The 429,243-nt window shown below is 37.1% G+C and overlaps 11 protein-coding genes and 1 long non-coding RNA gene across 19 annotated transcripts; 7 read left to right on the forward strand and 5 right to left on the reverse strand.

Moving 5' to 3' along the window:
- Positions 1-18,673: 18,673 nt before the first annotated feature.
- LOC145941500 (uncharacterized) lies at positions 18,674-157,209 on the reverse strand. The gene is made up of 8 exons (XM_083047610.1): positions 157,120-157,209; positions 155,402-155,573; positions 122,272-122,347; positions 122,015-122,174; positions 121,856-121,897; positions 87,836-87,971; positions 48,456-48,533; positions 18,674-20,998 (listed from the first exon to the last, which is right to left on the reverse strand). The coding sequence occupies exons 1-8, from the start codon at positions 157,207-157,209 to the stop codon at positions 20,763-20,765; spliced, it is 990 nt and encodes a 329-aa protein (XP_082903736.1). The 3' UTR covers positions 18,674-20,762.
- Sfl (N-deacetylase and N-sulfotransferase sfl) lies at positions 57,221-250,908 on the forward strand. 2 transcript variants are annotated; one of them, XM_083048112.1, is made up of 14 exons: positions 57,221-57,504; positions 57,637-57,680; positions 180,977-182,763; positions 207,658-207,855; positions 237,905-238,157; positions 239,522-239,713; positions 243,618-243,961; positions 244,456-244,744; positions 245,272-245,400; positions 245,693-245,875; positions 245,952-246,172; positions 246,259-246,537; positions 246,741-247,038; positions 247,125-250,908. In XM_083048112.1, the coding sequence occupies exons 3-14, from the start codon at positions 182,588-182,590 to the stop codon at positions 247,233-247,235; spliced, it is 2,673 nt and encodes an 890-aa protein (XP_082904238.1). In that variant the 5' UTR covers positions 57,221-57,504; positions 57,637-57,680; positions 180,977-182,587; the 3' UTR covers positions 247,236-250,908. The 2 variants fall into 2 exon arrangements, with proteins under 2 accessions (XP_082904238.1, XP_082904237.1); XM_083048111.1 differs by lacking the exons at positions 57,221-57,504; positions 57,637-57,680 and adding an exon at positions 146,054-146,809.
- A 469-nt stretch (positions 250,909-251,377) lies between these two features.
- On the reverse strand, positions 251,378-253,974 carry Amt2l (Amt-2-like protein). The gene is made up of 3 exons (XM_083047611.1): positions 253,255-253,974; positions 252,108-252,903; positions 251,378-251,886 (listed from the first exon to the last, which is right to left on the reverse strand). Exons 1-3 carry the CDS (start codon positions 253,972-253,974, stop codon positions 251,378-251,380), a joined length of 2,025 nt encoding a protein of 674 aa, XP_082903737.1.
- Positions 253,975-256,030: 2,056 nt separating this feature from the next.
- On the forward strand, positions 256,031-313,892 carry Mcu (mitochondrial calcium uniporter). Of its 3 annotated transcripts, none has more exons than XM_083048923.1 (7): positions 256,031-256,319; positions 276,830-277,010; positions 310,533-310,709; positions 310,821-310,939; positions 311,188-311,334; positions 311,988-312,191; positions 312,330-313,892. In XM_083048923.1, the coding sequence occupies exons 1-7, from the start codon at positions 256,212-256,214 to the stop codon at positions 312,663-312,665; spliced, it is 1,272 nt and encodes a 423-aa protein (XP_082905049.1). In that variant the 5' UTR covers positions 256,031-256,211; the 3' UTR covers positions 312,666-313,892. The 3 variants fall into 3 exon arrangements, with proteins under 3 accessions (XP_082905049.1, XP_082905051.1, XP_082905050.1); XM_083048925.1 differs by having other exon boundaries at positions 256,216-256,319; positions 276,808-277,010; XM_083048924.1 differs by lacking the exon at positions 256,031-256,319 and adding an exon at positions 275,643-276,118.
- Positions 278,618-304,862, reverse strand: Jv (javelin). Of its 2 annotated transcripts, XM_083048921.1 has the most exons (7): positions 304,304-304,862; positions 300,167-300,264; positions 285,438-285,659; positions 283,779-284,085; positions 282,109-282,942; positions 280,604-281,580; positions 278,618-280,180 (listed from the first exon to the last, which is right to left on the reverse strand). In XM_083048921.1, the coding sequence occupies exons 2-7, from the start codon at positions 300,244-300,246 to the stop codon at positions 279,172-279,174; spliced, it is 3,429 nt and encodes a 1,142-aa protein (XP_082905047.1). In that variant the 5' UTR covers positions 300,247-300,264; positions 304,304-304,862; the 3' UTR covers positions 278,618-279,171. The 2 variants fall into 2 exon arrangements, with proteins under 2 accessions (XP_082905047.1, XP_082905046.1); XM_083048920.1 differs by lacking the exons at positions 300,167-300,264; positions 304,304-304,862 and adding an exon at positions 298,234-298,695.
- A 2,914-nt stretch (positions 313,893-316,806) lies between the features above and the next one.
- Positions 316,807-317,278, forward strand: LOC145942319 (chromosome transmission fidelity protein 8 homolog). The gene is made up of 2 exons (XM_083048928.1): positions 316,807-316,832; positions 316,936-317,278. The coding sequence occupies exons 1-2, from the start codon at positions 316,813-316,815 to the stop codon at positions 317,276-317,278; spliced, it is 363 nt and encodes a 120-aa protein (XP_082905054.1). The 5' UTR covers positions 316,807-316,812.
- Positions 317,160-318,231, reverse strand: Smf (small ribonucleoprotein particle protein SmF). 2 transcript variants are annotated; one of them, XM_083048926.1, is made up of 3 exons: positions 318,088-318,231; positions 317,451-317,716; positions 317,160-317,306 (listed from the first exon to the last, which is right to left on the reverse strand). In XM_083048926.1, exons 2-3 carry the CDS (start codon positions 317,701-317,703, stop codon positions 317,275-317,277), a joined length of 285 nt encoding a protein of 94 aa, XP_082905052.1. In that variant the 5' UTR covers positions 317,704-317,716; positions 318,088-318,231; the 3' UTR covers positions 317,160-317,274. The 2 variants fall into 2 exon arrangements, with proteins under 2 accessions (XP_082905052.1, XP_082905053.1); XM_083048927.1 differs by lacking the exon at positions 317,160-317,306 and having other exon boundaries at positions 317,434-317,716.
- A 302-nt stretch (positions 318,232-318,533) lies between these two features.
- LOC145942084 (leukocyte receptor cluster member 1 homolog) lies at positions 318,534-320,558 on the forward strand. Its single transcript, XM_083048577.1, has 3 exons — positions 318,534-319,261; positions 319,348-319,447; positions 319,589-320,558. The coding sequence occupies exons 1-3, from the start codon at positions 319,239-319,241 to the stop codon at positions 320,384-320,386; spliced, it is 921 nt and encodes a 306-aa protein (XP_082904703.1). The 5' UTR covers positions 318,534-319,238; the 3' UTR covers positions 320,387-320,558.
- Positions 320,559-322,094: 1,536 nt separating this feature from the next.
- Positions 322,095-325,604, forward strand: LOC145942080 (uncharacterized). The gene is made up of 8 exons (XM_083048571.1): positions 322,095-322,350; positions 322,628-323,365; positions 323,464-323,571; positions 323,651-323,853; positions 323,948-324,123; positions 324,212-324,664; positions 324,744-324,950; positions 325,036-325,604. The coding sequence occupies exons 2-8, from the start codon at positions 322,799-322,801 to the stop codon at positions 325,458-325,460; spliced, it is 2,139 nt and encodes a 712-aa protein (XP_082904697.1). The 5' UTR covers positions 322,095-322,350; positions 322,628-322,798; the 3' UTR covers positions 325,461-325,604.
- Positions 325,605-325,720: 116 nt separating this feature from the next.
- Positions 325,721-403,999, reverse strand: Tgs1 (Trimethylguanosine synthase 1). 3 transcript variants are annotated; one of them, XM_083048570.1, is made up of 13 exons: positions 403,861-403,999; positions 403,685-403,728; positions 341,440-341,528; positions 331,449-331,726; positions 330,337-330,472; positions 329,938-330,235; positions 328,376-329,834; positions 327,977-328,217; positions 326,939-327,111; positions 326,826-326,854; positions 326,604-326,735; positions 326,231-326,529; positions 325,721-326,096 (listed from the first exon to the last, which is right to left on the reverse strand). In XM_083048570.1, exons 4-13 carry the CDS (start codon positions 331,553-331,555, stop codon positions 325,989-325,991), a joined length of 2,982 nt encoding a protein of 993 aa, XP_082904696.1. In that variant the 5' UTR covers positions 331,556-331,726; positions 341,440-341,528; positions 403,685-403,728; positions 403,861-403,999; the 3' UTR covers positions 325,721-325,988. The 3 variants fall into 3 exon arrangements, with proteins under 3 accessions (XP_082904696.1, XP_082904694.1, XP_082904695.1); XM_083048568.1 differs by having other exon boundaries at positions 326,826-327,111; XM_083048569.1 differs by lacking the exons at positions 341,440-341,528; positions 403,685-403,728; positions 403,861-403,999 and having other exon boundaries at positions 326,826-327,111; positions 331,449-331,736.
- Positions 333,135-403,877, forward strand: LOC145942086 (uncharacterized). Its single transcript, XR_014426305.1, has 4 exons — positions 333,135-333,291; positions 333,409-333,576; positions 333,687-334,126; positions 402,283-403,877. It is a non-coding gene; the product is annotated as an uncharacterized LOC145942086 (long non-coding RNA).
- LOC145942081 (uncharacterized) lies at positions 336,121-347,904 on the forward strand. Its single transcript, XM_083048572.1, has 4 exons — positions 336,121-337,441; positions 341,873-342,184; positions 345,087-345,164; positions 345,704-347,904. The coding sequence occupies exons 2-4, from the start codon at positions 342,026-342,028 to the stop codon at positions 346,775-346,777; spliced, it is 1,311 nt and encodes a 436-aa protein (XP_082904698.1). The 5' UTR covers positions 336,121-337,441; positions 341,873-342,025; the 3' UTR covers positions 346,778-347,904.
- Positions 404,000-429,243: the final 25,244 nt, after the last annotated feature.

Genomic DNA, 429,243 nt, shown 5'->3' on the forward strand with positions numbered 1-429,243 from the left:
TCGCAAGGTCGCATGTATATTACACAGTGCTGTATATGTAGAGGTGTGTGAACGTGCAGACGCTTCTGCGCGAGTATAAATACAACCACATAAAAGATAGGTATACAGAAGCAGGATCGTAAAGAGCCACAATTCTCCCTATCCGAAACAAAATAATAAGTAAGAATTAATAATAAAAAAATTTGATACAAGATTTTAATATTAAAATTAATGTAAAATTTCAATAATAAAGTAGGTGTAAAGATGCTTTTCTAATTAAAAAATTTAATTTATTTACGGAAGAGGAATTTAGATATACATATTAAAAATGTGAAAATATTTTTTACATGTTACTTAATTAGTGACAGAAAATTAATTAAGTCGACAAATTTTTGCAACCTAAATGCGCATGATAAATAAGATTCGACGAGAAGAAAAGATCGGTAACTTATAAAAAGGATGTGTGTTACGTAAAAGAAGTTATATATCTTGGTGCGTAGAAGAAACTAATTGTAATTTCGCGTGATAATCTCGTGCAGGCAATTTAAAAGAATGCGGTAGAGAATATCATGTTGCATAGAAAATGAGTTACGACAATTGCATTAGAATACGATACATTTAAACGTACGCATGTCGCAAGAATACGGTATGTGTCGCAATTAAAAGCGCTCGTCATTTAAAAATATATATACCTATCATAAGAATAATTAATTTATGCGATTAATTTTATATTTTGTAAATATTAAATTTAAATATCCATTGCTCTGTCCAAATTTGCGAGAATGAGCATATTCATACGCGCGCGTTTGCATTATTTCAAACACATATTTAAATACGCGTGACTGTTCTTTGCGTATCTGATTGTATCAATCGCACGTGATGATATGCAAGGATAGCTCTGTCAGGTATTTGGCCTTCGAAGTTAAACAACGTTTGTCACCCTGTTTATATTAAAGAAATTATCTGAGAGGTGAGAGATGAATCTATAACAATATACCATCACATGTCCATAGTTTCTCTTCAGAGAAGCGTTACATAAATTATCTTATACATAATTAGCTAATTTATAATGCAAGAATATATAAACAATCCTACAGATTGATATAATCCTAAAGATTAATTATAAATATATCCAGCAATGAAAAAGGAGAATTATTTAGCATTAATAGGTAAAATTTAATAATTAAAAAATTAGACGACAGAAATTGATATTTCCTGCGGAAGTTAAACAATGGAGATAAAAAACGACAGCAGTTACTGGCACCCTACAATAGATGGCAATAATGAACAATCAACCCTTCTTTCTTCAAACAACCCCTACGGTTGATGAACAGCTGTTCAGCACCGTCATGGCACACGCGACGTCGCAACGTCAAAAACACTTTGAACGATTTCGATTTATTCGTGCCAAAAAAATCTTTCCGCGCCGCGATACGACATATCTCGTGATAAACTTTCGATCGTAGAGGGATATTTCGCGAGTGTTTCGGATTGTGCAAGTTGCATATTTGCGAGTGATATCAAAGTGACGTTTCAGAAATATTTGGTGCAAATTTTGTTTCTTATATATCAGGTATGAATTTCTCCTTTTTCATTTATTTCTTAATATCTTATATTAGATGAGAGCTCGTAGAGATTAGTATTGCATAACTTTTAGCAAGAATGAAAGGGATGAAAAATAATCATCAGTGGATCAGACAGATATACATATATATATAATACATATATATATAGTACATGATAAATAACACGAAAGATGTAGTAATACAATATAATAAATAAAAATATATAATATAGATCTTTTTAAATTAATTATCTTTGCAAATAAAAATTTAAATAATTTTTATCTCATATAAGCACGGTATATTTTTTAATTATATTTATTGTTTCTATTATTTAAATAAATAAAATACATATTAGATTTTATTTTTCAAAAAAGAAATAATTTATTTTATAATTTTTGAACATTTCTTAGTCGTTTTATTAAAATAATATTTGAAGAATTGTGAAGAAACTTATTTGCTTAAGTATATATAATTAATTTTATTTTTTATTATATGTGTTACAAAATTAAATACTTATTTAAATTATTGAGGTGACTTATCTAATTATAAGTTGAAAAATACTTATCATCTTTATCGTGAGATGGCACCACACAAATATATACTTCAATTTGAAAAATATATGATAAAATTTTTAATAGATTATCTCTTATAATTTGTATTCATATCACTTATCATTTCTACATTAATCTGCTCCATCATATGTTTAATGAAAAAATAATTTTCGTTGGAATTATTAAAAAAAATTAAGGTGAGAAATTAAGAATAAAAAAACTATTTAAAACACAAAAGAGATTTATCACGTGTAATTATATAACGTAATATTTATACAAGAAAATATTATGTAAGAGTTTGAGTATTATTCCACGGCAAAGTGCTATTATGAGACTCAGAATTATATGCTCGACTAATTATATGAATTACGAATGTTTTCGTGCATGTAATATTTCCTTTTTTATATTTAACGGCTATAAAATAATATTGAATCTTTTTCTTCAAAATACCAATGTAATCTGCAAATATGTATAAGAAAAGAAATATGTGTAATTTTTTTCTTTTCGGAGAAAAAAGGCAGCGTATGATCTGGAAAATCATACTTTTTTTTTTAGTTACATATGTGTTCTCATTCAAGTCACGTTCTGACGACAAGGGTAATAGCCCTGAACTTTGTCTTCGTCGGATCAGCTTAACTTCCGGTCGTAAAATTTCACGAAATTCTAGTGTGGTTTCAGCGAAATATGTTTTCTGTGGTTCCTGACATTTTTCAGCTTGATCGATCACTGCCACGTTTATTGTATGTAGGAAGCTGGAGACATAGCAGACGTTTTTATGAGTTTCCCTGAATATTCATGTTATCTGACATTTACACCGACCAATTTACATTATGCGATACATAAACATAAACATATATATTTTATGAAAAAAATTTTTTAATTATTTAGAGAGAGAGAAAACAACGATGTATAATTAATTTTAAGAGGATTAGAGCTCACATAAAATAATTTTTACTAATATATCTGTATGAAATACACAGATTCGCAAAATTTTATTTGCGTTTTTTAAAATGTAAACATGCAACTGTATCTTTACATTTACTACATAGAGATGCGTGATGTTCAATATATGTCGCGATGACACAATAAGAAAAAACCGATATGGCGAAATCACATTATGCGCTAGTAATCCGCGCTGCATTACGATGAATGTTGCATGTGTCTGCGGCTTTTCCACGTCACGAGATTCATGAATGCAAATATCCCAGGAATAAAGAGTCACGCACGCTCTTTACATCATTCACCTTTCTCATTTTCGTTCCGCGCCGCTTTCCAGACCACCCTTTTCTATCCCCTTTTTCCCTGTTTTTTTTTACGTTACTTCTTCCTTATCTTCCTCCGTAGCGAGTCAAACTTTAAACCTGGATCCTGGACTATGCGCTATCCATTTTCGCGTTTATGATTTAATGAACGTAACTCCACACCTTCCGCTATCGACAACAGTTCGTGCTTCTTCCCTCGCGGTAAATCTCCGGTGTACGCCTTATTATAAACTCTTTTACGCGGCGCAATTTAAAAGTGTAGCTCGCGAACTTCGTCCTGTGAAGCTTCGTATTAAGCTTCCACTTTGAAAGCGGCCACTTTGAAACCTCGGTAACCGGTGGAAGTATCGTCCAAGTTTAGCTAATCGTTTCTCATCGCGGACGCTGATAAATTATTCAATTATAACGCCTTCCACTACCGAACAGCATACTTTCAACATAAAGAAAAGAGAGAGAAAGAAAGAGAGAGAGAGAGAGAGAGAGAGGACGTAATCATCTGCCGAAAATAATTATTCGAACATTTCTCGTGATATCGATTTGGCGTCGCGTCGACCAAGATTAAAGTCAGATTTCGAAATACTACGTAATTCTCTGTGCGCATTTCTCGCACGTAGTCGTAGTTTGATACATTTAACCTTCCCTTTGACCCTGCGCACCCTTTTAAGTGCATCATTACGTATTCCCTTTTGTAACGCCGGACTTTACGCAGACCACATTCGCAGCGCTTTTCTATTCTTGATCATATCGCACGTTAGGTGTACAAAATGATAATTCTATCTTTGTTACAAATGTCATCTATTGGAGAAATATATGTAGATGTAATGAATACGCATATAAATCAGTCATCTTATTCACGTCTCAATAATTCATTATTAAAATTAATGAAATATCTTTTTTATTATAATAAGAAGATAATATGAACTATTTGTAATACACGAATTGATTGTGTGGAATTTTCATTTGTTTATTTTGCGATGTTTGTATTTTATCGATGATTTTGTTAATAGAAATATATATCCATTTCGGTAAATGCGAGTTTTATAATCGAACGAATCTGGGGATAGAGAGCGCTGGCTTTAATTGAAACAGAATCTATTTGCATTCCTCGGCATAGCTTTCAACGTGATCCTGTTAATATCGCTTTCCTTGTCGTGTTCACCTTGCTGTATACGACACTTTGTCCCAGTTCCGCGGTACGACGACAGAGAAAGAGGGCGGAAGTTTCTGAATGTCGGTAATGAATATATGAATGCATAAGCGTGTCGCCGTTTGTCACTCAGAGATTGTGGATGTATCGTTATGAGCGCACATATCATTCACATTCTCAGTATTATTTAGCAATGTATTTAGCGACAGTATACGTATTGGTATTCTTATGGAAGAGAGTCGAGTTCTCCAGATAAAAATCCTGCCTTCTGTCTCTCTTTATTCTAACTCCACTTTGCATTTGTTTTACTGTAATTTTTGATAATTACGCAAACTTATCATCTTTAATAATAAAGTAATTAGTGACAATTTTCGACAAATTTTTTCTAAATTCTAAATAAGAAATGAAGATTCTATTCGCGGTTGTATATACGTTTCGCGAATGAACAATGCATAATATAGATGAAATCGCTATTTAAATCGTAATAGACATCTGTCCATCGAATCTACAATCTTGGCATCATCAATCGTCACTATACAGAGATAGAAATTTCATTTATCGAGAGAAAATTTAAATCAAACCACCATTACTCACTCACGACACGGCAACTGCGACGGAGCATTTTGATTCACCAGAAGGCAATTGAAATTCGTTTCGTCACTGGCTTTTGCCCTTTTTGCAATTTACTGTAGGTATTTCAAGATTCTGAATCGGCACAATTTAGCGGTGCGCGAAAAAAATACAATTCGTTTCGCGTACGTGGCGGGGCTTTTTAGAGATCCTCTTTTTTAATTTTCTACCTCTCCTGCGGCAAACTCGACGAATGTAAATTTCTGTCGATTACGATTGGCGTACAAAAATGCGTTTTTCGTAAAATACGTTCGTAGTTTGTCAATCATGCGGAACAGCTTTCGAAAATTAAAAACGTAAAAAATAATTTCATTTTGCGGCCGATCGCAAATATAATTTATGGTACACTGGCAAAATCGTTTAATTTACGATCGGGAAAACAACAGGAAAAAAAAACACGTAATTTTGATTATTGTAGGCTGAAAATTGCCGCATGAATTTCGACACTTTGTCCGATCGAATGTTCAAAATTTTCAGAACAAAACGGATTAGCACCGACCATAGCCGAACGACGAAGGGGATGTAAATCGATTCCGACGTGCCCTTAAATTCTATTAACACGCCAACTCCGATTGCATTCTTGAAATGGAAATGGGGGAACGAGATTTTCGCGACGGGGAAGTGATTTCGACAAAGCAAAGTCGTGCCCGGGCGTGTGATTAGATTTTACACCCTCGCTTTACTTTTACGAATGTTCGTCGTTGTCTTCGTTGTGTCCTTAAACGAAGTCGTTTTCAGCCAGAGTGCCGCGGCGGAGTGCGGGGAGCGATATCGGAAAATAAATTTTGCGTAATCGTGTTTCGACCGTGGAGAGTACCGTGGCTATTAAACGCAGGAAATTCTTGTCCTGCTCTGGCAGAGAACTAACAGGACCATTTCCCTTTCCAGTTTAAACTGCCATTTATGAAACCGTCTGCCGCGGCGAACGAGTGTCCTGGTTCCTGTTCTATCGTTGATGATTTATTCAATCGCGGCGCTTGTCGATATTTATCGTTCGGCAGCCGTTCCGAGGGGACCAGACACACTCTCGGCGAGATAAATCATATTATCGTAGACAAGTAGCGTCCACTACGTGGCAATCTGCACTCATGCCAAAATTTGCGGTCGTACGAGCGTGGAAATCATATTAGACTGATACCATATTGCTTAATAGCGATCATCTGCTTTGGCGAGCATCGATTGAATTTTTTATGTCGCCACTATGATAGGTAGGACAAACTTGGTACTCGCTATTATCTCTTGAAATAGAATCAAAATGTTCATTATTTTTATACTTTTTCTCTTAAATAACTTTCAAAAACCTTTTATCGTGGAAAGAACCAAGTAAACAGATAAATTTTCATCTTGCTCGCTAAATATCTATTATATAAGATATACCCGCGTACGCTCTTTCAAATTTTCGGCAAGATCGAATCGACTTACAGCGAAATGTAACATGCAAATGCGATGAGATGTTGAAGCGCACAGACCTCGTATAGAACGACGCATCATCGTCGAAGGGTTAATGTGAAGTTGGCGAGTTTCCCTCAGAAACTTTAGGCCAGACAGCCTCCAGCATCATCGTGCGAACTAAAGCAAAGCCTCGCGAATTCTCCAAGGAAACGCTCTCTCCCGGAGAAAGTCTCTCCCTCACGATAGCAAGCAAGCAAATCCTATCCGGATGGAATAGCCAGGCAAGTTGCTGCAACGATTGAATGCACGCCACGCTCGATTATTTAAGCGCGCGCGCCCGAGATTTCCCGGGCGCAAGTCGAGGGGTTGGCGCGGAAGATCGACGGGAAACACTCTCGCATGCTGCGAAGACGGTGGACGTATAGCGCGCCAAGGAAAGGAGCGTGTGTCTGCTGACGCCGCTTCGTGGAGAGCGATATCGATTTCGACCTGTCGAGCGTGAGCGATTTAAACTCGGAAGACGGAGAAGATAACGTAAGTCTCCGTCTTTCCATATATATATACATATATACAATATATATATTTCTCTTTCTCTCTCTCCGGTCTTGTCTGTGCTCCGCGAAGTCGATCGGATTCGCGAGCGCCAAGGAGAATTTCTGATTTACTCTTTCGACTGACGCTGTCGCATCCTCGGCGACGACGTAGCAACGTGATATCGTTTGGATTGTCATAATAGGATTGTTTTTTTTTTGCTAGCTATTCGATTTAACGCAACAATATCAAAATGGAAAGATGATCAGGATTTCATCTCTATTGCATTACGAAGTTTAGGCTTGAAAAAATATCCAAAGTTTTTTGAAGTTATATAAACTATTACAATATTTTATTTTTTAAATTTAATATATTTTTTTAATTTAAATTTAATATTTTTTTGAATATCTAATATTTAATATTTTTTGATATACATATACACATAATATTTTTATTCAACTTTTAAAAAATTATTTATACAGCGTTAATTTATACAGCTTTTGTTAATAGCAGAAATTTTTTAGAAAAAATTAAAATTGTCATTCGATATATTTTCACACTTTCTTCGGAATATCTTTGAGATTATATTTTTTAGCGTTGCGCATCTATCCCACGTCGCGCCAAGATAATATTGCATAAAAAAGCATTTGGTTGTATCCGCTTATGTCGACAGTTCGGAATCTTAGAAAAGAGATACGCGTTAAATCTACATTTTCAAAAATATTATTCCACGAATATTCGCGCGTTAGATTGGACTCCACCCAACCATTGCGGCTACTTTGCGGAACCGAATATCGATTTCGTGTTGCACCGGTAGATATCGAAAATATTGTCGTTTGTATGTAGCCGAAGGAGCGAGCGGGCAGTGCAATTTGAAATTCCAGGTAAATAATCACGCGATTGCCTGGTTCCGGTTCCGAAACATTTTACGTGGAAATTCTACGCGTGACAAGTGTTGTGTCCCTCGGAGAACAATATCGATTTCGCGCCGTCTAGCACGAAACGATTTAAGCTTTGAAAACAGAGGGGTTTATAAAGCCACCGTATCGTTCTTCCGCAGCCGCGGAATCAGCCCGCGTGTCGGGAACGTCGATTAAAAAAAAAAACGTCACGTTCACTTATCTAAACATTTTAAAGTGCCCTGTTGACTCCGGTATCACCGAAACGGTAAATAAAGTTGGAGAACGACCGTGCATAATATCGGCGAACGACCGGTTACATCAGTTGCTCTGATCTTCAGTTCTCTTTTTACAGAGAGAAATTTTGGATAGTTTCAGAGAGTGTGCAAACGCGTTCGTATCTATACGATTATAGGGGATGTCATTATGGCGCCACAGTGTCTCTAATCAGCAGCGGCGATCTCCCGATATCTGCAGAAACCTCACATCGCGAATGCGAGCTATCGGAGTTGTGGGTCACTACAGGTAATCGTGACGTAATTATATACGCGTTCTAAATGAGACATTAGCAGTGATAGAGCTGTAAAGAGTCATACTTTTAAGCAGATTGAGTCGGTATCGCGATCATTTCAGCATTATCAGCGAGCGTCTTCAGTCTTCTTTGCAATTAAAATCGTTGGTCGGAAATTTTCTTTTCGAGCGAATATATTTCTTAGATAATTGCAGGCTATTTTCTCTCATACATTTCCTCTTAATTCCGAGTTATCCATTATGTCTTCTTGACCGAGATCGTCCGCTCCGAATCTCCGCGCTACAAGAATGAAAATATTTCCATAACCGGCGGATATAATGCCCGTGCGATTTTCTTACAAAACACGACGATGCATCAGCTTTATAGCTGTGTTAGGGGATTAACTTGGCCAAGGGAACGTTATACGCGTGCGTTAATGGACGCGATGGCTGATAACGACTTCCTGCCTAGCATCTTCACGAACCGGCATCGCGCCCGGAAGCGGTTCCGCGGACGATATCGCTTCCCGACATCCATCGAGATTCCTCTCCGACAACGTCGCCTTTAAAACAGTATATTAGGCCGAGGGTTATAAATCAGACTGGCGGGGGATGGCAGCAGTGGCGTTGGTGGTTGGTGGTGATGGTGGTCGTGGTAGTGCTTAGTCAGTAAGATAGTATGCTGTGCCTCGTGTTGTATGTGTTACGTTTTACATGCCTACAGGATGTATCAGAAGCTCGCGCATTTCTTCTCTACAAGAGATTTCTCGACGAAATTAGAGCCAGCTTTTTCTTAGCAAAAGTTTGAATCTTGTGTGATATTAAGCTTAAGATATAAAATACAAACGAATAGAAATAAAATTGCAATGTATATTATTTATCTATTCTCTCTCTCTCTCTCTCTCTCTCTCTCTCTCTCTCTCTCTCTCTCTCTCTCTCTCTCTCTCTCTCTCTCTCTCTCTCTTATTTATTATTTTTGCATTTTTGCATTCTTGCGTTATATCACTTTAGATGTTAAATAACGTCGCGAGGAAATTTATAATCGCAAAACCGAAGAAGAAGAAATTGGTCGCGAGAATTTATCATACTACGAGAGTATCTAACTACGAGATTACGCGCGACTTCTGATGCATCCTGTACATGCATTCGACGCAGGTAGAATGTTAGCAAGCTGGAGTCACGAGAGGGATAGCTTGCTGCTACAATATTGCTTTTCCCTGGCGTTAGGCCAACTCCTGTCTTCGACGAAGAGGGAAAAGGAGAGAAGGAAGAAGCGCGTGGAAAGGAGATAGACGGATTTAAGATTGGAGGGGAAGAAGTAGGTGATCTCTATCGCAGTGGATAAGCTCTACATAGGCATCCTTTTAATCTGCGTGCCACTCCTCTGTAGCATTTTTCCCCTCTCTTTCGTTCGCTCTCCTCTTTTCATCTTTTGCCCTTTTTTCACCCTTTTTCGATACTGCGGTTAAACGGTGTTTAATCCTGCCTTGGCGAGCATGGCCGCCCTTCAATCTTCGTCTGTCAATCGCCGGATTTAACCACAGCCTCGAAAGCATCAGCGAGGATGACGGTGATAAAGGGAAAGATTATGAAGCGGATACGTTTTCCCCTATCGCGGAAAGATTAGATTTGAACGGAGGTTCGCTTTTAAGAAGCCGTGAAGCGATCTTATCTCATCGCTCGTAATGGTCTTTCACATAGATGTATTTCATCAATGGAATATATAATTTGCCGTTTGTTTTGAAAATTCGTAGAAATTCTAGCATACTTTTATTTGCAATAAAAATTTTATGAATTTAATGAATTTCTAAATTATAGAAATATGATAAGCAAATGTAAATTTTATTTTGCAATGAAAAAGAGAGATTATTATATTGTTATGAAATTATGTACAAGTGCTTATAATTTGCGTATGTCACACGAAAAATTTTATTTTTATAGATAGAATTTAATCCATTCATAAATGTACAGACATGTACGAAAATATGATAAAATTATTCTGCTCAAGATGCTTTCTAAGAACCTGTGAATTTTCGAAGTCGATTTACACTGTCCGGAGTTGGAGGCTCTTCGCGATTTCCACGATGTTACGTCAAGCGAAATGAACTCTTGAAATTATTCTACGATAAGTTATTTGAATAATCGTAAGTTAGTTAGAGGAAATTTATGAAACGAGTGTGAGATTTCGTTGTGAACTTCGCGAAGCAAGTGACTGTGATTCTTGACTTGTACGCTCTCTGCCAAGGATTTATTACTTACTTTTCGTTGAAACAGGAAATTTAAATTTCGTGAAATATTTCGAACAATTTATGTTCTAGATTCTTAAATTTAAATGTCAATATACTTACCATCTACATTTTAATCGAATTAGGCTTCACGGGTTAGAAAATGTTTAGAAAAAGGAAATTATGCCAAAGGTTGTCAGTAAAATGTTTAACGAGTTTTAAAACGCGATACAGAGAGTTACACGGTACTCCAAAGCACTGTATACATATTTTCAAAAGTATCTCGTGCAGAATGGAGTAGAGATAATACTAATTGGCGCGCAACGCGTGTTTTTCTCGAGTGTAGTGACGGATGTTACAGCAACGTGTAACATACGGATCGGGTTTAACGATAAATTGCACCAGACGCTGTCTCTAACGAAAACACCACGTTTCCGTGAACATCGGCCCGCATACCGCATACATACTACAACCGACGGCTTGCCTTATCCTTCTTCATTACCCGGGCCGAACTTTTCGGCGTGCGCCCGGTTGAATTATATTTTCACTGCGGTTCCGGTTCGCTCGCAAACGCCGCCGCGAAAACAGCCTGGAGATGACCGCAGACTCGTTACTCTCCCATAGTGGCGACTCTCTAACCAATCCACTAAATTCCATCGCCGCTGTTGTTTCCTATTTATCGCGACCGCGGGGAGAAAAAAGAAATGAGAGTCGGTTTCCAAAGGGGGATAGATGGAGAACGTGCGAACAGTACGAGTACGTGGGATGGGATTGAAAATCCAGAGGGAAACGTGTCGAATGAGGGAAAATGGGTGAAGAGCAAAACGGGCTGGCCGGATCGGAAAGAGACGACGATCTCGCGGCGATGGCTGATCGGCCAGCGGCGTCATCCCTAGGGACGATCTGCTGCTGCCGGGTTAACCGATGCAGAGTACGACGCAGCGGGGTATCCTATTGCGACCAGCTTGAAAATCACTCGAGTGTATCGGCGACCCCGACTGGCCCTGGCCGGTCTGCGGTCGCTCATTGGACGTTATATCTGCAGTATTATATAGATGCACACACACACACACACACAAGGACGCGATACATGAACGCGGTTCCACGAATACGCGTGTATGTAGGAACACGAGACAACGATGCTTCCGGATCACCGCGGGAGGGTTCAGAATAGGTGGATGAGTATCGGTGTTAACGTCTCAGTGGACACGCCATGGCGCTGTCCGCTCTAACCGATAACGTTGCCAACTCGTTAGGAATGAATGAACTGCGCCAGGTTGAGGGAGGGAGGGGGGAAGGGATCAGGTGGTGCGAGGGTCAGAGACAATAGAGTCAGCGACAGCCTCCGTTCGAATGCGCTCTCCTCTCTTTCTCCCCGTCCTCGAAACTTTGTCGGCGCACTTCGTCTTCAATTACTCCGATATTTCGTAATTAATCTCGAGAGCTCGGAAGGTGTTTGCTACAGCTCGTTATACCGGGGGAGAGGAGAGACAGAATCGTCGTGGCGGAAAAGGGCGAGAGAGGAATCTCGAAACGAACACCGCCTTGAGAAGCCAAGACGTATATAAAAGACAATCGGGCGCGTAGACGACGAGAAAAGGGTTCTCAGTGAGGAATGATTTTACTTTGAGGCCGACCCTCGTCGCTGGAGTAATCAAAGAGCGTTAATCGTCCGTGACGAGATTAATTTGATTTTATTGCGCCGCCTCTCTCCTTCCTATTTACGACCGATTATCGACGTAGATGGTATTTCGGATGTATCTTCCGCTCCTGTTTCTGGATGATGCTTCGTCTGAGAGAAGGCTCTTAACGTAAGCGGATCTCGAGTAACTTCCGCGTGAACGTAAAATGGAAATAGGGGTACACGTATATATATCGATGCTTCTCGTCGATGGCCCGTCGTTTTTGAGAATTCAACTACCAGGGGCATGAAGTATCTCGAGTTACGTGCAAGCGGGTTAAGAAATAGCCTTTAATATTCATGTGTAACTCGAGATATTGGCCGACGAGGGCAGTCGCCGTCAATTGTAAATTCAAATCACTGTTAAAGTTTAAAGCGAAGCAGCAGAGAGAAAGAGAGAGGGCATGTCGTGGTTCTTTAAAAGGATGCTCAAAGAAAATTATAACTTTCTCCATCATTGATATATCTCTTAGCTGTCCGTTTTTTTTGTCAAGTCAACCGTTTAAAGTTTTTCCATGAAAAAGTGAAATTTCGTTTCGTCTTATCATTCGGCCCGTTCTTTTCAAATATGCACGATCGTTCTCCTTCAGGACGAACAACTTATCGTTATCCCGATAAGGCTACTTTTCTCGGATGCTCCGTCTACCGCGAGAGTAATCATGTCACACGATCGTAAGAACTTTTGCCTCAACCGTAGATCACTGTAAACCACTGCACGTGACACGTCCCGAAACTTTACAAAACTTTCGTTTCCCTTAAACTGGCGCGCGGTATTAAACTCCGTCGTAGTCCGGGATAACGATAGGAGCCCGAATCGATCGGCGAGCCAGGGATGGCGCCAAGACGACTGCGGATCCAATCGTCGTGTGATTCCGTGCTCATAGATCGCTATCGCGGTGCACTAACATTAGATCCTACATCCGAAAGTGCGACTCACCCCGAATCGTTCGTAGAACGCGACCGCCGCGTTTCCCTAAGCGGAATAAACTCGAAATAAACCGCAGCATAAGCTGTCCAACTTCTAGCGAATAATCAGTATAAGGACGTTTACTATGTACTTTGTGCCAAAGGTAGATTTATTCAAGTCAGTTGATATAACAGTCTTAATTGGATATCGTGAATTTGACTTGGTATTTGACTTAATGCCTAACGATTCTTTGCAATGTTAAAGTATGCAATTGCTAATTATATTATTCATAAAATGCTCCAACTTTAACATTTATAATTCGATCTAAAAACGACTATAAATATATCGAGAGATAAACTCACAAATATTTATATTCAATATTACTCGCATACGTAAAATATATCATTGATTTTCTCCATCCCGGGACACAAATTCAGGCAACAACTTTTTTCGTCAGGAAACGATTGTCGGCGAAGAAAGAGAGGCGGAGGAGTCAGACTCCTGTGAATGCTTCATAAACTTTTGGGGCGGAGACGGCAAAGTGATCCTGAGCTTTGGACGAGAGAGATCCTCGACGACGTGACGGAAGGATGTTGTAAGCATTGTCGCCGCAGGTTTATATGATGGATAGACGGACGAGAAATTCCGGGGGTCTTCGAGTTCTCTGTCGCTCAGCGCCGCTTGATTCCCGAGGTGGAATGCGCGGCCCCTTAAAAACGGGGGCTGCGGATAAACTCGAGTAATTTGTCACTTCGCCGCCGTCTCCTGTACAACGGGCTGCGACGGCACACCCTTCATCGTTCGCGTAAAAAGCGACTCGCTTTCTTCTCCTCTCCCCCGTATATACCGCGTTGCGACGAGATATGACTTTCTGCTCGCGGCAGAAACAAAGAAAAAAGCAACTACATCCACCGAGTAGAAGTCATTTCGTTCCATTTCCGTGTACGGTTGTTTTTTGCGACCAATCATTCTCTCTTCATTAGAGTAGTTACGCTTCCTTTAATTGCGTTTATAATTTATAATTTGTCATCTTAATATTATATCATGTGACATGTTGAACATTTTTATCATGCACTTTATCTAAAAAAAAAATCTAGATTGAAAAGCGTATTATCAATTTGTGTCAATTATTGCGAAATTTCTGTCATTCTCAAATTCGTATTTTTACGCTCAATATAAGAATCTAATAAAATCTCAAGCCAATATCGTTTCGCGACATACGACAGCTTTACAAAAATCGAAAATCTAAAGTTACTTTTGTTATTTGTGCTCCTTCTTTTCTGGAGCTATTTTCTTCTTTCTTCCACACGCGCGTTGTCGTGCCAAAAATAGTCGAGTCAAGATTACACGTGATACCAAACGATCATATCGATTTTAGATCGTTATTATCTGAAAGAAGCCGAAATCTAGAGATTCTATCGTTAATAACGAACACAGATGAAAAGAAGGGAATCTCGTTGCAATTTTAAGAATTTTTCTTTTATTCTGCTCATTGTCAGAAGGGCACAATTATGTCGTGCTGTATGTGTACATATGTGAGACGCAGGATAAGTAAAAATTGCATGCCACAATTTGGAAGCCCTCCTCCTTTGTGTGAATTGACATTATTTTTGTTTATTTCATCAATTTCTTCCCTCATTGTTGAATTTCTCTTCATCATTTCTCTTATAAGAGGTTTATGTAAATAAGGAATAAAGCGCGTTCGCGTTAATCTGCGGGAACAAACTAAACGTAATTATAGGCGATATACGGTGCTTGTGGTGTTACGGACCGCGGGCTATTACGAGGCTAAGCGATGTATAGTTAAAAGCTTCATTTAGTGACAGTAAAATTCCAGTGAAATTTGAAAGCTATTTCGTACAACAATATATCTATTGTATTTTATTAACGACTTAATCCGATTTTATTTTCACACAATTCTGAGCTTTCATTCGAAATTATCGATCAATTGACCCACTGCCTAAATTTCACAAATGCTTCGCGTGTCCAACTAGGCGGTTCGGATCGATATTGGCTTACGGCAACGCCTGTGGCCGAAAACACGCCGATTTATGTATATATATATGTATGTATGTACATATGAGATGAGTTACGTAAGGTAGGAGCGGCAAGCTTGCAAGTACGATCAAACGTTGCAATTAAATAGGCGCCCCGTCCGCTATCTCATCGTAAAATCTACCCATCTAACATACGCTCGCGCATCTATATTGTGTACCTATTCGCGGGCACGAAAATGCACGTCGATTGTACATTACCTGCCGAATTTCGACTTTGATCGATATTGTTTACCCTATCCGCCGGAGGAAGAATAATTGCGCCGAGATGAACAATGAAATGTAATTTAATCGCTCGATATAAATTGAAATTGCGTGGAGTGCTCCTGTCAAATCTTTTGGAAAAATTGACTAATTAATTAGTGAACTAATTAAGAAATAATTAATGTACGATATCGCGTGAAACTTATAACTATATGAACGTAATCGGATATACGTCGAATAAATACGATATAATTTTCTATAACAATGTGAAGAAGCTCGAATATATATAAAAAATTCAAATAGGAAGTGGGCTATTAATCTTGGATGAGAAGAAAGAAGAAATGCGAGACGTTCAATAACGTAATTTAAGAATATTTCTATATAATTTAATCGCGCTTACTTATTCACTTGCTCTCCGGCTTTTATTAGCTCATTTCCTACTTGAATTTTTTATATTTAATTTTCTATAAATTTCGGCTATAAATTTCCGCACCAACTGACAACTGAAAGTACTAGTTTCGTGCCTTGTTACTTAAACCATTAAAATATCTTTTCCGACTACGGCCACCTCTTTTCTTGCCGCCGTAATTCGCAGCGTTTTCCCGCAATTTGTCTTGCGAAAGACAAAAATAAGGAGTACGTTGCCCAGGTCCGTGGTGTGAGAGGTAGCTCGTGAGAGCTAGAGTTATCGTAGATAACAGGGGCATGGTGGACGAGGGTGCGAGCCCCGCTAGATGGGACACTCGTTTGTCATCGCTGAATAATCGCGGAGAACGGCGCGAGAGAGGGTAACATGGCATGCAAAGGGGTGAGAGAGTCACAGCGATGGAGGACGTTTAAATGTACAATGGAGAGCATTTACCCTCGACTCTTTCGCAGCGGTTCGCTCATCCCTGACCGCGCTTCTCGTATGGGTCAGAAGAAAGTGCCTCGTCGGAGGGTTGGAATTCGCTTCATTGATGCAGCCGTGCCTGGTATTCGCGTATGAGAGAGCTCAGCTATCGCGTAGCTATACGTTAACAGCATAAAGCCATCGTTTTCTTTTTTTTTGTTTTTGTAAGCACCTCGAGTATGCATTTTGATAATACCTGGACGAGGCGGAGTTGCGAAATATCCGGCGAAGTAACGATACAGCAGCGACGACAGGCGTGATAAAACCAGCAGCATCTTCTACCTGTATTTCCGAACATCAGCGCGTTTTTGTTACGCACTAATGCGATATATTCCACCGTCCTTCTCGCCGTAATTTATCATTGTCCGTGCGCGCGTTCCTTTAGCATGCTGCTGGCAACAGCATTTTATCGCGCGAGACAATGAATACAACCTAGCGTAAAGTAACTAAATTTATTATTCTTATCGACTAGAGCGCTATTCCCGATATATTCTCTCTCGCAGTATTTTTTTCCTTTTTTTTTTTACGTTTTTTCTCCTAATTTTTTTAGCTTCATCGAAACGTGTCAACTAATACGCCAGAACTTAATTCATTTAATATTTATCGATACTTTATGTCTTTTATATTAGCATTAACACGTTAAAAAACAGATTTCTTGCGCAGGTTCAAATAAGGTATATTAAAACTAATTTAAAAAATGTTTAGAGCTTTTTCATTGTATCTGTAATTTCTATATTTTGCACATTTCTTCTTTCTTATTTTATTTACTGATTCTCTCTACTCATTCTTGTCTCGATAAATTTTCTAACAAATATGTTTTCAAATTTATTACTTCAATTCCTGAATATATATTGCATTTTATTGTATTTATTTTGCAAGTATCACCAGATGATTGTCACAATATGAGTTATAATTATTTTTTGTAAATTTTATATGGCAATTTTTTTTTCTTTATCAAAACGTGCACTTCAAAGAGACCAACGTGGGTGAGGGTTTATCCTTCTCTATCGAGATGATTCCTCCTATCTCGAAGGTTCTCAAAGATACGCGTTTCTTCCATAAATTGAGATTGATCGTACATACGAAGTCAGTCCGCCAGCACATAGTATTACGAGATGTTCGACGACCGGATGTGTCGTACTACTTCCACGGCTTTGCAATGGCATCGCAACGGATATCGTTCGCCGAGTTTCGCAATCTGATTTATGACAGCCGGTGATCGCTTACCGTCGTATCCCCGGGCATAAGAGGGGCAATTCGTATCTGCCTTCGATTTGATGGGCGTTGGCACGACGATTCTCCGATGCTCGTGTAAATTTTAACTCAATCTCGAAAGCGCGTTAATAAAGAATTAATATTATCGCGGAGAACTTTGAAGGATTAACTTTAAAGAAAATTATTAGAGACGGTATATATTTATAATAATATCATATTTCAAGCAGCTTGTAATAACCGGGCGTGCATCGATGCTATAAATATTGAAGTTCAGCAATTTATTAGAAAGATAAATTTTCGGCTATATTCAAGTGACTAATTAATCAGGGCGCAACGTAATTACGGTAAGACGCCCACAGTGAAGAACGACCGTTGATCTCCCCCCATCTCGGCATCAATAATCATTATGTGAGTCTCGCTATGCGATGGAGCAAGAAGATTCCACGCCATCCGTTCTAATTACTCAAGATGAGCGGAATATCAACATTTGCGCATCAATGCGAGTCCGTTCGGTCGATGCGTCGCATATATTGTACATACGTACATATATATATATATATATATATATATATATATATATATCGACAAATATATATGTATTTATGTATATATGCAAGCATTGGTCAGGGAAATGGCAGCACCTCGAGTTATGCCTAATGTCTAAGTGATGCAATCTGTAATGCTAAGCGCCTCCTCAATGTGAATGCAGCATGTGACAAAGGATTTTGACCCGAGGCTGTCATATATTCTAGATAAGATTAATCGCAACTGATAAATCCTCCTCAAGGTTTGCATTTCCAAAATTGCATTTGAAAACTGATAAATTTAGATAAAAATATATGCAATACCTGAGAGTGGAAAATAAATCATTGGAATTATTCAGAGAAAGATAAAACTATTGAAAAGTATCTCATATATATTTGTAGATTAAAACAATATTTTTGGTCTTATTCTAAGTATTCTAAAAACAAGGAATAAATTCTTAATACACTGAAATATGATATATAAAAATAATTATCTCTTATGCCTTTTGAAAACTTACAATCGGGAAATATTCGCTCGTAAGATTAAATCCGCGATGAAACTCTTTTAAAGATTCAATTATTCTGTCTTTCTTCTAGCGCGCCACTGACGTGCAGTTATTAAACATTTTTTTCTTTTCCATTCAATCGATAAGCACGCGATTTCTTTGATCCATCTTTCCCGTTTGCAAAGGCTGCAGATTTTAATACGTTACCGTCCTCAGGGCTCTATAAACTCCATTTTAATCTTCTGTTTCGCTAACGGGGTCCGACTTTCTTTTCATCCATCCGCCCTCCTTAGCTGTAACAGAGACTCTTTTTGCGACGCAAATATGATTACGTCGAGAGAAAAAGGAATGTACAATGCAGGAAGGGGAAAATGAAGTGAAATAACGTCCTATTTATTATGCTTAACCGTTAATACATTAAGGTCGACCTGAGATTTAGCGAGTGTTATAAATTTATGTGTCGTGGCGTACGTCGCGCAATCATTTCTTTTTTTAACCATCAGAATCTTAATGTACTGAAGGAGGTGGAGATAGATCGCTAGATAAAGGATTTCATTTGGGAGATAACTCCGCCTAATGACTGGCATTATGAACTGCCATCTTAAAAATCGATGTTTTGCGGATTTCGAAACAGATCACTCTTCATGTACATGACCGTAACGACATCCATCTTCTTATCGAAACGTGTAATGATTATGAGCATTATATATTTGATGTATCTAAACGAAACGCGATGTGTGTGATATGGTTATTGATCATCAGAAAGGATTGCTACGTCCCATTATTAATACATTTCATTTCTGATATACACGGATATGTCACGTGTAATTATCGCGATGCGCTAATCAATCTAGAGCGGGATTCACGTTTCAATAAATTTTATGTGATGTATCACCAAAAATAGTTTACTCATTATTGTTGTAATTTCGCAAATGTCAAGAACGATAATTTTCTAAATAATGAAAATAATTATAATAAATTTTGACGATCTGTTTTGTAGAAAAAGCTTAATATCGATTGACAGTTGTTAATTTAATCTCATTTACGAAATAACGATCAAATTGAGAATATAATTTATATATATTTATGTTAAAGAATTGGAGGAAATTTCCAGCATTAATATTGCAGCTGATATCGACAAACGCATTTGTCACAATTTTATTTGATATTCGACAATATTCGTTCGTTGTATTATTAACATTCCCAATACAATATATGTAACTGTACTTCTATATCGAGAAACTTTTCTTCTGACATAATCGCGTGATTCCCCAAGGTTTCCGTGAAGGAACGGCATCGATAACCTTACACACGTACAATCATTAACTATCCGCCCTCTCTTCTCTCCTCCTTCCACATCGTCGATAGATGTGTTATTTATGGCGGCCAACGCGTCTCGAATCAATTGAAACGAGGAGCCAAATCGCGTCTCCGTCCGGCCATTTGCGAGCGACGGTCAGGACGGCTGTTTCAGATCGAAGGGGTCGTTTCTTACGGGTTGTTAGCCCCGATCCTACGTGCCATTACCGACATTACGTTATCTCGGCGCGCTCCCGAATGTTATCGTTCGACTTCCCACCCACACCCCCTCAATCCCTCGACTTCCGTTTACCCTGCGTCGCCTTCGTCGAACGCCTCTAATACCGTCGGGCTGTTGCGCGCCACCCTAGTTAATCTCCGTTGCATGACTGCAAGCTCGTCATAAAGCACGCACACTCGCACTGATGCACATGCACATGCGATCCCCCGGTATTCCAAGGTACAAAATTTAACCGCGCTTCAAGGTAATCGAATAAGGATGCGAAAGGTGATTTTAGATCAAGTACGATAGATCTTTGACTCTGTCTTGGACTCGGTACATCGTCAGTCAGTAGGTAGTTACCCTGAAATGGATAGATCTCCACTATCCTCTTCGCCTTTTTTCCTTCGCCCAGTAGACAGATGTAATCTGCCGTAGCCTTATGGCGAGTTCACACAGCCTCAGGTGAAGAGGTCGGTCTCGTGTCAATGCTCGATGAATCCATCCTCGCGCGGTTTATCTGAGTAACGATATACACGCGCCGTCACCGTCGCACACGATGATTTATATTACGACGGGACCGCGTCGCGTATTCGTCGAGCTTTTTTTTTTGTCGTCGACATTATGCGCGATATTGTAATGCACGACGTTGCTCCTCTGCCGGCGACGCCGAGATACCGGATTTGAATTATATCGGCCCGGTCGTTGACTGCTCCCTTGTCACGCGCTTCCCTTCCGCCGTTAAAGTGAGATAAATCTCTTGCTCCTGCTTGCCTAAATATCCGTTTCGCTGTCCTCCATTTTCCTGTAGACGAAAACAGTTACTTGTAATCGAAACACGAATTGGACGCAAATAATGTACGCGCAGGCAGGCCCGTAAAATTTAATAAATTCGTAGACACACGATGTATTTAATGACAAATTTATTATATATATATATTATGACGATCCATCATGTAACATTGGTGACATTAAACATTTTTTCCGTGACACATCGCGTTACATAATCCATTCAGAAAACAAGCGTCGCAATAATCTCTGTTAGAAGATATATTAGCGTTTGCATGATAGAGCTATAACATGATTACCATCACTTGTGCAATTTACGTATATACGCGCTCGCAGCATCACGCATGACGTGGTAATAAATTCGCGATAATTACGCGATGTATATAATTATACACGCGATACACCTACGCAAAAGTTATTAACTTTGAAAAAGGATTGATCAGACCGCAGGCGAAATGCTTAACGACGTATATGTAAGCGTATTTACGTCAGTTTCCGCATAGTTGTCGCGTTCGCGAATCATAAATCGATACGTTATATCGGGGGGAGGACGTAATTGGAACGCGAGTAATCTGTCACCGCGTGTTACCGGGACGAACATACATCAAGACCTTCTCGTGACCGATGGTTGCGACGGACGGTCGGTCGGCAATATTTGTCGTGCGCTAATATTGATCTTTTGGCTATTGTGTGTGTGTGGCTATTTGCTAGTAAATAGAAATTTTCCCAGTATTCGTACGGATACTTGATATCAGGAGTGTCAACGACGCGAACACGTGAAACTATCCTTACTCGATACAACCTTAGAGAAATATACGTAAACTATTCCGTGAGATGCGAGAGACGTAACGCGACAGTAGCCAGTAAGTACAATCATAGTTTTTAAATTTGATCAGATAACTTTTCGCGCGCGCGCGAGCTGAAAGATTTTCCACTGAGAGATGCGAGAGAAAAAAAGAGAAGAGCACACATAAACTAAAAGTATAGTTTGTGTTACAATGTAGAAAAATAACGGAAATAAATCATAGTTACGATCGCGGAGGGCATGTCACTTCTACGCTCTGTAACAGTTATACGGTCACGTCAAGTCGCCACGCAAACTTTTTGGTAGCTACAACAAGTAAACTGTCGTGACTTTTATTTGCTACATACATACACGCACGTACTAGAATGACACACACACAGATTATATAAATGTTTTCGCGCAGTCGTGCGACGCGAACCTTTACGCACGTCAAGACGTCACCACGACACTAGCAACGCAACGCATATATATATATATATATATATATATATATATATAACACAGTATATCGGAAAATATTAAAAGCGTTCGGGGTGTATTTTTGCGTCAAATGTTGTCGCTCGGCCGCTCGCGTGACAGTTGCCACGCGGCTCTTTGTACGTTTCTGTAAAAAAAAGAAACTTGTTATATGGGACGCTTATATGTAAGCGGAATACAGTCGGGGGAAGGGAGAAAGGGAGAAAGAAAAATACAGGGAAAAAGAGAGAGAGATAGATTGTCGGTCACGCGACGTAGAAATGAGCTATCCGTTGGATGTCTTTATCTGACGCTATTAACCGCAATGTTTCCTTTCCTTGCCGCTGTTAAAGGGTAAGCGGTTTCCCTGTTAATTGTCCGCCGTCTCTCTATGACGAAAGAAAACGCGGAAATAAGCTTTGGTCACGTAATGACCATGATTAATGAATTACGACGCGACGTAAATTATAATAAATCGTGAGGTGTCGCAGTGAACGGTGGACACTTACGATCAGACGTGGCGAGCGTGAGATTTTAAGTAGTATAGCGCGCTGATATAGTCAGACAGAAGAGATCTAGCGCGCCCAGAATGGTCTTATTAGATTTAACTCGGAGATAAAGTATCTTGATGCCTTAATCTCATATTACTACGAATTAAAGTTGGCTGGAGGCTGTTGAAAAAAATATAATATAAGAAAAAAAATATAAAACATAATTGCAGAGAAATTACTTACTCGCTTTGATTGAAACACAGAATGCAAATTAACATTGTCGATAGGATACTAAACGCGGACTGACATTACAAATTAAAATATATCTATTATATCGAAATATTAAATTGACTATATATGTATGTTGTAAATTGTTCGTTAAATTGCGACCATGATTAATGAATTACGACGCGACGTAAATTATAATAAAGCGTGAGGTGTCGCAGTGAACGGTGGACACTTACGATCAGACGTGGCAAGCGTGAGATTTTAAGTAGTATAGCGCGCTGATATGGTCAGACAGAAGAGATCTAGCGCGCCCAGAATGGTCTTATTTTAACTCGGAGATAAAGTATCTTGATGCCTTAATCTCAGTCACTACGAATTAAAGTTGACTGGAGACTATTGAAAAAAAATATAATATAAGAAAAAAAGTTATAAAACATAATTGCAGAGAAATTACTTATTCGTTTTGATTGAAACACAGAATGCAAATTAACATTGTCGATAGGATATTAAACGCGGACTGACATTATAAATTAAAATATATCTATTATATCGAAATATTAAATTGACCATATATGTATGTTGTAAATTGTTCGTTAAATTGCGCGTATAGCCATTAGCAATATATAACGGTGGAAATACATTCGAAAGCGCAAACAAATCCGAAAGATTAAGATCTTCGGTATCGAACGTGACATCGAACATACGAATGCGAGGGAATGCATGTACATCCACACAGAATAATATTCGGAGAAGCAACTACTACGCGCATATATATCAACACAGCGTATTGGACTTTCATTCGATGGAATAAATATGTTCGAGGAAAATAGCTCGTCTCTGGGGAAAACCACAGACGGTAGTCGCGATCGAGGGAACAAGGGAATACTGATAATAATGTAACAGCAACCGTGAGATGATTATTATCAAATTACAATATGAGAAACGGAGAGGACGATCCCGTGTAATCGGGTAGAGTCGTGTAATCACGTCGCTATTATAACTAGACGGAGGTCAGCCATATAATTAGAGAGGCGTGCGCGGGTTAGTCACACGGCTAGATCAGCATCGTCGCGTATAGAATTCGATCGTAAAACTGCGTTGAATCCGTGTGCGGGATAGATTAAACAAACGCGATTAGTAAATAGATCGACGAAGGACGGAGGGCGTGGACGATGCGATTCGCTGAGCATCCTCATTTCCATCGACTAGAACGTCGAGAAACTACCTTTTTCCCTCTCTCCATCTCCGTCTTTCTCTCTCTCTCTCTCTCTGCTCTTTATTGGAACGAAGGTCGCTTAAATAAGCACGGCACTGCGATAAGGATCGCAAGTGAAGTAAAATAAATTACTTCATTCGTAATGCCGAGTGGCCCTATTATCCCAAGCTGCTGCTAGTCCACCCCCGTCTCATTGTGCTCATTTTGCTATTTCTGTTCGACGGAAACAGCAAAGTGGCGTCAAAGGCGAAGAAGTGCCTTCTTCTTTTCTTCTCTCTACACTTCGAATTTTCTTTGATCTCCGAAGAAAACAAATGTATACATATCGTCGTTTAATTAATACAGCGCGGGATGACAGAGATATATATATATATATATATGTATACGCGATAACATGTTACACACGACACGTTTAACTGATGGGGAACGTTCTCACGGTCCTACATAAATTTTCTACTTTGCGCAGGCGATTGTATTTTTAATTCAAACATTCCAAACATTCTAAAGCTTTTATATTCTCGTTTCAAACATTCCAAAGTTTTTCTATTCTTTGCGTTTGCATGAATTTACACTGCATTGAGCTTTTTTAATTCGTTTAAGAAAACACGAAAATTCTTTTCTCTCATATTCGAATGGTTTCGCAATCATATTTTTGTTCTCTCTCCCAACCTCGTGTTGCATTCATTTTTGCATATATTTTGCATTTTCCATTCTCTGCGCACATATAGACAAATACTTTACATATATTATTTTTTTGTATATCTCACGCTCATTAGACTTTTCCTTCGTAATTTCACCCGTTAATGAGTTTATTTTAATACGAAATTTGCAGTTTCTTATCGCGTAATGATTATTCTGCGCGATGATACAAAGATCTTACTCTTATCGAGATTCGCCCGATGAATTTAAACGTCCGCAATAGCATAATTGTGAGACACCAAATTTAACGTCCCCCCTTTCTCTCCTTCTCGCCACCCTATATTTGCACAGTATGCCGTCCGTTTTCTCGTTACCATCGGGGTGTGTACACACAAACCGAACGATGGTTAATCGACTGGGGCAATAAAGCGGCGGGCATTACATCGATTACAAGCCCCTGGAACGGAACTTTCCGCGATCCGGCAATAACTCTAAATATCGAGGTATCGGTCCGTATCCTGGATTCTCCGGATTACTTCGATCCGGTTAGTCCGCGGCGAATAACGACCACTTTCCGACACCCGTTATATGCGAAACAGTCTCAACGACGTCTTGTTCTTTTTGCTCTCACTCCCTTTTACTGCCATCGCATGAATCTGTTATTTTTCGTATTTGCAAGAGTCTTAATCAACGATACTTGTTCAAAATGATTAATCAGATAACTTTTATTTATGAGTCATAAAATAATTCTATTTACCTAATATAATACTTTAATATAATACTTACTTTAATATAATAAAGATACGATGCGATATTTGAGCATTTTTTATTTTCAAAATTAGAATAGTTGAATTACAGCTAGAGAAAAAGATGCGCGCGAGTTTGATACTTAATACTGTTATATTTCATATTATTCGAGCTATTTCATACTTATGCGTTCTTTTCATATTTTGTAAAAATTTTCCTTATTATATTCGTAAAAGAGGATTATATAAACTGTACTTTTGTTTCTATCTTTTTATTTTTTTATCGATCTTGATAGTGAGATACATTTGTTTGTTATATATTTTCCGATACATTCTCGAGAAGGAAGTTAACGATGCGCTTAATTGTCGAAAGCTACAATCCGTACGATAAATCATGTTTTTATACGGAGAAACGAGAGACGAGCGGATATTTCCGGGTAGCTCTGTAAATTGGGAACATCAATCGATACTCACGAGAATTGGCGATTCAGCGAGGTGTAATAAAATAGACACAAATCATCCAGGCGTGCGCCGATATTCGATGAAGTCGTGCAGTTGTTGAATATATCCAGGAAAACTGTTTTGGGGAAGTGTGCAATATTAAGAAACAAAGAGACAGAGACAGAGAAAAATAAAGAGAAAGAGGGAGAATCTCGATCGGGTTGGTCCGTCTGCCCAAGCTGGAATTGAACCGACCGAATTCATGAGTCTACTTTCGTGGAAGTTTCCATGCAGCGAAGTACCTCGCCAAGTTTCGTTATTAAGCTTTCAAATTCTTAGTTTGCCGCCTTCTTACTTTTTCTTTTGCGCACTTGGCCGTTTCTTGGTAAAGTTAAATAAATATAGTTGTTCGAATATGATTCACATTTTAGTTGAGTAGAAAATTTGTAAAGAGTTTTAATTAATGAGCTTATACGAGTAAAAATCTATATCTTGGATTATCGCACTAACGACAGAAAAAAAATAAGAAGAAAGAATTGCAAGAGAAGAGCTTTCCGAAGCTAGAAGAATTAGAAGATAGAAAAAGCATTATCGAAGTTCTCCTCGACATTTCCGAAGTGGAACACATATCTTCTCTACATCGCTATCGTCGGCCGTTGCGACGACTAAGATCAATATCAAAACCTTTCGTGAAGGGCGAATGCCAGAATCGTCTGATTGCCGATAGGGAGTCTTACCCTTCGTGTCTAGAGAGAGAGAGAGTAGAAACCATCCTTCTCGACAGCATGACAAGAGGGCGGAGGACATTGGAAGGGTGGAGAGAAGGAGGTCGAGGAACGGTGATGGAAGGGCATAGATTATCTCAAGGATACGCGACCGTCATCGAGAGGAGCTTTCACTTGACGGAAATTTAGAGACCCTTTCATTCGTTACCTTCACACGTCCCCTCAATCAAACGTGCGTGATGTCGAGCGAATACAGGGGGAAAGAGGGGGAATTTATTCTCACATTCCGTGAAACAGATGCGGTCAAAGATCACGGTCGGACACCAACGGAGAAACGAGAAAGGCGAGGTGAAAAACGGGGGGGCCGGCGAATCGAGTGCTTTTCTTCTAACGAGCAGGTCGAGCGGCAAAGTTCTTTTTGTCGCTATTAACTTTGCCGCGCGCGCGGCCCGCCGGGGAAACGGATTCATGTAAAATTCATTCGGAGTTGCCACCGGCAACTCGGACGCCGACCAAGTATAAGGGCCAGGAGGAAGCAAGTTTTATGAAATTTACCCTTTCATCGTGCCATGCCGCGACGAGAGCATCGGGATATATGGCTTTTTAATGGGTCATCTTCCATCTCGCCTTCGACGAGTTTTTCTTTCGAGTTTCAGGTTGCAGGAGCGTGATTTATATTGAAATTCATATTGCTCGCGCGCGAGAGACTTCGTGTTTTAATTTATATACATGGAAATTGTTGAGCGGATAGATATATATATGGAAAGTGAAAGACGTGTGTAGAAAGTATAATTTTCGTTCTTTCTTTTCCAGGCTGAATTTCGCGAGTGTTTGACAACGGAAACAAGTGTCCGACGTTACAATGGGATGAATATGGTGAGTTACATTTTTTAAATAAAGAGGATTATTTTTTTTACGATTTGACTTTTTAATTATAAAGGTATTTGCGTGTATATATTTATTATCGCAAGATCTGCTTTCCCGCAGCGATTAGCGGATGTCTTTTTTTTTTAGATCCGCTTTATATAACTTTTCTTTTATTTTTTTTCTCGCTCTCTATGAAGCTCTCTATGAAGCTTGCAATAACTTTTTAATTCTTACCACTTCGCTGACATCAGGCAGTTCCGTTTCCGTCGAGCAGCACCGTGCTGTTTACAGAACTCTCCGGCTAGCCATATCGCGACGTTCCACTTATTCTCTGAAGTTATGGATGGTGAACGTCTGAAATGCGTTTGGGGGTGAGTGTACGCTTCCGGCGTTACTCCTGGGTAAAGGGTTGAGCGAGCAAGGAACAGTTATTGCTCGGAATTTACTGTCCACCCTCGCACATAGCGCGCGCGATTCCCTTTCTCGGATACGAAAAGGAACTGCAAGAGAACCGTGACATGAAAGATACGTTTCCGAAACGATCAAAAGTTTTTCCAGCGGACCACATTCTCATCATTTGAAGCGTGAACAAAATTTAATAATATCGAAGAATAAAAAAAAACGTATCATCCTTAGAGTATCGACGACCCCGAGATTAACAATAAAAAAAGAAAAAAATGTGTGGAACAATGTTGTAATAGAACATCGGCATATCAAAATAATTGTAATTAATTCTGGATTCTATTATGCAAAAAAAAAAGAAAGAAATTTATTTTGCTTATTATCGTTTCTTTCACGTCGCGCATTCTCGATCGCAGCAATCTCGAAGGAGTCTTTCCATAAATACGCGGAATGCGGTTCTCCATTACCCTGCGCAAACTACGGCGTCAACATCGACATAGCGTTAGTTAAGATCCACAGTAGGATGCGCAGCAGCCACCATTTGCTCGAAATGAAGGTTGGATACCCACCGGAAGTTTAGTTCACCGCCCACGTTCCTCCCGCGACGGTATCGCGCGTGAGAATATTTGCCCCAGACGGTGTTCGGCGCTTTCCGCGCTAATAAACCGTTCCTCTTGCTACCGTCGCTAATTACTCGACGAACGAGTCCCGAAGCCTTGCCCTCTTCTCTCCACGCCATATCCTATCCGTCGAAATACCGTACGTCACTCCTCCAATCTCACACTCCTCTAAGCGCGAAACTACTTACTACACTCCTTTCTGTTTCGTGCGAAAGGTATTCTCGGAATTTTCGCAAGATCGATGCCGCAACAGCAAGCGCTTAATTATCAGTCGGATATAAAAATAAAGAACTTTATTTTTACACTAAAGCTGCAACCAGGAATCTTTTTGTTATAATATGTAATAAAAAAATTTGTCGCGACAAAGATTTTATAGTATAAAATCCTAGTATAGGATTCTGATAATTTAAATATATATATATATATATATATATATATATTTATATATGTTGCAAAATTTTAATAAATAAAGATACACATCAAATTTTATTAATTTCTAAAATATGGCATTAATATTAGACAATGGGGCCGGCATTTGGTCACGAGAATTTCCCGAATTTCTAGAGATCGCAATTCTCTTCGCATTACTTTGTGTCGAGCAGACCGAAACTCGGCTAAAACTTTTGTCCGAAGTATGACCGCGGTATAGTGAATGGATAGAGTTAGGAAGAGGAATAGAATTAGAAGACACGCGAGTAGAAGAGACGTTAAGCTTGTATAATTAAAGGTGGCGAGAGAGCACTTTTAATACTCGGTACGTGGCGATCGTTAATATTAAATCCAGTTGTCGGCAAAAGAGGTGCGTCTCACAATCAGCCAATTGTCTAATTCGTGAAGTATCAGTCAAGAATGCGCGCAAATTTACGCGAAAATGGACGGCGAACTCTTCGCCGGATGCTCGTCGACATGATCTTTGCGTTTGACAGCTCGCTCTAACAAAGAATGTTAAGAGATTGTGTCGTACCGCGATTATGCCGTTTGAATTCCCGTAGGTTGTTCAAACTTTAGAGACGCACAAAGACGGGGGGAAAGCAAATCAGAAAAAAAAGCGCGGAAAGAAAAATCTCTCTTGGTCGTGGCAATCGTGGGAACGGCTAAGTTATTAACGTTTCGAACCACCTGAGGGCTTAGAACACTTCGTTCCGGGGAAAGGTTGTTCAAACTTGAAACGTCTAGCCATCTTCCGCGCTTGTCTTCGACAACGACGACGAGAACGACGACGACGACGACGACGACGGCGGTTTCGCAGGATACTCGTGGATGACCCCGTACTCACGCCCATGTAGACGCTCGTCTCGTATTCCCAGAGGGTTTAATTAAGAGGATGTGTTGTCGGTGCCTCGTCGCGTTGATCAATAGCTCAAGGGGTGCTATCACCTTCTCTGTTTCGCATCCGTCTATCCCGATTTCTCGTTCCTTTCGCGGTCCGACAAGGGAGAGAGGAATTGGGAAAGGGATGGTTACGTATCTCAATCTCTATCCAACCGACCATCTTTCCCCCACCGAACTGTGACTTCGATTTCTGTCACTAATACTCGACAGGCTCTTTGATGTCGAGGACTAGAAGACACTATCATCGCGTCGTCATGGATACCTATGGCACTTGAGAAGCGAAGGAAACCTCTTAGCCTCCTTTCTGCGAGAAATTAAGCGATCCTCTTTTACGTGATCGGGAAATCGAGCGAGTATTCTTGTCAATAATGCGTATTGCATCGTGCTTACCTCTACTTTACTTGCACTTAACGTGAAAGGAATTATACGTCTCGTCTAATTGAAGGATGAGTTCGTCTGATTGAAAAGATGACAAGATGATAGAGTGTGTATATGTCTGTGTGTCTGTGTGTTACAAGTAAAGAATAAAATGCTATATATCTCACAATTCACAGCAAGTAATTTCTCTAATTTTTAATTAAGCAAATTTATCGATAATGAAATCGCATTAAATTAAATGTATCTTAGATTTTCGATTAACAAAAAATTTTTTAAATACTTAAAAACTGAAAAACAAAACAAATACATTTTATTGATATTATAAAATTGTATAAAAAAATCAAAACATATCCTGCAACGATTTTTGCATAAGACCTACGTTTGTGTTAAAGCTAATAAATCGCAGTGATCACGACCTCTTTTCTTCACCCGTTTTAATGGCAGTTGGGATTGGCAGCCCGAAGCCAATATCGATACCGATATCCTTTCCCTAGTATCGAATACTTGAGAGTGTTGTTTTAACAGAAGCAGCTCCGAACGAATATCCTCTTACACTTCCTATATGGAACGATAGATGAGATGAAAAGTACCATCGTATATTTTCTTTTATTCAAGAACCGAATAACTGTTGCGATCATCTTTATTTATACAGCATGACGCAACAGATGTATATGAATATAGTTAAAAATCAGCAAATAATTGCGTATACATAATGTTTAGTGCCGCAAAGTAAATATGTAAAGCTTGGCCCGACATGTGTGAATTTAGAGAAGCCATGTGAGGGATATAAGGGATTCCGCGGAGAGTTATGGAATTCATTATGATAACATATACTTCGCCTTTCCTCGTATAGGATTAAACCGGTGCGACAAGCGATTTCTGCGTTACACCGCTTAACACGCAAATTCAATTTTAACAAATTTATCCTAAACCGAGTGATGCGGCACCCCGACTAAAGTAATCTATTTAGAAAGTTTGAGCCGTTCCTGTACTTGAGACTCAATTAATAATGGAATTAATGCACCGTTCGCGATAAAGCGTATTTACAGAACAATGATACTTAAAGCGATAATAGGCTAATACTAAAAAGTCACGATAAATCTATTTCAGATTAAAATAAATTTTTTAATTCACAATTTTTATAATTTTTTATAATATTAATTTTTTTTAGATATATATCAGAAATTTATTTCGAACATCTCAAAATCATGAATATCTTCTTTTAGCTTAGAAATCGACAAAAATTTAATCTTCTCGGCTGCATAAATGAGTGTCGATCAGATTATTGAAGTAAAAGCGAACGTTTGAATGAATCCAAAGATGAATAGCTTTAAATACGCGATTTGTAACATAGTTTATAAATTGTTAGAACACAGTAGATTGCAACTAAACCACTTAACTACTGCCAGCGTGCCGCGGCGGTTAAACGTGCATCAAAAACGTTCTCGCGTAGCCGAAACTCTCGAAACGCTGCTAAATCCCGGTACTTCCGGAATTCCTGGCATCAACGTTCATCCTTGAATTCGGGATTAGTACAGTGCCCGCGCGAACGGGAGTAGTGATGCTGTTTGTTGCCGGAGTTTAACCGGTAATCCACATAAAAAGGAAAGAGCCGCGAATAATTTGTGACTTATCGTGAGGACAGTAAAATCCAACGTAGACTTGGTAGGATTAATTTTCAACGAATAAAGAATATGTACAACATTTCGATACTTTAACATATTTTCTATATATTGTAACATTGCAAGAATAAATTTTATTCAATTTAATTTATACAATTAATTATTCTCAAATCTCTATATCAAATTAACTTTGACGGAATATGTAATGTAACTACGCGTGAGAATTAAAATGTTTAATATTAACTGATTTATTTTTTCAATTAATTTTATTTATTGACAGTTAAGGGATTATGTTTCAATTTCAATTCTTCACGAAATAGATAAAAAAAGAATAAATAAGGGAGATAAAATGTTCTCTTTTTTATTGATCGAATCGCTATAATGTGCGTCCGAGTTTCCGCGAGTATAAGGAAAAATATCTATCCCAACTTGAATTGCATGTAGACGGTTAAACAGTTTCGTCCTACGGTGGACGATCATCGATTTTCAGAAAACAGCTGTCTGACGTGCGACAGAGAAGGAATAGATGATAGATACGATAGACTCGAGCAGAAAATGATATGAAGGAAAGAGAAAAGTTAGCGGTTGGAGAGTAAAAAAGAAACGGAGAGAATAATATTGGCCAATAGCAGGGGAAGGTAGACAGACAGATAGAAAAAGGGACCGAGAGAGAGAGAGAGAGAGAGAACTGTCGAAATAACATACACAAAGTCATAAATCGAAGGCGTGCTGCCGACGCAGCAACAGTGTTACCGACTATAGGGAGTAGAGGATAGAGGGTGGAAACGCCAGTTTCTATTGTACAGATACATGTATATACACATACATGTGTGTCTCCCGACACGTAAAGCACCAACCGTATATGTGCGCGTTGTTCGAAGGGGGTTGAATGCAAACGAATAGAAGATACGGATATTAATCCCGCAAGTAACTCACCGCGCAGTAAACCCTCGGCAAGTACGGTATGCGTACACCGGGTGTCCCGCTGAAACGGGGAACGCCGTCCCGGACCCCGCTGATTTACGTTCCAAGTCGTCGCGAAGTTCGCGGGGCCGTGGCACGAGTTTACCGGGCTTTTTGGCACGTCCGTGCCCCCTGACTAATTGCCGAGATCCCCGACATGGCGTCGCTAATTCGGCGCTTATCAAGACTGGCACGTTTAAGGGGTGCACCCACCTGCACTTTCGGCTGCAGGCCTCGTTATTAAGTACTCGCCCGAGAGACGCAATATTGCGAAGCAAGGAGAAACCGCGAGATTGATGTTTCCCTCGGATTTATAATTAAACACATTGTAACCGGTGGTTTCTTTGCGACAAAAGAAGCAGCGGGATCTTTCTTCCCTCACAGATACATTGACTTTTATATTTATCGAAGGAAATAAGTTACGATAAAAGAGAGGAGAAAGGAGGGAGAGGGAAACAAATGCCGCGGAACGATATCATTAACCGTGACAAATGTCTCGGTTTTCGCTATCGAAGTATTGATAAAGTGGAATATTGTTTTAATGGCGAATTTCTTATAAAAGAAAAAAAAAGATGATATCTTTCGATACTGTCATCGGGGCTTGCGAGACGATAACTTATTCCGCATGGCAAAACCCGCGAATTGCAGGTCGTGTAATGGCTCACAGACGGTTAACCGTGGAATTAATTTCTTGGCAATGTCTCTTTTTACCGGACCTCGCTGCCACCGGCGAGCGTGGGTCACACTGTTTTCCATTTTTTTTCCCCCCACGTTGTGCCGCCTCGCTCTCGAAAGCACGTGATAAATGAATTGGACGTAATCCGAATGCCCATTGTTTCGCTTTAACGACGATCCCGCTGACTAGGTACGTTATGGGTCGGGAAAACACATGGAGATCTCGACGCCTTTAAACGCGACACCTATTAGAGACGCCGTACAGAATGCGTAGGGATGCGTATAAAACGACCCGTGACAAAATTCATGAAAAAAAGAAAAAAAAAACGATGCGAGTTTTTTTTTATTTCGAGGAATTTGCTCGACTTCTTACGTCCTTTCAATTTTGCAATACGATTCGTTTGGATTTATAGAGCGATGCTGCGAGGATCAAATTTAGTTCCGACGTGAAAGTATTCCTTGAGAGAAACTTGTAATACTATCAATATAATGATATTATGCAATATTTTTTTTTTTTTTTTTTTTTCGACAAAATGTAACACGCAAACAACGGCGCGTCGATAGATGATAATAAATGAACATTTGTTTCTCGCGACCTGCTCGCATGTCGGCGTGCAATTTCGATGAACATACCAATTCGCGCTGTGAAAGTTGTTTACGATCGCATGCCGAAAAATATCGGGACGCGTTTGGTAGATTTTTCGCACGAAAATAAAATATTTTTTGCAAACGCGGTCGGTCGAATTCGTCGATGTGTTGGATTTATTGGTTTCCACCCCCCCCCCCTCTTACAAATTTTTTGCTATATAGAGGATGCAATTTTACCGATATTGTCTCGTTGCGTTTCATTGGAATTCGTTAAACTATCACGCTCCGTTGAAATAATAAGCTCGGATAAATCAACAAGTCGGGCGTTCGTTTGCCTACGTATCGTGCGAACAGCAAATTAAATATAATATTTTCATAAATTCTTGTTTCAGTTATCAGATATATTATATATAAATGTCAAAATCGCTCTTAAAACTCTTAAAACATTTTGATATCGAAGACAGGAGAGATGGAAAAAGGCGAGAATTACGAAATTCGAGATGATCGAGGTTCTGTTAATCAACATTATTATTCAATTTGCATATCGTCATTCCGTGTATAAAGCTCCGCGGAAATGTGCGAGTCCCGACTGCGCTTCTAGTTCTCGGAATCGTACCTTTAAACCCATTATTCCGGAAGATTTTATGGTGATAGACGACTTCCTGCGCCGGCAGAGCTCGGTGGATACCCCTTCATTAAACGCACATTGCGAAAGCCATCGGAGGGGTCAAATCCATCGGGTAGTGATTTTCTCGGGATGATTATACATTAAGCCAATTGTACCAGGCACCAGATCTTCCGGGGGCACGTTTCCCCGTCCGTCAGCGCCGTTTGATCGATAACACATTTTTTACTACGCCGCTTAAATCCTCTTTTTTCAGATTTAACGAATCTCATAACGACGTAACTTTCGCTCATGTAAATTGTCCGTTTGCCGGAAACATTAGTCGGAATGAAAAAGTGTCCCCGCAGAGAGAACGCGCTGCCCGATATCTTCGTTAACGTTATTATAGTTCTCTGATTGACGGCAGTTTTACTAACGATTTACTAACATTATTAACGTTTCGCTGCCTACGATGTGCTCGCTCAATCGACGTGAAACATGTTCAACTCGCCTTTGATTTGCCGTTGTTGATCGATATCTGGAGAAAGGGAGAAACGGAAAGTATAAAGGTTAATACATTCGATTAATTCGATACATCTCTTATTTCTGTCTGAGCATCGGATATCACGATTTTAATTACACGATGTTTAATTGCAAGCCAGACTTTAAACAACACGATTCTCGAGCTCGGCAAAACCCGTCGAAAGTTTCTGCCGGTTGTTAATTCCACGGTAAATTTAGATCCTCACGTAAGCCTTCTCTCGCCCGACCTTTACGATATAACATCACCAAGGCAGACAAGGAGGGCGCGCCTTTAAGCGCGTCCCTTCGTCCCTTCGGAGGGCCTTCAAAACTCTACGGATGCTATTCATCCGCGACCCTCTTTCAGGCCGTGACGCGTGTGTAGAGATAAGAGTGCTAGACTTTGATAGCGAGCTGTCTCACGCACAAAGAGTCTGAAAACTCTGTGAATATGGCTGACATTGTCAGTAGTACTATGTCATCATTCCGCGCGCATCTTTGAACAAGGGAGCTTATTTGAGTTAACAAAACTTGAATCGTTAAATTATATCTTGAAAAAGTTAATAGGGCGATAGAAAAAAGCAGATTAATTTACACAGTCACCTTCATTCCTTGTCAACTTTATTTTTTCGATAAATTTGTTCGCGAAGCAATATTACAGTAGAGGCCTTTTTTCGAGGGATAATATCCCGTGGGATTGTACAGCAGTGATATTACGCTTTGTACCGACATGCATCAAGAATCAAAGCGAATAATTATATTTGAATAATTCAAACAACTTTTAGAAGCGTTAATTTGCAATATGAATGTTTAATAATGAAGAGCGTTGAAAATATTCGGAAAGCTTTTGAAATCCAACTAAAACTCTCATCAAATTTGAATAAAATTTTTCTCTCGGAGAGAGAAAGAGAGAATGTCGCCTTTCCGGATTTAAAACAAATAATTTAAAAGTAATTTAATTAAATGATATTGTAATATGAATAATTAATTAATGTACTGAAAAATAATTATATTAAATTACGCACATTCTCAAATTAATAGGTGGATAAATTCTATATGTAAAAAATTTCACGGTATTTCCACGCTTGAGGAAATGTGAAAACGCGATGCTATCTTTTTATCTCGCATTATCGATGTTATTTTTTTTCCAGTCGAACGCTTTCTTCTCTTTCACTACGCTAAAAAATAATCCGCTCTATGGATTGCTCGAAGCCGGTTAGTAAAGCCTGTGCTGTCACGCTTCGCGCGAAATCACGTTTCTCTTCGTCATGGTGAAAATATTATTGATAAAAAAGAGATGGGAATTGACGATTGATACGTACACCCCCGACGGGAAAAACTAAAACGTCCCCTCGATTGTCGATTTTTACGTACACAATTTGACTTGTTGATTTAGTCCATAAAATGAAATTGTACGATTTTCACACAGAATCATGTAGGTACATTCAAACCCGTTGGAATTCTCTTTATTGATGTAACATGTTGATTATTGTTAAACAATTTAACAATCTAGATTTTTCGATGATCTAACATAATGTAACTTTGATTTTTCTTAACGTCTCATTCCATGAATCATTATTATATCGACGATTATGATGGATAATAAAGATTAATAAAGCAGATTATTTGTACGCACGTGTATCGTATAATATTATGTCAAAGATGCCGTAATAATTTTGTAGGATTCTAAAAGCGTCATAAAAGCGGTCAGAAGAGTATTTTGATTTTTTTCGAGTCAATGATTATGACATAACAGCTTTATTATAGCTTTAATCACGATATATATCTGTACGACTCTCTTCTTCGATAATTATTTATGATACAGTATTTACAACGATAATAAACGAGATCGCAGCAGTCATTCTAGGCCATGCGCGATTACGGCTATTTTCTTCATTTTCTTTTTTCTTCCTCGTTTGGTTATAATGCATCATAAAATATCCCGTTATGTTGCACGGTCCCGTTTATGCAGCATCTTTCACCGGTGTTATCAGGCAAATCACCTTCTTGTTCGCTGTCTTTGGATGATCTATGAGCTGCATTGTATCCACGATATCGCGAAGGCTGATTTAATTTCTTTGATGCGTGGGATAAACTTTATACTGTCACGATTTCTCTATGTACTATTATGTATATTGACTTTGTCAAAGAGAAATCACTATTACGGTGCTACCAGACATTCTGCAGAAACTTCAAATAAATTTGATAACTGTATAAGGATTAAGAGAACCATAAAGATTTTATATTTATACATTTTTTGTGAGAAGTAAAATAGAAACAGTTTAAAATTCTTCGTAAGCTATAAAAATTACGCGCTATTTATTTATTCACGAAAAGTTTAACGTCGGAAGTAGTCGTTATCAAAGTTATATCGCCAAGATATATTATTAAATCGTTTATATGCCATTTAATTACATGATATAAAGTATAATGTTCGGATAAAAAGTATGCAGTGAAATTTTTCAGGAAGAATAGAGCTCAGCTCTTTAGTTTCAAGCGCTAATTAAGAAAGATAATTCGTACTGTAAACGATGTAAAGTTGTAATCAAAGTGTAGATATACATATAATGATAAGAGCGTGTACATATTTAAACAGAAGCGCGCACACATAGTGACATAGCGAGCCCGACAGGCGCTCACAGTTTGAAGGGAGGGATAAAACGCGGCGAACGAGTAATCTCGCGGCGCGACGTGCTCCTTAAAGGGAACGAGCTATTAGTAAGGCGGCTCATCCGCTGTTTAGGGCGCAGCCCGTCCGACGACGACGTCCAATTCTTGGGACGGAGCTTCTGAACTTTGACGAGCGTCCGCAAGATATTAAACCGAAGCCAAACTCTAACTTCCTTACCCATCCCATCTTCTGCCCGAACCCGGCTGGCGCAGTTCGTTGGTTAGTTAATTACTTAGGTTCCAGACATGGGAGATAGAGATTCTATAAGGGGTTTTCCCCATAATGCGTATACATAATGCTGTATGGCGCTTCTGCCTCTATTCCGCCGTCTGAGGAGGAAGCAGTTCCATGCTCGAGCAATAACACCGCGCGCGCGAAAGTTCGTTCAAGGAAATGAAATCTATTCGAGTGGACTATGCGACGGACTAACTACAACTACCTCCCTCTCCTCTCTCTCTTTCTCCTGCTCTTTGCAACCATAGCGAGGTTTCTCCTTCTTTGTGCAAGAGCCCATCCACCCTTCTTCTTTAGCCCCAACCGTTGGCGCCGCTTCTCGGCAATTTCACGCAAAAGCTTGGAAACTTCGCGGCACTTTGTGCTCCATTGTTTGACTTGTGCTCTAACTATCCGCTCCTAGAATCAACCTAATATTTTACTTCGAGAACGAACAGCCCGTCTCGTATGATGGAGGACTATTGGAAAGTACTTGTACCCGATTGACCCTCTCTTTCTTCCTTCAGGCGTTTCTTATGAAGCTCCGCGAACAGCTCTGTCTCTGCCTTCATCCCTTTCACGCTTTCCTCTCACCTGCTCTCCTCTCGTCTTCGCTCGTTTCTCTCGCTGACGAGCACGCCGCACTTAGTGTTACATTCGCAGAAACCTTATCTCTGTCCGAGCTTCTGCTCGGATCTTCGATCTAAAAAGTTTCGACCTGCCCGCCTGAGGTGATTCGACGTGGTTTTACCGTCGGTTTCTTACGTGGGTGATATCCAAAGTAATCAGAGTATAATTGCTCTTATCTCTGCGGGCGGTGGATCTTGCCTCGCGCTATAACTTGCGCTAACAATTCGCTCGTATTACGGGCAAGGAAATACGTTTCCGCGCGCGATAACGATTTCTCGGAAGATTAACGACCGACTCTCCCGCGAAGAACTTTATTTCCACGATCCGTAATAAAAAAATCACGCGGCTGTAGGTAGGTACGTCGACGAGGTACTTTTTCGTCGAATACAACCGCATTGAAAAATCGACGCGAGGTAAAAATCGCGTAACTTTTCACTCGCGCTTCGCGCCGAACTCGCGCTGTTACTTGCCGTTTAAATCCATTAGAATGTCGCGAAATCGTCGGCGGATAAAATCTTAGCGCAGTAGGATAAAACGGCATCGGGAGAGGCCGGGGAGGAAAGGAGAGAAGAGATGCTTTGAAAATGGTGCTGCCGATTATACTGTCGCTTCTAGAAAACGTCTCATCCCCCCACGACGGCTGCTGCTGCTCTTCCATTCGAACGGAATCTTGTCATTCCGAAGCGACGATTGCCGCGTCAAACTTCGAGCGGCCCTCTTCAACGTTCCTATCTGGAACACTTTCCGCGATCCGGACCAACTTCCTACAGCGCGAATTCCACATGATGGGATGAGGTAGGAAGACGGCGGGGGGGGGGGCGACGACGGTTCTAAAGAACTTGGAGAGCGCGCTGAATCGATTAAATGGCATTCCGAGCTCTACGAAACTTTTCTCTCTCTCGCGAACTCTTCTTCCAGAATTCATGGTTCACTCGGCATTCCGCCTGGATTATGTTCAGACTGCCGGAGATCACCCGAGATTTGTCCCGCCGCAATATTATCCTTCCTCTTTTCGCCCCGTGTACGCACAGCCACGAGAAATATTATTAATCCCGTCACCGAAAGTGCATTAAAAGTACCAACGGTTTTAATTAATTCAGCCGCTTCCCCGATGGTCTCGCTCAAAGAGAGGCCAAAGAGACCAATGGAAGTGCCAATCACCGACGTGTTCGTTAAAGAGTTCCCGTAATAATTAATTTACTTGCTACGAACGGAATCACTGGCGCTAATGAACTCTGTTTAGACGACAGAATCTATTAACCCACGTTTTCAGTAATTAGTGCATAATTATTGAATGTTATGTTACTGCATTAATTATCGAAAGCGTGGTTAATAGATTCTGCAGATCATAGTGATTAATTATTGACTCCTTCAACTTGTAACGTTATTCGTTACAACGCTATGTTACAAGCTTAAATTATCGTCATAAAACGCGCGTAATATATATCGACGTATTTACCTTCGACCACGTTAATCGCAGGAAAGTTAAATGTCGCGATAAGAAACAACCTTTCATAAAATATATTCCGTAAAAGATGCTAACCGATCCTTCGATGAGATTTCTTTGAGAAAACAAATACCTCTCGTGCTGAAGGGATAGTTAACCTCGTCATGAACCTCTTGATTTCGTCTCTTCGGCGATCGAGAAAGGCCGAAAATTGCCACCCCAAGGAAGTCTCCCGGCGCAATTCCACGGGGATCGAATGTACGAGACGGTCGGACAAAAAGTCAGCTGTCCCTCGTCGATGCTGATAGATTCCTGATGTGTTCCCGGGATGAAGTTTTTGCGACGTTCACTCGAAACCTCTCTCGCATCGAGGTCGTCGGCACGGAAGAGATAAGAAGTCAATGTATAGATACACAGCGCCCAAAAATTATATCCGTGATGGAAAACTCGGTAAAGGGTGCTCGTTCAACAGCAGCAACCTCTTCTTGTCGATCTTTCATATCGCGGCGCGCCACATGGCGACGATATAAAAACGACGTATATGAGATTACATACGATCTATCGTGTTATTTTATTTAATAGCTGTTCCTCGTGATATAAGTCTTATAAACTTGTATATCGATATGTGAGAATAGCGTCGCGTAGTTGTTATCAGAGTAATAAAACGCTGCTCGCATCTCCATTATGCGCTTATATTCTTTATTTTTCATACATGTATATGCATCATAATTCTAACAGATATTTAACCGGTTGTTTTCGAAAGACATAGATTAGTTCGAGGGTTATCTCAGCGAAACATTTCTCATTTCCGCCGACGTGGTCCTGATGATCTAACTCTTGATTCCTCGCATAGCACGTAGCATCACGCATTGTAGCTCGTTCGATTAATGATGCTCACGTTACCGCGATAAACCAACCTCGTAGAACCTCGGGAATAATGTTTCCATGTTCGAACAGCAGGGAATTTCGTTTAGCTGCGCAATGTAAAAGCGTCCAAGTCGTAAGTGGATCACCGTTTTCATCGATCGAACAAATGGACTTACAAATTCGTTTACTTGCCGATCATTTCGCTGGTTTATTGTTCCTAGGGTAACGAGCGTGTATGAAGGTTTATGGTTGCTCGAAGCAACGACTACAACGCCCGAGGTGATCCCATAAAAGAGACTTAAAGCCCGAGTGGATCATGTTTCTCGTTCCACGAAGCACGTACTTTTTCGAGCCAAATTGGCTTAACTCTTCCTTCTGCGTGTCATACGGTTTTATGAGAAAACCATCGTATACAATATCTACCTACGTTTCGAAAGTATCGCCAACAATCTCGGTTTATAGTCTCGGAGCAGATTGACAATCCTGCGATACCGTCTACAAGGTTATCATTATTATAAGAATGCATGTTATATATGCAAGAGCTTTAAATTTTTTAAAAAATAATTTTTTTTTAAACTAGATTTTATTCTAGATTTTATCCTAGAGAATATAATATAAAATATATTAAACAAATTTTTTTTTCAATTATTTGCTCGTTTTCTATTGTACTTTTCGAAGAGCGCGTTTGCTGCAGAAAGCCGCAATAAACGCAGCTAGACTATGAAGCTAAATTAAGAATAGACGCCTTGCTCGACGCGCAACGAAGACATCGCCCGGACTTGATTCACCAGCATCGTTGATTCTTAATACACGCCACAGTGCCCATTGTCGCCATTTTCCTGGCGATTAACCCGCGCGCCGGTCTCGCCTTCATACAAATTCCCTCGTCCCCGCAGCCTAGGCTATTTTTCTCGCCTAATGTACGCTCGCATTAGCGTCACGGAGTCGCGCTCTCTCTCTCTCTCTCCCTCTCTCTCTTTCTCTTTTTACGAGAAGGAAAATTATAATTTCCCTGAGAAAAGTCGGCTATCTGAATTTACTACCTCGTGATACATCGCACTCATCCTACGGAAAATTCCCTCCTCGCATCTCCTTCTTTTCCTGCACAACCTTTTCCTCCTCTTCCCTTTCCTCGCATTCGCTCTCACCTCGCTCCGCTTTGTATATATCCGCGTCCCTATTCTCGTTTATATCTGCAAGCATTTCCCGCCACCGTCACACTTTCTTGATTGCGCGGGTTGCGGATACTTACGATAAAGTATGAATGTGTCGAGGGGCGCGACCGCGAGATTATTTCTGTACATATCGCACCCGGTGAGACTCGCCTCTCTCCGGAAACAATGATAAATGCTCGAGTTTCTTCCCTGCCGAATATGAGTTCGTTTTTCGAAAAAAAAGACTCGTGAGTCAAAACTGAAATTTAAAAAAATCTACCAATAAAAACCCATATAATACACGCATCTACGTTAAAATAAATCATGAATCTTAAGAAATCGTTGATTCCTTCGTCGAAAGAGTGTCTCGTTGAGACGTTTCGAGGCGGAAAGCGCGAATGAAAAATCGCGGTAACAAGATTCGGCATCCACCGGATGGCCGTAATTGCTTCGCGCTTGAAATATGACGAGGCCCACGTTGATTCAATTAAACCGCGACGCGGTTTCGACGGTAATTTAGCATGGCGGACAGAGTCCGATAGGCAAAAGCGGCTCCAGGCGCCGAGGCGGCTGAATCCGCGATCGTCGTCGGCGGCGATTTGTCTGTTTTACGGGAGTAGGTCCGTAACTCCTCCGTTTTCGAGGGATATTATTGCATTATGCTCGCTCCGTTCCGCGATGCATCCTCCTCTCTGCCTGTAAATCATAGGCCTGCGTCGTCGCTTAAACCACCTACACATTTCAGTAGTAACGACGCGTCGTTGTCAGCCCCGACGCCAGCTAGTAGTAGTAGAGCCGTTAGTTTGTCGGGAACTACGAGTATCGTAATCGACCAATTAAATTAGGTTGCCGACGTGCATTTGTACGTCAACGTCCGGTGGAACGTCCGTAATTGGGGGTTAACGTGCTCCCGCATATATAACGCCGCCCGATGTAATTAGGGTGTTTTCGCTACTGCTGTGAGAGCTACTGTTGTGAAAGCGCGCTCGTGAACGCGTCGAGAAAGCTATGACAATCGCGCCTCGTCGACGCGCTTTGCCTCGTTCCACAACACCGCTAATTATGCTACTTTATTTCGTTAACCACGCGTATCGCATCACACGGTCTTAACGTAATTGCAATAACCGCACGAGATACCTTAATTGTCAAAAGCACGCTGCCTCGTGTGATCCGTAATAAGACTTTTCATCGACGACACGTCGCACGTTTGTAAAAACACATTGACAAATGAGAATGAATCTCTTATAAATATTTATAACGAATATTTTACTAAAATAGCTCAGGGATTAATAATTCCATGCATTAGCGATTATTATAATAATTTTGTCTTGTAGCATATATTTTTTGTTTTAATCTAATTTTCAATTCAGTACATTGTAACGAAAGATCACCAGCTTGAAACTTTGAATTTTCCTCGAGAGAGAGCCTCAGTTTCATACAACGAGAAATTATTACCAACCGCAACCGATGAACTACTTATGCGACTCGCAACTTTGCACGCGGGAGCGAGCATTTAACGCGTAGACAACCATGATAGAAGACACATACAGCGGAAGACGCGGTGGTGATCATGATGTAAGACTCTGAGAGCCGGAACCGGAATCAAAACTAGCGCAAAATCTCTCGCCTATGGTTCACGGCGTATCGTATCGACGTTACGGAGAATCGCGGCAACACGCACAATGTGGCGCGCACTATAAACTCTCTCCACCGTTACACTATTAATTCGGTACCTAGGCGAGGCGCAAGTTTATACCGCCGAGTAAATAACGCCTCGATATTCGACTCGTGATGCGAGCGCGTGTGTTGTACGAGGGGCTTGTCGTTTCTAAGGAACTGGGTCGCGCGAAATTAGTTCGCGAGTTGAAAAAAATAGAGCCTCGATATACATACACAGTTGCACTTTGTCGACTTTTTGTTCAGAAATCGTTATTATCAATCACGACTAAATCACATTTAATATCGTAATAGTATTATCGATGTAACTCAATATTGCGGATAATATCAGAGCGGATTGTTTTATTTTCGCTCTGACGATTTTCGTGCCTCTCTTTCTCGTTACACTTTCCGTTCTTCCTTTTTTTTCGTTTCTCACGATTCCACAGAATTTCCGAGAATAGCCGCAAAGGGTATATAGCGTTTTATTTCCCATCGGAATTGTGTTCTAATGCGATACATCTCATTTGTTATTGCGCAATTTGTATCTATTTTCGCTGACTAAATAAGCGAAAATTGTAAAATAATCATTCATATCCATCACGGAAAATTAATTAATTATATATCGCGCTGACCCCATTGTGTCTCTTATTGATTACAGATTGTTATATACATTACATACATTTGTAACATTATTAGTGTATTGCTTCCAACTACTATCTACATAGATTTATTCGCGTTCGAACATGATCAACAGAGTCATTGCAATTTCGCAGTAGTTATTGCGCAGTATGGTCAGCCAGTAGTCACGCTAGCTCATCTATATCAGTCAGCGTTAATAAATAATAGCATACGTCAACTAAAAGATAGAATAGGTCGAATATTAGGTTCGTTAATTAGTATTACAATTTTAGAGATCTGGAGTTGAAGAATTTAAATAAAAGGCTGCAATAATAGATAGTGGCATTTAAAACTAGGTCAACTATTAGTCTTGCTGAATTCTAGACGCGTAACGTGAAATATCTACACCTTTTTGCATATTAAAATCATAAATGTATAATATCAATATTGGTACGCGCGACTAATTAATTAATAAATTTAAAATCTTTTAATGAGTCGTTTCTATCTATAGTTCCACAGTTTTCATCTAATTTGATGGTGCATAAAGCGTCTAATTCATTCGGCGGATCGTTCCAAGAGAACGTAGTCTCATTGTCCCGCAGTTAATTGCACGGTAATTACGAAGCGATGCTCAAGAGAAGATTAAGACGGGTTGTTTTATTTCCGCTCTGACGATTTCTGTGTTTCCCTTGTTACATCTCTCGCTCCTCATTTTATTCGGCTTTTTTTACGGTTCATGGCGCTCTTCGAGAATCGTCGCCGACAATATAACGCTTTATTTCCCATCGGAGAATTGCGATATAATATGTCTATAATTGCCGTTAGCATTAATTTTTCATCTTGGATTACTTCAATAATGCTCGTTAAGCATAAACTTGAGAGAGAGACAATGCATTTTTTAAATTTCTTTATGTGTTTTTATATTATTTCGAGAGAGAGATAGAAAAACTACGATACACGATATGCGAAATTAAATCTAGTTACAACCAGAATTTTAATGATAGCTGGAAAACGGTTTCGTGAAAATTTTAATTGAAATTATATTGTCATCTTATATTACGTTTATTTATAATCATATTAAACTTTATTAGCGTGCTACGGATACATAGTAATTTCTGTCGTTCATTGTGCCTCGTGTTTTATGCCTTGTATATTTTTTTATGGGCACATTTTTTTCTTAGACCAGCATAAAAATTTTATGCCTCACCTACTTTTACGTCTCTATCCTAAAGTGACGCCGTAACGCTAAATTCCGGCAAATTCTGCCGATGAGTAGATATATGGATATTTTACGTCCTTGATCATATGATCTCGCAAGCCCCGATCATCCTCTTCGAGCGACTGAATTAAGCACTTTAAATGCAATCGAATCGAATGCTCGCCACGTCAAATATTCGTCAATCCCCGCGTCCGAACATCCAGAACATTACGTGTTTTGAAATAATAACCCCGTCGAATTCGTGACCGAGCAAATCGCGATGACAACTGCTGCACAATTTCTATGACAAAATTTCGGGGATTGACGCTGTTGCGAAATTTGAATATCGGTGTATCGTCGCGTTTTATTTCATTTGTATTGATATAATCGATATATCGTCGCATGCAAAATCTCGCGTAATCTCGTTATGCCAATAAAACCATAAAAATATGTTAAATTCTACTTTTATCCATGTTACGAATTCTATTCGTGACATAAGCTAATTAAAAAATCATCCAATCAGCAAACAGGTATTTGGCTATGTTTGCATTTAATTAAATTTACTGCGACGATAACATTTCGTTATACTGTTGTCGCTTATTTACTAAATATATATGCACACGAACAAAATAGGAAAAAAAAACAAAATGATATATGTACATATAAATAATGATATACGAATTAATGTGATGGTCAAAATTCTAAAAAACAATGTGATCTGACTCTAGTGTGTAATTTGACTTGAAAAAAAATATTTTACGTTGTAATAATAGGACGCCATTGCATTCTGTTAAGCTTAGCACCGACTTGGAAGCGCGCGAAACGATGATACAAATTCAATAAAAGACAACAGAAGCGATCAGGGCTTTTCTTCACAATTATCAAAATGGGATATGGACTGATAGAGCCATTCATCCTCTGCCAAAGCCTCGCTTAGTTTCTGCGCTCACACACGCGCATGTCGGCACAGCTCAAATCGGCTTGTGTACTCGTAAGCTCCAGAGCACGTAACCGGCCAATGCGCTTGGAGAGGAAAATTGCGAACGGGACGTGACAACGGCTTTTTTTTTCGCGACAAGAGATCGCGCAGTTGCAGCATCGAACTAACCGGTTGGTTCGCTGCTGAGCTACGAACAAACAAGCGCTAACGACAAAAAACAAAGGCCGTTGAGTTCTGGTGGAGGAAAACCCTGGTGGATATCACATTTGGTCGTCAGAATCTTTTCTGTCATTTTTTGTGCGAATCGGAAATTCCGAAAATTTGCTCATCCGAGGTTGTTCATTAATACTGTGTCGAAAACGCGGACATACGTATATTACATTTCATAGGTTTCGAATATCCAAGTTAAATAAAATTTTATGCGATGTAGCTTTGTAATATAAAATGCCTATATAAAAAATAAAAATAAAAAGGCCTATCGTATGTCAAAGTAAAATTGGCACAAAGATAAATCTCCGGCCGTTGTCGATGGAAATAATCCAATTATTTTCAAATATCATTTACGCGAATTACAGCCCGCATCTCCTTGCCCGGTGAGCGAAGAGGAAGATGAATTTAAAAACTCGGTCACGCAGCAGTTAGTCGCACGATTTAATGAAACTCTTGCAATATGTAGAGTGGTACCTCACAGGAAAAAGGTGGGTGTCTGTGGGTGGAGGGAAAATTACCGTCGTGACGAAGTGGCCATTAATAACGCAAAATGGTCCCGCGACGCTTCATTACTTTCACCCCTTTTTTTAAATTAGCACTCAAGGAAAAGTGTGAGACGGTTGGTACGTTCTTTGAATTAAACCTCTATACGAGTTTCATTAGAACAAACAATATAATGGATGCTTTATTTATTTGTCGCCATCATTTTGTTGAAAAGGCAAGCAAAAGTAATTAGATGAATAGTAATGACCAGATAAATTAGCTTGAAGTTGAATTAAAATTTATTCTTCACAATCAAGAAAAAAACATATTTCTTACTGTTTTTTTTCCTCCAAAAGAAATTAATATTTCTTCCATAGTAAAATTTTTGAAACTATATTTTGAAACTGACTCGATGAAAGTTTTAATGAAGAACAAAGATATTTAAATAAAAATATTTATATGGAAGAACTAACAATTTAACAAACAAGTTAATTATTAATTTTGCCAGCAAATTAGAATAGCCTACTAGAAATAAATTTGTTGAAAAAAAAGTATTATTTTTTTGTCGGATTACACAGGGAACATCCAGAATTTAGATCGCATCGAGAAATGAATATTAATTTCGCGATATTTTCGTGGTGATGAAGAGAGCGTACGGAAATTGACCCGCGGGCACAAACCGCGTGACAGCTTCGAAACTAGTTTCGTGGCCGTTCTATGTCCCGACGATAGCCGACAACTTTGCGTTATCGTCAGGTATGCGTTATGCGTGAAATTTGAGATTTCTCATTTAACTTTCGTTTAATTATTATTACGATGGGACCATTAGGGGCCGCCGTTATAACGGTACATACGGCTCAGTCGGAAGAGAATGTTTCACTTCGGGCAAAAACCGACAGAGTTATATATTAACTAGGGCTTGGTACATTGGTCCGAGTGTGTCGTTAAATTTATGCAAATAATTTTCATTAATATTAAACGGTAGCATGTTATGCAGCTTGCGAGGCGCACTGTTCACGCTCCGTTAAATAATGCCTGTGAATGTAGATATTTTCGAGATTACCTTTAGATTTAGATCCGGAGTTTCTCGACTTTCCAGCCTCACGCATTATTTTCATACTTCCGAAACGCCTTTTAATATCTGCAACAAAAATTTAAGACATAATTAAAATTAACTCTCACACAAAAATTTTACTTCTTTTACTTTTTATTATAAATACTCACCTGCTTTTCGTCAAACAGATAAATATTTTTAACAATTAGAAAATTAGACTCTCGTGTAAAATATTTTAAAACTAATTAATGTTTTTATATTTTTGTTCATCATGTGCTTGCTAGGCAAATGTATATTCTGAACATTATTGCTTTAGATATCTCGCTTTTAGGAATAATGTAGACTCTGCATTAATTCTAGATTACTACCGTTTATATCAGTATTTAATTTTATATCAGTGTTTATCTTCAATTCTGCATACTTTTATAGCTTAATTAATATTTTATTTCTTTCACAAAGGTGGAAATATTAATATATCAATTTAGTTTTTAATTGCATGATATTTACACACATTTTAAATTAACACAATTATTTTAAATTAAATGATATATAGAGAATATTATTATGTTAATTTATATAACTGTTACAGAGTACATTTTTATGTGCTTTGAGCATTATACTATTAGCGGTCAATATCATTTGCATTGCAATTATACTAAGTCAATGTGTTTCAGTTAAGTCCTTATCAAAGACAATATATTCCTTATGTAATGTCATAGCATATGCTTCTATTCGAGACACGAATTTTTTATCAAGAAAAGTCTCTTTGGCATGTTATCGTGCACATCGTGCATGGATAAATGACATCTCTGTGCATATGATGAGTCTTATAATTAATTATAAAAACTTTTATATTACTTTTAAAGAAAATAGATTTTTAGTATCATTTTTTCTATTATTAAACGCGCGATATAGGAACGGACTGACATTTAATTATAAATATTTTCTACATCTTTCTTCATAAGAAAAATAACAGATATATATAGTGTTTAAAGTTAAGATCGTGTTGCAAGAAAAAGAGCGTACATTGGAATGCTTCAGGCATTAAATTTCAAGTTCTCTCAAGCGCATTCTGCAGCAGTGACTTTTGCGTTTGTGCATAACATAATACTCAATTTAACGACGTGTTTCTTCGTGACAGAGCGTTGTCACACACGCTTTCGAACATTTCTGTACCGCTGTCGGCCGCATTGTCCGTTTGGGATCAAAGCCGGACCAGGTCCAACCGCAAAACGAGAAAGCAAAAGAGACCGAAATTGAGTATGTGTGAGAGAGAGAGCCGACGATATCGGGATCAAGGGAGGTACCGCAACCATAGCATAACACGTAATACAAATACGACCCCGCTGACGTATGCGCTGACATAGGTGAAGCGCGATGTCGCAAGCGCGCGTTTCACGGGCACGCAGCCGGATCGCGATGTCGGTGCACCGCAGAAGCCGTGACGGTCGACTGGGGGTTGGAAAATGAGAGGCGACAGGGGTTAGCGAAAGAGAGGAAATGGGAGATACGGAAAGAAAGAGAGAACGAGCCCGACTGTTGTGCAGCCGTCAGCGCTGAGAATGGCAAGTGAGTTCCACCGGGCTCTTTCGCCCGTTGCGGTACGGCTCGTGAGTGGCTTCCGGAGTGACAGAAATCTTCTCCCGTCCTGTATCCCTCCCCCCTGTCCTCCTCGTCCCGACCGCATTTGAATCACAAATCCCCGCGTCGTCATTGTTGGTCTGGCCAACTCTGCGGAACGAGCGCGAAACGCATCATCCGCGAAGTATAAAGCGCTCGCTTGTGCTTCGTACGTTTTCTCGAAGGACGGACCTTCGAGGACGGAAAAATATTTCTTCCAAGAATTTCACAGGATAGGTTTTTATTGACACTAAACATTTTATTCTATCCGATTTTAACGATCTTCAATAAGATCATATTTGCATCATACTCGATATACATATTGCATTTTGTATAAAAATAAAAAATTTATCGAAAGACGAAAAGATGTGAACTCGTATTGAATATTTTGTTATCCTATGTTAATTACATATATGCGAGAACACTAGCGGATCCTGACGATAATGGGGAGGGGGGGGGGTTGCAAAATTATTTTATTTAATATTTTTGGTTTGATGATTAGCTTTTATTCCAGGATCAACGACGTCGATAGCTTTTTAATGTTTGTTTTTCTTTATTTATATTTTTTAAACAAATTCAGCAAAATTGTTTCTTTTAATTTGCGGGAGGGGGTTAACCTCCCCCCAGGATCCGCCAGTGTGTGTGTATATATATATATGTATATATATATATATATATATTATATAGATATGAAGAATTTCTCGCCTAATTATTTTCGTGCAAAGAAATTATCTCATCATTTCGTCCTATGTCTGACTTAATCTAAACTTAACTCCTTGAATGCGTGATAAGTATAATTTCCAGTGTATCTTATACATACATATTGTATATATTATATAGATATAAAGAATTTCGCCTAATTATTTTCGTGCAAAGAAATTATCTCATCATTTCGTCCTATGTCTGACTTAATCTAAACTTAACTCCTTGAATGCGTGATGAGTATAATTTCCAGTGTATCTTATACATACATATTGTATATATTATATAGATATAAAGAATTTCGCCTAATTATTTTCGTGCAAAGAAATTATCTCATCATTTCGTCCTATGTCTGACTTAATCTAAACTTAACTCCTTGAATGCGTGATGAGTATAATTTCCAGTGTATCTTATACATACATATTGTATATATTATATAGATATAAAGAATTTCGCCTAATTATTTTCGTGCAAAGAAATTATCTCATCATTTCGTCCTATGTCTGACTTAATCTAAACTTAACTCCTTGAATGCGTGATGAGTATAATTTCCAGTGTATCTTATACATACATATTGTATATATTATATAGATATAAAGAATTTCGCCTAATTATTTTCGTGCAAAGAAATTATCTCATCATTTCGTCCTATGTCTGACTTAATCTAAACTTAACTCCTTGAATGCGTGATGAGTATAATTTCCAGTGTATCTTATACATACATATTGTATATATTATATAGATATAAAGAATTTCGCCTAATTATTTTCGTGCAAAGAAATTATCTCATCATTTCGTCCTATGTCTGACTTAATCTAAACTTAACTCCTTGAGTGCATAATGAGTATAATTTCCAGTGTATCTTATACATATATATTGTATATATTATATAGATATAAAGAATTTCGCCTAATTATTTTCGTGCAACGAAATTATCTCATCATTTCGTCCTATGTCTGACTTCATCTAAACTTAACTCCTTGAGTGCGTAATGAGTATAATTTCCAGTGTATCTTATACTTATATATATATATATATATATTATATATATTATATATATATAAAAAATATATATATATATAAAAGTATAAGATACACTGGAAATTATACTCATTACGCGTTCAAGGAGTTAAGTTTAGATTAAGTCAGACATAGAACGAATTGATGAGATAATTTCGTTGCATGAAAATAATTAGGCGAGAAATTTTTTATATATATATATATATATATACACTGGCGGATCCAGGGGGGGGGGGTTAACCCTCCCCCCCTGCAAATTAAAAGAAACAGTTTTGCTGAATTTATTTAAAAAATATAAATAAAGAAAAACAAACATTAAAGAGCTATCGATGTCGTTGATCCTGGAATAAAAGCTAATCATGAAACCAAAAATATTAAATAAAATAATTTTGCAAACTCCCCCCCATTATCGACGTCAGGATCCGCTAGTGCTTATATATATACACTAGGGGATTCTGACGTCGATAGCTCTTTAATGTTTGTTTTTCTTTATTTATATTTTTTTAACAAATTCAGTAAAACTGTTTCTTTTAATTTGCAAGGGGGGGGGGTTTAACTCCCCCTCCCCCTCCGCCAGTGTGCGAGAATATATATATATATTTTTCTCTCCCGTACATTGTTAAGATTATCTATATTGAAAATCATTAAAATCAAATATATATTAAGTAAAATATTTATTGTATATATGTACATATATGTATGTAGATATGTATATATGTATAATCAGTACTATATACGATATGCATATGCGTGATATATGCGATATTATCACACCTGTGCATACATCTATGATGATCAAGCGCGATATAGAAAGCGATCTAATCACGTCTCCAACCGGATATACACGTGTATAGCCCCGGCTTTCGTAATTGGGTATCGATCCCCCGCTAATGCACTGCGAAATTTCAATTTTGACTAGCGCCTTTTTATGCAGGTCCATCCCCCTCAACCCTCTCGCGCGCACCGAAATTACCGTCGAGCGATTAAAGCCCGGGTGAATTACGAAAAATTGATGTATCGTCCAGATGGGTGGACAGGGCGAAGTGGGTTATGCACAAGCTGTAGCTGCGATACCTAATTTTCATGATGATGCTATACACTCATTCCATATACCACGCACGGATACATAAAAGCGCGCGCGAATTTTTGCAACATATCGGCCAGTCGAAAATAATGCACGTGCGTGAGCAAGTACGGGGTAGCAGGTGCATCAGCTTTCTCTCCTCTTCTCGCATATATATCGCGTAAAGTGCATACAATTTAGTACATACGGTCGAAACGCGCCCGAATACGAATCGCATACAGCCGCATTCGTATTGCATATCCAGAGAGGGAGATAGAGAGAGGGAGAAACTCTCTCTGTGCAGCATTCAACCCCTTCTATCGCACGCGCTCCTATATACATCGGTCTCTCGTATAACGCACGCATGTACAAATCAACATTTACACAGATACGGATTCGCGCATAGGGAAACTTCCACGGGACGGTTCGTTATGACTAACGATTCGTTCCGCGTATCCAGAGAAAATGTATGATTTTTTACGACGGTACAGTCTACTCTTCTGCGCGAGCCTATCCCTCCGATCATCTCCCGTCCTTCTTTTTCTCCTCTACGAAAAGGATGCGGGGGGTGCAACGAGCCGTTCATTCATCTAGTTTTACCGGCGAATGCACAGCGTTAGCGATTGGTAACCGGCATTGTGATTTGTCGATGCTGTGTGTGGCCGAAACTTTTTTTCTGTTTCCATGGGGTTGTAGCAAATATCGATACATTTCACCGGGGTGTCGCCGCGAGAACGGAAATCCCTGGAAAGAGCGGGGTAGTAATATACAGCTTTCAGCACTTCCGAAGAATGCAATAAACTCATGTTCGGAATATATAGTGTGTTTTTGTAAGAGAAATTAATACGTTTTATATATGTATGTGCAAAATAATAAAAAAAACTTAGCAAATGAAGAGTATAATGATTGAGAAAGACACATTTCTTCTCCGAATCGCAAAGAGAATCAAGAAAAATAAAAAGTAGATTTCAAAAAGAGCGATTTTATCTTGATAATTAATAATTGTGCTGCCAGCGATTGCAGCCTGTTAATTTTATATTAATTTTAATATGCCATTGCACTTAATACGTTTGCCATTATTTTAATGTGATTAATCAAAAATTAATTATTATTACAGTTAAAATATATAATATTAATATTTGAAAATGAAAATTATACAAGCTACGGTTGGACCGTTTGTCGAGAGAGAGAGAGAGAGAGAGAGTGATAAAGTAAACATGTATATAATAGTCGGAAATTTTGGGGGGAGCGTATTAAATAAATAAATAAAATTTGCAGAGTATACGTGTATCGCGCTATCTCGCGCGGTTAATCTTAGGTTTAATCTCGGCGCGATATCGCGATGCTGTAACATTCCCAACAACAACACAACAACAACAACAACAACACAAATCATCAAAAAGTTTATCGACGGTTTTACATACCGCATACGGCTACAACGGTTTTCGCTCAAACGCGTCCATTCGGAACGGTAACGTTCGGATGTTGCATTTGTCGGAACTGCGGTGAGCCCCGGTGCTATTACTGGGCCTTTTACTCCGTATGTGACTCCTGCTGTATAGACAGCAGCAGCGAAGTAGAAAACGCGGTGGGAAATTGTCAGGGGGTGAAAATCTCCGGATAGAGAGACGTTGCGGACGAGAGGGTGGAAAAGAGGGAGAGAGAGGGGGTTGCGACGAGCGGAGAAAGAATGGAGAACGGAATTTGAATAATTCAATCGCAGGAGAGTCGGACGCGCGTTAAATAAAATAACGCGGCAAAATGTTGAAATAAAGCTGGCGATGGCTCCCGACGTCGGTCGGTGCAATCGTTTTGGGGAGAGGGGACTCTCTCTCTCTCTCTCTCTCTCTCTCTCTCTGCCGTCGACGCCGCGATGCCGCGATCCAATTTTCTCTGCTGCTGCTTCGGGGACTTCGTCCCTGGCTCCTCCTTCCTACCTTCGCCCACGGAGCGAACCCCCTCGTGCCGGGGTAAAAAATGCCCCACGGCAATTGGACGGACGTAACGCGCGCGCCCTCAACAGGACTCGTTTCTCGAAAAATATGCATAAAGTCGAGCGATATATGTGAGTCTTGCAATATCCGCGATATATGATATCCGGTTGCATTATTGATTCGGATATGAACGAGGCCCGTTTAGCGTTTCAACAAGTCAATATCCTGATAATTTGATCAATTGTCTTTTTTTTTGTTAGGAGCTATCGCATGAAATATTATCAAATATATTTTCCTGTTATATATATAACAAGAATGACAAGTGTATCTGGTATTAAATATATGTCTTTTTTATTTGTAACATCCTTCTTCAGCGAGTCTGTTATTTTAGAATAGCAACTAATATTTTGTAGAGCACATTTTCATTAAATCTCTGTGAGATGACATTTATGAGACATCAACGACGATTTAATTAAGGAGTCTCTCATTTATCATTAAGTACTGGAAAAAATGGTTCTCTATTATTCTTATCACGTTTTATCGCTAGAATTATACTCGAGGTAGAATTGCAATATATGTATATTTACTATCGGATACTTTCCCAAAATATATCTTATCGTTTGTACTTTATTGGGCCACACATTTGCGACCGCATTCTCGCGGACCGAGAAGATACGATTTCCATTCGCGATGTAATTCGCCCTATTCAAGGAACATAGAATTCGAATGACCCGCTGGTGGACGATTATGCTTCCCGAATGTGTGGTGCATTGTGCGAAAAGACAAGAGGACAAATTCTGGCAACCTTCGCGCGAAAGTAAATGCTACAAGACCCGCGCAATAAAACGGGCTGAATTAATCCCGCGGCGTATTCGCTCGGAAGAGGCGGCAGATGATTATGGTAGCCGGGAGTTAGGATGAAAGGAGCGAGAGAGAAAGAGAGAGGATGGATAAAAGTAACGCGCGACCAGATGTGGTAGAAAAAAAAAGTTTTTGCAGGGTAGTAAATTAAAAGCGTGGTCGCGCGCGTAAAATTACAGGGAAGCTATTATGTCGATGATAACGATGGTCGTGCAACTACGCAGTGACTGATGCAGTTTTGCCAGATTTGTCCTTCTTTGAAGAGGATTAGTTTATACGAATAATTTTGGAGAGAGAAAGAGAGACGCAATCGCGGTTTAGGTCTCCGCCGAGATCCGTCTAATGGTCGCTGGGCTTTCAAGCTAGTTTTGCTTTTGAATACGAGCCAGCCACGAAGTAGGCCGTGTATATAAACCACAGTGCTCTTTCTATCGCGGCGCAAATCCACCGAGATATGGATGTCACGTATCGCTTTCATATCATCTCTCGAAAGAACAAGATGCTGCAATTAAATTGTTCTGGGAAATATGTAAATGCAATTGAAGAATAATATTGATTTAATGGCAGAAAGCTTTTTTTCCTCAAAAGTTCGGTAATATTCTTTATCTGTCATTTTCGTTGCGGATGTTATATAATATAATCTATAAATATAATTAAATAGTAAAATATTCAACTCGGCATTACTAAAATGCCGTGACATTTAAATTACAACCTGAACTTTTTAACTTTTTAAATAATGGAATTGACTATATTATCCCGTCCTAAATGCATTTTACCATTTTGCGAGCCAAATTTCTAGCGTTATTAATGGGTTAACGTAAATGTACCTATGCATTGTAATGTAGTTCCATTACCGAATTTAAAATTTTAATCTTTTACTGCTCGTGCAATCTAAACGAATATAATTTTTACTTAGTGTACTGTTTAGTTATCATTCAAGCTGTAAATGTATCTACCACAACAATATTTCTTATTCGATAAAGTCTTAGAGAATTAATTAAAAAATAAAAGAGCATCCATTTTAGGGATATAAATTGAACTACTCGTTCTTTTTTTTATACTAGAACAACACAAGCGCGCGTAGCGCGCGCCATTCTTCAATTTTATATTTAAAAAAATGATATTTAAAAAAAATAATATACCTAGTTTGTTTAAACTCGATTAAAATGTTTTTTCACAGAAATCAGCTGATTAAAGCGTTAATTTGCTAATTAATTAAAATTTTTAAATAATAATATGGTAAGAAATTAAATTAGTAATATGTAGTTGAAAATAATATGTTAATTATAATACCTTATTCTTGATTAATATTTTTTTGACAGAAATCAGCTGATAACTGTCAAAAATATTATAACATATTATTTAAAACATATTATTATTTTAATTTTGATAACATATTATTTATATTACATATTAATTAGCAAATTAACGCTTTAATCAGCTGATTTCTGTCAAAAAATATTAATAAAGCGAAAATTTGTTAATTAAATTTTAAAATAATATGTTATAAAAATTAAAATAGTAATGTTTTATTTTATTTTATTTGTTACAGGTAGCATTGCTGATAAGCTGCGCGCAAATTTGACTGCGAATTCTCGAGTGTCGAACGGACGTTGATTCGTGCGATTGTAGTTTTCGCATCGCTTTTTCTCATTGCAAGTGCAATGCGCGAAATACGCGTGTGTCTCACGCGTCGCGTCGGAAGTGCCGTGTAAAGTTTCGCGTGTCGGGAGTGCCGTGTAAAGTATCGGGCGATCGTAATTATTCGTGTTTTCGCGAGTGTCGTGAGTGCTACCATGAGCTAAGAGAGGAGGAGGAGGCCCGGGGAGGCATCGGGCGACAACGGGGCAACTGTGAGGTAAAACCTATTTTTTTCTAAACTACATTGAGATATTCGATCATTTCCAGACTTTCAAAACACCTGTACACACACATACCCCCCCCCCCTCCCCACACATGTATATACATAATTTGAATATTTTGTTTTCAGATCAATGTGTGCTGTATACTACAATTCCGCTATTGCACGGACCGGTGAGTGAGAAATTATTTATTTCAATTGAAATAAGAAAATATTATAACATCCCTCTCTTAAAAATGCATGTTAAGTTCATTCTCGCAATATTGTTACATCTTTTCCGCGATGCTTATTGATTGTCTCGATTCGCATTGTGCGTTATATTCGTAGCATCGAGAGGTTGTCGCGAAAGTTAGTAGTTTGACAGTTTGTTCAAAATAAAATAAAATAAAATAAAATAATATGTTTTAAATAATATGTTATTATAATACTTTAAACTCTCTCGATTAATATTTTTGATAGTTATCAGCTGATTTCTGTCAAAAAATATTAATCGCAGATAAGGTATTATAATATATTATTTACAACATATTACAATTTTAATATTTTTTACATATTATTATTTTAAAATTTAATTAGCAAATTAACGATTTAATCAGCTGATGTCTGTAAAAAATATTAATAAAGCGTTAATTTGTTAATTAAATTTTAAAATAATATGTTAAAAATATTAAATAGTAATAAGATGTAAATAATATGTTATAATACTTTAAATTCGATTAATATTTTTTGACAGAAATCAGCTGATAACTGTCAAAAATATTAATCGGGTTTAAAGTATTATAACATATTATATAAAACATATTATTATTTTATTTAATTTTATTTTGAACAAACTGTCAAACTGCTAACCCTTGCAATGACAGCCTACTATGAATATAACACATAACGCTAATCGAAACAGCCAATCAGCATCGCGGAAGAGAGGCAACATTATTTGCGAGAATCGACTTAACATGCCTTTTTTAGAAAGGGAAATTGTTTTGTAGTGAAGACCATTCGGACTCTAATACTTATTATACTCTAATACTTATTAAGCTCGTAAATGCTCGCATGCTCTCGTGCTTTAAATGCTTTCATGACATGTCGCGTCAGTAATTTAAACTAATAAGTAGTTTGAAACGCGCTGCGTGGTAATATGTGGGATCCTTAATACCGCCGCTTTAAACTTTTCGCTTCACGAATGATACGCATTACTCGCGTGGAGGCTACAAGACACGCCCGTGTAAGTTTCACTTCACGCGCCGAGATTATGCCGCGGGGACAGGCAGTTTTACTATGTGCTCGCTGGAATTTGTACGTCAGTGTAAATGAAATTATCGCGAACGATGTCAACGAGTCTTCTCGCATACAACTATAATCTGCTATGAATTTTTATAGCCACCCTGACCGCGCTACTCGTTAACTTTCATCGTCTGGCAATTCCAGTTTGTTTAGTTCCCTTTTTCGTGCAGTTTGTGACCTCTTACTGCAGTTGAAATAAGTGCGACTTTATTTAGCAAAGAATACGAGAGGTTTACATTCTATTAAATTCTGCATAAATCTAATAATTTTAATAAATATATAATTTTGAAGAACTTATCGAGCATATTCTATTTTGTCATTACAAAAGAAAATATATTTTGTAATATATATGGTTAAGTTAGGGATTAAATTTAATTATTGAATTTATATGTAAGTTAGAGGAGTCCTTGTCACATACAGGATACTGACAGTAATAATCATGATAATAAACAGTTTCGCGATGTTACTACTGATTAATCCAGCTCAAAATTCGCTGACTCTCTCTTGACATAAAGTGATGCGCATTGTCTCGAGACGGCTGGCAGATGACGTCAAACTCGATTGTGCTAGATTGCGTTGAACGTGCATATACGACGCATTCATCGGCACATTTAGTAATTTATGCACATTGCATAATAATATCAATCTATATCACATGATTATTTTAGACAAATGTTGTTACACAACGTGTACAACGTCGACGTGAAATTATTTTACTATAATAATTAACGCGAAAATAATTAATTTCAAAATTCCCCTATTGAAAACACTATTTCATACCTTGATGAGCAATGTAATTACGCGCGATGTAATAAAACATTCATTATATAACTCAAATTAAAAAGATAAATTTTTCTGTCAAAATTATATATACTAGCAACATTAAAGAGATTACTTAGTTACGAGATTTTGTCCGTTATTATATAACGGACGCAAAATGGTTTTATATATAGCAGCGCAGATTTGCAGCTGCGCGTATTACTACGAGAAAACTATGTCGAAATAACGTATCCGTAAATTTTCATCCAAAGATTTTTCTTTGGTCTCTTTGTCTCTTCTTCCGTTCATCGGGATCCTGTCATTGCTCGAGCGACAATACACTACCTAATTCACAAAGAAACCCCGCGAGACTCTTCTTTAATCAAACGCAGCCCCTTTAGTGCACCACAAACAGGCGCAGACAGGCTGACGGAAATAAGCGCACTGACGCTTCTGTTTCTGCGGCGCTTCCGTGATAAAAAAAAGTACAGAGAGAGGTAGAGAGAGAAAGAAATAGAGAGAGGTCGAGAGAAAGAGAGAGCTCGCATGTGGATGTTATCGCGTGAACGAACGACACGCGTGTCCGGAGCCAGTCAACGTTAATTACTGCGGAATCGGTAGCTCCGGTTGCTGCTGCAAGGGAATGATTCATGGCGAAAAGGGCTTCGAGAGAGTGCAAACGCGGCTAACTACTATAGTGCCCTTTAGGCCGTTTTTTCTTTGTGACAATCGTCTACAACTCAGCGTGAGTCTCATTAACGCCACGTGCTTCTAATTGGACGGTTAAGTGGGCGAAAGTAGCGCTTTAAGTGGGCGAATGAGACTTTAAGTCCTTCCAGATTATTTACATGTTGAACTTTCTTAGACAAATAAAATTGAAAATTAGCATATAAGATAATAGGCAGGATGCAACGCTAAAAACATTGTTAGTGTTTGCACAACCACTACATCAAATCTGAAAATATACAGGATATGAACAATATTTATGGGAATACTCTTGAACTCTCTTACAAGAACTCTCTACAATATTTTTCTAATAACTTTACGCAATGCATATAAAGTTGCATAATTTTATACAGGGAGGGAATTAATGAACTTCAACCAAAGCCAGCTTGTTAGTTAGCTTTATAAATTAATTCTTGCAAACTAGTTAGGCGATTCTTAGTAATTACTGTGCAAGAGACCGCTTGTTGTAGCTATACGTATAAATTTTATTTTTTTGATAAAACACAATTCCTATATGGAGAGAGCTTTAATATTTCTGCATATACGCTCAATATAGAAAGACGAAACTTTTCCACGTCATTTTCAAAACCGTCGATCGATGGCGAACCTATTCGGTAGCGGTTTGCCGTAGTTGCATTCGCGTTTCTGGGCACTATGCATAATTTGCACGAGGAAAGAACATGGAGAGCGTGGAATGGGGGGGGCTACAACGTGACGGGGGATGGCGAGAGTGCAATGCGCCACGGCTGCAACCGCCAGCGTGCGGGGTCGCTGTGAATAAATAACGAGTCCGCGGTTTTATCTCGGCGGTTATATTCGGCCTTTAACATTTTCCAGTCGCATTAGCGCTTGCGGATGACAGTGCCGTAACAATGCGGCCGCTTTTCCGCGCGTCGCCGAGCGGAATGGCCGCCCCACACGGGCGTTGTCACTTGGCCATCGAGGGCGGTGGAGAACTAGAGAGGGATAAGGGAGGGAAGGGATACGATTCCGCAAGAGAGAACAAAACGAGAGCACCAACCGGGCCGGGGAGGCAGTCGACCAAAAAGGAGCGCGGGACATCCTTAAGCCGTGATAATAATTATGGCTGCCGGCAATTAGAATAAATCGCCAGCTGGTTAATTGCCCTATTTATTCGCGGCTGGAAAAAGGTTGCGTAACATTGCGGACGCACCTGCGACTGTACTTTACACTGGGAAATCATCCCCCGCCATTATTATTGTTCTGAACGAAAGTACTAATTGCGTGTAAGAGGAATCGAGGAGAGCGTGTGATAGCGTGGGTTTTTTAATTTTTAGAAATATAATTTCTATATTATTTCTTTTCTCCTATTTTCTTCCCCGTCCTTTTTTCCTGCTTTCTCTTCTCTCGTCGATATATTTTTATTATCTTGTAGAATTAAAACATTAATTTCAGATAGAAATAACGCTATTAGTCCCGCGGAATATATTTGAATTTTTGTGAATAATAACGAATGCGACCAATTATTGGAAAACTCATTTAATTCTCATTTATATGCGCCAAGTTTGTCGCACAGCTACGATATGAACGGCGCACTAAAGCCATGTATTTGAAGAGCCGTTGACACAAACGGAATATAAGTCTACGAATTATCGAGAATGTTATGCATTATTGAACATGTTTTACACCAGATTTGTCGCAGAGTGCACGCTTATCTGAATCGTATAACCGCGCGACCGATGTGACACGCGTAGAATACTTTTCCGATCATGCGGGCGTGCGATATATATATTTCGATGTCACTCGCATTCCCTGGCTTCTTTTGTACGTCGCTGTAAACATCAAACGTTGGAAATTCTTCTCCCAATACCTCCCTCTCCCCTATTTCTGTGTTATATGTATAGGTACGTGCTTTTACTCTTATTTAGATCATACCCCCCATCATAAATGTTATTTCTCGTCAGGCATGCCTCCGCTTTAAATCTCCAATCGAGTAATGGATTCCTTCTCTCGTCGTCGTAAATAAAACGAGAGGGAATATATATGAAAGCGCGTCCCGAACAATAACAATTTCGGAGATCAAGGAGTTACGTTTTCTCTCTCTCTCTTTCTCTCTTTCCCGTTTTTTTCGCATTGCAAAAAAATATTTGCCATAGATCAAAAGTGGGAATGTTTTTATTGCGCATCCACCTACATTTCCGCCGCAGCTTCTGACTCGACCCGCATAGCTCAGCCTGGTATTTTATTTTATTCTCCCCCCCTTCCCTCTTTTTTTTGGCAGCGTATCAAAAAATAGAGATCACGATGGAATACGGGACCGCTATTTGTTCGTTATTCTATTTGTGCAGATATTTCGCGAGTGTCAAGCGTCAAAATAATTCTCTTGTAATGCTTATCCAACGCATTTTATTCCAACACAATTTCTGGCACGGTTTCATTGTCACGCCACGCTTTGTCGCAGATTCTCTAGTTTCTACGTTAGCGGCGAAGTAAATAGGATAGCAGTGGATATGTCAGTTAATGGTCAGCCTATGGTTACTACATTCCTAGTTGGCCTTAACAGGTGGCAGTACAATTAAACCGCGTTACGATTATGTCAGGTGCGTCGTGCTTGGTTGAGAGCTGTGTTTGCGCTCGTCTGCTTGCGTTATAATTCGCCTGCCATATTCGTACATCGTGCATTTTGAGCTGTGAATTTTAAATTCGCGCGGAATCGATAAATTATAGATGTAATAAATGCACTTATTTAGGCAGAGAAACTTTGATTAAACATATATAGTGATTAAAGAGAGAAGGAGATGTAATAATAATAACCATGAAAAATTCTCCATTATCTTATAGTGGATTTATCACACTTTGCCAAGAATCGATTAAATATTCAAGAAGGATAACCACCTTTATTGAAATAATTTTGCGCTAGGAAACTTTTGCGGAACTCTCGCCAAACTGCCAATCCGCTGTCGCGATAGAGTATTACGTGCGTGTCCGGCGGTCAATCGGTGCCAACACGATACACCGACCGAAAGTCCACTCTGGGTGACCAGCCAAGTATGAAGTAGAACTTGTCAGCGATGTGAAGAGTGTGAAATCGCGTCACGCGCGGAAATCGCGGCGCACGTGATGCAGCGGAAAACTTCCGAGTGTCAGATCGCATCCTGAATTCGAACTAGTGGCGAAAAGCTAACGTTTCCCTACTTTAAGCTTGACACGGTTCTTCCCTCGCAACGATGGCAGTATTATTGATCGCGGATACAAAATCCATAAAAATGAAATAATTTTTTTTCTCAAAAATACACAATGCATTTTCGCTCTTTTATTTATACGGCATGTCGATGTCGAACGGGATTTGTCAAAACAATTCTCAATATAGAAAATATTGTCAATCTTATGTCATATTATATCTGAATATCTGTTGCAATTTCTTGCGTTGTCACGATTATTATATTTCGCTTAGTGTTCGCTAGTTATCGTGTGTTTTACTCACAAAAATAAATCTTCCAGTTCAATGACGCGCGTTTAAACTTTTAAAAAAAGTTTTTCTAAAAAAGCCAATCGAATCGACATGTATGTCGGAGGTGTAACGCGAAAGAGAGGAAATTTATTACCTGGAACGGTCATTACTCTCCAGCGGACTACTTTGATACGTTCAACCGACTCTTTAGAAATACGAGAGAGTACAAGAAAATACGGAAAACAGCAGAAAGAGGGAAAGAGGACCGATGAAGGACAGTGCTCGAACGTGTCTCTGCTCAGTCCAACGGGGACTTTCCAATTAAATTGCAAATTAAAACGCATATTTTATTCGAGTGCCAGTGGGACCGTGGGGATATCACGAGAGTTGAAGCGAAGGGTGAGGAGAAGGGAGGAATGGTGCGGGGAAGAAGAGAGCGGTAGGCAAGTAGGATCGCATCAGGACAGGAAGTAAGTTTGCCATTCCCTGCAGGGAAAAATTTTTTTTTTATTTTTTTTTAACTTGGCCAGCCGTGGTGCATCGCCTCCCGTTATACTTCCGCCCCGAGAATACCGGCCGTAATCTCGTCAGTGATTTCGCAAACTTCGAGCGAGCCCAGGCCAAATCGAATCATTTCTCGTGGCGCAGCGACAACCTCGCCAACGCGATATATACCTGCCGGACTACAAGATGATTCTCCACCCTTCTTCCGATTGCAACTTCCCTTTACATCCCCGGCATCCCTCGGCATCGGCTGGTATCGGATTTTCCCTCGTTTGGAAACTGCGGAAATTATCCCTCCCATTTTCCATCCATTTTCCTCCCTTCGTCCTCCACGCAGTGTCTTGCTCATTATTTTGCATGAACGCCGTTTAACTGAGGAATCTTATTCAGGGTTGAAATAGCCTTGCGAGACAAGGAATGCCCCGCCGAGCATTTTTATTGCTGCGCGCAATGCCGAGCAATGAATCATGAGCCCGGCCGAAAGCGTCGGCAAATAATACGCGGACGCTTATGGTAATAATAATAATAAAACTAGATAGAGATTTTTTTACGCGCTGCCCGGGAGAGAGCGATAAAAATGCTGGAAACGACGTGAAAGTTCTTCCGCCCGTTACTGTATAATTTTGATACATTACCACTTTTCTGTAATAAGAGATTATTCATATTTATGATGGTAGCATAATGTCTGCATTTGTTGGAGATAAATCATTTTTAATATGTATTGTGTATATGCTGGATAATTTAAAAGCGGGGAGATAAAACAGAGATACGTATAAATAAAATAGATATCATTAGAGATATCATCAAAATTTAGTTAACATTATTTTTAATTGTTTCCAAATAATACACTTGTGATTATTGTAATTACATATATATTTATAATTCTCTCTCTTTTTCCCTGTCTCGTATTCATTTTACAAGTTTTTAAAGATATTAAAGATTTTTTTTCGGTAGAAGTTAACGCGAAAGATGAGATTTTTCTCGCGGCGATAAGAAAAAAAGTTAAAATCAGTAAATTTGAAGAACAAGGAGGACTCAATTCAGTAAAAAGCAACTCTCACAACGATCCGCAACCATAACTCGTTAGAGCAGAGTGCAGAGTCGTTTTTCGAGAGACGCCCGAAAAGCCATTTTACGGGAAGGCATCTAGACAGAAATCTTTCTCGCCGCAGAACCAAGAAAACTTTTCTCCGACAGCTACAACGGAAAGGCAGTAGGATCCCGCAGACGATGGATATATCCTAAAGGTGTCCATCCCACCCCGAAACTTTGCCGCGATATCTAGGGGTTAAAGATGACTTTAGAGAGGTGAAAAGAAGAGGGCGGTCGTCCGGCAGATGTATCGTTCGACGTCTCGAGATTTATTTGCAGATAAGATTTTTGTTTTCGCCGGGGGTCGTGAGGCATGAGGGAAAACGGGGAAACGTACGTGGCATCAGAATGCATCTGAGGATCGAAAAAAGCGACGGACGTCGGAAATTGTTTCGAAACTTTTGCGCGCAGCACGCGAGTTGAATCCGTGGAGTACGTTGTTTCGACGCACGTATCATTCAGCGTGCAGACAAGCGAATTTAGTTTCCGTTTCCGGATTTTTGTCATCGTCGCGCACGTGACAGAATACATATAACCAATACATAACTGGAATGATTTTATTTTTTTTCGAGATCGTAAACATTACATGACACAACGCGGTTTATTTTTTTTTTCTATTTGAAATATCATAGAAAATACAATTCAATATAAAAATAATTTATTTTATAATCATTTAGTTATTTCAAATATATTATTGTATCGTATTTCTAGTTATTGTCGATATTTATTTTCATTATTTAGTAATTGTAAAAATTAATCAATATATTTGACTAGAATATTTTTTTACGAGACAGTGTTTTCATTCAATGGATATAAATATGTTTGTTCTTATTCAATTTATGGTAAATCAAACATTATATAACAGAAATTATTGTGTAAAAAGATATAAAGAATAATATTGTATTAAAAATCGCATACATAAATTAAATTGCCTTACGTAGGATAATTCTATTCTTTCTTCCCAAGTCTACAATATAGTCTATGAATTTTCTCTTCACTATATATGTAGAGCTACTCCGTCTCTCGAACAGATATCTCAAACGTTCCATCGCACGTACTGTTATTTTGTAGGCCGTCGATCGACTCGTCGTTTATGTGAATTCACAATTCATCCGTGGATCCAATTTTCTCTTTCAATAGTGTCAATTTCATACATAACCGAAAAGCTTTCTCATGTGACTACAATATATTGTATACGTGGAAAGTGGAAATATCGAAGAAATACGCTCGACTAAAAATATCAATTGTGTACATATTTTTGCTCATTACGTTGTTCCATCGAGCCGACAACTGCATTTCATCTAAAATATTGTCATTATTTTCGAAAAAGACACGAGTGAACATAAATTATATATACATTGCAATTAATTATGGACATTTAACAATATCAAAATGCGTCCTGCTAATTTGTAATTAATTATAAAATTAGAGAATATATACACAATGAATATAATGAAGGAAATAAAGGAAAATTTGCGACTTTAAATCGAGCGAGAATTTGAAAGCGTAAAATCCATTGAGCCGTGTTTCGCGAATATGAGAAACGGATGGCCTACGCGCAGCGAGGTTGAGGTCGGAAGAAAGCAGGAAGTGGAATGAGATAGTCTCTGTGTGATTTAAACTCGCAGGCAAATCCTGAATAACCGTGTGGGCCGAATAGAGAAACAATCCGCCTCTCTTTCTCTCTCTCTCTCTCTCTCTCTCTCTCTCTCTCTCTCTCTCTCTCTCTGTACCTACCTACAGTATTCACCGTACGAAAGAATATTCCCTGATAGCAGAAAGTCCGATATCCTCTCGTTGTTGCGAAAAGGTAAACAGGATAGAAAATGAGCCGACTACCGAGCGCGCGTGCAATTTCGCCAGCGACAGGTTGAATGCACGAGAAAGAATTTATCTTGGAATTCATTCCTACGGGCGATCACCCCACTGGATTGAGCTTTACTACCGCCAAATTGCTTCAGACACGAAAAGCTCTCGGAGTCGAATATTATCTCCAGGTTCTCAAACACACGCAGTTCTCGAAAAAAAATTATATGAGATTGTGACAGTCGTATTATTTCTCTCATTGTATAACAAATAATATTAATTATGTAGCTTATTTATTTAACTTTGTTATTATTTATATTATTATTATTATCATTAATTATTTCATGATTATCTTTTTAATCAAACGCAGCAGAAAGTAAAGTGGCGTTTGACAGATGTAAGTCGCAAGATTAATAAATGATGAGAGTGAAAACGCGATCCGAGAGTGTCCCAGAAATGCGCACGATCGATCTAGGGACGATAATAGAACATCGACGTAATATGTTATATAGAATGTCAAATGGAGTCATCATATAAAAATATCTAATCTTTTAAACATGTTTTTAAATTTTAAACAGCATTTTAAACAGCTTGTATGGAGAAATTAGATTGACAATCGCTATCGTCAATCTAACCACTGTAATGATTAAAAAAAAATCAATGACGAGTTTTGCAGAATTAATAAAATCGATGTAATAGAGATTGATCTCTTCGTAATTGTGGAACATTAAATTAAAATTAAATTAAACTTACATTTCGCGCGATGATATGAATAACGAATTATCATTTGACCGGAGGATGTATTAAGATTAAAATCTAATGCATGAGCGATTAAACGCGATAGAAGTGCGACAGAATCTGTGTAGCGCAATATCGCGAACGTTGCGGAATATTTATGAAAAATATTCAAGAGTGGCAAGAGCAAAATGAATAATTCCCAGGAGTGGAGAGAGGTATATCAGTGCTTCTTGCTTGCACCGGTGGCAAGTCACAGTCGAGCGTTCCAACGCAACGGCCACACCGTGATACGCCGACTACAAATATACATGTATTTCAATACATTAGCTTTCCGCAAAGCGAAACGCAATTATCCTATCTAATCCATAGTTATCTCCGCGTTTCTCACTTCATGTTTTTTTTTTTTTTTTTATAATTTTAGCATTATATATATATAGTATATATATATATATATCCTTTCAACATACCGTAGCGCAAAATCTGTCCAGCAAAGTAACGTTGCGCATAATTAACATACTGTTAACATTTAAATGTAACAATGTCGTAACAATGTCGCACGATATAAAAAAATAATATTTTAATAAAAGAAATATATTTTAATTGTATGTGTGTATGTGTGTGACATAACACGAAAGGTCGAAATGTTTTTAAATTATTTTATATGTATCGCAGATAAATGATGAATATTTCGCGTTTGACTGTGTATCATTTCCTTCATTTGCTTTTTTCGTTCTCTATTTGCGAGCTGAATATAACGGCGATTATATCACTGTTTCAAAGCTTTGATATAGCAGTTACGTTTTTTTTTCTTTTTTTTTTTGTAAACAGAGATCAAGCAACATGCGAACAGTATCACAATAATTAGAGATTTTCAGATTATGTGACCCGACGTGCGAATATTTTCCGCGATATTAATTACGCAGCGTTAATGACATAACTACATGCTAAACGACGCCGAAATTGCGGACCCTTTTCAATAGATTCGCGACAATCAGCTGATTCAGATATTGTTCAATAGCGGCGCGCAAACAATCGCAGCCTAACGTTACTGCATCGCATTGCCCCCGGGGCATTAAACGCATAATGAGCACTTGTTGCTTACGCAATTGGCGTATAGGTAATTTACTCGAGTGCCACATCCGGCATTGTTCTTCAGCGCGCGCGGCGCTGTTCGTTAATGAGCGACCGAGTCCCGAGTCGCTACCCAGGTAATGACAATTTATTACTCATTACGTCTCGTTATCGTCCGGACCGAGGAATAAAAGATAAAAAAAATAGTAAAGGATCGTAAAACAAGAGTAGAAAGGAGATCATCTCGTGGTAGGGTGATGCGACAATTAATTGCGTGGCACATGTCATCATTCTTTTATTTTATGAAATAAAAAAAATATAGAAAAAAGAGATCTAACTTGGATTGTAAGAGTAAAAAAAAAAGAAAGAGAGAGAGAGAGAGAGAGAGAGAGAGAGAGAGAGAGAGAGAGAGAGAGAGAGAAAAAGAGAGGAAGGGAAAAAAAGAAAAAGAAAGAGAGAAGTTGGTGTCATTTATCGCGCGGATAAAAGACAGATCGGTACGTGGCGTTATCGGTGCCAGCTCATGTGGTGTATACAATGTACGTATATATTCGGTGAAAAGCAAGCTCGCGCACCCTCTCTCGTTTCCACCCTCTATCCCCTATCTCTCACCGAGCATTACGTAGAACTCCATCAGCAGGGATTATTCTCCTGCCAGTAGGACGGATTAAAAATTACGCCCGGATTACGGCACACGAAAGGATTTTTGTCATATCTGCTAATGAATCGACGGCCCACATTTTAGAATTACTGTAGTAGTTCGCGTCCGCGCGTCGGAAAAGCGAGATCTGGGATGCGGTGAGTTGCTGACACGCCACTTTCATTTTAATATATTTTCCGCAACCTTGTTTTTTCAGAAAAGCATTTTTTTCTGCTTACGTTTCCGCCAGAAATGATACGGATAATTGGATTTTGTATTAGCATACTAAATTGCATGCGTGCACTAGCAGCCATTAATTAATCTTATTAACAAAAAATTGTGCGTTACTAGTAATTGTGAAACTATATATATATATATATATATATATTAAAAACTTTATCCGACCTTTTTATTACGTCTACAAACATACAACGATATACAATATGTGAATATCATTCCGTAAAATATAAAATACCGAATTTTCTGCCGATTCTCTTTCCTTCGTGCTTCCGTAATTTAGTCCATACTCCATTAATACAAAAAATTGAATGTATTTTGTATAAAAGAAAGATATTGAAACCATTCGTGCATCGCTTAATATCAGTTTAATATAGTATACGTGCACAAAAATATATACAGCATATACGAACAAAACTGTCTGTCAGACATGTGATATCTATTTTATTGAAATGACAGTGCTTTTCCATAGTATACATCGAAATAGAATTTTAATTAAATATTTCATATTTTTCATTTTATTAATTGTCGCGAGGGTCTCCATCTGTTTTACATGAAAATATCGTGACTGAGGTTACTGATAACTTTCGTAAAAGAAAAAAAATTCTACGACGGTACCAACTGTGCCGCTGCACTATCAATACGTAGTTTATCACACCGGTGGAATAGGTAATAAACCAAATGCGAATTACCACATGCGATCCGCGTCGTAGAGATAAATCGAAAGTTTCGCAACGACGACAGCTGTTAGCGATGATTTCGCGAAAGCCGACGTGAGTTTACGACGTAACCACGCACGCTGGGAGTTTTATCATACAGATTTCCTCTTTACCTCGTAAAGCCAAGTATCGAGCATTCCGCCGGAGAATATCTTAGAACGGGAGGAATGTATACCGTGATACAACGGAACGTCGCGTTTAACAGTGCGAGTTACGATATGAGTGCGCGCTTTAGGAGTATTGTGAGTAAACCCGACATATCTCGAGAATGCTTATCGATTTTTGAGAACTTGTCTGAGGGGAAAAATCGAGAAATATAGCTATATGGCGATTAAACAAGACTCTTTTTCGATAACTGTATATGACGATAGTAAAAATATTTATCCGGCTGCTATATTTGATAAAACCATGAATGTATGTTCTCTCCGATATTATCTATATGAATCTTGATATTAATTGCTTTACATTATATTATACATTACATTATTTTATGTACATTCATACATGAACATTTTTTATAATATGTAAATGTATAATCTGTCAACATGCAGGTTATCAAGTTCGTCGTGATTAAAGAGAGCAAAAAATCACATGCGATCCTTTTAACGCAGTAGAAACCGTCCGTAAAAGTCAGCCAGCGTCTGCTCGGCGGTAAAGTAATACTACTGGATGAGATGTCGGGCAACTAGCGATTAAATGTAGCTATGTGAATCTAGCACCCGAAAATTAAAAATTAATTTTTTAAAACGGAAAATGATAACATTTCGTTTGTAGTTGTTTGTAGTAACAATAATTTTGTTTGTAGTTTTATCAATTAATAAATAAAAAAAATTTTTTAAATGACTCGCACCCGACATTGAGATATCGCAAATCCGCTCGCGCAGTCTTCTTTAGAATCGTTTGTAGTTGTTTGTAGTGATTTTCCTTTCGTTTGTAGTTGAGCGGTTCAAAAGTTATAAACAATTGTTTATTCGTCCAAGAGGTAAATCACTACAAACAACTACAAACGATTCTAAAGAAGACTGCGCAAGCGGATTTAAAAAATTTTAAAAATTAACAAATTTACCTCTTGGACGAATAAACAATTGTTTATAACTTTTGAACCGCTCAACTACAAACGAAAGGAAAATCACTATAAACAACTACAAACGATTCTAAAGAAGACTGCGCAAGCGGATTTGCGATATCTCAATGTCGGATGCGAGTCATTTAAAAAATTGTTTTTATTTATTAATTGATAAAACTACAAACGAAATTATTCTTACTATAAACAACTACAAACGAAATGCTATCATTTTCCATTTAAAAAAATTAATTTTTAAAAAGTCGGGTGCAAGGTTTACATAGGTGATTAAAATGAATAACTGGTGAGACTTATAGTGAGTAGATAAAACTATAATTGATCAGACGTGTAAATGGACGTACTACTTGTTATGTCAGCCTGGCTAATATAACGAAGATTTCGATAATCAGACAGTGTATCAGACATATTTAACATCTAAAATTGTTACTTACACGTATATAGGGTGTCCAAAAAATAAAATTTAATCAAATTCAAATACATTAAATTTATAGTAAGTAGATAAAACTATAATTGATCAGACGTAAGTGGACGTACTACTTGTCATGTCAGCCCAACTAATACAACGTAGATTTCAATAATCAGACAGTGTATCGGACATATTTAACATCTAAAATTGTTACTTACACGTATATAGGGTGTCTAAAAAATAAAATTGAATCAAATTCAAATACATTAAATTTATAGTAAGTAAATAAAACAGCTATGTGAACCTAGCACCCGACTTTTTAAAAATTAATTTTTTTAAACGGAAAATGATAGCATTTCGTTTGTAGTTGTTTGTAGTAACAATAATTTTGTTTGTAGTTTTATCAATTAATAAATAAAAAAAAATTTTTAAATGACTCGCACCCGACATTGAGATATCGCAAATCCGCTTGCGCAGTCTTCTTTAGAATCGTTTGTAGTTGTTTGTAGTGATTTTCCTTTCGTTTGTAGTTGAGCGGTTCAAAAGTTATAAACAATTGTTTATTCGTCCAAGAGGTAAATTTGTTAATTTTTAAAATTTTTTAAATCCGTTTACGAAGTTATAAACAAATTGTTTATAACTTTTGAACCGCTCAACTACAAACGTAAAGAAAATCACTACAAACAACTACAAACGATTCTAAAGAAGACTGCGCAAGCGGATTCGCGATATCTCAATGTCGGGTGCGAGTCATTAAAAAAATTTGTTTGATTTATTAATTGATAAAACTACAAACGAAATTATTGTTACTACAAACAACTACAAACGAAATGCTATCATTTTCCGTTTAAAAAAATTAATTTTTAAAAAGTCGGGTGCTAGGTTCACATAGCTACATTAATCGCTAGTTGCCCGACATCTCGTCCAGTAGTATTACTTTATCGCAGAGCAGACGCTGGCTGACTTTTACGGGCGGTTTCTACTGCGTTAAAAGAATCGCATGTGATTTTTTGCTCTCTTTAATCACGACGGACCTGTTAACCTGCATGTTGACAGGTTATATATTTACATATTATAAAAAATGTTCATGTATGAATGTACATAAAATAATGTAATGTATAATATAATGTAAAGCTGTTTAATATCAAGATTCATATAGATAATATCAGAGAGAACATACATTCATGGTTTTATCAAATATAGCAGCCGGATAAATATTTTTACTATCATCATATACAGTTATCGAAAAAGAGTCTTGTTTATTTAGTTTAAATTAATATAGATATAATTTATTTTTCGATACAACCGGTTACAACGGAAATAAATTTTATGTAGCAACGCATTGACATACGTTTGCGACACATATATTTCTGATATGCAGATTGATTAATTGATATTAACATATATTGCGCGATTAAATTCGATGCTTACGAATAACTTACAGTAACGTAATGACCATATATTTGCATCAGTCATAATTAATCTCGACATGAAGATAATTTATTTTCAAGATTTAGAATAAATGTCATTCGTACGTTATTTTATTCACCGCGAATGAATCGTATAACTCCATAACGTTCGAAATCAAATAAGAAACTAAACGGACATCCGAGCGAAAATACAGACACATAGGATAACATCTAGATCGTCTGTACCCTCGAAGCTCACCGACCTGTAAGTCCGGCGCTTTCAAGCCTTCCGAGCATTCTTCCCTCGCCCCGGGCTCCTCGCAGGCAGGAGGGAAAGTATCGAGAAGATAAAAAGAAAAGAAAAGAAAGGGAGGAAAAAGAAAAGGTATCCCATCGACCCATGTCCAGCATCCAAGACGACAGGATAGGACGCGCAACAGCGGCCAGAAGCTAAAAAACCATTTCCTCACGAGCGAAAGGACGGACATTTTTGCCTTTTGGCCGTGTTCCCGACTCGCTTTCACGGTTATTGTTCCCCGCCTCCCTTACCGACTTGTTATTATCGTTCTTACCGTCGCCTCGCTCCTCTCGCTCCTTCGCATACCACGTGGCACAAAATTCTATCCTGTGCACAGAACCATCACCCCATTCATTCACCGACGGCGTGCAGGAACGGTGGAGCGCCCCGGGGGATGGTTCCGCTTTTAATCTGACCCGGGAAAAATCACCGCGGTTTTCTGCGCGTCCATCCGCGACAGATCTCTCTTTTCTTTTCTCCGCCGGATGTTCCGCACTCCAGGCGTCCTATCTCGTCTTGCAAATTCTTGCTTTTTGATATTTCTCGGACCATTCGCTATCCCCGTCCAGCTGAGTGATTTTGCGATGAATTAAAGTGATTAATTGTTGAGTAAAATAGAAAAAGTGCCGAGTTAGAATTCGGGATGTAATGCAAAGTGGCGATTGCAAAAGATTATACGAGAAAAATATTTTTAACAATGTATTGCCGAAATTGGAAAATTTCTCGTTGTTATTCAATTAATTTTTTGATTACTTTTCCGAGTTTATAAAAATAAAACTAATCGATGTACTGCAATGCTTTTTTTATATAAAAAATATAAATCTTCTAAATAGAGTCATTTTTTGTATACGTAAAATATATGAACGTTTCTTTTATTAAATAATTAAAATTATTATATCATGTACTAAATTTAAAACTTTCGAGTAAATTCGGTAGAAATAACATTTATCTTCGATATGGTAGGTTCTAGCGTATTTCCTTTATCTTATAATGTGATATGAGATGCGCAAAAGATGCACGCGCGATATTAGGATTCCAGCGATGCACGCAGAGAAATACGTCGACGTTGGAAGGAATTTATGGGGATGTTGATGCTCATCGCGGCATCCCGCCTTAATCGATAACCGTGCAAGAACCGCGCATACATGTAATTTTTGTTCACTGCATTTACATACATTTTGCGAAAAGCTTGCGCAGTTTACGGTAAAATTGCACCCATCCATTAATTTGCTCTTTCTTGCGAAAGAGAAAAGGCATTATTATCCTGAGGGGTCAGAAGGCCAATGACCGTTGAAAGCATTGCGTGGCCGTGAGATTATGGCATGTCGCTATTATTTTTGATTATGTATTCATGCATCAGACATTGCATTCGAATGTTTTATCGTAATGCAACGCGAATGCGATCAAGTCTCTCTTTGCAGTAAGCAATAAATTTATAATAATTTCATACAACGCATTTGTTATAAATTCTATCCTTGCATTTTATATGAGAGTTGCACAATTTACGGTGTATAGAATATTGTTCGAATATTATTGACAGTGCGAGTATACCTAGATGTTTCAGCATTAAAATGAATATTAGAAATAGCAATAACCTTTTTTACACTTGCAAACTTTATAGCCGTCAGAAACTAGGAATCTGGGTTAAGCAGCCGTCAAGATGAATTTACGATGATAATATCATAGAAAAATTGCATTTTATTCGCTAATGAGGCAGAAAAGGAAGGGGCGACTCTTCTTTATTATTTCTTATCAATCAACATGTCTGCTCTTTTTTCCCGAAAAAATTCAACGTTTGGTCTTAAAAACAAACCTCAGTTCGCTATCAAATGATATATATATAATACATATATGCATTTATATATAATCTGTTCATAATTTTTCTTGTACTATTTCATAGATTGAATATTTTAAATTCTCTAATGAAGCAATCGAGTCTCCTGAATATTTAAAATTCTCTAATGAAGCAATCGGGTCTCCGTAAAAATTTAAATGTACCTAAATTATATTTTTTTAAAGTGTAAAAAAATCTCATGAAATAAAATTTATCGAAAAAATACAAAATAAATATTGAAAAAAATAAAACAGCATAAAAGAAGGCTATAAATATGACCACATCGATGCGATGTTAATAATTTGCATGTATCTCGTAAAAGTTAATAACTACTTTGTGTGATCTCTACAATAAATATTTTTATATCTCACATTTTCTGAAAACGCCTATAATTGTTATAATTGGCATAAGCATATCGTAAATAATTCTTATTTTTTTAAGTTTAAGTATAGACGAAAATGAGGAAAAGTAATAGTAAAGCAAGCCGCATGCGTACAAGTTATTTAGTCTTAAAGATGCGCGATACGAGGGTGAAATTACCATAATGCGATTAGACGAAGTCGAGGGAATATGCATATAATAAAGAGTTGGATAAAAATGAATGACGGGAAAGAAAGAGCGAGAGAGAGAGAGAGAGAGAGAGAGAGAGAGAGAGAGAGAGAGAGAGAGAAAATGAGCACGGGTGTTATAGTATCGGAAGGGGAGCGAAAAGGAGAACGAATGTATAATAAAGTATCCCTAGTCTGACGTAAAGAGCGGCCGTAAAATGTACCAAGTGCCGTACTCGTAACGGCGTACGAGTTTACTCTCTATCCCCTTTCTCTCTCTCTCTTCCCATTTCCCTCTTTTCTTTCTCCACAGATAGCTTCGATCCCAAAGTAAAGTACTCCGTCGATTGTAGGATTCAGTTGAATTAAAAGTGGCCGCGGATGACGGACAAATGTATGGAGAAATCTCGTTCTGTGTATTGACTTTATGAATGAACGAGGTGATTTAGACTTCAGGCACGTTTTCACGTTTAACTGTAATATCAATAACTTTTTGAACATCGCGGATTAATTTTTAAAAAGCACTATCCGATTCCGATTAATGTTTAAAAGCGGTTTGTTTACGCGGAATGCATGGCGGTTTTAATAATGTAATTATTAAAACCACCGTTTCCCAAACGTTACAGCTATTAACGCTTTTTGCATTTATTTTTCATGCAAATTTGTCTCGCGGCGTAGGACGCCAATATCGTAAAACGTTTAAATAGATATTAATTTGGAATGTATTTGTATAGTCATATGCCGGAGACACATGCTGATATTTGCACAATGAATATTTTATGATTATTATTAATAAGCTATATTTTCATGCATCGTGATTTCGTAATTAATTTTTCTCTATGCTCATGGATTTCAATAAAGCCGATATTATACTTGCGTTTAAATTTACATTCATCATATATGATTCAAAGACTGACTATAACGAAATTATACTACTGAATTTTAACTTCAATCTATTATACTGTCACATTCTTTATTGTACGTTAACATGTGTGATATTTATTTTTATATTACAAATTTTACCAATTTTGTATATAAACTTGTATATATAATGATCTGAATATATGTCTGACCATAACAGACTTATATTACTGAATTTTGACTTCTAATTATTTCTATTCTATTATACTGTCGCACTCTTTATTGCACGTTAATATATATGATATATTTATTCTTATATTACATATTTTATTAAATTTGACATGTATATATAATAACGATATTATACTGTCTGAATTATAACGGAATTATACTACTGAATTTTGACTTTTAATCTATCATACTGTCACATTTTTTATCACACATTAATGTGTGATATTTATTCTTATATTGCAAATTTTATCAAATTTGACTTGTATATTTAATAATGATAGAATACTGCCTGAATATAAGACTGACATTCAAGTATATATGTATGTAATATAAATTGACATTTATATAGGCATATTATCCGTCTTTTGAATATTTTTCTACTCTGAAGAAAGACTAAAACGAGATAGCTAAGAGATCTCGAGGGTCGAGTATACATCCCCTTCTAATTGCCGTGGCGTAATTAGCTCCGGTACCCAACTACCGTAGAATAATTTATCAGAGTTGTTATTAAGATTCCCGACCAAACTGTTACGAAGAAAAATCATCTAGAATTATACCGCCGCAATCTTTCTTATCTGAGCATCGATTTAAAAACCGCGCTATCATAAATTTTCTTTACTGCAAGGTTTTAAATTTTGATTATATTTACTGTATAAGCGTCATTTTACCAGAATATGATCCCCTATTTTATCACGAATGAAAAGTATATATATTGATGTAGAATATATTTCATCGAGGAAAAGAAATGAAAAAAAGTAGACAATTTCAGAATTTCAGATGCATTATTTACCGCGAAAATTACGGTTAACAAAAGAACAATGAGTATTTAATTCGTTCTTTCTGTTGCGAATAATTTCGTATCAGGTCGATGAAGAGAACAGCGAGCGAAGCACGTCGGGCGGTGGATACTACGATTTAGAAATGTTAAAAGCCTCTGATGCGATGTCGGTGCAAAATAAAATTAAATAAATACCGCAGAAAGCGAGCGAGAGAGAGCAGAAAACGAAGTATCGTGAGTAAAATGTGAATAAAAGAGAAAGGCGCAATGAAAATTGTCTCCTCGCGGGAGTAATGACACGCGTAATGTGAATCATCGATTCTATTTATAATTTCCGTTTTCTCGATCTGCGAAATAAAGTTAAGCAAAATAGGAATTTGTTTCTTTTAAAATACAATCGTCGCAATGTTTGACATAAGAAATAAGTATTTTAGAAGATTTAAAAGATACTTAATGCAGTGTTATTTGTAAATAAAAAAAAAAATTTTATTTTAAATCAGTTTAGCTGAACGAATACCCTGCAAAACTCGGATATAAATATCGACGAATATACGAATGTCGAATCAACGTTTTCGTTCTATCAATGCGCTTTTTCTACATTTTTTGTTCTTCTCGAAAATCGTCTGATTCGCCTTTTATCGGGAACTTCGAATACCGCGCGAAACTCTTGTCGATAGAAGACGTAAACGTTACTCCAGTATAAGTAGGACGATGCGTTTTCAGACATGAATTTATTCACAGCTTACCTCAGAGAGAACATGACGATGACTCTTTACGCGGTAATCTTAGCGACTTATCTATTCCTATTCTCATCCGAGTTCTTACTCGCGCGCGGGTATTTGAAAAATGCGATGTATAAACGGGGAGCCGGGGCGAGAGCGGTGTACGCGAAGAAGAATAATGGCAGGCTGTCACAATACACGTAAGCCGTTACTTTAACATCAATGGAACACTCATGGATAAAGAATTTCGAACTTTATCCACTCCAATTTAAAGCTTCTTGAGCGCTCAGCGAGCGACAAATCGTTCAGTTGAAAGACATACGATTTTCCCTAAAACGAGAATCTTGAGCCCTCGAAATATTGCGCATAATATTGATGACCTGTATGAAACCTCTTATTGTAAACCAACATATGTCTATTAATCATTAAGATGGATAAAAATGCTCTATGTGTATTGAGATGACTGTGTCTAAAAAGTAAATATATATATATATATATATATATATATATATATATATATAAAATTTATGTATAGAGATATAGAAATTAATTAAAGCCATGAAATATGAGTTCCAGCTAGATTATACACGTATAAACCATGCAATTTCAACTTCCTTAAATTTAGAAACGATTTTTTTTTTTCCCCCCCCAGAATAAATCAACTGGTATAAAAAGAAATATAGGTCAAACTAGTTAATCACGCGGGTGATGAAAGAGTATACGTGTGACGGGATGAAAGAGAGAGAAATTGCTGGAAAAAATTGACAGATGTGGTCGATATTTGTTATGTGCAAAACCGAAGCAAAAGAGCACTTGCGGTTATTTCTCGATTTTGTACTTGTCAGTTTTTCCAAAAATTTTCGAATTTCTCGACTTACGTTTAAATGTCATTTTACATATATTATATAATATTAATTATAGTTACCGAAACTAATAACGTTTATTTTGTTACCGCGTGCGTGGGGTAGATTACTACTTGCGGTCTCACAATTTCCCTGACGCGGAATTTTTCCACTTGTCACGCGAAAAACGCGTTCAGTAGCGAGCGCGGTTTTTGTAAACAGCGCGCGTGGTCCAGCTAATATACGTCGAATGTGTGTGCTCGCCATTAGGAACGTCGCTGTTTAAACACCGTGCGACACAACGCTACTTGAAACGCGACATAGCGTGTCAGAAAATAAAAAAAGCCATGGACGCAGCATTGCATTTCGCGCCTGAGCGATGTGTCTTTCGTCGCACGCATTCGTTTCGCATGGAATAAATACACTCGTTACAAACTCTCGTGTATATACATATAGCCGGAAGAGCGTTAAAAGAAATGATAGCGAGCAGATTGGGAAAGATTGGATTTCGTGCAAATTTTATTTATTGTTGGGAAAAAAAATGAGCGTCAGAAACTCGTAACATTAAAATATACGGATAAAATAATGTAATCGCTATCATCATCTATGTAATTTTATATTAAATATATTCAATCTAATAAGCATGCGCTTGATTAACTGCGCCCGGGCTCTCATAGCCAACTCAATTTGAGATTTAACTATTTATTAAAACTTAGCAGAGCCGTAACGATTGTTTTTAATTTAATTCAATCTTGTCATTTTAATATATATTATATATTCATCTATATTGCGGTTCATATTATGTCGACTAATTATCGGACAATAACTTCGCAATTGGTATAGGAAAATTGAATTGTTTTACTGATATTAACAAATCATTTATCTCCCTCGTATGTATCTCGATAAGTGCGCGCGATTAAAACAAATCTAAATCATCAAAACGATACAATAAGCGTAGTGCAAATAGTATAGTTTCCAAATTATGATACTACAAATGAATGTCATTTCTAAAATACATTTGCTCGGATTTTATGTGACATTTTATTCAAATTAATTTTTTAGCGCGGATCGGGCACGTTGAAGAAGTCGTTCGACTTTTCTTCTGAGGAAGCGTAATAAAAGACCATTGAATATGAAATGCGTTTCCTCCCTTCCCTCCCCCTTCTTTCTCTCTCTCTTTCGAAGCAGTGACGGTACACCGCGGGAAATTGTCTCCCTTTTTCTTACGACATCCCCTTTCGTCTGTGCACTTTTGAGTGACAACCCTCATTACGAATCACGATATCACGATAAAGCTGCCGGATGTCCCGTATGTAAAGTCACGTTGAGTTTTGCGCTGTGCTTTTCGCTTTCGGTTCATCCTATCGGATGAAAAATGGAAGATTTAATGAAGCAAATCATCTGGAACTGACAGCTGGATATAAAGGAAGGGTAACGAGGAAGGGAAACATTGAATTAAAAAAAATCATTTTACTACCAATATCACACTCGTTATTGCGAGTATAAAGAGCGCTCGTAGTTTGATGCCTGATACGAAACGGCTGGTGACAATGTGACCAGCCGACCAGTTCATTTGTTATTTTATGGATAATCTGCGAGAAATTGTGAAAAGGGTTTGATTGACAGTGACAAATAACCATACGTTATATACAGGAGGAAAATGATCCCTGAAAAATGATTATAGTTTAATATCAACCCCCCTCCTTCCATTGGTGCGCAAATACAGATTATTTGAATATGAAATATATATTATACGTTGAAACAGAGGACGAATATATCTTATATTTCTCATTATTCTGAAAATATAATTTTGCGAGAGTTAGCGAGCGTTTATTGTATTTCGAATTTAATTCGTTATATTATTCCTTGTCCGTTCAATTAAAATTCATCCACACAAATAAACTCCTAGTAGCAATGCCGGGTATTCGCAGAAACGGAAACTACTTCGTTGCGTATAGCAATTTGCGCGTGCCAGATAATAAAGTGTACACTTGCCAAGTAATTGAGAATCAATCGGCATCGATACGTTTGATCGCCGGTTGGTTGCTTGACGAACGCGCTCGTATTCGTCGATGAGTAAATGATCGATGTCCATCGTACGATTAAACGAGTAACTAAAAACTGAGCTTTTCCGAATTTTTATTGATAATATAATTAATCGGTTCTCGCAAACTCGACGCGGCGGATAAAAATGAATTATTAACGCGCAAAAATTGTATAAAAATAAATTCCACGACAGGATAAATAGTAGGAGACAATTAGCGGAATATAAGAAGCGGAAAATGAAATAAAGAATGAAATAGCAGACGTGTTTTTTTTGCGAACGACCACTGGGGAAGCACCACATATAATTTTCTATGTTTGCTCGCCATCTCGGTCTCTAACATTTTCCTTCCTTCTATCTTACAACGTCGTCTTTTAATCGCTGGGCGTTTTTTCAACCTCGGTCCTCGTTTCGTGCAAAAATCGCAATCCACGAGTTTCCATCTTCCCTCTGCAAAGAGGATCTTATCGCGATATTTTTTGATCGCCCCATTTGTGCTTTATATACATTCTCGACATTCATATATTATGCCGAATAAAGGCAGAGCATTAAGATTGTTTGCGCAGAATTTTCAGAGAATCGCAATAATATTTTTCATCGTTTAAAATTAAAATGTGTGAGCAAGTTGTCAGTCTAATAAATTCTTAATTAATATTATGCTCAAAAGGTCAGTGAAAATAATTTGTTATCAATTTTTGCAGAACGTTGTGGCTAAAATGACGAATTAAATTAATAATCATACCGGGGATATATTTATCTCTGGATGACAAGATGTCATATCGAACGATAATGTCATAAATAACCAACAATTCGATAATGCAAAATAACCCGGTTAAATTAAACGTTATATTAAATTAAATCAAAACATACATTTTTATGACGCGCGAATATATATGTATATCGCGATACGTCGAGCAATTAATATCTACGGCAGCCGGCAGCGTCCGGTGATATTAAATTTCCGATGCTTACGTGTAATTTACAAGTGACGTTGTTACAGAAAACACGGAATATACGAATTTTCGCGCCATGAATATTAATGTCGCGACAGATTATTAGAAATAACCCGCGTCCCGATATATACGCCCGCTAGCCGTAACGCAACAATTCCGGGACAATTATTCTCCCATGGCGCCTGTATCACGTTTTCATTCGATTTAAGCTGATTTAATTTTACGCTGGTGCATAAAATTATAATTACACTGTTGCACTGATTCCGATCGCGTGCACGCGCGCCAAACGTCAAACGCGCTCGCTCGGCCGTCCTTTAAAACGTTTTATCTAACGAAAATGAACACGCGTGCATCGAAATTTCGATATTGTCTCTCGCAAACTTCGACGCAAGGTATTCAACGTTGACTGTCATTTCCAGCGTCGATATATTACGGTAAAAGGCAAGAGAGAGATAAATATAATGGAGCCGGATTTCTCAATCGCAGTGAGAAAACACAAACGAGGAAAATACAATCGATAAATCATACGGCTTGTCGCGTTAAGCTTTTCATAAGTAAGCTTTCGCGCGGAGCGTCTTTTGTTTTCGGCCTGGCAAAAGTAGGAAAGTTTCCGTCAATTTCGCCTCCTTACGCGATGCTCGCTTACGACGACGTTTGCACGCGTATTGTGTCCCATCGTCCTCCCTTCTACACGAACCTCTCTCGACCTCCCCTGGCCGCCAGCCTCCCCTCGAGGCATCTCCTCTCTTTTCCGGTACCGTTGCCAAGTTCGACGTCGTGCCCGCCACAACAATGCACCGAAAGTTCCATGAACTTCTAGTTCGTATATACCAGCGAGGGTTCTGTCCTCCCACGGTACCACGCGACAGTCGGCCATCTTTCAACCCGTTCGCCCCCGTGAAGCGTGTTCCAGCGGTTGCCAGACTAATGGCGAGGGGAGGATGGAAAGGGATGAAAGGGCGGCGCACGATAAGCAAGGGAATTCCGTCGGCGAACTGAATCGCGTGCGGCGTTATAGTCTTCGAATACGACATCGTAAATCGAGAATCTCTCCGATCGTTGCGCCTATCCTCGTCGATTCGCCTTAACGTCGTGCTTTTTTAAGAGCTTAGACTTTTTCCAGAGAAACGAGGGTCGCTGTTAAATATTTCGAATCGAGTGGGAGGAAAAGATCGATCGTATATTTAGCGTATCGCGAAATTAATCGAACGAATTAATCGACAATTAACTCTTAACAAAACCGCTGATGTTTGCGTTGGACAAACTATATTTCGTGATAGAGATTATTGCTTTAGCAATATTTCGATGATCGATCGATAAGTCACAACGAAAGGAAGAAAACGGAGCGAGACAAAATAACCCGATTTGTAAGCAGCGGTCTGATTTAGTTTTGCGATAGCAAGAGAACGGAAGGAATTTCTCCTCCCGGAAGTAGAACGCGCTCTTTTTTCAATGTCTCTTCTAGTCTAGTAATGGACAAAAAATTGTACTCCGCGACGGAGGAGGTCTCTAATGAGATTTCGAATTATAATGCGGTTAATCCGCTGAGAAAAGATAACCTTCTCGGTCGTCTCTCACGTTCGTTGCTATACTTCTCACGAACTCCCGCACTGCTATTGGTTCTCCCTCTCCCTGTGACCTTCTCCCTGACACCCTCGCGCTTATATGTGACTAGATTACCATCGGGTATCTTAAAGCTCCGGATTTTCGTCGTGGATCCGACTTCTCTCCGCGCATCCTCTACCTCGAAAACGAACCTGAACCAAGAGCATCCGACTCATCGAATTCTCCCACCTCTCCGATAGCGATCTTCTCCCCTCATCCTCTATAAGACTCCCTCTGCCGCTATTCCAGCCTCCCACACGTCAGTCTGCATTCGATCGCGAATGCGATACAATTTCGGCGTAGAGAAGGCAAGGATGGAATCGATCGATAAATAGAGTTCGAAATTCCGTCCTGACACAGCGTAAAAAAGCGAATGGAAAATCGAATGCAGTGACACGTGGGAAATCACGGCGATCGATTCTATATACATATATATATTATATGTATACTTATATATTCCTACCCCCGGCGAGTGATCACTCACGAATTCCTGGAATCGTTCTTTACGCACGCTTCTCGCACGCGAACTGCCGGTATCTTCGCCAGCTCATTGGAATTTCCGGCGAGTAATCGAATTACCTTATGCATAATTCACGTCCATGCATAACGATAACGCGCATTAACTCCGAGGATAGAGCCAAGCGAAAACGAGCTCGGAATGAGTATATTATTGTAACAATATTCGATGAATATTTAATTTTTGTTTCATACTCTGATTTTTTTGGAATGTTTATATACTTTCTAACTTCTTTTATCAATTTTTAATAAATATATCTATCATTTCTCTGTGTGTAGCTTTATCACCTTCTATGTGCAATTAAAATTAAATCATATTAGAAAACCGATTACATTCAATTCGAAAAGCTTTCAAAGTTTGCAAATATGAATCTCGTTTCATGTCATACGCGTGCTTGCATCTCACTATTGTCTTCCAGATTTCATGCGCTCCTCCTCGTATTTTATTCATGTCTTACACAGTCATAGCGCACGCGAGTCGACAGGATTGCATTTTATTTGATGAATTGTCTGAGAGAAATTTGACGGTCCACGAAAGTAGATAGGGTAATCTCCGCGACATTTAGGAAATCAGAGTAGTCACTTCGGATATATTTCTCCGGCACACGGTGATCATTCACACATTCCTGAAATCCTTTCCTCTCGCATGTGGGTCATGTGGCTCGTTGAATTTCAGCCTGTCAGAATTTCCTACGAGTAATCGAGTTGCGCTACGGCACGCGAAATGATAATAGAAATTGATATCGCGTTTATCGGCGGGTCCACTGCGGCGAGAAAAAAAAATCGATATTTCGTCAGAACAAAAGGGTCATTTGTTTCGACAAATTTCAGCGCGTGATATGTCCGCGGTATATCAAAAATATGGATCTATGATGGGTCTGTAAAAATATTGAATCTATGATTTCCTGTGTGCAGAGACGCATAAAGAAAGTTATATAATTAAATATAAAATAATAATTTTTGAAATAATCATAAGTTTTAGAAATATTTGCTTATTTCTGACAAAAAACGGATATTGGTTATATTTTTCCAGGGGGACGTATTTCAAATGGAAATTCGCGCACGGGCGAAAATTTATTTTACTTCTTCGTAGTTCGCAGAAAAATCTCCGTATATGTTTTCGGCGATTAGTCGTTCCGCCGGGGCGAACAAGTGGCTGCATTCGTATTTTGCATGCGCATCGTCGCGTCTGGCGGGATGGAAATTTCCTTACAGTTGGCACGTTAAATCTCGGTTGTATGTACACACACACAAGCGGCGGCCAAGTGGGCCGAAAATTTAAGATCGAATAAAGTTGCTAAATCCGTCGGATCCCCCGAAACTGCGTTTTTGAAGTGCCTATAGACGATCGGAATTGCAAGGGCAGCTTGTACGAGACAACACAGATTTGCCGGCGAATTTTTGCGGAACTATCGTTTCGCGCACAGGACGCAATTTTTGGTCTCGCACATGTGGACGCCCCCCTGCTTATATACGAATAATTTTACGAGAATCGTTCGTGCCGATTTTCCAATCGCTTTTACCTTCTCGCGCCCATCCTCCTTTTCGCGGGACTTGCATCTCGGCCAAATGCGCCCGATTCCGCATGCAAAACCGCGAATATCGATGTCATGAATTTTCAGTCGGCCCAAGCCGAAGATCATTACGGCCCGACCCATCCGATGGTACTCCCAACCGAGAGATCTACATGCCATTTCGCGCGAAATAACACGTTTTGAGAGCTCTTGCAAAATCAATCGGCGGTTGTTCGTGCACAATTTATTTTATCAGAAGTACATTTTGGGTTTTTTTTTTCAATTCGATTCCGCGCGCGCGTGTTAAATTCTAAAATACTCCAATCTGTTATATATATATAAAATTACCGAAATAATTAACGAGGATGTATATTCTAAAATATAATTTTCGTGATGAATATGCGCTTACGACGCAATTTTTCTCACATCAATAGAGAAGCGGTATTATATATATATAAAGCGTGTCGCACAATGCACATTTGGAACTTGGGCAAAATGCGATATGGATCGCTTGATTTATTTCATAAACGGCAATATGAAAAGCACCGCGGCGAGCGCGACGTGTGCCATTGTATCGAGTTTTCAAACGAAGAAACTTGCCGTCGTTGGATGGCTCGATATAAGCGCCGCGAGAAGAACGACGTTTGGAGAGCGCGTTAGAACGCGCAAGAAAGCCGGGACACAAAGGAAAATGAATAATAGAAGGTGGAGGCAAAGCATGTAGGACGCATATCGAGCGATAACAGCCGCCAACAGTGAGAGAAGCTTATCGTTTTGAAAGTAAAACAGCGCGCGCTGAATATTGAAGGGAATTTGAATCTCATTTGAATACATCAGCATGATTGGTAAATTATTTTCTCCTGTGTAAAGTTTATATACACAAGAGGAACAGCGTCGTCTTGTATCAGTCCCTGTTAACACCGAAGGGCGCTTAACGCCGAAATCAAGTACCGCGGCTTTACATAAGCGTACTTTATATCATCGTACTTATCAGACGGAACAAACCAACGACATGAGTTTGGCTAAAAATCACTTATAACGTAAAAAAATAGAAAATTCAACCTTCGATAAACATTTCATTTTCTAGATATTTTCCCAGACGCGACATTGTCTTAACATTTTTATTAGAATATCTGTGAAACCTGATTTCTTAAAGGTACACCCTAAGGAAAGATGCCAATGACTATGAATCTACTGTACCTTATACTGTCGATGATATAGCTAGCATTTTCTTCGAAAACACGATTTTACTATCAATTTATTTTAGAACCGAGTTAGCGAGTCCAAGTTGATATACTCTCGGAATCATTTAACGAAACAAGCCAGGGGGATATGCGTCGACACGCGTGTGTTCTCTTACACACGCACGTGTGCACAGAGAGAGAGAGAGAGAGGACGCAAGTTTAATATCTTCGTGTACCAAAGCGCACTAACGCGCCGCACGAGATGCCGGCGGAGGCAGGAAGTAAGGAGGGCCAAGATTATTGCTTCAATATTGCCCGATGTCAGGCACCGTAGTTATGTCTACGTATCCACCCTCTCCCCAAGCTACCCTACGGCACCCCTTCCTGTCCATAGTCCTCGACGGCGACGGCAGAACGCCGTCTTAATGCCACGTGTACACGTGCACGTATGTCGGAGGTAGTTGCACGTGCGCAACCCTCGGCAATGCTGCGCCGTTATTAAGCCATCTCTTACCAGTTATATCCCCGTAAGCTCCGCCAGCCTCCCAGATGCCTTCGGCTTGGCATGCGAATCGGAAGTTGCTGTTTACGTTTGGAAGATCGAACCGATGGATGTTGAAGCACTGGCGTCGTCTCCAGAATTGACTGAACTGGAACCAAAAATGATACGAGCAATTAAAAATTAGAGACATAATAAAAAAATTGCGCATTTTATCATTTATAATATAACTTATTAAATTATGTAAATTGACGATAACTCGATTCATTCACTCATAAGTTTTGGCAAAATGCAAATGTATAGGAATAAGTTATAGTTTTTCTTCCCTAATCTCTCTGTTCGAAAATTTATTACTTTAAGCGGAAGTTTACGCGCGTTCGTGCGAGGGTGTCTGTAATTATTAGAGAAACAAATAACGCGGCCTAGTTTACAAGTAAACAATAATGCATCGGCCGTATATAGGAGCTGCAGTCGTCGAGATAAAGCTTCAACTTCATGGAAGCAGCTTTGCTCTTGAAATATTGTCTACGAAGAGAAACAAGAGAGAGAGTCCCGCATACCGAAAGAATTACGTATGCATGTCTCGTGAATTTCTGGATCACAACAGAATTCCTTTATTCAAAAAACAAATATAGTGCCGTACGTCTTGTGTGGTGAAACAAACAGTGGCGCGTTTGTGAAATTGGAATGCATCTACTATGTTAACATCTGCGACGGGAAGTTCCAAAACGTTTAACCTTTTTAAAAGTTAAGAATGCACAAGTAGATTCAATAAATACACTCATGAGAATAACATATGAATGTCTAAAATTCTTAAGAAGAATAAATCAATAAATTGCTAGAGAGACATCTCCCACTATCGCTCTCTCTCTATTTTATATATTATATATACTTAATTTATTAATTCGCTATATATTATATATAATTTACTAATTCTGCATACATGAGAATGCGGTGATTATCGAACTTGTATATACGCGAAATATTAAATTATACATGATTTTTTAAGTACAGATTAATTACTTATTAGACGAATGTGTCACGGAATTTATCCTTATTTTATTTACTTGATCTGATTATTTTATTACGCATTCTCAATCTAAATTTTATTTAGATCGTCGAAAAATTAAACGATAAAGCATCGAATGAAATATATTTGACTCTAAGTATTATCGAAATATTTTACGTGCTATGCGTACAAATACGCGGAATATTAAATTATATAAGCATTTTAATAATCGATTGCACGGGCTAATAATTATAATAATTATACGGAACGATCGCAATTTGCATGATATTACACATGACAATATATGGAGCCCTTACCTATTCGCTCGAGTCTCACTATCTGAATGACGACAAAGTTGTGGAATGTATCGTGCAGACTATATATCTCCACCAGCGTATATATACAATATTTCGATAGGCAATTATCAATAACAAAATGTATTCAGCCTTGGTATCGTCTAGCGCGCTATTATTGACATATACCGTAGCTCTATTATTATTCGCGCCGAACAGAAAAATAGCGATGCGACCAGTAATTAATTTCCCACTCCGTCGATTTTTCGATGATCGATATATTTAATTCGGATCGAAAACGCGCGATAAAACAATCGAATCACAGAATAGAATAAATAAAAGTAAGGATAAGCTCCGTGATACATAAATTATCTAATAATTAATTAATCTCTTTAAAATACTTCAAAATAATATATAATTTAAATAATATTCCGCGTATAAAGGGTTTCTCGTAATAATTACCGCATACATATCCATTTCACAATATAATCTTACATTACATTCTTATAATAACATTAAGAATTTTTCCATTAAAAGATATAGGTTAATATTTTCAAATAAATCGCAGCGATTATGATTAGTTTCCTTTAGCATAGTTTTCTTTCAACACTTTCGATTTATTAGAAAAATGCAATTAGTTATAAAATAGATTATGATTCATAATTAGATTATTATGTGGCTTCCCCTTTTTCAAGAAAAAATCTCAAAATTAAATATGTTCAATTACTACTTTTTTCGCAAATATCAATTGACGCGCAGAGAAATTGTCAGTAGAGAGAATCATGTTAGATTGATCGGCATTCGGCATGGAAATGTGTTGATTTAACAATCAAAGTGGAGAGAAGGAGGACAAGAGGAGAAGAAAGAGAGACTGGGAGGTCAAGTGTGAGGAGAGAGGGAATATGCCTAACATACGCCACCAGTAATTACAACGGATACAACGGAATCATTTGTTTGCGCATTGTTGCAGCAAAGCATTGTTGCACAGTGAAACGTTCCACTACCAGTGTCCATCATGCACACAGAGTACATCCCTCTGTTCCCTTTAGCTATATACATATATATGGTTCTGCGGATTCAAATGCATTGTGCAATCTCTCGATTCGGTCTGCCGATACATCTACATGCGCACACATACATACCCATCAATACACGTGAATTGTGTGCGATATGTGCCGAAAAATGTTGCATCTTTCAATCTTACGCTGAATCGATTACTAGATTGCGTACGCAACGACAAATGAAGTGGACGAGATGCAAAGCCGATCGATTTGTAAGTATGTCTTGTTCTCCATAAATACAACGAGACAAAAATAGACGAGATGCATATGGCAAATATGTTCGTATCTAACGTGAATTAATAATGCTCATATAGACGACAGATTTCCTTTCGTTACAAAAATACCGTGCACTTAATGCTGATGTGTATTTAAATATAACATAATTACAATTTCTCTACACTTGAAAATTTATAAGTTGAACAAATTTCTCGTGTATTATTTAATTCCAAAACACACACAGACTGTATATAATTTTATTTTATTTATAATATAAAGAATCCGGAATGTATGAGGCATATATGTATTTATATGTTAATGCTTTCTTAAAATAAATTAATGAAAATATCATTAATTAATGCAGTGACAAGATTTCATTCGTGAATATTTCACTGATCTTCAATGAAAACATGTTGCCCCTTCGTTTTATGTTTCACTGATCATGACAGTGAGATTTCATTGTTTGCAATGTTATATTAAAAAATCAAAGTAATATAGAAATAAATATATTTTTCAAGCATAATTATACCGCAACAATCTCGCGCTACTTATCAACATTCGTTTCGAATTAGCATGACACTCTCTATTAAAAATATATTGTATTTATCTTTCAAAGAAAAAAAACATCGACAAAACGTTAAATGTATTTTTATTATTATAACAGTATTGATGAAGCAGACGCACATTTATTTAAGCATACCAGCTATTCGTGCTGATATTAATTCTCACTCCTACCGTAGAATCCGTATTGCGGTTCCATTGCCGCTAATAACGCCGCTTGCAGCCAGTCTCACTCGTTATTTTTCTGTCAAATGCGAATTCCAACAAGGCATATTAATTATCGAAGATGCTACCGCAGGCAAAGCAATTTTCCCCTCCGGCACGAGTTCGACGTTGGTACTGCCAGAAACGCGAGTACGTATTGGCTGCGCACTATATCGGCTGCACGTCGAATATCCGATATCATCCAATATTTCATAATGGATATCCAATATTTACGATAGTGGACAGACGCCTGCGGATTTGCGATGCAAAAAGCGATAGGAGTGATAGAGAGAAAAGCCAGATAGAAATGCAAAGCGACTCAGAAAGAGAGGCAGAGTGAGCAGTGTATGTATGTAAGTGTGTGTGTGTTTGTGTAAGAAAGAGAGAAAAGGGAGGAGATGAATGTGAAAGAAAGCGGTAGAGTCAAGAATGAAAAAAATTTAGACTGATATCTCTAGCAAAATTTTCGATCACGATGTAATGCGCTCGTTTACAAGGCTCGGCTCAACTACGGTGTGCGTAATTGAAATCTGCGGCAATTAATCGAATCCACGAATGTTCGACATGATTGGAATTATACACATTGCGCTTCCGATTTTGGAAATACATACGTTCTATCCCGACGCACATAGTTACATAATCACAAATATTTGATACATTCGATCAATTAACGATCAACCAGAGATAGAGTGGAGATGGCTAAATATTCGAATACGTCCAATGAGCATATTATACAAACGCATGTATCAGTAGACAATTATCAGTGTACTACTGATAAACTAGAATGAACACATATTAATGTTATCTAACAGTCTAAAATAGGCCTAAGGAAATCTATCATTTCATTAAAATCCTGTTAAATAATTAATCTAATAAGTGAATAATATACATATATCTAATAAGCTAGATAGGGATATAATTAGAAGAGAGGATATAGAGAATATATGGCATGATGTGAAAATTATATTACCCTTTGAGCAACGTGATATCAGCTGTAGAAGCTGCGAGATAAAGCAGATGTATCATAATCTAATACAGAACAATATTGCATATTTGCAATATGACTCATGTATTAAAGCAGAATGTATATAATAATTTAAAAAAAAAGATATATAAATATACGTGCGATCAATAGAATAAAAAAATATAAAAATATTTTCTGAAATAAAATAATTAAGTAAATTACAATATATGTTATTCTCTTTCTCTCGATCTCATTCTCAGAAAAGAGTTGTTGATGCAAGACATAAAAATTCTCGTGAGAAATATTATTTAATCGCAAAATGTATTAAATAAATTTACAAAATTACATATTATTCTTATCACAGCATCACAATACAAGTTGATGCACTTTGTCTGAAGCTTGTTTGAAAACGACGTTTCTATAATCCGACGAGAAAGCGCTCCGAGACAGATGGTATTTTACGCAAACCTCCGCATAGAATTTGAGACGAATGAAGGGCAGAGAGCACCCCTTTCTCTAGTACCTTGGCACAAGCAGGTTTGTGCAACCTCAAGTAAGGTCCAGTGCAAGCTCTTCTCTCCTTTATCATGAAATTACGAAATTCTGCTTGCACCGGAGCCACCTATTGTGTGAGAAGTATTTAATATTATATACGGGACCATTTCGCGCCCCATCTTGTTACGAAATGTACAGAATATAAATCTCTCTCGCTCTCTCTCTCCTCTCTGTCTCTTTCTTATTCCTCAACATTTTTTTATAAATATGAAGCTATTCTAAATTGCAATATTTTACACAGGATATTATAATACCCTGTAATGTCGTGTATAAAATATTACAATTTAAATAAAATTAAAATAAAAAATATAGATAATAAAAATTACTAAAAAACCAGCTTATATAATTCTATTAGCTGTACAGTTATACATATACTCTAGACCAATAATAATCAAATTGATTTAATAACATATCGAACAAATTGGATGGCAAGAGATACTAGTTAATAATAGGGATATTATATAAATCGGAGTAATCGAGAAGAGGGGAGAGAAGTAATAATATTTGCGTTGTACGTGCAAACATTCGACGTTTATATTATTTGCACCCATATTAGTATCATGCGATACTAGATATGATACTAGATACTGCAGCCTTTAAATTTAACGATAGAATAAACTTTGAGTGAGACACATTAGCAACATAGTATTGTATTATTGTGTTACGCTATTAGTCGATTTATCACAGATGAAAGCAATATGTACATTATTTCGTACTACACTAACCCGAAATACTCGATATCGCTTCCTATTATATGCGTCCGATAAATTTAATTGTTTTTAATTTTCACTAACATAAGGAGATTATTATTATTAAATTACAAATTATTTTCTTTTATGTGATTCTTCCTTTTAGCTATGACTTAAAAAGTGAAAACTTTTATTTTCTTTAAAAGATAGAAACTTATCAATTTTTAGACGAGAAAAACTCTTACATGAATCTAGCACACATATACACACATTAATCTCTCTGAGATAGCTGTGATTCGGCAGTAATCGTTCAGCGGAATTTTTCTTCCGATGCAAGATCTTCGCGACGATAACAAACTGATTAATAATGGTGGGTCCGACACAGCTTCGATTAAGGGGAAGGTTTGGAAAGGGATGTTATAGAAGACAAGATCCTTGCAAAAGCCCTTGCCTTTTAAAAGAGCCGACGATCCTCGAACATTTGTTAAGCGTCTCAGCGGTGAACGCTTTAAAAACCATGCCATTTATAACGTTACGACAAAGAAAGCGTCTTTGAGTCGGAAAGAGAACATTCTGTAAGAAAGACATTCAAGATGTTCCGCGATTAATCCAAAAGGCCCACGTGGGACGAGAAAAGAGGAGAATGAAGTAGCTTTTCTTTCGGCGTCTTTCCATTTTTTCTCACTTCTTGAATTTTTTATATCCTTTTCTCCAATGTGTTCGCCTCCGCAACACAAGTATAAATCATCGAAAGGTTAACAAAAACCGAGCATGACAAAAAAAATATATGAAAATTGATATAATCATAATTTCTTGAATTAATTCAGCGTGTAATAAAAATGACTTGTCGATTCGTTCCAAACAAATATCTTTGCTGCTGCCGTTATCAAAATGTTAGCGCGCGCAGTCGTCGTAACTCGAATTACATCCTGGCAAACGTAATAGCGCCGCGGGACGGGGATTTTCGACAATTCCGGGGCAATTATCGGAAACGGTTTCCGCAGCTTCCTGAACAGCAGCTCTAGATTCATTTCCTGTCCTCACCTGCTTTGAAATCGGCGGCCCCATCCCATCATCCGGGAGTCCCGCGCATCACGACCGGGAAAGTTTCCCGCGAGTGGTGGTGGGAACAATGTTACCGGATGCAGATGAGTCTCATTTCCCACCTACTCTCTCAGGTCGTCGTCTCCCGGCCTGCCTGGCTGATCTCTCGCCATCCTCGCCGATCGGGGGTGCCATCCGGGTGCTCAACGACGGCTGTCTCTCTCTTTCCCGCCCTCATCCTCATCTATCCCACTCTGTGCCATCTCGTCGCTTTTCCTTCTATTTGCTCCCTTCGTATCTTCTTGTACCTACCAGCACATTATGAGATTCTTTATCGTCCTGCGGTGTCGGATGTAAGGGTTGACCGTGGTTTATCGGTCAAATACTTCGATCGGTTAGATAGAATGAGGAAAGGCGTTTCCGCAGAGTCGAACGCCTATAGTAGTTTCTTTGTTGATCAGCATCTCCCGTTGCGAGTCACTTCATCGAAGAAATTTACGAGAGAAACTTTATATTCGTCACACGATCGCCAGCGCGTGACTACTTCTTTCAGCTACATTCGAACACTTGAACGAAGTTATTATCGTTCGTTCTTGTGCGAAGAACTTAGAGACTCTTGAAATATCGTATCTTTTTCCTTATTGACTCTTAAAAGACGCCCTTGAACTTTGCGAAGTGAAATAAAACCAGTTGCATGTACTCAGTAAATATCTAAGAGTGACTATATTATAAACGATAAATATTGGAAAATAAAGTTTATATTGAATATGTATAATATATACATATTATATCATATAATAGATATCAAAATCACTAATTTATCGGCATCATTAAAGCTTCCCATATTTTTTGGAAAATATGAAGAAGAGAGAAAATAGAAAAAAAAGATATAAATTTTGATCGCGCAAAGTAATATAATCTAATACTTCCAACAACGCACTCGGTATGCAATTTTGCACTTGTGCGGAATGTAAACTTTTATAATTTTTCACATATCCCCCCCAGTGATAATGGAATCTCATTTGCTAATGCATACAGAATTTAATTCACCATCTCGTATGCTCACACGTTTCATGATTAATCGTATCAAAGTAATTCGTTATAAAATGTGATTGCAATATCCATTTCGTGAAATCCTAAAACTCTCGAGGACGGTAGTGCACGTTTCTGTGTATAAAATATGGCGGTTGCACCGTTCGCTGAATTTCAGGCACACTTCTTGGAGCAATCCTTTTAACGTCGCAGCAAAAGATTAAGATTCAGCAAAAGTCAGCATTTAATAACTTAGGTAAGCAAAATGGTAAATTTATTACGTTAAATAAACAACAAATAAGTCCTTCTATGCTTTTAATGCATCATTTAATACACCAGAAATCAACTTCTTTCTTGTGTAAAAACGAATTATATAAAGTATTATAGTAAGTGAAGGCAAAAAATTCGCGTTAAATTCGCGTGTTTGTAAAACAATCAATGTCGATGATTTTTATCCGTTATGCGAAAATGGAGAGAAAACTTCAATATCGGACTATATTGCAGATATCAGCAGTCTTCTGAACTTTTTACGATGACACTTGTTAACGTCACGCACTATCATATCGGCTACGTGTCTACTCCGTCAAGATGATACTCAGACTTGCCTCTCTTCAAATCGACAAATGGAAAATTGGTTTCGTTTTCAGAATAATAACAGAAACTTTGCAATCTTTTTGAAAATGTAGTAAAACGTAAAAAAAAAATCTACTCGTAAAAATAATAGAAATAAAATCATTCTTATTGCTTTAATAAATTACTATTTACTAAATCAATATAAAAACGCATAAATGCTTGCATAATATTCTTAGTAAGACATTTGTCAAGTATTCAATAAGGCAGACATAATTTTTTTATATAAAAAAATTCTCTATATGTATATCAAATATTGCTGTAATAGTCGTCATTTACTTGTATCGTCAATAACCTACGAGAAATTGCTCTTATACAAGATGGGAAATTCTCGTAGTCCGTCACAAGGTATTAAATCGCAATCTAACGTTATTCAAGCAACATCTACCTATCACTAGGTGCTCGCTCATGCTTCTGTCGTGTTATCGTACGACCGTAATTCATGGAAATACGGCAACGTAACTTAAGTGACTCCTCGCACAATAGAGATAGGCTGTTAGATAGATGGAAGAGGGAAGAGAGAGAGAGAGAGGGAGAAATTGGCGGACACGTCGATCGTAAAATCGTTGATTCGATTTATGTAGGCCGTATTTATACTCGATATGACTGTTCGATATCGCGTTACGGCCCGGCGGCTATCGACTGACGGAGCACGATGAACCAAAATCGATCCTATCTGGGAGGAACCAGCGAGCAGGCAACGAGTTTGCCGGTAGTTCCGGTTTGTCCGTTCGTAACTACCGCGCCGACACGGCCAACGGGGTGATCCAACTTCTCTCGGATGCAGACCCGGAGGCGGTAGTCGGGCTATAAGTAATAGCTAAATTAACATCTTAGTGTATCCCCGGAGCGTCATCTGCTATCTACGGACCGTTAGTGCTCCGTAGGAGAGTCATAAGACATATCTAAGCACATCGTTGCACAAGTAAACAGCGTCCGGTTGGCTCGCGCCGATAAAAGCGTCGCGAAAATGCATCCCCCCGCGATCCAAGTATCTTTATGTTACGTTCCTATGCTATACTTCAACCTATCCGCGCGATAATGCCCGGTCGTATTAAGCATCCGCATGAGCCCTATGGTATGTAACACGCCTAAAATTTCCGTGCTTGTAAAAATTTCACGACGATACCCATTAGTGCATTTGTGCAAATTGCGAGATATAAATTGCAACGCGGCTGTTAAAATCATTTTAAAATTTAAAATACCGAGAATAGAGAATAATATATATACATATATATGGATATATGATATTGTATAATATGATATAAAATTTGTTTTGCTTGTATTTTTTTTTTTTTTTTTTTTTTTAATACGAGATAACGTCAACGTAAGCGCGCTGTCTGAGTTTTCAGAATTACGACTATGAGCCATGCACAGTGCATATACGAGCACGTAGCTGCAGTTGACAAGCATTTTCGAATGCGAGATGTACAAAGAATAGATGGTTGTTGAAAAAGTAGGTTATGATATTTCATCACGCCAACGTGTAAACATGAAATAATATATATATAATAATGCCATTATGATTGTGTCTTATTTTACAAAAATTATAGTTGATGCTTATTTTTATGCGTTATTAATTATAATTGATATTTATATATACTCTTTTATACATGTAGATATATAATAAATGTAATTTATTAAAATAAAATTATTCACTCTAGCTTTTGATTTTTATTCTTATCTATTTCTCCTCTTTGGATTACTTATTGAATAATCATATATTCAACGTTCTATTTTCAAATAAAACTAACCATCTGAGATTTTGTATAAAGTATATTTTTTAAAACATTTAAACAATATTTTTCAAGACATTCGCGAGCAATTATCGTGATTTATTAGCGCGGAATGTTCTAGATAGTGTCGACTCTATTAAGTTATTTCACTTTGTTCCTTTATTACTTTTCCTGTGACTACCTTCCTTGAAACGCCTCAATCAACTTAGTAAACTCACTGTAGCGTTCCTTGATCGAATTAGAACGTCGTTAACGCGGGATTACAGATCGATCTCAGGTTTGATGTCGCTTAGTTTATGGCAAGTTTCCAGACACTAACAGGAAATTGCTTTTACTGATTATCGACGATTGCATTAAGAGAGTGTTGCAGTCTTTGTGAATATTATGTATAACGACTAATAAAATTAACAGATTAATTAAAAGTTGCAATAAGTAATATGCGTGTGAATAAACTTGTTATTAATAAAGAACTGAGCGGAAAGAGAATTGAAGAAATGGTGTAATGTATAGAAGTAAATTATTTTTATGCGCCAGTCTTGTGCAAAATATTTTTCAATAGATTACATCGACGAATATTCACGATCCGAATTATACGAATTCCCTAGTAGTCTCTCTGGAATTTTTTAAGGGTGTGAGAAGTTATTTGCGTTGACGATTTCGCAATGATTAATTAAACGGAGACAATAGGGCACCACCTCGCTTAGGTATGAATCGGCAGACCGTTATTCATCGAGGCGCCTAAATTAATTTAATAATTCTGCGATTTAATACTACCTCGTTGCCCCCCCTCTCTCTCTCTTTCTCTTCCTCCGCCCCTTTTCCATTTTCTATCACATTCAAACGTCTCTTTGTACTATTACTACGGGAACTTATTGTGCATCACGCTATTATCAATAAAAGCGTATCCGCCTAATTCGCGTCTATCTCGTTAAATGATGAAAAGCTAATTAACTGTAAAAATAAATAATTCAAGCATCTTCATTCAGACGAATTTTACTATAAATCACCTTACACTTTAGATTAAATTTCCCGCTACCTGTTAAATTTCTCGACAGTGATTTATTATTTTGACAATTTTCTGTAATAATTATTAAATTACTTGTCATTTGCAAATCAATGTTTGTAGAAAAGGTTGTTCATTAACATATGCATTGGAAAGGTACGATAAAATTACGTAACTTATTGTATATAATTGTATTGTATTGTAACGTGTGTATGTGTATTGTAACATGAAGCATTCAATCAGAATCGCGTCGAAATGCATCGAAAAATAGCAAATAGCCTCGTAGATAATAGTCCTATGTACACATATACCTACTGCATTCACATGTACGTGTTGTATACCTCTCGGCGTATGCTCTTTCATTACACGTGCACTCATTTTCTTCTTTCGCTTTTATGGTGCAAATAACGGTGCCACGTATCGTCCTGGTAGAAAACCGAGACTAAAAGAGCCCAATCACGTAATATTTTATTTTGTCAGCGAATAATTGGCAAAGTCATGTGTGAAGTATCACATGGCGGATCTAATTCAGCGAGTTGCTTTGCTCATAACTAAAATATGTATACTATTCCTGAAATTCAGAAACCGCTGATACAAGCAGTAATAACAAAAAATTCACTTTGTTGGAAGCGAGTACCTGTCGACCTCACGACAAATTGTCGAAATTGCAATTTCTTTTGCCGTATATCTAGAGAAAGAGAGAGAAAGCGTGTCATATGTAAATATAACTTCCACATTGAATTTGTGCGAATCACGAATTTGCGCATTTACGAATGAAAGGACGGCGCTTAAATGGTCCGCAACGGAAGCTGACGAATAGTAAAATCATTTTAACGTCCGATAATAGATAATAATTCATAATACATACAATACATATTGCAATCCCGTTGCATGCGTTTGCGCACATAAAAGAAAAATGTTAATCGCGCGGCTTACCGATATGTGCTTGCACATAAATTTCTACTTGCGGTAAGAGCTTTCTGTGCTCCGCCAGATACCTTTCTCAGTTCCCAATGGAGCATAAATTATTTTCCTAATTACTGCCAAGCCGTGGATCGCGTGTTGAGGATAATCCCAGGAACTCTTCACCGCTCTTCCGCTGGTGTAATTAAGTTTGGTTTCTAGCGGAACGTCCTCATTTTAAGAAGTTTTCAAATACGCAATTTACGTCGGCAGTGATTATTGAAACTAACTTGGAACTGATAGAAATTATCTCGATGTCATATATGATAATATATTTTTTTTCCTATAATTATAATTCCTGGAATACACGGAATAGAGGAAAAGGTAAAATATTGCTCATTTTTTAAATCTCTCATTCTTGTTTAGTATGTTAAATTAACTCAAAAGCCTCCCTCAGATTCAATTTCAGGCTTTATGTCCTAAAGGTGGCACGATGGCACTAAAGATTAATCTTCCTATTCCTGTGAGAGCTGTATGCATGTGCAAATTTTCATTTCGCTTCTATAATAGTATAAGTAAAGTACAACGTTACAAAGAGGAAATAAATGACGTCTAGAATTGGTCATGAAATTGCTATTCCAATGCAATCTCTAAAAGAGATAGTACTCTAATAATCCCCTCCGCGAAAACTATTTCAAATTCATAAGCGAAATAAAGTTATCTATTACATAGCAAAGAAATCTAATATCTTCAATCCGATGCCAAGTACCTCCAATTACTTTGTGAGATATCTCGCAAGTTATAACAACGGCGCTACTATATCTGGCTCTAGAATCATTTAAATATTGAAATGTGACACGTATTAAATTTCACTCCGATAGAGACCTTACTCTTACGAGTTGCAAGTTGGAAACTTGTACGTGTAACTGCAATTTTGTAAAGCGTACAAACGGCGGATAAAATAATAATACGAGGAGAATTAAGAATTTTCTACTTGTCACCGTTCGCTATTATGCACCGACGTTAAGTCTCGCGAACCGTGGCCACACGTTATTTGCTGAAATCCATCGTGACATATCAGTGCACACAAAGGGCAATGCACCTGTGACGTGAAACGTGAACGTCCAACGACTTATCGATCCCGCCTTCCGTGTAAGACCCTCGGACGTTTAATAAAATACGAAGGGAGAGTTCGCGCGAGCGATGCACTTTCACGCTACCGGTCGGCTGCATCATCGAGTGCATCCGTGTGGGACGCGACGCGACGCGACGCGACGCGCCACATCGATCATTACGTAAAAACTCGAGGGGCATCCGAAGGGCTTCGGCCGAGGAGAGATATTCAAAATCTGCGCAATTTCAATTTCCGCTTCTGAGAGTGCGTCAAACACGGCGCGAAGCGAAATTTACACCTGCGTGAAATATAATGAAATTGTGTGAAAATATTTTACGAACTTTTCCTATTTCGCGGAATTAATCAAGTGATAACAATTTAATATATTGTGATTTATATAATTGTTGCAATAATGATTACATTATCATTAAGCACATTAATCTGCAACATTGTAATTATAATTGCGACGGATAGAATAATTACTTTCAGATTTAACCAATATAAAATAAATACAATGTTTACGTAACGATTAAGCTCGAAGCTGAATTTATTTAGTTAGGATATAATGCTATATCCAATCACAATATATATATCAATTTTTATTAATATATTGATCTGAATATACGTTATATTCACGATATAGAATCATAATATACGTTACAGCATATTGCTATTTTTATCGCAACGTAAGAAAGACTGTAAGTGCATGTGATTTTATTGCAAATGCAAACTACTTTGACAGAGTAGCTACTCTATGTACTCAAGCGTAGGAAACAACTCGCGTTCTAGTTTGTCCTCGGCTAACCGGAGACAGAATATCCCAGAAGCATGACAGGAAAGCGACTATGTAGGGCGAATCAAACAACTGGGTCAAGTCGCGGCTTCCGCTATCGTTAACGTCATATCAAAGTACGGTACGACTGACGTAAATGACATTACCATAAGGACGTTACATCTCATTGATCATAAGTTTTCGAATCCAAACGATATCAATCGCGTTTTGACAAATCATCGTCCGATCTAAGATTTTAGCTACGAGATTTTTCTCATAGATGTACGCGTGCATGAAAATTGTAACAGTAAACGACACGACGAGCATGTCATAAATAATATCCTTCTTTCCGCGAGGATTGTCCTCGGATGGGGAGGAGCCGAGTAGATTGTCGCTAGATTAAATTGTACGGGTTACGCGATGAGTCCCTATAGAGAGAGCAAAGAGCTCCGGGGGGAGAGCAGCGGGAGGAAGTGGTGGACTGAAAAAAAGGGTTAGAGGGCGGACAGTAAAGCGGTCGTAGTTACGGCCGGAAATTGGCGAAACTTTGCGGAAGGTAAATTAGCGGTAGTAATAAAAAGCGGCTTGGTTCTCGCCGAATTTTCTCGTCCTTTTTTCTCAGGACAGGCTTTATTGCGTGGACCTCCAACCTCGTTCCTCCGCAATGCACGACGATGGGAGAGAGCTCGGCGGGCGGTCGGATAAAATTATGAGAGCGAGTTTCGCGAAAATGTGCAAGAACTTCGCCTCTTTTCGGCTCTCTCCCACTCTCTCTCTCTCAATATTCGACTAGAAAAACAACGATAGGACCAAAAACAATTTAGTTAATGTTCCTTATCCGCCCGTTCTCCAAATAGCATCGATAAGACGGCCAGATATCTCTGGCGCAATCCCCCTCTACTGTCACATCGAAAAAGAGATCATCCTCTCGTAATCTCGCTGGATTTACATTTAGAGAGCGTTTAGGCATAGGTTCAGACGGATACGAAGTATCCGAAAATTCCTGCCTCTTCTTCCCGTATGCTAAAGCAGCTTCTAAAATATATCTGCAAAGGAGGACTTCATCAAGTCAGGAACAAGTTTGGTGAATCTTAGAATGTAATATGAGATACGCCGCTCGATGAGTAATTTCAGTACTTTTAGTAAAAATTACAGTTTTGTAAGACGAGAGGGAGAGAAAATGATCAAAACAAAATGCAGTGCTTTAAAAAAAATTTGCAGCTTCGAGTTCTTTTCATCTTAAAAATGTTTAAATATGTATAATTAAAATAGAGTCATCCTACTGTGTGAAACAGTTAGTATACATATTGAACACATTCAAATTTCACGAAATCATGGCAAAATTCGATATTCAGACACGATAAAATTTTAACATATACATACGTCTGTTTATATGTAGACACGTTAAACATCACAATTCGACAAACGTACCAAACGAAATTCCAATTAGAACATATTCGATGTATTTCCGATTAAAACGGGTTAAACTCATTTAATTCCAATAATCAATTTGCAATAATTATCGCTACAGGAGAGAGCTGGTGCGTATTTGAAACGCAACACCGTGTATTCTCTTTCGTTTGAAATCAGTTCAGAGGTCAACTGCGAGTTAGATTTAATCGCCATTGAATTCTTGTAATCGAATTATCGTTAAACCCCATCTCGCAAGTGAACACTTAATTAAATTGAATTCAATTTCGGCCAACCCGCCGAACCCGCCTGTCATCAGTGTCCGCATTGTTCCGTCTAGCGATGCGCGAACAGTTGTAAAGTGATGATTCGTATCTTGTAATAAATGTATTCGAAAACGTATTTACGAACGGTGGAAAAAAAAAATAAACGGCTCGTGTTAATTAAAAGCGAATTGACTCGTCGAACCCAAAATTTTCATGCAGTCTCGTTATCCCGGCGAAAATCGTCTCACATTTTTTCCCATTTCTATTCGCGAATGCGTAACGATTTATATAACGTGCGTAGCTCTAATCCGCGCTGCATCGGGGAATTGCATCGGATGCGAAATATACCGCGCAACATGCGCGTAAACGCGTGTTGGTAATACCTATTACGACAACGCACATTTCGTCATTAAATGTCCATCAGACTCGTTCGACGGTCGGAATCGAGTATATCGCGTCGATGAGCGGCTCTTCCGGCGCGGAATGCAGTCTACTAAATTTGATTAAAAGAGCTCTTGCGCGCACGGCAGCGTCGCCGAACTGCTGCAATTTATTGTCAAAGTTCCTTTAATTAGTGCCATGAAGTTATTTAATGCTTCGCAGTAACGTCGCATCATTGCCGGATGATCTATTTCATCAATGTCGTGTGTTTTTTAATTTTAGCTATATAACGTTCATTTTTAATCCCAACTAGATTCGATCGCCTAATAATTTCTTTATAAATTTTAATTTATGTACATCAATCTGATTGAAAAATAATTCGTCTACATTTAGATATCGATTTTTCTCATATATAATATCCACAAAATCCTAATTTAACTCCTATTTCATTAAAATCGCTTGTTTTTATTTCCCGATCTTCGCTTGTCCGTTTCGAACGAGTATGAAGGTACAATTTTTTTTATCCACGATGCAATATCGCGATGCAAATTGACGATTTCTGATTGTTGCGCGGCTAGAGCGGATAATTGTGTTAAATCGATCGTTTCTCGATTGTGATCAATCGCTCATGCGGAATTCACGATTCGACCTCTCTCCGTCTGTCTGCTCAACGTCGGCTGCAACGTTGGAAATAAAATGATCGTAAATGAAAACGGTAGGACGTTACATGCGGGCCGTTTGAAATCGCGCCAGATCACATCTAATTACAAACCTGTCGATGCTTATTCCCACGGGAAAGGTTTCCGGTTTATAGGCGTTTGCCTGCAGCTGCCCCCTCTCTTCCCCTCTTTCACCCCAACGTCGGAAAAGCACCAATAGAAATTTTCTCCACTCTTTCTATCCCTCTCGCCACCCCGTAAACCACCTAGTTCTACCCCTCGATCCTACTTCCGCCACTCTCTTCCTTGACGTATTTTCCGCGGAAATGCAAATTCCGGGTCACTGACATCGACTCTCGAACCGAGCGATATATCGCACCGACGACGCGGAAGAGAAGTGGATGTACGTGTGCGGAAAGATAGAAGCTACACCGGGAATATATATCTCGAACGAATTTTTCCATATCCCTTTTCGCTGTCCTCGAGTAATCTTGATAACGATGAACTTGATCTTGCCGTCGGTGGAAATAAAGGAATCGCCGTTAATTCGCTGTGAAAATCGCGGCATGAAAATCAAATTCGAAATTTCAGAGTTCAGAGCGACATGCGGAAAACGTATTTTAACATTTAACAAGATATTTGAATTTTTAACACATCCAAAAAATTCTCGCCTAGCAAATTCTATATATCTTGTTAGCCGATAATAAAGACTCTATAAAATCGTGATTAAAGTTGAACGTTGTTAAAACCATTAAAGGAATCGATCATCAAAAATCGACGTAACCGCACTTCCGCGCAGTCACGGCGTTATAAATCATGTTCGACAAATACCGTTCATATAACTGTCTCTATCCGTATCGACAGTTTTCTCCAGCGAAATCGCCATTCATGCCTCCGCAGCCACCTGTCTTAGTCGCAATCTCGATGCAATTCGCTTCAAAGCGCGCTTCCATCTCGACCGCATATTCGGTTCCTCGTCAAATGGACAGCCGCGTCGGTTCTTGCAAATGGCATTTGAAGATCGCGCACGGCTATGAAAGGGATCCGAGGGTCGTGCCAGCCCTTCATCGTGACGCAACTCCTCCTGGGCGCAAATGCGGCGCGCGGTTTGCAGAGGAGGAAGACGCGGAGAGAGGATTAGCGAGGGTAAATTCTTTCGGTTAACCGCAACGATAATCTCGAAATCGATCCGTCGCGCCGGAAGGGCACGGAAGGGGCTTCTCTCTCTCTATCTTCCGGTCTAATTCGAGGCGACGTGCATTTCGTGGTTCTCGCGTTACGACTGCCCAAAGTGGCCAATCGGGAACGCTCGCCTCTCTCTCTGTATTACTCTCCGGACTGTGCCGAATTGCGAAACGCGTCCTCGTTCGACGCTATCCGGGGGATGCCTGGCGATGACAGCCCCGGTGAACCGAGAACTGCGCTGCAATCCTAGGATGAGTACTGCACTTAGCGTTTATAATAGTGTTCATTCTGCCACAAAGAACGATAAGACGGAGAGAGAGAAGAAGAAGAAATTACGCTCCCGACTTTCTAATGGGTCTTCCCGACCAACGATTCGAAAGTTCCGACAATAGTAGCGCCTAAAATGTTAATTGCAGAGACGCAGCGAGCATTTAAAACGTATTCTTGGGGAAATAGAATATCTCTCTCTCTTCGAAGAAATCAAAGTCGACGTGTCATTACAGGGGTTTCAGCGGCGTCGGATTACCATTTAGCATACACAACTACCGCGAACAAGCGGAATCTCTATCAAAGGACTAACTTTGCCTCATTTGCGAGTCATTATTGCGAAGTTCTCTATTTGTCGTAAATCATGTTAATTGTAAAGTTGTACTAATGCGGGTTGACATCTTTGAGATCATTCTACATTTCTATATTCTACAGATTAATAAAATATATCATTGGTCTCTATTAAGTTAAATTTAAATATAATAGCGAGTAAACTTCCCACTCTAATTAATAAGTTAAACAAGACAAAAATTATGGCTTAATCTTTTTTTTTTTTTTCTTGTAACTGTCATAACATTTTCAGGAAATAGAGTAACGTTAATGCTTATTTTTGCGGATTAACCATTAAGTTCTAGCTCGTAACTGGCGTCACGACGGAAGAAGCATGGCGACGGTAAAGCATGATGAAGTCATTCTTCTTTCGCAACAACAAGAAACGGCGCAAATCTCAGAGAGTTGAAAAAGAATAAAAATTAATTACGCCATCCGTTAATTACGAAACTTCCGTGGAGTAAGAGCGAAACAACGGCCGTGTCTCGTGGCAACTTTTGTTAAAATCGAGTTTTATAAATTTGATTAGGTGCTCCGCGGATAAATTTATACGCTCGATGTTGAATTGTAACTATCGAATACTATGGAAACGAGTTGCTTCGACCCGATATCAAGTCGAAAAAGAAAAGTGCCGCGAAAAAGCCACGATTCCGATTTTCACTCCTTAGCCTTCATGTTCAGATTTTGACTTTCAAATATGCCGGTGGATACCGCGTCGTGGATACTCGAAAGCCTGTCGAAGTTATTGCGATTTTCTTCAGGATGGCAACTCATCCTCCCATTCTCCGATGGTACAGAAATAAATTAAGACCTACGTTATTCACGGTATTTTGTACAAATTTTTAAATTTATTTACGCCATTCGAAATAAAATCTCGAAATTAATGAGACATGCTTTGATATAAGTCGACCGTAATTTCAAGCATGAAAATTTAAAAAAATTAAAAAAAAGTTTCGATCAAGATTTAATGCGATAGACACACTGTGAAAATATTCTATTCTCGCATCCCAGAATGTAGAAATGTAATATCAAGGTCGTGAAAAAAATCTACCGTTCGTAAAATGTTATGATCCTATTTTCCAAGCCATGATTTTTGACTTATATTTTCCATTCACAGAGAACCCACAATTTCGCGAGATTATTTCCGAGCACGCAAAAGCTTTTATTGTACTACGACGAAAATAATGACGGTATTTCTCTCAGGAAAGACGCATCAGTTAGGTCGATTTAGATAGAGATATTTTATTTCGCAGCAGACACTTGCGTCCCGCTTCTGAATCTGATTGCGAATTGATATCGCGGGTAATTAATCGCGGAATGCGGAAATAAGAAAAATAGAAAACAAGAAACTCGCGACCGAGTGCAATGTAAATGGAAGAATTATGTACAAACTAAATGAAAGATGGAAGTCGAAGCAAGGAGTGCCATTTAAACTCCCTTCCTCTCAAACTTTGCGCCCTCTCCCTTGCGTGACTTCTTCCTGAGGAGAAGCGACTTTGAGAGGGCTTTTGTCTTGGGCCGATTCTCTAAGAGGAAAGTTTGCCGTATGAAAAATATAACAACGTATGAAAAATATAAACGATAATCAGATAGACTATATATGACTATATTGTTTTTCCAGATTATATCTCTCTATAAAAATCGGAAAAATTGAATTGAAATTGAAAATCGTTACAGTCTACTATATATAAATTCCTATAGGTATATAAACTCTACCGAGTTTACATCTTGTCCTGCTATCATGTTAACATTTTACATAAAATCTTTTGCCGCTGATTTATCATGCATTTACATAAAAATTCACCTATAATGTCACCATCATCATAAAATCAAAAGTGAGGATCGTGTATCTATCTCTGTGTGAGATCGTTCCCCTTAAATTTTAAATCATCAGAATTTCATGAAGTACGCGTACATGAAAGGAAATAGGCGATATTTAAATCAAAATGCACGAATAAATTTGCGCGAGGAAACGTTTATCTTGAATAAAGGACTTTCTTCGCGTTCGTATCATTCACACGACGCGACGAACGAAATTTTTAACATCACGTAGAACGCGCTGCAAAATCTCATTTCTCGACAAAAACTTTCCCGCATGATGCACAAAATAAAAAAACAAAAAAATTACTTCTAGATCTCATGACAAACACTTCTCAAGATTGACATTGCTAACGGAATGCGACTTAGCAAGAATTCAAGCAATTTGCGACGAAAAATGATCCACGCAAAGATGAAATGCCTTTCCTAACCAAATCGAATTCCATTCTGTAATTTCATTTCGAGTAGCGATCTCATTTATGAGATCAAAATAAAGAATAAAGTAAAATGAAAATAAATTTTTAAAAATCGTGTCAAGTATATTATCATACGATTTAATAATTCTGCAACGAAGCTGCATCAAGAATTACACATAAAATTAGATTAGGAAATCGAATAAAAGAATAAGAAAAAATTAAGAGAATTATTCCACAATTATGCGGCTAAACCGGGAATATTTGTTTGCGCATTCGTTTGTACTATAATCGAATTTGCATGTCGAAATTCCATAATATTCCACTATTGTTGAGCAGAAATATACATTTATTTGACGTTTCATCAACTTTGGTATTCACACTCGTGTGAATATCCGGCTTTTTTTGCAACACCGATTTTATTATACTCCTCACAGACCTTCATAAAAATATACAGTGGTTTCTATATCTATTTTTCACATGCGAATTCATAGCGATTCCATTGATCTTTTGTGCTTACTTTTTTTTGTTTCGATGTATGCATATGAACAACTTGCGCTTTCGTTCCCTGAAATCGATTGTATAAAGAAACGATACGCGATTATTGACCAAAAAAAGACAATTCAATTTTCACAATGATTGCACTAGAGATTCTTTTTTATTCCATTTCATTTTTGTTCGTATCGAATTCTCATATGTAATGATATGTGAGACACGTTTTTGCGTTTAAAACAATTAAAAGTAATAGTTTTGCCATCTAATTTATTCCATTTCATTTTTGTACGTATCGAGTTTCATATTTAATAATATGTAAGACACGTTTTTGCGTTTAAAACTATTAAAAGTAATAGTTCTGCAATCTAATTAAACGCACTTACATGCTTTCTTCATCAGAAGCATTTTTGATCAAAAATAAAAAGAAAAAAAAAGTTATTTAAATTTGATGTAAAAATCGATAATCTCCAGAGCATAAATTACCGATCAGAAAATTCGAGATATCGCATCGCACGTAACGCACAACAAGTACGAATCTCGCACGTTCCTTCTGATTATGCAGTTCGGGCACATTTTGTCGATGATTTCGACATATATGCCTAGAGGGGGGGACGGGGAAAATCGTATATGATGTATGGAAACGTACGTCCGTACCTATCTACCGATCGACGACGATCTATGCCGTTCTCACGGTGGATGCACCCGCTATGCACTTTTATCCCGCGCCTCGCCGGCTCTCCCGCCGCGAAGTCGGATCGATAGATATTATTTCCGGCCTGTGCACGACACACGCTGAATTCACAATGCGCTTCCGCGTGTGCACGTTCTAGCGCGCCTATCATAATAATGCCAATGCGTTTCGTGCACGGATTACGCGTGTATATATCCTTCGCGCCTCCATTTTTGCAAGTTGCATATTTTAGAATTGAGAATCGCTTAATCCTTAATCGCTTCATCGTATTATCCGCGATGTGTCGAAATAAACTATTTCTAAAGTTAGCGTTATACATAGGGATTTGCCGTTTAGCATTTCCGAAATTTCTTGAAAATACTGAGTGAACTGCGTTAAAGCGATAGAGAAGTTACTTCCGAAAGGAATACGACGTATTCGTCTTCAGCAAAATGGATCTAACTTCACTTCCGTATAAGCTTAATCTTATGGGGAGTTGACGAGATTCGCAGTTTGCGTCCTCCCATTTCGATTAGAAGATTCAAGTGCGCCTGCCATATTAGATCGTGAAATTAAGCTGCACTAAAATCGATTATATAGATTCGTTTCTTGAATAGAGCGACTTTAATAACGTTACGTAATAGTGTATTTTCGCGTTCAATACAAGATAAAAAGAAACATTTTTACGATTAATGATGCAGAAAAAAATGTTTGATAGATTTAAAAGTAAAGGGTATGTTTTACAATATACAAGATTATGTATAATATGTATTCAACACCAATCACATTCTGGATGCGCAATTCATATTGCCATTCTCTTTCTCTCTTTTTCTCTTTCTCCTCTCAATTTCCACTTCAATTTCCAAAACCGATGGCAAACGAACAGCGTGGCTGAATCTATCCGTCCATTTGAAAAGTCTCATTTGCCCATTTTTAACTAGTTTTTCTTTCCAAACAAAATTTGCACTTTTAATAGAACGAGAAAAAGAAAATTCTTGGCGCACTCTTCGTCGAGAGAGGCATCGTTAGAGGATATGAAGTAGCGTACAATTATCGTTCGATGGGGGCGTTCGGTGAAGGTAAATTTGACAGGGATGCTTAATAAAGGGCATTCTCTGGGAGCGATTTTCCAGCCATAATTCTGAAATCGCAGGTCGTTAAAAACAAGCACGCAGAGGGAGGGGGCGCAAAAGTCCCGTGCGTCATTATCGCTGACAAATCGGCGTACGAGCCGATTCGAAAACACTCATCAATTCTCGAAGGTGCCTCATATAGAGCCGGGGGCCCGCTCATCGACGGTGCCATCGGGAGCCATTAAGTTTGCCCCGGAATGGCCGAAAAGCGCGCCGCGATATGCGGAGAGAATCGAGGACGGTATGTACCGAGGCGCTTAAATTTAATCGGAGGGTGAGGAAATTCGGGTGCGCGCGAGCGCATTTCACGGCGACATGGGAATAGGGCAACGGCGGGGAGACGGTAAAATTTATTATCGTGTCAATTAGAAATTGATGGAACGTTGGACAATAATCGATTTAGGATCGAATCGCTTTTACTTCGAATAGTTCCCTCGCCTCTGGGATATCGTCCCGTTTGTTCAAACGTTGTGTGTTCGCCAAAAATATGAAAACTACACATGCACACGCATATACGTACAAATGCTCTCTTCTCGCCTCTCTTCTCTCGCACGCGATAAAGTCCAATTCGGAGGGAATAATATCTCTAACGTGTTTTCTCTAACGGGTGAGGCCCGTAATTGAACTAACTTCCGTTGTTTATTCACCGTTTTTTGCAGCAAACTGCACACGCACATGGCGGAGTGAATGCAAATAATGGCTACCGAGCTAAAGTTTATTAAAAAAAAAAAAAAAAAAGAATAATTGGCGCAGAAGTATTTTTCTCTCTTTTCTGAGAGAAGCCATTCTCTCTCTCAATCCGAAAATATTACTGTCCGCAATTATTCGTTATATTTGTGCATATGTGTTGGCGATTGTACTACGTGAGCAAGAAATTAAAAAGTAGGTAAATTTTCTCTCGTATCACATATATAAGTTCCAAATATCTTAATCGTTACGTGAATTATGTAGTTAATAATATTTTTAGTCATATATCATACTCTTAATCGTAAGCATCAAAGAGATTATAAATATCATTAACCAGTCATCGCGTGGCATGCTAATTTATTATAATTTTGACGTTTCATAAAGCTTGCGAGGCAACCCGTTAAAAAACATGTTTGTAAAACGATCTGCTTGAATCTGGATTTACTTATCTCTATAAAAAAAGAAAAAAACTTCTCTTTGAAATCATGTGTAACGAACCGTAACTCGCCGACTATTTTCCATCGTGACCATTAATCACTGACTTTTTATCGATTAATGCAAAATATGCGCATATTGTAGCACAGTCCATGAAAATCGGACCGGAGATTATTATATTCGAAAAAACAAAACAAACGGAAAATTCTAGTCGTTATATACATGTGTGTGTGCGTATATTATCCATATTTTTCTCTCTTTTTATCTCTCTCTCTCATCTGTATTCTATCAGATGCACGCATCCGTAACGATATATAAAAAAGTAGAGTATCGTATAGTAGAACGAAGGTCTCCCGCAAGCTTATTTTCGTCCCTCTTTTTCCGTCGCAGAAACGATAACACGAAATAAATTAAGTCTGCAAAATAAGCCGCAAATCAATTCTTTTCCGTTCAATTCCAGATATCTCCACGGAGTTTTTCCTCGTTTTTCGCGCATCGATAAATCAATCCGGAAATGATTTAAATTTATGAAGCAAATCTCGCGCGGAGTTACGCATTCCCTTAATCCTTTTCATCCATCGTTCTTCGAAACGGAGCTTCAAATCCACACGATCCTCGCATCCCATTACCTTTCGACACAAGGACCTGTTAACTTTAATCGCATAGACGAACATCGAGCCATCGGAATAATCCTCCTCCATCCGATCGCGATTTTTTTTTTCCCCGGACGGAACTTTGCACTTTAGAGTGTCAGCGGACCGAGATAGAGCTAGATGACGAGACGCTGAATGGCCGAACGCAAATAATTAAGGAGAGAGGCGACGTCGCGAGAGAAATTTCGGAAGAGCCGATGAAGCGGCTCTATGGCTTCTGCGCGCTAAGAGAAGAGACGCGAAAAGCCGTCGAGAAGAACATCGTCGAGGAGAAGGAAGGGGTGCCTCGTCCAAAGTTCCCTACACAGGGACTCAAAGGCCATTCCCATTTTCTCCATTTTGAACTGTCGAGAGACCGACTTCGCCTCTCTTACCCGAGGGCACCATACTAATTAGAAAACTTGGAAAGTCCCTCGGATCATAAGGATGACAAGGAGAAGGTGGAGATGAGAAAAGAGAAGCGGATGGAGGCGCGACGAAGCTCTACGTTGCCCAAGTAACGGGAGACTTCAGTGTAAATATTTGTCGCAGGACGGGTGCGCACGTTTGCGTTTTCCCGAAAGGGAACCGGACAACGTCGTTTGTAATGCATACAGTAAAGCATTACATCGTTAGTTAAATATAATGTTGTACGCTGAACACGAGCTTCGACTCGTAAGTTCGATGTACCGTAACTTATCGTTTTACTTTCTTTTTTTTTTCTATACGACAAAGTAGATCTGCAAGATAAGCTGCAAAGATCGATATACTCCGTATATACGTTCAGTAGATTACCGTAAATAATGCGCTTTTCCGCCGCCCAGTTAAAGGACGTTATACGAAATACGGAAAATGTACAAATACGGTAAAAATAAAGAAAGAATAAACGAATGGAGCTGCGGGAGTATCAGATGTGTATACGTTATCGTACGAAAGGAAATGCGTATCGACGGAAATAAAGCGCATCGCTTCTACCTCAGGGAAACGTATTCGCATTACTCACGTTCGAAGACTTGCTTTCACAAAACCAAATGACGTTCTTCTTCGTGAACGACGTGTCTGTATGTTTCGCGAAACAATATAATAAACTGTCTTGGCGAAATAAAAATGTGAGCAATTTAATTCTAACAAAAATATATGATATTAAGATATATTCTTAAAGTTTGGTTTATATATTGATTAATTTATAGATACGATTAATTTTCAGCTGCGCTCACGCATTCTTCATTTTGTTATTATTTAGTGTTCTATATTCATTTATAAAACATTGAGTTAATAATTATATAAAATTAACGTTAGATCGCTGTAAATTAGAAAAAATATAAGTTAAAAAATATTAATTATATAATGCAAATTTATGCAACATTTTGAAAATATTTGTAAATACTATTTTATGTTATTTTGAAAATAAATGCCTATCTCATCAAGCTATTCTAAATATTTGAATAAATTTTCTCAGATTTAATAATCTATTTTATTACTTGGCATAGTAGCAAAAGTCTGGCTACGGTCATATTTTTTGTTCGAATAAAATTATTTTAAACTTCCTCTTATTAGAAAATATATTTGACGCTTCAAGCGCTTTTTATAAATTTTTACTTTCCAGCAAAAAGAAGTATCTAACATGGAACAGAGCCAATTTCGGTATTATGTACATATAGAGATATTCTCGATGTGAATATGCTACGCCTACATATTTCTCTTTTCTCGCTTTTACATGTAGAACGTTAAAACGACATATTTTCAAAATTTGATCACGGTTTTAATATCAAATTACGAGGCGGTGATTAATTTAATTTTATTGAAAGCACTTTCAAAGTTTGCGGGATGTTGTAGCAAATAATATAAAAATATTTCACTCTGTCTCTCTTTCCTCGGCTATCATTATTGCGAAGGATTCTAGCAATAAATCCAACGAAAAGTCACAGCACCGAGGAAATGAACATTCCTGTTTTCAGGAAAGATATCCGATAAAACTTCACGAAATAAGCATACAGCGCAGTCGACGAAAGAAAGCCAAACGCGTTAAAAGAAAGATTTGTTTTATAATTATGTAAATCGCAATTAAGACGAGAATAAACTTTAAACTTAGATACCGACATTGCGGCATGATTTTTTTTACAAAATGAAGCCAATTTTAGATGATATACATATAATACATATATATAATTCACACATCAGAATTCGAGATAAAATATCATCTATGATTTAATGTATTAAGCTAAATATAATTATATTCGAAAACTTAAATATAATTTCAATTATATATTTATATTCAGTTCTAATTCTGTTTCATCATTTTCTCTCCCTCGTTTATATACTATAATGTATTATATATTATATAATGTATTATATATTATATAATATATATATGAAGTTACATATGAGTATAATTCTGTGTTCCGAATTTTACCGCAAATTATAGAATATCTAAAATGAGCTTTAATGTTAAAACGGCCGATGAATTTACTCATTTTCATCCGTGCAACTTGTCTAGGAACACTTTGTTGCAGAGTATTATCAAAATCAGTCGGGCTTAACGCACACTCCGCTCTCTACATGCTTATCTCGCAAATGAGCGGTAACGAGAGTCGACTGCAACAATTTATCAAAACGTTAAGGTAGCAATTAATAATCCGCTGGTGGTATACCGATGGAACTACTTGGCAGCGAGGAGAAAAACGATTCGGGACCATTGTTGCGTATCAGCGTGCTGACGCTGAATTAAGGAACTCAATTATGGCGAAGATTATTAATATTCCGCGACCGGGTAAAGCGCGAGCTTAAAACACACAATGTATCAGCGCAACAAGACAACTGAATGACAAAGCAAGCATTTCGAAAATGGAATTGGCAATTTCAAACCGCGGAGTTTGCACGAGGGGTCTCAATGTCATTGATGTCGATAGTGACCCACCAAACTTGCGTCTATTTCGCGTATCTTCGGTCGGGACAATAGCCGTTCTCTCGATTGTAGTCTGCAGTCCAAGTGCAGTCCACTGTAATCCAACGAATGTCAACGTAGTAATTGGAGATGGACACCACTCGCGTAATGGCAAGAGTATCAAACGTTTCGATGCTCTCCTCTTCGATCAACATCAGTATCCCGAGAAGCCATCAACAATATTCACCCTCTTTTCTTCCCCCCAGCTGCCGTAATATTACAAACAGGTTTCCTGGCCGCGTTTCAAGACGCGCGCTCGAATATCCAAAGAAGCGGTATCACGGCGCAAATTTATGAAACTATGCATATGTAATACGTACTCAACCCCGAGGTAAAAGAAAGAGAGAGCGAGAGTGCGCGTTAGCGAGAAGTGGAAACGACCGGGGGTTGGAGCCCGGCGCAAAAACCGTTCGCCGTTTTTGCCGGCGCGGCGCCGCGATGCGACGTACAGCCTTTTCCCGCGGCCGTAGAACTCCACGGCATAAACAGACATGCAATTTTCTCGCCCGAAAAGTGGGCAGAATATAGCACCCATGCCGGGGTTAACGCGGTTCCTCCTAGCCCGTTGGGCTCATTGTCCCCCCCTGCAACCCCTGGCATCTCACGACGCGTTGGCACGCGAATCACGTTTACAGTTGGCGTTGAAGCAACACGCGGCAAAACCTGCGTGTCTCCTCGCCTTGTCGAGTGAGAAATCGTCGGGCATTTGAGATCCCGAAGACGAGAACCGCCGAGGTGTCGCCTCTGGAACGAGGGGGTTTATCCATGCACGACTGTCTAACGACTGAAGTTTCGCGTGTCCTTCTCTCCTCTCTCCCTCCTGCCGCCCCGTTCGTCACTAATTTCCGCGCTCACGTTAAAATATCGTGATTAAACTTGTTCATTATGCGCAATTACCTCGGCCACGTGCGCCGCCCGACGTTAATTTGTCGCGGTACGTTGCCGACTCGATAAATATTCATCGCACGTGGTGCTAACTCGAGAGGTCGAAAGTCATCGTGTCCGCTGCACTTTCTTGCTGCGCGAACCAACGACTAGCCAGATTCTGGCGTCGAACCTCTCGATTATGCAAAATACATTCGAGAAATAGTAAATTGACTGTTTATATAATGTCACAATTATTTGCATGTATAATATTCGTTATTTTTCTGATCTACGCAGGATATAAAAAAAGAAGCGCGTTTGTTACTCGAGTTTCTTTTTACCGTTACTCTAGAAGTCGTAATTCAAAGATTCTTCCACTTTTTAATTAATATACATATGATTAATGATCACTAAGCATACCTAAGAGAATGTGCTTTATAATTATTGCGTAGCTTATTGTCTTTGCAAGTTCATTAAACTACGAGAATATAAATCTCGACGCTGGATACCGTTTCATTAACTACTTTCGTTAACTACTTTCGCAAAGCAATGTTAACCGAAAGCCATTTGTCTGAAATTAGCTTCACCGACTTATAATGGGTTTGAATGAAAGATCATTAACAGTATATTGCACATGTATTATAATGCTGTATTATAATAATTTTAAAACATCATTAATATTAATCTCTATATAATCTTTTATTTATATATTTAGGAAATTTTTTATTTATATACTACATTTAGATAATAATTTTTTGAATTTTTAAATATGTATGCAAAATCTTTTCTTGTTTAACGTTCAAAAAGGAAATCATTACAATGGAGATGCATTACTGTCACTTTACGTATATTTTCACGCATCGCATAATATTTCCGAATAAATTTCTCATATCATGCTGCCACGAAAATGAAAGAAACTTTTATTGTCGCGTTCCCGATTTGAGTAAACCGGACAGTCTATCCTTCTTTTCTTCATTCCCTCACCTTATCCGAATTTCCTCTCTCGTCGAGACTGCACAATCTTGCGCCGGGACGGGTTCTGAGTAAACTCCGGTAAAGGTGCGAGTAAATTTCGCAGGGACTGCTTTTGTGAGCGTACTGCGTCGGAAAGACGCTTCGTGTTCTCGACGCCAACGGATCAATTAGCAACGAGCGTAGAAGGGAAGACGATCCGCCCTTACGGCGGATTTCACGACGCACGGCGTTACTGGGAACGACGTTACTGCCGCACTAGTCATTACTTTTATCGTCCATTCAAGTTCGGGACACGAAAATTGATCAAGGATTACGACGTATCACGTTTTGTTGATCTTGTTACAAAAATTTTGAAAAAATACAGACCGATAAAATACGAGCTGAGAGTGAAAAAAAGTTCATTCCTATACCAGCTGTAAAAATTCGCGTAGATTTTGCACATTTCGCGATTCCTGTTAATCAAACATGCCGCGTATATTGTATACATATCGTCCGATTCTACGCTTTACTCTTCGAATATCTTACGATCACGGTGGGATCATTAAAAAGCTCACATTGTTTGCGTTACGTTAAGGATACACTCGTTAGTTTATAACTGCGATTGACTATTTATATGTATATCAAGTACGTCGATTTTAACACCCGTTGTTGATCTTAGAGCGTATAAAAATTTATTTATAATTTTGTTTTTATCTGTAATCAAAATCACAATGGTTGCCTTAAAATGCAATACGTTGATATATCGCGTATTTACTTTTGCATTTTATACGGGGAACTTTATTGGAAATTTACTATCGTCTTTAACTTCGCATTGGCTGCATTGCACAGACATCGCCTCTGCATAAATAATGCGAAAGCCATCCGCGTAAAAACACAACATCAACCTAAGCAAAGAAAGAGAAAAAGAGAGAGTGAGGCTATTTTTCTTCTTATCCGAGTTAAATTAATCCTTCCAAGAAGTATCGATTAATTCGAAAGTCGCGACGAGACCATCCATCTTAAAGTCACGCATCGTTCATCCCTTTACGCGAACTTCGAAGCATCTTGAAAAGATGGCAGATTGCTTTGACAAGGACCAAGGAATTCATCAAGAAAAGGGATATTACTCACGCGAAAATGACGAAAGCTTGTACCGACACGAACCTCTTTCAATCCTTTTAGCAAGTGCTATTCGTTTTATGTGAGCCATTGAAAAAAAAAAAAAAAATTGCAACGATGAAGGAGACATGTTGGGTTGATTTCAGAAAAATAAATACGATGCATGATTTTCTAATTATTTTTCATGCACACTAGGTGCAATGAACATTTGCAATTCGCGCGTATGAGCAGGTATACGAGGCGCGAGGGGTTAAAACGAGTTAGAAATTAGTTAGAGTTTAGTACGGAAATAACGCCGGGGTTCCGACATAAAAGCTCACTGGGAAAAATATAAGTAAATCTCACGGCTTGTTTCACCGTAGAAATTAACGGGGAGCTTCTTCTTTCACAGCTTGAATGCTTTCTCTCACTTAGCATGTCCCTGTATGTACATACGTACCTAAACGTTTGTACTTACTTACGCCCTAACACTTGGAGGTAAATATATATTTAATTTATATATATGAATGATTAAACACATGGATATTTATGTACGCGTCGGTACATACAACGCCTTTCACGCGAATATTTGTTCAAATGCACACGCGCATTCGCTTACGTGTGCGTTGGAGCGAATACTTCTAACTACTATAGTATCTGGTAACGTTTTCACATATGATGCACACGAGAGCACCGTGTACCGACAAGTAAACACCACCGAAGCGCGCCGAAACAACGGCTTTCTCAGGGAGAACTTTACGCGCGGCACACCACTTATAACATGAGCAGAAGATAGTAGAGAGGAGAGCAATTACGAACATCTGCTCTCGAATCTACGTACACACATAGCGCGGCGAGTTCCAGACTGGCTTTCATAAGCTCGACTTTAATCCTTAAACGCGTCCCGTCGCTCGTCAGCACCGGTAATATCCGTTAACGTATATCCGGGGATCGTTAGACGCGACGACGAGGCGGTGCCGCGAGCGTTAAGACACGATTTGCGAACTTTTTGCGTGTCAAATTGGTCGTTGACACTTTATTCTCTACCTGTGCCACCTCTCTATGAAATATCGAATGTACAGTAAAACAGGATATCGATTGTCGGCGATAAAATAAATTAAAATGTATAAAACATTTTTTTTCTTGGTAGCATTTGCATCGATTTGCATAATAATTCATTGCTTTCGAACGCGATATCTCTTTCTTGTTTTCTTTTTAACTCTTTAAAGAACAATTATTAATGAAATAAATATTAACTATGTATTATTATATTATTGTATTATAGCTGATAATTCCGATGTTTATGTTATAAAGTATCGGATATCTATTTTCAAATAAAATTAAATATTCTGGCTTAATGATACAGAAAGCTTTCGTGTCATCATAATTGATATGAAAGCGCATACTGAACGAACATTGAACTATTTAACCCAGTTATTAATATGTAAAATAGACATATTGTTATAATTAATTTACGTTGGCAATAAGAATAGTTTGAAATTTTGAAACCATACAAATGTAGATATTATGCTATTACAATTAATAATAGATAATTAATAATTTAAAGTAATCAATAACAATTTATGACGTCTATTATTATATTATGCAAATTTCTGCAAATTGGCGACAGTTTTGTAGCTATAGTATGCACTAAAACAAGAAATTGAATTGAAAGAGATATAATATTATGATCCTTTTGTGAAAGAGCTAAAGGAGCTTTGTAGACGGTTTTCAAATTCCTCCCGGGATGAACATAATTCGCATAACAATACAGCGCCATGATTAATCAACGTCACTTCGTTAGGACGATTGCACAAGCTGACTGTGACCCTCTGCATTCCGAAATCATGAGAATTACACAAGCATTTAGGTATCCTAATTTGTTATACCACAACGCGTATGTCGCACGTTAAATACACGTCTGTGTTTCCTGACAAATAGTAAACAAATAATTTGGAACAATGTTCAATAATTAATTAACAAATTCACGTAAGATATCAATGACGCTAATATTTAGCATTTTTTTGTCACTTCATTTCTATAAATTATATGTAAGATTTTATATACAGATATTTTTATTTTATTTATGCACGAATTATGCTTGCTATTCTGTCAAAGTATTTCAGACAAAAGATTTTGCTGCCCTTTAATAATACATCAAATTTTCAATTGCCTCTAAGAATATCAGTGTCGCATAAATTATTTGCGCCGCCTTCTAAAGCAGCATTTCTCATAATGCGAGCGCTATATGCGACAAACATCCAACCAGCAGTTTCTTGCGCCCTCGTCAGTTTGCACATATTAGCGTGGCTTTTGTCCCTTGCGGTTGGTTGAATACACCAACGAGATAGACATGCTGCGAATAGGCGGGCAAGCTGCTTTGATACTCTAACAAGCGCGAACAGCGTCTCTGATTTATATGTATTATACCTATTTACATAATGTTGACTCTGTATTCTAAACAAGATAAAATAGTACGGCGAAAAGAATATACTTGACACTTGTCAAATATATATAAAAATATATTATATATACCTACATATTTTTATATAATGTGTGCATTGTATAATTTCCATGTAATTAAATTTGATATTAGAGAGATATAGGTATACTATATATATCTCTGGATATAAAACTGTAACTAAAATTATAACTAGAGAATAATTTGATTTAGCCAAAATTTGATTGTAACATTCGATTATAACATTTGTCAAAACGCAAAATGTAGTAAAAATAAAATAACTTTATGTTTTATATTGATATATTGCAAATGTGCTAATACGTGTTATCTTAATTATCTATAATTCTCTTTGTGCATAATGCAATAATTATATTCGTATCGTTACTTTTCTAAATATATGTATAAATTCTAGAAGTTACGTATATACGTCAGAAATTAATCTCGGATAATTTTGATCGTTGCATTACACGGTTATATATTCCGCCTTCGTCAAGGAGATAACACAATTATATCTTAATTACACTATGCGTTCCCAAGAAAAGCCAGTTGATCGCTAAACTACTACTGCTAACCTCGTTTCCATAATACAGTAGTTATACACACCGCAAGCGTTATACACACGCTCAAGCATTAATCTTCTTGTAGCAAAATAATAGCAACTGATATCAGCTTTAGATATATGCATACATGAAGTATCCTCGCAATTAATACATGTCAATCTTTCAAGAGCGTAATTACAGTGTATATATGAAGCTCGCGTCTCATTTCGTAAAAACTCATAAATAATTAAGAGTTCTGGCTTTATCTTCAATAGTTTGTCCTACGGCATTTTCCTTATCAGTAATTATCAGGATTTAAAAAATTTATAGTTTTACATGAATTCTAAAAAGAGTTCTGCTTTCTAAAAGCAAAAACAAATATTAATTAAACTAAAATAAAGACAACTGGATACGTATATCTATGTATATATGTATCTTAAGGCATTTGGTTGGTTTAACGACCAGAACTATTTGTTTAAACTATCAAGAGCTCTTGAAGATAAAGCCAGAACTCTTAATTATTTATGAGTTTCCATGAAATGAGATGCCAGCTTCTCATACACCCCCATTACCGCTAAATGTTATAAAATAAACAATTTCTCACTCACCGATACGTGCAATAGCGCAGTTGTAGTACACAGCACATTGATCTGAAAACAAAATATTCAAATGATGTATATACATGTATATACGGAGATAAATTAAGTAATTTTACTAGTAGCGAATTAATAATTGAGTATGTCATAAATTATATTTATTTTGCATACCTCACAGTTGCCCGGCTGTCGCCCGATGCCTCCCCGGGCCTCCTCCTCCCCTTCGTAGCACTCACGACACTCGCGAAAACACGAATAATTACGATCGCCCGACACTTTACACGACACTTCTGACACGCGAAACTTTACACGGCATTCCCGACGCGCGACACTTTACACGGCACTCCCGACGCGACGCGTGAATCGCACGCGTATTTCGCGTACATTGCATAATGAGAAGAAACGATGCGAATATAACTAATAATCACACGAAGCGACGATCCATTCGGCACTCGAGAATCTCGGCAGTCAAACTCGCGTCAAATCTCAAACTCAGATACTGACCTGTAACATAAGATCCAAAATAATAGTTATAATAGTGCTCAAAATAATTATATATAAAAAAATTTATTATTGAATGCATATAATAATAAACAAATATATTTAATTTGAATAACTATATTCAAAAAAAATTCTTTTTAAGCTTTTATTTCTGTAATTTTCATTTAAATCAATAAACGACCCAAATTAACAAATAATAGACGCGTACGATTATTAAAAAATAATATAAATTACTCTCAACAGAGATTACTTAATGCCTCCTCTCAAGCTATTATTTTATTTATTCGCGAAAACACTAACCATCCACGGTACGATGAAAAGGAACGCGCAATACTTTGCACTTCCGAATTAATCAAGCCCCGACGAACTGTTTATCCTTTAATTAAAATCCGCTTCATTTTCTAATGCGCGATTTTATACGAATTCCACGATCGTGAATAAGCAAATCAATATTCCGTTTCGCGAACGATTGCACTTCAAATCAACGAATCGAAATAACAACGGTAACTTCGAATAAGAGTTAAGCCCGAAGCAAGAGAAGACCGAATCGATCAATGAAATCGATGCTGATGAATGAAGTTATTCCGACTCTCGTCTACATATTCGCACCTCAGATCGACTTGAACTCGCTTAACTATGATTCGTTGTGAAATATCAAGATGTTATTTCACGCAGGATGTCATACAGCAGATAGACATGATGAGAGAAAATACTCATTTCCGCGATTCTAACAATCTAGACAATCTAGGAAATGGGAGGCCAATTCCTCGTCGCGCGCAAAAGCGGACCAAGTCCCAGTCAACTCATCAAGGCGATTCGTATGAGATATTAGAGCATATAGGCATCACCACAAGCGACATCACACGACAGGATATACGGGACGAGAGAAGGAGATCCATTAACGACGATTCCATAATCGACCGATTCGGGTCGAGCCGCTTGTCGGAGCAGAACGTGCTCTCATTGACCGTTCCGCAGCAAAGTCTCAATGAGATATCTCACTCCATCGACATTAGAAGAGCGATCATCGGTGACAATCATATATGCATAGAGGGATATTGGTAAAATAAGCCTTAAAAAACAATTTGCGTATTTATCTTTCCCTTCCCCTAGATAAATCTTCCGGGTATTAAACTCTCTCACTAATATTATATTAAGATATATTCAATGGATTTAATCGGCAAAAAATCATCTTGCACGTGTGTATATGTATGTGAAAATGAAATCTAAAATAAGGAAAATTATTACTTTTTCATGAACTAGATCTCGCGATCTCATAAATGACTGCGCCAATTTTAATCGAACTGATCGAAATTTAAAGCTCACATTAAAATCACAGAAAATTGCTATTAAATTTTTTATTACGCGACTCTAGTTTTAAAGATATTTTGATTGAATTTTAATAACGTTTGATATAAAAATTCCGGATAAGCTACTTGATAACATGCAACGATACACCGTAAACATGGTTATACGACCAGTGGCTTTTTATGTATCGCTTGATTATGCACTCAAACAGTAATAATAAAAAAGAAGTAGGATGAGAAACAAATCCCGGAGAAAATCCGCGGAGAAGTTCTCATATAAATCTTATGCACATCAAAAATTCTGCTATGCAGAAAGAAATTTTACAGTCAATAGTTCTACCGCTGATTTCATTCAGTGCTACGAGATACGATGTTCTTTGTCACCTACTTTGTCATCGCTTATGACAAGAAATTGCATATGTACGATTTCGCGAGATGTCATTTCGCCTTATGTAGCGCGACGCGACCTCAATGTAAGCTAAGCCTGAATACCCATGGAAGCTTTGTATGCTGGAAGGTGACAATAATGTGCAGCCGATAATGCGAGAGTGGGACCGTGCATCCTGTTCGAAAACCGATAAACCGGAGGGTGAAACTATCGTCTCTTTCTCGCCGTTTCTCTGCTGGAGGCTCGGCATTGCCATACCTTTCTTAACTCCCTTTCCGTTCTTTCTTCCTGCTTCGCTTTTTTCACCTACGGTGCCGCGCAACGTCTATTTACCATAAAATAGAGTTTCCAGCTCTCTAGGCAGCTAGACCTGCATTTACCGCCCGCGCCGTTTATTTCTTCCCTTTCTTATCGCGCCACGAGCGACATACGGAAAAAGTTTCAGACGCTCAATGTGGATGAAAAATCTCGAGTACATCTGACATTAACTGCACGGCAAATGCGATTCGCCAATTGAATGGACATTTGCGAAACTAGGTAAACAAGTACGTTGAAATTTTCTCATTTCTTTACTGCCGTTATTTTTTTTTCGCGAAAACTCCAAACAAAATAAAAAGCAAATATATTTGTTCCCTTAATCATTATTTTAGCTTTTTCTAAAATTACACACTCTGACAATCTCTCTATACTTATTAAGTTATTAAATTAAACTAATACGAATTATCATGTCTCTGAAGGAAATCTTGTATTTCTGAACATCACTCTTATCTTCTATAAAAATTTTATTACATTTATGAAAAGTTTTCAAAAATTATCTCTTGTCTTTTTTTTCTCAAGTATGTAAAGAAAATATTATGTTTTTAAGAATATTATACATTTTTTAATCATTATCTCGCATGAATCGTAATAATAGACAACTGCAATGAATAAATTTTTCCAGAGAATGTTTTTCGACATATGAGTTGCCGTTACTTTTATAGATTTTTATTGGTATTTATTGAAAACCATGTATTCTGACTATACAAACAAAATCTTAGCTATACATATCCATTTGAAAATTTAGAAAAACTTGCATACAATCGCGAGAGATGCTAAGTGTCTCGCAAGACGAAATTCGGAACTATACAAGAAATATTTTTCAAACTTGAAAAGTGCAATTTAAAGGTGCAATCTTAAATCAAGCCTCATATCTTTTTCTCGAGATCCGAGCGACGATAAATGCATTTACTTTGAAGGCAAGAAAACTTTCAGAACACACTACTACGTATATAATTTTCTTCGACTTTTCACATTCGAAACAGTTACGATCATCGATGAAACTATAAATATGCGTATTATATTAAGCATTATATAGAAAGTTCAGTTTTAAACAATTGTTTCTCTTGTTTCTCCTTTTTTATTATACAATAAAAATATTGTATATATGGTTTTAATGAATATGTATTGTATATATATATGAATATGTATATATACGAATATGTATATATACGAATATGTATATATATGAATATAGTTTTAAGAATATCACACATTTTTTAATTATTATCTCGCGCAATTACCTCGTGAATAAATTAATAGACAAATGTTAGAAGTGAATAAATTTTTTAAGAGAATATTTTTCGATATATCCAAGTTAACGAAAGAAACGCACGTTTCTTTATATAAAAAATTTGCTGAATTTCAAATAGTACAATATTTTATTATCACTCAAACTTAGTACTATAACAACACTGTTCCTCCTTAAATAATTCATTAAAACAAGCATTTATTTTATTACGACATATAACAAATAAAAAATCAGTATAGATATAATCTATAAAAATGTGTCTATTGTATAATAGCCGTAAATATTCATCAATTGTATGGTTTGTAATTCATATGTTGGATTTCTTTCAATGTCACGGCGCATGATGCTGGGTGTCGCCAGTGCATAGCGCGATTACATCCGTGGGGAAAAAGGAAAGTTTCCACTTTGGAGTTTGATCTTCCCGAAGAGCATGTAATTCGTCGTGTAAGCACATCGACGAGGTAAGTCGACTAAACACGAACGAATCTACAATATATGCGGCAGTCTTGCTAAACGCGAATTGGGACACAACGCTTTTTCCGCCCTCGGAAATGGAAAAGAATATATTTAGTCACTTACTACGAGAGGGGTTGAATAGCTAGAGCTCGTGGGGTGGAGACCGCGATTCTGCTAGAAAATTCACGATCGTGCACGACAGTCGTTGTTTATTCGGTTTCGAGAGTGAAGATGAGACGTCTCGCAACGAGCTAGAGCAACGGGTTTCTTACCGTATATACGTCAACAGAGATAAAATCGCGCAAAACGACTACTAAAAAGCGTGTAAAATTTGCGTGAAGCAGAGAGACGTCAGCGTAAGTCTATGAATGTACTTCATAGATATTGAGAGTAAAATCGATACTTAATTTATTAAATTTATTATGCGTCAAAAAATTTGTTGCTAATATATAGTATACATTCATCTCTTAACAAAATAGATAAATAACCTAATGAAATGACCTAATAATGAAAATCGTATTAGAAAACTTTTTTTAATTGACTTGTATTTTAAATAAATAGATGCGACCAAAAAATTTTGACACAACGTGTCTTGGTAAAAGATACACTAAAGAAAAGGCGATAAAGAGTAAATCGCATATAAAGCGGACCATTGAATCTAGTACCACATAAATTCCATCAAGAAAACACTGTGTGTGTGTGTGTGTGTGTGTGTGTGTGTGTGTGTGTGTGTGTGTGTGTGTGTGTGTGTGTGTGTGTGTGTGTGTGTGTGTGTGTGTGTGTGTGTAAAAAGAGTTCAATTTGTCGTTACCAGGGATTACGTATCGTTATGTGTCCGCGCTCGTGCTCCATTGTTTACAATTCGCCAGTAACGCGTTGAAAATAAATTTTTGCGGCCACAATCTCCGCAGAAAATATCCACATCGATAAAAAGCGAAATAAATAGTATTACATTTTAAAGTGTTTGTCGCCACGATGAGAAATCTACTTCGCGTAATAAATCACGAGAGAGTTGCTACATTTATCGTGCGCTGTTGTATTTATTAACTTGCCCAGTTGCAAATTACGCCACAATGATAAACATTGCGGAGAAACTATTTGAAGTGGACATTTCTCGTTATTATAATCGGCCCTTTGTTCATTCGTAGGATCTACTATATCCAATTTTAGATCGTATATAATAATGAAACTGTAAGGAAAAAAAAGCGTATCGAAATACATGTTTCCGATAAATAATTGAATCGCGTGTTAAACAGAATTAGAATAATATTTATCGTGCGAAAATTTAATCTCCGCGATGCAAAAAAAAAACAATATCATATAAAATTCCACGACAACAAAAAAATGAAAGATAAATTACTTGATAACAATCGCTGAAACAAAATGCAACCTGTAAGCACCGTCCATTCGGATGATGTTTGCGATTATATCGCGTGCTCAAAAAGAAAAAAAAATTTCCGCACGTCGTAAAATTGAATTTCTGCTAGTCAGCATCGACTCAAAACGAACTAACAGCACGCGAGATTGCATTTATCGCCGTTCGAAAGCGGCTACGCCACATTGGCAGAAATTTCGGTCAGAATTTCGATTGTGCAGCGAAATAGTTTGAATTCGAACGGCGCTATTATGCACATGCTTTCAGCTGCTAAATGCGCGCGAATACCGACCGTAAAGTTTAACCCGAAACAGTAAACAGAGCTAAGCTTCTTACGAGCATAAATTCGGCTGTATTATGTATTAAACAAAGCGAAATAGTTTAGCATTGAATATTCATCATAAACCTGTAGATAAAATTTTGTAACACGACCGCGTATCTCATTCATATATTTTTTTTTTTTGTGTTTTTCACGCAACGTCGATAACCGCTAAATCCATTTTTATTAAAAAAAAAAAAGATTGCCACCGCCAGAAGAATACATACGTTCAAAATGAAAATTCTGATCCTCGTAATGTAATTTTCATCCAAGCCCGTTTAATTACTGTACGTTTACTCTACGGATAAATTTTTTCGTGATAAAATTTTCGAAGAGAATTTTACTTTACCGTAATTATTCCGAGTTTTTTATTCGAGACCGTATCAGAATGATCAAACCCTTCGTATGGCAATCCACGATAAGATATATATTCCGCATTAAAAAGAGAATCTAACGCTCCAACTATCAATACACTTGGGCACAAAGTCCGGGCTACTTTACATCGGTAGAATGTCACACTTTTGCGAGACGGGTCGGCACGCGCGCTCACGAGAGCTATGCAAGAGCGATTTAGTCTCCCGGACACGTATCAGTGTCGCGCTTGTCTATGGAAAGGGCGACGCATGTATGCACAACCGATGTGCATCGCGCATTCACCCTTATCTCCGGCTCTCTCTCCTCCTCTCCTGGCTCCTGCATCTCGCAGTACTCCGGAATACGTTCCGATAGCCTCTCTCAGCATTTCTGCTTCGTCTCTTCTTCGCACGGATTTTACTCGAAACTACGCGAACTAGCGATATAATAGCGAAACTGTCTATGTATTCCGGTCGCCGATCTATCGAACAGAATTGGGGGTGTTGATAGGTGATGAGAGTGTTGTGAGAGAATTCTAGTGGAAGCGAAATTCGTGTGACGGTAGGTGTATACGGCCCCGGTCGTGAATTAACTGGGTGCAGCTGTTCCATCAAGCCGTCCCGTTTTAGCTCCACCAGCGAGAGGAAGAGTAAAAGCGAGAGGTTACGAGAGCGATCAAGGACGTGGTGCGCTAAAAACGAGTGCGCCCTCGGCGCGATATAATTTCTTCGGGCCGCAATCGAGACTCGGTAATGAGTTGTTATTCGGAACATATAGGACTCTATACACACATTGAGAGAACGACGACTTTAACGATCGCCATAAGTCCCCTCGGAACCACGGCGGAGGATGGGGAGAAAATATTGCTATTGCTTGTAACTTATTTGGCTCGTTGCAGCAATGTAAGATTTATAATAGCCAATTATATACGTACGATAAGTTATAAATATGTTTAAGGATATAACGAAATTTGCGTTACGTTAATGAGCTACGCTCGAGAGATTTTATTCAACAAAGACAGCTCTTATTTTGTATAATCATATTTCGTGTAATTGTATAGTAATTATAACCGGTTTCACCGATGTCAGACAATTTTAATTTATAATTATTTAATTGAACTTAATTCATGCATGCTTCGTCTCTCTCTAATTATATTTCCCAAAAGAGATGCAGGAATAATTAACCAAGATTAATATTGGAGCAAACTAAAAATAAATTCTTACTAAAATACTTTTTGCTAAATGTGTGTAATTATATTCGTCAGCGACAGTCGCGCTGATATAGTTTATTTATGCAGCGCAATAAATAACGTCGCTATCTGTTACACAGTTACTGAAATCACACAGGCGACGCATGCAAAAATACGCGGCTAAATTAAAGTAAAACGTGGGGTGTAAAATCGCAAGATTATCGGCCGCAGCTGCGATCGTTGATGGTCTGTTGCGCGACACATGAACGAGCGTTTCGGCGATAATGTTTGTAATTAGGCAAGGTTATAAGGTGCGGAACGGACAGACAATTTGTGTCGGGTTGACCAGAAATTCGGCAAGTAAGTTATCGACTCGTAGATTATCGGTCTGACGTGTTCCGCATGCCGAGAAGTCCCCGACTTACCCACTCGGGTTATTGGACATTCCTTATCGCTCTCACGTCCGTTGCAAATTCTGGGACTGCGCGGTCTAAAGCTACTGATTGTCCGATTAATTTCATTATACATTTTGTCTAACAATTTTATTGCGCCGCCGTGAGAGAAATAATTATTCCGCGAAAGCTTTTTTGCAAAATTGAGCTCTGTCGTTCCCCTTTCTATATCGGGCGAAAATTGAGAAAATAATTTTTTTTTTACAAAAAAATAATCATATATATTATTATGAAATAAAATAGGTATGTCTGTATGATGTATTTGTTTTAAATACAATTTTATAATGTGATAAAGTCTATATTCCATTGGCATGTTTATTCCGCAAATAAAATACCGAAAAATATAAAAATATATATAAAATATACGTCTATTTAATAATATTACCAAACTGGGTTTATAGTATATTCGAAGCAACCGAAAAAATGCGTTGCACGAAATTCCACACTCCTTTCCCAAAAGATTGTCGAATCTATCGAGATATCGATTCTCCTGGAGGGGCACAAGAGAGTTCTTGAACTCTCGTAGCACCATGGGGAATTCTAGAGAGCCTTTCGAAGTCTCAAGACGCACGTATCGTCCGAAACGCACGGAGAAGATAGAGTTCGAGGTATACACCTTTTCTTGCCAACAGCAAGATTTTTCTGCCGGGCCAATGACACAAGACCCATGCAATTTCGCCGAACTGTTTTCTGCACAATCTTGCGATTGTGCGAAAGACGAAGTAATATCGAAACAACGATCCGTCCGAAGAAAATTCTTTGGCATGGAGAACAAACCCTTTCAAAACATGCTACGGCAAACACACACACACACACACACATCTTTTTAATACCGTTTATCCAAGTCTAATTAGTAAAAGAGGTTGGTACCGATGTTACGGATAAGCGATTATGAGTTGAGACAAAGAGATCGCGAAGTGGCTGTTAGTGGCAGCTTTTGTTCGCGCAGCCATTATTCAGGGCATTCGCGCTTTGTCTACCATTCATCTCCCCATTAGTGACCGTATCCCCATGATGCCGAACAAACGAAAGGTGCAGATGAGTCACACTACCGGTAAAGCAAAGTGCATTTGCCATTAGGAGAATCAATCTCCGCACCCACCATTCACTTCTCGATCAACTTTTACGTGATACCGTAATTAAGCATATTACGCCATCTCTACATGTATTATCTTTTTTTTAGGTAAAATGTTTATGTAAAACTATATCGATTATATTGACGACCTAGTAATAATTTTTATAAAGTATATATGTTAAAATACAATATATTGATTTTAATTAATTAAAATACACTACACACGATACTATTTCTTAAATTTGTAACTCATTGGTTATTTGTAAACGTAGCCTCAGAGAGAATGGTGCAATATTATCAATGCTTGCGTGCTTGCTATGATGCGTTGGCTATTTAGCAATTTAATTTCTTTAGAATCACAGCCAAGTATTCGCTGCACGATTTAAAATCGGCAGAACGCGTTCAAGAGAAATTACGACGACGGAGCACGTCGCGGCGAACTCGCACGTTCAACATTTATACGTCAGTCCGTGTCCGGATTAATTTAATGAACCGCGATGTTTGCACGCATGCCTACGTGCATTTAATACCGATTTCCCGATAGCTAAAAAGAGACAAAAAAACCGCGGCAACCGACAGTTCGCCGAGATATATACGCGCGTGCATAAATATACGCGCGCACACACATACGTGCACAACTCTGTCTCTCTTCCTCTTTCTTTGACACACGCACGCCCATTCCAATACACATTCGTGGCACTGTCGTATGGCGATTATCAGATTTATAGTTTGCTCGCGGGCGGAATCGTTCGGGCGGGTAACGTCACATCGAGCGGGGAAAGGGTATTTAGACGTATAGCAGCACGAAACGCGACGGTGGTAAAATGAAATATTTGCCGATATCGAATCGCGCGAACGCGCCGCCCTCCGGATTTATAAAATATAAATATCGTCTCTAAATATTCCCTCTCTCTCTCTCTCTCTCTCTCTCTCTCTCTCTCTTTCTCTGGCAGACGTATATACACTGATTGAATTAATCATTTCTTCAAATCACCCACGGAATGATGATTTATATCTAATAGATCGTGAATAGTATCCCAGAATTTTACATGTATGTATAAAGAATAGTTGTGACTTTTAAGTAATTTTTTTCTATTGTCTATATTTTTAGGAGCAGAAATAAATATTGTCGATGCGCTAAATAAAGAACAATTTAAAGAATATATCGATAAGCGTAGGGTTGTGCGCAGATCATGAGCACTTTCTCATTATTTTCACGAGATTGCCGGTCGTTTCTTTACACGACTACTGTTCTTAAAGACAAAAAAAAATAAAAATGGGACCTTCTTACGAGAGAACGCAATTTGCCTCTTACAATCAATCTCGCGAGTCGCCGGAAGGCTTGTTTTCCGGGAGATTGCATGCGACGAACAGTTGTGATGAGTTTGCTTTTCGCTATAGAGATGGCGGATATCACAGTCGGAGTCAACCATTCTACGGAATAAATACGAACACAGATATAACACCCTAGGGACGAGGTACGGTTCCATAAAGGGAAAGAGGGAAGTTATACGAGGGAGGATAAAAAAAAGAGGAACTATGGGAAATGTGTAAAAGCACGCTCATACGCGATTCGACTAGTCTGTTAACTTATCTGAATGTCCAAATATAACGTCGTTGCCCAGAACAGGTGTTAACTTTATCGGAACTCGTTTTAATAAAACTGGAACGTACCACGCAGTGCTATTAACCGCGCTTGCAAAACTGAGAATCGGATCGAGAATTAGGCTGCGTTAATTTAGAGTTAGATTACGAAGCCGTGAAGCGAGAGGCCTCCACGACGTGACGCACGTTTTCCAGCTGAGAATTATGCCGATCGTAAATACGATTACCCTCTTGCTATTGCCATTCTCTTGTTCGTTAATGCATTTAAAATCCTTTAACGCGAAAGAGAGATTAAGATAAAAGTAGAAAATTAAGTATATTTTATTCTTTCAATTTTCAGATTAAGATGCATATATTTGTTCATGTATTTGAAAAATTGTTGTGCACAGGTGTTCTTACATCTCTCTTTTTTTTCGTACAATATGTGACACGTGTTATATTTTAATTTTCTCGCAGACATGTTATATTTGTGTGCTCGACGTAAATATTTTCGTACGTTTCGTCACAGCAACAACTGTAAGCTAATTTCGCGCAAGTCGCGAGATTTCGTGGAAATTTACTAGATTAATTTAAGTATTATGTCGCAATGTCTATGTCTCTCACAAAGAGAAGAAGGGCATTGTCCTTGCTAGGAACAGCAAAGTTACTACGGAAACGAAGAAACGGGCCAAGGAAAGAAGAGCAGGAACGAAACAAGAAAACTCCATTACGTTATGAAGCTGCCTTGTTTCATAGAACGATATGTCTGGCATACTAAAGCCATATCTATGCATTGCATTATCGTACGCTAATTATCTGCATGCAATTTTAAATTTTCATCGTTTCTTTACGGAACTTCTCTCCGCGCGAAACTTTCGTTCGGCAACTTTTTGAATCGATACCGAGATCGATCTTGCGAATTATGGAATGGTTGCGGCACATCCCGGTTTATAATGAAGCTTGAAAATTGCGTACTAAAATTAACATGCTATTATGGAATGGTACTCGGCTCATGAGATTCGTGAAGCGTTACAAACTTGGTCTGCCCGAGCTCAATTACGCTGATGAATTACGCATACCCATCCTCTCGCTTGGGCTGGAGAACGAATTCATCTTCGTCATATTCGTTGGCATACGTATCTGCCGGATAAAATAGCATTTTGCTAGCTAACGACAATCTCGTCGCTCAATAAAATAGGGAGTTATTATATAATTGAGTTTAAGCATAGCGGAATAAAAATATAATTGCGCGAACATACCGCAGGGATGCAATATTAGAAATATATATTGTCTCAATTAACGGAATCAGCTCTTAAAATACTTTATTAAAATAATAAAATAAGTAAGATACGAAAGAACTGGACTATTCTTGTTTACTGTGCCAATTTTTTCACATTTCTTTATTTTTAATTCATTCTATATTCATAATCATAGCCTCTAACAATATTTCGCAAATAAATTAAATGTCTTATCTTTCTCTATTAGTGAAAAATTTCCTGCATTGCTTTTCCGCACCGGTCGTGGTATTGTGCGAATAATTTAAAAACAACAAACGCAACGGTAGAATATATTTCCGCCGAGAACTTGATATTTTCTTGCGACTCTTACTGAAACCTAATTAAAGCTGACGACCCAGACCTTTTATTGGAGCAAAAGGCGCCACCGCCTAAGTCGGAAGGTGCAGAACTCATTGCAAAAACAACAGTGGCAAAGCTTGATGAGAAATTCCGGAATGGAAACGACCGACTCTATTCCGGAAGAGTCTCCGATCTCGGGAAAATGCGCTAAATAAAAACAACGCGTGAGTAGGCGAAGAAATATACGGAAAAGAACTTTAGCAATGCTCCCCTCTCCCCCTTTCGCTGGCGATACACAATATCCGCTTTGACGCCGGGGTGCGACGATCGTGTTTCGCATCGTTGTCGCGGGATGCATCGAATTTTGCAACCGGAGGAAACTCCACAGAATTTCGTAATACGCCGCGTGAAAATTTCAACGCCACCCCCTGCTCTTGCCGTAAAGAACCAGATGCATTCAACTTTGTATTACAGCTAAATGGAGAATTTCATACTGTCGAGGGGCCAAAGCGTATGGACCCCAGGCATGTCGCGCTTGCTTCCCTCTTCTCTTTCTACGTCCGCTTTTTTTCGCGAAAAAAATAGAAACATATTGAAATTTCTTTTCGTAAAAATTTCTGTAATATGCAACGAAAACACTCAGCATTAATTACGTGAACTATTAACAAAGCGAAAAAAAATAAGCTGATATTTGAAAATACAGTATCCATCGTCAGATTATAAATCAACAATTTTCAATGAAAAAGTCCATGCCGTTACAATTCTATTTCGCACTGATATGATTTCACGCTAAATAATTTTATATGTTTAAAAAGCGTTGCCTGAAAGAAAAAAAGTAGACGAAATTGCTACAGTTGCAAGTAAATAAAATCAAAAGTCCGAAATATGCTACCACGACAGAGTATATACAAAACAAATTTCGCATCGGCGCACAATTTCTTCTGTTTTGGAATGGTATAAAATTTCTAGCAAAACGCGCAAGCGATCGATACAGTGAATGCTAAGAGTGGTAGACTGTTTAATTATTAAAATGGAACACGGAGAGAGAACAAAAGAAAATATTTTTTTACGTTCAATGCAAATAATCGTTTATATTCTTGTTTTTTTTTTGAAATTGGAAAAATTATTTTACATGCGCGATATTATACTTGCTTATCAAAAACTCAGTTCTCTAGTTACAAATTAATAACTGATAATGTATATAGAAATATACGCCACAAAATCCGTAAAAAAATAATGAGTATAAAAATATATTATAAAAAAAGTAGAATTTCGATAAATCAACTAAATAATAACTCAATTAATCCAATATCGCTGTATATTAGCGCATAACTTTATATTCTTTCATTCATTATAAATGTACTGCAGGTATTATTAATGGAAAAAGTCTATATAATATTTATACAAAAAAAAATCTGTATTATTCGTGAAATGTAAAGAATTGCGTGAATTATTTTTCTCTAATGAGAAACAGACATATTATAGGATCAAAATAAATCATAGAATTGGAATTGGATTGGTAAGTTGGAAGATCCATAAGCAACGAATGGAGCAATCGTTGAAAAACTTTTCAAATTAAGATAATATGTGTGCGCAGTCTAGAATATTATACGATCTAACTTGGACCATTAATTTCCGATGTCAGATTTGTGCCGAGCGTGCGCGTATTTCTGGTCCCAGACGCTTCTTCATCGACAAAAAAAATCCTAGTCATAACAACAATATGACGCTTAATAAAGGGAACCTATCTAAATAGAAATTAGTTATCTATATATAATTCGGAAAATCGATATGTTGTTTCTATTTGCATTTTGTGAGCGTCGAGACATTTTAAGTGAACCGATATCTATTCTTACGAATTTCTATATTCTGGATAAAACACACGGGCATCCGTGGCATATCGACGAGAGGGAAAGAGACGGAAAACACTGGTCACCACGCGGTCAATTTCATTCCGCCCCAGATCGCCGTGACTTTCGTACGGACACGCGTAGACCGACCTAATTTCGCACGCCCCGGGAAAACGATCGTCCGTGACCAATTCCATGAACGACCGGTACTGCATCACTGGTTACCAGTAATATCGCTTTCAGTGGTGGAAACGCGGTTCGATTACCTTCCTTGTCGACGAGAAACGACGCGGTACAAATCCTCCGCACCGGATAGTGTGAGGCGGAAATGGTCGTACGTGTGGCGGACTCGTGCGAACAGCATCGAGGATCGCCTTAATATCGCCGAAGAAGTACTTACTGATTCCTTATTAGCCCGATTTCTTATCCGGATCTAGCGCGTCACATCTTGGTGTCTTTTTGCGAAAACGAACGGCCCGCGAGAAAACGGAAGTTATTCGCGCAAATGATGGACAACTTCGGTTAAATTGTTGTCTCGAGCTAAAGCTTAATAATTTACTGCTCCCTTCACTAAATTGTTATAAGAAAAATGTTTTTGTCATATGTTTCTTATTTGTGTGACTTTACGCATGATTGTTTGCGAGAGACGAAATGTTGTTTAATGATTTTCAAAGAATAATTTCGCGCGATGCAAAGAACGATAGAAGAGATTTAAGTTCCCGGAGTTTGAAAGTGGTCGCCCCGAAAAGTGAGATATGTTCGTCCCATTGGGAAACTTCGCACGTACACATCGAATCCACAAAACGGACGGAAAAGAGGCAAATGCAGCGCAGATAGTTTCTTCCCGATTTGCACCATTAACTTTTCCTACCTATTTTACAACCGTTTACTTCTCCTCATATCGTCTCCGAATACGATATTTTATCCCGAGACGCCTAATGTATTCTGTCTCTACGATAAGATACGTTAAAAATGTCTCCGTTAACCGTAAAGATAATTCTTATATGAAACACGAAACAAGAATGCGCGTAAAATATTCCGTCATTATCATCGTTAAAACACGATCCTGCTCTAGCATCTCATTTTCCAATCTCTCGCTGGATTCTCTAACGAACGTCGTCCTTGCCTGTCTCGCTGATGATTCTCACGTTAAGGATAAGGTACCCAGCAGCCCTGTTCTCTCGAATCTCCATCTTCGGCGTACCCTCAACTCCTCATCTCTAGATTATTTACGTGCGCACCTCCATTCTCGTAGGTCGGGGAGCAGCGCGAGCAGTAGAAATACTACTTTCGGAACTTGGAGAACTTCTGACGGAAACCACTACGGGCGCAGTAGGGCGGAAATTTATGGATTTTGTTTGGTACCTTCGTCCCTGACAGGGCTGCGTTTTGATTTACGATCGAACCGTGGTGCGATATCGGAGACACGACGACATCGTCGAAGAGTGTCGAGGATGGAACGGAGACGCGTAAAATAGAGAGAGAGAGAGAGGAGAGAAAGGAACGTAGCAGCTAGTCGCAGAAAGGTGGTTGACGTGCAATCACTTTAGCTATTTCGTGTTTCGATCTGACCGTCTCTTTCGCGCTCTCTTTTTCTGTATGTTTCTCGAGATCACGCTGCTGCGCGTCGATTTTTCGCCACGCTATACGAACACGATCGACACACTACGGAGACGCGTCGCGCGTCGCCGGCATCTATCCACCGCGCTAGACGAAAGATCGAGAACCTCGAAGAAGCGCGCGCGGAAAGGAGCTTACGGCGCGCCCGGCGGGAGACCAATGTGACATAGTGATGCATGAGAAATCCGTTTTGTAATAGAAATCGTTACCGCGACGTATCGACGCAGCCGTGCACGGGACCATCCGGAGCTACATCTACGGATTTCCGTCCTTCAGCGAGAAATCTCGCAGCTTAACTCGGAATTTGCAATCGCGCGCCGCCATACATATAAGGTGCATCGTGTTTTTTTGCGTTGGATTTCCATAATCTTTCAATTTTCGCTACTTTCGCCAGAAAAACGTTATTAATTTTCGTTTCACGGTGGGATCTTAGATTTTATTTATCGTATCAAGTATTCTGTGCAAGAAAAAAGCATTTATCTTCTTTAATTGTATTTACCATTAATCTCATATATATATAATCGAAATAATTAATCGAAATAATAATATCCGATTATATATTCAATAATATATTAATATCCGAAATTTTTATTCACATTATCGCTCAAAATCAAATCGTCAATCAAATATTTATTAAAATATGGTTTAATGTAGCATAGCATATTTCTCTAACATATAGCAGTAGCTTTTATTTCACATTGTAAAAGGAAAAGATTCATTATATAATTGAATTTTGAGACATAGTATAAACTTTGCGCACCGTTTTTCTTTTTTTTTATCAAACTGATTTGCAGCTTAAGATTTAGTCGTCTATTTCCAAAAGTCCTGTCAACAATCAGTCATAGGTCTCGTCGACATGATCATCAGTAACAGTCCAATCTTCATAGTTAGTTCGTCTTGTCATTGATCTTCGCTAACGGCGCGTCAGAGGGACTTAATTAAATCGCATGCTAACTAACATAATCTGTCTCCGCCTCCCGATAACGGGATAGCGATGGCTGAATTGGGGAAGTTGCGGAAACGCCAGATCTGCCAGTTTAAGGTAATTAGTTAATGTTCCATTGCCAACGGACTTCCAGATCGTCTGCAAACGTACACTATATCTATGTACGTACGCCACCATTTCCACTTTCATCCCGTTGCAACCCGCCAGTTAATTTCCAGACAAGGGCGCCGCGAGTCCGTTGATAAATCAGACGCAAGCACATGTAACCTACGTGCAGGATGTATAAACATCCGTGCGACGGTGCTTAATCGATCGGCGCTTAATGACTACAATACGTTTCAACCGGATAGCATAACTTGCTAGTCGTAAATTGAAGAGCCAACGTCGTACGTTAGATCAGTGTGTACCACTCTTCCTCTTGCAGCGAAAGATCCGACAAACGATTATTAATAGCGCTGACGATGAAACCGAGCCGTTTCTGTGTGAACGATTCACCGATAAATTTAGGAGAATGTAGAATTCACCACTCTGAACAAACAAGGATTTGAAACACCTTTAGTGTTTAATAAAAAAATTAATTGAGAAGCATTGGCTTAAAAATGACGTTAATCTTATTGTTAGATTATATTACAATATATATCATGTACGATATAATTCGAGGCTCTGGAGACCAATAATAAATAAATTCATATTAACAGAATACCGATAATCGTAAATATTTTTCCTTGTAAATATTTTTCCATTTAAGAGACACAAGTGTACCAATTTATTTAAAAAATATGCTATTATGTAATAATTTATATAAAATATGTCGTATTTATAACATGTTTGTTTTATAGATTATATGACAATATATATCATGTGTGATATAATTCGAGGCTCTAGAGACTAATAATAATTAAATTCATATTAACAGAATACCGATAATCGTACGTAGATAATGATAATGTTAATGCTTTTCGTTAAGAAACACAATCTTGTCAATTTATTTAAAAAATATCGCGATTATATAATAATTTATATAAAACATGTTGCGTTTATATTTATATTTCAGCGAAAATTTCAAGTACCGATAATCGTACACACAGATAACGATATTGTAAATGTTTTTCATTAAAAAACACAAGTTTGTCAATTCATTTAAAAAATATCGCGATTATGTAATAATTGATATAAAACGTGTCGCGTTTATAACGTGTTTGATATTTCAGGAAAACGTTGTTTATACCCTTCTCTATATCCCTCCTTTAGACAATCGATCGATATTAGGAAGTGTTCATCCAGTACGAGATGCTTCGCGGACCTTGTATCACGTTAAAGGGCGCATTTAATTAGCACGTACAGTGTCCTTCGATGCGTCAAAGCGTACCGTGTCTGTTTGATCACACATTTGTGGTATCCACAACAGGTGTGGAACATATCGACTAACGAGTTACTTGTAGGAACAGATTATCATCGCTTTAATAGCGACGTTAACATCTGTATCTAATGTCAGGAAAACGTTCCAACTTGTTAAAATCATCAATTTTCAATAATCGGCCAAAAATAACTTTTCTATAGTAAAACACGAGAATTTAATTTTATAATATAATATAATCATGTGACGTTAAAGCAACGATATTTCCGATATTTTTTCTGTACCTTTTCTACTCGAAGCTACAAAAATTTTACAACAATTTGCGAGTTACAATCTCATTAAAAAACGTTGCACCATGACTCGACGCAAAGTGAGGAAAATTGAATCGCGTGCGCGAGGAACGAAAAAGATGAGAACTCATCTGCGATGAAACACGGCATTCTGGTGCTTCGTCTGCACATGTACTGTATCCACGTGCTTTTCGCTTTCCGATAGATGCTCCGAGAGTACAAGGTGCTATGGAATGTCAGCTCAAAAGAGACAAGACAAACAGAAGGACAAGGGAGTTGTCTACTGACAAAGCCGTCAGACGACGCCGGTATGGACTATGTACACGATTCGATCGCGGGCCGGTTTGACGTACCGTTTGAATCCATCGGAGACAGAATTTCATCCTAGATATGTGTGTCATTTTCAGTTTTTACCGATTGCCAGGTACAATGTTATAGCGCGCGCGCGAACAGAAAGAATGTTAGAAATGACAAACGAACTTGAGAAATTCTTTGTCGAACTTCTCTATGCTATCGCCGATAATTTTCGCGCATAAATACACGCGCGGTATTTGCACGATTTTTTATATCAGAACTTTAGGAAAACTCTTCGTTGTAATATATATATATATGTGTGTATATATGTATATACTCCAAGCATGTTTACTTCGAATTTATTTTGGTACTATAACCAATTTAATTTAATTACGAATGAACGAATTTTGTTAAACATCTTTTTTCAATACAAAGAAAAGTTTTTAGAATCTTCAACGATAAATTGTAGAAATATATGAAATGAACACAAAATCGATACGTCGCTTCGTCGCTTGATAATTTCTATCAATATAGAAAGCAAAGAGAAATGTACGAAGTAATTTCTATTTTCCGTCATTACGCTCGCAGAAACATGATTGTATATCTGAAGAAAGAATAAAAAAGAATTTCATTTCCTGTCGTAAACTTCAAAGAAAGAAAAATATAATACATACTTGCGCGTATACTCGGCAAACAATTTTCTTCCGGCAACTATTAAACGTAAACAATGATCATCATAACATTAATAACAACTCAGACATGATTTAGTAAAACGCGAAATTTTTGTAATCTCTTTCCGCTACTTCATTGAATTCAAGATTGTTAAAATATTTTTGCAATTTTTGGTAAATCCGAAAACGCTTCATTTTTAACATCAAGCACTTTCGGCATCATTAATCATATTTCGACTACTTCGTAATTTTTGTAAGTAAAAGTATGTTTGAGTTTATTAAGAGTATTTAAAAAGTAACAATTTTTTTCGCTCACAAATAAAATAATATGTGAGTTCATGGAAAATAATCTTTCCGAATAGCCCACGAAAGTTTGGTGTGTTATCAAATAATGGAAACACTTACATAAAATTACGAAAAACGCTGCCTTTTCTAGTAATTGGGATTCGAAGGATTTGGGAGAAAGAGAGAGAACAATTGGTTGCAAAAACGACGTTTGCATCGCAATTTTAATTGGCCTTGACGATAAACGTAGCACTCAGCAAAAGTAGGTAATAACGATTAAAAGTCTAATCGGCTAAAAACTTGTTAACTTTCGCAAAATTGCCGGCATGGGATTTCATCTCACGTCGAGTGTTAGTTCGCATAATAAAAGAGTTCAGAGAACTAGAAAAGAGAATAGGAATACATTCTAAGACAGCGAGAATTGAATTGAAACCAATTGACAGTAGGATGTCATAACGTGGCGGTGTTGTTTAAAAAAAATTTAAACATTTATTGTTACTGTTTGAGTGATTATTCAATCTGGTACAAATATTTGTAAGTCTTAAATTTGCATAGAAAAATCATTGTGAATGTATAAATATAATTTTTTAAAATATTTACTCAGAGACTTATTACATAAGAACAACGATTGCGTTTTTCTCTACGTTGATATTTTTCGTTCCTATGAATTCAAGTACTATGATCTCTTACCGACGATTCGCATGCTCGAACATGATACTCCGAAATTCAAGAACATAATCCGAATCCCGGGAGCACAATTTGAGACGCAACAGCTCGTGTTCGCCATAACGCGCAACGAAGAACGGGGACGCCCGAATTCTCGCGCCGGAATAAGATGCTCGGCACTCAGCATCTTACGCTCTGGCGTTTCTTCGGCCCGAGAGAGTCACGAGAGATGTATAGGATGCACGACGGGAGATGCGCGAGAGAGGTCGAGGTTTTAGCGAACATCTGCCAGGCAGGCTGATTTCAAGCCGACGATAAAACCTCGAAATGCAGGCGAGCCCGAGACGGCTAGTGTAACCGCGCCAGAATTCATTAGTTAACTCCGCGGCTCAGCATTTTCACAGACTCATTTCGTAGCGCAGTCTTGCATGCCGCATATACGTGGAACTGAGTACACCGAAGAATTCAAAAAACGAAGAAAGATTACAGTCGCACCGGTTGCATAAAAAAAAAATTAACGAATTCCTAAGGATTTTTAAGAGTACAGAAAATATGATCTAGCTATGTATGTGTCAAAAAATAATACAATTTTGACACGAAAAATTGCAATGCGACAATCCCCAACACTCGTAGTATATATAATACTAGAATAACACAAATGCGCGCTACGCGCGTGCCATTCCACGATTATATATAAAAAATAATATTTTTATATAAAATTTGTTTAAACTTGATTAATATTTTTGATAGAAATCAGCTGATTAAAGCATTAATTTGCTAATTTAATTTTAAAATAAAAATATGTTATAAAAATTAAAGTATAATAATGTTATAAATATTATGTTATAATACTTTAAACTCGAATATTTTTTGACAGAAATCAGCTGATAACTGTCAAAAAATATTAATCGAGTTGAAAGTACTATAACATTTTATTTAAAACATTATTATTTTATAATTTTTATTACATACTATTATTCTAAAATTTAATTAAATAAATTAACGTTTTAATCAGCTGATTACTGTCAAAAAATTAATAAAGCGTTAATTTGCTAATTAAATTTTAAAATAATAATAGGTTACAAAAATTAAAATAGTAATATCTTGTAAATAATATGTTATAATGCCTTACCTGCGATTAATATTTTTTGACAGAAATCAGCTGATAACTGTCAAAAATTTTAATCGAGTTTAAAGAATTATAACATACTATTTAAAACATATTATTTTAATTTGTATAACATTTTTATTTTAAAATTTAATTAACAATTAATACCTTATTAATATTTTTTTTACAGAAATCAACTGATTAAAGAGTTAATTTGCTAATTAATTTTTAAAATAATAATATGTTTTAAATAATATATCATAATTCTTTAAACTCGATTAATATTTTTGGCAGTTATCAGCTGATTTCTGTCAAAAAATATTAATCGCAGCTAAGGCATTATTATATATTATTTACAACATATTATTATTTTACATTTTATAACATATTATCATTTTAAAATTTAATTAGCAAATTAGCTCTTTATTAATATTCTTTGACAAATCAGCTGATTTAAGCGTTAATTTGCTAATTAATTTTTAACATAAGAATATATTATAAAAATTAAAATAATATGTTTTAAATAAAATGTTATAGTACTTTCAACTCGATTAATATTTTTTGACAGAAATCAGCTGATAACTGTCAAAAATTTTAATCGACTTTAAAGAATTAGAACATTTAAAACATTATTTTAATTTTTATAATATATTCTTATTTTAAAAATTAATTAGCAAATTAACGATTTAATCATCTGATTTGTCAAAAATTATTAATAAAGCGTTAATTTGCTAATTAATTTTTAAAATGAAAATATATATTATAAAAATTAAAATAATAATATGTTTTAAATAAAATGTTATAGTACTTTCAACTCGATTAATATTTTGACAGAAATCAGCTGATAACTGTCAACAATTTTAATCGAGTTTAAAGAATTATAACATATTATTTAAAACATATTATTATTTTAATTTTTATCACATATATTATTATTTTAAAATTTAATTAGCAAATTAACGCTTTGTTAATATTTTTTTACATACAGCTGATTAAATTTATTATATATTTTATTTGCTGATTACATTTAAAGATTCATATTGAGTGCATTCTCAATAAAGATGCCTAATTAAAAATCAAATAAACAACGTTCAAATTTGTTGGATTTTTTAAAAATCCAAGCCAAAACATATTTATAATTGCTGCTCATTTTTACTACTGAAAGCGTTTATTAATATATGTGTGTAGCGAATACGAAAGAAATATTGCACACGAATTAATTGTGTAGAAAAACTATACTTCGGCAGACTTTATTTCTCGAAAACGATAGAAATAAAAAGTAATCGGGCAAGCACGATTATAGCTTTCGAACTGCAAAGGGTTTATATCGACGCGTAAGGGTAATGAACATGGAATAATTATCTCGCAGTTTTTCTACCCAATTTGGTTGTCTAAAATAATGTATGAATAAAACTTGTTCAAAATATGGGATAGATATATCAGTACCAATCCATTGTTGGATTTAGGGAATAATTAGTTAGTGCTAATGGAATACTTTGTAAAATTTCATCAAACTTGAAAATGTATCGTTAAGAAAGTTAAATCAACTTTGTGAAAGAATTTTTATACATCAAACATTATTATTACATATTCAAATATTAAAAATAAAAGAGTTCTGGCAAACTCTTATCTTCAAAACACAAAAATAAATTGTAAAAACTTATTCCATAAATTTTAAATATTTTAATAAGAGAAAAATATAAAGAGAGAGAGAGAAAGGCTTAATTATTTATTATTAAAATATCTGATAAAATAATAAAATTGTAGAAGAATAATCCTTTCGAATTTTTACTGAAAGGGAAATATTTTAAAATTTATTGGCAACTGTTGATATTTTTACATTTACTTTTTTACTAAATAGTGTAAATATTGTATATCTTTTTCCAAGAACAATATCGAGTGTTAATTAATAATGAGTGAATTGTTTAAAAAAAACTCTTTCATTAAATTTTACATAAAATTTTATAAACCACTGTATATACTAACAACTACACATATATTAAAAAATTGTCCTACGAATGAGTCAATTGTCTTTTACGCTAATTAAGACTATTTAAAGAGTCGCGCGAACAGATAGCGCGTGCAAGCTCGATTAAAGCGGCAAGGTTAACCTCTACGTGAACTCATACGCGATAAACTCATGTAACTACCTACGCAGTTCTAAGTAATGTATATATGAGACTTACACGAGGGCGAGTACCGTCGTTCTACGATTCTCTCTTTCATTTGCGACGGCCGCAATCGGTTCGCTGCGAGTGCAAGAGCGTAGTACATCAATATGTGAATCGCGAGGCAATGCGTTTGGGCGCGACCGCGTGCCGAGTTTTGCATATGGCGCATGCGCGCGCATTTTGCTTACTTCACGCCGTCTCTTTACTAACCGATACATCGTTGGCAAAGTCTTTTTATCGTAAGAATGACGATACTCTGTCTGACCAGCATCTCACTTGTAGTACTCTCGCACTCGTGTTCATCTTTATCATGCCGCTGATGCATTCGTTATCTTTCTCGCGAGCATTGTTTCGTTCAAACGCGCGGCAGTTCTTTCTCTCTCTCTCTCTTACACATATACTACTCCACTTACCGTGCGCCATCTTTGTCTGGTCAACCGCGCATTCGCAGTTTTCTTCCTCTGATACCAGCCGCAATCTCTGTTCTACTAAACTTGTCACCTGCTCTCGCTCTCGCTCGTCTTCATCTCGTTCATACCACCGGCCTTCTCCTTTTCGCACCGATGCTCTTTCACTATTACGCGGCGGGGGGTAGGACTGAATCACACACAGAAACACGGACGATGTGGCGGGGGAGACGAGCCGTGGTCGAATGGTGGGGAAAGGAACAGAGGGAGCGACGGTGGTGTAGTAGTGGTGGGGGGTGCGAGAGAGGGGGAGACGGCGCGAGTGAGTGAGAGAGAGAGAGGGAGTCGACCCCTCTAACCGGGCGATGCCACTCAACTCGAATCCCCGCTACGTTCTCGCGGCAGTCTGACGCCGGTCGCGCACTCAGCATGGTTGGATTTTCGCGCAGTTTTTCACCGGTCCTTCCGTGCTGAAGCTCCGTCTTGGAGCTCCACGTCGCTTCCAGTTGTTCGCGGTCGTGCGTGGTGTCGATACGCGTCGCGTATATCCCGGCAAAGTGTCGTACGAAGCAACAGCAAAGAGCGAGAAGCCCGAGAAAGCCGCGACGCCAGCTTGAACCTAACCTCCAAGCACAAAGACCGCTCGCTCCTGCACGGCAACGATAAACTCGCGACGTCGCGGCATTTTACGATTTCGTCGATGTATTACGATGTGAGTCTCTCTCTCTTCTTCGCGCGTTTCTCCTAATTTCGCGGGACCCGTGATTTCTCGCAACGCGATCGATTTCGTGTAACAGCGTGGTAAACAACGAGATAGAGAGAGAGAGAGAGAGAGAGAGAGAGAGAGAGAGAGGGAGAGGAAGCGAGCGAAGAAGTCTGAAGTCGACTGCGTACATCTTCGCGTCGTAAAACTATTTCCGCAGGGCATCTCGTCGGTTGGTGATGTGAGTGATTGACGAAGAGTGGAGCGAGAGCAGAGAAGTGACTCGTAAATGACAGTGTAGTGAGAGAGAAGCGATTTGAAAGGACAAAGAGAAAGGTTCCGGCGAGCCGTAAATCTTGACCACGAGAGAGGAGAAGAAAGAGTTCCTTCGCCCCTAACCCCCATTTTCTCCGAACCGAAACCGCCGAATTCTATAGAATTTCTTCGTCGCGTGGTAAGTCCACGATTTTATCTCTCTTCGTGAAAATTCGACCGACGCGTTTTGTGCGCAATGCAACAGCGTATTAATCATTTAGTGTTTGTGGCGAATGTTTAAATATGCGTCAATCCAAAATGAGGCAATAAAGCGTATGTATAAATAATGATTATACGACGGTGGTAAACGAACCGTTACATTTTTCAAACACGACGAGTCACGTTCAACTCACGTAACAATTCGCGATTGTTAAGACGATTTTATCAGAGTATTAGATAATATACGATAGAGAGATAAGCCACTTAATCGATAAATATTATCATCTGCATATTCATTGCGCACATATGCGTAGCTGTCTAATTTTTACATTTTATTTTATCAATTAAACACTATTTCGTATGGAACATATAAAATTGGATATTAAACAGATCAGTATTAACATACGCACAATGATTCTGTTATTGCTTTTCTCTATATATAAGAAGAAACTGAATTATGTGTATATCAACACATGAAATCACGTAGGCAGCTTTAGATATTTTGTTTACATTGGCGGCTCACATATTTCTACCGATTTTATCTTCTCTTGATACAAAAAAGCAATATATACGAAACGAAATAAAGCAATGTTTACATTTACACTTGTTTTTCGTGATGATTTTTCTGTACGAAATTTATTACGAATTATTACAAATTATATTCATATATTATTGTTATTATTAACATTATTATTAATATTTATATACATTAATTATTATAATTATATTATTGTTTATTTTTGAACGTCGCGTTTAACCGAGACTTTAGTCGCTCATGTTAGTATTCTCGACATTATAAGAGAAAGTTGATGTGATTACTATGCAGATAATTCGCCTACGTATTTATTGCAATATCTCATAATTCTGATAAACTGTACACCGTCGCGGAAAGATGATACGTACCATATATGTATCATCAAGTCGCGAGCTGCAGATTCTAAGATAACATCGACCTCCACGTCATCGAGGTTTGAAAAAAAGATGAATGCTGTAATAGGATTGTAATTCCACGAATCGTTCGTGGTATTAAAGCGGCTGCTATCGCATCGTTATTACAACAGTCCGTCTTCATCGCAATAAATGATTTAATTAGCCATGATTTGTGCAATTAAATAATTCGGTCGTATATGCGATAAACGCGCTCTTAGCCTTAAATATTCTTGCAAATGACGACATAAGTCTTGAATGAAAATTAATCCCGCAACGCAGTATACATCACGTGCATATTTCATCTCAATCTCGCTCTATGATATTTTTAGGTGCAAGAGAAATCTCTCAAATGTCGCGAAAGACGTGCAATTTATTTCTAATTACTTATCCGCCGTAAGGTTTGCGCGGTTAAGTTGTGATTGAGATAAATGATAAAATTAGACATCTAGATTAAAAATAAAACTCGATTAAACATCAGAAAATTAATTTTAAATAATAACGAATTGCCACAAAAATCGCTCACGGAAAAAATTAGCTACCATAACTAAATTTTAGCTATACTTATATTACAACCTGAAATTTAGTTATCATGTCTAAATTTTAGCTATGATAACTAATATTTTTTAGTTGTATTTTAACGGAGAATTCTATAACTAAAAAATATTAGCTATCATAGCTAAAATTTAGGCATGATAACTAAATTTCAGATGTAATATAGGGACAGCTAAATTGTAACTAGTGGCTAATTTTTTTCCGTATGCTCTCTATAATATTATCTTTCTAATTTAAAATTAATTTTGCATAGTAACGAAAAACAAATTACAACTCAATACGATGTGTATACTATATATAAGTTATTAGATATAGACTAAAAATTATATATCTTGATATCACGGTGCAAAAATATATTTGCATAAAAGTAAGTCATATTTTGTGCGATATAATACACTCACATAACTATATAGAGAGAATTTTCTCTTAGAATTTACCCTGAAAATCATGGTAATTGTGGGACAATATTGGTATGTAAAGAATTTCATTGATTAATATTTATCACAAAAATAATAATATCTATCACAATAAAATATAAAACATGTTTGATTAATTTTACTAAACTGCATAGTAAAATTAATCAAACATGTTTTATATTTTATTGTGATAGATATTATTATTTTTAATATGATAAATATTAATCAGAGAAATTCTCATAAAATTCTTTCTATACCATATCGTCCTACGATTATCATGATTTTCAGGGTAAATTCTAAGAGAAAATTCTCTCTGTGTAGTATGGTTTTCATGCATTCTCGTGATGGAGCGGGCGATTCACTAGTGACATTTCATGTCCTTTGCTTTTCTCCAGTCGCGTCTAGAAGCACCTTTTCCGCGCTGGCGAGATCGCCTTTAAACGCCGCTCGCCTTTAATGCGACGTCGTACGAACCCTCGTCAGGATCCGCACCGCGAGGGTGTAGTAAAAATTCCACGTTTGTAGAGTACTTTCTGGTGAGAGGGAAAGAGAGAAAGAGAGAACGGGACAAGCGAAGGTTGAAAAAAGTCCAACAGGGGACGTTCGCACTAAGCATATAGCAGAATACTCCAAGGCACTGTTTTTTAGCTAGACAAAAACGCGGATTCAGCCTGCAGCTTGTTTTTCTGTTTCTTCGTCTGGTTTAAGTCAGACGTATGATTGCATTTCGTTTTAGCGATTTTACGAAATAGAATTAAAAATCAACGATCTGATCGGAATTCGATGCGTGAATTTAAGACGAACATTTGCATAATGCGATTGATTCATTAGAAGTAGAAATTTAATCATCAATTTGCTGTTATTTTCCATTAATACTCGGTTTCGAAATACGAATTGATAACTATATACCAGTAAACAGAAATTCTGTATGACAATGTATACGTGTTAGCATTGTTAGCACATATAGATAAAAAAGCGTCACGATATTGTCATGTGTAATATTTGCATTGGCATTTTCTTGAATTATGACGAACCTACACACAGCGAGGGTTTTATTTTATTCGATATAAATCGACATTCGGAGATGCAGTTTTCAATTACTATACAATTGTTATCATTCGATAAAGCGGAATCATCGACATTGTCAATATTGTTATCTCAAAATCGGACCAAATTCATTGTTGTCTATGTAACGATCGTTATCGAAAATTGTTCCCGCGCGAAAAGAGAAACTTCGACGTTGCATCTCACGTGCCATTGACTTCGAACATACCGCGGAATCGTGGAAATTTCGAAAGCGCCCATCCCGAGCCATTTTCGTGACATTTATCTTGCAACGAGTTCGTGCTAATGTCGGATCCTTCTTACGACATGCGAGAGTTTGGATGCGAACACCCAGATAATTCGCATCGAGTTAGAGGACGAGGGAAACGAGACTCGTTCTTTTTCGGGTTTTGATACGAATTACACGAGTTTGCGCGTATCGTACCCCCAAGATTACTCCTTTTCACGGTCGCCTTCGGGGGCAAAAGATGCGCTCTTCCCACGTGATGCGAAAAATTTGAATAGCTTTCGTTACCGGGATTTTCCGGACGATGCTTTGCTACATGCAAATTCGGGGCATTTTCCGCGCGTGAGTCTTCAAAGACTTTACGGTGGATGCTGCGAGATGAGTTCGAACCCATGGGAACCCCATAATTTTATCGGCGGCAACGTGACACGATGTTAGAATCGCTGTAACTTACATTATTCGCGTTAATTTATTCCTACCTGTTTCGCGGCATGCATTAGCCACTAATCGAGCGAAACGATGGCGATGCACATCTGATCTCGGTGACCTGTATGCAACGCGATTCTTAACTGCAGTATCCAAGATGTGATTATGCTTACTCAATATTTATACGTGTGCACATTTATATTTGTATCAATTTTCGATATAAATTAGATTCGATTTACAATTAGATAAAATCAATTTCTAAATGCATCGCATATGTTTCTATATAGAATACGAAATAATAGCTCGTGTTCACATCTTGCTTATTATTATAAATGATTTATCATATCTTCCAATGGAACATCGTGTTCAATTAGGATTCAACATTCAACATTGCCGATAAAAATAATGATGCAACGCTATGCAATAATTATACGTTGCACTTATAAATCAGACATACATTATTTTACTTAGGAATTCATACGCTAGATATATTTTTAGATGAAATATTTTATATTCTTCCCTTTCAGATTATTAAAATGATTTTACTATTATTATGTGATCACAATTTTCTGGCATTATACAGATAGAAAAAATAACTGTTATATTCAAATAACTATTGAATTATTAGATTAAAAATATCAAATGAGTAATATAATATGAATAAATATAATTAAAGATTTGATTTTATATTTAAAAACATCTTTTGATTTATTTCTGCGGAGTTGATAAAAAATTGATATACGAAGAAATGTTTAAATGATGATATTATCTGAAATCGATGAGTCAATCACAGTAAAAATAACATTAATCTAGTTTAGAAGTAAAATGTGCTAATTTTAATGAAGAATCGATGTTAAATATAATTTCGAATATTAATCTCTCTCTCTAACTCTCTCAAATTCAGCAACATTTTAAAAGATAGATCCATTGTTAAAATAAACTTTTAATTTTGTGGAAAAAAATTTGAAATTCTATTTAAATAATTTTAATATTAAAGAGAAAATAAGGCATGTGTATAAATAGCACAAAGTGGTTCTTCAATTAATTTTAACTTGACTTTATTCAATAAGAACTTAAACAAAAGGAAAATAAGATTTTTAATTATATATCTGAATATTTAATATCTCGAAAGTTAAAAATTACCATTAATAACTTGCAAGTAAGAAGCATTAAGAAATACGTGACTCAGAATTTGTCTTATCTGTACTTGAAAATATATTCGGTATATTTGAGATACTTTAGAGATGCGATATGATTGTAAAGTATAAAGCATCGTGAGGTATTTTTATCTCCCGCGGCGAAAATATCATTCTTTTAATTCGCAGTCAACGAGCGTCACACGAATTCAGCCCGATAGGAATGATCGAGCAAAAGAAGTAATCATCCATTACAAATCCAATCGGTGCGTATCATTATGCCTTATTGGCTCTGATTAGCGCGTCATACGCTGAGCTAATTGGCTCGCTGTTGAGCTGCGTCCGCGCTTACATACATCGCGTTACGTTCGTTCGATCGCTAGATCGTCAAATCCCTGCCGCGAGTTATCGTCGCGTCGCGCGCTTATCGGCTTCCGGATTCGCGCACAATAATTGAGCGTATTCCAGTTTGTGCCGCATTAAAACGATCGAGTTTAACCCAGCAATGGTATTGCTGGCATTCTGCCGTCAATACTCGCATAATATCGTGATACAGCGGCTTCGACGCGCCGCTATAGACGTTCATCGGCCCACGACGAGCGTAGGCGATGAACTCCTTCACCGCACCCACGGTATTATCTTAAGTTGGCACCGATATATACCGGTGAATTCAACGCGATTCAACGCCCGTTGCGTGTTTCCCGTAAATCGATTCTCATATCTCCATTCATGCCTATACCTCGCTATAAAATATTTTTTTATTCTTTCTATTTTTATTCTTTGTTCTCGTATGTATGCATTAGATATGCGTATATGAGAATGCATTGTATGTATAATATAATATAATTTTTTTAAATGATAACTTTGTATATGGTGAAACTCTGTGCTGAATATCATATGGAGAGATATCTCTTTTATAATATATATATTTAAAAAACATAAATTGAAAATTTTTAAATAGTATGAAGATGTGATTATGCTTACTCAATATTTATACGTGTGCACATTTATATTTGTATCAATTTTCGATATAAATTGATTTACAATTAGATAAAATCAATTTCTAAATGCATCGCATATGTTTCTATATAGAATACGAAATAATAGCTCGTGTTCACATCTGTCACTTATCCAAATTTCTTTTATTACGAAGAATATGTAAATTGAAATTAAGCAACGAAGAGATTGTTTGGCAGAAGTGTCAATTAAAATAAACGATCAGTCGTATATCGTTGGATATTTTTGTTTCATCATTCTAAAAAGATATAAATCTCAAGTGCTCTTTAAAACTGCTCGGAATAATAAATCAAACCGGGGATCTCTTCGCCTCTATTTCTACTTACGATGGACTCTGGCTAGTGAGAGAGAAACTGTATAGGTATACTCGGTAATATCCACACGTCATGCGGTATATAATTTTCCAATCGTCAGACATACAGTTCGTTGAATGAAAAAGGGGAGAGGAAGGTTCGCAAAAGGCCTGTTCGCGTGAGGAGCACAAGGACACGTAATTCGAAGGCGCGATGAAATATCGAGGTTCTATCACGTAAGGTCCGTACGTTTGGTCGACCCTTCGGAGGTAACCATCTCGCGCTCGCTCGGTCGATCGCCTCTCGATCGGAAAGTAAACGAGTTCCCCAGGCGAGCTCTTTCTCTTTCTCTCTCGGTTCGGTCAGGCAAAAAACGAGAGAAAAAAAAATACGTGAGGGAAAAGAACGTGAAGAGAGCGGGCGGGAAGAAGGCGGCTGCGGCGGAAGAAAAGCTGCAGGAGAAACACGATGGCAGCACGCATACCTGGCGCGTGCATCGACTACCTGCTTGTCTCGGGTTAACTCGATTGCCGTAATATGTTGTTGGTATAACACTACTTGGCCCGGTGTATATTCGTCGCATTCTTCGAGTTCGTTGACCCAATTAAGGGCAATATTTGAAAGCGAGTACAGTTTCGTGTGTAGTCTCGACTGTGTATACAATACGAGTTGTTTCGGGCTCTTGGAATTTTCCACGAAAAATTTCTATTTGATAGTCCGTAGGTCGAAAAGTGGCAGTTATGGAAACGTACTGGTAAGGCCGGTTTATGTTATTTTTAGAAGCTTGTAGTGAATATTTCACTCGGCGGTCAGATGACATTCTTGAATTAACTATAACGTGTCGAATAACTCTGACGTTTTTTCCTTCATACATGCATTAATTTGTTAATACGTTGTTTATATATTAATTCGTCGCAGAATTTTATTTCAATTCAATATCGATGAAATTGATCTCAATTAGTAAGTCGAATGAATATTACCGAGATAAACTCTGAAGAAATATTTTTTCTTATCGTACATTTTTAATTGAGAATTACGTTTGTAATACCCGAATTAACGAATGAGCCCGTATTCTTTATCCCGCGCAGGGGATCTCAGAGGTTGTCGACCTTACGAAGGTCTGACGACCAAAGTAATGTAGCTACTGTTTAAATTTGGAATGCAACGTTCATCCGCGAGACTTTGAAATACCACCAGTATATTTTCGCTTTCGTATCATTAGTTTAAATGATGAAAGCCAAAGGGATACGGTTACATATTGTATATTGTTTTTACATTTAATATACAGAATATTGAAATGATCGTGTCACTATATAATTACGAGAAACATTAGAGACAAGAGAAAATCGATTTTATCGTTAACGAGATACATATAGATCTGCAAATGGGGGGAATACAAATCCTTTGTCAGTTTTCAAACGGAAATATTTAATACTCTTTCGCGTAATAAATAACGCGCGTATTATTTGCATTGCTCATTACCCAGCTGCGCTACGCATAATAGAATTGCATACGTAACCGAAGGATGAACCGACCGATTGAATTGCAGGAAGGGTGGTCGTCTGGGCTGTAAATCATAGCCATTGTGTAATTTAATTACGTTTTCGGTAATCGGCAGCTGCAATCGATTGCGCTCGGCCGAGTGTAATTTGCAAACCTAATCGCCTGTTGCGGTCTGCGCGTAAGGTATAATGCCAGTTTGTCAACTATATTACTATGTTTGATAAAGTTCATGTTAATATGTCCATTAATGCAAAATGCTTCAAATGTACAAGGTGACAGTGGTGTTGTTGCTAAACGTCAATTAAAGTGCATTGTTAAAAATTAATCTAGATACAATTAATGATGACATGATAATTAATGATTACGCTTTATTTTTTTGCGCAATAAGAAAAATAGATATTTGCGACATTAATAGAAAATATTTATTGCTAATCTATAAAACTTATTAAATTGAATACGAATAAAAAGCACGGAGCTTTTCTCAATTATCAAACTCCGCAATCAATGGATCTATTGAAGAGCACCTAAATCTATCAAATTACCTCTACCTTGCGCGAATCAGCTGGACCAATCGAGCGTTCATAATAGGCAGACGATGTAATCGCCTTAACTTTGATTTTCCGATTGGCTCTCATGCTATAGACAATAGCGAATAAAGTTTCTAAATTAAATGATATCGCGAAGTCATCGCATGTTTTAGTTTCGCGACTAAGAACGGAATACATTTCTCATTTAACAAAATCAAGTATGAAGATAAAAATATCAAATACAAAAAAAAAGAAAAAAAATTTTATATTTATAAGTAAATAGAAAGGTAAAAATTCTGCGTATAAATATATTAATTCCGGTCGTTGGAAATAGAGAAATAAAGCAATAGCTTGCATCACAATGCAGCGTGTCTATATAACGCATTTTGCAGCGCGTTTCTGACGAGAGGGCATTCAGCCCGCCGTAATGCGCCAATAAACCTTTATGCATCCAGCATGCGGAAACATTTCTAACGTTTACCCGCTTGTTGATCAATCCTCGCTTGGTTGCACAATATTCGCGGTTCGGGCGACGTGCGCGTTGTGGCGACCGGTGCGACGACGTGATGATACTTGGGGATTGACCTGACCTGACTGCTACGTGTACGATCTGACCACGGACGTATCCTGCCGTAGTACCCGAAGTACCCATACTACGAGATACGAAATTGTCATTAGTAGAACGACAGTCGACGATGCGGGTGGACGAATATACGGAGGCTAGAGAAAGACGAGATATATCCATGTTTTGGTTTTGGTTTATGAGCGAATCAGCTGCCCGGCCGAAAATTACTCGTACGATACGTATCGGAGGCGTCTATTGTTGGCAATATGACGCTCGCGGAACAGCAATCTAGCTCGATGTATTATACACGTTGTTCAAACTTGGATATACCGCGACTCGGCTACGAGAAAGAGAGAGAAGAGAGAAGACTACATCGAGATCGATCATAGCTCTGTGAGCGAGAAAATTCTATCCGAGGGCATTGACAAGCTTAGTTAGTGCGCACTGAGCGAAATTCCAAGAGGTAAACCGCTGACCAGAAATATGTGGGGGAGGGAAGGGTAAGCTCGAATTATCGCAAGCCGCGTACGCGGACAAATCGGGAAAGGAAGAGAAATGACAAAGAGCTCGCGATCAACGAGCGGCCGCGATAAATACACCGCGAAATTTGATATCTGCGCTTGTCGGAGTAAAATATCGACTCATTTCCTCCGATAACTCGTTTTCGATCGTCCATTCACGATCGACGTGAATCTCGTTCGTGCGATGGCTATAAAGCGTCCGCGTGCAACGGAAGGACCGTTTACGAGGAAGGATCGTTCGCGATCGCGGGCCGAATTTAGCGAACGCGGTTGAGTAATCTCCGCAATCTGCGTTAGCTCGCTCGAGCGAAGCCTCGGTCAGTCATTTCACGACTGAAATAGATAGCATATGTAAACGATGTATGCATTTTGTACACTGTCATTGTCAGGAAAGCTGCTTAGAGAGAGAGGAGTCATAGATGAAAAGCCGAACCGATATTGAAACCTGACAATCGTAATATTCCTTTGTGAGGAGAAATTCGCTAATTAATCTCTGACTGATCTGTGAAAATTAAATATTCGATGCCATAATCGCGATTTATTTTAATTAATATATTTTTTGCATATTAATTATAAATTTATTTATGGAAAGAAATTGGGTAGGATACAAAAAGATACATAACTCGTTCAGAATACAAAAAGAAACGCATCCTACTTCAGATGCTTTATCAAGTGCTCTTAAAAAACGGGAGGAAGGGAAAGAAGGAGTTGCTCGTCTCGTAGTCGTTCTTGATTCTCTATTTAAAAGTATATCACGAGGCCGACAACGGTTATCCTAACCGTTCCATCGGCCATCCACGCGATTAAGTAATCAATGATGTAACAGTGCAATTCAGGCTCTTTTTCTCCGTCTCTTTTGTTTCTGTGTTGGGAGAAGGAACGAATCGACGATGGGGAAGGGAGGGACGAGGGGGATGTTCAGCAGTCTATTGCTGGACGAAACTGCCAGAGAATCGTTGCGAATGAATCGTCGTCAGGGCGCGGCAAACGCAGCTGCAACAACAACGCGACAATCTGTACTCGACGCGAGGTGAAACGCGCGAAGACATACCTCGGTTGTGTCCGACGTTCGCCGATTGGATTTGTGGCCGTTCTCGTCGACCCGCGACATACTTGTAACACTTTAACAAAGTCGTAGAAGTAGCCCCGAGGATAACTTCCTTGTTCCTCCTCGCGTCCAGTCCATTCACCATCCTTGACCATTGCCATTAGAGGATTCAGCAATTACATTTATGACCGAACTCCTCCCGGAAGTTCGAGCGCCATAACAGCACTCGCTAATCTGAATAATCTTATTTCACTTACTTACTTTGCTCGAGCTGTTTATCGCGTCGGTTTATCTCTGCCTGGAACGGGGATTAAATTCTCCGGCTAAATGCATCGCGACCGTCTTGATCGCTCCTTAATTGTATTTCGGTTTATATGCGCGTATATGTAACACGCTAGGAAGAAAATGGACCACTAGATTCTTGACAATTGAAACGGTGGTTTTTCCTTTTTTTTATTTATTTTTTTCTTTTTTTCCCTCTTGAAAATAGAAATACAATATAATCGGTTAGTTTTTACGGTGGAAAACTCGATTGTCGGTTATACGGACGTTTTAACGCTCTCGGAATTAGGACAAATGTATCCGAAATCGGATTGGTTTCAATTACCGGTCTCTACCGGTTAAACGTGGCCGTGGGAAATTTGCACGTTTGTTGAAATAACCCAACGAGCCCTTTTCCCCAAATACCGCTCTCGCATTCGATGCGGTTTATTAACTTTTCGACGATCGCGCATGGTACATGTAAAATGAACGGCGGATTCGCTTATCCGATTTCGCGGCTAGGTAGATCGCCCTCTGCTCGAATCGAATGGCGGGGTATTATTTTTAATTGTACCGGATAAAATATTTTAATTACGCTAAATTTATGATTATTATCGGCGCGCTTTGTAATCACTTCGAGGAGATTGCTCCGAAAAGTTTTCTCGTTCCTAAATTTTCTCACATGTATCGCTTATACTAATATTTAAAAACCGATATCCGTGACGTTATTTTTGCGGCGCCGTTTAGTTATTTTCGCATGAATCGTGGTTTAAAATACATTCATCGGTTGATAAAAATTCTTTATTGACGATGTGTCGGTCGATTCATATGTTATAAGAGACACCTCGCTCTCAGATAAATACATTTGATAACAATTTTATTATACACTATCGGATTCGAAATAATGGATGGACGTTTAAAAAGTTGATCCCGCGAAAAACAGAAACGTTACTCTCGGCCGATAGAAAAAACATTTTACCGCAACGAAACGGACACCGCAGAACGGAACATGGGACTATGTTGCTATGACGGCCGAAAATCGCGATGAATGTTTACAAAATCTGATCGTTTTCAATTACCAGCTGGCGCCGACATGGCGGCCGCGCGGAAATTTTGTTCAGAGTTTCCATTGAAAGAGCGTCGCTGCGCTTTTTTTCCGTCGCTGATGCCTGATGCAGTCCGCATCCTCTATCACGGAGCGTTCGCGGATATACGGTGTCGCGTTACCGCGTGCATTTTACCGTATGTTGTCGGGTTGCACACGCGCACAGCTTCGTCCATTGACTTCAATCAACGCGGAAGTGTCGCGAAAGCCGGTCCGTGCTCCAATTACCGTCTGTCCGTACGTCCGTAGGGATCTATCCAGGCGCGTACCTATATACAACCGGTCGACCGGTTAAGCAAGCCACGTTGTAAATACAGTCATTAAAGTGCGGTGTCCACGCGCGTGTACCCATGCATTCGACGCATTCGAACGAGCGCGTGTCACGACGCACGGCAGAAAGGATAAATGATCGATCTCTCTCTCTCTCTTTCTCTCTCTTGATCAGCTGGCATTGCGCAGCTTCAAGAGCTTCGCGCCTCAACATGTGCGCGTAATGCGGGACATCCATCAAAGTGTTTCGTTTGAGGGGCTTTTATGTATAATAGCATTGATAGGGAGACGCGGATACTCTATGCTTCTATCCACGATAAGCGATGATGTTACGTATTATCGAATATTTCTGAAAGAACTCTTTTAAGTCTGTGATATGATACGGCAATGATTGGAAGAGATATGCAGTTTTTTTTTTTTTTTTTTTTTTTTTTTTTTTTTTTTCAAAATTATGCAGAATTATTAAGCCATGATTCTTATAAAATTTTACAAGAGAAATTGATATTACATAGATTTTTCTTATTTTTTAATTCAATAGAATGGTTTATTATTTTGGCAATTGGTTTGCATACATAAATGACATATTGCGGGAAAGAGAAAGGGAGAAAGATAAAAGTAAAGAAAAATATCCTTTATTATCCAGATTTTAAAATGAGTTTTCCAATATTTTCCTCGATACACTTTTATTTATTGTTAATCATTTATTACACGACACGACCCAGTTTGTGAAAAGCGATCTGTTATCTGTAACACTTTAGAAGTTCCGATTCTGTTTCTGCTCTTATCCTTTGTGATATATGCGCATAATAAATACTTGGTGCAGTCAATGCGTACCAATGTATTACGAACTCTGTAGATTATATCATCAAAGGAATTACTGTCAAAGGACACGAAGGGCGTTGTTTCCGTTATAGAAGCCAGGAAACGCGGCGCGTTCGCTCACGGATTAACGGTTGTAAATCGTTGCTTTTTGTGCATTACCGCTTGACTACGCACATCTCGCGGAGGATACAGAAAAATTTGCCCTAACAGCACGGGATTTATTTATTACCGGTGACAAGCGCGGCAGATGACCATGCCGGTTATCCTGACGCCGCCGTAAATCTAGCCTAGTAACGCTTGACATAGTTTTCGCCCGGGCGTCATCGGCACAGCATACACACACATATATACACACATGTAAACACGAATATATATATCGGTCATGTAAATGTTTGAATGATGAAGTATAAGCATAATAATCTGTCGTAATATAAATCACCAGATAAGTAAACCGAGAGCCATCACATTCCTCGACGCGAGATAATATAGTCTACAAATTATCGCGTGAATCGACCATGTATAAAATAATTTTTCTCTCATCCTTACGGTCGGATTCGCAATTTTTCGCGTTTGTCTCTACTTATATTTATTAATCATCGATGCCATGAATCAGTGAGTGAGCAAGCGAAAGAATTATCTGGCCGGACAATTATGCTTTTTTGAAAAGATAATTATTACTTCAGTAATCGAGAAAAATAGCACATGAAAATGTGATGGATTGAATAGCAAAAAGGGATGAATTAATGCGTTGATTATCGAATGATGTACTACTCATGAACCGTGATGTGATTTTCGTGTAACAATTAAAATTGCTGCTTGAATCGATGCAATGGCGTGATGCGCCGAATTTAGTGCAACAAATTTTGAACAAAAAACATTTATATAGCATAGTATAATGTATTTCGAGCTTCTTGAGAAACAAAAAATGTGCATAAATTGTACACCTAAAAATACATTTAATTATATATAATATTACATTTTATATTATTGGAAATTTCCTGTTAAAGAAAAATATTTTATAAAAATATATTGTGTTTTCTATTTCTCGAGATACATGTGTATGACGTTTATTTTTCTTGTTAACAATATATTGTGAAAAAATTTTGTGATTAATACCGAAAAGAAAAGAATTATGTAATATTTAATAAATTAATTTATTGGATTCCGAAGGAAAAAAGGAAAGAGAGAGAGATGATAATTAAATCATACTGTATAATAATTTCGTTGTTCTCTGTCGTAATATAAAATATATGATAGGTCAGAGATACCCGATATTGCAAGCCTGTATTTGCATTTTGCGTCGCGAAACTATTGTCCGTGAATTCGAAGTGCAACGCGCGCTTCAAAACCCGTACCACTTTAATATGTGTTATATCGACGAAGCCTGTTTTTACAGGCTTCGTCGATATAACACATATTAAAGTGGTACGGGTTTTGAAGCGCGCGTTGCACTTCGAATTCACGGACAATAGTTTCGCGACGCAAAATGCAAATACGCGACAGATTCCGTTGGAAACGTTGTCGTCCGTGTCAGCTTCATAATGCGGCGGAACTTTGACTCGAGTTGTCTTTGACTCGAACGGGCGCGGATCTTGATGCTGCAACTCCCAGAGTTGGTGGAACAATTGTACCTCAGAAGTCTACTAATGCCTCGTCGAATTCGGGGCGGTAACACCTTTGTTGACGTGTTCGCTCCTTGGTTCGCTCCTTAACGAATTGGTAATTCCTTGGATCCCCTCGTAGTTTCGGAAGTTTCAATCGCGCATCACGTGCATCGACGCGAATTACTGATTTTATTCATTAAGTACGTATATTAGAAAATAGGTTAAATTAAAAAAAAAGAATGTCAGTAATCGGTTACGTATTTTATCTATATCTTAGACCGCATGAATTATGACACCATCAGAGAGAAAGAGGAAACGTAATAAAATTGCTCCATAAAACTATGATTTTTTTATTAGCTAATCTTATTTACATCTCATTAGACGTACATAATTTATCGCTTCGAATATAAATGAAATGGCCTTGTACGAAATATATAGATCATATTATTGTACAATATCAAATCATATTTTTGTACGTGCAGTTTTTTAATGAAAAAAAGATGCAAAAATTTCTTTTTTATTCGATAAAAGATTATTTTTGAAATATAAAATTACGAAATAAAATTTTCTCGTCACGCTGCGAGCAACAGCACTTAGTGAAGGATCAAATAGCGTTTGAAATTACGAAAAGAACTATTTCTTTGTTTTGCAGAGAAGCATAAGCTTCTCTCTTAGTGGCACAAAAGGACGAACTTTGTCTCGTGAGGAGCGTTCTCCTTTTCTGCGAGCGAGCGTCTGTTCCGTATTCTTTCGAAAGGAAAACTCTTGCGAAGTGAACAGAGAAAAGACAAAAAGTTGCGGACGTTTTGCCTGCATCGCGTTTCCCTTTGTAGGGTCCATGGATTATCGTTATCATTGCGCGTTTTCCTTAAAAAATGACAAGCGTTTCTCTCACATAGAGTACGTTTACACGGTACCCTTAATCAGGTTTAATAACACCCGTAGTTGTAAAACTGGCCAATCACAGCCATTTCCCTGAAGAATGGAACGGCTGTGATTGGCCAGTCTTACAACTACGGATGTTATTAAACCCGATTAAGGGTGCCGTGTAAACGTACTCATATACTCGGGATGAATGTACAAGTCATGAACGAACGTCGCGATAATCTTACGCGAGAGACGAAAATGTGAAATGCGATTCGCTCCGGCGATCGAATATTTACTTAATGGCCTGATCCATTAACCTCGACAATATCTGCGCGCTGTGCGCCACTAACCTGATACAGTATATCAAACATGCTAACGATGACATGAACAAATTTACTTTTGAAGTAAAGTGGCGTACTTTTCGAGGCCAGTGTTATAACATCGGCGAGTTACTTTGAGATCATTATAATATTACACCGCTCTGTGACCAATTTTCAAGCGAGACATTTAAAGCGAAGCTGGCGTATTATTTCGTGAAAACTGTATAATTAAAAATTCTGGCTTTATTTTCAGTAGTTTTATATACTTTGTGATATAATTTAAACAAATAATTATGACCATCAAACCAAAAAATGCTTCAAGGCAAAAACTGAGGCGTTAAGTTCATGCACAACGTTTTATTTAATTCTGGTTATTCTAAAACAATTCTCTTATCTTATAGTATTGAGCGTATTCTTCCATTTCCTAAAGAGTTCTATTCATTAATGATGTTAAATAATTTTTTCATTAATTAATTTTACCCGAGAAGGATATACTTGTACATATGAGAAACTTGTACAAAATGAGAATTCTTTGGAAAATGCATAAATATGTTCAGAATTATGAAGTCTGTTATATAGAATAAATAGAACTCTCAAAAACAGACCAACATTTTATTTGGATGCTCGTATATGTATTTACATTTGCTTGTAACTATTTTAATTATTGTTTTTTACTTTTACTTTTTTTTAATGGATTTTTTTTTTTTTTTTATAGAATTTACATAAAATTATAAATTTTTAAAAATCTGACAAAAAATGATGAAATTTTTCAAAACTAAGTGAGACGTATGAATTTAACATCTCAGTTTATCTTTTTTGATTTAACGATTATAATTAGTTGTTTAAACTATCAATAACTATTGAAAATACAGTCAGAACTTGTAATTATTTGAATTTTCACAAAATAATACGTCAATGTTCACTCATACAACACAACACAACACACATATATTTAAATATTTCTATTTTAGAAATTGCATTCTTATATGCGAGATTATTAAGTTAAAAAAATCTCAATTTAATCTTAAATTAACTGTAATTAATCTTATTTAAGACAAAAGAATATTAAAAATGTTATTTTAATTACATCCGATTACTTCTCGTGCTAATAAGCTATGCTTATAAATTCTGCTACACTTTGAGATTAAAGTGAAAGTTTTAATAGTGAAAAAATACCTATATATCTTTCTTTATAAAGCTTGTATCTTAAGCTTGTAAACTTTCGGTATGTTTACCGAACTGTAGCCATTAACTCTCGAAAAGTTTCCGGATTCCGTATCGAGGAAAGGTTTAGCTCTCAAATAAGAATGCTAGGCTTTGTAACAACGACGTAAGTCAGACAACCGTGGAAGGTTGATTCATGGCGTATACTGTAACTTCACCCGGCGATCGGATTAAACTTGACGCCTAGCGCACCGGCACTGCCAATACCCTGTCGTTATACAATATCGACGTGCCACCGATAATAGGTCCAAATTTACACCCTGCTACGATGAGATATGACCCGTCAAACTGACGCATTCAAGACTTATATAGGCTCCGCTAATCTGACAGTTTACTGATTTTGACCGAATAACAATCTATTCGAAAAAAAATACTCTGCATAATGAACACGTAAATCTTACGTGTCCTATATACATATATTTTAACTAAACTTTACTTTAACACAAATTTGAAGTTTGATTGAGTTAGTTCGATTTTAGACGCATGTCAAAAATAATGATAATCAAATAAAATTATAATTTAATTAAAAATAAATCCAAGTTTAAATATATATACATATATTCTTTTAAATAAATTTAGATTTACTTTAGTTAAATTAGAATTTTATTTGATTGCCATTACTTGTACTTGACATTCATGTACCATTACTTGTACTTGACATCATCTAAAATTGATCTGATGTAATCAAACTTTAAATGAAGTTTATATTAAAGTTTGGTTAAAATATTTATATGTATCGGACGTAAGATTTATTTGTTCATTATGCAGCACATTTTTTAAATATTTATAATTGTATATTATTGACTGTCATAATGTTACTATTTATTGTACGTAATAATTGAACAAAATGTTATTTTATATAGAGAGCTTTCAGATAGATAACCTTTTATCTCGGATTATAAGATCATCCCCTTATCCCTTCCGATTCTGTATTTGCGCGCACGACGCATACCTTCCTCGATCCGATGTTACGTAATTGGCGCCGTTTATGTCATGATTAACATGCACAGGTCGTAAATACCCGTTATGCTTGGCTAAATTCCATTGATCTCTCACGCATGGCAGAATTACACGATTAATTTCTAATGCCAGAGTGTTCCGTTACAGCGAACCGCCCCCGAAGTCCGGGCATCTGTTTCATTCAAAGACATTCAAGTTTTATAATTTAGGATCCGCGAAAATCGATCGCTCTCCGCCTACGTGCCTATACGTACGTATCTCTACATATAGTCGCAGGTAGATGTGTGTATGTGTACATATATACATGTACATACATGGCACTCGTTGCGCGCCGTTAATGACACCGGGCCAAAGTGGCGGTAAGTGGTGAATGTGTGGCAGTCATGTTAACGAGTCTCCGATAGCGAGCGGCTCGACAGCTGTTAACGTGCAATTAAAATGACGGGACAGAGAGAGAGAGCCGCCGCAGAGTCGAGAGACGTAAAATCGACGGCGGGTCCGCCTGCAATCGCGACTTGCTCGGCGCGTTACCTGCATCATTAACGGCGAGTGCGTAGCCGGACCGGACATGCCTAATTACAGCTGACTAAAGCGTTTGATTATCGGTACGCGCGCTGAGATAATGGCGATACCCGGCGTTTCGGCTACGTGTGATCGAAACCGGTATATCGGTAAACGTAATTTTTTATTAAAACGTATCGTGCGCAACAAATGATCGCAAAATATAAACGCAATTCAATCCAATTTTGTCTCCTTTTTTTGTATCCGCAACGTCGGTCTATAATCCTTAACCATGATCTTGTAACGTCTATGTTATCGCGATAGACGGAGAGAGATGAGGTAGTATAAAGCGCAAACCTTCGCTCTTACATCATTAAACTCGTTCCGGTCGAGGTACTTTTCTCGTAAGTGGACGAATCTTCTCGCTTCCCTCTGCTCTTTGGATATTTTTTTTATCGACCGTCCTTTGATGCTGCGCCTCGAGTTCTTTGATATCGCGAAACCTTTGACTGGACAGTAATCGGGATCATTAAAGACGGCTATCTTCTTGGAATTGAATCGTTATGCTGAAATATCGAATTAAGCAGTATTTTTATTTGCTCTATAATTCGTGAATGGGTCCATAGAAATTGTGTGGGGAGATACTCCATATTTCGCGAGCATCAGCCAATATCTGCTTCATCTTATATCACGGAGCACGGCGATTTGTATCGATAATGTATCGTCACTCTTCTTTTGCGTCAGTGCCTTAAGCGAATACTTATCGCGATCGTCGTAACGCCTCGATAGTCGTCCAACGTCTTTCGGTATTCCGAACCTATCGATACCTCTCCAGAGATCGCGATAGACCTCCCCTCTCGTAATATCCTCGCTCTCCTTGGAGATTTTCTTTCCCCTTTTCGCGTATGTTTGGCGCACACACTTTGTGCCTCTCCCCGGTGACACCATCATTTTGCTCGCCTCCTCCCCTTTTTTTCTCATCTTCCTCTTATCCTATATGCGACCCATCCCCACAGCATCTTTTCATGCGCCGCCACCCCTTCCTCGTCGTCATCGATCAGCCGGTACTTTATCACGGCGCAACGTGTGTGCACACACTTTATCGCCGGTGCCGCATTATGGCAATACGTCAGCGCGGTTTTGCTAGCATCAATTGCTATTCAAATCAGCGCTGATCGTGACAGGATGGCTGCTTATGATAAGGGGAAGAAAACGGTGACATGCGGTGTCACGATTAAGTAAAAGATGATTTGTCCTCTGTTTCTGTCGAGTTCACGATCGCGGAAGTATCGGCGTTAAAATAAACGATCTGTCATCCGATAGTTTTATATTCGTCACTTTCACCTCGACAAATCATACACGAAATGTTAGCGCGATCTACAGACTGACGATTAATATTTTTACGCGATTTTATCAAAGAATAGCGAGTTTATGCATGTATTGTTCGTATAATAATCAAATTCGACCAGCTCTCAAAATTTGTTTGCAGCACCATAACTAAATTTGCGCTCACAATGAGAGAAGATATAATGAGAATGTGTGTTGCGAATATATAACAGGCATAAAAGTGAGTTTAATATTATATATTGCGAATAACGCGTGTATAAAACATATGTTTTATCGCATCAACTTTATCAAGATTCATTCTTTGTTTAAGAGTAAATGAAATTAACAGCGATTGAAATGAAAACTAACAGCTACGTATATGAAAACGGAAGTGTACTTTCCTAACTCGTACGGGAATATGCACTCTTGATGCATATTTCTCATTGTTAAAATAGAAAGTATTACAGAGTGTAACGCAAATTTGTTTTTTTCAATTAATAGGAAAATGGGAATATCTTGCTGAAATCGTGCAAATCGGAAATATCGGTAAATATCGATGAAATGTTGATTTTAAAGCATTGTATAAAAATATAGGAAGCGAATTTGTATTTATTAGATTGAGAAATTTTATTTAATACTATATTAAAATTTATAGATATGAGTTGAAATAAAATCGTATTATTTCTTTTTTTTATCCTATTATAAAAATTACTGTCAGAACACGAACGAAAAATAATAGTCGCTTATACGATCACATTATTCAATTTTTTTAAAAATTTGTTTTTATATTATATGTATGCTTCTTCTTTCTTTATGGCTATTATAGCTTTCCTTTTATTCTTTCATTTAATACTATTACTCACTTAATAATTATTATTAAAATCGTATAAATTTATTCAAATGGAATGCACTTATTGCATACGACGTTTCGTTTAAATTTAAGTTTATCAAATAGTGGATGAATTCAAAAGTTAGCGAACAATAAACGTTGTTCATATCAAGGCCGCATCATGTCGCAGAACATTGAAAGTTACGAGAATAGAAAGAGTCCGAACAACCGGTACAACACGCTTTTACAAAACAGGAAATAATAGGAGATGCAGCTTTTGTTGTAGTTTCATGATTCAAGGCTTTCGAGCATACATACACGCGTATTTTCAATAAAACGGCATTTCATTCAAAAGTTTCGTTTGTAACAAAAATTTCTTTGCACGCCACACAACGAAAGAAAAGTAGGTATAATATTGCGATTAATTTAAAATTATAAACTGTTTTATAGAATAGAAATTATTGTAAATCAATATTTCGAGATAGTAAGTGAACAACAATATGAGAGATTCTAATATACATATAGGATTTTTTTTATAGTTCACGGAAAGCGTGAACATCGGATTAGGAAGATGAAAAAAACTTATACATATAAATCTCTTGATAATCGATAATATCTCGTATTCGCGATATTTCCTATCGATCATTCCATTCGTATATATATCTCATAGAAAGAAATCTCGTTCATTAAAGACAACGTTCATTAACAGTCGGATAGTTATTGGACATTTCTGGTTGAAAATCTGACTCGAGGATAACAGCGTTTTAAATGGAATTCACGGGATGAGCGTCTTTAATACGATTTATACTAAGAACTTAACGAGGTTAATGAATTTAGAGCTTTATTTCACATAAATACTTGGAGAGATATTCGCGATACTATGTTTCACGTTGCATCGATTGTAATTACGACCTAGTAAATGAATTTTCGTCCGATCCATCTAATTGGATTTTATTTGAATCGTTACTTCCATTTCCGCTTCCGTTTATATGTTTCGAAACTCAGTGCGGAAAACACCGAAAACAATATTTACCCGTTTGGTAGAAATTAAATGAATCTCGAATCGGGATGCCAGCTATTTAATAACGCTAATCAAAATGATCTGCACACTGACTAGTAAAGGATACTGACGAGATACAATGCCATAATTATCGCTTTTATTTTAAATCGAATCGAAAATAATCGTGTCTTTGTTATCCAAGCAGTATACGAGCTTTTATTATGTGCGTTTATGATCGTGTTCCGTGTCAGTTGAGTTTCAACCATTTTATCATTTCATAATCATTCGCAGTGCGGAAAGGCGGAATTCATTTTTGCATTAATATTCAGGTATTTAATTAAATCGTCTGATCGCCGCTATAATCATCGTTTATTTCTCAAGATACTGAATTAATTGTTAATTGACGCGTTTCTCGTATAATTTTCCTAAGGAATATAAAATTATTTTGTGCAACGGAAATATTTTTAGATAAAAAAACGTACCTTCAATATCGAAGATATTTCTAAAATATCTTCGATATTGAAAGTATGTTTTTTTATCTCTATAAAAATTGCAAAACTCTTTCAAAAAATAATCAGGAACTATAAAACTATAAAACTATAAAAGAAAAGGCACCTTTATAGTTTCCGAGATATCGATTTTTTAAAATTAATCCACTTTTACGAAACATTAAAAAAATCACGAGTTCTGGTCGAAAATGCTGGAGTGTTGAATTCTACACGATAAAACAAGAAAAAAAAGTGAAAACCGCATAGCTCTACCTGTTATAGTTTCCGAGGTATCGATTTTTTTTATTCATCGGAACATAGAAATTTTTCGACGTACCTATGTCAAGTCGACGTATATGACATACGTCGAAAAAGATCGGTTTTCATTATTATTTTCTACCATCATTAAGTAAATCAAAATTTTTCTTAAATATAATTTGCTAATTTGTGATTAATATGTTCTTACTATATAATGTTTTAGATTTTAATGGGTTAAACTTTTGAAATAACTCCTAAAATTTGCATTTTAAACATACATTCCTATATATATTTGCTGCAATAGTGAACATCATGCTCTAAAATCAGTGGTTCGAGCGATTTAACCAAAGAAACGCGATTATTTCCGGAGATAACATACATAAATCGTCACATACCTCATCGCGTTATCAACCGATAATGCTCCAGAATAAATGATCCAGTAAAGGACGGTCCACTTAATAAAATAGTTTTAATTCACGATAACAGAATAACTTTGAGAAATTATCGAAATCTTTTCTCGGGATGCGTAGAGCTATCGTTTTTAAGACACGATGAACGATAAAAAGTTCCTGAAGTCGTCGACCTATGATGCGGTACTTTTCGCGAGGATCGATCATGCTTCTATACATACATAATCGTATGCACGTCGGAAAAGAACTTAGGTTCGTATCACAGCGATATTTAAATACCTTATGTAGAGTCAGTTTAACGATTTCCTACTACAACAAAAGCTATAATAAAAAGAGTGTATGACTGAATGTGCGTCATTTTTTTTTTTTTATTAAACAATTTTTTTTAGACGATATTGTATCGAAATTGTTTAAAATTTTACGATACTTCCCGTAGAAATTGCAACATCGTGACCACTGGTTATTACAACTTGTAATTGTTGTTGTTGTATATATTTTTCAAGCGTTTTACACACAAGACGGCTATAAAATATCAATGTTGTGTGTAAATTTAAACGGAGAGCAGTATACAAAGTTATATAAGTAATTAAAACAGCTTTATAATTTTTACACAAGCTACTAAAACTGACGTCGCATATTAAAAGACGGTGTCATATTAGAACAACAACACATTGTGCATTAAAGGGCTTATATATGATATCGCAGTTACTCTGTTTAAATAAAGTTTGTTGAAATCTTTGGATTTTTCTATCGAAATTAGTCACATCGTTACATTTGTGTTACGACGTGATAATGATGATGATACATTGCTGCGGTATATACCTAATTATGATACGGCACGATTATTATGTGTTATTGTAGCTATTACGTATGATAATAATGTACGCATTATTCCATCGTAATCGTACGCAGTGCGTTGTATTACTTCATTCTAGTACAATGCAAATACGACATTATCAGTATGCAACGTGTTTGCCGACGATAGTCCTGTTGACAATAGCAGGGATTGAAATAAACCTTGGAAGTACGTGTAAAAATTGTAACGCATTATTGATTCTTAAAGTAGTATTTTTTGATAAAAAATACATCCCTTCCTCCTCGCTTTGATTTCCTTTGATGATTTAAATTTAAATTATGGGGAGAGTATATTCACGTTATATTTATGTTAAGCTGTTAATACCTTATGCATATACTTCCACTTATATGCATATACTCCAAATTTAAACTGCTTCTCTAGTTATAAATTTAAATATAGTCTTAAATTCTTTGTAGCTGCGTTATTACGCTCCAGTTGAGCCTTTAAAAAAACTCATCAAATATGCCTACACTAGTTGTTATTGTTTCGCATTTTATAAGACGAACAACAATATAATTTTTTAATTAAAACTACAATTTTTAATTTTCAATTTTAATTATATAATTTTAAATTATTAAATAATTAAATCATTTTTAAATTTACAAAATTGTAAAACCCGAGAGATTGAGTGAGAGCATTGATAAGACCGCAAGACCAGAAGAATCAGCTCTATTATAGTAGCTCGTGCAAATTTTTTGTACTCTCCTTTTTTTCTCTTGCACATACACAACGGTTTAATGCGCAAAAGTAAAATACCCTGCAGGGAAAGACGACGACGACGACAACGATGACAACGACAGCCACGATGCTTTAAGCGACGACGTCGCGGACGAGGGACCGTAAATCCGCGTCGCGGAAGTTCGAGAACGAAGCGGAGGTGTACAAGGTGAACTCCGGAATGCCTTGGGGCAAAACGAAAAAAGAGAATGTCGTGTTGTAGCGGGAACGGGAGTCGAAGATGCGGTGGGTGATGGTGGTAGACGGTAATCCTGGAGGTGGCTGTAGAGTGCACATCATAGTGGTGGATGATGCGCGGGACGAGGGGATGGGGGTGAACTTGGGATGGTAAACAGGGGAACCGTACATCATTTGAGAATTGAAGTTCGCTCTACAATCTCCGGGGAGAGGGGCGGAAAGGTCTCTAAGATCTGCGCGCGCGAAGCGAAACTCAATAAGCCATTCCCTTTTAAGAAATGCATTTTCGATGCCGTGAGGCATCGGCTTTGACGTTGGAGAGGTGTGAATTTCGCAGGCCCTTTCTACGTTACACACGTAACGAAATCGCCAGCGGGACGAAATTTGCCGCTCTCGGCCAAAATTGAATTCCCTTTTCTCGAGTCCCATTATATATCTTTACAGAGAGAGAATCTATGTTGTCAATTTCTCAAGAAAAACGATAATATTTGACGCAACTGGAAACTGAGTACCGCTATATATATATTCGGCTAAATTTTCTTTTCGGGAGTACTATTATATACAGATATTTTTAAAAAGAGAAAATCTACTTCCCCAATTTCTCAAGAAATTTAACAATAATATCCAATTACCGTGGAAACACACACAAATATACACTCACATTAAATGCTATATATATTAGTATCAGTACACTCTTTGGCTTCGAATAAACATTATTTTCGAAACCACAAATGATTACGTAGTATATATATTAATGTGCAAATTCATCGCTTTATACCAATCAACGCGGCTGTCTATTAAATTGCTATATATGTATTAAATAAGCTTGAAACGCATTTACCCCTGACAGCGCAGCGTTTATACATAGTTTCGAATATTTCAATAGACTCGACCGAATCGAGTTGATTAAAATCGAATCCCTCGTTATTGTTAGCAATCTGGTAAGCAATTCTGTCACGCGCGCATAAATTACTACCGCTTATGAATATAATACGTGTTCCTTTGTTTTTTCGTTATGCGATAAGAGTTAATGCCTTGATGCGTGATATGACGCGTAATATAACGCGATATAAAATGTTATAGCTATAGAACAGCTGCGTGGCACAACTTCATCTTGTGTCTCTGAGCACGCGTGCAAACATACGTGAATTTAATTACCATAAATCGTTAGTACATCCAGCGCAGCGCGCAATACCGTTTTACGGTGCCATCATTAGTGCAAATATCGTAGCCTAGCGTTCTAGCTCCTACAAGTCGGTACATACGACAGATGTTAACACCGAATTAACACGTACAACGTACGACTACACTGCACCATGGGAAGTTAACAGCGTTACCGGCACGTCGATATGATCGCAATTTCAGCTTACAACCATAATTAACGCGTACTGTACGAGCCATACGCTTGAGTGGGCTCTATTAAAATGTACTTTACCGACCATTAATTGCAAGAGATGCGAACAAGAGGTCGACCCGGAACTCATCGGACGACAATATGCTGTCGCAAATGTCAGAATCTTTCACGATATATATACAATATTATATACGCACGTGTGTGTGTGTGTGTGTGTGTTTAAAAGACAAAGTATTCTCATTAGTTGTTTTGAGACAGTCATTAAACTTTCACATAACATTCATGATATTCGTAATGTTTGTTATGGAAGTGCTTAGTTAAAATTTTTGAAGTTATTTCCTATTAGATCACGATTGATTTACACTTAATATATAATTTGCGTTAAATTGGATTTTATTACTTGCCGTTTAGTTTATTTACTTGCATGTATAATATGAGATTGAAATATTAAATTAAAAAATATATCAACTATTATGCATTTACGGGAATATCACACTTGTGGTATTTACAATGTTAATTAAGTACAGCTAATGAATCAAATTAAATCTAGGGATTCTTGTGAAACAGAAATTCTAGAGAATATATAGATTGATTAGGATTGATATGGAAAATGCAAATTAACATCCCCAGCAAATAGCAAATATTATAATGTACTCTAATCACAGCCGTGACATAATTACATGAGCTAATAGGATCGTACATCATCAAACGCACAGGAAAGAGTTGCTTTATTACTCTTTCTCTCTCTCTCCCTCTCTCTCTAATTCACGTATAATATTAATCAGTAATATTAATCGTTATGTAAATATTGTAGTTCTGCTAAATTTAATAACGACGTCGATAACCCATTTCTGTGTGTATACAAACGTCTCTTCCGTGTTTGCACAAGTACTTCCATAAGCGGATACAGAGTCGTAATTAGACGCGCGGTACTCGCCGAGAGAAGCACTCGAAAAGTAAACGAGGGACGAGTGAGCAATAATCCAACAAAGATGTGCGCACTACCCTACACAAAGATACACCCGCACGACGAGGAATAACACGTACATATGTTTTACATGCTCTCGTGCGAAAAATTTTTTTCATTCGCGTTTTATTATAATTGTTGGACTTTGTCGTGCGCGAAAATTGCAATATCAATTAACAATCCAATATACATAAAAATTATAATAATGTTTAGATTAATTCTCTTGCTGTGTCTTTTTCGACTTATTAGACTTTTCTTCGACCGTATAAAATTTTATCCGGGTATAATGTTTAAGCTATATTGCATCGTTTCTCGTGTTATTTTCTAGAAAATTTTAATTATAGTTTCAAACGACTCGTAAATGAGACGCATTCATTATCCGCGCTTTATGTCACGCGCTCGTTGGAGAATGTCTTGCTATACGGACGTGCAACGCCAAAGAGCTTGCAGCATCGCTAATTAATGATCAACGTTGCAGTTCAAAACACGATACATTATACTTACTCTTTTCTAAAATTTTAACGCAAAAAATAAGTCATTTACTTTTGCTGATGTAATTGGAGAATCATGAAACTGATGTTAGAACAAATAAATCATGGAATATTGAAAACTTTAAATTGATAACATTTTTTTATTTTTTTATTTTTATACTTTTAAATTTCCATACTTGATAATTTTATAAATTTATTAATAATTGTACATGTGCGTAAACATATTAAATAATAATAGTTATTACTATTATACAGGGTAAAACTCGGAAAACATTTGAGAAAGGTTATTTTTCACAAAAATAAATTCGAAATGTAGAATAAAATTTTTAAACTGTGTACACAAGATTTTTGAGAAAATTGATTTTAAAAATTGAAAAAAGTAGAAAGGTATTACAAATATTTCTTTATTAAAAAAAAAGTTTATAGATATATTTTATATACATAACTCTCCTCCCTCTCTCTCTCTCTTTTTTTTTTCAATAATTTAAATTATTTCAAATTGTTTTACTAAATAAAATGTTGCATAATACTTTTACATTTATGTATTAATAATCATTATAAAAATGAATTTCTCCAATTACAGCAAAAGTAAATGACTTATTTTTGCACAAAATTATTAGATGTTCAAATTTAAAAAGACGTAAATATGTTATTAAGTTCCTAAATTCTAAAGTTAATTTTTTCTAAATAAACTAAATAAAAATTATTTCACATTATTTTATTTTTCTATATGAGGAATTCGCTTTTCGGTTTTACTACATTATTCCATCTACTCTGCATAAATGAATAAAGGGAAGAGAATATTTGGTTTTACGTAATATTATTGCATTCTATGAAGTTGTTATTATTGTTATTATTATTATAAATATATAAAGTTGAGGCAATGAGAGCCGAGACGTTGGATGGAAAGTGTCAGAATAAATTTCTAAATTTTAATGAACTCTTTTATTTTATACGTTTCGGTCCTTGTTTAGGACCACCTTCAGTAAAATGCGCAAATTTTGAAAGTCGCTAAGCGTTCGCGTTTGACACACTTAGCGACTTTCGAAATTTGCGCATTTTACTGAAAATGGTCCTAAACAAGGACCGAAACGTATAAAATAAAAGAGTTCATTAAAATTTAGAAATTTATTCTGACACTTTCCATCCAACGTCTCGGCTCTCATTGCCTCAACTTTATAATATTTATATTGAATATTTGAAGCCTAATACATTTGTTTTGTTATTATTATTATTACTATTACTTCTGGGCTTAAAACGCTAATTGCGAAGCGAGTTTGATCTCGAAACGAGCATGCGCAAGATGAGGATTACGTGGCCAGGGCACACATCATTTTTACATTCTTTCACGCGCCATGTCCTGTAAAACTTGGACGCGCTCGCGAAATTCCGGTGAGCAAAAACGAGCGACAGGACGAATTATGACGATACGTTAAATATCGAGCGACACGGACGGCAGTCGTAAAGAGGCGTTACCGCGCCGCCGATATGCATGTGCATCTATCTATCTCCGGTCGTGCGCATCTGTCTGTCTATCGCTGCGTGTATGCAACAGCGTCGAAATGACATTGCAGCGACGCTGTCTGTGCCGACAGATCGGCGCTCTCCGGTTTGTGGTCAGGACGGATAAAAATACGCCGACGAAATTTTGCCCCGACCGCAAATGTGCCGAAATTGCTACGGTAAAACCCGCAAACTATCTTTGCGGTGCGCTGCGGGGCGATAATAATATGGGATAATCGCTCGCTTAGTTCGAAGAATTGCGTAACTTGTTGCGCAGAGTGATAAAATGTATGCATTTTAAGTAGCAATTTTGCAGTTAGATCTTGAATTTATTCTTTCATAGTTAACATTTTTTATTTTTATTCTCTCTTTATTTTATTTCAAATATGCTATATTATGTTTTTTATTAGATAATTACATTCTTATATGATTTAACTCAATTTTATAAGCAACCCATCAACATCTTGCTCCGTATAATCTAGAGTTAGAAAATTGATGAATAGAAAACAGAGAATGCAAATGAGATATTTGTGCACATATCTTTTCAACAGTAATGAATAATAAATAATATTTAAACGAGCAATTAGCATGTAATCGCATGCTAGTGGAATACTGCGCGAAAGGTAGAAGAAATATTTCCTTACCACAGTACCTTATCGCATAATTATTGCTTCCCGTCTTTCTGAAACTATCTTTTATCGTTGCTTTTTCCGCATTATTTCTGTAAATATATTCAACATTTTTCTAACTAAATCATGAAAATATACAGAAAACAACGGGTATTAAACTCATACATTATTATATTTTCGGGAAACAAAGATGTTATTTTATATGCACATGATTTTAGGGCATAATTTGTATTTTTTATAATAATAAGAAATTTTTAAAAGGAGAAAGAAAAAAAGAGAGAGAGAGGAAGGCGAAGGGAGAAAGAGTAATATAGATATGAATAGTGAAAAGCATTGGTTTACACAAAAAACGATCTTAAAAAGCATTGTAATGAGAGTACGAAAAAATTTTCCGCGCGCCTCGTCAGCTAGTTAATTGCTTTTTAAGTCGGGTAATATGCTGAGGCCATACTTCATCCGCGGCTTTTAAACCACTGCCAAGCCGCGGGGCTCCCCTCGCTGCAGTATACGCTAAAATTTCATTTTAACCATTAATGCGCCATTTCGATGCTCTTCGACATCATAATAATCTTACAAGCTTAGCCGTTAAGTTGGCATCTTTATTTCTAAATTAGTCTCTTAATTACTTTGCAGAATTTTGTACTATATTTACGCTCTGATTTGTGACACCGATGTCTTCTCGATGTCTTGAAACGATTTAACAAACATTAAAGATTAACAGTATTAAATTAAATCTATAAATAATAAATTTTATATGTATTAGCATTTTCCAATTTATGACATTTATTTTTTTTAATGAATTTTTCTGCTCTTTTAATTTGAAGACAATTTTATAAAGAAAATATTTGCTTTTTTTCTCGATTTATTACGCGTGGTTCATTTTTTGTGCAATTCCATGAATTGCAGATATTTTCTTGACACTGGAAACCTTTCCGTATAATCACGTTGCTCGCGAACGAGCAGTATGCAAATTCTCAGCTAATTTCCTCGCCCGTCTACGCGACGCGCTTATTTCTTACAGCACGTGGCTTGTAATTATCGGGCAGGATATTTGATTTCCTTTACGCGAGCAAAGACACGCTCTCTCCAGTGCCATCTCCAGTGTCTTCTCCGCCTATTTTATACGTGTTTGCGCACACCAATGCACCTTAGATTTAAAACACAATTTTAAAAAATGTGTCAATTTAATCTATTACATATCTCGCGCAAGTGTATCTAATTTAATCGCAATAACATGCGTAACATACATATGTTATAATACATGTTTCTCTCGCGCGTATTCAGATTTTATCGATGCATTGTTGATATCACCTCTCGGCATAAAATTTGCGATTTTAATTCACGTATTGAATATGATTGCCGATCGAGCGCGCATAAATAATAGATTCACGCGCGATTTGTGCGTATTATATATTTTTCAAAAGTTTCGGTCTCGCGCGAATCATCTGTTTCTAGGGAAAACCACATGTCGGTCGGCCTGCATTTTTATTATATCGCGATATCATAGTGCATACGCAACCGGAGCAACAGCGGAGATTTGTGAATGTATACGGATGGAGAACCGACTGTATACATATATATATGTATATATATGATTTTGCCGCGTTTCTCGGATTTAATTTCACGCTTCTATCCTGGCCAAAAAATGCACATATATATTTGTGTGTACGTACGCAAGAGACTACGTCGTGCGTATACGTGCAACGAATTGCGCCGGAAAGCGAAAGACCACCGCGTCGTCGTCCGACCGGTTAGCCGGAGGGCGCAATAGGCGTTATTTCCGACCGTTGTTTTTCATGTTCACCGCCGTCGGAATATGGTCGTCGAAAAAGAAAAAGAAAATAAAGTTATATTCTTTTTTTATGTGTATGCGATAGAGATTATGATCCAAGGATTGCTCATATAGCGAGCCAACGAAAATTTTCGACTGTTAGTCGTTCGGGAATGAAGCCCGAAATTCGCGTGATTTCGCGATTTGTTGCAAACGTGGATTTAACACTTGAAGCGCTCATTGAAGCAGCAAGATATTCGAGCTTAATGTACATGCGTATATATGTGTGTGATTTTCGAATACTGCTCTTTACACTCGAAATTCTTGTGGAGATTGCTCGATCGAATAATGGAAATTGTCCATACATATTAATACGTGATGCTAGAGTTTCTCATTAGATTCTTTCTCATTCAGATTAAAAAACATCCCACAAACTCAGAATAGCTTTGGAATTGATAATATCGTGGGTGCAATAAATAGTAGGTATTTAATTTCTGACAGAAAAAAATATAAAATCACTATATTTGAAAAAATTTTATATTTAAAAACTTATCTTATTTCACTTTTTTTGCGAAGAAGGTGATAAATTCTAGAGTTTCACGTGTGCCTTATCTTCCAAAAAAATATGTCTCGCTTGGGAGATTCCTATATATATAAAACACTCTCTTGGGAGGAACTCCGATTTCGTGACCCTTTGTTTCACGACGAAATAAAAAGAAACGCACCAATCATATTACGAGAAACAGATGTGACGTTTCGAGATCAATGTTCCTGAATTTCTTCGTCGACATGTGACAAAACATCTATAAACGGGATTGCTTATATCTTTTATTGTTCCCCAGCGATCTAGTTTATCCGTTTCCTATTCAATATTTATTATACTTTCATTCTGACTTAAAACTTAAAACTTGTGCATATTAAAAGTGCACACCACAGATCGATATTTCATATTACGTTAATGCTTAGAAAGCTTCCTCTTCCTTGAGAGACGTATCGTCAACTATTGATAGCAATCTCGTCAAAATTTTCTACTCTAGAAACATAGAATTAGAGAAAGAAACTGAAACTTGATTACATAGAATGCATTTTAGATTAAAAACATCGAATTGCATTCTTATAAATATGCTCATTTTAAATTAGATACATATATACATATAAAAGATATATGTATATGGCGGAATATTCTAGATAGCCGAAATGAAATTGGATTCACCTGGGCAAACCCGGAGAACGAAGAAAAGCTAAGATTCTTTGGCGAGGCGGAGGAAGAAAGATGGTTTCGTTCGAACGAATAATCAGAAGGAAGCTCCCATAATCATTTTGCGCCAATCGAGTAGTTTCCTTGTGCAATCTCGGCCCTCGTGCACCTACGTGGCTTCTCCCTTTAAATCCGCGCACGTGATGCATTCGACTAACGACTCTCTCGGGGAGCTAAAACGTGTCTCTTGAATTAAGCACCCGGCACCGGGTAGATCTAGAAGGAACCTCGAAGGAATTATTTCTATGCAATAAACGAATCGACTCCACGTGGAGCGGAATTTGCGAGAAAAGTTGTTTCAATGCGTAAAGCCGGAAAATATTACATGGTTGAATGTGTGCTAAAGGGAATTAGGGAGATCTTAGTACGAATGTTTTCACATATATCTGAATAAAAGCGGGGTTGCCATAGCGATAAATTTTATTTACTGCTTTTGTTTAGCGAAATAAATAACCTTGGGGTTGCTTCAAGAATGTAGGAGATAGCGACTATATATATGTATTTTGTAATATCACCCACGTGAAAGATTATCTTATGACTTTTTTAAACATATATATATTTTAAACATATATATAATAAAATGTTATAAGCAAGAAAAGTACAGCGTTTCTCAATTTGCAATTTTTATAATACTATTTGAATTAGCTGCTTTTAGTATATTCTATCGATATTTAATTACATATTGCGTTAAAAACATTATCAGTTGGATAAATAATGCGTGACGTTGAAGAAACAATATGTATTCTATTCTATTTTCAAACGTACAACAATTGTCGTTGTTCAATTTTCGTGCATTGTGCTCGCGTCAAGCATTTGTTTCGCACCGAGTTTCATTTCGAGCGAACTATCTCATCATTACACGTCAGCGAGTCAAAGAACGGAGGATTTCGATCGAGAGTACGGTGGAATAGAAAAGCGGGGAAGGTATTGCCAAAGTTCGACGAGTTCCCCCCCATCCATCCATTAGCGTGTCAATCATTCCGGCCGTGTAATTAAATTCTATGCGCCAACGTCGCCGCGCAACGCGGAGATCTCCGTCCTTCGCGAGAGAGCGAGTCTCTTCCAAAGTTATCCGCTCTGTCCGCTGATTCCTCGAAATCAACCCCCCCACTCGGTGTGCGCGGACGATATCAATATTTTCTTGGAAAAATGTCGGGTCAGTTCCTGGGAGAGACGGAAGAGAAAGAGACAGAGTGAGAGAAAGAGGAGGGTGATATTCTTCCGGAAGGCCTCCTTGACATCGATTCTATACATTTCCACGTTTCTCCGCGTTTCTTGCTTCCGCTCCGCAGTCTCATTTTCAATTTATCCCCGGCGTCTTTTATCACATTTTTCGTTTTCCCCCTCCCCTTCCACCTCTCCGACGATGAATAGACTCGCGCGAATACAACAGATAAAACGAAAGTTTGTATCGCCGCGGGGTTGCTCGCTTGGGGGAGGCTCGAAGGACTGATTAATGGACTTTTTGCCGAGGGCGGATGTATAACCGGTGAGAAAAAATTAGTCGGGAGAAGGTTAGCGGCAACGGAGGAAGCTTGCGCCGCGCTATGGCTGTAGTACAGTCGATTAATTGGAGTTGTTGGCGCCCGTAATCGTCTGACCGCTGTTGTTTAATCGTTCCGAGATGACTTGCGCACGCGTATCATCCCTTTTTATATATTGTTATCGAGCGATTGATTGTTGTCAATATTGATTTGTAACTTTACAATAATTACGGCTGAAAAAGTAATCTTTGAAAGAGATATTTTCCGGTCCATAAACTCTTTCATATAAAATAGGGGTATTATTTCAAGCTTTAATTGATGACTGAAAAATCTCATATGTGTGTGTGTATACATCGGGTACCACCAACAATAATATCTCATTTATTTTCCTTTATATCGTCTTATCTCTAATATTCTCTAATATTCTCTCTCCATTCTGATTGTTGCAGAGCGATACCATGGGATTCGTGGTATTCCCCGACGCGAGAGAAGGGTCGCCGACGCAAAGAGATAAACTTTGAAAATTGTTTCGCGTAGGAAGAGAGAGCATTGCGCCTGTACATCGTTTCTAATTGACAGATGGAGAAAGGAGCCGGCGGGTAACTAGAAGCGGGAATGAGAAGAGGGTGGAAGACACGAAACGTTCGAAATTTACGAGTGAGTCGGTTTGCTTGTACGTCGCAGGGTCCAAGGTGGTGTCTAGGGGCGGTCGTGTGCACCATAACAAATGGTTGAGCCGTGAACCGACTCGCCGTGAAACGACACCGGAAACAGGCGGCAGCTATCTAGCGAGCGAATAGGAAAGGTCCGCGAAAACTTGTAAGAACACGCGGATGTGAGACTTTTCAAGGCACAGCCCGTCTGCCTGTCTCTTCCGCGTAGAGCGCAGAATTGTGCACGAAGAAGAGAGAACTCCGGAGAATAACGGAGTCGCATTTGTCGCCCTGAAATTGCACGAAGACAGGGATTCCTGGATCCTGGTCGACGATGAGACGGCGCGCGTTTTCCGACGATTCCGTGAGAGAATTTCGCGTCGCGATTTTTTAATACGCGCGATCCGGTATACCAAGGATGACGAGACGTCGCGCGGCACGACATTGAGAGATTTCGAGAAGCATCCGAGCCACGATAATCCGGCCAGATGGGTTAAAGGCGGCCGCGATCGACGGCGCGATCTCGTGCTGCTTGCAAAATGGCGATCGTAGCGCGTTCTCGAAAGTGCAACAAGTGGCGTACAGATCCTCGATGCTGAGACATCATCGATGTTACCCGATAGACGGAGGCGATTTGATCCGGGACCGATCACGACCGGAGGCTGGATCGAGGCTCTCGGACGGATAGATCGTCGTTGTTTCCTAGGGACGTGCGCGATGGATCGGCGAGATTAAGCGCGTCTAATGAACTCTGAATCCGTTTCTCTCTCCCGTCTCGAGTACGATCGTCTCGAAATTTCTTCGTCAGGGCTTTCTTTGCCGGACTAAGTAGATTTACCTGCACCAACGAATCGAGAGTCAAGAAACTTCGATGCGATGCTGTTGCTTAACCTCGTCAAAGTGTACTTCATTGATCGAGAGATCGAAAGGTAGTCGAAGAGTATCTCCGACCTCGGATTTTAACTTAATTCCGCTGGTTTCTCTCGAATATACGTATATATACGTACCGATACCGTCGAATGAGATACATATAAATTAGAGAATAATTTATACGACGGTTTTCTAAAGCGCGAAAAAGATTAACAATAATACAAATTAATATACGCGTTGGAACATCGCGGAGTCGTCAATATCACGCATAATTAATGCTCGAAGGAAGATTGCAAACGCGAGTCCATGGCGACGAAGACGTTCGATGTTGAACAGACGAAAGAGACACTTGCTGGGAATTGTCAACGATTCTTGAAACTGCTACGGAGTCTCCTGGAGCCTTCGGCGGATCCACTGAACAACGTCGCAACGGCGTTTACGTGCCGCAGGCAAACCTGACTCGCTCAAGGACGGACACCTTGCGATAATCCACGTCAAGGCGTTGTCGCATTCGCAGAGACGTCGTCGAGTAAGACGATGGTGATGAGGATAACCGCGAGCGAAGCTGGCGTTCCTCTACTAGGCGCCGTTGGTCCGCGCTACGTCGTCAAGCAGGCGACGGTGAAGCGATGCGTCCTGGCGCTACTTCTCATCTCCATCGCCAGCATATTCTACTACACTCATTACATCATCAGCAGCGGCCCGCTGTCTAGGTGAGTGTGAAAAATTCTGATACTAAAAAAATTATCTTTTAACGTTGATCTTTTTTTACAAATCGTTTTAAATCCATATTTTAGGAAATTACATGTGCTAATACATGTATTTTCCATATATTTGTACTTTTAATATTTTTGTGCAACACAATTTAAGATGATTTTCGAAGTATATTGTTCTTTAATTTTATTTAAAAAATTTACTGGAAAACGTCTGCGCGAGCAACAATGTTCGCGAGCATCGTAATCGGGATAATACTTGATACAAGGTTTTTATGCGTGGCATCTGTTGCAGACGAAAGTTTCGCAAACTTTTTTCCCCACAAATTTGACATGTTCAGAAAAACACTTCTACAACTTTTTCGGATTATGAATTTTTAAAATTTGACATTTTGCATGAAAATAAAACGTAATGACGTGAGAGTAGAATTACATTATTTTACTGAATTTATGATAAATCGTTTGAAGTAACGATAATCGTTTGAATTTTCATAATAGTACTTGCGATAATAGCGCGCAAATGTTAACGATCATTTAATGCAAAATACATCCGCGTAAGCGGGTTTTAATACCGAAACGATTAATATTGAATGCGGCGCGAGAGATGAGGTGAGTCGTTTGGCGCGAAATAAAGTAGAATGGTGACACTTTTAATTACTTCGTATGTAATCAAGCAAAGCAAAGCGGGCCAATTAGAACCGCCAGTTGGCTGACCATCTTGCTCGCTAGTTTGTAACTCTGAAATTGCGTGGTCGCGTGCAACGTCGTTGCTAATGGTAGGGCATCTTCTCCAAGGAATCTCTCGTGCACTTGCGCGTCGTAGACAATTTCCCTTGACGTCTTTTTATCACGCGGCAACGATCCAGAAAAGTGGAAACGTGAAATCAATGTAAACGAATGCATTTAACAATTATCCCGCGGGAATTGCTTTATTATAACAGTCACGTTATGCAAGAAATTTAATTGATTTTTATTGATCTTCAGCGACAGAAAATTCTTCTCTCTTTTTAGAGCGAAAAAATAGATTGTTGATAAGCATCTCGTTAAAATGGAGTAATTAAGGAAATACACAGATAGTGATAACACTTTATATACTCTCGATAATAGCCGAGTCAGTCGAGATAATCGCAAGTCAATTTTTATTAAGTCTATAGTCACGACAAATTCTAGTGCAGATAATAAACGAAAAAAATACATATATACAATTTATCATTGTTCGCGTGAAGATAATAAATAGAGAACACAGCATCGGAGCAAAAATTCTGTAAAAAATAATTTTTTTATTGATATAGAAATATTGGTAGTATCAAAAGACATTAATCTAACTTAGTGCAGCAACGTATTTTCATGCCTCGGAGTAATAAAATATTTTTGTCACGCAGCTAACACACCGTCCATTATATATAAATATACATATAGTTCTCTTATCAAGAAAATCGCATATACAGGAAAATTACACTAATTTCTTCTCACGATCGAAAAATAAAAGACACATGAACTCTCTTGGCTTTCTGTTTCGATCAAAAGATGACGTTAAAATTTTCCAACACTTTTTGCAAAATCCTTCCTTCCTAAAGAAAGGCATGTTAGGTCGATTCTCGAAAGTCTCGAAGTATTTTCTCTTTTCCGCGATGCTGATTAACTGTCTCGATACGTTGTGCGTTATATTTATAGCATCGAGAGGCTATTAATCAGCATCAGTCAGAGATAGTTAATCAGCATCGCGGAAAAGAGGCAACAATACTTGGGAGAATCGACTTAACATGACTTTTTTAGAAAGAGATTAGAACAACTCTCAAGCGCGCGTCATTCTTCGGTTTTGTATTAAAAAGAATATTTTTAAAAAATAATATAAAGTTAAATTAACTTCATTAATATTTTTTGACAGACATCAGCTGATTAAAGCGTTAATTTACTAATTAAATTTTAAAATAAAAATATGTTAAAGAAATTAAAATAATAATGTAAATAATATGTGATAATACTTTAAACTCGATTAATATTTTTTGACAGAAATCAGCTGATAACTGTCAAAAATATTAATCGAGTTTAAAGTATTATAATATATTATCTAAAATATATTAATATTTTAATTTTTATAACGTATTATTATTTTTAAATTTAATTAGCAAATTAACACTTTAATCAGCTGATTTCTATCAAAAAATATTAATCGAGTTCAAACAAACTTTATATTACTTTTTTAAAAATATCACTCTTTTTAATATAAAATTAAAGAATGGTGCGCACGTAGCGCACGCTTGTGTTGTTCTAGTCGAATTTAAAAATGGAATAAAAATAGTTATTCTTTGCACGCGAGCAATACAAACGAAGAACTTTTTGTAGCAGACAAATATCTTTTGTTGTTAATATAAACTAACCGGATATCCAAGAACTCGTATGCAGAAAGTTCAAGTAACTCGCGCGAGGACGAAATAGTTTGTGGACTCAGCAAATTGGCAGATGCCTTCGGTCTTAGAGACGATCCAATTTAAATCAAACACGAGCGCAAATATATATACATGTGCATATACGAGCATATACATATGTATGAGAGGAGGAGGTACACATACATATATATTCCCGCAATATAACTGTCCCAATTCCAGTTTTCTTCGATATCCTGCAATTCTGTAGCACGCATTCGGGCAGGGAAGTAAATTTGCAGTTAATTAGAGAAGACGAATAACCCCACGAATGAACCGAGACCTTTGTTCATTCGTGGCATTTCCACGGCACATTCAATCTGTCTCCGCGATAGCGAGACGACATGCAAGTATTGCATCCGTGGTATTTGTTCGAAATTTACTGTAATAATGATTATAATGTGTGTAAGTGTGAGGGTATAGGTGAGCATGCGCGCTCGCGAAATACAGCAACTCAAATTAAGCGTCTTGCGTGAGCGACAGGCGCTGATATTTCCAAAGGTGCGGAAATTATATCGTGTGACCGATGTTTTAGTCATTACGTACACGCCAAGTTTTTTCCACGCGGGAAAGAAATCGAAGTAATTAAAGTATAATTTCTCGCGCGCGCGCTACGCGACCGATCTCCTTGTCGGGTGAGAGCTTAACAAGTTTTCTTCGGCAAGTGGCCGACAAGGTTTCTGTTTTCTGAAAACCGAACATCGCTTACGTCAGCGGAAAAAGTTCGGAAAAATATATATTTTTCACGGCGTGACAGTGTGCTGCCGAGTTGCAAACAACTTCAAGAATGTAAACCGCACGTTTACACGAAACGGGAAGCACTCCCCCGACGCCGGATCATAATTTACTTTGCTGCAATACTAACAGACGTATTTGTTCCTATAAAATATTCGAAACAATTCTACTTCATATCGGAGACCGGAAACGAAAGAGAAAGAAAGAGAGAGAATTTATTATCACAATAATATACGTTTCAGAGACCGAGACATGGTCGCATAAATCGTCGTGCATATACGCTTTCGAGTTAAATGATAACGCTAAGATCTTATGCGGATCAATCTTAGCGGATAATTCGCGGCGTGATAGAATTCTGTAACTAAATCACGAGTACATACACGAGTGGTCCGCTTCTGTCGTCAATCAGGCTAATACAAACCGACATGGACATTGACATGTAATTTCACATGCTGGCAGCTTCGTAACTATCTATATAATCTACAACTGGACAATCTTATTGGCGACGGTATCTCCGAAACTGTATTTCGAGACATTGCATCTCGGTATTTATAATTGCACTGCCAATCTAGATAAGATCAGACGGACCGCGTGCGATTTGATTGAAACCTGGTACAACTGACGGGGAACTACTCGTGATTAATCGTCTAGTTCAACTATTTTATCCGTTTGCATTAAATCATTTAAATTCTTTTATCATTTCAAATCTTCTTATTAACACACTGTAGAGCTTTGATAAAATCTTTTGAATAATTTGAAGGAAATGACAATTAACGTGTTTATGTCAAATGCGAATTATTATATTATACAAAAATATGGACCACTATTTATATAAAATTATACGGGCATTATTATAGTAACAAGTGATAATTTCTCGCTCGGTATTTTGCATAAGAATATGGTGTTGGAACGAATATTTAAGCGACATTTTCTCAAAAAATGTCATTTTTTCTCCCTCAGCAAAACGCATTATCACGATGGCAGTAACAAATTAACGGAATCCACGGCGACGCACAACGTGGCAATTTTAGATCGCTCGTAGGATTCTGCCTCGTCGCACCGCCGCGATAGTGTCAGCTGTCGCGTCGTTTGCAGCTATGCATCGCCGTTTTTGTGCGCGGGCGCGTTATCACGCGATAAATCGTTGTTTTACATTTTGGACAGTGACGCGTAAACGCTATTTAAAGTAGGATGCTGAGACACAAAAAGGACGGCGGCGGCGGGTAATTTATCGTTAACGATGTCTTTCCTTCTTTTTTTTTCGGTATTGCAATGCGCGAGTCTTTCTCTCGCGAACCATGAAATATCTCACAGACTTCCGCTGACAAAAAAAGAATAAAAGTACATTTTCATCTGCGTTGAATAATTCTTTTACCGTTAATCCAAGAACTCGCGATTACACCGTCATCGCGATGTTTTTAATATACATATGTCGACGATGGATGCAGCAAATATTGGCAGTAGCGAAATATACCGTCGCGAAAAATCTGTTTTTCGCTTAAATGCGTATTATGTATGCGCGGAGTAAAAGGCGGAAGTGCAAGATTCATGTGCAAATACGAGGTGCGACTTTAGTCTATCTTTCTCTTCCTCTCTCTTCCTCTCTCTTTCTGTTTCTCTTTCTCTTTAATAAGATGAGAATCAATCGTCCGATCTATTCCGCGGTGCAAACGTGCATCGAAGAAAGAGAGGCGCACTCCCTCACTCATGGGACATGAAATGCGGCCGGATGTTTGTCGCACGCCCAATCAGCGTCAATTCAACCTTCTCCTCTCTCGACTGGCCTTATGTCGGCGCTAAGCTTCCCTCTCCTCTCACACACGCACATATGCACACAAATGTTCGCTGATTATTTTCTATATACACAAATAGAGAATGTGCACAAAAAGTGCAAAAAATAGATGTGCAGATTTAATCTTTATCAATAATATTCAATAATATTTACGATCTTGCGCATAATATTCATTAATAATGTAATCTTGTGCGTCATCACATCTTGATTATTTTATATTAGTTTAATATTGACTTTTATCTCTGCATCTTGCGAAATATTTATGAATGCGTCAAGATTTTGCCGCTGTAACGAATTCTTCGATGACATCCGCGTAAACATTAATTTAATTTCTGAACTTGCGATGCCGCAGATTAAAAGCAGACTTATAGTCCAGCTTACAATCTGAAATTAACTAATTAAATTGCGAACGCCGCGAAAGCTCTGTCGACGTGGCGGCCGGTATCGCGAGTATCGCAAGGATAGAGTTTGTTCAACGTAGCGATGCATTATTCATCGCGTTTATTCGCTCGCGGAGTTTCGATTATTTTTAACAATTATATTCTCGAAGTAGTGCATAGTAATTGAATTATGAAAACTTTGGTCGTGCAAATTTCTTGGGGAAATTTTCTCGCGAAATTTATTCAGAGATATTAACTTAAGTTTCAACGTTAACTTGTGCTTCGGAGATTACAGATCTTCTAATAATTAATTTTTACATGTAAAAAGTATCGATCGCGAAAAAGTACAACTTTTTAGCGTCAGCAAGCGTATGGGGATGATTTCGTTTGACTTCAATTAAGGATAATAACACATTCTCCTCAATGAATCTCATAATTGAGATTATTGAGCGCTCACGTTTTTGTTTCGTAATTAAATTGTCGACGCAATTATATAAACCTCTCAATATTTACGTAGATCGAGCATACGGATTCGTGTGCATCGAGCGAAAACAATTTTCGATGGAAAATGCGAAATAGCGGTATCTGCAAGGATTACGGGATACCTTGAAAGTTTGAAGAGACAGAGACAATATACTGGCAGAACAAACATAATTTTCGACGTATCCCGATTTCGATGCTTGTTCTCCCAATAGAGCAATATATCGCGAAAGAAAGTAATATATTGTACGCGACTTTGCCCGCGAAGGATAATCGCAAAGGACGACGACAACGGAGGAGAATCTTTCGCTTTATCGACTTCCGAGGCCATCAGGGAGTGGTCGACAAAAGTCACATTCGATGTTTATTTTTACGACAGTCCACCCAGTTTATACTGCTTTTCTAAAAATTGATTTTAATTCTTTTATGTATTATATAAGGATGTTCTCTCTCTCTCTCTCTCTCTCTCTCTCTCTCTTTTATTTATATTATTTTAATATAGCACATGTTGATATATTAACATGCAATTATAATATTCATAATATCATATTAAATTTATAAACGTAATAATAGCGATATTTCTCATAGAAATGTGTTTATAAAATATCTCGAAAATGCACAAGTGCAGTAAAGCAAATCGAACTAAACTAATTCGCGACATTCGTATTTTTGTTTCGCTTTCTTCTACATATCGCTTTCTTACTACACTCGCTTGACAGATGTTCTCCATTTTCACACGCACAATTGCATCCTAACTCGGTCTACGATCTCGTTTGTCATACGAAATTCCGACACGGCGACATTTCGCAGACGGCATCGAGCGGTAATTATAACACGTATAAATATACAAATAAAGTATCTATTACAAGAATTATTCCCCCTAACAAAATTGAATTTTATCTCTCATAATGAATGAATAAAACGTTCGCGTAATTGAGGATTGCCGTCGTTATCGTAGAAATGTCAAATGTCTCTCAATCTCCGCGTTTATTCTTTTAAGTTGCAATGACGCACGTGACGCAGCGGAATTACTGCAGTAAGGCATAAGCAGTCACTTGATAAACGGAAATCTGTTATTCTACTAATAATGCAAAGTTATGCCCGAGAAATATGAAAGAATATTAATCGGCAAAAATCTCGTTGATGTAACTCTCTGCATAGAAATAAGTAATGGTTACTTTCAATAATACTTCAACGACCGCTATGCTGTATATTCAATCGCTATTTGCTATTCAAATTGTAGATGATACGTAATAAATGAAACGTACACGAGCTGTTCGCAATATCATTTTCATCGATTTTGTTTCGCTCGCGCGATGTCAATTTTGCGACATTTATTCCACAACGCCATATTTATAAATGCGCAAACGCGTACAAATACATGAAACAATTCGTTTAGCAAGCAAACCGTTTATTTACACCACGCACGCGCGGGAGATTATCGTGTAATTTCAATGACTTTTTCGCGATAATGAGACTCGAGCGGACTTTGACGAGAACAGCGGGGAAAATATCGAAAGAGACATACCGCGCTCGATAAAGTAATACGGTATCGCGTCAATTCTCTTTTGTACGGGCAAATAAAGGGGTTTTATAGTCGTCGCACGAAAGATCGTGAAAAAAAGGTACGGGGAAAATGGAAACAGTCCGGGTCGCCTCCAATAATTGGAATCCTAATCAATAGAACGCAATCAGTCAACCATGATGTATCGTTCAAGGGAGAGGCACAATTTATATATACGCGTATATAGCGCATACATCTAGGTAGGTAGATACACACATACACGCGCATTTATAGATGCACCCTGCGTCGTATGTATCTCTATCCACGGGGTGCTCCACTTGGACACAAAGAATTATTGACTCCCATTCTACTCCGGAGTTACCCACGTCATCTGTCTGTCCATCGGGCTTCCTTCCACCCACGTTTGCGTCCTTCTACATCCGACCGTGTCATATATCAACTCTGCACAATTCGAAACATATCGCCGAAACATACCGTCTTCTCCTCTCTTTGTGTCTTCGTCGATTCTTCTCGCGTAAAACTCGTTTTTATCGCTATCCGTGCGCCTCAAAATCTTTTTACATCGATACGTTACGGGGCTGGAAAGAGGTATGGAGACGTACGACGAAAAATCACCTAGGTTCGGCTTTCAGAAAGACAGGAGAACGGAAAAATCCGGCTGTGCTCCATGCTTTTACGGCGATATATTTACTGGCTCCCCCGATGCGCGACATGACTTATATCGCACCGAGTATCGCACACTGTACACCACATTGTTGTTGAAACGAATTTGCTATCTGAGGATGTACTTGTATCTATAGTATCAATATAACATTCTTTCATCGCGTCAATCCGCGCGTTATCAAATGTTATGAATCAATTGATATTGCTCGCCGATTGCCTCTTTTAATTATTATTAAAAAAAAAAAAAAAAAAAAAAAAAACGACGATGATATGAACTTTCATTGATTTATAGATATCGTGCACGCGATTTTAATTACATTAATTTTACAAGTTACTGAATATTTAAGTATATAAAATCACTTACTAATTTTCCTTTTAATTATCGAGAATGATTGATTTACATAAAGAGAGATTTATCTACATATAAGTACGAATATTAATACTATAGATAAATAAAATCTCTGTTATATATTTTCTCTTCATGGACCTAGATTGATCGCACGATACTGTTCACGCTATTCTTGCTCTAACATCGATAAGCGAAATTTCCCTCCCAAGTCGCTCTCTAATGTGTCCCGTCCTATCGCAAGTTCGCCGCAGGTAGTTTCGTAGGGCGAACTCGTGCGGTAAAGGACTCCGCATCACCGTGTCAGTTTTGCGGGGTCCTTTACTCCCTTTACGGAGGTGTCCCGACACAGTCTCGCGTTAATTTCGAGACGCGGTATGATTAAACACGTGATTAGCGTCTGCCTTTGCACGCCGGAACACACCCGCGTATCTCCGCACACAAGTCTTTTAGACCAGATAAATTAAGCTCACACTTCCATACAGTACTTGTGTGTAAGTGAGCTGTACAGTGATCTATATGCATTTGCATATGCGTGTGTGTGTGTGTGTGTGTTTGTACGTGTATATGTATATTATACCTACACACGAGTGTATCAGCTGCCGTTAAATAGTACACAGTATAACATCCCGACGAGCTGAACACAGGAGTGTATGAGAGCCCACCGACACGCAAGTATATGGAGAATAACAGCGACACTGCAGGAGATTTGTGCGGCGTCCAAGGGTTAATTCATGGAAATCTACCTGAGCCACGCCCTTCAGAATGAATTGCACGTCACGAGATAACGTGGCGAACTATGCGGCTCGCGTTACCTCTTACATCGCGCGCTTTATTAACGATTGTTGCCCCGCGAGCGCGATTCACCAATTTCTTCTCGCATTTTTTTTTACGCTTCTCTCGTGGGAGCGAGCGCAGCTTGCGTTCGCGTACGGCTGTGAACATCCTGTGGTGTTTTTCGTATTGATCGTGCCGCGTTTCGCGCGTCATGTTGCGAGTCCACCAAGTTCGGCAAAACCGCCTGTTCGGATAGGATTCGTTGATGCGCGAAGATCCCGGCTCCGTATCAGTAACTGAATCTGCTAGAGTTATATTGCCATTGCTCTAAACTGTCCGTAAATCTCGTAGTTTATAAATTGTATTGTTGTGACGCTCAATTTTGATTACCCCCGCATTCTACGCCGCTAATATGAGAAGAATTGTATCGCGATAGTGGTCCGATATTATTTAGAATATTATTATATTGTTGTAATGTTATGGAATAATTATTATTAAATAATAATTGTTGAAAAATTATATACACAAAATTTGCATAATATTTTAGAGAAAAATTACACAATCAATTTTTTGCAATTAAATTTTATAGTTGTACTTTATATTAAATATAAATGGTGATATATTAGCAAACGCACGCGCGCGAATGATTTAATCTTTGTTTGCATGTATGTATATTATATATGTAGAAGAGGAAATTCCACGTAATTCCTCGTTTCTGACGTTATAATTCTAACATGCAGTGACTAGCACAAAGCCTTAAAGGCGATCTTGTTACGTTCGATGACTAATTCGTTGTCGTTCCTCGGTGAAACCGTCTCTTTGAGCACGTAGCTTCCTGCACGTGGTATTAGATACAAGGTATTGGATATCGTATGTGCACGCTGGTTGGAGCTACAAGGGTATCGCAAACGTTTTGAATGGAGCTTTGCAAGGGGCCATACAGCCGAGATACAGCCGATACAGAGGTATCCGCAAGTGGACATTGTACAATGGCGGCGCGCGTTTGCGTCATATCCTACAGCTAATTCATCGAAATCCACCGAAACCACCCATGTCCAATAACGGGCGTTATGCGTATACCCTACGTGGTATATGCGCACACCCTCGATTGGGATCACGGATCGAGGACTAGCCGTGAGCTTGGCAGGCTATCACGCTGATTGCCGCTCGTGAGATGCGCCTGATCATATGTTACAAGTGCGGATGCGATTAACAACGCAATCGTTCACTGGTGGAAAAACTCTTCATGCAATTGACGAAACCTTGTTTTATATATATGTATATGCATTTATATGTATATAAAAGGTCGAGAAACGCGATATAATTAAAATTGAAAATCTAGGACGTTGCTTTTCACGAAACTTTAGCTGTGTCTCTTTTTGCAATATTACATTTCGAAATCAATAGACGAGTGCATCTACGTATAATCATCTTTAACGCATGCACAAGTGCATACGAGATCGCGCCTGTAGTCGACCAAGCGAAAACTTGTTCTTTTCTCCTTTTCGAGACAAGTAGTATCAAGGTTCGTATGTGCGTCAGGTTCGTGTTCGCTAATTCCGTGCTTTAGGAAAAAACGAGTCACCGACATTGCAATGCGCGCCGTGTTTCCAATATGTACTTTTCGGTCGCAAAACCAGAGAGAATCGAACGATATCGAGAGTAGTACTCGATACTCGAAGCTATTAATTCTTCGAGGGGTGGGAAGGAGGGAGAGGAGGCGAGAGGTTATCGACTCACCCCCGAACCGCATTTTGTGTTTCGATTGTCGCGTGTACGCACGTTTCATCTCCCTTTGTACGTCCGACTGTTTCTCGGCGATTTGTTTGTGTGTGTGTGTGTGTGTGTGTGTGTGTGTGTGTGTGTGTGTGTGTGTGCGCACATTGCGCCCGGTATATCTAGCGTAACGGAAATCCTGCACGGCCAGGTATACATGCCCCCGGGTATATTTACACCGGAATCGATGAGAATTACGAGTTAACATCGCCGGTACACCACGACCATCCGTACCGGAGGCCACCCTCAGGATTGACAGAATTAGGGGCGCTTCTCACGCACTCACGAAAGCAACAGGACAATGTTAATGGCCTGGATGTGCATACCACATTGTGCCGCGACGGTCCAGCCCGGAATGCGCGACGATTTGTGACACGGTCACGTGACACGTATTATTTAGTTGATGGATCAGCGACTCGTTGTTGCAATGAATTAACGCGTTTAATTAGATTTACGTACAGAAGCGGTCAAAGCGCCGCGTCGTATTGTTTCGTTACATTACATTACATAAAATCTGTGAGGGATCGTTTCCCTCTCTTGTCGCGATAAAAATCGATATTGCCAGAGGACCAATAGAGATTATTCTTTTATATAACACAGAGTGTGTATAATCAAACTCTAGAAAATATTCTAGCAAATTGAGATAGCTTTGATCTCGGGTGTAACTCTGATCAAACGTTAATATTTTGTTCGCTGGAAAGCGCGAATATAAAGACGCGATTTTATTCGATAAAAGACAACGCTTATATACTTGCCCGGCCGGTGATATTCATTCATTTTCAAACAGCGATATCTGATCAAAGAAAACGTTCTACCAAAGCGATCGGAACGTAAAAATAAGAGCGATTAAAGATAACGCGATGAAAATTATGACGTCGTGCAATCAATGCACCATTATACCGTTTCGAATCACAATTTTACGATCTATCGTAAAATTGTAATTCGTCACGCGTTTTTTCTCGAATAAGCGTCTTTAATAAGTGCAAATCTTGACATTAACGTACGCGCACTTCCTCTATGATCGTGAATTAGGCGAGACCGTGATTAGCGCGCGATATCTAGCGGAACCGATATACGGGTGGCTCGCACGGTTTCCAATTTACTCGTAATTGCGGAGCTTTTTATTCATTCGCCATCTTTCAATCCATGGCACACGCACATACGCGATCGCCGATTAAATCCTACGGATCGTTCTCCTCCGTCCTTCGAATAAACGGACCGGTGGCGGCTCTCCAGCCGAATGCTTTCCGAGTTTTTGCTCAACCGTCACTAATGAGACCGCACCACCCGCGGCCTTTCCTGCGCTTTTCCTTCTTCGCTAGAGAATGAGATGCACGTACATACCCTACCTGTATGTGCGACTTTGGCGTAAATCGTCATGGCAGGGCGCGAGGAAGAGGGATGAAAAAAGCGAGAGGTATCGCGGCGGAGAGAGCCTCAAATTACACCACGCGGACACGCGCTTCTCTCTTTTCCTTTCTTTTTTCTTCTTTTTTTTTTTTGCCGACTCGCCGGCAATTACCGCTCGATGCCGTCTGCGAAATGTCGCCGTGTCGGAATTTCGTATGACAAACGAGATCGTAGACCGAGTTAGAACGCAATTGTGCGTGTGAAAATGGAGAACATCTGTCAAGCGAGTGTAGTAAGAAAGCGATATGTAGAAGAAAGCGAAACAAAAATACGAATGTCGCGAATTAGTTTAGTTCGATTTGCTTTACTGCACTTGTGCATTTTCGAGATATTTTATAAACACATTTCTATGAGAAATATCTTTTAGAAATATCTATAGAAATAAATTTTCTATAGATTTTAAGTAGCTCTGAATCTGCCAGATCTCTCTTTCTCTCTCTATAACAATTTTTAATATGTTCTAAATATTAAATTTCTTTTTTGATATAATATTCTCAATTTATAAAAAAGATATAGCTTAAAAGATTCATAAATTTGTAATTAATCAATTAAACATGTCTGGAAATTAAATTGTCTTCTTCAGATTAAATGTTTAATTTAATTATGATATTAAAATGTTTTTACATTTTATTACACTCAAAAAATATATTACCTCTTTCTATACATTGTTTTCTATTAATGAAAAAAAAAAGAAATAAAGAGCTTTTATTGAAGGATTATTTTTTCGCCGAGTTTTATACTATAAAGATATGAAAGTGGAATATAGTTTTTTTTTTATTGATAGAAGCTTTTTGCGTAAAAATTTGTTTATGAGAAATTGTTTTAGATCAAAAAATTACTTTTTAATTTGATAACTTAAATCAATTTTTTTTACTTCTTTATATCTTTTTGGCACTATTTATACGTATGCAATAACGCTATTATCAAATTACAATAACTATTTATATGATCAAAAATAGGACGATTTCCAGACAAAATTGCAATTTTATTTGCATCCGCGTGATATTCGATATCTATGCAAATTATTATTGTGACCATAATTGAGATAATAAAATCATCAAAATTATGTTACGCCGATTATAAACATTCTTAATCTATCGGTTTAATGAGCAAGCTTTTTAAATGCGCGTTTCTTTTCCGCGATATTGAATAGATATACATATGTATGTCGAAAAGAGTTATCCAACTGACTTCTTAAAAACTTTGTTGTTTCTATGCATATCTTATAATATGACATGAACATCAATTATAATTAAAGCCGGAATTAAATACAAGCAATCTGCGAGGAAACGAGTGCAAATAAAATAGATTTTAACTAAGGCTTATTCTCAGGATGCTCAGCTCCGATTATTTTCGTGCAATCATCGTTAAGTGCACGTCTATATCTTCTACCGTAATGTCTTTCATATTCCTCAAATTTGCAACTTTGCGATTGATAATTTTGACACGATCGTTTACCGAATAATCGAATATCCATTTGATTATCCGTTCAAATTCTCATCACGAATAATGCCGTCAAAGTAGCTGTCACGTAATTACGCGTCATACATTAGACGCGGATGAAGATTAAGGAGAAACGCCGCCGTCAGGAATTTTGCCAGTCAAATTCGAGCAGCTACTGAGCCATTAGAGGCATTTCCGCCTAATTGTTTCATCGCTCGAGCACTCGAGTGTCTGCTGCCAGCTCGCGTTTTCCACCAGACCTCGGCTCAGAAATTACAGGCGTATCAAAGTGGCACTCCTTTGACGACATATTAATCATTGCCCTCTCTCTTTCCCCTTCCGGAATGATACGAGGGAGGATATAGCTTATTAAGGTTTCCCTCATTTGTAATCTCGATTACAAATGTATAACAGTTGTTGCAATTCGCGTTCGGCTCATCGTAATTATATATTACACTGTTATTTTGCGCGATATTCGATCGCTGCAAGTGATTACGCATTTACGATATGACATTAATAAGGCTTTGTATACGCGAAAATGTGTTCGCCGCTGGTCGAACGCATATCGTAAAATAACGCAATTATTGGACTAAAATTATTACAGAGTTGCTGAGTAATTGGGATCTCCCGGCTTCTTTTCAAGGAAGCATTGCATTGTTCGACACCAACCGATAGCGCTCGTGCATGTAATGCAACGCGTTTACAACGTTTCCCGCTGCGAGCGAGTAAAAACCTCGCGAGAGTTTGTGTTCGCGTCCCCTCTCGTATTCTCGTATACAGCCCTTCGAAATCCTCCTCCCTTTTCGCGCGCTCCACTTTCGTCTCCCTCAATTTATCGCCTGTATATCGGGATTGTGCGAGTGTATTTCGCGGATCGATCGATCGATAGCGAGAGAACGAGCCTTTAATTAGCGCAAATTAAAAACTTCCGTACGGCTGGATATGGAAAGTAAAAATTTCGTATAACAGAGACGAGAGATGCAGACACGAATTGATCCGTGAAACGCTCAATTATATCTACGAGAGAGAGAGATATTCAAGCTTACTTTATATCGTGTAAAAAAACGGCTTTGTTGCGAAAGATTTTTTTCTTTCTTTTTTTTTATTCGCTTTTGAAGAGACGAATCGCACATATATCGCCCAGTTACTGCAGTTAAAGATAGTTATTTCTATCGAAATTCAAACTTTTACACCTCACGGATCACAGATTGTTTTTTTTTAGCAAAAGTTATTTTTAGCTCAGAGTAGAAATAAACAGAAACGATTGAAATGGCAGAGTTTGTCATTATTTAGATACTATGTATAGATACCTCGACATTTAAAAGAAAAGCTGTGCAGGAACGAACGATTTTAAATCGGATTGTCAATTTAAATAATCACTTAATACGGAACCGTCGGTAGAAAGATTGCGAATGAAATCCTGTTTATATCAGCGTTAACGACATAATGAAGTGAAAGTATTTTGCTGCAACGTTTATTTTGTTCAATTACATTTGGCAGCCATAATAAAAGCACACACCATGAGCCAGAGAGTGGATTCTGCAAGCCTGTTTACAGCCTCCCGTATATCAGCCTTACGAGCAGTTAACAGAAAGAAATAGCCGCAATCCTTTGTGTCTAATTCAGCCACTTAACTGTTAGTTACGTTTGATGATTTACCATCTCGAACATTTTACATGTCGATTTCATCTGTGTAATTTAATTATTCATATATTCGTGTAGCTAAAGCTTAAAAAATACGATATTTTTTAATTAATTTTTTTTTAAAACACATCGTGTTTTATACGATATTTTAACGTTTTTTGCATATTCCGTTTGTAATAATGTTTACATTTTTTCAGAGATGCTCGTTCATAATCTTCCATTTATAATTATGCACATTTTTCGAGTCTTCTCTCTTTTACGCTGAAAATTCTAATCCGAAAAAATAAATGTAATCGTATTTAAAGATTAAAATGTAGAAAGCTTTAGAGGAACATTTTTTTCTGGACTTTGCTCGTATATCTGCCGCGCGAATCGAGAAACTTAATTAAGAATCGACGGCATACGGCGTGAGTCAAATATCGGTCCTCCATGCTCCCGAGAAGTATATTACGAAATTTACCACGGCTGTACCGCGCTCATTTCAAATCGATACGACCACAATTCCGATGCACTGGCCGCGGGAAACCGATATGAAGAAACCGCGCGATCGCAGTGGATGAATTCAATTGAAGACCACAAAGCTTATATTGTCCACTTTCCCAAAATTTGCGATAAGGTCGGGCAAATTTTTTTGATCACACGCTAATTTAGATAAATTGCTCAAATTTATTTTACTCTTTAAAATTGAATTAAAAATAAATGCATTGTGTATTTTGATGAATGCACTTTCGGTCGATAATAATAATGCACAATCGGACATAGGATTGCAATTCTCACTCTTATTATCGAGAGTAATTGAAGATTGTGAGTTCTTCTATACCACTCACAATTCCCAATGTCGTATCGCGACTAAACGAGATTTGCCACAGTGCTGAAAACTGGTCGGATACAGTACCCCAGAGACGAGTCACAAGTCGTCCAAAAGAGCTCAAAGCACGAAAGAAGAGACGCGAAAACGGTGAGAACAGATGGATGAATAGATGTATAGATAGATAGATAGATAGATATATAGATAGAGATGGGGAGAGAGAGAGAGAATACCGCGACTTCCTGAAGAAGTAATTTCTGTCGCCTCGAAATCAGTTTCGCCGGACGTCCGTAAATTGCCGGATGCCCCTTCGCGTCGAATCGACCGGGATTCCACCTTCTGGTCACCTTCGCCACTCAATCAGAGGATAGAAGTCCGCGCGCGAACGCGTTGCTTCGAGGGAGGAATCTTTTCTCAAAGTTTTTTTCTCATTCTGGCGCGACCAAAAGAGAGCATCCCCTGATAATTCCGTTCTCTTGGGACTTCCCTTCGATTTTCACCCCATTCCGGTCGTTCCGTTACTGGTCGATTGACGGAGCAGTTTCGAACCCTCGACTTTTGCCCCCCTTTTCCCTCAAAGCCGACCCCCTTTGCGTTGCCACGCGAAGAGTAAAACCGTAGAAGCAATTTACTATCGTGTGGCTTCGGTCACGTACCTGATGGAGAGACGCGCGTACTCGCGCGCGAAATGTGAGCGCTGCAAGAAGGCCAGCGAACGATCGAACGCGAAGGGTTGTGCGGATTTTGAGAGCTATATGAAGCAGGCCTGGCCACGATAACAAATGTGCTTCGTGACGCGCAGCGTACTTCTGAGGCTGGTAAAATCAATGTGCCGATAAAACGTATATTACTTATTCGAGACTGTATATCAATACGTGACAGAAAGACAAATGTAGATAGATATATGTTGTTCATTTAAATCTACCGTTTTATTTCGGATTGTACATGCGAGAGATGTCTGCGAATAATTTATATAAATCATAAAAACAAAAATTACAAAGTATATTCAGAAATTTTTTTTAGATTGCATTTATTAAAATATTTATTAATTCAACATTTCAGGAATGCCTTAATTTACATAAATATCATTTTACTGCTTAACACTTCCAAATTGTTTCAATTAATTTAATCCTGATTGACTTAAGTATAGTAAATTTATTATAATATAAAAAATTATTGTGCAGTAAAAATCTATATGAGAATTATTTCTCAAAGTTTGAACGTACGCGAAATATATCGTTTAACTTGTTCTATATCTTACCCACTATTAATATCGATGAAACCGTTTCATCAATGTCATCGATGTCGATGCAAATAATTCACTACTCTACTAAGACACAACTGCAGTCATTAATATAGTGCAATAACGAAATGTCTTAGATATGGATCGCATTATTGAATCGCATGCTACAGTATAATATGATTGTATACGTGATTAAATTTGTCGCGAAAAATTAAATTAATTAATACTGAAAATAGAGTTGTTATTAGAGTTGTGTTTTATTTTTAGATTTATTAATAGGTATATTATTAATAATACATAAATTATTTTGTAGCTATATTATATTACTTTTCGAAACCATAATGCGCTTTCTCTCTTTTTTTTTAACAAGTAAATCTAAATATATACCTACATTTCGCCTTAAGAACAGAATCAAAGTAGGTACATATAAAAACTTATTAACAAAATCAAGCGAGGAGGAAAGGAAGCATGGTAGGTGGTGTATAACCTTGAGATCATAATCCTAGTTCATTTATCTCGAACATGATACAACTTTATTACACGAGATGAGGAACACTTAGAAGCTGCTTCCATTTTACGCTCTACACTCTACTCTATACGTTCATGTCTCTATTCAACACTCTTTATTTTTCACGAAGAAAAAAAATTTCTAATTCATAAATGTGATAACAAAAAAGAAAAAGAGAGAGAAAAATTCGAAATATATACTTCAATTCGAAATCATATATACTATCGATGTTTGCCAATCATAAGGATTAGATCAGTTACTAGGAACCATAGATATCTGCAGAGATGAAAAAAAACAGTTAATAATATATAAATAATTAATATAAAAAATATATAAAAATATTTTTGGGAACTCGGTTCTATGAAGTTATTATCTTCAACGCAATATTCTATTATAAGAAGAGACTATATTGTGTACCGAAATTCTCTCTTCCTCGTCAAATGTTAGAAATAACATCGTGTTTGTGCATCTCGTGTGCATCTGCGCTTATAAGACATCCGTAAATTAAACGATGGCGTATGCGTGAGGTTTAAAGTTACACGCAGACCACTGCATAATCGCACGATAAAGAAAAGGAAAACTCTTGGGAGACCTTTTATTACCACCAATGCCTTAGACTTGCGTGTCACAGACACATCTCTGCACCTGATTCTAGCTGCACAGCGATTATACATATATCGATACTAATGTATTATTTCCTGATTTCGAAAAAATTTCGTATTTTATGTATAGGTATATACTCATATTGAAGATATATCTAAAAATATAATTTTAATATTTTTTTATCTTTTAAAATTTTTTCTTCAATTTTTTTAAATATATATATATGTAAAATTATAGAAGAAATAATCTGGTCATTGCAAAAGCATATGGAAATATGCTTTTGAATCGTCGCGTTGCCTCGCGGTGTTTAACGTAGTTTTGAAACGGAATCGTTTCGCAAACATGCATACGAATCCGCAGGCGATGAACTTTTATTCTTTTGTAAGCGAAGGTTACATCATACGAATATATGGAATATGTGCGTCAGAAAACTCACGATTTTATTCGATGCCAAACTATATATATATATATATATTTCAGAGATTACGTTAAACATTCGGAGAGGGAGAATTCTAATTTTCATATGTTATTATGTTTCTAATTAGCTCTGAAAATTTAGTTAACACGAGTGCATTAATAAAAATATTCTTCTCTTCTCGTTCTGTAAAAACAAAAAATTTTTTTAGGTATTACGAAAATTGTATTATTTAAATCAGATATTAATATGCATATTCTTGTTTTCAAACTGATCAAATATTATTTTCAAATATTAACGATTTATATTTCTTCCATATTTACCTCGTACCACAATAAAAATACCAATTTACATTAACAAGCGAAATACAAGCGTAAACGAGAGAGGACATCAAATGGCGAGTTTGATTTGGCGTTCATTGTTGAATAAGAATTAAAAGGGGTATTTGAGAGAGATCGTGTGCGGATCACTAATCGACGTGTGATTACGACCAACTTTATGTTAAACGAATCGTGTAACGTTGATTCCTATTATTCCTTCACAAAGGGAACCTGCGGACACTTGTCCCTAATTAACATAACAAGAAAGAGGATCACGAAATTCTAGAGCTAATTCAAATGATGAAGAGATAGGGGAAAGAGCAAAAGAAAGAGAGAGAAAATCAGATCTAAAAGAAAGAGAAAAAAGCGCATCAAGGTTAACGAACGGGAAGATGATTTCGTTTGTCATTTAACCAATTGACGCTGGCGTTCGTGGACATGGTGCACTTGCGTGCAGCAGCTGCAGCAGAACCCGCTGCATACAGGCGCGTCTACTAAGGTTAACCCGGCTAAAACGTTCCGCGCGGAAAGTACCGATTATGATTCATTAGCGTCGCCATTCTAACCGAGGGATTCTCTGCTCTAACGAGAAAGTATGCGCGCGGAAGGAGCTATGCGCTCGGCTCTGCCAGCGCATTTGAATACCGAGGCGCGTTCGCCAACGCGTTTTGCCTACGCATTGTATCTTCTATCCATAGAGAAAAGCATAGAACACAATAGCTCTTTTCACGACACGGTCGTGCACTTGATAAATCTAATAATGTATCGTGCCGTTCGCGTGCGAACAACTGCGTTAATTCGACGATTTAAGCTCAGAAAATGTGCGTTAATGGCTGTAACGTAAAATTGAAACAGAATGTTGTATAATATTCGGGAAGTGTTCTTACAATAAATTCAGGACTTAAAGAAAATAAAAAAAAATATCTGTAGTAAATAAAATATGATTTTGTTGCTTAAAAAAATGAATGGAATGGAGGTCCTGGTAATATATATTTTAATCTCAAGTTTATAAAACGATCTCGATTATTATATACGAGTAATTTCTTTGAATATTATTTTAGTGGTCTTTGAAAAGCAACTTTGATGCATTTAACTTCAGATTTCTGTGTCGCGACTTTTCCCCGAGATGGGAAAGGAAGGTATCCTATAAAAGCGCCACACAAAAGGCAGACAGATGACTCGCGCACGGTAAGCACGAAAAGTGCCAGCGACTTTGCCTGTCACTGCCAGGCAATATAAGGGGACGAAAAACGAAAAGGGATCATAAAGACGCATCGGACGTAACTTGATTATCCGCGCGAAAAGTATGAGACGACGTGCCGTTATACGACGTGGTAATTCGAGAGCTCTCTCTCTCTTTCGCTCTTTTGCCGCTCCCTTATGTCAAGAGCAATTCTCCGCTGTAATTTAATCGGCTGTCGATAGGCGACAATGGTGGCCGTAATCTAAAATTACTTTTTAAGAAGGGCGCGTCTCTTGAACGGCGTTTATTAACGTCAGACGGCGTTGAAACTGCCGTTACGAGCTCCTATATTTTTTTTCGTCCTACTGCGCGAAAATCCTACGAAGATAGGAAGAAGTTGGCGTGGCTTGATTTGTGAAAAACACTTCTCTTGCGATGGCTTTTCCTTGACGTCTCGTAATGTCACACTTAGCGCGAAGAAGTGACGGACGTTAAAAAGTTTCGGACTGACGATATACGGAATCGTAAGCTCCGATGATACGAGTACGAAAACTTTAAATTCTCACCTAATGATTCCAACGTGATTATAATTGATTTCTAATTGCTTAACTTTATTGTACGACAGTGTCATGTCCCGGAAATTTTTTTGCAACTGTGAATGCTATCCCCGGATTTAAATCAATTTTTAATTAAAGCTCGTGCACTTGATGTTAGAAAAAATATACATGTTCACCGATCAGTTATACGTCAAAATATATATTTATCAAAGATCTATGCTATTTTTTTATGATTACAGACTTTGTAGAATATTGCAACAGCTGAACGCACTCGCGGTTAATATCGATACCTTTGCATAAATATTATCGAATTTAGAGACTTGTTATGAAACTACAATATCACGATTCCAACGAGAGAAACAAAAATTTCCAATTGCACGCTGATTAATTGCACATGACAAAATAAATGGTCTTTTCGAACGTAATGTCATGTCACGTCGCTTCGTTCTGCTCCGAAATCGACTTTTGACGTTTGCTCGCAACGTGTCGGAAGCTTGCCAATCGTTCTCAAGTCAATCATACCTATGATAAGATAATGGCTGAACAATGAAAGCATTTCGATTGGATATATTTCTCAATGCGGTTATATTACAAATTCCTTAGTTCCTCTGCTCCCAGGAGTCGAGATAGTTTAGGTACTTGAGAGCTTAGAGAACGTTATCGTAAATTCGTATTAAGGGTGCCTACGCACGTCGGCACGCCTGTAACCGATAAGGACCCGATAGGAAACCCGAATTTAGGTCAGATGGTATCCTCTAATAACTCGGTGCACTAATACGCTTAGTTGCGCAGCTACGTCTGATGTGTGATAGCATGAGATGCATCATATCTCTTCCGTCCTAGATTACTGATGTACTTGAAAGCTTCTGTGCGGACACGCACGTGAATCCGCACACGTCGTACACGTCGTAAATGTCAGATATATACGACGTCCCTGTTCGTCGTTAACGTTGAGACACATTTACGCTCGTGATCACATTGAGATTGCCGGGACATCAAATGTAAAAACGATTTTCAAATCATTTAAAGTGTGAAGCCCTGCAGAATTTAGAAGCTGTATTAATCGTCCTCCGATTAATTTTCATCGCATATAATTATCATTAATCATGTAAATATATTTATTTGTTTCGTGTAATAATATGATCTTAATTTTTTTTTAATAGATCTTTATTTTTTTAATAGAAATAACAATTATAACACAATACTTTTTTATTATTTTTCAAAGATACGCGATTGAGTTATCCCAAGCGAAATACTAAGCTAAAAGACGATTATTGCAAATTCTTGACAAGAAAATAAAATGTATAGAAAGTTGCATTTAAATGCCATATCTAATGGAACGCAGAGAAGAAGGTAGTTTCGTAACCTTTTACTTTACCAGTATAGACAGCACCTTTCACACTCCTAACTGCGGATAGGATTGCAGATTCTCGATACTTACGAATGATCCCATGTGTGCGAATAAACGACTTTAGTGCACGCGAATGTCAAGAATATTGCATCGATAACCCGCACATGAAATGCAGCGAAACCGGGCAAAGTATGCATATCGCGATCGATGTCTCTGTTTCTTGCTACGACTATTTCCACACATGCTACTTTTCATCGAGGATGATAACGAGAAATTTTGATAAGGATATCGATCGTTGATCGAGTTTTACGAATTATCCGAAACACAAACAGATACCACGACACTAATTGTAAGAAAATATTACATATATTTTATATATATATATATTTTTTTTTTTAATTTCTTGTATTTTATACGCCGCGAATTTCGCGTTATGCGTGTCAGAATTCTTTACTGCTCAGCGCGGTGTATGTCTCGACCTATGATTACATTACGTAGAAAATATTTGCCCGGAGTTTAGTTACACCAAACACTCCGTAACAACGACTAAAACAGTACTATACGAACGTAAACATTACTGCGAACGAAGCTCGTGCATGCGTCTATCAACGCGACGCCTAATGTGCATAAATTGTAAACTTGAGAGGATAAGAGCTGCGAAGCGTAAGTGCATCATCGATAATCTGTTTCGCTACCATCTAACAATAAGTCAAAAATTTCCACGCCTTTCAATTTCATTTCCTTCCATTAGTTTATCCAGAAACTTTTTATACATCTGTCGAATTCTTCTGGTGTAAAAAAATATCCATTTTTATTTTAAATTACAAATACATATATCTTTTTCTGTTTATGATATTTTAAGCATTTTAAGAACTTGCGGTGCTTTTGAAATTTTTTCTGCTAATTAATGAATGAAAATTAATGATTTATTCAATACGTAATGCTGTTTATTATTAGTATGCTCATAATATTTACATTCATTTAGAAAATTCGTAATTGACGTAATACAACATACTGTGTACGATAAAGATTTTTACGCGTCAATGACGCGAGTGTAGCAATTATGAGAATGATTGATCGTGTTGGCATTGTGTAATCAATAATTCGACAGATTTGTATACTATAATAGTTGTTGTTCTATTATGAAAATATCTCTACATATTGTACGTCGATCGGGGTTCTGGTTTATCCTGCTTTACCACAAAGATCCGATTTTCGATGGTTTATGGCGAGAAACCCGGTTGCTGGACGCGTACTAATTCGATGCATGCACCGATAATGCACCGCGGAATCTGCTCGTGACAAATATCAACATAAAGGAGCTTAGCAGTGAGGAAGGTATTTGTAACTGTATCCATGAAATGAAACAGATTACGCGCTATCCAGTTTAACTCGACACTCATTCGAGAAAGAAATTATAAGCAAACTAAAACGTCAAATAGGTAATAGAGAATAAAAGAAAAAGAAATTAATTTTAAAGAATTTTTCACATATTTCTTCTTCTTGAAAATTATCATATACATCTTTTTTCAAAATATCGAATATCAAAAATTTCCTCTTCTTTTTCTTTGAAACGAGACACCAGCAATGATATTAAAATGTAAGAAGAGAGGAAAGATTATCTTTATTCCCACGTCAGAGCGTAGCTTACACGCGGTAAACGCCACGAAACTCGCAGAATACCCGATGCTAATGTCCGGAAGGGCTCGTTGCAACGACGCTAAAGGGTCCTTTGTGGAGCTACGCATACGTTTCGAAATTCCTGCGTCGCTGTTGCATCCGCGCTCTCACAGATACACACCGGGCGCGCTGTATCTGTCTATATTGAAAGAGGAACTTTGAGGACAGGTTGAAAGAGCTGCCATGCATTCTTCGAGGTCCGCTCGTTACGGGGATTTCGTTACGAAGAATTCGGCGGAAGAATTCGCTCCTGCACTACTCGAGCGGCCAATCGAAATGTTCCTTTTGCCTTCTTTGAACATTTCGTATTATCATGAAAACTGTAACGTAGGAGAGATGAGAGGCAACGTGATGAGAGAGAATCGCGTTTTATATGTATATAACAAGAAAATACCTTATAAATATGTAAAGCTTTTGAGATACGAGATAGTTCAAGAATATGCGTTTTATGTATGATCAATAAAGTGGAAATTCTTCAAACTCTTGAAGTGCATGGTATTAATAAATAATTTTACTCGACATCATTGTTGAAAAGTATTACTTGGCAAATTTATACATATTTATCTATTAAAGATTCCCATTTGCCTATTTTTAATAAATGAATATTGAATTTGATAATAGATAGAAAATCAAGCTAACTCAAATGTATAAATAGTTTGAATAAATAATAATAGTTTAAAAATATAACACTTAAATACATTGTGAATAATATATTTAATTTCTTGAAAAATTATATATATATATATATATATATATATATTATATATAATATTTTCTATTTCTCCACACACAAACTTTTAACACTAACAGACGGTTTCTATTATTGCAGTTTGATACACCGAGATACGAGGCCAGAGCCAGCGATTCGATGTTCGACTCTAAGAGGAGCGACTAGACTGCCGTCAGCGCCAGACCATCGTAGCGAAGCTCGATTAAGGATAGACCCGAAGGTGTTGGTCTTTGTAGAAACTCTCTATTCGAGGCTAGGCCGAGAAGTAGCCGAACTGCTAGTTTATAATCGAATAAAGTAAGTACAAATTATTTTTCTTTCAAACACCAGGCATTGAAAAATCGAATAAAAAGCTTTATTCGTCCGTTGATCAAATAATGTTAAATCCGAATGAATAATTGTGCAAAACGTATATTACGATAGATAATTATAAAATAATTTATTTGCTCTGACGAATAAAGCTCGTTTATGAATGCCTGGCCTACTTGCATGTATACTGCATTTCGCAACGTCTTTTATGTGCATCGACCTGATTCTGGAAAAAAAGATTTTACCCTAGCACGATCTAGAAGTAGGTTACCAACGTAAGCTTTCTTCGGAGTTCTCAGCCGCAATAGTTCATACTATTAGGCAAAAAGTACACGGCTAATGGCACACAGTTGCTGAAGTCGATCAATATCGCGACATAGTATCCTGAACGTTGTAAGCTCGCTAGTCCACGACCTTTTTTATCCATAAAACGTGGACTTTTACCTCTTTCGTGAGGAAGGAACAGTAAATGATGGTATTCTGTGAGTTTTTAAAGCGAGCACTTTATCCTCGTATTTTTAAACGAAAGACGAAAGATGATAAACTCACATGTTTGCTTTAATTCTTACAAAATTCAGCATCGAATTTCTCAACATTTCGTTGAGAATTTAGAAAAAATTCGTAAGTTGTATTTTTATGATATACGAAGCTGAATTTTTTTTTCATTTTTACAACAGTACTTTTGTTAGCGTCGCAAATGTTTACCGGAAAATGTTTCGACATTTTTCCGGAAAGGTAAAACTATGACCTAGATCTTGTTGTAATTCCGTACTGTCGATCCAAATTTTTCAAAAAATTCCTGCGTTATAATTCCCCGACAGAGATTCCGCAAATCTCGGTTTTGTTACATCGTCGGGCGATGTTATTTCGTGAATGTCGGTATAAAAATTAGAAATGCAAATTTCTTGATCGTCGTGAAGTCCATGCAGTTTTTGCCGCTATTATACGAGTACCGCGAATATTTTAGAATCATATTTCCCGTATATATGAGAAATAAGTTAAATACCGACGCGAACATTATTTCAATTCCCGTAATTGCTCTTTATTAATTTCGTTATTCAATTGTGTCCGATGTATCGAATAATTTAAGATTCTACATTAACTTTAGAATCAAAATTATCAAGAAAGCTAAATATTAATTTGTGTAGAATAATATGCGAATTCCACTAGATAAACAGGGAAAAAATAAAAGGCAAAGAAGAATAAATAATTATCTAGAGTTGGAATATCAGCTATTCATATTTTCAAACACACAATATGCAACTTTGCACTTTGCACACTTACATATTGTTAATATGACAATATGTATTAACATGTAAGCGCGCATAACTGGGTATAGTAGTATAATATTCTGATATTCGGATAACTTTCTTATATAAATATTAATAACGTTATCTGTAGAATACAGTAGTAGAGAGAGAGTTCAGTATAATCGTTCAGTACAGTATAACTTACATATAACGCGATAAAACTGTATAACAAATCTATATCAAGCGATGCAATTTTGCGCCCATTTACAGCTGCGCGCGAAATCTCGCATTTCCATTTCACGAAAATGGTACCATGATGAGCGTTTCTCTGAAAAGTTTAATGAATCTAACGCTATCGGAGACACGGTGTATCGTGAAATTTACTCTATTCATGATATGCGCATTCGTTAAACAGTAATACCCGGGTCAAGCCCGTTATAGGAGTCGGGCCGTACGAAACTTTGGGGCGGGATGAGAGAGAATTTAAGCCGGATGCGTCGTCGGGTTTCGAAGAGGGATAAGATTGTAAGAGAGAGAAAAAAAACGCGAAAGCTGCGCCGCGTATTCTCTCTTTCTCTCTGTGTATGTATGTGTTATCTCCCGATTCTTTCGCGGCTGATCAAATAATAATGCGGTTCAATGCCTGCTTCCGGAGGTTTTAGCGACTATCGGGAATTATAGTGCGGCGCAGCCGCACAATACACAAGACAGAGAGAGAGGGAGAGAGGGAGAGGGAGGGAGCATAATGTACAGAGTTTAAAGCACAGCCCTTGCTGATAGAGAGACTATGACGTGATCGACAATCCTCCTCCGCCGTAAAAGGGACGAAGAGCACATATAATATATCGCTCGATATGCGCGAATGCGCACCTCCCTTAAGTGGCGAATGGAATGAATTCCCTTCTCGCGTGCATATTCAGAAGAGAACTCCGGAATCGCGAAAAGATAACCAACTAACAGCGGTTCCGGTGATACGTGAGCGCGAAAAGCGCGTGGGAGAGATCCACCTAGCTTATCGTGGCGGTCGTTCGTTTGCTTTATCCGGTGCAATTTCATAATCGATATTGGCGCCTGAGGGTGGAAACAGAGAGAGGGAATGGAGGGTTGCCCGCACATCGTCCACCTGTGCGCGCGCGACGCCAGGCAAATTTTGTTGTCGGAGATTGCGAGACGCAGATATGAAAAGCACAGCACCCCGAATCGTGTTCGCCGCGAGCTTGCGTATATTTTATAATACACACACAACCGCGTATATAAGTATACATCGCATTGCATATCGACGCACCAACGTGTATACCTAATGAAATATTTATTCGTGTTGGGGTATATGTGTACGCGTGCTCCTTTGCGAGAGAACGTACAAGAGCACATCGCCGTGTCTACCTTACACGCCGCTTGGTATATACGTGTAATGCGATATGGAAAGTTTTGAATCTGCGAGATCCAGCTGCGCTAGATAAAACGTGATATCTTGCCCCGGGATACTCCCTCAAACCGGGGACGTAAGAAAAATAAAGGTGAGGGAAGAAGTTTCTATAAGCGAGTTGAGTTTTCAACCCATTTTATACCTTACATACGTGAGAGGGAGAGAGAGAGTGCATCGTTTGTTTTATCTTTCCCGCAGCTTTTATTGCTTATTAACTACTTTTTATGTGCACCCGTATCGCTTTATCGATTATGCTCATGTTGCGAATGATGAATAATATAGATAAAACACACACAAGATGTTTTAGATTATTGGGAGTCTATTCTATCGGAAATATTTACATGAATAAAAGGATTTATAGACTAAAACATATATAAAATAAGAAACTGTTTTTTTCTCTTATTCACCATCTTTTTCTCTCTCTTTTTTTCTTGGTATTAAAAATTAATTTTCAATATTAGAGCAAGCTTTAACGAGCCGTGTAAAATACGCGAACGAAAAACGTTTATAAAGAATACAGAAAATATCGAATTATAGAAAGAGTTTCCGAGATATGCGAAAACCGATTAAACTATCAAATGTCAATTGTGTTCAATTACCAATATTCTATTCGACACATGTCAATCAAACGGAATATTTTCTCATCTTTCTCGCGATTTATTTTTTAATCCATTTTTCCAACGATGGACTTTTCGATGCGTATCTGTCTATCTAGGAACCTTCAATAAACGTTCGCATGTTATCAGGCTGGAGAAAGAAATCTTCTATTTCTCAATCGAGAGCGGCGATATCGATCACGCTTCTCTCCAACATCGGGGTGAGAGAGGGATGGGGGATGGGGAGGGAGAAGCCACCCTCTCCCTCATCCTCTCTATTACACCTCGATAGTAACGCAGTCTGCGCGACATGGTCTTCGTTACTCGCGGCAGCATCGATAAGGGAAAAGGGTGGCGACCGAGCAAAAGGGTAAACGTTCCGTGGGGCGGAAGCGCCGATCAACCCTTCGCGTATGTTTTTCGTCGCCCCTCGCATCCCAACGAGGCTCATTTGAAATCCGTCTTTTCATTTCGCGACTCCCTTTTCTACCCTTTGTCATCCCTGTCTTCTCTCTTTCGCAGTTTTTTCTCTTGCTCTCCTTTTCCATCGTCTCGGGATAATTCGCGTATGTACACTCCTCTTTGGCTCGTAAGAGAAATAGATGAACGGTGCGTGTCGTCGTGAATCCGGGAGGAGTAATGCGTCGCGAATGTATCGGGCTATCCTGTCCTGTCGCGCGCAAATTTCGACATATTTTTAGCTTCTTCAGTATTTAAGAAAGGCGGGAACGCCGTTACGCGCACGTGCCAGCTTTCATATATACGCACGAGGCTGAATTTTTAATAGCGGGGGCTGCGCGCGCCCCGTCTTCATGATTTCTGATATACGCGTTGTAATATACGCGAGTGTTACAACGCTCGTTCACGCGGAAGTAACATCTCGCATGCACGGAGATATTTCGGAATTACGATGAAAAATATGCGGCGTTTATTCAGCCTCTCTCGCGAGGGGGGCAGTTGGTAATGTTTCTTCAGGGGGGAGAAGAATCGCGGTGCTGTCGTTTATTTTCACGCCCCCTAAGAAGAAAATCAAGGCGTCTGTCACGTAAACTCCGCTATTTATACCAAGTCAAGCTGCGTACGACGTGTACAAGTGGTGTTGCGTAATTATTTGAAATATTACTGCCTTGAATAGGATAAAGAAGTACGTTCTCTCGCGATAGTTACAACTACCTGCTCGTGCTAAGGTTTGTTTCCATTATTTAGCCGTTGCAAACGTAATAGCTTCTATCTAATGCAGATGTTGTAGAGTCGGAAACCCTTGATATATCATCAGCGTAAATTCTCGTAGCTCCAAAAAATATGTAAAATACAATTACACGCGATATAATCTACACGCTAATTAGAAAATCGTGTTGCCTTTCATTTTGCGTATGATACGTATAGTGTTTGATAACAATTCTTGATCTTTTTTTATTCACTTTTCTAAACGTCATATACCTAATTCGCGAGTATCTGCGATATAAAAATAATACTGCTATGATCTACTGTGCCTCTATAATTAAATGAACGAGATACATTTAATAATAGCACCAGGAACAGATAGTTATCAAGCGCGACATAAGAAATTTAAACCTATGATAGTATACGAGCGAGAAACCCATATAAGAAAAATAGACTGATATTGATTCAGTTATAATGTGAGATATTTTAAAACGCTGTGAAGAGTTGTCTATATTTACCGTTCCATTCACGATATATACGTTTACATAAGGATATAAGCACGATCGTAAAGTTGTTTATCTACATAATGTCGGGCTATGCTTTTTTCGAGTGAATAATAACTTTTTGTTTCATTTGTCTAAATGCTTGTATGGATTAGAGATCCATTAACGAAAGGCTTTGGAAACTAGAGAGATATATATGTACATAATTTAAAATCCTCTTTAAATAAATGTCCAAAGTTTTTAACGAAGGAAATTTAAAAGTTTTAGAAGTAGATGTATTTTGAAAGTTGAAATAGTATGATTGATAGCCATGATAATCTGTCGGAATGGTTCTCTCTTACAAGTGGACTACTCAAGGCTCTCAGACACGTAGAATAGTGCCACTGTTTATATGATATATACTTGCCTTTTTATGTGGATTTCGGTTTTTACGTAAACGTGACAGTTTTCGCTCATTTTTATCGCGGATCTTAAGAGATTTCTGCCTGACGTCTCTCACTAACCTCGTTCTCTTCTCTTCTCAAAGAATTACACGTCGCTGAACGCGTATCGAGGCATTATGCGCGCATGTTAACGACATATATACGTATACTCATGCGTGCCACAATATGACATACGACCGACAACAGTCGAACTTCGCGGATTTCCGTTCGAAATAAATATGTATCTGTCGGACAACATCATGACGTGCAACATGACGAAGGTCTTGTGCTAGAAATATATTTTACCTCGCACACAGATAAGAGGAGAATAGACAGACAGAAAAAATATTGCAACGACCTTGCACTGATTATGCAAATCGTACTAATAGATTTTTAAAAGATGTGCATCATAATATCGTGTTTTATTTATTTTACATATAATATACCTATAATATTTTAAATTGACAAACATAAACAGTTAATAAAAAAGTTTTATTTATGATGAAACGAATATATTTTGTTAAAGAAAAGAATTTTAATATTTACAAATACAATATTAATATTTCTCGACAGCAACATATACTTCAAATAAATAGATGTTTTATGTATATTTTTGAAATATAAATTTGAAGTGTGTTTCTGCCATAATATAACAAAATCAGACTAAATATTGATAGTATACCGAAGGTAGATCGAACGTTAAAGGGTTAAATAATTCACTCTAGAACGCCCGGTGATATTTTACATTTTTTCTTGTCGTGTTGTAATTGGATAAGTCTGTTACGTCTAAAGGTGATGCTTTATATTGAATAATTTTTTATTCCGAGTAACCCAAGTCCCGGAGAACAGCAAACAGGAACGTTGCAGGAAAAATAACTTCATTTTCTCGTTGGATTCTCGCCAATGAACGAATGATTTATCCGCATCTTCTGGCCATTAGCAATCGCGAATCGCATGAGATGCGAAATTTATAATCTTTATATGTAATAATGCACCACACATATGGCAAAATGATTCAGAAGCCTGGCAGTTAGCTTGGCACTATCTCCGATCGTGAATCATTATACAGATAGACTCTCTTTTTTTCTATACATCTCTTCTTTATAATATATATTTCGCGGAATAATATTAATATAATTAAAACGTATGACTGATCTGAATAAGCAATATATGCAGATTACATTCGTCATGATTCCTTCCATACGCTGAAAATATATATCGGAAATGAGCAAAATAATACGCGTACGGAGTTTGAATAATGCGGACCACCAAATGTTTGCAAATCAGCCACTGTGCATTAATGAATCTTTTAATTAACAATGAGCAATCGAGCGATCAATCACATAACACTTTCGCGCTTATATAATATATACGTGCGCGCACAAGAAGGAGATTAAATCGCATTTATTCCGCTTTCATTTTTAATAACTGTACTGAATCTTTCGCCGGGCATGATGAAAATTTTCATTCGAGGATTAAATCAGCCGGCAAACAGAATGAGCGTCGCTATAGGAGAGTAACGGATGTAAAACAAGCTACCTGAGCGGTCAAGCAGGCGTGAGGAACAGGAACGTGCGCGAGGAGTCGGTAAATTAAAACCCTCATCAAGGATTCAAACAAATTCCGGCGCTATGTCGAACAGATTAGGGCCCGGGCCGTGCCAATTCGGGACTGCCGTTTTAAGCCGGCGGAAATCAACCGGGTGAATTACCAACTTGATTAATACCCTCGGTGGTTTTCGCCTAATTATCCCGGGAGCCCTGTAATTAATAGCATAGTCCGGGGGGAAAGCGCTAGCCGAGAGCTAATCGTATTTTTATCTCCACATACGGGGCGAGAGGGGGGAAACCGCGATTTCCGAATTGATAAATTTTCGCGGGACAAGGGAGATCCGAGGGACACTACGGTAGAAAATAAGACAAGCAATTAATACGGAAGCAAGGAAGCAATGAAAGTCGAATGCCGGCCGATTGGAAAACAATTACGGCGGTGATCGATACAAAAGTGTCGCGAGAAAAAGCGGAAAATTCATCCTACCCTCAGCAGAAGATTGATCGAGGCCCAGCACTTGCTCGGTTCGTGAACTGTAATAATTATCATCACCGCTCTACGTCGTTGCGGACCTGTCCACTCGTAAAATCCTTCATTTGTTCGGCCTCGCAATCAGTGTTGCTACTGCTGATCGAGTCTTGAATCTTTCAATAATTTTTCTCCCTTTGACTCACGTATCATGTCGGACGAGATAAAAAATTCGATCTTTTCAGAGTACTAAACTTTTGAATTTAATGAAAAGTAAAATAGTAAAAAATTTTTTAAAAGAGTTTTAAATCCTAATCTATTTATTGTCACTATTATGATAATATAAAATTGATATTATTATAATTCTTATTATTTTTGAGAAAATTATCCAAAAATATGTTATAAGAAACAAAGAGAGACAATCGTTAGATATATTAATATTTTAAACACACTTACAACGAAATATATAAAAATATTTGAAGAATGTATTGCAAAGACGCAGGTATATGTTATTGCAAGAAATGGAACAAAACAGACTTTGATGCAATACGTCACAATAAAAATTCCGTAACAAATAATTAAAAATTCGGCAAAACGTCTTAATCATTATCGTAATTGGTCAATTGTGGCCTATAGCGCACTATTCCGCAGCTGTGAACCGTTCGTGAAATTCCTGTATTTTCCACGATTTTGGTTCCATTGTCGGTATCGAACACACAATACCAGCCGTACTTTTTCTCGCTTATAAAATCGCGGCGCGATTTCGTGGTTTTCGTGCACGGATGAGAATTTCGCATTTCCGCTTTGATGTAATAGAGAAGCTCTCTCTCTTCGTGGCTGACCCGCTTAATTGTCTTGACAGGTTTCGCAGAATCTGCTTGCGGTTGCGTGTTTCTCCCCGTCTCCTCTCTCTCTCTCTCTCTCTCTCTCTCTTCCCTTTTGCAACCATCACAGCTGCATAGAGTGTCGGTGTAATAAATACGTCTCTCTGAAACGCCATAGTGTCTTCAGGTGTCACTTCCGACTGGGAAAGCGCGGAAATTCAGCGAGACGCAACGTTTCGCTATATAGGTATATCCGACGCGTCCGCATGCTGTGAACATTTCTCGGTCGAATCGTTTTATGTGTTTACCTCACGTTCGCGATATATATACATATATATATACGTATATATATATATATATATATATATATATATCCGCGGATAACTTTCCATACGAATAATTTTCGACGGATTTATTAATTACACGTTTCAATCATTTTGTATATTTTCCGCGCGTTTCGTGGTTCAACGAGCGATTGGCATCGCGAATTTATTACTTTCGTGCGGCGACGACGGACGAGGGACGGAGAAAGGGGAACGCGAATGATTTATTTGGCGAATTAATGAAAAGGCAACAAGAACGATAACCGTCTATGAAAAGATACACAATTTCGATATCGCGTGCCACGGTAACGAAGCAAGCATCTGTCGGACTTGTAATTATCAGTTTGCGAAAAATTGCCTTCAATCTTGGAAGGGACAGTGGAGAAATCGATTCATTATTATGTCTCGAGTCTCTCGTTCTACGACTACGCGACAACGATAAATTATGATGAAAAGTGGCAGCGTAATAAACGAGGCGAGAGTAAACCGGTGGTCGAGGAAAACAGAAGAGTAGCATTTTGTTATTAATGCTCTTTGATCTTCGCTTTTCCGCGGAAAAATGGAGCTCCGTAGGGATACAACGCATGGCTGGCGAAGTCGTACTTCTTTGTGATCCTTTGCTTTGCTCTGCTCCTTCGATCAGGTCTCAAAACACGTTTGCAACGGCGTCGGGGGATATCGACGGGTCTAGGTACCTCGCGCGCGAAAAGGCGAACGTGTAAAAGAGATCAAGGCGCAGGGAAGCCCGAGAAATTCATAAAGCGCTTCTTAAGCTGGCATAGAAGAACATCAGTCAGTGACCTTCTCGCGCTGGCTTGCCCTCAAGAGGATTCGCCGGGAGTTCGTTTGGCCGAAGGCAGTCGCGATGGTTCTGTACGTCGGAGTTCAAAGCTCCCACGGAACGCCGACGTCGGATATCACCCTCTTTTTGCCAGATATCCCTCGGAACTTCCAAGCCCGCCGCTTCCGAGTGCCCCACTTATCGACCTCCATTCAATCGACGGATGGAACCCAACCCACGCTTTCCTTCTCGCAAATTCCTTCCCTTCTCCCTCTTTGTCTTTAGCTGACTAAAAGGGATTGAGATAATACGACTTATTCGTAAGCGCGCTCGAAGCCGATGAAAAATTTAAGAAGCTGAAAAATGGTGGTTAAATGGCGCATTTAACGCTACGCGTATGGGAGAAAAATAAGTTTCACGAAATAATTTCTGATTTGGTTAACGATCGATTACACGCTATATCAATATTAATAGATACGAGAGTTTCAAATTTAACATATTTTATAAGGTCCGACTGTTTACATATATTTCTTGTAAAATTATCTGTAATATTTATTTCCAAATTTTTGATCTGTAATTAATATATATTATCGTTTGTAAAGCCATATATAACTCATGACTCGTGTATGCAGGTTTAGATATAAATGTCATAAATGTTTAATAATCGAATAATTAGCCGGTATTAAATATATTATTAAAATTATGCAAAAATATGTATATACACATTGGTGAAAATATGTATATATCAAATATTTTCGATCTTCTCGATCGACATGATATTTGGTTAGTTGTACTTTATTAATGTTTTGAAGAGAGAGATGGATGTTATAATTTAATAACAACGCGATTTCAGCGAATTGGCACGTGGAAAATAAATGCGGCTGCCGTCATCAATTTTCTCACATTAATATCTCTTTTGATAAAAAAAAATAATATTCTCTTTCCATTATTTATATATATTTTAATATTTTTATTATAATTGGAGCAGTAATATTCATCCGAAAAACTGCATGCTACTAATTATAATGTTCTGTATAAAAAATACGGAAAAGAATTTTTTCAACAGAGATTTAATTTATAACGCATTGCATGTTAAAAAGTTTAAAACAATTAAAAATACAATATACTTTTAAACATTTAATTAAAACAGTTAAAAGATTAAATTTGATGCAAATCAGGAAAAGTTATTAAAGAGATCCGGCATTTTTCCTCGGATTTTTACAAAAGAACCGGACGTATCGCAACGTGTGAACAAGTAAGGCGGTAAAGAACGAGAAGAGCCGTCATTACTCGAATAAAGTGAGAGGTTTACGACTGTCGATCAAGATCTAAAATTGCTCGCGAAGCGCGCGCGAGCATTTTTCCTCAACTTTTCGTTGGAGGAAACCAACTTTAGTAAGAATACGTAATTTCGTTCTCCGGGAACCTAGGGACAATTGGCGAGCGTCTTTCGGCAATATGTCGGGGGGATTTTTTTGTCTCTTTCCTGTTACATTGTACATATATCTATACATTGTACTCGATGAAACGAATAGCGCTAAGTCAGCAACGTCCGCGAGAATATTGCTGTCTTCTCCCGGAAGTTGTAATGCGCGATGCAAGCTGTGAAATTAACTTCTGCCACTCGTTCACGCCTCGCGGATAAATTGCGCGAAACTGAATATCTCGCGAAGAGATGGAAAACGTAAAACACCGCGCAAACGATCAGAAAATCGCTGATTCATTCGGCGATCTTCTCTCTTTTCGCTCTTTTCACTCTGGTGGTCTGCACTCGGTTCAAAATCGAATCTCGACTACGCACGAGAACAAATCAAATATCGTTCGCCGGTATATAAATGTCTTTGAAACGGATCTGAATTATACATGAAAAGAGATGAAATATCCATCACTTATTTCTTATGTAAAATCGCAAATGTACATTATCTTTTCCTCGTGATAAATCGCGTCTCCGTCTTTCTTAATCATTGCGAATCAATGAAAATTATCCTCCCATCTAAACTGCACAATTATTGGATGATGTTAAAAAAGTTAAACAATATCGTGAAACATTTTAACTTGACATTTTCTTTTTCTTTGATACAATCGACAAAAGTTAGCTACGCTGTTAGCTACTTGGCTTGCAGCTGTTTCGAAAATCTCATAAGGCACCACCGAGTTAAGGGATTAAATTGCGCAACTGGCGAATTGTCGCCTAGAAAGAACTTTTCGAAATCCAATAAGTGGAGCGCGGACAAAAGATTGAAACATTTTTGAACGTTGTAAATAAAGCGAGGAAAGTCAATCGCACAATTGTACAAATTCATTTCTACACTTGGGAATCGCAATTACAGTCAAAAAATTGCCATTTTTCTCGCTCGATATGAATTAAGTACGTGCGATATTGCGATTTATTCATTTATTTATCCGTTTAATTTCAAGGCGAAAAAAGGTAAATTTAGAAAACGAGCAATTTTCGAATTGCTTTCTCGCGAAATTGAACAATTTATCGTTCCCACAGTTTCATCTATTATTTAGAGAAGTTCGCATCCCATTCGTTGGATCGAGAAGGATCTTTCTCTCGGCTAAATCTTCCTGGAGATCCCTCTTGAACCTCCGAGTACCCTTCTTTCTATCGTGGGCTTCTATTCAATTCCAAATGAATTCCAGCCCTCTCACACATCGCCCTCTATTTAGCGCTCTACCTCTCCCCGCAGCAAGGGTCGAACACAGACAAAACGGCATAATAAGGTCTACGTACGATCGCATTCCACGAAGGGAGCAATTTCTATTCTATTTGTTTCGTCGTACAAAGCCATCTACGTAATTATTCACATACACACACAACTATGCATGTTCTGTATTATTGCTATTCATACATGTCTTTTTCTTCCTTTAAGGCAGTTAAAATACTGCGAAGAAAATGTACAAAACGTTTTAGAAAACTGTTCGGTCAGTCAATGTGCATGTATGCTGGAACATTTTCGATGAGAACTACATGCGGTTTAAATTTGACGCACGTCGCAAAGAGTATTTCGATAAAGAGTTATTCACTTTGATAGTAAAGTCGATGTAACGATTTTCTAGTATACAGTTATTTGCTAATTCTATTCTCATACTATAGAATTGTCAAAAGGACTTAACACATCATAAAGTTGAATAATTACTTGCATAATAAAGTATCTAGCTATAATTAATTATTCTTTATATTTTTATATATTTTTTCTATGAAAACTTATGCATAAGAATTTACTGCATTATGAAAAAATTTGGATGCTCATGATATAAATATGATAACAATTAAAGCACTGAAAAAATAGGTCGAGTCACGCAATACGCGCGAATTTTAAGGAAAATGAATGAAAAATTATTATGTTACATGGCATAAAAACATACATATAATGAAACTGACATATAATTAAACAGTTTATCTATCTTGCTTCCGTAAAATTCTCGCGAGTAACGACATCGAAGTCAGAAGCAATGTTCTTCATCCCTTCTTGCGCGATTGTTTCCGGTTACCATGCCTTAGCGATTTTCTAGGGAAGGATAACCACCGCCGGGAAAGCCTCGAAAAGGCACGAATCTTTCGCTAACCAATACACGTAGCAAATGGTAGTAAGACTCTCTTCGGTCCCCTCTTTCGTAAATTCGAAGCGAGAGGGAACGAATCGTCCCGTCGAAGAATCACCACGACTTTGATACCCTTGAAATATCCCCTCGAGGGCGTCTCACTTGAGCCTGTTCGCCCCTACACTGATCCGAATATCCGTTACATCCCCGACTCCGTATGGTTTTCCGTCGCGATTGGCACTCTTGTCCGTAACTTTGTTTCCCAATTTCGTTGCCGCGTCGTCGACCGACTGCGCATACGAACTTACCGAACCGTGGAGGAAACTTGGTCCCAGGAAGCAGATCTTCCAAATCCGAACACAAACAACCTAGGAAGAAGCGCGACCGATGGTGCTTTTCTTTCTCGATGGTATGATTTATTCAGAAGGCAAAGACTACTAACGCGTACACTTGGTAGCTTTCGGAAGCGCAACCTGCAACCGAGTATAGATAGATGCTCGCCGATGTTTCCTACCACCGTATCCTAATCAAAGACGTATTCCAACATGCTTGAATTTAATCTGATCGCGACCTACCGGAACGGAAGGAGGACGATAAATCTTTCGTCGGAATTCGGCGCGACTCATGAATTAATGAATAAGCGATGTCTCGGACTAAATGGCGATTCTCTCTCTCTCTTCTCTCTTGTTACGCCGTAATTGAGTCGAGGTATTCGGAGAGACGCGTTATTCAGTGTAAATTCTGCTGTTTTAAATTTAAGTTCTAACGAATTCCACCAGAATTAATGTCACGAAAAATAAATATACGGAAAATCGGAATTTTCGGCTTTAACTTACTTCGATAAATATAAGATCAATAAATATAAGAGGGGTCACACATGACATTTATCCAGAATGTACCTACGTGAATCTTTTCTAAATTATTCCGTATATTTCCGAAAAACAGACGGCCCTTTAGCCGTACAGTAAATATCTACACAGCTGTCAGAGAGACATAGCCAAGACATCGCATACGAAATAGCGATGGCAGACGAGGTGAGCATCCCGCGGGGCTCGAAATTTTCCTTCATGAATAATTCTCAATGTTCCCCCGTGCATTCCTTTTCTTGAGCGAACTGAATGCGTTTCAGAAATCTAGAAACGGCGGTCAAGTCATGGCCGTTGACCACAAGTATACGGAAAGTCGAGTCGCGTCGATCATCCGTTTCAACTTTCTTTGCTGGTTTGTCTCTCTCTCTCTCTCTCTCTCTCTCTCTCTCTCTCTCTCTCTCTCTCTCTCTCTCTCTCTCTCTCTCTCTATATATATATATATATATATATATATATATATATATATATATACATATACATATATAAAAATTCGCTGTACGTATGCATGCTCTTGAAGGATGAGGATATAAATGATCTTTAAATACACGTTGATATCTACAGGCATCGTCCAAAAAGTGATGTATTATCTGCGAAAGGGAGAGAAAAAATCCCTTGAGACAAGGATCCCTCGGTTTCGATCTCAAACTAGCTAATAAGCCATATACGAATTAATCGGGTATATATGTTATATGTAATATAACAAGATGATTTTTTATTTCTGCGGAATAGAACTTAGCTGTGCACATTTCTACATTTATTCGATAACGTATAATCTTTAATTAATGAAGAGATTCTCTATTATATTTTTCATTCCACTAATTATTAAAAATAAATATATTTTACACTTTATATTTCCGTAAAAAATATTTTTACATCGATCAATCACAAGATATTATATAGTATATATATTTGACTATGATAATAGATCGGATTTAATATAAAACATGGAATTGTAATTCTTCCATTATGATGTTACTTCCGTTCGTAGTTTTTTTCCTTGCAGTTTTGCAAAACAAAGTACTCTGCAATATCGATATTTTGCTAATGGCACTTACACAATCATCGAATCTTGAAGGACAATCCTTCCAGAGATGAAAGAACTACTTTGTCATTAATTTTAAGAACATTCTCTCCGATAGATATCGTCTCGTTTCTCGATATCTGTTTCCGATAAGTTTTTCAAGCACAATCAAACTATACTATTTATTTTGCAATCTGCTATCGCGAGAATAAAATTGCGAGCACGAGATGCTCGTCTGCGATCGGTTGAACGAGAATAACTCTTTCAACGGAAGGGGCTTTTAAAATCTCGTACTCGTCGCAGAAACGAAAATTAAATATTCGCTAAAAAGCGGATGGGGTTTCACAGGAGTAGCGGTAGCGATCAGTTTGTCAGGAGGAAACATCGGGGTGAGGTAGGAAAAAGATGTGAAGAAGCAAAGTGGAGAAAGAGAAAGAGGGCGAGAGATATATGTCACACAGGGGATGGTATACTCGCATTCAGCCATTCGCCGGAGTCCACTTTTTTCCGCGCGCTCGCAACAGAATGCAAATCGAATAGGAGAGGGAATTTAAAATCCGCACAGTCCTGTTGACGAACCTGCAAATTAGTGCGCGAGCGTCGCCGACATCGACGCCAGCGACAGCGGCGCTAATGAGATTCTACGTAGATGAAAGGGCCCTGGACGAACGTGGAATTAATGGAATAGTCGAGTCTACAGTACGAGGCTTCATCGATCCCTTTCCCCCGACGCCGGAAACGACCAGCCAACCGATGTCCTATCGGATACGTATCGGGAGACAAACTATAGCATCGACGTCGCGCTTTCCTTCATTATATTCCGCTGGACAATCCATCGATTAACGACCATCGCTTGCAGTGTGCGCGAACCGTTTCCCGAAACGAGCGGCCGCGAACGTGATTTGCATAGTCGATGATAAGAGAGCGCCGATATCTCCGCGCGACGATAATACAGCTCGAGCCAGGAAGTTCGAGGACCTTGACCGATTAATGACATCGGCGACTTGATTAATAGATCGATTAATAGCATTCCGGCAGGGCGAATAAAAGTTGAACGATTTCTCTGATTGAATCGCGACGAGCCCATAAATTCATGCTTCTCTCGCAGAGGGATTGAGTTGATTTTCCATTAATAATATTTTCAGATGCGCATTTTTATTTTTAAAATCCTTGCTGGTCTAAAAAGACATACATTTTCAGTCTGGATTAATATTTTCTATAATTGAAAATATATCTTACAACGTATATAATAATATAATGTGTGTGAAAGTTACAGAGGAGATCTTTTGCTATTAATTATCTCAAATCTCATTAAGAACTTCAACTAACGCGCGTGTCTGCGCTTAATAACTTTAAATATTATTTATTTTAAAATACATCTAGTGCATATTCAACAGAAAGAGAAACCAATTTTGTCTTCTAAGGCTTTGAGAGAATTGGTCTTTTATCACGTACTAAGATACATCACGCTAAAAGCACAACGTCTCTTCAGCATCCTCAGTCGCTATTACTCAAGATAGAGTATCGAAGCGCTTCTGTGGAACAACTGCGTCATTTGCATCACCGATAAACGCGTGCCGTCGAGCGAAGCCTTGCAAGACGATAATGCTTCGTCGTCTCGAGAACCTTGGTCGATTTAACGTCTTGGACGAGCCCGATTGTGAACACCGAACGGCGAAACTCCGCGTTGCCGGAGAATTGCGGAAATTCTCCGCGCGGATAATTCGACCGTCAGATAATCGCCGGCGAAAATATTTGCGCAGCATCACGCTGCCCGTATGTCCCGCGCGATAAAACCGACACAATCGCCGCTATACCGCATTCTGTCACATCGTCGTAATTAGGCAAATGAAGCCGCCGCGAAGTAGATCTAACGCGAGCTTGTTTTTGCACGCCCGTAAATTTTGGAGCGAGGGGCTCCATCGATTAGCCATTCACGGCTTTTCATCTAGTTCTATCGCGCGAATCATCTAGAGCCGAACGTATACAACATCGTATCTTTCTTCGGTCATTCAACTTTATCGCCGCGATCGATTTCTGTAGCATGATTAATTGTGGAGATTATTATAGCTCTATTATAGTTACTCACTATTATTATATCACAGTCGTGCTAAGCTAAAAATAAATAATCCCTCTTGCAATCCTTGATTTAACTTAAAATTAATGAATGAGCAATTTTAAATATATCTCACAAACGAATGCCAGTCACTTCAATTATAGAAATTAAAATTACCTATTTTTAGTATATATATTTTTAAAAATCTCATTGAAGTGTCCATCACTGCAGATAGGAAAGCACGATGACGAAACGTTAAAATAAAAATAACGATAAGAATAAAACGTAATACATTATTATCTAAAGATATCTAATGTATATTATTGCTTTCGTCGCGTTTTAATTATAGCGCGATATTTTACTTTCAAATTTCCGTCCGCCCCTAGATTAGCGATTTTGCTCACTGTGTGTGTGCAGCGGCGAAACGTTCCGTTAGCACCGAAACGACGTGATTTGCATCGCACCCGATAAACGCGCGTGCCGATAGCACCGTACGGCACCGATAACGTTGATCGGCGGGGAACTTGGAGGACGCGAACCGCGTAATCGAATCGACAAATTCGAACGAGCGACTTGGCGGATCTGCCAACTTCCCGACGCGATGTTGAATCCCTGCCTGAATTCTCACTGTCTGGGAAACTCGTTACCTGTTTAGCGAGACAAAAGAAAAGGTGTGTGACCAACTTGGGGGAGATATTTTTTAGGATGTGCCGAATTTCAAATTCTACGATATTTTGTATATGTAAGCTATGGAGAATTTTTATTTTTTAATTTGCATCAATCTTTATAATCGTATTCTAATCTGTGATAGAAAACTGATATTCTTATCAAAAATTAAAAATAATAGTCTACTTAAAAAAAGAGATTCTATATTTAATATTGATATGAAAACTTTTCTTTAGATCGGAAAATTTATCAATTAGTGTAAACACATTAATTCACTTGTTTATATCTATAACAGGTTTTCCTCTAAATAATGCAATAATTATTTCTATACCTTGCGATAACATTAAATTGATTTAAAAATACAACGGTGTATGATATATTAACATGCGTTATTACAAAAGTAACTTCGAGTCTGAATTATAGAGAATGAATTATAAATTGCCTTTGATCTGAAGGATTAATAAGGGAGTAAATTGTAAGTGAGTAATGTAATTATGATTCTAATGTGATGCACACGAGTGAAAGCGGGACAAAATGCAATTATTTGTTTAACGATCATGTTACGAGATGCTTTGTAAATTGGTCAGCCAATTTGTGCCCTATAACTATTTGATTTCATTAGAAATTCTGGGAATCTCGAGGACATCACGTCCGATTTAACGTCCAATTGTAGGAAGAATAATATGCTGTTGTATCCTATCTAAATATTCGTAGATTAAGGATAGTATGTGTAATCGAGCGCGGAGATTTGTTACGATCCTAAGCCGATTATTGGATTCAACGAACTAGATAGAATTGTATGAAGCCGATTAATGGTATCGGAAAACACGACGGTGTATCGCTGAATTTCGACGCTCGTTTGTACAATCGAGAAAGATGAACCTGGCACACAATTACCTATCCATACGATTAAACTTTATGCTTCGCGAAAGATTACTTCTCGTTATTTGTTTTTATATATTAACTTGAATATCATTCGATATTAAATGATATTTTATTGTTATATTTGACAACTACACGATTTACATATTTATTTAAATTTTCATAAATGAATTGATCTATTAAAAGCTGATATGCATAATTTTATCTTTTGATTATATATATTTATCGAAACTAATTAATTCTTCTTTAAATTAATCTGTACATTTTATAATTAGTATATATATACCAATCAGAACTAAATTTCAATAAAATGTACAGATTAATTTAAAGAAGAATTAATTAGTTTCAATAAATACCAATTTAACTCACAATCAGTACAATAAATAATAAAACAAAAGAAATTGAAATATTTAGTCAGTTTCATTATTTTGATATATAGACAGAACTAAACATAATCAGAAATAACAGCAAGCTAATCGATAAAATTCGTAATCATCAAGATTTAATTCTTTTTATATAAATATAATTTGATTCGTCCGATTCGTGCAAGGTACAAAATACATTTCTCTTGAATCAGCTGCTGTCAAGATACCAGAACGTGAGGCTTACATACATTTCCGACAAGTTGGGCAGTTCTTCATTATTATCTCTCACCGCAACACACTGTACAGGTGTACAATTAGCAACTTATAGTCCTGCCGTCGACGTCACGTTTTACAATAGAGTATCGTAGTTAAACAGAAAGATTATTATCGCGCTCGTAGATAGGTCGAGTAAAATTCACTGTACGCCGACTTTTTTCGCGTTAAAAGGAGCGATCGATCAGTGAGACGTTTATTGATCATCGCTTACATAGAATAATCGGCACACGCCGCGATAAACTATTGTCACCGTCGTCTAAAACATGAAGACTCGCATCTATTTTATGACTATGCAGATTTGTCGCGAGATCGCTTTCCATATTTCATGTTCCGATATAGTTCGACAATCGATCGATTAGTTGCCAATCATTACTTGCTATCGAGCCACGTCAATATTATATGATTTGCATACCCGTAGAGTCTAAAAGAGTCCAAATTGATTTCTTATGTAATCGTTTTTTCAAAGCAACCGGAATGGCAACTTTTATGATTAGATTATTTATGAATTAATTATGAATTATGAGAATCGACATCACTATTTTAAATTTATACATGTCACTTCAAAATTTATGCAAGTTTACATATGTATAGGATGTTAAATCTAAAAACTTATACAGTCTAAGGAAAGCGTAGGTAGTACGAAAGTGAACTAGTTAGGCAAACTTTAGATGAAACGACGTTAAATTCACACCATCTTGTAGTAGAATCTACACATTTAGGCTGATAAGATACGTTTGTCCGAACTTAGTTAAGAAATACAATAAGAACTAAATTTTATTGATGAATATTATTATATAATATTAAATACTAAAAATATATATTTATATACTAAATTAAATATATATATATATATTTAATCCGATAATAAGTTAAATATGTATTATCAGATTTGAGCATTTTATATAACAATTCTCCAAAGTAAGTAAAAAAGAAGATCAATGTTAATATTCATGCATTCTAGGAAAAATCTTGTCGTTATGAATAACAAGTTTATATTGCCTATAAATACGTTCCCCCCTTCTTTATGGTTTACGTCGGCTATATAACTTAAGCCGGAAACGTGCCGGACCTTGGCCGATTAATGGTAGAGCTAACTCCGGCGGAATTAGCAAACTTGGAAGTCAATTTGAATCGCCCACGAAGACCGCAAAGTCCATGATCGAAGCGGCTACACTTCGAAACTCGCGGCGGTAAGTTATTGTTGGCGATTAAGCTAAAGCATGCCGCATTGATGCTCGCCGGAGATGTTGTTTCAAAGCGCAAAGAAAAATACAACTAGCAGGGGAGCATGGACATAGTATTGGGCAACGAAGGCGGATTAACGGGGTGTTGTGATAAGCAAAGCGAGGGACAGCTACGCCCTGCTCTAGGTTCTTCCATAAACGTGTATTAGATCTTAATGTACGAGAAAGAGAGTGAGATATAATAATAATACATTTAATTCGCGAATTAATTATTCTCCTTTTCTATGAAGATTTTACTAAGATTTCCAAAAGAGATTTCCAAACGATCTACGAATTTAATGGTGTGCTATTTATTTCTGATTTATTATAGCGATAATCGTACATGTTTGTACTAATGTTTTTTTGGGGGGCATTTATCTATCTTTTAAAAAAATTACATATATATAAAAAAAATAAAAAACGACAGACGGCAGTAATTTTTACAATACTTTTTTTTGTTATACCATCGTATGTAAAGCCTCAGTGTTCTCTACATTCATCGGCGCGAACGAATTTGGTATTGCAGAATTCAAGAGACACAAGGGCGACTTCAAACTGAAAAATGTGCGTAGGACAGACCCCCTCGGGTGATTTTATTTGCGATTCGTTCGGGATTGGTACAAAAGAATAAATGCACGCTACGCTTTTGGCTATCTCGACGTTGTAAATGCGAATGAAAATTTTCCCACCGTAATCTCTCTATATTCAGCATTTCGTCACAAATATGTGCTCCGCTAATTAAAGATTATTATCAGGCGAGCCACACGCTTTTTCAGCTCTTTTTAAGAGGTAAAAGCTAGCCATTACGAGCGCGTGGCCTGCATATAAATACGCGCAGCTTTTTTCACTGCTAATTACGCAATAAATTAGATCCATAATGCAAAAGCCGAAAAGTATTAACGGACAAAAGTTATAAACGATATTAATCCCGCGAATGTATAAATATGGCTGTTTACTATTCCCTACAAAGAAAAAATACATAAAAAATTGTAAATTCAATTATACGCAAAAGAATTGATTAAAATGACAGATTAACTCGTTAAAGATAGATTCTCGTTTGATATTTTTTTTTTTTTTTACGATTTATGATCAAGTCAGTGGTAAAAAAGTGCTCCATTCTCAATTTGAAAAAAAAGTGATAGCTTCAGCGATCGGACGAAGAGTTAATCTCGCACCATGCCATAACGGCTGTGTTAATTCCGCTCGCATCGGCGCGAGCTACGTGCCCATTATGCAGGATAATTGGATTTTTATCCAGATACGGATCATCAGCGCGGCTGTCTGAACCATGATAGAAAGATTGTCGGGAAAATGGTCTGCGATGCCGAGCGCGCGCGCGCTGGTGGTTTTATTCGCCCGGCATCGCCTTTTTACATTCTGCACCGCGGCACAAAAGAATAAATATACGTATATGTACCCAACCCTCTCTCTCTCTCTCTCTCTCTCCCTTGCAAAATTCGCGGAGATCTCGACAATACGCGAATGCGGAGGACCCGCCGCTCCTTCCGTCCTGGACGAGGCACAATAGGCCAGCTGCGGTGGATCCTTTCGCGAATTAAATCCCATCTTAATAAAATATCTTTGTATGCGTGCGTAATCTCCCACGCGATAAAAGGCGAGAAACGCTCGAGTAGATTAGACTTTATACAAGTACTACTCGACCATCTGATAAAGAAATTTTGATCATAATACACTCGGTGACAAATCGACTGAGCCAAAAGAGGACACTCGAGTAAATATACAACATGTGTCCACAGATTCATTCAAAATATATATAAATTTCGATGCAATTTTTATATTTTTTTTCTGAGAATAATAATTTATGTCTTTTTTTAATAGTATCTCTCTATATACAATGCTATAAAAGATTTTCTAAATATTCTTGCACAGAAGTCCCAGGGATACATTTATTCGCTCGAAAGTATATTTTCACCTTATTAGGAGCACCTTTATGGAATTTGCTAAAACTTTGTTACGCGCAAGTGAGAAAATTTAATCGACGAATTTCTCTAAGACAATGGAACCGTTATTTTAATGATATTGTGGCGAGCATATCGACGTCACGTTGCTATTCTGCGGTTCTGGAGAATTTACATCTGCATATACAGATATTTTCCTAAGTTGCTAGCTGCGAAATATTCGTGGAATTCGGAGTGATTAATCTATAGGGGTGAGAAGAGTATATTAGTATGTGAGAATTTAATGACTAATAATAGTTTGTGAATGAGCTTTACATATGTTAGTACTCTCGCATCAGTAATAAATTTAAATTATTTTGAATATTTTATAATATCTACAAGAAAGATTCATTATATGTTAAAAATAATTATTCTTATGTAAATTTCTTCTCTTTCTGTCGCTTTCTTAAATAATCTTTAAATTGTATAAGCCTGTCTAGATAGAAAAGTTTGAAATTAAGAAATAAAGCTTTACTATTTATTTGCATATGTATTTGAAGCTTTATTTCCGAGAAATTCTCCTTAATCGTATTAATATAAAAATTATTAAAACGATGGAACACAAACAGGCTCTAAATAGATCAAATATAATTTATATATAAAAATGATTGCCGTGTCTATATTAATGAAAAATTGACTCCAGTTTGATCAAACAATCCGCAGCAACGTGTGTTCGATAAATTTAGCAATAAGGATTCTGTGTATTCGTGAAAGCAGCTTTTGTTATATTTTGTTCGAAGATTCGGCCGTTTCCGTTTTACCAGCTCGACAAGCACCTTATTTTCTTATACTCGCTCTTGCGTCACCGTCCCTCTTCATTCCGCGGAATGCACTTTCGGCAAATCCGCCCAGGCAACGACTTTTCTCGTTTGCGCTCGTTCCCTGTTACCGGATGCGACCGCTGCCAGCCAGGAAGATAAGTCCTCCGCCGGGGGTAAATCGTGTTTGCCCACCTCGTCTACGACGACACTCCGAAGGACGAAGGGTGGCCGGTTTTCTTCTTCGTTTGAAGCTCTTCCCGATTCCTCGTCGTTTCGCCGCTTCCTGCTTTTAGTCCTCTCACAACGAGAAATGACAATAGCTGCGAAGTATCGCGGCCGACGAAAGACGTTTGCCTTTTATTACCGTTTACCCTTCGTTGCCGCCGCGCGCTATCTGCAAATGTCATTGAGAAAATGCGCGCGTTTTCGCGAGTATGACATTTAGCAGTATCGGATATTTGAAAAATGCGTGACGATATCTAACTCGACGCTCATTTTAAAAGATATTGGATATTTCTTTACTTTGTAACAAAAGCAGAGCAGTGTACACTGGTTTCTAAATTACGAAAAGTATACGAGACACTTGAGATAAGTTAATAAAGTACTGAGCAAGGCTGACTAAAAATATTCGTAGCCAATATTTTTGAGGATCCCTATATATCTGGGTCATGTTAGAGTTTGTTTTTTACAAAAATCGATCTTACGATGAAATTAAGATTACCGGGCGATCATTTTTCATGTTTCTTTAACTGCACAAAAATCGAGTAGAATATGGTGGGTGGATGTGTGCAATTGTATGTTTTACAATGACTTCTGTTTAGTGACGTTCGAGCAAATCTCGGTAAAACGGATTATCTCGGCAAACAGCAATTCATAACGCGTAACGACTGAAACAATGGTCCTTCAGACTTTTCATTTCTTCTTACATCTTTCTGTTTACTTAATGGCTTACGCGTCCGCTCGTTTATTGTAATCGCGATTTTTCTTTTACTCTCTTTTCTCAAGAGCCGAGAGGGATGGGTAAAAGCGGACCATCGGTTAAATCCGGAGGTGCGAAAACACCGGTAGCGAAGAATGAAAGATTCAGGAAGTCCGCGCGAGCGCTGGATTAATTCAATATTTTGCAATGCTAACGTGTCGCTGCCTTGTAAATCTTCAATGAAAACTACGACGACATGCCGGAGAGATGGAGGAACTTTAGACATTTATTTTTGAAAGAGACATCTCCTGCACTCGAGAGAGAAAACAGCAGGCACACCGTGGTCGTAACATCCGGCGAAAAGCACATGTGCAGAGCTAGGATTCTCCGACAATCCTGTTGCAGATCTACTGCAGATTGCGGCGCGCAACTCCTAAGATTAAGAAAGTTGAGGACATTAAGAAATAGTTTTACCCATATATATCACGACTCTACGCGCGATGATTACAACTAATTTTTTTTTTAACTTGTCAATATTAAATTAAATGACTAAAGAAATTAAAATGATCTCAACATAATACAAGATCAAATTGCTTCAAATTTTTTGATTCTTGATATTTTTATAGTTTTAATAATGCCAACGTGAATTTATCGGTTCGTCGTTTTTGCCATTCTTTAGAAAATTTGTCGAATCTATATGTTATTAGTCCATTCAAGGATCTCCCTTTGTGAAACGTTGCGCAACTGTCGCGTCACTGTCGTAAACGTCGTCGTGCCTTTAGTCCAATTTGCGTCAACTATGCGGCGTAATTTAATTCAAGGAGCAATTTAAAAAGTTTCGCCCGGTGCGGCATAAAGCTAAACGAGTCCGGAGAAGAAAAAGGCGATCCACTACCACCCGGCTTGAAAGTAATGAGTGGCCGTTGGCAGTTCCCTCCCTCGCGTCGCTGACCTTCCGCGTAGATATGCCAAATCGGAAGGATTTCTTCCGAAAATTATGAAGTTGTTTTCCCGGAAACTCCGCCGCGCGCTCTTTTGCGTGTTTTTCGCTCGCGGAAAAGCGACGGCTGGATGAGAGGAGCGGAAACCCGGGGGTTGAGGGTGGCACGCGTCGCGTCGGCCAGAAATTTACGAGCCGGCTACGACTTCTTTGGAACACGCCCCGGGGATAAATTATGTCCCCCCTGAGGGCCACCATTGCTTCTAGATGTTGAGGCCGGTATACATATATATGTATATACGTATACAAATCTCGAGAAAGGTCTCTTTCCGCGTCTCGATCTGAAGGGATAACTTACGATAACTGCCGCGATTGCACGATCCGCGATTGTGCCTTTCCGAAATCGGACTCGCCTACACTATTACGTCCAATTCTCTGTCATCTAATCCACTTAATTGAATTATTTTTCTTGATATAAATGTACCCTGTACGATTATACAATTCGGTACTTTACGTGTGTAATATTCTACTTCGTATTCGGCGAGTTTCGGTGAATTACATCTGCATTTTAACGTGAAATTTGCTCGATAAATTTCCACGCTCGCGGAATAATAAAGGTTGAAAATTAGATACTATATCGTAATAATTCTTTACATATAAAAGATACTTGTACTTTATATATTAAAAATTTATCAAGAACGTAGCTATAAATATCGAGATTAAAATCTGAAGAGGAAATTTTCTCCTAGTTATATTAATCGGAGGAAAATTGAACAACGTTTTACTTTGATTAAACGATTTACTAAAGAATCTGTTTATATGCTGATATACATTTTGCTTCCAAGCTTTACTAACTTATATTAACGATAAAATTACAGCAGATTAATTAAACTGGCTGAGCGGCAGTTTCATTTTCAGAAGACAAATTTTCTTTCGTAATAATAATGCGATTTACCGCTTTTTAAGGGTTTAAAAAGGCGTAATCTTTGATTAAGATTGTAAGTAATTAATCATTCAGCCTCAATATTAATTATACTACACTACATACTATTGCATTATCATATTATCTGTGTCAAATATTTTTATTTAAATAGTCAAACAATGAAAAAAATTAATTCGTACAATTTTGAACTCACGTGAGCGTGAATAAATTTCAATCAAGTATAGTATTATCGATTAACGTTAATTCTAACCGATATAGGACATTTGGATATAGCGTATTAACGAAGCTGGCAACGTGCGTAGAAAATGAAAGCGGGACGATAACGATAGAGAGAAACTCTCCAGCCGATTCAATCTCTCGCATCAATAATGTTATATTCACTATCCCGTAATCCGTAATACATATCTAATACGACGTGATATCGAAGCACTCCGGGGCGTCAATTTTATCATTCCACTCCGTATTAATTAAACTTAATTCAATCTTCTCTTCGTCGCCCACGGACGAGACAGGAAAGTTTTCTGTCGCGGAACTAGGGTGAACTTTTAAGGTACGAAAGTTTCGCGAGATATAATTAACGAAACTGCCGATGCCGCGTGTAGAAAATTTCGAAGTCTCGATATCATCCCCGGCACGTAGGCGGTCTTTCATCGTTTCGCGATTGGGGACTCTCTCTCTGTGTGTGCCCCATCGCGATCGATACTTCTGAATTTCGCTTTCGGATTCTTCGCGTGACGTGTGCGATACGCTCGATTGTTAGCCAAGAACAAAAGAGCCGCATCGAGAGGGGGTTGGAGGGTGAGGGGGTGGTTCGTTATGACAGTTCGTTAGCCCCGTAAATTGGCTAACTCGCCGTTAATGGGCGGTTACCAATTATCGAATCGATTACGTCGGTAAATTATCCGGTATTCATTAGTTAACTCGAATTTTCTGCTGCGCGCGCGCATATATAACCCGGGAAACCCGGCCATTGAGGCAAGTCGACACAATCCATTAATGCGAAAATAAAGTCAGTTACGGCGCGTACAATCCAATAATGTTTCATCTAATTATAAAACTATTACATTGGGCGGATTATTCTTGGCTGACCCTTAACCCTCTCTCGACTAGCCATGTCATTGCATCGGAGTCATTTGTCTTCATTGCTGCGCGAAACCAGTAAATTGTGCATTAACAGCACAAGTGCTAAACTAGTACTAACTACCAGTGGAAGGATTATCTGGTAGAACACAATAAGGTTTCGTATCTGAAAATGAGAATATTCATACTCGCACAAATATCTCTCTTTTTTTTACCATATCTCGATAGCATTGGTATTTTCATCATTTAAAAAATTTTTATTTTCTGCACTTTAGTACGATCGAAAAATATTTGTAAATAAAATGTCAAATAAATCGTAATATAATCTCTCCAATAAATACGAGAAACTTTTGTACAAAACATCTATATGTTGACAGAATTAAGACTTTCAAAACAATGGCATTTTTATCATTTTAGCATACTAATGCATTAAAATGTTTATATGTAATTAGAATCAACAATCTCGAGTAATAAACACAAGGAGATATTCAACTATCATCGATATTGATGAATCTAGCGAATTTTCCAGACATTTCTGCACAACCCAAAACTGTTTGTTGTGCGGCTCATATTGTTTACCATTTTTTTTAATAGGAGAAATAGACAGCTTCTACGATATATATATATATATATATATATATATACACACTGGCGGATCCTGGGGGTTAAACCCCCCCCCCTTGCAAATTAAAAGAAACAGTTTTGCTGAATTTGTTTAAAAAATATAAATAAAGAAAAACAAACATTAAAGAGCTATCGACGTCAGGATCCGCTAGTGTATATATATAAGTATAAGATACACTGTAAATTATACTCATTACGCATTCAAGGAGTTAAGTGTAGATTAAGTCAGACATAGGACGAAATGATGAGATAATTTCATTGCACGAAAATAATTAGATGAAATTCTTTATATATATATAATATATATATAATATATATTATATCTATATAATATATATTATATCTATATGTATAATCTATATATAGATACAAAGAATTTCGCCTAATTATTTTCGTACAACAAAATTATCTCATCATTTCGTCCTATGTCTGACTTAATCTATACTTAACTCCTTGAATGCGTAATGAGTATAATTTACAGTGTATCTTATACATACATATTGTATATATTATATAGATATAAAGAATTTCGCCTAATTATTTTCGTGCAACGAAATTATCTCATCATTTCGTCGTATGTCTGACTTAATCTATACCTAACTCCTTGAATGCGTAATGAGTATAATTTACAGTGTATCTTATACTTTTATATATATATATATATATAGATTAAGTCAGACATAGGACGAAATAATGAGATAATTTCGTTGCATGATTGAGGTTAATCCCCTCCCCCTGCAAATTAAAAGAAACAGTTTTGCTGAATTTGTTCAAAAAATATAAATAAAGAAAAACAAACATTAAAGAGCTATCGACATCGTTGATTCTGGAATAAAAGCTAATGAAACCATAAATATTAAATAAAATAATTTTGCAACCCCTCCCACCCCCATTATCGACGTCAGGATCCGCTAGTGTATATATATATATACATATACATATACATGTATGATTGAAAGTTTGTTTGGAATTATTTAGCAAATATTCATACATATTTGAATAGATAGTATATGTGTTCCGGTCTTACAGAAAAAGAGAAGCAAAAAACAATATCTGACAGTTACTATATTAATACATCAAATATTTATCGTTTACCATCAAACTCTATTATTGATAGTTTGATCGCTTCTGCCATAACGTGGCTATTAACAGTTAAAATAAACGAACGAAAATAATTTATCTGGAAATTGTATATTTCAGCGTTAGTGTCTCGCTGCGCTGTAAATAATAAATTATTTTACACTCGTGGAATATTTATCTCATCGCGACTTTATGAGCGAAACATGTTTTCCATTCCCCAAAATCTGCTTAAAAAATCGGACATGGACTTACCATTGGCAGATATCATATTTCTTTTTTTTTCTTTCTTTTTTTTAAATTGGAGTGCATCTCCAATAAATTTGATATCCGCGCTACCTCTTTACGATGTGACAGGATATGAGAGAAATCTATCGGTACGATCGACGAGAGAAGCCTCGGCGGTTTATTTTCGCAATAAAATCATTTTATCGCGTTCAGAACAGAAGTATGGCATGTCGATATCGTTTTTTTTTTTCTTTTGCAATTGGAAAGATACATTGGATATAAAAATTTAGATACGGCTAAAATTGCGGCGAGGGGGAGACAGCCTGATGTCGCCGGGATATAATTTGCAAAGAAATGCACTGAATCTTTTGAATATTTCCGTGTAAGGAAAATGTGTATCATGCATGTATACTTGCTTTATTATTCGCGGGGCATTTTTGATGCTGCATAAATGGAATTTCGATATAAAGTGTCTCAGTTTTATCGTTTAACAATACCAACAGCCTCCATACCAGACTACTTCCTTTTATCGATATTCCATTTTACTTTTATTTACTATGAATCCCACTTTAAACATCCGATACACTATTGGATTGAAATTGTCAAAATACACGTTGACGGCTATATCTTATGCGAGTGGCGTTTACGTCTAAATATTTGCTCTGGCAAGAAAAGTGAGAGAAAGGCCGCATAAAGTATCATAGCTACCAACGAAGCGGTAAAAGAAAGATAAAGTAAGAAGGAAAATTTATTCCATTTTAAAGAACGCGTTAACTCCGAAGGGGTACGGTGCTTACTTTATATATAAGCCTTCTAAGAATAATGCGTACCTAAGCAAAGTTTGCAAAAATTCCACATTTCTGTTCAATTCTTCAATAAAAAATCTAGAAAAGACGATCAGATCAAACATATATTGATGCAATAACTCGAAAGCCATAAATGTAAAATATGTGTACGACATATTCATAAAATGCTTGCACTATCACAAAAGATTATAATTATTTATATAACCTGGATCAATTGCAAGAATCTGCTATTTTTTTCCTTTATTGAGAATTCTATCTATATGCAAATATTCCAAAAATCTCTATATAGAATGCAATATAAAATTTTTAACAAATATTCACGTATATAGTGATATAAATAAATAAAATAATATGTTGTCCATCTATTTTGATTTTCATGGACAAAACAAAATGGTCAATCTCTATATGAATAATAGAGATTTTTTAAATTCTTGTATTTGAATTTTTTCGAATATTAAATACGAAAAATTATTGGTATGCTTTCAGGTACAAAGTGGAAGTGACCGGTAAATCTTTACCAGTGCTGACGAATCTTGATAAAGGTCGATATGGCGTACTGATTTTCGAGAATCTAAATAAGTATCTGCAGATGGATAAATGGAATCGCGAGCTACTGGACAAATACTGCAGGGAGTATTCAGTTGGCATCGTGGGTTTTGCTCCTCCTGGAGAAGAGAGCCTAGTCGGTGCTCAGCTTAAGGGCTTTCCACTTTTTATACATACAAATCTTAGATTGAAGGTCAGTTTTCAACATTACATATTCAAACTCTATAATATGTATATTCTCACAGACGTGTTAAAATATCGAAAAATTTATTTCTATAAATGACATATTTTTGAATTATTAGATTTTGTATAAATTATATTTTTACGTAAACATATTTTTTATATGCATTTCTTTGATATAACTTTTAATATATATGTTTATTTATTTAGTTGTGACAAAAGTAGAATCAATATTGTTTTAAATGATTATAATTTAACTGTTTTAATTTTGTTATTAAAAGCGAAATATAAGGATTGAAGTATAAGGATGTCCTCCTCTCTTTTATTGCGTAATAAAAAGTATCTTTTTCCCTTTACAATCAATATCAGAAATTACCTAAAAAAGCCATGATGATAGGAAAAGTCTGGGCGGCAATCTTCATGGCTGCAATCAAGTTTATATCGCGGAAACTAGTCTCGAAACGAAAAGGAAACCTCGTAAAAGAGAGTAATAAAAAGCGCGCGTTCCACAGTATTAGGTCTGGCTGCAGTAATAAGGCAATCGATATTGTACGTTGTTCCCGAAAAGCACTATTGCGCCGAATACTTTTGTGTTAATTTATATGTGCGTATTCTTGAATCATTTTAATAGTTAGGTATTATTAGATACTTAATTTTACGATATCAACCTTTCCCACACTTTCTTATTACTGTAATGTTCGTAACATGAAGTAAGTTACAATCTTCTTAAAACTTTGGAATATCGTGCCTTGGACGCGTGGCATATCTTCTAAGTAACAATCACGCTATTCTTAAAGAGACTTTAAGAAAAAAAAGAAGTCTGTGCTCATCGAGCACAATATTACACGTAGAATCTCTCTTTAAATAACCATAATGTGCAATTTCATCAATCTTCTCGACATGTTCCACTGAATATTTATAAGGAAAAAAGGAAGAAGCGGCTAATTTGATTTCTAACATAAACTATATTAAAACGAGATTATTCAGAGCACGCGGTAGAAAAAAAACAAAATTTAGAATACTTTAAACAATTTTCCCATTTATTTTCCTCAAACTATATTCTACTATATGAATATATATATATATATATATATATATATATGTATAATAAATTTAAATAATTTTCCAGATAGAGTTATTATATCGTGTAGTCTCCCATATATTTCATATAAAACATTATTGCGTTATTCTGAATACAAAATCGCGTTCTACTCTTGCACAGTATTAATTGGAGCAATTTTCTTTTAACAAAGCGCTAAAACGCGCCGCGTGATGCGTTCGAAAATTTGATTTCTTCTCCGAAAAAAGGGAGGGAATTCGATAGGACGAGCGGAACTTTTGTACGGGTCGCATAGAATCAGGTTTTTCCTCCCTCAGGATGCTCAGCTGAATGCAGCGTCTCCCATTCTTCGATTAACCAGAGCGGGGGAAACGGCCTGGGGACCACTTCCTGGCGGTGACTGGACTATTTTTCAGGCCAATCACAGCACCTACGAGCCGCTCGCTTGGGCGCATCGAGACAGCCTCGACTATCCGGCCAACAAAAGTCCCCTAGCCACCGTCATCCAGGTGAGTCGTGCACTTTGTCTGCCGGTCATTCCGGTCACGTATCTCTTCTCGGACAAGTCGGACGACTGCGGAATTAATGCACCGTCTCGCGCGTCCATGCGTATTACATCCTTTCGGCGATGGAGTCGGAACGTTTCAATTATTTTCTTTCTCCCATACTGGACTTAACACATTGCTACGTTGAAAAATTTGATCGGTAAGATAATACAAGGCTGCGAGGTTAAATTCAAGATATTTTTCGTGGTAAACATTTGGCAGAGAAAGGTCATAGAACTCTCGTATCATATTAAAGCAAACATTATACCACCTTTAAACAATAACTTTGAGAAGGTCCCTATTGGTTTCTACGTAGAGATTATACATTAAGCTTCCAGCGCATCCTTTGGGAGTCCCTTATTAACTCACGCAACGCTTTGTACACTTGGCTCTTATTTTCTCGGATAATTTTGAGAAATAAAAATGCACAAATTTCCGCAGAACGGAAGTTCTTCGTTCCGAAAGGATAAAACCTCGTAAAAAAATGATAAGAGAAAAAGGAATAAATTCGCGAAATATATAATTGCATTGTTTACACGTAGATACATGCAATTTGATAGTTTTTAATGATAATATCCGTCTTGCATCATATCGCTGACAAATTCAGAATAATCAGCATAAACGAAATAGTTGCGACGCGAGCCTAAGATGCATCGTTTCTTTATGCACTTATAACAGGTTTTTTTGTTTCTTACGCGAGAAAAAAAGGTCCCTCGATTCCAGGCATCTTTAAAGAGTGGTTTCTCATTCTTACGGTTCTCGACAGCGATGTCGGAAAAGAAAGCTGGCTAGAAACGAGGAATTTCTCGGATACACCACTTCACTTTGCGGTTGCATGTAACGAAGGGAAGAAAAGAAGAAAGGCGGCCGGTAGGAAACAAGAAGCTGAATGGCTGTGCAAGATCCGCCGGCTCGCAAGGGGTAAAACAAAAGAAGGGTTTGGAACAATACGCACAGGGTGATTTCATCCCGCGCTTGTACCCGGTGAGAATAATCCTGTCGAGGAGAGAGGAATCTCCTATAGACTCCCTCGAATGTCGCGCGATAAAAAGTACGAGCAAACTTTCATCCTTCTCTTCACATTAACCCTTAATTGATGTGATAAAGTCTTATATGTTTCAACAAGTGAATTGCCAAATTCTATTGCGTGTCATTATTATCTAACGTAACTTTTTTATTATTTTTTGTATTGATAAAATTTAAATCCAAGATACATATCTAGGGCTTTAAGGATTTTCCAGATATCTTCTACACATTTTCTTTCATTATCTTTTTTTCATCTCTCTAATCAATTTGATATATATTTTTTTTAATTAAAGCAAATTGAAACATTAAAAGGAATACAAAAGCTCTTTTTTTTTATTTTAAATATATTATTACTCTCTCTCTCTCTCTCTCTCTCTCTCTGATATAATATTTATATCTTTTTTAATTATGAAGGGGTTTCTACGAGCTAAAACGCGATTTTTTTCAATTGTGCTTATTACTAATTAATTTTGTATTAATGGGATCCGCGAATATGTACGTACTTCTCTCGTTCACCTTCCTGAATTTTTCCCTTCCGCCGTTTCTCTCATCCTGGCGATTCTTCCTGCTCTGCCAGTCGAGCCAGCGGCGGCGCCGGAAAACGAAAACAAATGTGGAATTTCCGCGATACGGCTCGTGGCTACGTATACGAAGGTGAGCTGAAAAGAAAGAGAAGGGAAAGCCAGGAGAAAGAAAAGAGAGAAAAAAAAGAAAGAAAGGATTCGCCGTTAACGGAGGTAAACTGAAACAATTCGTAATGCCGTCCCCGACCGGCGTTTACATTCATGCAGGAATTCGCAACTGCAAGATTCCGGACGAGAAAGAGAGAGAAAGAAAGATAGGGAGATGAAATGATGGTGGTGCATGAAAAACGCGAGAACATAGATGCTGGAAGAGGAAGGTCCCGAATGACCAAATTGTAGATGATATGAAGAAAACGGTTCTCATCCGACAGACATGCGCGAGATATCGTCCAATATAACAAAGAGCGCGAATATACGCTCGTATCGTTGTCGATGTTTTGCTGTCCCGGTGCAATGTTTTTCCACCAAGCATATCTCGCACTCGACCATTTTATCTCTGTACTAGCACGACTGTGAGATATGCGTAAAGTTTTTTTTAACTTTTCCGTTTCCGTGAGAGACCAATTGACAGCGCATCTATTTAATTTTACATCGGCTGCTTTTTAGGAATAAAAAAGCGTTACCAATTTTTCTTTTATAATTAAAAATGCAAAAAATTACAAAATTAAATCCATCTTATAGTTCAGAAAATATTGTATTAAATTTTTGGTAATTGAAAACCGATTCATTAAGCAATGCTTACAAATTTCGAAAATAGTCAAATCCTATGATGAAAATGCCTCGCAGCACATGGTAAATTGAATTTTTCCATTACAGCAAAACTATTGTATGTGTGCGCAAAAATGCAACGATCTCACCGTCGATTGAATTCTTTAATTGAAAGTTAAATTTCGCCCGTCTTAAATATTTAAAGCAAACTTGAAAAGAAAGACCTCGCGTCGCGATGATACTCGCAATTCGGTATAATTTATTTCGCATTCGCGATTATCCGAAAAAATTCCCGATTGTGTTCCCTATGCGTCATTCATTGTCGCATCCTTAACGTATGATCCGTCCAATCCCCGAAAAGAAAATAAATTGACAGTTCCAATGGTAGCAAATGACGCGCACCGTACAGTCGCTCATTAATCGAATACGCCTACGGCTAATTGGTTTCTGATTTAATCACCTGGCTACCTACGCGATCTGTGCATCTATCCCAACATCCACCTGCATATCTCGCATGATAGAATTATCCGCGTGAGATTATTATTGTTGTTTACTGCTAACAAGCTTGCGATTCACAGCCGATTCTGCGGAAAGTTGCCGGAGAGTTTCTGTCAAACAATATAATTAACTCATTGGACGCTCGCGATTATTGCTTGTCGTACTCATTCAGTGTGAGAAAAACAAAAATGACGATGTTCGTTAACGTGCGATGATTAAGTTATGTTTACGTGTACAGGGTGAGGAATTTTCGCATATTTTCGGGTACTAAAACAACACAACATACACTACGTGCACGCCATTCTTTGATTTTATATTAAAAAGAATATTTTTTAAAAAATAAAGTTTGTTTAAACTCGATTAATATTTTTTGACAGAAATCAGCTGATTAAAGCGTTAATTTGCTAATTAAATTTTAAAATAAAAATATGTTATAAATTAACGATTTAATCAGCTGATTTCTGTTAAAAAATATTAATAAAGCGTTAATTTACTAATTAAATTTTGAAATAATAATATGTTATAAAATGTAAAATGGTTGTAAATACTATGTTATAATGCCTTATCTGCGATTAATATTTTTTGACAGAAATCAGCTGATAACTGTCAAAAATATTAATCGAGTTTAAGGAATTATAACATATTATTTACAACATTATTATTTTAATTCTTATAACATATTATTAATTTAAAATTTAATTAGCAAATTAACACTTTAATCAGCTGATTTCTGTTAAAAAATATTAATAAATCGTTAATTTGCTAATTATATTTTAAAATAATAATATGTTAAAAAAATTAATAAGAACAACAGCTGTTTCGTTGCGGCAATATGAGGGAGAAATTTGATCATAATTAGATCGTTGCATTATCGTTGCATCATTTTTATTCATATAGTCACAGCAAGGCAGACATTTGTATGAATCAAAAATTAGCATGTATACTATATACTGCCTATAACGATAAAGATAGATTAGTTAATAAAATTTTTAATATTTGAGAAAGAGAGAAGAAAGAGAAATCTTAGTTTATAAAATGTATTTATTTAACAGGATCATGGCAGATACGACGGAATTCAAAGAGTTCTTTTCGGCGGTGGTCTGAGATTTTGGCTGCACAAGCTATTACTGCTGGACTCGTTGTCTTATTTGTCGCATGGGCAATTAAGTCTGAGTTTGAATCGCATGATCTTGGTGGACATTGACGATATATTCGTCGGCGAGAAAGGCACTAGATTAAAAAAAGACGATGTAATGGCATTGTTGGCCACTCAACAGAGAATTCAAACTCTGGTGCCGGGGTTCAAGTTCAATTTGGGGTTTTCCGGGAAGTATTTTCATCACGGGACAACGGAGGAGAATTTGGGGGACGACATGCTTTTGGAGAACGTAGACAGGTACGATAAATCCGAATAAAAATAATAAATGTAATAAATATTACGTTATAGAGATATTAATTAATTGAGAGTATTATGTTATATCATGAATTGATTATATTTGTACAGTTTCAAGAATAATTTGATTAATCAGGTTTATTGTAGTATTAACAATCACAATTATTGATTCAATTTATTGTTATAAAATATATATGTGTATAAACTAAATTTACGGTCTCATCGACATCATGGTACAGCTTTTATCGTATAATGTCACGCGACAGTTTATTATAATCACCGCGTTACAAAGCCTCGCCGAAACATTGCAAAATCTTGATGTAGATTACCTCAAGGTAATTAATCGCGGTCGTCAGACATTGAATAATAAAAAAATACAAAGAATTTTTTCAAGTGCTTTGAAAAAAGTCATTTTTTATACAACATCAATATATCCAATAAAAAAATAGCTATTAAAAATTTTGAAAAAAAAAAAAAAAAACCACGTGGGCTTTTAGATTTATGTGGTTTTCCCACATGTGGAACCACCAACAACCGCATCTGTACGAGAATGTAACTCATCTACAATTGGACATGGCGTTGAACAAACAATTCGCAAAGGACCACGGTATACCAACCGGAAGCGGGTACAGCGTAAGTCCGCATCACTCCGGCGTTTACCCGGTCCATGAAGGCCTCTACGAAGCGTGGAAACGAGTATGGAACATCAAGGTCACGAGCACGGAAGAGTATCCGCATCTGAGGCCGGCGCGTTTGAGACGCGGCTTTATTCATCGTAACATTAAGGTACAAAATCACGTTAATCGGCAATAGTCATTAAATCATCTCTAAATCAAACATTATTGATAAATATGATATTTATATGAGATATAATTTGCACACACGAATATATTGAAAATATTATTTGTATTAACTGAATGCGCGAGTTGCGATTAAATATTGCTTTATCCCGCAATTTCCCGAAATATGAAAATCTCGATTTTACTGCGCGTCATAATTTGCATACGTAAATATTAAATACGTAATCGATCATAAAATTCCGTCAATAATTAATTAGATATTTGTTTACTTATGGATATATGAGAAACATGATTGTATTATTTTATCAAAGGCAATATGTAAATCGAATTTATATATTGATTTTTGCGTCCAAATTTAAATTTTTATTTCCCGAATAAATTAACTTTTATTTTATATTTTATTGGATCTTCTAACATATATATATATATATATATATATATATATATATATATATAGATAATAAATTCGATACTTATTGTCGGATATAAAAACATTTATTATATATATTCAAGGTCCTACCGAGGCAAACTTGTGGCCTTTTTACTCACACGATTTTTATCGAGAGGTATCCAGGCGGAAGGGAAAAGCTGGACGAGTCGATACAGGGCGGTGAACTTTTCCAAACGATTGTATATAATCCGGTGAGTAAATCAACCGTTATGGAATCAATTTTTGTCAGCTTTGTTTGATCTTTCGTATTATAGATACTCATCTTTTTAATCTCTATTCATAGAGTATATCGAAAAAAATTTCTTATTAATTTTCCTCGACAAGAAATATCTCATCTTTTCTTTTGTAGCTTTTTCTTTTAATTTAATCGCATTTTCCATATATTTTATATATATTTTTTTTACTTAACATTATATTTATATTTATAATATTTATTATGTACACAAAAATGATTAAAAAATTACTCTTGATTGCTTTTTTTAGATAAATATTTTTATGACGCATATGTCGAATTATGGAAACGATCGATTGGCCTCGTACACTTTCGAGTCTGTTATAAAATTTATTCAGTGTTGGACGAATTTAAGACTATCCAGTGCACCACCGCTCCAACTTGGGGAACGTTACTTTCAGTTATATGCCGAAGAGGCCGATCCAGTGTGGGGAGTAAGTAGATATTTGGATGTTTAAAAAACCTTATCTGTGCTCTTCTACAACATCAAGTTTTTATTATTTGTTACAGAATCCCTGCGACGATCAGAGACATCAAAAGATTTGGTCTCGTAATAAAACTTGCGATCAATTGCCGCGATTTCTAGTGATCGGACCTCAAAAAACCGGCACCACGGCATTATACACGTTTCTGTCTATTCATCCAGCAATAAGCAGCAATCTACCGAGTCCCGACACTTTTGAAGAGATACAGTTTTTCAATGGAAAGAATTATTACAAAGGTCTCGATTGGTAAGCGAACAATCGGGGAAATATTGATTCTATCTATTATTGGATATAAAGAACAGGAATATATGATTCTCACATTATTTTTTCAGGTACATGAGCTTTTTTCCGGCGTCGAAAAATGAGAGTTCTCGATATCTGTTTGAGAAATCTGCTACTTATTTCGATGGAGAGTTAGTACCTCGGAGGACCCATGCGCTTCTTCCGAAAGCTAAACTAATCACTATATTGTTGTCTCCAGCCAGACGTGCTTATTCATGGTACCAGCATACCAGAGTGCACGGAGATCCGATAGCGAACAATTACTCCTTCCATGAAGTCATTACGGCAAGCGATTCCGCGCCGAAACCCTTGCGGGACCTTAGAAATAGGTAATAATTGAACAATAGCCTAAGAGATATATTCGCCTAATAATATATGTATATATAAATGAATGCTATTTACTAGAGCGTTCGAAGGTTAACGAGCAGATTAGCATTGAGATTATAGGATTTTCGTACTGTCAATATATGAAATAAAATATTACATATATTTTTTGTTAAATTTTTCAACACGATATTGCACTTAATTGCAGGTGTCTGAATCCTGGAAAATACGCCCAGCATTTAGAGAGGTGGTTATCGTTTTATTTACCGCAGCAATTACACATCATCGATGGCGAACAATTACGGCAAAATCCCGTGGAAACTCTGCACGAATTGCAACGATTTTTGAAAATAACACCAGCGTTCAATTATTCTTCGCATCTGAGATACGATCCGAAAAAGGGTTTCTTTTGCCAAGTAACCAATGAAGACCGTACTAAATGTCTAGGCAAAAGTAAAGGTCGCCAGTATCCACCGATGGAAGATAGATCGTACAAATTATTACAGGTAAAGTTCCTGTAAAGTATTTTTTATTCGGTATGCGTATATGATAGATGTGACATGTGTTATTTTAAACGCTGTATCTTTTGCAGAGATATTATTTATCTCACAACACGGCTCTGGTGAAATTATTAAAGCGACTTGGGTCCAGAACTATCCCGCAGTGGCTGAAGGAAGATCTCACCGACACTGTGATGACCTAGCAAACGCCAATTACGTGAAACTCTAGAGTTTCCCGGCTACTCGCTTCCGCTGTCAGCGAAATACATCGTTTGCTAATGGAAGACCTGTAAATTAATTGTACATTCGAAACTCCACTGGATTTTACATTTAATAGAAGAAAGACCATGACTGGCCTATCTCAGTGGACTGGCCTAATTTAATTGGAGGGAGTTTGTAAAAGCTAGTCACTAAGAGGCTTTATGAAGCCACAGTTGTAATTGTCGATCATTGTTAAGCTAAAACAATATTATTAATAGATTATTATTTTTTTAATTTTATTACTATTATATTATTACACAGTACAACAGACAAAATAATTATTTTCATTAGTAAATTATAGATAGATGAGTATCTTTATTGCATACTAATAGCAATTGTGCGTTTCCATTACATCGAAATTTTTTTCCCCAAATTTAAAGGTTTGCCACTTTAAACCATTTTTAAGGATAAATCTGGCTTTATTTCGAAACATAATTTTAAAGTAATGACATAAATAAATCAATATAATAGCTGGATTGGCCCTATATTATATAATATAATACAGCTTTATTATATAATATTCATATATAACATATATAATATATATTGTATATATATAATATTTTATATATATATTATATATTATATATGTATATTTTATATATAATATATGCAGTATATATTATGATATATAATATAATGACTCTAACAATGGCTCAAAGTGATCAATCTTCAAATTTGAAAAGAAGAATTAAAATTTTGATGCAATAGAAACAAACAATTGGTACTATGGTGTGCTATAGAAGCAGCTACCTCTATCATAATATACTAACGGAACTTAATAATTATCAAAAAAGTTTGATTTTGTTGTACTGTGTTATTATTATTATCATCATTATCATCGTTACCGTATCGTATAAATGAGAGATTTTAAGAGTGTATAGCTCACTGGTGCCATTGCTCATTTCAGCAATTGTGATTAGGCGCCTTTCGACCTATTTATCAATGCATAAGTTGGGCCAAGAAAAAGCCGACTAATGCAATTATTTTGCATTCGGCTTGAAATTCATTTAAAAAAGAAAGATATCTTACAAAAAAATGTTATGGACTTGTTTTAGCAAATTTGTGATATAAAGACAAAGAAAAATTTATATAACAGAAGACAAAATATATCCAAAAACTAGAAATTTATAAAAAAAAATCTGAGTAAATAAATTTTTACTACAATATCAAACGTGATATATGCGTGTTGTGTACAAATTATATCGAAGAAGACTCTTCAACTATAAACGCAATATTTTAGAAAATTAAAATTCCATTTCCTCAATGTTAGACTTATCCAAATCATTTTTGAGAATCGTTTTGAGAAATATATACTTTTCATGTGTAAAGATCATTGAATTGTACTGGTTGGTTTATTTTTTATCAGGCGATTCATCGATTGTTTTTTTCGCATTAATCGCCGGATCATTCATGCGAGCATAGAATTTCAGGGCAGAGCTTTTTTTTCTTGAACCCATTAACTTTCAGGGATACAGTGTATGTTAAGTCACGTTGCATATTTAATATCGATGATGATGGCGATAATGACGAGAAGTCTGTATATTTTGACAATACTATTCTTGGTACCGACGATATGGAAAAGCCAACAAAAGGTGTGTGATCGCGTCCGTTTGTATATTGATGTAACAACGCATTATTTTGACGTTAAATGTATTATAAAAAAGAAGAATTCGAAATGGGCAGATCAGACGTATCCGAGATGAATTTCAAAGTTTGCCGATTTCGGATGCGATGGCGAACGCTTGCAATAATCAACGCTATCAGAGTCGAAACTCATGCGAATATTAGATTGATAAACATGAAAAACTACGCAGACTACCTGCTGACAAGTTATATATGGAATTATGCATGTGTCGAGATTTTAAAATTTGTCACGTGTTGTACTTGAATAAATCATGGATTTGAAAAGTGTTGTAAAGAATAGTACTAGGTCTGATCTTTCAGCTTAAGTCCAAATAATGTATAACAATTTTTCAAGATTACTTATCGGTATATTTTTTTCACTTTCGATATATATGAATAGCAGAATACTTGTGTATATGTGTGTGTGTGTGTGTGTGTGCGCGTGTGTGTGTGCGTGTGTGTGTATCCAGTTGCTCGTTTTGGAGTGATGTTCATGCAAAATATCTATTTTATTGTACCTCAAAAGAACAGATTGAAAATCAGTCCAACGAGATTTTGCTGATTGAGAAGAATGCTATGAGATCTAATTTATATTGCATATATTTTTTTTGTTATTTATTGGTCATATATTCGTATGTATATTATCTCCAATGCGAACTATATGTACAAATATTTTTAATAATACTGACTGTGTATTTATGACTATCTAATTGTACATTGTAAAGAGTTTATGTGTGGAATTTTGAGAATTTGATGAGATAGTTACTTGTATTATAATACATGCTTGCCGCACTTTTTATATTGAAAAGTGTATTAATATTGTATGGCCCATTAGGAAAAAAGTCTTGGTCCAAGACGAGCAATCTAAGATCAAGTGAAGAAAACATATTTCATTGCAGTTTTAGTATCGTAACAGTTATTTAACATTACGTATGTTTCTGGTGATTTTGTTTGATGATCTCTGATCGGATGAGTTACACACATGGATCATGTTAGATAATTTTTCTATATATAAATCTTTTGTTACGTTTGTATGATTTATTTTCATTTTTATACTGCCGTTGAAACTATGCCATAACGTTTAACAAATCATGTGTACAAAGTTTATTATTAATATTATAATAGTAGTTGCTAATAAAAAGGAGATAATATCAATTGATTGATCTGTTTTTATCGAATCGTGCCATTTTACCAGTGTTGTATATATGATTATGATTATATCATCGTATCATGTTGGATTTTTAGAGTCAATATCCTTAATTTTTTTTGGCGGTAGCAACGACTGTCCGGCTTGCTACTACCTGACAATAACCTGACGGCAAACAGAGGTAGATGATAATCCCGCGAAATTTATCAGAATCGCACAGAAATGTAAGCAGGACCAACATCTAGCATTATCTCATCATTGATTTCACGTTTCCTATAATTATCTTTTCTATTTCTTTTTTACATATAAATTTTATGACCTTTTTCTATCTTTCTATTTTATATATTCTGTATAGCTTTTTTTATTTTTCTATTTTCTGAAATTTTCGCGTATTGACATATGATTAAATATAATAAAATTATATACATCGTCTTAGTATCGAATTATATATACATGTTGAAAATTTATATAATATATAAGAACTGGAATATATATTCATTTTGTTATTGTTTTACAGTTTTATATAAAATATTGATGATTATAATCAATGATAGTATACTGCTAACTGCTTCCAAATTTCGTGGGTGCAATCGTTTGCGTATAAATAAACGCACAGAAATAACGAGCATTCTGTAAATATTTTGTTCCAATAGAGACTGTCATGCAGAAAGAAAAATGCCATCGTACGAATGAAGAAAACTGCGCGTAGAATGTATGTACGATACTTTAAGATACATGAACTTTAATTATTTAACTTATAATTATTCTATTGTAAAATATTGTAATAATTGTATGAATAGCTCATAAGTTCTAATAAAAGAAGCACTGAAAATTCTAGACTAGACAGTTTTGTAACAATGACAGGTATTGAAAAATGCTATACAATATATAATACATTTTTTCTAGTACACACTCGCATACTTAGAATATCATATTTTCCTTAATTTTAATATAATTTTATTTATAATTTTTTTTATATGATTATACACACTCGATTTCTTTTATTCTCTTTTCAGGTACATCTAACATATATCTCTCTTGCTATTCTGTATATTAATGTCATCCTAAACATAGAGTTAGAATAATTTAGGTATAACACACATGTGCAGAAGCAGTTATATTCCTTGTGTGCGAAACTATTTTCTTATTAAAGCTACATACAATATTCTCTGAATGTCAGTTCCAAGGAAGCTAAGTCCTTTGATAACTTTACCATGTCGACATTGCATGAAGCTATCTACCGCGCGCGTGAAACAAATTTTATTAGCAAGGAACATGATTACTTTATGCTATAAATTAATGAATCATTGTTTATTGCAATATCCTTTGTGGATATTCGCGCGCGTTCAAATCTGGTGTCTTTTCAAAGATAGTGTCTTCATCGCACGAATCACTGGATGAAGAATCTACACGTTTCGGTTCCAAAACAATTTTCACGTCTTCTTTGACAAATTCGTGATATAAATTCATCAGTTTTACGGTTCTCCGAAGCTGATAATTCGATTCGTTCAAATCTTTCGGCTCTGCAGCTCTTGTATTAAAATTTTTCGTCAAAATTAAACTTTTATCACCAACATTCTGACTTTCAATTTTATGTTGAGCGTTACTTTCTTTGATTTCAAATTCTTTCGAGATCTCTTCGTCTATTTCTTCGATAGGATCTAAAATACATTTTATTTCTTTGCCAAGAAATTGTCTTCTTCCAGTTTCCAAAAGATCGTTATTGTTAATCGATTCACCAGTACCACCTTGGTCCTCTATCAACACAGGTGTAAACCCAGACAAAGTATGCACTTGTCTTGCTTTCTTTACTCTTGTTTCTATAAATATATAATTTCTCTTATCGAGGAGACTGTAAACTAATTATTGTTTACCTATCTTAAAGCTACAAGTCTGTAGATTGTGTTTTTAATTCCAATTTTATATCAGTTTTAAAATAATTATTAAAACATATTGTTTAAAAATACACAATAAATGGAAAGAAAGAGAGAGAATTAAATAAATCTGAGTAGTAACTTTATACTTTCCAAATTTTACAAACCTAGTACTTGAGCTTTTATAACATTATCATCAATTTTAACATTCACATTCGGTTTACTCTCGGTAGATCTCCCTTCTTCAAGTTTGTCTATCTCCGTTTGATACTTCCAAGATCTGGAACCAACATTTGGACCATGTTTCGTATCGGAAACCGAACTCGGTTGCAGATAGAAACATCCGCTATCAGGGAAGAAGAGTCTCTGCAGAAACGATCTCGGTGGACCTTTGCCGATGGCAACATTAGCTCGTACGTGATTCAAACATTCCGATCTGTTGCGAAGTATTCCGCAGCATTCCAGCATGCCAAAGACCAGCAACATCGCCGTACCAATCAGAGCCAATAATGCAACCAGGCAAATTAATTGCCAGGAGAAGCTCAATAATATCGTCACGGTATCCTCATCAGTGCTCGCAGCGCAGAGAGGAGCCAATAAACTGCCGAGAATCGCGCAAACAAGGTGTATAGCTATGATATTGCAGTAATCCTCCAAAGCGCTGCGGAAGACCTGTCTGGAGATCAAATAGAACGCGATACCACCCAGACAACCCAAGACAATAGCTATTTGCGGCGAATAATCGTTCGCTGCAGCTGATACTGTCACCACACCGGCAATTGTGCCTTGGACGCATCTCATCACCGTCCAATGATTGAAGGTTTCTTGGCTGAATATGAAATGCAGAGCGACGACTAACAGCGTGCACGAGGACGCGGCTAGTAAATTATTGACATACGCGTGCGATGGATCTTGCATATAGATTCGAAGTTTATCACGGTCGTACGTATTCATGCATAAGCCCTGTAAACGTGCAGAACATTGTACATCACTAAATAGTACAATTAGTTTTCATATAAATAGCGGTTTCTATTTATAGAATTCAAAGACCGATATTTACAAATCATTACGAAGAGCTCTCAAGTTTAAGAGTCGTGACAGTACTATGAAATTCAAAGTCTTCGTCTTCAAAGATTTAAGTTAATTAGTTTTCGTAATATAATCAGTGTGTTTAAAAAAAGGGCGATTTTGTATAATCTCCGAGTTTCATTATTATAGTATAGTTTATATTAATTGTCAAAAAATATCAAAAATAGTTTTTGTTAAATCTTGATGACAACTAAGAAATTCTATCCAGTCCGAAGAGATATTTACTTGAAGTCCGGCAAATATTAATAGCAGACCCCCGAAAACTGTCCCAGGAGAACCGACGGTGATACTCGCATCATCCAGATCTCTCAATATGAGCATTCTTCTGCCAAGGACGACACATCCAATCAGACCAGAAAATCCTCCGACGACGTGGATCACTCCAGCACCAGCGTAATCCTTGAAAGCGACCGCTCTTCCAGCCAATTCGTTCTCCGCCATCCATCCTTGGGTGGTCCAGGCCCAGTGAATCAACAACGGTTGTATCAGACCAGATAAGAGAATATTTATCAGCAGATATCCCACTGTGTGCATTCTGCCTACGATAACGCTGGTGCAAATCGCCGACGCGATCACCACCGCTTGCCAGCCGATGATCGCTTCATTCTTGTCGATCGTTGGATCACCGATCCAGTGACCTTCGCCGATCAAACCAGCCACATCGCCGTTGTAAGCGACGAGGAAACCCGTGAGGAAGTACATAACGGTGACACAAGACAGATCGACCACATTTTGAAGAAGTATCAGATTAACGTTGTTGATCGGCACGCTGCCAATTTGCACGAGGACGAAGCCAACGCGCAACAGGATCGTCAGGACAAGACGAGTTAATGAGTTCCAGTGGAGATGCGTCGTTGGAACGGTGGTATAATTGTTGAACGAACGTGGATGAACGGCATAATCGTAATAGTTTTCGTAATAGTCATCTCTGGTGACGAATGACATTTTTTCCTCTAGAAATCAAATCTTTCATCTAGTTGTCACGTTATCACATCGTTCACCGTGGTCGAGATAAGTTTTAAAGTTCTATACATATTTCGCATACAAGGAGAGAGATATTTCTTGATAAAAAAAGGTTAATAAACTTAATAAAAACTTGAGCGAAGTGTATACATTTCGATTATCCGATGTTTTATTAAATCGATTAATAGATGTATATCGACGTGAAATTCCGGAGCTATTTGGTAACGATATGGACCCTGTATATAAGCAAAACTGTTGTACCAGAAAGACTCTTTTTGTTTCCTTTTTTATCTTAAATATATTTAGTATATTTTAACTGTACTTATATTTTAAGAATAATTATTTAAGAATAAAATATAATATATTTAAGAATATCATTAACTTTTATAATGTAAGAGAATATTTAAAAATATATCTAATTTAAGAGAATATCATATATTTTAAAATAATATATAATTATGTTTTAAAAAATCCAAATTTGCAATTTTTTGCAAAATTAATACTTTGTAGCCGCGGACTCTATACTGCGCATACATAAATTATGTATATTATATAAACGAATTTGTAGGCTCGTATCTGTTTGGTATAAAAATTATCTTTTTACAATATACTATCGAAATATACAAACGATAAATTTTTGTCTTCTCTAAATATAGTAACTCACATAATTTAAAAATGCGTTCTATAGGGTCCGCGAAGATATAGTGTCGATTTTTAATATTTTAAGACGAGCCAAAAATTCATCTTGTGTATATTTTAATAGTACATTGTTTGCAGAATATTTCGGTACCAAAGCAGACACCAGCGTACACACTCTTTTATTTAATATACATAATATAAGAATGCGCCGTATAGAGTCCGCGGCGATAATTTTACATGATACTTAATATTTTAAATAAAAGAATTTGTACGCTGGTGTCTGCTTGGTACGACAATATTCTACAAACAATGTACTGTCGAAATATACAAGTGATGAATTTTTGGCTCTTCTTAGAATTAATTATAATTGTAATATGTTTTAAATAATTTGGTATAGTTCTTTTAACTCAATTAATATTTTTGACAGTTATCAGCTGATTTCTGTCAAGAAGAGTATTATTCGCGCAAATTATATTATAACATATAATTTACAACATATTACTATTTTAATTTTTACAACATATTATTTTAAATATAATTATCAAATTAACGCTTTAATAACGCCTTATCTGCAATTAATATTTTTTGACAGAAATCAGCTGATTAAAGCGTTAATTTGCTAAATAAATTTTAAAATAATAATATGTTATAAAAGTTAAAATAATAATATGTTTTAAATAATATATGTTATAATTCCTTAAACTCGATTAATATTTTTGACAGAAATCAGCTAATTAAATCATTAATTTATAACATATTTCTATTTTAAAATTAAATAAGCAAATTAACGCTTTAATCAGCTGATTTCTGTCAAATAATATTAATCGAGTTTAAATAAACTTTATATTATTTTTTGTTAAATATCTTTTTAAAAATATTTCTTAAAAGTATTTGGTTTTATATAAAAATTCTTTTTCATATGAAATCGAGGAATGCCACACGTATAGTGTTGTTCTAGTATTTCTTAAAATATACAGTTAAAATGTACAAAATATTAAGATAAAAAGGTAAGGAAAGAGTAATTATACCCTATTAAATTAACATTTGATCAATTATCGTCTTTAAAATAGCGTTACATAAGAGTCTTTAATTTTCATACTTTTTATTATTATACATACAATATTATATGAAATGCTGTTATTATGTGAATCGAAATGTCGATCGAAAACTCGTAATATACGCATGATAGGAAGTATTAATATCAACAATATATATATCAATGATAAAACATCCGCGGATTTCGCTCCGGGAGAAGATGTTCTCCAGTCGCGCGTCAAATATTCCAAACGTGGCGCGAATTGTGACATTATGTCCTACTGGACCAATGCGCATCAAGTGTGGCGCGATGCGCATGTCTCGTCGCCGGCCACTGCAAGGTCGGGGTCTTGCTCGGGCTCGAGCGCGCGATGCCGCCCGTCAGCCGCGGGTAGCAGTTGCTCGAAGCCGGTCGTTAGTTCGCGTTGGTCTGCCCGAATACGGCGGCAGGCAGGTGTTGTTTCCGTGACTCGTGAGAGAGAGAGAGAGGCGAACGGTGGAGTGATCGAGCGATATAAAGTGCACCCAAATCTTTCAACGACGGAATGGCAGCGGTATCGTGCCGGGCGATATTCGTCGTGAGATGGTGCGAGATGAGCCGCGTGCTGACCGCCACATCCTGCCTGGCCGCGAGTACAAGAAGGTACCGAAAGGTGAGTCTGTTGACATACATGTAGGGGTACGAAAGGTCGCATCTGCGACGCCTTCTTTCGTGTGGCTCGCAGTGATAGGCGCATCAGTGATTTCGTAGAAACATTTTTCTCGGTCGGAACAGTAGAAGCGAGAAATATTACGCTTATCTCTATTTATTTTGTTTGAATATACAATTTCGTATTTGCCGAATTAGAGAGAGAGAGAGAGAGAGAGAGAGAGGCCGGGAGTGATATTATGCGCGTTGGGGATCAGGTATCACCCCATCCTACTCGTTAACAGCGACAGCTTTGTTATAATGTATGCAACGTTACTAGGTATATCCTGCTTCTCCCACTTTCATTCAAACGAACGTATCACTCTTCGATACGAGTCCCTCCTTCGCGTACAACTATTCACGGAATCTTTATCACACACGCGTCTTCCGAAACACGTCTTTAACACGACAATGTATTTCTCTCGCGGCTAAATCAACACAAACTCCTACAATACTGATAAAACCGGTATTCGTAAGATGAGATCATCAGATTCTAACGGGATAAAAAAAGAGTGATCCAAATACTTAAAAAAAATCTTATTTCTTTCCCTATACTCTTTCAAAAATTATTTGTTTGTAAAAGAAATTAGATGATTATTTTAAATCCAATTAGATAATTAAATTGTGTATATTAAAATATTTGATATGACAGAAGTGATTTTGCGAATTGTTAATTATTTCATTAAATCCATATAATCATGTAATTATCGGTTTTAATATTTATTGCAATTGTGTACATGATGATTTCAAATAGTTTTCTAATCGGGGTACTTTAAAGATACGTATAAAGCGAGATAACATGATACATAAGTAAACATATGTATGTACGTTCTTTTTATAGAATAATTAACGCGAAACATTCGTAATATGTATGTACTTGGAAAAATTTACTCTATTTTTTATCTAGATGTAATATTACAGTAAAGAAAATATTTGAGAAACTTTTCTAAAGATAAAGATATTTTTCTAAAGCTTTTTCACAGAAAATTGTTATATAACATCCAATTCAAAGAAGACTCCTACATTGGCTTTGTTGCAAATACATGCACTATAATTACAGACGGAGAAATATGAAAAAAAATTGGAATAAAAATATAAAAAGCCGTTTTTTTATAAAAAAAAAATACTAAAAAAATATTATGCTCATATAAATATTGAACAATCAAATTATTTTTATGCATTTTAAAGAAATGTAAATAATTCCATACTGCCTATTATTTTTCGAGCTTTCAAATTAAAATCGTGTGTAAAATTTCATACTGTTTTAGTATAATGTTATCATTCTTTTGGCTGCATGTGAAATATATGTGGTTATGAGATAAAAAGCAAATCCGCACGCATTTCGCGCATGTGTCCATGCGCGCTCTCCTTGCGCAGATTATATCCGCAGTACATCGGCATTAATCAGTGTGTAGTAATTGTGAAATAAAATAGAAAATAAAATTTTTAACTTTTCCATTTTACTTCATATTTTTTCAATATGAATATATTTCGCTGTTGTTAGTAATATATCCTGCAATATTTTTCTTGCAATCATAAAAATCATGCCATCATAAAACGTGAATATGATTTATTAAAATATAATAGTGCTATCTTTTATATATATAGCATATATGAAAAATATAATTTTTAATATATAAATTACCAAACGAGTTAATATTATCAAATATAATATAGTACACATGTATTAAATGTTTATTTTTTTTCATATAATTTAATGATTTTTGTCCGACATCTACTTTTAAAACTGGGGAGAGAATTTTTAATTTTTTATTTTGTTTATCTTTAATTTTTAACATTTTTAACGGTCTGCAAACATTGCGTTTTGATTTAAGGCCATCCAATTAATAGAATGTTTGTGACAATATTATACTTTAGTCCCGATATGGACATTGTAATTCCGATAATTTTGCCTGTTTTACAGGTTTTCGATATTTCCCAAACATGTTGCACATTGCACATTGCATTTCTTATACGAAAGCGAATTGCTATTTTCCGAGCTGCACTAAATGATCTCAGATCCATTTTCCACATTGTTACTAGAGAAATATTTTTCGTTGAAAAAAAATATCTATACATACATGAATCAAATAGCGTCGTACTTTAACACTATCCATCGCACTGATATTTCATCTGGCTAATAGCTACTGCTTTGGCGCACATGCGCGTATATTAAAGTGCATAACGAGAAATTTGCCGTGTCATGGCTAAAATGGGTAAGAAAATGGAGCAGTGGGCAAAATATAGGTCAAGTATATTGTATTGCTAAGGATATTGCGATTTAATCATGATAGAACATGCTGCTTTACATGCTGCTGTGCGAGAATTCTAAACACTCTCTATTCTGTAATTTACAAATGACTGTGCACAATTACTATTTGCAATCAGCAATATCTATTTTTTGAAATAGAATTTTTATTTAAGCGCGATTAATTAAATATACAGGAATAAAATTACTAGAATAATATAAATTAATTATATAAAATTTATATAGAATTTAGAAATAAATGAAATGAAATAAGGAATAAATTGAATTGAAAGTTACATTTATGCAGAAAATTATGACTGGAAATTGAACGTACATATATAATATTAACATATGAGAGGCATGAATTGCATGCAGATTGTTTCCTATTTTTTTTAATAGTCCCCAAAATTAATTAAAAATTAATCAAAAGTTTAAATTTATTAACCATTAAAAAATGGCCTAAAATATATAGAGATTTTAAAAGAAATATTTTAATGTAAACCAAAAATTTTGCTTTTGCATATGTTAGCTCGAATTTCTGTCAGTAATTTGGCCAGGATCCAGAATCCTGCAAGTGAAGTGTGCTATAACTCGAGAATTCCAAGATCTCAAAGCGCTTGTATGCATTGATGCGGCCTCGTTCGTGTCACATCTGCGGTTAAATGTCAAGAGAGATAAATCCGTCGCGGTATCTTGATATCTGCGCGGCATTTATAAATATTCAGAGTTACGAAAATATGTCACATTCCTCAACGTTATTACGTTTGATCGTGAAAATCGAGGTAGAAATGATTCAATTCGTTCATTTCGTCTTTGTAAAAAACCTTGTAAAAAACGATATCTTAGAATAATTATAAGATTTTCAAGAAGTTAACTTTTAACATTTACTAAAATTTTACACATGATTTTTATTCCGAGTTCCTCAAGTCATCGTGTCAAAAATGTAACTGATTTTTGCATCATTAAATTGATACGTGATCGAATTGAAAAACGATTCTTCAATCGACGAATTCAGTTTTGTAAAGCTCGAACGTGATAATTTTTTTTAATTAATAAAGAATTATTATGCAAGATTTAAAAATTTTGATAATAATATTCATTATTTTATTTTTTCTCTTTGTGTGAAATAATTCAGGAAAGAATCATAATAAAATATTGAGTCGATAGATATATGATTCGAAATAAAAGCATTGCTAAATGTATAAACCCTTTTCTGTTATCCTCTTCTTTCGTTTTATGATTTATTAGAAAAATTGTACGATAATTAAAATAATATATCAAAGGATTATTAAAAAATTGTTTAATAAAAAATTAGCGTTTTTTTTTCTTATGCTTGTTTTTCACTAGAGATGTTAAACGATGTCATAAATCCTATTAGAAATTCAGAGAGAACAGTTTAATTTCATGCAACGTTATGTAAGCACGTCATTGTCAATCTTTTAAAACGTGCAAATTCCGCTGTGAAAGTCTGTGAGAAATGAATACGGAATGATGTATCGTATATATATATATATATATATAATTGATGACTCATCTCTCTAGTCGCGATACGCGAGAACATCGTCATCTAATGGAAGTTTACAATGAAAGATTATATTTTCACTTATTATATATATATACATATATATATATATATATATAGATCGGTATATTATTGAGACAACCGCGGATTTTTTTTCCTGTAACCTCATTACATACTACCTGACATTTCGCAATTGCGCGTGACTGTTCTTCTTTGGAGAGAATGCATTCTCTCCCGGATTGATTCGCGCAAAGAGAAACAAATGAAACAACAGATAAAACTCTCCTGTTAATTGATAGCGCACGACCTGATTACCTTACAATCAATTTAGATTTCGAAATTGAAAACAAAAGTTTTGATCGTCCTGAACTTGTATTCCGATACGCTTTGATTAAATTGCTATCAGACCGGATCAATCTCGTAGCACTTTGCACAGTATCGTGCAATATTTGATCTGACAGTCGCAAAAAAAGGCAATTTTCGCCAATCGATTTCTGTCAATCTATTCTCGATTGATGTGTCCGGTATAACAGCTGATCTGCATGAAATTGTTGACTCATCCACTCATCCAAGTGACAGACGTGTTCGAAGACGTTCGTGACGCGCATCATATGCAGTGTCATTGACGCCATATGCGTAGACGAAGGTCGATAGCACTTATTTCCGTTCCGTATATCTAAATAGCTTGATTTTTCACGAATAATAGCTGCATTTTAAATGTAGATAGATTTTTAGATTTTTAGAGTAACTATATATGTGACACATACGAAATATATAAAAATATTTTAAAAACATTCACATTTATTAGTCATGTGACAACTACCATTTACATAATATTTTCATATATTTTAATTTTTCGAATAAAATATGAAGAGGTTTGCAACGCGTGAAATTGCATATCAAGCTAAATATATTGAATAATTGAATTAATTAATGAAATGTAATTAGCCAATTTAATTAGCTTATTAAATAATGAATCGAATAATAATAATATCGGCTTTAACATATTGGAATATGCATTAGTATTATTAAATAGAGAGTTTTATTCTGTAAATTTTCTACAAAAATTAGTTTGTAAATTAGTTTGTAAATAAAAAACATATTTCAGTAATACTACACATATGTTATTGAAATATATCTAGATAATTATATATCTATTAATAATATACTTTTATTGACTAAACCTGCAGTATTATAAAAAATAATATAAAAAAATATTGACCATATATAGTGCAGCTTTCCTATTCGGCTTTAAAATACAAACAAACATCGCGCAAAATTTTTACAGTACGTAGAAAACAATTCACGAGTCATTCAATTTTAGCCGATGACACGAGTTATCAATTTCAATCTATAGTGAACTTGAATTTATTTTCAGTAACGTTTTAAACTTGAAAAATTGTCCTCGTACTTCAACAATGTCGAAACTACGCGCGCCAGTTACTGCGAAAATGTTACATTCTATTTTTTTCTCGGATTAAATTGTGATACATTAATCAAAAATTTCTAGGTTACGCGCAAAAATTAATTATTTCTTCAAAAAGCGAAATAAATACGAAACAATATACTTTTACAACAAGAATTGACTTATTAGCTATATCTTTTTGCATTAAAATTAAAAGTTACGGCGAAGTCTCATCTAAATGATTTGGCGAAAACTCAACAAATACAATTAGCTGGAAATCAAGAGTGCCGGTTTTTATCGTATTAACAAGTCTTTGAAATATCTAATCGAGTTTATTGCATATTTAAAAGTTAGATTGGGAGTGCAAGTAGAGAGAAATTTTCAAGAAAAAATTTTAGATTTTCTAAAATCTTTAAAATTTTTTAAAATTATTATACTTTTTGGATCAGAGACAATTAAATGAATATTAAATATACCTACATAGTATAATATATTAAAATATAAAATATTAAAACAAAAATATTAATAATAATAAATTAGATTTTTCGCGTTTCCGTAATAAAATAATATCTTTTATCTTTGGAAACAGTTTTTAGACGGACATTTTATTGTTGAAATATAACAATAAAATGTCGAATATGTCAATCTTCATTTCAATAAAGATAAATCTCACAAACATTACCGTGTTCTAGTGAAAAGTTTATTTCCGATATTGCATGTCACTTTTTCAGTTTTTGTTAAAGTTTCACGTTGGAGCGCACACATAATAGCCTGTACTTTGTTGTTCCGCAGAGTTTACGTGTCCACGATTTATACAAGTATGTTTTGCACGTTCCATGTCTCTCGACATATTTTATACTTTTCGCAAACTCTATTTAAGTCGAATTTTATTCGGAACGTTCTTTTACAAACATGCGATTACTCTAAATAAATGCTCTATTACCAAACTAACTGCATTGAATAAATATACTTTTGAAGAAAATATATCAAAAAAGACCGCACAATGTAGAAATTTTACTTTCATTGTATTTTATGTCGGCAAGCAATTTCAATAAAGGAATCACGTTATGATATATATTTTGTAGCATTGCAGTCCTTACAAGTATGAAAGTACACATTTCTTGGCAAACTTTGTCCAGATGCTTTGCCAAGTAGGTTTATGTGCCTTGCTATTTAAATTTGGTTGTTTATGTTGTACCAAAAAACGAAAAAAATTCTGCTAAATTATATCGGTTTTTGTATTATGTAATAACGTAAAAATTAATAATTTAGTTACAAAAAAATACATATATGTCTTTAGTTTTCTGAATTTCTTTTTATCTAAACATTTTATAATTTATTTTTAAGGCTGATTTTAACTGAATACAAAAATATTGTTAGAAGAAGAAGATTATGAATCTAATCTAATTTAAGCTAAATATATTGACTATTTTAATTTAGTTGAAAAATATCTAGACGAAGGAAATGAAAATTATATAAATCACGTACAAAATTGTTCTTATTCTCTTATTTCTTAAATAATATTATTAGACTTAAGAATGATTCGAAATAAAGCAGAATATTCGTTCGTCATTATTCCGCACACGTGGCTTGCTAAACCAATTTAAATTGCAACGTCTTATTTATTCGGTTTTATATTCTGGCATTAGCGTACGTCTTGCTTAGCTCGTAAAATTTATTATTAGTGAATAGCATTGTGACACATTAATTATTCTTCTCGATACAGACGATTTAAATTAATTTCGATACGCGCATTCATTGAAAATCAAAACTATAATAATACTTAATCTGATATTTACGATAAGTATATACGAATGCATTGTATTAAATTAAATAGCATACACAGATTTAACATGTCATTCTTCTAACTTTTTCATTTCGAATATATACGAAATAATTATTCTTAATCAAGACATCTCAATCAAGATATCCATTCGGATTCGTTTTCCATATCTAATAATTTTAATAAACAATGATGATTGCTAAATCTATATAGGCATGTCGAAGCGGAATTAGCTAAGCATTGTTATTCCCAGACGAGGCCAGGAAAGCCTCACTCCACCGTCAATAAATATTAAATTACTTCGCGAGAGAGAGAGAGAGAGATGCGCTCTGACATCTGCATCACGAAAATAAAGCTTCGAGAAAGCCATTTTTCCAATATTTGAACGAGTGTTCTATAAAACAACCGGCTAAAAAAAATATTGCGGCGTATATTTGCAATACATAAATAAATCTTGTCGTTTATTGCGCAATTTTTTATTTGCTTAATTATGATTAGACCCATTAATTCGATTAAACTATAATTAAAGTTATTCGAATAATGTTTGCAAAAAGCTACGTTGTATTGTGAGATCATTAATCTTCTTTAATTATTCTCGCACTTAATTAAATTAATTGCTCAATAACAAACGTGATATCATCGTAAATCTCACAATAAAGCTTCGTCGATTTCCGCTAATTGAGTGCATTGTGGTGTTCAAAGCAATAGTATTTCATAGCAATGTGGTATCCAACGCAATAACATTAGTATAGCAATCTATTGATTATGAAAAGCAGTCATAAACTATTGTGCAATTAATCAAACTTAATAAGCTATCCTCTGTATTGCAATAAAATTGCTAGGTGTGCCATTGCGAGAAGGTTCTTATATCTCTGGTGAATTCGATACTGCTCATCGACATGCAAACTTAGTAGCTTGGATAATTAATGAGAAATGTTAGACACGCGCACTAGTGGATAAAAAGCACCAAGCGCCACCGGAGTGCGAAAATTGGTGTGACCTCCACCAATTTACAGGTTGACGCGGTTGCTATCCAAGGGGTTCGAGACTGCGGAGGCTGCGGCAGGCGCCATGTGCATCGATCTGTTCTACTGCGCTCTCCCTTCGCCTCGACCGATTCTATCGGCGAAGATAATTCTTGTTCTCGCGCTTCTAAGCGAATCCTCGACATTTCCCTTGCACATTCGAAAATGTAACGAGCAATGGTGAAGTGTGTAATAATCTTTCGCGTCTATTAACGTACGCTCGAGGACACAAATGTTTGTTTTACTGAGAGATTTGGGAGATTTTTCCTCGGATTTTTCATTTATCTCTAACATCGACATTATATCATTGATCTTAACGCGAATGAAACTCGTTTGCGATGAATACTACGTAGAATACCTCGCTGCAAATTCTGAGATACTACAGACAAACGAACAAAGCAGCCGCAGTAATTTCCGAGATTGAAGCTCGGCGCTATGAGATTTATTCCCTGCTGGATAATTGAAATTTTAAATCGGTTGTAATCGGAGACCGTATATCACATGTAATACAAAACCTAAGATCTGTCTGTGACATCGGTTTTATTTACAATTAAATGTGTGGTATGTCATAATAAACAGACAGCAATTATATTAATATTCGACTATAGGAAAACAAAATTATATCCAAAAAATAAATTTTTGTTTGGCAATTTTAGTAAAACAATTTCAAGACTTTTGTACAAAATTAGTTTGATTTTGATACTATAAAATAATATTTTTATTTCAAAGCAGTTATGTAAATTAAATCTTTATATTCTGTATCGTTTATCTATTTATATTGTCTGTAACAAGTTTATTCTGTGTAGAGTTTCATAAAACACTCTTTAAAATGTCTTATACCAAGCATGTATATATAATTGATCGAGATAATAAAAATAAGAAGAAAATTAAACAAATATGCAAGTTTCGTGTTTTAAAACTGGCTCTTTTTACGAAAATATTCTTCAAAGAATATGATCGAATAAAGGAGATTATTTCGCTATTATTTACTACAATATACTTATAATCGTTATAATTGTTATAATGTGCATAATACAATTTTGTAATAAACAAAGCGAATTTCACGAGTGTTAACTTGTTTGCCGTTGACCGACATGTAACCACAGAAACAGTTCCAAATTATTGCGTGTATGCAATTAATTTTGTCCAAGTGGAGATTATTCTCTAATGAATAACATATTTACGAAAATAATATCGAGTTATTTCGTGCATTATTTCGTGTTGCAGGAAATCGTCTTAGCATTGTGTTCGTACGTGTATTTGTATTAATCGAAGATCATAAAAATTAGTATCCATTAAATGCAAGTAGTTAAGTAATATCTTTCCTTTCATAAATTTGATTTAATGGTGACCATGAACTTAGCAATAGTAACAGTATAAAATAACCAATTTGACATTTAACTAAATCATTTGATAGAGGCATTTAACATAACTGCATAATTATATATAAATTGAATTTCTCCTATTATTAATTAAAAATGTATTATAATTTAGAATATAATAAATATTTTAATTAATGTGAAATTATAATTCAAATTAACGATGTTTTAAATAAATTATAGTTCGAATTAATAATGAGAATTGTCTTCAGAACTTAAATGATAATATATAATAAATAGTAATAAATATTATATATATAATGCGATTTGAAATCTAATGTCTAAAATGTGATTAAAATATATGTATATATTTTTATAAATACCTATACATTCCCGCGATCAAGTTATCAGTTGAGTTTACGATTTTTGTTTTAACGATAATCGTCATTCATTTTCACAGTTTCACAGATACAGAATTTTATTGATGTAATAAAATTCACTCAAGTTTATATCTTCGCGCAATAAAATCGAGAAATAATTTAGAAGTCCAAATTAAAAGTTGCATTTGCACATTTTTTTAATAAATAATCTAGTTTAACAAGTACAAACCACACGTGCGTCATTGAAAAATGTCTTCTCTTTATGTATATAGATTACATTTAGATTATTAAATAGTTACATCGAATGCTCAAAAGACATCTCGCTCGATGCATTAAAAAAATAAACAGCTTGATTTACTTGCAACTAATAATGAATGAAAGACAAACGAGAGCTGTAATAGGATGAAGCTGGTAGATTTGCAATATTGAAAGCTATTATTCGTTGAGATCCGACAGTACCGGTAACATTCTGTGACCCAATTTGCAGCTAGCCGCGAGTACAATTACTGACAAATACTACAAATTCGCGATTCTATTGACGTATTCTCATTGACGTATTGAACGTACATTGACAAGAGTTTCTCCACTCGTAGAGTGTTATTTCGAACGATATTCTAGCACAGAAAAGTATAAACAAGAGTGATATTCGAGTTGTGCGCAACTCGAGATATCTTGTGGCCCGCTCTCTTAATGGAGATTCCAATTTCCCTTGGGATTTGTATTTGAATCTTCAGATAAATGAATTATATACTGCGTCATATCGCGAATGCCTCAATAAACTTTAAATTTATTGAAGAGATCGTAACTATTATTTTTTATTCGTAATAAAATCAAATGAGCAAATAAAAGCAGTTGAGCAATAATATATAAATACTAAGCATTTTTATTTTAACACATATTTGTGAATATGTGGTCTTATATCACATTAATAAAATATTCGAGTAAGCATTGATTCTGCTACGAGCATAAACATAAATATAAATATCTTTTTTATTTGATGCATATGATATCAATTCATATAGCCAAATTAGTGTAAATTATATGTATATAAATTCATATATTATTATGCATATATATGCATTTGTAATTTTTGCCATATTGTTTCTATTTAATTTTGTTGACTGATGTAAAATGTCTTTAATTATACGTTTGCGAGCATCCATGTCAAACGGCATTGACAATTATGTTACAAAATATTTATGAAAGAGAAGATGTAAAGAGAAATATACAAAAGAGAAATAAATTAATATGGAAATGAACTGTCACTGTTAAAGGACGCATCTGCGTTAACTACTGCACATTATTCATGGTGCATGCTCGCTGTAACTGTTGGGGGGATCATAAATTCAAATCTCATGTATCGCGGATTATGTTCTCTCACGATGAAAGCAAATCCTCTTTCGATTACGGATACTTTATTATATTATTCTTCGCGCATTTATACTTGTTTCATTATATATTTTCATCTGATTAAAAAATTTCGCAATTAAGCGCAACTTATATCTTGGCAGTATCGCAAATGATAATTATTTGTAAACTTAAAACACTTTGGTATACCAATAAACAAATAAAATATATCAATTTTTCTAATTTCTGTGTTCTAATTTTTTTATTTTATTGTGCTATTTTACGTGAACATTTAAAGTTACAGTTTATAAACCGAGGCCGCGCGTTCTCTCGTGCATTTTTTATCACGCAACTTTACTTTTTACTGTGAATTAGATTGCATTCGTCGTAACTTTCAAGTTCTTAAAAGATTGCCAGTGGCGTGTAACGTGTGTATTTCGTTGCCCTGACTCGATGCACTATGATTCATTTAATGATCGTGATATTAGGCAAGTCAGATAAAAAAAAATGAGAAAATATTTTTATGCATATACATATATCGAATGTTATTTAATCATTCTGAATTTCTGGCGAGTATTTTTATCTATTTATTTTAAATTCGATGGCATTATATCGAAATATCATATATCCGATTAATCATACATATATGCAACAACGTTTATTTTGGATGTTTATATTTTTGTTTATTAATATTTATATTTGGATAACATTATCAGTTTTATATCGTTAATTGGAAAAAAGTTACGCAATCTTATATATTTTTTCACAAACTGTATATAATACAGCTTTTCTCTCAAAACTATATATATTCTACAATATTATTACAATATAATTTTTATTAACAAAAGTAAAACAAACTTTTTTTCTTATATGTTGAATAAAATATTTAAAAAAGTATGAAAAAAAACATTGTAATTAAACTGAAAATACGATGGTCATACATTGATTATAAAACTATTTAAAAATCTCACTATTAAAAGAATATTTAATTCTACCAGTAATATGATAATATGTTGATATAAGAATTTGAATTTTTCAAAATTATGCATTCGCGATAATATAACGTTGTTATATGATATAAATAAATGTGTGATTTTATCTAAGCATTTAATATCAATCGATAAAACTTTTAACAAGTAGAGTTTAATGATGTCAATTTCAAGCCAGAACGAGAGCTTTGTCGATATCCCTTTAAGGTCCCAAGGCAATACGACCAAAGCCACCTTATTTCACCAAATACCCTTCACGCCCCCTGTTATTGGAGAACGTTTCCTAAATTTATACGAGCGCTAAAAGTTCACTTAACTATTCAGGATAAATTACGTATAAACGCGCGGAAAACTGAACGTATAAATTTTACAATATTGATATGTGCATTTGATGCTGCGCGGTATTCAATTTGTTTGCGAAATTCAAAAAACAATATTCCCTGCGAGTGTAATATAATCAGTGTACATTTTCACTCTACTCGGCGCGAAAATGCTTTGTAGTACAAATCGAAGGGTGGAAGCTGATCGACGCGATAAATAGAGATGCGTGTGTGCGTATGATGATGTACATACTTTCACAAGCATCGACAAACGGAAAGGCCGGACAAGTCGGACGGATTAATACGAAGAGTTCTCCTGGTTTGAAACGGGTGCACTTTACCATACTACTCCATCGATCCTGTCCAGCGTCCGGCTCGACATAGGGTGCGGAAAATGTTTTTAGCCCGTGTAATGGTGGTTGGAACGATGTTGACCGAAAGGGCTTATCAGCTCTATGAAGGGGTACACGACAAAATAATGAAATGCTTCTCTTCGCTTCTACCCCGACAAAGAATATCCTCACATTAATTACTAAAGCGTGTTACTAAAGTTATATAATTATATAAATATATATTTATATTTATATATAAATATACTATTTGACATTTTATTTAATATTGCATTGTGACTGTTCAATAAATCAAAGCTAATACTAAAAAGAATCTATCCTCTTTATTATCGTAAAAAAGCACGGTACCTCGAAAAAAAGAGAATACGATAACTTCTTTCACAATAACTTCTTTCATAATTGATTTTTCCACGGGTTATTGTACCAGTTATTATACTCGCCGTATCACAAAAAAAGCTTTGCCCTAGATTTTAATATCACATTTCTCTTTTCTTCTGTAGTCCACTTTTCGCGTCATATATGGATTTAAAAAATGTATGATGTATCTTTAAAGATACATCACATTTTTTACAACAAATCGCAAATTATCTGATTATTAACTGAAGACACTGTTAATTGAAATATATATGTTACAATATCTTTCAACACTTGATGAAAAATGATGATGGTTTAAAGTTATGATAAAGTGATATTTAGATATAGCATGATGGAAAGATGAGGTAGAGGATAAAATTACGTAGTCTCAATGTTAATTAAAAACTGCAAAATGTAATACACGTTCCGTTGCAGCTTTGCGATCTCAATATAACTTTATTACTCGATATGGATACTGAAACCATGCTTTCAATGAAAGTTCCTACAAATTCAAATTAATATCCTTATATGATCCAGCAATTAATAATGCATGAGACAAGAGAAAAGTTGCAATGCATGAATATATATGAATTGTAGTGATATTAAATGTGTTTGGACTGACATGATTTTCAGCCATATATTTGAAAATTGAATGTAACAGAAGGAAAGTACATAATGTGAGATTTAGCCTTTGCAGGTAGCCAATTAAGAAATTATTACCAGGCTGACCAAATATTGAGTTGAAGTTTGTTGAGCCGTGATACACGCGTATCTCATTAAATATGGTACGAAGATATTATGTTCCATCCAGGAAATATAAAATAATCCATAAATGATAAAATATTTATAACAATTTGTTTGATTATAACAATTTGTTTGATTTATGACAATTTGTTTGAAAATTTATGCAAAAAATATTTCTTAATTTAATATTTATTTTATTCTTATAATATATTTTTGCTGACATAAGCACGTATTTAAAAAAATTACATTGTACAAATCTTTCTTTCTTTTATTTGTCACACACATATATGTATATCTATGACATAAAAATATGATATTTATGTTATAATTCAAATATATTTTTTTATAATATATTTTTGAATAAAAAGGCTATATATATTGCAAATTTTCTCTTAAATCATTTGATTCTCTTAAATCATATTGATTAATCTTGATAATAAATTATGTTTTCATAGAAATCTTCCAAATATTTTAATTTTGGCTGACAACCAATCACAGACAATTACTTTCGGATATACTGTATGCGCGTGTTGAATGCTCATATAAACTGCTCATACATTATAATTAGAAATATCACTTAAATTAAGAGGATATGATTCATCAGTGTCACGGGAGTTATCATATCTTACGAAGATTATAGACACACCTAACTAATTAAATTTTTAGAAATCAAATATCATTGTACAGACTTTCGGAATTAATGAAAAGTGAACGCACAGCGTTATTTCTTAAGAAATTCTATTCTCCTTCGACAGATAAAAGCGAATCAAACATCTCTAAATCAAGAAATATAATATCTTCAGAAATTGCAAATTCCAAAATAAATAGTTTCGGATCTTTTTTGTTTTTAGTTTTAACGAAAGCTTTTCATTCTCATCGTCAGTTATGATACTTTTTTGTAAATCCATTATTACAATATTTTACTGAAAATCGAAAAAGATACTTTAGCAGCAAACAATCGATAACAGCGTGTCTTCTGTGGTGTGATTTTCTTTAATAGTGTTACACAACAGAGCGTATCGATTAAATTTTCAATTCACATTACAGACATTGCATGGGTATTCTATTTAAAAGAAATCTATTAAAAAATTTATTCGATAATGCATAAATAATGACTAATGTGGTTGAGATGTACGATAGACGCGGCATATGATAAATATCGTCAATATAGACCCACGTGTCAGATGCATTTGTGTTTCATAGCTCTTACTGTACGATGCAAATATTATTCCTGATGCGAATGCCGCAGTGGAATCGATGGCGACAGTTCGCAGGAACCGTCAGAGTAAACGCATCAGAAGTAAGAGGAGACATAGAAATAAAGTAGGGCAACGGAGCAAACACCTGACGAAACAGATATAAGAATCTTGAAATTGAATGCTTTCGAAATTGAAGAGATGTGGATTATATAGATAGATATAGTTTTCAGAACTCTCTCGCGTTCACTTTTCAAAGTCTTCTTGGTCATTTTTTTTTAAATTTGCAATCTGCACCAACGCCTTGAAATTCCACGCACGTAGGGAATTACAGTCCGCTCACGATTCGCGCGAAAAAGTTACTTAACTTGGAAAAGTTGTCTAACGAAGTCAGCAAAATAACGCGTTGGGAAAAATTATATTTATATATATTAAGGTATCTATAAAGAATCAATGTCATTGAAAAAATTAGCAGGAATCAAGAGTAAACAAAAAAATTAATGTTTTTTTAATTATTTGATACTCCTGTTATATTTATGTATATTTTATGAAATATGAATATATTATTTGAAAAATCTTTGATTTTTTCTCGTTATTTTAAGAATTAACGATAAATTCCGAAGGCAATTTCCTACTTCGCGATAAAATTTAAAAGAAAAATACGCTTTTATTTGCGCTCTGGAATGAATTCTTATGTTTTTTACTATATTATTTATCTCTTTCTCGCTTTTTCTTGAAATCAGTTTTTTTCACACATATCTGCGTTCACCTAAAAATAACCGAATCTCTCTTGGAGAACTGATGCAGCGCTTTCGAAATGGGATATACTCCCCTGAGAATTTGAATCCACTTCGTTTTATCCTATTTCGTTAAATCAGGTAACGGAAACATTTGTGCGTCACGCAACACATGCGTTATTTATACAATCAAATTTAAAATTTAATTTTTATGGTAAAAAAAGTATTTATAGTAAAGTTGCTTATAAAATGTCAAGAGTTTGCAATATTTTTCGCGATATCATGATTACATTTTTATATTCAACTTTCTTTCCATCATCCAATATTGCATTTCCGTGTTCTGAAGTGAATATGTGTGCTTTCCGATCAGAGATATCTCGGCTAATATGTTTTCGAATATTTATATGTAAAAAATAAAACGATGCATCATAAGTCAAAAAATATTTTTTTCAACAAATTTTTCCAAAAAATACATCAGTGAAAAATTGTAATTATAAAATAAAAATTGTTTATATCGTATATGTATATATACATATATAAAATATGATTCAAATATATATCATATTATACATATTTAGTGACGATTTATCTCGTATTATATTGTTGCGATATATTAAAAAAGTAAAATATCTCTTTAATATATCTTAAATACATTTTTTATAGAATAGTTAAGCTTTCCGGCGAGTCAATAAACATTCGTTGAATATTTTAATCAGATTACAGCAAACCATCGACCTTGTTAATGTATATTTTTATATTTATATTTATCTATAAATTATTATTGTTTTATCGTTATCGGATAATCGATGCACTATAGCTATAGAGTTGAGCCATTGAGAGACCATAAAATGAACTGAGACGGTGAACTTGCCTGATTTATAGGCTTCGTTAAACGGAATAATTGAAAGCCACACTCGATCCGCACATGTTTATAATGATTTTATTGAACTTTAAGGGGCTGCGCACAATAAAAGAAATAAGGAATAGGGAATAAAGAATAGAAAATAGGAACAGGGAATAGGGAACAGTTCAATATAAAACATATGAAATATAATTTAGTAATGCAGAATACACAGAGAGAATTTTCTCTTAAAATTTACCCTGAAAATCATAATCGTGGGACAATATGGTATGGAAAGAATTTTATGAGAATTTCTCTGATTAATATTTATCACAATAAAAATAATAATATCTATCACAATAAAATATAAAATATGTTTGATTAATTTTACTATCAGTTTAGTAAAATTAATCAAACATTTTGTATTTTATTGTGATAGATATTATTTTTATTGTAATAAATATTAATTAGAAAAATTCTCATAAAATTCTTTTCATACCATATTGTCCCACGATTACCATTTTCGGGATAAATTTTAAGAGAAAATTCTCTCAGTGTAGAGAGGAACAGAGGAATAGTGCTAAACTGATGAAATTTCTCTATTTTGTGTTATTAAATTACATTTCATATGTTTTATATTGAACTGTTCCCTATTTCCTGTTCCTGTTTTCTGTTCTCTATTTCCTGTTTCTTATTCTTAAATTTCTGTTTGTTATTCTTAAATTTTTGTATATAAAGTTAACATGTAATTTCATAACTCTTTTTTCTGAATTGCGCTCTAGTAGATATTTTTGATGATTAATACATATACAGATAATATGTTATATATGCATACATGCAATACACTCACCGATACGGATGCGCAACAGCGGAATTCTATACAAAGCGTTGATCTGTAACATATAAAAAATACAAATTATATGTATACAAAATAGTTTTCAAAATAATTAATATTTGAAAAAGTCAATAATGCGCAATTAAACTTTTATTTGTATCGTAAAGTATATTTAATAAAATTACGTCATAAAAATTATTAAACTTTTTAATTATTTTTTTAGATCTAAATTTATATAAAATATAATACAATTTTTTATTATTAATAATCTAATTATAATAAAGTTCAATGTAATATTTTTTTGTAAATTACCGTAAAATATCCATATTTATTTATTTATTTTTTTTTTTAACTTTATTCCAAATTTATTCTTAATAACTTATTTTCAACTTTATTTTAATAAAAATTTAAATAATAAATTTATATAAATTATATATAAATCATATATATATATATAATTTATTTATATATTTATATAAATTTATTTAAATTATAACCTGCTTACCGCATGGTTGCTCTGCCGATGCCCGATGCCTCCCCGGGCCTCCTCCTCCTCTTTCGCTCTTTAGCGTCTTTTTGGCACTTACATAGCACACACTCACGAAAATATGCAATTACACGCGCGCATTAATTAGCAAAATAAAATAATCGCACGACAATTTGAACGACACTCCCGACATTAATCGTACGCGACTCCATACGGCACTTCTGATTTTAATCGCGCGATACTTTGTGCGGAACTCCCGAGATTAATTTATTTTCATACTTGGGCACTCTCGATTTTAATCGTACGCATATTTTATACGCTTTCGTTAATTAGACGCGACGGATATTTTGAGAGAACAGCACGCGACAATTATAATTATACGAAGCTACTAACCGCGCGGCGCGACACACGAATAATTTACGCGGGATGTCGCCGCAGTGATGCCACCTGTAAAAAAAATTATAAAGATTACAGTCGTTTGCGAATTAATCGAATAAATTATGTAAATTATATTTATTCGTAAATTATATATTTTCGTCGAATGAACTAGATCTAAATACATATAAAATATAATAAAATATAATTTTTATATCAAAAGCTGTGTGTATTGTTATGAGAAAAAAATTTTATTATAATTTATTTATTAAAAATTATTAAAAGTTATTAAAAATGTTTTTAAGTAAAATATCCAAAATCCATTCTATGCATACATTTATGTAAAATGAATCGCGGAGATAAACGAGTGATTATTATAATTTTACAAGTAATAAATAATAAAATTAACGAAATAAATTATAATTTATACATACTTACGACAAGGTTGCTCCGCCGTTGCCCGATGCCTCCCCGGGCCTCCTCTTTTAGAGAACACGATTAATTACGACAACACACACGCATTTATCAAGAAAATAAAATAATCGCCCAATTTGAACGACACTCCCGACCGTTAATCGTACGTGACTCTATACGGTATTTTTCCCATCTTAATCGCGCGATACTTTGTGAGGAACTTGCGACCGTCGTACGTGACTTTGCACGCGGCACTTCCGCTTTTAATCGTACGCATATTTTATGCCTTTTGTTAATTATACGCGAGGTATATTTGAGAGAACAGCACGCGATAATTATGATACGATATGCTCGGTGCGTCGCACGAAATTTACGCGGTATGTCGCAGCAGTGATGCCAACTGTTTAATTAGAAATTATCAATCGCGATTAATCGATCGTTGAAAAGATCGATTAACATAGAGCGCTTTACTCGACTCTGATTGGTGGATCAAAATTTTGATCCACCAATCAGAGTCGAGTAAAGCGCTCTATGTTAATCGATCTTTTCAACGATCGATTAATCGCGAAAGATTGATAATTAAGCAGTTGGCATCATTGTGACGACATCCCGCGTTGTGAGACACGTCGCCCGGATCGTATTATAATTGTCGCGTGTTGTTCTCTCAAATATGCGTCGCATATAATTAACAAAAGCGCATAAATATGCGTACGATTAAAAGCGGGAGTGCCGTAAGAAAACTCACGTACGAATGTCGGGAGTTTCGCACAAAGTAGGTATCGCGCGATGAGAGAGAGAGAGAGAGAGAGAGAGAGAGAGAGAGAGAGAGAGAGAGAGAGAGAGAGAGAGAGAGAGAGAGAGAGAGAGAGAGAGAGATCGGAAGTACCGTACAAAGAGTACGATTAACGGTCGGGAGTGTCGTTCAAATTGCCGGGCGATTATTTTATTTTGTTGATAAATGCGTGTGTGTTGTAATTAATCGTGTTTTCGCGAGCGTGTGTGATTGTGTAAGTACATAAAGACTCCATATAGAGTACGAGTAAAAGAGAAGGAAGCCCGGGGAGGCATCGGGCAACGGCGGAGCAGCTATGAGGTGAGCAGGTTATAATTAAAACAAAATATAAATTAATATTATATAAATATATATATATATGTACAACATTATCTGTATATGTATTAATCACCAAAAATTAACTAGAGCGCAATTCAGAAAAAAGAGTTACAAAATTACATGTTAACTTTATATAAAAAAAATTTAAGAAATTATATGTGAACTTTTTCATTAAAACAATGAATTACATAATTTTCTTTAAAAAATTAAAAAATATATGCCAAGCAAATAAAAGTATTAAAAATTCTCGTTTTTTTCAGGTACATTTACATATTATGAACATGTGATTAAAACTTTCTGGCGATTATTTCTGTGTAATATATTAAAATATACAAATATAAGGGCTGCGAACAATAAATGGAATAAGAAAAGGAGTAGAGGACAAAAAACAGGAACAAGAAATAAGGAACAATTTAATATAAAACATATGAAGTGTAATTTAGTAACGCAGAATAGAGAAATTTCATCACTTCGCCTTAGTACTTTTCCTCTGTTCTTCTATTTTGCGTTACTAAATTATATTTCATATGTTTTATATTGGACTGTTCCCTATTCCCCGTTTTCTGGTCTTTATTTCCTGTTTTTATTTCTTTTATTGTGAGTAGCCCCTAATAATGTGTTTTCCACACTCATCATATTTATGTTCGGAAATATCAATTAACCAACAACAGAACCTGCTATTGCGTCTTTCAGGAAACGTGGTGCAGACGATGGTGGCATATTTCTCAAAGGAGTTTCTCTCTATCGGCCAATTCCTATTCGCCGAGGTTAAATCCGCTTCTGATGAAGCAACTGAAAGAGCCTAAAGCCACGGAAAAACAAGAAACCACGAAGAAAACTGCAAGAGCTACGTCAGCGGATATTGAAAGTCCCGGTGAGTTATATCTTGTCTTAAAAAAGAAACAAGCGGAGTATTATTTTATAATAAGATATAATTTAATATAGAAAATTATTTTTCTATATTGCCATGTCTGCAGCATTTTTACAAAGCTGCAAAATTTTAACACATTTAACATAAAAATGAGAATTTTTTAATTTCTCGTCATATCAAATGCGACTTGAAGAATGTATTCCTCGAGAATTTTCGAGAGAAAATTGAAACTACTCTCTTACTAAAGTTTAATTAATCGATACAATTTACTGAAATTTTTAACTTTTGATGCGTGCGAAATTGCTCCGAAATTTGCACAACATGCACTTTTACGTTTGCAAATATATATGTGCAGATTTAAAAATTTTTAATATCACTAGAACGTTTAAAACATCAATTTTTGCAGTACGATACGTAAATAATGTTTTTATTATATTACGTAGATATATAATTAAAATTAAATCATATTCCAAGTAATCAAACGTAAAGGCTCTAAGGAATATATGTATATTATATTATATAAGATAGTTACGTGTTAATAGCATTTCTACGAAATATCCGCGAGACTCTCAGCTCCGCGAAATAAGGGGATACAAAATAGAAATTGAGTTCTTTGAGACACAGACATGAAACAGTTTCGGGTAATGATCTTCTCTAAGTCCAATGAAAGAGCGTCTATCTACGAGAAGATCGCTTTTCCGTACACGTCACACTGTACAAAGCTCACAGTGTACATTTTACAACATTACCTGGTCTGCGGTGGCTGTAAGGCCTAATTCACACTGAACCCTTTGTGACAATTCTTGCACACACGACTATATTACATCTATTCTAAAATAGATCAATATTGCGCCAGTTCTAGTGAACAAACTAGGGCGCTTAAATATTGCTTTAACATTATTACAAGATGCTTTTGTCCCTGTTAAAATATTAAATTTTGTTTTACTTTTTGGCAACTTTTCATTATTATTCTTATTTTGCATTAATATTAATAATAAAATATTAATCTAAATATACATATATACATATGGTAATCTGCATTGAATAGAATTATCTCGCGATTACAAATAAAAATTAATAACATATACAGATATATATATATATATATATATATATATATATATGTTATTATTTTTTATTTGTAATCACGAGATAATTCTATTCTATGCAAGTTACTGTGAATCCACCTTAAACATTTCTCTCAGACTGCGTGATGGGTTTTGCTTGCCAAGACTTCCTTTGAAATTTACGACAGTTGAAGCTTCAAAATAATCGATAAAATCAACTACTTTGAGATATATAAAGCCGAAAATAATGTCGCGTCATGTGCGCTTTTAACGTATCATTAAATTCGACTTGCATTTTAAAATATGTACTATGTATTCGAGCCAGTTTTCGTGACTCTGTCATTCTATTTCAAGCTATGCGTGATAATTTAAATACAGATTGAAGATAAAAAACATAATTATATTTTTTTATATAACATCTTACCTTTACTGTATAACAACCGAAAAATTTAATTCAAATAATATTGGAGAAAAAATTGAAAATTTACTAATTATATATATAATCTTGGAATTTGCAAAGAGATAGACGATAATAATACATAATAAAAGTACACACATACATTATTTATTACACATTTAATACACTCGAACATTGATCGTTTGTCTTTACTTTGGATAGTACATACGATATTACATTAAAACTTCTGTACGCGTATTATAACTTTATCTTTAACTCTTTCTACATATACTCCTATAAAATATGACTCGTGTGGACTTATCCACCTGCAATATATAATAGATTAATTGATTAACTTGGGTGATAAATTAGCTTAACTATAAATGTTCTTTTGCAGCATTTATATTATTTGCTACCAGAAACATTTCTTTTAAATAATATATTCTATAAAATTAGGTCTTTCGTCAACAATTTTAACTGTATTTCAATTTTTTTTAACAACATTTATTTCTGTACGATTGGAAATTATTTTTTCATAAATTACATATTATTCTTACAAAAGATTATATTCATTAACGCTATGAAATTTTACTTAATTTCGTTAAGAATAATAATCACGTTATTTCCTTTGGCAATCCTCGTTTATTCTCGCAATCGCTCATTAAAAAAAAGTAAATATACCGTACAAGAAACCTCTCGTTCAGGACGTTTGCGCGCATTGATTCTGTCCGTCGATCCCATTGAGACTATCCTCGAGCACCTCGAATTCCTCAAACTCCATTTTGCCGAAGTCATTGTCGACTCTCCAGCTCGTGTTCACCTCCCATCTCGTTAACGCGCTCGGCATAAATTTACTCGGATAATTGGATCTCAAGTCATCTAGATCGCCCAGTTTAAACTCAGCTGTGAAGGTCCCCCTCGTCTCCTTGGAATCTTCTCTCTTCGGCTCCAGGCCGATCACCACCGGCGGTTCTCTCTTCATTTGTTCGACTTGCTCGATACCCTCATCTCTCTGCTCCTCGTTCTCTTCCCTGCTGTCGATCGTCGTGATCTCGATGCTAGGTGTCTCCGCGATGGTGCATTGTCTAAGATTAGCGCTTTTATCGCAATTGCGGCGTCCTTCGATGAGTCTGCCGGTTAGCTCCAGTCTACTGTCGCACGAGTTGCTCTTCACCAACTTAAACTTCACGTAATCGTTCGACTTGTCGATCCGCTTGAAGCCGTTGCCGATCAATGGCGATATCAACGGTCCGTTGTGCATGTTCACCACTTTCCCGCCGTAGTAAGTTACCGAAGTGCCATATTCGCGGATCTTCTTCAGTACGTCTTGCGACACGTAGTGTCCCGGATCGTTCGCGGCCGCGTCATCATCGTTACAATTCACATCGTCATCGTCAGATGATGTGCAATGAGCGCCACTTCCGGGATCGGTGTCGAGATAATCGCTGGATACGCCGGAACTCACGCTGCCGGTATCCCAGTTTTGGTGATGATGATGATGATGATAGCGGCCGACTTTATTTTTAGAACAGTTTGAACCGCTTGGCGATGTATTTCCGCTTCGAGCTTCGAAGCTTTGCGCGAGAATCCGCGTTTTTGACTCGCTTTGTGGACTTCCGGGTTCTTCCTTGACAACAGAGGCAGTCGACGACGCGGACTTGGTCTCGAAGAGTCTCGTGAGATCTTTCGCTCTACTGGAACATCTGGATCTGAACATAGTACATTGAAATTATGCTATACAGCTATTTACAAGTGATCGAAGGGTGTGTAAAAAGATTTTGAAAATTCTAGTTACATTAAAGTTTCAGAATAAACTTACTTTTAATTAATGTCTATTTAATCAAACTTTAATGGAATTCCGAAAACACTATTATCTTAGTCGTGAATAAATTTAATCGAATAGACGTGAATGATCCAATATAAACTTCGTCACAATTTGTAATTCCATGAAACGAAACGTTATCTCGAGCTACCTTGAACTATATATAGACTACTGATGTCTCTCGAGTACTTAATTCACAATTCGTTTCGATAAAAATAAAATCTGCCTTAAAATATGCTTGTCAAAACACTCGTGTCTGCATCATAAATAATAAAAGTTTCTTTGCCGATGCCGTTCAATATTACACTACCTGGACTCTTCGCGTGCCTTGTCGGACATTTCGTCATATCGACTGTCATCGATGCTAGTTAAATCTTTCATGCTAATGCTCCTCCTATTCTTGCAGTCCCTGGAGAATTCGGCGTCGGATTTATTCTTCTTTTTCTCGAGAGTATTCTCGAACATACGTCTTACATTTTTTACTGTATCCGGATCTGGCAGCTCCTCGTCAATTAATTCGCGATTCACTCGTATAGGATGGTAGAAGAAGTGTTTTCTAATGGACGATTGTCTCGAGCTTTTACCGGTGCCACTGCTTCCGGACTGCTCATCGTTCCTCTCGCGATTCTCCTTCTTCTGAATCGCGCCGGCAATCTTGCACGTGGGTTCTGTTCTGGTCAACGTTGACGATTTTCGTTCCACTGTCTCGGCGCGAACCGGCTCGATAATGACGACGTTGTTGTCCATCAGCAATTCCTGGAACGAGTATTCGCGCAGGTACTGCATTAGTCCTTCGTACGTGACGTCGCCTCGGGTGGTGTTGAACATGTTCTTGCTGAACATATGCGACTTGACGATCTTATAGCGCACGTGATCGAACTCTGGACCGTCGTCTTGGCATTCTATCGAGTCCACGCAGCTTCTGGACCTGATAAGATTAGTATGAGACTTTTTACCGTCACCGATTTTCGCCGCGGCGGAATTATCGACGTTTCTGGATAGCCGATCGTCTTCAGCATCATCGTCCATCGATCGTCTGCGGGAGTCACTACCGGACTCGGAACCGAGACCGAGATCGGAGCTCTCCGATCTCGCCTCGAAGCCCAAACTACCCTTTACAACGCTGCACGCCTTGCCGAGAATATTTGACGTTTCCTTCACAATCCTCTCGAATCTTCCCCGGTTCTGCTTATTTCGCGTCGCTTCCTTTTCCGTGCTTTTCCGCTCGAAGAAATTTCTCGCGTCCTCCATCGTCGCCGCATTTTCCGGTATCCGGGCTGGGGCGTCCTACAAAATTAATTTGTCAATTTAACGCGCCCTTCGCTCCATTTCCGACATCGAAATGTCAACTTTTATTGATAATTAATTTTTAACGGAAAATGTAAGAAGATAAAGTCGCGGAATTAAAGTGCAAAGAGTAAAGCGCATTAGAAATTGCGCTTGACGGAAATATCAAATATTTAATATCGGATAAAATTCTTACGAAAATATACATGTTAAAGTCGTAGCACGAAGTCGGAGAAACTACTCAAAATTCCAATGGGCACGTGCAGTATGCGTGCAGGGAATTCAGAATCTCTTTCGCGCACTCTTTTTGAACAGCTTTTGCTTTTGAAATGCTTTAAGAAAAGTGTATTCATACTTTCTCGCAGTATATTTCTTTCTTCATAACATTTTATTCTTATAGTTCGAGATCAAAGTTTTTAAAAATTTTTTAACATCGTAGACAGTTACAGAACTTATTAAGATAAAAAAGAATTTCTTTCTCTCTTTCTCATCAATACAAATATACTTCAATTTATATCGCATACTAACCTTCGCGTTTTTTCCATCAACTTCGTTCTCCTTGTCCACATTATTACTCGAGTTAATCACGGAGACATCGATACGCTCGTTCGCTTCCTTCGTAATGCTCTGCGACATTTTATCCTTTGGTACGTCCTCGACGATGGCATCAATCTCCACGACGGAACGTCGATGGCGTCTCTTAGTGACATCATTATCGACGACTTTGAGTATCTGCGGTCTTCTTGACATCTCGTGATGATCCTCGTTGTCCGAGATCCAGATCGACTTGTAATCCTCTACCTCCTCGATCTTGCGATCCTCTTCGCAGGAAGTCACGAGATCTTCGACATCGGCTTTCCTATGATCCTGGGCAGTCGTGGACGAGGGTAAAAGAATATGCTGATCCACGCACTTGTTTGTCGAGCTAATCTGCGAATTTTTTTCGAGACTTTCAGATTTTCGATGTTCTCGTTTCACCAAATCTCGTCGGCTCGATTTCGTTCCCTTAGACAAATTGAGATCGCGGCCCTTCTTCTCAGAACTATTGGCTAAAGCGGGATTATCCTCCTTCACCGTGTGCTCTTTACATTTCTCCTCGTCCGTGGCGTTGCTGCTTCTCGTCGGTGAAGTCTCGCTCGCGCTGCTCGATTCGTTGTACTCGAGTATTCTTAAATCCCCCGAATCGTGCAGCTGTTCCGTCTTTCGCGTTAAATTATCGTCTTTCGACAAATTTGCCTCGTCGTATCCCAGCCGTATGTTAGAAAGAGGTAGTAAATTCAACACGTCGAAATATTCCAGCTCCGCGTCGTCCTCGAAGAGAATGCTGTCTAAACTCCTGTGCTCTTTACGTTTGCGCTTCACCTGAATAGGAAAGCACATCTAAACGCGTTCTTTTCAGACATTTTCTTTTATAGAAAATTCTAGTCAATTTGTCTTTTATAAGACGACTATTTTTTTAAATGTACTAAAAATATTTTTAGGATAAATGCAATAATGGCATATCTTGAAATAATCAATTTTTAATTTAACATCTCAATTAAAAACAATTTTTTGTAGTTTAATAAAGTACGATAAGTTTTTAAATAATAATTCGATTATTAATTCAGTTTTACGAAATTTGTGGAAAAATGCTTGCTTAATTTATACAGAACTATGTGATATGCCTGATGGCCAGTTGAAATTTAATTAAGCTATTGCGAAGGGTAACGACGAGGGGAACGATAGGAAACTCGACCAGGACATAATGATCTGTATCGTTTTAATTAAAGTTTGGCAACAAACTTCTTAATCTTGCTACTACATCGAGAAATTCCGGCACTATTCTCAAAGGCAATACATCATTGTACCAAGTAAACTCTAATCAAAATTATAATTACGTCATTCTAATCCCTAATATATTACACATACATATCCTTATATTGCAAATTAGGTTATGAACATACACTATATAGAACTCATTATAAACTAATTTAATTGCACACGATCGATTGTTAATTCTGACATAAGCAACGATAACAACGCCAATTTTGATTGATTAAATAATTTATCATTCCGCTTGATATAACGAAAGTGCGAATGAAAAAGCGTTATTATTCCATGCGAAATAAATTAATACATTTGATATTTTGATCTCGATATTTTATCGAGAAGAAAAATTTATTTATTTATCTATTTAAATATTATGAAAATATTTTCACCTGCGTATATATACAATCGATACTCCGATTGCCTTCAATGGGCCAACTATCCTCGACAATATCGATCAATCCGCTTACGGTATCCAAATTCTGCACACTGCAGTACCGTCTTGGAGGATCCGGCCAATCGAGGATATTTAGCCGATCAGGATTGGCACGATTTCCTCGGACGTAAGGTAGCGGATCTGGAAGCGATGCGAGACCGGGTGGAATTGAGTGAAGGCCGCACGTCGATCGCGAATAGTACGGTTTTACCTCGTTGAATCTCTCGTAAGAATCTGAAAGATGCTGCTGACTCTTGGAAAGTCTGAAACAAGAAAAGTGCAAAATCTCTTAAATTGGATTGTTCTTGTGAAATAAAATTTGCATTTGTAAAGCTCGAAGACTTTTGTAAAAATAAATAGCAAAAAAAAATTCATGAAAAAGAATTATACGGAAATATAATGACTTTAATAACTCATTGGATTCGTTGCATAATATCATTGGCTAATAAAAAAATTATTAAAATATTATTAACAATTATTTAAAAAAAGATATTAAACGGAATGAGAAGATATAGAAAATATATTTAAAATATGGATAAATTGTGTTATGTGTCTTCTTTTATATTTAATTTTATTTTATCATACAGACTCTATAATTATAAATAAATATTATATAAATTAATTTTTTTCTTTTAAATTTATTCATTAAAAAAATAATTGGTAAACCAGATTATATTTATTGCCAGTAAATGATAAAGCCAATTAATTTCAACAAAAGCATATTTCGTTATTGCAAAGCATCGCAAAAATGTTTTCAATATATTCCTATCTCGATTAATTATTGCCTTATAAATTTTGCTTTGACGTTGTATAAGTTATAAAAGATCGATGTGGAATAATACTGTTTTTTGCCCGTCAATGATGACTATGCAACGAATTAGATTGCTTTCAATGGATCATAAATAAATGATGAAAACAAAAAAATTTGCTCGTCAGTCGTCAGCCACTATTCCATTTCGTAACAGCTTGGAATCTTATTTCAGCAAAGTTTCTTTCTAAAGTTCTTATGTCACTTTGAAAAGAACTTCAAATCGTTCGATTGTCTTATTGAACAATATCGCTTCTCAATCGATTTAGTTTCAAGTTGCGAATTGCAATACTTTGCCAATCATCGCAAGCGTTTAATGCATATTTACGGTCAAGAGATCAAATTGAGAAACACATCGCTATAATAGTTATTGTTGATACAGAAATTTATTATTATTTCGAGATTATCGCAAAGATTTATGGCAAATTTTCTGAACTAATATGTTTTCTGCGAACATAGGATACGTGACGACAATATAAAATGAGGAAAATTTTTTATCTTTGTAATTTGCACAGAAAGATTTCCTTCTATTCAATTAAAATACAAATACACTTTATTTAATTAAGATTAAATGAAACTCTCAAGTACTGCAAAAAGGAATCGTCTTCAAATTAATTAATATACGGTTTAATTCAACAATTTACGTTAGTGTTGCGCAAATAGAATATACAGCTTGGAGAAAAAACCTTTCATTATTTTCTTATTTCCCTCGTGTAGCGATTGTTGTTAATTAATAAAAAGTAAGTGAAGCTAAAAGCACACACGCGACCTAGAATCGAGTCTTTTTCGTATCTAATAGCGGCTCACCTGTCCTTGAGAGAATTCCGATCGATCAGCTTGGCTCTCGGTATCAATTGATATTTCCTGGGCAAATCGAAATTCGATTGACCTAGCCGAAAGTGCTGCGTCGCCTCTCGATTTTGCCGCGAATCATCCTCCGATATCACTGCGAGACTTCTGGTGCGCTTCAGTAACTTGCCGCGTTCCTGCGTCGACTGTGCCGAGTGGGAATCGTAGCGACTGCCCTCTCTGCAATTAAAAAACGCGCAATTGTACGGTAACGAGTCTAAATGATAGCAAACGCAACAATCGTATTAAAATCACGCTGTGACAGCTTTTCACTGGCGCAGCTTTTCCGGGTACAATGTACGCGTGTAATCAGTATATTTTATAGATTTTATCAGTCTTGTGCTCTTTCTCTCAGTTATAGATCCTTGAGGGTGAATTTGAAATTATACTTATTCCTCAGTAAAAATATTATGAAAACATAATTAAAAAGTCATGTAATTTAATTTAAAAGTTTTGAAAATCCAGAGGACTTGTGGGCAAGTGGAGAATTAATTTTAAATCTCATTGTAAATGAATAACGGAATCTTAGGATTTCTCTTTAGTTTATTTCAATTAATTAAATGCTCCGCCTATATTTAAACTTTTTTTCGGAATTTTTCGGAGCTTAATTACCGGAGAATGTATATTAAATAGTAAAGATTTATTAAAATGCTGTACGGAGCTATATAATTTTGCGCCAAAAATAAAAATTAACCGCAAATCAATATTTTATATATTACTTAAACGTAATATGAATATACAAATTTTTATAATTCTTTTTAAATAATTAATTGTAATAAAATCATTCTTGTAAAGCGAGAATGCATGCACTATATTTAATAGTTCGTCCTACATCGAAGTAGGGCATAAAATGACGTAGCTTCAATATCTCGTTGAGTGCCTTGAATGGGTTGGATGAACAGCCAATGTTCATCAACGTGTAGATGTATATCGATGGATATTCATCTCTTCTTTCATCTATCCTATATAGGATAAGTCATGATGTTAACATCGCACCAATAAGTTGTTTAAATGCGAATCAGCGAATTAAAGGAAACCGGAAAATATCTATGTCCTTAAATGCCAGGGGAAAATGCATAATAACACAGCTTCCTAATTACTCTGTGAATGGCGAATAATCACATCTCGTAAAGAGAGGAATATAACGTGCAAACTACTTCAGCAACTTCTTAAAATGAAATTTAGTGGCTCAATTTTCATGCCGTATTAAAAAAAGAAATTATTGCTTTTTTATCGCGCAGAACGAGCTGGCTCACATCGTAACTCCCGTTATTGCTTTCTTCGCATGATATTTCCTTTGATTTACGGCCTCGTGAATGCATTCGTAATGAATGTTAATTAAACATCTTGCAGTTATAATGTGATAGCGTGTTATATTAAATTCCTATTTATGCATTTATTCAAATAAATTGTTAGGATTAGCTGTTTTTCATGTAAGTAATATTATGTTCGGGCTTTCAATCATTAATAGAATAAAATTGACAAATCAGTATCTGATTTCTTAATAATTGGGCATACGTAATTTCTTATATTTATTTCAAAATTTTTTAATTTATTTTACAAATATTTCAAAAAAGTGAAAAAAGTGAAAAAAGGGGGAGAGAGAGAGAGAGAGAGAGAGAGAGAGAGAGAGAGAGAGAGAGAAGAAATATTTATCATATATACTTTTTATCATATATACATAATATTATTTCTACGCGAATACATTTTTCTGTTAGAGGTAATTATTAGAGAAAATAAAAATTTGAAAGTTTATTTTCTTCAACCTTAATCCTTTTATTATTCCAACCGAGAAATTAAATTGCCTTACTTGTCTTGCTCCCATTTATAGTTCCTAGTTCGCGAATTTTTCTTCGATAAACGTTATTTGCATCCAAAGGTTTGCAAAGCAAAACTACGCTTGTGTTCGATTAACGTTATATTTCTCATTCTCTAACGACATCATGCGTGATTTAGATTTACGAAAAAAAAAATTAAAAATTTTGATATCGTTCATTTTCACATTTTGGTCTCTCGACTATTTATATAAAGTTTATTTGGTATAAAATGAGGGGAATTATTATTACCTAATTTATTTAATATTAATGACTTAAATATTAGTAAAAAATTGTTGCCTGTGTATCATTTGTGTCCTTTCAATCAATAGCGAATAAACACTTATGCACCATTTGTACGTGTATCTCGGCTATAGATGCCAAAATCAGGAATGCAATTGACGTGTAATTACCTCCTCACTTTGATCTGCTGTATCATGAGAAGCTATATTGATGTTCAAAGAGCTCTCATGCTAGCAAAATACAGAAACGGAAAATGGCGCGATAATTTTACATTGTAATACAAGATCAGAACAAAAATGGATATGAATATGTGTCATCGCATATATTTTATAAATTTAAAACTCTTTGATAAACATCATGATGCTAATATATACATATATACTATATATCATGTGCGGCTTTTTTCTACGTGAGCAACCGTGAATATAATGGAAAGGAACGTGTCCTTTCGACTGACTGTTTGTTTTAACGAACGCGAATCCTTGAGGTCCGAATGCAAACGGCGTATCGTCTTATTGTGTTCGCCTGAGCATGGCAGCTGGTTACGTAAGATTATCACGAGTTATCTCGGGTAACTTTGCCTGCCATTTTCAATGTATATATATGCAGAAAAATTATTCTCCAGTGCTCATTTTTCTTGTTTTTTTTCTTTTTATATGAGATACATCATTACGTTACGTCTTAAAAAAAGTACAACTTTTTTATCATTAATTTTGTAGACATTATTAAGCATTTATTAATAGAATAAAATCAAAACTTTTTAAGAATTTATTATTATATTAATTATCCAGATATTATTCAAAACTTTTTGTGGATTTTATATTTATGATTTATAATTGAAACTTCACTCGATTCAATCAATTAGTGTAAAAGCAATTTTATTTTATGTTTCTTAAACGAAAAATGACAATTTTTAGTGACAGAGTATAAAACGAGACTGTATCACATCACTTTAAATTGTAAACTCGTTGATGTTTATAAATCCGAAACTGTGCTGCATCCCACGCTCGCGAAAACCAGAGAAGATTCCGATTGCCCCGATTTTAAAATTCGTTAAGCAATTAATATTCCTGCACCGTATCGATCTGACTTTTTTACACAAGTGCGGAAATAAGAATATTTGAACTGAGCAAGCATATTATCGAGTGACGGTGATTGAGTATTCATGAATTATTAAAACATTTTGATCGTACACCAAAAAATATTATTATATTTTCAGTCTTTACAAAAAGGAATCAGCTTTAGAAAAAGAATAATTTCCTTTTATTATATAGCTATATTATCTTTTTTTCTTTAAAAAATCATAAAATGAAATGTTTGATATAGAAGAGAAATATCTCATATTTTCTTAAGAATAAACGTTTGGCATAAAATGTCAAGGGGAGAACAAATATCTTGAACAAATACCTTTATTTTAAACGATCTCCATTTTGTAAAAGTAAGCTGAATTTTTCTTTGATGTAGAATTTCAGAGACGGAAAAATTTCTCCGGTACTACGAAAGACAGCCGGTTTGTCAAGGTTTTAGAACACGCGCTATATCTCGGTATACCTTACAAGAAAGATCAAAATCGTTTTGATATGCGTGTAAGCATTACAACGTTATTGCACATCGAGCGTTTGTCCTGTGCGCAAACAGCGATAGAATTAAAATCAGTCGCGATTTCCGGTCAATAAACGCTGCACCTGCATTCAGGCTGCACGGCATAAAGAAAAGATACAGACTTTTACACGTAGCGAAACGCGATGGGAATATCCTACGTGACCGAACCGGAAGAAGTTCCGCAACGTGAACAGTCGATGGTTGACATCCGACCAACGACAAAGTCAGTTGTCTCCGCAAGACTTTATAGCTTGAAGTACAATTATTCGCGACATTTATAAAATGCATTTGTATACAATAAAAATAATCTCGCGTTTCAAGAGACTTATGTCAATGCATAATTAATTAAAATAATTTATGACACGAATTATATAAATGCAATATTTTCCTGACTTTGCGTTTTTTTTTTTAATTTTTTTTACTCTATATATAAATAAATATTACAGACGATCTAAAATAATATGACATTTTTTAAAACTAATATTTTTCTTTAAATTTAAACAGGAACATAAAATATATATGAAGTTCTTCAAAATATATATACTATATATATATACTATATATATACTATATATATATAAATTTCTTAAAAATTATCAACGTTTTTCATATAAATTTTAAGAGAAATAAAATTATCTTTTTTATCTTCGATACAATATCTTCATTTTATATTTCTTTTTATTATTATATTGACTGGAAAAATTCGCGTCGAAGTAAATATCCCCTCGTTTCCCGATTATTCAGCATCATCAGCAACGCGAAATTGTGAACTCTCCGGAAAGCAATAAGAGAAAATCATGTAACTGATTGTACCGGAGATAGAAGAAATAAATCTGTTGAGTTGCCAGTATGTTTATGGACAGGACAGCTTGAGTGAGTCACCGTATAAATCTTTTTTATCGTTCGCTAAATAAGAAATGTTACCTTGATCCTCAACGACTCGTGTCTCAACGACTTTAATGTTTGTTGGCGAAAAAAGAATGATTATGCAATTTCATATAAAAATTACCTAAATATCATAAACAAAATTCACTATGAATAATACTATATTTAATTCATTAAAATAAAGATTAAGATTAAAGCGACCAACGATAAAATATGAGATGTAGAATTTTCACTTTTAGTTAATCCATAGATTTTATTCAAACAAAAATCTTTTCAAGATACACCGTATTATATTATTAAAAATATTATTAAAAAGACATTGCCGTTATATTAAAAATTACCAGATAGCTCCATTGCAAAATAGATCACTACATCATTAATTTACATTTTTTTTTCTCCGAACACTTCGCACAATAGTCTGTACTTGACACATTTGCCATGAAAGAACTTGCTCAACTCACGCGATGTATAACATTAGATAAATTAATTCAGATAACTCACGGTTTTTCCAAATGACCCTTAAACAGCTGACACAATGAGGATGAAGTCGTAACGCTATCACTGATCTGTCGATAACGACCTTTATTGTTTCTTTCACGTAATGAGTCGACGAGAGAAGAGAATTCAGAAACTCTTGAAAGAATCGAAGTTCGATTAAGGTCAGCTTCGTTTATCGATAAAGAAAGAACTTTTTTTAACGTAAAGAATTATCTGACACACTCACGATTGCTCGGAACCGCACCGGATGTTAGGTTTCGGTCCTCGCTGGACCGGATCAAAAGATCGGATTGTTAATCTCACGCGAGATGATGCTCTATCAGTCTGGTCGCGAGTACCGGCTCTTCACTTTCTCGTTTGCGCACCGACTGGCGAGAAGTATTGTTATACCTGCAGACCGATCACCACCTTGCACCTGTTCCCGCCGGTGTGCCTGTTATGTAGTGGGAGAGGACGTACTTTAGCCGGACAATGACGTCACTATGGTCCTCAGAAATACGACTGTGTTATGAAAGTAGTCACGCGGATAAGCCATAAACTTCGGAAGTAAAAAGTAAATCTGTCTTCGAGATATGAGATATGAATATGATAAATTTTAGAAGTTTCTTATAGAGGGAGAAATTTTTGTAGAAAGAATTGAATCGTCTATTATGTGTAATATAAATTTTCCATTTAATTTATAAAAATTTATTTTTATCTCAACTCTAAATTTATTATTATTTTTAAAATAATTTAATGCAATATGACGATTTATTAAATTATTAATTGTCATATACTATAAAATTTTTAAATAATTATTATTCTCAGCATAATAGATGACGTATCGGGATGATATAATCACCATCGAAGGTTAAGATGAGTCTCGAAGGAAAATTATGTATTTAGAAATGAGGGTTGGATGCCAATGACCATGTACTAGATTTGGTAAAGATTTCATTATAAATACGCGCGCGATGCATACGAACACAAATTAAATTATTAAGCAATAAGCGCATATTAAATAGATATAAATTTTACAATATTTATTTTAATATATATATATATATATATATATATATATATATTTCGCAATTTCTTCTAAATTTTGATTTCTGCAAAATTTTTTTTTTTATGATTTGTTTTAAATTATTATACATATAATAATCTGTAAAACATAAATAATCTAATAATACATTTATTACAAAAATAAAATCAGTTATACTTTTCTATAACATTAAAATTTTTGCATTTTTGCGGAATTTGATACATCAAACTATTTCGATTGAAGTACTATCATTCAAATCTAGAAATCTAAATCCAAGATCTCTGAATACAGAAGGAAACCCGTTCAAACAACGTTCGTTCGCTGTGAAACGCAAATCTGACAGCTTTATTTCTGTCATTTTAATTCACTGAAATAAATCAATCTTCACTTCAATCTATCGAGATAAATTTTCAATTTTCAAAGTGCTAAGTATTTCTTGAAAATTCAAGTGACTAGAGATACTTTATTTCTCTCTCTCTTTCTCTTTCTCTTGAGTACATCACGTCGAAAGTTCGCCGAGTGGATTCTTTCAAGATATCTTTCTTCGCTATCCACGAGGTTTTTCACGAGGTTACTACTTTTCTTCCGCAAAGCACCTTTACTGCATATGAAGCTCGATTCGCCATTTTAGTGGACTTAAACTCGCGACATTGTGTCAAGGTCGTAATACACCAAGCAGAACGACGCTGTTTTATATATGAAATATAGAGAAGTTTTACGCAAGAGATTGAGAAAGAAGAGATTGAGAAAGATTTTTTAACAACAAACTTCTTACTTCACTCGGCGAGTTAATACAAATTAAAAGTCAATCAGTCAGCGATAGAGAAAAAGCAATAACATGTACATACACTGAATGCAGAATAATCATGCAACTTTAAATATTAAGGATTTTCAATTAACTTCGAGAGATGGATATCTTTGTCACTTATTGATAACTCTTTTATTTTTTTTTTTTTCTTTATCATATTTATTAATTTATTAATAAGTTATGTTATTTATTAGATCACAAAAATTGAAACATTTATAATATTGTACATTCTTGCTTTTTTTCATATATACTTTTATATAGAAATAATAAATAACATATCTAAAAATAACAGCTATTTATCATCGGTGTGCGATTCACTTTCTATAACGTTTTGATTCGTGAGAGATGGGTGGTGAACATGAAAGAGAAACGAGTGCATCGTGGCGAATGACGGATTCCGTTTCGTGTTTCGAGTCGACAAATGCATCGTATAAAATTACGGAGTGAAAAGTGACCATGACACTTGGCCTAGCTGCCATTTACACACGTAGTGTTTGATACTTTCCTTGGCTAGCAGGACTTCTCAGCTTCCTTCCTGATTCACTCCAACTCACGTTACACTCTGCTGCGCATTTCTCCACGGATTTTTTTTTTGACACTTAATCCTTGCCCATGAGAAGATATCACGTACGTTGAAACGACTATCGCGAAAAATATATCCCACAACACGAAAGTAAATAACATACTTAGCATTTATTTCATTAATTAATGCGAGATAATGATATTATAATTATAAAACAATTTGTGAAAGCTTTACAATCTTTAGATAACATCAATCCTAAAACTGCATAATTCCATTGATTAAAATCTAAATAATTCGGAATTCAAGAAAGTTTTCTAAAAAATTCATGTACGATTAATATTTAATACATTTCTAACGTTAAAAATGAATTTTATAATTTTACAATTTTTTTAAATAAATAACATTTCTATTTTATGATATCTAAGATCATTATTATCTCTAGTCTCAAATTTACGCACATATTGCATAATTTTTTTATATTAAACATTTTTTTAATTCATACGAACTCATCCAAATGAAGCTCATCCAAATGTATTTCTTAGTTCGGGACGTGTGATAGATTAAGAATCTTTATATTATAAGAAGTTGAAGCGGAAAATGGTACGGCGCAGTTCGTGCTGTAGAATTATACGAACTTTCAATCGAAGTCTCATCAACTTGAAGAATCGTAGCGCATTTCCGTAAAGTTTCATTAACTTCGAGAATGGATTGAAGAAGATCAATCATTATTTCTTTTCGCGAACAAAAAGAACATTAAAATATCAAACATACAAAAAATCTAATTTTACTAAAATTTTGTTACAGAACCGTATATAAAGTTTCCTGGTGTGGTCCTTAAAGTTAATGATACGGAAGAGATAATTTCTATATTCCCTTTTAATAATTTCCCCTCAAGTAATTTACATATATGAAATATTTGATAAAATATTCACCGAAATATTATTATCCACGAAGTGCGACAAATTTAAAAATATTCGAAATAGCTTAAAATTTCTCTCCGCATTTTGTCGATCTTGGTTTAGCCGCTATCAGGGCAATGTGCAATATTGATTCATTCTTTACGGAACTAGGAAAACACACATTATTTTCTTGAGAATAAATAACTGATTATTTGATTAAGTTTAGCGTAAATAAAAACAATATATACATAATTATTCGCAAAAAAATATTATTTATATTCATGAACGGAATATATAGATCTACGAGGCGCAGCACATTTGCGCAGATTTTATCATACTTTCGAGCACGGAATAGCCATAATGTTTAAGGCAAAAGAGCTCGTGGCATGTTACTTTAATGATGCACGTATTTGAGCCGTGTTTTAACGTATTGCACGCTTTCTCTGACGGCTTAATGCAACGCTCATTTTTTCGTGTTTTTTTTTAATGAATCATCCATGAAACTAAAATAATGTTTGTAGAGATTTAACAGCATTAATGCGTATCAAATCGGTCAATATATATTTGGAGACAATTGAATTGGACAAAGGGAATATAGTAGGATATAAAATAGAATAAAAAATTGAGTATAAAAAAGATAGAATAATAGAATAAAATAAAAAATAAAAAAACTTGGAATCGAAAATAACAGTTCTCCTAGGCAATTCGAAAAGAACATATATAAACGTTTACGAAGATTTTTTAATAATACAAATTCATAATAAACAATAACAACCTAAAATTTAAATGCTCGTTTAGTTGGCCTAAATATTTCACTCCTCAAATAATTTGTTAATTTATACGAGCCTATTATTATTTAACATATATAAAGTTATTCGAAAATTGTGTACATAAATCTCAAGAATTTTTAATTAAGTAAATTCTTGACAGTTCATGCTGCTCTCAACAAATATTAATATATAAAGTAAAAATACAATAATAATTTCAGTACTACGAAAGTCCGTAAGATTTCATGAATTTTAATCTCTTTAAAATAACTTTTGTTCATATATCTTTTATCTCTCTGAGATAATTTTATATCAGTATATACGGAATAGTGATGCAATGCAAGCTATATAAATTGAGATCATTTTTGCTTTTGTCGTAAATACCTGATCCAATGCACAAAATTTTCTGAATGTTCTTTCCGTGATGAAAATATATTCAGCGAAAAATTTCTCGTGTTACACACAGGACGTGTTACGCGTTCACAATAGAAATTGTGATCGAACGACACCCCGATTTGCCGTTACATGCAGCCGATATGCAACTGGGGTATCACGTCGAAAAAGAGCGTAAACACAACTGTACCGCCATTTCGTCCCCTCTGCTCGGTTTTAAATCGATGAATCAAAAGGTTGTCGAGGAAACCACATTACCCCATGTGAAACAAAACATAATAGAATGCGCCATACACGAGTGACCCCCTCAAGTTCACCTGTCTTTGACTTTCGACTCAACCTTGTTACAATGATTCATATACTGCGTTTAAAAATAGGAAGCAACGCTAACCATAATAATTTCTTTTATATTTCTAAACTCATTATTAATACTGTAGAATATTTTGAAATATCATATCGCAAGAATTATTCGATTTATTTGATGCTGAATTTATATTTAAATATTATATTATATTCGAATTACATATAAATGACAATTATTAAACGCCTATTTGTCATATTGTATATAATTACAGTCTATAATTATATTTTGATAGTTATATATTTAATAAAAAATATCAGATTAAAAATAGTTACTGATAGAGATATAAAAATACTTTTAATAATAATTACTTTTAGAGAGAGAGAGGAGGGATAATTACATATTTTTTTTATTTCTTCTCTCTCTCTCTCTCTCTCTCTCTTTATTTTTATCGATCAATCAATTTATTATTATATTATTTTAATAGTTATAATTATTTTATTTTATGAATATTTTTGTGTGTTTTGAATATTGCGATTAACAATCACTCAATGTAGATGCAGTTAAAAATGCAATGATGATTATGTCTGAAGGTAAAATTTACGCGCATGCAATAGTTTTTATTGATCTTTATTATTTTTCATTATTCTTCCGGTTCTTAACATTTCACCGGCTGATTCATGGAATTTTCACAAAACATCTCAGGAACTAATTATGAATTAGCCGATAGAGTATGCATAATGGAATCAATTAAGCTTGATTACCCGAAACATTCTTAGGAATTCCGCGTGGTCGGCGATCCACACTTTATCGCGAGAATACCCCGGAGAAATTGATGTTTATGCCAGAAACCCGGTGTGAAAGCGAGGTGATATGTATGTAACTTAAACCTGGGTCATTGACACTTACGAAATTTCGAATTATTTGATTCACTTTCTATAAGCAAGCTAACAATGTATTTCTAAAAAAAACATTAAGTTCTATTATTTTTGTTATATATATAATTATTATCTTACATTTTTTCATTTACGAATTTTTTAATCTATTCTCTTATATAAGATTTAGTTTTCTATAATTAAAATATCGAGACACTAAATAATAATTGTTAACTTTTTAATTATAAGTGATTGACAATTTAGAAATTGTTCAAATTTTTAATGATAATTAGACAATATTTTCTTTGGTATAATATTTAGAAAAATTAATCTTTCGCTTTTTCGAAAAAATATTTCCATTAGTTAAGAAAACAATTTTAGATTAGCTTAATACTCAATATCTATATTTTCAATATTTATTATGTTTGCTATGTTTTCTATATGTAAATATATTTATATATTTTCTATATAGTTTTCTATATGTAATTTATGAATATAGCAAGTCATTTTCAAAACCAGGTCTTGATGGACCAGGAAATTATATTTAATCGAGGCGCTCTTACCTAATCCGGCGATCGATTTTAATACTTCCACACTTCAAGGATGGCTGCTTCCTTTACGTAACGTTGCTCTCGTGAATAAAAAAAACATTGTCTGTGTAATAAACTTATTATTACATAAGCGAGAATCTCCACGAGACCGATTGCAAATTGTGCTTAAATCGAAAGCACAACATACAACACTCGGAACTCTTATCAGTCAAACAAAGCGTCCGTATTGACAAATGTTCGCGTCAGCATCTCATTAGAACGATTTCGATGAATAAACTACGATAAATTTAGATTTAAATTTCGAGCGACGATTTACTATCTACTATTATTATTATTTGTTAAACAAGATGGAAAGTAGGTCTGATTATTACACTAACAAGTTCTATGATTTTTCCCCACCGATTCGGAAAGGTCAGGAAATGAGGCCACGAAGCGACAGGAAGTTATACAATAGAGAGTACGTTCTTGTTCTCACAGAGGAAATCCTATATACATATATATGTTGATAACGTTTTTAACGAGGACTCGATCCCCTCATTACGATCGACAAGAGTTTCTCTCATCTCTCGTAGCATGTCAATAAAAGTCTTGGATTTTTCATGCGACTCTGAATTACGAAAGTGGATCTTTCGTTTTAAAGAAGCAGTATGCTTAAAGAGCTCCGCCGTAGGGCTCGTGACATTGTCAGATTACGAGATTACATGTTCTTCTGATGGTTGCGAAATTGCGTGTATGTTGGCACATCGCTACGTTAATCCGATCACGTCGCATCAAACAGATAGACATATGTCTTCTGAGCGGAACCTAACGAGAATGTCCTCTGTAAAAATTGAACGACACGATGGAATAACATGTTGAATAATCCAGGGGTATTTTGAGACGACGATAAACGTCACGATATAAGCTCGTTTCACCGATAGACCTAATACTCGTAAAATTAACGTCTTCTTTTCAAATATTAACTGTTTGAATTAGAAAAACTTCAAAAAGTAGAAAAAAAATGTTTGAGTATATTTGATAACTTTTCTAAATATCATGATTATTAAATAACGATAATTAAGTAAAGTTCGGAATAATTCCTTATATAATCTATTTAACGATAAATTAAATCACAAATAATTCAATGAACACAATTTATAAATCCAATACAGATTATTAAGATCCGTAATGCATTTTTTACGATATTTTAAATTTACCTTAATCCAATTTTTCATTAATTTAATAAAATTAATTATTGAGATAAAAATATAATAGTATACTATATATAGTGTATTAATAAAAAATTGAGAAATTCGCCAAAAGAAGGTCATGTCAGAACATTAATTTAAATATTTTTATTTCCTACTTTCACCTTACAACTTGATTCTTTAAGATTTATTATACTTTTGGATGCATAATTTATTATATATCTTTGTTAGCAGAAATTAATACCAAAAATAGAACAAAATTAAATAAATTAATTAAACGTATAAAGTTCTCTCTCTTAAATAATTAAACTAAAATAAAATTAAAATATGTCGCTATTATCAAACTTCTTCTCAGGATAAACATCTTAATCGATTGTAATTTACCTCGATCTCCCGATATCACGGTCGACGAACTCCATCGTCACTTGGCAATAGACAATCTTGACAACGTACATCGCGACACGCGTCGCGATCCGAGCCGCTACGGCACTTTGCACTGACGACACTTCGCGATGCGAATGATTCCAATGCGCAGGAGACACACGCGGTTTGTCAAAGCCCTTTGTTCCGTACGGTACGCACGTGTGCATATGTATTACGAGAGAAAGGGACGGAAAAGGAGGGAAATAGAGAGAAACAGAAAGAGAGAGAGTGGTATTCGGATGCGCAAAGACGGATATCCGGTGTTCCGCTACTACGATCACGCTGTAACGCAACAGCACTGTGCGGTTTTCGCGCTAATTAGCGATACTACAGTATCGTGCGGATTAATTAATTCGAATCGATTTCGTCAAATAATTGTTCGATATCGTTGACCACCAATCCTTTGAGGCTGTAATCTAATCGCTAAAGTGAAAGAGTCGAGAAACTCGGTTTCAAAATTAATTATCGCAAATTATATTGCATACGTTCGATATTCTATAATAGTATAGAAGTATTTAGATATTATTAGCGCCCACGCTAATAATATCTAAATATTATATTTTTTATATTTATCCAGAAATAATATTCTATGAATACTTCTAAATCTGATACGTGAATGGTTACTATACAATATTGCGACTTCGATACACTATATATGCTGTATATTATATATACTTTAGCCCTTAATTGGGAATTTAATTCGATGGAACGCGAATTAATCTAGGAGTACAACTGATGTGTTTGGATCCAATATTTGAGATATAATCCGCAAGTTTGGCTTTGAAATAGATTTGTCCCTAAAGCTTTGTTTGATAATGTGTATTCAAATTTATACAAAGCATTCTGGCTAAATTGTTAAAATGAAATATTTGCGAGATTATTATTAATATTTTTCGACGACGAAGATATTGATTCTATCTCTTTGAGTTGACAAAATTACAAATCAACAATAATATAATTTTTTAGATTGCGCTGAGAGAAAAGAAAATTTTACAATGCAGTTAGAACAACCTTAGCACAGCATAATTGGTATATATCGTTTAAAATTAAAAGTTAAATCTCGTGTGTATAAAACTTTATTTCGTTGATTCTCGAATGGGGATTTGCGGGTAACATTTTCTGTGGAATCTCTCTCCTTGTATAGAAATGGAGACGCCTCGTTTAGACGAAGTCGAGTAATTAGACCACAACCGTGTTAATAAGCGTTGCCTGACCGTGGCAAATATACACGGCAGTAATTAACTATTAACTATTACTAATCGCAATGCATCGCCTCGGGAAGCCACGAAACAGATACAATTATGTATTCTCAAACCAAGAAGCTCGGGACAGCGCGTACGAAAAATTTTCTCTCAACTTTTAAATTATTCGTGTCAGCCTTGTCCCGGTTACAGCTGTTTTATTTCGGTCGTGGCGATCACTTTGCGAAGAATAATCCAGAGGAAAGCTTCATCTATCGCTATTTTAAAAACAGTCGCACGAATGCAAGGACAACCATAATTATCTCCCGATTGTGAAAGGAACAAATTTTCATTGAATAAGAACAAATTGAGACGAGACTTAATTTTGCACTTTCGCGATGGGGATTATCTCATAATTAGTGGAACTTTCAGACGCTTGAATAATTGCTGAATTGTCGGCCCGAATAGAGAGAAATATTCTCCAACATTAAGGCTTCTTCATCAGTCTTTATTAAGATTACTCGAGTACCGCGAGTAATTAATTGGACTATATAAGACGGAGTTTGATCGAGAGTCTTGGATTAGCGTTATCAGAGAAAAAGGAATCAATTAAAAAAATGGAATTAATACTCATCTAGCGTGTATCCCGAGTATCTATGTCGATCGTGTTTCATGTCGCGCATACTTTGCATTATTAAAAACTTGCTACTCACCGATGGCACTTCTGCCGCTGTCGCTCCTGCACCCATAACGCCTCGCCAAGATTATGAGTTCCACTCTGCACACCTCCCATGGCCGATCATGAAGAGACCTGATATAAATTCACACTTAATGGCTGAGTTACATCGAGTATCTTTTTACATTGTTAAATATTTTGCAGATATTCTCAAAAGTCGCAATGATAGCACGAGTTTGATAGTATATTTCTTGCAAACAATCTAATATATATATAATAATGATAAAACAACCTGATACAACGATAGAAAAATATGCTAAATATAGAAGAATAATAAATAAATATAATAATATAAATATTAATAATAAAATAAATAATAATAAACTCTACATATAAAAATATATAATGTAATAACATACATATGTCTTTCATTATTAATGATAATATTAATTATTATTTATAATCGCTTATTAATTTTTAGTCGAAATGCATGCAACTGTTATTAAAATTAATGATTAAATAAATTATTTCAAATAAATGATAATGTATCAATATTATGAAAATGTATAATGAAATACATGAGTTTGGTATATACTCTATAGATCGTTACACTCGCTTGAAGTCATTACAAACTTCGATAAAAGTTTCGTAGTTTGTGAAGTGTGATATTATTTATAATATACTCAAGAATTGCGCTACAAGGGTGCTGCTAATAGCAACAACTTTCGCTATAAAAGATTGAAAGGCACAATCACTATTAAATAAATGTATATTACATGTATTGCAATTTCTTCACATGATTAATGGCGTTTTAACTCACTTTCCAATTTGCGCTAAAATAACAACCCGTTAAAAGTTTATGATATAGTATTGATTGTCTTCAATTTTTCTTTGTACAAATAAATAGAGAGAGGAAAAGACAAAAAGATATATATACAAACATATCTTTTTAGCACAAGCTAATCCGTGCTAATTTACACATTCGTAATGCATAAACAATCGATGTAACATTTCGTATATATTTAAATAAAATTGACACCATCGGAACGATGTGAATCCGAAGCTTTTGCTGAGCTGTTTGACTATATAATAGCAGCCTATGTCCTATATACAATAACGTGAAAGACATGGTTTAAGGGTATATTGTCAACTTTTCAATATATTTAGAACTCGGCGTTGAAGCACGTAGATTATCCAATTTTATCGATAAACTCTGAACACGCGGCGCTATGAAATTTAATGGAGGAAATACATTCTCGAAATATTCCCATGGTATTTAATAACCTTGGAAAAATGGAAGCATTTTAAAAAACTCCAAGCAGAAATAAAGCGAAAAACCCGCCTCGTGTATGTGTTACAGCTCGAGCGGAAAGGCATTTACGATGAAGGTCCTCTTCTCGTAATACTCTCGTGTAAATTTTCAATCAGCCAGTTTCTCATACCAAGACCTGCTACTAGATGACACTAGCGTGCAGCTTTCTCGTGAATAAAATCGATCCAGAAAGGTATATAACGAGACCATGCGAGCCACGTTCATGTTTATTGCGAACCGAGAATGTTCCAACGTTAAGTTTTTCCGGAAAGGGTCTTGACCGTCAGGTTTAGACCCAATAAAATTTGCTAAAGATAATATTCTATTTTCCTTCTTATAGATTTCACAATTAAATATTTTACTTTCTCTTTTGGAATTTACACCGCACTCTATTTCAAGAGATGTAGTGTTGATGATTTGCAACGAATGAATATTTCGATAATAGAAATTAATTAAATGTTTCTAGAATTGTGATTTATAAAAATATGGATTTTTTTTTAAATTAGAATAAATGCAACATATATATTTCTATATAATATTTACTTTACATTATATTTAATTTTGTACATGCTACTGAAAAACAATAATTAAAAGAGTATTGCAAATAGCTGAAACTACTAGATGTAATTTTTAAATGCATGCTTTTTTAGCGATTTCGCGGAATTAATTATAATGTTAAAATTTTGATTAATATTAAATTCAATTTTTTCTGGAATAATAATATTTTATATTTATTTTTTCTTTTAATTCTGTTATACAAAAGTAATTATATATTACAAATTAGCAGCCTAATATATAATAAATTAAACATTTTTTTTCAAAAAAATTTTCAGAGATTTTCTTTTTCTTGAAAATATAAAATGTTTGATGCAGAGAGATTTTCTTTTGGAAGCAGTATAAGCTCAAAATATTTTATATGGATATAAATATTTCTAGAATTGTGATTTATAAAAATATGGATTTTTTTAAAGTTAGAATAAATGCAACATATATATTTCTATATAATATTTACTTTATATTATATTTAATAGTACATGCTACTAAAAAACAATAATTAAAAGAGTATTGCAAATAGCTTATAATTTTTAAATGCATGCTTTTTTAGCGATTTCGCGGAATTAATTATTAAAATTTTGATTAATATTAAATTCAATTTTTTCTGGAATAATATTTTATATTTATTTTTTCTTTTAATTCTGTTATACAAAAGTAATTATATATTATAAATCAGCAGCCTAATATATAATAAATTAAACATTTTTTTTCAAAAAAATTTTCAGAGATTTTCTTTTTCTTGAAAATATAAAATGTTTGATGCAGAGAGATTTTCTTTTGGAAGCAGTATAAGCTCAAAATATTTTATATGGATATACGATATATAGTCTAATACTTTCAACCAAGTGATCACGTACATTCTCCTGCAGCGTCAAGTATCTTGGAGTCATATATTATTTACATACCTACTAAGATGCCTTAACCCATGAGCACTCACGTTACGAAAAATCGAGTTGTATATTTATGTTGACTAACGTCACGTTCATTTTGCATATCGTTCCGAAATAAAATAGCAAATTTATGGTACAAATCTCTAAATCTACAAATATTTTGCAGAAATTAAAAAGTCAAATATAAAAAAAATATTAAAAATTGAGTTACGTAAAAAAGGAAAATTTTAATTTCATATTTTTAAAAACACGATATTTTTATCAGAGCTACTATCGAAATATTCCAAGCGTCGCAGACAAATCACCACATATCTCAGATGAGTGCGGCGTAACTTCCGGCGTAACTTAAAGAGGAAGTGAAACTGCAGCATGTCAAGTACGCGGTTATACGCAAACTGACAGTTAGACAGTTGCGATCCTTACACATACGTCTCTCCAAGCTTACTTTATCATCATCGCGAAATGCATGAATGATGGATTCATCGGTGAACGATGAAAGAATAAATATAAATAATTCCATGCTTTAAAATCCTGATAATACGAGATTTCTCAGAGCTAAATTTAACTCACGCAACGCTTATTAATTACACAAGAATATAATCTTTTTTCGTTCGACTTTATAAATTAATTTACATGTTATCACGTCAGATGCTTTCTAGGCGATCATCAGCGCGTAAATTTCTTCATAATTCGGTTGAAAGTTGGACAGAAATGTTTAAAAAAAAATACATAAAAAAGCGCATGTGTATATGAAGGATTTTTTATAATTTTTGGAACACGTTGCCTATCAATTTTTAAAATTAACTATTAGATGAAATCTCAAGATTATGTTTAATTATTTGTTTGCGCATATATTATATTACTAATATAATATTTTTACAATAAATAAATTATATAATAAGATTTTATTTAAGAGATCATGGCTAACATAAAAATATATATTCACGAGACTCTTTAATTCTACATGGCAGCTTTAACATTAAAAACATAATAACTATATTTACAGAGATTAAAGTTAAATATATGTTTTCTTTTGGTTTCAACTGCATACGCAGTTGATCCGCTATGAATAAAGTATTCGGAGCGTATAATTCTCCGAGTAGATTTCAGAAAAATAGCTGCAACTAAATTTAATAAAGCATAAAACTGTACGAAATAAACATATTTAAATCGTAAGAGTTTAGTGCAAGAGTGGAATAAATATATAATTTTTTTATAAGGTCCATTTTAAATATGAAATATCTCTCTCTCTTTCTCTCTAAAATAAATGTTATAGTTTAGGATCCTACCTTTGGCCTTAATCTTTCAATTTACAATCCCTAGGGATCCGTGGCCACGCAATTACTCAAGCGCTAACGGCAATGGTTCTTCGGGAATACCATAAGTCGAGTGGTCAATCTCATAAATATCTACTTACCCTCGGGAAATTCCCTTGATAATCGTCAGTCGTACATCTCCGGGGAATAAAACAAATCAATTCGCGGGTCTAGAAAAATTTACGGAAGCTTCGGGATGCTCTGTCGCGAGAAAAAAAAATGACTACGTCGCCTTTTCGTCCCACGATCGCGTCACTTATTAATTGACCAGGATCTTACGGTAGACTGTGATGGCACAGAAAACTTCACCACCGCATCGCATCATGAACAATGAAAGAAGGGAGGCGAGCAGTTGAGGTAGTGGTAGATTTCTTACCACTTCCACTTCTGTATACCTACCTACCTACTACCTGGTGATGCACACGGATCCGCTGATTGTCATGTGCGTGGGGGCGTACTAATTGTCGGACGTTGCCTATCCGTTTAAAAAATACGCAATTATCGCGGCATGAAATTTCTATCCGAGTTGCAGCATCGAATTTCTATATCCAAGTTGCAGTCGATCATCACCGATCGCTCCTTGAGTGATGCCCTGAATGATCGAGAAATCCTAGCTCGTCGCTGTTTCCCTTTCGGGACAAGAACTCTCCATGACAAACGATTAACGATTACTTCATAGATTTTCCTCGAAAATGAAACGCGATATTGCCTTCATTATGCAGATAATATCGAGATATTATGTAATATGTTATAAATAATATTGTAAATATAAATGTTACAATATAAAAATAATTATAGCAATCAATTAGAGAGATAGCATCTTTATATATAATTTCCAAATTATTAATCAAATTTAATGTAAAATATATTAAAATAACATATGCACTTATGTATATATCTTTTACGACACATTTATAAATTATTCGATCGAAAACATTAATTCTTCCGTCTATCCATCCATCTATCACACACTGTAAAAAAAATGTAATGTATTACATAAAAATATGTAAAATTACATAAATAATAAGTGTAAAATGTATACACATTTTTATTATTTATCGTGTAATTTTACACTTATTATTTATGTAATTTTACAAATTTTTATGTAATACATTACATTTTTTTTACGCACGTATTAATTTCTTGCATTATTTCTAGTGTTTCATAATCTCAAATGTGAGAAATTCACGTTTGAAAATTTTTAATGCTGTTTATTAAAATTTCATCATTTTTATAAAAATCTGAAATTCTGTAATTTCTCCTTTAAAAATATTTACATACAAATTTTTGAAATTATTTCAAAACCTACAACATCATATGATTTTGCATGCACGCGTCACGAAAAAATGCAGCTTTTTATTTTAGGTATTTTATGTATTCAATTTTTTATTTATTTATTTTTTTTTACAACGTATTCAATTTTTTTGCTACTTTTTCATCATCTCTCTCTCGTCCGAAACATCCTTCGCAATTTCCATATTCCATAATGGCTCTTGAAATTAATCGCTTGTTACTCTTTGTCAATTTATTAAAAATTATAATGACAAATTTGGAAAAAAAACTTACGAAGATTCTTACGCCTACAGATGCATTTTTAGAGATCGTTAGCGCACGCGGATTAATGCTCGGTTCCGTTCTGCTTACAGCGGAAAGACCCCGGTCATCTCGTTCCGTTCTCCACACTCTAATACCTTCTTCATATCAACGGCTCGTAACCAGGTTAATACACACAGTCTAGCTCTCAATTGCGTGATTATCACGCGATCAAACTCGCGGATACAATGCATTTTGCCGATTCTGCACCACACATATACACACACACATCGTTCTTCTTTTCAAATTTTGAAAATTTATAAATGTATACATTTAAATGCATTTAAATAATCACTAAAATATAATTTTTCAAATAATAATTAGATCGAGAGTTTAGCAGAGAACATGTTGCATTATTTTTTATGTAAATAATAATAGTTAGGACAATATTCGTATCGATTTTAGATTTTTTTTTACAACTTTTATTTTATTTTATTTCATTTTTTCGAATATCCTCATCACAGAGATGCGAGATCAGCGAATAAATTAATTAATTAGGAGAAACAAGTTTTTTATATATAGAAAACGATATTGCTCGACGAGTTATTCCGTTATAAGAGAGGTTTCAATATTTTCACTAAATTTGTATTGCATACATATAATTTTAAATATGTATATAATAGACGACACAGATAAAAGCAAGTATGTAGCGTGTAACTAATGTTTAACGCGTGTGCTTTTAATTGCGAATATTCGCATACATTCCGTAGCCTCAGCGTCTCAGAATTGTTATGTTCCGTTCTGACTACGTTATAATTTTAATTATTGTACATAACTGGTAATTAACATCTTTTCGACAGTATTTAATAAAATTGTCAAGAATAAATTCATTTAAATATTGATTAAACTGCAAAAATTAATATTAGCACAAAACGTAAACCGTAGAATCGGTAGAAATACCGATAAAATTAAAGTTGAGTATCGTTCGAACACTCGCAACGCTAAATTTCATATTTGAACTCGACATTTTCCATCTAAACTTTCAACAATGGAATATCTCGCGATACGATCGTACATGCACGCGTATTTTTCTCATGGGCAAACCGTATTATGTTTTTGCCAGTTGAGAGGTATTCGCATGATGCATGCAATCGAGTGCACATATATACTTGAATTTATAAAATATTCTAGAAATGATTATTAACATTGGAAATCAGATTTACAAGAAAATAAATTTTAATGTATAGTTTATATATTGTTTTACAAGATTTATATAAGTGTATAAAGAAGAAAAATAAGAATATATAAAATCTTATATAAAAATATATCACATTATCTAATAGACTTGTCTTTATAAGACTCGCTAATTTTATAGTAAAGATAATTAATTATGTTTTATTTTAATGAAATGGAAAAATATTACGAAAATAAATTTTAATGTATAGTTTACACATTGTTTTAAAAGATTCATATAAGTATAGAGAAGAGAAATAAGAATATAAAATCCCTTTCTAAAAAAAGGCATGTTATTGACATTGTTGTCGTTTTTCTGCGATACTAATAGCTGTCTCGATTCGTGTTGTGCATTATATTCATAGCATCGAGCAGCTGTCATCGCGAGAGTTAGCAGTGTGTTTGACAGTTTGTCCAAAATAAAATAAAATAAAATAAAAAGTATTATAATATATTATATTACTTAAAATATATTATTATTTTAATTATAATAATATATTGTAAATAAAATAATATATTATAATATATAGTTATAATATATGTATACTTTATCCGCGATTAATATTTTTTGACGCAGAGAAATCAGCTAATAACTGTCAAAAATATAAATCGAATTTAAAATATTAAAACATATTATTATTTTATTTTATTTTATTTTGGACAAATTGTCAAACTGCTAACCCTCGCAATGACAGCCTCGATGCTATGAATATAATTTACAATGCATATTGAGGCAGCTAATCAACATCACAAAAAAGAGGCAACTTTTAGGCAGCTTGCGAATACAGAATTATGCGCGATTCCATTTTAAAATCAATGGACTATTTTATTCTCAATTTAGCGTCAATATCTCATAAATGATTAATTTAACGCTGCTATATCTTTTCGCGTATATATTACAGATTGTTTCGAAATACACTGTGCACAGAGATGAAAATAAAGTTGAAAAAAAATCTATTTTCCGAAAAATTTGGAAATTGTTTGACGTCTCTTCTTTCAGCGACAAGAAGAATTTTGGAAAAAAAAAAAAACACTCGATCCATTAGCTTAAAATTAAAATTTCACAGTACAGATTATATATATATATAAACTTGCGAGAATTGACTTGACATGCCTTTTTTAAAAAAGGCCTAGAACAACACAAGCTCGCGCAACGCGCGCACTATTCCTCAATTTTATTTATGTTAAAAAGAATTATATAGAAATCAGCTGATAACTGTCAAAAAATATTAATCGAGTTTAAAGTACTATAACATTTTATTTAAAACATATTATTTTATAAATTTTATTACATATTCTTATTTTAAAAATTAATTAACAAATTAACGTTTTAATCAGCTGATTTCTGTCAAAAATATTAAAGTACTTTAAACTCAATTAAAATTTTTTGACATTTATCAGCTGATTTCTGTCAAAAAATATTATTCGAGTTTAAAGTATTATAACATATTATTTATAACATTATTATTTTAATTTTTATAGCATATTTTTATTTGGCCAAGAATATATGTATTTAGATTAAAAAATTAACTCCAGCTCGATTATTTAAAAATCTCATATTACCTATATGTGTCATATTTAAAAAATTATATTATTAAAGCAAATGAGCTTGGATTAATTCTTACTAAACTGCATAGTAAAATTAATCAAACATATTTAATATTTTATTGTAATAGATATTATTATTGTGATAAATATTAATCAGAGAAATTCTCATAAAATTCTTTCGATATCATATTGTCCCACGATTACCATGATTTTCAGGGTAAATTTTAAGATAAAATTCTCTGTGTTTATTACTTACAAAATATTATAATTTTAATTATAATAATATGTTGTAGATATGTAAATAATATTATACGAGTATGTTATAATATATTCTTTTAATATAAACTTATTTGTCCGCGATTAATATTTTTTGAAAAAAGCAGCTCATAACAGTCAAAAATATTAATCCAATTTAAAATATTAAAACATATATTATTATTTAATTTAATTTAATTTTGGATAAACTGTCAAACTGCTGATCCTCGCGATGATTGTCAACAATAATTGCGGGAATCGATTTAACATGTTTTTTTTTAGAAAAGGACTAGAACAACACAAGCGCGCGTTATTCTTCAATTTTATGTTAAAAAGAATGATACAGAAATCAGCTGATATAACTGTCAAAAAATATTAATCGAATTTAAAAAGTACTATAATATTTTATTTATAACATATCATTATTTTACTTTTTATGACATAATATTATTTTAAAATTTAATTAACGCTTTATTAGTATTTTTTGACAGAAATCAGCTGATTAAAGCGTTAATTTGTTTGCTAATTAAATTTTAAAATAAGAATGTGTTATAAAAATTAAAATAATATGTTTTAAATAATATGTTATAATTTTCCTTAAACTCGATTAATATTTTTGACAGTTATCAGGTACTTTCTATCAAAAAATATTAATCGCAGATAAGGCATTATAACATATTATTTACAACATATTTCCATTTAAATTTTTATAACCTATTATTTTAAAATTTAATTATCAAATTAACGATTTATTAGTATTTTTTGATAGAAATTAGCTGATTAAAACGTTAATTTGTTAATTATATTTTAAAAGAATAATTAGTAATAAAAATTATAAAATAATAATGTTTTAAATAAAATGTTATATTATGTATGTTTAAACTCGATTAATATCTTTTGACAGTTATTAACTGATTTCTGTGAAAAAATATTAATCGAGTTTAAAGTACTATAACATTTTATTTAAAACATATTATTACTTTATAATTTTTATTACATACTATTATTTTAAAATTTAATTAACAAATTAACGCTTTAATCAGCTGATTTCTGTCAAAAAATATTAATCAAGTTTAAACAAACTTTATATAAAAATATCATTCTTTTTATATAAAATCGAAGAATGGCGCGCGCGTAGCGCGCGCTTATGTTGTTCTAGTCTTATATAAAAATATCACAAAATCTAATAGACTTGTCTCTTTACAAGACTCGTTAATTATATTCATAATATTCATAAAGATAATTATGTTTTATTTTAATGAAATAGAAAAATGTGATATATAAATATAACGAAAATAAATTTTAATGTATAGTTTACACATTGTTTTAAAAGATTCATATAAGTATAGAGAAGAGAAATAAGAATATAAAATCTTATATATAGAAATATCACAAAATCTAATAGTAAGTAACAATGTAGGCTCCCTGCATTGATAAATTACAAATTCTAATAGACTTGTCTCTTTACAAGACTCGTTAATTATATTCATAATAAAGATAATTATGTTTTATTTTAATGAAATAGAAAAATGTGATATATAAATATAACGAAAATAAATTTTAATGTATAGTTTACACATTGTTTTAAAAGATTCATATAAGTATAGAGATGAGAAATAAGAATATAAAATCTTATATATAGAAATATCACAAAATCTAATAGACTTGTCTCTTTACAAGACTCGTTAATTATATTCATAATAAAGATAATTATGTTTTATTTTAATGAAATAGAAAAAGTGATGTATAAATGTAACGCAGGTTCAGATGTCACCGTGACATATTACCAAGGGCTTCCCAGAATCACGGTGCCTCTTCCATCCAGAAGAGAATATTGTTCATTCACCATGAAACCAATAACACATACGGTCGGCAATTTTTTAGATATGTTGAAGACAGAAGATCGTGGTATCGATCGAGCATGCATAACATCATTAGGTGAGATATCAATCATTTCCCTTAGCGGCTAATTAATAATTAAAGTATTATAGAGATATGGAATCGAATTTTGCATGATAATGCAAGGTAAAAGTTTTGATTGCTTTTCAGATGGTGTCAGGATATCTTCCAGTAATACGATAGAGTCGCTTTTAGAAGAGGATTTTAAATTAATAATAAACGATAACGAATACGTTGTTTCGCCACCGTTGCAAGAAAGGTGCACGACAGTGAGTTATCACATAAAGACGAATCTTCTATCCGAACTTTGTATTTTTTTTTTTTTAATATATTATGTAGAAATGCGTAGTTGTGTGGGATGCTCTGATTAATGTCGATTGATTAGAATTTTAAACGAGCGATATTTCGGTCATTCATAATTTTCACTTGTCGACGATATCTTTTGGTTCACATATTTTTCTTGTAAAACCAAGCGTGACACTTTACAAGTATCACTCTACATTTCTCACTTTCGCAGGAGGATCTGCAAAAAGTTGGAGACGTACAAGCACTCATCGCACAATTGTACGAGGCGTTCCATGTGCGAGAATATCACATCGATATGGAAAGATCGGTTGTGGCCGAGCTGGAAGATATTAGATTACAGCTAGAACCCATGGAACAGGTAAAAATATTAAAATATATTTAATAATATATTTTATATTATAGATTTTACGAGATACTTGAGTTATATACATTTATAAGGCATGGATATTTTATGCGAAATAGTACATAGATTTATTAATTGATTTAATGGCAATTCACCGAAGCGCATGCATCGATTATCTTTTTATGGCAAACACGCATAAATCATATTTAAACGCGGCCACACTTTTATTGTCAATCTTTTCTCGTACTACGTGCCGGTTTTACGACTCTTCTTAATTGCCATAGTCTTCTAATTAGTACATTCACTTGGCTCATGTGATCGAACAAACAGCGATACTTTTCTAATCCCATCTTTGTACGCTTGCTATATTCGATATTATGCAATGTCATAAGAGAATTTCTGTAAAATATTTTTTATATATTTTTTTCTTTTTTTATGAGATAAAGCAGGAAAAAAACGTATCACTTTAGAGCTTCCGGTTCTTCCTAACATATTTATCCATGATGTCTCTGATATGATCTACATTTTTTTTCTTAATTACATAGAATGTGATGAAAAATAAAATACTTTTACTAAAACAGGAACACCTAGATACATACAAATAATGAAAAAAAATGATAAAGAACTAGAAGAGAATGTGAATTTTACATTTTACATTTTCGTTTTAGAAATTGCAAGAAATACAAAATGCCGCTTATAAGAAAGCGAATTTCTTTATCTGGACGTTCCTAGTCATGATGTCAATCCAATTTGGAGCATTAGCCAGATTAACCTGGTGGGAATATTCATGGGATATAATGGAACCTGTCACTTACTTCGTCACTTATGGCACTACTATGATGTGGTTTATTTATTATCTTGTCACTAGACAGGTAGATTTTAAAAAATATATATTTATATAGAAATCTATAACATTACGAAAATTATCAAAAATGGATTATATGATTATAACCATATGTAACATTGTAATTAGGCACAAATCAACTATTTTTCTTTATATATTTATATAGGAATATATGCTGCCGGACGTGCTGAATAGGCGTCATCTCATAGTACTTCATAGAAGAGCACGAAAGATAGGTCTCGACATTAACTTGTACAATTCGTTAAAGGATCGAGCCTACGAATTAGAGACCACTCTGAAAGTTATTCGCGGTCCTTTACACGAGTATAAGACTCAAATGAAGCAAAAGAAACGTGCCAGATCCAGATCCAGCTCCAGTAGTAGTTCAAGATCGCCGAGTTCCTCGCCTAGTCCCAGTCCCAGCCCCGAAAAAGATGTTCCTAAAACCACGTCAGAACTGAACGCTCCAAAGAAACATCCCGACGAGGGATCTAAAGTTTAGTCAAAGTGAGTGAAAGTTGAATCAAGTTTTGTTAAATTTAGTTTAACATGGAGTGTGCGATGAAAAATTGTAGTAACGAAACCAACGATTACCGATCGCTTAAGTCGGCATTATCTTTTTTCAACGAAGTACTGGATATACTCAAAAGAGACTTTCTCAAGTCGCGCGATGCACTCAGGGTAATTTTTAAGTCCTCGAAATCGGTGCTGAACGCGATCGGATTGCGAGACAAAGGAGAATGTTATTTATTTTTGTGTTTGTGTGCGTTTGCGTAAAGAAATCTAGAGTGATATCTTCAGATCTCGACTCAGTCTTCCAAGTAGTATCGGCGGCAACCCTCACAGGCATTAAAATGTCGCGATTATCGAATGCTCAATGCTGTCGACGTGTTTGGAAGACGTTAGAGAGAAAAATATAGAGATAATTATACCAGGCATCATAAATGTCATAACAATGATAAAGAAATAGATGAGCAGTTTTCGAATCAGCTAGTACTTTGACAGAAGAGAGTAACATTTTATAAAAATTTTATAATAACAGATGTTTTAATTTGAGATACAACATATGATCAAAATGACACATGTCAAATATAATGCTTTTTTTTTTCGAAAATACATCAGAAATATTAAGGCATTTATGACGCCCAGTATATGTTAGCTTATTGTATTTTGATTAACTCTTTGTTGTATTTAATGTAATCGAAAGGTTATTTCCTGAAAGATGTCAACAGATCATTGTTGTAGATTATACCTTATCACTTTACCGGCCAATCTCTGAGCACCAATCCAATCGTTATCTCTCATTCTCGGCCGAATTATATTATAATAAATCTCAATGCAGTGGTGCTGTAACTTGAAACTCTATGATTATACGATAATGATGATAGTAATTTTTGCGCACTGGTGCAGACTAAATGCAATTGACTACAAAGTTATTCAAAATTATAATATAAGTACGTTGACCAATGAAAATTTGGTAGTCAATTTGTGTACACCGTGTAAAATTTGTGTACGGGATGGTTTTTAATATACATCGGTGCGCATTAGCACATCCAATCGAATTTGCTATAAAAAAATAAATAGCAATTTAGAAATTAACTGACAAGTAATTATTCTGTCACTACGATATAATACCTCGCGAAAACTGAGAAGATTATAATAAAATTAATCTTCTGAAGTGTGTTAAAGCCGTGTTAAGTGTAAATTATGTTTATAATTATGTACATACAAAAATTTAATTATGTATATATTTCATATACATAATTATTGTATGTATAAATATTGTATATATAATATTATAATTTTAATTATATAATAAATTATAATATTTTATGTACAATAATTATGTATGTAATATAAAAAATACATAATGTACACAAATATCTTGTTTGAAAACAAGAGTATATAATGAAAAAATTGTAATATATTAAGGAATTGCAAAATACAATTTTAATTACATTTTTTTATAATTATATAAACTAATTCGCAAAAGTATGTGTCTTTTATCTATATTATTTAATATTGCGTCGGAAAAAATATATTGACTATTTTCTTATATTTTAAAATAAGTAGACATACCTAAGATTTTTATTCTGCAAATATTAAAAGTAATTCAAAATTATATTAATTTATGGATATTATAATTTGACAGAGGAGACACGAAATTATTTATGAATGACTATAAAGTCGTTTTAAGCATAGTATTAAATAACGCTGTTGACTATTCACAAAGTGGTATTATGATATACATCAACGTTGATGTTATTGTATATATACAATTTTTCATAAACAGTCAACGAAATTGCTAATCATTAATAATTAACTAAATATCACACATACTGTAAATATCAATATATATATATATATATAATTATCTTTCCCCTTATCAGTTTCATACATGAACATTAAGCATAGATTATACATAATAAATCCATCCAAAAAGACATGTTAGTGATCCAGAAAAGTTTAATGAAAGGTAGGTTAATATATTCGCTTACATACCTTATCATATAATAATATAACTAACAAAAATGTTTAATGTTCTTTCAAAACTATGCTTGAAAATTTCTAGTTTCTAAATGATCAAATTCTCTTTATTATAGAAAATCGATATATGGTCAAAGAAACCGTAATGAAAAGCACTTATACTATTAACACTGTAGCATTACTAATTGCTCTTAATGAAAGCACACGCCAATAACGCTATTGCTATGCTAATATACATACTATTTTCACGCGAAAATGTTATAATATAAAAGATTCATACTTCTAAACTTGTAAAACTTCTTGCTTTCATAAATCTATCCGTCCGTTAAAATAATTTGTTGAATCTATAACTGGCTTTATTTGTCTTGCACTTATTAATAATTTAAAGAAAAAAGTTCGATAAAATAATAATTATTATAATTCATGTTAATGCAACAGAATCTTTATATAATCTATATCTCGATTTTTCAATTAAATTTCTAACTATATATTCTTCTATATAAATCATCGAAATAAATTAAAATATATTTATTTAGAATAAAATTATATATTCTGGAGACATCTCATTTTGAATTCTTTATGTCATGCAAAGTTTATTTTTTTACGTAACATTATTAGTAATTATATATGCCACATTTCGAACTTTAATAATAGGCAATCCTAAATTAGAAATTAGATATTAGAAATTAATTAAAATTTACTGCTAACGTTAGATAGTGTTAAATGCCAATGCTTAAAGCGTCTCCATCTTAATCACTCTTTAGTGAGCTTATTTTATTTTAAAAGTGTATGTAAATCTTGTAAAAGTGTATACGTTTTGAACGAAGATCTTTATATTGTTTGTAGTGAATAAGAAGCAATTAACTATAGAGTAACATATGAATGAAAGTATCACTTTCCTATTTCTGATCGTCTCACCGCACAGTTATCTTCCTAAAATATTTTGTACTCTATTCTTAGAAGATATTTCATATATATAAAGATTTTTGTACATATATATAAATATATACATATATATATATAGACATTATGTACATTACGCACACATTATTTTGCGAGTGATATTGCCTTAGCGTTTCTCATAAGCTTTAATGCCTAATTCTCGATTGATGCATCAATAGATAATCAAAGCTAATTACATTTGAGAGAGACTATTATATATATCTATTGTATATCTGATGTAAATGTTAAGAGGAAAAAAAACTTGTATAATGTTCACATTAATCGCTAATTCTTTGATGCCAAGTACTTATTTCATCAAATCGTGCAAAGAAATGAGAATCGAGAACTAAAATTTATTTGATAAAAATCATTTCGTGATTAATTTCAATCATTTTTATGTCTATTTTTTATATCTACATATTATTTTTTAAACTATATATCCAAGCCATTACAATTTATATACTTAGTTCGACGAATTTAATTAAAAATTTGATTTTATACGATAAGATTGATAAATGTATCTGTAAATGACATAAACAAACATCAAAATCTTATTTTCAAATATATGAATCTCGTAGATTTTATAGTAGTATACTTGATCAATAACAAATGCACCTATAAATATTTATTTCTACTTTCGTTTGGACATACTACTACAGTTGATACATATACATAAATGTTTATTCGAGCGAAAATGTGCTGTGATTTGCGTTCAATGTATTTACTTCCATGTGAAGAAAAATGAAAATAAAATATACATATATGCAACATTAAATCGAAATTGCACACGTTTCATGTAATTAATAAATATTCTTATGATCCTCCTTTTCATTTTTACATAATTTTTCTACAATAGTATATAATTATTCTTATTATAATAATTTTTTGTTTTTATACAATCTTAATCTAATAATTAATTCAATCACATATAAATTTTATATAAATCAAATATAAGAGAAAATTATTTGTATATATAAAAGTTAGCTGTCACACGAAAAATATTTTTATTAAAAACTTATTTTTATATAAAATTCTGAAAGTTAAATAATTTCTCACTAGTTGGTAGGAAATACTTATATGGGTCCACTTTTATATAAGTTTATGAACACGACTGATATTTTTGGCGGCATTTGATACCTAACCTAACAAAGTATTTTGTATAAATTATAAATCGTCCAACAGAAGTTCAAGACTCCAAAAAAACAAAGAATCTAATAAAAATGATCGTACCGATTAAAAGGTAAATTTTTTTTGACACATCTTTACCATAGATTATATGTTATTTATCGTAAAATATGAACAATTTTCTTTATGTCAAATAAAATTTCCACAATTTTTTTTAGAAATGGAGTTATAGAAGATTGGGCTATCGTAGATTTACAAGGCGATTTAAAATTCGAAAGAATCGAAAATTCAGATAATCAACTAATTGGCGATCTTCATTTTACAAATACTGGAGTACCCATTTTAATTATTGGAATTCATGTATTACATGGAAAAGAAATGGCACTTGAAAAACCTTTGGTTGTATTAGAGAGGCATCGTAAGAATATAAGAGATGAGACAATTGAAGAAGAACATCCGAGTGTAATGACAGAATACATTGTAAAGGCTATCGTGAAAAAAAAACTTGTGTTTAAATCAAGACCAAAATCTATAGTAACTAATGTTCCAAAGCCATGTTAATCTAAATTTGTATCAGTTGCAATTTTATCTGTAGAAGAAACATTTTGTTTACTTATTAATTTAGTAAAAGTAATGTTATTAATCCAAAATTGTAATACTTAATGATATAAGGTTAAAGTCTTGTATATGTTAAATATATATTTAATTTATTTTATTTAGTCTTTCATTTCACCTTCTTCATCAGATTCCTCCACCCCTCTTATATACATGACATTGTTACATCTGATTAAAACTTCTCCAAGATTTCCAGTGCTGTTGCCATCGATAAGTTCTTCAGTGTTTGCAAGTTGCAAATTCATATATCCATCCACAGAAACCAGGTAACCTTTGTATTCATGGCCCCATTTTAATTTCACCATCACTGGTTTACCGGTTAAACCATTTAGGAATGGTTTGGGATTTATTGGCATCGTTGCAGCCATCATTGATGATTGTAATCTACATTTAAAAAAATATATATGGTATATGATAAATCAGCATTTGCAATTAGTAATATATCTATGACAATATATATTAATATATATATGTTTATATATACTAATATATACATATATTTGACATTGTTCATTAGAAAATATACATATTTAAAAAATATATATTTAGAATATAATAATTTTTTGACAATACATTTCAGTAATTGCATTAAATTATCATTATGCATTGTATTGATATATATTTATACAGACAAATATTTCTTTTTTGAAAGCCAATTTTTAGGTTATAAAAACGCATTAATATAAATGTGTACATCGAGATAGATATTAAATATAAAGCATAAATTATTTTATAAATATACATATATTACTTACTTCTTAAATAAAGTGTCAATAAATTATTTAGCACAATTTGTGCTAACTATAACCTCGATTATCACAAACAAGGTTCTCGAGGAAAATATTTGCACGCTGCAAAGAGAATCTCTCTAGACTGCTATAAATGTTACCAACTACGCAATGCAAGAACACAATTGGCTATCGAATAGAAACTTTTTAAAGTCCCGAAAATCTTTCTATTTGACTGTGATTCGTCGATTAGCTTACGGCGAGAGGGAGAGAGCGCGTGTCGATATGCGCGCGCGTTCGACTTTAACCTTCAAGTGGCGCTGCGTCACGTGGTCGCGCGGCGGTCGGAATTCGGCGGCGCGGAGTGGGGGTGAGTGGTGGGGGGATGCGCGCGCGGCGCACGGCGCACCCCCCACCACTCACCCCCACTCCGCGCCGCCGAATTCCGACCGCCGCGCGACCATGTGACGCAGAGCCACTTGAAGGTTACAGTCGAACGCGCGCGCATATCGGTGGCTGATGTTCCATCTACGTATTTTATTACGTCTGTGGGCCGTGTTTTTATTCCTCCTTCCTACTGTTATGGCACGTGAATTTTTCAATCATTTCTATCATTTGAATCATTTGATTGATCAGAGCGAAAGAGATAAGGATTTCTCCATCCCGATATATCGATCAAATATTTGTAGCGTCAGTTTAAGCGTTAATTTAATTTAATCTCATTGTCAGTTGTATATCAAATGCGTTAGTTGCACTTTGTATATACCGGTGAGCGAAGTGAAGTTAACCAGTTACTGTTTGATTTAATTTTAATATAAGGGTGCGATTTCACTATCAATTTGTCGCTAGCGTCTAATTGATCACGTGATCTGATTTGTGACGCTAGCGTTAAGAAGAAAAAGCTTGATTTGTTCAGCTTTCAGAGAACGAAGAACGAGACGCTTGTCATAGTTGTAACTTGGACGCTAGGCTGTTTTCACGCCAGCGTCAACAGACGCTAACGTCAATTTGTTTTTAGCGTCAAGTGAAAATGCACCCTAAAGCGATATATAATTATAGGCTATGTGGAAAATTATTTACATTTGCTTTGCTAAATCAAAATAAAAACTCATCCAAGTAACTTGACTGAATTTAAGCGTATAATATCAAAAGGATTGTTTTCGTGAGCATCGACGACAATGAATATTTTACCAAAAAAAAGGTATGAATATTTTATCAAAGAATTATCTTTGTTAAATGTACTTTTGTATATTGCATATATATTCTAATTGTAATTTATTTATTCAGATGGCATGTTCGTACGAAAGAGAATATCGCTCGTGTACGTCGAGATGAAGCAAAAGCTGCTGAAGAAGAAAGAATTAAGCAAGAGCGAAGTCAGAAAGCTGTGAGTAATAAATTATTTAAAATATTAATTTTGAGATTTTTTCATTGGCAAATCTATTACTTAAAAATATTGTTTACTAATTTACTTCCTGCTCATAATTATTTTTCGATATTATAATTTTGTGATCTTGGTTTTTTTTAGGAGACTGAAGCAAAAATAAATTTATTAAGACATCAAGCGAGAGATAAATACGATGGTCGTGAACAAATTGACAGTCCCAACCAAAAATTAGAACATGTTAACTTTTTTGCTGACCTTGAAGATGGTAAGATTGATTACAACAAACCTAATGTGGAACATGAGAAGGAAAAAAAGGAAGAGAAGGAAAAATATGAAAAGCAAATCGGATATCTGACATATCTGGGGCAAGATACTAACGAAGCAACTGGAAAGAAAAATTGGTACGAGGAATTGCCAAAGAGACTAACAGATACAGAGAAGAATGTAGAAGTAGAAACAAAGAAAAAAGTTTTGAATGATCCAATGATTGATATAAAAAAATATTTAAGTGTTATGCGTTCTAAACCTGAGGAGGACCGCTTAAAAATAAAGACAGCAAGTATTAAAAGAAAACATAGCCATTCTGACAGTTCGCATTCTGATCAGGAAAGTCATAGTACACGCAAGAAACATAAGGACAAAAAACATAAAAAACATGAAAAAGAGAAGAAAAAGCATAAGCAATTAGTGAAAAAAGAAGTCAACAGTCAAAGTAGTAGTAGTATAGATATAGAGAAATTAAGAGCAGAGAGGATGCTTAGAGAGCAAAGTGAAAAGCTAAGGACTGAAGCGCTCTTAGCCAAAGTGAGAGGTGAGCCAATACCTATCGTAACACCAGAAACTCCTAAACCTGCTATAAAACAGAAATATAATTCGCAGTTCTTTCCTGAAATTGCTAGACAAAATGCAGAAAGAACACCTAAATATACATCTAAATAAATTAAAGTTCTTTTCATAATAATCAATCTCAATAAGTTATTTTCATTTTTGAGAGATCCTTAAAGTACATGTAATTATTATAAGTCTGTGTATATAAATAAATGTAAGAAATATGTAATATATAGTTAAGATTGATATATATTTGTATATATACTGTACACATCTTAATCAATAAATGAGTAGTCAAAATTTTGTAGCAATTAACTCTAAAACGTAAAATAACATTTTTTTGCAAAATAAATTTTATGTTTCAATGTGAATTAATGTACAAAACTATTATACAATCTCACAGATTTACTATATATATTACTTAATTTTTTATAATTTTTATATTACAAAAATAATAAGTATATATATTCTTTTATTTTATATTTTCTTTGCAAGTAGGGTCTGATTTAGTGAATGTTTCCAAAATTTCCATAGAAATTGCCAATCCTCGGGCGAACAATAATTTTGGTTTTGGTACCAACTGATATATGTATTAATTGCATTAAAAGCATTCTTTGCTGTAAGATCATTCTCAAAATTATCATCTAAATATTCCTTATTTTCTACTTCTATTTCTACTTCTTCATTTTCTTCATGATTGACGTCATCCTCGTACTGTTCAGGCAAGATCACTTGATTTATTATTTCCCAGTCTTCTTGTTTTTCATTGTCATTGGTCAATTCTTGACACGAGTCATCGGTTGCATCTTGAACAGCAGAATTTTTTTCTCCGTCAGTGTCTTTCTCTCCACGAACTGATAAAATAATATCATGTCTTTCTTTAAATTTATTCAAAAATCCTGTAGATGCTTTGAATGTCTCGGGACCATTAAGTGTTTTGTTTAATTCCAATGCCTTCTTTCGCAACATTGGTCCTGTCACACGAGTACTCATGTTTTTTTCCTGAAGATACCATTCGTACAACATTTGATCGAGACGACTATTTTCAACACCTGTGCATCGTTTTTTGGACATTTTTCCTTGATACATAATAAGTGAACTCTTTTGTTTCAACAAATTTTCTTTTGATTTCTTTATATTTGCTATTGCCGATGTAGATACTTTATACTCCTGTGCTAGAAATACTCCTTTTTCTCCATTATCAAGACGTTCTATAATCTTAACACGCTCCTCAATACTGAGACGTGTTTGCTTAATGTGATCCTGAAAAAAAAAAAACAGTATTTTTTAATAATTTCGGAAATATGCAAGTGTCAGTGAAATAATGATTGACTTTAATACAATCTACATTAATGTACCTTCTTTGTTGTCATTGATCTTTCTTGTTTGTATAGTTAAAATTCGGTATTTTTTTCCTCAGAGAGAAGCAAGGAAATGTTTCTTTTATATTTATATATCTCCCCCAATCTGTAACTTCAGTAAACTTGATTTCATCTCCTGCGTTGTTCTCCCTCTACTTTACATGAAAATATCAAATGTGCGCATAATCAAGCGAGCATGTAACGATAAGAATATATATTTATAGTCTCTTAAAACACACTTTATTTATTTTCTTTTAATTACTTTCTTATCCATTATCGGAGAACATTAACTCACAATCAGTCGCTGGAGAAAAAAAATGTACGAAAACTCTCGATTATAATAAGCAACCCAACCCGCGATTATCACATATATATCACATGTCACGCTAGAACATATGATCACTGTGATCACGTGATAATGTGCAAAAATTTGACATCTGTCCTTTTTTTGTATATCGCGTCTTAAAAAAGTAGTCTTTATTTAAGTAGTTTCTAGCTGAGTAAAGTAATTCATCCCGTGTTTGTATTTTTTTTTTTATACGCTGCTTTATTTACAACGACGGTACATTGTAATAGAAATGTATTTGGAAATCTCGAACCAGACGCTTGTCTTCGCGAGATACGATTTCGAATTCGAATATATTTTCAATTGTGTGTTCTCTATTCTTTTTACAAATGTGTCGTCGTAGGAAGAATTATTTAATCGACTTGCCGGTATGTCGAGCCCGACTTGAAAATTACTGCTCGCAATATTGCTAACCTTATACTACAGTTTACCGCTCTCGCAGAGATAACCTCTTTATTCTATATTGATGTTTAAATTTGTCATTTCGTGAAATATTCATTGAACATAAAAATAAATTTACTTACACAATCCGCTTTTCTTCAATATCGCGCTTTTCTTTTTATTGTTTCTGAACATGGATGTATATATACATTAATTACATGATTAAAATATAAAATTATACATTGATTTTTTTTCTTTTATTAGGGAATAGAATATTGCACATTATAGTAAATCATTTTATACACATGTATATATATTACAATTATATATATATTGAAATTTGTATTGCAAGCTGCTTTAAAAAGTTAAATGTGCAAATATCCTGCATCTTAAACAATACGTTAATGCTTGGTCACTCTACAATCTTTATCAGCAATGAGTGAAGAAACAAATGTAGATGTATCCTATTTGAGTTGTGATATAAATGGCACAAAATATATTTACAAAATTGCGCCATATCCAATGGACATGATAAAAGATACATTTAGCGAAGAGCAAAATACAGATGATATCGTGAAGGAAACTAAGCTAGAAAACGAAGAAGAATCAATTTCTTTAGTTTATTTAAATGGACAAGTGTATGCGTTTCAAAATGGAGAGCTTCAACAATTGGACCCAAATCAGATTGTGGAACAGACAAATTTTCACGAAAAAGCATTCTTAGTATCAAAGGACGTAGAAAATTGTGGGAATGAGTATATCGATAATGGAAATATAGTAGTTAAAGAAGCATATGAACAGTCAGAGGAACAATATGATGAAGTTGATACAGAAGAAGCAGGAAAAAATCTTGTTATAGAAGATGATAATGTTAATATTGATGATTTTGTAGAAATTGTAACTGCTTTCAAATGCAAGATATGTGCTTACATAACTCAAAATAAAATTCAATTATTAGGCCATATTCAAAAAATACATCTAAATTCAAATATAGATATTGAGGTAAATAATCTAAATTTAAAAACTATATAGTTTATAATTTTAAAAATAAGAACTTTATAACGTAATATATGTATATAAATTGGTTAATTTTTTTACAGCCAAAGGAAGAATCTAAAAATATGGGTGAAGTAAGAATAGTTTATATGTGTGCGGAATGTTCCAACTGTTTCCCTTCTTTCGAGGACTGCAGAGAGCACATGATTAATGTAATAATTTTAAATTTAATTTTTTTAAATGTAACTTATTTTTATCTGGACAGTATAATAAAATATATTTTTCTCATAGGATCATCAATTGACAGATGTTGGAAGTGATGAAGCAGGAAAAGAAAATTTGACCGATCTAACAAATCCTGACTTAATGACAGAACATGTAGACCAACATATCGAAAATAATGAAGTAGAACATTCAGTAAAAATCCCGAAAACTTTAAGCTTAGAATATATGCGTAACAAGAAAATGATAGAATTAACTGAAAGAAATGTTAAGTATGTTATTTTTTTTATGAGAAATATATTCTGTAGAGATATGTTTTCTTATATATATTTATTTTACTCGATTAACTTTTGTAATTTTTGCAAGGTGTTCGTATCAAAGTTGTCCATATAAATTCGTCTCGGAAGAAATTATGCAGCAGCATATTCTATGTCACACAGAATCTGAAACTGCGGCAAAATTCAAATGCAGTGTATGTCGAGATACAAAATTTACAAAGTGGCGCCAATGTAGTTTACATTTGTGGAAAAAGCATCAAATTGGTTTGTAGATAAAACACAAAAACTTATATTTCGAATATAAATAGTGTTAAAAGAATTTATATTCACAAAATTATACTTTTATTTATAGATATAGGTCTGTTTACTTGCAAAATATGTGAAGCTTATAAAAGTGCTACCATGGTGAAACTTTTAACACACATGAGAGTGCACAGTGATACTCGCGATTACGAATGTCCAGATTGTGGAAAATGTTTCAAGCAAGCTAGTCAATTGCGCAATCATCGTGTAATGCATTTAGATCGCAAAACTTTAGAAGTAACCCGATGGTATACTTCTAAGAAATGTGATATGTGTGGTAAAACCTATGCAAATTCGAAATGTTTAAAAAATCACATTCAAGCCGTGCATTCAAAGCTACGACCATATGTTTGTAATGTTTGCGGTCACTCTAGCGCTAGGAAAGCCATGTTGCAAATGCATTTACGTCAACACACAGGAGACAAACCTTTCAGATGCGAGATTTGTGAATATAAAACTGGAGACCATAACTCTTTACGACGGCATATTATGCAACATACAGGCAAGTATTATACTCAAAATGTAATTAACTGTATGATTGTTGTATATACTTTATAAAAGAACCATTTGATTTATCACAGGATTTCGACCATATAAATGTCCACATTGTTCATATACTGCAATACAAAGTAGTAGTTATAAAAATCATTTAAAATCGAGACATCCTCTACTGTCTGGCTTATTTACATGCGACTTGTGTCCTTTTAAAACAGTAAAAAATGAAAGCTACATTCAACATGTGAAAGATCATGAAAAGGGTTTAATAAAATCTAATGTGCAGAAAAAAGGTAATACTAAAAATCTATTAAACTGTATGCACGTATTCCCTTCATAATTTAGTGAATCTTTAAATTTCTTTATTATTTTTTATAGATAGCGAGAATGTGGAAGTCTTTCCTGGTAACATTGCAGCAGCGCAATTAGTTTATAGCTGCCTGGGTGCTTTTTCGAAAGACGGAGATACATTAGAAGCTAATTTGATGTCTTCCTCAACATCTGCTGATGGAACTTCCCAAACAATTACAATACAAATACCATCAAAACATCTCGAAGGTTCATTATCAACAAGAGAAAGTTTAAACAAAACTGATTCTACGATTGAGCAAGAGGATGACGAGACGATGCATTGCTTCTTAAAAATTCCTAGGGAAGAGGAAGAAAGCATAGACACTGGTGGTATAACAATACCTGCAGAACCTGAGGAAAGAAATGTGAGAAGCATTGATATTGAAGACACCAGCATGACAACTAGTGATATTGAAGAAACAAACGTGACAACTATAGATATTGATGCGTAAAATTATGCAAATAAATTAATAATTTATGTAAAATTAATAAAATGATCTCTATAACTATTATTTCTTGCTAATGTCAAAGATTTTAGTTTATTTCATTGATATTCCATTCTTCTGCTTTTTTGCAGTAAATATTAGAGAGAGAAAAAGAAACGTTGCAACTAATATAAAATTAAAAATACAAATCGAATAAATTTTAGCAATTTGTTCATAAATTTTATGAAATCTTAAATATAATTTTAAAGCATATATATATCAAAGTGTTTTTATTCTTGCAGGTATATTTATTAATAATTAAAATTATGGAACATTGTACATAAAAAATGTAAATTATTAGTCCCAAAATTATAAAATGTAAATTACATTATCTTTTCGAGTATTACATTTTAAAGTAAAATTAAAATATTTTTGAATAAACACAAGTGTGTAACAAAAATTTTGATTTTGATAAAACAAAGCAAAACAAATGCCATAACTGAAACATAAATTGAGATTTTTTTTCTTTTTTTTTTGTTTCATTCTTCTTTTAAATTATATTCTGGCCAATTCACCAAAATAAGCTGTACAAGCTGTAAACCTGCCATTGAGCATATTTTGCTGTAATTCCACCTTACCATACTTTTCAGCTAATTTGATAATCTGTAATTTTATTTATATCTATATTTAATCAATATGTAGCAAAAAAGGGATTTTTTTGTATACTTAAATACTACCTATATTATATATATAGCTGTAATTAAATTATTAATTATTATATTATCAAAATTATTTACCTGTAGAGGATCTGAATTTCTGGGTAGGTAATAGGCCACATGTTCCGTAATTTCCTTTGCTGCTTTAAATACATTTCCTCCACCAACAGGGGGCATGATATTTTCAAGGTTGAACACTTTCCTCTTTATGTAATTAGGACCACCCCACGGTGGACTTAAAAACACAACATCCGCAATCAATCGTGGTGCTAACTGCAGGAAATCGCCAGTAATAAATTCTATTCTATTGTCTACACCATAAATCCCTGCATTATGTCGAGCAATCTTAATTTTATTGGGATCGATGTCTATTGCAATCACTGTAAAATACAAATTTATAAATGTTTTTGTTCACAAGCTTTTGATGGTGGTATGTAGTAGTAGATAGACATACCTCTTTCACATGTAAATGCAAATTGAATAGAATTACTGCCCGCGCCACAAAATGCATCAATAATTGTATCACATCTACATCTGTCTGCTATGTTTTTCGCTATTTCTTCTGGTGTTACAGAAAACCAACTCTCTGCAAGAAATATATCACACAATTATTATTATTATCACTTCAGACAAAGAAAAGATGTTTATAATTTTCAAGGAATATAGAGTTGTTTACCGCGATCTAGTTTAATTCCATCTTCATATCTGCTGAAGAGACCAAATCGTTTGATATAATACTTCCATAGTTTATAATCATTAGCTATTTCCTTTGGGAGGATTCGGTTCAACCTTTTAACTTGCTTCTTCTTCTTTTTTATTTTATACATCTTTTTTACATTATCTTCGTCGTCAGAGCTTGATGTGAATGCAGCTTGTGCTTTTGTATAGGAACCTTTCTCATTAGACTCTACATCGATTTCTGCAGGTACCGACGATAAATCACAGGATAAATACTTGTTTGTCTGTAATCAGAAATAAGAAATGCGTGCTAAATAAATGAAATTTTATATCCTGCGCAATATCAGACATTTATACGACCTTCGCACTTTGCGCGCACGTGAAACACTACACTGATTACACATATCACTACAGACTACAGGAAAAAACAAGTGAAGGCATTGAAGAAATACTTTTAAAGATCGTTAATCTTATGGAAGTTGTGTAGCCCACGTGTAACGCACATGTAACGGACATTTCTTGTGCACTAGCGCCTCTAGAAAATATCGTCACCAAAGAACAATAACCTCTAAATCAACATAGGTGGGTGCATGTATGTGTGTGATATTGGCCGCGTTCAGCAGCTCAACCGCTAAGTAGCAATCGAACGTGATTGGTTTCTACTTTCAGATCCAGCCAATCAGCATCGAATGACATCGGAAAATTGCTCAACTGTTGAGTCTGCTGAATGCGGCCATTGTCAAAGTATATTTTACAGAAACATGCATCGTACATATATGTACGAAATATTGATAATATATAAAATTAATATCGCATTATAAGCTAATTTAGATATTTATCACAGCTAAAAATATCAGCCCTTTCTAATCATCTATCTTAATATTTTTTTTAGAAAAATATAATAAAATATTAAAAATATTAAAATATAATATAATAAAATGTAAAAAAATATAATAAATATATAAACTAAACTACTGTCTTTTTTATTATCATGACTATCATGAGATATAAAATATATTTATAAATATATTTATAAATTTAGATATATATAAGATTATATTAACAAATCTAGATGCATTAAAAAATAAACAATAACTACAGCCTATTTTACATATAAAAGTATAAAATATATAAAGGAATAAATTTTACCTTATTTGTATGTTTGGTAATCATTTCTGCATCATCAAAAGTGGTTTTATGTGTAGTTTTCAATCGTTTAAGTTCTGCCATTAATTGAAAACTTTGTCGCCTAATATTACGTTTCCGGTACACAACTTCGCCTTGCAATTTTCTCTGGCTTTCGTCTTCAATTAAGCCATAGCCCATTAATGAAAAAGCTTTTTTCACAGCTTCTAAACCATCTTCACTATCGTTGTAGTTACTCTCGTGACTGTAATAGAGAAAAATGGAAATAATCTAAATTAGAATAGAATAGAAATATAGAAAAATGAAGAATAAAGATTTATATTGTACTTCATAAGAAAACTATTATTACTACTATTGCTATATAATTCTTGCTTTATTATTATTATTATTATTATTAAATACCTTTGTTGAACTTCTTCGTGAAGTTCATCTCCTTCGTCAAAAAATTTTTGTTGATTATTATTGAAATTATTATTGGAAGCTACTGTTTTGGTTTCCGTAATTGAAATTTGAGCCTGAGTAGTCTGTTGCTGCCCTTCACATGGATTTTCTTCCTCAACAATATCAATAGATTCATTCTCTTCTGCCTTTATTGTTAAATTTCTCATAAGCATACCCACGGAATCCATAATTAACCTTTGCGTTTTCGCATTATTATATTTTGATGTATTATTTTTTCGTGTGTTTTTATTTCCAGATGAATTAACTTTACTTGATGTAGTTTGGTCAATTTGTACAGCGTCTGTGCTCTTATCTCTTCGGCTTTCATCGATATTAGTTTCTGAAATTTCCTTGCTATGTATACTTTCTTGCTGCTGGAGAGTTACATCACCTTGTTGAAGTACAATTGAATCTCCAATTGGTTCATTTAACGTGTTAAAATATAATTGATCGCAATCTATATTGTGCTTCTTTTTATAATTAGCTATGAATAATTCATACTGTTTTTGATATTGCATCTGAAAATTCTCCTTCCACAGATGTTGCCAATATTTATCATTATCTTCTATTGAAAGTTCGTTTTCTTGATCGGAACCGCTACTAGTTATACTGCTTTCAATGGAACTTGTAACGGAAGTAATGAGACTAGACGAATGAACAGAATTGGAATCGCAACTAGAACTAGTTAGTGTCATTTTGGTAACATTTGTCATGGAATCAGAAGTCGCATTTGTTTTCGCTATTGAGCCATTAATAGAGTCACATCTCGTTAATAATCTCTCGTCTTCTGCGTTAGACTGTTGATTATAATTTTCTTCTATACTGAATGGGCTCAAAGGATTCCAACCATCTCCATTTTCTGGTGACATCTCGAGATTGATAATTTTCTTTCTATTTTCATCCGCATCTTTGTCATTAACTTCTTGTCTGCCCGTTTGTTCAAATGAGAAACTAGTATTCGAGGAAGATATTGCAGCTAATTTGAACTCACCGTCGCTCGAGTTACTTTTATTGAAAATTCCTGCAAAGTTAGAACGTAGAAGTTCGCAGTTTTTGTGCGCTTGATTTGGGAAACATGTATTTTGCTCAAAATATTTCTCTATGGCTACTTCATTAACCTCAGCATCCTGTGACTTTTCATCTTCTGCCATGGGCGCATTATTTTGAAAATAATCAGGATTGATATAATCTGCATATTTTTCGATCCAAGATGCCCAGATTAACTGCTCTCCATCTTTAGCCCAAAATTTTTCCCACGCTATGTCCATTGCACTCTTATTATTTCCATAATATGCAGAATAAAAACAATCGTTATAAGAGTCACAATCATATTGCATAAAAGAGATGAGATCTTTGTTGTGTTCTTCTTCAGTTGGTATAATACTATTTGATAAACTTTGTGCCATTGATTCCTTATCATCTGAAAAACAATATAAATCATTAATATAATACATTTGTCTTTTTAATAGATAAGTTATACAATTTAAAACAGGTTTTTTAAGAGTCTTTGATAATGCAATTACCTGATACATGTTTATATTCAGTTAGCATATCTACATTTTCGTAACTGTCTTCAATTTCAGTCTCTGTGGTTTGGAAAGTCTTCCCATAGGATGCGACAAGATTCTGTATACTTTTCGCCTCATGCTGATCGTGATATTCAGAGAGGTCTGCACCAGAATCCGACTGATGTAGACCCAGTTTTTGGGTCAAGGAATGTGCAGTGGGCCAGTGAGTTGAATCGCGTACAGAGTCATGTTCGTCTGTAGAGTAATTGTTATCTGTGTGAGATGCGCTACAATAACAGCTTACTGGTTCTTCCTGTATCAAAAAATTGACAATTAATATAAAACTGTAAAATAATAAATATTAATTGTCTACTTCATATATATATATATATGTTAATAAATGAGCTATCATACATCATGTTTTTCTATGGATTGCGTCTCGATTGTAGATTCTTTGTAAAGATCCAACATCTCCCCCACATAATCTCCATCAATATCTTCTCCTTCGCTGGCATCTTCTGAAGCTAAGACTGTATAAACCTCAGGAGTTCTAAACAGAACAATAGAAGAATCAATGAAAATATATAAATGTAATATATTTATAGCAAGTTTCAATATCGAAATTTGTAAGAAAGAAGAGACAAAAGACGTCCAAAACTTTAATCCATTTTTTATAATTAAGGTTAGATTTTAATATCAGCTCTTTTTTTCATATTATAAGAAATCTTTTCTTTATTCTATTAAAAAATAACAAAATATCTTTGTGTTTATCTTATGTTTTATTTATAAGGCCCACTTTAAATCTATAATGTAATCTATAATTTGTAATGTAAATTCAAGACAGAAATCTATTTGTAATTTTATATGCTACGTATCTCAATGTATTTTTCTGTATTACACAATACATAAAATTATAAATAGAATTCTAGCTCACATTTTAGTTTAAAGTGAGTTTAAAAATTACAAATTAGTTGACATAAAAACATCTTAATCATATAAAGATAGTTTCAAACTTTTCTTTCCATCTTACATCGACAACTACATGATGTATAATATTACAGTTCGACCAAATTTTGCAAAATTAATTTATGAATAATGAAAGACGAGTCATCGATTAAATGCTTTCTCTAGTTTGAGAAATTCAAAGTTTTTTTAAGTTTTGTAAAATTTTGTCAGATTATAAGCCTGACCATGCACCATATGATTGTCATTGAAAGCATGAGAAGGAAGAAGAGTTTGACAGTAACAATCATCTCTTATAGATTTCTGAATTTTAATTATTCATCAAGTGACACGAGAGAATAGTGCTCGAAGAATTGACCGCGAAATCTTACTTATTCGTGATGTGAACGAGTGGGTGTCAAGGTTAAATCATGTTTCACACCACTGATCAATAAACGGGTTAATACTTTATAGCGTTTCGCGTGCCTAATAATTGTGTGGGCGTGTTTGAGTAATTTGTTTTGAAAAAGGGAAAGCCAAGAAGCGAAGGATCGAGGTACGATTGAGATTAGGAGGGCACTTACCGAATAAATACTCTACTGCAAAGACAATAAATGTAGTCGTCGGGATCGGAGGACTCCTGATCCGCGATGTAGATTTCGGCTAACGGCTCCCAAGAATTATCGCACATCCCGAAGACCTCGAGGTCCTCTCCTTAGTCTATCACGTTCTCGTCGATCGTCACAAATCCGACATGCCTCATGCCCAAATTTTCACGACCACCGCCGCGCGAAAACAATCCACCAATTTCTTGGACGATACAGCATCGCGAGGTTCATTAATCCTTGGCAGACCTGTCGGACTTAAGGTTCATTCCTATGGATCGACGAGAAAAATCGACCAATCAGGTGTCTAGTACAACAAACGCGGTATCCATTCAATTAAACGTAACGATTGATCCATTTCTCTCAACACATATGCAGATATGTGATAATGCACGTTTGGACCTTTCATTTTTTTACTTGTAAAATAGGTTAACTGTGATTGGTTGTTAGTGCAATTATGACAGATGTCTAGATAAAAACCTTTAGTAATTTTCTATGACTGCCATCGTCGCAATATTACTAGCATTTGGTTATATCAAAATTCTCCCATTATCTCATCGAATTGTGAAACTTTATGTAGCTATCTTTAATAGTATTTTGTCTATGTTTGATTATTATTTTTTTTTATTGCGTAATGTTGGTTATGAAGCATTAAGGTGCATTAAATTTTTTTCAAATTACGGCACATTCATAGAATTCTTTAATAATCTTTTACTCGTAGATAAGAAGTTAGAAATTAATAACAAAATTAATTAAATCTAATATTTTTAAATCGATGGGAATTGTTTTATAATTGCATTAGTAAGTTTTCGTTCATGAGAATATTTAACAAATATATTCTTATTTACCTGTGCATTATTTGTTTATTTTAGCGTAAATAACTCGCGACTTTAAAGATATTGAATTTGATGAAAATATTATCGACGTATATACGAACTCATCTCTACCGGAAGCTAGTGCCATCTGATGTTCAATTCTATATCGTCTGCTTCGATTTTAAAGTGCACGCTACACGTCGTACGTCTCTCCTCCAGTATTTTTCTTTAACAACTTAGCTTATATTCTTTCAAATAATGAGTTTCTTGTTTCGTGAACGTCAATGAACATGAGAAGAAGAGAAACATGTTGAAGCTTGAATGCGTATGTAATTTCCATTGTATTAATCTTTTCGGTGCAGCAGGTACTCGCCGGCATATTCATTATAAATTTGAAATTGTCAACTAAATCGCGATAATTGGCAATTATTGTATCAAAAGGATTAAAATAACAACTGTTTTTTAAAATATTTAATTGCGTTAAATGCTGAATATATCCAGTAATTGTAAAATACATAATATTCATGTCTGCATTTTTTTTTTACAATTAAGGGCAAAGTTCGGTTAAAAAAATGAATCGACGATTAAAATTATCAAGGTGGCCAATAGGCATGAAAATATTCATTCATAGATATGCGGATGTTTGGTTTTGGCTGCCCTAGTAATTTTAATCATCGGTTCATCTAACTAGATTTGGTGAAATTGGCCCTCGTATCCGGTTCTTTATATTCTTTCGACTGTTTCGATATATCGAGAATCGTCAAGTTCGATAGATCGCAGTGAATGTCGAGACGCGTCGCGGCAATCGCGGAGTCGTGTCTATATCGCTGTGTTTCTCGTGAAAAAAGTTTGCCGCGCAAAAAGTTATCGCGAGTGTTTCTCTCTATGAAGTGTCGGACATAACGCGTTAAATATCACGTGCAATCTGTATTGTGTGACTTGGATAATTCGCTTCTTTATATCCGGAGGATGTCGGGGACTTCGGGACGCATCGTAGCGCGTTAAATGTAAGATACGATATTCAGAAATATCATCCGCATTGTCGTTATTATTGTCGTTATTATTAGCATATAAAAACATTTTCGTGTAATAAATTTAATTAGTTTTCTGTTTCCTTGTTTCAGATAAAAGATGTCCCCAACGGAAATTTGTGCGGTGATACTGATTTAGATGCATTTTTCGGACGTAACGCGTTAAATATCACGTGCAATCCGTATTGTGTGACTTGGATAATTCGCTTCTTTATATCCGGAGGATGTCGGATCTTCGGGACGCGGTGTAGCGCGTAAAATGTAAGATACGATATTCATCCGCATTATCATATTATTATTGTCGTTATTATTAACATATAGAAACATTTTCGTGTAATAAATTTAATTAGTTTTCTGTTTCCTTGTTTCAGATAAAATATGTCCCCAACGGAAATGTGTGCGGTGGTATTGATTTAGATGCATTTGTGCATTGTGATGCAAAGATGCAGGCGAGGAGATTATTTGTCGGAATACCCGACAAATAACGCTACCTCGCGGGATGCTGCGAAATCTTGGCCGCGCGTGAACGGAGCAATGGCGTAGGCGGTGATCCATGTGATAAATTAATTTTTATTACTTCGTGGGTGGCGGCTCTTTCTATTGGTCGCTGATCGGGTACCTCCTACTTCGCACAATGCATCGGGACCCTCTCCAGCTTTATTCTGCGCAACGACGGTGATAGAACGGCGCACCATTTGTCTCCTCTTAAGACGAAGCAAAACTCAACGAGGGAACCAATCGCGATATTGCAACGCAGATTGGGAATTGCATGCGACCGGCTGGGATATTCACGCGAAGGTGTATTACACAGGTATTTCTCTCCCCGAACCGGTGAGTCACGCATGATTAAATTTATTTATGCGATTGTACGAAAATTTACGATCAATCGGAGCATTAACGATATTTAACGTAATAAAACTGTAAGAAGAATAGAAAAGCAAGCCGTAATCGCGAAAACTCGTTAATGATAATAATTATTAATATAGTTAATAATTGTGTAGATGATTATTATAAAATACTATTCAAACGAATAGTCTGTGAGTCAATGAGAGAATCAGATAAATGCATTATTAATTTACATTAATGAGCGTGACAGTCAAATGCATCTGGAAAATAATAAAAAAATATTTTCGTAAGAAAGTGTGACAAACCATACGTTCGAATTATACGCACTTTCCACCCACGTATAAAGTCATTGACATTATCACGCATTGAAATCAACAAGCGACCCGCGTCTCATATGTTCATATTTTCTTTCACATGTGTCTTCTTATTAATAACTTATAATTAAGTTATTAATTATAAATAATTATTATACAAATCTCCCTAAGATATCTGATCTGATATAAGATCATTTTATGCAATAATTCTCTTCTAAATATTACATATTAATTTAACGTTAACTTGTGTTAGCTTATATTAAAACAATATATAAAAAAGCAACAAAATCTGTTGTGTTAAGAAAAGAATTGCATTCAATTTTTATAACAGGCGTCGCTTTGACGTTAGCAAATATACAATATAATTCATATTTTTAGATCTGCATTTATAAATTTGAAAGTATTGCAGAAGGTATAAAAAATTTTAGAAAGATTGACTTATAACGATCTTTCGTAACTGTATTTGTACGATCATAGCGCGAACATTTGCAGTTTCAAGTTGCTGTAATCTCGATTGCGTTTACTCAAAGCCGCACCTGTGGTAGCCGGCTGTGTAGTAGGCCGTGCGGAAAAAAGATGCACAAGCAATAAAGTACCCTAGTATACGATGTGGTAGTGCTTTCTTCGATTACGTTTACGAGGTGGCTGACTGCTAAAGTTACGCGAATCACCGTTAAACGTTGCACCGCGCGCTATGTTTTACAGCGTCAATGCAATTCCTGCATCTAACTTTACTCCCCTTTGACTTAATCTAGGCTTTGTCCAATTATTTTGCTGCGAAAAACTCGCACGATAAATAAATGTCCAATTTTATCTGAAATTTATAGTATTCTTGCGAGATTGATGAATAAAAAAAATTGGAAACATAATTAGTCACGAATTGACGAGGTAACTCTTAACATCTCAAGATAATACACAGAGAGAATTTTCTTTTAGAATTTACCCTGAAAATCATGATAATCGTGGGACAATATAATATGAAAAGAATTTTATGAGAATTTCTCTGATTAATTTCTTTCCATATCATATTGTCCCACGATTACCATGATTTTCAAGATAAATTCTAAGAGAAAATTCTCTCAGTGTATTGATATATCAATATAGCATGATTACAGAATCAATATAGTTTAAATTCCAATTAAAAAAGTAATCCATTAAAAAGTGAAATCTTCTAAACGAATATACACGAATCTACAAGAAATTAAAATTTAATCACATCTTTAAATGTAGTTTGTGTGAAAGCTTTTTCTACTTAAAACCAAATTATATCCTATAGTTATTTTTTCATCGTAATTTATGACTTACTTTAAGAATATTTGGAGAATTATACATCGCGTGATTATAATCTCATTTATGATTATCTATTTCTTGATTATCATTGAATATTATCATATCAATGAGAAATTAATAGGACATTAATGGAATTCATAATTATTTTACTGTAGATTTCACTTTGTTTTCCAATAAATCATCACTTTGAAAGATATCAATTTAATGATACTATCTCAATATGTATATATTATAAATTCGTCTCACGATTTATTTGATTTGAAACTTCGGTATATCCGTGTTGTCTTTAATCGCCGGAGTTTCTTAATTTTTATATACGAAATTCCCCTAATATTCGCGACAGCGCGCAACGAATCATGTTTTTATGCGGTTAAAAAATTGAGCGATTCTACGATTTTTCACCGGAATCGCGGCATTTTGGAGCAAAATAGAATTCTCTGTCGCGAATCTGCATAAGATACCGCTGGTTCGTGCAAAAGAAGGGCTGTGTATGGGATTGGAGGAAGAGAGGGAAGCGCGCATACGTGTGTCGTCTCTTCGGTCGCGAGAGAATCGCGGCTCCTCGCGAGAGGATCAGGTTGTAACTGGATGGTGGTGAAGAGAGACGAACGCAAGGCGGATAGACGGCGCGAGACAAAGTACGAAACGAACAGCTGGAATGACGAAGAGAGGAACGAGCGAGAGAGAAACAGCTGTACCGTGTTGCCTCCACCAGGTTCAGAGACGGATGCTGGATGCTGCGTCCGAGAAATAAAGTGGGGAGAAAAAGAAAGAGAGGGGAGGGAGAGAGAGATGAGTAGAAGAGAAGCAAAAGCGAGAGGCACAGCAGGAAGGAGATGAGCATGAGAGAGATGAGGTCGGCATGGTGCGACGGAGACGGCGAGCCCGCAAGAAGGCCGCGGTAGTCTTTCTCAGCTGGCCAGGTGAGATAAGGATGAGACGGACAAACGGATTGACGAAGGTGCCTAAGGTAGGGGATACTGGGGGATACTCAGTCTGGCGGCCACGTGCTACACGAGCGCACGCCCCGAGCCGGCCGGCGGTCCAGCCAGCCATCCACGACGCCGTCCTCTTCTTCTTCGTCCCCGTATCATCCCGCGCGTTTCCTCCCATCCGTCCAGTTTATTCGTCTCTTTTTTTTTCTGTTAAACTTGTGACGCGTGGAAATCGTCGAAAAGTCGCGCGACGTAGTTTCGAGCGCGAGCGAGCACGCGATCGGTGTGATTCTCCAGCGTATGTTCTCTCAAAGATTCAATATAGCACAGTGATCCCCCGAAAAAAGATTCGATAGACATTCGATTTTTGTGATATCGGTCGGTGATCTCTCTGCGCGAGACGATATCTTTGTACTATGATCCTTTCCGACAGATGATCGCAATTTTTCTCTGTCGGAGGATATCTTCTCCACGCGAGTGTAACATCCATTTTTGGAGTAGTGACGCTACCACCGTTTAATAATATAGTGTATAGATGAAGAACGTGCGTGTCGATGTGTGTTTTGCATGCTGAGAAAGAGCAAACGACTGATAATAATGCGTATTGTCGCGGCGGACTGACGCGCTTACAGGCGCGATAGTGTCAAAAACTGACTCGACGGAGGATTTACATTCGGAAGTGTGTGCGTTTTGAGAAGAAGAGGATTTAAAACGGAAATATCAGTGGAGAATTTTGAACAGGTATGTATCGCATACATATTTTTCACATTCACACAGACACACACACAGTTGTAAATTTACGAGTGTCGGAGTTATAGGCAGCCTTAAGAAAAAAAATCTTTTATCCTTTCTCAGAATTCTTTTATTCTTTTCTCAGAAAAGAATCATGTCTTATATAAAATTCATCAAAATTATTCCTATGCCTCAAATATATTTATTCTCACATTTTTTTATTCTTGATGGAGCAAAATGAAAAATCTTATGTGAAAGATTTATATATCTTATTATATGTGAATTATTTTCCATCTAATAATAATATATTTCTGGAGAAACAGATAATTGCAATTTCTCATTGTGCAGATCTATGATTAAGACTCTTGTCTGTTCACAATATTACTATAATATATTTGCTAACGATTATATAAAAGCAATAGTAATGCAAAATTTTTTTATTCTTTTATTCATCCATATTTTTTGTTTAAATTTTTTAATACTTTTAAACGAGATGCCGCCTTTCCCGCAATTTTCAAATGTTGAAAGCAAACATAATAACTTATTGCTAAAACTCGATAGCTCTTTCCTTATTTGCGTATTACGTTAGTTTATCTCAGTCGATTATTCGATACGCGATTAAATTTTCACTAACATTCGATATAATCCCGCCGGCAAAGATTTTAGGCGTGCCAAGCAAAATTAATCAAACTTATCTCTCCACTCAATTATTTATAACTATAACATAATTTTCTGGCATAATGTGAACGCTGGATCTTTCGTTTTTTTCACATTTATCGAACAGCAGTTGAGAATCGTGACGTTACCCTCTCATAACAAGTTTCAAACATATAGTGTCATAGCGCGATCTCTCTTATTCGAGTCATTTTAATAAATAACGTAACAATATCTCTCGTGAGAAAGACCTTTCACTATGCTATACGTGGAGGTGCTCGATTAATCCCTTGTAACGAAATCGAGTTACGTTTGCGTAACAAGTGTCAGAAATTAACAGTAATTTAGCTCGATACTTTAGACTTGAAACTTTTAAAGCGGAAACCTGCGCTATATGCGCGAGGTGTATAATTAGAGATTTACAATGTATCGGCATGCTGTATTTGACCTGAAATTCGCAAATGGAAATCGATTGATGTAATCTCGGGATTAATAATGTCCGCGTTCGCGAACAATTCGGCAGCCGGTGCCGTTACACGAAAAATCTATTCGGACGGTTATGATTAATTTGTCACGACTTAGAGAGAGGAGAGGGTGCGCAACAATTTCAACTGTCTGCAGCCGATGATATCCATGTGACGTGCCGCTCACAACCGGTTCATTAAAGGTGCAGTCCGCTCGTCACTCATTGACTGCCACGGTTTGGCAGCGATCGAGATGTTAGCGCGCCCGCCCGAAAAGGAGAACAGAAGTAAAAAAAAAAAAAAGAAGAAAAAGAAAGACGCTCGTACATATATTATACATACACGGATGATGCTTTTAAGGCGAGTGTGTTTCACCTTTCAATCATTATTATTGCGAAGACGAGTTAGAGGCAGCCGATCGCGATCATCGCGCGTATCTGTCGAAAGTGAGAAAAAATATTGCCGGACAATCGAATTATTAATATATATCGAGATAGAGAGGAGTGGCTTTCGCAAGGTGAGAGGAATCGATAGAAGAGACGAGAAGAATTAGCAATGACGAAATCAACGGCGGAAGGCTATTTGAAAAATCGTTATCGCGAAAATAAATAAGCACGTGTGTGTTTCGTTAGTCATTTCAATAAATTGCCCGGCAAACTTTCGCGGGGATTGATATATTGGATATCACGGCCGTTTCGTAGATAAAATATTTCGGAGGTTCGAAAAGGTCGGATTTTTTTCTCGTATCGGAGAATTCAAGCCGATAATTAATTCAAGACTCTCGATTCCGATCGAAGGAACTTTGGATCCGAGATGGAATGCGGTTAATGCTTTAATGCGACGCGATCGAAACATTATTGTTCTTAAGCGTCAAATGTCAAATCTCGCGTCGTTCGTTGTCACGGCGAATAAATTATTGCGACGACGATTTAATTTAACTACCTACGCACGTGGTACCATTATTTCTCGCGACAGCTAATTACACTTGAATACCCTAATTATTTCACAAATTAAGCTCGCACAATCGATATTACGATCCGCGGGGTTCATAATGAAACTATTCGCGTAGTCATTTATTAAGCGAGACGAACGCGCCGTGTTCGCCTTATTCTTGTTGTATAAGAATAAGAAACGCGAATCTCCTTCTCTCGATTCTTCAAGGACCGAGGATCTCCGACGTCGCGATCCGCGTAAATACCGAGACGTGGAATCCTTACGTCGCGTAATGACAGCTGAAACATATCGGCGATGACGGTGCGCTGATAATAGTTTTAAGAGCGAACGCGGCGTCCTTCGGCATCGGCTAATGAAATATACGCTCGTTAGACGCAGCTCGAAAAACGCAAATAGGAAAAACCCTGATTACATCGATGGCCAGTCGTCATTTGTCGTCGTAACTTCGGGGAACGTGTGTTCATCACGTGCGTTACAATTGCGATACCGCGCGCGTTAATCCGTGAAAACAAGGATTTATCGAAGAGCATGGCGGAGATATTCAGGTGGAACCGGTCTTCCGCGGCTCTTAATTAATTTGTCATTAGTCGGCGAAGAGAGATGGCGCGCAATAAAATTTATCGGTGGCCGCGGCATCATCGCGATCTCTTCTTTTTGTCGCGAAGACGGCCGATTACGTCGATTTTAATATTACATACGTCTTTGCGAAAGCAAAATGCTCTCGTGTTCCTTAAAAATGATCATTTGCGACGATTTTTCGATTGCCGCGCGAATAAGAATCGTATCGTTTTTATTTCGGATAATAATTATTCTTAGAGATCACGTAGAGTGTAATTCTGCGTTATAAACTATAAAAATGAGTTATATAATTAGGAAAATTTCTCGTTGGTTAAGTATCAATGAATATTGATGGCATCTTAGATACAAAATATTTTGTGGAGATATTTATTTTAAATAGAATTAGAATAACAGCGATGTTATAATAGTCGCACTTGCTATGAATTACTATTAGAATATAAAAAGCATTTTTATTGTTTCGGATATATTATTACAGTTCACATCTTGGCCTCTCTAAATTATTATTAATCGACAATTAAAGAGTTCTAGTGAATAAAACTTTATTAATTATGGATTTTAAGTTTGCTTTTGCCGATATTCATTTCGAATTAAATGTACCAGTTCTCCTTGATTCACGCTGCTCCACAACTCTCCAATATTGTAACGTGTTACAACTTGAGCATTAGTATAATCATGACACTATAAATTCGTGGCATTTAACGCAATCAAATCTGCTTCAATTATAATTCATGAATGTTTAAAATCTATAATCTCTGTTGCTATAGATTCGCGCATATAACGTGATCATGTTGCAAGTATGTATAATACATGATCGAGTAGATTAACTCGCTGCGGCACCAATTACTGCGTTCTTAATCGTGGCTTTGCGATTGGCTAACTAAGAAAATCTCGGTATCCTCAATTAACATTTACTTTCAAATCGCATCTCGAAACTAGTCTACTTCTCTAAGCTCTACAGATCGTTATTCTATACGTCATTCTTCGCACTAATTATATGCAGATGAGATTTATTTTTCAAATTATTTTATAATTCGTACGAATATTGATTTCCTCATATTTACAACATTCGCAGTTCCGTTTTGAGTTTGCTTCGAGCCAACGTGAGTTTATCCTCGATAAATTGAAATTAAATCTCAGTAATCGCATAACACACGCATACACACACATGCACAGAAGCGTATACACGTTTACACACGTCTGTTAAATTCCCACATGGTGCGCAGGGCGAAAATTAATACGTGGCAGCCTCTGTAATTAGCTCTCGTATTTATGCGTCTCTCGCAGGGCGGGCTGCGTTAACATGGTAATGGCGTTACATCGTTGTAAACACGACATGTTATCTCGAGCGATACATACCTGAGGGGCCTCGCGTCCGCCGATCGCGATTTCGGGAAGAGGACTGCGTTCACTCGCTCTTTCATGCTCTGCAACCCACCGCTCGTATTCTGAAATAATTATTATATGCCTCGGTCATTTATTAATCCTAAAAATGTCGCCTTAATAGTAGGAGATATCGGTTAGTATATTTTTCTTACAATTAGTGTTTCCGTTGCGGAAAGACGGTATCTATGTGTGCTCGACACACATATCTTGCCTTATGCAGGTCTTATTAGTGAATGAATCACCGAATTCAAACGAGAATATTATAATTGTGTATTTATAATATATAACGAGATAAAAAAATATTCAAAGTCTCGTCAATTAGAGAGTAATTATTAATTCTGACACACACAACAGTTAGAAGTTATTGATTTTTCTCAAAAATTATTTGCGTTTTTTTTTTTATCAGGCTGGAAATTATGCGTCGCGTGTACGTTTCGCAGTGACAAACGCGACGATACGAAAAGAGTGCGCAAAATGTTGGTTCGCTACGTCAAACGACAAGACGGCAGGTCGAGTTACAGGCCAAGACGGCTGACACCGAGGGATTAAAGCACGTCGAATGGATGTGGGCGATTTATCGGGCTCGGCAGGATTGATAGGGAGCGGATCCATCTCGGTTGCGACGGGTGTTGGTATTATCGCCAACACGACATCCGCCACCCCAGAGTGGTGGACGCCTACGTCGACAATCACCTCGGCAGCGGCCAACACCGACGTGGTGAGTTTCCTTCTTTTTTTATATATAAATGAATATATATTTGTTGAATTATTAGCAAAAATTCGTTTCCCATATTCCCTTCATATGAAAAATCGATCAAAAAGAAACATTGTATAAATAAAAAATAATTTTTTACATAAATTATAATTTAATTATTTAAAATAATATTTTTTTGTTAAGTAATATATTTATAATATTATTTGGGGAAACGGTGAAAAATTATCATTTTTGCGTATATGTAATAAATACTTGTATAGGTATATTAATAGCAGAATTAATCGTCTCAGACAAGAGAAATTCGTATGTCATATGGCATTTAAATTACGATTTTTTTTATTATTCAAATATGGTATTTCTGTGACATTTAATATTTAATCACGGGGTCTTGCGATTCAATTAAATTACGGTGTCTCGCGAACTGATCGGATTGAAAACACGTATCGCGCGAATTTCCTCTCGTCGTTCGCGCTCGACAGTTGATTGGTATTTACATAGGTCGTATTATCTTTGCTAAATTGCACCAGGTCGCCTGGTGAATAACGGAATTTAGAGATGGAAACTCTGAAAAAAAAAGAAGAGAAGCGTGTCACTCGTATAAAAAAACCACACATTACGCTATCTCCGCTCGTTATTGAATGTCGTTTGTGGCGACGCTTAATGAGACGATTCTTGCGCGTGGGACGTGGGTGGGCGATGGAAAGGATTCATACCGATGTGTAACGATGTAGATTATCCGTAAATCGTGCGAGAAGCAGCACGACCGCGGGAGCAACGCATTATTTAGCTAGCATCGTCCATGTGTGGTGGTCTGTGGCCGCGGGGATTAGAACCGAGGTGACATAGCCGCGTCATCTGTTGGACGTTTAACCTTTTTTGCCTCCTACCTCGGCTTACACACGTCGAGTGCTCCACGCCATCATTTCCGCGAGAAATCATCAGCCCGTACCCGTGCATAAGTTCCTAGATTAATGAGATCGAAAGTCGTTTTCGAATACCTCGCGCGTCGCTGTAGGTGCCGTTTATTATAGCGTTCACGAAGATCGGCAGAAATACGTTTCGTCTGTGTGATATTTACGTATAAAGGCCTTTTGAATGAATATTTTACACCCCGTACACAAAAAACGAACGTTTGCCTTCTCATACCCGCGCGATATTACACAGTGCATGCGTTTACTGATATATTTTACGCGATAATATACGTCTCGGTAATATACCTACTATCGAAGTATCCCACAATTTATAGGTAATCGTGTGGAAATCCTATCATATATGCATAACCGTTTTGTAATCAAACCGATTCCGTACGCAATAAACACGTGGTGCCTAAATCCGATCGATTCATTCGATGCATAAACTCGCAAATCGCGCGTTTATTTCGCATTATATATATATAGACGAAGTGCCATTAAATGAGATATCTCTCATCTACGGAGCGAGCATGTATTATAAGATGTTAACTGCGCATATAAAAAATATATTTATAAAAATCATTGCTCGTAAAGTAATCGACGTCCTGTCTCTGACCGAAAAAAAATTCGAGCACGTTCGAATCGCGGATCGAGAGCGCGTTGATCGATCTCCCCCGGATTATTCTCGCTCGTAATTTGCGCGCGATCAATTTCTCGTCGCGTTACGAAAGAGCCGTCCGGTTAACTTAGTTCACCCTTTTCGTGTGGGAATCGGAGCCCGCGCGAATCACACATCCTCGCTCTCTTTGCTCGCGTCCAGCACATACGCTCACGCGCTACATCTATATACGCAGCGGTCCTCTCATCTCCGCGTCGCCTTTCTCGCAACGTCTCGCGCATCTGAAGAAGAAGCGGAGCTGTGCAATCCGGTAATGACTGGCTAACTAGGTTTTAATAGGAACGCGGTTTCTCGCAGTGAAACCCTCCCTCCTTTCTCTCTCTCGCCGATCCTTGCGCGAACATGGCAAGAAAAGGTCCTTTTTTTTTCTCCCGCGCGACGTCACCGTCGAGGATCCTCTACACGGAGCAGATGTGCGCGCGCTGATTGCCGATTGCGGATCGCACAATTTCACGAGAGACCATAATCGAGAGTTTTAAGAGATTGAATCCGGAGATACGTTCGATATTCTATTTTATATTGCAATCAATTGGGACAAAAATCAGGAAAATAAATCCTTTTTTTGATAAACAAATTATTTTCAATTTTGAATTTAATGATGCAAGAATGTTTAAATAACAAAAAAAAGCAAGTTGAGAATAATATAAATAGCCACTACTTGACATATACGTATAAAATGATAACTGTGATAAAATGGTAGCGCGTTGTGATAATGTTTTAAAAAATACTGTGACATTAGAGAGATCTTTCTGCAATTTGTTTTATGATATGTAACGTCGCATAACAAACAGTGCTTTACAAACGTCTCATAGTCCTTTTTACAACTTAATATAATATTTGTTGATAAGCATTTGATAAATTTTATGACTCTTTAATTAATATTCAAGAATTTTAGTAATTAATTGGTACTCAAGTAAGTTGATGTCTTATTGTCAAACGTAATTAATCATATTTAAACAGTAATGAAAAGAGAATACAATGCATTAATATTAAAAGAAAAAATTGAGTTAATCTTGAGTAAACCTTCAGCATATACATATTTAAAAAAATAATTTTCACGTTCCTTTTCAATTACGATTTCATAATAGTGCTTTGTACTGAAATAAGAAGATCCAACATATATCATGGCCATCCCTATCACAGGGATCCTCGTTGTTACGCGTTGATCTCGCGTTTCGAGAGCGTGCATTAGACCGAGATCGAGAATCCTTTCGTGATTGGCAGACATTGTACGGAAATCAGGCGCGATCGTCGGGCACATTCTGAACGTTCTCGGATCCCGAGCGTAACCACATATCGCATCTTTTTGTTGCAGATGAATCAGCTCTGCAGAGTTTGCGGAGAGCCGGCCGCGGGTTTTCACTTCGGGGCCTTCACGTGCGAAGGCTGCAAGGTCAGTATCTTCGCACCGCCATTCTTCCACGGCTATTCATCCGCGTCGTTATTCTCTGTGCAATAAAATGAAGAAAAAAAAAAGGAAGGGACGACTCGCGATTATTACATTTCTCGCGCGACACGAGATACTTAGGTCTGAAAAAAATTACGTAAATCGCATAGAATCACACCGAGAATAAAGAATAATAGTGCAGATGCGATTGTCTTTGGAAATTAGACTCTTGCGTCGACGACAGTTCCCGGTGCTAAAAAATCAGTCACCCCTTCCCTCTCCTTCCTGGTAATTTACCGTTAAATTAAAAGTCGTTACGCGTCGAAACAGCTTTGTTCGAAGGTTTAATTATGTCTCGCGAGCGCGCTTGGTTCCATCATAGCTTGCAAACTTTCTGACAGCTAAATTTAACTTTTCATTGATAAATAGCTAAACTTTTTTTTTTATTATTATTTCGATACACGATGCGTAATCCGAGCGAAAGTGCAAATCGTTAATCGACTGCCATTCATCAACATGCGCATCTTTCGCTTTCTGTTACACAGTCCTTCTTCGGACGCACCTATAACAATCTGGGCAGCATATCCGAATGCAAGAACGGCGGCGTCTGCGTGATCAACAAGAAGAATCGTACCGCCTGCAAGGCGTGTCGCTTACGGAAGTGTCTGATGGTGGGCATGTCTAAATCCGGCTCACGTTACGGCCGGCGCTCCAATTGGTTCAAGATACACTGCCTGCTGCAGGAGCAGTCTCACCAGGCGCAAAACCGCCTGATTAAAGATCCCAAGTCCGCGTACGAGAAGGCTTTCGGCTCGTTGGACGCCGCGAATAACAACAACAATAATAACAACACCGAAAACGTGAGTAACACCAGTGCCAGCAGCATCGTCGGAATTGTCACCACGGCGACCACTACGGCAAACAGTTACCATCACCATTTGCACCACCATCATCACCCGGACCGGTTGCCCAAGAGGGAGGACGGCGCGCTCAGGCCGCCGGATATGCCGGTACAATTGAGATCGCCGGAAATCCCACCGAGGCCTAGCCAGGACGCGATTTTGAGGCCTGGTGATCTACCGAGGGCTTCGCACGAGATGCTCAGGCCTGAGGTCTCGAGGTTTCCCATGTGGCGAGGTCCGCCGTTGTTCCATCCGGCTCTCACACACATGCAACTGCTGAACACGCCGTTCTTTCCCTTCCAGCAAGCACGCTTCATGGTACCTTACATGAATCAAATAAGCCCACCGCAGATGGTGGCTAGTTTGTCGACCTCGTCCAGCGAGAACATCAGTCCACGTTCGACCCCGTCGCCGACGAAGAGAAATGAGGAAAATCAAGAATGTCGCGAGATCGACCGCGACGCCGGCCAACGAGATCGATGTCTGAGGAGAGGATCGACAGAGATCGCATATGACAAGAGCCTGGCGTTTCTGCGATCTCTCGGACCGGAGCAGGAAGAGCCGATGGACCTCAGCATGAAGGACACGCAGACGGATGTGCTTGAAATGGATGCTGGTAGTATGGAAGAGGAAGAAGAGGAGAAGTCGAGCGACAGCGAGGACAACGAGCTTCTGCAGGATACCGGACCGCCCCTGGATCTTACACGGAAGACATGACCTCGGATATCAGACGGTGCTCAATAGGTGCTCAATAGAAATTTGCTCCGATCGCGAAGAATTGTCGTCGATGTCGATGTCGGAGTACGCGAGGGCAACGCGAAAAAAAAAAATAATGACGCAATGCAGCACCAATAATGCTGATAAAGAAACGGAAATTCTGGTAGATCGAAGCTTGCCGGCGAAAGGGAAGAAATAAACTCTTAAAGGAAGAAACAAAGGCGGGTGGGAAAATAACGAAGAAGACGAAGAAGGTAAAGAAAGGTAAGGTGAGGTGAGGTGAGGTGAAGAGAATGGAGAAGAACGTGCGAGGTGCGGAGGGAGAGTGAGAGAAGGTACAGTTACATCGTAATAACGCGGCGAGCGAGAAGCACGGCCAAGTGTCAAAGGTGCCTTGGCACAAGAAACGAGAAGACGATCTACGGGGTGGGGAAGAAAAGTAGCCGAATACGATTACGTTGGAATGACAGGGAAAAGCAGGAGGAGGAGGAGGGAGAGAGCGCGGTCGGCCTACATGCCATGATGGAGAACAAGAAGTTGGTGCCGCGCGTAGCCAGCCGGCATAAACGGCTTTATGATCGGTGATCGCCCGATCGATGAAAATTGCTCAAGCCGCTCGGTATTAGTCCCTTTTGCCCAGCCGTATATCCCGGCGGCAGGTGCACGTTGACGGAGCACGAGTCGAGGACGAGGCTTGTGACACGTCCTCTCTCTCTACGTCGGGGAAACGGACGATTGTGCCTTACAAGCGATGCCTTCTTTAAAAGCGCGATAAAAAAAACGGTGTTAGTTTAACGTTAAACGCGATATATATATATATATATATATATATATAAAACTGTTCGCTGTGTATAGTGTGACGACACGCTCGGCGATGGCCAGTGAGTGCTTCATGCGTGTTATTGCGCCTATGAATCGATCGTTCGGCAGTGTTCGAGGCCCAAACTTTGCTGTTCGATTCGCACACGCGCTTGTTCGCCAAAAAAATTTGACGAAATGAGTTCGATGCGATAAATTGAACAAGATTGTTTCGGGCACCGAATAGAGAGATTGTGATTCTACGCGTGAATTTCAAGTACTCTTAACTTATATTTTTGGAAAGTCTCTGTTTTTTTTTTTTTTTTTTTTTTCGAATAAACACAAGCGCGATAGAGCTATTCCGAAAAACGCCTTGATCGTGCCTATCGTCCGCGACGAGATCGCGGTTTTGCGCTCAAGTACAAAAAAGAAAAAAAATCAAGAGATGTATAGAGAAGATGCGGCAGCCACGACGTCGGGCATCGTTTAAATGTCCGAGAGTCGAGAGTGTGCGACGTGAAATAAAGAATATTATATATACCTAATGTAACGCTGTTCATTAAATCCCTTCACACATCTCATCGATCTTCCATCTTTCACGAGGGTACGTATATACCGTTCCAAACTCGAGATGGTATTCGATTACTTTCGCCTCGCGCATGTCTTTCAACATTTCTCAGTTTTGCGCCGCTATATACGAAAGCGCGCGTTATAATATTATTACACATGCGCGCGTAAACGCGCATTATCGTACATGCAATGTTATTTATCTAGCAATAAATTTGTCCGTCTACTACGCGAAAAAAAAAAACTATCTTCCCGATAGTTTCACGCCGATGCGACGCCGATGCGGGGAAGAATGATTCCCGTCTCTCGAGGACGTCGAAAACGCTTGACAATAAATTTTCTTAAAAGTTCAGCAATAAACACGCGAGTATATCGATCGTAAGGTTTTCTCCTCCTAAGGTCGTTTGACCGGGTCACCCGGAGTTCCTCATTCCGCGCGCGAGAAAAGCTTCTTCGGAGAAGAAGACGGCCGCGAAAACGCGCCGTCTGATGATCGACGTACTAGGAAGTGCGCGTTTCTTGTGCGCGGAAGTTTTATTGCTAATTAAGTTACACTCTTGGAAAAAATCAAGGCGGGTTTTCCGTCACCGCGCAATATCTGGTCCCGATAATTTATGAATATTTGCGTCGCCATGGGAGGATCCGTGCTGAATCTTCTCCGGAGAGATCACACGACTGGAATTCACGTTTCGCGACATAGAGATTTGTCTTACTAGGAAAGTTTTCACCCGTGTGTTAGACCGCTTCTGTCTCTATGGCCTCTTTTATGAGTATGCTAACGCATTCTTGACCGACGTGCTATTATTAGCGATTTCATGATGACACTATAACTTATGGTATATCTTGAATGCGTCTCATTGAAGAGTATGAATATGTTGATTACGCAAATATCGTTTCGAAATTATATTAGTTTCTTTTTCAGCGAAAATACGCTACTCCGAACAAACATTGAACATTTCGAATTTCAGCAAACTGTATTGAGAGAACAGCAGTATATTAATATATCTATTTAAAATTTATGCATGGTCTCCAACTTCGCGAGTACTTGCAAGGATGTTTCGAAGTTATAGTTACTAGGACGTAATATGTCTGGTAACAGGGATTGTGCAACGCGCGAGACGTGCAAGTTCGCAAAATCGTGTAAAGTTTGCCGCGCGCGAATCCCGACACGAGTTCTCTGTCAATATTCTCTCAGGAACAAAATGGCCTTCCCTCTCAAATAACGCTTCGTACATATTGCGAGCATGTTTTCGCATATATTTAACGAAAGAGCAGAGGATTTATGTCTCTCGTCGCGCAGGATAATTAGTACCCGAATTCATGAATTGCTTAACGTGATTTTCGAAGGCATATACGTGGATAATTTCCAACGTCGTATTTCAACATGTTTCTGCATTGCATCGTAGATATAATAATTTTAAATTACTTTGCAAAAAAACATTTATTAAATTTCTAAATATTTCATACAAAAGCACACTTTTGACAGATGCACTATTCTCTAAATATAATATGTATATCATCCGAATGCTTACGCTTCGGCTAATAATAAATTGTACAATATGAGAGAGAGAAATTGCTTTTAATTTAAATATATTATATATATAAGAGCATTTTTATTTTCTCAATCATAGGCATTTAATTCGGCCCTTTAATCTGCCGACATTTTTATATTATTATACGTGATATTAAATAATACAATAATTCCCATGACACAATCATTATCATTATGCACTTAATTACGCCGGATACAAGAGAGATTACGAGTTATAGTTAGCACAGGATTCTCTCGTAACGCGAGAGCGAATTATATCGGATTTGTCGACGAAGATTTCAATATGATAATAATTATGCTGTATGAAAATTATGTTTCCGGTTTTCGATCCTTTTGCAAAACTTTCCCAATGGCGACCGCACATTCGCGAATAACGTTCGCTAGTGGTATGCACGCATCTTATCTGACGAGAGGTGTTCATCTGCATGCACCTGCGTGCGTGTGTTCACGCGACACTCTCACACTCGTAATGCCGCGACAGTAAAATACCGAGTCGGTCCGCTTATTGACTTAGGTGGGACAAGAGAGGCCACTCGATGTCCATCGCGCGGGCATTTCCTGTCGGACTCGATTCAGGCATTCCGAGGGGCGGGCTTTGGCATAAGAAAATGTATGACGATGCATAATATATCTCGCGCACGTGGCTATTTGAAATTCCGTATCGACGCACGATTTCCGATACCTGAGCATTCTTCATTTCAACGTAAATTGCATATATTATACTCTTCTTGTTTAATATTTCTAAGAATTATAATCAAAATAGTGAGACAATTAAAAAGAATTAAAATAGACAAGATTACAAGATTACAGGAAAAACAGTAGGGCGAGGGAAATATATATTTTTATATGGTTTAAAATTTTCTCCATCTTTCTCAATGTACATTTAACGAGTTTAAGATAATAATAAAAAATAAAAGAAAAAAATAACTACGCGGACGTTACAGGTGATAAAGTAATGCGTACATCATATGTTGAATGGATGATCAAAATTTGTCAAGATATTCAAGGCGTATCTCAAGAAGAGATTTAGAAAAATACAGACGTTCGATCGGTTTAATACTTTATATCGAATAGGATGCAAAGTGCACATATAAATCATTAATCACATTTATCGAACTGATGTTGTCGAAGAATTCGATCGTTTAATCATCTTGACACCTTGACGCCGAACGTGATACTCAAGGATATCCGTTATTCAATCGTCCTTAAAGTCGTGTTAATTCCTGTCTTAACTTTTTTATAAATTGTTGATTCTTTTCATGTTGGATCATGCACTATTATTATTCTATTCATACATATTTTTTATACACTTTTCTTGCTGATATTGATCGTTTTTAAAAATGCCTTTATTATACGCGTTGAAAAGACGTTTTTGCTTTATTAAATATAATAGCTTACTATAATATAATAATGCATTCAACGCAAAGATCAACGTTAACGTCATAATTTTTATTTCCGCGTGTAATACATATTATATCTCGAAATTTACGCTCCCTGTATGTAAATTCCGCGTCTCAGTTTTCGTTGAATATATAACAATTTTTTATGCCATATATCATGTAAATCGTACACGTTTTTGTGATGCATTATTTATTCGCTGCTGATGCGCTCAACGATATTATAAATTATCTATCCATCTATCTATTAATTTATTTTCGTACGAGATACCTCTGTCTTTCCGCGTTAATGAAATAAAGCCGCAATTTAATTAGCTTTGACGGCTCGTATTTTAGAGCGTACCGGTACATTTTACGTGTCTTGAAAAATTTAAACCCATTTTTATATAACCCTTGTTCTTCTCTCTTCCGCCATACCAGTTCGGTACATTTTTTGTCGCGCGAATTCTTTTTACCGTTTTATTACCGCGAGGACGACGGATCGTCGTCGCGATTCTGTCGGATTGTCTCTTCCCATTCGCACCTGCTCGAGTAATCAGGGTGTTACTAGCGTGTCAAAAAAAAAAAATAGACCCTGTCTCGAGGTCACGTATCATGCCATGTTGCCGGACAACTAAAAATCGCGACCACGTCATCGCGCGATCATTCGGAAAAAAGAGACGCATCTGATTTTTTTTTTATGGCCGCCACTCGAGAACCGTTCGATCTCCGCGAGAAGTCTCTCAGATTACGAGCATATAATGGCGTGTGTTTGTCCATTGCCGAGCGTTCTCTTTTTTTTTTCCCTCTTTCGTCTCGCGTCTCCTAGATGGGTTACGTAAAATCTCGACGAGGAAACTGTACGACAGGATCGTCTCATCCGTCTTGTCATAAATTAATAAAGTTCTTTTTTTCTTTCTTCCTTCGAGAGAACGAAAAAAAAGAGCGAGAAACCGAAAAACGCGGTAACCGGAAAGGAACGACAGACAGACAGACACAGTGGGAGAGAAGGCAGGGGGAGAAAGGGACGAAGCGATGAAGGAGAGAGCCCGGAAGAGAAGGACCGGTTGCTTGTTCATTGACGGCGCCGAAGGCCCTCGCTCGTGAATGGTGGTGGACACTCGCGAGCCAAGAATAGGATCTTCTCTCGGCGGTCTCGAATTTTTCTGCGTCGCGCTCATGAACTCGCGCCACGGTCGTGTCACGTCACCTCTTCCCGTCCTTCCTTCTCTTTCCTCCCTCCCTACTCTGGACGTGGTTGTAGTTCGCGACGCTGATTAATGCGCGGATGCTGAGGACAATCTTGATCGAGTCCGGCGAGCAATCAACTTCGCCGCTCGCCTTGATTTCCGGCAGTGCCGTCAACTGCGTCCAACAATTGCGATTGTTTCTGGTATGATTCCTCTGAAGGCTCTTTCTAATCGCTTCCTCTTCACATTTATTCGAAATAATTTGTTGAAATTATGATTGATACAATCATACAGATTAAACCTTTATCGAGATTAAAGTACTCGCAAGCGTGAGATCTCAATTTTTAAACGATGACAATGCCTTCTTTCAGATTTATTTGGAAAGACAATAATTTGACAAAATGCAATGTTTACGAATAATCTTTAATACCTATCACGATAAATTTGGCCAGAAATATATTTTTATTTCGTTACCGAATTAGCACGATCGGTTGAATTAATATTCGACCTTGCGAAATTCTGAGTAGATTTTTATTCGTTCTTCTTTTTATGGCCGAGCGATCGGTCGTTGAAGAATATATAGTAACATTGATTGATGATCGTTGTGGAAGCGTTAGAAAACTGTCTGCTTTGATTTGCGACTGATGTTCACCAATTGTTATTTATATTCGAGAGGATGGCCAAGGTACTTCGCATCTATTTAGAAGCTATATAGATCATTTCTCGACGGAGACGACGGACTAATGTTATACGGCATAACTCTTTATAGCGGAAGAGTCACAATGAACGACAAATAATTTTTAAGCCATAAACAATAATCGAGCCGCGTTCTAGTATATCCGGGTCGTGTATGCTAGATAGGAGATTGTCGGAGGGCAAGAAGGCCGACGATGAAAAAAGAAGAAGTAAACGCGGGTCGTGGCGATACACACTAAGGTCGACAGATGCGCGGCACGAGTGTAAGAGGGGCCATTACGCGTGAGGTAAAGAGGTTTACTACACCTGTGGCCTGTAGGCTTGGCTAGGCACGCGTGAGGGAGAAAGAGAGAAAGCTGACCACGAGAGGAGACGGAAGAGAGTTTGTGTAGAGGCAAGAAGAACGTAGAGGCGCGTTTAAAGTTGACAATCCAGGGTCACTGAGCAAAGCTCAGTCCGTGCTTCTTCCGATTGGCCGTTGGGAAATTCATAATACGTTTTTCATAGATGTCGGAGAGCTTGGGCTCTCTCCGGGGGTATAGGGTCGAAAGTCGAGTCGACGGCGAGTCAAGACGAGTCGAGTCGAGCCGAGTCCGGTCGAGTCTCGAGCGTTTCACCGGACGTTTACGAGCGTTTGACCCTAAGTGTACGGTGGGAGCGCGGGAAGTAGAGGAGGCGGAAAAGAGTGGACGATGGAGAGAAAGGGAGAAGTCGCTCTCTTGCGCGGCCCCGCTAATTGGGTACGTTGCACACGCATCGTCGTAAGAGGATCTTTGAGTGGACGTAAACCCAATATCGCCGCCGTGTATGAGAAAGGGATGCATATGCGACGAGATGCGCTGCGCCTTTAATGGGCGATTCGGTGTGACGCACCGATGGTTTGTCGTCGATCGCGGATGTTGCCGCCACTCTAAGGCTCCTGGAGACGGAGCGTCGCCTGGCCTCGGCCTCGATGTAATAAACAATTTCTCTACGAACGAATTATCGCGATCAAATAATCGATAAGAGATTACCGCTAGAGATATTTATAATGAGCATCGGTCTTTTTATTTATTTAGTATCGGTATAATAATTTTAATACTATCGAAAACAGTAATCACACAAAGCTTCGGTGATCTTTATATAATATGCATCGCTTGTTACGTAAAATCGACAACCTTTTAATCAAATTCGAAAAATTTATCTGTCTGATTAATTCGTGAGCAAAAACTTTTCAAATTAATACAGTCAAGTCGAATTTATTTTTGGAAAATGCGAGTTCTTAAGGTCAATTCTAAAAATATTATTTTTATTGAGAAAAAAAGGAGAGAAAACTAGATTCACTTTATAAATTTTCCATAAATCTTGGATTTAAATAATGATGTGTATGTGACAAATTTTGCTTGTAAAACACGAAAGTTACCAAGTCATTAATCAATTGCAAAAAGTAAATTGTAATTCCATTGATTTCACGTGTAAAAATTTGTGGAAAGTGTTTAACCGGTAAAACGTGATAGTACATGCATATATATCGTCCTGACTATCGAATTTAAGTTAGAGTAAAGTAATAAAAAAATAATTGCACAATTTACATAAATTAAAATATTCAAAGAATTAAAAAATTTTTTTTAATTCTTTCAAATTTTTTAACATTCGCGAAATATATATAAAATATTTTTTTACAGATTTGTAGATAGTTGTAGATTTCTGGGGCAGTTAACAAAAATGGCTCATCAAGATTTCGCTTGGCCCTTCCCTAAAGGGAATTTTTGCGACACGCCTGTAGGCGTTTAAAAATGAGATTGGGAATCACGCTATCGTTTCGCATAAAATTATCATCGGTCCTTCGATCGACCGGCCATCGAGCGTTAAAACATCGCGGATAAGAAACACGTTGAACCGGCAATAATTATAATGCACTCGAAATTTGATCGTCCGTAACATTTAGGCGCAGTTAATAAAGACTAGTCAACTGGTTTCGCCAAAAATACTGATAAACCTATTATTCATCGTTCAAAATGTGATTCTATATCTTGCGATTTGGACGAAAGAATTAACGGTTATTATGGTGGCAATATTCACATTTCGCCAAATTTTATTGGCGAGATTTGCATGCTTTAGCATAAGGTCCTGAGGCAAATAGCCCTGAGGCACATTTATATGTATATCGAAACTAAAATCATTGAATCGCATATGTATGTGTGCGAATTGTGCATATGCGTTGCCCGAATTATATAGTTGAAGACGATCGTTTTGTTTGCTAAATTTCGGTCACATTTCATGAAATGTTTCATTCAACGCGATCGAATATTCTGCGTGAACAGGAACAGCGAAATAATCGAATATAATAGCATAAATGAGAGAAGTTTAATCGATTGCGATGAAGCCTATGACAAATAAAAATGGAAATATATTGATATAAATCTATATATCCTTTTTGTTTTTTTCTATTTATTATTATTTGAAGAGATTTTTTGTAATTCTCTGAGAGATTAAAAATATTTTTGCAAAAGATATAGTTAAATCATCTATGGATATTTTACACTTATAAATACTCGCTATTCCTGAATCCATTTTTATAGCATTAAGCAATTTTGCCAATTAAATCAATTTATTAAAGAATATTTCGTACAATCCGAATATGATTACAGCAATTCGTGTTAACATATAACATAGATTTAGATGTAAATGTAACGATTTATTCTCTCTCTTATTCAAATTTCTACTCTTCTGAATTCACTAATTTTCTCAACTTATATTTGTAACAGAATTTGATTCAAATGAATATTTATAAATATCTCACATACACATACAGTACGCGACAAATCATTCAAATTCGTTCGTATAATTTTTTTACTTTTGATCGTAATTTACTTAATTTATCAAAGCAATTTTATGATTAATAAAATAAAATACTTTTCTGAGTTAGCAAACTTTTTATTTTATAATAAAATTAATGAAATCGATTGGCATTTATTGATTACTATTTTTATTGAATATATTTTATATTATATATTTTTATTAATTGATAATATTTTTTTATCCTTGTATTAATTTCTCTCTCTCTCTCTTTCATTTAAAAAGTTTAAATCTAAAATTTAAATGTTAAATAATCTATCTAGTTATGTAAGTATATTTTTCTTACAAAAAATATATGTTAATTATCTACCTCTCTCCCTTGTAATTAATTTATATAATTATATACATATATAATTATTATATTTAACATTGACAGGCAGAAACAAACTGATCCCAATTATGCGAAAGTCTCGAGGAATTCCATAAGACTCGTAATCGATCACGACATATAGAGAGTCATTCAAGACTCGGAGCTTATATATCTTCTTGCCTGATTTTTCTTTTTGGCATTAGTAACGTGTTTAATGAGACGCGCTCGATCGCGTCATCGAAAGTTTCACGATCGAAAGTTATTGCGTAGGTGCGGGTACTGCTTTCGAGAAGATGTGCGTTCGCGCAACTATTAATAAAACGCCGTATCTACGATAAGAAACATCCATGATGATCAAGAAATATTTTATCTGTCGAAATCCATGCGCGTGTTTCGCTCGTGCGTGAGGCATGAAAAAGGAGGACGTCTCCGTAAGAAAAGATGCAAATGTCATTAGTGCGTGGGACGCTAAAAAATTAATGCGAGGTACTTTCATGTTGCCATTTTTTATGGTTCGCTATAATTAAGAGAATACGTTTCCGCATAAACGAAAATGCTAATGCCACTTTCTTTCAGTCAATCGGTTCTTTCGATGTCACATCGAGTCTAAAGAGATGCTATTATTTAACTGAATTTTTTGGACAATTCACACACGAGTATTAAAAATTGCGCGTTTAACATTTAAAATCCCCTTCGAACCAGAGAAAGTTAAACCGGTTATTTTAAAGGCTGATTTAAAGAAAAATAATTTAATTAAGAAATAATACATACATACATATTTTATAAATTAATTTCACAGGTTTTTTTATGTACATACATTTATATATATATACGTGTATGTGTCAGTATTAATGGGGAATAGTCTAAACTAAAATAGATAGCTACAACTTTGAGCCAAGAGGGAGTCGCGGCGGTTCGATTTCGAAAAGTCGCCGCAGCGAATTCTCACCCGCGAAACGCGACCATTAATAAGGCGACACGTCCAGGACCCCGGTGCACGATAAGGACCCTCCGCGTACCGCGATGCGCTGCCGTTAAGGCTCGCACGGCGGGAATGCCGTATGGCGCGTCCTTTCGCGTGGACTAAGGTAACTTATTCTCTGTCTTTGTGGGCGCCCTTTTTGCGCGTTCGCCCGCGGGATAGGGTTAAGTGGGTGCGACCCCAGGACGCTAAATAATATCGAGCTGTACCCCATCTACCGAGCGCGCCATTTTGAAATATTATACCGGACGCTTTATTATTCGCGTGCGCGAGAGAGTTCGTCCCCCCGGCGACGCCGGATTTATAGATGTGCGCAGAAGTAGGGCCCCTGTGAGTAATATCATAAACTCCGCGGTACCAAAAAGCTGCAGGAAAATGGTGCCCGGTATCTTCCGGAATTTCAATCTCGCGTTCACGTGAAAGTAAAAAATAACCATCCAACAGATGATGTTGGAATACCTTACAAAATATATGTGTGTGTATATTATATAAACAGTTTAATAATTAAGAAATGATTTTTTCAACATACCACGGTTTAGTATATTTAAAATGTTATAAATGAACTTGTTATAATACTTTCTGTTCAATGAAATATTTTATGTCACATTTCTACAAATACAAGAGAAAGTTATAATATAATAAATCACATGCTAATTTATCCAGTAATGCATTTAATATAAACGGATGCTTGAAAACAAATATTATAAGCGAAAAAATCTGCCGAATCATAAATACATCATATTACTCCACCCGTAGATGCGCCCCATGCACCTGTGATGAGAATCCTCTCTCCTTCTCTCCCTTAATAATGTGCTGCCGCATTATTACGCACTTTCGGATTCTTCCTTCTTTGTTGGGAATCTGTCGGCCACAAGCATGACACTTTCCCCTCTCGTTAGCTTCCCTCTCGGCTTCGGGAATTAACGTGCGCGTAAATCAAAATTCGCGTCGCGGCGTACGTCGAATATTTCACGGGTTAACTGTCTTACCGCCTTTGCGGTCGGTAGCGGCGCTTACGGTCGATAGCGATAAAACTCCAACAACGGCCGTGTTAACCCCTTCGAGATAGGGATTTTATTTATCTTTTCGTGAAGAATTTTAATTACGCGTGTAAGTCTTAAAGACGCTTCAAAAGGTAAAGTGCGGCGCAGGAATACTTTTCTCCCTCGCGATTCCTCTGGATTCTGTCCTATACTCGTTAACAAGACTTTAATTAGATGCATAAATTATAAAGATGTATCTCTCACTGTATATATTACTTTTCCATGCGAGAAGACAGAAGCTTCAAAACGAATATTGAAATCTTAAATTAGCTAATCAGTTTCTCCTACAATCATTGAAGGTGGAGAGATTCCTCTCCATTGGACAAATACACTGGTACTTCATAACCATCTGTATTTACCATTTCCATTCGATTTTTTTTTTTCCTAATCGGAGAAGGCTAATCGTCTGTACTTCTAGTGAGCATTTCGCTTCTTTATTGGACAGATGTATTTTTATAGCCTTTGGGGTTTTGTTACATCCACGACGGCGACACACGTCAGTCGCGGACGTGACGAGAAAAGATCTGTCCTGGAACTTAAGCGTACGTATATAGCCTACGTCCAGCGTGGCTATAAAACAACACCGATGGACGCGTAACCTTGGAGCTTGAGATCCTCGTCCACCGAACAGAATTCGAGAGCAAATATGGGCGCGATCCGGCGACCGTTTTCGACATCGCGAAGAGGACACGAGAAGCACTCCGCATTCATTCCGCTCCGCTCCGCGACCCCCCTCGCCACTCTCTCTCTCTCGTTCGGCAATATGTACCTTCTCGAGATTGACATTTGAATTTCAATGAGCCGCGCAGCCGAGGAGATGCCCGGCACTTCTCGCCACTCGAGGCGGCGGGGAGGAATATAACCGACGCGACTGAACGTGGATTTCGGACGTGAAAACGGGAATTAGTGGTAATTTTGACGATTCCGTGGAAACCGGCGTGTTTACCCGGCTGGATGGCGAACAATGTCGCCACTTGGGACGGTGTTAATCGTGCTAAACGGCGAGCCAGACATATCTTTGGGTTTTCTATCCGAGATTTCGTAGTTTTATTCAAAGAATTCAAAGTAAATAACCTAGTATATTCGTTGTTATTTAGTCTGCATAAAATTTCTGTAACCATACGAACGTGTCATCTGGATCAGTGAAAATATTATATGAAAAAAAAGAAAAAAAAAAAAATTATACGACTTTTATATAAAAGCCATAAATTTTATAAAAATTTTAAAGTATCTTTTTCCTCTTTGTAGTACCCTGAAAAGAATAATTTGCGATCTGTAAAACGTATATAATACACAACACGGAGTAATCGCGGAGGCACGCGTTCAGGCATCAGATTGCCAAAGGTGCCAGGTCTTTTTAAACGCTCGGGTTTATTTTCCTCTGTCGAGATTCTCGCAATTTCGCGGCCGGACGTTCCGAACGCGGTGACGTGAAATCTCGCGAGCGAGTAAACGACAAACCCCGGATTACAGTGCTTACATATGTTTACTTAAATGGCAGGCAATTAGAAAGACGGTAATGAAAGTGCCAGTCGAATTGCACGTTTCGCCTCTTCACCAATAAAGAGCGTGCTTTACGGCGCACGTTGAACCAAGGAACTCAGGTCCCTCTCACCTAAATTTCCCGCGGTCAACATTAAATTCGTGCCCTTGCTCGCTCGTCTCTCCCAATCGAATACACATATCCCCCTCCGATTAACTGGATATTTATTAATTAGGGATAATTGCCGGAATTTACGATATCGTCGGGCTTCACAAGTACCGGAACGATTCGAGAATTCGCCACCGCCTTCTCCGATGCAGAATTTACGATTTAAAGGTGTTTTAATAAGTCAATCATTCATATCGACAAATTTTTAATATTTAATCGATAGACGGATTAAGCAAGAAACGTCTATCTATTCTATCAAACAATAGCGCTTTCCTCTTGCATGTGGAGATATGCGTTTCCGGAATTTATGGAAACGACCGGACGATATCGTATGCTAACAGATTCGACAGGCGAATACTCCTCCGATCTCTGCGTCAACGATCGATCGCCTGATTTGTTTCCCGGTCGGAACCGCCGTGGAGTTCGCTAGTCGTAAGTCTTTGCCGCGATAAAATCGATTCTGAAAAGCTCCCGCGTCCCGATAGGTCTCGAAGTTCGCGCTGCACTCGCGTCGTTATCGTGAATTGAGTCCCGTGGGCGCATAAGCAGCCCCGGTACACCTGTAAGTCCTCTCTTTCATTTCTCTTTCTCTCCATCTCGCTCGCGTCCTACCTCCGTTTATTTATATATCTCTCTTATTCTCTTCCTTTGCATCTTTGGGGGTATCAGTTGCTGATCGATTCAACCCGTGGGTGGTCCCGGCCACTTCGGATACGCGCTGTAATCCTACTCTCAACCAAGACTACCCGGTGTCCCCAGGATTTTCGTCGCGACTCCTCGACTCGACGCATCCCTAATACACCAAACTCGACATCGAAATCGGTCACCGTGTATCGTCCCCGCCGACTCGCGAAGGGACGTACTTTATGACGTTGTACCGCCCGAACGCCGAGAGGTAGCCCGTGCACCGGCAGAAAAATGGTAGCTGGCTTTCGTGCAACGCGCAATTCATGAATTCGACGGACTTGTGTTAGAGACCAGCATCGATAACAACTTTCGAGAAAATATTGAATAGTATCATTAAAAAGAGAAAAAAATTGTTACGATGAAAATTAGATAAAAGACGCTTCCACGAATGAAGCGCGAATGAAATCCGTCACGAATATATTTGCCCTCTGATTTTTTATAATCGAGTAAATTCATCGAGGAGACTTCACCGTAGAAAGATACGAGAAAGAAAGAGCTCGAGATAAATGATGTACAGGAGTGGCAACCACCAAACCCAGCGATGATATCGGATCTACCTTGGCCATCTGAAAAGTATCAGTTGGAATCGCTCTTGACCGGAGTCTCAAAAGTATGTCGGTATGCTGGGATCGTTAACACTTTGGAGACGACACAGAAGACACAAATCACACGGCGGCGCATAAATCGACAGACGATGCGTCTCGTTCCTAAAATGTCAAGCGACTCGTGTCGCTCATTATTTGGTATTTAATATACATTATATTTTCAATCTAACAATGCGAGCCTCGTACACAATTTTAACGGTATACCGACTAATGACAAAGAGACGATCGTAAATCTTCGGTTCGCGTTTATCACGATATCTACACGAAATATATATACGAAGGATCTATTACATTCTCCGATAAGCATCGGTTGAAGAAGGTCGAGAATATTACGAACGAAAGTATAACGTCCTTGCATTTGCCGGTGTTATAAATTAATACGCTGCGTTTCTACGTCCGTTGCATTGTGAGTTGTGCGCACGAGGAAGATATGGTCTCGCCTTTATCGAGTTTAGATCAACCCGTAATGTCACGATAAGACGTATGCGCCTCATTAATTCGCATTTGCAACAGGTCGGCCGTACATATATACAGACCCCGACCGACCGCGCGAGGACTCTCTCATTGTCGCGTTTGAGATCTCACTTTCGAGTCGGCCCGCGGATATCTAGCAGCTTTACCTGATCCTCCGATTAATCCACGAGGGGTCGACAAATCAAAAGCGACATACTTACACGCACTTATCTGGACGTTGATATATCGCATCGCGTAAGCGAATTTTTTTCAAGTCAGCTGACTTCGAGACGCGCTTCTCCACGATATAAATTCGCGATTTCCCAGCCGCGACGCGAATGCACGCTCTTATTGCCTTTATATTATAAGCCGAAGAAAATGATCGACCTATAAGATAAATCGATACACGAAATTATTTTTTGAGCAACATTTAGAATAAATTTTTCTACATTTCTATTCTATAATTAAGATTATTAATTATCGCGGAAAAATTCGCAGCGTGAGAATTTCTATCTCGCATGCTTTTAAGAGGAACAATGTCGGAAGTGAAGGGGCGGGTATGAATTCTACGGATACTTCTGTACGAGAGAATATATTCTTCTCTCGCTGATTCTACGTTCTACGAGGCTGCGTTTTTTCCTCGTTTGCATTAGCACAATAGATTTTTTTTTTCTCGTCCCACGGCATGAAATGTTAAGGAGGCAGCAAGTCTTGTGCCGCAGGTTAAACGTCGGAGCAACGAAGTCTTTCGCCTACTTCCATCGCTTCTTGTTCTCCCGCCGGAGAGGCGCGAGAAACGAGATACGAGAATGAGATACGACGGAAGTGCGACACCGCAGAGCCGTAAGGTAGCCTACCTTATGAATCCCCGCGCCGATATACGTATGAGCGGGTAGTACGAGCGTTACGTGCCGCCGAGAGGCGTACGCGCCTTCTACGGGGGTGGTCCTCCGCGTTTTCTTCGCGCCGTGCCGAGACAACCAGCCGCTAATCATGCGTTCCCCGTTATACGCATCGTCGACGTATCCGCTACGTCTCCTCGCTACCACCATCGGTCGTTGTGGTCGGCGGTAACGCGGCGATGCATTATCCCTGGCAGCTCGGGTGCTACCTGGCTGCGTCTGTCAACCTAACGCGTCACGTTCTTTCCCGGATTCGATAAGAACTGCGATGCAAAGCAGATCCATTCGAGAATAAAGAAAATTTAAGATAGTACTAGAAAGAGGTAAATTAAAAATTACAAAGTTATGCAAGAGGAGGATGTCTAATTAAATGTCAACTCTAAATTGATCAAAAAATGCTTGAAATAAATTGTCGCAACACACAATATGCAATCTGTATGTAGATTATATAATTTAAGAGAAATTTTACACAGACACACACGATGGTGATATCTCTTTGGCGAAGGTCAGACGTTAGATTACATTCGCAGTCCTGTACCACACGGTCTGCGTTCGCACAAGCTTTCGCGTCGATCAGCCGCGGCGCATTCTCGAGAGAAACGGAACGTCGAACACGTGTCACGTTCAACGAACGATACGCGGACGCACCTAATCACACAACGGTGGTGCCGCGCGATGCGTGTACTCACGAGTTTCTCGCTCCTAGGTGGTACCAAACGGCGTACACACAATACCCGCGAGAGTTGTATGCCGCAACGGTGAAACCCGGCAGGATTTCACGACGCAGAAATCTTAATTCCTGGAAGAGAGACGAGAGGAGGAAAAAACGGGCGAAAGAGTGGCGAGAATAAGGGAAGAGAGAAGAGAAGAGGAAAGAGAAAGAATAGGAATAAGAGGAGAGAAGGAGGAAACGGCTCGGGAGCTTCGTCCGATGGTTATACGAGGATAATGCAGATAAATCGTAATCCCAGCGCCACGAAACGAGTGCCGATTAATTCCGAGATGAGCCCTGTCAAAATACAGGCGCGCCATGAGGCCCGGCTGTTCTCCCGCGCGTACGAGAGCTAATCTTGACTAATAACTGTCGCAACTGCGCGCGCGAGTAAGGTAGGGCCCCGTTATAGGGGTCTAAGAGAGGCCGGCGTCTTTTCGCCGTCCTATGCCGGCCTCGTATCGTCTCACGATAGATACGTTCATAGATCAGAGATTATAAACCAATCGTTTCCTTTGTAGGAAAATTTATCGCGATACTTATCGCTGACTCGGTTTCTCAGATCGACGTGCATTTAATTTCCGAAGACAACGCGGAAGAGAAATGCCTCTATCATCTATTAAAACCATATGGTCAAGTTTCTGAGACACAATGTTTTGCCCGCTGAGTAGAGAAGAATTTTGAGAAATATCGAATAATTAAAAATCGCAAGTATTTAATTAAAAAAAATAAAAAAAAAAAAAACAAGAATATTCTTTTACAAATTGTGCGGATGCAATCTTATTCTTCGGTTATTTTCAGATTTAAGCTATTAAAATAATTTAATATTGAAAATGCCGAGAGAAAAGGAAAGGATTGCGACCATAGAAATGACGCGCGAGAGACTTTATGGTAATCGAGATCATTGCATGCGAATGCATGCGATTTACCCATGCCGAGATCACGGCGTCCGTTCTAAATCCGAGATTGGGCACTTAGCAAAAGGCGAGAGATGTCGGCCGACGGCGCGAATGCCGCTCGTTTTGCCGAGGTATTTCTCTCGACTACGTGACCGACCATCCCCCGAATGACATTATGCGCTGACCCCGATGTACAGTCGATCCACAAAAGGGGGATCGAACGATCCGTTCGCGGCCCGCCTATAAGAAAGAATTGCCTTTCGCATTCGAGATCTAAGGGAGACTTTTCTCCTTTACGCAGAGAGAATTTTCTCTTAGAATTTACCCTGAAAATCATAGTAATCGTGGGACAACATGGTATGGAAAGAATTTTATAAGAATTTCTCTGATTAATATTTATCACAATAAAATATAAAATATGTTTGATTAATTTTACTATGCAGTTCAGTAAAATTAATCAAACATATTTTATATTTTATTGTGATAGATATTATTTTTATTGTGATAAATATTAATCAGAGAAATTCTCATAAAATTCTTTCCATACCATTTGTCATATTGTCTCACGATTACCATGATTTTCAGGGTAAATTCTAAGAGATTTTCTCTCAATGTACAATTCGAAAAATACGATTTCGCACGTGGGAAAATCATAGTACGTATCGTTAAACCGGAAGTGCGTCGGTCAAATCGCTCGATCGCTCATTCGTTCGTTCAATATCGTGCGGCAAGATCGTAAAGAGTGTTTTCTTTCGAGATAAGCTTGTCGATGAGTTGCGGCAAGATTGATCGCTGAAGAAATGGCGTGACCGAAAGGTTTGTATGCTCGCTTAATTGCACGGAGAGAGAGAGAACTCGGAGGTTTTTATTACGCCGCCGTTACATTCTACCGCGAAGCACGCGATCCTCGAGACGTTAGGAACAAAGTATTACGATCATAAATAAGGGTGGCGTAATTACTTTAACAATTACCATTATCTCCGTTTCCCCTTCTATCGTCTTCTGACGTTGTTTGCCATTTAAACCCTTCGCGATCCTTCTCCTTGCGATGTATCTTCTTTGAGAACTTTCTGCATTAACGAGAGTGAATATTTGCCTCTTGTTTCCGACTTTTCGAACGAAATTTTTAATTAAAGAATTTTATGTATTTCATTAAAAATATCACAAAATTTTTTTCTATTCTTAGACATTTAATATCGGAATTTTATAATTTTCAATTTCAAAAGCGAAATCGATTCTTCGATTAAATAACTAGATTTTTTAAAATACAATTTGGCTTTTAATATTTCTAAATAAAAAATTAACGTAACATTTTTAAATATGTTTTATGAACGTATTATATAAATATAATATAATTATATAACATTTATATATTATATAAAAAATATATAAAATATAAAAATCTTAGGTTTAATAAACTTAATCGAAAGAAACATTAGACACACCGCGCATGTCATCGATCTCTGAATCTTTCAAAGATGCGGGATCGACGATCTCCGCAGACATTATCTGAATGGAGTGTACGAGAACGAACGCAGCTAAGGTGTTCGGGGAGCAATCAGCGTTAAGTACAGCGATTCCCCGAGAACCATGACGCCATCTTGTTACGTGAGCGTCGTTTGTCTCTGACATATGATCCAGGGAATCCGTTGGTTGCTTTACCTGTCAGTTTCTTCTTGCACGTACGTCGATCGCGGTGGAGACCGCGGAGGAGGATATCTGAGCGAGCGCGCGGGGGATCTGGATCGAAGAGATCGGAGATGCATATACGCTCGCGAAACAAATCGATTCCGATGATAAGTCTCGATCAAATCCGTATCCAATTTGCCAAAGAATCAGCCGACGCGGATGCGCGTCTTACTCTTAGAGTATCAGCTGTTTATACGTCAAAATAGATTCCGATTTTTTTCCCCAAAACGATGATTTTTCTTTTTTTTATTATAAATATTTGCGAATTGTGTGCACGATATATTCCGGGCTCGAATGTCTTACTTCAAAGTGTCTATCTTAAACAGTGGACAATAAATTGTAGCACCTGCATAGCTGTCCGTATAAATTCCAAGTCAATCAATATTGCATTGAAATACAATCGGTAACAGTCGTTCTTGCATATAATGAGACATGATTGCTAGCGGACTAGTTGAAACGGTAGATTTATAATGCATTCAATTGAAGAAATGTCATCGTCAAAGGTCGATTGAGATTGAAGAAGAATATATGGTATTTTTTAAGAAAACATATTACAATTTCTTAGAAATTATTTTTTTAATCTCTTATTATACTTCTAATTTAATTTAAGTGTAACATAAACTATCTTATTTTACGATGTTGTGTAATGTCGTACCATTCATTTAAAGTCGGTGCAAATAAATTAGATTTCGATTAGTTATGCGTGCGAAAAGCGAGTAACACCACGTTAATGAAATTCCATGCGTGAGAATGTCGTAAACTTTAGCCACGAATAAGATCCGCGAATGTCGCTGCTCCATTTAGAATCCTCTTCGATATAATAAATTTGCTTCCATCACTTGTTCGATCATAACATTTTAAGCTATTTGTTATTGATCGCATCGATGCATCCCGCAAGAATGCAGCTCGATCTGTTGCGGTTGGAGTCAATTAGCGTAATCGAAAGAATAAATCTATCTTCGAAATAGATCTGAATAGCCGCGTTCTTTAACGGCGGTGTCGGCTGCGATCGACCGGATGTCGGAGACACGTTTCGCAGGCTCGATCGAGATCACGATCTCGATCTCGATCTTACCTTTGGCGACGTGACGAGAAAAGGGGGGCACAAGTCGCGCAGCGAGGGGCGGAAAAGGGGAACAACGGGACAGAGAAGGGGACAATGAGGGGGTTCGCGCATCGGCCACTTCCCATGTTAATATCCGGTTATGTGTAAGGTATGGAGGCGTACGGCCAGTTTGCATGGAAACTAAGGCATTACCGTCGTGGACCACCGGAGTCGAACCACTCGTCGAACGGCCCTGTTTGCCGACACCTTCGGTGGACGACTCGCCGGAACACCCTACTCTTCTTATCTCTCCCCTTCCCTCTTTATCCTCCGACCGCCTGTCCTCCTCTCGTTCGCGCTCGCATTCTCGGCTCGTCCTCGCGATTCTCCGATTCTTACTCTCCCTCGACGTTTCGTTCTCTCATTCTCACCGCGGATGTTCAGATTACATCAAAGTATCACCGCCGGATCATTGCGGCGGCGGTTTTATCGGTACCAGGCAGGGTCGCGGCCGTTCAGGTCTAGGGGCCGCCGCGACTTATCGGCGTTAACGATCGCGCATAGCATCGTATCGCTGATCGGCGAATTAAATGGCGAGGCCGAATCGCTCACATCTCGCGCTCCTTTCGGACAGATAAGGCCGATGGTGAGAATCGCGCTGGGAAGTGAAATAGCGCGCGATGTTTCGGGGAAGCTTATTAAGTTGTGTTGTTCTAATAATTATTTATCACAAGATTTTTTCTTTTGTGCTCGATAAATGTAGTAAAATTTTAGTATATGCTCGCATCTCTCTACCGGTCGAAAGACATCTTATGTAGAGCGTGTTGTTTCTTTCGTCTAATTTCTTCTCTTCGCTTCTTCTTTCTTTCTTGTATATTATCTCTCTTTTCTCTTTAAAGTATTATCATGCGAGAGAAAGTTTTCTCACTGGGCCGTTAGATTGGGTGTCAATTAGACGTGGGCGGTCCATCACACGGGTCTGCCTTACTCGGTGATTTTTATTTCGAGAGATGCCGAAGAACTCGTTTCTCTTCTGCTCTTTTTTCTCTCTCTATCTCCTCTTATCTTTCTTTACGGAATTTCTTCGATATTTCTCGACATTCCTCTTAATAACAAGCTAATTTAAATTAATTCATTCAAGAATTTTAGATAAATAAAAATTCGAAGAATTTGAAGCATTGCACAAACCAAAAGATAATGACAGATAACTAAATTCTCAATTAAAATTGAACAAACTGTTATATTAATATACATGACATATGTATAAATAAAATTGAGGAAGAGAGAGAAAATAGTCATTTTTCAGTCACTACATTCTCGTTGTTTCTATATTGACAGATATCGCTTTTCGATACAGTCTTGTTACATTTGAGACGGTATGTCTATGCTCCATACGCTGGATCTAAAAAGCTGACCGGCGCCCACACTCGAAGGTTCCTAGACTTAAGGAGGTTCAAAGTTTCCTCCGCAGTCGTTTACGCCTTATTTATTCTCGTAATTTACTCCCACGCGGCCCTTGCGCGCTGGCAATTTACTTTACGACGATCATATCTGAAAGTGGCCGGTAGAGAGAATGCTGCCCGGATCTACACCGACGTGGTCTGAGATCGCGCGGATCGGGGCCCCTGTTCGCGGCGGCGGCTCTGGATAATGGGCCCAACGAGGGAAGGTAAGGGAAAGAAAATGGGCGATGACGCGCCGGTGAAAAAAAAAAAATAAATTCAACGAAGAGAAGAGAGCGCGGCCACGCGTCTTTTCGCGTTCATCCGCGACGGCGGTTTATGGACTGTCGGCGCGGAATATAAAAAGTCGCGGCGAGCATACTCACGGTGGATACTTTATGATTCTTAAATGTCGCGACCGCGGGAAGGCCGCTGTTTCGCAGTAACGTCGTTCGATCTCATCGTCGCGTCTGGATTTCGAACTGATGTGGCGAAACTATGTTACACGAAAGAAAACGCAAGTATATACTTACTCATACATGACTTGTTGTCTAACATATTTCTCATTACATCAACTAAATAAATAAATAAATAAAAATATATATTTATATTTATTTGATATAATCCTAATATTAGAAATATAGACAACAAATCATATGCGTGCAAAGAAAAACACGTCATTATGCCGCTATTTAAATATATAATCGGATATTCCGCGATAGGCATCTTTAAAATGCGACCTCTGACAAGTGGAGGACATCGAAAGTGATTAAACGGCGTTGAAAGAAAGGGGGATCATATTGCACCATTCCTTCCTATATAATGGGTCGCAATTACTGCTCATGTCGATATTCGCGCGCTTGCCTGTGCAACCTTCGACGGCGTTTTCAATTAAATCAATCGAATCAATCCGGCTGTTACAAGATACGGCTGTTACAAGCGCGCCACATTCGCGGAATAGATATACTGATACTTGAAGGATATCTGGATTCTTAAGCGCTCATCATCGAGACATGCCGTTTAAAGATCCGAGCAAAAAGGCATATGTTAAGCATACTCAAAGTGTAAAGATTTCAGAGACACTTTCACGATTAATTATAATAGGAAATGATACGCTGATCTCAGTCGGTAGTACCGCGTTGGTCTTTATGAAAGACCAACATATATAGAATACGTACCAAGGTTCTAAAATACCGTCCCGTAATTCTTGCATCATCAGAGATTTTAAGGCTTTCTACGAGTTGCTACTTGAACGCGGTGCCATTTTTTAGAAACTCTCAGGATAATTGATTGCGATTACATATTGACGGTCTAGACCTGTTGCACTCTCTGACACTCTCGCTTACACAATCCCCTGCTTACGACTTACCCACAAAGACTTTCTCTTATTCTATTCTTAATTGCATGTACTACTTCTGTATCCTACTTGCACATCTCTTGTCCATGTGTGTGCATACTTTCTATATTATTATTATTTAGAATTTTTTGTTTCACTATCACAAGGTACCGTAGAATTGTTCTATACTCTCTTAAGTAGAATTAATATATTATTACCGAAAAACAGTGAATATAATTATGATGGTGAAGATTAATGAAATACTCATTGATCTTTCATGAAATCTCATGTTATTACTATAATCAGTAACATTTTCATTGATTAAAGGAATATGATCTATAATTTTATGATTAAAAGAGATTCTTCGACAATATGTTTAATAAACGATGCTCTGAACGATATATAATAATAACGTTCACTCTTAAATAACTCGCGAGCTTTACATACGTGACGAATAAGTATGCGTCATTATTTTCGCCAGATTTCGTATCGCATATATCTCCCGAGTTCTCTTTAAAAAAAGATCTCGTACGTCGGACACGCGGAATGGAATTTTAAACATTCGTATTCATCCAAGGTACCCGGGTCGACGTCCAGGTGAATAACATCCCATCGGACATGGGTGTCACTGATGGTGTTAGCGCGGCAGCGTAATCGGCGCTAACAAGGATCTTTAAATTACAGACCGCTGATAAATATCGCGCGGGACTACAGAGTATACATCCGGATGTGACGGTCCAATTACGCAGATGTATTTATATTCATTCGTTGCGATGTTCATTTTCGCGTCATGTGCGCGAATTTAATGAGAAAAACGCGAATATTCTTTAAAGTAAACAAATTTCATTTTTTTTTAAATACACAAGCAAAGAGAGGACACGAGATCCATATGGATCTGCATATCGTGATTTGTAAGAGCAACATCGTTCTTTTAAATCAGTTAAGGATGAAGAGCTGCCGAAACCAAAAATTCGTTAAATAACGTTAACCGCGAAATATTATACATCGCACGCAGTGAAAAAGGCGAAGAAGTTAATTAGACGGTCGAAAGAGCCTCTCGCTGTATAAACGGGCGGATGCAAGATCGGCGTGATAATTCCGTGAGAATTGAATTTGCCAATTAGCGCGAGAGAAGCAGGAGTAATTCGGGGGCGCCTCCGTTGGCCGGTGAAAACAGCGCGGACACACGCGGCGTCGGGCGTGTTAACGGGCGCAAAATGAATTATCGTTTATACGTGGCTTCGCCGTGCGCAAATTTGCATTGGCGTGCGGCCGGGCCCAACCCGGGCCCGGGTTGTCCGCAAGAGCCCGACGCTCCGGGGCCCTCGCGTAGCCCCACTTCGCACCTTCGGCATAAACTGTGCCCACTGTGTCCGCGCCGCGCGTTTATTTATTCCGATGCCGGGCCCCGGTAGCTTTATGACGGAAAATTAGCGAGGGTTATACGCGCGAATGTGCCGCGACTTGTCGCCACTTAGAGCCGTCGATGCATTGAGCGTTTCTTTAATGGACGAGACGACACGCCCTCCTTAGCGCCCTTTTTAACACCTACCGGCCTCACCCTGCCCGCGCCGGAAGGCGCTCCTTAAAGGCGTCTTTAAAAAGCGGGATATGCGCGCGAGCTACGGCTAAAACGGAGAGGAAGGTCGATTAGCGAGTTCCGCGGCTCGATATCATCCCGCTTGTTCGCTCACAAGTGGACGCTTTTACGTCTCCTCGACGGTTAGTCGCATTGTTCGACGGGAAGTGGAGAAAGGTGAGCGCGTGACGAAAGCTGCGTCTCTTGAAAGCGGAACGACGTCGCTCGCTGAATGGGATGCGTGTTTTAGCATCTCGCACGTTTAGAGAACGCGGCTATTCGTTGCTTGATTGGATAATGGCTGCATACACATAGATACAGGCTCCATCCATGGATACAATTCTTATAGTTTTCTGCTAAATATGAGTCAAATCGAAAAATGATTCAAGTATTTGACAGATCATCGAAATTTCCTAAAATCTCTTGCTATCTTTAATTAACAATTAATTTCTAGCCCGTTGAAATTAAAATTTGTATCTTTAATTAATTTCTCAATTCCGAGAAATGTGATTTCACTATCGTATATTTTACTGCAAGTAATTGTTCATTCAAGCTTCTGTGTGTGTGTGGAAATTATGATATTTATAGAATTAGACAATATATTTACGAATATATTGTAACAAAAAAAAAAGATATATTTCACAGAGAATTGTGTGTCCGTTTAAAATTCTTGCTCAATAAAATCATTCGTTATTAATGGAATGCTTATCAAGCAACGACCTACTCAATACCGTTAACGTCTTGAGTTTTGCACGTCAGTTCATTGAAAGTCGCAAATCCGAGACGCCTGTCAACGCGTTTTTGATCCACCTAGGTAGAATTAGGCGCGTAAAAGGCGAGTCGTGACGCACTTTCTCGCGAGATTCGCGTTTGCATCTTCTCTCCCCTTTCTTTTCTCCTCTCTTCGAGATCTACGCACTGAATTCTCAAGTGTGCCATCTCGTCTTCGAGATTTTCCTCGAGAGTTCTCCATAACTCTGGTGTGACGAGTGGACAGTCCGTGACGGGTATCCACGCTGTTACGCACCATTGAGTTCCATATGTCGACAATTACCTCGAACTAATTCGATAAAAATCAATAAGAGTCACGTAGAACAGTATGCATTTCCCCTGCTGATTCTTCGCGATTGATTCTACATACGCGATTAAAGTGCGATAGTTATTATAAAAATGTTCAGTTTAGTTGCTAAATATTCTTCAAGACAGGACCAAATGACGTTTATAATAATATTAAAATATTTTAATTTTAATTTACATTGCGCGAAAGTAAAAGAAATCATTGACAAGTTTTTAAAGAAATATTGAAATGTCAACATTAAATATTTCGAATAATACGACTGATACATTAAAATATTCAACGAAAAATAAAAATATTTGCATGTACAATTTCAATAAATATTATTTATAATTATTCATAAAGATGATTATTGAAATCGTACATGCAGATATTTTTACATTTCGGTCAATATTTTAATGCAGTCACATTATTCGAAATGTTTAATGTTGACACTTTAGCATCTCTTTAAAAAAGTCATATATTATATTATTACTATAATTTAATTATATATAATTATCAATATAATTATATAATACTATATACACACACTTTATTTTATGTACAATGAGCTTTTGAATGCTCTTCGATGAAACAGAGATAGGCGGGAAATCGTTTTGGACTTAGAGACTCTCTCGACAGCCTATGTGTCGCCCATGAAATTGCAAAGCATCATCGTCGCGACGCTGGCAACAGTCCGTAATCGACTGTCGTCGGCGACAGAAAATATTGAGTAGCCGCGGGAAGAACTCGCGAAAAGTCATTTCGCGCCGTCGACATCGCGTCGACGGCGCGAGATCTAGCGTACTCGTCCGCGTGAAGAGAAGCGACGCGTAGCCGACGTATATAGCCGATGCGTCTCGCTTTCAAGATTTCCCTCGAGAGTACTCCTCTCCGGCGGCGGCGGACTACCCACGAGAAAAAGAGAGGGTTACCTCCGTCTCTCCGTTAAGTTACAGCGACTGGCGCTTAACCCCTGACACGACGCACAATAGTCAGACGGGACTCCATAATTGTTATTTTAATAAGCTAATTTTCGCTGCGTTCGACCGGCGCGAACCACACGGGGAGAATCGGAAGAGGAAGAAAGAGGGAAAGAAAAGGGGATAGGAGAGAAAAGAAAAAAAAAAGAGAGAGAAAGAAAACCGAGACAAGAGAAAGAAAAAGGATCAGAAGGTGCACCGGGTAAGGCCTCATCGACGGCTGCGTCGGACGTGTCGAGATTAACGGCCGTACTTCCGAGGGGTTTGACGATTTACCCGTAATAAACGTAGCCACGCTTCTTACGCCGCGATTCGTCCCTGTCGTAGTCTTTTCCGCGAAAGTGTTTCCTTCTCTCCTATACGATTGCGTTTTCTGGACTCGTCGTTCCGGGTGTAAATGCACCCGGAGGTCGTTCTTAAGATTGGTTTCTTGTCAATGAGCGGCGTCTAAGATAAGTATGATCACGTTGTTCGGTCTCGTACGAGAAGTTATAATTATTTTGGCAATTAAAAATAAAATGAAACATCGGTTTAAATTGCTTTGATTCGGAGACAGCTTGATAAACCCAGAGATATTTAAATAAAAGGAACTTATAATATTTAAAGTCATGTTAAACGTGTGATTATAAAAAACTGACTTTCTCTGTACTCGAACCGTGCCTTTCAACGCAAGTTTTAATCAATTTCTTCTTTATGGCGCATAAATACTTTTCTCCAAGCCATTCACAGCTTTTACGCGTTGCATTGATTAAACGAGCAAGTGTCACAGCATTTAGCAACTGTTTACAAACTCCACGTATCGCTCCAAACAACCTGTCTGTAAAAGTGCATTTTTTTTCGACGGTGCAAATTATGATCTGCTTTCTTCGCAAGTACAAGTTTTATTGTAAAAGAATCAAAGTTTTTTTGTAGAGCAAGTTTTTAACGAATAAACTAATACTATTATATATTTCAGTTGCGCGTTTGTGTGTTTTACATAAATATCTCTCGTCAAAATAAATCGTATAAATTACATATAATTTGCGAAATTCTTTACGTTTAAAAATATTTTCTTATTATGGGTCTCTTTCAGATACAATATTACTTTTTGACGAGATTCAATTCTACCTTACTACTACAAGAGTTAGAAGAGAGAGAGAGAGAGAGGAAAATGCAGCGCGATTAATTCGGTCGAGATAAATCGTAATGAGCTTATCGCTCGGCCAGGCGGCCGCAATATGCGATTCCGCATCGTTCGCTTCTTCTAAGCTCCGCGAGCCTCAACGGCAGAACGTTCACTCGCATTAACGGCTTATGGGATTCTCGCGTAACGTATTTACGACGACAAAGAAAAATCCGGGTTCCCTCGGCGCGCGCATAATATACGCTCAAATCCGCTATTCTTCAATTACGCCTCTACTCGCGGGGCCGCGGACTCGACGGACTCTCTTCTCCGTGCATACGTACGTACGTGCGTGCGTGCGTGCATGCGTACGTGTTTGCGCACGAGCCTGGTGCGCGGGTCGATGTGAGAGCGCGTGGAGTATGGGTTACCACCCGCGGGTCAGAGGTCGGGTATCTTGTAAGAGAAAGAAACGGGGTAGAGGAGAATGGGGCGTGGTTCGTATTTGAAGTAGAATCGACCCTCCACCTTCTATTCCCTTCGTTCGAAGGAGGCGCGCATAGACCGTCAAGGATAACATCGTCGGAAAGCCTCGCGAATTCCCATCTTATCCCGCCATTCTCGTGTCGCGATATGAACGAGCGGGTCGATCTTCATCTCGCCCTCGCCCGCGCGCGCGGGGCGATTTATTAATAATTCCCACATTAATCGGCGAGTTTGGATTTCGTACGTTCATCGACGTGCGCGGCTCGTTGCCCGAATCGGAAGGCGGGTTTATTTATGGTGTTTGTCGTGCTTGAGGTTTTATTAGCAGTGATTAAACTCGGTGCGAGGCGTACGATTAGCCGACCCCAAATTATATACATCGGCGCCGAGCTCGGAAACGACGGCATCGCGAAGAGCGATTGCGCGCGAGCATGCCATCGAGAAATTAGACAAAAGGCCGATACGTATTTATAATCGGAGAGACAGAGCCCGGATCGATTCGACCTGCAATATGCGATAAAGTCTCATATACATATATATAATTTCTATAGACGCGTAAGAACGTAGCTCGCTATCATCGCGCACGTGACGAGTGCGGATGATTACATCTCGTAGCAATAAATTTACAATATAGCGACGATGGAATTAGAAAGGGATGCGGCTCTCGCGAGATCGATGCTGAAGATCTTAAACAAATTCCTATACGTAACTCCGCGAATATAAGAATCTCGCATGCATGCGCATCATTGACATCGCTTAATTAATGTCCGATGTCGACGTGTATAAATCAAACGCGTTAATTTTTCAAGATATCATTCGAGAAGTACGGAGGAAAACAAGATCGTAGTGATTAGAAAAAAATATAGACGATTGCGCGTTAGGTCATTCAGCGTTAATCATTTAGCATGTTACGAAGCGGGGGCGATTCAAGATAATCGTCGTCATTATCTCGGTGAGATTTATCGACATGAAAGTGAGGACCAGCGCGCGAATGAACCGTAATTTATGAATTATTGTTTTCCACCAGACGCGCATATTAGATGATAAAAAAATCGAGTGAAAGAGAGAGAGAAAGAGGTTTCTCGTCGTGAAGAAAGCACTCGGGGTGACGAGCCGAGAAGGAATTGCGGCGTTACAAGTTGTCGAACGTTGTCGTAAAACAGCGGCTGATTGACGGTCGATGCGCTAGGAATTTCGTAAGACGGTTAACGCGCGTTTTCGCTGTGAAAAGGCATACGCGACCTAGGGGACCACACGGCGATGCTTTCACGGCATGCCGGCTTAATATCACCGGCAGACCCTTAAAGCCTAATTGAACTTTGTAACGGCATAACGATCGTTATACCTCTTCCTCGCGCCTCTTCCTCTGAAAAAATGCTGATGCGATAAATTATTTCGAATCGTAAACATAATGGATTGGATATACACATACACACGTATGTATGTATGCATGTATATGAATCGCTCAACGTTAAAAAACTAACATAAAAATTTTGTAGCTTTCCTCTTCTTATAAAATTTCCATTTGCATGATGTTAGTCTATCAATCCATGTCAAATCGGTATTAGTAATGTTAATCACCAGAAAAACAAAAAAATATATAGCATTCATAAAATTATATCACTATTAAAAAACGTACATATAGACTTGTAAATTAAAAATTTTAATAACAGAATTACATATAAATAATAGAAAAAGTCTAACAGATAACATTATCTTATTTGCACTGTTAAAAAGAAGTTGACGATTAATTTAATGACATAATGAATATGTAAATATTTATTCAAAATCAATTATAGAAGCCCATCATGTTTTTCTGCAATTTTTTCAACTGCGCTAATATTGTAAGATATAAGATTTAATATAATAAAGAGCATACTTAGCGATAAAACTGTAATTAAAAAAATGAACAGACTTCAATCCTATAATCGCACAACTAAATTCGGGGTTAGAAAAAGATCTCTTCAAAGATTTCTCGATAATGAGAGAGATAATCCGAAGCTCGAAACAATTAAGCCGTGGCGCGGGCGCGAAATTGACGAAAGATGCAGAGTCTTTGTGAGACGATTCATCACCGCCTCCTTATTCCTCGTTCGATTCGGCCCGCCGTTACGAGTACTAGCCGATGGCCATCGCTAATTTAATAAAAGCGCCGCAAAAAAAAGGCGGACATCGTGACGAAGACGTGACTCTGCGCCTCGCTTTAAACGCCAAATGTTCTCGCATCATCTATCTCGTATCGATGACCAATTTAGATACCATCTCGATCGCGCGGCCTTGGGGCTTGCCAAACTGTCAGATCGATTCCATTGACGTCCCGGCAGAAAAGTTTCTCTCTCGCTGCTTAGCGCCGTGACGAACAACATCCTTATTGTTAGTCATCGAGTACCGCTTTGTGAAACGAGCAATTTTAGAGCAACTTTTGCGCGAACAATTTGTCGCGAGAATAGCGATAATTCAGCGATAAGCGATCTAAAGAAGATCTCAGAGCTCTTCCGAGAGTTCTTAAATTTTTATTTAAGAACAGAGTACAATATAAAATGACAATTAATCCTGGCTGAATTTTAAAAAGCGTTTCTCGCAATTTCTCGTCAAGGATTATGAAGAATTTCGAGAGATGATTTCAGGAGGATGGAGGCGCGATTTTATGTTTCGACGATTTCGAGAAAGGAATGAAAAGTTCGTATAGCGATTTGCGGCACGCAGACGAAAGGGTCGTTTACGAGTCGTCGAGAAATTCATAGGGTGGGTGAGTTCCTAATACTTTCCTGGACATTAAGATAATTCTTCCTAGGCAAGTGGCCGGCTTCCCTCGACGATGTCGACAATTAAAGCCTTATATACCTTCCATTAATCCGCATAGAAGAGAACGAGAAAGAGAGGAGACTCCCGGGTGCTTCTCCGCGGGGGTCTCGCTTCACGATCCGCTGTGTCCCCCGCTTCCTTCCGAAATGACACGAAACACCAGACAAACGATAAAAAGGGGAAAACACGAAGCTCCTGTCACCGAGGGATCACCACGGGTGGGACGACAACAACCTACACAGTCCTTCCTCCTTCGGGCCCTCTTAGGAGAAGATCTCTCGACGGAGAATGCCTCCGCATACACACGCCGTTCGTTCTCTTCCGTGTTTAAAGATTTTCGTAATCGTGAGTCTGGTTCCCTTTGATACCGATCGCGAAGCTGGACTTGACGATAGGCACGAGTTTACATCATTATTTTCTTATTTCGAGATCCACTAATTTGACTTGTCAGTCATGTGTAAAAAAAATTTTATTATTTTATAATAATTATCAAAGTTATCATATCGGTTATTATTGAATTGCAATTAATAGTAGAAAGAAGTATAATAAATAATTCATTCCGTACGATGTTTCTGTTCAGCGGAATTAAATTTTTATTTTTCTTTTTAAAGATCGATTAATAATCGATGCTAATAGTAGCCTAAAGAAATCATATATATCTGTAATGTTATTTGAAGACAAACACATTGTGTACACTTTCTCCGAAATATTATGGCATTCGAATTCAGACATTGGGATTAACCGCTTTCACAAAATTCCTGTATATATACGAAACGCAAACAATTCCTCTTCTCAGCAACGGATAATCGGTTAAATATTGTCCAGCTCGCCTCGTCTTCGATGACAGACCAACATCGATGGTTTATCACAACGCGATCGATCTCTCCCGCGCGATTAAGAAAGAAAAATGTCAAATAAATTTCCTGGACTTTGTTACGCACGCGTTCTTATTTTTTAACGATGTTTTAGAAAGTGGAATGTCGTATCGCTATATATATAGCGCTATTACTACATTTTTTGATTTATTTTTGTGTGTATGTGTGACAGGGTAATAAGTGTACAGAAAGGATTAACCAACACTTTCTTACATATATATATATTGGACGCTCACTCCACGCGGTAACGACAGATAAATTAGCGATGCTCGCATTGCGGATGGGGTAATAAACGTCGCGTAGCGCTGACATTTAAACCGCGACAGTGCAACCACCTCTGTTGTAATCTCGCGCATCGTGCCGTCTCTCGCATCTCTCGCCTATCTTTGCGCTTCCATTTTCTACTTTCCTGTCGCGCTTCAAGCCGTGGAGCGTATAATGAGCCACGACGAATCGCGGCAACGAGGAGGATAAGAGCAATCGACGCCTGCGGCTAAAAAGAATCGTCCCGACTCGGCTACAATTGATATCGATCGGATCGTTCGCTGTTGTAGCGCTTTTGTCTATCGCAAAGAGATTCGCGTGCGAGATGAGGCAAGTGGGAGGAAGTAATCATTACCTACGCGATATACCTCTGCATCGCTAAATTTCGCGCAACACAACAAAGCGACTATAAATAATCGAGCGACTCTCTTCCTTATCTTCGTTCTTCTCTTCCCCAAAAACTCATTGGAGCGTGTCAACTAATAATTCCTCTCCCGTCAAAATGCAATCGGAAAATCTCTCGTGGAATAATCAATCAAAATGACCCGGCACAAAATGTCGCGAAAGAATGACAAGCAAGAATCCATGCACGATAGGGATGAGAGATGGAAATATCGATATCAGGAAGGGAACATAATACGATAAAAATAAACATAATAAACGCGTAATTTTTCTCGATTTTTGCATCGTTTCGTAATCGATTATTAGCATTCCGCGAGTTTTATCGATGCAATTCGATTGGTTCTATTAGCGCTTGGTAACACTTAGTAATTGTTTTTACAAAATAAACTAAAGTAAATACTGTATCGTTAACGTGATAAATTAAATCAGATTTATTTATATGGAAATAGAACGCATGTTGATATATTCTTTAAACGTTCGAAATTATTTATTAGTTATCTAAGTTATCTAATTATCGAAATTATTTAATAATAATCAATTGGATATACTGTAAAAAATTGTATACTAATTTTTAAATATATAATATATATTTTAGTTGCATCTGTCAAATAGATGTCAAAACAAGCATTTTAAAGTGTTAACTCGATATTCAAATTTTTTGGCTCAAACTATTTTTTTCTCGACTGCCAAAATGTACGTACATATACTTGGGACCTAAAAGTTTTTACATTAGCACTACACTCATAATGTTCTTCACTGCGTCCTCGTCATCATCAAGAATGACGGCCATCAATGTGAAGTGAAGGGAGCCCAAACGCGATCTCATTAACGTTTCACATTTTGTTTTATGCGCTCGCAGATTCGAGTCGATTTACGAAATAATCATAGTGTCTTTAATCTCGTATTATACCCGACATGGCTCGCGTATAAAATCAAAGTTCGCTTATTATTATACCCTCTTTCATTTTCCTCTTCTTACGCCTCGCGATCAACCTATTTTTGCCGTGTATGCTATGTATCGCAAGTTAAATATATGCTCATACGAAACGCACGAACAGAACAACAGCTGCTGCTCGCTGGTGGAGAGATGTATCACGGCTGCAATTGCAGATGCACGTAATGTATTAAATCAGGTATTAGCTCGAAATTTATTGGACCTCGAATCAGATGGGAAGAATCTCAATCTGAATAATTTTAATTATGAGAGAAATATATTATTTTTTACAGTTGATATTGAAAATTTGTTTAAAGTATATTCAAAAAATAATTATGGAGAGAGAGAAGTTCCTCAATTATATATATAGATTAATTTCTCAACCCGAGAAAGAACAAAGTATTTTTGGAAAAAATTTTTCAATCATGATTTCGCCACTTCTCCGAATCAAAACGTTACTGATTATCCGTACACGGGAAAATAATCAAAGCCGAGAAGAGAAGAGAGAGATACGAGTCGAGATACCGGTTGCATCGCGGAAAGTCCTCGAAACAGGATTAAATGTTCACACGTATGCGCGAGTTGGGAGACGCATGTCTATTTTCGTAGCGCGTAAGCTGTAAGCCTTCCTATAGCGGAGGTAAAGAAGAAGATTCCGTCCTCGTTCCTCGTAGTCGTCGATATCACGTCGCGGACTATCACGTGCGCGCTCGTGCGCAAAGTCGCGTCGCGCGTCGGCGGAGTACTCGGGTGAGGATGACCCCTGACCCGCGCGAGGCAGGTGAGGCGCGATTTTTCAGACGCGATCTTTCCCTCCCCCCCCCCTTCCCGGTGATGTGTACACACGCGCCGAGATATCCGCAAGCACACCGAGCCGACGTACACGGAGGACGAGGGAAGGTGAGGCCGGAGGCAACGTCTGCCGATTGGTCGGCGCCGTCCACTTCGCAGCCAGTGACGAGAATGGAGGCCATCTGGACCCACTCCCACCGCGCCTAGTTTATTCTTACCTTACCTTTCCATTCCTTTCCTTTCCATAATCCTTACCATCTCGGTAAGCGCGACTCTCCCCCCTTCCCCCCTTCCATCCCACCTCGCCCCGTCGTCGCCGTCGTCACCGCCACCGCCCCCGCCGTCCTAGTCGACCACCCTGGCTGCCGACATCGTGAGGATCTGTTCCGCGATCGGCGAGGATCGGATTAGAAGAATCGCGCCGTTAATACATCACTGGTCCCGCGCGAATAATGGCCTGCCATCGAAAATGTTCACCAGGTGAACAAAAAGGGAAACCAAAAAATTGTCGATAAATTTATCAACTATATATCCGTGTGAAAGCTCAAGCTCTCTCGGAGCAGCCCGGATAGATAATTGCTAGAGGCCTATCGATCACCCAATAGAGGAACCTGCCCGTCGCGAGTTCGCTGCGCATCGCTCGTAATGACGCTACGAGGTGTTTCGAGGGCGAGGGGACCGTTTACGGAGCGGTAAACGATCGGCGTTCATCGATCATCTCGCGCGCGCACGCGGAAGTCTCAGCGTCTGCCCGTGCTTTGTTTAAGCCCCCGTAACGCAATTACTCCCGTAAGTTTCTCTCTCCATCGATATATATGTATATGTTCCATTCGCAGCGGCGAATGTTTCGTCGCCGTTCATCCACCTGCTGCACGCGAGAACTTCGACGTTTTCGATATTAGCGCGTTGCTATAGAGCGGATGCTGAAAATTTCCGCCGGACGTCATGTGTGGTCCGCGGCAGAGAAACAGATTGGCGTGATCAATCTGCGGCACCGATCCGAGTCTATCTTTCTTCCCTCTCCTTCTTCTCCCCTCGTTTTATATCCTACACCTTCGCCGTCGTTGCACGTTCCCTTCCTGCTCGTCTTCCCACCTTGGAGACGCGTCGTTTCTTCTTCTTATGCTTCACCTTAATGCCTCCTCCCGGTGGATGGTAAAGACCCCCCTTTCACCTCTCTCTCTCTCACTCTTTCTCTTTTCCTCCTCTCAGAGGAGCCAATCTCAAATTACGCGCGTTCTCTTACGACGCGTTACGATGTCGTAATGCCTGCGAGCGTAGGGAGTAATATCTCTATTAATAATGTAATTGCCGGGCGCCCGCAGGATCGTGTGCATGCCCGGTACACGATCATTAGGAAGGGTTCGCGCGCATTCGCTCAAGAGTATACCCTCTTCCCGACATAGGTTTCACCTGGCGAAGGTTTACCGCGGTCACGTCGATCGTCGCACATGTATGTATGTACGTCGAGGTCACTCTTGTCCCGTGCGCGGCCACGGTTCCGCACGACTATGAATATTTTATGCCTGTTTATTCAAATGTCTCTCTTCTTATCCGGAACCCTTATAACTCTCATATGTATTTCTATGACTGTGCACATTTGTTCGGTCTTCGGATTTTAATTATTTCGCGAATATTAAAAATTAATGGAGAAAAAAATGGTATCATGATAGATGTAATATAAATATACATAATTATATGATTATATAAAATTACATGTTATCGGAACTTTTCATAATTTTTTATATTTATATCTGTATACACGTAATTAAATGAAATATTAATTTAGATTTTTATTAGAGCAATACACAATGTGTGAAAGAAAATAAGAATGGTATATTTTTAGAACACTCTTTGGGGGATGAAAAAAAATTTCGAGCACGTCGTTCTTTTACTTTTCGTTCGAGAGGGTAATTGAAAGTCGGTTTTTATCGGGTCGCGCGCAGCGGCGGATAAATATATCGCTCTTCTTGCGCGGTTCTACCGGTTCGTTCGAAACGATAATAATTGCATTTGCACGGTAATGAATGGAGGCTGCGCGGCGGCGCGTTTTTCGCCAGAGAGAAAAAGCGTCTCGACGGCGTTCGCAAGTATGTAACCGCGCGACCAAGAAGAATGCGAGGCGTCCCCGTCGTAGAGAAGCGATCATCGTCGGCGGTATATTTATGTTCGATCCTCCGAGGATCTATGACGCCTCGGAGAGTGCGGGCTCTATTGAAAATAACAGTATAATTCACACGGGCGGGCGAGAGTAATAACGATAACGAACGTGAAACACGGTATTGCCGCGGTTTCCAGTGTGTTGGCGCTTTTTTTCACGAAGCAAACGATCGGGCACACAGCTTTCTCAATGCATTTCTCTTCAATGCGTTTCGCCTTAAACGAGATATAATTGTATTCGTTCGCCGAACGAAGTTTATGGAGCTCTTTATAGACGGGGAACTATAGTTATGTACCGTGTCATTTAATAAACGAAAGTGTCTATCGATGCCAATTGATATTGTTAACGACAGTGTGCTTCAACATGCATAGAGTGAATTTTTCTTTAAATTGTTGTAAGAGTAATACAATTATATAACTGCTGACTAGATAATATTGCATAATAGCTAACTAGCTAGTAATCTAAAACAGAGAAAGATAGAGGGAGAGGGACAATTTGCAAAATTTAGACGGGAATTAGATTTAAAAAATGATGTTAATAGAATTAATAAAAATTTAAAAGGCAAAACTGAATTTTAATTACAAAAATATGTAATAAAATTTTTGAAGTATATATATTTAATTAAATATATTGATATTTATTAATAAAAAGAAATTGATAAAAAAACATTTGTATTTATCTATAAGAAGAAATGTATCGCATATCGAGTCTGTTGAGAGCTCTCGACAATGTCGAGAGGAACGTTGCGGAAGAAAGACGACAACGACGACGGTGGCCGCATGCGTGAACGCAAACCGCTCGCCTATTAGGAGGGTATTTCACGGCACGTCACGTTTTAATGCCGGCCACGTGACTCCCCGTGACACTGCCGGAGCCGAGCCGGTGCCAGGTCGAAGGTTACATGCGATTCGCCTCGAACCGTCCGGTCCATCCGTCCGTCAGTCGGTTTACCATCCCGATCGACTTCATTTCGCGAACGCTCGCTACTAAACGACCGGTCGGCGGTGCCTTTTGAGACTTTCCCGTCGTGAGAGCGCAAATATACCAGACGGCAAAGTCGTCCCGCAGACTAATAATAAAATTGGAGCCGCGCGATACAGCGTTTATAAGTGTCCTTTTCCGAGTTCTCTCCAGTTCCCCTATCATTATACAAGACGCGAATAAAAATCATTTTTTATTTTATTTGTTACGTAGGATTATATATGCTTAAAAAAATATATATACGTGTACAAAATTAATGAAATAATTTGATATAAATACGTGATAATAGTAATACATAACTGTAACTTTGATCCAAAAGAAGATCGCTAATCCTTTTGGAAGGATCCGCCGACACTTGCGATTATTCCGACTCTCACATAATGAGCGTGACGAATTCGAGCGTGTCGAATCATCGCGATGTGGCATGTCGACGCCAAGCCGTCCACCAAGTATTCGAGATCGTACATAGTATATATATAAGACTTGAATAAACCGCCTATCCTTATACTATGTACGGAGTCGACGCGCGCGGTGAATGCTACAGTTTTATACCCCGTCGTAATTTACCGGCGTCGGAGGCCGGTATACGGACGTGATGCGCGCGATCTAAAACGATATATTCTAATTTAGTTAAAGTTTGGTAAGCCGGGTATAATAACAGATGAGAGAGGCGAGGAGAAGAGGATCGGTGAACCGTGGCGCAGCAGGAGTGCGCGCCGGCCTTTTAACGACTCATTTGCGTCCCCCGGGAATTTTACGAGCCGCCTGATCGATTATTTTATTTTATTTTTGACTCTCCTTTTCCCTTCTGTCTCCTCCCTCACATCGCGTTCACGGTCCTTCGGTCCATCTCCTTCGCTCTCTCTCTCTCTCTCTCTCTCCTTTCCCAGGAGATTTCTCACGCGGGGATACCCAGGTATCTCGTTTTATCGGCGTATCGCGTTTCTTGCGAGCGATACCTCAAGATCTTCCTCGGGATCTACCGGTGCTTCGATCAAATTACGGGAAATAAGGACGAATGGGGCCGCTAAGGGGGACATCGCGTCCGAATCTCCCAAATTAATTAATATAATTCATAACCTGTTACTATCGTCGTTTTAGAATATATTGTAACATATTGTGTAACTCACGAGGGATCTCTGTCTCGGGATAAAATAAATCGCGCGCGTGTATCTATCTCTCCGACGCGTTATCTTTACGTCGACGAGTTTCTATCCTTCCTTCATTCGCGCGCTCGCCTGACAACTTTACAATTCCGCAATAGCGCGCGGGAGTGGTACAAGTTTATAGGACTTACATTTATAATACGTTTCAAGCTTTATGACCGACCGGCTGCGCATCTCGCGAACAGCTCCCTCGCTCCCGTCGAACCTTATTCCGCGCGAGTCACCACTTATGGAAATTGACGCGTCCTCGCGCATATCGATATGTAATAAATAAATGTTATTACATTACGATGCAAATGTATAAAAGCGAGAAATCGTTTGCAAAGATGTTTGTCCCTCTCTCTGTTTCTTTGTAAACGATTTGATATTATAAGTCCAAGATGGTAAAAATTTCTTTAGATTATTTACTAAGAATCAGCATATCTATACTGTGACATTTCCTCTTGTGCAATCGTGATAATAAAAATAGAGATTCTGCAGTGTGCAATAAAGAAGAGTATGTTTTAATTATTTTGTTATATTAAATTTAATTATTGATGGTCTATATAGTGTTATCGACTTCACCAGAAATTAATATAACGATCATTTACAAAAGGATCAAACAATTCATCGGTCTTGCGATTGTACGGTCTAGGTTTAAGATTTTTGTTTCGAATGTCACGAGTCACCACGAGTCCGAAAGCCGTCGAAGATTATGCACGAATGGCACAAACGCGAATCTCTCGCAAGTTGGATACTTGCTCCGTGCACTTGTCCAGAAAACTCGCGAGTATTATCCGAGCCATTGGCGTGGACGCCGTGCTCTCGTGCACGTTATTACATAGTTAGCTCTATCCTCGGCGCGCACCATAAATCACGAGGTACGGATCCATGCACGGTGCTAACGGTGCTTGGAAAAATTACGGGGACGTGCGCGCGACCATAGTTGCCTCACGAAAAATCGTTACTTCGAACTCATCAGCGATCGCTCGGTATATAACTCGTGAGAACGGTGGTGATTCTAATTGCGCAAATTACGTGCCTTTGTGCGACCGCCATGAGGTTATTAATATTCCTATAATTATGCATTGCGTTTACTCGCGAAGAGCTGCAAAGGACGGTTTCATTAACGAAAACACCGAGCTCTTGCGCTCCGATATAGAAACACGTTTCCTTCTTTCTCTCCCTCCCCATTTTCTCTTTCTCTGTCTCTCGCGGACGCGCACGAGAATAATCGCGAGTAATAAAGCGAGCATAACACGTCGACGTCGATTTTTCAAAAGCGTACAGCACAACCGCGAAAACGAGAGAGAGGAAACGTTACGCCACTGTCGGGTGCGCGCCAGTTGTATGCAAATAAGACGGGATAAAAATTGATCAACGTCAGCCACCCGATGAATCTCCGGAGCCAATCAGCGTGTCTCATTAACCCCCGCCCCCGTCGAACAGTGCCTGTCAGTTTCGTGGCGAGGCGTCCCGCTGCTCGGCAAGCTCGGGCAAGCTCGGGCAAGCGGAGCGGTCGCGTAACGCTGTCCGCGCGGCGTGTCGCGAGCGTGAGAATCACTGCATCCCAATTGATCCTAGGGTCAATGAAGCTGTTGAATGATGACCACTGACAGGTGCATTCACAGGATTGCGCATAATACCGCGCAAGAGTTGCCTACAAGTTTTCAGCCTTGCCTGTCCGTCCATATACTCCTTCTCTCTCTTCTCTCTCTTCTCTCGCTCTCTTTCTCTCCTCCGTGTGTGCTTCCCTCTCTTCATCGATGCACCCTCTTCATCGAAGAGTCTGCCTCCACGACGAGGAGAAAACGAACGGGCGCACATACGCCCGTATTATCCGAGCATCCGCGCCGCGATCGCTAATTGTCCATAGAAATCGAAACTGCGTTCCTGCAAGTCACGCTTGCGGCTCGCCCGTCCTTTCCTGTCCGTCCGATATTCATCTTTGTTCCATACCAGATCTCAAAACCCTTCCGTCCGCTCCGGACGCGAAGATCGCCGGCTCCCTTCGAGATGATGCGTTCCGCTCCGATCGACAAATCACACGTCTGTCTCTATATCGCGTCGAGCGCGCGTAATTGATTTATCAGCTGTGAGCGTTGACTCCGTTCCGAGTTGATGCCCCTTTATATGCTGCCCGGCCGTTAAAAGGCGCTAACTTAACGAGCGGCAAAAGCATATGCCACCCCTCGCCATCGGTACCAATATATATATACACAACCCGGTGCGAACGTGCAAACGTGCGCGCGCTTAAAGCTTAAGTGGTACAAAGCTGTCCGCGATTGACGCTACGTTCGCACCCGCCGGGCGTTCGCGCACCGGTAAATGCAGCCGATTCATCATGAAATCATTCGCGTCGGGGGAATTCATTTATATTAATGAATGACTTATTAATCACGGCCCGACCAGAGTCAGTCGGCTATGCGCGATGTCGGGTCGGCCTTCTCCGCGGAATATCAATTATTGTTCTCTCGCACGTTCTTGCGCCCGCACGAATAGTTCGAGAGAACGTCAGGATTGATCTCACGTGTGTTTAGATTAATAATTTTCATATAATCAATTTCTATCGCCAGTAAAAAAATTCGCTACCAATAAATAATGGAGTAATAAAACGTTTAGAAATTGATTTATATATTTGATTGATATATTCTGCGATTTATATTTTAGAATTGTAAAAGATCGTACTTCTCCTTTATGTAATCATATTTCTCATGTATATAGATAATTCCATTATAAAAAAAATAATGTCATTAAAAATTGAATTATTCTTTAAATCATAAAACAACGCGATAGAGACAAATAAGACTCAAATATCTATTTTAATTTTTAAAAAGAAAGATTTGAAATAATATTTAAAAATTAAATTAAACTTAATAACTATGATTGACATTTATAATATTTTTTTACAAAATGGAAACAATCATATGTTTGCGGAGGATCAACAGGTAGTTGCGTACGCAGAGAATTAATAAGTAGTAACGTAGATTTAAATTTAGTCACTAATTTTCCTCTCTCATGTGCTTACTATCATTTATCTTGTGCTGTGTATTGCCTTGTATCAATTTTATAGATTGTATTTAAGGCTGTCCCTTTCTCTCCCAAATTTGAATTGACAATAATCAAGTTGAATTCTGCATACAAGATCTTCGTATTATGATTTACACACATACGATTCTTCTTTAAGAAGATTCTCATTGTGCATACTGTGTCTCGATGTCGATGTCGAAGCTTCCTCCTGTTGCAATAATATCTGCGACGTCGAGAAATGATACTGGGAAACGACGTCAGAGTATCAAGATGCAATAGAAATAACAAGAATTTTTTAAGAGAGTCATATTATATATCAGATACGAGGATCCTATGCAGAATTGAACGTGACCCTGCCACGTACTTAGAAGCAAAATGCGTCTGTCTGTCTATCGACGGTTTCGACACCGAGGTTCATCGAGGTTGATTAACTCTCGATACAGCGTGAGAAATCGACTCAAGACCAGATGCTCGCCGTAATGTGATACATGCATGCGCCAGTCCAGCTTTCCTACTTCCGAGACATGCGAGCACGCATAAACTCGCGCGGTAATTTATCACAGACGCGCGGAAATATGTTGCGCGGACGGGCCATAAAGCCGCCACATCCGTATATAAATTTCGGCGCGTCAATAAACGTCGGCTAAATGTCGCTTGGTAATGGCAGTCGCCGAACGCTCGATCGATCGAACGTTCAAGGACACGAGCGATTTATGATACCGTAATATGCGCGTTGGACAAGCGGGTTTGGAGTTCAGACGCGTAAACGCTTTCTTCGAGAGAGATAAAAAGGAAGAAGATCCGCGCTGCGGCTATATATGAGCACAGCTGTTCGGCGCGTTGATGACGAGAAAGAGAGAGAGAGAGAGCGAGAAAGATGTTTTCGATCGCGCGGCTAGGCCGTCGCGGTGGTCGAATTGTAATGGACCGCAATTATCCGTACGTCCATTCACGTTGCCTCGGTCTAAAGAGACCTCATTATGCGCGCCGCTCCCGGCAGCGGAGCCGAGAAAAGGGTTGCCATGAATTATCCTACTCGGCGGCGAAGGGGTTGACCGCTTTATACAACCGGGAGCTGATTAACGGTGCCCCGGGACACTAACGATCTCGCGTTACCGAGATATAAATGATGATATTAACAATCTTATAAACCGCATCGTGGGAGTCGGTCGAAGGTGAAACGCCGTTACTGGCCGCAGTAATTAAGATCTTAATTAGGTATTCATTCGCGTACGTGAGCGCGGCTCAATCTTCTATTCCCTTGGCCGTCTGGCCTGTCCGTCTCGTCCGCCTTAAACGCATCGACATCGATGACACGCTAAAAGTTCCATAAATCTGTGATCATCTCTCGATGCAATAAATTACGCCAGCACCTGTGCGGCCTTACGCAACCCTATGTATAAAATTGTGCATGTAATTTTCCAGTTGCCAATACACTCGAAAGAACACTCTCTCTCGCGTTATTCTTTAATTCACTATATATGTATATTTAATTCATAAATTTTTTTACGCCAACAATATTCATTCGCGATAAATTTCAGCGATTATTTGGGGTGTGTGAAGTTGGCACCCCTATGTTATGCTATCATAGTTCTGTTAAGAGTTCTGAGTTATTTAGAACCATAGGAAGAGTTCTTGATCATTTCTAGAAATAGTTCCGGTCACATCCGGTTGAACACGATAAAACAAGAAAAATAAAGTGAAAACCGCATAGCTCTACCTGTTATATATAGTTTCCGAGGTGTCGATTTTTTTTATTCATCGGAACATAGAAATTTTTCGACGTATGTCATACGTCGACTTGACATAGGTACGTCGAAAAATTTCTCTATATATAATAAAACCGAAGCTCCATTTTCTTGGTCCGCGAAAGGACGAGTGTATTAATTAGCGTCTTTGGCGGTTAATTATCGTATAAATCCGATCGCGTCGCACGTACCGACATCGTAATCGCGATCGCACACGTGAAATTGATCTCGTCGATCGTGATGAATCGCGCTCAATGTTCGTCTCGCTGCATCCTTCGGCGACTTCAGTGCGTCGCGGCGAAGTCGCTCTCTTGATCATCTTCGTTCGATAAGCCCCTGCGAAAAGTGGGACTTGGAAAAAGCGGCGACGCGAAAACGGACCTCCGATTTTATTCGCGCGCGAATAAGCTCTCGCGAGTCTCGCGTTTTACCGAAACGCGTCGAAGATTGTGATAGCTAAAACCCGGGCGTCGCCGCGCGTCGCGAACGAAAAAAAATAATGCAAGTGTTTCGAAACTTCTACGAGGAGGCTCGGGGAGGTATCGGGCAACAAAGGAGCCACCTTGAGGTGAGTAAATTTAAATTGTTTAATAGTTACATAGTTCCTGATTATTTTTTGAAAGAGTTTTGCAATTTTTATAGAGATGAAAAAACATACTTTCAATATCGAAGATATTTTAGAAATATAATCAATATTGAAGGTACGTTTTTTTATCTAAAAATTGCAGAACTCTTTCAAAAAATAATCAGGAACTATATAACTATTTAAAAGAACCTTAAAACTCTGCTCGAAACTATTAGAACTCGATGTGTAAAAAAATGTGAAGCTGGCACCCTATTTTTTGAAACTGATTTTCGTTATCGTAATGACCGGAACTAATATTTCTAAAAATTATCAAGAACTCTTCCTATGGTTCTAAATAACTCAGAACTCTTAACAGAACTATGATAGCATAACATAGGGGTGCCAACTTCACACACCCGATTGTTTATGGTTGTAACAATGCATTCGCGCCGGCGCCGAAACGTCGGAGTAATTAAAATATTTAGATGGGCGGAAGGATAGCGCGTATATATACGTAAGAGTCCGCGAAGGTCCTCCGTTCATAGTAGGCCGGACAATAAAGTACGAGCCGGAATGCCGCTTGATCGTATCAGTGCGACTTTTATGCTTTCTTATGCTGACCACCGCGGTGGCCGCGGGAATGTCTCGTGACGCTTGACGTCTCGTAAACAAGCCAATTCGAGTCTGGCAGTTGACTTTATTCGTGCGAATAGAGACACTTTAGAACGAGGAAGAAGAGTAATGCGATACTCGCGGTGGACCCAGCCAAAATCAAACTTTATTTCTTGAAAGTTTGAATAGCAGGAGATCCTGGCCCCGTAACAAGGAAGCGAAATGTCGCGGTGATGTATTATTATGCATGTCGAGAGAGCAATATAATGAGTCTCACCGTGCACCTAATATTATATAAATTCATACATTATATAATAATTTTAAGGGGGCAAGGGGGTTTATTTCCGATTTTGATTTAGCGTCTAATAATTTCTCAACGTATTAAAAATATTTCTCGTATAATGGTAATATTTTTACAAAAGTGTTGTTTGTAACATTTTTTGAGATTAAACGTTTGGAAAAAATTGAGAGATAACTATTTTCCCCTTCAGTAATAATAAAAATCTTTTGCTCGCTTTGAACGAACGCCACCTGTATTTCTATGCACAATAGTTTGCCGGATACACGCCGCGTACAATAGGGATAGCGAAAAATTCTGCGAAGAACATGAGGAAAGAGTGACATACGTGCTGTCGGAGGCGTGGCCGCATGTGAATTCGATGTTTGAGTTCCTCGTATACGAGCACCCGGTCGTTATATCTCCGTCCGTCTCATCGGCCGTGCTTGACTGACAGCTCCAAAGGATAAAACGTACATAAACACAGATACGCGCGACTTCGCGCAACCTCGCGTAGTGTAGCGTAGCGTGCAATTCATCTCCTCCTCGCGCGAGTAATCACTAGCGTGCCGATGAAATTCAATTTCCGTCACTTCCGTGGAAGACGCGTATTCTGAATCGCGTTCATTAGGCACGACGTTCCTAACCCCTTGTCCGTCGCGTGACGGGGCAGAAGATAAGGAAGGCGGTAGGATAGGTAGGTAGGTAGGGGTGCGATGCTGCCCGTTGTAATAAAAGGATACATTGACGCTCGCATTATCAGATCGCTGGGAAAAGGGCACGCATCGCTTCTCGGAACATCGCGCTATACATCGCTTTAATGCTTCGGATAGATGTGAGAAGATAAAAGGGACTAATCACTCTAATTATCGAAGTTAAGAGCTACTCTTAACGACGATATTAATAATTTTTTAACCATTATATACCTTGTTACATTACATATAATTATTACATTGTTAACTATGTAATAATAGGTCTAAGAAGACTGTTTATATTAGAATTGTGCGAAATCATTACAAGCAATTTTTTTTTTTAATTTTTTGGTAACTTTTTTTTTAATTATATTTCCCGTCTTATGCTTTTAATTGCGCCGTGACCCATTTCATAGACAGGTGTTTAGAGCAATAATAGGCAGTCGAGTCAATGAAATTGGACTTATGAGCCGCGAAAAATACGCGATAATGCCCTGAAGAGACTAGTCGAAGAGAATACGGGCCCTACGAGCGGAACTCCTCTAAACGCAAGAACCCGTAATGAGATATAACTGTTTCGCCATCGTGAAATCTGTTATTGTTTATTAAGAATTGCTTTTTGCGACGACTACATGCGCGAGCACGTACCAGTCGCTAGTTAATGGAGAGAGAAAGAGAAGTGAACGTTATGCGGCATGGGCGACTTGATGGCTAAGACCTGTGCAGCATTCCCATCTTCGAGACTTTCATCGTATCCACGTATATACATATAGCTCCCAGTTTCATATCATATTATTAAATATTTCTTATACGATATTTAAAAAAATTCAGATTTAATTTTATATGCTATTAAAATTGTAAAATGTATAAGAATTTTTCTACAAAGATTTTGGCATTGATTTATCTCAATTGATTTATTACTGGTACTTGGTACTTTCAAATTCCGACAAATTGACATGGATAGGATGTACTGTCTATAATTCGATTGATATTTATAGCGGATGATAAAAATCGATTCGTTTCCAAAATGAATTCTATCGCAGTTTCACCGAGTATCGTGTATTACAAGCGAATTGATCTTAACCGCGCGTGGGCGTGCGATCTTTTGAGCAAAGCCGCGCCAAAGATTATCTCCATTATCTTGCTCTATCGCGCACGATCCTAAGATCTCACCCTAGAGGTGAGATACGATCGCGAACGCGAACGATCAGGCATCTTTGCTCGCACGCGGCACGGAGGAGAGCAGAACCAACCATTCCATTAGGATCTTACGAGTGTATAGTCCTCGTGCTATAATCCTTAACAGTGCCCGCCGCTCTTCATGAACAGTACTGTTCTCGACATTGCGATCTTCGACGATCGAACGTTTCTCGCCGCGATCATCCAGTCGAACTTTGCCCCGAGATTGCGCGTAATCCCTTTCTGAGATGCGTAAGAGCAGCATTAATTATATATAATAGCATAAACTCTAATTTACTTAATTATATTTATTCGTTGGTTTTTACGATAAGAAAATATCCGTACCTTTTTTTTTTAAATTATTCGTAAGAGAGATATAGCTTTAATCCTAATTTATTTAAATTATTTAATTATTATAAAACATTAAATATGTATTCTCTAATTAAATTTATTTATTTAGGCATTGTTTTCTACAATAAAAAAATATCCGAACCTTTAAGATTATTTGTAAGAGAAATTAAAGATATTTTATTAATTATCTATAGTATCAACCCTAATTTATTTAATTATATTTATTAATTATTTTTTATGATAAGAAAATATCTGTACCTTTGAGATATTATTCGTAAGAGAAAGAGAGAGCATTGATTTGAATAAAATTTAATTTCTGTCTAGAAACATTTTCAAGATTCAATATTTACAGTTCTTGTTCGATAGAGCAATATTAATTTTTACAATATACTTCGAAAATACAAAAAAAAATGTATCCATGAATTATTTTATTCCCGATTCTCTAAATGTAATAATATATAAACAGATTTTTTTTTAGATTTGCGAGTATATACCCACGCGATGTCATGGCTAGAGAACATGCTCTCGAATCGTCGATGGGGGATTTAGCCGATTCGCCGTCATGCATCAGGGTATCGGCGCGTCGCCGTCGTCGAGGTCCGCGATATCTGCCCGGAGATCTCCCGACGATTTGTCAGCGCTCGACTGGCCGTGTACCCGCCTTATCAAATATATATATCAAACACCGCTCCCGCCGTGTGTTTACTGCGGTAAACTTTCGCGTATGTATACGTGCGCATGCACGTGCTCGATCGGATCACCAGCGAGAGGGTGCTCGCAAATTTTTCCCCCGTGATCCGATTCGAATCTTTGCTCATTTTTCGAGCTCACGTCGAATTGCGTGCTGAATATTCGTTATTCCTTTTTTTTTAAATTGAATTTTAATGATATATGGTGACTTTTATTTAAAATATTACCTAACAAAAGTCGATCTTATTAAGAAAGGTTTTAATGATTTTTTTCGTAATTGAAACCAGTTGTCCCTAAATAGGATGCGCTACCTAAAATTTCAAGATGTAGTTTCCACGGGTGCTCGTATATCTAGTGCACGGTTGGGCTTCTGATATTAAACTGGTCGTACGTTTTTACTCCTTAATGCAGTTGGTCGCGGTTACGTTTCTCGCATTACGATCCGAAATGATTTCGAGTCCACACGATACAGAATGCTCGACCGGTTCTCGTTATCTCGATTGATGCCCCGGTGTAGAAGTCTTCAATTATAAAAGATCCAAGACGGTGAGCTAGAATCCTAGCTTCGGAGGCGATCTTAGAGCCACGGATAAAGTGGTATCTCTTGTAAGCCTAATTTTCCCCGGAAGGCAGCTCATTTGAAATTCAATACGGAAAAAAAAGGTCAGACCAATATTTTTCAAGAAGATACCGACCCGGCTCTGTTTGTCCAGTCGCCTGGTCATGCGTACTGTAAAACGCACCGTTTAAAATTTCGAAACTTTACCTTAGCTCTCCGTTTTCAGCTTTCAAAATCGGATTGGGTGTCGATGTCACGACACAAAATATCCCGGTAATCTTATTCTGGAAAATCGGGAGATGTACTGTAGAATATCATGTCGCATCACCAGCCGATGAGATATACATAAATAGGATCTTCACAGAGTCACGCCCAAATAATGCTTAATATGTTTGACCACCGATGACACGTACGGAAATAAATATCAGTTTTCGGCAGTGCTTCTCGTATATTTTTTGAAAGATAGATCTTTGAAGAGGAAAGAGGATACCGTGTTTATAGGAGGATAAAAATTCAGACATACAAGAAATATAGTCTCCAATAAATTTAAATTAAACTCGTAAAGAATCGACGTCATCTTCACTTTTTCCAGTAACGAAAAATCTCGGATTAATCTCGATACGTCTCGTGCCCAGCGATCTCGATAAGACGTAAGTGCGCTCCGCTACAGCAGCCTTCATGTGCCGCCTTCTAAATACCGGTAATGACGTTCAATATATCGCCAGCAGATAACAATCGTTGGAGAAACATGGGATACGCGCCTTCAAAGTTTTACTCGCTTTTATCTCACTAAGGCTCATACAAAGGATCGCGGTCGGAATCGAGCATAAAAAGGAGAATTTCTTCTTAGCTCGTCTCTGCGATTTCTTTCCGTCCTTCTCACCCTCCGCTCTTCCTCATTTTTTCCTCTCTCAAGACAGATCCGTCTCGCGTGCAAGTCGCGAGATCGATTTCTTAGATGGGACCAGAGGACGCGCCAAAAGGAGGTGCGCGAGATCGAGAGAGTCAGGATGAACGGGGTTTAAATCTTGTGAAAGACAGAATATATCGCCTGATATTCCATTCTATATAAATCTTTTTGCCTCTATTCGTGCAACTTCCCGCTTCGCGAAATATCGCAAATCGATCTTGACCTTTCGAGATTCATCTCTCGAATCGTGGCAGCAAGTTAGAGCAGCGACTATTTATAGAGTTTCTCGCTCGAATATCTCTCTCTCGCGCGCGTCCTTTTCTCCTCGATAATCCTTCCGCCATTTCAGTTGGCCAAAATCGGACAAAAGTCGTCGTAAAGAGCCTCGTTATCGACGCGAGAGACACCCACGTCGTGGGAAGCGCGGCATAGTTACATTTTCGTCGCATCGAAAAAGGGAGTGACTCCTTACGCAGACGATGACGATGATGTCGTATCGTACAAAGGGGAGAAACGATAACGTCGCGCGGTATACAATAGTCAAACCGCGGTAAATTATCGTGTACGTTCCGCATTATAGTGCCGGCCGCGTTCGGGGAATCGCTCGTCGCGGCCCGTAATTTTCGACGTAATAAAGAAACGCATATATGGAGATTCCATTACCGGGCTCAGCTGTTTCAGGGTCGCGGTGCATTAAACAAATTTATACGGCACCTGACTGTCATAAAAGACACGCGGCATGCCGAGGCGCCAGTCATCGCGATCGTGCTTTCGTCGCCGTTAAACGGGTACAGGCGGATCGTTTTCATAATTTCGCGCCGCCGATCGATAAAGGAAGGGAAAGAGGGGGAGGTGAAAAATAAACGGAAGGAGAGGAAAGAGTTTGAATCGCGCGAACCGAGGGAACCGGCGCGACGGCGACCTCGTCCCCGACGACGAGACGTCACCGCGGAAACGCGAGAAAGAGAGTGGCGGATGGGTCACGGGGAGGTCAAGAGGCTGCCGGCACGCGGGGTTGACGGATAAACATAATGATTTAATGACCATTTCGTACGCGAACGACACGAAATTCTATGATCGCGGCGTCTAATGACACGGCACTTGCCACGAGACTGCAATTATTTTGCAGCACGTTGGATACATGAATGACGTCATTGCCGGTGCCTTCTCACGCCCTATGACCGACCAACCGCGACGGTGGAAAGTACACTTCGCCCTAAAAGCTCTCTCGCCTGTTAACATCCGCGTACGAGCTTTTTCTCTCGCGTATTTTCGTCCAGATTTTAATATTATTTCGCCAGCAAAGGGTAAATGTGAAAAAAAATTTTTTTTCATACAGATAATATATAGGATAATCTACAACGAATGTAAAAAAAAACGACACATTCGGGAAGTCGTTTTAAATAAAATATTATATAGGTCTTATTTCTCTCTCAATTAGTTATAGAACTACAAGAAATCAAAGTTTTATTAATACGATAATAAATATAGTAGATTTAATATTTAATTGTAATTAAAAAAACACAACATTCTATTTATAAATTAACGATTATTATTGGAAAATTACTATATGATATATGAATTGTATACCAAAGTGTTCTTTGAGTTGAATGCAAGCTTGACACTTAATTGAAAGGACTTATAACATATGTTAAAATAATCTGAACAAACTATCGAAATAATATTGTAGATACCCTGTACATTAAATCACGTGACCTGTGTCAAATATTCACTTCATGTTTTTACACCAGTCTTAGAAATGCCAAAGCAAAAAGCGAGCAAAAAGCGTCCGGGGAATTTTGAATTGGTTCGGATCTCTCCTCGCACAGGTTTTTATCGAGTCTACTTAAGAGCGGCTCGTCTTCGCAATCGCGAAACTCACTCGAGCGTCGCGACGATGCGCGGCATCCCGGCATCGCTCTCTTCAATACGTCCGCTGCACGTTATAGATAGTCTTCTCGAAACGCGCCCGTGACCGCGGTCAGCTCGCGCGAGGTTACGCTCCAGTCTCGACCCCTCCCAAGAGAGTGTACCGGGAGAATAATCGCGATTCCTCTCCTCCTCGGAGAAGTAGAGGAATCCCAGCTGCGCCAAGAATCTCCGTTCTCCCGAATAACGTAGAACGATTCGTCGAAGCTTAGAGGAGCTCGAGAGCGCGTTATCGCGCGTTATCCACCGAAAGAAGAAAACCGCGCGTCCGTCGTTTTTCCTTCGGTCTTAGAAACTTTTACGACGCTGGGAGAGTAGACGACGACGCGATATATACCGCTAGCCGATTAATTCCGATCGTAAACGCGGCCGCTTTTAATTTCATCGTGCGCGATCCGCGGCGGGAGAGAACGAAACGCTTTGAATCCCGAGAGAGCCCATCGTAATGTCCCGATATCCCGTCGCGTTAGATAATCCGGCTGGATTTAATTTCAAATAAAATATCAATTAACGCTCGATACTCAGTACCTTTAAAAACTTCCGTTCGATATAAATCAGATTTTATCGCGCGAGCGGTTTTTTTTCAGTTTTTTTTTTTATTCATAGGGAGATCTTCTCTCGGAGCTCTTCTCGCGTTGAGCAATATAGTCGATATATCAATGAAAGGAAATGTCACAACGTCGAGAGACATCAACGTAGAAGCGAAGCGCAGAGAGCGTCGAGGTCGATCATTTCGCAGATAATTGCGCGCCTTCGCTCAATAATCTCGATTCGTCTCGATCGCCGGGACGCGATTATAATCGCGACGGATAGAAAAAAAACACATTGCGCGATGACGCAATCGCGGATTTCTAAATCGAACGCAGAACTCGGAGAGATGAGAATCGCGCGGATTTATCGCGGGCGCAGTCGGTCGAAGATAAACGCGCGATCACGAAGACTGGTGTCCGTGCGATGCTGTCCGGACGGTGATAAATAGTCGAAGTTCCGGCAGAAATCGCGGGTAAACATAAAGCTCAATTTCAATATGAATGAGACGGCAATTTTAAAGTCATTTGGAAATGACATATAAGTTTCCGCATACATGCATATTTTGAGATTCCGAAATTATCGGTGATTTTTTTTTTCCCTATATTTCGATGTCAATTTTGTCCTCGTAAAAAACACGAAAGTCGTCAGTTTAGCAAGGATTTTATGATACAACTATACTTTTCATTATAGATGGATTTTACGCTAATGTCTAAATATCTAAATATTTTTCTGCAAAATCTATAATGAACAAGTCATTCGGATAGCTTTTAGCGAAGATTGTGGCAAAATCATGTATACATACACATATATAAAGTGTAATGCGGTCTTCTCTCGATTCGAAAAGCTGTCTCGGCCTTATGATATGCCGATTAAGTTAATTTACGACGACACCGCGCGACTCCTCGGCCAGAGATCGATTAATATCACGATGTCTATAGGCGTCTCTTTTTCGTTCGAAGAGGAAATTTCACCGACGTGACGTTACGTACGATTAATTTTCGAAAACCAACACGGTCATTATAATTCCCTAATAGTTCTCGTTAGAGTAGGCGATCGTAGATTTATGATCGATCGATGTGATAGGCATCATCGCGCGCTTTTAAACTCGCAGTCTGAATCGCTCGTTCGCTATTAAGTCCCACATTTAGAAATACAAATTAGCGGTGAGGACAGTGACAACGCACGATGTAGCGGTATTAACGGATGTGTAATGCGAGATAAATCTACAATAAAATATATAATTATGTGACCGACACGTGGGTAAATCTCTCGCCATTGCGTTCCTCTATATGTTTATGCGATCGCATTTATAGGTTTAAACGTGTTGCCTCTAAAGTAGTTTAATCGCTGCCTCTCATTCTGAGAACGAATTCCCGTGGGGACTCATCGAGCCCGTTTGATAATACTTGATGAGAAAACTTGTCCTAGAGATCGACGTAGTTCCGTTTTAATCGTACCAACACACGCTCCGACATCAGGGTCGTCGCCGTGGGCGTTCCGACCGTCACAAATTACGACGTTTGCCTCGTCTCTTCGGGGCTGTGCTTCTTTCTCTTCTTCTTCGTCTCTCTCCTCGTCCCTGCGAGGACGAGAAAAGAGGGAAAAAAAAGAGAAGAGCATTTTGTCCTCGCTTGTTCTAGGCTAGCGAAAACATAAATTTTATCACTCCTCTTTCTTTCGCCTAAATGATCGCATACCGTTGCTTTGCTTTCGGGAGAAGGTGAAGCGATCGGGACGCGAGAAACGAGTTCGCTCCGCGTGTGTATACCTAAAAATTACATGTCTCGCGGTGACGGTAATTATAACATTAATCACGACCAAGTCACTCATAATGTCTTCATTAAGACAGACGGATTGACAGTCACGCGGCATCTGTATGATGAAAGAACAACGTAAAAATTACCGAGTAATATCAGAGCAGAATAGATAGATTATTATTAATCGAATCTCTCTCTCTCTCTCTTTCTCTAGGACGGTATAAAACTCAATATTAATAGTTTTAAAATCGGCGCTGTCGTAAATATTCAGTTCTTCGACCCCGATTGATCTTTAATTTAATTTAAAGAAGTAATCGAGAGGAAGAATAAAATTATATTAGAGTATCAAAAAATATTTAAGTTTTTTTAACTCTATTATATTATATTTTAAATTTAATCATTTTTATGCTTATTTTAAAATCTGTTAGAAATGGTTTTGCTTATAAAGCGTAGCCACTCGGCAACGACGGTGTAACATAGCTATTAAAATTCGTTGATCGCACTATTAAAATATGCCAGGGGACTTCCCCCGTGTGTTCGCGATCGTATACATATCACTCCAATTCCAGTTTCACCGAAATTATCATAACGATCGCCGACGAGATCGTGAGATGGAGGTCGATTTCTAATTCCCCGTGCTTGCGGCCGTCTCCATAAATTCGGCGATTTACGCGCGATTGCTCAGTTTTTTTACGATCCGCCCAGATTTCGGTGAACGTCTTTGGCTACTGACGAAGAGAGCCTTGAGAAAACTCTAGGAGTATTCATCACGACTATCGCGATCGTAGTCGTTCGAATTTCGCAATCGTTAGAGAGGAATTTCACGCGATATGCAAATCTTCACTGTTTCGTCACCGTTTTGCACAAAGCAAACCTGTATATAATATTTCCATTAACAAAAATGTTGATATATTTTACTGGCTGATTAATCAATTTAATTAATTGGTCTTGATGTATTTCTTTTATATATCACTAGAACAACACAAGTGTGCGCTACGGGCGCACCATTCTTTAATTTTATATTAAAAAGAATAATATTTTTTTTTAAATAATAGAAAGTTTGTTTGAACTCGGTTAATATTTTTTGACAGAAATCAGCTGATTAAAGCGTTAAGTTGCCAATTAAATTTTAAAATAAAAATATGTTATAAGAATTAAAATAATAATGTTATAAATAATATGTTATAATACTCTTTAAACTCGAATAATATTTTTTGACAGTTATCAGCTGATTTCTGTCAAAAAATATTAATCGAGTTTAAAGTATTATAACATATTATTTACAACATTATCATTTTAATTTCTACAACATTTTTATTTTAAAATTTAATTAGTAAATTAATGCTTTAATCAGCTAATTTCTCTGTCTCAAAAAATATTAATCGAGTTTAAATAAACTTATTTTATTTTTAAAAAATATCATTCTTTTTAATACAAAACCGAAGAATAGCGCACGCGAATCACGCGCTTGGGTTGTTTTAGTCTCTTTCCAATAAAAAACATGTTAAGTCGATTCTCTCAAGTTTTGTTGCCTCTTCCGCGATGCTGATTAATTCGATATGCGTTGTGTGTTATATTCGTAGCATCGAGAGGCTGTCATCGCGAGGGTTAACAGTTTGACAGTTACTCCAAAATAGAATAAAATAAAATAATATGTTATATTTAAAATTCGGTTAATATTTTTGACTTGATTCAGCTGATAAAATATTAACCAAGTTTTCACTATTATAACATATTATTTAAGACATTATTTTATTTTATTTTGAACAAACTGTCAAACTGCTAACCCTAGCAATGACAGACTTTCGATGCTACAAATATAACGCACAACGCGAATCGAGAAAGCTAATCATCGCGGAAAAGAGGCAAACAATACTTCGAGACTTTCGAGAATCGACTTAATATGTCTTTTTTTTAGAAAGAGATAGTTTGATTGTAGAGTTACGGAAAGAATATTTTCTTGCTAAAAAAAATATTTTGTTATTCCTGAATTATCTTGTGACAAAAATCTCTAACTACAATTTGCCACACACACACAGTCTTTACTTATATAATATTAGTATGTATATTAAAATATATTATCTATATATTACTATTTTTTATATTCGTATATTCGCGCATAATAATAATATAATATTATAATACAATATATGTATAATATATGAGATAATATTCGTTTACACTAAGATCAAGTTTAGATGAGATATTAATAAATAAATTATGCAAATAAAAATAATTAATTTTACGTTCGATCGTCATGTATACCATCATCCTAGAATATTTTTACCAAACATGACCAGCGCTAATAACTGAGGTTAAAAATTTTTCTATCTTTACAGACACGGAGATGAACGAACGCGCATTTCTACTTGAGATGGACATGTGACACAGGTGCGGCCGAGTCACGGGCAACCGGAAATGCCAACGAGGCATCTCGGGCCCGTAGACAGATGAACGCTCTCTCTCGCTTACAACTCGGGTTTAATTATGACTTTGCTAATGTTACCAGTTAATCTTAATTGCCGTATAATATCGTCTTATCGCGTTGCCTTCTGCTCGTGCAATCAAGGAGACGCGAGAACACGGGGACCAGTGAAACTCATACAAGACATTTCGTTGCAGATCCACGCCATTTTCCCAAGCGTTATCCGTGTCACGCATATAATAAACGCAAACGTAAATGGCGTAAATCTAGGTATCTCGCGAATTTCACACGCGTTAAAATTTCACAGCTCAAAGATCAGAGACGCTGCTCGTGATCGATGCTACCTCATTCCCGGTTGGCATCTCATATAATATTTTATCGCGCGTATCCTTTGACGCGGAATTTTTCGCCAGAGTTCGAAAGGGCAAGAGGCGCAATATAGAATGGCCGGCGGATACGAAAATAGAACGATCGTGTTCGATCTTCGTGATCGTGCGCTTTGCTCGCGCATATAAGCTTGCGGACGGAGCGTATCGGCGCGGCTATTCGGCGCAACGCGCGAGCGATGAAAAGTCGTTACATCTTTCACGCGGCGCGGCGCGGACGGAATCAGCCGGCCCTTAACATGTAATTCAAAGTGTTAACGTTATTATAACGTCGGTTCCCAGCCCCGTCCCGATGATTATGCGGTTAAAGCGTGCCGAGGCCCATAGAGCTCTCGCCGGGCTACAAAGCGGCTGACTTGTAAAGGATGTAGTGCCGTACGTCCGTTAATAGCTGACATCGTGAATGGCGGGAATTTCATGCCTTTCCCGTCGCGACAGGTTCCTATCCACCTCTCTCGGTTTTCTTTCGCTCGTTCCGTGTCATAATGAACGAGACATCTGTATCCACGGCCAAGAGCGTGGTCTAGGTTCGCGCTAACGCGATCGCGCCGGCGACTATCGATTCGCAAAAAGGTTAACGACACCACGACACTTCCCTGGCACGTTGCCAATATATATAAGAGGATTAGAATATAACGACAACGATCTATTATACCGTTCATTATTGCGTCCGTGACATATCTCGAACATTATGGCCTTTTATCATATTTTAACACTTGCTTTCGAACGTGTTCAGCAAATGTTCAACTGTCGCGATCTCTTCATTTCAGTGACAATTGTGTAAAATACGCGAAAGATCAATACGGAGAGAGACAAAAAAAACACCTATTTCTAACGAGTTATTAATACTGAGAATCAACATATAAATATACGATCAGCGATATCTAGTGCATCTGTCATCGTATTTTTAAGAAAGAATTTCTCACTCACCGGTCCGTGCCATAGCGGAATTGTAGAACACAGCACACATTGATCTGAAAACAAAATATTCAAATTATGTATATACATGTGTGTGGGGGGAGGGGGTGTATGTGTGTGTACAGGTGTTTTGAAAGTCTGGAAATGATCGAATATCTCAATGTAGTTTAGATAAAAATAGGTTTTACCTCACAGTTGCTCCGTTGTCGCCCGATGCCACCCCGGACCTCCTCCTCCTCTCTTAGTTCATGGTAGCATTCACGACACTCGCGAAAACACGAATAATTACGATACTTTATACGGCACTCCCGACGCGACGCGTGAGTCACACGCGTATTTCGCGTATTGCACTTGCAATGTGAAGAAACGATGCGAACACTATAACCGCGCGAAGCAACAATACGTTCGGCACTCGAGAATCTCACAGTCAGCAATGCTACCTGTAACAAATAAAATAAAACAAAACATTATTATTTTAATTTTTATAACATATTATTTTAAAATTTAATTAACAAATTTTCGCTTTATTAAATACAAATATTCGCTGATTTCTGTCAAAAAATATTAATCAAGAATAAGGTATTATAAATTATAACATATTATTTACAACATATATTACTATTTTAATTTTTTACCATATTATTATTTTAAAATTTAATTAGAAAAATTAACGCTTTAATCAGCTGATTTCTGTGAAAAAATATTTTAATCGAGTTTAAACAAACTATATTATTTTTTTTAAATATCATTCTTTTTAATATAAAATTGAAGAATGGCGTGTGCGTAGCGCGCGCTTGTGTTGTTCTAAGTAATATTAAACTCAGAAAAATAAAAAAATGAATTAATATTTAATGCACAAATAAAATCCTACTGTGACGTTGTTATCGTTATTATCGTGCTGCATTGTTATGAAGCCAAATTAAAATGAGCTCGATGAGTTAAGATCCAAAGGCCCATTCTGTAACTTCTTAACGCATGAGTTAGATAACGTGTATAGTTAGGTAAAAAAGTGTGCTATACTTATAACGTACGTGTTAAAAAGTTACGTAATAAGCCTGCAGGTAATAAAGTTGTCATACCAAACATTTTCTTTATTGCCGCGTCGATTGAAATATTTCGAGCATCCGCGATTTTTTTCGTCTTTCCCTTGCCTATCGTCAATCTCTCCCTCCCTCTCTCTAACATGTATTCGCTTCGGCACGCTCGTTGATGAAGCAGCGAGTTAGCTGCGATGCAGCACACACATTCCCGGCGTTCGCCCGTAAATACAGCCGAGGGGCTTTTCCGTTTAGCTGATGATTTACGGCGCGAACGTGTCTCGGAAGGTGTCGATCGCATAATGGCGAGTCCTGTCGCCGTCGATCGCCGGCCGATACGGTAATCACGGGGTGGCATCTACCTGGCCGCGATCATAACGATAATGGTCGCTTCGCGGGGAAGACTTCATCCTACACGCTCGCTGTCTGCACCGGGTACGCGGGCACACACCGCCGTGCTCTCGTGCACCATCTCCTTCGATCGCATTAACCGGCTTCCTCTTCCTCCTCCTTCCTCTTTTTCTACCCCTCTCGCCGCACGCTATTCCGACCGAACCGTCGCGTTACGTTGCTCCGGTTATTTCTTACCGCCGGCGATCGCGACGTCGCTTCTTATACCGGAGGCTGAAATGTATCACGCTCGACTGATCGCGCGCGTGCGATGTCCAGTTCCGTCCATCGATCGAGAAACAGTTTACGCTTTTTGTGTCGTGTGACTCTGAATATAGGAAGATAGAGATAGAGCAAAAAATGTAGATTTAATTAAACGTGATAATCGAACCGATGAAAATTGCGTTAAATCGTCGCGTGTATAAGATATAGCGTGGAACCGGTATCGTGCATCGATGGTGACCAAAACAGACGCACGCTTTTGCCTGACGTAATAAACGTCGTCATCATCCACGGCGATTTGTCGTAAGTGAAAGAATTACAAGTTTTGCAAGGAGTCAAATTGGTAAATTATTGTGTGTACGAGCGCGAGATATCTGTCCGCGTGGGTATATTTATCGGCGCCGAGATAAAATGGCCGAGCGCTTTACGCCGCGGCGTGCTCTTCGAAAAAAAAATCCTCCAAAATTGACAGCAATTTGCGATGGTCGTAATTTCTGGTCCTCTTCTTCATTCACACTGCGCGCGCGCACGGGACCCGACCAGCACCATCATCATCACACCGGGTGAGGTCGAGAGTCCACTGCCTCGTGATCGGTGTGGTGTTACAGCAATTTCTATAATATTGCCCACGTTGTTGTACGTGAGTAACGTTGTCGTGAGCCCTCGAACTAACAATAAAGAATCCTTAAGGCGTCCCGCCGGGCAAGAAAGAGAAAAAGAGACGCAGAGAGAGAGAGAGAGAGGGAATGCGGCTCTCTAAGCTCAAAGCTAACGAGCCTACGGTTCTTCAACGTCTACCTGTTCGCCACAAGGCAACTTGTTGCTTCCAAATGCCGCTGACAATTTTCAACTCGACTGAACGCGAGCATCGCTCAAGCTCGACAGCGCAATCCTCGTCGTCGAGCAAAAAGCGTCGCTCGCTCCTATTTCAATCTTATTTTTATCCTGCAGCGTTTTTTGCAGTCATCGTTTGTTACAAGTATCTCCTTAGGAAGCATTCAACCTTGTGTTATATTATGATACAGAGTTGTACCTGGCGTGGTAAAGGTACTAAACACATAAATAGATAATCTTTAGAGGATTTTAATATTTATAAAAATAATTGTAAAAAATATATATTGCGAACTCTCTACGTTATATCTTTCACGTTTTTATTATTTACTATCTAGCTAGAAATTATTTTTTTCTTCCCATTAATTTTACATCGAATCGCCTATCATTTCGATAGCTCAACTTCTCTCTCCAACAGTCGATCTTTGTCTATCCAACTTCACTTTCGATCATCTTTGATGATCTTCAAGTAATCACACGTCACTCATCGCCGAGTCTCGAAACGCTCGCATCATTCAGACAGACGATTTGAAAAACATGTATAAACGTCGATCAAAAATTTCAGCACCAAAGGCGTGCGACCGTAACGATGATTCCGGTTTGAGAGCAGAAAATCCCGATTTCAAAAGCTCGCGAGATGTGGCAGCATCGCGGTCACATCTCACGCGAACTGTTACCTACGTGTCACGACACCGAGAAATCATAGCTATTAATGCCACGAACAGCGAGGGAATATTCCCGTATTTGTGTGCTCGGATTGTATGTCATTGAGTAATCGACAGGCGGCCATTGAGCGGCTGCCACTACCGCGTGGAACGACGGCGTCATCATCACGTGGGAAAGCACCGGGTGAAAGTCACAAAATCTCCTAACCGCGCGCGTTATATTTCTACGCGTTTCGACGATTATTTATCGACCGGTCTCGAGCGATCTCGTCCGCCCTCGTCCGCGCTTAGGGTCGACCGAATTCTTGCTTTCCGTGGGTGTGGCGTCGACCGCGATCGGGGACCGGGACGATAAATTTTATTGAGACGATTCTCGTAACCACATCGGCTACCTCGAAATTCGGTCGATCCAGTGTTATACCGGAACTCGATCTCGTATCTTGCTTCGTCGGCTCGATGATCTATTGGCTTTTACGTTGCGATAGTATAGAAGAGAGTAGAATCTCGTGTTATATAATATATCTTTTAGATTCTCATTTTAATTGTATATATACCTATATTTTTTTGTACAAATAAAGTATTAATATTAAAAATTAAAAAATTGTAATAGAGAGATAAAAGATTTATCTATAATAATTTGATATTCAATAAATATATGTTCACCAGTTCATAATTTATTCTGATTCATTAGTGAGTGATTTAATTAATGATCTATTAAATATAAAGTTATAAAATAAAATTATACAAAACAGGAATTTGGAATAGAAAATTAGTAAGCAGATCGAGCAGATGAGGCTCTTTTAATCTCGATGACCCAAACGGTCACCTAAATTTGCGTCATGAATAACCGACCCCGACCATTCCCTTCCCCTTTCCCCTCCGAAACGAGAAACCGTTGCTCGCCGCCGTAACTCAAGTTAGAAAACAACGCCCGTGAGCGTGTATGTATCCAGGTAGCGGTAAATTAGTAGCGTGGGGCTCCGAATTTCGACCGTGGTAAAAGGAGAAAGGTCCCACGGCGGGGGAGTCCCCGAATCGTCGTCGTACCACATCGTTTCCTCTTCTCTCTTTCACCCCCTCCCCCATCACTCTCTCTCTCTCTCCCTTTTCTTTCTCCCTCGATCCGTCTCTTTTTCTCCCCGTCCCACAGCGAATCCACGCTGCTCCGGACGTCCCGCGGCGCGATCCGGCACTCCTGATTAAAATTACTCTGCCGAGATCCGGCGAGATTTCCGTGGCAAAATTTATGAAATTGTCCCGGTTTATTGTTTTAAATGAGCTTGCGTTCCCGAAGAGATCACCGCCGGATAAGGGGTTCCCTGTAAATCCACGGGGACAAGGCAGGGAGACGCGAACGCGGGCTGCGATGGGGGCGGTCGACCCCCTAGAGTGGCCCCTGTCGCATCGTGAAAATCACCCGGGCACCGAGGCTAAATCAATTAAAATTAACCGTCCCGCTAGTCCGCCAACGGGTAGATTCCGAGAGTTATCCTGCAGGGGTTCCGCGACCGATGGAGACAAAAGGCGTTCGTTTTTCGTCAAGAATCACGGCCGTTCTCTCACGGACATTATCTTTTCGTCCGTGTCTTCGCGAGCGTATTGAAATATGACGATACGTAAAGATGGTAAATGATGGATACGCGTGTACTGTAAATCTCGGAGCAAGTAATATGATTTCTCTATGATATCACTGCGTTGGCTTCGATAAAAGTGACACGTAAACACGAGCAAGAAGAAGAATTATTAAAGACGTCCATATATAATGATCAATGGTTGTCGCAGTCAGACGTTAATAGATTTAATCGATGGTAGGAATCGCTTCTTCAATAGATTCAACACGCTACTCATGCGTATTTTTTTTTAGAGTAGCAAAAATTAGTAGAAACGTTGATTGTACATACATATATTATATCGCTACGATGTGACATAAAATCTCATCACTGCTAACTCGTGTGAGATAAATGTGAAATGCGCATCTCGTACACGTTGCGCGTAGATTATTAGCTAGATATCTTACAGAGTCCCTCTGTACATATCTGTATTTCAAAAGAGTTTATAAAGAAGGATGTGGAAAATGTAAAATATATACGCGCAATATTTTAGCCAGCGAGAGAGAGCCGACTTGCGTTACTCCTGCGGCGGCAGAAGCAGAAGGACCTACCATGATGATCTCTAGATATTGCGCTTAACGCGGACGTGATGAAATCATGAAGGATGACGCTGGCACGACGAGTGGCCTCTAGGCTGACCGGTATGCAACGAGAGAAAATTGTCTGGCGTCATTAGCCTTGATTCCACGTGGCTCGATCCATCCGTAATTAACCTTTTTTAATTAGAGTTAATATTAACCGCGCGATACTGCTCGTTCGTCATCCACGATGGGTTCTTGCGCGAACCAAAGTTATGATGCCGACGCGAGAAGAGGTAGCTGGCTGTTAGTTGCCGATATTACGAAGTTAAATATCATACAGTCCATTATGCACCCGCATCGGAATGATTTTTGGCAGAGATTCTCTTTCGCGCGCGGACGAATCTCGTTGACGTTATTCCGTTTAAATGGAAAATTATCCGGCCTTTGATTGGCCTTGATTCTCCGCGCCGGCTCGCACTCCGACCCGTTCGCAATTAATCTTGTAGTTAACCTTTGGAAATTGCGTTTTCGACGTACTTGCACTTTCGTACACGAGCGAGATCGTCTCGAGAGTCCGGTGTATTCGATGTATACGAGGTATAATCCTTCCTGGCCTCTCCCGGTTATATGCGTATCGTGAGAAGATTGTGAAATCCCATCGGGCGCACGCGCATTCCTACGGAACAGCAGGTGTGGATCGCGAGAGAGATCGCGCGCGCACGATCTCTCTGTACCGGGACGAGTCCGTCCGGATGAGATAGCGGGGGTCTTGGTGTATATCTCGCGCGCCCGAGTTTAGCTCAATATCAATCTAATTTATCCCTCCGTTTCGCGCGCGTAACGGTCCAGGCGCCATGGGAATCGTGCCACGAGATCGGTACCAGCGAGACAGACAGACGCGAACACACCTCTATCTATAACGCCCGCTTTACGATCCGCAACGCTTCACTGGACACCGGACGGCGCACCAGCGGCTCTCAAATTATTATTCCTGCCGCGAGAAGCAATCATACGATTAAGAATCTAATCTTGTTCAAAGTGAAATCAGAGTTTTCGAAGTTTCAGATTTAAATAAAATTGAACAATCGATTTTAACAACGCAAATGCATGTCAAATTTTACATTAGGTACGTCAAAAATATTAAAAAAAATAAATTATTTTATATATTATATAAATATGAAACTTTGGGATGATATATGTTATAGCAATATTTTCTTTATCTCTTCAATTCCAATTATAAAAATTTCAAATATTGTACACTAGTACTCGTTTACTTAATGTTATCGAGTAAAGCTCGATTAGGTCGTGCTGCAAGTTTCCGGCTATAAAGGAAGTGGTAAGTACCAAGTCACGAAGATCATGTTTTCAGCAACTTTTTCTACCGAAGATGACAACAATCTTTCGTAAAACGCGGCAAAAGGGAAAGACGAAAGAGTTACGAAGTGCTAGATGGGAGAGAAAGATGGAATAGAAAATTAAATTCGCCATGTTCACTTTCGGTGAATTTTTAGCGCGTGTCTCATTAGTTTCGTAAGTCCAACTTGAGCAGAAATTAAATATAGTGTCACACAGAGACGGGTGTCGACTCTCCGGTGGGGACCCCATACCGGGAATGTACCGGACTTATAATGAACGTTCATAACATCGTGCTTAAGCTTAATGTCCGAAGTCGCGACACGTGTACTTTGAACGCGTCCGCTAAAATCATACTTAGTTTGTCACATGGTTCCCTTTTAAAGAAATCGCGCGAAAATCACCGACGACATTCTCAATTAATTAACGATTTCAAGATGTGACGCATGAAAGATAGAAGCGATTAAAAATAATTATTCTACATATATTTGAGTGCATACTTGATGCTTGCAATTTGAAATGTCTCTCGCGCGCCGCATTATTTCTGCATTATAATTAAAATGAGAAGTGTCTGTTTATTCTAATAACAATCATAGCGTATATATATTTTCCATCAATTACATTGTGCAGAATCTGATGAAATATTATAACCAGTAATTCTCCTATTGCACGTAGGTGCGAGAAAAAAGCGAACCGACCGCATTCGGGAAGGTGTCATCGTGGCTATTAAATGATAGTAATGACAGGAATAGCGCTGATCGTCGATATATCTTGCTGTCATCGAGCGACGTGTCGTTTTTTTTTCCAGCGCATTCGTCGAGGTCGTCTTATCGCGGCGCGGGATTAGATCCACAGTCGACGCGACCGGTCAATTTACAAGCCACTTACGCGCCGCGCGCAGATTATGCACGCGCGGCATTTTTTTTCTTTATCCGCCAACCGAGCGTTTAATGCCCAGGGGGGAATTCAGCTCGTCGGAGAGACGATTTACAACGATTGCGTATCCCGCGCGTCATCTCCGCGCGACACGCCGCAATATAATAACGCTCAATTAACCCGAAAGGTTCGCGCGATTTCGCAAGGGTTTCGCACCGCGCGATTACGAAAACGCATCGGCCCGGCTTTGTATCAATGTCTCGACGCGACGAGCCGCGTAATTTCGACACGTGCGGAATCGATAATTAATTTGAAAAAAAAATTAAGCGACGCTTGTAATATGTAATATCCTCGCGAGAAGACGTTTCAATTTTACACGAGCGGTAAAATGTTTCGTCCCGAAACACAAGTTTCGTGACAACAAACCGTAAATATATCAAGAATATTATTAAAGTTTCAACTTCGGGATCATCAGTCATCGGAAAATCTTGGGGAAATAATAATAATTTCGCTCGCGCGATAAATAAATTACAGGATTACAAGCACTAAATAAACGCGCAGCGTAATCGCTCGCCGCTTGATGCGGCGAGACGCTTCCCGCAAATTCGAAAAAAATACAGGGAGTCGCGTAAAGCAATCGATTATGCTCTGGTACCTCCGGTAGTTTGTCGCCGGCTCGTTCCGCCGTATTTTATGATCGTGGACCGCATATCCCCCTTCCTCCCCCGCCGCCCCCCTGCTGACGATTAATATCAGCGGACTTGCATCGTCCGTGGAGTTTGGCGTCGATGTCGCAAACGTAAGGAAATTCCATTTTCATCACGAACCTATCATTTTCGTGCCGGCCGTCGGCGCACAAGAAACGGGGGTGAAAAGGGGTGGAAAGGGGAGAGGAAGAAGAAGAGGCACCGCGTAAATCACCGAGAATCGCGCGGAGGTTTTCCTCTGCCAGCAGGGCATCGGAACCCGGCTGAGGCCCCATGGCGGTGCAAATGTATAAATACCAGCCACAAATCTGCCAGCCGGGCTAATTTATAAATTTCACGCCGATCTCGTAAATGCGTTTCTGATTTAGCGCGTTTAAATTATCGCTAAACCACTTCTAACTGCCCGGGCGAATAATCTCCGCCGGCACCGAGCCTCCGTGGGGTTTCGCGCAAGGTATCGCGAGAAGGGTGTGGGAGGTAGGAAGGGAATCTGCTTGTGTTCGCATAGCTCTCGTGGTCGTCTTCGACAAATGCCCATTCGTATAATCGCGAAACGGAAACTCCTTGCTGGCGCGAGCTCACACAACGCGAGAAAATATAGAGATAGCGAGATAAAGGGAGATACGACATTCTGTGGTTTTCAGTATTTATGTATATACGGTACTTATATACCAGTCGTCGTAATTTTTCGGTCTTTGCTCCCGGCTCACGCCGTACCTCATATGATTTGCCGCCTACTAATCGTACTTCGGCTCCCGGTGCGCGTTACGTAAGACGATGAATGATCGTAGGCTCTCGTAAAGAGCAATGCGTTTTTAATACCGCTTAATTTACGCTTCGACGTGTCGCTGACTGGCAGCAGAACGCTCGGTTGAAATTGAGGTGGTTTGAAATCGAACGATCGTTCGATAAACATACGTGAGCGCCAAGGAACAATGGCTCTAAATTGAATGCAAATGCTTTATCGACTCTGTGTTCCGGCTACCACTATTTAATATCATAATTTTATCATTCACAAGCTTTGCCCTCTATCTTTCAGTTTCAATAAATTTTCAAAAAATCGACATATATTTAAAATAAAAGATTCGAAATTATTAAAATTAGTGTACACTTTATATAATTATCGTAATCAATGTCGATATCAACAATAATATTAATATCGATAATAGTTTAATTGCACAAGAATATCAATGTAATTTTATAACGCCGTTATCATTACAGCTATCGAGAAAAGTAATTGTAAAGGCAACAAGCATTACAAGAAGTAATACGTTACAAGTTATTAACTTTACGTAACTTTCCAGCCCCGATATAAGTTCACATCATATAATAAAACAGAAAGAACATATAGACTTGCTCGAATCATATCATACACCTAGAGTGAAAGTGATTCGCAATTTACTCTAAAACAAAAATCTGGCTTGTACAATCGATCTACTATCCGTGTATCAGATCTAGAAACCTTTAAATATCATCGCGGACGCGCTTCATTGATCGATATTAACCGGTCGCCTCGATGTCTATCCGTTTGACGTGCAATTGAGCGAATGCCACGTATATACCAGCCAGCACCTCTCGTTCGATTTATAGACGATAATTGAAAATTATTTGGTAACACGGGTGATCGATAGCGACCCGTTAACTCGTTCATACATCACCCGCATCCGCGGCCTCTCTCTACCCTTTGTCCACCGCCCCTGCGACCCTTCCCTTCCTCCCCTTCCCCCTTCGCACGCCATCCCGTGGGCCTCCTCGAATCCTCCGTTTCACTTCCACCCACCGAAGCCGAGGCCCGAGCGAGGCGTCTTAGTGGGGTCAGGTCGACCAATAAATCCAATATGCCACGGTTCGTCCCGCGCGAGAGCAGCAGTTTTACAATTCATGAATTTATTATGGGCACCACCGAGAATACCGCGGGGCCTCTGCTATTGATTTATCGTTACGCTTACCCGGCTTCACGAACGGGCCCGATCTTCACGAGCAACGTAGACGCGCGCTCTTGGTGGGGTCCCGGATTCACGAACACGCCAAATTCCTTGTGTGTGTCGACGCGCGAAAATTAACTCCTGACGCGGCGAGATGTTTGCATAGCTATTTTTTACGAGATATATATATATATAGAGTATATTCTAAACTTTGTATACATATGCAATTATTTTTTCGTTATTTTCTCTTTAATAATTACATATATATTTAATAATTATTTAATAAGTTAAGGCAATAATAATATTAAATGAATAATTAATAATATTTGTATGATTTACGATACAATAATACATATACAAATTCTTCTAAAGATGTGTATGTTTTTTAATATTTTTCTCGAATCTCTTATTTTATTCCATGATTTATCTTAATAAAATTGATGAGATCCAGTTTCAAACAGTAATCCGGAAGTGATGTTGCGGTCTCGGTGAGAGGGAGAGAGCTCGTCGTAGATGTTCCACGGTTAAGGGAACCCGGAGAGGTCGATCGGACACCGCGCGGACTTACCGTAGAAATCCCGTAGTTCATTAATCAAGCAACGCCCGGAGTAGGAATGCCTTCGTATTTCGAGAGTTGCAGTCCATTTATCACGGCGGAAACGTATTTGTAGGCAGTGGCTGTGCCCGCTTCGCTAACAAGTGGATACGCTGTCCCCGTGGATGATGTAGCACCGGCTAGGCTCGAGGCCCCCTACGGCGTCCGACACCTCCAACCTTACAACCTTCGACCAAACTCTCTCTCAACCCTGGTGCACCCTCTACGCGTTTTAACGAATTTTCCGGTGTAATAAAATAGGGAGGGAGTTATCGCACCTGTTGCTCGCGCATATACACGATCCACATATTATACATTTCGAATAGATGGTATCTCTATTTGTCATAGATCATCGCATCACATATCAGATTTTATTTATAGAGAGACTACAAGGAATCGATAAGGTTTTGAGGATTTTTTTTCGTTCAAGAGACGCAAATATATATATACGGCTTACGTGTATTTTTGTTCGAAATAGCGAGAGTTATCACCGAAGCAAACACGTTTCCTGCTCTCGCGTAAAATTCTCGGGCACGAGATTTCAATCTGCGATTTACCGCGGGCAATTAAAAAGATTACCGTTGCGCGGATCAACGGCAACCTTCGACCTCGGTTTCCTAATCATCCTCCGCGATTTCTGTCAAAAGCGCAACATGTAGAGAGGGGTTAAATATGTTTTCGTAGTTTCATCGACCCCAAAGTAATTTCACCGGCGACTGTCGCCGGTATACAGAATATAAACGAAGCGTTTGCGACGGCGTGTGATTTATCAGAGACCAGCGAGAGAGACAATGATAAATTAAATATTACGCTGTGCGAGTAAGAAATGATTGAGATACCGATCGGACAGATATTTATATTTAACGCATAATGAATGATATTTATCGATGATCCAGTAATAATTGACTGCGTGCTTCGCTCGCGCTTATTATGATGAGTGCGGAATCTATTGATAAATTGGTAACGATCTCTAGATAGATTAATATCGCGTGATATTTCACGAGGATTACTATTTTTCTCTCGGTTGGGGGGCATGAATCCGCGACAAGGGGAGTAGCGAAGCGGTTACCCGATGCAAATGAATAGTCTTATAATGTATCGCCCGCGGGCGGTTTGTCTAGTTAAGCGCTCAATCAGATCTTTGGAGGGGACTGATGTAACAACGGTATTAAAACTGTTATACGATATGTGCCGACAGCTCGCTCGAAATCAATTCAAGAAACCGCAAGAACGTGTGCCGCCTCTCGCCCGCGAGTTCTAGAATTAGGAATCTATATACTCGGTTATCCCTCCACGACGATTCTTCTCTCTCGCTTTATTCAACGTTTCGCGAAACGAAACAGAAATTACAACACGTCTCCCGCAAATTAATAGTCTGCACAATTTGCGTGAAAACAAATGCAAACGCGAGACGTGTGATTCGCGGCGGCAGCAGGAGAAGATTAATTTTGTTTCTTTCCATCGGCTGAATTTGATTATTACCTGTCTCGAGAAACTGGCCGCCTCTAAAATAAAGCGATCGCGCGGCTTATGTCGGCCCGGGCGAAATCGCAGACGCGTTACCGGAGGTGCGAGAAGATCATCCCTCGGGCCTCACAGCGATCCAAGGGGCGGGTAAGAGAGAGAGAAAGAAAGAGAGGCGGAAAGACCCCATTCGTGATATTCGCATCGCGGCATCGCGCGGGTGTCTTGAACTGGATCCACCGCGAAAGGTTAATCGATTCTACTACGATCGTTTTCGCGATCACGGCGACGGCAGACGTGCAAAAGGGCACGCCATAATTCCTTGCGAGAGCACGACCGAATTGGAATCTCTCGCGAACGCGCTTTCGTCCGTGTGCTACGGTTTCCTATACTTGGCGCGCTCCGATCTTCACTCGAGCTCGCGAACTCGGGCACGAACAAGGTGAGAAACGAGTCCGATAATGGCCCGCAATTTCCTCTTTGCGAAACGATTCGCCTCTTACAATGATTCACCGATCCGAGTACGGCAGATTGAATTTTCGATCGACATCGCTGGTGCGACGGCTGGGAAATCCAGTCCGGGGATCGATTCGTTCCGTATGACTGACTTCCGGACGAGGTCGCGCCTTCGGCGGCCTCTCGTTGCGCCGTCGTCGCGACCACCCCGAAGAAAACGCTTTCCACTTGACGCTCCATTTACAAGTAAATCGGAGATAGACCGAGAAATGAGATAAATCTTGATTGAATACAAGATTGCAAGAGGATTCGCGTCCAACATCACACGTACACATGCATATTATACGCCGAAGTAAATGTAGCGAGAGCCGAGACGATTGTTTCAACTGTTAACTTACACGCGCGATGTAACTTTCAACAATATCGAACCCCCTCGAGTACGGAGATGGTTCCCTTGTCAGTCTTGCGCGGGTACATGAGCGGTAGTGTACGGCAGCGAGGGCGTACTACAGTCCCGTCTCCCTCTCGCCTCGCCGTCTAATACACGGACGACGCGGTAATGGTAAGGTGTCCGCGTTATAACGCGGTGTGTATGCCCCCTCATTCACGGTCCCCTGCATCACCCAGTTCATCCGGTGTGAGAGGCCCGACTCCGGAGGGCGAGGGGCAGAGCGGAGGCGGCTCTCTCTCTCTCTTTCTCTCCTTGGGCTACGGAATATAAATAAAAGGCGAGCCATGGGCTCGCTTATTGAAATCGGGCCCTCGCCGCCCTCACTTCGCTCGTTGCCCGTTTTGACGGGGCAACTCGTTGCTTTAAAACGTGCCCGCGTGCGAACCTGACGTACTGACCCCTCCCAGCTTGTGTTGCGCCGCTCGCTTGCCTCGCGCTTTCAAGCCTGATTTGGGCCAGAGCGCGAGGAGACGCGCGATTATACGTGTTGCGTTGCAGTATCCCAACTTAAATGTTCCATCATTTTATATATGTATATATATATATATATATTGTATAAAATATATGTGCCTCATAAATCCTGTGCGCTAATGAAATGTATTGAAATTAATAATAATTAAATCAAAACATACGATGGACTGTCCGGAAATAATTTTGTGTAAAGTTGATAGTATATATTTACTTTGTGTTAATTATGATCAGTTTTTTCCTCTCTCTACACTAATTTGAATAATATAATTATGTAATAATATATATTATAGAGAGATAAAGTCTAAGAATTGTAATAATTTTTTCATCTTTCCTTATTGACGAAGCAAACTTTGCTTGGCACATGTAAAATGCGCACATATGTATGTAAAAGAAATATAAAAGAGTATCAAAACGTATCGCGCGTATATAAAAGCATCTGTATCTCGCCGACCAATTGTTCGAACGTTTATCGGACAATTTTCCATTAATTAATAGTATTCGCGTCCTCTCCCTCTGAGACTCTCTGAAATTATCGTTACAAAGATATGCCGAATCGATGATAACCGCGCGGTGTAATTCGTTGTTTTACCGAAGGCGTGAAATTCTGCCGAAGGGACTCGTAAAATAAAAAATCAAGATCCTCGCAATGTCGCGACAGAGATCGTAATACGCAATGCGCGCGCTTTATCGCCTCTTGGCACGTCTTACGACAAGCAGATGCAGCCTTGCGAGAGAATATTTTTTTTCTTATCCACGGAACAACCAGCGTCACACGGCGAGAGGAGACGCTTACTAGCGCTGTACGATGTTCCGATTAATGTTGCACGACGCCACTTAGCGCGAAGGAAGGGGGACGGAGCGTTTCGTTGGAAGTCGTAATAAAACCGGATTGGAAAATCGCCGGTGACGTTCGCGCGCTCATGGTAATGCACATACCGCGAGGCTAAGCCCAGATTTGCATTCCCGTTAATGATATTTCCAGATCTGTTCGGCCGAACAGCGGAACAGTGCCGCATTCCGCTCGTGCCGGCCGCAAACGAAGATCCTCTCAGGCGCAGGGTATTAATTAACACTTGACTTTTCTTTCGGTGAGCCTAGACGCTCGGTGTTCGCGCGCGGTATCGTGCACGTGCGCGCTTCTAAGGTTTAAAGCTTGATGTAAACTCAGGCATAAATTGTAATCGAGATGGCGATCGTGCACAGGCTCCGTAATCTTTTATTATTCGAATTCACCTCGACCGCGCGGTTAAAGAGTAGTTTGATCGAGTCGCGCGGCAGAATTTCTTTTTTCTTTTTTCTTTTACAGCTGGACCTGCTGGATGTAATCGCGCATTTAAGATATACGGAAAAGAGAAAATAGATTTATAATGGAGCGAGATACGTGAATCGTCATCTAATGATACGGGCAAGCGTAGATTGTAACTTATTAAAATTTTCTACGCCGCGTTTTCAAACAAAAAATTGAATAAATATTTATTTTAAAAATTCTATCTTAAACTCACTTGTAAGAATCTGTAGCTGAAAGAAGCAGCGATAGAGGTTTGAAATAACTTATTACGCGCAATTATTAAAAATTATGAAATTCATACGTTGTGTTATTAAAAAAACAAAGACGAGATTTATGAAGACAAATCCGGGAATGGACAAACTATTATTTCTGCGATAGGGGTCAGATTAGCTTCGGTTGAGGTCTGGAAACTATGTCTAGTAGAACGCATATACATATATCTAAGGCCCCCCCGACAATCTCGAAAGCCGCGAAGTTCTCTCGCCCGATCTCGTTATAATAGCCGCAGCCGATCTACCTGCTGACCTCGTCCGTACGGCGAAGCGAGGTCGAGCGGGCGATCGGCGCGGATCGATCGATCGATCGATCGATCGATCGTGACGATCGGGCCTCGGAAGCAGAGGGCCGCCGAGAGGATTACCGAGAGAGCACAGGCCGAACCTCGCTCGATTCACGAAGCGTTCTACTCGCTCGCACCGGAGAAAGCACGACGTGGGAATACACGTCGCCGCGGATTACGCCCCCTCTTCGACTTGCTCGCAACACACACACACACATATATATAATAGATACATATACACTCGCGCGCATAACATGCACGTATACATAGCGATGCACAGCTAGCCGACGAGACGAGCGAGTGTGCGAGGAAGCAACGGGTAAGTATTCACTTTAGCCCGGTTCGTGACCTCGTATCGCCGGGCATTACAGCCGCTTTTTATCCGTGCGCCCACCACGTCACGGAGGCTGCAATTACTAATTTAGAGGCGAGACCAAGTCGTGCCAAATCCCTCGGCTTCGCCGCGCGGCGCGGCGCGGCCGCCCTCTTTCTCATGTTATTTGTATGAAGCGGGATCGCGCGGGTAGAAACACTCCTCTCATCGTCGGACGGAAGGAAAGAGAGGCGCGAGAGACGAAAGATTCGAAGGGCCGAAGAGGAGGCGATATAGCGAATATCCTTCCAGCGAAGGGCAATCGCGCGGCGAATGTGCGCGAATACGTCCGACGTGTTCGAGAACCGGCGGAATTATATGCATATCCGCGCGTGCTTGCTAATTACACGGCCGTCAAGCGCGCGAAAATTGTACGCTCATTGTATGCGCGTGCCGTCGAATTCAGGACACTTATGCAAAAGGCTAACGAGAGGCGCGTCATTCATATTATGTATAACGTGGCAACGAGAGATGATGTAAATTTTTCTGCTACTTTCCACCTACAATTTTCAATTAACATTCACCTTAATACTTTAACTAGTTAACTCATCCCCCCTTTAAATCTCTACGTGGAAAATTGTTTGTGTGTTTATGTACGTCAGTCTCTATATAAATTAAATCTATCAAAATTCTTTGGAATCCACAAACAAAGTTAGAGATTGAAAGAAAAATTACGAATTATATCTGGAAATTTTATCTATGTTGTTTTCGTGCTATATGCGGCAACACCTGACTGGGAGAATAATTTTACATGCGGTATGAACGATCGAAGAAAAAGATAGAAACGCCACGAGATAATTACGGCTCGTTAGTCCATCACATCTATCGACGACAGATAGATAATGTCGCCGGCACATATGTATATCGTAATCTTAATAATACGAAACCGAGATCTACGTTGTGGATTTCTTGAGTTCGGCCAGAGAGAGAGAGAGGACGCCGATCAAGGAAAGAGAGAGAAGGAGGGGAGAGGAATATCCGGAGGTCCGGGTCTTCTTCTCGCGACCGGCGCGGCGTGTATCGTAGAACAATGAAGGGTCGCTATTAATATTAGCCGGCTATCGCGGCGCTATCGCGCGCTTCACACTCCCCACGCACTCTCGAATAACACGGTTCGCGTAGGGACATTTTCATTGCATATTAATGTCCCTCATTACCGCCACTCCGCACCGCATTACTCAATGTTACGCAGCCGGGCCGTCTAGTGTTTCAAACGGGATCGAGGCGGAAGAGATATTGACCGCCTAGGTTCAAAGTACGAAAACCGTCCTCTCTCTCTCTCGGGACAAGATGTGCGCGACGTTATCTCTTATATTAATACACCTTGCGGTTTCTCCAGAAGATCTGACATTTTTTGAAACGCGAATTATCCTGTTCTCCTTTCCCTCTTGCCATCTGGTTTTTTTATTTTCATTTTTTATTTCCTCGATCGCACCACACACATACTTATATATATCTACCGTGTGACACGCATCTAATGGCATTTCCGCACCGCGTCGTCGTCTTCCTCTTTTTATCTACTATTCGATTTCGCAGAAATGAAATGCTGTCATCGTATATAACCGATGGGATAAAACCGCAACGTCCCCGCGGCAAGTAGATAACGGAAATCGTAGTTATCGAGAATGGCTGCTATCTAGATACCGGGTCACGGAGTGGGCGGGGGCGCGGAGATGTGGCACGGGGTTACGAGCGAGGGAACGAGGCCATGAAAAATGGTGTAATTTAATCGAGCGATTCGACATGGCATCGTCGGCGACGTTCCTTTACCTGCCTAAGCTCTATAAGAGAGGTGAGAAATGCGGCTCGCCCGGTGACCGATGTCTACACATCGCGCTGTCACACACTGACATATCGCTCTGATAAAACCACGACCCGGCCAACGGTTTCTCCCTCGCGTCGACGTTTAACTATTTCTTACACGTAGCAACGATTCGATAGCTAATAACTCGGACGTCTTCGCGTGTCGCAAGGATTCGTCCTTGTCACCTTCGTCGTTTCGAGTGTGGCCTCGCGCTGAACTCGAGTCGGCGATATGAAAGGCTCTCGTATTGAGTTTAACCCACGACCTCATGAGTTCGACGATTAATCGAGAGAGAGAAAGAGAGAGAGAATGCAACACTATATTTTTCATATCTTTCGAACGTGGATGAATATTTTATCTCTTAAATCTTAAAAATTTTAATTAAGAATTTTAACTCAATATAAAATACAAATTTAAATTTCAATGGGATAAAAAGAACCAGACATGGATTATAGTGCGTCAGTTTCAATAAAAAATTAATTTTTTTTTTTTTCAAAGAAATGTAATTTAAAAGCTTTTTCTTTTTAAAAAAAAATTTATTTAATTTTTCAAAGAAAATTTATACCGACACCAAGTAATTAAATTAAATCTCAATTCGAGATTTTTATTAAATTTCAATTCGATATTTTTCTCGCCTACGCTTTTTTAAGAGAATCAGGAAAGTTTATTAATTTATTTCATTCATTTTATACATGTGCGATTGTATATCTTCCACACAATGTCTTATAGAAACATTAATAAATTTTAACAAGTATTGTACTTCAAATGTTATTCTTTTAATCTGAATCAGTGAAAACGCTCATACATGTTTCTATGTATTAGATATGTATGTCCCACTGATTGTGGCAATAAAATTTAACTGTAAAATCAATAATAATCGTACATATTTGCAAAATGTTTTTTGTTATTTATTTTGCATTGCTATTTTTGAAAGAAGTTTTTTTACACACACATACACACATGTAAAATTTTTTATCATACTACAGAATATATATTATTTTATTCTTAAATTCATATTTATAGATTTATTATCATTACGATATTTTTAATTATTTCAACATATTCAATCTAGTACTTTCGCGATCCGGATAAAAGATTGCCGAGCAAGTAGTGAGAACGCGAGCTTGAAGCACTTAAATTAATTGACTAATTACAAGGACAGGGAGAGATGAGATCTCGGATGAGGGACGAGAAAAGAGAGCGTGACGAGCGGGAGCAGGCGCGAATTTGCGAGATAAGAAATTGGAAGGCATTATAATAGGATGTTTTATGCTCTTTATTGCGATGGGGATGTGATCGTGTATATCAAGCAATATGTGGCCACGCATCGCGCACATACCCTTTCCTCTGCATTTCCTACATGCTACATAGACAGTGTTGTATACGGTACCGGATGACTCGCTCCGCGGCTAACAACCTATTCGTGTTTCCATGCAATACTATGTATCGCGCGTGTGATTACGCAACTATTTACTATCACTGCTACCATAATTATGGCTCTAATTACGGTAACTCTCATAATTATATCTTAATACGTTCGAACATGCAATGTGATGATTGGATTAATAATTGTTTTATCTCTTTCCTATGCTCTTCTGAATTTATTACGAACTGGAAACTGTGAATATTGTACTGATTTATTTATCAAAAAGACAGTTTTTAATTTTTATAGAGAGAAAAAGAATTTTTTAAAATTAATTTTTATATAATACTCGGATACCAAGATGTTTTAGCCTGTCATCTTGACTCGCTTGGCATGACGCTTTCTTTTTTGCTGAGGCCAAAAAAAGGATCTCAGGGGAAAAGAGTTCGGAAGGTTGTGGGTTCCAAGGTTAACGCATGGAATTCTTCCGAGCGATGTATAACCGCGTGCGGAATTCGCGCCATAAATCAGATGCTGGGAAAGGAAAAAAATGCGATGCGCTGTCGTTGGTAGTCCGGTGGCCCATGTAGTATCTCGTTGCTCGCGATGTTAGGTAGTATTTTGTGAGAGTTTCGAAATCCATCTCGAGATCGGGAGAATACATACCGGGTCGCATACACACCGTTGTAAAACGTAACATGATCACGCGGACCATTCCATGGCAACAAATTGCATTGTTCGATTGTTAGTTCGACAAGCTTATTTAATGATATAGTAGGTAGTGAACAACCGATGAATATTTTGTACGATTTGATCTCGAAATATAGAATTTGACATGTTAGATAATTTTACAAAATTTTGGTATCTATATTTTACAGTAAATAAAAAAAAATTAGATAAATAAAAAAAATAAATAAAAACATAAAAAAAAAGATTAATCGCTACCTTGATCTCTTTTGCTGACCAAAGCCTGACTAAATAGGAAACACAACGAAGATTCTCTGTGAAATAAAGAGCACGATTTACGAGGTAAGGCGATGGTATAAAGCACGGTACAAAGCGCGATATAAAGAAGCGACCGGTCTTTAATCAGGGCAAAGCAGAGTGACCAGTTAAGCGCGATCGAAACGACAGAACGAGAGAAAGAGAAATTGAGAGAGCGAGAAGAGTAAAAAGCGGAGCGGGAGGACGGAGGAGCCACCGAACCCATGCGTCATTGGATTAAGATTGTAACGAAATTATTCATCCGGTAGGCGTCCCGCGTAAGATACCAACACGAGCAGAAGTTAGGTACGCGTAAAGACGTTGCTTTGCAACGAGCGATAACACTGGCTGATATATGGGGACCACACAAAGCGCGTAACGGAACCTTAAATCGGAATTAATAGTGCCCTTTGCGAGACCCCGCGGGACCTTCGTAGGGACCTCGTTCTTACTTGTTCGAGCGCATCTCGTAAATCGATAATAACGAGGAAGAATTGGTAAAAAAATTGAGTAATCTTGCGTATCTCGCAAGAGAAATTCAAGAACCACAAGAATTTGCTGTATCGCTTCATTTATGCTCTTTATTTATTTTTATTTAGATTCTAAAATATGATTAAACATAATATTATAAACAATTTATAACATTATAAACGAAGAAATGCATCGTGAAAATTTTTGAAAATTAATTATTGGAGTAATATAATTATTACTCTTGCTTTTTTAATTAATATTTTTAAAACTGCAGGAAAAATTAAATTTTAAAAAATATCAATCAGTTAGAATTTGAATATGTAAAGTTCAATAGTAGACGAGAAAGCAAGGATTGTAAAAGCGATTTTTCCAAGAACTTGCGGTCTTGTCGTACGAACCAAGATCGGGCGGTCCCTTTACCATCGTCGCTCTAGACATTCGTCCTGAAAGTCAAACAATGCGACGTGCAGATTCAGTCTTATTTACTCCCGCTGGGTAGCCAGTGGAAGGACTCTCGACATGCAAAGCACGCCTTGTCATTTACTCCCATCTCAACCGGATCGACTTACGCTCCACTCGGTTCGAGAAAACGTCGACGCACTCGGAGATCTACTCCCACGAGACGCGACGTTGATCTTCTTCCTTCATTTCTACTTTTGTGTTTGCACAGTTTCTTTATCTCGATAAAATGTAACCGTGATATATTATAATCGTATTTATCCATTCATTAGATTGTCCTTTGAAAAATCATCAGTTAAATTATAGATATATTTTGTTATACTTTTTATTCATATACAATTTCAACAATCAAAGATAATAACACGGGTGTCTACGTATACTGTATTGTGAGATTTTACAATTTTTTTCTGATTGCATCTCGAGATATATCAGAGAATCATTATTTCATTGATTACGTCTTTGCCTCTTACATCGCGTACGCGTGTTTCGTCATCTAAACGGTCGATGATACGCGTGTGTTACGACGATTTTCAATTTACACGAAAGTTTTCGCGCAATAGCGAGATAATGCCGCGAGCCCTCGCTGCAAACAAAACATTATATATTACGTATGCCGCACGAATACGGTTGCAAACGCCGTTTGAACCAACGTAGGAATCATTCAGGCCTGAAATTGCGCCATTCGCACGAGTGACGCTGTTCTCACCTCCGCGACAAACGTGCGAAGTAGCCAGGAGAGAAATCACACACAGAGAGAAAAAGAGACGCGGCCGTTTCCGTTATAATACGCCTCTCCTCTCTTTCGCGGTGCAGAAACTTTCTCGGAGATAGTGCAAACACTATTATCGGCATTATACGATAAGTCGAATTGCGGGTCGCGATCCCCGCACGCCGCGTCTTTTAATGTTCGCGCAGAATTTTTTGAGAAAGTCATCGCGTCGCGAGATCCGCCGATCCGCCAGTTGAGTGACAACAGGTGCTCCCGGATTTACGCTTTGCCGGCGCGATTAGCATTTTACTCGCGTAAAATTTATCTCCCAGTCATTCGCATAATACAGTTAATCCCTTACAGCGGCCTACGTCGGGTCTTTCTCAAGCTCTCTCGTTTCGATACATCGGTGCTAAGTGCCGTTGAAGAAAACGTAGACAGTTGGATACTGAATGACGGTGTTTCGTGAATAAAATTAATGCGATTAGCAAATTAATATTGATCCACTTGTCTTGCTTTGACATATTTAACGGGAAAATTTAACGGAAATGTTATCTTCACGCTTCTGACACAATGAGACAACAGCATTTTTATAATCAATATTATAAGTAATAGTACGCGGAGAATTAATTATATCGATGTTTCGATTTTATTAAATACGTGAAAAGTATACGCATTGTAATATCTCGCAATTTGTTGCGAGGCAAGGATAGTCAACTCCTATATTACCAATGTGGTTATATAAGACTCGGTTGCTAAATTTAACTAAGCCTAAGATTACTAATAGTTGCTGTCAACTGCTGCCAATGCTATATAAGAATATAAATGATTTAGGTACTTTCAACGAAGATGAATGAGAATCTGGACATATTAGATTCCGCGAAAGTTCCAGACAACTTGTTAAATCATGATCGGTCGTTGCAATTATTGGAGCGAAGTGTCGTACTCTCAAAGTATTTATACGAAAGGATGATGATTTTCTGGAAATGTTATTTGAATAGAGACCGATGCCTATAACAGCTAATGAGATAGAATGTATAATTTTATTCTATTCATGTATATATCTTCACGGGACACGCGTCGTAAGAAAATTGTGTACGTTTCATTCGATCCGCAAATTTAAATAATCTCTCGCGAATCTTTTTGCGGATAAACCATCTTGCCGACTCGATTATTCACCCAAAAAAGTCATTCCGTATATTTAAATCGAATCTTCACAAACACTCAATGTCGATCACCTATTGACAGTCAAAAAGAGAAATATATATTTTTTTTTCTTTTTTCGTCTTCCTCACTATTGTTCGAAATAGATGATTGACAAAATCACGACGGATGTACCGTTATATTCCGACCGAATATCAAGGCTTCTGAGTTTGTGCAACAAACCATAATAGGACTAGTATCATTAGCCGACCGCAGTAAGTCACCGATCGGTCGGCAAGATTCGCGACGTTCAATAGAGAGGATCGGAGAAGGAAAATGTGATATTGATCGTTTATGTGGGATTAAAGTCTCTGGAATGCGGGAACTACATGGGTTAAGTGGATTACGGATCTGTCTCGTGTATGGCGGTCAAGTATTTTACATTTTTCTGATCTTTACTATAGGGTCTTTTCCTTTGTCTACCGGTCCATTCTTTCTTTTAAAAAGTAGAACACCAGATCTAATCCTCCATCATTTATCATTTTTTTTGCCACAATATTCAGCAAATGGAACAAAAAACCTAGAAACATTAAATATAAAATTTGACAGTTTGAGTCTTTCTTCAAAAATTTTCTTAAAAAATTTGTAAAACAATTTCTGTGTAAAAAAAAAAGAGCCAGATCAGAAAATTGCTTTATGCATCGGCGAATTATCTTTGTAACTGGGCAGCTTATTTCAAAACAGTAAAAGAAGAACACCAAATCCAATACTTTTATCATTTATCATTTTTTTCGCCACAATATTTAACAAAAGAGACAAAAAACCTGGGAACATTAAATATAAAATTTGATGGTTAGAAAGTCTTCCTTAAAATGTTTTCTTAAAAAATTTGTAAAGCAATTTCTGTGTAAAGAAAAGCGAACCGGATCGGAAGAGAAATTTCTTTTTGCTTTTTGCGACTAGATCGGTGGATTATTCTTGTAATTCGACAACTTATTTTAAAACGGTTCTAGAAGGAGGTCGAAATAACAGAAACGACAGGATAATCGACATGGAGCGACAGTGATTGTGCAGGTGCATCGGTCGCGTCTCCGCCAACGAGGGTGAATAATCGATTAATCGATTGTACGTTCGTCGATGCCAAGGAGATAGTCGCAGACAGCTGGACGAAGAGACGCATATAGATGAGCGAAAGAGGAAGAGAATAGAAGGGAGAAAGAAAGAGAGAGAGGAATAGGCGCATCTCGTCGTATTCGAGCACGTCCTAACAATTAGCCTGAGAACGAACGAGCCAGCAGCTAGCGATTTGTCGCGCGAGATTTATAGCTTCATACATCGAGAAAGGACCCTTCTTTCTTTCCTCTCTCTAGACCCTTCGTTCTTCTTTCGAGATTCGCTTCTCCAACGGTTTGTGTATATATGGGAAACCTATCTAGAAACGTACTAAGAAACGTATGTTTTCGCGACTCCGAAAGCTCTCTCGCATCCCGACAAATCCTCAACGTGATCGGCCGCGAGATTTGCTCGCTGCTTCGGCGTATTTACTGAGAAATCCTCCTTTTAACCGTGATCTACCGGAATGCCTGAGAAAGGAGGCAGCCATATCGCGCACCGCTTCCGGTTCGTCGTCCTGCGAATAAATTTAATCGCCGCGACCTATCGTGAATGAAGGTCGAAGCGACTTCTAAGCGGAACTTTATCATGTAACGTCGGTATCTCGAAACAAGAATAAGCAAGTCGCTTTATATAGAAAGCCAAGAAAGAAAGAATTTTTAAAAATAGATTTCCTTTTTTATATTTTTCGTTGCGCATAAACCATTTTCATAAAATTATAAATTCACTTCTCTCTGTTTCACTTAATTTAAGAGAATTGATTAAGAATATATATGAGCTAATCTGTGAAGTTTTATCACTTTATGCGACAAAAACGAACTACCTTCTTTATTTCATTTCGAATACTTTCGTTGTTATCCCATTCGCAGTTTAATAAATTTCGCATCTTACGGGGATATACGGGGTTGGCGAAAAAGAGACCATTGTTTTTTCACCACATAAGCGCGAATACTCTCGTATCAATATTATTACCGCCTGAGAAACTGCAAATGCAGCCTTCGCGGCAACGCCAATCTAATCTACGTTTCTCCTCGCGTCGATACACCTACGCCCGCAGAAATTATCCTCTTTCCTGCATTACATTATCCTTATTTACAACGCTCTTACTACTATGTTGCCGATAATCGCGTCTTTATCTATCCGCGGCGGTAGGAATGAGCGAGAGCGGCGGGATGGATCCCGGGAAAAATCGATGTCGCGGCGGATTTACACCACGGCGGCGCGTGTACGTGGCGAATTCTTCTATGATCTCCGGTTACAGAGATGAGCGCGAGATACGGTGGTGCAGAAACAAGTGTAAAGACCACCGTAAAACGTAGTAATTATGCGATAGCGCGACACTTACAACACTGTATTTTATACCACACGTGCGGGCGGGCACCGAAACGCCTTTTCGCGAAACAGATACCAGCTGTGCGTAGACAACGCATTTGATTTGCATACTGAAACGTCAAATCGTAAGTCACAAACGCGGGAATTATCAAGAAGAGATATCTCTCTCGATCTTTCTCCCTTCCCTACGACAACCATCATCAGATCAGTTGATCGGCATCGCGTTGGCTTGATTGATCGGCTGGAAGACTCGTAAAAATTCGTGCCGCGTATACGCGCTCGTAAGATGTACACGCGCGAGAGGAGGAGGCACCAGGCGAATCGCGAGAAAGCAGGAAGGTCGAGAAGTTCGAGGAGAGCCTAGCGGTCGAGACCTCGTAGGAATGCAACGGCCGGCTC

The sequence above is a fragment of the Prenolepis imparis genome, unplaced genomic scaffold (assembly GCF_030444845.1).
Source record: "Prenolepis imparis isolate NDT839.2.m4 unplaced genomic scaffold, iyPreImpa1.0 SCAF_10, whole genome shotgun sequence".
Lineage (NCBI taxonomy): Eukaryota > Metazoa > Arthropoda > Insecta > Hymenoptera > Formicidae > Prenolepis > Prenolepis imparis.

Excerpts from the sequence above, each read along its gene's own strand:
- LOC145941500 (XM_083047610.1), bottom strand. The coding sequence starts at position 157,209 with ATGGTCAAGGATGGTGAATGGACTGGACGCGAGGAGGAACAAGGAAGT. Across the intron at positions 155,574-157,119 it reads ACTTTGTTAAAGTGTTACAA|TATGGGTACTTCGGGTACTA; the intron begins GTATGTCGCGGG and ends CGTATCTCGTAG. Across the intron at positions 122,175-122,271 it reads CGAATGGATCGTCGCTTCGT|TGTCGCGCGTCGGGAATGCC; the intron begins GTGATTATTAGT and ends TGCCGTGTAAAG.
- Sfl (XM_083048112.1), top strand. The coding sequence starts at position 182,588 with ATGGTGATGAGGATAACCGCGAGCGAAGCTGGCGTTCCTCTACTAGGC. Across the intron at positions 244,745-245,271 it reads TTATTCATCGTAACATTAAG|GTCCTACCGAGGCAAACTTG; the intron begins GTACAAAATCAC and ends TATATATTCAAG. Across the intron at positions 246,538-246,740 it reads TTGCGGGACCTTAGAAATAG|GTGTCTGAATCCTGGAAAAT; the intron begins GTAATAATTGAA and ends ACTTAATTGCAG.
- Amt2l (XM_083047611.1), bottom strand. The coding sequence starts at position 253,974 with ATGTCATTCGTCACCAGAGATGACTATTACGAAAACTATTACGATTAT. Across the intron at positions 252,904-253,254 it reads TAATATTTGCCGGACTTCAA|GGCTTATGCATGAATACGTA; the intron begins GTAAATATCTCT and ends GCACGTTTACAG. Across the intron at positions 251,887-252,107 it reads TATAAAAGCTCAAGTACTAG|AAACAAGAGTAAAGAAAGCA; the intron begins GTTTGTAAAATT and ends ATATATTTATAG.
- Mcu (XM_083048923.1), top strand. The coding sequence starts at position 256,212 with ATGGCAGCGGTATCGTGCCGGGCGATATTCGTCGTGAGATGGTGCGAG. Across the intron at positions 310,940-311,187 it reads TGCAAGAAAGGTGCACGACA|GAGGATCTGCAAAAAGTTGG; the intron begins GTGAGTTATCAC and ends TCACTTTCGCAG. Across the intron at positions 312,192-312,329 it reads ATTATCTTGTCACTAGACAG|GAATATATGCTGCCGGACGT; the intron begins GTAGATTTTAAA and ends ATATTTATATAG.
- Jv (XM_083048920.1), bottom strand. The coding sequence starts at position 298,439 with ATGCACACGTGCGTACCGTACGGAACAAAGGGCTTTGACAAACCGCGT. Across the intron at positions 284,086-285,437 it reads CGGAATTCTCTCAAGGACAG|ACTTTCCAAGAGTCAGCAGC; the intron begins GTGAGCCGCTAT and ends TTCTTGTTTCAG. Across the intron at positions 282,943-283,778 it reads TCGATTGTATATATACGCAG|GTGAAGCGCAAACGTAAAGA; the intron begins GTGAAAATATTT and ends TTTCCTATTCAG.
- LOC145942319 (XM_083048928.1), top strand. The coding sequence starts at position 316,813 with ATGATCGTACCGATTAAAAG. Across the intron at positions 316,833-316,935 it reads ATGATCGTACCGATTAAAAG|AAATGGAGTTATAGAAGATT; the intron begins GTAAATTTTTTT and ends AATTTTTTTTAG.
- Smf (XM_083048926.1), bottom strand. The coding sequence starts at position 317,703 with ATGATGGCTGCAACGATGCCAATAAATCCCAAACCATTCCTAAATGGT. Across the intron at positions 317,307-317,450 it reads GGAGGAATCTGATGAAGAAG|ATAAAATTGCAACTGATACA; the intron begins GTGAAATGAAAG and ends TTTCTTCTACAG.
- LOC145942084 (XM_083048577.1), top strand. The coding sequence starts at position 319,239 with ATGAATATTTTACCAAAAAAAAG. Across the intron at positions 319,262-319,347 it reads AATATTTTACCAAAAAAAAG|ATGGCATGTTCGTACGAAAG; the intron begins GTATGAATATTT and ends TTATTTATTCAG. Across the intron at positions 319,448-319,588 it reads AAGAGCGAAGTCAGAAAGCT|GAGACTGAAGCAAAAATAAA; the intron begins GTGAGTAATAAA and ends GGTTTTTTTTAG.
- LOC145942080 (XM_083048571.1), top strand. The coding sequence starts at position 322,799 with ATGAGTGAAGAAACAAATGTAGATGTATCCTATTTGAGTTGTGATATA. Across the intron at positions 323,366-323,463 it reads ATTCAAATATAGATATTGAG|CCAAAGGAAGAATCTAAAAA; the intron begins GTAAATAATCTA and ends ATTTTTTTACAG. Across the intron at positions 324,951-325,035 it reads ATCTAATGTGCAGAAAAAAG|ATAGCGAGAATGTGGAAGTC; the intron begins GTAATACTAAAA and ends TATTTTTTATAG.
- Tgs1 (XM_083048568.1), bottom strand. The coding sequence starts at position 331,555 with ATGTGCGATAATTCTTGGGAGCCGTTAGCCGAAATCTACATCGCGGAT. Across the intron at positions 329,835-329,937 it reads TGAATATAAACATGTATCAG|ATGATAAGGAATCAATGGCA; the intron begins GTAATTGCATTA and ends ATTGTTTTTCAG. Across the intron at positions 326,736-326,825 it reads TGGAATTAAACTAGATCGCG|AGAGTTGGTTTTCTGTAACA; the intron begins GTAAACAACTCT and ends TATTTCTTGCAG.
- LOC145942081 (XM_083048572.1), top strand. The coding sequence starts at position 342,026 with ATGGATGTGGGCGATTTATCGGGCTCGGCAGGATTGATAGGGAGCGGA. Across the intron at positions 342,185-345,086 it reads CAGCGGCCAACACCGACGTG|ATGAATCAGCTCTGCAGAGT; the intron begins GTGAGTTTCCTT and ends TTTTTGTTGCAG. Across the intron at positions 345,165-345,703 it reads TCACGTGCGAAGGCTGCAAG|TCCTTCTTCGGACGCACCTA; the intron begins GTCAGTATCTTC and ends TCTGTTACACAG.